Genomic DNA, 576,716 nt, shown 5'->3' with positions numbered 1-576,716 from the left:
TTTTTAAAAAATTGGGGCGCCTGGGTGGCTCAGTCGGTTAAGCGTCTGACTTCGGCTCAGGTCATGATCTCACAGTCCATGAGTTCAAGACCCATGTCAGGCTCTGTGCTGACAGCTCAGAGCCTGGAGCCTGCTTCAGATTCTGTGTCTCCCTCTCTACCCCTCCCCTGCTCATGCTCTGTCTCTCCCTGTCTCAAAAATAAATAAAAATATTTAAAAAAAAATTTTTAAATAAAAAAATTAAACACACACACAGGATATAAGTGCACAGCTCAGTGGAATTTCACAAACAGAATGTGACCCTGTACACAACGCCAACATCAAGAAACAGAATTCTGTCATTCCTTCAGAAACTCTTGTGCCCCCTTTAAAGTACGGTCCCCAAGGGGTGCCTGGGTGGCTCAGTCGGTTAAGCGTTCGACTTCGGCTCAGGTCATGATCTCGCGGTTTATGAGTTTGACCCCTGCATCAGGCTTTGTGCTGATAGCTCAGAGCCTGGAGCCTGCTTCGGATTCTGTGTCTCCCTCTCTCTCTGCCCCTCCTCTGCTCGTGCTCTGTTTCTCTCTGTCTCAAAAATAAATAAAACATTAAAAAAAAATTAAAGTACTGTCCCCAAGGGTATACTTCTGCTGCATATATTCATAGATTTGGAGTTCTTGGGAATAAGTTTACAGCCATTCTAACATTTAAGAGATTAGATCACTGTTGCCTGTATTGCACTTTCTATAAATGGAATCCTATAGAATGAACTCTCTCATATTGGCCTTTTTTTCCTCAGTCTATCTGATTTTGTGAATTTATCCATATAGTTGCATACAACCGGTTACTAGCAGTCATTAGCATTGCTGTATAGGACTCCATTATGTGAATATCACTTGATTGACTCATTCTACTGTTAATGGGCAGGTGGGTAGTTTTGAGACGGGAGCTACTATGAGTAATGGAGTAGTGCTGGCATATAAACTCTAAAAGGTATTTTGGTAATACCTGTACACGTTTCTGTTCAGTAAATTTGTAAAGGTGGAATTGTTGAGACATAGGATTACATCTGGTCAGCTAAAGTAGAGACTACCACACAGTTTTCTAAAATGTTTGTAGCAATTTTAACACCCACCAGCAGTGTATGAAAATCTTGGCTGACCCACAACCTTGCCAAAAGGTGGTATTGACTCACTTCATTTTAGCTTTCTGGTCAGTGTATGGTGGTACCAAGTAGTGGTTTAATTTTAATTTTCCCAATTACTAAGGACATTGAACATGTTTTAGACATGTATTACCCATTGAGTAACCTCTTTTGAAGTTTCTGTCGGGAAGTTTTGTCCACTATTTTCTATTGTGAGCCTGTAAGCGTTCTTTGTACTATACTCAATCTCTCCTCTCTCTCTCTCTATCTGTCTCTGTCTCTCTCTCTTTCTCTCCCGTGTGTGTGTGTGTGTCTTTTGAGGAGAACCAGCTCTTAATTTTTATAATTTACTTTGTCATGTCACATATACAGTTAATATGCTTTGTGCTGTTTAAGAAATATGTTTTTATCTCAAGGCCACAGAATATTCTCTTTTTGTTTTTCTGTAAATGTCATCATTTATCTCTAAAATTTAGATGAGCAATCCATTCAGAATTGATTTGTTGTATGATATGGGTAGTTACTGCGGTTTTCTCTTACCTAATATGGCTAGCAAATTTCAGTTTATTCTGAAAATGTTGTATTACGCTCTCTTTATATGCTTTTGTTTATCGTAGCTTCACCCAGTTATGATCACCTCGTTCTTAGTGCTGACTTTTCCATGGAGTATACTGGAAAGTTTCTCCATTTACTCCTGTCTCTTGGAGTCTTTGGCAGTCTCACAGGACCACGGAAGTTACTCTTGGTGTCAGATTCTTCAATGAGTCTCTTTGCTCAGAAGAATGATTGTTACTACTGTTTAGAGGAAAATGTGCTAAATGACAGAATGGCCCCCAGGGATTTGGCAATAGCAGTCATCTTCTTATCACAGACGATAGTTGGAATCCTGGGCAATTTCTCTCTTCTTCACCATTATGTCTTCCATTACCACACCGAAGGGAGTTTGAGACCCACAGAGTTGATCCTCATGCACCTGCTTATAGCCAACTCCTTGACGATGCTCTCAAAAGGTGTCCCCCAGACACTGGCAGCTTTTGGGCTGCAATATTTCTTCAATGAGTTTGGATGCAAACTTCTTTTGTATGTTCAGAGGGTGGGCAGGGGAATGTCCATTGGCAGCACCTGCCTCTTGAGTGTCTTCCAGACCGTCACGATCAGCCCCATGAACTCCTGTTGGAAGGATCTTAAAACCAAAGCCCCAAAGTACATTGGCCTCTCCATTTCCCTCTGTTGGATCCAGTTCATGTTTGTAAATTTAATATTTCCTATGTATGTGTTATACGCATCTAACAACTGGCACATGAAAAACATCACAAAGAAACGAGATTTGGGGTATTGTCTTTCTGTAGATACTGAGACAATCACAGTTTCTGTATATGCAGCATTGATAGTATTACCTGAAGTTTCACTTTATGGGCTCACGATCTGGACCAGCGGCTCCATGGTCTTCCTCCTGCACAGACACAAGCAGCGGGTCCAGCACATTCACAGCACTAATGTCGTCCCCAGATCCTCTGCTGAGTCCAGAGCCACCCAGAGCATCCTCGTCCTCGTGAGCACCTTTGTGTCTTTCCACTTCCTCTCCTCCATCTTTCATGCTTGTATTGCTCTTAGTTATAATCCCAGCCGGTGGCTGGTGAAGACCAATGCAGTAATTTCCGTGGGCTTTCCAGCCATCAGCCCATTTCTGCTCATGAGACAAGACTCCACAGTACGTAGGCTCTGCTTTTCCTGGATAAGGAACACAAAATCCCCTAATCTTACCAGAAGAAATGTGAATTGTATGTGTCTGAGCAATGCCCAGTTGTTTATTTACTCCTCCTGCTGGAAAAGTCCATACAGAACCTAGGAAGTAACCACATGACTCTCCAGCGTGGACACTAATGGGCATTGGTGGTTGCATCCCCTGGTTGAAATGGGCCATACACTGGCAGACTGGAAGTGGACAAAGCTGTTTGGCCTCATTCTGATGCCCAGTATTCTGAATACAGCTGTCTTAATGAAATGCTATTGAGGGAAATTGAGTGGATTTGATTCTAGCTTCTTATCTGTTGATTGGAGTGCTTCACTCAGGGATGTACTCATAGAAAAATCTGCCAGAGTTTAATACTGTGAAAAAATGGGTTATCAATATTGTTGGAAGGCAATTCTCCATGGGTTTCTCATGTATGTGCATGTCTTGTGGGCAGAGGCACGGGGAACTTTTGTTCTGGACTGTTTTGCATAGATGTTTGTATAAAGAAGTACCTTTGAAGATAATAGATGAGTGTCATCCTTTGGAGCAGTGGACAGATGAATTTGTTGTACAGGAAAATAAGAAACTTTAGCCGAGAAATGGCAGTGACAAAGGTGACAAGAATTTTGGAGATCTGAGGAGAAAGTTAAGCCTGAGAAGTCTGCTTGAACATCCAGTGGAGTCCTGAGACATAGTGGGTTAGAAAATCCTCAGAAGTTGAAAGGGTATCTGAGTCCTCATCTAAGAGCTTCAGGAACCACACCATCTCCCCTCCACAATAAGTGCTGGTTGCCACCATTCTAGGAAAGTCATTCCTTGAAAACATCTTCCTGGTGAGTTTAAACTAAAACTGGAAGTAGATGCCCAGAGCCAGCTTCAAATATGTCCCACTATAATAGCCTTGCTTGAGATACGTATCAGCTTTTAATGTCGCATGGCTTCATTCTCAGACTGTGCTCAGAAAAAAGGTGATAGCCTCTCAGGTGCTATATGTCTGTGTGGAGGACAGAGGATGCAGGTTTATTTGGGATCCTATGCCCCAAAGCTGCAGGTTCCAAAGGATGAGGATTTAGCCCCAATTGAATGATGATGATCCTAGAAGAATCCTAGGATGAATGGTGATTCTAGGAGACTGAAATCAGTAGGGCATTAAGGAGAGAATGTGAAATGATATGTCCCATTCAAGAGGGAAATCCTCCTGCCCCAGACAAAAGTGTGGTTCAAAACCTTGTGAGCGAGACAACCCATTCCTGCCACAGAAAGGGCACACTCTCCCAAAACTTGAAGTCAAAAAGAAGATGAAACATATGTATCAGTTACTGCACCCAAGAAAACAAAGAATTTGACCTTTTTTTGTGTGTGTGTCATAAATCCAAGTCAAAGTCAGCTTCTGACAGAGGTGAAATCCACTTGAAATCAGATCTTTCTTTGTGAACAGTAGAGACTCTGAAATTCGGGAAAGTGAGACAGTCATTGGCCCAATCCCAGGGGAGAAGCTGTGCTTTTCATATGGACCGCAAATCTGGGAGGAGAGTCAGTTGAAGGAGTGATTCCTGCCCAGACAGTGCCCATGGATGGACACTTGAGTGACTGCAGGGATTCTTCCTAACTTGAACAAAGGACAGTGATGAGTGTTACATTCAACGTCCAAAAACCCACCAACCCACCTCTGGGAGCCGGAGATCTCTCCTCTTTCCTCTTTACAGGTTCGTTCTCTCTCTCTCTCTCTCTCTCGCTCTCGCTCTCGCTCTCTCTCGCTCATATCAACCCAGAACTTCACTGGGGATGTGAGATTGCACAAGCCTGGAATTGCAGTGCACATGCAGGAAAGAAAGAAGAGAAGGGTGAACTACTTTTCAAAAAAAAATAGGAAGCTCCAGTGGTACCTTTATCTAACTCTCCAAGCTGGAGACTAGGAGCCTTGTCTAGAGGTGGTAAAATAAAGGGTAAAGAGATTTTTTTTTTAACGTCTATTATTGACAGACAGACAGACACAGAGCGTGAGCAGAATCTGAAGCAGGCTACAGGCTCTGAGCTGTCAGCACAGAGCCCGACGCGGGGCTCCAACTCACGAACTGTGAGATCATGACCTGAGCCAAAGTCGGTCATCTAACCAACTGAGCCACCCAGGTGCCCCGAGGGTAAAGAGATTTTATAGGAAGGTGAAAAGAATGCCCTTTTGGGTGGAGTCCAGTACCTTCAGGATCTGACAGCATCAGGAACTGGGGTGCAAGGACAGAAGTTCTATGAGCATAACATGAAGGCTCACACAGGTGCTTTCACAGGGAGAATCCCCTGTGGGACTCACAGGATCCCTGTGAGGAATGCAGGCAACATGCCACCTCCCAGGAGGCATCTGACAAGCAGGGAAGTTAACATTTGTCCAAAGTCGGGACTGAAAGTTCCGCTTCCAAACCCAACCAGCAGTCCCCCCACCCTCCACTGAACCTCATCCTCCCCCAGTGGAAAATAGCCTGTGCCGACTCCCTTCTCCTGATTCCCGTGGATGGGCAGGCATAGTACGGGAGACATGTCCCAGCCTCTGTTTCCCTGCTGTGGCCTCCTGTAAGGGCTCTGCTCCCGGAGAGAGTCAGGCCACAGCAGCTGACATCTCAGAGACTGGGGACCTGGGATCCCATTGAAAGAGATTAGGGGTGCTCCTTGGAGGTCCCAAGATTGATCAGGCAGACCCTTAACTTTGTGTCAGTTTTCCTGGGCTGCCATAACAAAATGCAATGTTCAGCATGGCTTTAAAAAAAAACAAAGCCAGGTATTTTCTTCCACAGTTCAGGAGGCTGGAGGTCCAAGACACATCAGAAGCTGTATTTTCTTGTGACATCTCCTTGGCTTACAAATGGCCACCCTTTCGTTGTGTCCTCCCTTAGTGTGTCTTCTGTGCATGCAGAGGTCTGGAGCCTCTCTGTGTCCCAGATTGCCTCTTATAATGACACCACTGAGAGTGGATCAGGGCTCACCCTCATGTACTCATTTTCAGTCCGAGAGCCTTCAAGGTTCTAACTCCAAATAGAGTCACCTTCTGATACTGGGATTGAGGACTTCAGCCTATCAATTTGAAAAGATCCAGTTTGGTCATTAACACTCAGCCTGCTGGACCCCTCAAACTCATGTCCTCCAGGAAAATCCACTTCCCTCCCCATACCAACAGCCCCAAAGTCTAAACCACTGTATAATCCACTCCAAGTCCCAAATCTCAGCTACTATCATCTAAGTCCAGAGTAATTGAGATTTGAGACATGATTCCTCTTGAGGAAAACCTGTCTTCTTCCAGCTATAAACCTGTGAATGCAGACACATTCCCTGCTTCCAGAATACAATGGCATGCGGAGAGTTTAGATAGTCCCATTCCAAAAGAAGGAATTGAAAAAAGGAAATGGGTCACCTGTCCGCAATAGGTAAAAAATCTAAGAGGGAAAATTCCCTTAGATTTCAAAGGCTTGAGGGTTATGCTCTTTGACCGGATGCATTGTCTTCTGGGCCTAGCGGGCTGGTGTCCCTGCCATGCAGCTTCCCCCGGAATGCCATTGTCAGGTGGGAATCCTGTAATACAGATAATCCTTGATATCCTTAATAGTCTGCCCCTCCCCTCCCACCCCCCCCCCCCAGTATCTCCTGCTGTGTAAGGTGTTCCCTTCCCAGGTATCCAGGTGTTCCTCCTCCTCTACCTCAGAATGTTCCATGTCCTTACCTGTCCTTCCGCTTTCTTGCAGCCCTCCCATAGTTTACTCAGATGTTTTTCCTGGAAGAACCAGGCACAAGAGGGCCGGTATCGTATACAAATTGGACCAGAAATGCATTTGACTCACAAGTGCAGATGGTGAGATCCACGTTTGTCACCGTTGGAGAGACAGGTGACAGATGAGCAAGGGCAGGAAGTTAGAATGATCCATGAGGAATGGGTTGGAGTTGGAGACATCAGCCTGAAGTCATGTTGGCTGTGTATGGACACAAATCGCCCCCCACACACGTTTCTACCTATGTGCACGAGCGGTTCAGCACACACACGTACGTTTTCTTGGTGTTTGAGCTGAGAGGGCGTGAACACAGTGACACCCAGGAGCAGTGAGCATACCTAGTGTCATGCCTTGGTCCATGACACGGTTCCCCCACAGCAGCAGCCAGGGGCTGCCTGGAAAGACGGTGCAGCCTGGACTAGGACAGGACGTGTATGAAATCAGCCTGCAGAGCTGCAGTGCCGTAAGTCAGGACATGCTAAACAACTCGGTTTCTAAAAATGGGCTATGTCAGAGGGACACGGGAGTCACTCAAAAGAGCTCCTCATGGTCAAGCTGGAACACCTTGATTTTATTTTATTAAAAAAAAAATTTTTAACATTTATTTTTTAGAGACTTAGAGAGACAGAGCATGAGCAGGGGAGGGGCAGAGAGAGTGGGAGACACAGAATCCAAAGCAGGTTCCAGGCCTTGAGGCATCAGCAGAGAGCCTGACCTGGGGATCAAACTCACGAACCGCGAGATCATGACCTTATCAGAAGTCGGTCGCTCAACCGACTGAGCCACCCAGGCGCCCCATGAAGTCGGATGTTTAACCAACTGAGCTACCCAGGTGCCCCTATATTTATTTGTTTTGAGAGGGAGAGAGAGACAGAGCATGAGCAGGGGAGGGGCAGAGAGAGAGGGTGACACAGAATCTAAAGCAGCCTCCAGCTCTGAGTTGTCAGCACAGAGCCTGATGCGGGGCTCGAACCCACAAACCGCGAGATCATGACCTGAGCCGAAGTCGGACACTTATCCGACTGAGCCACCCAGGCGCCCCGGAACACCTTGAATTTAAACAAGAGCAGAAGAGGCGGTATTGGTTGTAACTCAGTATCAAACAGATGTGCAGGAATCAAAACTGATAAGAGGAAATCACTGAATAAATATTTTTTTTAATGTTTATTCATTTTTGAGAGACAGAGACAGAGCATGAGTGGGTGAGGGGCAGCGAGAAGGAGACACAGAATCCGAAGCAGGCTCCAGGCTCCAGGCTCCGAGCTGTCAGCACAGAGCCTGACGTGGGGCTCGAACCCACAACCCGAGATCATGACCTCAGCCAAAGTCAGATGGTCAACCGACTGAGCCACTCAGGCGACCCCTTTTTTAAAAAAAATTTTTTTCAATGTTTATTCATTTTTGGGAAATCACTGAATAAATAATAAATTGAGAAAAAGGACCTCTTCAGAAGAATTCCACATAATTTATGTAAGAAACATTGTCCTTAAGGAGGCAGAGCACAAGATCCCTTTCGTTAATGTCAGCCACACACAATGACTTCCTTGCGACGGGTAGAATATGAAAGGGGACATGTAAGTTTCCCGAAGGGTCCTCATACACACAACCTCATCCAGGGGACGTAGGCCAATGTGAACAATGATAAGTCATGTTGCTGGGCTGTAGCCTTGATATGATGTCCTGAGAATGGCGCTTTATACCCTGAGCTCTCTTCTCCAAAATATAGAAGCCCAAGATAATCATGAGGAAAGTACCATATTAATGCTGAGGTCCATTCTACAAGATACCTGACTAGTACTCAAGTCTGTCAAGATGATCAATAATGAGGAAAATCTGGGAAAATGGCCCACAAAGAGGAGTCAGAGGAGACACGATTACAGAATGAGATGTGGTGTCTGGGTGGGTTCTTGAAACAGAAAAAGGACATTAGGTAAAGAATATGTAAATCTGAGTAAATCAAATTGGAGTATCAAGCAAGACATTCAGGATTTCTAAGGGTTAGTTCTGAGGAGAGCTCACTTACAAGCTAATCACTACTTTTCAAAAAAATCACACCTTGTAGTTGTGTTGTAGTGGCCCCACATTCGTACACCGTGTGGCTTCCAGGTGGAGGCCTCCTCCCTTTGCCAGAGGCTGCAATGACAGACTCATCACTCACAGTGATGTGTGCTGTCCCCAATACTCCAGGAGTCCAGGAAGGGCTGGGCTTTCTTTTACGTGCTGGGAAGCCAAAGAAACAAGGATTTTTCCATCACTGCTGGATGGAGGGACTGAGCCCTGTGACCCTGCCCTATGGTGCCGGTGACCTTTCCCTGGGAGACCGGACTCTGAATTTGGTGGGTTATGTCAGCCACCCCTACTGGCACAGAGGTGACAGCACGTGAGACAGGGCCTCTTCTGATTGAGACTGAGGCCTCTAACTCATCAACAGAGAACACATCAGGTATGTGATGACATTTTATATTTGGTGGTCATGTCTCCTCCGGCTCTTCTTTGCTGTGACCATTTATCAGAGTTTCCTCATTTTTGACAATCATAATAAAGGCAAACCATGAAGTATATGTTACCTGGTATGAATATTGCTGTGCCAAGTGGTTTTGTTTTAACTTCCATAAAATGTATTTTTCAGTTTTGTACCTCAATTCTTATTTTTGACTTTATTCTTACATCCTACTTCGATCCTGTAGGTCTTGACAAAACATTTAAAAACATGTATACATTTGACCCCCTTTCTTTGGAAGTGCACACTTAGTATTTGTTAGGTGTCAACCTAGAAATTTCAGCATGATTCGAAAAACTAATCACAGAGTCCTTTTTGTCAATACATTTAAACTCCTTCTTGACCATGTAAAGGCATTATGCATAAATCTGCTCACAACAGCTCATGATTTTATTGGTGATATGTATTTTAAAATTTTACAGATAATTTTAATTTTAATTAAAATTTTACAGATAATTTCACATTTCTGTATGCAGCACAGACATCAATGCACAGAAACCCCCGTCTGCTGCAGGCTGCACCTCTCTTGTGAGAGAGAGAAAAACCCATAAAAATTTTTTAGGACTGTGAGGGGGCTGAGTGAATTGGCAACTGTATGTTGTAGAAGTACATACAGTCTACATGTTTTTCTGAAGACAAGGAGATCTTATATTCCTTCTCCAGGCAAACCAGAGCCTGGGTACCTTGGGTACCTTGGAGTTGTGGCTCATGAGCAGAAACGGACTGATAGATGGGAAACACTCAGACACAGCTGCAGCGACACTTATGAAGATGGAGCTGGGATTATCAAAAACACTCAAAACAACTTGAAAAATGGAGAAGAGGGTGTAACAATAGACAAAGGTGCTCACCAGGAGAAGGATGGTTTTGGTGGCTCTGGACTCTGGGGAGGATGCAGAAGAAGCATTGGTTCTTCGAATATGTTGGACCTGCTTCTTGTGCCTGTACAGAAGGAAAACCATGGAGCTGCTGGCCCAGAGCATGAGCCCCAGACATAACACATCGGGGAATGATAACAACAGTCCATACAGTGAGTCACTAGCTTTGTCATGACGAACCGAAGAACAGTATCCAAAATGCTTTTTGTTCGTGATGTTCTTATCGCTCAATGTGCTCGTTAAGTACATAGGGAAGATGATATTCACCAGCATTTGCAGGACCCAACACAGGAAAATCGAGGGGAAAATGTATTTGTGCGCTTTAACTTTAAGCTCTGCCCACCTGGAGTTCCCAGGGCTGATGGTGATGGCCTGGTAGACGCTCAAGATGCAGATGCTACCAATGGACACTCCCCTCCCCACTCTGTGAAGAAAGGAAAGAAGTTTGCATCCAGTGTCACTGAGGAAATGTTTCCGCCCAAATGCTGCCACGGTCTGGGGGACTCCTTTGCAGAATAGGGCTAAGAAGTTGGCTACAATCAGGTGCTTATGAATGAAATCTGTGGACCTCCACCTGTACTCAGTGAAGGAAAGGATGATATAATGACAAAGAAGTGAGAAATTGCCCAGGATTCCAACGGTAGTCTGTGTGAAGAAGATCAGACCGATGGCCAGATCCCACTTGGCCATTCTCTCTGGTCCCAGTCACTGACCGTTGCCTCCTGGGCTAGAACTTCCTTCATGGAAATATGAGACATGCGCCACATGTATCACGTCAGCTGAAATCCACTATGTTCTGCTTTCCATTCCTTGCCACTTGGAAACACCTACTTACAGTTTTCTTTTCATAGTTGCTTTCCGAGGGCTGAATGTAGAACTTTTTCAAGAGCCCTTATAATGTAAAATCACTCCTGTGAAGGTCACTCCTGTGAAGGCACTCACGTGAGAGCTTCTTCATGCTCCACACATCTATGAGGTCGGCATTACTGTGGCTGTAATTAAAAGATGAACAGAACAGACACACAGAGAGGTTAAGGATCTGTTCAAATCTGCTCCTTCCGGCTGCGTGGGGACTGGGAACCTGTTGGGCTGGAAACCGTGATAGTGCACTGAGCCCCCACGGTCTGCTAGACGGCTAGTTAGCTGTGTCCATCCAGGAATCAGATCCATGGTTACTTCTGATTTGACACCTTGTGGTTAACTTCAGAGTAGGGGGTATTGTATAATTTTCATCACAACAAGTTTCCATTCATTTGTAAAACTTTATTCCACAGGATAATATCAGTTATGGGTAAGCCTTGAATACCTTAGTGAACGTGCATGCGCTCTGGCAATAGCATAGTGCAGGAACCTGCAGTTATATGTCGTAGATGCAAGATGGCAACAGAAAGACTCATGTGCTTTTATGTGAGGAACACAAGTGTAATGGCATTACACTGGAATTGCTGAATTATCACAACAATCCCATAAACTCTGGCACATGAAACACGGATGCATGATCAAATGGTGTAAGGCAGACTCTAAGTTACCATTAATTTCGAGTGATACACTATGTACTTATTAGTAAGTACTTACGTGAATTAAGGAAAACTATTAGCAATGAACAAAGATTTGTGAAATAGTAAACGCATCACTGTAAAATGACCTCTGTAAGGCATGTATCTTACACACTTTAGGATTCAAAATACTCGGGTTTTGTATTGATGGTAGAGTAATTTTTAAACACCTGGAAAGAACATGATATGAACCTGAAAGCTGCTGTCTGAAAATCACCGTTTTTATGTCAACTGTCCCTTACCTGTTCATTTCCTAACTTTCAGAATGAGTATAGTTTTACTGTAACCAACAGATGATGATGTCTTCCATGGAGACTCAGTTACTGTCCCCATCATTGTGTGCTGCATCCAAGGTTACAGGAAAACTTTCAATTCAAGACATTACCATTTGGATACACGTTCTGCACAGGATCAGAAGATTCCTGTAAATTCTTCATACATTTCACTACAACCATGGAGCTGTGAGAGTTGCACATCTAGTAACCCTGAAAATTTAGCCTATAATTCCTATAATGTAGAACAGGAGATTGATTTTACAATTCATTTCTTAAGGACTTAAAAATCAGTGTATATTATTACTTGCACTGAACACCAGCAATCACATTGAGCGAAGTTTAACTTCACTGAATTAAGAGCCATCAGGGACAGGTGAAGGTCTAGGACCCCACATCCTCTTAACTAGCTCAGCTCAAACCTCAGAAATATTGCACATTCCTGCATGGCTTTCACAGTGAATTAGGTAATCCACAGAATAGCACCCTTTTCTGATAGGATCACTCACCCAGAGTCTTTTTTTTTTTTTTTTAAACATTTTTTTATTTATTTTTGGGACAGAGAGAGACAGAGCATGAACGGGGGAGGAGCAGAGAGAGAGGGAGACACAGAATCGGAAACAGGCTCCAGGCTCCGAGCCATCAGCCCAGAGCCTGACGCGGGGCTCGAACTCACGGACCGCGAGATCGTGACCTGGCTGAAGTCGGACGCTTAACCGACTGCGCCACCCAGGCGCCCCATTCACCCAGAGTCTTGATACAGACACTGCCTCTTAGACTGAAATGGATCCTCACCAAGTCCTTCCTGCTGCCTGAGGGGCTCCCTGTGAAGGGCACAGCAGCCAGTGGGAGGGGCCAGCCAGACCCTGAGATATAGGTTTGTGATTCTGTGAGGTCACCTGTCTCACCACTGCAATTATTTCATTTACAGCTGCACTGGGAATACAGGTTTGGGAGCTGACGATGTTCCTGAAACTTTTCTCTCATTTGTTAATTATGATGAACAATTATGACTTTCTGGTTAGAACCTTGTAGGAGACTATTTGTGGGAGGCTTGTTTTTTTCTCCCTCGATCCCTGTAGGTAGACGTGTCTCCTGTTAAGCACAGCAGCAAATAGTGTGTTCTGACACGTGAGGGATTAGTGGGGAAGGATGTGTATCTCCCTGGGTTCTTCACTTCCCAGAGAGGTTCCTCTACCCAGAAACTAGTACTTTCCTAATCCTCAGGCCACTGAAAGGAACCATCAGTTAAGGTTATTAGTAGAGAAACAGAATGAGACAAAATACTTGGGAAGAATATGTAGAGATACAAGCAAAAGGAAGAACATGATGTAAATAACTCACTATAGGATTCATTTCACACAAAGTTAATATGACATGTTTGAATAATTCAGTGCCAATTAATTTGAAGATTGTGTAGGAAAATTGGTTTTACCATTATTGACCCCACTGATAAGAATTAAAGACTGGACAATACCCAGAGAGGAAAGAGAGAAGTTTCTAAGAGTCTCTTCTCACAGACTAAAGCAGTGGGATCAGATGGCTTAACCAGAAGTCTCTCCCAACCTATAAATCTTGGATGAGCCCATCCTCAGTTACTTAATTCAAGAGGATCAAAGAGCTCCAACAGTTCTGTACGCTTCCCCCCCCCCCTTTGAATTTTCAGTACTGAGCACTTACTGCTTTGGTAAGAAGAAACACAAAGTAGGAGTTGAAACAGATCCTGTGGTTTTCCCTGCAGACAATTCCACTATTGAAGTTCATTGTGCAATTACTAGCCATTTTCAAGTCAGAGCCATAATGATGGGCAACTCAGACTGCACACAAACGTTAATGGTTTACACACTTACATACATCCGCAAACACATGTGTATATACACCCAACCTCACATATACTCACATACTATTAGACCCATACGTGGTCATTCGTGTACTCACAACTGTAATTGAAATTTACAAGTATTCAGGCACATCCTAAACACTTAGAAACTCACCCCCATTGACATTTATATTCACCACACCTTCACACTAACAGTTCACAATCAGTTTAATAAAATCAACATACGCTTTCATCGTGGGTGTGTGTGTCTTGATGAAATGTTCAAATGCAGAAAAAGAGGAGTACGTCCAGACTTCTGGGCTGTCTGGAGGCCTTCATTATCACTTGTAATGCTTTCAAGCCCTAAACTACCCACACAGAGAATATATACAATATACAGTCTTAAAAATCGCTTTGAGCATCACCACTCTAAGTCGGATGTGTGGTGGGGATGTTGGGGTGTGGGGGGGAGTGGCAGTGCATGGGTGTGTGACAGAGCAGGTGAGAGGGAGGGCATAGGAAAGAAGAACATAGAGACAACATGGTGCAGAGGTCCTGGGGTGAGGGAAGAAAATAGCGCAGGAGAAGAAACAAGGTAGAGGGATAAAAGACAAACGTGTGCTCAATGCCACAGGGGAGTTGCCACGTTTGCTGGTACATGGAGACAGAGTGTGCTGGGAAGTGATCGGTATGAGGCATACTGGGATCTTGGGAAAAAGAGGTGCAGAGTTTTATGGGGTGGAAGGGGATAATCGAAACGGACACTTCATAGGAAGGTGTTAATGGTGTGGGTACGAGACACACAGGACAGTGTCTTGGAGTGGTGAAAATAATGGTGGGAGGATGAAGGGAAAAAGTGTGGGGCAGGTGTGCTTTGGAGGAGGGCAGCGTGGCCCAAGGCAATAGAGAATGTGTGAAGAGGAGAGGAACCCTCGAGGAGACCTTGAACAAGGCAAAAGAGGCAGAGGGCATTCAGGGGGCCAGTGAGGGTAGTGGGCAGTGAGGGAATCCAGGAGAAAGGGTCAGAGGAGATAGGGATGGAGTAATGCATGTGGGTGCGGATTGGATTCCTGCAGGCGTGGAGGCTGGGGCACCGCAAGGTGTGGGTGTAGAGGACCCAGGAAATGGGTGAGATACTGGTATTGGGAGTGGAATTTCGGCAAGACAAAGAAAGGGCGGGACCTCACCGGTCCTGGGGGTGATAGAAGGCAAGGAGGGTGGCACTGGAGTCCCTGGAATAGCGGTCACCTAGAGACAGATGTCAAAAAGGTGACGGGAAGGAGGTTGGAGTGGGATGCAGAAGTCTCATAGGGCTGAGTCCAGGTGAGGGATGTGTGGAGGTTTAGCAGGTGACTGGGGCTCCCAGGGTGGGGGCATGAGGACCCTGGTGGGAGAGGAGCATACGGTGGGGAAGAGGAGCCAGGGAACTGGGAGGGTGCAAGTGGCACAAGGCAGATTGGAGGTCACTGCTTGACACCCATTCGTTAATTCTCGATTTACGGGCAAATATCAAGTGTCATGGATAGTTAGTTCCTAATTTCAGCTCAGGAGGCAAAACTCTTGCTCAATTGCAATGTGCCCCCACGTCATGAACTAGAGCATACAGTACAGGAGGGAAGGTGCAGTTTTGGGTAGCAAATCTCAGCCATTCCTTGGGAAATCAGGTGCAGGATGTGACTGGTCGGTCAGGCTGGAGAGGCTTTTAATGGTATCCAGAGTTGCAAGTGTGGGAAAGAGCTGTCTCATCCCAAACTCTGCATCTCTGTTGAAGAACTGTTATGGGTCAAGGACATTTTATGCCCCAACATTGATCTGATGAAGATTCTTTTATGTATTGTGATATTTCTAAGACCTAACCCTTTGTTTTAACAATATGAGCTTTAAGAACACTTAAGCTTTTAGGGTACCTGAAAATTGGAGAGAAATTCACCCGTGTTTTTTCATTCTAAGAAACCATATGAAAAGGGAACCAGAGGTGAGAGAGTTTTGAATGTATTGATAATTCTAAATTATTAAAAAATTCTATTTTTTTTTTTTACAAAATGTCCACTGATTTCATAATAATTACAGGCAGATGTCCAATTGGAGGGTGACTCTCTCGGCTTTGTTATGATACCAAGTAAGATGGATTTGGAGGATTTAAGGTTACTAATGAAATTACCTTTAAGCAGCTATGTTATCCTAGATTATCTGCTGGATCCAGAGTAATTCCAAGATCCTTAAAGAGAGAGAGAATCCAGAGATATTAGATACAAGAGGAAATCAGAGATTTGAAGCATAAAGACTGTTGCTGTCTTTGAGCCTAAGTGTAGGTGGGCACATGTGGAAACCAAAAGATGGCAATTAATTGTGCTAACGACCTAAAGATGATAGAAGTGGAATATTGCGTAGCATCTGGAGAAGGAGGTCCAAGCTGATTGACACCTTGATTTAGAAGGCGACATTGTGATCAGAGTACCCAGCCAAGACTCAAATGGTTTTCATCTAAGAACTGTTATGGAAATAAATTTGTGCCTTGTTTTTAAATATCTGCTAAGTATTTATAGCAGTGCAAGTGACTAAATGTGTATTCTTCCAACTCCCACCCCCACCCTTAATCCCATGGTGAAACCGAATCCCCAGCATTTGGAGAAGGGGCCTTGTGGTGATGAGGGTGAGCTCTCCTGAATGAGAACATTGACCTTGTAAAAATGACCCCAGAGCTTTCATTGAACCCTTCCACCCAGAGAGTACACAGTGATAGGATGGCTATATACGAGCAGGAAGTGGGCACAGGATATGATACTTGTTAACACTTCCCAGGTGATCGTCAGGGGAAGCCAACAATGACAACCACTTTGCCAAACATTGCCTCTCAAAGTATTGTGTGTATGTGAATCTCCTGCATTTCTGTTGAAACAGAGTCTACAGGAGAACCCTACTCTAAGAGATTGAGATACAGCTGCGGTCCGGCCGATGAATTAGCATTTTCAACAGAGTCTCTGGTGGTGCTGCTGCTTCTCTCCCCAGAACTCGGTTTCCACAGCATCCCCCACCCAATCCCCCTTTCGGTAGCTCTAGAGAGAGCAAGCAGGGCACACCTGACCCTCTTACTCGCTAACATCCCATCTCAACACAGATGCTGTGGGTTCCTCACATGTAGCAAATGAAGAGGAAGGAACAGAACCAGCACAGGTGATTGCCGTGGGGACGGAGCGGCTGCTAGAGGGAAAGTCTGAGGACCCTCCAGGGAAGCCTGAGCGCGCAGTTGCACGTGGCAGGTCCTGGGAGGGGGTTGGCCTTCTTGGGCGGCCTCTGCGCAGGCGCGAGCTCGGGGATGGGCGTGTGGGCGTGGCTACGGCCTCGTTGCGCCTGCGCGCATGTCCGGCAGGGTCAGGTGACCGTTGAGCTCCCGCAGACGCTCTTGGCCCTTCCAGGTGAGGAACTGGCTTAGAGCTGCGGCTTCTCCTCCTGGAAGGTTAGTTCTCAGGGAGTGTGGGCTGGCGGTGGCCTGGGGGTGCTTGCGGGCCCCGGGGAGGGACGGGACCGCGTGCTGAGGGCAGCTCGGCTCTGGGCTCACGGCTGCCCGGAGCCTGCCCGCGACAGGCGGGTGTCAGGGTCGCGTGAGAGGGACAGATTCGCACTAGAGTCTGGTGGCGCTTTTATCCGTGTATCTTCGGTGACGGGTCCCAGTACCCGGTGCTGCCCTCGAGGGCGTCTAGGTTGGAATGGAGGAAGGATTTGGGTTCCCGGGTGGGGGTGGGGTTGAGGGGAGTTGCGATGTTCGGCCTTTGGTGCGCACGCACGAGGTCCTGGGCTGCAAGGGAGTGGAATGAGCGAGTTCCAGGACCCACCTGGAGAGGAGAGAGCGCGTGTTAGTGCCAAGATGGGTTTTGTGCTTCCATTTGTGGCTGCAGGTAGAGCGGAGTATGAGCCCTGGTTAGTGAGCTTGGATTGAAATGATCTTGTGGGGGTGGTCGAGGGGTCCAGATGTTGGGGGATCGGGTGTGGACTGGAGGTCCTGAGCGTGACGGGGGCAGGATGGGCCGGAGACTTGGGCATAATGCGAGGTGGGTGAGGACCAGCATTGTTGGGAGGCCTCGTCGGCTGCGGTCTGGTTGTGTGTGGAGCTGAGCCAGCCCGGTGTCCAGGCGCCGGCGCAAGTGTGGGCCGAGCGCCGAGCACGCCGCTTCTAGCACTCGTGATCCACGTGGCAAGTGCAAGCGCTCAGGCCCAGACGCTGCCGGGGGAGAGCCGAGCTGCCAGCCACGTGCAGAGGCCGGACCTCCAGGGCCTCCACGCGGCCACCTCGCTTGACTCGTGTCTTCACCTGGACCCGCGTGCTTCTGGAGCAGTGGCGCGATGTCCCGGCATAAGTCTTGAAAATTGCACTCCACGTTGCCCGCCGATTCTTCTCGCGGTCGGATTTGTCGCAGAGATTCTCGCAGCGCACACGTGAAGGTATTTTCATCACAGATTTGTTTGAAAACGAACAAGTGGAAGTGTTTTAAACGGGCAACGATAGATGTTTGGATTATTTGTGTAAGGGACTGAAGCCTTTGGAACTGTTACCTTAAATGTATATTCGATGACATACAAAGATATCTTTAACCCATATAAATAAAAGCGGTTATAACACAGCCTTTAGAGAGTGTCAGCTTGTTGTCACCTTTTGAGTGCCATATATGTATCCTAAGCTGTTATATATTCACAACAAACGGTTAAGCGTTGATTTCACTGGGCTATTAGACCACAGGCGGTTTTTTCCTCATTTAGTGATACTTTCTGGTTTTAATGAAGTGTATCGGTTAAGATCAAGTTTAAAAGTATAATCATTCTTGTTCTCAGATACTTTTAATTACATTCTACCTCTTTCAAATGTTATATATGGTAATGTGTTCATTCTCTACAAAGCATTGTAGTTAAATCACCACTCTAAGAATAAGGTAGGTTGAATATTTAGATTGTCAGAATAGCACAATTTAATGGTCCTTGTCCAAAAGTTTTCATTAAGTGATTTATAGAAACGTTTAGCATTATACAACATGATTCTTGACTAGGGACAATTTGGCCCCCTCCTCCTCTGTCTGTGATCATTTGGCAATATTCAGTGATCTTTATTTCTTGGCACGAGTGAGGCGTAGATTGCTTTGCCACATAGGGAGTGCAATTAGAGATACTGGTAAACATCCTACTATGCGCAGGCCAGCTCCACCACAGAGAAGTATCTGGGTCAAAGGTCGGTAGTGCCAGGGTTGAGAAACAATGGTCCAAAAGTGTGATGATTTTTCTTCTATAAACTGCTCATTCTCGGTGGGGGAGGAAGATAGAAGCATGGAATTTGTGGAAGAAAGGGTGAAACCTGTGAGGTTGAATTGCAGCTGGAAATTCCAGTGTGAAATTGTTTTGTTTTTAATATAATTTGTCAAGTTGACTAACAGGCAATGTTCTACAGTGTGCTCTTGGTTTTCGGGTAGATTCCCATGGTTCATCGCTTACATACAACACCCAGTGCTCATCCCAACAAATGCCCTGCTCAGTGCCCATCACCCATTTTCCCCTCTCCCCTACCCCCCATCCACCCTCAGTTTGTTCTCTGTATTTAAGAGTCTCTTATGGGTTCCCTCCCTCTCCATTTGAAACTGTTTTTTCCCCTTCCCTTCTCCCATGGTCTTCTGTTAAGTTTCTCACATTTCATATATGAGTGAAAACATATGATATATGTCTTTCTCTGAATGACTTATTTCACTTAGCATAATACCCTCCAGTTCCATCCACATTGCTGCAAATGGCAGGGTTTCGTTCTTTCTCATTGCCAAGTAGTATTCCATTGTACGTATAAACCACATCTTCTTTATCCATTCATCAGTTGATGGATGTTTAGGCTCTTTCCATAATTTGATTACTGTTGAAAGCACTGCTATAAACATTGGGGTACATGTGTCCCTACGAAACAGCACTCCTGTATCCTTTGGATAAATTCCTAGTAGTGCTATTGCTGGCTTGTAGGGTAGTTGTAGTTTTAATTTTTTGACGAACCTCCACACTGTTTTCCAGAGTGGCTGCACCAGTTTGCATTTCCACCAACAGTGCAAGAGGGTTCCCATTTCTTCACATCCTCTCCAGTATCTATAGTCTCCTGATTTGTTCATTTTAGCCACTCTGACTGGCGTGAGGTGGTATCTCAGTATGGTTTTGATTTGTATTTCCCTGATGATGAGTGATGTTGAGCATCTTTTCATGTGTCTGTTGGCCATCTGGATGTCTTCTTTGGAAAAGTGCCGTCTATTCTTGTCTCCTGCCCATTTCTTCACTGGCTTTTTAGTTTTTTGGGTGTTGAATTTGGTACGTTCTTTATAGATTTTGGATACTAACCCTTTATCCGATATGTCATTTGCAAATATCTTTTCCCATTCTGTTGGTTGCCTTCTGGCTTTGTTGATTATTTCCTCTGCAGTGCAGAAGCTTTTTATCTTGATGAGGTCCCAATAGTTCATTTTTGCTTTTAATTTCCTTGCCTTTGGAGATGTGTTGAGCAAGAAATTGCTGCGGCTGAGGTCAAAGAGGTTGTTGCCTGTTTTCTCCTCTAAGGTTTTTGATGGTTTCCTGTCTCACATTTAGGTCTTCCATCCATTTTGAGTTTATTTTTGTATATGGTGTAAGAAAGTGGTCTAGTTTCATTCTTCTGCATGTTGCTGTCCAGTTCTCCCAGCACTATTTGCTAAACAGACTGTCTTTTTTCCATTGGATCTTCTTTCCTGCTTTGTCAAAAATTAGTTGGCTATACATTTGTGGGTCCAATTCTGGGTTCTCTGTTTTATTCCATTGGTCTTTGTGTCTGTTTTTGTGCCAATACCATACTGTCTTGATGATTACAGCTTTGTAATCGAGGTTAAAGTCTGGCATTGTGGTGCCTCCTGCTTTGGTTTTCTTTTTCAACATTACTTTGGCTCTTCGAGTCTTTTTTGGATCCATACAAATTTTAGGATTGTTTGTTGTATCTTTGTGAAGAATGGCGGTGCAATTTTTATTGGGATTGCATTGAATGTGTAGATTGCTTTGGATAGTATTAACATTTTAACAATACTTATTCTTGCAATCCATGAGCATGGAATGTTTTTTCCATTTCTTTGTGTCTTCTTCAAATAACTTTGTAAGTTTTCTGTAGTTTTCAGCATACAGATCTTTTACATCTTTGGCTAGTTTTATTCCTATGTAGTTTAGGTTCTTGGTGCAATTATAAATGGGATCTATTTCTTGATTTCTCTTCCTGTTGCTTCATTATTGGTGTATAGAAATGCAACCATTTTCTCTACATTGATTTTGTACCCTTCAACTTTGTTGAATTCATGTATCAGTTCTAGCAGCTTTATGGTTAGAGTCTTTCAGGTTTTCTATGTAGAGTATCATGTCATGCAAAAAGTGAAAGTTTGACTTCTTCTTTGCCAATTTTGGTGCCTTTTATTTTATTTTGTTGTCTGACTGCTGAGGCTGGGACTTCCAATACTATGTTAAACAACAGTGGTGAGAGTGGACATCCCTCTCATGTTCCTGATCTCATGGGGAAAGCTGTCAGTTTTTCCCCATTGACGATGATATTAGCTTTGGGCTTTTCATATGCGGTTTTTATGATGTTTAGGGTAGTTCCTTCTATTGCTACTTTCTTGAGGGCTTTTATTAAGAAAGGATGCTGTATTTTGTCAAATGCTTTTTCTGCATCGATTAACAGGATTATATGGTTCTTATCCTTTCTTTCATTAATGCAGTGTATCACATTGATTTGCAAATATTGAGCCAGCCCTGCAGCCCAGGAATGAATTCCCCTTGATCATGGTGAATAATTCTTTTTATATGCTTTTGATTTTGATTTGCTAGTATCTTGTTGAGAATTTTTGCATCCGTCTTCATCAAGGATATTGGCCTGTAATTCCCCTTTTTTGTGGGGTCTCTGTCTGGTTTGGAAATAAAAGTAATTCTGGCTTAGTAGAATGAGTCTGGAAGCTTTCCTTCTGTTTTTATTTTTTGGAACAGTTTGAGAAGAATAAGAATTAACTCTGCTTTAAATTTCTGGTAGAATTTCCCTGGGAAGCCATCTGGCCCAGGACTCTTATTTGATGGGAGATGTTTGATAACTGATTCAGTTTCTTCACTGGTTATGGGTCTGTTCAAATTTTCTGTTTCTTCCCGTTTGCGTTTTGGTAGTGTGTGGGTATCTAGGAATTTATCCATTTCTTCCAGGTTGTCCAATTTGTTGGCATATAATTTTTTATAGTATTCCTTGATGATTGCTTGTATTTCTGAGGGGTTGGTTGTGATAAGTCCAATGTCATTCATGGTTTTATCTATTTCGGTCCTGTCTCTTTTCTTTTTGAGAAAAAAGAGTGGAGTATTAAGTCACCTGCAATTACTGTATTCTTATCAATAAGATTGCTTATGTTTGTGATTGTTTTATATGTTTGGGTACTGCCGAATTAGGTGCATAAACATTTATAATTGTTAGCTCTTGGTTGATAGGCCCCGTAATTATGATATGATGCCCTTCTTCATCTATTGTTACAGCCTTTAGTTTAAAATCTAAGTAAATGTGTCTGATACAAGTATGACTATTCCAGCTTCCTTTTGACTTCCAGTAGAATGATAGATGGTTCTCTATCCCCTCATTTTCAATCTGAAGGTGTCCTCAGTTCTAAAATGGATCTCTTGTAGACAGCAAATAGATGGATCTTGTTTTTTTTTTTTTTTTTTTATTGATTCTGATACCCTGTGTCTTTTGATTGGAGCGTTTAGTCCATTTACATTCAGCATTCTTATTGAAAGATATGGATTTAGTGTCATTGTGTTATCTGTAGGTTTCATGGTTGTAGTGATGTCTCTGTTCTTTATGGTCTTTGCAGTGTTCCACTCACAGAGGCCCCCTTAGGATCTCTTACAGGGCTGGTTTAGTGGTCATGAACTCCTTCAGTATTTGTCTGGGAAGGCCTTTAACTCTCATTTTATTCTGAATGACAGCCTTGCTGAATAAAGGATTCTTGACTGCATATTTTTTGTATTCAATACACTGAATATTTCCTGCCACTCCCTTCTGGTCTGCCAAGTTTCAGTAGATAGGTTTGCTACTACCCTTATGTATCTACCCTTGTAGGTTAAGGCCCATTTGTCCCTAGCTCCTTTCAGAATTCTCTCCTTATCTTTGTATTTTGCCAGTTTCACTATGATATGTCATGGAGAAGATCGATTCCTGTTATGTCTGAAGGGAGTTCTCTGTGCCTCCTGGACTTCAATGTTTGTTTCCTTCCCCAGATTGGAGAAGTTCTCAGCTATGATTTATTCCAGTAAACCTTCTGCTCCTTTCTGTCTCTTCTTCTTCTTCTGGAACTCCTATGTTATAGGTATTATTACATTTCATTGAATCACTTAGATCTCTAATTCTCTCCTCGTGGTCTAGAATTTTTTTTAATCTCTTTTTCACAGCCTCATCTTTTTCTATAAGCTTATCTTCTATTTCACTTATTCGCCCCTCTGTCTCTTCATTCCTTGCTGTCACCATATCTAGTTTATTTTTCACCTCATTTACAACATTTCTTAATTAATCATGACTATTTTTTATTTTTTTGAATTTTTAAATATTTATTTTTGAGAGATAGAGACAGAGCATGAATGGGGGAGAGGCAGAGAGAGAGAGAGAGAGAGAGAGGGAGACTAGAATCTGAAACAGGCTCCAGGCTCTGAGCTGTCAGCACAGAGCCCAATGCGGAGCTCAAACTTGGGAACAGGGAGATCATGACCTAGGCCGAATTGGACACTTAACCAACTGAATCTCCCAGATGCCCCATCATGACGATTTTTTAGTTCCTTAATCTCTGCAGTAGTAGATTCTCTGCTGTATTTTATGCTTCTTTCAAGCCCAGCGATTAATCTTATGACTATTATTCTAAATTCTTGATCAGATATATTGTTTATATCTAGCTTTGAGCAGTTCTTCAGCTGTCATTTCTTCCTGGAATTTCTTTTGAGGAGAATTCTTCTGTTTCTTCATTTGGCTAGTTTTCTGTTCCTTATGTGCTTTAAAAGCTTGTTATGTGTCCTGCACCTGCAAGCACTACTGTATTGAAAACAGGTCGTACACTGTCCAGGGCCTGGCCCTTCAGGAGGTGTTTTTTTTGGAGAGTGTTACTTGTTCCCTGTTGTTGTGACTGTGGTTGCCTTATCTCCCTACTTGTGATGTTGTGGACCCTCCACCAGGTGTGCTTTGATTTGTTCATTGAAGTAACCTTGGGTAAAACAATTTTTTGAAGGAAAAAAAAGGGGGGTGGTGGTGGTAGAAGAGGCCTTATACCGTGCAAAGAGAGAAATGACAGGGATGGGGAAAACGAAAAGAAAATTGACTGGGCAGAGAAATTATATGGCTTAATCCAAAGAGAGAGAGAGAGAGAGAAAGAGAGAGAGAAATAAAGGAGGTATAGAACAGGTGTAAAGAGAATGGATTAAATATGTCTGCTTAAACAAACCAACAACCAGAATAACCAGACTAGAGAAGGGATGAAATAAGAAGGAGAAAAGGAAGGGAAAAAAAATGTATATGTGTACATATATGTACGTATACATATACATATATACGTGCATATATACGTATATATGTATACATATATATATATATATATATATATATATATATATATATATATGTGTGTGTGTGTGTGTGTGTGTATAATAAGAATTGCCCAAGAATTAAATCAGAAAATGCAAAACCACTGGGTGCCTTGGAAATGGTGGCAGCACGAGTCTGGAGGAGGGGCTGTCTGGTTGGGCCCCGTCAGTCCGGCTCCAGTAGATGCCCAGTTACCAGATGCGGAGGGGCGTGGCTTGGCGTGGGCGGGTCCTGCCGCCACTGTGGGTCCGCTGTCCCTTCCCTGAGGCCCCTCCTTGTTGGTGAGGGGGAGAAAAATGGCGGCACCCAGTGCCTCCTCCACAGACCGGGTGTCCCAAAGCACCCTGTTCAGACCGTCCTTACTGTGAGGCGGCGCGAATGAGGCGGTTTGTCCTGCTCCACCGACTCCCACTCCTGCCTGGCACTTGACTGGCATTCAGACCCCGATGTCTTAAGGGGTCCCGCTCCGTGTACCCCAGTTCTGGAGAATTGCCACTCTGCGCTGCAGATACATGGCCTCTGGCTGGTGGGCGCAGGCAGTCTTTGTCCTTTGAGCGGCTATATGCCTTCTTCCCACAACACTCTAGGGAGGGGATCGCTTTCTCCCACTGCAGACTGTGCCTCTGAACTGGTTAACCCATCGCGGGGGCTGGCTGCCCTCCTCCCCAGGTGTGTGATCCAGGCAGCCGGCCCCAGTCCGGAGGAAGCCCTACAGTTAGAGATTGGATCCTTTTCTGGGTTTTTTGGTTGTTTTTTTTTTTTTTTTGATTCCCAGTCTGTGGTTTTTCTCTTGTCCAAATACAATCCTACCCTTTCACAGCCTCTCTTTCTCTTCCCTTTGTCTCTTCGCAGAAGGGGATCCTCCCCTTTGTGCCCATGCCACCCTTTTTCTCTCTCCCAGTTCACAATCGTGCACCTATGGCTCGGCAGGTTGTCCCCATGGGCCCCTGGAGATGTCTCTGTCACTCTGCAGCCGGACTCTTGGAATTCAAAGTCCTTTGGTCTCAACACTGATGTGTTTGAGGGACGAAGGAACTTCGGGTTTCCCTACTTCTCCGCTACTTTGGATTCTCTCCCAAGATGGTTTTTTTAAATATGTCTTTATTTAAAGAAATTAGAGGACTCTTTGAAAAAGTGACTTAATACGGGCTAAGGAAGGGAGAGTATGAGGTGAGTGTTCAATGTGTTGTTGATTCAGAAAGTAAAGAAATGCAGTATATGCTAGATTATGGGGGCAGGAGGAAATAGAAATTACAGCTGCCTGTAGTGCAAGTCGGGGTGCCCATCCCTTGTGCAGTCACAATCTGCATGTAAGTTTTGATTCCCCAAATATTTAATTCCTAATGCCTAGTGTTGACCAGAAGTGTTACAGAAAATAAACAACCGGTTAATGCATATTGTATATTCTATACATTATATAGTATATTCTTATGATACAGTAAGCTAGGCAAAAGAAAATGGTATTAGAAAAATCCTAAGGGAAAATACATGTGCAATACTCTTGTGTAAAAATTCCACGCATAAGAGGACGCACACACTTCAGACCAGAGTTATTCAGGGGTCAGCTGTACTCCTTAATGGGTGCTAGGTTTCCCTGCAGGAGGATGAAGTAGGTAGTGGCGATGGTTACACAACATTGCGAATGTGTGCAATTCTGCAAAGGGTGCCCTCTCAAATCATGGTGCATTTACATTCTGTATGTTTTATCTCAATGATAACAAACAAAGCCTGATGGGATGTAGCCATGGTAAAGAACATCTCAGTGGACAAATGTGGAATAATTTGAGCCTGGAAAAATATATATTAATATATGAGTGCAAATGGGAAGGAATTCTTGAATCTATTGTAATAACAACAATGGGGAAAGGTAAAAGGAAAGCCTTTCTTTACACAGAAATGCTAATTAATGCACATATAAAAGATGTTAGAATGACTGACTTGCAACCATTATCTGATAATTAATTCAGACAGAAAAAATCAGTTGATGCTAAAATATTTAGACGAAAAGGTAAGTTGTTCAAGCAATCTTAAAGTATCACTCCAGCAATTACTTGATGAACAGGGAAAAAGCACCGCTAAAATGATCAGGTCTGGGGGCGTCTGGATGGCTCATTCAGCTAAGCATCTGACTTCAGCTCAGGTTATGATCTCACAATTTAGGAGTTCAAGCCCCACATCCGGCATAGTGCTGACAGCTCACAGCCTGCAGACTGCTTCGGACCCTGCGTCTCCCTCCCTCTCTGCCCTTCCCCCACTCGCACTCTGTCTCTCTCTCTCTCAAAAATAAGCATTAAAAAATTAAAAAAATGAAATGATCAGGTCTTGTAGATGGTGTTATAACTACATAGTCAAACTTAATCAGCAGTAATAGAAAATCCTCCTAGCCTTTGCCTCTGAGGTGATGGCCTCTGAAGCTCCCACTGTCCTCTGTGTGTAGAAGTTCCACTCCAGTGTTGTACCTGAGGCTGAAGTTGAGGCACACAATCAGAGAAATCCACACTTAAGGACATTCCACAATCAATGGGTGTGCATTCTTCAAAACCGTCAGAATCACTGAAGACAGAAAAGTGGTAACTGATCTATATTTAAGAACTGAGAAAGTCAAAACAGCAAATGTAGTATTTGTACCGTGACTGAATCCCAGATTTCTGAGATTCATTCATTCATTGTATTCTCAGATTTATTCATTGTATCACTGGGGGAAATATGTATATGGCTCCTGTATTAAATGATGGTATAACAGCAGTGTGAATTTGTTAATTGTGACAGTTTGTTGGGGATAGATAAAGTAACCTTGACCTTAGGGATCAGATGTTCAGATATTAGAGGCAGAGTGTCAAGATATTCATGAAATAATTCTTACTTCACCCTGCAAAATCTCAGTCAAGTGAAGAAGAACATGTGATGAAATAGTAATGTTTGTTGAATCTCAAGAATAGTAGATCGAATTTTTGTAGATCTAAATTTTTCAGAAAGAAAACTAACCATTCAATGAAAGGTGGGGGCATCCACATACCCTACTTGCTGGGATATGACATTTTCCAGGCATTTGCAGGAGCAGTTTATGAATTGTGGACCCACAGTGAGAAGGTGCAGTCATGGTGGTGAAGCAATCCCCTGTCCCAAAACCGCGGGATAATCCATATGTGCAGAAATCAGTGTGACCAACTGCCCCCATGTCACGATGTGTGCTGTAGTGGACACTGAACTTTTTAAAATTATGTAAAACAAAGCTCCAAAAAAGATGATTCGGTAATACTCCTTGTAGAATAAATTGTGGTTTTTCAAGTAACGTGATAAATCTGTTTGTATTGGCGCATAATAACTGCTTCCTAGAGCCCTGGTTGAGGAGCAGTTTGATTGGAAAGTAAGTCCAGTGTGATGATATACATGAAACATTGAACCAGAAGAGAATACTATGGTGTGTGCATATGTCTCACATTTATGCAATTTCAGACTCTACCCAGTGTACTCTGAAATTACATAAAGGGAGAATAAGCATAAATCTGAAAAAGAAATGTTACACCCAGAGATCGAAATACTATCAGTTGTGGGGTAATTCCCGAGAATGTATTTTACTATTATATATGTATAGTAGATTTCTGTTTTGAATTTAGCAGCTTTGAGCAACACCCGTTTATTTTCTTACATTGTCAGCAGGTCATAAGATCAAGAGCCAGGCTGTTAACTGGAGCCTCTGGGGTTAAATTTCTTCTTCTTCTTCTTCTTTTTTTTTTTTTTTCTTTCAGTGTTCCTTTATTTTGAGAGAGAGAGAGAGAGAGAGAGAGATCGAGAGATCACATACTCGAGTGGGGAAGGGACAGAGACAGAGGGAGCAAGAGAGTTCTAAGCAGGCTCCAAAATGTCACATCAGATCCTGATGCTTGACATCATGATCTGAGCTGAAATCAAGTATTGGATGCTTAACTGATGGGGCCACCCAGGTGCCCCTGGGGTTAAGTTTCTTTGAGGGTGATTTATGTTAGCAGAATTTATTTTTTTCCGGAAATCATTTTTAAAAATGATTTCCAGGGTGCCTGTGTTGCTTAGCCAGTTGAACGTCCTGGGATCAAGCCCTGTGTTGGGCTCCACGTTGAGTGTGGATCCTGCTTAGGATTCTCTCTCTCTCTCTCTCTCTCTCTCTCTCTGTGTGTGTCCCCTTTCTCTCTCTAAAATTAAAAAGAACTAAAATGAAAATAAGTAAAAAAATAATAAAAATGATTTACATGTAGCCCCTCCACCTTGAAAGCCAGAATCAGCATGCTGCCTCCCTCCCTGTTCTCCCTCTCTTTCCCCGTCTCTGTCTCTTGACTGCTTTTGTTCTTGAAGGTCCATATGATTTTTTGGATCCACATAGATGATCCAGGATAGTCCACCTCATTTAAAGTGCAGTGATTGGAGCGCCTGGGTGGCTCAGTCAGTTGAGCGTCCGACTTCGGCTCAGGTCGTGATCTCGTGGTCCGTGAGTTCAAGTCCTGCGTCGGGCTCTGTGCTGACAGTGCAGAGCCTGGAGCCTGTTTCAGATTTTGTGTCTCCCTCTCTCTCTCTGACCCTCCCCCATTCATGCTCTGTCTCTCTCTGTCTCAAAAATAAATAAACATTAAAAAAAAAATAAAGTCCAGTGATTATAGTGCTTGCTTTGGCAACACATATACTAAAATGGGGGTGACTCAGAAAAGATTAGCACGGACCCCATGCACAGAATGGCATGCACATTCGTGAAGCATTCCATCTATTTGTTTATTCCTTAAACGTCAAATCATTGTGGACAATTAATTTTGAATAAAGACCTGACTAAAGGAAATAAAATAAAGTTGGATGATTATGAACCATAATTACCTCTGCAAAGTCTCTTTTGCCATGTGATGCAAGATAACCAAGGGTATATCACCTGCGTGTGGAGCTCTTCTTACCTCTGTGTGATCCCGGTGATTACACATGGGATGATTTCATGCAAGGAACAAAGTGCTTAATATTTTTCCATTGTCCTTCGTTAGATTCATTTCATATGTAAAGCATGTATGTCAGTTTAGAAATACAATACGGAAAGAGTCTTTGATCACGTCGTCTTGAGTCAGAAAAGTTGTAGCAGACATGAGTATTAGGAAGGGACCGAGCACGGCAACCATTTCCAACGCTGAGTGCTCAGTAGCTGGAAACAGGCAGTCCCAACAGTCTCTCGTGGTCGTTCCCTCTAAGAACTGGATTTCAGTGATGAGACTGACATGGTGGAGTGTTCACACAGCATCCTACCTGTGGTCCTACTGTGCGTTAACGGTTTTACAGGGAAATTTTGCATAGGTCCCTATACCAACAGGTCCATGAGAAACGGAGTCCCTTGTCAATGAGGTTGTAAAGGAATGCAGCGAATGCATGTAATTTCCCACCTGCCCTTGTGACCTCCACGCCCACAATTTCCATACTGCCCATCTTTCTACCACTATAGCCTCTTGTCCTCTACCCCTCCCCCCCTACAGGTCCTTCTCCATCCCAGTACTTTAGCCTGTCCCTCCAACCCCTGGGCCTGTGCGTGCTCCCACACACTTCCACCTGAACCTTCAAGACTTCCTTCCCCAGCTCTACTGTGCACCCATTTTTAATTCCATTTCTCGTGTCTATCCCCTGCACTATTCCAGGGACCTCTGTCCTATCATCACCTGCACATCGTCCATCCCTGTTGACCCGTATTGAATTTCATCCGGGGCAGAAGCCAATGACTGCAGCCCAGTGCCCATATCCTCCATGGCCCATCTTCGCCCTAAGTTCTTGGGTGCTGTCCGCTCCCTGTGTACCCCATAGACACCCCAACATTACCCCTTTTCCTGAGTCCCTTTAAAACAATTTTTTAGTGTTTATTTTTGAGGAAGAGAGAGAGGGAGGGAGGGAGAGGGGTAGAGAGAGGGAGACACAGAATCCAAAGCAGGCGGCTCCAGGCTCTGAGGCATCAGCACAGAGCCCAACGTGGGGCTGGAACTCACGGACAGCGAGATCATGACCTGAGGCTGAAGTCTGATGCTTAACTGACTGAGCCAACCAGGCGCCCTTCCTGAGTCCCTTAATCTTTTCATTCCCCTTCTCTTCCCAGCTGACTTCATCACCCACACCCGTTTTGTGTCCTTGAGACCATTATCTCCCCACAAAGGTTTCAGCTCCCTTTCCACCCTCTGTCTCTGTCTTGGGCCACTAACCACATCCAGTGCATCCGTACTTCATTAATACAGTGTGTCATATTTGTGTGTGTGTGTCTTTTATACTCTCTTGACCCTGTTACCAGGTTCCAGCTACAGGGCAGTCACTTCCCCCAGCTGAGCAGCTGACCACGTCCATGTCTCAGTCCCTTCTGTCACTGGGCTCTCACACATTCTGGCCACTTTGCAGCAGCTGTGACCACCCTGTGGCAGGTACTAGACAACCAGGGACAGCCTTTCTGCTCTGGAACTTGTGATATTAGCCAATGAGCCAGTCCACTGGGAAGCCTTGAAAAGTAGCTCACTTCATTCCGCTTCCTCACATAAGCTGCTCTTCCAGCTTTAGCTTGTCACCCCGTCCCCATGGGCATCCCGTAGCGTGGCCCCACCTGGCAGCCTTCGACCCTGTGCAGCTGCTGGTCATAAAAGAGTTCTGCCTTTTGCACTCTCAACAATAGCCAAAGTATGGAAAGAGCCTAAATGTCCATCAACTGATGAATGGATAAAGAAGATGTGGTTTATATACACAATGGAGTACTACGTGGCAATGAGAAAGAATGAAATATGGCCTTTTGTAGCAACGTGGATGGAACTGGAGAGTGTGATGCTAAGTGAAATAAGCCATACAGAGAAAGACAGATACCATATGTGTTCACTCTTATGTGGATCCTGAGAAACTTAACAGAAACCCATGGGGGAGGGGAAGGAAAAAAAAAAAAAGAGGTTAGAGTGGGGGAGAGCCAAAGCATAAGAGACTCTTAAAAACTGAGAACAAACTGAGGGTTGATGGGGGGTGGGAGGGTGGGGAGGGTGGGTGATGGGTATTGAGGAGGGCACCTTTTGGGATGAGCACTGGGTGTTGTATGGAAACCAGTTTGACAATAAATTTCATATATTGAAAAAAAGAGTTCTGCCTTTCATCGCTGCAAGAGTCACAGTGGTTTGTGTCCCCCATCAAATGGCTTTCATCCCACAAAATGTTCCCTTCCTACCGTGTGTTTCTTTAGCCCCATGTGCTCATGAATTGTCGGGGCCTTTACCCAGCCCCGCCCTTTGCTCACTTTTGCTGATTATGCCCTCTCCACCAATTCCACTTTATTCTTATGACTGTCATACCCCCAGACTGATGTGTGTTACACCCTGAACATCTCACACACTCTGTCCCCTCGTGCCCTTAAGTCGTGCAGTGCTCTTGAAACATACTGCACCCTTTAACCCCTGTGTGCCTTTTATTCTGTCCTCACTCACCTCTCACTTTGTGTACTCTTGTTAGGAACGGAATTGTGTGCACCTGAATTCTTATGTTGACGCCGTAATCCCTTGAACTTGGAGGTGGGGGCTTCAAAGAGATAATGAGGTTAAGTGAGGCTATTAAAGTGGAAATAGTACAGTGTGACTGGTGTCCTTACAAGAAGGACCTCCGGACACACAGACCCCAGGGAAGCAGATGCGCATGGGCAGAACAAGGCCATGTGAGCACACGGAGATGGGGGCCGGCTGGAAGCCAAGGAGAGAGGCCTCAGAAGAAGCCAACCCTGCTGACACCTCTGTCTTGGGTTTGTGGCTTGGGGAACTCTGAAGAAATAGGTTTCTGTGGTTCACACCACCAGCCTTGGATATTTTGTCATGGCAGCTTTAGCGGAGTAAACCCCCACCCACGTCACCGTGCTGTGTGCATCACCCCTGTTTTATATCTTTGCGCTCTTCTCCCCCAGCCCTTCTTATGCTGCTGTTACACCCTCATGAACTGCCCCTCAGCACGCCCTGCATTTCCACAACCAGAGCTCACAGAACTATTGAAATGCTGGTCATTTAAGACGTCCTGGTGGGGTCTGCAGTTGGAGGCATGCAGGGGCAGACATGGGGCCCCATTCTTGCATTTTCAGACTTGGACACATGTCTTTGATAAACATATTTATACAAACATGTTTTTGAGGAGCATACACCTGGTAATTGTGTGAGGGGCTTTGTGAAAGTGAGTAGGCCAGTGGTGTGAGGGTGTGCATTGTGTGTGTGAATATGAGTGTGAATGTGTATGTAGTCTCTGTGCACATGAGTGTCTGTGGGCCTGAGACTAAATATGCCAGAATGAGAAAGACTGTATGCAAGTGTGTTTTTTCCATGTGTTTGAGTCGATGAGTGTGCATAGTGTATGCGTGTGTGTGTGCCTGAGTGTGTAAATGTGCCTGTGTGTGAGCCCGTGTGCTTGCAGAATGGGCTGGCAGCCATCTGGCTCTATTCCTGCACTGGGAAATTGGGGAGTAGGGGATACAGTGAACATTTAATATCACCAAAATGGTGGTTCGGCTTCGCCCTCACCTCCTGGGAGGGGATCTTCACCCCTTGGAATGTCTTGCTCATATATTTTCTTTGTCTGGGGTGGGACCGTGAGACGGTCTCACAGTGGGATTTATGATGGGGCCTCGGTCCATGGAGGAGACGCTGGACACTGAAGGTGTCCACCAGACGGTGCAAGAACAGGAGGCTAAACGCCGGCCACCCTGACGGTATGTGGCCGAGCTCCAGGAGAAAGTGTGCGCACGTAGGCTTGAGTGAGCGTCCCTGGTGGCCGTACGCTCTGAATATTGTCAGGTTTCAGTGCTCGGAGAGCAACCCATCCATCACTTCCCAGAGAGAGGACCCTGGAGCTTTCCATTTGGTACTTTCACTGAACTTTGCCCCGAGCATTTCTTCCCTGTTTGATAGTCACCTGTATCCTTTCCCTGTAACAAACTATAACAGTGAGTGCAACAGCTCTCAGTGAGTCTGGGCGTCCTTAGGGGGAATTCTGTCAGCTAAGCGTAGTTTGGGGAACCCCAAGCTTCCTTCCACTTGATATCAGAAGTAGGTGTGCTGCAGAAGTAGGTGGACTGTGGTTCCCCACCTTTCCACATGGATGAAGAACCCTCACAGGGGAATGGACAGTGGACCTTGTTGAGACTGTGTATTTGTCTGTCGGTAAATCCGTAGAAGTGACTTTTGGCTCGTAAATTTTGTGTCTTTGTTAGTTGCATGAGCCCTAAGTGCTCCCTCATGAAAAGCATGAGCCCCAAGTACTCCCTTAATAGAAGAGAGGTGTAGAGACCTCTGGTAAGAGCTCAGTGCTGTTGAATTAACAGAGAGCAGCATTGACTTCTCTGATAGAACGGTGGTAGAACCTGCTTGTGAAATCATGGAATCCCGGTACCTGTATTTCTGAGGGTCACTTTGATAAACATCTGTTTTTCTTAGAGGGGTAGATTTTTAGACTTCCTTTGATTGCCAGGGTCAATATTATTATTATGTCGTTTTGATAATATTTGCATATCGCAAATCTCAGTATAATTTGTATTTAGTTATAAATATGAGACCTGGGACACCTGATGACTCAGTCGGTGGAGCATCCAACTCTTGGTTTCAGCTCAGGTCAGGTTCATGGGTTCAGGCCCCATGTCTGCCTCTGTGCTGGCAGTGTGGAGCCTGCTTGGCAGTCCCTTTCTCTCCCTCTCTCTCTGCCCCTCCCACCCTCTGTCTGTCTGTCTGTCTCTCTCTCTCTCTCAAAATAAAATAAACTTGAAAAAATGAGTCCCATGATTTCTTCTTTTTACTCAAAAAACATGGGACTCACCCATGTTTTCTAATATGAATTGGTGGCATGTTCTCTTTTATATCTCTTTAGATATTCTTGCTGGATTCTGATTCCGTGTATTTCCTCAATTCTCAAATAATGATGCAGCTTAGAAGACAGAAGACTAAGAATGCTCTAGATTTTTGGTGGAAGAACTTCTGAGGGAATCGGGGATGCCTGTGAGACACACACACTCGCTGCCAGTCCCTTAGTTGTCTGACATCAGTATTTACTGCTCCTTCCCTGTGAGCCCCTCTGTGCCATCAGGGATCATGAAAAGTAAGAGCCCCTCCTAAAGCAGACAACAGTCTCTTCGGAGATACTCACAAACTTGTAATTGGATTTGGTAATTAGTCCTGGGAGAAAGTTTTTCAGAAGTATTGTCAGCTATCGAAGGCTGTGCTGTCATTGCCACCACGTGTGAAATGATAATTGCAGTTCTGATGGGAGGTGAGGTCACAGATCACAAAGCCTTATCTCTGGTCTGGCTGCCTCCCTCCCTCACACGGACTGGCTGCTGTGACCTTCACGCTGCGCCCCCATCCTTCAACGTGACGAGTCCAGTGAGTTCTTTCTCTGTCAGACTGAGAGGCAGCGCCTGTAAGGAAGGACGTGTGAGTAAGTGTTCGTGTCTGGAAAGGGATCCTGAGGGTCGGGACAGACCAGGGGAAGAGCTAAAGAGGGAGGTGGAGTAGTTCCTTGGGTGTGAGCTGAGCTTGTCGATAGAGGTGAGGACCCCGGACCCTGTACCCACACCCACGCCTGGTGGTTCCTGGTGCCGTTTAATGAAGTCCTCCCGCAGACTGTTACTGATGAAAATGCCAGTGACAAGGAAGGGTCATTTTGAAGGTGCATAAGGACCATAGTTATGAAAGCCCTCTGCTGTTGACATTACTTTGCAGGAATCATAGGTTGAGTTTTCAGTGTCAGTAGAGGTGTGCCTACAATGCCTTTAGACCTCTAACAGTTTCCAGTTGTCTACAGAAATAGTATATATGAATTAGTTTCTAGAATTTTTGTTGGTTTCTTTTTTTGTAACTCAAGTATATGATGCCCTTACTGGAGATAGTAATTGTGCCTGTACTGAAACCATCTGAGGCCTCCTGGCTATGGGAAGATTCCTTTACTTCTTGAAGTTAGAGAAGCAACATTTAAGGAAATGGTAACTATAATTATGGGTTCCAGAAAACAGCTGTCATGAGTACATGTATCTTGTCTTATTATCTGTGGTTTAATAATATTCTGACATCATCCCCAAGCTCACAACTCATTTCCTTATGATTTCAACATAAACGATACACAAGATTCTGTATTCCCAGATATTCTCTTCTGTCTTTTGTCTTTCACATATGTTGCCTAATATCCAATAGTTTCGCTTATTGTGGGATTTAATGCTTAATCATTTGAACCAAAATTGCTAATAACTTAGTTTCTACCTCACACTGTTTAATTACATATCATATATATTTTTTTGCTTCACAGCTCTGGGAACAGGGTAATATTGTCAGATGGTTTATTGGATTGAGTCCACTGTGTTTTCCTTCCTGGAATGACAGCCAATGAGTCTTTCTGCTGAACTCACATTGAGCAAACCCTTCATTCACCAAACCCAGCTAAGACCTTGCAAAGTTTCTTGTAGGATTAGCCTAGAGAATAATTAAAGAATATGGAAACTTTATGAGCAGGTTTGTCAAGGAGAAGAAAAGTAGCATGAAATGAAATGGAAAAGTGTTTTTCAAAACTAAATACAGGTCTTATTGGAAGATACAGCTGACCTGGATTGTCCGTGGAGCACAGAGTTTCGGGCACTGTTGGCTCCAGCCTGCCATGTTCCAGTCTCCATTCGGCCCCTGACCAGTGTGTGAATTTAGATACGTCCCTTAACTTCTCTGTCTCTGAGTTCTTCTTATCTTTGCAGTGCCTCTGTCATGCAGTGAGGAAAATTTTAAAAATGATTCATATTTACGGCTGTACGGCAGTGACTTGCGCGTTTTAAGTGCCATGTAAGAGTTATTCATTCCATTCTTGGAAGCCCCTTAACAAAACTAAATTGAAGAAATGTATCTCAGAGAGCATATTGGATTTCAGTTGATATGATCAATCTAGTCCACACGACATGATCTGGTGCAGGATCCTCTGAGTCTGAAGACAAATACCAGTCACTGGCAACTGGCCCTAGATTTTTGACAATAGGAGTGGTCTCCTTATCTGAGACTTGTTGGAATCCTGGGCATTTTCTCTTCACTGCTCTCATCTCTCATTTTGTTATATAAGATGCAGGTTGTGCTGCACAGATTTGGTTCTAAAACATCTGGTTACAGTTTTTTCTTGGTCATGCCTTTTATAGGTGTCCCCAAGCCAATGGCAGCCTTTAGGAGAAGGATTTCTTCAGTGACTTTTTTTTTTTAATATTTATTTATTTTTGAGAGAGAGAGAGTGAGACAGAGTGTGAGCAGGGGAGGGCCAGAGAGAGGGAGACACAGAATCAGAAGCAGGCTCCAGGCTCTGAGCTGTTAGCACAGAGCCCGACGCGGGGCTCGAACTCACGGACCACAAGATCATGACCTGAGCTGAAGTCGGATGCCCAACCGACTGAGCCACCCAGGCGCCCCTCTTCAGTGACTTTTGAATGTAGATTTGTTTTCTGTCCTCACAGAGCTGGCAGGGTGTGTCCATTGGCACCAGCTGCTCCTTCTGTGTCTCCAGCCATCACAAGCAGCCCCAGGACCTCCAGGTGGGTGGAAATTAAAGTACAGCCTCCCCAGGATTTGGGGGTTTCCATTTTCCTCTGCTGGTTTCTTTTTTTTTTTTTCTTTCTTTTTTTTCTGTAATTTTTTTAAGGTTTATTCATTTTTTAGAAACAGAGCACGAGTTGGGGAGGGGTAGAGAGAGGGAGACACAGAATCCAAAGTGGGCTCCAGGCTCTGAGCTGTCAGCACAGAGGCCGATACAGGGCTCGAACCCATAAACTGTGAGATCATGACCTGAGCTGAAGTCGGACACTCAACCAGCTGAGCCACCCAGGCGCCCCTGGTTTCTTTATATGCTGGTAAATATCCCTTTCCTGTAGGATTTCCAAATGGGGCAACAAACCCATCACAGAGAACAGAAATTTAGGATTCTGCTCTACTGAATTTTGTGACACATTTGCAGACTCAATATTGTTACTGTTCCCCGAGGCTTCATGTGGGCTCAGATCTGGACCTGTAGATCTGTAAGTTTCTTCCGCATGGACTCCATCAGCAGGTCACACACGATCACAGGACAGCCTTTGGCAGCCACTCACAGATTTGTGTGTGTGTGTTAGGCATTTTCAAAAATGACAGACACTACACAGGTTGTAAGCACAGAGGTCAGTGGAATTCATGACTGAACACACCTCTGTACACAACACCTAGATCAAGAAAAGAATGCTGTAGCTCTTCAGAAACCCTCTTGTGCCACCTGTCACTCCCTCCAAGAATATAATTCTTTTGCATGGATTTATGGGAGTGGAATCTTAGGACATAGGTTTATATCTGCTCTAACATTTAAGAGAGTAGTTCACTTTGCCTGTTTTGTACTTTACATAAATGGAACATAGGGCATGATCTCTTTCATATTGTCATTTTTTCCCCATTCTATCTGATGTTGTGAATTTATCTGTATTGCTGTATATTACTCCCCCCATTCATGGTATAGGACACCATTGTGTAAATATGAGTCAGTTAATTGATTCATTCTGTTAATGAGCTGGTGGGTAGTTTTTAGTTTGGGGCTGTTATGAGTAATGAGTAGTGCTGGCATATAAACCCTGTGACTGGTCTTTCTGATGATAAATGCACAGATTTCTGTTACATGCATTTGCAGGAGTAGAATTGTTGGGACACAGGGTTGTATTTGGACAGCTAAAGTGGATACCGCATCATTTTCCAAATGTGTGTACCAGTTTTAACACCTGCCAGCAGTATCTGAGATTCTTCATTAATCTATATCTTTGCCAGAGCCTCGTTATTTCTGTCATTTCCAGTTTATATTTTTCAGTGCTGTTTGGCATTATATTTAGGTAGTGGTTATATTTTGATTTTCCTGTTTACTAAGGATATTAAATACTTCTACACACGGGGTGCCTGCGTGGCTCAGTTGGTTGAGCATCTGACTTCGGCTCAGGTCGTGATCTCACGGCTTGTGAGTTTGAGCCTTGTGTTGGGGTCTGTGCTGACAGCTCAGAGCCTGGAGCCTGCCTTGGATTCTGTGTCTCCTTCTCTCTCTCTGCCCTTCCCCTGCATGTTCTCTCTCTCTCTCTCAAAAATGAGTAAACATTTAAAAATCTTTAAATACTTTTACATATGTATTATCCACTGAATAACTTCTTTTTAAAATTTCTGTTGGAATGCTTTGCCTATTTATTTTGTTGTGTGGTTTGTAGTAGTTCTTTGTGCTGGTTACACGTTATATCTGGGTGTGTGTGTGTGTGTGTGTGTGTGTGTGTGTGTGTTTTGATGAGAACTACCCTTAATTTTGTCATTTCACCCATATGATTAATGTGTTCTGTGCTATTTAAGAAATATCTTCTTTAAAGTAAGTATTTTCTTATTCTAAGACCATAGAAATATCTTGTTTGGTTTTCTAAAAAAAAAAAAAAAAAAAGTACACTATTTTTCTTTAAAATTCAGATGAGCAATCCACTGAGAGTTTATCTGTTTTATGACATGGGGAGTGATTGAGGGTCCCTCCATCCTCAGGTACAGCTAGTGAATTTTAGCTTTTTCTGAAAATGTTGTATTTGCATTCATTCCCTTTGCCGTCACTTGTCATTGCTTCCCCCAGGCTAACCACGTCATCTTTCATGCTGACTTTTCAGTGAAATATACCAGACATCTATTATTCCCATCTCATGAAGTCTTGGCCATCAAACAGAAGCACATAATGAAAGTCCCTTTTGGTGTCAGAAATCTTCAGTGAGCCTTTTTGCTCAGAAGAATGATTGTTGCCATAATTTAAAAGTAAGGGTGTTGAATGACAGAATGTCCTACAGGGATTTGATAGTGGGAATAATCTTCTTGTCACAGACTGTAGTTGGAATTGTGGGCAATTTCTCTCTTCTCTACCATTACCTGTTCCTTTACCACACTGAGTGCAGGGTGAGGTCCACCCATTTGATTCTCAGGCACCTGACGATAGCCAACTCCTTGGTCATTGTCTCCAAAGGAGTCCCCCACACTGTGGCATCTTTTGGGTTGAAACATTTTTTCAATGAGTTTGGATGCAAACTTCTTTTCTGTGTTCAGAGGGTGGGCAGGGGAATGTCCGTTGGCAGCACCTGCCTCTTGACTGTGTTCCAGACCATTATGATCAGCCCCATGAACTCCTGTTTGAAGGAGTTTAAAGTCAAAGCCCCAAAGTACATTGGCTTCTCCATTTCCCTCTGTTGGATCCAGTTCATGTTTGTAAATTTAGTTTTTCCTCTGTTATATGTGTTTAGCAACCGGAGCATGAAAAACTTCACAAAGAAAGGAGATTTGGGCTACTGTCTTGCTGTAGATCACGAGACAGTCACAGTTTCCGTATATGCAGTGTTGATAGTATTTCCTGAAGCTTCCTTGTGTGGTCTCACAATCGGGGCCAGCAGCTCCATGGTCTTCCTCCTGCACAGACACAAGCAGCGGGTCCAGCACATTCACAGCACTAATGTCACCCCCAGATCCTCTGCTGAGTCCAGAGCCACCCAGAGCATCCTCGTCCTCGTGAGCACCTTTGTGTCTTTCTACTTCCTCTCCTCCGCCTTTCATGTTTGTGTTGCTCTTCTTTGTAATTCCAGCTGGTGGCTGGTGAACACCGCTGCCATGATTTCTGTGTGTTTTCCAACTGTCTGCCCCTTTCTGCTTATGGGCCGGAATTCTGTTATATCCAGACTCTGCTTTGCATGGATAACAAATATAACATTTCCTAATCTTATCAGAAATATGTGAAGTGAATGTTTTTTGCACCATATTTAGTTCTTGATGCATCACCATCAAAAACTGAGTTCAGGAAGTAAAGGAGAAATGCCATGTCTTTCTACATTACACACTAATGCGCACTGGGCTTTCTTCAGCTGGTTGAACTAGGAACCTGCATTTCTGTAGCGGAGGTGAATAAAGCAGCTTGACCTCATAAACTTAATCAAATGGTGTTTACACAAAATTTAATAGACTGGGTCCTAGCTCCTGTGTCAGATTCATAGAGTGGTTGACCAACTGGTTTACATGGGGAAATGTTTTGCCTGGCCATAGTTTTGCCTGGCCATATGTTTTACATGTCCATACTATTGCCTTCTCCAGAATATCGTGTAGTTAAAACAATGCAATATGTAGCCTTTGCAGATTGGATTCTTTCATTTGGCAAGGTGCTTTTAAGGTTCTCCCATGTCTTTTCCTGGCTTGATAGTCCATTTATTTTTAGTGATGAATAATGTGCCATTGTCTAGATATATCACAGCTTTTTTTTTTTTTTTTTTTTTTTTTTTTTTTTTTTTTTTTAACCATTCACCTACTTGGTTACTTCCAAGTTCCAAGTTTGGACAGTTAAGCAGAAGTTCTATAAACATTCATGTGCCGGGTTTTTACATGGAAATAAGTTTTCAGCTCATTTGTATAAATACCAAGGAATGTGATTGCTAGAATGTGATAAGAGTATGTTTAGTTTTGTAAGAAAACATTAAACTGCCTTCCAAAGTGGCTATAATCTTCCCACAAGCAGTGAATGATGGTATTTGTTGTTCGGCATCTTTACTAGCATCCACTGGTGTCAGGATTTTGGATTTTGGCCATTGTATTAGATGTGTGGTGGTAACTCATTGTTTCTCTTTTCAGTTGTCTAATGACATAAGATGCGGAGTGTATTTTCATATGCTTCATTTTCCATCCAGTGTATCTTCTTTGATGAGGGTGTTTATTGCTGTCTTTTTCCCATTTTTAAATGATGTTTTTTGCATTCTTATTGGGCTTTGAGAGTGTTCTTTGTGTATTCCAATACCAGACCTTTTAGAAATGTGCTTTGCGAGTACTTTACCCCAGTCTGTGGCTTTTTTCTCATTCTCTTGACCGTGTTTTTTGCACAACAGAAGTTATTAATTTTAACGAAATCCAAATTATTATTACCTCCGTGGATTGTGCCTTTGGTATTGTATCAAAAAAGTGATGAAACCTAGGTCCTCTAGATTTTTTCCTGTGTCATCTTCTAAGAATTTTATAGTTACACATTTCACATTTACATCTATGATTAATTATGAGTTGAATTTTGTGAAAGGAATAAGGTTTGTGTCTAGATGAATTTTTTTTTGTACATTGATGTCCATTTGCTCCAACACATCTGTTGAAAAGACTACCTTTTCTCCATTGTATTGCTTTTGCTTCTTTGTCAAAGATCAGTTGACCATGTTTGTATGGGTCCATTTTTGAGCTCTCCATTATGTTCCTTTGATCTGTTTGTGTGTCTTGATTACTGTATATTTTTTAAAAAATTTAATGTTTGTTTATTTTTTGAGGGAGACAGAGCACAAGCCGGGGTAGGGGCAGAGAGACGGGGAGACACAGAATCCAAAGCAGGCTCCAGGCTCTGAGCTGTCAACACAGAGCCGGATGCAGGGCTCAGACTCCTGAACTGTGAGATCATGACCTGAGCCGAAGTTGAGCGCTTAACGGTCTGAGCCACCCAGGCACCCCATTGATTACTGTATATTTATAGTAAGCCTTGAAATCAAGTAATATTAGTCCTCTGACTTTGTTCAGCTCCTTCAATATTTTGTTTCCTACTGTGTGTCTTTTGACTATCAATATAAACTTTAGAATCAATTTGTTGATATTCACCAAATAACTTGCTATTTAGTTTGGGATTGCATTGAATCTGTAAGTCAAGTTGGGAAGAATGACACTTTGACCCTATTGAGTCTTTCTGTCCGTGTACATGAAATCTCTCTCCATTTATTTAATTCTTTGATTTTGTTTATCAGCTACCTAGCTTTCTTCCTGTAGATCCTGTACATACTATGTTAGACTTATACCTAAGTATAACTTCCTTTTCTGGTAGTGTAAAGTTACTGTGTTTTTAAATGCGAATTCCACTTGTTCATTGCTGACTTGTGTACTGTCTTAGTCTGAACTGTTATAACAAAGCAACATAGACCAGATGGTACATAAGCAACAGATGCTTCTCACTGTTCTAGAGGCTGGGAAGCCCAAGATCACTGTGATGGCTAATTAGGTGTCTAAGTGAGGGCCCTATTCTTGGCTGCAAAAGACTGTTTTCTTGTTGGATTCTCATATGGTGGAGATTAAGAGCTCTCTGAGGTCCCTTGTATAAGGTCACTTATCTCCTTCATGAGGGTTCCCCTCTAACGCGGTCATTGACTTCCCAGGGGCACCACCTCCACATACCATCCCTGTGGGTTAGAATTCCACCATATGGGATTTAGGTGGATAACACAGCACATTGTATTAACCTTGTGTCCTTCAGTCTTGCTATAATCATTTCTTAGTTCCAAAAGTTTTTTCGTTTTGACTCTGTGGAGTTTCTACATAGACCGTGTGATCTGCAAATAAGACAGTTTTATTTCTTGCTTCATAATGTCTGTCCTACTTCTTTTTCTTACTGCGTTATCTAGGACTTCCAGTACAGTGCTGAACAAGAATGGTGAGAAAAGACATCCTTGCCACTGAATTGTACATTTTAAGAGTGGGTTTCATGGGGGCGCCTGGGTGGCTCAGTCAGTTAAGCATCCAACTCTTGATTTGAGCTCAAATCATGATCTCATGATTGTGAGATCAAGCCCTGCTTTGGGCTACATGCTGGGTGTGGAGCCTGCTTAAGATTCTCTCTCTCTCTCTCTCTCTCTCTCTCTATCTCTATCTATCTATCTATCTATCTATCTATCTATCTATCTATCTATCTCTGCCCCCTCCTTCAAACATGCGAGTCTCCACCCCCCACCCCCAAAAAAGTGGATTTTATGGTAGGACATATGTTATTGAAACAATCAAGTAAAAACATCAAATAGCTTCACGTTGAACTTAGGGGAAAAAAGTCTGATATCCTGACACTATACTATAAGGACTTGAGATGTAAGTTCCAGAGGGTTGCTGGAGGGGTTGTGGGTGGGGGGGATGGGCTATAGATGGGTAAGGGGTATTGAGGAAGACACTTGTTAGAATGAGCACTGGGTGTTATATGTAGGAGATGAATCACTGGATTCTACTCCTGAAATCATTATTGCACTATATGTTAGCTAACATGGATATAAATTAAAAAAATAAAAATAAAAAAAATAAGTTCCAGTATCCATTGCAATAATGTAGGACAGAGAGGATTAGTTTTATGGCAATAATAGAAGAATTGGAAATGATTTTAAGGTAAAATGAACATATTGTGTTCTCCAAATCCTGGTTATTAGTTTTGTAGGGTATCAACAGGTCTCTTAGCTCCACCTTACTAGATTCTAGTTCACAATTTCATACTGTTCTACTTCTTCCACTGAACTAAAAGGTATAAAAGAACTCCTACTCGGGGCACCTAGGTGGCTCAGTTGGTTGAGCGTCCGACTTCGGCTCAGGTCATGATCTCACGGTTCATGGGTTCGAGCCCCGCATCGGGCTCTGTGCTGACAGCTCAGAGCCTGGAGCCTGTTTCGGATTCTGTGTCTCCCTCTCTCTGACCCTCCCCCGTTCATGCTCTGTCTCCCTCTGTCTCAAAAAAAAATAAACGTTAAGAAAAATTAAAAGAACTCTTAATCTTCATATCTATAAAGCACTTACTTTGTATCTCTTATTGTCCTGGATACATTATCGTGTTACACACCTCTTAAAAGAATCTTTAACTCATGCATTTTTTCAAAATTTTCAATGTAATAACACAGAGAAAACATGTAAACTAAATATATATAAAATGGGTTAAGGAAAAATTTCTAAATAAAAAGGAATTTTACCAGAGTTGAAAGACTCATATAATGCTTAATAGTATAATCACAAATTGAGATTTTTATAACCTTTGAAAAACTCTTCTGGTAAGATTATTGAATCATATTAACCGTCTGATAAATACTTGCACACATTAATGATCAAACTAGTGTAAAAGCGACTCGGGCAATTTATCTAAACAGTATTTCAGTATTTCACTTTCAGCAGTTATACTGGGTAAAGGGTCCTATGTGTGTAGCAGGAAAGGATGCATAAGAAGTTATTATTAGTATGAAGAAAATGGGTCTCTCCTAACCAAGCAATCAGGTTTGAGAGTAAACATTCTGTGTTGTATTCTAATCTCACTCCAGTTTTTTGCTTTTTGGTTTTTGGTATTTGACCATGGACAGACAGCTTTTAAGCCTCAGCCCTCTCTCAGTTGCCTTCCCTGTTTTTGGTACAGCTTGAGGTATAATTGATACACACACACACACACACACACACACACACACATTTACTTACTGCACATATTCAATGTATCTCCCTCTTCCCGTCTACTCTACAAGTGGCCAAATTTAGAAGCCCAGGTGCTCCTTTGGTGCCCACAAAAGGTTAAACCACACGCAGGACCCACCGTCTAGTATAAACTCCATAGAAACCTGAAGTGAGTCTCCTCTTGTCTCTCAAGCCATTTTTGTGGCAAATTTGGAAACCTGTCCTGCTCTCCCCAGAAAGTCTCACTGTGCTTTAAACATCTTCACATCCTTTTGGTGATTAGCATTATCAGTCTTGATACCCAAGACTAAATTTCAGATAGGGGTTCATCCCATGTCTGTGGAATATCTAAAAGTGCAAATTAACTATTTTCAAGGGGATCGATATGTGAAATTCCTAGTTGGCCTACAAACAAAGCAAGACTAATGTATCTTCAAGTGTATATGTTCATTCTTAAGGGGAAACTCATGATCAGTGAGTTTTCCAAATTACTCCAGTGAAAGCTCCAAGTAGCAGTTGGGGGGAAACTTTGCGCATATCATATCTCTACTCCTGAAATTTTCTTTTATTTCCTGACACTTCTTACATGCTTAATATATTTTGCCCCAGGGCTGAGCCTGGCTGGCTCAGTCAGTAGAGCATGTGACCCTTGATTTCAGGTTGTTTTGAGTTTGAGCCCCATGTTGGGTGTAGAGATTGTGTGTGTGTGTGTGTGTGTGTATTATCTATTATCCCTATACAGATATATATGTATGTGTGTGTGTGTGTATATACATATATATATATATATACACATACATATATATATATATACATACATATATATATATACACATACATGCGCATATATATATATATATATATATATATATATATATATATTGCTTCATGTAAATCAAGGCCAGTACGAGTCGTGAGTCTCGTGTAGGCACAAACAAGGGCATATGGAAACATCAGGTGCACACTGATGAATTGCACTTCAAATGTTTGGAGTCTAAGGTTGCACTGCTGTGCTGTTTTCATCATAGCCACATAAATATCCAAGAGGCAGAGGGTGGAGGGAGTAACTCAAGTAAATTATGAGTATATATTCATAAAGTTTTATGTTCTTTGATTCCATCAGGGAAGAAAATTGTTGCAGATGCTTTTCAGCCTTGACAGCCTGAAGATGTATTGTTAGTGTTTGTGTTGAAGTACTATAATGAGACAGGATAGACTTGATCTGATAGGGGGAAGAAAATAATTCATTTAGAGCTTTGAAAAAATGATTACATTTTATTAACGAAAACATAACTATGATAGAATTCTGAGTAAAACGGCATCAGTGTAGTGGTTAAACACAAATCCAGTACCTCTACACTGTATTCTGGTTGTTTTGATGAAGTTCTTCTCTCTGATAATTGCTTTTAGCTCCCCAAAATAAGACTAAATTTTCACTTATCTTTGATATACAACCACTATTTTCATTACAGGGAGAGGATGACTATCATTTCTTCTCCATTATTTCTAGCACATAAGCAGTCCCTGCTAACCTATCATGAAAATCTAAGTCTCTCAATCTTAAAGCCTGCTTTTTCATGCTGTCTGGCACAACAGTGGTTTCTGATAATCCAGTGGCCCTCTGTTGTACTGACAAATCTGTAGAAGGGATCCTGAACATACTATTTACATCACTGTTTGACATATATTCTCTGCCCAACCCATTTTCTCATTCAATACCACACAACATTGTATGTTAAAATTCAGTGTTCCTTCAGGATACATGGATGAGAATGATTCTCATTTAATAAAGTAGGCCCTTTTATCATATTGATCTGCTCCCAGAAACCATCATGGTAACACACAAAAAAAAAAACATGTAATGAAAGTAGAACACCAAACTTCAGGTTGAAAGACATCAATAGTAATGTAGGCTTTTTAAGAAACCTCAAATTAAAAACAAAAAAAAGTAGTTTTAAAAGAAATGGTACAGGGGCACCTGGGTGGCTCAGTGGGTTAAGCATTGACTCATGGTTTCAGCTCAGGTCCTGATCTCATGGTTTATGAATTTGAAACCCACACTGGGCTCTGTGCTGACAGCACAGAGACTGCTTGGGATTCTCTCTCCCTCTCTCTCTCAAAATAATAAAAAAAGATGGCACTTAAAAAAAATTTTTTTAATAAATGGTACATCACTACTAAAGATCACCTTGTTCCATTGACACTCATCTCATGAGTCTTAAATGATTTTGACTTTTAATTACTGTGAAGAATTTAACATCTGAGGTTGATTAATCTTGGACTAGACTTAATTCTCCCTAGTATAAATCCTCTGATACATAGTGTATTGTGGAAAATGGTTAAATGATTCTCATTCATTATGTTGCTTTTTTACTCACATTTTTAAAAAGTTTATTTATTTTGAGAGAGAGTGGAGAAGGGGCAGACAGAAGGAGAAAGACAGAGAGAGAGACAGAATCCCAAATAGGTTCTGCACCACCAGCATGGAGCCCAATGCAGGGCTCAAACTCATGAACAAGATCATGACCTGAGCTGAAGTCGGTCACTTAACTGACTGAGCCACCCGAGCACCCCACCATTCATTACATTTCTAAGGTTCCTTTTCAGTATGAATTCTTTGGTGAATCCTGAGGTCAGACCATTGTCGAAAGGCCTTGCCACATTCAATACATTTGTATAGTTTCTCTCCAGTATGCATTCTCTCATGACCCCAGAGGTGCGAACGTTTGATAAAAGCCTTCCCACACACAATACATTTGTGTGGTTTCTCTCCAGGATGTATATTCTGATGTCTTATGAGGCTTGAATACTGCTTAAAGGCTTTGTCACATTCATTACATTTGTAAGGTTTCTCCCCAGTATGAATTCTCTGATGAATTGTAAGGTTTGAATTTTGACTAAAAGCCTTGCCACACACATTACATTTATATGGTTTCTCTCCAGTATGGATTCTTTGATGTCGAGTAAGGCGTGAACACCAGTTAAAGGATTTGCCACACTCATTACATTTGTAAGGTTTCTCTCTTCCATGAATTCTCTGATGATCCCCCAGGCTTGAGCTTTGAATAAAAGCATTACCATGTATACCTGATTCATCATGTTTCTTTTCAGTATGTATTTTCTGATGTCTAGTAAGGTGTACAAGCTGTGTATATGCTTTATCACATTCATTACATTTATAAGGTTTCTCACCAGTATGGTTTTTTTTATGTTTAGTTAGGCTTGAACGCACAGTAAAGGCTTTGCCACATTCATTACATTTGTGAGGTTTCTCACCAGTATGAATTCTCTGATGATCCACAAGACTTGAACTTTGGATAAAAGCCTTACCACATTCATTACATTTGTATGGTTTTTCTCCAGAATGAATTTTCTGATGTTTCACAAGACTTGAAATGTGGATAAAAGCCTTGGCGCACACAGTACATTTGTGTGGCTTCTCTCCAGGATGTACATTCTGATGCTTAGTGAGGTGTGAGCACTGCTTAAAAGCCTTGCCACACTCATTACATTTATAAGGTTTCTCGCCAGTATGGATTCTTCGATGAATCCTGAGGGTAGACCACTGCCTAAAAACCTTGCCACATTCAATACATTTGTATGGTTTCTCTCCAGTATGAATTCTCTTGTGATCCCAAAGATATGAACGTTTGGTAAAACCCTTACCACATTCATTACATTTGTAAGGTTTCTCTCCTGTATGAATTCTCTCATGACGCCAGAGGTCTGAACACTTGATAAAAGCCTTACCACATTCATGACATTTGTGTGGTTTTTCTCCAGTATGAATTCTCCAATGGTTTGTAAGGTGGGAATTTTGATTAAAGACCTTGTCACATATATTACATTTATATGGTTTCTCTCCGGTATGGATTCTCTGATGTCTTGTGAGGTTTGAGAACTGCTTAAAGGCTTTACCACACTCATTACATTTGTATGGTCTCTGCTCAGAATGAATTCTCTGATGACTAGTAAGGACTGAATGATGGCTAAAAGTCTTTCCACATTCGTTACATTTGTATGGTTTTTCTCTAACTTTTGTTTTCTGGTGCTGTGTAAGCAATGAAGGACACATAAAAACCTTTCCATGTTTATTACAAATGTTGGTTTTGACACTAGGAGGCAATCTCTGAAGTGGCAAAATGGAACAAGTTTTGACAGACTTCTCAACTTGATTACATCCACTAATTTTCTCCTCAGTTTGAAATAATTCAGCCAGATGCGACTGGGAGCTTAATGCAATTCTGTTTTCAAAACATTTTGTATACTTGTTTCCTGCATAGATTATATTGGTTTTTATTTTTAACAAATTCTTTATTAATGATTTCCCTTGTTTAAAATATTGATATGTACTTTTTCTTAAAGAAACACTGTGCTTTAAAGGTAAATTAATCCAGGATTTGCTGTCTTGTTTATCTCTTCGACCACTGAGATTTAGGTTATCTGTCACAAGCATTCCTTTTGAATTTCTTTCTTCATATTCGCACTTGCTCTCAAATTCATACGTATTTCCCCAGACTTCCCTGAAGTCAAAATCCTCAAGGCCATGGCTTTCAGGTCTTCCCAAGAGCACTGACTGGTATAATTCTCCATTATTAATGTCTTTCTTTGGTAATAATTCCTTGATCACGAATGTAGCAGAGCTATCTGAAAGATATATAAAAAAAAGTCTTCATATTAACTAGAGTTGCAAGATGGTTGTTAGACTAAAAGTAAAACTTACATTGAAGAAATAAAAACTTCTCAACCAAAGTCTGTAAATGTTTAAGAAGGCAAAGTGAATAGAATCTTTTAATAAAAGATAACATGTATTTCGAATTATATTAAGAGAAACCTACTTTGAAACACCCTATGACCAAATCATTCACATTATGTAAACTTATATAAGTTCTGAAAGAAAGTGTATTCTTTGCCCACCACATCAAAACACACACCAAATGCCAGTAGACAAATAGGTGTGTTGTACTGAAAACATATTATACAAATGCATATTTACAGTATAATTACTATATGCAAATAAATGATGAGGCACAGTTCTACATGAAGTAATGACAATCCATAAAAATATGAATTAGGGACGCCTAGCTGGCTCAGTCGGTAGAGCATGTGACTCATGATCTCGGGGTCATGAGTTTGAGCCCGATGTTGGGTATAGAGATTCCTTAAAAATAAAGTCTTTCAAAAAAAAATGAATAAGATAAATACCTGGAAGTTACAAACTATAAAAGTAAAAATAAAAGTAATAAGTCAAGAATAATTTAATACATCATTGGAATAAGAAAATATTCTTAATATCTACTCTAAAACTGTCTATGCTGTATGCAGAATAGGCATTTTAGAACATTTAACAATTGGTGAATTGCAGTCATATTCCATACTAGATACTGAAACTCCTAATCTGTAGATGACAAGTTAATAAATGAAATTTTTAAATTAAACCAAGATAAATCCAACAGGTAAATAATAAGTAACCACACTTACACACAATTATAGACTGGAATTCTAATGATTTCTCTCTTAATAACAAGGGAAAGGACTTATATTCCAGAAAGAGCACACAATATGAGAATTGGAAAACATGTTGAGAAAAGCTTCCACATATTCATAGCAGTCTAAGTTACACACATGCCCAGTGGCTTCTGAAATATCAGTTTTCAGATAAATAGTATTGTAAATAACTGGGTAAATAGTAAATAGTATTGTAAAGAACTGGGTAAAAGTAACAGCATGAAAATCGTGGAATATTCTAAGTCCATCTCTCTACAAAAACAGCAAGTAAGTTGGCAAAAACTGTCAGAATCAACTTTATCAAAATTCTGGAAACCAAACAAAGATTTATAGCAATCACGTAGGTACTTAAGAAAAAGGCAGCTGATCTCAGTTGGAGAGATTTTAACATTTTAACTTCCCCTGGCCCAATCCCATTCTCTACAGCATAGAGGCAGCCCATGTTCCTGCTATAGGTCCCATGTACTGGGAGTGGCAGAACAGACTTGATTCTCTAAGAATTGTGGGTTTTACTTTGATCTGCTTGGTGGCTCACTGAAAAACTGGCTCAAAAAGTTTTGCCTTTGCCGAATTCAAGAGGTGCTATGCCAGGTGGGGTGGGAGTGGTGTCCATTTGACAAGCATATTTAAAGGCAAGTATACTAGCAGACGGCACACTTGGGGCCAAGAGAAGACACTGTGAAGCCAGGGATGAAGGGCTGGGGAGTAAAATGCTTTGGGGAATAAGGGCTTTGAAAAACAGCTACACGTTCCTAGGAATCTAAGTCGTGCACATTCCCAGGGTGGGGCCAGTGCTCAGAAAACACATGAGGTGACCCTGTGCCTCACCTCCTGCTAACCTTCAGGTCGGCAGAAGCAGGAGGTAAAGGCTAAGACCCCACTGTAAACCGCCAAGCTGAGTTTTGGGTATTCCCAAACAAACGTACAAAGTCTATTTCCAAAGACTAGGAGTTTCTTGCTTTTTGGTTTTTTTGGTTCCAGGTGTTTGATAAGTTATGCGTTTAATCACTAGCTCACCACTAAGCAAACCAGATGTGACAAAGAATACAGACTTTACAAAACTGACTCAGAAAAATGACTAAACAGACAACAGCAACTGCAGTAAACAACAATAAGCAATGCTGAGGTGTGGGTATGGGTGGGGGAGAATGTGACTTCCAGAGTTGTCATAATACTCAAAATGTTTAACTTAACATAATTATAAGGCAGGCAAACCAACAATAATGTATAGCCCATACATAGGAAAAGAAGCAATTTAACAAAGATTGTCCCTGAGGAAGCCCAGACATCAGACTTTGCTAGACAAAGAATTTATGTCACTATTTTGAAAGAACTATGCTTAAATAACTATGAAGAGACCATATGCAAATAACCAAAGGACCCAATGACAGCAATATTTCTCAAAACTGAGAACATCAAGAAAGAGGCAGAAATTATAAAAAGGAACCAGAATCGACATTCTGGAGCTGAAAAGTACAGAAACTAAAATGGAAAAATCCCTAAGGGAGTTTAACACCAAACTGAACAGGCAAATTGAACAAATTAAGTCCACTGAGATTACTCAGTCTCAGCAGAAGAAAAAAGCATGAAGAAAAATGAATGGAACAAGAGACTTGTGGGGCACTTTCAAGTGTACCAACATAGATCATGGGAATCCCAGAAGGAGAGGACACAATGAAATGGGCAGAAAAAATATTTGAAGTAATAAGGCAGAAAAATTCCCAAATTTGGTGAAGTACATAAACCTACAAACATATCCAAGGAGTTCAGCAAGGCCCGAGTGAGATAAACTGAAAGATGCCCACAGTGAAACACTTCATAATCAAGTTGTCAAAAGCCAAAGACACAGAACCCTGAAAGCGGCAAAGGGTAGTTCCTCTGGTAAAAGAGATCGTCAATAAAATTACCCAATGATTTCACACCAGAAACCGTATGGACCAGAAGGCAACGGGATGACATTTTCACAGTGCTAAAGAGAAATAAAGGTCTGTTAAGAATTCTACACACTTCAAACTATCCTTCAAAAATAGAAGAAAACTTAAAACGTTGCCAGAAAAACAAAACAAAACAAAACTGGGGAGTCCCTTGCTGGAAGACCAGTCTAACAAAAAATTAGTAAAGGGAATGCTTGAGGCTAATATGAACGAAGAAACAAAAACGCGAATCCACATCAAGAAATAAGAAACAGTAATAAAGACAGTAGACTGGTGAGTATAAGGTTAGTATTGTGTTTTCAATTTGTCACTCTTTTTCCCTATTGATTAAAACAACAACATCAAACAGTATTTAAAATCTGTGATTTAAATGTGAACCACTGATGGTCACACAATATATATACAGAATTTGTGACAGCAGCAGAGGAGAGAAGGACAGGATTTATAGAAGCAAAGTTTTTAGGGGCGCCTGGGTGGCTCAGTCGGTTAGGCATCTGACTTCAGCTCAGGTCATGATCTTATAGTCTGTGAGTTTGAGCCCTGCATTGGGCTCTGTGGTGACAGTGCAGAGCCTGGAGCCTGCTTCAGATTCTGTGTCTCCCTCTCTCTCTGCCCCTCCCCTGCTCGCGCTCTGTCTCTCTCATAAATAAACACTAAAAAAAAATAAAAAGAAGAAAGTTTTTAGATACAGGCATACCTTGGAGATACTGTGGGCTCAGAGAGCAAAGCGAATCTAATGATTTTTTTGTTTTCCTAGTGTCTGGAGTATCAGAAAAAACAGACTTTAAGTAAAAATTGTTACGAGACAAAGGACAATATATATTTTAAAAAGTATAACTCATTAAGGAATTACAGCAAATACGAACATATACACAAGAGAACCCCAAGATATATGAAACAAATATTTATCGAATTGAAGGGAGAAATAAAAATAGTTGTAGAAGAGTATTTGGAGACTTCCAGACCTCACTTTCAATGATGGAGAGTACAGCCAGACAGAAATTCAGGAAGGACACAGACAATTTTAGCCGAGTATAAACCAGCAAGCACTGACAGACGTATATGGAGCACCCCGCCCATAAGAGCAAAATACATTCTTCCCCACTTGCACGTGGGACATTCTCCAGGACAGACCATATATCAGTCCATGAAGTAAGTCTCAACAAATTGGAAAAGAGTGAAATCATACAAAGTATTTTCTCCAACCACAGAAGAATGAAACTTGACATTAGTAACTGAAGGAAAACTGGAAAGGACGTAAATACATGAAGATCTTTAAACACTTAAAAAATCCCATGGGTCAAAGAAGGTATCACACAGCAAAGTAGAAAATACTTTGAGAGAAAAGTAACAAAAACACATAACATAGCGAAACTTACAGTATAGTGTGGTGTGGACGTGCTTATACTGCTGCTGAGTCAAAGCAGTTTCAGGGCTGGATTGAGAGACCCACCCACCCCCGTGACACACACACTGACGTGGGGCAAAAGCAAAACTGAAGAAAGGGCCTGAAGAGGCAGACAGCTCTGGGCCCACAGATGCTGATGTTTTCCAACACCAGGAGCAGGTCTCCTAAGCACACAGATTGAGGATGATCCTAGAGAAGTCCTGATGCCAGGATTGGGGAGGCTTCAGCTCTGACCCGTGTGGACTGGGAACAAGAATGGAATGAGAAAAGAAAGAAAGAGAATGAGAATGAGAAAAGAATGAGAAAGAGAGAACCCCTTAAAACCAGCCCCCTAGTGCCCTTCATGGTCAAGGAACAAAAGAGATCACAGGGGCATGGACGCCTGGCTGGCTCAGCAAGAGGGCGTGCAACTCTTGATCTTGAGTTTGTAAGATCGAGCCCCACGTTAGGTGGAGAGATTACTTAAAAATAAAATCTTAACATTTATTTATTTTTGAGAGCATGAGCTGGAGAGGGGCAGAGAGAGAGGGGGATACATAATCCGAAGCGGCTCTAGTCTCTGAGCTGTCCGCACGGAGCCCTACGTGGGGCTGGAACCCACAAACCAGGAGATCGCGACCTAGGCCGAAGTCCGACACTTAACCAACTGAACCACTCAGGTGCCCCAAAAATAAAATCTTAAAAAAAAAAAAAAAAAAAGAAGAGGTCATGGGGCACTTAATAGAGTGCTACAGGTCATGGCCAAGATTTTGCCTTGGTCTTTGCATGAGCTGGGGGCTAGGAGGATGCATTTCTACATGTCTGAAGAAGGGAGTGATGAGGGGAAGGGAAGCAAACTTTACCTCTGAGAGCTCACAAGAAAGACACATTTGTTTTCCCACAGAACTCCCCCACTGGCGGAGAGTTCCCCAAACACCATTAATGGTGCGGCCTCCTCTCTGCCCTTCTGAGCTCTTGCCTATGTTCCCACCCGTTTGGTTTTTTCACTGTTTTCACCTTGCTCTCCAGTCTGGGGCTCTTTCCCTTGCTCCAAAATAGAGATATCATTCAAGACAGAAAGAGAGATTCCTGCTTATAAAAAGAAAGGAATGAAAAAAAGGAATGTGATGTGCTGTATCTTTTCCAGAATCCAATTCCAGCCCTTTGTTCAGCTGAGGAGAGAGGATGTTACAGATGTCTAGAAAAACATTCCACAGGCCTCTTCACTCTCTCCTGAATGCTTATGGAATATTTTTAAAACATAGATATCCGGCTCTCTTCCAAGAACTACTGAGTCAGAAGTACACGGATCTAAGTGCATCCAGAATGAGACATTTTTTAAAGTTTGCCATAAGGTTTTGTTCTTCCTCAACTTCTGGAGGCACCACTAATCTGGGGGGGGGGGTGGGCAGACCATCTGACGAAAGGGGGAGTGGAAGGGGATGCCGCCTCATAAAAGTTCTCATTTCAAAATGAACCCAGCCTCAATCTCCATCAAGCAGAGCAAGGGCTCCCAAGAGACTCACTGGGGCAGATCCCGACTTCTGGAGGGACATTTTCCTCGCCCAGGGAGACCAGGTTCCTGTAGTTCTCCAGCATCACGTCCCTGTACAAGGCCCTCTGAGCGGGGTCCAGGCACTCCCACTCCTCCTGAGAGAATTCTATGGCCACGTCCCTGAAGGTCAACTGTTCCTGAAATGAAAAACACATTTCACCACGGATCCTTCGGGGTGAGTTCTCCTGTTCACACAAAATATGAGCGGGAGAGCAGTGTAAGGCCCGATTCAACCAAAGTGAATGTTCTGACATATCATTTTGGGCAAGAACAGGTAACTGTGAGCAATTCTTAGGTCCCTAATTTTGTTTCATTATATTTTTCCATCAGAGGATATCGAATCCACTACATCACTGTAGATTTCCCATTTTTGTGGACAATAAAAAGAACGATATAAATGAAAAATATCCAACACATGGTTGATTATATGGACGCCGTACACCTGACGTTCTCCTAAGTGACAGTTCTACACACCTAGTGGATCTAGAGCACAAGAGGTAACTTCAGGTGTGACAAACTATATGCAAAAATATAAATACATGTTTTCATTTAAAGTCAGACATTTAGCCATTATGGAATGTATACATCAAATGGAGTTTATTCCACTAAAAACAACAAAAAAAGGATTCGGGTTGATGAACTTTACTAATGTACATTAATTGAACTAAATAGAACACAGGTTGGTCACAGCAGATCTTTGAAGAAATATTGGATGATTAAAAATAAAAAAAAAACCCAAAAACAAAAGGGGCGGGGGGCGCCTGGGTGGCTCAGTCAGTTAAGCATCTGACTTCGGCTCAGATCACGGGTCATGATCTCTCGGTTCCTGAGTTCAAGCCCCGCATCTGGTTCTGTGCTGACAGCTCAGAGCCTAGAGCCTGCTTAAGAATCTGGAACTCCCCTCTCTCTGCCCCTCCCCATCTCATGCTCTGTCTCTCTCAAAATATAAATGTTAAAAAAAAATTTTTTTTAAATCATACCAAACAGGACATCGGAAACGTTTTTATTGAGGAAGAACTTTCCACCAAGCATCACAATCCACAGGAAGCACTGGAAGCATTTCCACCAAAGGTGAGGCTGAGGTATGTGGGCCAGCCAGGCTCCTGCCATTCACCGCTGCTCTGGATGCCTAAGCTGGGCCCAGCTGGGGGGAAACACTCATTCCCATTAGAAGTTGCACTGAGGAACCTATTTGCAAGACATTTCCCAACCTATGTGAAGGACATAACAAAGACATGACCAAAAACTGACAAACCTAATTCTTTTTGTTTTTTAATTTTTTTAATGTTTTTTTTTTATTTTTGAGAGAGAGAGAACACGAGCAGTGGAGGGGCAGAGAGAGAGGGAGACATGGAATCTGAGGCAGCCTCCAGGCTCCGAGCTGTCAGCAAAGAGCCCAACGCGGGGCTCAAACTCATGAACCACAAGATCATGACCTGAGCCAAAGGCAGATGCTCAGCTGACTGAGCCACCCAGGCACTCCCAAACCTAATTCTTACTGGAGGTGTGGTCACATAAAGACCTCAGTGATTTAGAAACTCAGAGCAATTCAAATGCAGAAGAAATGTGGGATTTAAAAAAACGAAACAGTGGCCATTGTGCTGAGGAAAAATAATTTTGAAAAGAAAAATTAAGTGGAGAGATTTGCCAAAGAACACATGAACCTATTAATGTGTGTGTTACATGAAACTTTACAATCAATGAAATAACTACAAGATATATACAAAAAGCCAATTTAAGGAGATAATTTTAAGAAAAGAGTACTAAATGGAACATAATACCTTGAGATCATGCTAGCTCAGATCTGCCTAAGAAAGATCAGAAAGTAGAGGGCAAGAAGGAAAGATTTACATTTCACTGCAAAACACTGATGAAGACACAAGGCTGTGTGTAAAGAAGCCATAAAACAGCCCTTAAAAATATATCAAAGGAGAACAGCAAAGTATGAAAATCCAGGTTTTATTCCCACAAAACTAATGAAAGTTACAAGTAGGTGGAAAATGGAAATACAACGGATTGTCAATTTCTCCCCAATTTTCAAACACAAAGAGATTACAGTACCAATGTTGCTTACATCAGGGGGGAAATCTCACGTGTTGTTGTGGGATGGGGTACTTCGTAGCTTTAGGAGACCATATCGGACAGAATCTATCCTAATGTGAAATGCACTGTCCTTAACCCAGTAATCACACGTTGAGTTGTCCGACCCAGAGAAATCCTGAGACATCTGCAGAGAGGCCGGCCTACTCCTACACAGCCACCATGGCATTCTTTACATCAGCGAAAAATGGCAAAGGTCCCCGTGTGTCCCCATTAAGAAAATGATCCAATGAGGCTCTAAATGAGCAAGCTGTGTCTGATTGTGTTGATTAACATGAAAAGAGTGTCTAGACGTGCTATGTAAATTTTTCTAATTTGCATAATAAAATGTTACGACAAACTTCATCGAGATTTCCTAAAATTTTATACCAGTGTTAAATGCATTTGTATCAGGTTTGAACTGACTCCTGCCACAGAACTGACAACATCGGTTCCCTGTGGAGACATGAAGGGTGGGGATGTGACAGGGAAGGGCATCCCCTTCTGACTACATCTTGGTGCCTAAGTTGCTTCTTGGTCTGGAGCTTATTCAATCAACCAATCAATACATGTCACTCACTCATGTGATGTCTAAGGTCAATGAGATATAATACTTAAAAATAATGGTGGAACCAGATGGCTACAGCCCCTCTGATGGTGAAGATAAAGCTCTATGCTCCAGATCTGGGCTAAATTAACACCATTTTCATCTAAAACATCCGCCTCACAAGAGCTGCTATAGGAACGCCATGGTCTCTGTGGGACAGATGTGCTGAGAATGATTTTTTTAAAACCTTTACCATTGATTAGGTTGACTCCACACTGTAAAACCAACTATGGAATAAAACATCCACTATCACGGATGCTGATTTCTGAACTTGATTCTAAATTAGTAGTTTGGAACCATAAACACCATGGTGCACTTGTTTAGCTCTGAATGCTTACAAGGTCAGGCAGAGCTGCTTTCTTCTTACCACTCTTCTTTTCCAGAATCTTCCAACTCTTCCTACACATGAATCCAGGACTTCCACACACGGCTTCTTTTATCCTGGTCAACAGAGAGCCTACTATGTGTCCAGAGGCAGCCCCTAAACACCCCCTGCAGCCCAGCCACACTGACACCACCCGTCTCCACTCGCCTGCTGCGAAGCCCCTCAGGATGTGCCCAGTGCAGCCCCCTCACAGGCTCCGATCCCTGGGTCACGATGAGCTGGAATCTAAGTGCAGAGGAGAGGGACGGGGGTGGGAAGGCCTGGGGGAGTGTGGACAAACACTTCAGACTCAGACAAGGTTAGCAAGTTCAAGAAGGGCCTTGCAGGAATGAGAGACAGGAAATCGACCCAGGATATGACTTCACCTGACAGACGGCCATTCCCGACTCCTTTCCTTTGCTCTTCCTCCCTTTCCAGGATTCTTCCTCAGGCAGGATCAGGCTTGGGAATTCAATCCTAAGTGTCAACAAAACGCAGCTTAATGCTTTGAGTCAGTCTGGGTCCTTCCCGTCCTGCAGCCTCACACGGGAAGGCCTCTCCGTGTGAAAACACAGGGGGTGCCCCGGGACAGTGGACTCCTCCAGAGGCCAGCAAGTGACCTTCCCACCCTTCTTCTTCAGAACCGGCTCCCGCCCTGGTGAAGCCCCCGCACACCGCATCAGTGGGGACCTGGGTGGGACCTGACCCTCCCCTGCAGGTCACAGGCCTGCCCCGATCACACCCCACGCAGAGCCAGGCCCCCTCACCTCTCCCTGGGTCAGGGGCTGATGTCAGCCTCAGACATGCAGCACCACAGCCTTGGTGCTCAGCGCTGGAGACACATCAGAAACCCCCCAGGCACTTTAACTAGGACTGAGATCAGGCCCTGTCTCCCCTTGGCCATTTGAAGGGAATCTTTGGGAGGAACACAAGAGCTGTATCTGCAGACAGCCTCAGATTTACAGCGTGAAGCTGGGTGGAGCACACTCAGGAGGCCCACCCAGCACATCCCCCTTCTGGCTCCGGATCCCCAGGGGCCTTGCTGTCATGAATATCCAGCCAGTGGAAGGGGAAGGAGCAGGAGAGAGATGCCAAGGAGGCACTATGGACCAGAATTGGGGGTGGGGGTGTGGCTGGAATGTTAAAGGGAGCGGGGGCGAGAAGGCGCCACTGAGAGGTGATATCAGAACAAAGACCAGAGGGAAGAAGAGATTTTTACCACCCGCACGTGAGGGGTCAGAGACTTCGAGGCAGAAGGACACCCATGTGAAGACCCTAAGGTGGTGGTGTTCTGAGCTCCAGGAAGGACAGAGAAGCCTGTGCAGCTGGAGCAGGGTGAGTAGAGGAGACAAGGAGGTAAGATCAGAAAGTATTAAAGGAAGCAAATCAGAAGGGACTGCATTCTTCAAAATGTCCCCCATACCTCATGTATTCCCTTATCCATTTTGAGTAAACATCTGATTTTTATTTATGTTGTCCTAAGTTAAAACACTAACAAGTAATGTCTGTTTTGCAAACATGTCAAGATGCCCATCTAAGCCCAGGAAATACAGGGTCACCCTATATGCAGAGGCAGACTGGAAGGGACAGGTTTGGAGGAGTTTGGGGGGGGTCACTGTTGGACATATTAGGGTGAAGATACCAGGCTGTTGTCCCAGCAGAGACCTCGAGGAGACAGATGGGTAAAGGCCCCTGGTTTCAGGGGAGAAGTCTGGTGGAACAGTGAAAGGAGACATCAGTGTTGAAAGTCATGAGATGGGGCGAGGTGGAAAGGCAGGAAGTGAGAAGGGTTTCAAGGCCTAAGCCCAGGGGTGCTCCTGCAGTCAGAGACCAAGGAGTTAGGAGAAACAGGCACCGGGAACGGACGCATGAACATGGAGAAGAACGTTAAAACAGGTAAGTGGTAGTTTTACTTGTAAAAAACTAGTGTGACGTGGAAGCCAAGAGAAGAGTGCTTCAGAAAGAGGAGCCTGGTGTGCTGTTGCTGGGACCAGCGTGAAGAGAAGGGGAAGCCAGTTCCTGGACTGAGAAGTGGGGAGGTCCCTGGTGACTCGGACATGGAGAGTCTCAGCGGCGCAGTGGATACGAAACAGAACTGGAACCAAGATCTGAAGCAGAGTATAAACAAGTGTTTAGTGTATTCTCTAAAATGGAGCACACCCCAGGGCACTTACCACCACGGGGAATGCAGCTGATGGAAGGTTCTTTATTTTAGAGATGCGAGAAAAGGGGCGCCTGGGTGGCTCAGTCGGTTCAGGTCATGACCTTACCGCTTGTGAGTTCGAGCCCCGCATCGGGCTCTGTGCTGGCAGCTCAGAGCCTGGAGCCTGCCTCGGATTCTGTGTCTCTGTCTCTCTCTGCCCCTCCCCCACTCTCTCTCTGTCTCTCATAAATAAACACTAAAAATTTTTGTAAATAAAAATAAAGATGGGAGAACGTAGTAAAAGCCTCTTTTTTGTGTATTTTTTTTTTTAAGATGGGACGATATCGCCATATGTATATGCTGAACCAAATAAAATGCCTGGAGGTAAAAATTGATGAGCAGGGTCCAAAGGATCCTGAGGCTGTCGTACTGTTGGACCTCACAGCCGTTCTGCAGCTGTTCCCAGAGACCCACCTCCAGCAAGCCTGCCTCAGTGAAAGCACCCACCTCCTGGGCCCCAGTCCCCCACTGTTTCCCTTCTTGACTCAGACACTCCTGCGGGTTCCCATGCTGTTTGTGCTACACTCCCAGCGGACACCCCACACACAATATTACACGACAGAACCTCCTAATCAGCTACGCACTTTGCCCAAAGATCCTACGCCATGCTCCTAATACCAGTCTTTTATTTTGGCAGGAAGACACCCACCAACCCAGGATTCGACACGTTCCCTCTTGGAGACCATACCCCAACGTCAGGCACCTCCATGACGCCATAATACAAGAGCAATGTCTCCAATGATCCACATACTCCCAACTAGACTCCAGTACCTTCTGGAACACCCCCAACTGTCATCTGTATCCCACAAAACACATGTGATGCCTTCAGGAATGCTTTGCCTGAAATAATGAGATTTTCCCCACCAAAACCACCACAGATTACCCCCCAAATGGTGACATTTTCCCGTTAAACCCTTATGGGTCCTAAGATACCCCGCAAGTCAACCACGGAAACACTAGCTGCACTTCCTGAATCCACCCCTCAGGATTCAGGCACAAACTGCCCCACAGCTGTCAGTCTGGCTGCTATTGCTGGACAGCTCCCTCCCTCCTTGTAAACGGCCTCTTCACCACAGCACCTGGCTGACCAGCCAGTGTCCGATGTCCGGTCGATGCAGGAAAGAGAAGGCTTTTCCTTCCCTCACATTGGACCAACTCTGGAAGGTCACCCCGCCTGCAGAGCTCTAGGCTGTCGCCATACAGTGGAGTCTGGATTTTTGTCCCGAGGACAACCAGAAGCCAATGAAAGGATTAAAAGCCAGGGAATTCCCTCCCTGCTCTGTTTGTCCCTCTGCTGTCTCTGTCACTGTTGCCCCTCTTTCTGTCCCAGCACCACCTCTATCTGCCACGGCCCCAATGAGCTGTCTGAGCCTTTATTCCTTCCCCACTCTCATTCTGATGTGCCTGCTCCTTGCTGCCCCACTCCCATCACCGGTTAAGATCTCTCTCGTCCAGTGTGCTACCCTTCACCTCTCTGGAGATACCTTTTAATCTAGATTTCTCTTTCTTTTCTCCCTCTACTTTTCTGTGGTTCACTCCACTCTTACTCTCTCTCCACATCCACCTGCTCTTCCCTGTTTTACTCTCTTTCTTTCTTCCTTTCTCTCACACGTAGTTTTACTCATTCTCCCTCAGACTGTCCCTGCTTCGCCCCCAACCCTGACACTCACAACTGGAAAAAAAAAAAACCCTGACACTCACAACTCTGCCCGCGAAGAACACTTTCCAGGGCGGCTTCAATAGTGGAAACACACCACGGCAAACACAGCCGGTGGATGCGAATCGTGCGGAAGAAGCTCCCAAGGCTGTGAGTACAAAGTGGAGTACTAACGGGGGAGGGGCCCGGCTCCGGAGGTGGCGTAGGTGGAGGGGGTGTCCGGAGAGGGGTGGTGCCTGCAGAACCGCAAGGCCAAGGAGACGTGGCTTCTGGGTCTGCACTAGCGCCTGGAGGAGAGGAGAGAGGAGCAGCCTGGGGGCCAGAGAGGGAGGACGCGAAGGGGAAAGGGCCAGAGCGCGCGGAGTCCCGGGAGGGTTTTCAGCAGGAAAAAGACGCGGCAGGAGCGGTCTACCTGGACCGAAGGCGGACGGCCGGGGGCGGGGACGCGCCTCAGAGACTTTAACTCGAAATAGTCGTCGACCCCCGAACCCGCGGTGGGGCTCCCAGGCCTGGAATATCTGACGGTCCTGCCGAGAATCATCGGGCGCAGCACAAGCGCCTGAAGGGGGTTTTATCGTACGTGGTGACCCCCGAACTGCGGGTGTTGCGGCTCGGAGGCCGGGGACGGGCAGGTGTATCGCAAACACCAGTGTTGAATCAGAAAAGCTGACACGGACCCACCGGAGGGTGTCCTTAGCTCCGTTTCCGGGTCTGCGGGAAACTGCGCGTGCGCAGCGTGCGGCGGGGAGGGGCCGCCCAGGGACGGGCCTTGGACAGTGGCCTGGACTGGACAGAAAGGGAGCGGCCGAAGGGGCGTGGCCGAAGTAGGTGTAGGGTCTGGGCCTCCGTCCCGCCCCTGGACGTTTCTCCGCACTTTCAGCCCTAAAGTGCCTTACTCCCTGCTTTTGAGTTTGTTTGAATCTCTTTGGTATCTCGTGGACCGAGCGGCCTCCTGGCTATTTGAAGTTAATGTTTCAAACAACTTGAAGTAAAAGATTAGAGTTGTGAGAGCCACTTATATTAGAAGCCGAAATGTTTTCCTTTTTTAAGTTGGAAATGGTGTAAGTCAAAGCTCTTTTTGCTGGCGGGAGGTATTGGGGAATACAATTAAAAATAAAATCATCTCCCAACCCAGCAATCCTCTCCACAAAGGTAGTAGGAAAGAAAACTTTTCATTAGTGAGTAAGCTTTAAACCAGAATGTGACATGCATCACAGGCAATCTGTTGAGAGATTGCAAAGATAAATCTTACCCTGTCATAGAAGACAAGCAAGCGGATACGACCGATTACATACATGTTCTCAAGAAAGATAATAAGTTGTCCTCAAGAAGACATGACCACACCATTCGTCACACGTAGCTCATCCTAACATTATCAGGTAAGCAGAGTGGCCATTTGTTTTAGCTAATTGGCTTTATCCAGAGAGAAAACAAACTTCTCATATTAATGACTGGAGGGAGTTTTGAAACTGGGAGCAAGGCACCTGCTGAGTTAGGCACCTATCTTCCCTCAGGAACTGGGAGGAGATAAATGTATTATCTCCTTTGATATTTACATTTCAAAGAGTTGACTCCCAGATCCTTGAGCAAACATTCCTGAGTTACAATGTTGGCAAGAGTCTTATTTAGCTTTCAAAAGACATTCCAAACAGGCAGAGAAAACTTACAAGTTTCCTAAGAGAAATGCTCTCGGAAAAAGGAGGAAGAGAAGTCTCTTTTCCTCCCCCACCTTTTTAAGAGAGAATTAAATCTGTTTTCTCTCTCTCATTTTTAGTTTATATTTTTCCTGACAGAAACAGCATGCATTCACTAATATATAAATATTAATATATAAGCATATATTAATATATAAATATAAATCTATAAAATATATATATGTTTTAACAGCAGCAATGTGCTCACAAAAATGGTAGTGTGCACTATGTCTCAGGAACCACACACAAATTATGTCAGTTAATTCCTGTAATACCCTGGGAGTTGGGTTTTATATATCCATCTTCCTCAGGAGGATTTAGGTGCTGGGCTTTGCCTTGCTGGGGATAGAGATTCTGTGTCTCTTTTGTCTCCCTATGACTGATCATTAAAATGGTCTTCATGTGACGGTAGCTCAATATACATGAAAGAAAAAAAGGCAAAGCAGTGGTGGGATTAGTGGTTCTGAGGGATTTTCTGATGGTGTGCTCATTTGTGTTCATGTATTTTGTTTTTAACATGTGGAACCATCAGTGGGCCCCCCCCCCCAGGAGTTGGAGACATGGTGCTATGAGGAATTCCCTACACTTAGGTTATAACCAAAAAAGCAAATTTTCACTTATCAGATTTTAAGACCTTTGCTCCCCTTCACGTGCATCTGAGTGTCTTGAAAACCTGAGTGTCCTGGATGGGCAGCCAGAGGAGCTGCTCCGAGCCTAATTCTTCTCTAAGCAGTTCTCAAGACGTAGGACCTGGGGGTAGAAGTGGGTGGGAGGAGTGCAAGAGGCAAACTCCATATCTAAGAGGTTATTTGAGAGGGTACCTGGTCTGGCAGTTCTGTTAGGCCCTGGAGACCCCAGCTAGGCAGAAGAGATGGCCTTCCAAGGTGCAGATTCTGGAGGCAGCTGAACTCTGTGTGCCCGTTGTGCAAGGCCAGAAGTGTGCCATAGAAATCTAGGCATCTAGATTTCTAGAAAGCTAGAAATCTAGTTTGGGGAAGAGCAACTTTAGCTAAGACCTGTGAGCGCTCTATATGTCTATAAAGCACGGGGTAGTCGTGGGCTGCCAGCGCCAGCCTCTGTGCGGTCCTGTGGACACATGGAGGGTGAGAAACACTGCGTTCAGGCCCGGAGGGGCTGCCGGCTTCGCTGTGTGTGCTTGTTGGAGGGTTTGGGCAGGAAGGAAGAGGCAGAAAGGGCGAGAGTAGAAGAGATCAAGTACCCCAGGGACACCGCAGGATGGTGGGAGGACTGTTGGTGCCACATACTCATGGCCAGTCAGGGGTGAGCACTGTAGCTCCTTCCTGTGGGCTTGGGGTCAGACTGATTTCTGGCTGAGTGATCAGAGCCCCAAATCGGTAGAGGGACCAACTTGTTGCTGCATGTTTGGATCCTGAGTAAGGAATACACAAGACAGTCTTTTGAGCAGAGGCGCTGCGCTTCGGCGAGCACCTTAACAGCAGTGCAAGCTCCCGGGGCAAGGACTCCGGGAGGCGGAGTCTGGTCTACCAGGGGTGGAGCCACACCTAGGTCCCCTTCCAATCGAATTGCGGGTGTAGGCATAATATGTCCCGTGGCTTCTCGGCCGGCCAACTTGGTGCCCAAGGATCCTAAATTCTCTGGAGAAGCCTGAGTCCCACAGACGTGATCAGGTGAGGTCCTGCCTTCTCCCAGTGACCCTGAGTTTTAAATACTGCTTGTACTGTCTAATCATGACTATAAAATTCATGATGTGTCTGCAGATTTGTTTCTATGATTAATGAAAAAATAGCAAAATATTTTTCTTAATATAGCCTCCAGGTTCTCGTTCAATTTAACAGTCACAGAGACCTCTGACTTTGGTGGTTTAGAGCAACATCTTCCAACAGTTAATAATGTCTCAGGTAGGGACACCTGGGTGGCTCAGCTGGTTAAGCATCGGACTCTTGGTTTCAGCTCAGGTTTTGATCTCATGATTTTGTGAGTTCGAGCCCCACATGTGCTGACAGCAGGGAGCCTGCTTGGGATTCTCTCTCTCTCTCTCTCTCTCTCTCTCTCTCTCTCTCTCTCTCTCTCTCTCCTCTCTGTCTCTCTCTCTCTGCTCCTCCCCCACTCACACTGTCTCTGTCTCTCTCAAAATAAATAAGTAAACTTAAAAAAAATAATGTCTCAGGAAGGACAGTGTGTAATAGAAAATATATTGGTCTCTGCCTCTGTTTCCTGGCACAAAGCCCCTAAGACCCTTGTAATTTCCGAAGTTTTAAGAGCAATAGGGGCGTATTTTGTTCTAATACTTGGTCTTGGACCCTGATTCCTGACACACAGGTCTAAAATCCCTTGGAATTTTTTCTGATACGAGTGTCTTTTGTTCTAAAGAGGCAGACCTTGGTGAGCTCCTGAATGGGAGCTGGTCACCAGAAAGACCTTGACCAATCCGTTCTTCCACCCGGCTATACCTGAGTTATATTCTTTTACAATAAACCAGTAATGTAGTAAGTAAACTGTTTACCTGAGTTCTGTGGACTGTTCTAGCAAATGTATCGAACCAGAGTAGGAAGTCTCATAATGAGATGGTGAAACTGAAGGGACATCATTAAAAAAGGCTGTTTCCCCCCTCGTTGCTTCTTTTCCAGCTTCCATTTTTGCTAGGGCCTGCACCCCCACCCCACTCTACACATGCCTTGTAATGCAAATAGCATGTGTCCTCCTTGTGAGGGACAAAGAGACAATGATATCTTTGGAACTTTCCAGCACAATAGCTAACATCTAAGGAGTGATTGGGTGGGGTCGCCTCCAAGACCACTGACTCCAAACACCTTGATGCCAAGACCCCCTGGCTTCAGGGAATGAGTGACTTATGAAGGACACCTGGATCCTGTCTTTGCTCTGACCAGTTCCCTGATCCCTAAGAGGACATGTGCACAAGACCACAATTGCCAATAAAAACCACAGACCCTAAGCAAAGAGGAGACTCACACTCTTTTCCTTTCCGAGTCTCCTGGACACTCTGTATATATACATCTATATATATCTTCAGTAAATTCTGCTTTCACTCCCCGCTGGCTCACATTTGATTTCCATCCTGCATGAAGCCAAGAACCCTCTCAACTAGTCCTGTGGGGCCCCCTCTCTGGGTCCTCGGACCCAGCTGCCTGCATCAATAAGAACCTCCAATTTATAGCCAGTTGGTCAGAAGCACAGGTGACAACCTGGACTTGTGATTGCCTCTGAAGTGGGGGAGGGGACGGGCTTATAGGACTGAGTCCTTAACCTGTGGGATCTGACAGTGTCTCCAGGTAGACAGTGTCAAAATCGAGTTGAATTATAGGACACCCAGCTGCTGTCACAGAGAATTGCTGGTAGAGGAAACACTATCACACATTTGGCAACCAGACATGTCAGAAGTATTGTGTGAATAAAAGAACAACATAGGGGGGCGCCTGGGTGGCTCAGTCAGTTGGACGTCCGACTTCGGCTCAGGTCATGATCTCACGGTCTGTGAGTTCGAGCCCCGCGTCGGGCTCTGTGCTGACAGCTCGGAGCCTGGAGCCTGTTTCGGATTCTGTGTCTCCCTCTCTCTGACCCTCCCCCGTTCATGCTCTGTCTCTCTCTGTCTCAAAAATAAATAAACGTTAAAAAAAAATTTTTTAAAAAAAAGAACAACATAGGAATGTGTTTTTCCAACTCGGGGACACAACAGAGCATAATGAAGATACGGAGTTTTCCAGGGCCATTCAAAGGGCACATATGCCAAAGTTCTTGGGCAAATTTGTTATTATTAGCATTAAAGTTTATAATGTTCCACTGTTCAAATATAACATGTATTTATTTTTTTTAATTTTGCTTGGTGTCATATCTGGTGACCGTGTTGGGCTTTACTCTGACCCTGTAAGTCTGGAAAAATAGCACTGCTCACTGCAAAGAACCACCTTTCCACACATGACCTCAGTGAGACGAAACAGGACTTCTGCCACCTCCATTTGGACCTCAGTCTGTACTTTTTCTAAATATTGATTAAGTTCTTCTTTCCAGTTTACCTTAACTCAGGCAAAAAAAAGACCCTGCTGGATCCAAAATTACCCTCAAGCAATAAGGACTGTCCTGAGCCAGCAAGACCCCATGTAATTGACCCCAGGACAATGGTCAACCCGACCTTTGCTGCCCAGCTGCACATCCCCACAGAGCTTTGTCCCACGTTTCCTTATATAAACCTAGAAGTATTTTCAGCACTTTGGAGACAGGCTTTCAGCCGTTAGTCCCTGGTCTTCTGGGTGTTGACCTCCCTGAAATAAATTCCTTTCTTCTTCCACCACTGCTTGTGTCTCTGCCTTTGGATTTTGTCAGTGGAAAGTGGCCAAACCTGGTGTGTTTGGGGACCCCTGAGCCAGGTGCTCTTGCACCCCCATGCCCCATTTATCTAGAAGCAAGGCAGATACAGACCCTCCAAATCCCCATCCTTTCTCCCATCAATGATTACTGAATTGTTTATACCCACTGATCAATAGGAACTGAAGGAAACCAGCATCTGTCAGTCCAAAATATGCAACTTTGGCATACTGAGTATTTTGAATTAAGAACACTTGAACAGCTAATATAAGAAACACTCTGACCTTTCATTGTTTTCCTGAAAGTAGATCACCCTCCCATGTGAACGTCACCCTCCCTGTACCAGGAGGAAGACATTCCTATTACCAGAGATAGAGAATTGGGGTCCAAGATATCTATACGGACAAATCTTGTTAAACTGATCCTTATCTTCCTAGTTACTCCTTTACCAACTAGCCCAAATCTCTGTGTCTTGCCAATTCTTTACAAATTTACTGAATTTTGTCTAAAATGTATAAAATCTTCCCACTCTACTTTTTTGGGTCTTCATTCTCTTGTGCAGGCTCCAGGGTACATGTATAAATTCAACAAAATGTGTATGCTTTTCTGTGAATTTGTCTTAGGTCAGTTTAATTCTTAAGCCAAGCCAGAGACCTAAGAGGAAAGAGAATTTTCCCCTCCTACAGAACAATGCTTGTTAATATGACCTAACCAAACTTTACTTAAGCGTCTCTCCTTCCCTTGAGGTGCCTGGCTGGCTCAGTCAGAAGAGATGTAACTCTTGATCTTGGGGTCATAAGTTTGAGCCCCATATGGGGTGTAGAGATTACTTAAATAAATAAAACTTTAAGAGGGGTGCCTGGGTGGCTCAGTTGGTTGAGCATCCGACTTTGGCTCAGGTCATGATCTCGCGGTTTGTGAGTTCGGGCCCCGCATCGGGCTCTGTGCTGACAGCTCAGAGCCTGTAGCCTGCTTTGGATTCTGTGTCTCCCTCTCTCTCTGCCCCTCCCCTGCTCATACTCTGTCTCTCTCTGTTTCTCAAAAATAAATAAATGTTTTTTAAAAATTAAAAAATAACATAAAACTTTAAGAAAAGCTTCTCTCCTTCCCCAAAACTCAGAATTTAGACCTCTCTTGAGCATTATAATTCATAATAACCCCACCATTACAACAGACCCTCCTAAGAGTAGGCAACTTCAAGGTAAAACATTCTCTGATCATTTATAGGTCTTGCCACATGCTCATCCATTCTCCTATACCTGTTTGTGTGTGTGTGTGTGGTTTTTTTTCCTAGACCTGTTTCCGCCTTGAAATAAAATCTCTTCTCTGTCTGGCTTTGGAGACATTCGCAGATCATGTGGTTGGAACATTCTAATATAATAATTGTCTCAAGTAAAACCTGTCCTTACCTAAGTTTGATTTTTTTAAAATTTGGCAGTGGTAAATATTTCAGTTGATTCATATTTTTTTAAAAAATGTTTTTAATGTTTATTTATTTTTGAAGGAGAGAGAAACAGAGTGTGAAGGGGGGGGGGGGACAGAGAGAGGGAGACACAGAATCTGAAGCAGGCTCCAGGCTTTGAGCTGTCAGCACAGAGCCCGACACGGGGCTTGAACCCACAAACCGCAAGATCATGACCTGACCTGAAGTCAGACGCTCAACTGACTGAGCCACCCAGGCGCCCCTTAGTTGATTCATCTATGTTAAGAAATATTTATTCTCTATTTTTGTGTTACCAGGTTTAATATATGTTCATCAGGTCAAATTAGTTCCTGTGTTTTTCACATTTTTGAATCTTTAATAAATGGCATCTGGTTTTATTTATTTATTTTTTGAGAGAGAGACAGAGAGAGAGAGAGAGAGAGAGCGTGCACGTGTACGCATGCAAGTCGGGCAGGGGCAGAGGAAAAGAGAAAGAGAGAGAATCTTAAGCAGACTTGATGCTCAGCACAGAGTCCTGACTCAGGGCTTGATCTCATGACTGTGAGACCATGACCTGAGCAGAAATCAAGAGTTGGATGCTTAACTGACTGAGCCACCCAGGTACCCCAAGTGGTATCTGTTTTTAAGTGACATCACAGGGAGACATGTCAAAACCTTCCTGTGGATGAGGAAATATCCTTTGTAACTTCTTGTGAATATACTTATTTTGCTCTCTTGACAATTTTACAAGCAATAAAACTCCTTATAAACAAATAGATTCATGACTCTCACCTATTATTAACTTCTCTATTGTTATGGGTTTAATGAAATGTTCCACTGTAAACTCATTTATTTGCTTGGGATTATGGAAGTCCATACTGAAACTTCTTTCTTGTCAACACAGTATAAGCAAGGAAAAATAATTTCCATCTACTCTTCTGAGCTCTTGGCTGAGACCCCTGTAATAAAAGATAGATTAACAGGGGAAAAAAGATGTTCAGTAACACGTATACTTCCTCTATACATGGGAGAGACACAGGGAAAAATGAGTAACTCCCCAAGTAGCCTCAGCCACCAGCTTAAATATGACCTTCAGCTAAAGACAAAAGAAATATGGGGCAACGCCAGCTATGAAGAGTTTATCCAAGAAAGCTGGGTAAACAAGGATTAAGTTTGTTATGCTTCTGATCAAATTTTTGTGTAGGGCCATCCTTCTCTTCCTCTACAGAGGAGACACCCTTTACAAGTAGAGATTTCCTTTAAAAGTAATTCCCCTTATGAAAGGATAACTTCCACTCTGTTCTGAGCTTCTCCTGTGTCTCCTGTTTCTCAAAATAAGCAGCTCAAAATAATCCTTACAGCAAAAGGGTGTATTTGGGGATGGCATATTCTAATGCCCTTCAATGACTAGTTAGCCATATCACATCACAGAATAATCTACCTTTTAAAGATCTCAAAATCTCTCCCAGGGGCTCAGTCTATGGAGCTGTATGACTCTTGGTCTCTGGTTTGTGAATTCAAGCCCCACGCTGGGTGTAAATATTACTTTAAAAAACTCAAATCTTGGGATGCCTGGGTGGCTCAGTCCGTTAAGCATCCAACTCTTGGTTTTGGCTCAGGTCATGATTTCGTGGTTCGTGAGATGGAGTCCCATATCAGGCTCTGCACTGATGGTCCAGGGGCTGCTTGGGATTCTTTCTCCCTCTCTCTCTGCCCCTTCCTCTCCCACTTGTGCTCTCTCTCTCTCAAAATAAATAAATAAACTTAAAGAAATTAAATCTTAAAAAAAAATCCCTCCCAGATACCATATATATTTTTAATGTACTAATATATCATCATATCATCATGTATCCACTTTGGGGTCATGCCAGGATATTTTCATTTTACCTGAAAATATTTTAAATATGCTAATTTCCTATCTAAACATTATCATATTTCAATTGATTACCATTTCTGTGGTGAAATCTTCCATATCTAGGGATGTAAGAGAATCACTTATTTCATGATAGATGTTAATTCACAGATATTGCCATAAAAATTATTGAGGGCAGAAACAAGGCTATTAGAAATTTGAAAATCCAGTTTTGCTTTTTGTAGGGTTTAAATAAAACCCTAAATAAACACCCTTAGATATACTGCAAAATTAATTATTTTTTAGGTGAAAGTAAATTGAAATGTCTTTTAAGGACTATATAGTGTACAGGCTTTGTTATCCACATCTGCCAGAACATTGAGAAATAGAAAACAAAGAAAACCACTGAAATATACTACAATTTTTTAAAAGTAACCCTGCACCCAACATGGGGCTAAAACTCACCACCACAAAATCAAGAGTTGCATGCCCTACCAGCTGAACCAACCAGGTGGCCCACTACCACGTTTAGAATAAAAAAAAAAAACACAAAAAAAAACCATGCTTTTTAACCACCTTCAGAGTGATAGTAAAGTGAATTTGAAATTACGTTATATTTAGAAATTATTGACTTAACCATATTGTGATGTCAACAACGTTTATCTCGAATGCATTTGAGTATAATTATCTCGTGTGGAACAATATAGTAAGTATAAAAAGAGCGATGTAATTTAATCTTTGTTTTAAAGTTATTGCTTTTTTAAAAGTAATAAATTATCACATGCCTTAGCCCTCCAAGCCCTACACCTCAGGTCTTGTCCCTGGGTAAGTCTCTGGAACACAGCACAGGGTTGAGTCTGACTCCGAGGTGAATGGGGAGTATAAACGGAAATGTTGGCCTGGGTGCACTTGTGAAATTGCACATTCCGCCCAGGCAGAATCTGCATTTCACACTCCAGTTTGCATCCATTTGCAGTTCAGTTGTTTAACTTAACTTTAATTGCAACAGTGTTCCAGGATCCAGCCACCGCCCACATCCACCCCGCACCGAGGTCCCAGCTCCCAAGATCACTGAGTTGCTTCATCCTCTCTGGCGGGACTCGTGGCTTTTGACTTGAATCGTTTTCAGCTGTGAAGAGGAAAACATCTGACTTTCCAACATAAGTGGCGCCCACAAAACTCTAAGCTTTTACCTTAAAATTGTTTGAAACATTAACTTGAAATAGAAAGTGCCGCTTCCCAGGATAAAGACCAGGCTGACTCCAGCACTCCCAAGCCCCGAAAACCCGGGAGGGAATCCCAGATCCGGCGCTGGAGTCGGCCCCGCCCACGCCTGTCCTCTCCGCGCGCCTCATCTCTATGGTTACCGCCAGCCCCTGAGACCCCGCCTCCCGCTCCCGCCGACCTTACGCTAGCCGGGCTTCGCTCTGCGCCCTGCACAGGCCCCGCCTCTTCCCTTTGCGCGCGCGCGGTTGCCTGCAGACCCGGAAGCGGGTTTCGTGGAGCGGTGGCCAGTCTGTGGAGTGTGAGTTTCGTCTTTCTTGTTTAAACTTGCGCCTCGCAGTCTCCCTTCCTCTGTCCCCGGGGTCTGGGGGCCGCTAAAATCTCCGCACCACCTCCTCCAGTCCAAGTAAATTCAGACGTCTCCGTGGGAGGCCGGGGGCTTCCCTTTTTGTTTGGAATTCGCGAGGTGGATGTTCGCTGCTCTCTGCCCCTAGAGGGCAGCGCCGGGCCGCCCCCTCGGGAGAGGCTGGTCCTTACCTGCGCCCTGAGATTCTGGAGAGCTCAGCCCTCTCCGGAGGCACGCTCACTTCCTCTCACCTCGCGTCTCTCTCAGCCGGCTCCTCTTAGTTCCCCAGGCCTCACCTTGTGCTGGGGAGGACTAGAAAGGGCCTGTCTTGAGACGGACCGTGCACCCGGCACTGGATAATGTGCTTTTGTGGGAGGTGGGCATCCAGTTACACCCCACTCCTGGGTGAGAGGAATCCGGAGGAGAGGGACTGCCCATCTTAAAAACAAAAGTCAGTTATTTTACCAGCAAAATGATTTTATTCTGGAAGAAGCAGAGGAATTGCAGTTCGGGACATGCATGGAGTGGTGAATTATTGGCAAGTTGGGAGAGAAAGGGAAGGTCAGCTCTAATTTTTAGGAGGAAATTGGGGAGGGTTTTTTGTTTTTTATTTATTTTTTTAAAGAGAGAGCGCGTGCGCGAGAGCACGAGCGGGGGACGAGCAGAGAGGGAGACCGAGAATCCCAAGCGGGCTCCCTGTTGTCAGCACAGAGCCTGATGAAGGGCTCACACTTAGGAACTGCGAGATCATGACCTGAGCTGAAATCAAGGAGTCGGAGGCTTAATTGACTGAGCCACCCAGGCGCCCCCGGGGGGAGTTTTAAACGGAAGTTCATTGGAGAAGAACAAGAGTTGAAGGTTGTGGCGGTTTTTCAGTGGCTGCAGGTGGTGGTCATTGCGTCTGTTGGTGGGGCAGGAAGGGATCTTCCTTTATTTTCTTACAAGCAGGAGATGAAATTCCCATGTGAAAAAGGACCTCCCTTGTTAAAGTAATTCTTCTGTTCGTTCTTCCTGCTGGTTAAGCAGGCTACAGGGAGTGGTACTTGCCAGAGAGCTCCCACTTCAGGGTTTCCCTCCTCCACTTTAAATGAGGTTTCCTTATTTATTTTCACAAGACCTACCGAGAGAATTACAGAAAAATGAATGAGGGAGAACCAGAAGCAGATGGCAAAGTTGCAGCAGTGGGAGAAAAGAAGGTTGAGAAATTTAGAGTAAAAAGAAAATCTCCAGAGGGATGATGGGGAGCAAAATGTAGAGAGGGGCAACAGGAGCGTGGGTAACAAAGGGGAAGGCACTTCACTTGGAGCCTAGGGAGAGGTTGAAAGAGTTGGAGTCCTGGCAGCCTGCGCGATGTGGTGCTGAGAGGAAAGAAGGGGCCAATGGGAGGAGACCAGAGGAACGGAGGGAGAAACAGCCTGGAGGGAGCCCAGCAAGCTGGGGGTGCCAGAGAGTGGGGACAGAGGGAGAGTAGCAGGGAAAGAGCACACTTAACTGGGAGAGCAGATGGGAGCTGGGGAGGAAAGAGAAATGCATGAACATTGGGGACAATCAGAAAGGTTGGGGAGAAAGCAACAAGAAGGGGAACAGGTTACAGAATGGGTCAGAACAAGTGTGCAAGAAGAAACCCAGAGGAGAGAAACGGCAGGACAGGAGAGGGGAACAGAATGGCGCAGAAACCCAAGGGGAAAATGGAAAAGCAAACCAAAAAAAAAAAAAGAAAAGGGGTTGGGGGAGAGATAAATATTGAGAGAAGGAAAGACAGTAGTGAGCAAAGTAATCCAGATGAATGGTGAATTGGTTGGATATGGATGATGAAGTATGTTACGTTACATATGGCTTTATAATATAATACACTTAAAATTAGAATAAATTATGCAGATAAGGGTGAGGATTGCAAAACTCCTTTCTAAAAAGCCTGTGCATCTTATAATTATTTGCTTCAGAATATACCTTCCATTTGCAATCCCTGTTCAGCCAGGAAGGCAGAGACTTCACTCAGTCATGGGTCACCCTCTTCCCTTTGTCTGGGCTCCAAGGATAGAAGTGGGGCAAGAAATGGCCCTCATGACACGCTGCCTTTTTATGGAACATGAAAACTGAAAACTGTTGCTTCTTTGTAATGGATTTTACTTTTTTCTTCCTGATTCGCTTATATTTACATCATTTTCCTTTTTGAAGCTTGAAATACATCTTTATACTTTCCTATAAATAATTAACTTCTGAAGTGAGCTTTGAAAGCATCCTATAAACAGTTTCTGGCATTCTTTTCTAAGCATGACCTTGCCATTTTTAAAAATTTTGGTCTCATACTTCATTGTTTAAAAAAAATGTTTTTTTAACTTTTCTTTTTTAAGTTTATTCTGTTTGGTTCAGACAGGTCTGTAAGCTCTCTCTTTGTCATGTATATTGAGAACTTCCTTTAGTATCTAGTATAATTTTAGACTGTTCCAGTGTGTACTTCGTAAACATGTCAGTAATCTCTTATGTAAGTCGAAACCTGGTTTAAGCTGTCACTTTAATACTCAGTTTTCTTACCTTTTATGTGATCTTTTGAAACAGTGGGCCATGAGCTACCGAATAGATATTCCCCTCAAGTTCCTCTTGCCTGCTTTTTGCAAATATTGAAGAATGGGCTGATTTACTTGGAAATGTCACCTAACAGAGCCCATCTGTTCCTGATGAGGAAATTCGTGTCTTGTTTCTATAGGTGGCCGCCTTGCAGTGTTTACAGCAGCAATTCATTATGTGTTCAAAATTCTGAATTTTGTAAATGTTTTAGTGTGATGTTCTGGATAAAGGGAGTTTAGTGCCTGAGCACACAGCGATTATACCTTGAGATAAAAGTTTCCTAAGGGCGCCTGGCTGGCTCATTTGGTAGAGCGTGTGACTCTTCTTAATTTTTCTTTAAATGTTTTTATTCATTTTTGAGAGACCAAAAGAGACAGCACGAGCAGGCGAGAGGCAGAGAGAGAGGGAGACACATAAGCAGGCTCCAGGCTCTGAGCTGTCAGCACAGAGCCCCGACACAGGGCTCGAACTTACGAACGTTGAGATCATGACCTGAGTTGAAGTCAGACACTTAACCAACTGAACCACACAAGTGCCCCTAGCGTGCGACTCTTGATCTCAGGGTCATGAGTTCAAGCCTAACACTGGGCTTAGAGATTATTTAAAAAGAAAAAAATAAAGGAAAAGAAAAGAAATGGAAGTTTCCTTAGCCCGGACATGTGAAAGATGGTCCTGGAATTTTTAAGAGAGAAGAGTGATGTGGGCAAACTCTGCCCACTGGGCCATTCAGGCCACCCTATCAGAATTCAGTTATACCCAGTTTTGCTTACTCAATGCAGACCTTCTCAGGATAACTTGGTGAAATGACTCCCTTGTGGGCCTCAGTGAGCCCAGCTCAACATGGAGATGACGGACTAGACAGACACTGGATTTGAGCAACACTGAGCCCTGACTTCATTGGCAGAATACAATGCATATCTCGTGTGGCAGTTCTTGGACAGAGTGCCCAGATGTCAGTAGAATTGTAAATGGGTCCCAGTCCTCCAAAAATGAAACACAGAACACTAGGATGGAGGCAGAGACACAGACTCTGAGTCACAGTCACCCCTCTCTCTGCAGCAGGCGTGACTCTCTCGGCAGAGTATGTCCCTCCCTGGCATTGAACCCTCTGCTGGCTCCATCGTCACCAGGACAGAATACAGACTCACTGTGGCTGCACAGCCCGAATCGTCAGGCCCTGCCAGTGTCTCCAGCCTCGTCCTGGGACCTTACCCTCTCCTCACAGTTCGCTGTGCCCCAGTCACGATCACCTTTTCTCTGTTCCCAAACACCAGCCTTTTCTGTCACAGGTCCTCGTCCCTGCTCTGACCTGATGTCCCTAAACCATGTCAGCTCTGGCCCTTTCTCCTTCAGGTTTAGGCTCAGAGATGTCTCTCCAGGCTCTCCAGCCCGACACTTCAAGTGCCCTTCCCCAGCCATCTGTCGTGTTATGCAGGTTGAATCGTCTCCATTGAGTCTTTCCTGTTTTGTCTCAGCTGGAGGGAGCACGAAGTCCCTCCTTCCCAGGCTGGCGGCTGCACCTCACTTTGGGCTTGGGTTGAGCTGCCGGGCCTGTGGTAGAGCTGAGTAGTCCTCGGGGAAGACCAAGGAGGCCGGGCAGGTGGTGATGCTCATGCCAGTATTTGTTCTGGGAATTTCAGTTAATGGATCGAAATCTCCTGTGGCTGCTTATTTACTCAAGAGCAGAAGGACATACCGGGGCCTGGAAGGCCCTACAGACCAGGGGTCCCCACGTGTTCACCTGCTGCGTCACTGCCCTTCACCAGCTCTCAGGTGGCCCGGGCTGTGCATGTCACCAGGGACCGGCTGCATCCTGGGCGGGGGCTTGGCTTCCAGCAGTTATCTGCTCAGAGTCAAGAGTCTCAGTTTCCCTTCAGGAGGGTGAGGACGAGGTCAGGAGCCTCAAGGGACATAAAATAGGCACCACGAAGAACTAGAGGTTCTTGCAACTTGCTGTGAGTGGGGAGGGGAGACCTGGTGGCCTCTGGGAAGAGATCTGGGGCCTCTCTGTCTCTCACGTCCCACCACACTGGATCTGGACAACCTTTGACTGTTTTTCAGCTGGACTCCCTGTTGTCCCCACTTGCTCACAAGTGTTCCCTGGCGGGGCCACCTCGTTGGTGTCCATACTGAAGACCCGGTATCCTTCACTCTGCACTCGTGTCCGTTACTGGTGTGGTGCCCATGCCTCTTGGCCCAGTTTGCTCAGCCGCATGTCGAGGAGAGGTGGGAAGATGGGGAAAATGGAAGTGAGGCGAGAGGGGTGTGCGGGAGGGAAGCGGAAGCAAGTGTGGGCCCCCAGATGGCCCAGGGAACGGTGTGTGCGCGTGTCCCGGGCATGGCTGTGGGGTGAGGGGTGTGTGGACCTGTTGGGAAGGGGTGTCTCGGTTCCTGCGGGAACACCGGGAAGTGGTTTGTGGGTGGTTGTGGGGCTGCATGGGTCCGTTTGCGGAGCCGTTGTCGTGGCCCAGGTTCCCCCGGACCCAGATGCTGAGGCTGAGATTTGCCAGCTGGGGTTTAATTGGGAAACTTGATGACACTTGAGGAGACACGAAAAGGAGAGGGATTAGGCAGAGGCACATTCCCCTGTGATGTTGTTCGAGCCACAGGGAGCTCTGGCCGCAGCTGGATGGTGCCTCGGTCCTACGGGTTGGGGGGAGTCTGGGAATCTGTTCCACACAGTAACCTGTGTGGAGTCTGTGCAAGAATCATCGTCTGACACGGAGGATTTGGAGGGAAGGTCTCAGAGAACCTTCTGGATTATTCTGTGTTGCAAGTCAAGAAGGATTCAGATGCATTTTGGAAGATCTAAGTGAGAGTTTTGAATGTTTAAGAAGATATTGGGGGCTCATGCATCCTTGTAGACATCTGTTGACAGGTAGGAGAGTGGTCTGAGTGAAGGACTCTTGACTCTTTTTTTCTTTAATCTCGACACCCAATGTGAGGCTCGAACTCACGACCCCAACCAAGATCAGGAGTCGCACGTTCTACTGACTGAGCCAGCCAGGCGCACTGGATTTGGCTTTCTGTGCCTCCCCTGCACCTGGTCAGCTGCTCTGTCCCTCACGATGAAGACTGTTCCGAGGGCAAACAGTACCCCTGCGCATTTCAGTGCCCCCAAATGAAGGCCATGCGAGAGGTTGCACCACCGTCGTTTTGTGTGTTGCTGAGCCAGAGACTGTTCCCGGGTCGCCAGCCCCACCCACTGCCTCGGGACCGGATGGGATCCTTCCTCCACTCCATCTCGAGTTTGTACGCGGCAGGAAATAATTTCAGTCAGCACACGCAGATGGTGGTTTCGCCCGTCTTCCACACGCACGTGCACGCCTCCCCCCCAAAGCCGCTTATTCACTGTCTTCGTTGAATCTTTAAACCCAAACATTCTCAGGGCGTCTGGGTGGCTCAGTCGGTTGAGCGTCCAACTTCGGCTTAGGTCGTGATCTCATGACTTGTGAGTTCGAGCCCCACATTGGGGTCTGCACTGAGCGTACAGAACCTTCTTGGGCTTCTCTTTCTCTTCCTCTCTCCCAGCCCCTCCCTGCTCATGTGCTCTCTCTCGCTCGTTCTCCCTCCCTCCCTCCCTTCAAATAGACTTAAAAAAATTGTTTTAAATAACAAAACGTTCTCTATTAACTAATTTCCCCTCTGGTAAGCCCTTCTCTTCCTTACTCCCTTTCATTTTTTTTTTCATGTTTCAAGTTTTTATTTAAATTCTAGTTTTCAACATACAGCGTAATATTAGTTTCAGGAGCAGAATGCAGTGATTCATCACCTACATACGACACCCAGTGCTCAGCACAAGTGGCCTCCTTAATGCGCATCCCACCCCGTGCTCCCTTTCAGGACACAAGACCCTAAAAGCCTGCTTCCACTGTCTTCAAATCTGGTCTCCACTCGTCTCGTGAACCCCATCTGGTCAAGCTTTCAACAGCTACCGTGCCCCTGAGACTTTGTCTTTCAGAGCCACAGCGACCCCATTTCTCAGTCCAGGATTGAATGTCCTGTCTTTATTTTGCTTTTCCTGTCAGGGGCAGGTGGCACATGTGACCACTCCCTCTTCCTCGACACGCTTTTTTTTCTTAGTTTGAGGACATCTCGCTAAGCTTTACTACCCTATTTACCTGTTGGTTTCCCCGATCACTGGTCACCTCTTAGCTTCCCTGCTGGTGTCTGCTGAACTCCCTGGTCTCCGAGTGCGGGGCACCCCGCAGCTGAGTCCTTGAACCTCTTCTCTCTGGCTACACCCCTGCCTTTCCTTATCACTTCATCTCCGGTTCTCAGCACCACCTGCATGTCTCCTGGTTTCCGCTTCCACCAGACTTCTGCCCTGGACTCCGTCCCGTGTCCAGCTGCCTCGACATCTCTGCTAGGACGTCTGGGGCACATCCATCTTAACTTGTCCAGAACTGACTCGACCTCCCCCAGTCACCCTCCCCCTGCACCCTCCACATTTTGGTTAAGGGCAACCCTCTACTTCCTGGGGCTTAGTGAACAGCTTGGCATAATTCTAAATATGAGATACTACATTATTTGTAAATATTTGAATGTGTATGATGAAAAAAATCTGATGTTTGCTTCAAATGAGAGGAGGAACATATCGTTTCTTTCAAGACATGGGGGGCAAATGTTGGAAGACACGCCCTTCCGGATCTGCCTCCCCAGGTGCCTGTCTGTCCTCCTCCCCTGCTGGTCTCCTCACCCCACTGCTGCCACGCAGGCCTCTTCCCCTCTCCTGGGGCCAGGCTTGCTCCTGCCTGAGGGCCTCCCGGGGCCTGTCCCTCTGCCTGGTACTGTGTGGCCCCTCAGAGGGGGGTGGCAAACAAGCTCCCTCCTCTGGGTCCTCGTTCTGATGCCACCTTCTCAGTGGAGCCTCTCAGACCCCCTCCCAGAGAGTCCCTTCAAATGGCCAAGGGGAGACAGGGCCTGATCTCAGTCCTAGTTAAAGTGCCTGGGGGGTTTCTGATGTGTCTCCAGCGCTGAGCACCAAGGCTGTGGTGCTCCCTGTCTGAGGCTGACATCCGCCCCTGACCCAGGGAGAGGTGAGGGGGCCCGGCTCTGCGTGGGGTGTGATCGGGGCAGGCCTGTGACCTGCAGGGGAGGGTCAGGTCCCGCCCAGGTCCCCACTGATGCGGTGTGCGGGGGCTTCACCAGGGCGGGAGCCGGTTCTGAAGAAGAAGGGTGGGAAGGTCACTTGCTGGCCTCTGGAGGAGTCCACTGTCCCGGGGCACCCCCTGTGTTTTCACACGGAGAGGCCTTCCCGTGTGAGGCTGCAGGACGGGAAGGACCCAGACTGACTCAAAGCATTAAGCTGCGTTTTGTTGACACTTAGGATTGAATTCCCAAGCCTGATCCTGCCTGAGGAAGAATCCTGGAAAGGGAGGAAGAGCAAAGGAAAGGAGTCGGGAATGGCCGTCTATCAGGTGAAGTCATATCCTGGGTCGATTTCCTGTCTCTCATTCCTGCAAGGCCCTTCTTGAACTTGCTAACCTTGTCTGAGTCTGAAGTGTTTGTCCACACTCCCCCAGACCTTCCCACCCCCGTCCCTCTCCTCTGCACTTAGATTCCAGCTCATCATGACCCAGGGACCGGAGCCTATGAGGAGGGCCCTTTGTGTCGTGGAGAGTCAACTCCTCTTACTTCAGTAAATTTGAATGTGTGTGTGTGTGTGTGTGTGTGTGTGTGTGCAGGGATGCACAAGCCTGTAGTATTTACAGACATTATCGTTACTTCATAAATAAGTTTATTAATTTTTGAAGTTAAATCTTAAGTATTTGCATGGCTTTACATGTTTTCTACACTATCACATTAATGAGTTAAATAGCACAAGAGTGATATTTATGTGCGTGTGCGTGTGCATGCACAGATACAATGACCATGCTGTTAGCCTTAAACTTGTCTCTAATTGTTTCAGGAATCCCTCTCTCAACATTCTTTTCATGCTATCTGGTATATATGTTTCGTTGTTTAGGTTCAGTTCCAAAGCCTAAATGTCTGGGTTCTGGAGCTTTTTCTGCCATTTCTTAGAGCATTTGACCTTGGGCAGGCTTCGGGGAATGTGTGTGACACAGTTGTCTCCTCGGTAAGATGGGAACAGATCTGTCTATGATGAGTGATGTCGATGTCAATGGGAGTTAGTGCGTGGAAAGCATTTAGCATGATGGCTAGCACGTGGGAAGTCTTCAAGAGCCTTTACTCACCGTGGCCTTCCTCTAAAGCCATCATGGGTATTGTCTTCTCTGAAGATAACACTCATGCCTTTGCTCATCTAGATATTGAATATCACTCATTGTGACATTGATAGATATCACAACATGATGGATAACACTTCTAGATAACCTTATATTGATTTTCTATTTTTTAAAAAAATTTTTTAATCTTTATTTATTTTTGAGAGAGAGAGAGAGAGAGAGAGCGGGCACAAATGGGGGAGGAACAGAGAGGGAGACACAGAATCCAAAGGAGGCTCCAGGCTCTGAGCTGTCAGCACATAGCCCGACGTGGGGTTCGAACTCATGAACTACAAGATCATGACCTGAGCTGAAGCCGGGTGTTTAACCAACTGAGCCACCCAGGCGCCCTATTTTTTTTTTAAGTTTATTATTATTAATAATATTATTATTATTTTTTTTAGTAATCTCTGCACCCAACGTGGGGCTCAAACTCACAACCCCAAGATCAAGAGTCACATGCTCCCAACGGGCACCCCTGATTTTCTGTTTTTATATTTCTTATATTGTCCACAAAAATGAAAAAAGCCATATTGATTTAGAGGCCATCCTAACCTCTTATGGGAACGTGTAATAAGCCAAAATTGGGGACACATAACTTGCTCAGAAATACCTTACATAGATCTGTAAGAAAACCTACTTCATCTGAATTGATCCTTACACGTTTCTCGTCTTCCTGTTTTGTGTGCGGATAACTCTCCCCGTAGCTCCTTGGTGAAATGTGTTCTCGTTTCAGGGATGGTTGACCTTCAGGGATGTGGCCATAGAGTTCTCTCAGGAGGAGTGGGAGTGCCTGGACCCCGCTCAGAGGGCCTTGTACAGGGACGTGATGCTGGAGAACTACAGGAACCTGGTCTCCCTGGGTGAGGAAAACTTCCCTCCAGAAGTGGAGATCTGCCCTTGGGTGTCTGCATTCTCCTCCTTGGAGTCCCTGTCTTACTTGACTGAGATTGAAGTCCTGTTGCCTCAGATACGAAAAGCCTCATAACGTGGTATCTGGACTTGACACTTACACTTTTGTCAGATGATTTGCACACTTAATCAGGCATGCTGCCAGAACTTAAGTATGCATAAAACCTTATGAAAAGCTTAAAATACCCAATTCCTTTTTTTTTTCTCCCCCTGTGCTGTTGATTCACTGGTTCTTACAAGAGAGCGAGATCCTCGTGTAAACTGTTCTGTAAGTATTCAGAGGAGGCAGTCAGAGGATGAATTTTTTGTTTTTTAGCTCTACTGAGGTATAACTGGCAAAGAAAATTGTAATATATTGAAAGGGTACACTGTAGTGATTTGACGTACATATACATTGTGAAAGGATTTCCATAATCAAGTTAATTAACACACGTTACGTCACATATTTACTTTTTAAAAAATTTTTTGGTGAGGACACTTAAGTTCTATTCTCTTAGCAAATTTCAATGATACGATATTACCAACTGTAGTCACCATGTTGTACGTTAGCTCTGCGGACCTTGTTCAGCACGTGGCTGAAATTTTGTCCCCTTTTACCAACTTACCCCGTGTCCCCTATGCCTCCCCCTCAGCAGCCACCCATCCTACTCTGTTTTCTAAGCATGGCTTCTTGCCTGGTCTCCACACTCCCTCCCTATTACCTGTCTTACATTTTGGCCACACACCCACACTGTAATTCCTATAGTTAATTCCTATAATTCCATCGTGGGACAGCATGATGGTGTTTGCCACGTCAGTCCCTTCTTTTTTCCCAAGGTTGGAATTCTGACTGCCCTGGCACATTTACCCCTCCGTAGATTGGCAAATACCATCACTTCTCTCATGTGCTCATTACCTCCTGCCCTCCGCTCCTGACCTTCCTTCTTTCTGACCTTCCCTCACACGGTACCTCCATCTGGATGGACCACACCGTTCCTTACTAGCTTATGAATTGTGTAGAACTTGAACGCCCTGATTCCCGCAGGCCCCCCTCACCAGCCACACTACTTCCCACGTTAAGAAAGATCCCTGCTTATCCACTGTATCGCTGTTTCAGGACACTACAGAAATCCTTATTGCGGGGGTGACAGGGTACTCAGGGTGGCTGGGTAACACTGTTAGCACAACACAGCTCTGGTGTCTCCCTCAACGTATTTATGTCGAAGCTCCCGATCTTGACTGTGATTTGCAGGCGTTTATGCATGAGCACACTTTGTCTGAACCCGCAGGCCCAGGTCAAACCCTCTTTCTCATACTTACTTTCTCTATGAATAAGGGTTAGAAACACAAACCCCATGTGCCTACTGTCCCTATTTAAAAAGTGGTGGTGATGTACTTCAAGGCTTTTAGCCATGTCAGCGCTATTAGAAGGCTTAAGATAGTCCGTGTTTTATTTTTTTTTAATTTTATTTTTAATTTTTTAAAATTTACATCCAAATTAGTTAGCATATAGTGAAACAATGATTTCAGGAGTACATTCCTTAATGCCCCTTACCCATTTATCCCATCTCCTCTCCCACAGTGCCTCCCGTAACCCTCAAGTTTGTTCTCCATATTTATGAGTCTCTTCTGTTTTGTCCCCCTCCCTGTTTTTATATTATTTTTGTTTCCCTTCCCTTAGGTTCATATGTTTTGTCTCTTAAAGTCTTCCTGTGAGTGAAGTCATATGATTTTTGTCTTTCTCTGACTAATTTCACTTAGCATAATACCCTCCAGTTCCATCCACGTAGTTGCAAATGGCAAGATTTCATTCTTTTTGATTGCCGAGTAATACTTCAGTGTGTGTGTGTGTGTGTGTGTGTGTGTGTGTGTGTGTGTGTGTATGTATACATACATACGTACACCACATCTTCTTTATCCATTCATCCATCGATGGACATTTGGGCTCTTTCCATGCTTTGGCTATTGTTGATAGTGCTGCTATAAACATGGGGGTGCATGTGTCCCTTCGAAACAGCACACCTGTATCCCTTGGATAAATGCCTAGTAGTGCAATTGCTGGGTTGTAGGGTAGTTCTATTTTTAATTTTACGAGGAACCACCATACTGTTTTCCGGAGTGGCTGCACCAGCTTGCATTGCCACCAACAATGCAAAATGCTCCAGCAGCCTGGAGCCTGCTTTGGATTCTGTGTCTCTTTCTCTCTCTGCCCCTCCCCGCTCGTGCTGTGTCTCTCTCATCTCTCAAAAATAAATAAATGTTACAAAAAATTTAGATTACTCATTAGATAAGTTTGTTCTGGATTATTTACCATTAGAGTATATCATGCCATGCTTTAGAATTAGTGCCCAATAAAGATGCAGTAAATATTGCATCCTCGCCAACATCTGTTGTTGCCTGAGTTGTTAATATTAGCCATTCTGACAGGTGTAGGGTGGTATCTCATTGTGGTTTTGATTTGTAAAGCTATTCCGTGTTTTATAGTAAAGTCTCAGAAATTCCTTGACTTTTGTAAGATACGGCAACCTTCTGTCATGATTTCGATCAGATGGTCTTTTGTCTGTGCCTTGGCTCAGCCTGCCGTAGCAAGTACCAAAACCAGATGGCTTAACTAATAGAAATTTATCTCTCACAGTTCTGGAGTCTGGCAAGTCCAAGATCTTGGTGCTAGTCAGTTCAGTTCCTGATGAGGCTTCTTCTGGTTTAGAGCACTGCCTTCTTGCCGTGTCTGTGCATGATGGAAAGAGTAAGGCAGCAAGCTCTCATATCTCTTCTTGTAACGGCCCTGATCCCATTCGCGACCCTGCACCCTCATGACCTGGTTACCTGCCAAAGACCCCACCTCCAACCCCATCATATTGGGGTGGACACAAACATTCAGGCCATGCAGCCTGCGCTATATTTTGTATGTTTTTATTCTACAATTCTGTCCAAACATTGTTTGATCTGGCCTTCATTAATAAGATTTTCACGCACAAACTCATTATTACATATACTTTGTGGCCAGTGAACTAAAAAATTAAAGAATACTACATAGATAGGGAATTGATGAGCTGTTACATAAGTGCAGGCCGAAACTCATAATTGTGATTTATGGGGTGCCTGCCTGGTGCAGTCAGTAGAGCATGTGACTCTTGATCTCGGGGTTGTGAGTTTGAACTCCCTGTTGGGCATAGAGATACCTTAAAAAAAAAAATCATAATTGTGATTTCTGACTTCTTTTTCCCAATTATGTTAAGTATTTCCCTGACTGGATACTTCAAAAATGAGTGGTCTTAACATAAATTCCAGTTTTCATATTGTATGCTGGTTCTGGAATAGAAGCCCTTGCTTTTTTTTTTTTTTTCCTCTCGAGAGATTTGTTGAGAATTCCACAAACTATAATTTTGTATCATTGTGGTTACTTATTACTTCAGTCCTGCTTTTACTCTAGGTTACTAGAATGTTTTATTAATTGTCGTTATGACTTACAGATGATGGTTTTTTGGTATGCACAGTGCAGCATAGCCGACTTACACTGCTTGTTAAAAATGGCCATTCTGAGGGAATACAGTTACATGACTGGTATTCAGAAAAATATTTTTATAACATTGATTAAAGTCTCCCTCATTTCCCCAGTGCTACTATAGTTTTCCAATTCTAAATTGCCATTTATTTAGATAGCGCGCCTCGGTGGCTCAGTCGGTTAAGCATCCGACTTCGGCTCAGGTCATGATCTCACTGTTCGTGGGTTTGAGCCCCATGTCAGGCTCTGTGCTGACAGCTCGGAGCCTGGAGCCTGCTTTGGATTCTGTGTCTCTTTCTCTCTCTGCCCCTCCCCGCTCGTGCTCTGTCTCTCTCATCTCTCAAAAATAAATAAATGTTAAAAAAAATTTAGATTACTGGTTAGATAAGTTTGTTCTGGATTATTTACCATTAGAGTATATCATGCTGTGCTTTAGAATTAGTGCCCAATAAAGATGCAGTAAATATGGACAGTACTTTTACCTCTTCAAACATGAAACAACCATATATTTTCTGTGAAAAATTGGCAGGTAATGGTGTGCCATTGCAGAACATGATGAGAAAATCCCCCTCTTTTCAGGGCTGACGTAAGTTTGCATACTGTGATTTTTTTTTTTTTTTTTTTTTTTTGCCATTGATTATTTAATTTTTTTTTAGTGTTTGTTCATTTTTGAGAGAGGGAGAGAGACAGACCATGAGTGGGAAGAGGGGCAAAGAGAGAGGGAGACAGAGAGTCCGAAGCAGGCTCCGGGCTCTGAGCTGTCATCGCAGAGCCCGATGCGGTGCTCAAACCCACGGACTGCAAGATCACGACCTGAGCTGAAGTCGGACACTTAACCGACTAGGCCACCCAGGTGCCCCAACATTGACTATTTAAAGTAGGCTTTAAAATCAATTTGCATTAGATGTAATTAACCCTTTTATATTAAAGAATCCTGTACCTTTTGTGTTCCTAAAAATTGAAAGTCATGGTTGCAACATTTCATAACTGATCAATATATGTAGTACTTTTGGTGTAATACGTTTTTCAATATGAGAGTTTTCTGTAATTAATTGGAAACCTATGGTTCTTTATATCTTGTAGCTCTCTCTCCCAAATGCGTGATCAAGGAACTACCACCAAAAGAAAACAGTAATACAGGGGAAGTATTGCAGACAGTTATATTGGAAAGACGTGAAAGCCGTGGCGCCGAAGATTGTGGCTTCAGAGATATCCAGAAAAGTCTTCACGACTCTGAGTGTCAGCGGAGGGACGGTGAGAGAAATTACGAAGGTGTGCTCGTGACCCTCAACGAAAACCTGACTGGTAGAAGAGACGCAGGAAATGAGCCGATTGAAGACAGGTCTGGACTAAGCTTTCAGTCACGTCTGGCTGGCGTGCAGATACTTCAGACTGAAGGGAAAATCTACGAATGTCACCAAGTGGCGAGGTCTGTCAGCGATAGTGCCTCAGTTTCACTACTTCCCACAGTTCTTCCAAGAGTCCCGACCAACATCTCCAATGAACGTGGGAATGATCCCTTGCGTTCTTCATTACTCACACGAGACCAGAAAGCGCGCATCAGGGAAGAACCTTACACACGTGAGGAGTGTGACAAAGCAGTGAATCCCGGTCTCCACCCCACTGGACGCCAGGTAGTCCAGACAGGAGAGAAACCGTATAAGTGTGACATGTGTGGGAAGGTCTTCAGTCGCAACTCGCACCTCGCACGTCATCACAGAATTCACACCGGAGAGAAACCTTACCGCTGCAATGAGTGTGGCAGGGCCTTCAGTGAGTGTTCAGGTCTTACGAGCCATCAGGTGATCCATACGGGAGAGAAGCCTTACAGGTGTCATGAGTGTGGCAAGGTCTTCAGTCAGAGCTCAGGCCTGGTGAGTCACCGAAGAATTCACACGGGAGAGAAGCCGTACAAGTGCCACGAGTGTGGCAAAGCCTTTACCTACGGCTCACAGCTCACTAACCACCACGTAATCCATACCGGTGTGAAACCCTACAAATGTAACGAGTGTGGCAAAGCCTTTAATCAGAGCTCGCATCTCACCAGGCATCAGATAATCCACACGGGAGAGAAACATTACAAGTGTGACGAATGCGGGAAGGTCTTCCGTTACGATTCACACCTGGCGCGTCATCGCAGGACTCATTCTGGAGAGAAGCCTTACCAGTGCCACGAGTGCGGCAGAGCCTTTACTATGCTGTCGAGCCTTACTTACCATCAGGTGATCCATACTAGAGAGAAACCTTACAAATGTAACGAATGCGGCAAGGTCTTCAGTCAGAGTTCGAGCCTGCCTAGTCATCGGAGAATTCATACCGGAGAGAAACCTTACCAGTGTGACCAGTGTGGCAGATCGTTCATTCAGCGCTCCAACCTCACTAGACACCAGATGATCCATACTGGACAGAAGCCTTATAAATGTAGTCATTGTGGCAAGGTCTTCACTCAGAACTCAAGCCTTGTCAGCCATCAGAGAATTCATACCGGGGAGTAATCTGACGAACGTAGGGAGCGTGACAACGCATTCGATTTGAAGTTCACGCACGAGTCGGCATCAGAGAGCCCACACTAGAGAGAAATCACATAAATGTAACGTGTGCGGCAGAGGACTTACACAGGCTTCGCAACTCACTAGACATCGGGATCTACATCTCTGATAAAACCACATGAATGTAATGTGCGTGCTAAGGCTTCTACCCACGGATCAAAACCACAGAACATCACAGGGCCCACACCGGAGAGCAGCCTTACAAATGTAATGAATCTGAGAGGGCTTTTTGTCAAACATCCTGCCTTCGATGTCTTTGATGACAGAGCGTGAGCGGGGGAGGGGCAGAGAGAGAGGGAGACACGCAATCCGAAGCAGGCTCCAGGCACTGAGCTGTCAGCCCAGAGCCCGACGTGGGGCTCGAACCCACGGACCGCGAGACCGTGACCTGAGCCGAAGTCGGACGCTCAGTCGACTGAGCCGCCCAGGTGCCCCCAGAGAGTTTCTATGAGGAGTAAAATAATGAAATCTCAAGTTCTCTAAAGTGAGATACCGAAATAGTACACACCACAGGATAAATTGTTTTTTTTCAAATACTCAAAGCATACCACAGAATAAAGTCAAAATGTGTTAAAACTCCAGATGGGAAGATAGATAACACAGAGATAGAGCAAAGGTATATGGATCCTGAGGATAATGTTCTATGGAATCTTTTCTGGTTTAAAGTATTATTGTTTTACATCATTTTTGAGCTAATATTAGTACAGGTATGAAGTTTTTGTGGAGTTTTTTTGTTTTTTTTTTTTTAAATTCTCTTAGTTTCCTTGGTACCTCTGTCCGAGCTCAATTGGAAGTACTTGTATGGGGCCATTTCTGGGTTCTCTGTTCTTTTCCATTGATTTATTTGTGTCTCACTCCACGAATACAATGTAGTTTTGATTACTTTTTACTATATTAGAAATCTTGCATGAATGATTCTGACCACTTTATTCTTTTTCAGATGCTCTGGCTATTCTAGTTCCTTTGCCTTTCTTTATAAATTTTAGAATAATCTTGTTTGTATTGTAGAAAATACCTTGATAGAATTTACATTAACCTGTCTATCAATTTGTAATCATTTGACATCATTTCTATGTTGTATCTTCCAGTAAATGGCTGTGGTAGGTCTCTATTTGTGTAAACTTTTATAGATTTTAGCATCAAAATCCTGTTAATGTTTTTGTTAGATTAACGTATGTTTGTACTTTTTCCTTTTTGAGCAATTGTACATATAATTGTATTTTTAATTTCAGTTTCCATGTGTTAACTGCTACTGCATTGAAGTAATGTAGATTTTTTTAATGTCGATCTTGAATATCTAGAATTTACTAATCTTACAGGGCGCCTGGCTGGCTCAGTTAAAGAGCATGCAACTCTTGATCTCCAGGGCATGAGTTTGAGCCCCACTTTGGGTGTAGAAATTACTAAAAAAGTAAATAAATAAACTTAAAAAAAAAAGAATTTACTAATCTCACTTTAGAGATTTGTAGCTTCTCTGGGCTTTTTTCTTTTTTTTTTTTTTTAAATGTTTGTTCATTTTTGAGACAAAGACAGAGCATGACCAGGGGAGGGGCAGAGAGAGAGGGAGACACAGAATCTGAAGCAGGCTTCAGGGTCTGAGCTGTCAGCACAGAGCCTGATGTGGGACTCGAACTCACAAACCGCCAGATCATGACCTGAGCCCAAGTCAGACGCCTAACCAACTGAGCCACCCAGGAGTCCCTCTTTGGGCTTTTCTGTGTACACCATTTCGCTAGCTTCCTAATGTGGCTGTAAAAAGTTACCCCAAACTAAGTGAGTTAAAACAATAAAATTTATTCTCTTTTACTTCTCAACATAAGGTGTCTGGAATGGATCCACAGCACTGTTAGCCTTCTTGATATTCCAGGGAGGAATTTGTTTCCTTGCACTTTCCAAGTTCTGGAGACTGCTTAAGTGCCTTGCCTCATAGCCCACTTCCTCTAAGGTAGCATCTTAACATCTGTCCCCATCCTGCTTCTATCAGAGCAACGACTTCTCTGTCTCCAACTCCACTTATATCCTTCTTATCACACCCTCCTGATTATATCATGTTTGCCAGGTAACCTAGGATCATCTTGCATCTCAGGATCCTTAACTAGGGCACAAGGACAAACTCTTTTTGCAAACTCTCTTTTGACATAGAATGTAACCCTCACGGGTTATAGGGACGAGGGCTATCCTTTTGGTGGGTGGTGAGAGGTGTGGGGAGGCATTCATCTTACTGCAACTGCAATACCTTCTGTTGATGGGTACATTATTAAACCTTCCTTTCTGGTCTACATCACTTTTCTTACCTTATTTCATTGGCTATAACTTACAGTACGTTGACTAGCAGTGGGAACAGAGGACCCCCTTATCTCCAGTCTGTGGAGGAACTATTCAGTCTTTCACCCTTAAGATTGATGTTTGCTGTACGGTAATTTTGTAGCTGTTCTTTATTGAGTTGAGGAAGTTTCCCTTGGTATGTTGAGTTCCGTATATATTTTGAATATTAACATCCTTTCAGATACATAGTTTGCAGATATTTTCTCCCATGGCTTGGATTGTCTTTTCACTCTTTTTTTAAAATTTTTTTTTTTTAATGTTTATTTATTTTTGAGACAGAGAGAGACAGAGCATGAACGGGGGAGGGTCAGAGAGAGGGAGACACAGAATCGGAAGCAGGCTCCAGGCTCTGAGCCATCAGCCCAGAGCCCGACGCGGGGCTCGAACTCACGGACCGCGAGATCGTGACCTGAGCTGAAGTCGGACGCTTAACCGACTGAGCCACCCAGGTGCCCCGTCTTTTCACTCTTGATGGCTTCTTCTGCTGTGCAGAAAGAAGTTTGTCCCTTGTAGTTTGATGTGGTCACGCTTGCCCATTTTAGCTTTGTTCCCTCCTGCCTCCCCATGCTGGGGTCAAACTCAAAGTTGGGGTCAAACTCAAAAATCATTCCATAGGCCAATGTCAAGAAGCTTTCCCCTGTTTTCTTCTAGGTTTCAGGTTTTACACTTAAGTTGTTGACACATTTTTTAGTTGATTTTTAAGTGTGATGTGAGATAAAAGTCCACTTTCAACTTCTGCATAGGGATGGACATCCAATTTTCCCGGCACCGTTTGTTGGAGACTGTTCGTTTCCCCATTGTGGGTTGTTGGCATCCTTGTTTGCACATCAGTTGACTGTAAATACATTAAGATACTTTTCTTCCCTCTAAAACAGCCTCTTAGGGAATCTGGCTCTCTCACCCCTCCCCTTTGCCTCATCACGTTCTTCCTCAGAACTGCTATGAGGAGAATGGGTTTGGGCATTGGGGGGCCCTCCTGCCTATTTCCAGGCACAGATGCAGATAAAAGGGTGCAAAGGACGTACAGGTTGGTAAGTGGATTTGTGGAGTTTTTGTGGCTGGAGCCTGTGTTTCAAGAGTTCCTTGTAGCACCAAGTCTTCCACTCCTAAAGGGCCCATTGGTTGCTCCACATAAAAATTAAAATTCATGGGGCACCTGAGTGGCTCACTTGGTTAAGCGACCAACTCTTGGTTTTGGCTCAGGTCATGATTTTGTGGTTTGTGGGTTCGAGCCCCACGTCGGGCTCTGCAGCTGGCAGAGCTGGAGGGACTCTCTCTGCCTCTCTACCCCTTACAGTCTCTATTTCTCTCAAAATAAATAAGTAGATAGACAAAAACATTAAAATTCATGAAGACAAATGAACAAACCATCAGAAAATCCCTTGGTACCATTTCTGTCTATTCCTCTCTTCATGTTTGTTCATTTGTTCATTATTTTTTTAAAGTAATCTCCATGCCCAACATGGGGCTTGAACTCACCACCCTGAGTTCAAGTTGCATGCTCTACCACTGAGCCACCCAGGTGCCTCTCTTCATGTATATTTAACTACCAACATACATAAGATCATTTTAATTATCAACAATAAGGTGAGCTGTTTCACACAGCACTTCTGAGACCAAACGTGTGAGGTTTTCCCTACACCAGCCAATTCTCCAGCTCTCTGGACACCAACTGAGTGTCTTACAATTGATTCAGTTCTAAAGCCAACTGGGAATTTCCACAGACCACAGAGTCGGTCTCACAACACTGCCCCCACTTCAGATGCCAATCACAAGTCCTGGGCCTCTTGTACTTCTGACCAACTGGCTATAAATGGCTACAAATTCCAGTATATTCTTTTTTTTTTTTTTTTTTTTTTTTTTAAGTAGGCTTCATGCCCAACAGTGAGCCCAATGCAGGGCTTGAACTCATGACCCTGAGATCAAGACATGAGCTGAGATCAAGAGTCACTCTACTGACTGAGCCATCCAGGTGCCCGAAATTCCAGTATAATCTTGAGTAGAAGTGGTGATATACAGGGTTCAGTTCTCAATTCTTTACTCCTGACCATAACAGAAATGCTTCTAACATTTGGCTGTCAACATAAAGTTCTGTATTCATTGTAGATGGATACTATAGATCAGATTAACTTTCCTCCTCATGTTATGTACTTAACACACATTTATAGTTTAAATATAATAGTGTTTAAATGTTTAAAGTGCTTTTCTGAAGTTACTAGCATAATGGAGACGTAATCACATCATCGGGTGTATAGTACCGCAGTATTATTAAAATGCAGGCATTACTAGAGTAAAACCTTTTTAGTCATAGTGCATATTCTAATGATTCATTTTGCACCGCATTCCAGAAGTCAAACTGCTTTCTCTTTGATACCCTAAGATGAAGGATATACTAGCAATACTACATTTTTTTTTATATGTTTTCTTCTGTTCTGAAAAAGTTTTGTCTGTAAGTGAGGAGAACTGTGAATAAATACCTCCTTTTTAGTCATAGTGCATATTCTAATGATTCATTTTGCACCGCATTCCAGAAGTCAAACTGCTTTCTCTTTGATACCCTAAGATGAAGGATATACTAGCAATACTACATTTTTTTTTATATATTTTCTTCTGTTCTGAAAAAGTTTTGTCTGTAAGTGAGGAGAACTGTGAATAAATACCTTGAAAAAGTGGGAAAGTTTCCTGGAAGGTGATCAGAGTCCTGTTGAATATTTCAAAGTTTTCAAGTTATGGATGCTTTTCTGATTTCTAATTCTTAATTCCATTTTAGTGATCTATCTGCATGGAAACTATTCTTCTCAGTTCTCAAATTAGTAAAGATAAAGTTGTTCACAGTAATTCCTACAGGTTTTGAAAATCTCTTATCAATAGTCTTACTGTAATTAGTATTCATAAGTACTAATACTAATAAATATAGTTTAATTAGTATTGTTCATGTGCCTATCTTTAGTCAATATTTTAAAAGATTTACCTGCTGTATCAATTTTGATAAGACATTAGTTTTATTCTACTTTTCATTATATTCAATATAAATCTCATTTCTGCCCTTTTTTGGGCTTACGCTGTATCTTTTTCAAAAGTCTTGAATTGGACTTGTAGGATTGATAAGTCCAGTGAACTTTTAATATGTAAATTTGCAGCTAATTTATTTCCTCCAGAGATTTTTTTCATTAAATAAATACCAGAAGTCTGAACTGGAATTTTCTTACTTTTCATATACAAAAACTAGTTATCAAAATAAATAGCAACTATTACTTAGGTGTTCAATTTTTAAAAATCTGAAAGTACAGTTTTCCAGATACCATTATTTGAAAGAGGATAAACATTATCTGTCTTATTACAAAATATCCTATAGTTTTGAGAGTTTGTGGTATTGACGCAAAATGAATAAACCTTTTAGAGTCTAGAAGAGGGGCTCCTGTGTGGCTCAGTCCATTAAGCAACCGACTCTTGATTTCGGCTCAGCTCATGACATCAAGGCCATGAGATTGAGCCTTGCATCGGGTTCCATGCTGCCAGCACAGAGCCTGTTTGGGATTCTCTCTCTCCCTCTCCCTCTCTCTAAATAAACATTTAGAGGGGCGCCTGGGTGGCTCAGTTGGTTAAGCGTCCGACTTCGGCTCAGGTCACGATCTCGCGGTATGTGAGTTCGAGCCCCACATCGGGCTCTGTGCTGACTGCTCAGAGCCTGGAGCCCGTTTCAGATTCTGTGTCTCCCTCTCTCTCTGACCCTCCCCCGTTCATGCTCTGTCTCTCTCTGTCTCAAAAATAAATAAATGTTAAAAAAAAAAAAATTTAAATAAACATTTAGAATTTAAAAAAAAAAAAATCTCTATAAGAAAGAAAGATTTATTCCAGCCCAATTTAGGCCAGCTGGCCCAAACCAACAATCTTCACAGGGAAGACAGTGCTGTAGACAATGAACAGTTTTTACAGGATTATATACTTTTTTGTACATCTTATGAAAGCCCAAAGACTCTAGATTAGCATATAGGCAGGAATGACGAGTTTTAACGCCAAGAAATGCAAGAAGTAGGAGCATTGGTGTTAAGGATGAGATGGTTTTGCTTTAGGCCACTCATTTACAAAGCAGATGTAAAATGTATGCTTGGTGCGCCATAAATCAGGCTTTTGGTTTAAACAAAGTTTATGTGCAGTCGTGCTGATTTAGGAAAAATTTAAGGGGGCGCCTGGCTGGCTCAGTCAGTGGAGCATGGGACTCTTGATCTCATAACTTGGGGCTGTGAGTTTGAGTCCCCTGTTGGGCATAGAGTTCTGCATAGAGCTTGCTTTCTTTCTTTCTTTCTTTCTTTCTTTCTTTCTTTGACACAGGGATGATATATTGTCTATTGAAACTCATTCAAATTTTTTGGATTCTCAAATCTAGCAGTTACCAATAGGGATATGTTTTAATTGTTCTATGTGATTGAGGGATTGTCCACCCCCCTCTTTTTATTCTGTTTTTTTGATTCATAAACATAAAAAAGACTCAGGTTATTCTCCCCCACTCTCCTCCTCTGCTATCGTAGAAATGGTGAAAATCCCACCATGGATATATTTCCTCAAGTAAAGGACATGGGAATCCAAATTCACTCCTCTAGCTAAGATCACCACTGAATACACAATATTCGGTCTTCTAAATATCCTAATATTCAGTTGGATTTTATCTTGTCATATTTCCCAACTGTCTCCCAAACTCTTTAAAGATACACTAGGGGCACCTGAGTGGCTCAGTCGGTTGTGGCCAACTCTTGATATCGGTTCGGGGCATGATCTCAAGCTTCGTGAGCTCAAGCCCCATGTTGGGCTCTGCAGTGACAGCATGGAGCCTGCTTGGGGTTCTCTCTCTTTTCCTCTCCCTATCTCTGCCCCTCCCCTGCACACGCTCTCTCTCTCTCTCTCAAATAAATAAGCACTTAAATATATATCCTGCCATGAGATACTACCTCACACCTATTGGGGCAGCTACTATAAAAAATGAGAGGGGTGCCTGGCTGGCTCAGTTGGAAGAACATGACTCTTGATCTCAGGGTCATGAGTTCAAGCCCCACACTGGGTGTAGAGTTTGAAAAGAAATGGATTTTGGAGTGCCTGGGTGGCTCAGTTAAGGGTCCAACTCTTGGTTTCAGCTCAGGTCACGATCTCAGAGTTTCGTCAGTTTGAGCCCCTCATCGGGTTCCACACTGACAGTGCAGAGCCTGCTTGGGATTCTCTCTCTCTCTCTCTCTCTCTCTCTCTCTCTCTCTCTCTCCCCGCCCCCCTCCCCTGCTCTCTCTCAAAATAAATAAATAAACTTAAAAAAAAAAAAAGACTATGTCTTGAACAATTCAGTCTGTGTTTGCTAGTTCAGATGCACGAAATCCTCGCCCTCACTGTGGGGTCACACGAGGACCTTCCCATATCTGCACACACAGAGTTTTAAGGTAATACTCAGTTCGTTCACACCTGTATGTACTCTCTACATGGCCAGTCTGAACCAGAATTCACATACAGCTTTCCTTCTCGGGTTGTGGGGCACCCATCTGGCTCAGTTGGAGGAGGATGAGACTTGATCTCGGGGTCCTGAGTCTGACCCCCATGTTGGGGTGTAGAGGTTACTTAAATAAAAATTTTAAAAAACTGTAAAAAAAAAAAAAAAATAACAGGCCTTCCTTCACTTTCATAAAGAGAAGCTTGATTTCCATCTGTCTCCTGAGGAGACAGTGTCTATGGGCACTACCTCCCTCAGAACTCCTTTGCCTGCTTCCTGTGCACAGTATGACTTTTTTTTTAGGTCTCATCTAAAAATGTGCCAGAATCCACTTGCAGCCCAGTTTGCATGTGGTTTCTCTTTCCACTCCTGCGCACAGGTGCGAACCTGTTCTTTTGCCTCTTTCCTTGCTAGTGGGGTGGGGTGGGGGCCAGGGTTCAGCAGAAATTCCACTGAAAATGCCCAGGGAAGACAGGCACCCGCTGGTGTGCACCGTGTTCGGATTATGTTGCTTTCCTGTTTGTTTGTTTGTTTGTTTTCCTTTTTTTCCTTTCCCAAAACAGAACAAAGCAGCAAGAGTGTTATAGGACAAGTGTTGTTAAAACATTCTATTCTACATAAACACAACATCTGGTTGTACTGCATTGTGGAGCATTTGTTGGGGGGGGGAGGGTGGAGAGTGACCCGGGTGATGAAATGGTGCACTCCCTTGGAACTAACCAATTCTTGATGTACTAAGTGAAGAGTATAAACTACATCTGCAGGGGTTTCACTTTAAAAAAAGAGGGGGGAAAAAAGCTTATTCTCTTCAGCTTATTTCTCTGATAAGGCAAGAGAAACTTTCTCTCACTTGAGAATAGGCAATTCTGTACTGACACCCAACAAAATGGCACTGCTTTTTCTATTCCCCATTCACCCAGGAGGCCAAAATCAGCACTGAGCTCAGTTCTGAAGATTTCATAGGGACCAGACCTGGGATACGAGGCGTGGCTAAAGGCATACGATAATTTGGGTTACCAACCACTGGTTTAAAATGAACATTAACTTTAAAAAAAAAACGAGAAAAAACTAGTAACTTTAAAAAAAATCGTTATAGGGGCGCCTGGGTGGCGCAGTCGGTTGAGCGTCCGACTTCAGCCAGGTCACGATCTCGCGGTCCGTGAGTTCGAGTCCCGCGTCGGGCTCTGGGCTGATGGCTCGGAGCCTGGAGCCTGTTTCCGATTCTGTGTCTCCCTCTCTCTCTGCCCCTCCCCGGTTCATGCTCTGTCTCTCTCTGTCCCAAAAATAAATAAAAAAAAACGTTGAAAAAAAAAATTTAAAAAAAAAAATGGTTATAAATTGTCTTGTTATAATTTATAATTGTTGAACCATTTTCAACTGTGAAAAGGAAAGCTTTCTTTTAAAGAGAAAGAGAACACAAATAGGGGGCAGAGAGGGGCAGAGGGCGAGAGAGAGAGAGAGAGAGAGAGAGAGAGAGAATCTCAAGCAGTTTCCACTTTCAGCACAGACAGGGCTCAGGGCTCGGTCCTACCACCCTGGATCACGACCTGAGTGGAAATCAAGTCAGAGGCTCAACCTACTATGGCAGCCAGCCGCCCCCAAAACAAAAGCATCTTAATTTCCAACATAAGTGTCCCCCACAACTTTAAACTTTTACCCTAAAACTGTTTAAAACATTAACTTGAGATAGAAGGCAACGCCGCTCCACAGAAGACACTCAAACGTTTCCAAACCCAGAAAACAGACCAGCTAGAAGAGAGGACAGGAGGACGCGAAGCCCAGGCCCCGCCCCCGGAACGAACGCGCTTCACTAGAGGCTCCGCCCCCACATCGCCCCACCCCCTCGCAATTCCAGCGTAGGCCTCGCCTCTCCGCTCTCCGCCCCGAGGCCCCGCCCCCTCGTCGGCTTCGTCCCGCCCCCTCACGATACCTGCGTTAGCCTCGCCTCCGCGCGCCCCGCCCCCTAACGCTCGCACCCTGCCCAGGCCCCGCCCCCTCCCCGTCCTCTTCACTGAGAGCGCGCAGGTTTCTGTAGACCTGGAAGCGGATGGCGCGGGTTAAAGGTCCCGCTACGCGGCGTGAGTTTCCGTCTTTCCAGTTTAAACCCGCTGTTCGTAGGGTCCTCTCCTCCATTGCCACGGTCTGGGCGTCATTAGGGGCCGTGAAATCCCTACACCCGCCCCTGCACCCCAAGTAAATTCAGACGTCGCTTTGGGAGGCCGGGGACGCGTCCCTTTAGGTTTAAAATCGCAGCGAGGCTGGTCCCTTCCCTCAGCACTGCCGTGCTCGGTCCGCGCAGACGCCGGCTTTCCCGTCCGTGTCCTGCTGGAACCCTCTTCGGAGCCCGCCGCCCGCCCCAGGCACCTAAAGCCCCCTTCCGCGAGGTGGATTTATTCCCTTGGCGCCCCCCAGCCTCCCTTTCTGGGCCCCTCCGGAGAGGCCGCGTGCTCTTCCGGGTCCTGGGATTCTTCAGGTCTCCCCCGCTTCTGGAACACCGCCCCTCTGACCACTCCTCAGGCTCCCTCTCCCCCAGTCACCTCTTCCCCCGACCCCGCGCTGGGAGAGGTGACCTGGGCCTGCCTAGTGACACCAGCGTTCTTCCATCCCAAACGCCTCGCCCCTGGAGAATGTGCTCCTTCCAGGAGGCGGGCATCTGACTCCATCCCATTCCTGGGTGAGAGGAATCAGGAGAGACAGACCCAGTGAGAGAATTCCAGAAAAATGAAAGAGAAAAGTGAGGGAGAACCACGAACAACTGGCAAAGCGGAGGACGTGTGAGGGGGTGGCAGACATCGAAAGTAAAAGAATAAACTGCGAAAGCAGCAGGGGGAGGAAAGGAGATGGAGAAAAGCGGGATCTCTAGGCAGATGAAGGGAAAGACAGAACAGTGAGAGGGGCGGGAAGTGGGAGCAGGAGCAACAAAGGGAGAGGCGCTTCAGACCGACGGTGGAGAGAGGGTACAAGAGTTGGAGCCATGGCAGACCAGCGTGGTGCTGGGACAGAAAGAAGGAACCGCGGAGGAGGAGAGACTGCAGGGAAGCAGCGTAGTGAGCTCGGGGTGCCAGAAAGCCGGGGGGGGGGGGGGGGGGCGCAGTGGGTGTTGTAACAGAGGTAGCCGCAACCTAATAGGGAGAGCAGAGACAGACAGGTGGGGGGCGAAGGAGGCAGAAATACTTGGGAACAATCAGGTTGGGGAGAAAGCAACAGGAGGGGAAACAGGTTGCAGAGTGGGGCAGAAGAGATGTGAGAGAAGGAATCCAGGAAAGGGGAGAAAGCGGGACAGGAGAGGGGAACAGAGTGAGAGACATCCAAGGGGAAACCAGACACAGTCCCCTGCCCCCGCCAAAAACAGTGAGAGTGTCAAAGAAAAAAAAAAAAAATCACTGGTGCCCGTTAAAGATGGTAAGGCAGGGTTTATTCAGGACCAGCCTCCGGACAGGTGTAGGGACCACAGCAATAGGATTCACAGTGGAGGAGACAGATTGGGCTCAACTCTGAATACACCGTGGGCAAGTGGGAATTTAGAGGCAAGGAGGGGGTTACTGCATGGAAAATCGCCAAGAGGGAGCATCAGGGCTACGTGTGGTTCTGGCTAAACAGACCAAGTAGGATTCTTGCTGAGGACGGGCCAGGGTGATCGATCAGACATCACCTGGGGAATAGTGGGGGACAAGGAACCTGATCAGACACAGAGGGTGGGAGGTTCTGGTTAAACTCCGGGTTCTTGCCAAAGCTGGTTTTATAAGGAAGTGCACAGATGGGCCCAGGAGAAGATTCAGGGGTCTGACTCAAGTTTGGTGAAGCAAAGAATCTTTGCCAAGAGACAGAGTGAAAGGAATGGAGAGAGATATACAGAATAAGGGAAACATCCTAGCGAAGAAAGAGGGTGTACCTGGATCCAGGTGAGTGGTAAGGTTGGATATGGATGATTAAGTTGTTATATTGACTTGTGGCTTTATAACCTAAGAAACTGAAGTTTGTTTAAATTATACAGATAATGGGGCGCCTGGTTGGCTCAGTCGGTTAAGCGTCCGACTTCGGCTCAGGTCCGATCTCAGTTTGTGAGTAAGTCCCGCGTTGGGTTCTGTGCTGACAGCTTGGAGCCTGGAGCCTGCTTCGGATTCTGTGTCTCCCTCATTCTCTCTGCCCCTCTCCTACTCACAAAAAAAATTTCTCTCCCTCTCAAAAATAAATAAACATTAAAAAATAAAAAAAAATAAATTGTACAGATAAGGATGAGGCTTATAAAAAAACAGTCTAAAAGGCTTGAGGAGGGGCTCTTGGGTGGCTCAGTTGGTTAAACGTCTGACTCTTGATTTCAGCTCAGGTCATGATCTCCAGTTTTTTGAGTTCTAGCCCCACGTCAAGCAGGATTCTAAATATAAGATACTACATTATATTTGTAAATGTTTTATTGTATAAGATGAAGAAAAAAATTTGATGTTTACTTAACAGGAGAGGAGGAACATGCGGTTTCTAAAATTCTTTCAAGATGTTGGAGGCAGGGGGCGCCTGGGTGGCTGTCAGTTAAGCATCCAACTTAGCCTCAGGTCATGATCTCAAGGTTTGTGAGTTCAAGCCCCACATTGGGCTCTCTGCTGTCAGTGCACAGCCCACTTTGGATCCTGTCCCCCACTCCCCTGCCCTTCACCCCCCCCGCCGTGCATGCACGCATGTGCACACTCTGGAAAAAAAAAAAAAAACCCAAACATTAAAAAAAACAAAAAACGAGGCACCTGGGTGAGGCAGTTGGTTAAGTGTCGGACTCTTGATAGGTCATGATCTCACGGTTCGTGGGTTCATGGATTCGAGCCCTGCATTGGCCTTTGTGCTGACAGTGCAGAGCCTGCTTGGGAGTCTCTCTCTCTCTCTCTCTCTCTCTCTCTCTCTCTCTCTCTCTCTCTCCTTCTCTGCTCCTCCCCCCACTGGTGGGTGCTCTCTCCCTCTCTCCAAAAAAATAAATCAACATTAAAAAAACTAAAAAAGAAAGAAAGACGTAGGATGCAAATGTTGGAAGACACGCCCTTCCGGATCTGCCTCCCCAGGTGCCTGTCTGTCCTCCTCCCCTGCTGGTCTCCTCACCCCACTGCTGCCATGCAGGCCTCTTCCCCTCTCCTGGAGCCAGGCTTGCTCCTGCCTGAGGGCCTCCCGGGGCCTGTCCCTCTGCCTGGTACTGTGTGGCCCCTCAGAGGCGGGTGGCTAACAAGCTCCCTCCCCTGGGTCCTCGTTCTGATGCCACCTTCTCAGTGGAGCCTCTCGGACCCCCTCCCGGAGAGTCCCTTCAAATGGCCAAGGGGAGACAGGGCCTGATCTCAGTCCTAGTTAAAGTGCCTGGGGGGTTTCTGATGTGTCTCCAGCGCTGAGCACCAAGGCTGTGGTGCTCCCTGTCTGAGGCTGACATCCGCCCCTGACCCAGGGAGAGGTGAGGGGGCCCGGTTCTGCGTGGGGTGTGATCGGGGCAGGCCTGTGACCTGCAGGGGAGGGTCAGGTCCCGCCCAGGTCCCCACTGATGCGGTGTGCGGGGGCTTCACCAGGGCGGGAGCCGGTTCTGAAGAAGAAGGGTGGGAAGGTCACTTGCTGGCCTCTGGAGGAGTCCACTGTCCCGGGGCACCCCCTGTGTTTTCACACGGAGAGGCCTTCCCGTGTGAGGCTGCAGGACGGGAAGGACCCAGACTGACTCTAAGCGTTAAGCTGCGTTTTCTTGACACTTAGGATTGAATTCCCAAGCCTGATCCTGCCTGAGGAAGAATCCTGGAAAGGGAGGAAGAGCAAAGGAAAGGAGTCGGGAATGGCCGTCTGTCAGGTGAAGTCATATCCTGGGTCGATTTCCTGTCTCTCATTCCTGCAAGGCCCTTCTTTGACTTGCCAACCTTGTCTGAGTCTGAAGTGTCCTGCCTGGCATGGGTGCGTCCACACTCCCCCAGGCCTTCCCCCGGTCCCTCTCCTCTGCACTTAGATTCCAGCTCGTCGTCACCCAGGGACCCGAGCCTGTGAGGAGGCTGCACTGGGCACATCCTGAGGGCCTTCGCAGCAGGCGAGTGGAGACGGGTGGTGTCAGTGTGGTTGGGCTGCAGGGGGTGTTTAGGGGCCGCCTCTGGACACACTGTAGGCTCTCTGTTGACCAGGATGAAAGAAGCCGTGTGTGGAAGTCCTGGATTCATGTGTAGGAAGAGTTGGAAGATTCTGGAAAAGGAGACTGATGGGGGGGGGGGGGGGGAATCTGGGCCAGTAAAGAAAGAATATTATTTTTAGTACATTGCTTTAGTTCTCCTGCCTCAGCGACCACCTTGGGCAAAGTTGCAATCCTGTCATCCATGAACGAAACACACCAGGTCTTTGATCTGGACCCTCTGGACCCCTCCCTTCTTTTTTTCTTTCCTTCTTTTCTCTTGTATTGCTCCCTCCTCAGGCATCCTTTGCAGTGGTTAATTGCTGGAAGCCTGGCTGGCCCCTTTTCTCAGCCTTAATTTAGAGGAAATTGTCCAGTCTTGGTCATGCTATTTGGTGAAATAGTCTTGCTTAAATACATGGCTTTTTTTTCTTCTTCAAGTTTTTTGCACGATTGTTTTTCTATTTTTATTTTATTTTTTTTAATTTTTATTCATTTTTGAGAGAGAGACAGAGTATTAGCAGGAGAGGGGCAGAGAGAGAGGGAGACACAGAATCTGAAGCAGGCTCCAGGCTCTGAGCTGTCAGCACAGAGCCCTACACGAGGCTTGCACCAATGAACCGCGAGATCGTGACCTGAGCCAAAGTCGGTCGCTTAACCAACTGAGCCACCCAGGTGCCCCTGTACTTTTCATTTCTGTGACTTCCTTATTTTATAACTGGAAGATTTTACCTCTTCATCCCCTACACCTATTTTGCCCATTGCCTACCTCCTCCCCTCTGGCAACCACCAATTTGTTGTCTGTATTTACGAGTCTATTTCTGTCTTTTTGTTTGTGCATATTATTTTGTTTTTTACGTTCCACATATAAGTGGAATCATATAGTATTTGTCTTTTTCTCTCCAACTTAGTTCACTTACCATAATACCCTATATGTCTATTCATGTTGTACAAATGATGAGACTTCATTCTTTTTTATGTCTGACTAATAATTTTCCATTGAATATGTATACATCTTTTTTTTTTTTTAATGTTTATTTATTTTTGAGACAGAGAGAGACAGAGCATGAATGGGGGAGGGTCAGAGAGAGGGAGACACAGAATCTGAAACAGGCTCCGGGCTCTGAGCTGTCAGTACAGGGGCCCGATGCGGGGCTCGAACTCACGGAACGCGAGATCGTGACCTGAGCCGAAGTCGGTGCTCAACCGACTGAGCCACCCAGGCGCCCCTACCACATCTTTATCTATTCCCCTATCCATGGACACTTGGGCTGCTTCCGTATCTGGGCTGTTGTAAATAATACTACAGTAAATCTAGGGGTGCCTTTATGTTTTTAAATTAGTGTTTTTGTTTTCATTGGGTAAATATTCAGTAGTGGGTTTATAGGATCACACGGTATTTCTTTTTTTAATATTTTGAGGAACCTCCATACTGTTTTCCACAGTGGCTGCATTAATTTACATTCCCACCCACAGGGCACAGGATTCCTTTCTCTATGTCCTCTCCAATTCTTTTTATCTTTTGACTTTTTGATAATTGCCTTCCTAACAGGTGTGATGTAATATCTCATGGTGGTTTTGATTTGCATTTCCTTGATGACTCGTGATGTTGAGCATCTTTTCATGTATCTGTTGGCCATTTGTATGTCTTTGGGAAAATGTCTATTCATGTCCTCTGTCCATTTTTTTTCAATGTTTGTTTACTTTTTGAGAAAGACAGAGACAGACAGAGCATGAGTGGGGGAGGGGTGGAGAGAGGGAGACACAGAATCCAAAGTAGGCTCCAGGCTCTGAACTGTCAGCACAGAGCCCGGAACCCGAAGTGGGGCTCGAACTCCCCAACTGTGAGACCATGACCTGAGCTGAAGTTGGATGCTTAACCGATTGGATTGAGCCACCCAGGCACCCCAGTCCTCTGCCCATTTTTTTAATCATTGTGTTTATTTTTCCTTTTGGTTTGTTTTGCCATTGAGTTTCATAAGTTCTTACATATTTTGGATATTAACACCTTGTCATCTTGAGCATTTGCAAATATTTACTCCTATTTCATAGGTTGCCTTTTAATTTTATTGACTGTTTCTTTGCTGTGCAGAAGGTTTTTAAGTGTGGTCTGGTCTTATTTTTGTTTTTGTTTTTGACACTTTTGTTTTCAATTCTAAACAATCATTGCCAAAATCAATATCAAGGAACTTTCCCCCTTTATTTTCTTCTAGGAGTTTTACAGTTTCGTAACTTATATTTAGTCTTTAATCCGTTTTGGGTTGATTTTTGAGTATGTTGTAAGGTAAGGGTTGTTTCGTTCTTGTGCACATAGACCTCCAGTTTTCCCTACACCATTTATTGAAGAGACTATCCTTTCCCAATTATGTGGTTGTTAAAAATTAGTTGAGTGTGGAAACAACAAGTGCTGGTGAAGATATGAAGAAAAAGGAGCCTTCTTGCACTGTTGGTAGGAATGCAAACTGGTGCAGCCACTCTGGAGAACAGTATGGAGGTTCCCCACAAAGTTAAAAATAGAATGACCCTATTACCCAGTAATCTCACTACTGGGTATTTGCCGAAAAAATACAAAAGCACTAATTCAAAAGGATACATGCACCCCTACCTAAGTTTTTAGAAGCATTATTTACAAGAGCCAGATATGGAAGCTGCTCAAATGTCCATGGACAGAAGAATGAATAAAGACAATGTGGATGTGGTATATAGATACAATGGTATTTTATTCAGCCATAAAAAAGAATGAAATCTTGCCATTTGTGACAATATGGATGGCACTAAAGAGTATAATGCTAAGCAAAATACGTCAGTCAGAGAAAGGCTGTTACACCCAGAATTCATGATCCCCAAAGACCACCAGTGAGCCGAGTCCGATGCAAAAGCAAAGAGCCTTTATTCGAGCTAACTCGAGCTCAGTCCCCTACCTGCACCGATGCAGCGGTGAGATACCGGGGAGAGAGAGCGAGTTTCAAAAAGGACAAAGGTTTTATTGGGGCCTAGGGGCAGTTGGTCACGTAATGGCTGTGGCCTCAGCCGATTGGCTGGGGAAGGGTCGATTGGCTGGGGAAGGGTGGAGTCCTGTTAGGCAGGTGACCCGGAGGTTACTCAAGGGGAGGAGGCGTGGTCAAGGTGAAGGACACAGAACAAGATGGAGTAGGCCGGCTTAGGCCCGCCCTTTCATTCCCCCCTTGTCATGTAGCTTACTGACCCAATCATGGGACTGGCTGCATTTATGGTGACAAGGGGAACAGAGTTTGGAGGTTTACGCAAAGTTCTGGGAACCAAGTGTCCCTGGGGTGGCTCTGGGAGGTCTGATTAAGTATTGTCCCCGAGCTGGTGTCTATGATCTGCCAGGTGATGTTTTGGGGAGAGTGGGGACTCCCGGCAGCATGAGCAATGACAAGCAGAGTTAACAGAGTTACCAATATCAGGTAGGTCGAATGCGCTATAGCTTGAGCTGGTTGTGTTGGTCCCAACTGACAGCCCATCATGTGACGAAGTCCTTCCGGATCGAGGAGGGGTCTGCTGGCTGAATGTGGGTGTGATGGACCCAGGTCGCAATGTCGTCTACTTTGAGAGTGGTGGGGGTTGTCAGCACCACTATGTAGGGTCCCTTCCAGCGCGGCTCGAGGGTCTCTCAGTGGTACCTCTTGACGTAGACCCAGTCTCCCGGCCTGTACTGATGAGGTGTCGGGGTCAGGCCAGCCTCATAGATGACATGGAGGCGCAGCCAAATGTCCTCATGCGCCCTCTGGAGCCCTCTCAAGGAAAGAAAAAGTTCTTGATCTTTAAACTCAGCAAGAAGTTCAGCTCGAAGGTTGGGAATAACAGGGGGTGGCCTGCCAAACATGATCTTGTAGGGAGTAAAACCCAAGGTGTAAGGAGTGTTCCTAACCCGGTAAAGGGCATATGGTAGGAGAGTCACCCAGTCCCCGCCAGTCTCCATGGTTAATTTGGTAAGGGTCTCTTTTAGGGTTCTATTCATTCTTTCTACCTGTCCTGAGCTCTGGGGCCTATAAGCACAATGTAATTTCCAGTTTGCCCCCACCGCCTTGCCTACTGCCTGCGTTACCTGTGAGATAAAAGCTGGTCCATTGTCTGATACTATCGTGGCAGGAAAACCATAGCTGGGTAAGATGTCTTCTAGTAGCTTCTTAGCCACCGTCTGAGCCATTTCATGCTTGGTTGGGTATGCCTCCACCCAGCCAGAGAAGGTGTCTGTAAATACTAAAAGATATTTATAACCATACTTTCCTGGTTTAACTTCAGTGACGTCGACCTTCCATTGGGCTCCCGGTCTGGTGCCTCTGAGCCTGGTTCCTTTTTTTTATTTGGTGTGGCTCTCGCGTTGGTGAGTTGGCAGGTCTTGCAGGCAGATACAACTTGCTCTATTTTGGTGTCCTGTTGGTGAATCTTGATTCCGGCATGTCAGATTAAGTCTTTTAATTTTCTGGCCCCCATGTGAGTAGACCGATGCATGTGCTCTAATATTGAGACTCCGAGCCGGTCTGGCAGCACGAGCTCCTTGTTAGGTGTATACCACCATCCCTTTATCTCCTGGGCCATGGGGAGTTTCTTGATCTGCTGTAACTCCTCCTGGGAGTATTGCGGCAGGTCTGGTAAAACTGGGTCTCCCAAGTCCGGTAGTTGTTAAGCCATTTTCTAGCTCCCAACATTAGCGCCTTGGCAAGGGCGATGAGCTCCGCTTGCTGGGCTGACATTCCGGAGGGTAGAGCCTCCGCCCATACGGTGTCTGTTTCGGTGACCACCGCTGCACCCGCATACCTGTGTCTGTCTCGCACAAAGCTGCTGCCATCAGTGAACCAAGTAGCCTCGGCATCGGGGAGGGGCCGGTCGGTCAGGTCCGTCTGGAATCCATGTACTTGCTCCAGGATCCCCGCACAGTCATGTAGTGGAGCACCTAGGTCAGGGTCGGGCACCAGGGTTGCAGGATTGAGGGCTGCACTGGGGTGGAACCGCACCCGTGGAGGGTTGAGTAGGAGGCTCTGGTAATGAGTCATACGTGTGTTGCTCATCCATCTATCAGGAGGCTGTTTCAGGACCCCTTCAATGGCGTGTGGGGTCGTGATCCAGATCTCCTGTCCTAGGGTCAGTTTGTCTGCGTCCTTGACTAGGAGTGCTGTCGCCGCAATAATTCTTGGGCATGGCGGCCAGCCGGCAGCCACTGGGTCTAGTTTCTTGGACAGGTAAGCCACCAGGCAGTTCCAGGGGCCTAAGGCTTGAGTTAGAACCCCTTTTGCTATTCCCTTGTGTTCGTGTACAAAGAGGTGGAAGGGCTTCGTAATGTCTGGTAGGCCCAGGGCTGGGGCACTTAGGGAGGGCCTTTTTTAACTGATTAAAGGCAGTTTCTTCTTTTTCAGCCCATTTAAATGTTTTCCCCTCTTTGGTAGCTTCATATAGGGCCCTGGCGATCTCAGCAAAACCTAGAACCCAGAGGCGGCAGTAGCTGGCTGATCCTAAGAATTCCCTTACTTCTCTTCGGGAGGTGGGAATAGGGATCCTTAGGACAGTTTCTCTTCTGGCATCTGATAACCGCCGCTGTCCACCCTCCAGGATATATCCCAGGTAACTTACCCTCTCCCTGCATATCTGAGCTTTTTTCGTGGATGCCCGGTACCCTAAGGCCCCCAGGGTAGCCAGCAGGTCCTGGGTCCCTCGCTCACAGTCTTTGGCCTTGTCAGCAGCAATCAGGATGTCATCTACGTACTGTAGGAGGGTGAGGCCAGGGTGCTCCCTTCTGTACTCACCCAGGTCCTTGTGTAGTGCCTCGTTGAAGATGGTGGGCGAATTTTTGAACCCCTGAGGCAGCTGTGTCCAGGTGAGTTGCCCACTGTAGCCCTCCTCCGGATCATGCCACTCGAAGGCGAACGAGGGTTGGCTCTGGGGTGCCAGCGGCAGACGGAAGAAGGCGTCCTTTAAAGCTACTACAGTATACCAGACCCTGGAGGGCACCAAGGAGTTCAAGAGAGTATATGGGTTGGGATCAGTTGGGTGTATGTCCGTGACCCTCTTCTTTACTTCCCGGAGGTCTTGTACCAGACAGTAGTCATTTCTGTGAGGCTTTTTGACCGGCAGTAGGGGGGTGTTCCAGGGAGACTGGCAAGGAACTAGTACCCCTAGGCTTCGTAGTCTCCGGATGTGTGGCTGGATCCCCTTCCGGGCCTCCTGAGACATGGGGTATTGTTTGATCCTTACCGGACTCTCTCCTGGCTTGAGCTCTACCAGGACCGGGGTCCTGTGAGCGGTTAGTCCTATCCCCCCCCCCCCCCCAAACCGAGGGGAATTCTTGTAGCCATCTGTCTATATTATCCTCTCTTGGGAGCACCTCCTGGTGGAGGCGGTATTCATTCTCTAGTTTCATGGTCAGGACCTGATGGGGTGGCCCTTGCCATTGGAGACCTGAGGCCCCCCCCTTGTCTGAAAGTTATCTGAGCTCCAATCTTGGTCAGTAAGTCCCATCCTAACAGCGGGTAGGGGCATTCTGGTATTACCATAAAGGAGTGGGATACCCGGCCCATCCCCAAAACTACTGTTCTTCGGGTAGTCCATGAATACTGGCTCATACCAGTTGCCCCTTGTACCCAGGACTTCTTGCTGGCTAGTTTTCCTTGTGGGGTGCGGAGGACCGAATGTTGTACTCCGGTGTCAACAAGGAAGACAACAGGGGTCCCCTCCACTTTAAGAGTTACCCTGGGTTTGGGGAGAGGGTCCGAACCCCGACTCCCCTAATCACTCAGTTCATCTAGCTCTAGGACTTTTACTCGATCAGTCTTGCTTCCCTTCCCGCTGGCCCTTTTCGGACAATCTCGGGCCCAATGCCCTATCTCCTTGCAGTATGCGCACTGATCTTTCTGCAGCCTCTGCTTCCCCACCTTGGTGGTTCCTTTACCTTTTCTTGAGTCATCTGTCAGCTGCCGGAGATGGCGGTCTCGTTGCTCGGGGGAGTCAGCATTGGTAGCTAGTAGTATTCTGGCCAGGTCTCGAGTCTGCTTACTGCTGGCAGCCGCCATGGCGCGAGCCTGCTTGTCCTCAGGAGGCTCCTGGTTATTATATACCTTTTCGGCTACCACCAGTAAGTCCTGCAGACTTTTTTTCTCCTAGTCTATCTATTTTCTGTAATTTTCTCCTAATGTCTATGGCCAATTGGTTTACAAAGGCCATGATAACAGCTGCCTTGCTTTCCGGAGCCTCTGGATCCATGGGGGTATAGGTACGGAATGCCTCCATGATCCGTTCTAAAAAGGCAGCCGGAGATTCATCTTTTCCCTGTTGTACATTTCCTACCTTGGCCAAGTTGGTTGGCTTTCTAGCAGCCATTCGGAGACCCCCCATTAGAGTCTGGCGGTAGACCCGGAGCCTCTCCTTACCTTCTGCCGTGTTGAAATCCCACTGGGGCTGAGTTAAGGGGAAGGAGGTATCTATCTGAGCCTGGTTGGTGGTGGGATTCCTGTCTGCGTCCAGAACTAGTTTTCGGGCTTCATTGAGGATTCTTTCTCTTTCCTCAGTCGTGAACAGGACCTGCAAAAGCTGCTGGCAATCGTCCCACGTGGGCTGATAGGTAAAAAGAACAGAATCTAATAAATCAATAAGCCCTGCTGGTTTCTCGGAAAACAGGATTCTGAGCTTTCCAATTGTAGAGGTCACTAGTGGCGAAAGGCCAATAGTGATGAGGCTGATTCCCCTCCGCGTCTGGGGGTCCGGTGGCTCGCGGGGGCAGAATAGTGGAATCTGCGGCGGAGGCGGATTGCTCCCTCTGAGCCCTTTGTCTGGTAAAGGGTGGGCTTCCCACTGGAGTGTTTCCGCCTCCCGCTCCCAGAACAGCGTCTGCCTCCCCCAGAGGGGGAGGATGGTGTTCTTCCAGCATCCTAGGGGGGTTATACGGGGGAGGAAAAATTAATTCAATCATAATACTTAGAGGAGTAGTCTGAGTCTGTCCCGTAATGTCCATCCAGTAAGTCCACAGAACAAAACAGAGAAACACAAAAACAGACAAAGAGAGGGCCCCTAGAAAGTCTTCCAACTCCATGGAAGCAAAACTGAAAGCTAGCTTAGACCTTTGAGGGGATTCCACGTCCCTCCAAAACTGATGAGGGGATTCCACGTCCCTCCAGAACCAAAAGCTAGACGACGGCCTCACGCCGACCAGCGGGAGCGACCCGCCTCGTCTCAGACCTTTGAGGGGATTCCACGTCCCTCCAAAAGGGAGGATTGGAACGTCTTCCGAAACTCCTGGCCTGTGGTCCTCCAGTGCATCCACGTAGACCGCGTCAGGCACTACCAGAATTTCAGAAATGAGCTCACACAGAAAAGACGGAACGAACAGACGCTAACCATGGCCAGTCAGGCTCTCCGTGTTGGGGGTCCCTCGGGGGTCTTGGGCATCCCGGGCTGAGCCCCCAAATGTTATCCCCAGAATTCATGATCCCCAAAGACCACCAGGGAGCCGAGTCCGACGCAAAAGCAAAGAACCTTTATTCGAGCTAGCTTGAGCTCAATCCCCTACCTGCACCAATCCACTACCTGCACCGACGCAGCGGTGAGATACCGGGGAGAGAGAGCGAGTTTCAAAAGGACAAAGGTTTTATTAGGGCCTAGGGGCAGTTGGTGAGGTAATGGCTGTGGCCTCAGCCGGTTGTCTGGGGAAGGGTCGGAGTCCAGTTATGCAGGTCGCTGTGTGTGTTTTGATCGGGAAGTTTGAATGGGTGAGCGGGAGGTTACTCAAGGGGAGGAGGCGTGGTCAAGGTGAAGGACACAGAACAAGATGGATTTGGCCGGCATAGGCCCGCCCTTTGAGGCAAGTACTATAGGATTTCACTCATATGTGGAACTTAATAAGCAAAACAAACGAGCAAAGGGGAAAAAAGACGATCCAAGAAACAGACTCTTAACTATTGAGAACAAAGATCAAAATTGAAGTATCAGGATTTATATTGGAGAGCGATCTTGCAAAGGTAGTTTGTGATAAGGCTTTGTTTCAAACATCCATGCTTTTGGTGTCAGAGAATCATAGTGGAGAGGAACCATACATCTGTACTGAACCTGGAAAAGACCTTGGAGCAAAGGTGGGTTCTCAGGATTGACAACGAATTCATACTTCCAATGTAATGGAACATGTTAATTTTCTCAATTGTCACAACAGACTCGACATCAGAATATTTTTACAAAGAATAAGTCTTTCTTCAAGATTAATCTGAGATATCCCATACTGCAGAATAAATAGAAGTCAAAATATGTTAAAACTCATGGCATGATAGATAGCAAAAGAACAAATATGTGGAGATGGCCAAATAATTTTATGAGGTATTTTATTCAATTTTTTGAGGTTTCTTTAGAAGGCTGCTCCATTATCTAGGAGTTTCAACCTGACATTTGGATTCTGGTGATAGGCTTTTCTTACTGGCCTTTTGTGATGGTCTCTGGGACAGAATTCCAAAGATGGAAGGTCCTACTTCATTAGCTGAGGTTCATTCATATTTTTGTTCCCTGAAAGAACAAGGATACTTTTAAAATAAATATTTTATTTTATTTTAAAAATAAATAATTAAAATAAATTAATATTTTTTTAAAATATTATTTTAAAATAAATATTTATTTAAAATAAAATAAATATTTTTAAAATATTTTTAAATATAAATATTAAAATAAATTTTTAAAAATAAATATTATCTTGGGGCACCTGGGTGACCCAGTCCATTAAGTGTCCAACTTCAACTTAGGTCATGATCTCATAGTTGGTGAGGTCAAGCCCCACATCCGAGCCTGGAACCTGCTTCGGATTCTGTGTCTCCCTCTGTCTCTCTCTGCCCCTCCCTTGCTTGTGCTCTTTCTCTCTTAAATAAACATTTAAAAACAAATAAATAAAATTAAATATTTTCTGAATTAGGGAGGATGTGGGGTGGCAGAGAATACTGTAAAACGATGCTGTTAAGCCCTTGGGTTTATTGTGTTCAGGGAGCCTATCTCCAGACAGACTCTATGTGGTTTATAGGAAAGGAATGCTTTACCAAATGACCATGAAATAAAGCAGGTCAAGACACTGGGAGATTGGGATTTATATGGGAAGATAGGAATAGGTTACTAGGGACTGATTATGTGGTAGAAATAATACAGGAAACATGGTGGCTACATTGTCCTTTGGATGTTAATAGCTGTTTTATTTCAAGAATTAGTGAAGGGGCGCCTAGGTGGCTCAGTTGGTTGAGTATCTGACTTCAGCTCAGGTCATGATCTCATGGCTTGTGAGTTCGAGCCCTGAGTCGGGCTCTGTGCTGACAGCTCAGAGCCTGGAGCCTGCTTCGGATTCTGTGTTTCCCTTTCTTTCTGTCCCTCCCCTGCTCATGCTGTCTTTCTCCTTCAAAAATAAATAAACATTAAAAAATTAATGAAAATGAATCTTATTTTTGACAATTGAATAGAGAATAGTTATCAGGAAAGCTTAATCGAAAGAACCAGTATAATTCATGCAGGTGTATGATTCACACTTAACTGATGGTATAACTTTTTTTTTTTAAGGTCATTTATTTGTTTTGAGAGAGACAGAGACAGCGCAAGCAGGGAAGGGGCAGAGAGAGGGAGAGAGAGAGAATCCCAAGTAGGCTCTGCACCATCAGTGCAGAGCCCGATGCAGGGCTTGAACTCACAAACTGTGAAACCATGACCAGAGCTGAAACCAAGAGTCAGATACTCAACCAACTGAGCCACCCAGGTGACCCTGCTGGTATAACTTTTCTACTTTTTTTTTTCTTCCAGATTTAATGAAGTATAATTATCAAATAAAATTGTATGATATTTAAATGTACAGTGTGATGATTTGATATATGTGTAGATTTTAAAAGGATTTTCCCCATGTAGTTGTCACATCTATTACTTTACATATTGTGTGTGTGTGTGAACATTTAAGTTCTCTAAGATTTCAGGTATATAATAGAATGTAGTTGCCATGTCCTACATGAATTCCTTAGTCTTTATTAGTTTTAGAACTGAAAGCTTGTACCCTTTTATCAACGTCTCCGTGTTTCCCACACCCCCCAGTCCTGGCAACCACTTTTCTAGGCAGTGTTTCTATGAAGTTGATTTAATTAAATAATGGATTTCTCTCTCTCTCTCTCTTTTTAAGTTTATTTATTTATTAAGTAATCTCTGCACCCAACCTGGGGCTTGAACTCACAACCCCTGAGATCAAGAGTTGCATGCTCTAAGGACTGAGCCAGCCTGGCGCCCCTTATTGATTATAAGTCAATGCATTTGAAGGAAGGAGCAGTCATATCTTTCACTTTTGGCAGGCAAAAACCCTGTCCGGCTAGGTCCTCAAACTAATGGGATTGCTTCTGGGATTATGCGCCAGTGGGCCTGAAGCCAGGTCACATAGCTCGTACCTCATCCTGTGTTATGGAGGGGCACTGTGTCACTGCATCTTTTAAAAATGGGATAAAAAGAATAAAATAAAAATAAAAATGGGATGATAGATCTGCTTTTATTCATATGTGTGCTATGTCAAGACATTCTGCTCAATGTTACCTGAAAGTATTTTAAATATGCTCATTTCCCTATCTAAACGTATTTTGATTGACTGTCAGTTTGACGTGGTTGAAATCTTCCATATGCAGGGTGAGAGAAAACACATCTGTAGTAGATGTTAACAGATACTGCCAGAAAAATTATTCAGGGTAGAAGTTTGTTGGATGTTTGATAACCTAGTTTTACTTTCCTTAGGGTTCATATTAAATTGCATACACTTCCCTCCTGGGTGCCTTTAGAAATATTGCAAAATTGATTATTCTTTAAGTGAAAGTCGCTAAGACTACATATGTTACAAGCTTTGTAAACATTTAGAAAGCAAAGAGCTAAAATATACAATTTGTAAATAAAAAAACCTTGTACTTTGAGAAGGTATGTGTAGTGATTTTGAAATTATATTTAGATACTGATTTAAGTATATTATGATGTAAAGTTAAACTCAGGTATTTGAAGGTTAGTAATCTCAAGCGTGTAACAGAATAAATTGTTATAACAAACATAAATGACAACAAGGCAATTTATAACATTTTTTAAAAAGTTAGTGTTCTTCCTAAAGCAGTGGTTGGCAACCCAAATTATATATGCCTTCGCCCTCCACACCTCTTTCCTCTGGTCTCGTCCCTATGCAAGTCTTCGGAACTGAGCATAGCGTTGAGTTTGGCCTCCTGGGTGATTGGGGAATTGAAAAAGCAATGCCATTTTGTTGGGTGTCCGTATGGAATTGCCCTTTCTCTCCAGGGAGTTTTGAATTTTACATTCTAGTTTGTAAGCCCGACACTAACAGCTCCAGCTGTGTAATTAAACTACTTAAATTGATCCTAACTACAGGAAATGTTCCTGCACCCACCACGTCCCCACAGACCACCAGGATCCCAGTTCCCTGGCCCCCAAATTGCTTCAGCTTCACGGGCTTTTACCTTAAAACTGTTAGAGACCGTGAAATAAGCAGGAAGCAAGGCTGCTCCTGGAGATATTCCAAGAATCATTTTTACACCTGGCAGAGACACCTTGGGAGCGAGGGGAGGGACACCCGCCATATACCTGCCGCCTCGCGGTACCTGCCCCCTCGCCGTACCTGCCCCCTCGCCGTACCTGCCCCCTCGCCGTACCTGCCCCCTCGCCGTACCTGCCCCCTCGCCGTACCTGCCCCCTCGCCGTACCTGCCCCCTTGTGGTCTAGCCTCCTTCCACGCTCCACCCCCTGACGGGCTCGCCAAAGCCCCGTCCCCTCCCCATCTTCGTCCCGCCCCTGCGGAGGCCTCACGTCCCTTCGGCCCCGCCCCTCGCCGGCTCCGTCCTGTCCCCATCGCGGTACCTGCTGAGGCGTCACCTCTTCACGCCCCGCCCCTGACGGCCACGCCCCGCTTAGGCCCCGCCCACACACGGCCCCTTCGTCTTTTTATTGCACGCGCGCGCAGGTTCCTGTAGATCCGGAAGCGGATAGCGCGGAGCAAAAGTTTCGCTGTTGGGTGTGAGTTTCCGTCTTTCTAGTTTAAACCTGTTCTTTGCCGTCCCCTCTCCTCCAAAGCCGGGGTCTGGGTATCGCTACGGGTCTTAAAATCCCCGCATTCGCCACCGCACCCCAAGTAAATTCAGACGTCACATTGGGAGGCCGGGGGCGCGTCCCTTTCTGTTTAAAATCGCAGCTAAACTGGCCCCTGCCCCCGGCGTTTCCGCGTTCGGGCCACGCAGACACCGGCTCTCCGGTCCGTGTCCTGCTGGAATTCTCTTCGGAGCCCGCCGCCCGCCTCACGTCGTGAAAAGCCCCCTTCCACCAGGTGGATTCGCGCCCCGGCCCAGCCTCGCACTGTCGACCCTGCCTGGCAGTCCCTGCAGCCTCTCGGGAGAGGCCGCATCCTCCTCCGGGCCGACGATTCTGGAGAGCCCACCCTTGTGGGGCACCCTCCCCGCCCCCTCTCCTCGCGTCGGCTTCTGTTCCCCAGAACCCCCTCTCCATGGTCACCTCTTCCCCTGACTCCGCGCTGGGGTGGGTGACTCGGCCTGCCTAGTGACACCCAGTGTTTTTCGCCCCAAATTCCTCCCCACTTGAAAACGTGCTTTTTCCAGGAGGCGGTTGTCTTATTTCATCCCACGCCTACTGAATGTGTGATGGAGGGAGATTGGGAGAAAGAAAGCCACTGAAAGAAAACCTAGAGGCAACGTAGAGGATGGGTGAGGGACTTTGCAAAGAGACAGAATAAGCCGCGGAAGTAGCAGGTGGAAAAAGTAGAAGTTTGAGGAAAGCCCGGTCTCCAGGGAGATGAAGGAGAGCAAAATGGAAGGGCCCTTGTTCAGCGTAGGAGTGGAGGCAACAATGGTGAGGCACGTCAGATGGAGGAGAGGACTAAAGAGTTAAAGTCTTGGCCAACAGAGGAAGGTGTAGTTGAGACAGAGGAAAGAGGTGACAAGAGAGCGGAGGAAGAAACCAGAATGGAAGTATAGCTACCTGGGGGTGGGGACCAAAGGAGTATAACAGAGAAAGAAGAGAGGAATATAACGGAGAGCAGGGAAAGAGCGCAGGTGGGACAAGAAAGGGGCTGAAATGCATGGAGACTGGGGACAATCGGAAGGACCGGGGAGAAATAAAAACAAGAGGGGAAACACTTGCACAATGGGACAGAATAGGTGTGAGGGAAGGAATCCAGAGGACAGAAAGAGGATAACGGGCTGAGCAGAAACCCAGGGGGAAAACAGAAAAAAAAGAGAAACACAGAAGAAGATAGAATAAGAGGAAAGTACATCTTACTGAAAAGAGAGGGTGGGCTTGAATCCAGATGGGTCTGCGTTAATTGGATATAGATGATTAAGTTGTGAAATACTGATTTGGGGCTTTACCATCTAATACATTTAAAGTTTGTTTAAATCATGTGGATGAGGATGAGAATTTCAAAACACCTGCCCGCAAGGCTTGTGCGTTTTATATTTATTTGCATCGCAAGATAATTTCCATTTGCAAACCCTATTCAGCCAGTGGGCGGTATCTTAGTCATTTGTGGATCACCCTCTCCCCTTTGCCTGGTTTGGGGAAGGGGAGAAATGCTGGTCACTCCATGGTGCCTTTTTATTTATTTATATATACTTTTTAATGTTTTCTTTTTCTTTATTTTGGGGGAGAGAGAGAGAGTATGTGTGCGCACGCGTGGGGGAGAAGCCGAGAGGGGGAGAGAGAGTCCCAAGCAGGCTCTGTGCTGTTAGTGCGGAACCCAACTCTGGGCTCTATCTCACTTACTGTGAGATCGAGACCTGAGCTAAACTCGAGTCAGACTGCTTAAGGGATGATTAGGGACACCTGGGTGGTTCAGTTGGTCAGCTTCGGACTTCAGCTTAGGTCATGATCCCAGGGTCCTTGAATTCTAGCCCCGAGCAGGGCCTTCCGCTCTTCTGCTCTTGGTGATGAGCCTGCCTTGAATCCTCTATCTCCCTCTCGCCCCTCCCCCACTCTTACACACTCTTGTGCGCATGCTCTCTCTCAAAAATAAATAAACGTCTAAAAAAAACTCTTTAAAAAAGAGTCACATGCTTAACCAGCTGAGCCGCCCAGGTGCCCCTACATGGTGCCTTTTTAAAAGGAGTGTTAAATTTACTCTTTTTGTTTTTGTAATGGATTTACTTCCCCCTCCCTACTTCTCTTACATTTAATTCAGTATTCTTTTTGTAGCTTGAGGTAAATCTTAGTTCAGATTCCACTTTTCTATAAATAATAATAATTTTTTAAAGCTTATTTATTTATTTTGAGAGAGAGAGGAAGAGTAAGAGAGAATCCCAAGCAGGCCCCGCATCACCAGCACAGAGCCTAAGGCAGGGCTCCAGCTCACTCACGGTGAGATCATGACCTGAGTCAGAAGCTCAACCATCTGAGCCACCCAGGTGCCCTTTATATAAGTAATTATTAACTTCTGAAATAAGCTTTTGTGGCCTCCTGTACACTCAAGTCAGGTTATTCTTTCTTCAGTATGATATATATTTTTTTAAGTTTTTATTTTAATCACCCAATGTGATATATTAATTTTGTTTTCACTTTGACCCCAGAATTACTTAGATTTTTTTTTTTAAATTTACGTCCAAATTAGTTAGCATATAGTGAAACAATGATTTCAGGAGTAGATTCCTTAATGCCCCTTCCCCATTTAGCCCATCCTCTCTCCCACAATCCCTCCAGCAACCCTCTGTTTGTTCTCCATACTTCAGAGTCTCTTATGTTTTGTCCCCCTTCCTGTTTTTATATTATTTTTGTTTCCCTTCCCTATGTTCATCTGTTTTGTCTCTTAAAGTCCTCCTATGAGTGAAGTCATATGATTTTTGTCTTTCTCTCACTGATTTCACTTAGCATAATACCCTCCAGTTCCATCCACGTAGTTGCAAATGGCAAGATTTCATTCTTTTTGATTGCCGACTAATACTCCATTGTATATATATACCACATCTTCTTTATCCATTCATCCATCGATGGACATTTGGGCTCTTTCCATACTTGGGCTATTGTCGATAGTGCTGCTGTAAACATGGGGGTGCATGTGTCCCTTCGAAACAGCACACCTGTATCCCTTGGATAAATGCCTAGTAGTGCAATTGCTGGGTCGTAGGGTAGTTCTATTTTAGTTTTTTGAGGAACCTCTTTACTGTTTTCCAGAGTGGCTGCACCAGCTTGCGTTCCCAAGAATTATTTAGATTTTTTAAAAAAATTACAAATTATTTGCCTTTTAAATCGGTTTCTGGTTTAGATTGAGGCGTGCGTGTTTTCTCCTATCTTATATATTAGAAAAGTTCTTCAGCAATTGGTACATACTTTTAGGTTGTTTCAGTGCATACTTAGTAAGGATACCGATGGTCTTGTAGCCTTTGAAACCTAGTTTAACAGTTGCCTAATGCTCCAATTTCTTGTTATGTGACCCCTTAAAACAGTGGGCTGTGAGCTACTAAGTCTCTGTGCCCCTCAATTCCATTTTGTCTGCTCTCTGCAAACTGAAGGATGGCTGGGTTGACTTGGAACCTTTCCCCAAAGAGCCCATCTATTTACAATGAAGACATTTGCTCATGAACAAAACAAAACTGAAATTAAACAAAAATTTGCTCAGAGCTAATTTCTGTAGCTGACCGTCTTTCCGTGTGATCTGCACTAATGGTTATGTTTTTGCAATTATGTATTTTTAAATATTTTACTCTCCCACGTGGTGAGGACTTCCCTGTGTGTGTGTGTGGCACAGAATGGGGTATGGCCATTCTAAGCTTTAAAGAGAATTTTCAACTTTTAAGGTGGACTTCTAAGAAAGAACCACATTGCCTGAGGAAGAGGCCCAGAAGAGGAGGAAGAAAAATGAAAGAGGAGACGGGAATGGCGTTTTCTCAGGTAAAGTCATATTCTTGGTCGACGATCCATTTCTCCTTCCTGTTGGCCTTGCGGATCTCTAGAGTACTCTTGACACGTGCCCGTCCACACTCCCCCGGGCCTTCCCCCAGTCCCCCTCCTCTCCATTTAGATTCCAGCCCATGGTAACCCAGTGACACGGAGCCTGTGAGTAGGCTTGGCCACATGCTGATGGGCTCACGCTCAGGCAGCCGTTGTTTAGGGGCCACATCTGGATGCACTGTTAGCCGTCTGTAAGCCGGGGTAAAAGAAGCTGCATGTGGAATCCTGTATTAATGTCCACACGTACCTGGAAACTTCTAGAAAAACAGACCAATAGCGAGCAATCTGCCCACTTGTACACTACATTTGAAGCTGAACAAGTGTGGGTCACTGCCTTTAAGATATTAATGATGGGAATGGAATGGAAAGAGTTTTATTCATCATGAGTTTTAAAATATGAAATCAACCTTTCCGAATTTGGATGGCTTTTATTTCTTTTCCTTGATCATTTCTCTGGCTAGGATTTCCGGTACTCTGTCGAACGGAATTGCTGAGAGTGTGGACCCTTGCTGCCGCCTTCTTTTTTTTTTTTTTTTTTTTTTGATAAAAAAATTTGTTTTAATTTATTCATTTTTGAGAGACAGACTGTGAGTGGGGGAGGGGCAGAGAGCGAGGGAAACACAGAATCTGAAGCAGGCTCCAGGCTCTGAGCTGTCAGCACAGAGCTTGATATGGCGCTCGAACTCATGGACTGTAAGATCATGACCTGAGCCAAAGTCAGACGCTCAACCCACTGAGCCCCCCGGGCGCCCCTGCCTTCTTCTTTATCTTAGAGGAAAAGCTTTCAGTCTCTCACCATTGGGTAGGCTGGTTGTGTGCTTTTTGTATATGACTTTGATTGTGTTGGGGGTAGTCAATTATTCCTAGTTTGTTGGATGTCTTCATCCTGAAAGCTAGTTGAATTTTGTGAAAGCCTTTTTCTGCATTGAGATGACCAAGTGTTTTTTTTCCTTCATTCTGTTAGTACATTCTACTAATGTATTGTCATTGATTTTTTGAATGTTGAATCTTCCATACTTTGTTTAAAAATTTTTTTAAGTTTATTTATTTTCAGAGAGTGAAATCACGAGGATGGAAGAGGCAGAGAGAGAGGGAGAGAGAGAGAGAATCCCAAGCAGGCTCTGCACTGTCAGCACAGAGCCTGATGCGGGGCTTGAACTCAGGAACCATGAGATCATGACCTGAGCTGAAGTCTGATGCTTAACCAACTGAGCCACCCGGGTGCCCCTCTTTGTGGAGATTTTTGATCAATGCTCGTATGTCCTCTCCAGGTATAATTCTGTTCACATTTGTTATTTCTTCATGATCATAGGTCTTGGTAGGTTGTATGTTTTCATGAATTGACCCTTACCTTCGAGGTTATGCATTGTTGGCATGGAGTTGTTCATAGTACCCTCATAGAGTCCTTTTTATTTTTTTATTTTTTATTTTTTATTTTTTTTATTTTTTGGACAGAGAGAGACAGAGCATGAACGGGGGAGGGGCAGAGAGAGAGGGAGACACAGAATCGGAAACAGGCTCCAGGCTCCGAGCCATCAGCCCAGAGCCTGACGTGGGGCTCGAACTCACGGACCGCGAGATCGTGACCTGGCTGAAGTCGGACGCTTAACCGACTGCGCCACCCAGGCGCCCCATAGAGTCCTTTTTAAAACTTTCCATGACATGAGTTGCAATGTTCACTAGTCTAGCTAAGGGCTTGTCAATTTATTAATCTTTTCAAAACATCTCTTGGTTTGTTGATTTTTTTTAATATTGTTTTTTTTTTTTTTAATCCTCTATTTCATTTACCTCTGCTGTAATCTTATTTACTTCCTTCTGCTAAACTGGGTTTAGTTTGTTCTTTTTGTGCCTCCTTGAGGTGTAAAATTAGATTTCTGATTTGAGATCTTTCCTCTTGTTTAACGTAAATATTCACCATTGCAAACCCTCCTCTGAGTGTCCCTACATTTCAGTATGTTGTTTTTTCATTTTCATCTGGACACTTTGCAGATTCTCTTGCGGTTTCTTCTTTGACCCATTGCTTGATTAAGAATGAGCTGTTTGGGGGCACCTGGTGGCTCTGTCATTAAGCATCTGACTTCAGCTCAGGTCATGGTCTCATGGTTTGTGAGTTCACATCCCACATCAAGTAAGCATGAGCCCCACTTTGCTCTCTCCCCCTGCCTCTCTCTCTCCCTCCCTCCCTCCCTCCCTCCCTCCCTCCCTCCCTCCCTCTCCCTCCCTCCCTCCCTCTCTCCCTCTCTCCCTCTCTCTCCCACTCCTTTCCTCCCTCTCTCTCTCTCTCTGCCCCTTGCTTACTTGCTCCCTTTCTCTCTCTCTCTCAAAAAAAACCCAAAAAACTGAGCACTGGGTGTTGTATGGAAACCAATTTGACAGTAAATTTCATATATTAAAAAAAAAAAAAAAAAAAAAAAAAAAAAACCCAAAAAACAAAAACCAAAAAACGCTTTGGGGTTCCTGTTTGGCCCAGTAGGTAGACTCTTGATCTCAAGGTTGTTATGTGACTCTTGATCTCAGGGTTGTAAGCTCGAGCCCCATGTTGGGTGTAGAGGTTACTTAAAAAAATAAGCAATTAGAAAAAAGTATATTATAGAAAAAATGAGTTGTTTCCTTTTTGCTATTTGTTTCTAGTTTCAATTCAGTGTTAGAGAAGATGCTCTTTACGATTTCAGCCTTCTTAAACTTGCTAAGATTTGTTTTCTGGCGTGACGTCACGTGTGCTTTAGAAGACCGTGTTCTGCTGCTGCTGGCTGCAGTGTTCTGTCTGTCTGGTAGGTGCACTTGCTGAGAGTGCTGTTCAGGTCTTCTGTCTCCTTCTGGATCTTCTGAAACTGGGTACTGAAGTCTACTGTTATTATTTCCGTCATACATCTGGGGGCTCTAATGTCACATGCCTGTGTGTTTACCGTTGTGCTGTCTTCCTGGTGAGCCAATCTTCTTATCGTGATGTCCTTCCCCTCTCGTGACCGTTTTGTCTTATAGTCTCTTCTGTCTGATAGGATATAACCACCCCTGCTGTCTTCAGGATTCTGCTTGCATGAAATATTGTTCTCCCTCTTGCCCTTTTAGCCTGTTTCCATCCTTAGATCTGTGAATTTCAACAGTTTCAGCTCCTTGACACTCTCTCTCTCTCTCACTATTTTTACCTCCTTTAACTTCTTCTGCTGATGCCTGCTCAGGCCGGCTGGGCGAGTGGCAGGAGCCCCGGCCAACCCCCTTTCCTCCACTGAAATTTCAGAGCAAATGCATCCAGCGTTCTCGACTGGTCATGGCATTTGGTGAAATGTTCTTGCTTAATGATAGTTTAATCATCAATTTCCTTTTTGTCATTTTTTTTCAAGTGTCTATTACTGTGATATGTTTTTAAACCTGAATCTGTTCAGGTACTGCATATCATAACACCGGTAACTCTTCTAATCTTGAACCGTCATTTTATTAGCGGAATAAACAAACTCTCTTCGGTGTTTGTTAATGCCTACACACCTACATTTAAATGCATAAAATTGTATTTATATTTTTGAATGCAGGTATTTTATGGAGATTGGAGTTAAAGTATTCTTTATTTTTTTCATGTTTGTGCCCTCTCTTTACTAGCCTACTGTATAGTCATCTTGACAAACCAAATGAAGTACAATTTATACATTTTAATCTTCCCAAACATGCTGAAATACATGTGAATAAAAATGATAATGGGGGCACCCGGGTGGCTCAGTTGGTTGAGTGTCTCGACTTTTGATTTCACCTCAGGTCGTGATCCCAGAGTCATGGCAGTGAGCCCTGTGTTGGGCTGTGCGCTGACCATGAAGCCTACTTGAGATTATTTCTCTGTCTCTCTCTGCCCTCCCTTGAGCAGACACTCTCTCTCTCTCTCTCAAAAATCACTGGTGGATTCTGTGTTCATTTACTATAAAAACAGCCATTTCTTTTGGAGTGCCTGGGGGGCTCAGTAAGTTGAGCATCTAACTCGTGATTTCAGCTTAGGTCATGATCCCAGGGTCATGGGATCGAGCCTTGTGTTGGGTTCTGCACTGAGCATGGAGACTGCTTAAGATTCTCTCCCTCTCTCTCTCTCTCTCTCTGTTTCTCTCTCTCTCTCTCTCTCTCTTTCTCTCTCTTTCGGGCACCTGGGTGGCTCAGTTGGGTAAGCTTCCAACTCTTGATTTCAGCTCAGGTCATGATCTATGATCTCACGGTTTGTGAGTTTGAACACCACATCAGGCTCTGCACACAAATCACAGAGCCTGTTTGAGATTTTCTCTCGCTCCCTCTCTCTCTGACCCTCCTCCTCTCACACTCTTTCTCAAAATAAATTTTAAAAACTTAAAAAAAAAAAAAGTTTCTCTTTCTCCCCTTCTGCCTCACTCCCCTGCCCATGTTCTCTCTTAAAAAAAAAAAAATCATTCAAAATTATGTTGAGAAACCACGCCTTATATTTCAGTTAATTTGTGTGTATATGTGTGCACGAGTACATGGATGTGTAAGTCCATGGTTTTTATAAAAGACATTCCATAAATAAGTTTCATAGTCTTTAGCCATTGAAATTATATCTTGAGTATATTCCATGGCCTTAAATTCTTTCTACACTATCAGGCTAATGATTTAGGTAATGATAAGAATAGCAGTGTTTCTGTGCATGCAGCATCTATGAGGACCTTTTATGCAGTTTGATGTCGTAAACTTTGAGCTTGTTTCAAGAAGCCTCTGTCTGTGTACTTGTAATGCTCTGTTACTGAACTACTTAATTCTTGAGTTTCAGTTCTAAAACCTGACTACCTGAGCTCGTGTGCTCGCTGTGTCATTCTTAGCTCTTTGACCAGAGGAGAGTTTCCTAGAGTGCCTCTGACCAGTAGAGTCTTCGCCTCCATAGGATGGGAGCACATCTTCCCCCAGTGAGCTGTTCTGCTGATACCAGCTTGGTACATGTGAAGCCTTTAGAGTAATACCTAGCACGTAGGAAGGGTCAGAAGCTTTGAAGTCATTGCCATTGCTATCCTCATCACAAGTTTTATTGATTTCATTTTAATTTTTAATTAAAAAAATTTTTTTAACTTTTATTTTTGAGAGAGAGAAAGAAAGAAAGAAAAATCACAAGGGGGAGAGGGGCAGAGGGAGAGGAAGACACAGAATCCAAAGCAGGCTCCAAGGTCTGGGCTGTCACACACAGCCCGATGTGGGGCTTGAACTCACAACCTGAGCTGAAACCAAGAGTCAGACACTTAACCAACTGAGCCACCCAGGTGCCCCCTCATCACTGTTTTTAAATTCTAACTTTTCTTTCAAGCCACTGTGAATGTTGTCATCTCTGCAGATAGCACTCGTCCCGTAGCTCATCTAGATAGTATCACTCCGTGTGTAGAACATAGTATCTAATACTGTGTATAGACAGTGTAGTATTGGGGTTTTTTAGGTGTATTCTTCATGTATTATCCACAAAAGTGAGAAATCCATACTTACTTGGAGGGTATTATAATCTCTTATGGGAATGCATAAGAACTTAAAGTTAGAGGCACGTAAGTTGCTTAAAAGACCTTAACATGGGTCTGTTGGACACTCACTTTAACCAAATTGATACTTATGCACCTCTCTCTTCTCATTTTGTGTGAAGAACTTACCCCATGGCCTCTGGTGAAGTGTGTTTTCATTTCAAGGACGATTGACCTTCAAGGATGTGGCCATAGAATTCTCTCAGGAGGAGTGGGAGTGCCTGGACCCCGCTCAGAGGGCCTTGTAGAGGGACGTGATGCTGGAGAACTACAGGAACCTGGTCTCCCTGGGTGAGGACAATGTCTGTTCAGAAGTAGGGATCTGCCCTTGCGTATCTTTGCATTTTTCCTTAGTTTGCCTCCTGGGAGCCCCTGCCTTACTTGCCTGAGTTTGAAGCCCTGTTGCCTCAGAATTGAAAAGCCTCATTATGTGGCAGCTGGACTTTTACTTTCCTCTTTTTTCAGATGATACATCAGGAGTTGTTCTGGAGTTTAAGAATGCATAAAACCAAATGGCAGACTTTTAAAATAGCCAGTTTCCGGGGCACCTGGGTGGCTCAGTCGGTTAAGCGTGACTTCGGCTCAGGTCATGATCTTGTGGTTTGTGAGTTCGCACTCCACATCGGGCTCTGCTGACAGCTCAGAGCCTGGAGCCTGCTTCAGATTATGTGTTTCCTCGTCTCTCTGCCCCTCCCATGCTCATGCTCTGTCTCTGTCTGTCTCTCAATAATAATAAACAAACGTTCAAAAAAAATTTTAAATAGCCAATTCCCTATTTTCTTCCCCTGCGCTTTGGATTCAGTAGTTTGGGAAGAGAGCTGTATCTCTGCGATCCTGTTGCCTGCGCTCTCAGAAGGAGGCAGGCAGTGGAGGAGTTTGTGAAATGATCTTTGCAGATCCATCTGTGATGTCCTCTCTCCTCAGCTGAACAAAAAGCGAGGATTCTGGAAAAGCCATAGCACATCACGTTCACGTTCCTTTCTTCTTATAAGCAGGACTATGTGTGTTTGACCTGAATATAACGTCCTTTTTGAAGCAAGGGAAAGAAGGGCAGAGAGGAGGCCGCACATTAATAGTGTTTGAGAGGGGCGCCTGGGTGGCTCAGTCGGTTAAGCATCTGACTCTTGGTTTCGGCTCAGGTTGTGATCTCAGAGTTTTGTGAGTTTGAGCCCCACATCCGAGCCCACTTGGGATTCTCTCTCCCTCTCTCTGCCCCTCTGCCACTCATGTGCTCTACCTCTCTCAAGATAAATAAATAAACTAAAAAAAATGGTGTTTGAGAAACTCTCTGCAGTGGGAGAGTTCTATGGGAAAACAAAGGCTTTTTTCTTATGAACACTTGGAGGACATTTTTCTCCTCCCTCGCTTATCACTCGGTCTTCAGATGTGTGAGGTTGACCCTTTCACCCTCCAGCGGTGCTGCAGCTCCCGCAGAGATGAACACAAACGTCGCAATCTGTGATCCACACACAGTGACCTGGTGCAGTGATTGCTTTGGTCCTTGACTTTGCAGGGAATGGGAGGGCCGTTTCAAAGGGGATCTCTCCTTCTGGGCTTGATGCCATCAGATGCTCGGGTCTTCGTCCACGTGGCTCAGAGCTGAGGCTTCCGTAGTCCTGACTCTTGCACCTGTCCTGGTTCCACACCCATTGGCTGTCCCTGGGAGACCTGATCAGAAGGGAAGACACTGGCTGCTCTTGCCTTCCTTTCATCGGGCTCCCTGGAAGCTGCATGGCACCGTCTTGAGCCCTGACTGCCTGTTCAGGTTCCTTAGCCATAGCTTCCATTCTGCTTCTGCCACACTTCAGGGGCACATGAAATGGGGAGGTGGGTTGGATCTTACGAGATTTTTTACTCAGATGTGTGAAGACAGTTGGCAGAAAGGTCTTTTTGATCCCCTGTCCTACATGGGAGTGCATTTCAGCTTTTAGCTTGGTGTCTGTGGGTGGAGGGCACAGTCCCGTGTCAAGATCCTACATCACCTGGCCCTGACATCTTGTATTTTCTCTCTCTTCTACCTCTCTACCTAGTTTGGCAACGATTTCATTTTTCTTACGTCTGCGTGATTTTTGCCTCTGAAATTTGCTTTTGGAAGACACATCCCTAGAGTCTGAAATTTCGTCCTCTTTTTTTTCGCTGTGATAGTCCAGTTTTAGGTTATGGACTGCTTCTGGTGGAGTCTTCTGTGGAGTGGGTTTACTTGGTACAGAAAATTCTTGACCAAGAACACTTTGACTACCGTGTTCTAATAGTCTGCTTCCTACAGAAGCACCTCTTGAAGCTACTGGTTAGACTGGTCAGCATATGCCCTGGATACTGAGATGGAAAGTATCACGAGATCCTGACTGGACCAGTGATTCCAGTTTTCTTTACGGTTTTTGAGGTGTGTCACGTTATCTCTCAAGGGCTCTGTGACAACGTTGTTCATTAGATGCTAATTCATCCCTTTGAGCCACAATAAACAAAACAGGAATCTGTCCTGGGGCAATGTTGTCCACGTTCACGTTCTCATATGTCTGAGTCTGTTGACTGGACTGTTGTTCATGTTGCCTTTGCCATCCCCTCTGCGGGCCATTGTTATTCTACCTCAACAGGTATAATTATACAGCATCTTAATGAGGGAGTTGCTGAAGCTGAGCGATGACTTTAATGAAGTTCACCGTAATACGTTTCCTTTAAGCCACTTTTTCCTTTCATCTTGTCCATTTCTATGCATTGTAAAGGAACTTGATTTTTGAGAGAGAAAGCGAGAGAGAGAAGGGGAGAGAGAGAGGGGGAGAGAATATCCCAAGCAGCTCCTCGCTGAAGGCACAGAGCCTGACATGGGGCTTGAACTCACGAACTGTGAGATCAAGGCTGAAGCCAAAATCAAGAGTTGGATGCTTAACCAACTGAGCCACCCAAGCACCCAAGAACTTGATTTTTATTATTTAATCATCAATTGTGAATTTCTGATGCTACCAGTAGTGTTCTTTGTTTTATATTTGTAAGTGGGAGTGTTGAATTGGGGAGCAGATATTGTTTTAAATATTTTACACTATTTCCGTCTTTAGTTTTCAGGGTATGGCTCAGCAACAAGTTCCCTAAATCCAGCACAAACCCTGGAATATGTTGAAAAGATAGTCTGAATTATTTTTTCTACTTGTCCTCACCTGACCTAGTACCTAATATCAAGTTACACTTTTGTGAATTAAATTTATTAAATTGGGAATTTTAGATATCTTAAAAACATGCATATTTTATATTTGTACTGTACAAATCCCAGAAATACCATTAATTTGTCATGTAAGATTTATTGCTTTTTTTATAGTATGTTTTCAGTTTTTTGTGCATAACTTGTTGAGTTTGTGTAAATTTCACTGACTTAATTTCTTGTTGTAACTGCTGTGTTCTAAAAATTACTCTCCCTGTCTAGATTCATCATGTTCATATCAGTATATTGAATTGATACGTAAATATCATTGTGTTTTACAGAAAACTTAGCACATTTCTTATATTTTATTGACTTCTCTTCCACTGTTGCTTATGACACTTATATTTTCTGCAAAATTTCTAAATTTCTGTAAATTGCATTCATGAGTGAACACATGAACACTATTTTGGGTTTCCATCTGAACTTCATAGAAGGTGCACCTGGTCCCTGGTGTCCCACCGTCTCGTGCTTTCCTGTTGTTCTCTGGCTCTCGTTTGCTGTGTATGCTGCCCACCTCCTCTCTGCCCGCGGACCTCCTCCAGGGAGGAGAAGTTGTTTCTGCGTGAACCTGCTGCTGCTTATGGTGTCCTGTGTCACAGGTCGTTCCCGCAGTGGACCATTTGCTTATTTCCTCTGGTCTCTGTAAGCTTACTTTTGTTCTCCTGGTCATATTTATGAAGTCTGATTTACTAATTTTGGATAAGTGCACATTAAGTTTCATGGATTCATAATAACAGCTTGGCATTTAGTAATACCTACAGGAGGGGCACCTGACCTCATGTCTCTCTCTATTGTTTCAGATAACTTTCATAATATTTTCCATCATTTGAGCTTACTAGAGTTAAAATATGCCATATTTTTCTTGTTTGAATGTAGATTCAGTTGATTACCACGAGTATTTAAATTCACTTGTTTTCCACTTATTTTCTTCTCTACCCACAGCCTGGTGAACACCATTTTACTTTCTGTTTTTGTGAATTGGACTATTTTAGATACTTCACATAAGTGGAGGAGGGACAGAGAAAGAGGGAGAAAGAGAATCTGAAACAGGCTCCAGGCTCTAAGCTGTTAGCACAGAGCCTGACGTGGGGCTTGAACCCATGAACCGTGAGCTCATGACCTGAGCCAAAGTCGGACCCTTAACCAACTGAGCCACTCAGGCGTCCCAAGTGTCTTTTTAAGGCTGAGTAATATTTCATTTTGTGTATATACCACATTTTATTTGTGCGCTCCTCAATCAGTAGACATTTGAGTTGCTTCTACCTCTTGGTTATTATTTTTTTTTATGTTTGTTTATTTATTTTGAGAGACAGAGCAGGGGAGGGGCAGTGAGAGGGAGAGAGAGAATCCCAAGCAGGTTCTGTGTTGATAGCACGGAGCCCAACGTGGGGCTTGATCTCATGAACTGTGAGATCATGACCTGAGCCGAAATCAAGAGTCAGACGTTCAACCAACTGAGTCAACCAGGTGCCCTTGGCTGTTTTTTTTTTTTTTAAGTGTATTTATTTTGAGAGACAGAGCAGGGAGGGACAGAGAGAGAGGGAGAGAGAGAACACTAAGCAAACTGTCAGCACAGAGCTCAATGCAAGGGCTCAATCTCGCAAACTGTGAGATCATGACCTGAGCCAAAATCAAGAGTTGGACACTTAACCCACTGAGCCACCCAGGCGCCCCTACCTCTTGGCTGTTTTGAATAATGCTTCTGTGAACATGGTATGCAAACATCTCTTTGAGGTCCTGCTTTCACTTTTTTTGTGTACACACCCAGAAGTGGAAATGCTAGATTATATGGTATCTTCGTTTGGTGTCCTATAACAAGGTACTATAGAATGGGTGGCTTATTAACAAGTTTTATTTCTTACAGTTCTGGAGGCCAGAAGTCTGAAATCAGGGTGCCAGCATGGTTAGGCTCTGAGGAAGACCTGATGGGTTGCAGATGGGTGACTTCTCATTGTCCCTCCCATAGCAGAAACAGAGAGAGATAGCTCTCTGTGATCTCTCTTGTAAGGACACTGATGATACTCATGAGGGCTCCACCATCATGGACTGGTCACTGCCCATAGGCCCACCGTTGTATTTTGGAAGGTTTCAACATAATGAATTTTAGAGGAACACCAGTGTTTAATCTACAACATTCTGCTCTCACCCCCCTCCCCAAGTTTCATGTACTTCCCATATGCCAAATACATGCGTTCTATCCCACCACCCCTACAAGTCAACTCGTTCTAGCATCAGCTCTAAAGTCTGTAGTCCAAAACCTAATCTAAACATCTCTAAATCAGATATGGGTGAGACTTGAGGCAAAAAATCCTCTCCAGCTGTGAACCTGTAGAATGGAGTAATTGTGTACTTCCAGAATATAGTGGTGGGACAGGCATAGGGTAGACAATACCATTCAATAAGCAGAAATGGGGGAGAAGCACAGGTTGATCCCAGGCAAGTCCAAAACCTAGCAAGATCCATGAGATCTGAAGGCTTGAAAATAATCCTCTTTGCCTCCATGCTCTGCCCTCCAAGCCTGTTGGACAGCAGTCCTACTGCTAGACCCAGCTCCACCAGGCAGGGTCCCGCACAACCCCCCAGGTTCTACTGAGCAGGGGTTGAAAACCCAGTTTTGCTGGGAGGTCATCTGGCCTGTTGAAAGTGAAGAGGCAGGGGCGCCTGGGTGGCTCAGTCGGGCTAGTGTCCAACTTTGGCTCAGGTCATGATCTCGCAGTTTGTGGGTTTGATCCCCGCACTGGGCTCTGTGCTGTCAGCTCGGAGCCTGGAGCCTGGCTGGGATTCTGTGTCTCCCTCTCTCTCTGCCCCTCCCCCACTGTGTTCTGTCTCTCAAAAATACATAAATGTAAAAAAAAAAAAGAAAGAAATTAAAAAAAAAAAAAAAAAAAAAAAAGAAAGTGAAGAGGCAGGCCCAATCATCTCTGAAGTGCCTTGAGGTCACTCCTCCTTTGTGTTGAAGAATAGAGAACATTTGCAGAGAAATAGCTTTATGGTTCTGTTTTGTAAAGTCTGGCTGTCTTCCTTTATTCCTTTCCATTTTCTTTCCCTTCACTTCACACCGGCAGTTTTCCTGCTATAGTAGCTGATAAGGTCCATAGTTGACACTCACTAATCTTTTTTTTTTTTTTTAATTTTTAAACATGAGTATAGTTGACGCACAACTTTATATTAGTTTCATGTGTACAGCATAGCGATTCAAGTTTGTGCATTATGTTGTGCTCACCAGTGTAGCTACCATCTGTCACCATACAACGTTATCACAGTATCATTGACTGTATTCCTTATGCTGTGCCTTTTATTCTCATGACATTTATTTCATAACTGGAAATTTGTATCTCCCACTCCCCTTCAGTCATTTTGCCCACCTCTCTACTCCCCTCCTCTCGTCAACCATCAGTTCTTATATTTATAGATCTGATTCTGCTTTTTGTTTGTTTATTTTTAAAAGGGACAGAAGACATGAATAGGCATTTTCCCAAAGGCCAGCAGACACATGGAAAGATCGTCACCACCACTCGTTATCAGGGAATTGCAAGTCAAAACCACAATGAGCTATCATCTTAAATTTGTCAGAATGGCTAAAATCAAAGATGAGAAATAACAAGTGCTGATGAAAATGTAGAGGAAAAGGAACCTTGTGCACTGTTGGTGGCAGTGTAAATTGGTACAGCCACTCTGGAAAGCAGTATGGAGATTCCTCAAAATATTAAAAATAGAAATACCGTATGATCCAATAATTCTACCACTAGGTATTTACCCAAAGAAAATGAAAACACTAGTTTGAAAAGATTACGAATGCACCCCTACGTTTATTGCAGCATTATTTACTGGCCAAGACAGGGAAGCAACCTAAGGATCCGTTAATACACAAATGGATAAGGAAGATGTGGTATTTTAGAGTGGAATGTTACACGGCCATAAAAAAGGATGGTATTGTGCCATGTACAACAACGTGGATGGGGCTAGAATGTATTATGCCAAGTGAAGTAAATTAGACTGAGAAATACCTCATAAGATTTCACGTACATGTGGAATCTGAAAAACCCTGCAAAACACACTCATTCTGATCTTCTCAAACAGCTTGGCCATACCCTATTCCTTTTTTTTTTTTTTTTTAATATAATTTATTGTCAGGTTGGCTAACATACAGTGTATACAGTGTGCTCTTGGTTTTGGGGGTAGATTCCCATGATTCGTCACTTACATACAACACCCAGTGCTCATCCCAACAAGTGCCCTCCTCAGTGCCCCTCACTCATTTTCCCTTCCCACCCCATCAACCCTCAGTTTGTTCTCTGTATTTAAGAGCCTCTTATGGTTTGCCTCCCTTCCTCTCTGTTTGTAACTATTTTTTTTCCCCTTCCCTTCCCCCATGGTCTTAAGTTTCTCAAGTTCCCCATATGAGTGAAAACATATGGTATATGTCTTTCTCTGACTTATTTCACTTAGCATAATACCCTCCAGTTCCATCCACGTTGCTGCAAATGGCAGGATTTCCTTCTTTCTCATTGCGAAGTAGTATTCCATTGTATATATCAAACCACATCTTCTTTATCCACTCATCAGATGATGGACATTTAGGCTCTTTCCATAATTTGGATCTTGTTGGAAGCACTGCTATAAACATTGGGATACATGTGCCCCTACGAATCAGCACTCCTGTATCCTTTGGATAAATTCATAGTAGTGCTATTGCTGGCTTGTGGGTAGTTCTAGTTTTAATTTTTTGAGGAACCTACACTCCGTTTTTCCAGAGTGGGTGCACCAGTTTGCATTCCCACCAACAATGCAAGAGGGATCCCCTTTCTCCACATCCTCATCAGCATTTGTTGTTTCCTGAGTTGTTAATTTTAGCCACTCTTGAGTGGTGTAAGGTGGTATCTCAGTGTGGTTTGACTTGTATCTCCCTGATGATGAGTGACGTTGACCATCTTTTCATTTGTCTGTTGGCCATCTGGTTGTCTCCTTTGGAAAAGTGTCCATTCATGTCTTCTGCCCATTTCTTCAGTGGATTATTTGTTTTTCAGGTGTTGAGTTGGTAAGTTCTTTATACATTTGGGATACTGGCCCTTTATCCGATATGTCATTTGCAAATATCTTTTCCCATTCCATTGGTTGCCTTTTAGTTTTGTTGATTGTTCCCTCTGCAGTGCAGAAGCTTTTTATCTTCATGAGGTCCCAATAGTTCATTTTTGCTTCTAATTTCCTTGCCTTTGGAGATGTGTTGAGCAAGATATTGCTGCAGCTTATGTCAAAAAGGTTGTTGCCTGTTTTCTCCTCTAAGGTTTTTGATGGTTTCCTGTCTCACGTTTAAGTCTTTCATCCATTTTGAGTTTATTTTTGTGTGTGGTGTGAGAAAGTGGTCTAGTTTCATTCTTCTGCATTTTGCCATCCAGTTCTCCCAGCACCATTTGCTAAACAGACTGTCTTTTTTCCATTGGATCCTCTTTCCTGCTTTGTCAAAGATTAATTGGCCATACATCTGTGGGTCCAATTCTGGGTTCTCTATTCTATTCCATTGGTCTATGTGTCTGTTTTTGTGCCAGTACCATGCTGTCTTGATGATTACAGCTTTGTAGTAGAGGCTAAAGTCTGGGATTGTGATGCCTCCCACTTTGATTTTCTTGTTCAACATTCCTTTGGCTATTCGGGGTCTTTTGGGCCACACCCTATTCTCTTCCAAACATGCTTTCTCCTTTTTTGCAAAATGGTTAGGCTGGGGATTTTCAAAATCTTGAAGTTCTATAGTCTCTTTTTGCTTGATACTTTTATCTTCAAGTTATTTCTTTGGTCTTGTTTAACCATTAGCAGTCAGGAGGAACCAAGCGTCTTGGCTTAGAAATTTCAGCTGAAGAGCAATGGCATTGCTTGCAAGTTCTACTTTCCACAAGACAGTAGAGCATGAATGCAGTTCGGCCAAGAGAACTGTGTTCAGCTCTCTTCTTTTTGTCTTGGAGCCTATACCAGAATCACATTTAAAATTCCCTTTGTGACATTCTCAGCTTCCAGCATGCACCTTTACCCGTGACCCAGTTCACAGCCACATCCCCATTTTTAGGTATTTGTTGCAGAAGCTCCCTACTTCTCACGATCAAGACAATTTTCTTTCTTAGTGTGTTCAGGCTCTTGTAACAAAATACCAAAAACTGGGTGGCTTACAACAGTTGTTCCATTTGTTTTGCACAGTGCTGGAGATGGGAAGTCAAAGATCAGGGTGCCAGCATGCTTGGGTTCTGGTGATGACCCCCTTCCTGACCGCAAGCTGCTGCTGACTGCTTGTATCTTCACATGATACGAGAAAGAGCTGGCTGTCTGGCCTCTTGTAATGGCACTAATCCCATTTATGCGGGCTCCATCCTGATGACTTCATTACTTCCCAAAGCCACCACCTTCAAATGTATCACCTTGGGGATTAGATTTTAATGTAGAAATTTTAGGGGGCACAAACATTCAGCTCACAGTGTATGGTAATTTAATTTTTAATTTTCAAGTAACTGTCCTGATATTTTCCATCTACATTTTACTTGCTGATGAACATTGCATAAGAATTCCCATTTTTCCCCATCTTCGCTAACACTTAGTATTTTCTGTTTCTTCGATAGTAGCCATCCTAATGAGTGTGAGTGATAATCTCATTGCGGTTTAGATTTGCATTTCTCTAATGGTCAGTGATACTGAACATCATTTCATAAGTTTGTTGGCCATTTGTATATCATCTGTGGAGAAATGTTGGTTCCAAAGTCCTTTGCCCATTATTTAATCAGAATATTTGTGGGTTCTGTTTTTGTTGAGCTGTAGGAGTTTGTGATACTGTGATTCGTAATAAGAAATCTGTTTGGTCTTCATTCGTGTTTCTTGCGCAGAACTTCTAAAACCCTTGGAATTTCCTGAGCGATAAGAGCAATGGGAGCATCTTTTAAAAAAAAATTTTTTTTTTACATTTATTTATTTTTGAGAGACAGACAGAACACAAGTGGGGAGGGGCGTAGTGTCAGGGAGACACAGAATCTGAAGCAGGCTCCAGGCTCTGAGCTGTCAGTATAGAGCCCGACGTGGGGCTCGAACTCAGACCGCGAGATCATGACCTGAGCCAAAGTCGGATGCTTAACCGACTGCACCACCCAGGCGCCCCACAATGGGAGCATCTTTGATCATAATTTGACCTCTTGTCCTCAATTCCTGAAATTGCTCAGGAGCCATAAAGATGAAATGGGTGTCTTGTTCTTCATAACAGTCACCTCTCAACCACAACCTAGTTTATGCTAATGAGGTGACTTTTGGAAATCCTGTAAAGATGGGGGACTTGTTGCCAGGGGAGACAGCCAAGTGATTGGAGGGTTGGAACTTTCAGTCCATCCCTGGACCTGTGGGAGAGGAAAGGGGCTGGAGATGGAGTTCAGTCAGCAGTGATCAGTGATTTAATCGATAATGCCTCCATAATGGAGCCTCCATAAAAACTCAAAAGGAGAGAGGTCAGAGAGCTTCTGCGCTCGTGACCAAGAGGAAATTTGTGGAGAGTGACCCACGTGGAGAGGACTCTGCACCCTTTCCTCTTGCCTTGCCCTACGCGTTCCAGAGTCACCTCCTCTCGTGATGAACCAGTAATCTAGTAGGTAAAATGTTTCTCTGAGTTCTTTGAGCCAATCTAGCAAGTCAGACCCAAGGAGGGGGTTCATTGGAACTTCAGATCTATAGCTGGTCCGTCAGAAGCCTAGGTGTGACAACTTGGACTTACCATTAGCATCTAAAGTGGGGGCGGGTCGTGTAGGACTGAGCCCTTAACTTGTGGGACCTCCAAATAGATAAGATCAGGCTTGAGTTGAATTGTCAGAACTGAGTCAGAATTGTAGGATACCTAGCTGCTGTCAGAGCATTGTTTTTTGGTATGGGGACCTCCCCGCTCCCAGACCACGCACTGTGGAACTATACCCTTTTAGAGTTCTTATTTATTCTTAATACCAACCTATTATCAGATATATGATTTGCACATCTTTTCTTGTGCTCCATAGGTTGGCTTTAAGCTCTTGATTTGTGTCCTTTGGTGTGCAGGAGTTTTTGATTTTGATGTAGTTAGTTTATCTGATTGTACTTTTGTTGCCTGTGCTTTGGTGTTATATCTGGTAAATTATCGCAAAAAGTAATGTCATGAAGCTTTTCCTCTGTTTTCTACTAGGAATTTTATTTTATTTTATTTTATTTTATTTTATTTTATTTTATTTTATTTTATTTTTATTTTTATTTTATTATTTTAATTTTATTTTGTCAGTTATTTAAATTGTCAGGTTAGTTAACATACAGTGAGGTCCTGGCTTCAGGAGTAGATTCCTGTGATTGGTCACTTACATACAACATCCAGTGCTTCTCCCAACAAGTGCCCTCCTCAATGCCTATCACCCACCTCCCCACTCCCCCCAGTCCCTCACCCCCTTCAACCCACAGTTTGATCTCTATATTTAAGAGTCTCTTATGGTTTGCCTCCCTCTCTGTTTGTAAGTTATTTTTCCTTCCCTTCCCCCTTTCTGTTTAGTTTCTCAAATTCCACATATGAGTGAAATCATATATCTGTTTTTCTCTGATTGACTTATTTCACTTAGCATAATACCCTCCAGTTCCATCCACATTGTTGCAAATGACAAGATTTCATTCTTTTTCATTGCCAAGGAGTATTCCATTGCATATATACACCACATCTTTTTTTTTTTTAAAGGTTTTATTTATTTTTGAGACAGGGAGAGACAGAGCATGAACAGGGGAGGGTCAGAGAGAGGGAGACACAGAATCTGAAGCAGGCTCCAGGCTCTGAGCTGTCAGCACAGAGCCCGACGCGGGGCTCAAACTCACGGACCGCGAGATCATGACCTGAGCCGAAGTCGGCCGCTTAGCCGACTGAGCCACCCAGGCGCCCCTATACCACATCTTCTTTATCCATTCTTCAGTTGATGGACATTTGGGCTCTTTCCATAATTTGGCTATTGTTGATAGTGCTGCTGTAAACATTGGGGTACATGTGCTCCTATGAATCAGCACTCCTGTATCCTGGGTCATAGGGTAATTCTATTTTTAATTTTTTGAGCAACCTCCACTTTGTGTTGCAGAGTGGCTGCACCAGTTGGCATTCCCACCAACAGTGAAAGTGGGTTCCCCTTTTTCCACATCCTCACCAACATCTGTTGTTGCCTCAGTTGTTAATTTTCGCCACTCTGACTGGTGTGAGGTGGTATCTCAGTGTGGTTTTGATTTGTATTTCCCTGGTGATGAGTGATGTTGAGCATCTTTTCATGTGTCTGCCATCTGGATGTCTTCTTTGGAAAAGTATCTATTTATGTCTTCTGCCCATTTCTTCACTGGATTATTTGTTTTTTGAGTGTTGAGTTTGGTAAGTTCTTGATAGATTTTGGATACTATCCCTTTGTCCTATATGTTATTTGCAAATATGTTCTCCCATTCTGTCAGTTGCCTTTTAGTTTTGTTGATTGTTTTCTTTCTTGTGCAGAAGATTTTTACCTTGATGATGTCCCAGTTCATATTCTTTTTATTTCCCTTGCCTTCAGAGACATGTCAAGTAAGAAGTTGCTGTGGTCGAGGTCAAAGAGGTTGCTGCCTATTTTCCTCTAGGATTTTGATGGTCTCCTGTCTCACATTTATGTCTTTCATCCATTTTGACTCTATTTTTGTGTATGATGTGAGAAAGTGATCTGGTTTCATTCTTCAGCATGTTGCTGTCCAGTTCTCCGAGCACCATTTGCTAAAGAGACTGTCTTTTTTCCGTTGGATACTCTTTCCTGCTTTGTCAAAGATTAGTTGGCCATATTTTTGTGGGTATATTTCTGGGTTCTCTATTCTACTCCATTGGTCGATGTGTCTGTTTTTGTGCCACTACCATACTGTCTTGATGATTACAGCTTTGTAATAAAATCTAAAGTCTGGGATTATGATGCCTCCTGCTTTGATGTTTCTTTTCAACAATACTTTGGCTATTCGGTGTCTTTTTTGGTTCCATACAAAATTTAGGATTGTTTGTTCTAACTCTGTGAAGAATACTGGTTGTATTTTGATTTGGATTGCACTGAATTTGTAGATTGCTTTGGATAGTATGGACATTTTAACAATATTTGTTCTTCTAATCCATGAGCATGGAATGTTTTTCTGTTTCTTTGTGTCTTCTTCAATTTCTATCATGAGCTTTCTATAGTTTTCAACGTGCAGATCTTTTATCCATTTGGTTAGGTTTATTTCTAGGTCTTTGTGGGTTTTGGTGTAATTGTAAATAGGATCTATTCCTTGATTTCTCTTTCTGCTGCTTCATTATTGGTGTATAGAAATGTAACTGATTTCTGTACACTGATGTTATATCTTGCAACTTTGCTGAATTCATGTATCAATTCTAGCAGTTTTTTGGAGTTTTTGGGGTTTTCTATGTAGAGTATCATGTCATCTCTGAAAAGTGAATGTTTGGTTTTCTTGGCCAATTTGGATGCCTTTTTTATTTCATTTTGTTGTCTGATTGCTGAGGCTAAGACTTCCAACCCTATGTTAAACAACAGTGGTGAGAGTGGACATCCCTGTTGTGTTCCTGATCTCGGGAAAGTTCTCAATTTTTCCCAACTGAGGAGGATATTAGCTGTTTGACTTTATTTATGGCTTTTATGATGTTAAGGTATGTTCCTTCTATCCTGACTTTCTTGAGGGTTTTTATTAAGAAAGGATACTATATTTTGTCACATGCTTTTTCTGCATCTTTTGACAGAATCATATGGTTCTTATCCTTTCTTCTATTAATGTGATATATCACGTTGACTGATTTGTGAATATTGAACCAGACTTGCAGCCCAGCAATGAATCCCAGTTGATCATGCTACCAATTCTTTTAATGTACTGTTGAATCGATTTGCTAATACCTTGTTGAGAACTTTTGCATCCATGTTCATCAGGAATATTGGCCAGTCATTCTCTTTTTTAGTGGGTTCTTTGTCTGGTTTAGGAATCAAGGTAATGCTGGCTTCATACAATGAGTCTGGAAGCTTTCCTTCCATTTCTATTTTTTTGGAACAGCTTGAGAAGAATAGGCATTAACTCTGGTTTAAATGTCCAGTAGAATTCCCCTGGGAAGTCATCTGGCCCAAGACGCTTATTTGTTGGGAGATTTTTGATAACTGATTCAATTACTTTGCTTGTTATGGTCTATTGAGATTTTCTTTATTCTAGTTTGAGTTTGGGTAGTGTGTGAGTGTCTAGGAATTTGTCCATTTCTTCCAGATTGTCCAGTTTGTTGGCATAGAATTTTCCATAGTATTCTCTAATAATTGTTTGTATTTTTGTGGTGTTGGTTGTGATCTCTCCTCTTTCATTCGTGATTTTATCTATTTGGGTCCTCTCTTTTCTTTTTGAGAAGTTTGGCTAGGGGGTTATCAGTTTTTTTTTATTACTATTATTTTTTATCAATTTTGTTTATTCTTTCAAAAAACCAGCTCTTAGGTTCATTGATGTGTTTTACTGGTTGGTTTTTTTTTTTTTTTTCATTCTATATTGTTTATTTCTTTTCTAATCTTTTTTATTTCTTCTGCTGGCTTTGGGTTTTCTTTGCTGCTTTCTAGTTCGTTTAGGTGTGAGGTTAGGTTCTGTATTTGGGACCTTTCCTAGATAGGTCTGTACTGCAATGTATTTTCCTCTTAGGATGGCCTTTGTACTGTCCTTCTTTCATTTTCATTTGCTTCCATATATTTTTAAATTTCTTCTTTAATTTCCTGGTTGACCCGTTCATTCTTTGGTAGGAGGTTCTTTAACCTTCATGTATTTGGGGGCTTTGCAAATTTTTTCTTGTGGTTGATTTCAAACTTCATAGTGTGATCTGAAAATATTCCTGGTATGATCTCAATCTTTTTATACTTGTTGAAGGCTGTTTTGTGATCAGTATGTGATCTATTTTTGAGAATATGCCATGTGTACTTGAAAAGAATGTGTATTCTGCTTTAGGATGAAAAGTTTTGAATATATCTGTTAAGTTCATCTGGTCCAATGTGTAATTCAGAGCCATTGTTTCCTTACTGGTTTTCTGCCTAGATGATCTGTCCATTGCTGCAAGTAGAATATTAAAGTCCCCTACAATCACGATATTATTATCTATACATTTATTCATGTTTGTGATTAATTGATTTGTATACTTGGATGCTTTCACATTGGGGGCATAAACATTTACAACTGTTAGCTCTTCTTGATGGATAGACCCCTTAATGGTGATACAATGCCCTTCCTCATCTCTTGTTACAGTCTTTTTTTTTTTATTAAATTTTTTTTTAACATTTATTTATTTTTGAGACAGAGAGAGGCAGAGCATGAATGGGGGAGGGGCAGAGAGAGAGGGAGACACAGAATTGGAAGCAGGCTCCAGGCTCTGAGCCATCAGCCCAGAGCCCGACGTGGGGCTCGAACTCACGGACGGTGAGACCATGACCTGAGCTGAAGTCGGACGCTTAACCGACTGAGCCACCCAGGCGCCCCTACAGTCTTTGTTTTAAAATCCAATTTGTTTGATATAAATATGGCGACTCTGGCTTTCTTTTGACATCCAGTAGCATGATAGATGGTTCTCCATCCCCTCACTTTCAATCTGCAGATGTCCTGAGGTCTAAAATGAGTCTCTAGTATGCAGCATATAGATGGATCTTGCTTTTTTTCTTTTTTAATCCATTCTGATACCCCATGTCTTTTGACTGGGGCATTTAGTGTATTTGTATTCATAGTAATTATTGAAAGATACGGATTTAGTGTCATTGTGTGTTCTGTAGGTTTCATGCTTGTGATGATGTCTCTGGTGCTTTGTAGTCTTTGCTGCTTTCCATTCACAGAGTTCCCCTTACGATCTCCTGCAGGGCTGGTTTAGTGGTCATGGACTCCTTTAGTTTTTGTTTGTCTGGGAAAGCCTTTATCTTTCCTTCTGTTCTGAATGACAGCCTTGCTGGATTCTTGGCTGCATATTTTTCCTATTCAGCACATTGAATATTTCCTGCCACTTCCTTCTGGTCTGCCAAATTGCAGTGGACAGGTCCACTACTACCCTTTTGTGTCTACCCTTGTAGGTTAAGGCCCAGAATTCTCTTTGTATTTTGCCAGTTTCACTATGATATGTCATGGTATTAACCTGTTTTTTATTTTGAAGGGAGTTCCCTGTGCCTCCTGAATTTGGATGTCTGTTTCCTTCCCCAGATTAGGGAAGTTGTCAGCTCTAATTTGTTCGAATAAACCTTCTGCTCCTTTGTCTGTCTTTTCCTCTTCTGGAACTGCTATGATACAGGTATTATTTTATTTTATTGAATCACTTAGGTCTCTAATTCTCCCCTCGTGGTCTAGTAATTTCCCTCTTTTTTTTCAGCTTTGCCATTTTCCATAATTGTATCTTCTATCTTATTCTCTCGTGTGCTCCTTCATCCTTGCTGTCACTGCATCTAGTTTATTTTGCATCTCATTTATAGCATATCTGAATTCATCATGACTATTTCATAGGTCTTTGATCTAGGCAGCAATAGATACTCTGCTGTCTTCTATGTGTTTTTCAAGCCCAGCTATTAGTTTTATGACTGTTATTCTAAATTCTTGTTCAGATATATTGTTTATATCCATTTTGAGCAATCCTCTATTCTTTATTCCTGGAAATTCTTTTGAGGAGAATTCTTCCATTTCATCATTTTGGCTCACTTTCTGTCTTTTACATCTTTCAATGGCTTGTTATGTGTCCACCTGCAAGTACTACCATATTAGAAAGGAGTCATACACTGTCCAGGACCTGGCACTTCAGGAAGTGTTTTTGGGGTGTGTTGTGTCTACCCTGTTGTTACATCTTTGGCTGTTCTATCCCACTGCTTGGAGTGGTGGATTGTTTGGACCTTCCACCAGGTGTGCTTTGATTTGTTCGTTGAAGTAACCCAGAAAAAAGGAAAAACAGCACGTGAACCTTATCCCATACAAAGAGAGAAATGAAAGGGGTGGGAGAAAAAAAAAGGCTAGGCAGAGAATCAAAGAAACTATAAGGCTTAATCCAGAGAGAGAGGAAAATAAAGAAGAAAGAGATACAGAAAAGGTGTAAAAAGAATAGAATAAAAATGCCTGGTTAAACAAATGAATACCTAGAACAGAAAGAAAAAAGGATATGTGTGTGTGTGTGTGTGTGTGTGTGTGTGTGTGTACTTATATGTATATACACTTTTATGTGTAAACACATGCACATACATATATATGTATATGTAAATATATAAAAAATGAGAATTGACCAAAAATGAAAGCAGAAACTATGAGCCTGATTCCAAAGGGAAGAAAAAAAAAAATCAGAGGGTAGAAAGTAAAAGAAGGGAAGAGAGAAGGAAAGAAAAAAAAAATATTTAAAACAAACTAGACTAACATATAAAACCACAGGACAGTTGTCTGTTAGTGCCTGGGATCAGTGGCTATGCTGATCTCGAGGATAGAGTATCTGGTTTGGTTAGTGTCTGCCCTACTCTGGTAGAAAAGCCGTTATCAGGCATGGAGGGGTGGGGTTTGGTGCAAGTGGGTCCTGCCTCCACTGGGGGCCACTGTCCTGTTCCCTGAAACTCCATTGTGTTGGTGATGGGGGGGGGGGGGCAATGGCGACACCCAATTCTCTCCTCCCCAGACTGGATGTTTCAAACCCTGCTAGTCAGGCAGCCCTCATAGGGTAGCATGGGCAGTCTGCCTGCCCCACTCCACAGTCCTGTGCACCTCCTAGGCTCTCAGCTGGGATGAAAACCTGGTGACTGAAAGGATCCTGTATCACGTGGACCTGTTCTGGGTTAATACCATCCAGGCACCCCTAGAATATTTTATTTATTATTGTTTATTGGGATTTACGATGATGATCTTTTATCATGTTTTATGCAATAGAACTGACATGCACCACTTGTTAATATTGTGAAATGCCTATTCTTCATGGGCACAAATAATTTTATAACAGGTATTTATAAAATTTAGTTTGGTAAACCTTGTTTTATTAAATTCTTCATTTTCTCAGTGCTATATTTATTTTGCAATTCTGGATTCTCATTTAGATTATCCATCAGATAAGCTTGGTTTGGATTACTTACCATTGTAATATACTATCTGTCCTTCAGCATTTATTTATATGACATATACAGAAAATTATGTATAATACTTTTTTTCTCATCGGTTATGAGAAATGTATTTACTGCCAATTGGTATGTGCTTTAGGGTCATGGTGGAAAAATACTGTATCTTAGAACAAGTGTGGGCAAGGATGTGGAGAAAAAGGAACCCTCTTGTACTGTTGGTGTGAATGCAAATTGGTACAGCCACTGTGGAAAAGAGTATGAAGGCTCCTCAGAAAGTTAAAAATAGAGCTACCTGGGGTGCCTGGGTGCCTCAGTCAGTTGAGTGTGCAACTTTGGCTCAGGTCATGATCTCATGGTTTGTGGGTTTGAGTCCGATCTCAGACTGGGCTCTGCACTGACAACTCAGCCTGAAGCCTGCTTCCTATTCTTTATATCTCTCTCCCTCTACCCCTCCCCTGCTGGTGCTCTGTGTCTCAAAAATGATTAAACGTTAAAAAAAAAAAAAAAAGCTATCATACAATCCCCTAATCACACTAGTGGGTATTTACCCAAACATTACAAAAACACTAATTCAGAGGGATACATGTACCCCTATGTCAGTAGCATTATTTACAATAGCCAAATCATGGCAGCAGCCCAGGTGTCCATCGGTAGATGAATGGGTAAAGAATATATGGTGTGTGTGTGTGTGTGTGTGTGTGTGTGTGTGTGTGTGTGTGTACACACACACACACACACACACACACAATGGCATATTATTCAGCCATAAAAGAATGTAATCTTGCCATTTACAACTACATGGATGGAGCTAGACAGTATAATGCTCAATGAAATCAGTCTGTCAGAGAAAGACAACCATATGATTTCACTCGTATGTGGAATTTAAGAAAGAAAGCAAACAAGCAAAGGGAAAAAAGAAAAGGCAAACCAAGGAACACTTTTTTAAAGCTTATTTATTTTGAGAGAGAATCCCAGTGCACTCCACACTGTGCAGAGCCCGATGCAGGGCTCAAACTCATAAACCATGAGATCATGACCTGAGCTGAAGCCAGGCACTTAACGCACCGAGCCACCCAGACACCCCAAGAAACAGACTCTTAACTATAGAGAACAAACCGATGGCACCAGAGGGGAGGTGGGTGGGCCATGGTTCAAGAGGTGATGAAGACGAAGGAGCACACGTGTCCTGATGAGCCCTGGGCGATGAGTGCAAGTGCCGAGTCACTTTATTGTACCCCTGAAACTAACAGAACACTGTATGTTAACTATACCGGAATTTAAAAGGAAAGAAAAATACCCTTTGAGAGCTAACATAATTTTGTACAGCGTGAGTGTTTTTGTCATTGGGTGTTTGAAACCAGGCTATCCTGAGATTAATTTGTATTACAGATGAGCACTCTTTAGTAAAAAATCCTGTTCCTTTAGGTATTCCTAAAATTTTGGAGATCATGGAAAAGTTTTATAATTGTGCTCAGTACAAGTATTACTTTTATTGTTATATGTTGAGAACATAACATTACATTTGTTAGCAAACTGTAATTAAGAGGATACCTCTGGCTCTTTATATTTTGTAGATGTTTCTCCTACACATGTGATCAAGAAATTACAACCAAAGGAGTATAGTAATACAGGAGAAGTATTCCAGGCAATGATGTTGGAAAGACACAAAGGCCACGAAATCAAAGATTTTGCTTCAGGGAAATCCAGAAAAATGTGTATGACTTTGAGTGGCAGTGGAGAGACGATGAAATAAATTAGAGACATGCCTGTAACCCGTAAATATAGTCTCACTGATAGAAGAGATCAATCTGGTACAAGGGATGCAGGAAACAAGCCTGTTGTAAATAGGCCTGGATTAAGCTTTCAGGATGAACGGCACGTGTTTCATACTGAAGGGAAAATGTATGAATGTAATCAAGTTGATAAGTGTGTCAACACTGGTTCCTCAGTTTCACCACTTCAAGAAATTTCTCCTAGTGTCCAAACCAACATTTCTAATAAACATGGGAGTGATTTTATTCACCCTTCGACACTAACACATGATGAGAAATCACATGGGGAGAAACCTTACAAATGTCATGACTGTGGCAAAACCTTTAATCAGGGTTCACACCTCACCATACATCAGATAATTCATACAGGAAAGAAACCATATAAATGTCATGTATGTGAAAAGCTCTTCAACCAAAATTCACACCTTGAAAATCACCAGAGAATACAACTGGACAGAAACCTTACAAATGTAACGGGTGTGGCAAAGCCTTTAGTGTACGTTCAAGCCTAACAAACCATCAGCTAATCCATACTGGAGAGAAACCTTACCAATGTAGTGAATGTGGCAAGGCTTTTTGCCAGAGTTCAAAACTGGTAAAACATCACAGAATTCATAGCGGAGAGAAACCACACAAATGTAATGAGTGTGGTAAAGCTTTTATCCAAAGTTCAAACCTGGTTGACCATCAGAAAAGTCATACTGGAGAGAAACCATATAAATGTATTGAATGTGGCAAGGCCTTCAGGATTCACCAGAGAATTCATGCTGGAAAGAAACCTTTCAAATGCCATGTGTGGCAAAGCCTTTACTCAGGGCTCACACCTCACTAAACATCAGATAATCCATACTGGAGAGAAACCTTACCGATGTAACGAATGTGGCAAAGCCTTTACCAAGCGTTCACACCCTAGGCATCATGGGAGAAATTATACTGGAGAGAAGTCATATCCATGTGTTGAATGTGTCAAGACCTTTCGGTAATGGTCTGACATCAGGATTCACCAAAGAATTCATGCTGGACAGAAACCTTTCAAATGTAATGAGTATGGAAAAGCCTTTACTCAAGGCTCACACCTCAGTACACGTCAAATAATCCATACCAGAGAGAAACTTTACAAGTGTAATGAGTGTGGCAAGGTCTTCAGTCAAAATTCACACCTTATAAATGCCCGGAGAATCCATACAGGTGAGAGACCTTTCAAATGTAAGGAGTGTGGCAAATCCTTCAGCATCCATGCAAGCTTAAATAAACATCAGGTAATCCATACGGACGAGAGACCTTACAAATGTAATGAGTGTGGCAAGGCTTTTATCAGGGGTTCACACCTTAGACTTCATGAGAAAATTCATTCTGGAGAAAAAAACATACAAATGTATTGAATGTGGCAAGGCTTTTAGACAATGGTCTGACCTCAGGATTCACCAAAGAATTCATCCTGGAGAGAAACCTTACAAATGCCATGAGCATGGCAAAGCCTTTACTCGAGGCTCACCCCTCACCAGTCATCAGATAATCCATACTGGAGAGAGCCTTATAAATGTACTGAATGTGGCAAGGCTTTTAGGTATTGCCTTAAACTCAGGGTTCACCAAATCGTTCATATTTACAAATCCAACAAATGTAGCAAAGTTTTAAATTAGTACTCTTCACTAGATATGAGTAAATCTCCTGGAGAGAAACCACACACGTGTAATGTGTGTGGCAAGGATTTTACCCAAAGATCAAAATTGCAGGAACATACTAGAGCATTTACCTTATAAATGCAATGAGTGTGGCAAAGCTCTTAGCTTGAGTTCCAAGTATTTTGCAACAAGAGTCGATGTTGAAAGGAAACCACGTAAGTGTTTGTGGCAGAGCCATTATCCAGTCCTTGGAGAGAAATCACAGAAAACTAATGTGCGTGCTAAGGCTTTTGCCCCAAGGCCAAAACATCAGAGGATTTATATTGAAGAGCCACCTTACAAATGGAAATAATGTCATAAGGCTTTCATTAAATGCTCACACCTTTGGAGTAATGAGAGAATTTATTCAATTGAATGTGGAAATACCTTTAAGAAACTGTGCATCCTTAGGATTCACCAACAAATTGGTACTGGGGAGATTCCTTGCAAATCCTTACAAATATGGTAAGTATTTTGACCAGTTCACAGAACAGACCACACATTAGAGAATCCAGGAATAATTGGATCCGACTGGAATAACTAGGACTTTAGATCTCGGAGATTAACCTGAAATGTTCCACACTGCATGATAATTATGTCAAAAATTGTTAAAACTCCTATATCATGGGAACAAGGACGTGTGGAAGTAGCTCATGATTTTCTGTGTATAAGATACCTGAGTTTTCTTGAAAAGGCTATATTTTACGAGTTTGAGTTACATTTTATTTATGAGTTTCACCCTCAAGTTTGAAATCTGTTGATCTTAAGCCTTTCCTGATGATCTCTGAGGAGCAGTCATAAGATGAAGGGGCCTACTTCATTGTGTGTGACCCATCCATATCCGTGTTCCCTGGAACAGCAAGGACACGGAGTTGTCAGATTCAATTTTGTGTGAATTTGCATGGGGTAGGGGCAGAGAATAATGCAAAATCACCCTTGAAGTTGTCATGCATGTTATGATCAGGGCACTCTTCTCTAGATGAGTTACAGGGACTGACCTTTTCATGCAATGATGGTGATTGTTTGCTAGGGACGGATTATGTGGTAGAAACAATGCAGGGGAAGATAGTCATAGCTCTGCGATACTATCAATGACAAACTGATGGATCATTAATGCCATTCCTTTTTTTTGGAAAATGAAGGGAGCAGTTATCTGAGAGGGCAGTTGAATCCAGAGAACCAGAACAGTATGTTCATGATTCATAGTTAACTCCTGCCATTACATTTTGCTACTATTTTCTGCAGGATGTATCACAAGTCTCACGTTTTCATTAATAAAGCTTAAATAATTTTTCCCCATAACCCTGAAGAAGTCATGTTCTTTTTCTAACATAGTTTTATCCCACCTCTATAGAGTACTTTGTAACACATACTAACAACCTTTAGGCTCTCAAGGTTGAAGAAACCTATAATAATTTCCTTCCAGGATGGAATTAAAGAACAGACAGTTTGAGGATTATATACTTAAACTTTGCACTTGAGTTCTTCTCTCCATACTTTGCCGCAGGATATTTATGTAGTTACGATGAAATGCCACAGCAGTGCAAGTTCAATATTCTGATCCCCTAAAACCTGCCCCCCATTCATGAATATGCACCATATGATTCTATTTCATGTGTTTTGTGCCCAAATAAAACCCATGGTTTCCACCATGATGTAAATAAAATGAAAATAGGAACATAGTACACATGAAAAATTCGGAAATAAAATAATTTCAGAAATAAGGCCGAAAATAATTGTTTTGAGCTTGGACCACTAAAGAAATAATTTAGAATGAACAATATACAATGGGAACATTTGTTTCATAGTTAAACTAGAAATTTCACATATTCATTGCCTAACACATTTTTTGTTAACTTCCACTTGTGGCCATCCACTGGAACAGATGGAACCCTAACCAAAGTTGGGTTTGGATATCGAGACTGGTGGTGCCATGCACTAAAAGTGTGATGAGAACACATGTAATTAAGATTTCTAGGGAGAGCACAGACTTCCAAGCTGGTCAAAAAAAAAAAAAAAAAAATGGCTTGAGGGAACAGGAAATGGTGAGTGGTTTGGTGTCTTTTGGGTGGTGACTGGGTGGAGCTGGGGGGAGGATGCCTTCTGTGGTTTGAACTTCCGGCTGATACCAAAGGAAGCACCAGGCTTTTCTCTCAGCTTGGGCAGGTGGGTAGAACAGATGTGGTGGTGAGGCTTAAAAGGTGTCAGTCATCAGCCACCAAAAAATGGACACTCTTTAGTAATACACTGAATATGTAGTCTTGAAACTCCTATTTCTTGGTTGGGAAAGACAAACTTTTCTTCATGCTAATTTGTTACATTCCTTTTCCTTCTGTACACCTAGATTCCATTGTATGATGTGCTTGTTGAAATGCTTATAGAATACTATTGAGATAAATTGCCTTAAGATATTTTTATAATAACTTAATGAAGATGTTTGGAAATGTTTATTAGATCATAAATGTTACTAAACAATTTTATTAGAACAATTTTCCAGAGGATTTTAAAATGTGAATTTCAAAGTATGGTCTTGAGCAATTTATTCCATGGCTCATTTTCAACTGTAGTAAAACTTCTTTTTTTTATACAATTTTCCCTTGCCATTATCTTTTCTTTCCACACATTGTGACCCAGATTATATGTTTCATTTACATTTTTTTCCCAGTTTACACCAAGGGATACATAAGTCTGTGGGTTGTTGGGAGACTCTTGTGACGTGAAAAATGCATATGAGATGGTGACAGGTACAAAGTAGGTGCTAAATCTGAAGAGTTCCTTCAGGTCTTGAGTGAAGTAACTTGAAACATCTTAACTGTAGTAGTTGGCTGTGGTCTGGTGCTTGGAAACCAAGTGTGTGGAGGTTAACGAGCACACAGTGAAGTAAATGAAAAATAATGATCAATAAGATAGAAAGTCCCTGTGATTCCAACCCCAGTGTCTGAAAAGGAGATGATCTGCATTGCCAGTTGCCTGGAGGCCATTCTGCCATTTCCCAGTGACAGATTCTTGTCTTCAGAGCCACAGGTCCCTGCACTGGAACGTGGGCTCATATTTCTTTTACTTTTTATTTTCTAAGCAATCATACATGGATTGTTTTTAAGTAGGTTTCATGCCCAGCTCAGAGCCCAATGGACGGCTTGAACTCCTGACCCTGAAATCAAGACCTGAGCTGAGGTCAAAAGTCAGACACCTAACCAACTGAGCCACACAGGCACCCTGGTATTGTACTTTTAATTTCAGGTTCAATGTGTAAATTGCTAGTATATAGAAATGCAATGGATTTTTGCATGCTTCTGTGTTCTGACACTTTGTAAATTTTCGTTCTTCTAGAAATTTCTGTACGTTCCTTTGTATTTTCTATACGTACCACTTCAAAAATATTCCTGTTGATGCTGTGACAAATCACCACAGCCTGAATGACTTTAACAAATTTATTCTCTTACAGTTCTGGAGGCGAAATGTGTAAAATGGATCCATAGCGCCGTGCTCCGTCTGGATATGCCAGGTCAGATTTTGTTTCCTTACCTTCCCATGTCTGGAGGCCACTTATATCCTCTGCCTCATGGTGGTCCCCTTCCTCCCTCTTTGAAGCCAGCAGGATAGCATCTTCAAACTTGTTTACCTCTGTCATCACTTCAGCAACCTTTACATAAGTAACTCTACCTGCATCGTTCTTATAAGTCCCTCGGGACCATATCGCATTTACCAGATCATCCAGGATAATCGCCCGCCTCATGATCTTCACCAGAGCACATCTGTAGACTCCCTTACGACATTTACAGTAACACTCCCGTGTAATAGGCACGAGGACATGGCCATCCTTTGGGATGGGCGTGTTATCCAGCCTACCACAACCATGATGGCTTCTGCAAGTAGCTACGCTATTTTATCTTGCTTTTCTCTCGTTACCACTTTTGTTTACTCCTCTTCTGTCACTGACTAGAACTTCTACTAACATGTCAAATATCAGTGTGGAGAGTGGACATCCTTGCCTTGTTTCCAGTCTCTGAAGAAAAGCATCCAGTCTTTCACCATTAGGGATGAAGCTTGCTGTAAGTTTTTTGCAGGCGTTCTTTACCGAGTGTAGGAAATTTCCCTCTGTTCCTAGTTTTCTGAAAGTTTAGATCATAAATAGGTGTTGAATTTTGTCAAATCCTCCTCTGTATCAATTGACAGGATCCTGTGATTTTTCCTGTCCAGCCTGTTAACATGATGGCTCATACTGCTGGAATTTGAAACTGCTTTCTGTCCCCCAACTAAACCCATTTGGTCATGGTGTACAATTCGTTCTGTGTATTGCTGACTTCCAGTGTTAATAGTTTGCTAAGAATTTTTGCATCTTCATTTGGGATTTCTTTGGTAGTTATCTCCCCTTGCCCCCTTAATGTTTTTGTGTAGTTTTGGTATTATGCTAATACCGGCCTCACACGGTTAGTTGGGTATTCACTCTTCTATTTTCTGAGAGAAATTGTGTAGAATTCCTGTTAATTCTTTGTAGGTTTGATAGAATTGTCTAGTGTTGGTGTTGTGACTTTGTTGTACTAATATTTGTTAAGTAGAGTCCTAGATGTCAGACGGTGAGCCACGGTTCAACAAGAGATTGTAAGAGAAAGTGAAGTAGAGAAGTTTATTACTCACAGATCATGGGGGAGCTATTCTGCACACCAATGTGGGTTGTGAGGAGATTAAGGCAGGGTATAGGCAGAACTCTTAGGGCAGGACCAAGGGCACATGGCTTTATTAGGACCCCTCAATGGAATGCTTTAGGGTTCTAGGCTAAGGCTGCAATGGTCAATTCAAACCAAACAGAGCAGGGTTTCGGTAAGCTTTTGGAGGTGTGTGGGGGGGGTCTTACCTAAAGGGGACAAGGGGAAGATCCTGGGATATGGGGGAGAATGCTTATCATAGGGATGATTGGGAGAGTCCTATCTTGACATTTGCTTCTGACTACGTGGGCTCTTACTAGGGTATGTGCTCAAGGGAATGGCTAGTATCAGCTCAAGGTCCCTACAGACCACCTGGCCACACAGAATGGATGCTGAGGCACCAGTATTAGCTAAACTCTCAACATTCACTGTATGTGCCTGCAGGTGTATTTTGGGGAGGCAATTTTAAGATTACAAACTTACTCTGCAATTCAAACCATTCCTATCATTTGTTTCACATGGGTGATTTGTGGTAAGGTGTACCTTTAGAGGAATTGGTCCATTTCACCTAAAGTTTCAAGTATATGTATGTAGAGTTTTGTATTAATCCCTTACTACCCTGTTGATGTCTCCAGGTTCTGGAGTAATATTCCCTATTTAATTTGTTAGGAGGAATTTGTGTTTTCTCTTATATTCTTTGGTAGTTTTACTAGTGAGTCATGAACTTTATTGACTTTTCAGTGAACTGCCTCTTTGTTTTATTTTCTCTACTGTTTTCCTGGGTTCAATTTTACTTATTTTTGCTCTTGTCTTTATTATTTCCTCTGCTTCATTTGTGGTTTTTTTCTCTTCTGATTTCTTACTGCAATTTAGATTTTTCTTGGATATTTTCCTTCTTTTCTAGTATAAACATTGAGAACTATCAGTTTCCCTCTCAGTACTGCTTTAGTTGAACCCCGCAGATAATGACATGTTGTATTTTCATTTTCTTTCAGCCTGTGTCTTTCCCTTGAGTCTCTGTCTTCTTCCTGTGGATTGTTTTGAAGGCATGTTGTTCAATTTCCAAGTGTTTGGAGATTTTCCTGTTTTTGGTTTTTGTTTTGTATTTGGATTCCACTGTGGGCAGTGAACATACTCTATGATTTTGTTCTTTTAAATTTGTTGAAGGGTGTCTTAGGACCTAGGATATGATCTGTCTTGGCATATGTTCTTTCTTTTTCTTAATTTACATGCAAGTTAGATAGCATATAGAGCAATAATGAATTCAGGAGTAGAATCCAGTGATTCATCCTCTATGTATAACACCCAGTGCTCATCCCAACAAGTGTCTTCCTTAATGCCCCTTACCCATTTAGCCCATCCCCTTACCCACACCCCTTCCAGCAATCCTCAGTTCTCTATATTTAAGAGTCTATTATGTTTTGTCCTCTCCTTGTATTTATATTTTTGCTTTCCTTATGTTCATCTGTTTTTTCTTTCATCAATATTTGTCTTTGACTAATTTTGCTTGCATGATACCCTCTAGTATCTGGTTCCATCCACGTTGTTGCAAATGCAAGATTTCGTTCTTTTTCTTTGCCGAGTAATATTCCATAGTATGTATGTATATATATATGTGTGTGTGTGTGTGTGTGTGTGTGTGTGTGTGTGTGTGTGTATGTGTGTGTGTGGGGGGCTCTATCCATACTTTGGCTATTGTTGATAATGCAGCTATAAACATTGGGGTGCGTGTGCCCCTTCAAAATAGCACATCCTGATCCCTGGGGTAAATACCTAGTAATGCAATTTCTGGGTCGCAGGGTAGTTTCTATTTTTAATTTTTTGAGGAATCTCCATACTGTTTTCCAGAGTGACTGCACCAGTTTGCATTCCCATCAGCAGTGCAAAAGTGCACTGAGTTACCTGAGTTGTTAATGTTAGCCATTCTGACATGTGTAAGGTGACATCTCATTGTGGTTTTGATTTGTATTTGCCTGATGATGAGTGATGTTGAGCATTTTTTCATGTGTCTGTTAGCTATCTGGATGTCTTCTTTGGAAAAGAGTCTATTCATGTATTTTTCCCATTTCTTCACTGGATTATTTGTTTTTTGGGTGTTGAGTTTGAAAAGTTCTTTATACATTTTGGATACTAACCCTTTTTCTGGTAGGTCATTTTGCAAATATCTTCTCCCATTCCATCAATTGCCTTTTAGTTTTGCTGATTGTTTCCTTCCCCATGCAGAAGATTTTATCTTGATGAGGTCCCCCTAGTTCATTTTTGCTTTTGTTTCCCTTGCCTCCAGAGAGGTGTTGAGTAAGAAGTTGCTGTGGCCGAGGTCAAAGAGGTTTTTGCCTGCTTTATCCTCAAGGGTTTTGATGGCTTCCTGTCTTGCATTTGAGTCTTTCATCTATTTTGCTTTTTTTTTTTTTTTTTTTTGTATGGTGTAAGAACGTGGTCCAGGTTCATTTTTTCTGCATGACGCTGTCCACTTTTCCCAAAAGCATTTGCTGGAGACTTCCTTTATTCCATTCATATTGTTTTTTACTTTGTCAAGATTAGTTGGCCATACGTTTGTGGGTCTATTTCTGGGTTCTCTATTCTGTTCCATTTGATCTATGTGTCTGTTTTTGTGTCAGTACCATACTGTCTTGATGATTGATTACAGCTGTGTAATACAACTTGAAGTCCGGAATTGTGGTGCCTCCAGCTTTGGTTTTGTTTTTCAACATTGCTTTGGCTATTTGGGCCTTTTCTGGTTCCATACAAGTTTTAGGACTGTTTGTTCTAGCTCTGTGAAGAATATTGGTGTTATTTTGATAGGGATTGCATTGAGTATATAGATTGCTTTGGGTAGTATCGACATTTTAACAATATTCTTCCAGTCCATGAGCATGGAATATTTTTCCATTTTTTTGTGTCTTCAATTTCTTTCAATAAGAAGTGTACAGATTTTTCACTCTTTTGTTAGGTTTATCTTAGGTATTGTATGGTTTTTGGTGCAATTGTAAATGGGATCGATTCCTTGATTTCTTTTTCTGTTGCTTCATTATTGGTGTATAGAAATGCAACTGATTTCTGTGCATGGATTTTACATCTTAGGACTGCTGAATTCATGGATCAATTCTAGCAGTTTTGGGGTAGAATCTTTTGGGGTTACCATATAGAGTATCATGTCATCTGTGAAGAGTGAAAGTTTGACCTCCTCCTTGCCAATTTGGATGCCTTTTATTCCTTTGTGTTGTCTGATTGCTGAGGCTAGGACTTCTAATACTATGCTGAATAACAGTGGCAAGAGTAGACCTCTCTATCTTGTTCCTGACCTTAGGCAGAAGGTTCTCAGTTTTTCCCCATTGAGGATATTAGCAATGGGTCTTTTGTATGTGGCTTTTATGATCTTGAGGTATGATCCTTCTATCCCTACATTCTTGAGGTTTTTTATCAAGTATTTTCTCAAATGCTTTTTCTGCATCTATTGAGAAGATCATGTGGTTCTTGCCCCTTCTTTTATTGTTGTAATGTATCACATTGATTGATTTGGGGATATTGAACTAGCCCTGCATCCCAGGTATAAATCCCACCTGGTCATGGGGAATAAGTCTTTTAATGTATTGTTGGATCTGGTTGGGTAGTATCTTGTTGAAAATTTTGGCATCCATGTTCATCAGGGATATTGGTCTGTAGTTCTCCTTTTTAGTGGGGTCTTTGTCTGTTTTGGAATCGAGATAATTTTGGCCTCATACAATGAGTTTGGAAGTTTTCCTTCCATTTCTACTTTTTGGAACAGCTTCAAAAGAATAGGTGTTAACTCTTCCTTAAGTGTTTGGTAGAATTCCCCTGCAGAGCCATCCATCCCCGAACTGTTGTCTTTTGGGAAATTTTTGATTACTAATTTATTTTTGTTACTAGTTATGGGTCTGTTCAAATTTTCTATTTCTTTTTGTTTCAGTTTTGGTAGTGTATGTGTTTCTAGGAATTCTTCCATTTCTTCCAGATTGCCCGATTTATTCGCATGTAATTGCTTATATTCTCTTATTATTGTTTGTGTTTCTGCAGTGTTGGTTGTGATCTCTACTGTTTCATCATTGATTTTATTTATTTGGGTCAATTCCTTTTTCTTTTTGATCAAACTGGCTTAGGGTTTATCAAGTTTGTTAATTCTTTCAAAGGACCAGGTCCTGGTTTCATTGATCTGTTCTACTGTTTTTGTTTTTTTTGTTTTTTGTTTTTTGGTTTCAATAGCATTGATTTCTGCTCTAATCTTTATTATTTCCTGTCTTCTGCTGGTTTTGGGTTTTATTTGCTGTTCTTTTTCCATCTCTTTAAGGTATAAGATTAGGTTGTGTATCTGAGACCTTTCTTCCTCCTTTAAGAAGGCCTGGATTGCTATATACTTCCCTCTTATGACTGCCTTTGCTGCATCACAGAGGTTTTTGGGCTGCAGTGTTACCATTTTCATTGACTTTTTAAATTTCCTCTGTAACTTCTTGGCTACCCCCTTCATTCTTTAGTAGGATGTTCTTTAGTCTCCAAGTATTTGTTGTCTTCCCAAATTTTTCCTTGTGGTTGACTTCAAGTTTCATAGCATTTGGTCTGAAAATATGCATGGTATGATCTCGATCTTTTTATACTTGTTGAGGGCTGATTTGCATTGCCAGTATGTGATCTATTCTGGAGAATGTTCCATGTGCACTCGAGAAGAATGTGTAATCTGCTACTGTTGGATAAAATGTTCCGAATATATCTGTGAAGTCCATCCGATCCAGTGTGTCATTCAAAGCCATTGTTTCCTTGTTGATTTTCTGTTTAGATGAACTGTCCATTGTTGTAAGTGGGGTGTTGAAATCCCTTACTATTTTGGTATTATTGTCAATGAGTTTCTTTATTTTTGTGAGTAACTGATTTATATATTTGGGGGTCTCCACGTTTGGGGCATAAATGTTTACAATTACTAGGTCTTCTTGGTGGAGATACCCCTTAGTTATAATATAATGCCCTTCTTTATAAAGACTGCCCTTCTTGTTACAGTCTTTATTTTAAAATCTAGATTGCTGATATAAGTATGACTATGCCAGCTTTCTTTTGGTAACCATTAGCATAACAGATGGTTCTTCACCCCCCTACTTTGAATCTGAAGGTGACTTTAGGTCTAAAATACGTCTTTTGTAAACAGCATATAGATGGATCTTGTTTTCTTATCCATTCTGTTACCTTGTGTCTTTTGATTGGAGAGTTTGGTCCATTGACATTTAGAGTGAGTACTGAAAGGTAAGAATTTATTGCCATTGTGTTGCCTGTAGCGTTGGACTTTCTGCTGGTGTTCTCTGGTTGTTTCTAGTCTTTGTTGCTTTTGGTCTGTTGTGTTTTGTTTTTTTCCACTCAGAGAGTCTCCCTTAAAATTTCTTGCAGGGCTGGTTTAGTGGTCACGAACTCCTTAGTTTTTGTTTGGGAAACTCGTTATCTCTCCTTCTATTTTGAATGATAGCTTTGCTGGATAAAGAATTCTTGGCTGCATATTTTTCTGATTCAGCACATTGAATATATCCTGCCACTCCTTTCTGGCCTGCCAAGTTTCTGTGGATAGGTCTGTTGCAAACCTGATCGGTCTTCCCTTGTAGGTTAAGGACTTTTTTTCCCTTGCTGCTTTTATGATTCTTTTCTTGTCTATGCATTTTGTGCATTTGAATATGATATGCCTTTTGATGGTCATTTCTTTTTTTTAATCTAATGGGAGTTCTCTCTGCTTCCTGGATTTTGATGTCACTGTGTTTCCCAGGTCAGGAAAGTTCAGCTAGGATTTGCTCACATAAACCTCTAACTGCTTTTTTTCTCTCATCTTCTGGGACCCCTACGATTTGAATGTTATTCCTTTTTAATGAGTCATTGAGTTCTCTAATTCTTATATTGTGCTGTCTTCCCTTAGTTTCCCTCTTTTTGTTTTTTTCTGCTTCATTATTCTCCATAAGTTTGTCCTCTGTATTGCTGATTTGCTGCTCTGCTTCATCCATCCTTGCCGCCATGGCATCCATTTGAGGTTGCTTCTCAGTCCCAGCAATTTAAATTTTATCCTGACTAGATTTTACTTCTTTTACCTCCACAGAAAGAGATTCTGTGCTTTTTTTTCATTCCCAGCTAGTATTCTTATTATCATGATTCTAAATTCTGGTTCAGACATCTTGCTTATATCTGGTTTGATTAAGTCCTTGGATGTCATTTCTTCCTGTTCTTTCTTTTGGAGTCAATTCCTTCATTTGGTCATTTTGGAGGAAGAAAAAGATTTAATAAAAATTTTTTTTAAATAAAAAATTAAAACCAACACACACAAAAAAATCAAGTAAAGCATGCTAGATCCTAGGTGTGTTTGGTCTGGTTGTTGAAAGAAGCTTGATAGAGTAGAGAAAAAATGGAAGGAAAAGAAAAGGAAAAAAAAAGTTGGAAAACATTTGAAACTTTAAAAATACGAATACAATAAAATAGAATAAAATGAAATGATGAAAGTAAAATAGAATAAAAAACTTACAAAAGAAATATATTAGGAGAAAAAGTAAAAATCTTTTTTATAAAAATGGAAAATAAAAATGAATTTTTTTCTGTATTCAAGGATAAGAAAAAGAAAATTGAATAGACTAGTGCACAGAATGAAATACAAATGAAATTATATCCAGTTTCCCCAAGAAGTCAAACTATGAAGCACTTTATAGTCCGTACACTAACCAGGCAGAGACTTGTGGTGTTCATCTAGAGCATTGTTGGCACAGTCGACAGGGCTTGGTCTGACGGCTCTGTTCTCCACTAGATGGCGCTGCTTAGCTTACTGGGGTGGATCCTTATGCATGTATGCACATGTGTGGGAGAGTTGAAAATGGCATTACCCAACTACCCATTCTCTAGCATAAGAACTCTGTGCTCTTGCCAAGGGGCAATCAAGCAACCCTCTTTATCTCCAGCCTTACATTGCCTGCTTCTACACTGTCTGTGACCAAAATGTCAAGCTGCCAGGTAGCACCTCCCTCCCGAATTTCATCTCCAATTGGCCTGTGTTTCCAAACCCCTCAATTCTGAGGACCCCTGTAGCTTGAACCTGCTCTGACCCTCTGGGGAAGGGTCTCACCAAGCAATGGCATGTGCCGGCCCGCCCCTGGGGATGCTTCCCCGACCATGCCGCTGCAGAGGCCCAGAATCTGCCACCGGGTGCCAGCCCACCCCCGAAAAAGTTCGCACGATTGTGTAGCAGAAGCATTTCAGGCATTATGGTAAATCACAACACACACCTGGCACCAGACTTCACCACCTCCTAACGTCCTGGTTGCAACACCAGCAAACGTGGCTGTCCTTTTGGGTCTGTTAGGACCTTTGCCTCTGGGGAGGCTCCAGGGCCTCTATCAAATGTCTCCTCACCAGGGGAACTGCCTCTCCCAGTGTGGCCTGAGGACCCCAAGGAACTCACTGTATGCTCCTGGGGATTCGTGCTTCCCACCAAGCACTGCCAGGTACCCAACCTCGGAGTTTCCGACTCTGTGCTCCCTTTTATAGAGTCTTAATTGCATTTAAACCCTCTCCTTTCTCCTTTCTCCCTTTCTTGTTCAGTCCCTTGTTTCCACTCGTTCTCTCTAGCTGTTCTCTCCGGGGGGGGGGGGGGGGGAGTACGTTTCCTATACTCTCCCCACTTTCTCCGTCCTCTCTCTGCCAGCAAAAACTGCTCCCTACCCTCCATGGGTTCTCTCTCCCCCAGTTCACTTCTCCATGCTGCATACCTGCCGAGTTCTGTGGCTCAAGTTATGCAGATTGTTGTGCTAATCCTCAGATCAATTTTCTACATGTGCAAAATGGTTTTGTGCTGATCTAGCTGCATTTCAGGGATGAGAGAAGCAGAAAACTTGAATGCTGCTCTGCCATCTTGGCCCCTCCTGGCATATGTTCTTGGGGAAAAAATATGTAATCTCCTGTGTTTGGGTGGTATTCTAAAAATGTTGATGAGATCATGTGACTTGATGGTGTTGTAGAGTTCATAGATGTCCTTCTGACTTTCTGTCATTGTTCTATCAATTACCGAGAGAAGTCTTGGGCTGTAATTGTCAATTTATTTCTCCTTTCAGTTCTATGAGTTGATCATCAACATACTTTACAGCTATTCTTTGGTGCATATACACTGAGGAGTGCTAAGTCACCTTGTTTGACCCTTTTATCATGTAATTTTCCCTTTTTTACTGAGTAATTTCATTTTCTCTGAAATCTATTTTATCGAGTGTTAATATAGACATTCCTGCTTTCCATTGAGGTTTACATGGTATAAGTTGTACTATTCTGTAGATATTGGGGTTCAGATAATTCTTTCATGTATGAAGCTGTACTGTGCATTGTGAGACATTTAGCAGTATCACTGGCCTGTGCCCACTAGATTCCAGTAGAACCACTGCAATGATGACATTAAAAATGTCCCCAGACCTTTGCAAATGTTCCCAAGTTTGGGGGATTGTTATCACCTCTTTGTATCAATTCCACCAATATAGAGATCAGGAAAGCAAAAGATACTACCATGCCACTTTGTTCTCAGCTGCATTTAACACAGTATTCCAAGAAAGACCTGATGTCAGAAGTGAATGAGCTGATTTGCAAGCAGGATTTAAGGACGTAACTGTGCCTCATCTCCAGCCGGTAAAACTTAGCATTAATAAAAACTTGGAGGATCAAGGGCAAGTTAAAATTCAAAATCATGGCAAAGTCTACATGAGAGACATGGCCCTAATCAATGCCCTTTGATGTAACCTGCAGTTGACTAAAGTAGGTCCGGTGGGATTGCTTCTCTTGGACAGGATGACTTAGTGAACAGAAAGCACAAGTGTGGCTCTACTAGAGGGGCCGAGAGGCTCAATGACCCTGGAATAAATATGAGGAGCATGGCATGTCTAGCTAAATATGGTGGGTGTAGGTGGGTGTAGCTAATAAAAAATGTAGCTGTTTGGTGACACATAAAGTGCTATTTAAAAAATACTGTGCTGTGCACCTTGGGCCAAGTTTGCAACATAAGGAAATTGGGATCATGCAATAATGTTTGGTAATGTACATTATGATGGAAAGGAAGTCACTGGGGAAAATGGCTGGTTGTACAAGGAAGTCAGGGTTTCTGACACTTCAGCAGAGGTAACTATATGAAGTCAAGAACAGTGAAACACAAAGGACTAGATGGCTATTCTCAGGGGAAAAGCAGGAACCTAGGAAAGGATTGTTCCTTATTCCTGCCCCTCTCTGTTTGCTGTGGACCAGAGACTGCTGGGTCCCTCCTTTCCTTTTCTTTTCTGAGTGGGAGAGTTTATTCAGGTTTTTTCTGTTCCGCCATAATGTGTTAGGAGTGAGGACTCCACATAAGGCTCTCAACCAAGAGGAATCTCACGAGACTGTTGTAAGACCTTCCTGTGTGACTGTAGTCATGTTTGGGTAGAATTTTTTTCTTCTTTTGGGACAAACGTATTTTGTGTGAAATACAAAGAAGGGATAAATGATTTCTGATAGAAGTTGCACTGTCATACATTGTAATATTTCCAATTAATTACCACCCTCTTGTGAGATTGTATGTCTCTGCTCTTTGATATCAAGCTTGGCATTTGCCCTATGCAACCCTTCCTTCTTGTTGAGAGGACTACACTTCCTTCTCAGTTTATAGTCACCCTAACTAATGTGGTATGAGTAGAACGGCATATTTTAAGTGTAACAGAAGCTTTAAAAGCTTTGTTTGCTCCTTCTACCCTCTCTTCTCTCTGGGACAAGAATGGTTATGTCCCACATACTGGAGTTCTACCCTGAATCCCAGACTCAAATGACAGAACCAAGCAAGAGGTGAATAATGATAGAAGTGATATGAGGAAGAAATAAATGTTTGTTTTTGTAAGCCCAGGAGAATTCAGGGATATTTGTTACCATACAAAACCCTTCTAGAAAGCTGACTAGTACTTTGTGGCCTTTTCTTTTCTCCTTACCCATCTTAACTACCCAAAGTCATTGTCTCCAGTAATTGTACCACCTTTGAAATCACATTTTTGGTTATTCCCTTCCTATGTTACTACCCTCGTATCTGCCATTTTATATTCTCTACTTCCATTAGAATATCCATTTATTTTTATTTTTTAGAAGTTTATTTTGAGAGAGATTATGTGCATAAGCAGGGGAGGGGCAGAAAGAGAGAATCCTAAGCAGGCTCTCTGCTGGGAGTGTGGAGCCCCATGCAGGGCTTGACTTACAAACTGTGAGATCATGAGCTGAGCCAAAACCTAGAGTCGGACACTTAACTGACTGATCCACCCAGACAGGCCCACTTATTTTGAATTCATCTAGAAATATATCATCTCTTATCTAACTACCCTTAGTGGACTATGTGTTACAACATTTTCAACTGGTTTATCATAATCAAATATTTATAAATAACCTGAAGAACCTTGCCTTCTTTCACTATCCTGCCTTCACCTAAGTAAGCCTCAGAACTACATGAGCTCACTTAGGAGGAGGTTCACACCCCTTGGTTAAACACCCAAAGCAAACAAACAAAAAGGAAGAGTCTTTGGCTTAGGTGTTCTGTGGCTAGCCCTTTTCCAAGGACGTGGTCTTCAGTTTCTCCCGCTGTGGTGGCAAATTATGAATGTTCTGCTTTCATTTTCATTCACTTCAGGCTACATTCTCATTTCTTTCTCTACGTCTTCTTTGTCCCAGGATTAGTCACAAGGAGGTCATTGTTTTCCAAGTATTTGTGGATTTTCCAGAGGCTTTTCTATTAGTGATTTCTATCATAATTCCATGGTGGTCATACACATATTTTGTGTGATGTGAATTCTTTTAAAATTTAGCGAGACTAGTTTGATGGCCCAGAATATGGTTTCTCTTGGGAAAGTACTGTGTGCACTTTTAAAGATTGTGTTTAATTCCCTGGTTAGGTGGAGCGTTCTTATGAATGAAAAAAATCAGTATTTCTCCTGTGTAGGGAAAAAATCTGTTTTTTCCCCTACTGTGTGCTTCTATCCTGTCTCCCTCACTACTCACACGGAAGACTTCACTTCTGACAGTTCTGGTCACAAATACATGGAGGGTTTCCCCCACCCACAAGCAGTCTCCGACACCAGCTGGCTTCCTACCATTCACCTCAACTGTGACACCCTCTCCCTGGATGCCCCTCCACACACTCCAGCCGCCAGGTGCAAGTCCAGGCTGATGCACGTGCTTCTGCAAACTGGTCTAGATCAGAGGTGCCAACAACCCCCTCATTGTCTTTGACCAACCTGCTAGAGTCCCTCACAGAACTCAGGAAAACACATTTACCAGTTTATTACAAGTATGATACCGGATACAGATGGACAGTCAGATGAAGAGACACACGGGATGAGGTCTGGGAAGGTCCTCAGTGCAGAAGCTTCTGTCCCCATGGAGTTGGGGTGTGTCACCTCCTGGAGGGGAGGTGTTCGCCAGCCTGAAATCTCTCTGAACCTCCAGCCATTGGGCTTTTGAGGAGACTTCCTCATATACACATGACCAGTCATTAACTCCATTTCCAGCCCAAGTCCTCTCTCTGGAGGATGAGGGGATAGGGCTCAAAATCCCGTTTATAATCGTGGCTTGGGCTTTCTTGTGAGCAGCCCCACCCAACAGGAGTTGGGCCTCATTATAACAAAAGATGCTGCTGTTACCCTCGTCATTTAGGAAATACAAGGACGTTAGGAGTTCTGTGCAGGAGCCAGGGACAGAGAACAATACATAATTTTTCTTTTATCTCACAGTTTTCTGTAAATGTCAATTGGGGCAGTTTCCTTGATAGTCATGTTACAGTCGCCAAGGTACTGATTTTGTCTACTTGTTCTATTATGGAGAGAAGGAGCGTGGAGATCTCTGTGGTTGTGGATTGTTCTGTCATTACGGTCCTCTCTGTTTTCTCAGCCGTTCTGCTGCCAGGTGCGTAGTTTAGGATTCTCATGTTATTCTGGTGAATGTATCCCTTTACGATTATGAAATAGATTTCCTTATCCCTGGTCATAGTATTTGCTCTTTAATTAACTTTGATCTGATATAGGTACCCTATTTTTAATAGCATTTATGTTTATCTTTTGTCCATGATTTTACCTTGTGTCCTTTAATTTTTGAAGTGAATTTCTTGTAGGAAATATATTCAAAATCCACTTGACAAGGGCACCTGGTTGGCTCACATGCTTAGGTGTCAGGCTCTTGACTTGGGCTCAGGTCATGATCTCATGGTTCTTGAGATCAAGCCCCGTGTTGGGATCTGCACCTACAGCACAGAGCCTGCTTGGGATTCTCTCTCTCCTTCTCTGTCTCAAAATAAATAAAACAAAAAAAATTTCAATGAAACGTGAAGTTTATCCTGAAAACTTAATCCAGGCCTATTTACAACAGGCTTGTTTCCTTCATCTCTCGTACCAGATTGACCTCTTCTATCAGTGAGACTGTATTTACGGGTTACAGGCATGTCTTTGTAATTTATTTCATCGTCTCTCCACTGCCACTCAAAGTCATGCACATTTTTCTGGATTTCCCTGAAGCAAAAATCTTTGATTTCGTGGCCTTTGTGCCTTTCCAACATCATTGCCTGGAATACTTCTCCTGTATTACTATACTCCTTTGGTTGTAATTTCTTGATCATGTGTGTAGGAGAAACATCTAGAAATATAAAGAGCAGAGGTATCCTGTTAATTACAGTTAGCAAACAAATGTAATGTTCTCAACATATAACAATAAAAGTAATACTTGTACTGAGCACAATTATAAAACTTTTCCATGATCTTCAAAATTTTAGGAATACCTAAAGGAACAGGATTTTTTACTAAAGAGTGCTCATCTGTAATACAAATTAATCTCAGGATAGCCTGGTTTCAAACACCCAATGACAAAAACACTCACGCTGTACAAAATTATGTTAGCTCTCAAAGGGTATTTTTCTTTCCTTTTAAATTTCGGTATAGTTAACATACAGTGTTCTGTTAGTTTCAGGGGTACAATAAAGTGACTCGGCACTTGCACTCATCGCCCAGGGCTCATCAGGACACGTGTGCTCCTTCGTCTTCATCACCTCTTGAACCATGGCCCACCCACCTCCCCTCTGGTGCCATCGGTTCTCTATAGTTAAGAGTCTGTTTCTTGGGGTGCCTGGGTGGCTCGGTGGGTTAAGTGCCTGGCTTCAGCTCAGGTCATGATCTCATGGTTTGTGAGTTTGAGCCCTGCATCGGGCTCTGCACTGACAGTGTGGAGCCTTCCTGGGATTCTCCCTCCCTCTCTCTCTGCCCCACTGACTCTTTGTGCCATCACAGTATTAGGCTCCTATCACAGCCCCCCTTTCTTTAAGCTGGTTAATAGAACATTTGACAACCCATACATACTATGTTTTTGGCTTGGTACCCAGCCTGTCTCAGCCATTATCATCTTACCAAACTTTCTGTCTCACATATGTTTATCTTAAAAAGACAGCCTCAAACTTGGCTTCCGGTAAATATAACAAGGCCCTGGCAAGGGTCCAGTGGTCTCGCTGAATTAGCCCAAGCCATTTCTAACTGGAGACCTACAAGATTTGTTGGATGGTTCACTGCCTTCCTTATGTCATCGGGTGTCATCTTACCACAGCCTCTGTGGCAGCAGTCTCCCTGACAGTCTGTCCATACTGCTAGAGTAGTCAATCACATAAATACTAGTATCACCAAAGCAATGGTTACTCAAACACAGATTGATAACGGTATCATGCAGAGACTACACTTCACAGATGCAGCACTTGAATGGACAGGGGACCACCAACAGGCACTTGTCAATCGTCAAAATATACAATGTTGTATATTGTTGTTGAATAAGCTTAGAAATTTCCTGGGCTTGCACCACTGGGTTAACAAGGCATAAAGAATTACAAAGCCATAGGATGCTCACACCCAAGTTTGGGTAAACAAGATTAGGCAAATAAGGATAGACTGGGGTGGGGGGCAAAGGCCCCCAATACAAAGGTATATGAAGTAAACAAGATTAGGTATTCAGGGCAGAAGTGCCCCCCAATCTTGTACCATAGCAGAAAGCTGCTTTCACAGGAAGGAAGGACCAAATTAAGTAAACAGGTAAATAGGGCTGTAGACCAATGAGCTGCGGTGAAGCTGCCCAGAGAGGAGCTGATTAACAAAAGAAAAGGTGCTTTGTTAACCCTGAGGTTACTTGCTCTGTCTTATCCCTTAGGCTAGCTATGATAAACAGAGGTCCTGCCTCATGTTTGCTATAAACGCAACCAGGATTTTGTTTTGTATTAACCCAAACCCCTAACCCCACATATCTTCAAGACCCCCTTTCCCTCATGCCCATGAGTTAATGTTCGTGTCTTTGTGCACATCCATTACCATGTGTGTGTAGCTTTCTGATCCTAATAAAAATGGAGCAAGGACCCTTATTTGGGGCTCTTGTCTTTTCCAGGATGTTAGCCACCTCTTGCTTTTAATCCTGCATCCACTGTCTTGCTGGTCAAGTGAGAACTTTAGACTTAGAGTCTACAAAAGATGGTGACCCCAACGTGATGGAAGGAAAGGGGACTGTGGGCTGACGTGGACAAGAAGTCGATGTGGCCAGGAGGTGGTGCAACACAAGGACTGCAGGATGCTGCGGAATGATCAAGGAGTTCCAAGAAAAAAAATGCACGGGGTACAGTCTCCCTGACGAGGTAAGGGATAAAGCAAAACTATATTAGGATTTGTTGCCATGGAACTTTTTGAGAGATCTCCCATGGGGAACTCCCTAGCTCCCTCCCAGCTCCTGACTCCCTACAAAAGCGCTGTATTTGAATTCTTCAGTCACTAGGAGAGACAGCAGGGATGACTCTAAACTATAAGGCTCTCCTTAAATCATTGCTGACTGCCCAACAAAATTGCCCTTGGTTCCCAGAACAAGGAACTTATGATCTTGACGTGTGGGAATGAGTAGGGAAAACATTAAAGGCCAGGCATTCGGAAGGGGCTAATGTCCCCCCTGAGGTAATCTTCACCTGGTCCATTGTCCGCACTGCCCTTCTCCCCTTGAGCTTGGATGGTGTATATGAAGAGGTAGAGTTATCTAAAAAGGAGGAAAAACCTCAGTCCCCCTATAATCAGGCTGTGCCTCTGGTGCCTTTACAGCCAAAATTTACTCCCCCTCTCCCAAAAGGGTGAGACAGTATCGAGCCTAAAAAAATCTCATCAACATGATATGAGAGGTCTCATAAGAACCTCTGATAAAGTCCATACCCTAATGCAGAAGTGTCTTGAAGAAGCCCAGAAGGCCGTGAATTCCACCTGTTTCCCGTTTTTAGGCAAAATGGACAATATGTCCATGAAAGCCTGCTCTTCCAAATAGTAAAAATTACAGAAAGCAGTTCAACTATACAGCCTTCATAGCCCTTTTATGATCAGTATTTTGGAAACTGTGGCACTTATCCCATATGTGCCTGGGACTGAGGCTCTCTCATGAAAATCATCCTGACCTCGGCCCAATATGCTGTTGTTGCTCAGGACTTTCATGCTTGTGTCACTCGTGCTCTGCAGAACTTTGACACTGCTACTCCAGTGAGTTTTGAACAATTGTCTGGCACAGGACAGTATATCCAACCTGTTGTAGGTCGCGATCGCTTATGAACTCTGGACAGCAAAAACAGGATCAAAACAAGTTTATTACGGCTGGTCCAGACAGGGAAATACAACAGGTCCCGAAAGTCTGGCCCCGAACATGCTTTAGGGATGTCTTATAAAGGTTATATCGACCAATCGGGTTGCAAAAGGGTGGCAGTTTGAGAGGGTGGGCACCAATCACACAATGTTGTAGGTTTTTAAAATATAAGGCAGGCACCAATCACACAGTCCTGAAGAATTTTAAAATATAACTTGTTGACTCTAGCCAATTGAATGCTGAGTCATGTTGTTTACAATATTAGTCTTCTATCTAGTTCGAACAGGATGCAGTGCCCGAGAATGGGGGAAGGGTGATTATGCCAAGCAGGTTTACAGAAGCTCAAACAAGCAGTTAAGAGGAAGTTCTATTTCTCAGTAACTTGACAAATGTGGTTTTAAGCAAAACTAATATCTATGGAACAGAAACAGCACTTCTAGGAAAGCCCAAAACAAACCCTGTTTCAGCATCTCATATTCTGGGGTCCTTCTAAGCTTACATAGGTCATAGTTTACTCCCGGGCTACAGGAGGCTAGCTATGTTTGCCCTTTACATTCCCCACTTCTTCTGGTTTTTACCCAATTCCTCGGGTACTTAATTATTATCTTGGGTCGTTAAAGGTATATATTGTCCTCAGAGTACCATGAGTTTGATAGAGCTGAGTCTTTGGTTGATAAACTGTAGGAGTAATTTTACCAAGCAGGGTCCGATAAAGAGGACAAGGAGGACTAAGATTAAGGGTCCAACTAGGGCACTAAGTAGCGTGGTCAACCATGATGACCATGAAAAGAGAGACTCATACCAATTTAGATTGGCTTGTCTTTGTTTTTCTCTTTCTTCTAATCTTTGTCTAATCTGTGCTAGGCTTTGTTTGATGATACCCGAGTTATTGACATAAAAACAACATTGTTCTCCCAACGCCAGGCAGAGTCCTCCTTGTAGAAATAGGAGGTCTAAGCCTCTGTGGTTTTGAAGTACCACTTCTGCCAGGGAGTCCATAGATTCTGTTAATTTACCTATATTTTTTCTAATTCTGAAATATCCTGATCAATCTGTTGACTAAGGAGCTTGAAATTTTGGTCCCCTGTAATAAAGACAGCAGTACTGACCCCTAGGGATCCCACAACTCCTAGCCCTACAAATAAGGGTACCAGGATGGTGGAGATGGGTTCTCTTGTAAATCTAGATTGTGGAAGGAAACCTACATGTCCTCGGCCACCTTCTTCCGAAAAGTAAAAAACCTGGGGGAGTAGGTGGACTAAGATACAAAAATCAGAGCGTTTTCCCACATGGTATAAATTTAGACATGGAGTTAACCCTGAAGAGCAAGCAAACCATGTCCCAGAGGGAGGTACCAGAAAGTAGAGAACGTCTCCAAGATGGGGACTCTTGGGGATGGGAATAGTGTTATTACAATAACTTAGGTACCGAGATTGGTTAACTCGATAATTTCCCGCATAGGAACAAGTTCCCTGACCTAAATCCCCTAAGGTAAGACTGGCGTGTTGTCTCCACAGACATTTATTTTGTAATAATGATTGTGGCTTAAATTCTGGATCTGATTATCTCTTTCTCCTAGGGGTATGGATGCTCCTATCCCTAAGCATAGCCAATAGTCTTGGGTGATGTTTGGGTTAGTAGAGTTTAGAAACTTAAAGGTATAGTATAGGGCCTTAAAGGTATCCTTATCCTCATTGTGGGTCTCTTTGGGACTGTGGGTCTCTTTGATTGTTGGAGGAGTGTCTGTTAGTGGGGTTGCCTTAGTAGTTAACATTAGTGATCTTCCAGGATCAGGAAGAGGGTTAATAATAGGATTTTGGTCCAATAGGGGCCCTTGGGGTGACCTGGATTTTAAATCTCTGTATAGTGATTTCAACACCGGGATCACTACCAGTTATATACAGTCTGAGACCCCATGTCTTTCCTGGGTTCCATCGGGAGTCTAATCCATCTTTAATTTTTAGGGATATTAAATGCTGGGTTCTAGAATTAGAAACTATAATTATAGAGGATATGAATGGATCTTTGTGAGTCCAGTCTGCGATTGTTTCACAGCCCCAAGAGGCGCAATGGAATTGTTCATGGCCTTGACAATCTGGGGGGTCCGTCCATCCAAGGGGCAAGCATAAATCTGTACCTTTTTAAGGTGTTGGCATTCTGGTCCCTTTGGATGGGGGCTGGCTCCAATGAAGCCCATTTTGGCTCCAGTGGGTGAGAGTATGGGTTTTCCCCCTTGTTTGAAAAGTACAGGGTTGGTCCAGCTTAGGAATTGGCTACAAAGATAAAAAATAAGAGAGGGGGAAGCGTAAGAGGTGGAGTTGGCCAAAACCTGTCCACTGGTAGTTTTACTAACAATCCATCTATACTGGATTGGGCATGATCAGAGAGAGCCTGTCTAGTTATAGAGATTATAAAAAGCATCCAATACTTATAAAACATCCCATCCATAACAGGAAGGTGAAAGCAAATAGCCCTTTCTCAGTGGCTCTCCAATCTGCAGGTGCAACTGCAACTAATCCAGTGGTTAGAATTAGTATAGAGATGGCTAGGAGCAGTAAAGGCGGAAGCAGGCAAGGCATTTCTCAAATAGAAGGTCAGGAGGTTTTAACTAGTCGAACCTTTCCTGTTTGCTGAATTGTCCATTCTTGTGGATTGTGATCAGGATGGGCGGCCTTGTTCTGTGAGCGATGGATCCAATGACTTCAGCCACTTTCACTGCTGATGAGGTAGATAAGATGATGGGATAAGGCCCGGTCCAATGAGCTTCTAGGTTAGGTGAGGCATGGCGCTGCGTCCAGACCCAATCTCCAGGTCCGAACTCTTGATGTGATGATTTAGTCTCCTGGTGGGGAAGGGCTCTTTATGGCTTTCTTTTACCAAGTCATGGATAGCTGGCAGCATATGTTGCAGAGCCTGAAGGGACTTAAGAAGATGTCGGTTGGAAATCTTGGCCCAATGTTCATCTCCCAATTTGGGAAGTAGTGGGGGCGGCCTCCTAAACAAGATCTCGAAAGGGGTAATACCCTTTACATAGGGTGTACATCGCACTCTAAGAAGGGCAAAGGGAAGGAGGCCTACCCAGTTTTTGCCAGTTTCTGTAATTAATTTAGTCAAGGTTTCTTTTAGAGTTCTATTCATTCTTTCTACCTGCCCTGAACTTTGGGTGTGGTAGGCAAAATAATTTCCAATTTATTTGTAAGCTTTTGGCTAACATTTTAGAGATCTGGGCTATGAAAGCCAGGCCATTATCTGACCCCATACCAATAGGGATGCCAAATCGGGGAACCAATTCATTTAGTAATTTTTAGCCACTAGCTGAGCTTACTCTGTTCTAGTGGGGAAAGCCTCTACCCATCCGGAGAAGGTGTCCACTAGTACAAGGAGGTAATGATAGCCATAGAGTCCATGTTTTATCTCAGTGAAGTCCAGTTCCCATATTTCTCCAGGCATCTTCCCGCATAATCTCTGTCCTGAAAAATTAAACTTGGGAGATGGGTTAGTCTGAGCACAGGCTTTGCATCGGTCTACTAGGCTTTTTACGATTTTATTAAGGTTTGGAATAAAATAGTCCCTTCGGGCTAGTTCAGACAACTCGGTTGCCCCTAGATGTGCGGAGCTGTGGCCTTGCTGGAGCCAGGTCTGTCCTATAGCTTCTGGTATGAAGATGCGTCCATCCTCGAGGTGATACCAATGCTGGTCATCTCTTTTTGCCCTCGAGGTTTTTATCAGGCGTAGCTCTTCTTTGGTATAAAACGGTTCCGTGGGGAGAAAGCGTGGAGGCAGCAGAGGCAAAATCTTAATTGGGAGTACACCGCCTTCAGCTGCAGCCTTTGCCGTCAGATCGGCGAAGGCGTTTCCCTTGGCTTGGGGTGAGTCTACTTTTTGGTGACCTTTGCAATGTGTAATGGCCACCTTCTTTGGGAGCCATAAGGCTTCTAGCGGGGCCAAAGTTTCTTTTTTATTTTTGATTTCTTTTCCCCCAGATGTTAATAGTCCCCTTCCTTTATATAGAGCTCCATGAACATGGGTGGTGGCGAAGGCATACCTGCTATCAGTGAAAAAGTTCACCGTTTTTCCCTTTGCCCATCTGAGGGCCTGGGCTAGAGTTATCAGCTCTGCTCTTTGGGCAGAAGTGTCATGCTCAAGGGCTCGGGCCCAGATAACCTGGTCCTGAGTCACTACAGCTGCACCTGCATATCTGACTCCATTTTTGACAAAACTGCTGCCATCAGTGAACAGCTCAAAGTCCGCCTTAGGCAGGGGCTGATCCCTTAAGTCTTCCCTTAGCCCCGAAAGGGTACTTATGGTTTCCAAGCAGTCATGGAGCGAGTCCCAAACTCACTATCAGGTAACAACGTGGCTGGGTTTAAGGCTTCTGTCTTTAAGAAGGTGATTCGTGGAGGGTCTAGCAGTGACACCTGGTATTGGATGATTTGCACCTTGGAAATCCACCGGTCCGGCTGGGAGTGCATCAAGGAAGCCACTGCGTGAGGCCCTATAATTTGGAGGTCTTTCCCAAGTGTCAACTTGGAGGCCTCATTAACAAGCACAGCTGTCGCAGCAACTGCCCTAAGGCAGCTGGGCCATCCCATAGCGACTGAATCTTGTCGTTGGATAAATAGGCCACGGGTCACTTCCAAGGGCCCAAAGTTTGAGTGAGGACTCCCTTTGCAATTCCCCGTACCTCATGTACAAACAATTGGAAAGGCTTGGTAATGTCTGGTAAGGCTAGGGCTGGGGCCTGGGTAAGTGCAGTCTTGATTTGTTCAAAAGCTTTATTTTCTTGTTCTCCCCAGACCAGCTCAGTTCCTTCCCGCCCCCCCCCCCCCCCAGTAGCAGAATACAGAAGTTTTGCCATTTCAGCGAAACCAGGTATCCAGAGGCGGCAATACACAGCGGCCCCTAGGAAACCCCTGATCTGCCTTTTAGTTTTAGGTTTAGGGATGTTTAGCATAGCTTGGATTCTTTCCAGCCCCAGGGACCACTTACCTTCACGCAGTTGGTAGCCCAAGTATATTACAGAGCCCAAGCAAATTTGTACCTTCTTTACAGAGACTTTATATCCCAGGACGTCTAATTCTCTTAGAAGGTCCTCTGTAGACTTTGTGCAGCTCTCTAAGGAGTCAGCGGCTAGGAGCAAGTCATCTACATATTGTAACAGCATAACATCTGGGTGGCTCTCCTGGTAGGGGATCAAATCCCTTCAAAGAGCCTCATCAAAAAGAGTAGGGGAGTTTTTAAACCCTTGGGGCAGTGAGTCCAGGTTAACTGTCCGTTGTAGGTCCCATCTGGGTCTGTCCATTCAAAGGCAGAAATAGGCTGACTGAGCTTTGCAATCGGCAAATCCTTCCCCAGTCCTTTAGAGTGGTTGGGGGGCTTCCCCCCCCCCCCCATGCTGCCATGAGTACCTTCCCTATTTCCCTATTTCCTTCCCCTGCATAATAGCTGGGCTGTCTCTACTCTGGAAAACTCGCTGAGCTATTTCTACCAGTTCAGAGATTACCTTTCCTTCAAATCTCTCTAATTTCTGAAGCTTTTTATGGATGTCTGGGGCCAACTGAGAAACGAAAGTCCTATTAATGGTTTTCGGTTCTCTATTGCTTCGGGGTCAATAGGAGAATATAAGCAGTAAGCCTGGTAAAGCCTTTCTAGGAAGGCTGCAGAGGACTCATTCGGTCCTTGGACCATGTCATGAATCTTTGTCAGATTGGTGGGTTTTCGTGCCGCTGCACGAAGCCTTTGTAACAGAATCTGGTGATCCTGGAGTAGATGCTCCCTACCCTTATCCACGTTAGGGTCCCACTGGGGTGGCGCGGAAGGGAAAACGTGCTCAATTCTGTGAAGGTGTGTGGTAGGCATTCCATCTGGGCCAAGGACTTCTCTCGTTGCTTCCTGGAGCACTTGGGCCCTTTCCTTGGAAGTCAGTAAGACCTGCAAGAGTTGGTGACAGTCTTCCCAAGTAGGTAAGTGAATGGTGAAAATAGAGCTCAATAGGTCAATTAGGCCCTGGGGGTTTTCAGAGAAAGGGGGATTTGGGGTCTTCCAATTATAAAGATCAGTGGTAGAAAAAGGGGTATATACTAGAGTAGACCTAGGTTGATGCCCATCTGGGACAGGAATTGGAGCAGTCTGCCTGAGGGGGAGAATGCGGGCTGGGAGTTTGGGTGATTGGGGTCCAGTCCCGTATGATGTCCCTTCTCTGGTATGTGGAGGGCTAGCCATTTCCTCTTGGGCACTGGTAGCAGTGGGAGGATGGCTGTTGCTCCCTGGGAATGAAGCCCCTACCTTCTGGGTTTTCCTGCAATACAGGGTAGAGCCTCTTCGACGGTCGTGCAACAGGCAGAAGGGCTTTAGAGGGGGTCGGGGATGTAGGGGCAGAAGGGGGACTAGCAGGGAGTTCCTTTTGGTCTTTACAATCTTTTAACCAGGATGGGTGTGGGGGGGGGGTCTTCTAGGAGATCTCCCAGGTGAGGGCATATGGCTCCTGGTCAGGGTGAACATCCTGACAGATCCTGCGGACAGCATAAGCAAGGTTAAGGTTATAGGAGCCCTCCAGGGGCCAGTCAACCCCAGGGAATGTCGGCCAGTCCAGTTGGCAGTATGTTCGCAGCCAGGCTGGCTTCAGGTCGAAGCCATAGTTCTTCCCTCTTTTTCTGAAACCAGAAAAATTATTGAGCATACATTGGAGTGGGGTGTAAGGCTCAGAAGAAGGAGATTGACCCACTACAAGGTTAAACGTGGGTCACAACAAATAAATAATACAGACAACGCTAGAAACGAGAAAAAGGAAATGAGAAAAAGTGATGTTGGGGTGATCAGCCCCACCGAAAAAACCAGAACGAGCAGGTGACCCAAGAATCGTCAAAATGAATATAAACCAGAAGAAGATACCAGATCCAGGTGGCAACTTTAGGAACGTCTCCTCCAAGTACCAGCTAGGGGAAGTTAAGCTGCATCCAGCCTTCCCTTCTAGCAACAGATCTGGCCAGAAACAGAAACCAAAAAGGGGAATCGAGTGCATTTCCTAACCTACCTGGAAAGCTGGGGGGAGGAACGTCTCTTGGGAGCTCGCCCCTGGCAATTCCATCCAGATGTCGAAGAAACAAAATATCTGAGTTCCAAAAAAAAAGGAGATCTCGGTGGAAAAAGGAGGTCTCGGTGGACCTCCAAATGTTGTAGGTCGTGATCGCTTATGAACTCTGGACAGCAAAAACAGGATCAAAACAAGTTTATTACTGCCGGGCCAGACAGGGAAACACAACAGGTCCCGAACGTCTGGCCCCGAACAAGCTTTGGGGATGTATTATAAAGGCTGTATTGACCAATCGGGTTGCGAAGGGTGGCAATTGGAAATGGCAGGCACCAATTACACAATGTTGTAGGTTTTTAAAATATAAGGCGGGGCACCAATCACACAGTCCTGAAGAATTTTAAAATATAACTTGTTGACTCTAGCCAGTTGAATGCTGAGTCATGTTTTTACAATATTAGTCTTCTATCTAGTTTGAACAGGATGCAGTGCCCGAGAATGGGGAAGGTAGCCAAGCAGGTTTACAGAAGCTCAAACAAGCAGTTAAGAGGAAGTTCTATTTCTCAGTAACTCGGCAAATGTGGTTTTAAGCAGAACTAATATCTCGGGAACAGAAACAGCACTTCTAGTGTAAGGGTTAAATTGTAGTGTAGGGCTAATGCTTAGCTTGAAAAATAACAGCTTTGTGTTGACACTGAAGGTTAAGAGATAACAGCCTTGCTTTGCTCTGGTAAATTAGGCTTCACCAATTAAGCAAACAAAAGTTCAAAGACAAGAGCATCAGAGGCAGGGTCAAGGAGATCCACTGGTTGCAACTTAGAGGCAGAAAGTCTAAAATAAACACCTCATTAGGCAACTGTTTCTAACTCATCTGGAAACTGTTTCTTTGTTCTGTTCCCAGGTGATGATAAAACGATGTGATCGGTTATAAAAACTCTGTCCCCCGGCTGTTCGGGGCCGCACTCTTATCAAGAGTGTTGGTCCCCGATCGGTCGGCTTTGCCTCTCATTGTAATAAACTTTGTTGTGACTGTCACTGATGCCCGTAGCATTCTGTTTCAGGAGTCGTGTGGATGCAACATTTGGTGCGTTGGCCGGGAAAGTTAAAGGTCTGAAACAGGGCCCTTTCTGCGGATTGCTCCGCCGACCCCTGGGAAGAAGCTCGGGATTGGGAGAGGTAAGGAATTCTTGGGACGCGCCCTTTGGATGACTCAGGAGGGTTTGCTGGACGCGGCTATAGACCCAGGGTCAGGGATCCTACCGGGACGCTGGTGGACCCCATTTGGTTTGGTTTTTGTCAAGAAGGATCCTATTTTCAGGTGGCTGCCACGGCCTACTGGCCTAGAGATCTCAAACTTGTGTTTTCTTCGTGTCTTAATTGTCTTCTTCCTGTTGACTGTGCGTCCTTGTCAGTTCTGCCTATCTTAGTCATGGGTCAAAATCAGAGTACCCCCACCCCTCTGAGTCTCATACTAACCCATTTCCAGGACTATAGGAGAGCTGCCTCAGTTTTCGGCCTCCATGTTAAGAAGCCAGTCCTTCGAACTCTCTGCGAGGTGGAATGGACCAGCTTTCAGGTGGAATGGCCTCCACAGGGGACCTTTGACCTTACATTGATATATAAGGTTCATGATATTGTCTTTTCTAGGCACGAAGACCAAATCCCATATATTGGGGCATGGAGGATCCTCATCGAAAACCCTCCAGATTGGTTAAAACTTCTCCTTCCCCTTGCCTCCCTAAAGTACAGGCTTTACCACTCAAAGGCAGCCCATCTGGAGCTCAAAATAAGAATCTTGATGGGACTAAGTGGCTGCCCCCTCTATCACCTGCACCAGAGGAAGAAGAAGAAACTTACCGCCCACCGCCCTACAGTTCTCGCTCAAAAAATACAAGTCAGGATGCTTCAGGAGGCAAGCCCGAGTCAGGACACTCCCCTGAGCCCATCTCATACCCTGTCAGGGACTCCCTTTCACCCCCCTCCCACTGCCTTACCCCTTCGTCCAGGGCCACCCCTGCAGGGTGAAGTCCGACCCTTTATGACTTATGTACCCTTCTCCACTAACGACCTTTATAATTGGAAGCTTCAAAACCCCTCATTCTCAGAGAAACCCCAAACCTTAATTTCTCTTCTTGAAACCATATTTGTGACCCATCAGCCAACCTGGGATGACTGCCAGCAGCTCTTGCAGGTTCTCTCCACCACTGAGGAGCGAGATAAGATCCGTTGTGAGGCTCAAAAATTAGTGATGGGGCCAAACGGGCAACCCACCGAGGATCCTGCTGTGCTGGAGGAAGTTTTTCCTTCCTCGCATCCTGAGAATTGGGACCCAAACACTCCTCACGGTAGGCGATCATTAACCCTGTTTCGCCAGACTCTACTGGGAGGTCTCCGAGCGGCCGGCCGCCGGCCCACAAACATGTCTAAGGTAACAGAAGTAATTCAGGGAGCTGAGGAAAGCCCCTCAGCCTTCTTAGAAAGGCTCACGGAGGCATACCGCACTTTTACCCCTATTGACCCTGAGGCACCTGAAAATAGAAGGGCATTAAATCTGGCTTTTGTCTCACAGGCAGCCCCAGACATTCGGATAAAGTTACAAAAATTAGATGGGTTTGAAGGAAAAAATTTATCTGAGTTAGTTGAAATAGCCCAAAAGGTTTTCAACAATAGGGATTCTCAGGAAGAAAGACAGACAGAAAAATTAAGCAGGGTGGTGGCAGCCGTCCTGGATGCCCATGACGGAAGAGAACCCAGAAGGCCCAAAGAATTCTGGTCTGAACAAAAGAAAAAAAGATAAACAAAGGGTTAAAGTGTCACTAGGAAAAAATCAGTGTGCATATTGCAAACAAGAGGGACACTGGAAAAAGGATTGCCCCAACTTAGCCCAACGCAAAACTCAGCCACCCCAGGTATCTGTGATGGGAGTCGATTTCGACTGACGGGGCTGTGGCTCGGTGGCCCCTTCTGAGCCGTTGGTTACTGTTAATATAGGGGGCCAACCTAAGACCTTCTTGGTGGACACTGGGGCAACCTTTTCAGTTTTAAAACAAGATCCTGGCCCCACCAGGCAAGGGGCAACCCTGGTGCAAGGAGCAAATGGGTCCCAGACTTGTAAATGGACCACTGAACGACAAGTAGATTTAGGCCATAAAACTGTTACACATTCTTTCCTAATCATGCCTGAATGCCCCTACCCTGGATTACTAGGTAGAGACCTACTGCATAAACTAACGGCTTCTTTGAAATTCACTGAAGGGGGTATGCATATTAAAGTCGGCCAGGATGGTCCAACAACAGTAATGGTGACTGTGCCACTTGGGGAAGAGGGCCTGCTCACTCCAGTCCCTAATGAAAATGTCCATGCAGTCGATCCCCTCCTTAAAAGCCTCCAGGCGGATTTTCCCCAGGTATGGGCTGAAACCAATCCACCTGGGCTGGCAATTCATCAAACTCCCATAATAGTGGAACTTAAGGCATCCGCACTTCCGGTAAGACTAAAACAATATCCCATGTCCCGGGAGGCTAGGCGGGGAATCGCTATTCACATCAAGCGTTTGCGCGACTCTGGATTTTGATCCCATGCAAGTCGCCATGGAACACTCCGCTTCTTCCTGTCCGGAAGCCTAATTCATCCGATTTCCGGCCAGTTCAAGACCTAAGAGCAGTAAACGCCAGCGTAATGGACATTCATCCCACTGTACCCAACCCTTATACTCTCCTTAGTCTGCTTCCCCCTTCTCAGGTGTATTATACAGTTCTGGACTTAAAAGATGCCTTCTTTGCCATCCCGCTGGCCCCACAAAACCGGCCACTATTTGCATTTGAATGGACTGATCCTGAAGAGGGAAAAGCCAGAGAGCTCACCTGGACGCGACTCCCCCAGGGATTTAAAATTTCTCCTACTCTTTTTAATGAAGCCCTGCACCAAGATTTAGAGCCATTTCGGATCTCCAACCCACAGGTAACTCTATTGCAATATGTTGATGATATCTTGTTGGCGGCCCCTTCTCATATAGAATGCCTGAATGCCACCAAAGGACTCTTGAGTCTTCTACAAAAACTGGGGTACCGAGTGTCAGCCAGAAAAGCGCAGGTCTGTCGTACTGCAGTGACCTATCTAGGTTACAACCTTAAAAAAGGTAAGCGCTATCTTGGTAAACAAAGAATTTGGGCCATACTCGATATTCCTCAGCCTAAAACTCGCAAACAAGTCCGCGAGTTCCTTGGGGCGGCAGGCTACTGCAGACTATGGATACCTGGCTTTGCTGAACTGGCAGCCCCTTTGTATGCCACCCTCAAAGGGTCTCCAGAATCCTTCATGTGGGGAGAGACTCAAACTAAAGCCTTCCAAGCCTTATGAGATGCTCTCATGACCCCACCAGCCTTGGCCCTGCCAGATCCCACCAAGCCATTCCATTTGTTTGTAGCCGAAAAAGGGGGGGGAGCCAAGGGAGTTCTGACACAGTGCCTAGGACCTTGGCGCCGACCAGTGGCTTATTTATCAAAACAGCTGGATCCAGTTGCTTCCGGGTGGCCCCCATGCATTCGACAAATTGCCGCCACTGCGCTTCTAGTTAAAGATGCAGACAAACTAACCTTAGGGCAAGCATTGTCTGTCACGGGGCCCTATGAAGTGGAAACTTTACTGCGGGCTCCCCCAGAGCGATGGCTGTCAAATGCTCGGTACCCAATATCAAGCATTGCTACTCGACCAGCCCCGAATACGTTTTTGTGCTCCCACAACCTTAAACCCAGCCACTTTGCTGCCTGAAGGACAGAATCCCCCTCTACACTCTTGCCCAGAAACCTTGGCAACGATCTCGTCCCTCCGCTCTGATCTTACGGACATTCCTTTACATGACCCTGATATCAGCATGTTTTCAGACGGCAGTAGTTTTGTGTTTCAAGGGCAAAGGTATGCCGGTGCTGCGGTGACGACAGACCGTGAAGTTTTATGGCAACAGACCCTTCCCCCAGGAACTTCAGCCCAACGCGCAGAGCTCATCGCACTAACAAAAGCCCTAAAACTTGGAAGAAACAAGTCAGTTAACATTTATACGGACAACTGCTATGCTTTTGCAACCGCGCATGTACACGGATCCATTTATCAAGAGCGTGGTCTCCTCACAGCAGAAGGCAAGGCCATCAAAAATAAAGCTGAAATTTTAGATCTTCTAGCAGCCATCTGGGAACCTGCAAGGCTGGCAATCATTCACTGCCCGGGACATCAAAAAGGCAACTCCCTAGAGGCAATCGGAAACCGCCTGGCTGATGCAGCAGCCCGAGAAGCTGCCCTAACTAAAGTGACAGTGCCTTGGAGCTACCGATCTTGACAGAGCCCCTGCTTCCACTGGAGCCCAGTTACACTCCTAAAGATTTGGAGTGGATTTCCAGAAAAGGGGGAAGTAGGATGCCGGGACAAAAGTGGTTTCAGGATCCTGAAGGTAAGATACTCTTACCCAGGGCACTCGGGCGGCGCATGCTGGGTCAGCTCCACCAAGGGACTCATCTGGGAAGAACGAAGATGGCAGAATTAGTGCGGAAGAAGTTCAGGGCACAGGGCTGGGAAAACAGATTGAAGAGGTGGTTGAAAGATGTGTAAGCTGCGCCCAAGTAAATCAGGGTGCAAATAGGAAGGTTTCAGAAGCTAAAAGAGAGGAATTGAGCCAGGCCGGTTTTGGCAAGTAGATTTTACTGAAATTAAACCAGGGAAATATGGATATAAATGCTTGCTTGTTTTTGTAGACACCATCTCTGGGTGGGTCGAGGCGTTCCCCACTGAATCAGAAATGGTTCAGGCAACAGTTAAGAAATCATTAAAAGAAATAATCCCTAGATTCAGGCTGCCTCTGAGCTTAGGATCAGACAATGGCCCGGCCTTCACGGCGCAGGTGTCCCAGGGTCTAGCCCGGGCATTGGGAATAGATTGGAAATTATAGTGTGCATATAGACCCCGGAGCTCGGGTCAAGTAGAAAGGATGAATCGGACCCTAAAAGAGACCTTAACCAAATTGTCCCTTGAGACAGGCGAAAATTGGGTTGATGTCCTGCCTTTTGCCCTTTTGCGTGCGCATTGTACTCCATTTGTCAAGGGATTTTCCCCTTATGAAATTTTATTTGGCAGACCTCCACCTATCCTGCCGAGGCTAGGAGACGATGTAATGGAACAGTTGGAACAGGACCACTTGGTGGCTTCGCTCATGGCCCTGCAACATGTACAGAAGAAAATAACCAGGGCCTTGAGAGAAGCCTTCGCTCATCCTCCTGTTCTTCCCCACCGCTTTCAACCAGGAGACTTAGTCTGGGTCAAAAGGCATGAGCCTAAAACCCTGGAGCCGCGCTGGAAAGGACCACACACCGTGATTCTGACTACACCCACGGCCGTGAAGGTAGATGGTGTCCGAACCTGGATTCATCACTCTCAGGTTAAGAAAAACTGCGTGAAGGCGGGAACAACCCAGACTGATACAGAACCAGATAACAAACAGCAATGGAAGGTTCAAAGGCATCCAGAAGATCCTTTAAAGCTAAGACTGATGCGGGAATAATAATTTTCTGGGTTTGTATGGTGATAAGTGTGGGGGACTGTATGGAATTGCATCCCCTATCTTTTTGGCCATACCAATGGGAACACAGGGACACTGTCACAGGAAAGGTGATAGCATCTACTACCTCTTCCACTGTGCCTTTTTTGTTTGATTTATGCGACTTGGTGGGGGACTCATGGGGGACTTGAGTTACTAATTATAAACAGTCAACGGGCTTTGCTCCTCCGGTCCCCAAAAACCCCTATATGGTTACTTATGGATGTGGACACAGGGATCAAGAACAAAAATTGGCTAACATACCAGCGTTACACAGTTGCCCTGCAAATAGAAAGGTCGAATGTGAAGGAAAAGGCCAATACCATTGTGCAAAATGGGGTTGTGAAACGCTGGCTCCCTGGCTGGCAGGACAGGGCCATGATCCCTTAATCACCCGCTTTAGAACTCCAGATCCCAAATGTAAGACTCAAGGAAAATGTAACCCAACAAAAATATGTTTAAAAAAGGTTTCTAGGGGCGCCTGGGTGGCGCAGTCGGTTAAGCGTCTGACTTCAGCCAGGTCACAATCTCGCGGTCCGGTCCGTGAGTTCGAGCCCCGCGTCAGGCTCTGGGCTGATGGCTCGGAGCCTGGAGCCTGTTTCCGATTCTGTGTCTCCCTCTCTCTCTGCCCCTCCCCCGTTCATGCTCTGTCTCTCTCTGTCCCAAAAATAAAAATAAAAAACGTTGAGAAAAAAAAAAAAAAAAAAAAGTTTCTAGTTCCAGTACCTTTTCCTCTTCCTGGGACACTGGACACACTTGGGGTCTCAGGATGTATGCTCCAGGAGTTGACAAGGGCATTTCCTTTACTATACAAAGGGTTAAAAGAAAAACTCCACTCAATCCGGTAGGGCCAAACAAGGATATGATTTTACACCCCCCACTCTTTCCGACTGTCCCTTCCCAACCTACCCCGCAATCGGGTGCCCCCACAAAGTTGGAATTACCAACTACAGGTCATATCCAGAACCCGTTCTCCCCTGAGATGCATTGGCTAGATGTAGTAGATTCTACGTATGCTTGGCTAAATTCATCTCACACCGAGATTGTACAAGATTGTTGGCTGTGCTTAAACCCTAAACCCCCATATTATGTGGGAGTGGCTACAAATGCTAGCATTGGACAAGACACAGAAAAGCATGTCGTGAAATTGCTAAATCCAAGCACGACAGTGTGCCCTTGGGGTTCACGACCAATTTTAACCCTAGGAGACCTCCAAGGGCAGGGTTGGTGTATAGCGTCCCAAGAATTTAATTGGCAGAACTCGCCTTACAAAAACTCTTGTGCAGAAGTGTATATTCCAAGTAGTTCAGATAGTGATAGCGCCCAAAATATAGCATGCCGAGCCCTTCCGGGAGCCTGGTTTGCTTGCTCATCAGGAATTACCCCCTGCATTGCAGCCGCATACCTCGGGGTCGGCACCCAAGAGATTTGTATCCTAGTTCATATTCTCCCACAAATATACCTATATAGCGGAGAAGCAGGGAGAGAACACTTACGTCTATTTGAGGGACATTCCAGGGTAAAAAGGGCAGCACCAGTCCTCATTCCACTCCTAGTGGGACTGGGAATTGCAGGATCCACAGCTATTGGAACTGCTGGACTCATTGTGGGGGACCAAAATTTCAAAACTGTAAGCAAGCAAGTGGACCGAGACCTAGGCTACTCGGAAACTTCAATTTCTCGGCTAGAACACCAAGTAGACTCTTTAGCCGAGGTTGTATTACAAAACAGAAGAGGGCTTGATTTACTCTTCATGAAGGAAGGGGGCCTCTGCGTGGCCCTTGGAGAAACGTGCTGTTTTTATGCGAACAATTCCGGAGTAATCCGAGACACTCTCAGTTTGGTCAGGGATAATCTTAGGGCCAGGGAACGTGTCAGGGAAGCCAGCAATAATTGGTATCAGAGTTTATTCTCTTGGTCCCCCTGGCTCACATCACTGCTTATGGCCGTAGCTGGGCCACTGCTATTGTTACTTCTCGGGTTAACTATTGCCCCGTGCATTATCAATTGGTTAGTACAATATGTCAAGAAGCGAGTTAGTGAAATAAAAATTATGATGATCAGGTCCAATTATATCCCCTTAGTTCCTAATGATGAATCAAGGGATTGATTCACTGACAAGAAAAGGGGGAAATGTAAGGGTTAAATTGTAGTGTAGGGCTAATGCTTAGCTTGAAAAATAACAGCTTTGTGTTGACACTGAAGGTTAAGAGATAACAGCCTTGCTTTGCTCTGGTAAACTACCCCACATACTCTTGTAAATTAGGCTTCACCAATTAAGGAAACAAAAGTTCAAAGAAAAGAGCATCAGAGGCAGGGTCAAGGAGATCCACTGGTTGCAACTTAGAGGCAGAAAGTCTAAAGTAAACACCTCATTAGGCAACTGTTTCTAACTCATCTGGAAACTGTTTCTTTGTTCTGTTCCCAGGTGATGATAAAACGATGTGATCAGTTATAAAAACTCTGTCCCCCGGCTGTTCGGGGCCGCACTCTTATCAAGAGTGTTGGTCCCGATCGGTCGGCCTTGCCTCTCATTGTAATAAACTTTGTTGTGACTGTCACTGGTGCCCGTAGCATTCTGTTTCAGGAGTCGTGTGGATGCAACACTAGGAAAGCCCAAAAGAAACCCTGTTTCAGCATCTTATATTCTGGGGTCCTTCTAAGCTTACATAGGTCATAGTTTACTCCCAGGCTACAGGAGGCTAGCTATGTTTGCCCTTTACACAACCAAGGCAGCAAACTCAAAGTGCGACATGTTTTTCATAAAATCCCCGTTTCAGGAAAATCATCAGGGTCCTTTACTAATTTCTGACAAGAGGCCACTGAAAACTATATGGATTTTATCAAGCGCCTCCAAAAGGCTATTCAAAGACAGCCTGATAATATGGAAGCAGCCAAAACAATACTTCTTTCCCTGGCTGTTGAAAATGTTAATGACGATTGCAAAAGAGTTCTTAAGCATATCAAACCCAATGCAAATAACCCCAGAGCCACTATCAGTGAATATGTTAAGACCTGTCAAAACGGGGGAACAGAACCCCACAAAACAAAGCTACTTGCCTTGGCCTTTAAACAATCTGACCCAACCGGTTTTGGCTGTGGAAAAGCAGGACACTTAAAAAAGGATTGTCCCTTTACAAACACTCCCCCAAACTCCCGCTTGCCAGGCTTGCCAGGATTGTACCTCGATGCAAGAAAGGGAATCATTGGGTAAATAACTGTAGGTGTAAATTTGATAAAGACAGCCATCCCCTCAGTTTGGGAAACTCCCAAATGAGTGCCCCCCTCCATATCCAGGACAACAAAGAGAGGGGACGGCTCCTTTCTGTCCACAAGGAAAGTCACCCTCCCCAACCCAAGGCCCAGGCTACTCAAAATCCGTGGGATCCCTATGTGCCGCTACCCGCAGGAGCGCAGGGTTAGATTTAGAATCCCAGGAGATCATCACACTTAATCAGCCTGGACATGTATACCTCATTCGTTCTGGTATATTTGGGCCACTTCCCAAAGGCTATGTTGGTCTCCTTCTTGAAAGATCTAGCACAATCCAGACTCATTGACTCAATGGAATATTCAGCTAGTGCTAGATAGAGTAGTGCTAGGACTAGGACTTCTAGTCCTTCCAGGGGTGATAGTGATTTCACAGGGGAAATTAAAATTATGGCACAGGCCTCTAAGTTAATAACCATCAACAAAGGACAGCAATTGGCTCAACTCCTTATCCTTCCTTATTGGGTCCCCAGAGCTGTGAACAAACCTAGAAAAGAGGGCAGGTTTGGGAGCACAAACTTGAAAGAGCGGACCTAGGCTGGCCGACTCCATTTTGTTCTGTGTCCTCCATCTTGAGTGACTGGGTCCCTGACACGGCCCCCTTTTCCGGGAAAACTGCAGAAAGAAATTCCCACTCACCCGCTAAAACCCCTCCCCTTGAGTAACTTCCCACTCACCCATTCAAACTTCCTGTTCAAACCACGCCCGGCAACCTGCGCAACAAGACTCTGATCCTTCCCCAGCCAATCGGCTAAGGCCACAACCATCACCCCTGGACCCCTCTAAAACCTTTGTGCTTTTGAAACTCGCTCGGTCTCTCTCTGGCATCTCACCGCTGCGTCGGTGCAGGTAGGAGATTGAGCTCGAGCTAGCTCGAATAAAGGCACCTTGCTTTTGCATCAGACTTGGCTCCCTGGTGGTCTTTGGGGATCGCGAATTCTGGGCATAACATTTGGGGGCTTGTCCAGGATCCCCAAGACCCCCGAGGAACCCCCAACCCGGAGAGCCTGACTGGCCACGGTTAGTGTCTGTCTGTTCCCTGTCTCTTCTGCGTGAGCTCATTTCTGAAATTCTGGTAGTGCCCGGTGCAGTCTAAGTGGATGCACTGGAGGACCATGGGCCCAGAGTTTCCGAAGACGTTCCGATCCTCCCTTCTGGAGGGACGTGGATTCCCCCCAAAGGTCTGAGATGAGGCGGGTCACTCCCGCCGGTTGGCATGAAGCTGTCATCTAGCTTTCAGTTTTGCTTCCATGGAGTTGGAAGACTGTTTCTAGGGGCCCTCTGTTTGTCTGTTTCTGTGTTTCTCTGTATTGTTCTGTGGACTTACTGGACGGACGTTATGGGACAGACTCAGACTACTCCTCTAAGTATTATGATTGATCACTTGAAGGATGTCAAGGGAAGAGCTAACAACCTCAGTGTGGAAGTCCGAAAGGGTTGGTGGCAGGTTTTTTGTTCTAGCGAGTGGCCAGCTTTCAATGTCGGATGGCCACCAGAGGGGACCTTCAACCTCCCTACCATCCACTGAGTCAGGGGTATCATCTCTCAGCCTAAGACAGGCCATCCTGATCAGCTTCCTTACATTATCACTTGGCAGGACCTTGTAGAAGACCCATCCTCTTGGCTTAAGCCCTTCCTAGCCCCACACCCTCTGGAGCCAAAACCCATTCTTGCTTTGCAGGGGACAGAGAAGGAGAAAAAGAAAAGTCTTACCCACCCTTCAGCATCCTTCTACCCTGTCCTACAAGGGGGGACTGAAGAAGAATTAATTTTTCCTCCCCCGTATAACCCCCCCCCCCCAGGTATAACCCCCCTAGGATGCCGGAAGAACACCATCCTCTCCCTCTGGGGGAGGCAGAAGCTGTTCCGAGAGCGGGAGGCGGAAATGCTCCAGTGGGAAGCCCACCCTTTACCAGACAAAGGGCTCAGAGGGAGCAATCCGCCTCCACCACCGACTCCACTATTCTGCCCCTGCGAGCCACCAGACCCCCAGATGCGGAGGGGTATCAGCCCCATCACTATTGGCCTTTCGCCACTAGTGACCTCTACAATTGGAAAGCTCAGAATCCTAGGTTTTCCGAGAAACTGGCAGGGCTTATTGATTTATTAGACTCTGTTCTTTTTACCCATCAGCCCACGTGGGACGTTTGCCAGCAGCTTTGGCAGGTCCTGTTCATGACTGAGTAAAGAGAAAGAATCCTCAATGAGGACTGAAAACTAGTTCTGGGTGCAGATGGGAATCCCACCACCAACCAGGCTCAGATAGATGCCTCCTTCCCCTTAACTCAGCCCAAGTGGGATTTCAACACGGCAGAAGGTAAGGAGAGGCTCCGGGTCTACTGCCAGACTCTAATGGGGGTTTCCGAATGGCTGCTAGAAAGCCAACCAATTTGGCCAAGGTAGGAAATGTGCAACAGGAAAAAGATGAATCTCCAGCTGCCTTTTTAGAACGGATCATGGAGGCATTCCGTACCTATACCCCCATGGATCCAGAGGCTCTGGAAAGCAAGGCAGCTGTTATCATGGCCTTTGTAAACCAATTGGCCATAGACATTAGGAGAAAATTACAGAAAATAGATAGACTAGGAGAAAAAAGTCTGCAGGACTTACTGGTGGTAGCCGAAAAGGTATATAATAACCAGGAGCCTCCTGAGGACAAGCAGGCTCGCGCCATGGCGGCTGCCAGCAGTAAGCAGACTCAAGATCTGGCCAGAATACTACTAGCTACCAATGCTGACTCCCCCGAGCAACGAGACCGCCATCTCCGGCAGCTGACAGATGACTCAAGAAAAGGTAAAGGAACCACCAAGGGGGGGAAGCAGAGGCTGCAGAAAGATCAGTGCGCATACTGCAAGGAGATAGGGCATTGGGCCCGAGATTGTCCGAAAAGGGCCAGCGGGAAGGGAAGCAAGACTGATCGAGTAAAAGTCCTAGAGCTAGATGAACTAAGTGATTAGGGGAGTCGGGGTTCGGACCCTCTCCCCAAACCCAGGGTAACTCTTAAAGTGGAGGGGACCCCTGTTGACTTCCTTGTTGACACCGGAGCACAACATTCGGTCCTCCGCACCCCACAAGGAAAACTAGCCAGCAAGAAGTCCTGGGTACAAGGGGCAACTGGTATGAGCCAGTATTCATGGACTACCTGAAGAACAGCAGTTTTGGGGACGGGCCAGGTATCCCACTCCTTTATGGTAATACCGGAATGCCCCTACCCGCTGTTAGGATGGGACTTACTGACCAAGATTGGAGCTCAGATAACTTTCAGACAAGGGGGGCCTCAGGTCTCTGATGGCAAGGGCCACCCCATCCAGGTCCTGACCATGAAACTAGAGGATGAATACCGCCTCCACCAGGAGGCGCTCCCGAGAGAGGATAATATAGACAGATGGCTACAAGAATTCCCCTCGGTTTGGGTAGGGGGGGGGCGGGGAATAGGACTAGCCGCTCACAGGACCCCGGTCCTGGTAGAGCTCAAGCCAGGAGAGAGTCCGGTAAGGATCAAACAATACCCCATGTCTCAGGAGGCCTGGAAGGGGGTCCAGCCACACATCCAGAGACTATGAAGCCTAGGGGTACTAGTTCCTTGCCAATCTGCTTGGAACACCCCCCTACTGCCAGTCAAAAAGCCTCACACAAATGACTCTCGACCAGTACAAGACCTCTGGGAAGTAAAGAAGAGAGTCACGGACATAAACCCAACTGATCCCAACCCATATACTCTCTTGAACTCTTTGGTGCCCTCCAGGGTCTGGTATACTGTGCTAGATTTAAAGGACGCCTTCTTCAGTCTGCCGCTGGCACCCTAAAGCCAACCCTTGTTCGCCTTTGAGTGGCATGATCCAGAGGAGGGCTACAGCGGGCAACTCACCTGGACACGGCTGCCTCAGGGGTTCAAAAATTCGCCCACCATCTTCTACAAGGCACTACACGAGGACCTGGGTGAGTACAGAAGGGAGCACCCTGGCCTCACCCTCCTATAGTACGTAGATGACATCCTGATTGCTGCCGACAGGGCCAAGGACTGCGAGCGAGGGACCCAGGACCTGCTGGCTACCCTGGGGGCCTTAGGGTACCGGGCATCCACGAAAAAGGCTCAGATATGCAGGGAGAGGGTAAGTTACCTGGGATACATCCTGGAGGGCGGACAGCGGCGGTTTTCAGATGCCAGAAAAGAAACTGTCCTGAAGATCCCTACTCCCACCTCCCAAAGGGAAGTAAGGGAATTCCTAGGATCGGCCGGCTACTGCTGCCTCTGGATTCCGGGTTTTGTTGAGATCACCAGCCTCCTATATGAAGCTACCAAAGAGGGGAAAACATTTGAATGAACTGAAAAAGAGGAAACTGCCTTTAATCAGTTAAAAAAGGCCCTCCTAGGTGCCCCAGCCCTGGGCCTACCAGACATTACTAAGCCCTTCCACCTCTTTGTACACGAACACAAGGGAATAGCAAAAGGGGTTCTAACTCAAGCCTTAGGCCCCTGGAACCGCCCGGTGGCTTACCTGTCCAAGAAGCTAGACCCAGTGGCTGCCGGCTGGCCGCCATGCCTAAGAATTATTGTGGCGACAGCACTCCTAGTCAAGGACACAAACTGACCCTAGGACAGGAGATCTGGATCACGACCCCACACGCCATTGAAGGGGTCCTGAAACAGCCTCCTGATAGATGGATGAGCAACACACGTGTGACTCATTACCAGAGCCTCCTACTCAACCCTCCACGGGTGCGGTTCCACCCCAGTGCAGCCCTCAATCCTGCAACCCTGGTGCCCGACCCTGACCTAGGTGCTCCACTACATGACTGTGCGGGGATCCTGGAGCAAGTACATGGATTCCAAATGGACCTGACCGACCGGCCCCTCCCCGATGCCGAGGCTACTTGGTTCACTGATGGCAGCAGCTTTGTGCGAGACAGACACAGGTATGCGGGTGCAGCGGTGGTCACCGAAACAGACACCGTATGGGCGGAGGCTCTACCCTCCGGAACGTCAGCCCAGCGAGCAGAGCTCATCGCCCTCACCAAGGCACTGAAGCTGGGAGCTGGAAAACGGCTTAACATCTACACAGCCGTTATGCGTTTGCCATGGCTCATATTCATGGGGCAACTTATCAGGAGAGGGGGTTAATAACGGCAGAAGGACGGACTATAAAAAATAAGCAGGAGATACTTGACCTGCTTATGGCCTTATGGCTTCCTGCCAAGCTGGCCATTATCCACTGCCAAGGGCACCAGAAAACTGATAACGTGGTAGCTAGAGCTAATCGAAACGCTGACCAGGCAGCCAAGGCAGTAGCCCTTACATCAGTTCTCACCATGACCATACAACTACCGGACCCAGGAGACCCAGTTTTACCAAACCAGCCCAAATACTCCCAGGAGGATTTTCAGTGGATCAAGAAACTCCCCATGGCCCAGAAAATAAAGGGATGGTGGTATACACCTAACAAGAAGCTCGTGCTGCCAGACCGGCTCGGAGTCTGAGTATTAGAGCACATGCATCAATCTACTCACATGGGGGCCCAAAAATTAAAAGACTTAATCCGACATGCCAGAATCAAGATTCACCAACAGGACACCAAAATAGAGCAAGTTGTATCTGCCTGCAAGACCTGCCAACTCACCAATGCGAGAGCCACACCAAATAAAAAAGGAACCAGGCTCAGAGGCACCAGACCTGGACCCCAATGGGAGGTTGACTTCACTGAAGTTAAACCAGGAAAGTATGGTTATAAATATCTTTTAGTATTTACAGACACCTTCTCTGGCTGGGTGGAGGCATACCCAACCAAGCATGAAACGGCTGAGACGGTGGCTAAGAAGCTACTAGAAGACATCTTACCCAGCTATGGTTTTCCTGCCACGATAGGATCAGACAATGGACCAGCTTTTATCTCACAGGTAACGCAGGCAGTAGCCAAGGCTATGGGGGCAAACTGGAAATTACATTGTGCTTATAGGCCCCAGAGCTCAGGACAGGTAGAAAGAATGAATAGAACCCTAAAAGAGACCCTTACCAAATTAACCATGGAGACTGGCGGGGACTGGGTGACTCTTCCACCGTATGCCCTTTACCGGGTTAGGAACACTCCTTACACCCTGGGTTTTGCTCCCTACAAGATCATGTTTGGCAGGCCACCCCCTATTATTCCCAACCTTTGAGCTGAACTTCTTGCTGAGTTTAAAGATCAAGAACTTTTTCTTTCCTTGAGAGGGCTCCAGAGGGCACACGAGGACATTTGGCCGCACCTCTGTGCCACCTATGAGGCCGGCCCAACCCCGACACATCACCAGTACAGGCCGGGAGACTGGGTCTACGTCAAGAGGCACTGCCGAGAGACCCTCGAGTCATGCTGGAAGGGACCCTACAACGTGGTGCTGACAACCCCCACCACTCTCAAAGTAGACGGCATCGTGACTGGGGTCCATCACACCCACGTTCAGCCAGTGGACCCCTCCTCGATCTGGAAGGACTTCATCACACAATGGGCCATCAATCGGGACCAACACAACCCGCTCAAGCTACAGCGCATTCAACCCACCTGATATTGGTAACTCTGTTAACTCTGCTTGTCATTGCTCATGCTGCCAGGAGTCCCCACACCCCCCAAAACATTACCTAGCAGATCATAGACACCAGCTCAGGGACAATACTTAATCAGACATCCCAGACCCACCCTAGAGACACATGGTTCCCAGAATTACGAGTAGACTTAGAAAGCCTGTTTCCCCGTTATACCAGCCACCCCAGGGTTGATACCACAGGGCTCAGGCAATAAGACTTTCACTTCTATGTCTGTCCTGGTGGAAAAGACGGTGGGGACACTTGCGGGGATGTGGCAGACTACTTCTGCGCCTCTTGGTCATGTGTCACCACTGGACACATCTGGTGGACCCCACCACACACCGGAGATCATCGTGGTAATGCGGCCTGGTGGCCCCCGACCACCGTATGTCTCGGGCCATGGTAATCCTGTGTCATTATCTTTCACAGAACAAGGAAAAAAGGCAACAGGGAGGGAAGCTGGAAAAACCTGGGGGTCAGGCTTTATGACAAGGTCAGACTTGGGCCTGGAGATAAAGGAATGTTATTTACCCTCCGAATGCAAGGAACCCCCCTTGCCCAGCAGTCCCCCACAGGGGTAGGACCCAACCAAGTACTAGTTCCCCGACCTGCCCCCGCCCAGACGGCCACACCCAGAAACACCCAGGCTCCCGCTACACGGCCCTCCACATCCCCTGTCCCTACCGGAGCGTCACCCGCATCTTCTGCCCTGGCTCACAACTTACTATCTGATACAGAGCCCCTATGGAGCACGCTTGTCGGAGCATACCAGGTACTAAACACTTCTGGACCCGACCTGACCAAGTCCTGTTGGCTCTGTCTAGTCTGGCCCCCATATTACGAAGGTATTGCCATTAAAGGCAATTATACAACAGCCTCCAACTCTAACTCCAGCAGATGGCAGCAGACTACTGCAAGACTAACCCTCCAGGCAATAACAGGACAGGGCACCTGCATAGGCCACGTGCCCCCCGGGGCAGTCACATCTCTGTAGTGAAACCCTAACAGTCCCCAGGGAGACAGTGTATCTACTTCCCCCCAAAAATTCATGGTGGGCCTGTTCCAGCGGCCTCGCTCCCTGCGTCCACTCCTAAGTCCTTAACTCCTCAAAGGAAGGCTTCTGCATACTCGTGCAGTTGATCCCCAGGCTAGTGAACCTTTCGGGGGGAAAAAATACTTAATAGGTTAGGCTCTAGTAACTCCCGAAGTAAAAGAGAGACTATTACAACCCTAACTCTGGCTGCGCTCTTGGGACTGGGATTAGCGGGGGCAGGGACCAAAATATCCTCACTCATCATCCAGGACAAAAACTACGGAACCCTAAGGGCAGCCATTGACTTAGACATAGAATTGAGAAATCAATTTCTCATTTACAGGAATCCCTTACTTCCTTATCAGAAGTAGTACTCCAAAACAGAAGGGGATTAGACTTATTATTCATGCAGCAAGGAGGACTATGTGCAGCCCTAGGGGAAGAATGTTGCTTCTATGTTGATCACTCGGGGGTCGTAAAAGAATCTATGGCCCTCATAAGGGAAGGGCTGCAAAAACGAAAGTTAGAGAACAATCTCAGTCCTGGTATGAGTCTTTGTTCAACTGGTCTCCCTGGTTAATTACCCTCATCTCGGCCCTTGCCGGACCCCTTGCCATCCTGCTCCTAATAGTAACCCTCGGACCCTGTAGCATCAACAGGCTGGTCCAGTTTGTCAGGGACCGCATGGGGGCCGTCCAACTAATGGTCCTCCGTGCTCAGTACAAGCCCCTAGTAACAGAAGACGACAAAATAGAAATGCAGCCGGTCCCATGATTGGGTCCGTAAGCTACATGACAAGGGGGGAATGAAAGAGCGGACCTAGGCCGGCCGACTCCATTTTGCTCTGTGTCCTCCATCTTGAGTGACTATGTCCCTGACATGGCCCCCTTTTCAGGGAAAACCGCAGAATGAAATTCCCGCTCACCCGCTAAGATCCCCTCTCCTTGAGTAACTTCCTGTTCACCCGTTCAAACTTCCAGTTCAAACCACACCCGGCAACCTGTGCAATGGGACTCTGATTGTAAGGGTTAAATTGCAGTATAGGGCTAACGCTTAGCTTGAAAAATAACAGCTTTGTGTTGACACTGAAGGTTAAGAGATAACAGCCTTGCTTTGCTCTTGTAAACTACGCCTCATACTCTTGTAAATTAGGCTTCACCAATTAAGCAAACAAAAGTTCAAAGATAAGAGCATCAGAGGCAGGGTCAAGGAGATCCACTGGTTGCAACTTAGAGGCAGAAAGTCTAAAATAAACACCTCATTAGGCAACTGTTTCTAACTCATCTGGCAATTGTTTCTGACTCATCTGGAAACTGTTTCTTTGTTCTGTTCCCAGGTGATGATAAAACAATGTGATCGGCTATATTTTTATAGCCCCCAGCTATTCTGTATATATTTTATAGCCCCCGGCTATTCTGTACCCCGGCTGTTAGGGGCCGCACTCTTATCAAGAGTGTTGGTCCCGATCTGTCGGCCTTGCCTCTCATTGTAATAAACTTTGTTGTGACTGTCACTGGTGCCCATAGCATTCTGTTTCAGGAGTCATGTGGATGCAACATGATCCTTGCCCAGCCAATTGGCTAAGGCCACGACCATCACCCCACCAGCTGCCCCTAGACCCCTATAAAACATTTGTGCTTTTGAAACTCGCTCTCTCTCTCTCCCCGGTATCTCACCGCTGCGTCGGTGCAAGTAGGAGATTGAGCTCGAGCTAGCTTGAATAAAGTCCTTGCTTTTGCATTGGACTCGGCTCCCTGGTGGTCTTTGGGGATCGCGAATTCTGGGCATAACATTGGAGCACAAACTCACCTTTAGAATAATACTGACTCGCCAACATTTCTCAAGACAAACCTCTCTTGCAAATAAAGGTCAGAGAGAAACTTTTCTCAGCGTTGATCGATACAGGGGCTGATGTTATGGCCTTCTCACTGGGCTACTGCCCCTACAGCCACCCTAGTTGGATTTGGAGGCACCCAGGCTTCCCGACAGTCTCACCTTATACAAATGTTTAGGGCCTGATGATCAAATATCCTACATACAGCCCTATGTGATGAATATCCCTATCAATTTACGGGGAAGAGACTTATTGAGTCAATGGAATATTCAGCTTAAAACAAGTTTCTTCCTAGCCACTGCTCAAATTTAGCCCCTTCCATTAAAATGGGAAACTAACCCGTATGGGTTGAGCAGTGGCCAATAAAAGGGGACCGACTGATTCATCTCCAACAATTAGTAGATGAACAGTTAAATAATGGGGATATAGAGCCTAGGAGTAGCCCTTGGAATACTCCTGTCTTTTGTGTTCCTAAAAAAAATGGCAAATGGCGACTTCTTCATGATCTCAGAGCTATTAATGCAGTAATTGGGCCTTTTGGCCCCTTGTAGCTAGGAACCCCTCTCCCTCAACATTGTCTCAAAATTGGCTGATTCTTATTATTGATTTCAAACATTGCTTTTTCACAATCCCCTCAGCTAAACAAGATAGAAATTTGCCTTTACCATTCCTGTTCTTAATCACTGCAGGCCAACACCCTGTTACCATTGGAAAGTCCTTCCCCAAGGGATGCTTAATTAATAGCCCAACTATGTGCCAGTTTTACGTCAATGAAGCATTAGAGCCAATTAAACGTGGTTTCCTTCTTTGATCATTTATCAGTATACGAAGGATATCCTTTTTTTGTGCCCAGCATCAACAACCTTTAGATGAGCTCTCTGCCATTCTGCCCAACCTACAACACCAACAGGGTTTAAAATAGCCCCTGAAAAAGTACAAAGGTCGGCTCCTTTTTCTTGCTTGGGGCTGCAAATGTTTAATACTCAAATTCGTCCCCTCATTCAGATCGTTCCTCATGATTCGTACTCTTAATGATGTACAAAAATTTGGGGGCACCATTACTTGAGTTCGTCCTCCTGGGCATTACTAATGCCCATCTGACCTAACACTGCTTTCTGGTGATCCTAACTTAACATCACCATGCCAGCTCACCCCAGCAGCAAAGAAGGAGCTGGATGATATTCAGCCCATTCTCACCTCTCGTAGTTATGATAGGCAAGATCCCAACCTTCCTCTGCAGTTATAATAGTCTTAATACGAAGGATTTTTCTACCACACTAATTGGGCAAGCTGCTATTAAAGTTCTAAAAATTGAATGGCTCTTCACCCCCATTAGTCTTAGACATACTCTCACCCTCCTCGTATTCAACATAGCACAATTAATCCAAAAGGGACGTCGGAGATTCTGGGAATTGTTGGGTCAGGACCCTGCAAACATCACTTGCTACCTCGCAGCACTTTCCTCGACAAGGCCATCTCTTATTTGCTAGAGCTGCACCTGGCTCTCGCCTACTATGTGGGCAATATATTTTATGGGCTCCTCTCTGACCCTTGTTTTAAGATTCACCAAGAGAGTAACATTGTTCCCGAGGGAGTCGTGCTAAAACAACCTATTAAGAATGCCCTCATGGTGTTACAGATGTCTCAGGGAAAACTCACAAGGCTTCTTGCCTTTGGAGAGTTGGGGAAAACTGGGAACATATTTCTTATACTGGACCCAGCTTTCCCCAGCATTTAGAATTACGAGCCATGTCATTAGCAATAGAAACTTTTCCCCAGCCTTTAAACATTTTTTCTGACTCTCAATATACAGTGCATTTAATGGAAAATTTTCCTTTTCATATTCTTCACCTCCCCTCAGACAGTGCCTTTGCTATACTTCTCCAAAGTATTCAATTAGCCCTAATATCCCGCACCTCCCCGCTTTTTTTCATTCACATTCATTCTCATATCTCTTCCTGAGCCCATTGTTGAAGGCAATGCCTTAGTTGACAACATCGTTTCTCAAGAATCTTATCCTCTTTATGAGAGCCTCCCATAAGCTTTACCATCAAAACTGGCTAGCTCTAAGCGAACAATTGAACCTTACTGTGAATGAGGCCAAGCAAATCATTCACTCCTGCTCAGACTGTCAATTACTATGCCGTTTCCTTCCCAGCAGGAACAACCCCCACACCCCCGCCTCCGCAGCCGCAAGCCTAATGAGATTTGGCAGACTGATGTTACAGTTTACCCTGAATTTGGTAAACCTAAGTATATCCATGCATTTATAGATACTTACTTGGGTTTTATTTTTGTCTCAGCTCATACAAAAGAAAACACCAAAGCGGTATTCAATATCTGCATGCTATTGCAGCCTGGGGCTTCTGCTGCACAATTAAGACAGATAATGGCCCAGCCTACGTCTCCTCCTGATTTGTGACTTCTGTGCCTTATGGAATATCCGACATATTACGGGCATTCCTTATAACCCACAAGACCAAGCTATTTACAGAACAAGCACATAGCACACTAAAAAACATGTTAAAAAAAATAGAAACAAAAAAGGGAAACATACCCGTGGCTGTCTACATTACAATCTCAATTTCTTGACCACGTTATGATTAGTCTTGATTTTTTATAAAATTTTTTTAATGTTTATTTACTTTTAAGACAGAGAGAGACAGAGCATGAACATGGGAGTGTTAGAGAAAGGGAGACACAGAATCCGAAGAAGGCTGCAGTCTCTGAGCTTTCAGCACAGAGACCAACGCGGGGCTTGAACTCAGACTGCGCGATCATGACCCAAACTGAAGTCGGATGCTCAACCGACTGAGCCACCCAGGCGCCCCTACTCTTGATTTTTTAAATCTTGACCCTCAAGGACTTACTGCAGCTGAATAGCATTCGTCAAAACCAGATAAGCCCTTTCACCCTCTGGTGCTGTACAAAACCCCCAAAGGGGGGCCCATATGGTCCTGGCCCACTAAATTTCTCACCTGGGGTAGAGAATATGCTTGTGTTCTTTCAGATTCTGAACTTTTTCAAGATGAAAGAAGCCTCTTCATGGACTCCTCATCCAGAAGCCACTCTACAAACGCCAAGTCCTTGCCCCTGATATAACATGAGGAAGCCTTAAACGCCTGTCTAACCAGGCCGGCATCCTCTTACGACACAATGATATTGCATATACTTCTAATTCACAGCTGATGGCCATGATTTCTGTCATTAACCAAAATTCGATTTGTGTAACCCTGACTCTACTCCTTGCCCTCATTTGTTCAGGCCAAGCTCAATATTCATATTGGGCTCATCTCCTTAACCCGCCTATATTTGATAACTTAACACTCCTAGACCGGTATATTTCTATTAGCAATAATGACACTGAGTTCATGGGAGGAACCAATCTTAATCTGCCCTTCCAAACGAAACAAGAGCATTGGCTTTATATGCCAAGACCTCAGTGGTGGCTTACTTCAGCACCTCCTATGTGTGTTACTAAACTTAGCAACTTATCTGCTTGTCTTAAAAAATCAACTGGCTTTTGCATGTACAGCCCAAACCCTCTACAAGGCCACACAGTTTTACCTTTGTCTCAGCCACAAGTTCTGATATACCTCAAACAAAACAAAACAAAAACAAACAAACAAAAAAAAAAAACCCAGCATCTCTCACACTCCTAATGTTATAGCTTGCTCTAGTCTCAAATATTCAAACCACCCCTGGAATGATATTCCTTAGACAACTTGTTATGGAGAGTCAGAGCATAATCTTTACTGGAAAAATTGGACTATTGACAGGGGTCCTAGAGGATATCTTGAAACAAAATAGACTAATGAGACCATATCTTAGCAGGGAGAATATTTTTTGAAAAGAAGGAAGCTTGACTGGCCCTATAATTTCTGCACATAAAGTGAAATGAAAAGGACCTTAGCTTGTTAATCTTTGGAAGCTAGGTCTTCCCTTCTTCACTCGTACTATTAGCCATGGAAAAATTTATGTATATCAGCATACTAACGTAACTTGGGCCTCCTTGCACAACGGTCAATTTGCATGGACCACTATTTGTGTCCCTTCTCCCTACGTTCTCTTTGCTACCTCTACCTCCCAGATCCAAGGTACTTAGCACATCCTTATTAGTACTTAGCACATCTCAGCCTGGGTTCCTGTTAATAGCTCTGAGCCCTATATGCATCCGTCGGGACTAGGTGTGCTTTCCAGGCTCAACAGTGGGACTCTATTGCAAGGCAAAAAAGATTTGTTAGCCTGTTAATCATGGGCATCCTAGCAGCAGTAGGCGTTATGCCTCTGCCACTATAGCTGGAATCAGCCTGCATCACACTATCCAGACAGCCCATGTCCTTAATAAATTTACGGTCAATACTACCAAAGAACTTGTAACCCAAACTTCTATTGATAGACAAGTTTTGGCCCGCCTCGAAACTCTTAGGCTGCAGTGGAATTTATTGGAAAAAGACAGAAGGCCTTGTTCCTCCACTCTAAACTGCCCTGTGACCCTAACTACCAGCATATCTGCATGACTGCATTCCTTATAATCACTCCCAAGCTTGGGATGCTGTCCAGACACACCTTCGCAGTGTCTTTTCTTCCTACCTCTCTGACACCAAAGAAAATTTAGATATGACATTGTGCCAACAGCTACAATATGCAGATCAGCTTAAAAACGAATAGGCTGATTCCTGGGCAATGTGGCCTGATTTAAATCCTTTCTCACTTAAGGCTAGCACCCATCTCAAATTCTGGACAACTCCGGAAAGCGGACTGTCCTCTTTTTTTACTATGCCTCTTTTTACTATGCCTCTTTTTATGTCTTTGCAGAATCACTTTGCAGGCCATCCAAAAGCAAAAGAAGGACCAGGAGTTTGTCATGACGGTCCTCAAACACAAAACTAGAAGAACCAAGAAAAACAAAAAAGGGGAAGCTGTGGGGAATAAGCTTAGCACTTTCCTGGGCTTGTACCAAAGGGTTAACAAGGCAAAAAGAATTACAAAGCCATAGGATGTTCACACCCAAGTTTGGGTAAACAAGATTAGGCAAATAAGGAAAGACTGGGGGTGGAGGGGGCAAAAGCCCCCAATATAAAGGTATATGAGGTAAGCAAGATTAGGTATTCAGGGCAAAAGTGCCCTCCAATCTAGTACTATAGCAGAAAGCTGCTTTCACAGGAAGGAAGGACCAATTTAAGTAAACAGGTAAATAGGGCTGTAGACCAATGAGCAGGGGGTGAAGGTGCCCAGAGCAGAGCTGATTAACAAAAGAAAAGGTGCTTTGTTAACCTTGAGGTTACTTGCTCTGTCTTATCCCTTAGGCTAGCTATGATAAACAGAGGTCCTGCCTCATGTTTGCTATAAACGCAACCAGGATTTTGTTTTGTATTAACCCAAACCCCTAGCCCCACATATCTTCAAGACCCCCTTTTCCTCAGGTCCATGAGTTAATGTTCATGTCTTTGCGCACATCCATTACCATGTGTGTAAGCCTTCTGATCCTAATAAAAACGGAGCAAGGACCCTTATTCCGGGCTCTTGTCTTTTCCAAGACGTTAGCCACCTCTTGCTTTTAATCCTGCATCCGTTTTTTTAATTTTTTTTTTTTTTACATTTATTATTTTGAGAGAGACAGAACACTAGTCAGGGAGGGATAGAGAGAGAGGGAGACACAGAATCCAAAGCAGTCTCCAGGCTCTGAGCTGTCACCACAGAGCCCAGTGAGGGGATCGAACTCACAAACCATGAGATCATGACCTGAGCCAAAGTCAGACGTTCAACTGAGCCACCCAGGCTCCCTTGCATCTGCTGTCTTGCTGGTCAAGAGAGAACTTTAGACTTAGAGTCTACAACACAATGTGACTGGCAACCTGACAAAATTTGTGTCATTCCCTTACAATATGTCTCTACACCCCTGGGATTTAGTTTAAAAAAAAGAAAGAAAGAAAACAAAAACACCTACAAGGAGCTTTTTCCACCAATTTACAATCTGAGATTAATACTCTGTCTTCCCAGCTGCATCAACCACTGTTAGATATCCAAAAGGAAACAGAGATACAAGTTGAACACGAGTTACCTGACAATATGAAATGGTTGAATCCAACCAACTGGTTCCATGGCCTCAATTTACATATTTGGACTATTGGAGCTCCTTGCTGGTCAATCTTTTTTGCATTTCTTGTAGCCCTGTGCATGATCTGCACCAGAGTGGCCTCAAGACATCATGAACGACGACTGACTGCCCTCCTCAACTCCCACGAACAAAAAGATTCTTCACACAAAAGAGGGGATATGTGGGAAATCAAATAGCTATGTCCTGGGTTAGGAGATTATAGGGAATGCATTGCACAGGAGAACACTGCTTTCTGGCCTTGCTGATAACAGCTGGTCAATAGCTAGTTAATGCATATCTAGGGGTTGGGTCCTGCCTGTGCTTTTGAATTCCTTAGAGCATGTTAGCTATGGAATATCTTGTCTTGTTCTCCATCCTGCTTTCTGCATCTGCTCTTTTGTAGTTGTGGGAACACCTTGTTTTTCTGCATGCTTTATATATGTTCTTACAGCCTACCACCATACTGGGTGATGTTTCCCTATAATGTAAGAATATAATATATAATGCCTAATAAATACAGGAGCTTGAGAGTAGCTATGGGAGACTTCCCTTAGCCTCCCTCTACCCTGTTGACTTGCATGGAATCTTGAGTAACCCTTTCTGCCGCCCTTGGCTTTGCTGGACAAAGCCGAAAGCCAAACCTACAGCTCTGCTCTTCTCTCTCTCTCTCTCTCTCTCTCTCTCTCTCTCTCTCCCTCTGCCTCAAAACAAATAAACTTTTTAAAAAGTGTTTCTTGATTTGTCTCTTTTTTTCCCCTTTGCTTGTTTGCTTTGTTTCTTAAATTCCACACAGGGTGAAATCATATGGTATTTGTCTTTCTCTGACAGACCTATTTCGCATAGCATTATACTCTCTAGCTCCATCCATGGGGTTGTAAATGGCAAGACTTTTTTTATGGCTGAATAATATACCATTGTATGTGTGTGTATATATATATACACACATGTACACACACATACAGTATCTTCCTTATGCATTCATCTATCGATGGACACCTGGGCTGCTGCCATAATTTGGCTATTGTAAATAATGCTATCAACATAGGGGGGCATGTATCCTTTTGAATTAGTCTTTTTGTAATGTTTGGGTAAATACCGAGTAGTATGATTACAGGATTGTAGGGTAGCTCTATTTTTAACTTTCTGAGGAATCTTTATACTCTTTTCCACGGTGGCTGTACCAGTTTGCATTCCCACCAACAGTGCAAGAGGGTTCCTTTTTTTCTGCATCCTTGCCCACACTTGTTCTAAGATACGTATTTTTCCATCATGACCCCAAAGCACATATCAGTTGGCAGTAAAAACATGTCTCATAGCTGATGAGAAAAAAATATTATACATAATTTTCTATGTACTTCTATATAAGTAAGTGCTGGAGGACAGATAGTATATTACAATGATAAGTAATCCAAAACAAGCTTATCTGATGAATAATCTAAATAAATGAGAGTCCAGAATTGCAAAACAAATATAGCATTGAGAAAATGAAGAATTTGATAAAACAATGTTTACCAAATGAAATTTTATAAATATCTGTTATAATCTATATCCATGAATTATAAGTATTTTACAATATTAACAAGTGGCACATGTCAGTTATATTGCATAAAACATGATGAAAGACCATCATCTGTAAATCATAATAAAGTATTCTAGGGGTACCTGGATGGCTCAGTTGGTTCAGCATCCAACTTCAGCTCAGGTCATGATTTCACGGTTTGTCAGTTTGAGCCCCAGATGAGGCTCTCTGCTGTCAGCACAGAGCCCACTTCAGATCTCTGTCCCCCTCTCTCTCTGCCCCCACCACCCAGCTCACACAGCACACTCTCTCTCCAAAATAAACCTTTAAAAAATATTCTAGTAACCCTTGATAAAATCAGTAGTAAATAAGTAGCCATATTCTACAAAATTATACTCTGTGGAGTTCTAAACATTCCCCCTTAAAAATGAAAGATCTCTATTTTACAAAGACCACATAATATGAAAACTGGAAAATATGTTGAAGTCACGGACTTCTGAAATAACAGGTCAGGGAAATACATTATAAGGGAACTGGAGAAAGAAGTCCGAAGTCACAATTGTTATTTCATGCCTGCATTTATATAATAACTAATGGATAGAGCAATTCCTTATCTATGCAGTGCCCTTTAGTTTTCCAGTTCATTAGCCCCAAGTATATTTAATTCAGATTTATGCTCTGAAAAGTTATTAACTAAGGTCACAGACGAAAGGTTGAAAATGAATTGCAAAATGAAAATATACAGATATAATGCAAAAGGATATCTCAGGATAAACATGAAAGTTGAAATCTCTTATTAAACAAAAGTAATTGTCAGTCTACTATAGAAAATGCAAAATTCAGTGCATCAAACAGCACTAATTTGTTTTTAAAAACTTGAGCTAGATTAGCAGCATTTTTCAAATAATGGCAGTAACTCACAAGGTTGATATGTACAAAGATGCCTGCTCTGTCTCTATAAAACCTAGTACTAGAAGTCCTAGCCATAACACATACCACACACACACACCCAAAAAGAAGACAGATGAAAGGTACTCAAATAGAAAAAGGAGAAGCATAATTATCTCTGTCCACAGCAAGCATGATCTTATATGTAGAAAATCCTGTAGATTACACACACACACAACACACACACCACAAAACCAAAACTTAAAATTGCCAAGAACTGATGAATGAACCCAGAAAAGTTGCGAGATATAAAACCAACATGCAAAAGTCAATTGTGTTGCTGTATGTTATCCATGAGCAATCCAAAAGTCCATTGAGAAAACAATTTCATTTACAATAGCACCAAAAAGGATAAAATAAGCTTAATTTTAGCCTAGGAAGGGTATATTTGTATACTCTTAACTAAAAACACTGCAGAAAAAGTGAGAGAAGACACAAATAAATGCAAAGATACTCCAAGTTCATGCATTGGAAGACTTAATATTGTCAAGATGTCAATACTATCCAAAGCAATCAACAGATTCAGTGCAATCCCTAGTAAAATCTTTTCATGAAATACATAATCCCACCCTAAGATTTGTAGGGCATCTCAAGGAACCCTGCATAGCAAAAACAAACTTAAAAAGAACCATGTTGAAGGTCTCACACTTCCTCATTTCAAAATTAATTAAACCTAATCAAAACAGTGTGGTACTGGCATAAAGACACAGAGACAAGTGAAATAGGATACAGACATCAGAAATACATTTTTGAGGGGCGCCTGGGTGGCTCAGTCGGTTAAGCGTCCGACTTCGGCTCAGGTCACGATCTCGCTGTCTGTCAGTTCGAGCCCCGCGTCGGGCTCTGTGCTGACAGCTCAGAGCCTGGAGCCTGTTTCAGATTCTGTGTCTCCCTCTCTCTCTGCCCCTCCCCCGTTCATGCTCTGTCTCTCTCTGTCCCAAAAATAAATAAACGTTAAAAAAAAATTAAAAAAAAAAAAGAAATACATTTTTCTGTATATAGTAAATGATGTTCCACAAGAGTATCAAGACCACTCAATGGAGGAAAGGCAGTCTGTTCAACAAAAGATGTTGAAGAAAACTGGATCTCCACGTGCAAAAGAAAAAAAAATGTAGTTGGTCCATTATTTTATACCACATAGAAAAATTAGCTCAAAGTGGATCAGAGACCTAAACTATTCAGACATAAAACTAAAATTTCTGGAGGGACGGGTCTGGGATTTCCCTTGTCCCTCAAACACAGCTGTACTGAGGTCAGAACACTTAGCACACCCAGGAAATCAGTCTGCAGAGTAACAGAAAAATCTCCATAGGTGGGCAGAGACAGCTTGGCAGGGCAGAGGTGTGTGTTTTTGAATTGCGATAGATAAGTAGCGGACAGCATAGGCACAAGAGGGGAAAGGACTCCTTCTGTGGAAAGGCAAAAGGAAGAGAAAGAGATTCTGTGTAAGTGTGGCATTGTACTTGGACAAGAGAAAAACCTTTCCGGAACACAGACAGGAACAAAAAATACGGAGAGAGCCAGTTTCTACTTTGCAAACAGCCTTAGGAGCTAAAGATCGGAGTTTCAGGGGTGCACGACTTTCTCCAGACCAGAGCGGTTGCTGTGTGCATGGGCCTAGTGGGGAGGGGAGCCAGCCCCAGGGAAGGGGTAGTGATCTCAGGCGCGCACTGGGAGACAACAGTCCCTTCCCTCCAGTACTGTAGGAAGAGGATTTATTGTCCCCTTGAATATAATGCGAAATATTGTTCCTTTTCATATTACTGACAAAAGGAATAACAAACATCACAAAGAAAATACTTTGTGGATATCAGGATTACTGTTACACGGTATCTTGTGACAAAAATGCAAAGTCATTCTATGTGCCATTGCTATTATCCCATGATGGTTTCTGTTTGGGGCTCATGATCTGGGCCAGTGGCTCCATGGTTTTCATCCTGCACAGGCACAAGCAGCGGGTCCAATACATTCATAGGAACAATCTCTCCCCCAGGTCCTCCCCTGAGAGCAGAGCCACCCGAAGCATCCTTGTGCTGGCATGCTTCTTCCTTTCTTTATGGATGCTGTCCTCTATCTTCCACATTTGTTTGTCAGTTTGTTTTTTTTTGTGTGTCAGTTTTTAACAACCCCAGTCTGTGGCTGAGGAACACCTCTATACTACTCACTACGTGTTTTCCTACTCTCAGCCCCTACATTTTCATGAGCTATGACCCCAGAGTGTCCACCCTCTACTTTGCCTGGATAAGGAAACAAAACCCCCTAAACTTACCATAAATATGTAAGTTATATGCTTATTCACAGTGGTTATTTATTAACTCCTTTCAATGTACAAGCACATTTATGAAATATTCACATTACGAGAGAGGGGTAAACAAGACAAACTGAGCTTCTCCTAAATAAACAACATCCAGAGCAATTATAAATGAAATGTGGTATAGTTATCAACATACAGTAGCGCGTCCTTATCCAAAGTCTCACTCTGCAGTTTGAGTTCCATGTGGTCAACGGCAGCCCACGAGCAGTCAATCCTCCTTCTGATTTATGGTCAGAAGCCCCATAGCAGCCTAGCGCTAAATCACAAGCCTACCTCATTCCCCTCACTTCATCTCATCATGTAGACATTTTATTGTCTCACATCATCATAAGAAGTGTGAGGACAGCACAGTATTTTGAGAGAGGGGGAGAGAGAGGGAGAGACCATATTGACAGTATTATTACAGTATATTGTTATAATTTTTTATTACTTATTGTTGTTAATCTCTTATCATGCCTAACTCCTAAGTTAAACTATACCATAGATATGTGTAGAAAAAACATCATATGTATAGTTTCAAGCATCCACTGGGTCTGGAACATGTCCCGAGTGGATAAGGGAAGACTGTGATATATTTCTTTGTATATATTGCCAGATAACTATTTTTTCCATCAAATAATATTGGATAATTGCACATTCAGGAACACGGAAATAATTCTTACTCCAATAGCTGCAAACAGCTTTTTCTTTAAATTCTTAAAAAAAATGTTTTTTTAAACATTTATTCATTTTGGAGAGTGAGAGAGACAGAGTGTGAGCAGGGGAGGGGCAGAGAGGGAGACACAGGATCCGAAGCAGGCTCCAGGCTCTGAGCTGTCAGCACAGAGCCCGACACGGGGCTCGAACTCACGGACTGCGAGATCATGACCTGAGCTGAGCTGAAGTTGGATGCTCAACTAACTGAGCCACCCAGGCGCCCCTTTAAATTCTTTTTTATCTGATATTTATTTTACCACGCTGATTGATTAATTGGTTAAAGTTGTATGCAATGTATTTTTCTTTTTTCTGCTATAATCCTTATGTTTTAGTTCTATCTCTTAAAACATGTACAAATGTATATAGAACAACGTTTGATTTTTCCAAGAACAATTCACCTTTTTACATTTGATATAATGATGCATATTTTTAGGATTTGCCTTACATATATGTTGTGGGCTCCCAATGACATGTTTTACTTTCTTATTCTAGCTTCACTTTTCTTGTGTTTTTTTTAATATTTATGAGAGAGAGAGAGAGAGAGAGAGAGAGAGAGAGAGAGAGAGAGAGTTGGAGAGTGGCAGAGAGAGAGAGAGAGAGAGAGAGAGAGAGAGAGAGAGAGAGAGAATCCCAAGCAGGTTCACTGCTGTCAGCACAGAGCCCAATATAGGGCTCAATTTCATGAACCATGAGATCCTGACCCAAGCCAAAATCAAATGCCAGACATTAACTGACTGAGCCACCCAGACACCCCTCTTGTGTTAATTTTTAAGTTATTGTACAACTTACCTTTTTCTTCAGAGCTTATAATATTCCCTATCTCTTTGTCTTTAACCCAGACATTACAACAGACTTTTAGGTTTATTTATTTGAAGTTTATTTATTTATTTTGAGAGAGAGAGATGGGGGAGAGGCAGAAAGAGAGGGAAAAAGAGGGAATCCCAAGCAGGCTCTGCACTGTCAGCACAGAGCCCAACTTGGGGCTCAAACCCATGAACCGGAAGATCATGACCTGAGCCAAAACAAAGAGTCAGACATTTAACCGGCTGAGCCACCCAGGCGCCCCCACAGCATTCTTTTAAAAACTAACCACAGTGTAAAGTTATTTAATATCCTTAAACTCTACCTGGAAAATACAAAGACATTTCAAAACTAACATATTTGCATCTTCCCAGCTTTTGAACATTTCTTTGCAATGATAAGCCTTGTATCTCCCACCCAGAGATTCATGCCTTCTGCCAGCATCCATGAAACTGACAGGTAACTTGTTGGTTTGCAAATAGTATAAAATGGAAAACTCTCCATGCTTCTTGACAGTTTTGGTAAGGGGAATGATAGAGGAGGGAGAGAGACTTCTGGAAGAGAAAATGACAAGGCCCTTCGTGGGGCTGGTTAGGGGATGGGAGAAAGTCTCCTGAAACAGGCAGCAAGTGCTCTTCATTGACGTGGGTAAAGTTGCAGAAGAGCCTCCACATCCTCTATGGTGAGGAGGCTGGCGGGTGAGCGGCAGGACTGAACCAAGCAGCCTGTAGGAGCTTTGTTTATTTACCACCTGGCAGGAGGGAAGGCAAAGCCCCCAAACTTGAGGTAAAACTTGGAGTGAATCAAAATACAGTAAAAACTTGGTTTGCGAGCATAATTCGTTCTGGAAACATGCTTATAATCCAAAGCACTCGGATATCAAAGTAAATTTCTCCATAAGAAACAATGGAAATATAGATGATTGGCTCCACAACCCCAAAATATTCATATAAAAATGAATACTGTCATAGAATACAAAATAATAAAGAAAATACAAAATATAAAGAAAAATAAACAAATTAACCTGCCCTTACCTTTGAAAACCTTTGTGACTGGTACAAAGGAGACAAGAAAGAGAAGGGTTACTGTGTAGGAGGATTTTCACTATCACTAACGGGATCAATGCTATCTATTGACTCAATGGAATCTTTTTCTGCATGGGGGCCATTGTATACACTTGCACGGATGTTCACTAAGTACAGTATTAATAAACTCTTGTCATATGTGGGGAATACACTTAAGAATTCCCTGAGCTTGCACCAGTGGGTTAACAAGGCTTAGGGAAGAAAGCCGCATCCACAAGATCAAAGTGCCGAAGCACATGTAGAGGCGGAAAGCCACCGCAGCAGGATGAAAACACCCAGGAGTAATCATTAAGTAAAACAAAGCATACAGCAGAAAGCCACTACAGGGCGAAAACACCCAGAGCTAATTAGCAAGAAAAAAATGCCTTGTTAACCCTGAGGTAGCATGCTCTATTTGTCTCAGCCCCTAAAAAAGTTAAGAGAAACAGACACAGTGCCCGGTGTCTGCAGTAAACGGCTGTCTGCTCGGCGCCGAGATTTTGATTTGTTTTGACCCTAACACCACATACCTTCAAAACCCCTTTTCTCTCACACACACAACTTAATGATCACTATTTTATTGTCTCTTTCTGCACGTCCATCATGTATGTAAACCTTCTGATCCTAATAAATATGGAGCAAAGACACTCAGGGATCCGGTCTCCTCCCAGACATTAGCCTCTCTCATATTCAATTCTGCACCTGCTTTCTGGCTGGACAAGAGGGGACTCCAGACTCAAAGCCTGCAACAGTCATCAGTCGACTGGACATTTGGGCTCTTTCCATAATTTGCTATTATTGATAGAGCTGCTATAAACATTGGGTTGCACGTGCCCCTTAGAATCTGTAGTTTTAGATCCTTTGGATAAATACCTAGTAGTGCAATTTCTGGACTGATTTCTTTTATAACCCAGAGCCTCTGGCAAAAGGAGGTTCCTCCACCTGAGGGCCCCCCTCCGGGCTTTGACTTTATGGGCTCCCTCTCAATACTACTAGCTACACTGCCTTCGGAAGTCAATTATTATCTTGCTACTTAGCTTTTACCAAAACTGATGCTGAACCAGAGAGGCTTTTTGGCTCCCCAAACTGAAATTCCCACTTTAAAGTAGGTCAACTTGAACTACATCACTAACAAGTTTGAAGGGTGCCCAAATCCTTGACAAATAGAAGTGTAATATTCAAGAACAAAACCAGACTCCCCCAGGAACGTCTCAATAATATCGGAAACGACTGAGAGAGAGCTCTCTTTGGTGTAAATGATATGCCCCCTTCAGGCACAGGAAGGAGAGTCTTGTGGAAACTTTTCATTACAACAACCCTCCCTCCTGAACACACAGTGACTTGCATTTCAGGGGTGAGGGGATCCATTCGTCTTGTTGCTGTCCAAGACAAGTCTGGCATAAAAGCACCCTTTGCTTCTTAAAACTGCCACCTACCACCCTGGAGTGGTCTGCCCCTTTCTTCAACTCTCCCTGCCCTCTGTACAGGGGCTTGTTTCAGATTTCACCAGGGAAGATCCGGAGAAAGTTTCAAACTGAGAGCCGTTTACATCCAACCATCATATCTCAAAACAGAAACTCATGGATGGTTCTCCATGAAGCCCACCTGTCACTTCCTCGAAAGAGCACTTTCTTGGCTGCCCTTTTGGAAGATGAGAAGCTAATGATGTGGGAAACAAAGGCAAATGAAAACTTTCCTTACAACTTACAGCCCGTGAACAAGTCCTTGAGACAGTCAGAGTGACCTTCCGCTGGGAACTCAACTCCTCCATGAGGACACTTTGCTAAGGGCAAAGGCAATCTTAGCCTGGCCCCCCAGGATCCCAGAGGTCTCCTTTAACGTATCAAAATTCCTTTGGAAACTTCCCTTAGCTCTACCCCTGAAGATATAGGCTGGCAATCATACTCCAAGCTTCTGGCCCTGTGTTACACTTTTGAGGGGTCTCATGACTCAGGTTTTACTACACAGTAATAAATGACCTTTTCCTAACAGTAGCTAGCCCCTCAAGGTCCTGGAAACCTCGTTTCCAAAATTCCTTAGAGACTTACTCTATCCCCAACCCCCTCCCAACCCGAAAGCATATCGCCAGTCACTCTTCACAGCCCCAGTGCAGCAATTCCTGCTGCAGGTCCTGTCCCTGTGCTTTAATAAAACCACCTTTTTGTACCAAAGACGTCTCAAGAATTCTTTCTGGGCTGGTGGCTCCAAACCCCAACACTTCAAACCCCACCAGTGACTTGCAGGAAGCAGCACTTGGAGTCTCACTTTATTGGGGGAACAACATGCATTTATTCACCAGAGTGGTTCTTACTGAGCATCTCCTCTGGGCTCACACGTGTGTTAGTCAAGGGGCACTGTGAACAGGGCTCTGTGACTGGAATCCCACACGTGTGTGCAAAACCCAAGACTCACTCACATAAATGATTGGATATTGACGAATATAAATAAGGAGTCACCTTCCTGAGTGTGGACCATGGTGGGTAAACCTAATGGAAGAGAGGGGAGAAGGAAGGGGATGCAGACCAGTGGTTCTGAAGGATCTTTGATCATCTGTCCACTTGTGCTCCTGTAGTTGGGTGGCTTTTAGCTAATGAATGTGGAGCTCATAAAGAGCCTCCAGGAACGGACAACCAAATACTGAAAGGGATTCGCGTACCACAGATTCTATCCTGAAAGACAGAATCCTTTCAGCAAATGTTAAGCCCTTTGCTTCACTTTTTCTGTGTCCAGGTATCAGGATCAGAGAATATTTTTGAAAACTCCCCCCACTCCCAGTTGTTAATTACTGAGAAACAATTACAAGTTTGTAGTTATTTCCACAGACTGTTGCAGCGTTGAGGAAAAACTCGTCCTTTCTCCCTGGAGGCAGACAGGATGTCCCATGGAGGGAGCAGGAAATACCTGTGGGACTAGGAATGAAACTCTGCTATCTTATCCTATTTTCTGATCCCCAGAGAAATTTTTCTACCCCAAAAAGAAGGGTTCCCCATTTTCAAACACCTGGCCTGCAGCATCATTAAATTATGAGTAGACATATTTAGCCAAAGTTCCTGGGAAGGATTTTCAAAGAGATACAAGTAAAAGGAAGAACACCATGACAATAATTTGCATTAGAAACCACTGGACATTTTTGGTTTTTTTGGTTGTTGTTCACTATTAATTTGAAGTGTAGGGGAGTTGGAAATTCTTTAGCATAGTTTATAACATTGATCTCTCCCCCCAACCTCTAGTAGGGATACAAGGGCCGAACAACATCCATCAGAAAAATATGAAACGATCTCCTACAAATAAAAGCACACGGATCAGATGAGTCAATGGGCAGATTCTAGAAGTCTGGGATAAGCCCGTGCTGCTTACTCATTTTAATGGCATTGGGTGGTTACATTTTTCTGCACCTATTTTTTGCTGAATGTGCAGTAATCACCTGTGGTTGCTTTTTTAAATTAAGAAACATAAAAGAAGCTCAAATTAATTCTTTGGGTTTTTTTTCCTAAAAAATAAACATACAATTTGATGTCCACTATCTAGTACTCCCCATATGCAAGTCAGGGATTAGAGGCATAACTGTGGACTACCCTTACCGCACACACACGCCCAAATACAAACACATTTCTACATAAATGACAACACACGTATATGCAAAAAACATATTCGGATACAGGCATATACCCTCACATCTTCCTCTGTAACTCACGCGGACCATACTCACACATTCCCATTCACATTAATAAAACCACATACATGCCATCAATTGTGTATCTTGATGATATGGTTCTATACGGGAAGTGGAGATATATTGTAAAGCATTGGCCCACGGGATTAATGGAGGCTGAGAAATCCCAAAACCTGGGGGCCTGGGTGGCTCAGTCGGTTGAGCGTCTGACTTCAGGTCAGGTTATAATCCCGCAGTTCGTGAGTTCGAGCCCCACATCTTTCTCGCTGCTGTCAGCACAGAGCTCGCTTCAGATCCTCTGTCCCTCTCTCTCCGCACCTCCCCCACTTGTGCAGTCTCTCAAAAATAAATGAAAACAGTTAAAAAATTTTTTAAAAATTTATTTTTGAGACAGAGAGAGACAAAGCATGAACGGGGGAAGGGCAGAGAGAGAGGGAGACACAGAATCTGAAACAGGCTCCAGGCTCTGAGCTGTCAGCACAGAGCCCGACACGGGGCTCAAACCCACGAACCGTGAGACCATGACCTGAGCTGAAGTCGGACGCTTAACTGACTGAGCCACCCAGGTGCCCCAACATTAAAAAATTTTTTAATAAAGATCCCCAAATTTGTCCTTGGTAATCTGGAGACGCTACCTCTCCAAGTCCAAATGCAAGAGAAAACCTGTGTCCTGGCTCAAAGGCACAGAGAACAGGTTTCCTTTACTCAATATACTTGTTCTGTTGAGGCCCTGGAGGAATTGGAGAGGGGAATCGGCTTTAATCTACGGATTCAAATGTCAATCTCCTCACACACCCTCACAGACACACAGAATGATGTTTAACTCAATATGGGGACACCCCATGGACCGGGCAGGCTGACACATAAAACTGCCCATCACAGCACTGAACGCCACAGCCGTCCTGCCGCTCAGAGAGCTGCGTGGTGATGGGGCAGAGTGTGCAGAGAGGAGGCGGCTGGGTCCCGGGCGACTTCCTAGAACACCTGTCACATCTGAACTGCAGCCCCTGGACATCCTATTACAGGAGATGGTAAACCTCCTACTGATCCGGTCACCATGGTCCAGCTGCTCCTTCCTCCACAATCCTAACTGCCTGTGCTTCTGACCAACGGGTCATGGATCTGAGGTTCCAAACGCCATCCCCCACCCCCCACCCCCGCCGGGTTTGATGAACTTGCTAGAGCTGCTGACAGAGCTCAGGAAAATAGCTCACACACTAGATTAGGTGTTCATTGTTAGAGTAGAGAACTCAGGAATAGTCAGACGGAAGAGATGCACAGGGCCAGGTGGGGGCACAAGGCCAGGTGGGGGCACAGGGCACGGTGGGGGCACAGGGCACGGTGGGGGCACAGGGCACGGTGGGGGCACGCCCTCTCCAGCCGGGGAAGCTGCCCACATCCCATCAGGATCCCCTTCAAACAAAGGCGAGCCCTTCCCCTGCCCCTTGAGGCACATGGGCCCAAAAGATCATGCACAGTTCCTCGAGAGGATGTTCTAATCACTCGTCCTGGCATCAGCAGTAGGAATAGGGGTGCGGGCTGGCAGCCCTGGGCCACGACGCGAGTGGGCTGTGGGGACAGCAGCAAGCAATTTCATGCCCCGCAGCGCTCTCTCGCTCTCTCTCTCCTATGTCAAAGCGGCGTCTTCTTCCTACAGGAAGTCTTCCCCCGGTTGTAATTTTTTATTTGAGGCAGATTCTGCAAAAGTTGCCTCTGACAATGCTTGCCGGCCCTTCAGCTGCCTTTGTGGACAGATGGGGCCTGGAGTTTCATTCAATCGCTCCACCATCTGTTTTTTGTTTGTGTTTGTTTGCCGCAAAAAGCCTTACTGTTTCCATCTGGTCCGCAGCTTGGGCGAGGGCTCTAGGGGGGTTAAAAAGCTGCCTCGTGGCTGCAGGCTCAGGCTCAGTCACAAGTCCTGGCACCTGGGGAATGCCAGAGGGGCCCCTAAAGGTCTGTGGGCTCCAAGTCGTGCCTGACCATGAGCCTTTCCAAGTGATTCTTGCGCAGCCCAGCCTGGGGGCCAGCGAGCCCACGGAGGTTAGTCAGGTGGTCAAACATCTTGAAGTTTCCCCTCCCGATCTAGGAAATGGATCCTCAGGACATCACAGAGATGGGGGGCCTGTGCGAGGACAACCCAGGTCACGCAGGTTCGAGAGGGCCTGGTTCCGGTTCTTGTCCAGGACCACAACGGCTGGTTTCATGGAAATCAGTGATGCCATTTGATTACATGCAACTGATCCAACCGGGTCAGGATGGAGTGGTTGCACAGAGACGGCGCGGCTTACAAAGACTAAAACGGTTACTATCTGGCCATTTAAAGAAGAAAAGTAAACGGCCATTTCTGATGCGGATTCACATTTGTCACGTATGTATAAAACTACAAAACTTCAGAAATAAAAGGACACAGCAAAGTCCATTTTAGAGTCAAGCTTTAAGCAAGGGGGACACAAGATTGGGCTCAGCTGAAAGGAAACCAGCAATCATTCCCAGCCACCAGGTGTTGGATTGAAAACAGGGTGAATAGAGAGATGAGGGCTTGTATGGTAATGCGGTTGAGATTACAATCTCTCTTGTTAAAATATTTTCCTTGATGACTTTAACATTGAAGTTACAGGGTGGGGACACTGCAGGTTACAATTTTTTTTTTTTTTAAGAAACCCACTAATTTCACTTGCTGCGTGCTCATAAGTGAAGGGAGCACCACCCCCTGGGTGGCTGCCGTGTTAGGCTCCAGGAGAAGGCTGTGTCCTAAAAAGTACATTCAGTGCTACGATCACAGACCTCAGGCAGTTCTGGCAAGCGACGTCAACGGTCTTCCCATGACTTCATTATTTCACCCCACCCTAGGAATTACTGATGTTGTCCTAAAGGAAATGGCCCAGGAGTTCCCCAAAAAGGTCATCCAGATTATGGATCCGCTATTCATATATGAAGATCCCTAGGGAATTTTTTCTTTAGGTTGGTCCTAAAAAGAAGTATCAGTCATCAAAAGTATACAAAATAAGTTTACATAGGTCTGGACTTGAATGTTTATTTATTTTTAAGATGGAGGGAGAGAGAGAGCGAGCGAGCGATCACGAGCAAGCAGAGGAGAGGCAGAGAGAGGGAGACACAGAATCCTAAGCAGCTCCAGGCTCTGAGCTGTCAACACAGAGCCCGACTCGGGGCTCAAATTCACAAACCGGGAGGTCATAACCCGGGCAGAAGTCAGCTGCTTAACCAACTGAGCCATCCAGGCGACTGCATAGGTCTGGAGTTTTAAGTCTTGGAGATTTGAAAAAACTCTGAAATCCCAAATTGTATATTATTTTTAATTTTTTTAATATTTATTTTTGAGGGAGAGAGACAGTGTGAGCAGGAGAGGGGCAGAGAGAGAAGGAGACAGAATACAGAACAGGCTCCAGGCTCTGAGCTGTCAGGACAGAGCCTAATGTGCAGCTTGAACTCACAAAGTGCGAGATCATGACCCGAGTCAAAGTCGGATACTTGACCTACCGAGCCACCCAGGCGCTCCTGAAATCCCAGATTTTAAATATGTGCAATAGAAACTTACACGCCTCATAAATATATCCTTAGCATTTTACACCATCATGGTAAATATATCCCCACCCCAGAAATTTTCTATTTTCTCTGCCTAAAAGCATTTTTGTCCCCATCTGCAGGAAGCACTACTTCATTCATTTCAGTAAGAATCAGAATACTGGCATCTTGATTGTCCCCAAATGCTAAAATCTAGATCACCAAAAAACAATAGCCTTACTGAGATATTTTCAAAAACCAAGAATTAATAACAGCTCTACAAGGAGTTTTAAAAATATTCAGAATTGGAAATATATATTGAACGTAGGAAATTGAACATTTCCTGTGATGAATGTTTTCCATTCTATCAATTTTTCAATAGTATATGGTTACCAAATTTATACCAAACACTTTAAAACTATTATCTGTTGCTACCTTATCTCATTTTTACTGTTTCTCTCAGTTGTTAAACCTCTCCCAGTAAATTCTAGGCTCAATAAACTAGGTTCAAACTCAGTCCCAAAAGTTCACTAGGTATTTTATACAATATTCTCATCAAATGGGAATTAAGGTGTCTCATGAATGTGTGGTTTTATACATTAGTGTAATGATAACACAATTTATAATATAAAAAATGTTCATAATATAAACAGTTAAATGACATCTAATGTGTAAGTGTTAAATTATTGAGACCTTTTTATTTGTGTATTGTTTTTTTTTTGTAGCATGAAACCCAGGAACAAACCATCAATTTCTTGATGTTAAAAGTTATCCAAGGAATATTTTCTTAACATTCTAGCTCCTTGCCATTCAAGGGGTGATCCATACACCCCAAAATTTGACATCACTGGACCTTGTCACTTGTTAAAATGTGGAAATCTCAGGGCCCACCCCAGACTTCCTTGAACAGAGTCAGCATTGTAACAAGATCCCAATACAATCTTGTGAACATCAAAATTTGAAATGTACATTTTCCACTAACCCGACTTCTCCCATATGTGAAAAGTAGGGCATGTTGTCTGTATGATACCAAGAACACTCAGTACAGTAGGTACATATGTGTGTGTTGCCTCTTACACTGGCCACCTACCCATCTAGGGCGACCTGCCTCTTTCTTTGGTCCCTCCTGGCCCTCTGTGCAGGGGGCTGGTTTCAGATCTTAGCTGGGAAGCTCTCAAGTTGGCAAACCAACACTTGGTGTATCCTCTCTCTTTCCATTGGCACCTGGACGTCTACACTAGGAATCAGGGCTGTCAGGATGACAGAATGACCTAAAGTGGTAAAAAACCACTTAGTTCGGCTCCCGACATGGACCAAATGCTAGCAGCAAGAAGGATGTTGTCATCATATATAAATAGATTTGCTACTGTCCTTCATACAGTGTTTAGGCATACTATGGAAAAGAAATCCAATATCAAATGTATATTTAAATTTTTATTATTTATTTACCTATTTACTTATATATAGAGAAAGAGCACATGTGTGCAAGCAGGGAAGAAACAGAAAGAGATGGAGATATAGAACCTGAAGCAAGATCTGGGTTCTGGGATGTCAACACAAAGCCCGACACGGGGCTTGAACCCACGAACTGCGAGATCATGACCTGAGCTGAGGTTGGACGCTCAACCTACTGAGCCACCCAGATGCCCCACAAATGTATATGTTTTAAATAGTTACATGTATGAAGAACTTACCAAAGTCAACACCCAAAAAACAAATGATCCAGTGAAGAAATGGGCAGAACACGTGAATAGACACTTTTCCAAAAAAGACATCCAGATGGCTAACAGACACATGAAAAGATGCTCACCATCATTATCAGGGAAATGCAAATCAAAACCACAATGAAATACCACCTCATCCATGTCACAATGGCTAAAATTAACAACTCAGCAAACAACATGTTAGCAAGGATGTGACAAAAGGGGAACCCTTTGGTACTGTTGGTGGAAATGCAAACTGGTTCAGCCAGTCTGGAAAGCAGTATGAAAGTTCCTCAAAAAATGAAAAAGAGAACTACCCTACGACCCAGAAATTGCACCACAAGGAATTCATCCAAAGGGCTACAAAAATGCTGATTCAAAGGGGCACATGTACTCCAATGTTTATAGCAGCACTATCAACATTAGCCAAAGTATGGAAAGAGCTCAAACGTCCATCAACTGATGAATGGATAAAGAAGATGTGGTATGTATGTATGTATGTATGTATGTGTACACACACACACACACACACACACATACACTGGAATACTAATCGGTGATGAAAAAGAATGAAAACTTGCCATTTGCAACAACCTGGATGAACTAGAATATATTATGGTAAGCAAAAAAAGTCAGAGAAAGACAGGTATCATGTGATTTCACGCCCTATGTGGAAATTGAGAAACTCAACAGATGAACAAAGGGGACAGGAAGGAAAAATAAGACAAAAACAGAGAGGGAGACAAAACCACAAGAGACTCTTAAATACAGAGGACAAACTCAGGGTTGCTGGATGGGGGATGGGTGGAGGAATGGGTTAAATAGATAACAGGCAATAAGGAAGACACATTTCCTGTTGGTCCATGGGCGTCATATGTTAAAAGTGAATCACTGGGTTCTACTCCTGAAGTTAAGACTACGGTGTATGTTAACTGACTTGAATATAAATAAAGAAAATAAGGAAAATGAAACCACTTATTTTCACTAAAATTTTTTTTAAGTTTAAGCATGTGTGGATCTAGGAAGATCCACAAGTTTTTGGCAGAAAAGATAAAGAATAAATTCATAAAACGGAAAAGATAGTTACATGTACAAATAAATTCTTTTAAATAAAAAAATGGGGGACAAATATCTCCTTTCAAAGGTATTCAGTCCCAGGTTGGTCCAATCGACCAGCTGGGTAACAGAGGGAAAGAGTATCTAATGCCGGAGATTACACCATGAACACCAAATGCAAAGCAGGTGAGTCTTTGAGTCGAGATTTCCCTGTGAGTGTTTGTTAGTACTTGTCTCTAGATCACCTGCCTCAAACACACCCAGGACACTAACACGAATCACAGGTTCCTAAATCAACATAGTGAGAATTTCTTTTGAGGATCCTGAATTTCCACTTATCAAAGCATCTGGTGATAGTAGGGCTCACGTTTCCAACTGCTCTTAGCTTTCTCCAACGTGCTGAGCAGGCACGGGGACAAAGGAGCCTGGGGACTCACTGAGACTTGGAAGCTTATGTCTGTATCATGTTGTTATCCTGCAGTCCCTGATGGGAATCCTGGGAGTGTGGTTTCGGTTTCCAAGAAACCCCATTGCAGCAACCTGGGTAGCCCCAAGGTGAAGAACCGGTGCTGATGTTGAGTCTTTTGATCTCCCCCTGTCTTTTCACGGGTTTGGGGCCCTCGACCAGGGGGCTGCCTGGACAGTCCTATCACATTGCCTGTTAGGGACAGAGTCCTAGCGAGACAGAGAAGCTCTCCTGAGACACAATCTCACAGGGAAAAATGGGACATCAGGTTTGCTCCCCTACTGAAATCCCACTCTGCTGAAAATGTGAAAGTTGAATGGACATGGTGCCCCTTATGTCCAGGGGTTTTCACGTGGAGCTGGGAGGCCATTCAGGAGGCAGGTCTTATGCCTGTCCTCACCAGGTGGAACCAGGAACTTTGAATGAGGCCAACCCGCAAATATCTCCAGGACTGTGGATGAACACGCCTTTGAGTTCCTACAGTAACTGACTTTGGCTCAGCGAGAGCTTTAGCAACCAGTTGTGTTCAACCAGGATTGCATTTTTGCCACCAATACCAATCAAAATTCTTTGTAAGCAATGTATTCATGCGTCCCCTTTTGTCTTTAAAAGTCCCTGACTTCTCCCTTGTGAGACACTATGGGGGTTGCCACCCAAGTCTGTATCCCCTGCATTGCAATTCTTTGATCCTAGATTAACGCTTTTGCTTAATTATTGCCTCCTGGCAATTTTAGGTGATGAGAGCCATTTGCTGTTGTTGATTCAAGACAGAGCTTTCCCCAGAATTAAAAGAGAAGAGAGGTTAATGATGTGTTATCTTTGCCCTCTCCCTCCAGCTTCCTGGCCTTGGTTGCATGTTACAAATAACCACAGTGGGTTTAACACCCAAACACCCAACATCCACACAGATAAGGAAACAGTTTCTATCTCCTGCATCTCCACTAAGGTCACACAGAACACTTCAGTTGTGACATTTCTGGGCCCCACAGGTGGGCAGTTTTCCGAGACCAACAAGCAAGCCTCCGACACCAGCTGGGTGTCCAAGAATTCAGCTCAATTCTGCCACCATCTACCCGAGACAGCAGCAAGTTCCAGGGTGAGGGCTCAGCCCCAAAGGCCACCCCACACACACATACACACTTCGAATGCCTGTTATCACCCGGGGTTCAGAGCAATGGGCGACAGACCAGAGGTTCCAACAACCCCTCCTTGAGTTTGATTAATTTGCTAAAGCAGCTCACAGAACTTAGGGAAACACTTACATTTATCACTCTATTAAAGAGCTGGGATGCGTCGCCCTCCTGGTATGGGTGTGTGCGCCAGGCTGGAAGCTCTCCAAATGCTCCACCTTTAGGATTTTATGGAGGTTTCCTCACGTGAGCAAAATGGATCATTAACTCCATTTCTAGCTCCACCCTATGGGGAGAAGGGAGGTGGGGGTGGGGCTGAAGGAAGGTGGTGGCTTGCTCTTGCTGGAGACCAGCCCCATCCAGGAGCCCACCCAGGGTCACCTATTAGCGCCTATTAGTGATAATGCTCTTATCACTCACAAGGATATTACAGGGACTTTAGGAGCCCTGTGTCAGGAACCTGGGGCAGGTTCCATATCCATATATATATATATATGTATATATGTGTATAGTCTATATATATACACATATTTTTCAAGTTTATTAATTTACTTGAAAGATCATGCTCACACAAGTGGGGAAGGGGCAGAAAGAGAGAGAGAGAGAGAGAGAGAGAGAGAGAGAATCCCAAACAGGCTCTAGGCTCATTGCACAGGCCAATGCGGGGCTCGAACCCACAACTGTGGGATCATGACCTGAGCTGAAATCAAGAATCAGCCACTTAACCACTGAGCCATCTCTACATATTTTTCTATTATCTCATGCCACATTTCAAATCCAACCCAGCAAATGAATATCCCCAGGAGTGAACCACATTATGGTAGTTAAAACTTACCAGGTGATTCTGATGTGTCAATTAAGAGCCATTCCATTTTCACTCTTCAACCTGCATTTGGAATGCCTGGGATTGTTACTGAGAAACCACAGATCCTGGTTCAGTAGGACTAGCTTGTGCCTGAGAGTTTCTATTTCCTACAAGTTACAGGTCCTTGGATTAGACTGTGCATTCCCTTTTGTCTTTAAAAGTCCCTGACTTCTCCCTTGTGAGACACTATGGGGTTCACACCAAGGTCCTCGTTACTCAGGTGAAATTGGATGGAGAAAAAGAAACTGACCTGAGGTGTAAGGAAAAATGACAAAAGTTGAAATACACGTTCCATTTCAGACAATTTTATTCATATTGAAAGAAAGTAGTCAAACATAACACTGCAACCATTTTTAATAACAAAATGTGCAAGGTTAAAAGAATATTCCCATTTCCCCAAGGCAAGGAGAATTTCCACTGAAATTCCTCCAAAGTCAAAATCTCGATAACCAGGAGAGGGCACTCTTCCGGAGGGTTCAGGCCTTCTCCACCATCACAGAGAGGCCTTTTCCCCAGTTACCCAAATACTAGTCATTTCTCCACCCACACAGATGAATTAATAGCTTTCCATTCATGTTAGGGTACAACATAGCTTCACCTTGTTGACTTAGTTTCTTAAATAACGTCTGATTTACAAAGGACTACCCGTGACCATTTCATACGCTCCATTCCCACCGTGACTTAAATGCACAAAATGTAACGGTGATGTCTGTCCGGTGACCCACAGTGTCACCTGGAGCCCCAGCAGGTGCACAGGCACCACTGGCAGAAATGCCGACTCACGGGACACAGCTGTTCCTGCCTCTTTTCCCCCCTTTCAGCCACTTCCAGGGTGGGACACTGGCCACACTCAGTCATTCTCAGCAGGGGAAGAGACCAGGAGGTCCTCTCAGTGGAACACCGGGAACCTGTCTCTCCGAGGCCTCTGAGATGGGAGGGCTCTGACCAGCGGGTGGAGACTTCTCCAGAGGGAGACAGGAACAGTGGAAAACCTGGAGCCCTGCCACGCCCTGTCCCATCTCATGTCCCACCCTCGCCCCTGCTGGCCTGGAACATGCCTGGGTGGTCAGGGTTAGGGGACAGCACAGGTCTGAACGGGGCTCAGACCAGGTGAGTCAGGTGGAGCCTGGCGTTCAAGACTGGGCATTAGGACCGGTATCTTCCCGGTCACTTGAGGTATCTGTTTGGATACTGGGGGGAAGCTGAGACCGGGACAACCCCCAGACCAGGTCACTGAGACCCACCTGGGAGGGGGGTTAGAAGAAGTTGAATCTTGCTTTCTTTGGAGGGTTCTGGGAAGGCTGCATGGGGACCTGGGGAGACCTCTTCCCCTGTGCCTGGATGCTGACTTTGGAGCTCTGGCCATGTGTTCCCGTGGCAGGCTGTGGGTGGGGCTTTGAGTCCACAGGAGGATGCTTGGCTTGTGCCTGGCGGTGACACACAGGACCCAGCGCCAGTGTCTTCCTGGCCGACGGGGGAACATCACGGGAGGAAACCTCAGGCCAGCAGGCTGTCGACTTGGAAATGAGAGCCTGGTCCCAGAGGGAGCTCTTTGGATCTTCGCAGGGCAAGTCCGCCCCGCATCTTCGGGCTGGTTCACAAGCACGCACTTCAGGGGCCTTATAGAGGGGCCGTGTAGGGCAGGACGACCGCATGTCAGCTGTCCTAGCAGGTGGCTGACCCGTGGGGACAGGGCCCAGGACAGATGGCTTCGTATTGGTTTGGACGGGCAACGGCCTGGTGGGGCGCTGTGGGAGAAGGAACCTCATATTAGACACCTCAGGAGTCAGGACAAGTTGGGATTCTCTCTACGTCAGGGAGGAAAAAAGGAGCAACCCAATTTAAACAGACAACTCATGCAATACTAAGTGTCACCGAAAACGACGTGCTCGTAGTCACTGCACATTTGCAGAGATCCGCTCCTCAGAGGTGGTGGGGGGAAACAATTACAAGGCCCATCTGGTTTTTGCTGCTTATCAGATATGACAATTGAACCTTCCCTTGTCTTTGTTGTTAAGATCCAGGGAACACACAATGTGCAGAGTATAAATGGCAACCATCCTTTTCAAGGGTGATTTGGGTATTTACAAAAGTTTAAAAGAAGCCTCATCTTGGGCGTCTGGGTGGCTCAGCCGGTCAAGCGTCCAACTTCAGCTCAGGTCACGATCTCCCGGTTCATGGGTTCAAGCCCCGCCTTCGGCTCTGCACTTGTGGTGCAGAACCTGCTTGGGATTCTCTGTCTCTCGCTCTCTCTCTCTTTGCCCCTTCCCACTCATGTTTGCTCTCTCTCTTTGTCTCAAAATAAATAAATAAGGAAACAAATAACTTTTTTAAAAGTCTGAATTATGAAAAAGATAAAAATAAATAAAAGAGGCCTCGTCTTGACATAGGATCACAGAAGGCATCCGACAGAACCCTTCACCTGTGCACAGAAATGCCCCCACCAGCGTTTGCTGGCTGACTTGCACAAAATCGGGAAAAACTACATTTTGAAAATAAAGAAGCTGGGATTTGAAAACTCCCAGGACGCCTGTGCGGCTCCTACAGTCCAGCCCGGAAGTGAACATGGCCCTGCAGTCCCCAGCAAGTCACAGATGGAGACGCAGAGCTTCCTAGAAGCAGGAGCGAGCAAGACTCACCCGCAGGTGGGCGCCCGAGTCCGCGGGTTCCCTGCAGGCGCTCTGCGGCTTCCGCTGGGGTCTCCCGGGTAATTTCCGGGGCAGCTCTTTCTCTTTCCGCTCCTCTTGCCTGCGGAACAAATCACGGGAACTGTCGGATGCCCCCGACCCCGGTCGCCACCACTGACTGGGAACCAAGAAGACCCCGGAGCCCAGTCGTCGGCCTGGTTTAGGGGCGACGGAGGCCCCGAAGCCCCTGTGGACTTTGCCAAGGCAGCTCCTTCCGGGACCTCAGCGCAGCCCCCGCTTCCAGGAAGCATCCCCTTCCCCGCCGTGGCTTCAGCATGAAATACTCTCACTTAGACTCCCTGCGCCTCTGCCGCGTGCAACACCCCAAGATAGACATTCCCGGCCCGACTGCTTGGAAATCCCGAGGACTCGAGGGAGCTCTGAGGTCAACCCCGGGCACCGCTTGCCTACTTCTCTCCGGTCCGTGCCTGACACAGCTGCACGGGGACAGCAGGGGGGCGGGGGGTGCTCCCCGTCCTCGGGGCTCCGTTGCCCCAATCATTCTGACCCTGCGAGTCCTCACCTCTGTCCTGGTTCCTTCCCGCTGCCAGTCGTGTGGAAGGACCCTGGGGTGTGGCAGTCCTGAGGCCTCCTGGGTTCCAGGTTTTCATTCTTCCTGGAGCCCAAGGGCTCGGGGGCAAGGGCCCCACCCCAGCGCTTCATGGGGCGCCTTCTGCTGCTGGCCAGGTGCCCAAAGGCTCCGCAGTTCTCGCACTTCACCTGTGGATGGAGGGAGAGGGTCCTCCGTGAGCCCGCGGAAATCAGGGCAGAAATGAAAGGTTAACAAAAGGACAGGTATTTGGAGATCAGTCGAGTGGGGGGACGACATAGACCCAGGGCCCCTGGCCAGGAAATCCGAGAGGCTATGGTCCTGCCCAGGGCCCGTTTCACAGAAAGTGACCTGAGAGGAAGGAACTTCGTGGCTAAAGGTGATGACTATGAACTGGATTTGAGTGTGGCACCAAGCTGAACGTGCCGCTAAATACGGAGTCAGTTTGCTCCTCAGAGGATCCGAATGGGCCCGTCTGCCAGCTGAGGCCCTCACAAACCCGGCCAGCCTTGGATAAGCAAGAATCCCTGAGGACAGAGACACACAGGTTTCTGTTGAAACCCGCTCTTTGGGGTCCATGCCGATCCTCTGGTTCTTGAAACATCCACGCCTCCGCTTACCCTGGTATTCTCCTCTTCTGGTGGGGGATTCCTCTGCCCCACCGGTCCCTTCTGGAGCTTCTTCGGGTTCTGAGTCATGGGGAGTCTTATGGGCCGCTGGTGTATGTAATGACGTGCCATCTGCCCCATGTCCTTGGGCCTCCGGTCATTCTTCCTCAGGACCTGATTGTTGGATTTCCTATTCACAAGCAAAGGACAAAAAAAGAAAAGAAAAAGATGTAGACACGGAGACAGAAGTCCCTCATAGCCTTTTACCTCTCTGCATGGAATGGGTGGGGGGCTCGCTGATCACTGAGTGACCCCCCAGTGATGGGGTCTTCTCATGAACTGAGGTCCCACTGTGTGCCATTTTGTGACCTGTTTTCCATCATTGCGTACTCCCAGAATAGGACACTGCCTGAGAAAAGGCCACTTGGAATAAACATGGTGAAATGAGATTGGCAGCCATGAATGTCTGTACAGGTCCTCCCCGAAAACCTCAGTGTCGCTCAGGCCTGTGTGCTGGGTTTTTGTCCAACTGCTTCCTCCAAGCTTAAAGCGTCTACCCATATTTATCAAAACCAATGAGCAGGCCAACACTATTGAGTTTTTCCCCCTACGCATTTCCAGAAAACTCACAATTTTCATAGAACGTCTTCCTGAGAAAACCTGCCATTTCCTCTGACAAAGGTTTGCAGAGATTTGATGTGACGCTAATGAACACCTGTGAAATGTCATACGTGACCCCCGTAACCACATGCCAGTTCTCAACAGAGGCATGCACAAAGTCACACGGGGACACGCAACCTGTGGACGCCCGTGCCAGCTCACATCCACGTGCAAGCTCACAGAGAAAAGCCTGTGTGACGGTGAGGGACACACAAGTCAGAAACCCCTTCCCCACCCCCCCTTGGTCTGAGCAGAAGTCTACAGCCCACACCTGCGCCCGGAGGGGATTTTTTTTTTCCCCCCAGGCTCTACCCACGTCACTCCTGACGTTTGCCCCACCTCTCCTCTTGGTCTTTGTGTCTTTGTGAAGCCATGAGCCGGTCCACTGAAGGCTGACGTTTCTTATTGGAGACACAGCGGGCACCTGGATCCTCTCCCGGCATCAGTGGGAACCGTAGCAGAACCTCCACGGCGGCATCAACGACCCATTTCTCTGTCATCGAGTCAATCTGACAGAGAGTAAAGAGAACCAAGATACAATCAGAGTTCTGCACGGACGAGGAAGCCTTGAGATATGAGAAGATAATAAACCAGCTCCCAATTCTGTGAGTTCTTCCACTCAGTGTTAATCAGAGAGTAAAGGCTCTTTCCTCTGGTTCAACAGTGAGTTTGCCCACGACCTCCACGCGGGGGAGCCCTGTGCTCAGGGAATGCTGGCGGTCCCAGGAGGGAACTGAGATTCCTGTACCCTGCCCTCTGATCACTGCACATCCCTGTAATTGGCCAGCCGGCAAATATCCACATCGCTAATCACGGGCTTTCACCCATGGTCACCGTCATGGGAGGGGAAGCTGCCTCAGCACTAGACTGGGAGGCCACCTCCTTCCTCCACATGTCACCTGCCCAACCTCTCCCACACTTACATCTCTCTGCGGAATTCCAAGCTGCTTTAAGAACTCTTTCCCCTGTTCCATGGAAAGCCTGTTGGGGTCCATCGGGGTTGGTCAGTCCCAGGGACTCTGTTGCCCTGTGCGGGATAGAAAATGAAACCGCTGAACGCTGCACACCCCTGGACCCCCCCCCCCCCGCCATGCTCAATGCAGCCAGCTCCTACCTCTCTGCCCACCATCTCCCCTTTCACCTTTTGTTCAAACTACATGTGCATATCCTTCTACTAGTAACATAGTACCAATGAATGAGAAATAAGACGATAGATTTTTTCTAAATTTCTCCACTAGACTTAACATGTTTTATATATACATGAGATGCAGATTCCATATTTAGAGACCTTATGTAATACACCATAAAACCCTTGGAAAAAAGTGATCACATAGTTGGTTTCAAAGAGAAAATTCAAAATGTAAGAAAAGTGGATATTTTACATTCTCTAGTTCCCCTCTGGCATAAATGAACAAAATTAAATATAACTACATTATTTAACTTCTTTATCAGATGAACTATTTTCAAACTATGCAATATATTTCCAGCAATTTCTGAAATCAGATTCCTTAAAATCAAAAATGAAATTCAAATGGAAATTATAAAAAAGAGAAAAAAGATAAAACAGTTTATGCCAAAATTTAGGAGCAGGGCAAAACATGGTTTAGGGGTAAATTCCTTAGTCTAAACACGCATATTATATACAAACATAAAATTTATAGGAAGTTTTCATCTTAAGAAATTGGAGCAAGGAAAATAAAAGATTACAAAAGGAAGAAAGAAATGAAATTGATGAATCAAAACCTAAATGGGATTAGGAGTGCTTGGCTGGCTCAGATGGTGGAGCATGCAATTCTTGAAATCGAGGTGGTGAATTTAAGTCCCACATTGGGTATAGAGTTTCCCATAAACAAACAAACAAGTAAATAAAAGCTAATGGGAAAATGAAGCATAATAGGAAAATATATTGTATCTTCGAAAACAGCAATAGAATACCTTATCCGAGACTGTCATAATAAAAAGACAATAAAATTTATCGTAATAGATTATATTAGGAGGAAAAAAAAGATGAGGGGCATGTGGGTGGCTCAGTCGATTAAACTTCCGACTCTTGATTTTGACTAAGGTCATGATCTCACGGCTGATGAGTTTGAGCCCCGAAATGGGCTCTGCACTGAGACTGTGGAGCCTGTTGAGATTCTCTTTCTCTCTCTCTCTCAAAATAAATACATAAACTTAAAAAAAAAAAGACCATTTTCCCATAGAAACAGGAAGGAAAGGGGTCAGGGAATCTGTATCTAATCTCAGGGAAACATATTTGAAAACCTAGAATAAAGTATATGTTCCTTTTCAATTTTTATTTTATTTAAGTAAACTCTGTGTCCAACATGGGGCTGGAACACCTGACCCCCTTTTAACATTTTAAAAAAATGTTTATTTAATTTTGAGAGAAAGAGTACCAGCGAGGGAGGGGCAGAGAGAGGGGGACAGAGGATCTGAAGCAGACTCTGTGTTGACAGCAGCAACCCCGATGCGGGGCACAAACTCATGAACTCTGAGATCCCTGAGATCGTGACCTCAGCCAAAGTCAGACGCTCAGCCAACTGAGCCACCCAGCCACCCCTATCCTTTTCACATTTCAAATGGCCAAAACTGAGTAAGGAGGAAGCCTTTCCCAAGTACAAATGAAGGTAGAGTAATTCTTGCCTCTCCATTCGACTGGGAGCTTCATAGCTCAGGTACTGCTGTTTTATTTACAGGTTCAGGATCAGGGTTCCGAATTTCAACCAGCTTTCAAACAAGTTCTCATGAATACACTGGCATAAAAGATAAATTACTAAATCACCCACAGTTTTAAAAACCCTGGGTCTGGGTGATCATTCTCTGTAATGATCTAAAAGTTAACATTTGCTTGGGGCTCCTGGTTAAGGATCTGACTCTAGACTTCTGCTCAAGTCACGATCTCACGATTCTTCAGATTAAGCCCCAAGTCAGGCTCCTCACTGGCAACACGAATCCTGGGATGCTCTCTCTGACCCTCCCCTGCTCATGCTCTCTCTCCCTCTCGCTCCCTCTCTCTCTCTCTCAAAACTTTAAATAAACTTTAAAAATAAAAAAGGGCTATCTGGGAGGCTCAGTTAGTTGAAGAACCAACTATGTTTGTGCTCAGGTCATGATCTCAGGGTTCTGGGATAAAGCCCCATGTCTGGCTCCTTGCTGAACATGAAACCTGCTTAAGATTCTCTCTCTCTCTCTCTCTCTGCCCCTCCCCCCCAATCACTCTCTCTCTTTCTCTCTCTCTTAAATAAAATAAAATAATAAAAGTTAACATTTGTCTAAAAATTAACATTTTTGAAATAGTTTTTTAATCAGGCTCTGTGCTAAAAATTCCATTAGTTAAGGGGTACCTGGGTGGCTCAGTCGGTTGAGCGTCCGACTTCGGTTCAGGTCATGATCTCACAGCTCGTGAGTTCGAGCCCTGTGTCCAGCTCTGTGCTGACAGCTCAGAGCCTGGAGCCTGCTTCAGACTGTGTGTCTCCCTCTCTCTCTGCCCCTCCCCCACTCATGCTCTGTCTCTTTCTGTCTTAAAAATAAATAAACGTTATAAAAAATTTTTAAAAAATAAAAAAATTCAATTAGTTAAGGAATCCTTACTTCAACACGTAAAATGGCCCTCTCCCCTTATTTCCTCCTATTTCTGTGAGGGGTAAAGGGAGGCCCCAAATAGTCATGGAAACTAACCTGTGATTTTGTGTCTGTCAGTGGCCACTCAGATAACGTAGACGCTGGTCCAATACTACTGGACCCAGAAGGGTTTCCGGGATGACTGAGAAGGTCAGGTCTTCTGCTGGGCTTTTATACAGCTCAGGAATCCCAGGAAATCCCCTTCCACCGATAATCAGCTTATCTTAATTGAGTGTGAGCTCATCTTTGTGTGTGAGCTGGTTTTAGCCGGCTCACCCAGGATGAGAAAGGACGTTTCATTGGAAGAAATGTTTATTGAGTTATTGAGTGTTTACACCCTCAGCACTTTCATTGTATCTCCTATGTCTGTGTCTGATACAATACACTATAATTTGGTCTTTGCCATTCCCAGGGATTTTTAAAAGATAAACCTATAACTAGGCAATTTTAACACTATACACAATGCTGAAAATGTTTACACACATGTTGCCAATGGGAGGGGTTGTGCCTGCATGGGGGCGGGGCTCTATTGGAGATCTCTGAACCTCTGCTCAGTATCGTTTGAGCCAAAGATTGCCCCAAAGAATAAAATCTCATTTTAAAAAAATAGTTACGCATATGCCAACGCACTGGCTGATTCCTTCTGCATCTTGCTGCAGATGGGATAAGGTTAGTCTCCCCAAGGCAAGGAGCTCATTGGCATCCAGGGACTCAAAAACCAAGGGGGAAGAATGGCTTTCTTTATGCACGGAATCAGAGCCCCGCTCAGATGCAGGGAATGCCAGCATTCCCGGACTCCACGGCCAGGGCCAGGTTCCAAGATAGCGCAGGCAGGATGCTGCTCTCCGGTCCCCAGGGGACCTGCAAACCAGCAGGTCTGGCTGAGCTGGGAGGGAGATGCTCTGCCATGGAAAGGGATCTCGGGAAGATTTGTTTATGAGGACAGAGGGGTGCAGAAGGAGATGGGCGGAGCTCAGCAGAATTCACAGGGAGGCATTTCGCTGGGTGGGGTCGGCATTCAGGTGGGTTTCTCCACCCACATGCTTCCTGACTCTCTCCTAGGACTGGGGAAAGGGAAGGCTCTTCTGCATTTCAGAGTCCTTCTGCCAGGGGATGCGGGGGCGATGTGGGGGTGGGTATATTGATGACCCATTTCTCAAAACGCAGGGGTGATGTCCAAGATAATCTCATCTGAAGGCGAAGCTCAGAGAATTAGGAGGAGAAAGAGAAGGGGGAGGAGGAAGGAATGACTGGTTTCAGGTAAATGTCCCATCCTAGATGGATTAATGTGTTCTCCCTGTCTCTACAAACACCATATTCTTAGACCTTGAAAACATTGATTTCTCTACCTCCGATGTTCCAGCCTAGTGAGTTTTTAAAACCACTTTGGTCCCTCGATTCTCATTCAAGTCAAGGTTGGCTCACTCGAAAAATAAAAACAGATTATTTTTGTGGTTTTATGTATTCTAATGTGAAAAGCATTTAGAACGGTTTCCAGTAAATGGAAAATGGTAAAATTCTTTGTTTTTGCTCTTCTCAAAACTACTTTAAACCCTGTTATTTCTCTAAAATTTCTTGATTACAAAGTGCTTCGTTAAACCTTTCCTCAGTATCTTAATTCTCTGTCACTCAGAGTGTGAACCACAGATTGGCAGTATTCGCATCAGAGATCTTCCACAAATGGAGAAGCTTTGGTCCCACCCAGCATTTTTCTATAAAGTTCTGCTATTTAACATGGTCTCCAGGTAATCACTGAGTACATGAAAATTTGAAAAGTGCACTACTTTTTTTTTGTAAGAAATATACCAGTAAGTTTATTTCAAATTAAAAAAAACTTTTTTTAACGTTTATTTATTTTTGAGACAGAGAGAGACAGAGCATGAAAGGGGGGGAGGGTCAGAGAGAGAGGGAGACACAGAATCTGAAACAGGCTCCAGGCTCTGAGCTGTCAGCACAGAGCCTGACACGGGGCTTGAACTCACGGACTGTGAGATCATGACCTGAGCTCAAGTCGGACGCCCGACGGAGCCACCCAGGTGCCCCAGTAAGTTTATCTCAAAATCTATCTGCATACAACAGTGTTTATGTTTATAAGGAGTAAAGTGCATTTCTAAGTCACCCTGCACCTCCTGAAAAATACACAACACTATGTATGATTTAAAAAAGAGCTCTTAGGGGCGCCTGGGTGGCTCAGTCAGTTGATTGTCTGACTTGGTTCGCGTCATGATCTCACAAACTGTGAGCCCCATGTCGGGCTCTGTGCTGACAGCTCAGAGCCTGGAGCCTGGTTCGGATTCTGTGTCCCCCTCTCTCTATCTGCCCCTCTCTCACTTGCTCTGTCTCTCCCTCAAAAATAAGTAAAAACATTAAAAAAATTTTTTTAAAGAGCTCTTAGATACGCATATAGGTGCGTATTAGATAGGTGGACAGGTGCTGGATAGACAGACAATCTGTGTTGCTTCCATGCCTGTATGTTTTTTTGTTCCTCAAAAATATTGTATTGATGATAGTTGTTAACAACTCTCGCTTTACCCTCTTTCTTTCAATCAGTATCTAAGACTAAATTAAAGAATATTATTCTCCCAGGGAGCGTGGGTGGCTCAGTCAGTTAAGCATCTGACTCTTGATTTCAGTTCAGATCATGATCTCATGGTTGGTGAGACTGAGCCCCATGATGGGCTCCGTGGGATTCTCTCTCTCCTTCCCTCAGTGCCCCTCCCCCACTTCTGTGAGAGCACCGACGTTCTCTCTCTCTTTCTCAAAAAGAATTTAAAATTTTTTAATTAAAATAAGTATTATTTCCCCAAAAAGTTACTTATTGAATCCATCAGATCGCTCATATCAACTGAAACGGTTCTTGCAACCCTTTCCTTTTGTCTTGGGGTAAATTAAGAAGTCTTCTCGCGAGTCTTGCCAAATGTGTTTTCATTTCAGATAATGTTTCCCTTCAGAATTTTATGTCCATGTAAAATTGACAGTGGGAATGCCTGGACGCTCTTTAACCTTGAACTGAAGTGGAAACACTGCTTGGATTTTGTCCTTGAGCGCTGGGCTATGCAGAGATAGATCAGGAGTTTGGGACAGAAGCCCTATGTATCCCCGTTCTCATGGAAACTTCAGCCCCGCTCACACTGCTTCTTAGAAGGACGATGTTCTAATCTTTCCTGAGATTCCCTCTCTTCCATTGTCTCCTCACTGCAGTATAATTGATTCTAAGTGGGAAAAGGAAAATGCTGGCCGCTGAGAGGAGAACTGTCTTACTCGATTATTCTGTTTTACACAAATTCTGATTTTTTTTCAAAAAACAATTCTTCTGTAGGCAGCTGGGAAAAAGAAAGAGGCGCTGCACCCCACACGGGATCTGTGAGGCACCGAGCCCAGCTTCACATCACCACAGTTAGCATAGTTAGCAGTCTTCTGTCATCAGAAGACATACCTTCAGGTGGACCTGTGGGTGGAGACAGAAGTCCCAGGTCTGCATCACAGAGGAATGGAGCAGTCATGAAGGAGACCCAAGTATGGAAGCTGGAGCCAAAAGAAGGAAGTGGACCCTCCCCTCGCCCACCCTTCTCCAGTCCTGCAGACCCTCCACCTCCCCTCTTGTCATATCGTGCATATATTTTTGTTGACTCTGTTTATTCCTCATGCAACCCCTACATCACAGGGGTCCACCTTCACTCTCTGGAAATCTTGGTTATGATACCATCCTTTCCACAAATTTGAAGGTGAGAAGCTTCCCCAAGAGTTGTTGCCAATTCTCAGGGATCAATACTCTCATGATTTTCTCTGTTCTCCCCTTAACCTTCCCCCATAAAACCCATCTTTGCCTCATATCCACACAGACCTAGAACTCAGCCCCCAACATCACCAACCTGAAAGAATGCACGTGGAGACAAAATGGGCTAGTTCTCCATGTGGTCTTTATTAAAGACTCTGAAAGCGTGATGGTGGGCGAGGAGCCCTGGCACACCCAGCAGTGTAATGAGTGCAAATCCGCACAGCACCTAGTTCGCTCCCAAGTGCCTCCCAGGCCACTCTGCCATGAGATTCCTTGGTTCTCCCCCAGCAGGCCCTCACTCATGGCCGCGTCTCCTCTAAATGGGCACCCGCCTTGCCCCCAACATTTGGCACTAGTCTTCCACTTTTAGAGAACAATTCCTTTCACCCAAGGGTTTTCTGCAAACAGCTCTTGAGATTCTTCTAGACTTAGGGAATGAATGCCTCTTTAGCATTATCCAAACACTCAATACAGCCATTTTTTTTTAAATTTTTTAACATTTATTTATTTTTGACACAAAGAGAGACAGAGCATGAATGGGGGGAGGCTCAGAGAGAGAGGGAGACACAGAATCCAAAGCAGGCTCCAAGCTCTGAGCTGTCAGCACAGAGCCTGACATGGGACTCGAACTCACAGACTGTGAGATCATGACCTGAGCTGAAGTCAGACACTTAACCGACTGAGCCACCCAGACACCCATTAATACAACCATTTCTATAAGTTGCTTATATACAGATATATTTCAATATATACACCTATATCTATCAGTACATACAAACACACACATATGTATATATATCTACATATCTATCTATCTATATCATGTTATATAACTCTTTATAACCTCTAGTAACCATCAAGAATTGTGAAGCATCTTAGATTTTACCCTGCTTGCAGACTAACAGATTGAGATCCCACAGATTCATGGCGCTAACATGAAGATTGACTCTCCTGGGTCCCAAACAAGGACTTTATTACTCACAGCACAGCGGGCAGTGTGAGCTTCACTTTCCACGAGTTCCTTTGTCCTGCAAGCCCTGTGGGGCTGTGCAGAAAGGCTCGAACAGATCCTGCACGCACAGTGTGTTAATGACACAGCTGAGGAAACATCAGTATTTGAAAGAGAACATCTAATGCACCTGCCCACACTTACCTTTTGAGAGAGGCATTAGATATATTTTCCTGGACAGCAAATAAATCTGTTCCCTGCCCCAAAATGAGATACTATCTTTATTTTCCAAGTTTATTTGCTATATGATCTAGAACGAACGCTGTCATTGCCTCCTCCAAGAAGATATCACAAATATGAGAAACCCATGGAGCTTTTCAACAATGTCAATCCCTCATTTCTATACTCTCTTGGCTTCTGGTCAACTTTCCCATCCCATTGGTTACTCTGAGTAATGTCACCCACAGGGGCTGGGATTAAATCCATTCCATATTTCTCATGCAATTTTGTTTGTTTATTTATTTTTGAGAGAGAGAGAGAGAGAGCAAGCAGAGGGGCAGAGAAAGAGAGAATCGCAAGCAGGTTTCACACTGTCAGCACAGAGCCTGACGTGGGCTCGATCCCACAAATGGTGAGATCATGAGCTGAACAGAGATCAAGAGTTGGATATTTAACTGACTGAGCCCCCCAGGCTTCCCTCTCGTGTAGGTTTAAAGCATGATCCATCCACTGATGTCAGCGGTAGGCTGAGGCCAACCTGCTCTATGGACCTTACCAATGCTGCTCAGGATTCTGGACACATTCAGCCTTACAAATTTCGTAAAAATTCAGGGTTTAACTTTGAAGGCCAGATAACTCTCCTTAATTTTACATATTGACATTTCCACTTGACCCAAGAAAATAATTCCACATATTGACATTTCCACTTGAACCAAGAAAATAATTCCACAGCATGATATATTATTTACCGTATAGACTCTGCCTATGCCAGAAAGGAGGGCATCCAGGACATGTGCAATATCAGACCCCCAACACTCCAGCTTTTCCACTTTGTGCCTTAACCTAGAGTAGCAATACTCACATCATTTTTTATACATTGCACATCATGATATCCTTGTGGGTGGTTGCAAAGAGGGAAGTATAAAAGATGGATTCATAAAGAGGCAGGTACTGCTCTCTTCTTGCATACATGGCTATGATGGCTAGATACACATACATGCGTGTGAGTGTAATTTTTGAGATATGGTGGGACTGTGGGAGTCCATGTGAGTGTGAGTCGTAGTAGGCATGTATGATTTTGGCTGAGAGTTTGTACATAGGGATGGGCATGAGTTGGTGAGAGAATATGTGTGTCTATAAGTATGTGAGTATATGTGACTGTGTATGTGATTTATATGGAGGTGTGTGCATGTGTTTGTATGTGTGTGCATGCGTGTGTGCTCACATGCATGTGCAGTAGAGGCTGCCCACCGTATGGCTCTCATCCCAGGCTTGGAATTTGACAGGCATTGGATAGTGGGCCTGGATAAGATGTAGATTTGTTTGTAGGAGAAAACTAATGGGTAATCTGAACTCCTATTTTATATTTCTTCATGTGTTACAAAAGCAACAGTTCTCATTACTGAAAATACATCAAAAAACAAGTATGGAAAACTGTGGTAACCATCCAGTGCTCTTGAGTTGCATATGTAGCATTTATCTCATAGAAAAGGAACCATCTGAGGCTTAATTTAGACTCCCAAAGTAATTGGCATTGAGTGCCTTTGAGTTTCAACTTTTGAAAACCCTCAGGTATTTTTTCTGGTACCAACTTTTTGCTTCTAATTTAATGGTAGTTCACCTCTGTGGTCTGAAGATTAGGAAGAAATCACTCTTGGGTGGAAGAACTTGTCAGCAAAGCAGAACCAGGGAGAGACACCTACTCGTTCCCAGTCCCTCACCTGTCAGACCTCTGCGTTTTGCTCCCCTCCACGTGAGACCTGTCTGCCTTCAGGAATGGAAAACAGCCTGTACCAGTCATTTCAATGGTCCCTTTGTAGTTATTAACTGGAAATTGGTAATTGGTTGCAGTAATTACCAACTTCAGAAAACAAGTTCTTTATAAATGTTCTCAGATCCCCAGCCGGCGCTGTCATGGCCACTAAAGGTGAAATGATAATTGCAATTCTGAAGGGAGGGGAGGTCACGATCACTGCCCCATATCACAGGGTCTCGTGGCTGCCTCCCTCCCACATGCACGAGCCCTCATGACCTTGCACTGAGCTCACCATCCACACAGAGGGATGTTTCTGGGAAAATATTTTCCATTTCAGTCTGAGAAGCAAGTCTATAAGGTATAGACATCTATGGGGAGTAAATGTGGGTAAGTGATTGTATATGAAACGGGGATTATTCTGGGTTTGAAACGGATCCAGTGTCATAGCCACAGAAACATGAGCTTAGTAAAGAGAGATGGGGTCCTAGACTTTACCCAATGCCTGCTGGCTCCTGGTGTGATTTATTGTAATCCACAATGACAATGATTGTGGGTATTTAATCCAGTGAAAAGGAATCCTGATTTTTCAGGTAATTTGAGCCAGAGTTATTTTTTTTTTAACGTTTATTTATTTTTGAGGGACAGAGAGAGACAGAGGGTGAGCACGGGAGGGGCAGAAACAGAATCGGAAACAGGCTCCAGACCCTGAGCTGTCAGCACAGAGCTCGACGTGGGACTCGAACCCACAAACTGTGAGATCATGACCTGAGCAGAAGTTGGACGCTTAACCAACTGAGCCACCCAGGCGCCCCATTTTTTTTCCCTGGCCTGTACATCTGAAAGCAACTGCTTTCAGCCTACCTTACAGGAATCAAAGACCAACTTGGTAGCATTACTAGAGGTGTGCCTGTAATCCCTACATGTTTATAATAAGGACTAGGATAAATAAATCTGTACGGGGGGCGCCTGGGTGGCTCAGTCGGTTAAGCAGCCGACTTCGGCTCAGGTCATGATCTCGCAGTCTGTGAGTTCAAGCCCCGCGTCCGGCTCTGTGCTGACCGCTCAGAGCCTGGAGCCTGTTTCAGATTCTGTGTCTCCCTCTCTCTCTGACCCTCCCCCATTCATGCTCTGTCTCTCTCTGTCTCAAAAATAAATAAACGTTAAAAAAATTTTTTTAAAAAATAAATCTGTACGAATCATGCAATCTTGTGAACAAACAGGATATCCCAATGACAACTGCCAGAATAGAAATGTTTTCTCTAACTCTGAGTATGATGTGCTTAATGGAGACAGTAGTATCTCTGCTGAAAATATCATGGTCTGTGGATTACGGTGAGACTGTTTTCTTCTGGAAGCTATTGAAAATAGCATTTAAGGAAAAGACAGTTCTGTAATAATGTGTTTCAAAGAGTAGCTGTTAGGCTTACGTGTATCCTATGGTGTTTTCTCTGGTATCAGTTGTAAATTCTATAACATCAATTTGTAAAGCACACAACGGTCCTGTATTAGAGTTTACAATTTGCATATGTCATATTTTAATATATTTCAGAGAACTTACCACATGGTTAATAGTTCCTAACCTGGTATTAATAAATAAGCATATGATCTAAATTACTAATACTTCAGTTTTTACCTTACTCTATTTTATCCCATATTAGAATTCAACATCCCATACTTCAGGGCAAGACATGAGATTATGATAGGTTTCCTTATACTTTTGTTCTTGACATAAAGGCAAATGCCCCAAAGGTTTTTTTCTTTCTGTTTCCATCCTACTCTTGAGTCGTTCTTGCTTGCATTCATTCAATTCAATTTGTCATGGGACAGGTTCCTATAACATGAATCTGCAATCAGTGCATCTACATTTTATTAAATCTCTAAAGCTTTATTCATTTTGATATTGGTCTACAGAACAAATCTTTACACATCGTGAAAGTTATAACAAAAATTATAAAGTAACATACTATCAAGCTAAAATAAAAAGGCAAAGCTAAAACCAAAACTCTATATATAGATTTTTCAAAGAACAGAGCTGTCTAGCTTACTTAGCATAGTATAGCCATTAGATGCACTGTGTCTGCAAACAACTCAGCCAGATTCAAGTCCACACTTTGCCCCAAGTACGGTATGAATTTAGGCAAATCACCTATCCTGTCTGCATTCTCCTTGTCTTTAAAATGAAAGGGATAGTAGTGATGACTCAGAGTTTTGTTTAAAAAGTAAGTTACAACATGTATGAACCTCATAGCAATGGCTCGTACGTTGTTATTTGCTTTAAACGCTTGGGGCGCCTGGGTGCCTGAGTCAGTTGCACATCTGACTTCAGCTCAGGTTGCGATCTCCTGGTTCTTGAATGTAAGCCCTACATCGGGTTTGCTGCTGTCAGCACGGAGCCTGCTTTGGCTATCCCAATGCTCACTCTCTCTCAAAACTGAATAAACAATTTTTTAAAAAAGGTTATATACTCAACTCTTGAAAATCTCTTTAAAAATTAATATTTCTCTTGTTAACCTTTATTGATATACAATTGACGTGCCAAAAATCGCACATATTTAATGTATATATTTTGATGAGTTTGGAAATCTGCTTACCTATGTGATGCCATCACCACAATCAAGGTACTAAAATATCCAGCACTTCCAAAACATTCCTTGTGTTCCTGTGTGTGTGTGTATGTGTGTTTGGTCAGAGCACTTCACTTAAAGTATAGGCTCTTTTCATAATTGGAAGTGCACAATACTGTACTACTAACTATAGTCACCATATTGTACAACAGATCTCTACAACTCACTCATCTCGTAAAACTGAAACTTTACACACATTGAACAATTCCCCATTCCCCCTCCCTCCAGCCCCTGGCAACCACTGTTCTATTCTCTGCTTCTATGGGTTTGACTATTTTAGATTCTGCATGTAAGTGAAACCATACCGTATTTTTCTTTCTGTGATTCGCTTATTTCACTTAGCATAACGTCTTCTATGTTCATCCAAGTAGGAGTTCCTTCTTTTTGAAGCTTAGATAATATCTCATTGTATGTATATACTCCACTTTCCTCATCCATTCATAGTCAATGGGCATTTCAATTGCTTCCATAACTTGGCTATTGTGAATGATGCTGTAATGAATGTGGGCATGCAGACACCTCTTTGAGACCTTGGTTTCAATTTTTTTGGATATATACCAAGAAGTGGGATTTCTGGACGATGAGATAGTTCTATCACATTTTTTTTTTTGAGGAACTTCTATACTTTTCCATGGTGGCTGCAATATTCTACATTTCTACCAGTAGTGTATAAGGACTCCAATTTTTCCACATCCTTACCAACACTTGTTATCTTTGGGGCTTGGAAGATACTAGTCATTCTAACAGATGTGAGATAACATCTCATTGTGGATTTGATCTGCATTTCCCTGATGATTAGTAGAGTCGAGCACCTTTTCATATCCTTGATCATTCATATGTTCTTTGGAGAAATGTCTATTCCTAAAGTTGCCCATTTCTTAATTGGGTTATTTGGTGGTTTCTTCTATTGAGTTGTTGGAGATTCTTATGTTTTGTATATTAAACCCTTGTCAGATGAATGCTTTGCAAGTATTTTGTCCCGTTCCATAGATTGCCTTTTCACTTTCGTGATTATTTCCTTTGCTCTGCAGAAGCTTTTTAGTTTTATATAAAACTAAATATGTGTTTTTTTTGGTTTTGCTGCCTCTGCTGTTGATATCAGATCCAGGAAATCATTGCCATACCAATGCCAAGAAGATTTTCCCCTATGTTTTCCTGAAGGGGTTTTACAGTTTCACATCTTATGTTTAAGTCTTTCATCCATTTTGAGTTGATTTGTTGTGTATGGTCAAAGATAGGGGTCCAATTTCACCCTTTTACATATGGATATCTGGTTTTCTCAACACCATTTCGAAGGAGAAACTAATGATAAGTGGAGAATATTGGACTTTAGTTGACAAGACGCATGATGCCCACACCTCATATTCCCATGCAGGATCCTCTGGTTCTGAAGATAAATCTCAGTGACTGGAAACCGGCAGAATGGCCTCCAGGGATTTGGTCATAGGAGTGATCTTCTTAACCCAAACCGTGGTCGGAATCTTGGGGAATTTCTCTCTTCTTTACCATTATCTCTTCCTCTCCTTCACTGGGTGCAGGTTGAGGCCCACAGATTTGATTGTCAAACACCTGGTTGCAGCCAACTCCTTATCCCTCCTCTGTAAAGGAGTCCCCCAGATGATGGCAGCTTTCGGGTGGAACAATTTTCCAGGTGATTTTGGATGCAAACTTCTTTTCTATCTTCACAGAATAGGCAGGGGTGTGTCCATAGGCAGCACCTGCCTCTTGAGTGCCTTCCAGGCCATCACAATCAGCCCCCAGAAGGCCAGGGGGACAAAACTTAAAAGGAAAGCTCTCAAGTACATTGACTTCTCTATATTCCTGTGCTGGACCGTCTACATACTGGCAAATATCATTTGCCCTATCCATGTGACTGGCAAACGGAACAACGTGAGCATCTCAATGAGAAAGGATTTGCAATACTGTTTGGGGACAACTAATAACAAAATCACACAATTGCTACATGCAGTGTTGTTATCATTCCCTGATGTGTTATGTTTGGGGCTCATGGTCTGGGCCAGTGGCCACATGGTCTTCATCCTGCACAGGCACAGGCAGAGGGTCCAGCACATTCACAGCACTAATGTCTCCCCCAGATCCTCTCCTGAGTCCAGAGCCACCCAGAGCATCCTCGTCCTGGTGACCACCTTTGTGTGTTTCTACTCCCTCTCCTCCATCTGCCAAGTCTTTATTGCTGTTTTCGATAATCCCAGCTGGTTGCTGGTGAGCGTCTCCGCCTTCATCAGTGGATGTTTCCCAACTGCCTGCCCCTTTGTTCTCATGAACTGTAACTCCTGTGTGTCCAGGTTCTACCTTCCCTGGCTGAGGAACACAACATCCACGAAAGTGATAACAAACGCGTAAATTGTACGTTTTTGCACAGTGTACAGTTGTTACTTCATTCATTCCCCGAGCTGCCAGCATAATGACGCAACAATCACACCCCAGGAGAGTGGTCAGCAAGCCAGAATGAGCATCTGTCCCAATAAAAAACAATCAGTGGTAATAGTAAATGTGAATGAAATATTAATGCAATTATTATGAAAATACTTATGTAATTGAAATTTTGTTCACATTTCCAGTGAAATAGTTTGGAATCTGTGCAATTAAAACATGTTCCTGAAACAATCTAGAGATTGTGAGGGAGTATTTGAGTGTTGTAATTTTTAATTTGACATACTAAATATATCCAGAAATTAACTACGCTTGGAATTGTTGGAAAAGTTGCAAGAGAAGTTAACATGTGAGACGGCCATTCAAGAAAGTGAAGAAAAGAATGTTCTCAAGTAATAATGAAGTAGGATGGGGTGATGGTGGAGTGCAAATTCAGGTTCAGTTAGGAACATTTGGGACTAAGTTATAAAATTTGTAGTTTAAACCTTAGGGAGACAGTAATCTTTAAAATATGATGACATGGAGGGATATTAGCACATTTAAGGCATTTAACATAGAAATGGACAAAGGGACCTGGGTTGGGACAAAAGAGAGCACAAAAACCTGTTGTCACTGATGAAAAAAGTGAGTGGGTGGCAATTTTAAAAAACACATCAGGCAACCTACTGAATGGGAGAAGATATTTGCAAATGATATATCTAATAAGGGGTAAGGGGTTAATGTTCAAAATATATAAGGAGCTCACACAGCTCAACCAAAAAATAATAATAATCTGATTTTAAAATGAACAGAGGAGTGCATCTGGGTGGCTCAGTTGGTTAAGTGTCTGACTTTAGCTCAGGTCTTGATCTCAGAGTGTGTGAACTCGAGCCCCACATCAGGCTCTGTGCTGACAGCTCAGAGCCTGGAGCCTACTTCAGATTCTGTGTCTCCCTCTCTCTCCCCCTCCCCTACTCTCACTCTGTCTCTCTCTCTCAAAAATAAATAAACATAAGAAAACTTTTTTAAAAAATGGACATGGGGGGCTCCTGGGTGGCTCAGTCGGTTGAGTGTCCAACTTCGGCTCTGGTCAACAAACTCACAGACTGTGAGTTCAAGCCCCGCGTCGGGCTCTGTGCTGACAGCTCAGAGCCTGGAGCCTGTTTCAGATTCTGTGTCTCCTTCCCCTGTTCATGCTCTGTCTCTCTCTGTCTCAAAAAAATAAAGGTTAAAAAAAAATGTACATAGGACCTGAATCGACATGTTTCCAAAAAAGACACTCACATGGCCAACAGACACATGAAAAGATGTTTCATATCACTAATCGTCAGGGAAATGCAAATCAAAACCACAATGAGATATCATCTCACACCAGTTAGAGTGGCTAGTATCAAAGATATAAGAAATAACAAGTGTTGGCAAGGATACAGAGAAAAGGGAGCCCTTGTGCATTATTGGTAGAAATGTCAGTTAGTGCAGCCACTTTAGTGGCCACTAGTAAACAGTATGGAGATTTCCACAAAGTATTAACATCAGAAATATAATACAACCCAGTAATTCTACTTTTGAGTATATGCCCGAGGAAAATTAAAACACTAATTTGAAAAGATACACACAATGCCGCTGTTTACAGCATTAGTTACAATAGCTAAGGTATGGAAGCATTCTGGGTGTCCATCAATAGATAAAAATGGGATATATATACATGATGGAATATTACTCAACCATAAACAAGAATGAAATCATGTCATTTGTGACAACATGAATAGACCTAGAGTTTATTATGTTCCATGAAATAAGTCAGAGAGAGAAGGACAAATACCATATGATTTCACTTATTTGTGGAATCTAAAAATCAAAAGAAATGAATGAATGAACAACAACAACAAAAGAGACACATACTCACAAACACAGAGAATGAACTGGTGGTTGCCAGTGGGGAGGGTGTAGAGGGATAGATGAAAGAAATGAAGGGGACTAAGAGGCACACACTTTCAGTGGTAAAATAAATAATCCATGAGGATGAAGAGTTACAGCATAGGGAATATAGTCAATAATACAGTAACAACTGTGTGAGGCGACAGACGGTGACCATACTTATCATGGTGAGCATATCAGAATGTACATAGTTGTCAAATCACTACGTTGTACACCTGAAACTAATACGATATTATGTGTCAACTCTACTTCAATTAAAAATTTTAAAAAAGGAAAAAAACGCAAATACATGCCATCTGGGATAAACTGGCATGAATTTGTAGAAGGTAGGTTTTTCTTTAAAGTGTGAGGATGCCAGTTGGCCATGTTGGAATGAGGGAGATTTGGGAGGAGCACCCTCAAATATCTAAGGTGAGGAAATAAGGGGAGGCTTCCACTTTACTGAAATTCACTTCAATGGATAAAGAAAATGTGGTGTATCCATATACAATGGAACATGATCCAGCAACACAAAAGAAGGAAATCCTACCATTTGCAACAACACAGATGGCTCTCGAGGGCATTCTGCTAAGCAAGATAAGTCAGATAGACAAAGATGCATATATGACATATATGATATTGTTTGCATGTGGAATATAAATAAAACCAAACTCCTAGACAATAGAATGGTCATTGACAGGGATGGGTGCCAGGGGAGATGGGGAGACGGTAGTCAAAGGGTACAACCTTCCAGTTACAAGATGAATAAGTTTCTGGGGTTCTAATGTACAGCATGGTGACTACAGCTAACAATACTGTGTTATATACTTGGAAGTTGCTAAGAGAATAGATTTTAAACATTCCCAATATACCAAAAAAAGAATTACGTAATGAGATAAAGGTCTTAACTACCCCTGTTGTGGTATTCATTTTGCAATATATATGTGTATCAAATTGTCACGTTGTATATCTTAAACTTGCGCAATGTTACATGTCAATTGTATCTCAATAAAACTGGGAGGGAAAAATGCTCATTGTCTTCATGGTGGTTGCTTAAGATACTAGAATCCCTTCCATATTGTGGGAGGATGCCAATAGTTTTGCTTCTATTTTTCTTTTCTTTTTCGTTCGTTTGTTTGTTTGTTTGTTTGTTTTTTGAGAGAGAGAGAGCACATGCAAATGGGTAGGGGCAGAAGGAGAGATAGGGAGAAGAGGATCTTAAGCAGGCTCCATGCTCAGCATGGAGCTCAGTGTGGGGCTTGATCTCATCACCCCGGGATAATGACCTGAGCTGAAATCAAGAGTCCAAAGCTTACCTGATTGAGCCACCCAGGAGCCCCTCTATTCTTCTTACTTGGACCATTCCTGCTGGGCACTGCAAACCTTGCGCACACTGTGACTGCCAGCATGGCAGTGAAATTGGGGTCCTGGCCAAAGTGCTTGGGTGCAGCATGGGGTGCATCAATAAGTCCACCTCCCATCCTAAGGCTGGTTCATGAGCTAAGAGAGAATTCAGTTCAAGTCTTTTTTTATTTTTTTAAGTTTGAGAGAGACAGAGAGAACACAAGTGGGGGAGGGGTGAAAGAGAGGGAGAATCCCAAGCAGGCTCTGTACTGTCAGCACAGAGCCCAACATGGGGCTTCAACTCACAAAACGACGAGATCATGACCTGAGCTGAAATCAAGAGTCAGATGCTCAGCCGACTGAGCCACCCAGGTGCCCCTTCAAATCAAGTCTTTAGATGGAAGGCTGGATGGATCCACATGGGCGGATGTCATCTCAGGTTTCCTGACAAGTCAGATCTATTCCTGGATATGTGGGTAGGCGTCAGCCTGGTAGGATGTTGTAGAAAAACACCAGTCAAATAAAATATGTTTTACCCTCAATGAAGAGTAAAAAGACATCTCAAAAAAGGAAAAAGAGACCTAGGACCTATGGAAACATTTCACAGTAAAAGAAATGCAAATGGTCATTTCACATATACAGAGGTATCCAACCTCAAGGGGCGCCTGGGTCGCTCACTTGGTTGAGCATCCGACTCATGATTTAGACTCAGGTCATGATCTCACAGTTGGTGAGTTCCAGCCCCAAATCAGGCTCTGCGCTGGCAGCACAGGTCCTGCTTTGGATTCTGTCTCCCTCTCTCTCTGCCCCTCCCCCACGTAGTCTCTATCTCTCTCTCAAAATAAATAAAAATAAACTACAAAACTAGAAATTTCAGCATACATATTCCTTAAATTTTATAATTTTATTTTATATTTTTATATATTTTATATACAATACAAAATTTAAAATATATGTAATATAATAATATATAGAAATTTAAACATTATATATTAAATATGTATCTGTTATATATAACATACAAGTTATATATATCATATATATTTACATATATTATACAATTTAAAATATGTGTGTTATAGGGGGACCTGGCTGCCTTAGTCAGTGGAGCATAAAACTCTTGATCTCAGGGTTATGAGTTTGAGCCCCACATTGGGTGCAGAGATTATGTGAAAGTAAAATCCTTAAAAATATGTTATATATACATATATTTCATATATTTATATAACATAAAATATATATTTATGTATACAATGGGTAAATTTTTATGTATTATTATATTCTATACATATATTATTATTATTTATCATTTTGCGTTCCTGAGTGAGGAACCCTGAAAACTATTGAGCTCTTTCTATATTTCTATTGAATCTCTGTCTGAGCTTGGAGATGGCTGTGCATGCAGAACAAAGAAAAAGACATCGGATTCCAGCATCCTTGGATTCCAGTTCTAAGAATGGCTTCAACCACCCAGATTCCTCACCTTTGCCTTTTTTGCTTCTGTCAGTCTTGCCAAGAGGCCCGGGGTCTGGAATTGCTGAGGCTTCCTTGGTTCCAGGTTCTTCTCCTCCCTGGAGGCCGAGGGCTGGGAGACAAGGGCCCCAGCCCAGCCCTTCAGGGGACATCTCCTGGTCCTCGCCATGTGTCCACAGGCCTGATAACAGGTCTTGCACATTATCTGTGGGTCGAAGAGGACAGTGGTCAGTGAGACAATCACAGGCAGTTTTCAAAGGTTACTATCAGGACAAGTGTTTTGCTTTGAGAATTGTTTTTTCTGGAGGGGACACAGACATGTAACCTGTTAAGTGTCTGGAACTTCATGATGCAATCAATAGTCATAACCGCAACTCATTTTGTTTAAAAAAAATTTTATTTAAGTTTTTATTGAAATTCCAATTCACAACCTATTTTAAATCGGGAACCAAGGACAAAAGATCAAAAGATCTGTGGAGGATGATAATGGCTCAGCTGTCCTTGCAGTTCAAATTTTGGAGGCCGAGCAAACTCCATGGGACATATTGAATATGTCCAGGATAATTGAGAAAGGATGAGGCGGACCAGAAGCCTCCCCCTCCAGCTGGCTTTTTTACTGCCCGAGGAGGCCCCGCTCAAGCTTTGGAGCTCACCGCACCAGCTGGAGACAATCCACTTTGATTAATCACTCTGAAGATATAAAGGGATTATTTCCTGTTTATTTTCCTCTGCATTTTTATTTCATTCTTATTTGTTTTTTATTTTGCCACACATCTGATATCATCAACTATAATTTGATGAGTGTCATTTCCAAGCATTTAAGATATTTTAACATATATGTACCTATTTTTTAAATTATATATTGCTTTCTGCAAGTGCAAGATATGTATACACATCCAAATACTGTTCAATTCTGTATCATGACTTTTCTCTCAATTGTTTCTGAAGATTCTCCCTTTCACACATATACCTGTAGTTCATCCCGTTTCAGCACTGTTTGCCATTTACTTGGACTGGACCTTTGGTTTTAATCTCTGATCCTATTCAAGGGGATTTATGTTGTTCCTAATATTTTCCTTCCACTGGCAATGCTGCCACGAACATACTTGGCCCATGTTCTTGTTTGCTATGAATTCCCTGTTGCTATAAACAGAAAGTGAGGAACCAAATTTCCGGATCATGGTTTTCAGGCATCTTCATATTTAGTGCCCATATTGTCCCCTGAAGGGGTTAAACCAATCACAACCCACACTAACCCTGGAGGAGAGTCTTCAATTCCCCACATCCTTGATACACAGGGTAATGTCTGAATTTTTACTAATTACATGCATGTGAATTGGTGATGTTGTTTGTTTATTTCCATTTGTTTTATTGTAAGCAATGCTGTACATAACACAACATCATATTCATCACAGTCTTACTAACATGTGAATTGTCCTTTTGAATTTCTTATTCAATTCACTGCGGATTGTTTTTCTTTCCTTTTAATGGGTAGACATTAATTTTTATATATTCTGGATATATTTCTCTCAAAGTGATGGGAATTGCAAGTATGCACTTCCATTTTGTACCTGGCCTTAAATTATATTTTCAGACAGAATGTACCAGATAGTAAGTATTAGTAATGTAGGAACTTTATTTAGATCCTTGTTCAAAACAAAGAAAAACAATTTAAAAATGTGTTTGAGTAATTTGGGAGAATGTGACTATGAACTGGGTATTAGATGATATTAAGAAACTAAACAATAGGGGTGCCTGGCTGGTTCAGTCAGTAAAGCATGTGACTTTTGTATTCAGAGTTGTGAATTTGAGTCCCAGGTTGGGTGTAGAGATTACTTAAAAATAAAATCTTCAAAAAAATAAAGTAAAAAGTAATTTGTGTTGTAATAGACTGGGAGTCTTTTTATTATCTTTTATATCCTTGAGTAGTTATTTATTAGAGATGAATTTTATGGCTCGCCACTGGTTGATTACAGAAATCCTGAATTCCACGATTTGCACTCAAGATTTCAGCCCCATTTCCCACCGAACCCCCATTCCAAAGGAGAAGTTTTCAGTGGATGATACGAGAATGGCAAAACACTGACATATTTTGAGGTGGCCTTAAAAAACAGATTCACTTTATTTTCTTTAATTGTGTGAATGCTTGAAATTTCCATATTAAAACCTTTAATGAGGGCGCTTGAGTGGCTCAGTCAGTGAAGCTCAGGTCTTGATCTCAGGGTTGGTGGGTTGAAGACCCACATGGTGCTGAGCACTGTGAGTGAGGAGCCTGCTTGGGATTCTCTCTGCCCCTCCCCCCACTTGCACGTGCATTCTCTCTCTCAAAATAAATAAACTATTAAAAAGGCTTAAAAACCTTTAATGAAAATCAATATTGGCGAACTATCTTCACCGTGAATTATTTTTAGTTCATTGCTGGTTTCACTTTTATATAAACATGTGGTATTTGTCAGATGTACTCATAGGTAAGATTGACTTGTTGATGTTCCTACAGTGACATCCAGTCGTTAAAGGTCCAGGGCAGAGTTCCCGCTGTCTTTGGCCACGAATGGAAACAAAGGAGAGAAACACACCGTTTGCATCAGAAGGGTCTGGTGGACATTTTTATTAAGTCCGATTTTCCTGTGACTTACTCAGAACGAAATTATCAGTGAGAAGAATACTGACAATACATGTTTTCCAACGATATGGAAGAAATCTTTCTGATAAACCTACCTAATTCCTGTACTCTTGGGAAGAAGGAACACAAATCCAGTAAGGTCTTAACTAGTTGTGGGTGGGAGTTGGACCAGAAGTAAGACAGGGAGGGGTCCCCAGCCTTCCAGTCCCTCTGCCCCCTGGCTTTGGTGTCCCGCTTTTTGTCACCACGACAGGCCCCTGCAAAAGGCTCCCCTTGGCTGCGTGGGGCCCCCCACAGGAAGCACGAGCGGCCACGTTCCATCTCTCGCGAGAGCCCAGGTTCCCGAGCGGCAGGAAGGTGGAATTTTTCCAGCCAATAGGAGCGAGCCACGCCCTGCGAGGGCGCCTATAAAAGGCAGGTGCCAGCGGCCAGTCTGCACTTGGGAGACCTGGCGGTGCAGGGAGAAGGCCGTCCCCGGGGGCTTCCAGATGGACTCTGGAACTGAAGGCTCAGAGCCCCGCAGCTCATCCGTGCGACACCCCACTGACCGGCCGCCCTGCCACCAGAACTCGTTCACAGAAAGCGGCCCAGATGTGGAGGAGAAAGCACTGGAAGAGAAAGAGGAGACGTTACTGTCGCCGTTGAGAGAGAGCCGCACCCAAAGGCGAGGTAGAGGTCGGGTGGTTTGTGTGGGGGGGCTGGAAGGAGGGGTAGGGGTCAGGGTTGTATTCGGAAATCGGTGGCAGGGAGCATCACCCAGCTCCAGGGAGGCTTTGAGAAACGGGGCATTGACCCCCCGGGCCCAACTTGCTCAGGTTCACCTCGGACCCTGGCTGAACAGGCTGTGTTGAGAGAACCGTCCACAAATCGGGGTCTGGGATGGACTAGAGGGTTCTGCGGGCCTCGAGAGAGGCCACTGGCGCAAACGGCCTCTTTTCCCCCAGGGCCAGAGCCCAAGACCGAGGAGGAGGATCCCAGGGAAAGTGAGCCCAAAAGGGACAGCTGCATTTCCGGATCAGGTGAGAGCTGGTTTTGCTGGGGAGGGGGCACAGGACGTGGGGCGGCTCAGTCTCCCCGGTCAGGGAACTGGAGCTCGGTGGCACCCTCGCACATCCTGGGCTCTAGGAAGAGCTGGGAGCCTGGCCTTGGTTGCCAGCCCCGGTCCTCGCGTGTGCAGGACGGATTAGGGCCGCGAGGGGTCGGCCCGAGGCGGCCACAGAACCTTTGGCCTTGTCCGCAGAATCGGAAGGCTGCTCCAGCTGGGAGGGCTCCGGCAAGAGGAAAGTCACTTCCAGCGACAGCACCTGCCCCCCGGCAGCAGGTAGGATCTTGCTTTGGGGCGGAGGTGCGCGGAGAGGAAGGCAGGTCAAGCACGCGGGGCGTGGGCACAGAGGGTTGTTGAGGGGCTGCATCGGGTGAGGAGGCCCTGGAAGCCAGGGAGCTCTGGGGGACCCGTGCCGGGCCTGGCCTCGCCTCGTCCCGGAGCCGGGGCAGGAAGGCTTGGGAGACCGGCGGGGTTCACCCGAGGGGGTGGGGTCCCCGGGACTCCAGCTGGCGGGGCGCTCGGCCACGTGCTGCCTCCGCAGGGGCCTCTCCAGCAGGTGAGCGCAGTGTGACTCCGGGAAAGAGGAAACGGACGACGCCGGACTCGGGCCAGGGCAGCGAGAGCGAGGAGACCGCGGGTGCCCGGCGCCGGAGACGCGGGGCGCGGGGCGCCGGGCGCGGCCGGCGGAGCAGGCGCGGGTCCCCGGGAGACCGGCCGCCCCCACTTCGGAAGAGGCTGGTGACCGCCGTGCGCGCCCTGTCTGAGGCGGTCCGTCAGGACGTGGCCGGGGCGTGGGAGCAGCGGGAGCGTTCCCCGCTGACCTGGGAGCAGCGCTCGGGGCTCGGGCGGCTCTGGGCGCCTCTGGGCGCGGCCTTGCAGACCGTCTACACCATGGCCAACCAGGCGGCCTACGTCTTCCCTGCAGAGAGCTGGCTCGTCCCAGCCCCGCCGCCGGGCCCCCGGGCTCCAGCTGGGGATACAGGAGAAGCCCGGGGCTCCCCCCGCGACGGACACGGGGCCTCCCCTCCGCGGGTCGGGAGCGAGGCCGCCCGCGCTCCGTCAGGCACCCGCGCTGCCGCAGAGCTGCGCGCGCAGCCCCCGGGGCGAGACCAGGGCCCCGCTACCGCCCACACTGCGGGTACCGCGCGTGTCAGACTTGGGGCGCTGGGAGCAAAGGCACTGCCAACACCGAGTGCGGAGCTGACGAGCTCGCGTCCGATTTCGTGTTAGGCACTGTGGTGTGTTTTGAGGGTCTTAGGACGGCCGAGCATTATTTCATGATGAGAACAGGTATCGGGGTGTAATTCCTATGTTGTTGCCCACGTCTCGCCAAGTAAACATACTTCTCTCCTCCCCTTTGATCCGAAAAGGCGCTAAGTCTTGGGTCCCCTGCCTCCAGTCTTGGAGGACTGAAGCCGCAGGCCTGGGGGAGCATCTATGTGGCGGGATGGTTGTACTGTTCGGTTTGGTGAAGTCACCACGTCGGTTTGTCCTTCGCTTTTCAGTTACTTTTCAGTTACTATATGAAACCTGGTTCAAGATACATTAGTGTTATTGACCGTATGTGCTTATTCTCACAGCTGGCTCATATGCCAAATTTTAAATTTTCTTCTATTTTGCAGATTTCAAGTTATCCTATTTATGAGAGGATATTAAATCCAAGATAGATGCTGTCATTTTGTATATATTTTATGTACTTTCCAATTTGTATTTTACACTGGGATCATGTAGTCTTTCATCTATAAATGTGCAGAATTTTATGTAAGCAAAATAAACCTTTTTCCGTGTTGTCTTGTCCTTTGGTTCCTAATTTCTACGTAACAGCGATAAAATAAAAATGCAGCTCATGGATTGTAGGTGTTAGATAATTTCATATTTATCTAGATGGAGTTTGTTTTATGGCAAGTGAGGGTTAGGAAGGAGGCTGTTTTCTTTTCACCTCTACTGCATTTCCACCTTGACTTTCCTACACCTAGCAGCTCATATTGTAGGACGGGGATAGCAGTTAATTATCCCACTGAATGGGGCAATTCAATTATAACATATTATAAATCAGTTTGAACCCATGCCCTGACTTCAAATTATACAAAACAAGTGCCTGCATGTGTACAAAAAATTACAATTGGCAAGTTGCATTTGGGGATTGGAGGTACAATTACCAAAGGATGAAAAGTAAAATTTTTAAATAATAAAATAATACAACAAAATAAAATAGAAAACAGAACACCTGGGAATAAATCCAATAAAAATGTATCTAGTGTATATGAGAAACCATATAAGATTTCAGAAATATATGAAAGTAGACATAAACAAATATAAAATCACATCATTGTTCTTAGATAGAAAAACTCCATATTATCAAACATCAATTGTCCCTAAGCTAATTTATAAATTTAATTTGTTTCTGAAACAGATACCACCAGTTCCTTATTGAATCCAAGCATGTTATTACAAAAAAAAAATCTCTACAGCTGAAAATACAAATAAAAATATGCAAGAAAACTCTGAAAAAGAAAAAAAGATGAGGGTAAACTTTTAGTTAAGCAAGAGCTCCAGAGATCTCCTGTACAACATTGCACATATAGTCATCAATGTATTTGTACACTTAAAAATCCATTAAGAGTGGGGCAAGTGGACATGCACCCCAATGTTTAGAGCAGCGCTATGGACAATAGCCAAATTATGGAAAGAGCCCAAATGTCCATTGACTGATGAAGGATAAAGAAGTGGTATATATATGCAATGGAGTACTACTCAGCAATCAAGAAGAATGAAATCTTGCCGTTTGAAACAATTTGGATGGAACTAGAGTGTATTATGCCAAGCAACATAAATGAGAGAAAAACAAACATGATTTCACTCATGTGGAATTTGAGAAACTCAACAGATGAACATAGGGGAAAGGAAGGGAAATTAAGATAAAAACCAAGAGGGAGGCAAACCATAAGGGATTCTCAAGTACAGAGAACAAACTGAGGGTTGCTGGAGAAGGGGTGTGTGGGGGGAATAGGTTTTGGGTGATGGGCATGAAGGAGGGCACTTTTTGGGATGAGCACTGGGTGCTATGTGTAAGAGATGAGTCACTGGGTTCTACTCTTGAAGCCAAGACTACACTTATGTTAACTAAAATTTAAAAAATAAAGAGGGGTGCGTCTGGTGACTTAGTTAAGCGTCTGACTTTGGCTCAGGTCATGATCTCATAGTTCATGAATTTGAGTCTGCATTGGGCTCTTTGCTGTCAGCAAGGAGCCCACTTCAGATCTTCTGTCCCCCTCTCTCTCTGCCCCTCCGCAGCTCATGCTCTGTCCCTCTCTCTCAAAAACAAACATTTTTAAAAATCCATTATAGGGTAGATCTCATTTTTAAGTATTCTGAAAAACAAAGAAAAAAGAAAAAATGGATAGGCAGCTCTATGAAACATGTTTCTTAAATAAGACTGATAGATGAGTAGAGATAAGAATTGAAAAATAGACCAAAGTATATGAGGTTAATAAGCAATGAGAAATTGGGGATGACATCATTAATACTTGGAGTTTGGTAGTTGATATTACTTGATATTACTATCACAAAGGTAAGAAATTGATTTACTCTTCACATCCTATAATAAGGTAAAGGTCCAATGAAAAGTACAACTGCATGTTAAAAAACAAAAAGCTTATTTTCATTGCAGACTCTGCCTATTAAATGGAAATAAAAAATACACTCACTCCTTCCTGTTAGAACAGTTGGCTCAGTGTGAAGGTCATGGCAGTCAGTACATGCAGGAGGGAGGCAGCCAGATCTTAAGGTCTGGGTTTATGATTCCACAACCTCCCCTTCCTGAAGAAATAATCATTTCATCCAGAACTCCAGTGAGAGCACAGGTTTGGGGAACTGAGAATATTGAAAAGCTTTTCTTCCTCCCAGTTGCTACTTGCCAAAAACCAATTATAAGTTCCAAATTAGCATCTCTCAGGTGTTTGGGAGAAGCTCTCTCTTTTCCACAAGCCCTGGAGGTAGACAAGTAAGTGTTCAAGAGGAGGGCAGGAAATGCTGAGGTCTGATAGATGAGGGACTGTTGAGGAAACACTTGAATTTCAATGGATTCTCTGCTCTCTTGAGAAATTCTACCCCAAATAGAGTTGTTTCTAATATTCAGACCACTCAGGTGACCTATCATATAAGTTATAAGCATAGAAATGAAATCAAAGTATATGCAAAGGATTTTCAGAGTTACAATCAAAGAACATGCCAACAATGATTTACATCAGGGATCACTGGATTATTTGCACAACTCAGTGCCAATATATTTGGAAGTGTACATGACGTGGAAATTTGTTAGGAAGATATGCTTTACCAATATTGATCTCCCTAGTGTTAACAGGAAGTCTAAACAGAACAATATCTACAAAAAGGGAGAAGTTTCTGAGACCCTCACAAATAAAAGCACCAGGATCAGATGATGAAATGGGCAGATTCAATAATTCCTTTAATGCTCAGATAAGACAATACTCATTTAAATTAATTTTTAAGATGTTTAAATTTATTTTGAGAGAAAAAGAGACAGCGATAGAGTATAAGCATGCAAGTGGGGGAGGGGGGCAGAGAGAGAGGGAGAGAGAGAATCCCAAGCAGGTCCGGACTGTCAGTGCAGAGCCTGACACAGTGCTGAGTATCACCAAATGTGAGATCAGGTCCTGAGCCAAAATCCAGAGTCGGAGGTGTAACCAACTGAGCCACCCAGGGGCCCCAATACTCATTTAAATAGCATTTGATGGTTATATCTTTCCACGCCTGTATTTTTGCTGAGTTTTCAGTCATCAGCTCTAATTGCCTTTATTACTAAAAAAAAATTTTTTTTTACATTTATTTATTTTTGAGAGACAGAGCACAAGTTGGGGGAGGTGCAGAGAGAGAAGGAGACACAGAATCCCAAGCAGGCTCCAGGCTCTGAATCGTCAGCACAGAGCCCGATGCGGGGCTTGAACTCACAAACCGTGAGATCAGGACCTGAGCCGAAGTCAGATGCTTAACCGACTGAACCACCCAGGCGCCCCTAATTGACTTTATTATTAAGAAACATGAGTTCAAACTAATCCTTTGTTTTCCCTACCATAAATACACAAATACTCCCCATGTCTAAGTCAGACATTAGAACCATAATGGTGGACAATCCTTAGTTCACAAATACAAATACATACACATTACACATAGATGCAAACACATGTGCATATGCACAACATAATACTCAAATGCACAGCCATATACCCTCACACAATCACACCCTCATACACTCCATAGCAAACTCACACTCATGCACATGCTCATCAAACACAAGCACACACATTTACACACTCGCCTGTACTCCCACATTCCCAGTCCCGTGTGATTATATTCAAAGGGTCTGCATGCACATGTGTATCTCGACAATGTGCTCATATGTTGGAAGAATACAGGCATCTCCTGACCTTGGATGCCAGACAATAGAGGCACTTTCCACCTCTTTTACTTCTTCCATCCCTACAACAACCCCAAAGATGATTATTTACCACGTGAAATGTCTTAAACTGCTGTGAGCATTGCCACTGCAGGTCCAGGAGAATGGGGCCGAGTTGGAAGGTTGCAGGTGTGTTAGAGCAGGGTCCAAATGAGGCCAGAGGGAGGGGGTTATAGGCAGTGTGCAGAGAGCATGGGAGCGCGGAGGGATAGATGGAAAACTCTTCAAAGGCATATGATGCCATAGTACTTGGTAAATACAGATAGGGACAGAAAAGCAAGGGGGAAAGGCTAAAATGCACCCTGAAGTATGGGGTCAAAGTCAGGGACATCAGTATGAGCACAGAGTTGGCTGTAGATACGCAAGTAAAATCACTATGAAAAATAATTCAGTAAGCTAATAGGATATAATATTGATATACAAAAAAAAAAAAAGGGCTCATGAAATAAATAGCTTTAAAAAAATAAAATGAAATAAACTGACCAGGAATGAACCTAACAACAATGTGTAAAGCCAATATGTAGGAAAAAAATAAAACATTCCTGAAATATATGAAAGTAGAAGTAAATGAATGTAAATTTATATAATGTTCTTGGGTAGAAAAACTCATTATAAAAAGGTCAATTCTCCTTAAGCCAATTTATAAATTTAATTGGATCCTGATATAGATACCATCAGTTAGTTTTTCAAACTAGCAGTGTTATTGCAAAAACCTTACAGAATAATGAATAAGAATAGCCACAAAAACTGTAAACAAAACAAGACAAAACAAAAAAAAAAAACAAAAAACCACACCAAAATGAGTATGGTTATCCTCCTGAGATGTTTATTTATGAACAGGGTATTGTATCAGTGAAGTTAAAAATTCAGAAGTATGTCAAAGTGCACAAGAAAAGTTAATAACCAGTAAAAACTAAAGTGGGGATGACATCATTAATGCTTGGTATTTGGGAAATGGGAATTCCTATCAAAGTGTCCATAAATGGTCTTTTCTCTACATCCTACAGAAAAATAAAGGTCAAACAAAGAAGTCTATAGGGTAAAAAATAATTAAAACATGGTTAAATTCCTCACAAGACTTGCTTCTCTCTCTCTCAATAAACTGTTTTTAAAAATCTAATTTTAAAGTATAAAGTAGTCTTCCAAAATAACTGAGAACAAAGATTTTTAAAAATTGAAATTGCAATGATATTTGGCAATTAAAGACTTAAGCAAAATGCAGGTACCATCTGGTAGGTCTCAAAGGCGTTTGGATTTATAGTTCATCTCGAGAGGTGTGGATTCGAATATCAAATTTAAAGAGAGAAAAATGGATGAACACTCATAGAGGCAGAAATGTTTGTTCCTTTAAAGCAACGTGCCAGCCCTCCGCCCCCACAGCCCAGGGCCTGGAGAGGAACGCCAGGGAACGCAGTCCAGCAAATGGAGGGCAGAAGTGACAATTCAGTGAAAAGCTCTGATGCGGGGTTAGTACCAAATTGCACATTCGCCACAGAAGAGTTTTGCATTTCGCATTCTAGCGTCCATCACCGACACTGACCACCCCGGCTTTTTGCCTCATTAAACAAGGAGCTGTCATGTCCAGGTCTCAGTGGACCCACGAGGACCTCCGGCCCCAGGTCCCCGTGCTGCTACGCCTCCCTCGCTGGCCGCACGTCTCCACCTGTCGCTACAAATGTTTCCCTGGGCACCGTGCTCAACCTGTCAAATACCACTGCTCCCAACAGAAGCGGCCCACCCTTCCCTAACGTTGTACCCAGCCTGGCTCCAAACGACACCAGCGGGATTGGAAGGAATCCAAAAGCAGAGCTCGAAACCGCCGGGGAGAAAGGACAAACAGACTGGCAGACGCAGGGAAAGGGACGGTGGGCAGGCCGGGATCCAGTGACTCAAGCCCCGGCTCCCAACCTTCGCGTCCTCGACCCGCCTCCGCCCCGCCCCACGACGCACGCGCACGCGCGCTTTTCTAGAGACCCGGAAGCGGATCGCGCGGAGCAACGGGCACGCTCGGGTGAGTGAGTCTCCGTTTTTCTGGTTCTTACCAGCGGTCGCGCTCATCAAACCCCTCCTCCACACCCAGGTTTCGGGGTCACCTGGTAAGGTAAAATCCTGGAACCCACTCGTCCCTCTCGCCGGAAGTTCGTCCCTTTTGCTTCTCGCGTTGTGTCCATAAGACTTTCCGAGCCCTGTCGCTTGGTTCGGGTACCGAGTGTCTGCGTTCCTTTCCGGTTAAAATCGCTCAGAGGCAAGTACGGGCCCCAGGCCCACTGCCTTTGGCCGTCTATCGTATGTTGGAACTATTCTTTGATGTCTGGTAAATAACTTTATAGTATTTCATTACACAGGCGTTAAGCATGTTGATGATCTTTTAACATTCAAAAGCTAGTTTAGTCAGTTAATTTAATACTCAACAGTTCTCTTCTTCTCTTAAGTTATCTTGTACATTACCGAGTTCTGAGCTGAAGTCTCCAACTAAGTAGATGTTCTCCTCAAGTCCCCTTTGTCTTTTCAGTACAGATGTTGATGGATGGGCTGGATTGATGTGGAACTTTGTTCCAGCAGAGCCCATCCGTTCATGATGCAGAGACTGCTCAGACCTCATCTCCACAGGTGACCCTTTTTCATGTTTTCCAGGACTAGTTACTATTTGTAATTTAATATAGTTGTTCTGAAAAAAGGAATTAAATGCTTGGGTTTGATTACACCCATGAAAGAGAAGCTTCTCTTGTTTCAGGAATATGAAAGGTTATGATCTGGAATTAGGACAAGCCCTTTCCACTTAAACATGTCAAGGCCACCATTTCAGAATTTACTTATACCCAGTTCTGCTCACTCCACTCAGACTTAAGGGTAACTTGGTAAAGTAACTCTTCCTGTGATCCCCAGGGCACCCACCTTTAACATGAGTCGATAGACCAAGAATTCTGAACATGAGCTAATAAGATCCCTGAAATGATCCCTGAAATGATTGGGTGTGTGTTTGTCTTTGGCAGTTTTCTGGGAGAGGGTGTGCAGTTATCATTAGACTTTACAATGTGACCCAGTTCCAAAAATAATGAAAACCACTAGGAAAGAGGCAGGAGCATAGTCTTAGAGACAGAGGCACGCCTCTGTCAGCTTCACCCTCTTTCTGTGTATCCTAGCTAAATCTTAAAAATTTGATCATCTCGTCTTTTGACATTAAACCTTCTTACAGCTTGCCATCACCAGCAGGACAAAGATCTAAACTCTCCGTATGGCTACCAGGGAGCTCTGGACCTGGGGTGGCCTTTAAGAATTGTTCTAAATTGATGGAATGGACAGGATTCTGTGTCCTGCATCAACCATTCATTGCATGTTGGTTACCTAAGGAGGAGCCAAGAACTTGAATGAGGCACCTCCCTTTGGCTCAGTGTCAGGTAGACAGAGGACAATTCAGTTGCAGTAGAGTATGTAGGTTTCAGCAGGAGGGGAGGGCTTTCTGAAGAAATGGATGAAAATGCACTTGGAGAACTCCATATAGGAGTTTATTATCCCTGTATCCCTCCTGTTGCAGTTGGCAGCAAAGGACGATCTTTCTCCCATAGTGAGGTTCTCCCTATATGTATATTATGGCAGAAGAAGGGGTTATGATGATTCTAAACATTAAGCAACATAACTTTTTGTCACGCAGTATAACCTTACCTGAGAAAGAAGACCAGAAGAGGGAAAAAAGGAGGAATGGCTCTTTTCCAGGTAAAAGTCATATTTTTCATTGATTGTTCTTCCTAAAATGTCACATTTTGGACTTGTTAATCTTCGTCTCCAAGGTATCCTGCCTACAATGTTTACTCCCACCCAGGGCCTTCTCCCACTCTCCTGTCATCTCCATGCAGATTCCATCTCACTGTGACCCAGTGACATAGAACTTAATGAAAAGGCTCATTTTAGGTGGTAATCCTGTGAAAGATTTTCTATATAGGCAAGGACTGGAAAATGGGAGTAGGCTTTGTGGTGTCCTTGGAGTTGGGCAGTAAGGATTCTTCAGAGACCCCTTCTGGATCGTTTTCAGCTCATATAAACCAGGATTAAAGAGATTACATATGTTAGTAATGTATTAATGTGCACAAGTACCTGAGAAACCCTGGAAAGTAAGACTGACAGGGTAGATTTGCTTTGTCTTATTTTACAAATACCTTTTGACGTTAAAGAAGGGAGTCCTTGTGCTTCTGACTCCAAAGTATTAATTCTTTGGAATAGAGTGGGAAGTTCAATGTAGGAATAAGGAATACAGAGAGTGTTTTATTTTATTAACATAATTGATTTTAAAGTGTAGAATCAACCTACTTGTGTAACAGTAAGTGTTCTTTAAATTAGAGTATTTTTTTATTTTTTATTTTTCTAATGTTTATTTTTGAGGGCGAGAGAGCAGGGGTGAGCAGAGAGAGAGGAGGAGGACGGGGGATCTGAAGTGGGCCCTGTGCTGACAGCAGCAACCCTGATGTTGGGCTTGAACTCATGAACTGTGAGATCATGACCTGAGCCCAAGTCAGCTGCTCAACCAACTGAGCCACCCAAGCGCCACATATTATTTATAGCACATCCATCTCATACAGACCATGGTGTTCATTTAGGAAATGTTACACTGCACATTTTTTAGATAGAAATGTTTAATTTAGCCAGACGTAGCTGCAGAACCTTCTGTCATCAGGGAGGCTGGTGCTAAATTTTCATTTTACTAATTGTTAAATATTATTTTTATTTTTTATTTTTTTGTATTAAATCCTTCTAGTATGTATTTTTGTGGTTCAGTTCCACAGAGTGATGCAGTTTAGAAACTAAGAAGTAAATATACCCTTGCCTGTCATATCTTCCATCATCACTGATTGTCTTCATTGGGAACTGATGTTCTCTTTAGTGCAAATCTTCTAAAAATGCATTTATATGTTGTAATGAGATTTTAGAATATATTCTCCAGCAAATGTTTAATCATCATATTTTATTCTACAAATTGAAATATTTACATACCATATGTCTTGAAGTTGTTTTCATGTTAGGAAACATAGAGATAACTGCTTTTTTAGATCCTCATTGGAACATTCTCTAAATGCAGATACATGAGTCCTTTACAATTTCTTACTGTTTCAAAGAATGCCATGGTGGCTGCTTCTACCAGGCTGACATCACTACAGATATCTAAGGATATCTTAAGATTGTACTTCTTCACTGTGATTAACCAGATTAATGATGGTCTTTCTGAGGAAGCACAGACATTCCACTTAGTAAATAAAGATTTTAAACCAACTGTCTTGAACATCCTCAGGTAAAGGAAAACATGGAAGAAGTAGAACAGTGTTTCAACAAATAGAAAATGTCAATAAAGAGATAGAAATTATAGTAAAGGGATGGAATAGAAATTCTGGAGTTAAAAAAGTATAAACACCAAAATTGAGAATCCACTAGAGAGTTCATCAACAGACAGACAATAAGAATAAAGAATCCGTGAACCTAAACATAAGTTAACTGAAATTATCAAGTGTGAGCAGAAGAAAGGGGACAAAAACAGAATAAAAGGGAAAAAAAAAAGAAGAAAAATGAACAGAGACTAAAAAACCACTATCAAGAATACTGATATACATGTAATAGGAATCCCAGAAGGAAAGGATAAAGAAGAAAGGACAGAAAGAATATTTGAAGAAATAAGAGCTGAAAACTTGCCAAATTTATCAAAAACAACCTACACATCCAAAAACTCAATGAACTTCAGCTATGACAGATGCATGGAGATCCCTGGCAAGCACATAATCAGTCAACTTTTATAAGACAAAGGAGTGAATGCTGAACGTAGCAAGACAGAAACAACTTCTCATGTACTGGGCTTCTCAAGAAGTTTAACAGCCTATTTCTCTTCAGAAACTGTGGAGGCCAGGAAGCAGTCTCCTGTGGTATTAAAAGTTTGAAAGATTAAAAAAAAAACCTGTCATGAATTCCTTACGAGGCTAACTATACTTCAAAATTGATAGTGATATTAAGAGACTCCTAGAGGAACAAAAGCTGAGGGAGTTCACACTTACAGACTTAGCCTACATGAAATACCAAATGGAGTTCCTCAGGCTGAAATGGATGAAACCTAGTAAAGGTAGCTACATAAGTAAATATAAAAGCCAGTATTATTATGTTTTTGTTTTCTAACTCAGTTTTTCCTATGTGTCTTAAAAGACAAATGTGTAAAACAATAATAAAAATCTGTTCTTGAGTGTATAAAACATCTGTTCACATCTCTTACAAATAATTTTTGACAGTAAGAACATGAAGGGTGACTGTATAACAACAGTTGTTTGTATGCTATTAAAGCTAAATTAGTATCAACTGAAATTCAAATATTTTTGGTTTAACATGTAAACTGTAATCCCCAGGATAACCACGCCGAAAATAACTTGAAAATAGAAAAATGAACATAAAGGCAATCAAAATAGTATGCACCCACATAGACACCTACAAGAGGAGGAATTATGAAAGAAAATATTAGATATACAAACAACAGATGTTAGAAGTAATTCTTATCAGTAGTAACTTGAAATGTATACAGATTAAACTCTTCAATAAAAGATAAAGGAATTATTTTTTTTAATGTTTTAAAATGTTTGTTTATTTTTGAGAGACAGACATAGCATGAGTGGGGGAGGGGCAGAGAGAGAGGGAGACACAAAATCCGAAGCACGCTCCAGGTTCTGAGCTGTCAGCACACAACCTGATGCAGGGCTCAAACTCACAAACTGAGATCATGATCTGAACCGAAGTTAGATGTTTAACCAACTGAGTTACCCAGGCGCCCCAAGGAATTAGTTTTTAAAAATGATTCCACTCTATGTCTATAAAAGGCTCACTCTGTTTTTTAAAACTCTTTATTTAGAGAGCTTGAGTGGGGGAGAGGGAGGGAGACAGAATCTCAAGCAGGCTTCCCACTGTCAGCCAGAGTCTAATGCGGGGCTTGAACTCATGAACTGTGAGATCATGACCTGACCAAAATCCAGATCATGTGTTTAACTGACTGAGCAACCCAGGTGCCCCAAGCCTCAATTGAGATACACAAATAGGTTCAAAGTGAAGGTGGAAAAAGATTTTCCATGCAGATAGTAATGAAACTTAGTTGGGTACCTACACAAATATCAGACGAAATAGCTTTTAAGTTGTAAAACTGTTACCAAAGATATTGAAGAACATTATGTATTGAAAAAAGAGCCAATCCATCAAGAAGATAAAACAACTATAAACAATATGTACATAACAACAAAGCCCCCAGTTTTTTGAAGCAAAATGGAGGAGATAGTTCTAGTATACTAGCTGGAGACCTCAGTGCTCCCTGTTAATAATGGATAGAACAACCAGACATCAATGATAGAGGACTGTGTGTAAACCAGCTAGATTCAGCGGACATATACAGAATACTGCATCCAACAAAAACTCAAAAATTAGAAGTAGAAGGGAACTTCCTCAATCTAAAAAAGGGTATTATTAAAATTCCATAGTTAACATCATACTGGTGAACAACTGAAAACTTCCCCCTAATACCAAGAACAAAACAAGTGTGCCCATTTTGCCACCGCATATCAACACTGTACTGGAACTTCTAATCAGAGAAAATACAGAGGAAAAATAAATCAAATGTGTCAAAATTGGAAAAGAAATCACACTATATTTGTAGAAGACATGATTTCATATTTAGAAATAAAGAAGCCTCAAACTACCGGTGATAATAAATTCATTGAAATACAGAATACAATATCAACACTCAAAATTCAGTTGCATTTCTGTACAGTAGCCATCAACAACTGGAAATTAAGTAAACAATTCCATTTACATGAGCAAGGAAACAAATGGGAATAAATTTAAGAAAGTAAATGGAAGATTTATACACACTGAAAACTACAAAGTTGCTGGGGAATATTAAAGAAAACCTAAATAAATGTCAAGATATCCTGTGTTTGTGGATTGGAAGACTGTAAAATGAGAGTCCTCTCCAGAGTGATACAAAGAGTAATGCAGTCCTCAGCAAAATCCCAACAGCCTTTTTGGCCTAAATGGGATTCCTGATTCTAAAACTAATACTGAATTGGTAAGGATGCCAAATAACCAAAATAAATGTGAGAAAGAAAATATTGGAGGACCTAGAATTCTTGACATTAAACCTTAACTACAAACGTTGAGTAATCAAAAGTGTAATTCCAGCAGAGGCTAGAAATACAGATCACAGTGATAGAACTGAACTTCCACAAAATAAACCCATACATCTGTAACCCATTCCTTTTTTACAGTAGTGCCAAAAACAGTGGACAAGGACAGTCTCTTAAATGGTGCTGGCACAACTAGATATCCGTGTGAGAATGAAATTGAAACTGCCTTATATAAAGAAATCAATTCAGAATTAATCAAAAGACTGTGTGTAAGAGCTACAAGTATAAAAGTCTTAGGTGAAAACATAGGGGTAAATTTTCATGACCTGAGGGTTGGCAGTGGATTTTTATACATGATCCCACATCAAAAGAGAAAAAGACAAAGTAGATAAATTGGTCATCATCAGAATTAATCATGTCTGTGCACTGAAGGACATGATCACATAGGTGAGGAAATGGGAGGAAATAATTTGCTAATCACATATCTACTAAGGGTCTAGAACTTAGAATGTATGAAGAACTTATACAAATCAACAACCAAAACACAAAAACCCAACTTATAAGTGGTCGAAGCATTTTAATAGACATTTCTCCATACAAGATACACAAATGAAACAAGCACATGAAGAGATGTTTGATGAAAGTAGTCATTAATAAAATGCAAAATCAAAACCACAATGAGATACCATTTCACACCCAATAGGATGACTATTGTAAAAGAACAACAACAACAACAAAGTGTTGGTAAAGATGTGGAGAATGTAGACTCATGACACATTACTGTGAAAGGGTGTATGTGTTGTGGAAAAGACTGTGGCAGATTCTTAAAAAATTAACCATGTGACCCAGTAATTCCACTCCTAGGAAATAACCAAAAGAATTGAAAACAGGTATGCAAACACTTACTTGTACTACAAAGTTCATGGCAAGTTACTAATATTAGCCAAAGGTGATAACAACCAAATGCCCATCAGTAGTTGAGTGAATATGGTCTAGTCCTGCAGTGGAATACTCTGTATCCAGAAGAAAGGAAATGTACCGCTGATACACACTATATCATGGATGAACCTCAAACATTATTCTAAGTGAAAGAAGGCAGATGCAAAAGGTCACATTTTTGACGCCATTCCATTTACATGAAAAGATCCAAAATTGGTAAATCCATAGAGACAAACCCATTCATTAGTGGTTGCCATGGACTGGGGAGTAGGAAGCACCTGCTTAATGGGTAAAGGATTTCGGGCTGATAAAAATGTTTTGGATCTAGACAGAGGTGATGTTTGTGAGTGCACTAAATGCCCCCGAATGGTACTTTTAAAAATGCTAATTTTATGTTAAGTGAAACTTGCTCAAAATTATATTGCATGGATCAAAGAGCACTCACTCCAGCCAAGTCAGTCTTTACACATCTGTGCTTCTCTTGTTTTGTGTCAAATAAGAACACTTTCCCTGTCCACTTGGTGAAATGTGTTTTCCTTTCAGGGGCGGTTGACATTCAGGGATGTGGCCATAGATTTCTCTCAGGAGGAGTGGGAGTGCCTGGACCCTGCTCAGAGGGCCTTGTACAGGGACGTGATGCTGGAGAACTACAGGAACCTGGTCTCCCTGGGTGAGGATAACTTCTCTCCAGAAGTTGGTAATTAACTTTTTATGTCTTTGCATTTTCTATTGAGAGCCCCTGATGTGATCATAAGAGTTTCAAATCCCTATTCTTAAGAGAATGATTGCAGCTGTTTTGATTGAGAATGGAAAGGCATCATAATGTGGCAAATGGACTCTAACTTCCCTTTTCTTCAGAAATTCTGCATTCCTGCTTGTTTAGGTATTTGCAGAACATTAGTAGTCAGAAAAGCTTAAGGGAGGGGACTGGTGAGGATGAGCACTGGGTGTTATTTGTAAGTGACGAATCACTAAATTCTGCTCCTGAAACCAATATTACACTATATATTAACTAAGTAGAATTTAAATAAAAAAATCTGGGAGTTGGGAGAACAGGATTTAAAACCCTTAAATTCTTAGCAAAGTCAAATTTCACTGGCATCTTTAAAGATAAGGCTCAGAGACAATAAGGTTATTGAAAGTTGGGGAAAAGAAGGAAACCTTATGGTGAATTTTCATAAATAACTGATTCTGTGCTTTTGCACTTGTGCTTTTGGTTCAGTAGTTCTTGGAAGAGAACCAGTCTTCTGCATACCTAAAATAATCCTTAAGCATTCAGGCAGTCAGTTAACTTGTTTTGACCTTTTCCAAGGTCAGGCATTTAACTTACAGCACAATCATATTCCCTTAGATGTGCAAGCACAAGCAGCATTCCCACATTGCCCGTTACTCCTTGTGTTTCACTCTTGCTTTTCTGAATCCAGGTCCTGGCCTTTCCTCAGATTTTTCATTGAGCTAAACAAACTATACTGGTATCTCCTGGTATATTAATTTTGAGCACCAAAGCATCTCAGTGTCCACATGTCCTGCCCCTCCCCACACTGTAGAAAGACCCCTATTCATACACAGTACAGATTGCTCAGGAGAGCAGCTTGATTTGGTGTTTAATAATAATGTGTGTTTAATAATGTATGAGGATATGATGAAGGAAACAAGGTCTTTTAACAAATCCGTATATTACAATCTAAAAATTGATCTAGCAGGTTAAGTTAATAAGTAACCACATTTACAGAAAATAATATTCTCTGGAATTCTAAACAATTCTTCCTTGAGAACTAAAGACAGAATTTACATTCCATAAGGAACACACAGTAGGAAAAATGAAAGATATGTTGAGAATCACTGAATTATGAAATACCGTGTTCAGGTAAACACATTTTTATAAAGATTAAGAATTAAGGAAGATAGACATCTGTATGATTTCATGCACAGTTATATAATAGCCAGTGTATGGATGAGCTAATTATGAAGTTTCATTTCATATCCAGTTACATGGGCAAAAAATATGTATAGTGTATAATGTGTGTTTGGAAAAATTACCTTAAAATTAGAGAAATTATTGATATGGAAACATTTATAAAAAGAAAACTTACAAACATTGTATATTACAATATTGTTTGGATACCATACTTGAGAAACTTCCTGTGTTCAGTATAAAGTATTATTTTGGTGTGTAATTATGTAATTTAGTATAAAAGATTTATCTTCCATCTCTATTTGATAGGAATCCCTTCTGATGGATTTGCAATCAAGGAATTATCACCAACAGAGGACATTAATAAAGGCAAATTTTACCACTTAGTGATATTGGAGAGAAATGAAAGTTATGGAATCAAGGATTTTGATCTCCAGGAATCCTGCGAAAATATGCATGAGTTTGAGAGTCAGTGGGGATATGATGCAAGAAATTACAAAGAAGTGCCTTTGACCCATAACAAAAATCTCACTTGTAGAAAAGACCAGCAAGTTAATCAGACCTCAGTTACTCTTCCTGAAAAGCAGAGTGTTTCTGTAAGAAATAATGTGTACCAGTATTTCATGGATGATGAGCCATTTACGAGGAATTTGCTAAAAATGGACAATAACAGAAGTGGTGCTGGAAACCAGTACATAAACTGCATGGAAAATAGAATTGGATTAAGTCTGCAGGCACATCTGGCTGAACTGCAGAGATTTCACAATGAGGAGAAAATGTGTGACTGTAATCCGACTGAGAAGTCTGTCAACAGTGGTTCCTCAGTCTCACCACTTCAAAGAATTCCTCCCAGTACCAAAAACATTTGGAACAAATACAGGAAGGTTTTTAAGTATCCTTTGTTACCTGCACAATACAGGAGAGCATACACTAGAGGAATTTCTTACAAATGTAATGACTGTGGGAAGGCTTTTAGCAAAAGTGCCAACCTCATGAGTCATGAGAGAATTCATTCTGGACAGAGACCTTACAAATGTAATGACTGTGGCAAAGCTTTTACGGACCGTTCAAATCTTATTCATCATAGAAAAATCCATACTGGAGAGAAACCTCACAAATGTAACGAGTGTGGCAAAGCATTTACCCAATTTGGAAACCTTGCTAGGCATCAGAAAACACACACTGGAGAGAAACCACACAAATGTAATGTGTGTGACAAAGCTTTTACTCGAAGTTCAAGCCTTATGGCACATCAGAGAATTCATACAGGAGAAAAGCCTTATAAATGTAATAAATGTGATAAGGCTTTTATCAAACATTCACACCTTTGGGGTCATGAGAGAACTCATACTGGGGAGAAACCTTACAAATGTAGTGAGTGTGGCAAAGCCTTTGCTGAGCGTTCACATCTTACTCAACATAGAAAAATCCATACTGGAGAGAAACCTTACAAATGTAAGGAGTGTGGCAAAGCATTTACCCAATTTGCAAATCTTACTAGGCATCAGAAAACACACACTGGGGAGAAACCATACAAATGTAATGTGTGTGACAAGGCTTTTACCGAAAGTACAAGCCTCATGAGACATCAGAGAATTCATACAGGAGAAAAACCTTATAAATGTAATAAATGTGATAAGACTTTTAGTAAACGTTCAGACCTTTGGGGTCATGAGAGGACTCATAGTGGAGAGAAACAAATGTAACGAGTGTGGCAAAGCCTGTACGAGCATCTTGCTCAGCATAAGAAAATCCATACTGGAGAGAAACCTTATGAATGTAATGAGTGTGGCAAAGCTTTTACGAGGCATCAGAAAATACATGTGAAAAGAAAGAGTATAAACTATATCATGTGTGGTGGTGCTTTTATTCAAAGTTTAAGCTTTGGGTGTCATGGAAGAACTCAAAGTGGAAGGAAACCTTACAGATAAAATAAGCAAGTGATCAAGCCTTACTCAACATCAGAGGTTCCATCCTGGAGAGGAACCATGTGAAACTAATGTATGTGGCAATGCTTATAACCAGGGCTCACATCTCACCTGATATCAGAGTATAAATCTCTGAAAGCACACAAATGGAATGTATGGCAAGGCTTATCCAAAGCTTATACCTTGTGGAACATAATTCTTTCTGGAGAGAAATCTTACAAATGTAATGAGTGTGATCAGACTTTTAAAAATGTACAACTTTGGGGAGGGGATTAAAATAGGCAAATGGGATTAAGAGGTACAGACTTCCAGTAATTAAAAAAATGTGTGGTCTTGAAAGAATTCACATGAAAATCATACAAATGTGTCAAGATATTTACCTCAGGAAACACAATTTATACTGGACAGAAACATTACATGTGTAATGAAGGTGATAATTGTTTAGCCAATTCTCAGTGGACTACAATACGAAAATTCACACTAGGGGAAACTAGGTCTATTTGGAGGATTAGCCAATCTTAGGTGTTAAATTCCACAGAAAATTAAAATTATTTAATGTGTTTCAATGGAATAAGTATATCTATAGAAAGACCTAATCATCTTCTGTTTAAATTTTTTTAAGATTTTATTTTCCTGTCTACACCCAATGTGGACCTCAAACTCACAACCCCAAGATGAAGTCCCATGTTGTTCTGACTGAGCCAGAAAGACACCCCTATAGCTGTTTTTTACTCAATTATTTGAGGTTTCTTGAGGCTACGTTATTATTGATGACTCATAACCTCAAGTTTGGAATCCACTGATGTTATACTCTTACTAAATACATTTCACTTGTCAACCATGGTGGTCTCAGAGAAAGCATCGGTAAGGTTAAAGGAACCTATTTCATTAGGTGGGGCTTAGTCATAGCTATATACCCTGGAAAAATAGGATGCTAATTTTAAGATACATTATAGTATAAATCTGAGACAATGGGAAGTGTTAGGGAATAGATCTAAAACTATTATCTAATTTTCCATGTTTTCTATGGTCATGAGTATTTCTCTAGATTTGTTGATATGATTGAGAGCCTTTGTTGATTATTATAGGAAAGGATTACTCTGTCAGATCATCATGAAACGGTAGGTTGGGAAATTGAAAGAATTACAGTTTCATGTGGCAATGATAGGTTACTAGGGATGGCATTTGGATAGAGAAAATGGAGGGGGAATGATGGTCTCTCCCTCTTTTGAAAGGTAATAGTTGTATTTCATGGATGAATAAAAATTACTCTTATTTTTGGAAACTGAAGAGAAAGTTGTAGAGAACATTTTAATCAAAAGAACCAAAGTAGGCGTGCATAGGTGGCTCAGTAGGTTGTGTCTGACTCAATTTCAGCTCAAGGTTTTGGGATCAACCTCTACATTGGGCTCTCTGCTGAATGTAGATCCTGCTTAAGATTCTCTCTCTCAGCCCCTCTTGCCTACTCATGCTCTCTCTAAGAAATAAAAAAAGAAAAACGCAAAAGTAGTATGCTTGTGAAGGTCTCAAATTTGGCCACTGAAATTGCATTTTGATACCATTTGATTTAGGATATCCTATTTCTCATATCTAAGTAACTAAAATATGAGTATGAGCTTTTGTGTAACCCTAAGTAAATCATGTGCCTTTTATTAGCCCAGGTGCATCACACTTCACTGGGGCATTTCATAATGAACACTAATAATACATCCTTGTGCTCTCTAGGTTGAATGTCATCCACAACATTTTTTTTTTTCATGTTAGATTCAAACCTACAGTTTTGGAAATACATATTCATAAGTTGAATTTGAGTTACATACTCCATAGTATATCTCATATTATTTTTGTGGCTGTAGTGAAAATACCATAGCAATGCAATCTCAAACTCTCACCCTCTAAAGTCTGCCTCCTATTCATGAATATACTCCATATGATTATATTTCTGCACGCTTTTGTGCTGAAATGAGGCCCATGTGTTGTACTATTAACATTAAATGAAAGTAGAAAAGTAGCAGGCATATGGAAAGTATTGGGAAATAGAAAAATTAAGAAGTAAGGGTAAAGATACTGTAAGAAGTCAGAAGAAGTAAGAAGATACTGTAAGAAGTAAGGATAAAGGCACAATCTATATTTTGTGCTGGAGTACTCAGGGACATAATTTGAAAAGATAAATCTTCATGAGTTTACTCTCAAGAATGAGCAACACAATGGGAATCTTGTTTGATAACTAGAAATCTCACATATTTACCCTCTAAAACATTTTTTTGCTTTTGTTTGCATTTGTGCTTACTCCACTGGGACAGGATGTTCGGATGTCAAGAATGATGACTCCGTTCACTCAAGTGTTCGGAGAATGTTGGTTATATAATGACGCTTTCTCGGGAGAGCAGGGCAGACTTCTCAAGTTCTGAAAATGGCTAGAGAAAGCAGGCAATGGTGACTACTTTGTTACGATGCATCCTGTGTGGGGCCAGGGTGATGGTACTCATTGACACTGTGAACTTAGAACTGCTGCGAAGGGAAGGGCCTCTCGGGCTTTATTATTAGCTTGCCCTGCCCAGATGAGCGGAATTAGTAAGAGGTAATGACGCTTCACGGGTACCATTAGTCGGGCATCAAGAGTAGAGTCAGACTCTTCAGTATAAAACTGAATGTTTACTTCTGACTGTCTTGGTTGGGAAAGACCACAATCTTCCTCATGCTAACTACCAACTTCTTTTTCCTGATGCACACATACTGTCCACTGCACAATATGATTGTGGAAAATGGTTGTGAAATACTGTTTAGACAAATTACCAAAGATATTTTTAGACTTGTGATGTCATGATTTTCTATTAAGTTACAGTCTAATATTAATACAGACTCAGAAGTGAGAGAATATTTCCCAACTACAAGCCTTTTATAGATCTCTCACTTTAAGGGAGAATGGAATGAATGGAATCTCAAAATCAGTCCTTCCATTTTTCTACCGAGATACTAGACAGGGAGTGCCTGGGTGGCTCAGTTGGCTAAGCATCCAACTCTTGATTTTTGTCTCAGGACATGATCTCATGGTTCGTGGGATGGAGTCCCAGGTCTTACTCCACACTGAGCATGGAAAAATGAACAAACTTTAAACAACTTTTTAAAAAGGTACTAGAATCAGAATATCTGTAATGAAACTTGGCAAATTAGTTTTACATTCAGGTAAATAAAATCAACTTAAATTCAAAGGAAATCTATAAGAAAACACTGAGGACTAATAACTTTTGACTTATTTGGAACACATATCATACTGGTCATGGGTTGCATGCAATATTATACTCTCCGGATAAAGAACAAAGTCTGCTGATAAAATCTCTCTCATCCCACAGTTATCCTTGACTACCTTGTCATTTAATATTAATAACAGGTATATTTAAATTTGGTCTGCGAAATGTTTACCATCTTTTTCTTTTACCTTCTGTTATTTAGGTGTGACTATGTAGTTTGAAAAGTCCCCAGTATCTTTAATTAATTAGTTAATTTATTTGAGAGAGAGTACATGCAAGTGGGGGACTGGGGCAGAGGGATCTTAAGCAGGCTCCATGCTCACTGCAGAGCTGACACAGGTCTCAATCCCACAACCCTGGGATGTTGCCCTGAACCAAAATCAAGAGTCTGACGCTTGACTGAGCCACCTCACTGCCCCTCTAATATCCTTATCAAAATTACATTATTAAAATGTGTAGCTAATTGGGAAAAACCTCCCGGGATTATTTCCATGTAAATGAGACAAAACCTAATAAAAAAAAGGCCTTTGCCCCTCACCATTCATCCTTCTTGGTCATACAGCGGCCATCCTGCTGTAAGGAGAGAGAGTGCTGAGTGCTAAGGGAGGTGGAACAGGCAGAGAACTGCCCAGGAGACCTGTCCCATCCCAACCTGCATCTCTGGGCTTCCTGTTATGTGAGAATGATAAACCACCTAGTTGTTTCAGCCACTGATTTCCAGGAGGACTGTCACAAATAAGAACTGTCCTACCTGACCAATGAGATTAATATTTGTATTGAGAGTAGAATGGAGCATTTGAGAGGGAATCTTGAATTTAACATTTTGTAGCTGCTACCAAAAGACTGAGGGGGAGGAGCCAAGATGGCAGAACAGCATGGAAGTTTTTTGTGTGTCTCACTTCCGTGAAATACAGCCAGACCAACACTAAACCATCCTGCACACCTAGAAAACTGATCTGAGGATTAACACAACAATGTACAACCTGAACCTCAGAATTCAGCAGGTACGCAGTGTGGAGAGGTGAACTTGGGGAGAGAGAAGCTGCGGAGGGCAGGGAGCCGCTTTTGCGTGTGGAGAGGATGGAGACAGGAGGGGAGAACACTGGAAAAGCACCACTCCCCAAAAGCAGAGGGAGAGAAAGTGGACAATTGGAAACAGCCACAGGAACTGAAGTAAAAAGGGAGAAAGGAGAAGGGAGAGGGTTTAAATTCCATTAAGACTGTAAACAGGCAGAGCGCAGAGTCTGCAACTCTGCAGCACGATACCTAGTGGTGCCCTGGTGGGAAGGGTGAATCTCCAGGAGCAGAGTGGGGTCTGGGAGGAGTTCGGGCCACATGAAGAGAAGTGGTTCCACTGACGGGAGGACATTTGGTAGAGGCTGTGAGGCCACCTGGGCCCACCAGACCCCAGACAATGGCCTCACTCACTGATGCTGGACAAGGTCATTAAGGGTGAAGCCTGGTGCCAGATGTGTGCTGTGATTTTCCATTATCCCTGAAATGCTGCTGCTACACTGTCTCCTGAGCTTTTTCTGGGGCGGGCTGGCACCTGGCTGCAGTCTCTTGGCATGGGCAGCAGCATGGTCCTGTGAATGTTTCTGGGTGTGGCCAGCACCTGGCCATTGCTCGGTGAGACCCTCCACAAAGGGGCAGAACAGGTCAAAGCCACAGTCCCTCAGAAGTGGGAGGCTGGGGAAGGCAGCCACATCTGAGACAAAACTCAGGAGGGAGGTGCTGCCTGGGGCTTGGTCATGGACAGTGTGGAAGCAGGCAGTGGACAGAAGCCAAAGACAAAGGACAGGTGGTGATTGCTGACTGGGGAGAACAGAGTTCCGGTACTAGAGACTGGATAGCTGTGTGATGCCATTTTCACCGCTCCTGTGCATGCACATATGCACCTACAAGCACCACAACCATCCACCCCAGTAGGCTAGCAGCGCCATCTAGAGGAGAAGGTAGCTGTTACTCTAAGCCCCGCCAAACTGGGCCAACCTCACTCTTCAAGAACATAAGTCTCACCACCTGCTTAGTTTATGGACTATAAAGCGCTTCATAGTTTGACTTCTAGGGGAAAACAAAGTAATTTCAGTCATATTCCAGTCTGTTAGCTGGTCCAACTATTTAATTTTCTTTCTTTCTTTTTTCTCTTTTTCGTTTCTTTTCTTTTTCTTGAATACAGAAAGAGAAAAAATTCATTTCTATTTTGTATTTTTATTAAAAATATTTTTCCTTAATTTTTTCTATGTTTTTTACTTTTCTGTAAATTTTTAAAAGTTCTATTTTACTTCCATCATTTCATTTAGTCTACTTCAGTGTATTCATTTTTTTCAAATTTTCAAACGATTTCTTTCTTTTTTTTTTTCTTTCTATTTTTCCCCTTTTTACTCTAATCTATCAAGCCACTTTCAACACCCAGACCAAAACACAGCTAGGATCTGGCATCATTTATTTGATTTTTTTTCTGTGTGTTTGTTTTTAATTTTTAAATTTTAATATTTTAAAATTTTATTTTTTTAATTTTAATTTTTTCTACCTCATTAATTCCTTTTCTCCCTTCAAAATGTGGAAATGAAGGAATTCACCCCAAAAGAAAGAGCAGGAAGAAACGCCAGCCAGGGACTTAACCAACACAGACGCAATAAAGATGTCTGAACCAGAATTTAGAATCAAGATAATAAGAATACTAGTTGGAGTCAAAAATAGACTAGAATCCCTTTCAGTGGAGATAAAAGAAGTAAAAGCTAGTCAGGATGAAATAATAAATGCTATAACCAAGCTGCAATCTCGAATGGATGCCGTGGCAGCAAGGATGGATGAGGCAGAACAGAGAATCAATGATATAGAGGACAAAGTGATGGAGAATAATGAAGCAGAAAAAAAAGAGATTAAGGCAAAAGAGCAGGATTTAAGAATTAGAGAAATCAGTGACTCATTAAAAAGGAACAACATCAGAATCATAGGGGTCCCAGAAGGGGAAGAGAGAGAAATAGGGGTAGAAGAGTTATGTGAGCAAATCATAGTGGAAAACTTTCCTAACCCGAGGAAAGACACAGACATCAAAATCCAGGAAGCAAAGAAGACTCCCATTAGATTGAACAACAACCAACCATCAACAAGGCATATCATAGTCAAATTCAAAAGATACTCAGGCAAGGAGAGAATCATGAAAACAGCAAGGGAAAAAAGTCCTTAACCTACAAGGGAAGACAGATCAAGTTTGCAGAAGACCTATCCACAGAAACGTGGCAGGCCAGAAAGGAGTGGCAGAATATATACAATGTGCTGATTCAGAAAAATATGCAGCCAAGAACTCTCTACCCAGCAAGGCTGTCATTCAAAATGACAGGAGAGATAAGTTTCCCAGACAAACAAAAATGAAAGGAGTTAGTGACCACTAAACCAGCCCTGCAAGAAATTTTAAGGGGGACTCTCTGAGGGGAGAAAAGATGAATACATACATACATACATACATACATACATACATACATACATACCAAAAGCAACAAAGACTAGAAAGGACCAGAGAACACCACCAGAAACTCCAACTCTACAAGCAACATAGTGGCAATAAATTCATATCTTTCAGTACTCACTCTAAATGTCAATGGACTCAATGCTCCAATCAAAAGACAGAGGGTAACAGAATGGATAAGAAAACAAGATCCATCTATATGCTGTTTACAAGAGACCCACTTTACATCTAAATACACCTTCAGATTGAAAGTAAGGGGATGGAGAACCATCTTTCATGCTAATAGTCAACAAAAGAAAGCCGGAGTAGCCATTCTTATATCAGACAATCTAGACTTTAAAATAGAGACTGTATCAAGAGATGAAGAAGGGCATTATATCATAATTAAGGGGTCTATCCACCAAGAAGACCTAACAATTGTAAACATTTATGTACCAAATGTGAGTGCACCCAAATATATAAATCAATTAATCACAGACATAAACATAACATACATAAAGAACATAACACAATGTTAACACAAACATAAAGAAACTCATTGACAGTAATACCATAATAGTAGGAGACTTCAACACCCCACTCACAGCAATGGACAGATGATCTAATTGCAAAATCAACAAGGAAACAATGGCTATGAATGACACACTGGACCAGATGGACTTAATATTTATATTCAGAACATTTCATCCTAAAGCAGCAGAACATACATTCTTCTCCAGTGCACATGGAACGTTCTCCAGAATAGACCACATAATGGGACACAAATCAGCCTTCAGCAAGTACAAAAAGATTGAGATCATACTGTGCATATTTTCAGACCACAACATGATGAAACTCGAAATCAAGCACAAGAAAAAATTTGGAAAGGTAACAAATACTTGGAGACAAAAGAACATCCTACTAAAGAATGAATGGGCCAACCAAGAAGCTAAGGAGGAAATTAAAAAGTATATGGAAGCCAATGAAAATGATAACACCACAACCCCAAACCTCTGGGACACAGCAAAGGCAGTCATAAGAGGAAAATATATAGCAATCCAGGCCCTCCTAAAGAAGGAAGAAAGATCTCAAATACACAACCTAGCCTTATGCCTTAAAGAGCTGGAAAAAGAACAGCAAATAAAACCCAAAACCAGCAGACGACAGGAAATAATAAAGATCAGAGCAGAAATTAATGCTATCGAAAAAACAACAACAAAAAAACAGTAGAACAGATCAATGAAACCGGGAGCTGGTTCTTTGAAAGAACTAACAAAATTGATAAACCCTAAGCCAGTTTGATCAAAAAGAAAAAGGAAAAGGACCCAAATAAATAAAATCCAGAATGAAAGAGAAGAGATCACAACCAACACAGCAGAAATAAAAACAATAATAAGAGAATATTATGAGCAATTATATGCCAATAAAATAGACAATCTGAAAGAAATGGACAAATTGCTAGAAACATATACCAAACTGAAACAGGAAGAAATAGGAAATTTGAACAGACCCATAACCAGTAAAGAAATCGATTTAGTAATGGAAAATCTCCTAAAAAACAAGGGTCCAGGGCCAGATGGCTTTCCAGGGGAATTCTACCAAACATTTAAGGTAGAGTTAACACCTATTCTCTTGAAGCTGTTCCAAAAATAGAAATGGAAGGAAAACTTCCAAACTCTTTCTATGAGGCCAGTATTACCTTGATTCCAAAACCAGACAGAGACCCCACTAAAAAGGAGAACTACAGACCAATTTCCCTGATGAACATGGATACAAAAATCCTCAACAAGATATTACCCAACCAGCTCCAACAATACATTAAAAAAAGTATTCACCACGACCAAGTGGGATTTATACCTGAGAGGGAGGGCTGGTTCAATATCTGCAAAACAATTAACGTGATTCATCACATCAATAAAAGAAAGGACAAGAACCATATGATTCTCCCAATAGATGCAGAGAAACCATTCGACAAAATACAGCATCCTTTATTGATAAAAACTCTCAAGAAAGTAGGGATAGAAGGATCATACCTCGAGATCATAAAAGCCATATATGAATGACCCAATGCTAATATCAATGGGGAAAAACTGAAAGCTTTCCCCCTAAGGTCAGGAATAAGACAGGGATGTCCACTCTTGGCACTCTTATTCAACATAGTATTGGAAGCCTTAGCCTCTGCAATCAGACAACACAAAGAAATAAAAGGCATCCAAATCAGCCAGGAGGAGGCCAAACTTTCACTCTTCATGGATGACATGCTACTCTGTATGGAAAACCCAAAAGATTCCACCAAAAAACTGCTAGAACTGATTCATGAATTCAGGAAAGTTGCAGGATAAAAAACCAATGCACAGAAATCGGTTGCATTCCTATTCACCAACAATGAAGCAAGAGAAAGAGAAACCAATGATTGATCCCCTTTACAAATGCACCAAAAAACATAAAATACCTAGGAATACAGGTAACCAAAGAGGTGAAAACTCTATACTCTGAAAGCTATAGAAAGCTTATGAAGGAAATTGAAGAAGACACAAAAAAAAAATGGAAAAAGATTCCATGCTCCTGGATAGGAAGAACAAATATTGTTAAAATGTTGATACTACCCAAAGCAATCTACATATTCAATGCAATCTGTATCAAAATAACACCAGTATTCTTCACAGAGCTAGAACAAATAACCCTAAAATTTGTATGGAACCAGAAAAGACCCCAAATAGCCAAAGCAATCTTGAAAAAGAAAACCAAAGAAGGAGGCATCACAATCCTGGACTTCAAGCTATACTACAAAGCTGTAATCATCAAGACAGTATGGTACTGGCACAAGAACAGACACTCAGATCAATGGAACAGAATAGAGAACACAGAAATGGACCCACAAACGTATGGCCAACTAAATTTTGACAAAGCAGGAAAGAATATCCAATGGAATAAAGACAGTCTCTTCAGCAAATGGTGCTGGGAAAACTGGACAGCAACATGCAGAAGAATTAACCTGGACCACTTTCCTATACTGTACACAAAAATAAACTCAAAATGGATGAAATACCTCAATGTAAGACAGGAAGCCATCAAAATCCTCGAGGAGAAAGCAGGCAAAAACCACTCTGATCTTGGCCACAGCAACTTCTTACTCAACACGTCTTCAGAGGCAAGGGAAACAAAAGCAAAAATGAACTACTGGGACCTCATCAAAATAAAAACCTTCTGCACAAAGAAGGTAACAATCAGCAAAACTAAAAGGCAACTGATGGAATGGGAGATGATATTTGCAAATGACATATCAGATAAAGGGTTAGTATCCAAAATCTAAAAAGAACTTCTCAAACTCCACACCCAAAAAACAAATAATCCAGTGAATAAATGGGCAAAAGACATGAATAGACACTTCTCCAAGGAAGACATCCAGATGGCCAACTGACACATGAAAAAATGCTCAACATAACTCATCATCAGGGAAATACAAAATCAAAACCATCATGAGATACCACCTTACACCTGTCAGAATGGCTAACATGAACAACTCAGGCAACAACAGATGTTGGCGAGGATGCAGAGAAAGAGGATCTCTTTTGCATTGTTGGTGGGAATGCAAGCTGGTGCAGCCATTCTGGAAAACAGTATGGAGGTTCCTCAAAAAACTAAAAATAGAACTACCCTACGACCCAGCAATTGCACGACGAGGCATTTATGCACGGGATAGAGGTGTGCTGTTTCGAAGGGACACATGCACCCCCATGTTTATAGCAGCACTATCAACAATAGTCAAAGTATGGAAAGAGCCCAAATGTCCATCGATGGATGAATGGATAAAGAAGATGTGGTATATATACACAATGGAGTATTACTCGGCAATCAAAAAGAATGAAATCTTGCCATTTGCAACTACGTGGATGGAACTGGAGGGTATTATGCTAAGTGAAATTAGTCAGAGAAAGACAAAAATCATATGACTTCACTCATGTGAGGACATTAAGAGACAAAATGGATGAACATAGGGAAGGGAGACAGGAATAATATAAAAACAGAGAGTGGGACAAAAGAGAAGAGACTCATATGTGGAGATCAAACTGAGGGTTGCTGGAGGGGTTGTGGGAGGGGGGATGGGCTAAGTGGGTAAGGGGCATTAAGGAATCTATTCCTGAATTCATTGTTGCACTATATGCTAACAATTTGGATGTAAATTTTAAAAAATTAAAACTAAAATTAAAACAAAACAAAACAAATTTAATAACAAAATTCCCCAAAGGGCTTAAGATTGTATGTGATAGATCCAAAACCATGACCTGTTTGGAGAATGCACAGACCTATTTCTTTATGGCAGCCTTACCACTAATGAGAGAATACAGCAGTGGGGTGGGGTAATGAATTAATGGAAAGATAGTAAATTCCATTTGTCAAAACTGTCTGAGGGATTTGATCCCAGTACTTATTAAGATATATACTTTTCCTGTTGTCTATCCCTGAAGCCAGCCAGGGGTTTATTGCTACTTCACTTAAGAACGTGTATCAAGTAATATTTGGTGGGTATTTTACGCCTTAGTTGTTTCTTCAATGCCAATATCATCAAACAAATTTTTAACATCAAATGAGATACTGTACTTGCAAATTGAATACTAACAAAATCGCATATTTCATGTTTTCCTCATGAGTACAAGACCTACTAACTCCCATTTATTCCTAGTCTTACTCCTCCAGTCGAGACCAATATTGTGTCACCGTTGCCTAATATTTGACTACAAAATTGACTTTTCAGTATGTTTCATATCCCAATTTTATACTAACTTAGATGTCAAGATAATGTGACTATGTGTGAGGTTGGCAAACTTTTATGTAAGGAACATATAGTAAATATTTTATTCTTTGTAGGCCATACTGTTTCTGTTACTACTCTTCCAGTATGCCCTTATTGGGTCAGAAGTTCCTAAATATGAGTGTGGCTGCATTCCAGTTACACTTCACGTAAAAAACAGACGTTAGGCTGTTTTTGGCTCATGTTCTGTAGGTGGCAGACTCTTGATCTACACAAAGGAATTAAGAGCACTAGAATTAGTAACTCATGGACTGTTTAAGAAACTAACAGTCTAGCATATATGTTTATAGTATATGTAAAAGAAACCTATACTAATGGTAGCACAGGGCAGGAGTGGAGAACTGGAAGTCCATGTGGAAAGGAAGGGTCAGATGCTCTATATGAAGAAATATAAACTCACGTGAAGGTATACTGTGGTCAGCTGTACTGAATAACCCCTAAAGCAAACACACAAAAAATAATTACAGGCAACACCATTGAACCAAAGAAAAGGATTTAAAACAAAATCATCTGTAAAAATTGACTTATTTCAAAGAAAACAGAAAGAGAGGGAATAGAGCAAAGGAGACATCATGAAAGCAATAGCAAGATAATGTAAATCTATATAACAATATCTGTAAAAGGACATAGTCTAAAGGCCCCATTGAAAAGCAAACATTGTCACTGGTTGTTTTTTTGTTTTGTTTTTTGTTTTTTGTTTTTTGTTTTTTTAGTTTTATTTATTTGAGAGAGAGAGGTTGAAAGAGAATCTCAAGTAGGCTCTGTGCTGTCAGTTTAGACCCCAACATTGGGCTCAATTTCAGGAGCCACGAGATCATGATCTGAGCTGAAATCAAGAGTCTTAAACCTATAACCATGTGAGCCAACCAGGCGCCCCTGACAATTGGATTTTTTAAAGACAGACAAAAATATATTTCCTAGGGGAAATTCCCTTCAAAAATTAAGGACACAAAGTAAAATCCTGGACAAAAGATAAACATAAATGCTATTAAAAATAGAGTAGCTATATTAAGATCAAAGTTAATTAAAGACCAAATAACATGACCAGGGAGAATGAAATCTATTTCATAATCTCAAAGCGGTACATTTACCAGAATGATATCAGAATCCTAATTAAGCCCTTGTTTTCACTACACAGAAATACACAAATACTCCCCATATTCATGTCAGACACTAGAATCATGATGGACATCCCGTAGTTCACGAACACACACACACATACAGAAACATTACACACAGATCCAAACACTTGCCTATGTGCTACATTCAAATCCACAGCCATTTACGTTTACACACTCACACTCATAGACTCCGTAGCAAACTCACATTTGTGCGTGCACTCATCAAATACAAGCACACACTCACATTTACACACACTCGCCTGTACTCCCGCATTGCCAGTTCTGTGTATGGAATTACATTCAAAGAGTCTGCATGCACATGTGTGTCTTGACAATGTCCTCACATGTTGGAAGAATACAGGCATCTCCTGACCTTGGATGCCTGAAAATGGGGGGCACTTTCCACCTTTTTTTACTTCTTCCATCCCTGCAACAACCCTGAAAGATGACATTTACCACATGCAGTATCTTAAACTGCTGTGAGCACTGCGGGGCGCCTGGGTGGCTCAGTCGGTTGAGCGTCCGACTTCAGCTCAGGTCACGATCTCGCGGTCTGTGAGTTCGAGCCCCACGTTGGCCTCTGGCTGATGGCTCAGAGCCTGGAGCCTGCTTCCGATTCTGTGTCTCCCTCTCTCTCTGCTCCTCCCCCGTTCATGCTCTGTCTTTCTCTGTCTCAAAAATAAATAAACGTTAAAAAAAAAAAGTTTAGGGGCGCCTGGGTGGCTCAGTCGGTTGAGCGTCCGACCGGCTCGGGTCACGATCTCACGGTATGTGGGTTCGAGCCCCACGTCGGGCTCTGGGCTGATGGCTCAGAGCCTGGAGCTTGCTTCCAATTCTGTGTCTCCCTCTCTCTCTGCCCCTCCCCCGTTCATGCTGCGTCTCTCTCTGTCTCAAAAATAAATAAACGTTAAAAAAAATTAAAAAAAAAATAATAAACTGCTGTGAGCACTGCAGGGGCAGGTGAATAGGACATATTTGGAAGGTTACAGGCGTGTGATAGAGTAGGGTCCAAATGAGGCCAGAGGGAGGGGGTTATAGGCAGTGTGCAGAGAGCATGGGAGCGCGGAGGAATAGATGGAAAACTCTTCAAAGGCATATGATGCCATAGTACTTGGTAAATATAGACAGATACAGAAAAGCAAGGGGGAAAGGCTAAAATGAACCCTGAAGTATGGGAACAGAGTCAGGGACATCAGTATGAGAGCAGTTAGCTGTAGGTAAGTAAATACAATGGGAAAGAGAAAACTAGATCTGTGTGAGGACAGGTAATTCCCAGGTCGTTCTACTCAGAGAGTCTAAGAGCAATGACATTCCAGTAGCAAGGAGAACACTCAGCACCCACATCTTGGTTTCTAACACTACTCTCTAAAAAAAAAAAAAAAAAAAAAAAAAAAAGGCTCCTTGGAGTTATGGCTGATTCTGTGACAGGAGCAGGGAAAATACAAGATGAGCCTGGGGGATCTTGTAATGGCAGAATGTTAAGAGTAAGGAAGTAATAAAAAAAAATGGGGACATATCAAAGGGCCACAATAGCCAAACCTGAAAGAGCTCCTGCCTCCTGTTACCCAATCTCTGATACCAACTGGGTGTCCTTCAATTCAATATAATTCTGAATTTATCTGGTGTTAGTAGAGACCCCACAAGTTAAGGACAAAGTCCTGCCTGGGACTCCCCCCACTTCAGACACCAGTCACAAGTCAGGCATTCCCAAACCTCCCATGCATCTCCAGCCAACTACAAATTTAAGGCTTCCTCTGATCCCCTCTTGTTCAATATTTGCAGGGAAGACTCACAGAACTCGGAAAGTGCTATATGTGTGATAATCCTTGATAAAGTTATTTGGTATATTGGGACACAAAAAATGGAGGCCACCCCAGGTGCCCGACCCACATCACAAATCTAAACCAGCCTGCTCTTATGTGAAACATCAGCAAAGAAACCTAATATATACCAATCACAGACCTCTAACTCAGTTTCAGCTGGCCGACCTTATACTGGAAAATAGCAGTTCTGTTCTTCTAAGGAAATCCCTGACCTCCTAGCCAAACATACTCTGTTTCTGCACTGCCTCTTCTAAAAGTCAATCTTGCCCCAAATCCATCAGAAAGAGCACTCCATTCCCTGGATGGGAGGCTCTGTCCTCCCCAAATCAAGGGTTGTCTTCCCTGGAATAAAAGACAGCAAACTCGTTACTAAATTGTTTTAGTTTTGTCATTTCACATGTTATTGTAAAGGATAGCAGTGAAGAGCCAGATGAAGGCATCCATAGAGTAAGGTTTGGGAGGAGGACTGCTCATACAGTAGCTTTTGTCCCCCACAAAGAAGCTCCCAGGAGCAACTCCAGGTGTTTAATCAGGGCTTCACTACCTAGACTTGGTTGATTAAATCTTTGGCCACATGACTGAACTCAATCCCCAGTCAGCCTCCTTCCTCTCCCTAGGGGTTGGGCTGCTAAGCGTTTCCATCCAATCACATAGTTGGTCTTTCAGAGGTGTCCAGTCCCCCATTTTGAAGTTCTGTGGGGAACCCTTGCCCAGAGTTGCCTCCTTAGTGTAATAAGGACACGCCTACCACTTAGGAATTCTTAAAGGTTTCTGAAGCTCTGAGCCAGGAACCTGAGACAAAGACCAGGTGAGTGTGTGTGTGTGTTCATGTTTATTTTTGGGAGAAAGAGTGCATGCACGCACACAAGAGTGGGAGGGGCAGAGAGAGAGAGAGACACAGAATCCGAAGGAGTCTCCAGGCTCTGATCTATCAAAACAGAGCCCAATGGGGGGCTTGGACCCACAAGCTGTGAGACCATGACCTGAGCTGAAATTGAATGCTTCACTGATGGAGACACCCAGGCGCCCCCTGAGTGTACTTTATACCACAGCTTCCAATGACCAAAGCTTGAACAATCTAAGCAACTAAATAATTTGCAGAGCATTGAAGTATAACACAAGGTATAAAATAAGTATAAATGAGTTCATGCTGATATGAGGAACCAATTGAATAAACACATAAATGAAGGAGAAGTGACACAGCTTCCACACAGAAGAATGGCAGATAATAAATGGGGCTACTTAGCCCTCCAGGATGTGGAGCTTAGTTCAACAGCACACCCCTACCCTCAAGTACCATCGTCCCCCACCGCCCCCTCACTTGACTGTGGGCTGTGTTTAGAGTTTCCCAAAGAATAGAGTATGGAAAGGCATGCATGGTAATTTTACAGTGGAGGAGTCTGGTGAACATGACCTTAACTAACTGATCATGTTTAACATCATCCAAGGTAACTCGTGTTAATTGCATGAAACCTCTCAGACTGTATGCCGTGATGAGATGTGATATTCTTCTCAAGAATCCATAAACGCAGTCTATTCAGGAGAACAACTTCAGGGGCGCTTGGGTGGCTCAGCTGGTCGAGCGACTGACTTTTGATTTCAGCTCAGATCATGATCTCACAGTTAGTGGGATCAAGCTCCAGGTCAGGCTCTGCGCTGACCACATGGAGCCTGCTCAGGATTCTTTCTTTCCCTCTTTCTGCCCCCGTCCTCCCTATCAAATAAAAAAACTTAAGGAAAAGAAAAAGAAAATGTCTGAGAAATTCAACTTTAGAGGCATTCTAAAATGTGAGGGACCAGTACACCTCAAACGTGTGATGAAAAACAAGGAAAGTGTGAGAACATGTCACTGAGCAGAGGAGACTGGGGGAGACAGGACAGTTCCATGTATGTGATATCCTGGGTTGGATGTTGATAGGGAAAAACGAACGTGTTAAAACAGTTGAAATGTAAATAAAGTCTGACTATGACATGCCGATGTTGGTTCCTTAGTTTTGACAAATGAACAATGATAAAGTTAAGATGGTAGCATTTAGGGTACTGGGTGAGCGACATTTTGGAACTCTCAATGTTATCTTTACAAATTTTCTGAAAATCTCAAGTTATTCCAAACTAAAATATTTATCTAAAAAACCCTTGCAAGTGCTTATGATTTATTAACAATTAGATTAAAATATTTCTTTAAAAACATTTTTTAGAGTTTCGTTAGTTTAGAGAGAGTGAGAGAGAGAGAGAGAGAGAGAGAGAGAGAGCAGGGGTGGAACAGAGACAGAGCTGTCAGCACAGAGCCAGATGCGGGGCTCAAACTCACAAACTGCGAGGTCGTGACCTGAGCCAAAGTCAGATGCCCAACTGACTGAGCCACCCAGGCGCCCCTGAAATCTTTATTCTTTAAATTTTTTATTTTTAATTAACCTCTACACCCAATAACGGGCTCAAAGTCACCATCTGGAGATTAAAAGACGCATACTCTACTGGCTGAGCCAGCCAGGCCCCCCTAAAATAGTTCTATGTTTTAGTTAATATCTTTTTTTCCTTTCAGTGCTGTCTATATTGCCCTGGTGGTGATTTCAAAAGTGATACTATCCCTTGTTAAACAAAATATGTTCATATACTCCACCTTCAAATTGCTACTCGTCTCCTGCACCAAGCCACCAAGCTTGATGAAATGGTCCTCCATAACCTCAAGCTGGAAAAGCAGAAGTCCATCTTGAAATCTCTTTCTCACCAACACAGCCAACTGCCATCAAGATTTAACACAGAACAGTCTACCTTGTAAACATCTCAAAAGTCATTCAGTCTTTTCCCACATACGCAATCTGTTTACTGGCTGCACCTGCACCCTTTCTAAAATTCAGCTGACACCTCTTCCTATGTTCCTCTTTGTCGCCCGCAGTTTACTCTTCAAACGTTGACCAGAAAATATTTTAATTAAAGCACTCAACTTGCTCCATAAATGTTATCATATTTCAAACATTCCCAATATCTCTTAGATATGAGGCATAATATTCACAACATAGCCTCCAAAGCCAATAATAAGTAAAATCTAGTTTTCCCTCCACCTTCACCCCAGGCCATTTGCATCAGAAATCAGGATTTACAATTCCACTCTCAGGTACATCTTGGGAAAATTTAATATCTCAATATGAAAGTTACACATCCAAAGATATTTCCAGTATGTTCACATTATTTCAGGACTGTTTTATGGAATCTTAACTTCTCCACTGTTACCATTAATAAAAACACAACTATATAAGCACACACATATTATAGAGGATTTCTTGTACCATGATCTTTATTATTTCATATCAGGCTGGTGTCAGTGGGTCTCATTCACCTCTCTCTCTGCATGGAAACTGGAACATATTTGTTCTTAACATTATTTGAGGTCTCAGGGCATCCATGGCTGAACTGGTGGAAGACTATTATATTTCCATGATGAGATGAGGGAATTATGTATTTCTTCCACAGCAGACACAGTACACACAGCCTGAATATGCTGGGGTCATGGTTCATGAGAACAAAAGGACTAATAGTTGAAAAACATGCAGTGATTAGTACAGTGATATTCACCAGCCACCAACTAGAATTATTCAAGAGAGCCAAGTAAACACAAATGATGGACAAAATGGCATAAAATGATACAAAGGTGGACACCAAAACAAGGATGTTTTGGGTGGCTCTGGTCTCACGGTCTCACTGGAGGGCTTGGTGGGGGACAGATTGCTCTTATGGATGCATTGGACCCTCTGTGCCAGTGAATAAGAAAAACCAAGGAGTTGCTGGGCAGGGTCATGTGTCCCAAAAACAAAATGTATGGAAAATATCATTGCTGCATCTAATGAGCCTGTGATCTTGTCTTTACACTGTGAAGCACAACAATATCCCAAATCACTTTTTTTGGATAATAGTTTTGTTGTTCCATTTACCAGCCATATAAATAGGAAAAAACATGTTTACCAACATGCAGAACACCCCCGCATAGGATACTGCAGGGGCCAATGTGCCCACCTGGAGTTCCCAGAGCTGATCGTCATGGCCTGGAAGACACTCAAGGGGCAGGTGGAACAAAGGGACATACCTCTGGCCACTCCGTGAACATATAAAAGAACATAGCATCCATAACAAATGGTGAAATGTTTCAGCCCTAGAGCTGCCATGGTCTCTGGGATTCCTCTAGAGAGAATGGGCAAGGAGTTGGCTACACTCAGGTGCCTGAGAACCAACTTTGTGGATCTCTGCTCGCATCCTCTGCAGCAAAGGGACATCTAATGATAGAAGAGTGAGAAATTGATCAGGATTCCAATGACTATCTGGGATAGGAAGATCACTGCTATATTCAAATGCACTGAAACCATTCTGTCATTGTCCAGAACTCAATATTCAAATTCACAGGCAGAGAGTTCTGCATTAAAGTATGAATTTCAGGCTACACTTTCATGGAAAATAAAATCTCACCTTATCTCTCCTGTTCCCTGAGAATGAACATCTAAACTATATTGTCTTTCGTTAAGAGATTTCCCAAGTTACATGTGTGTCTTTTAATAGCACTTACAATGTGTGGGTCACTGTTATTACTGCTTTCCCTATTGTAACTTATATAATATTCACAACCCTATGAGTTAGGAACTAACATTACTCTCATTCTGTGGATGAGGAGAATTTAGCCACGGGAAGTTAAATGACTCATCTAAATAGAAGTAGAATCAGGATTTGAACCTGGGTAGCCTAGTTTCAATGACATGAATGTTTCCTACTGTACTATACTATGCCAGGAAACTCGTCATGGGTATATACATACACACAGACACCTTCTCATATTTTAAATTTATTTTCCTTAATAAACCTGGTTTGATCATTTCCCACTTTTTTAAAGTGTTCTTTTTGACCAATATAACTAAGGAGCAAAGTTTCAAAGGCTTTAATAAATTATAGATGCACTGAACAATTTTATATGAGCCAATCTGATTTATGTAATATAGACAAGTGTCAGGATGGCAGCAGAAAACTCATTTCATTTTTTGCCTGGACCAAAGGTACAATGATATCCGTAAGAGAAATTATTGTGCAGAACTGCACTGTGTGCTAATATATGGGACATAAAACTCACATAGCGATAAAGCATATTAGGGCAGAAAATATTAATCCTATTTAAATACATATTAATCAGTGTATGTTTGTTATTTTAGAATAAACAAACTGAAACTTGAACTAATATTTGATTTGAAAATGCAATTAAAGTATAATACAAACATGCAAAATGGAATTTGAAGACTTGGAATCTTGGGGATTTAATAAATTGAAAATCAAGAGAAGTGAGTAGTGAGTTGGGAATAGTATTGAAACGATTTTAAACCAGAAGAAATATAGCTTAATATTGCTTTTTTTCCTTGATGAGATTATATTTTTAAATTAATCCATCATATTAAAATTAAATTAATATATAAAAATAAAGTCCTTAATCTTTTGCTCTTTAAAACCCTCTATAGTGACGTTAGCTTTTTCTTAAAGGACCTTTCCTTATTTTAGGAAAGAAGATTGTCTCACTGATCAAGAGACCACAGAGATTTTCAGTAGAGACATATTTACTCTCTCTATTTAGCGCATCATACTCAAGTTACAGAAGAATAAATTTCAGCAATTCCCATTCAGACAACTGTTTCTACTGTTTCTGCTGTATTTCAATTAGTTCCATCATACTCATTATCACACACACATGCCTTTAGAGAAATCACATTATTGGTCCTGAAAATGTCTCTGTGACCCTTGCACACTGTATGGCAGATCAATTCTGAAAGTATAATCTTTTTTTTCTTTTCTTTTTTTTTTTAAGTAGGCTGTCAATTCCCAGCACTGGCTTGAACTTATGACCCCAAGATCAAGACCTGAGCTGAGATCAACAGTTGGATGCTTCAATGACTGAGCCACCCAGGTGCCCCCTGAAATTATAATCTTGAAGTATCTTAAAATTCAGACTCTGAGCGCACTTGGATCAAACACGAAGAACCCCGTCAATGAGGATTTTGTTAAATTACGTTAGCAGCAGTCATGCACTGATTGAGCAGTCTCTCTCACAAGCTCAGCCTGTGCCGGAAGATTCTTTTCCCAGACATGCTCACCTACCCAGATTCCTACTGCATCTCCTAACCTTAGAGACTAAACTAGAAGATACTCATAGACTCCTTCCTGCCACAAGAACTGGGAGCTGGGTGTAAAGTAGCAGGCAAAGCATGTGTGGGAGGGAGGAAGCCAAACCCTGAGATAGAGGTTAGTGATTCTGTGACCTCACCTCCCCAAAGAATTGCCATCAACATGTCAGCTGTAGTGACAATGTTGGTTCAACACTTGGGGAGCTGAGAATGGTTCTGAAAAATTCTTTAATTACCAGGATCTATTAGAAGTTTCTAGTGAGCGTATCCAAAGAAACAGTTGGAGTGTTTGAGAGCAACTCTTCCTTTTCCATTATTCTTGGAAGCAGACAGGGTGTCCCATGGAAGGAGGAAATGCTGAGGTCTGAGCCATGAAAGACCAGTGGAGAAGCATATGTGCCTCACTGGATTCTGTGCTTCCCTGAGAATTTCTCTTACCCCAGTCTAATTTTTTGTTAATCCTCAGACCCAACTACCACCACCATTTAACTTATGGGCAGAAAGAAAGAATTCTCCAAATGACCCAAGAAGGATTTTCTATTTTTAAAATTTTCAATAAGTGCAATACATTCAAAGTTTTCAATAAATGCAAATAAAGAACATGATGCCAAGAAATGAAATTAAATATTTGTCCTGCTTCCCCAACTCAAAACAAATTAACTAGAAAGCCTATATAAAATGAACATTTTCTAAGAAAATACATTTTATCAAAATTGACTTCAGTAAGATAAGGAGTCCAAACACACCAATATCCATAGAGAAGAGGAAGACATTTATCAGAGTCCCTCATAAATTAAAGCACCCGGATCACATTAGCAGCCAGATTCTTCCACTCTTTTATATAGCAGATAAGCTAATGCTACTTACTCAAGAGCATCAGAGAGGAAGTAAAATTTCCAAATTATCTTTATACGTCACATAAAATTCTGATACTGAAACATCCTAGTTTGTACCAAAAAGAATACCACAGAAAGATGTTACGTCTTCTGACAGATGGTACCATGTAAAATAAATATAGCCAAAACCCCTGAAAAATCATATAAAAATATGATAGCAAAGAATTTGTGCCTAAAATTCAAGGATGATTCACTATTAGGAAACTCATTAATATACTGTATCACATTTATGAAGAGAAATCAAGAAATCTTACTCATAGTTACAAAAACATTATTTGGAGGAATTCATCATGTAAGAATGTTACATCAAAACACGTGAAATTAGGAAATTCTTTAGGATCTTTCCCAACTTGACAAAACAAAGTCTTTGTCTTGCTCATAGGGAAGTGCTAGATATATCCACTAAGGCCAGAAAACCACACTAAAAAAGTACATGGTCACCGGTTGTATACATTTGTCATTTTGTTGGAGGTTTAGCCAGGGCAACTTAAAATGGCATAGGAATGAGAAAGAAGGATGTAGAACTATGTTTGCAAATGATACAAGTATGCCTCTGGAAACACAAAGGAACTCCTAGAAAAATCCACTTTGAAAAATAATTCAGTAAGCTAATAGGCTATAGTACTGATACAGAAAAACAATAGCCTTTTTGCACATAGACTATTTGTTTTAAAGATTTTGTTTTTAAGTAATCTCTACACCCAACATGGGGCTCAAACTCATGATCCCAAGTTGAAGAGTTGCACATTCCACCAACTGAGCCCCACAGGCAACCCTATACATAGAATAGAATATTTTTGTACAATAGCTGATATACAACAAACGATCATTTACAAGTTATAGTAGCAGGGCCAGCAATTACAAGGGTATAACATAAAATAGGGGTGCCTGGGTAGCTCAGTGAGTTCAGTGTCTGACTTGGGCTCAGGCCACGATCTCTTGGTTCCTTGGTTTGAGCCATGAGTCGGGCTCTGTGCTGACAGCTCAGAACCTGGAGCCTGCTTCAGATTCTGTGTCTCCCTCTCTCCATCTGCCCCTCTCGGACTTGTGCTCTCTCAAAAATAATAAACATTTTTTAAAAAATAGTGTAACCTACAGACTTCAAGCTGTATTACAAAGCTGTAATCATCAAGACAGTATGTTACTGGCATAAAAACAAACACTCAGATCAATGGAACAGAATAGAGAACACAGAAATGGACCCACAAACATATGGCCAACTAATCTTTGACAAAACAGGAAAGAATATCCAACGGAATAAAGACAGTCTCTTCAGCAAGTGGTGCTGGGAAAACTGGATAGCAACATGCAGAAGAATTAACCTGGACCACTTTCCTATACTGTACACAAAAATAAACTCAAAATGGATGAAAGACCTCAATGTAAGACAGGAAGCCATCAAAATCCTCGATGAGAGACCAGGCAAAAACCTCTTTGATCTTGGCCGCAGCAACTTCTTACTCAACATGTCTCTGGAGGCAAGGGAAACAAAAGCAAAAATGAACTACTGGGACCTCACCAAAATAACAACCTTCTGCACAAAGAAGGTAACAATCAGCAAAACTAAAAGGCAACTGATGGAATGGGAGAAGATATTTGCAAATGACATATCAGAGGGTTAATATCCAAAATTTATAAAGAACTTATCAAATTCAACACCCAAAAAACAAATAATCCAATGAAGAAATAAAGACATGAATAGACACTTCTCCAAGGAAGACATCCAGATGGCCAACCGATACATGAAAAAATGCTCAACATCACTCACCATCAGGGAACTATAAATCAAAACCACAATGAGATACCACCTCACACCTGTCAGAATGGCTAACATTAACAACTCAGGCAACAATGGATGCTGGTGAGGATGTGGAGAAAGAGGATCTCTTGTGCACTGCTGGTGGGAATGCAAGCTGGTGCAGCCACTCTGGAAAATAGTATGGAGGCTCCTCAAAAAACTAAAAATAGAACTACCCTACGACCAGGCAATTGCACTACTAGGTATTTATCCAAGGGATACAGGTATGCTGTTTCGAAGGGGCACATGCACCCCAATGTTTATAGCAGCACTATCAAAAATAGTCAAAGTATGGAAAGAGCCCAAATGTCCATCGATAGATGAATGGATAAAGATGTGCCATACACACACACACACACACACACACACACACACACACACGATGGAGTATTACTGGCAATCAAAAAGAATGAAATCTTGCCATTTGCAACTTCATGGATGGAACTAGATGGTATTATGCTAAGTGAAATTAGAAAGACAAATATCATGACTTCACTCATAGGAGGACTTTAGGACACAGAACAGATGAACACAGGGAAGGGAAGCAAAAATAATATAAAACAGGGGGACAAAACATAAGAGACTCTTAAATATGGAGAAGAAACAGAGGGTTACAGGAGGGATTGTGGGAGGGGGGATGGGCTAAATGGGTAAGGGGCATAAAGGAATCTATTCCTGAAATCACTGTTGCACTATATGCTAACTAACTTAGATGTAAATGAAAAAAATAAAAATAAACAAATAAATAACAAAAGAAAACAAAAAATAGTGTATCCTAAAATGAAATACGAGCACGTGGGTGTGTGTCTCAGTCAGTTGAGTGGCCAACTCCTGGTTTCAGCCCAGGGAGTGATACATCCACCTCCATGCTGAGCATGGAGACTGATTGGAATTCCACCCCCCTTCCCTCTTCCTACCCTCTCTCTTTCTCTTGCACTCTAAATAAAAAAACAAGTAACTTTAAAAAATGAAATATACTAACTAGGAATGAATCTAACAAAATATGTAAAGCCTATATGGTGAAAAAATAAAACATTCCTGAAATACATGAAAGTAGAAATAAATGAAAGTAAATTTACATCATGTTCCTGGGTAGAAAAACTCAATATTATAAAAAGGTCAATTCTTCTTAAAGTAACTTATAAATTTAATTGGATCCTGACATACATACCATCAGCCAGTTTTTTGAACTAACAATGTTACTGCAAAAATCTTATAGAATATTGAACAAAAAACAATACACACAAAAACTCTTTTAAAAACCCAAAATGAGTATGGTTATCCTTATGAGATGTTTATTTATGAACAGACTATTAGATCAGTGAAGTTAAAAATTCAGAAGTATGCCAAAGTGCATAAGAAAAGTTAATACCCAGCAAAAACTACAGTAGGTATAACATTATTAATGCTTGGCATTTGGTAAAGGGGGATTCCTACCAAAATGACAATAAGTGTTCTTATTCTTCACATCCTACAGCGGGATAAAGGTCAAACAAAAGAGAAGTCTATACAGTAAAAAATAATTAAAAATGATTAAATACCTTCCTAAGACCTGCTTCTCAAGCACCTGACTGTAGCCAACCTCTGGCTCATCATCATTAAAGACGTTGCTCAGCAACACTTTTGGCTTGAAAAATATCTTCGTTGAGTTTTGATGCAACTTGTTTTGTATGTTCAGAGTGGCCACTGGTGTATCCATTGGCACCACCTGCTTCTTGAGTGTCTTCCGGGACATCACGATGGCCCCAGGAACTCCAAGATGATAGAACTTAAAATAAAAGCTCTGTGTGCCTAACAATCAGCGGCTGGATCCTAACTGTGCTGGCAAATACCACTTTCTTCTTGTGACTGACAATGAACAGTGGAAACATTATATAGAAATATGACTGGGGGTGCTGAATAAGAAGATCACACAATCAGCACATGTCCTACTTTTAACGTTCTCTACTGTCAGACATTTGGGATTCACGATCTGGGCCAGCAACTCCATAGTTTTCAAGCTCTTAAGATACAAGCAGTGGGTCCAGCACATTCACAGGACAACATCTCCAGAATTTCCCCAGAAGTGAGGGCTACCCAAGGCATCCTTGTCTTGATAAGCACCTTTGTATCGTTTTATGCTCTCTCTTCAACCTTTTTATTTGGCTCTCTCTGAAAACCCCAGTTGGTGGGTCATGAACCCCTCTGATCTAATCACTCCATGTTTGTTTTTTGTTTTGTTTTGTTTTAACAATCAGCCCTTTTGTTCTCTGGAGTCCTGACCTCATTGTGTCCCAGGTCATCTCTGCATGCTGCAGAAAGAATATACAGCCCTCTAAAATGACAAGATACCTATAAATTATTGTAAACTGTTAAACAATGTGTAGTCATTTGTTCATTCACTCCTTGCAGAGATTTAAGCACTGGAGGGGGCAGTCACATAACAGAGAGGGTGTGAAAAGCAAATGCAGCCAGCACCACCTTCAGAATTTCCACAGGAAACAGAAGAGGAGCTATTAACTTGCATATTTCGTATTAAAAATTATTAAGAGTGTATATGATGCTACTGAAGATGTGAAAAACTAGTTTTACTATTTGCTTGTATTATTCACGTAAAGAACAGACATCCTTACCACATGTCTCTGGAAATATCTCAAAACCAGTATTTCATCAGTACTAGGAAAAGTTAAGTATCTCTGAAAGAGTACACATTTTAGAAGCTACGTTAACTGCACTTCGCACGAAGCATTCAGAAACAGAAAACGAAGCGATCAGTTAAAATAATCTAATTTTCTAGGCACCTGGCTGGCTCAGTCGGTTAATTAAGCCTCAGACTCTTGGTTTTGGTTCAGGTCATGATCTCAGGATTTGTGAGATCCAGCCCAGAATGGGGGTTGGGGGGGGGGTGGGGGGGTGGGCAGAGGGCTCTGCTCAGAGCCTGCTTGGGTTTCTAGATCTAGCTCTCTGCCCCTCCCTTGCTTGCACTTGCCCCTGTACTCTCCCACAAAATAAATACATATTTAAAAATCTAATTTTCAAGTAAAAACTAGTCTTCCAAAAGAAGTGAAAAAAATTTTAAACTAAAATTGCAATGATATTTAGTAATTAAAGGTTAAGCAAAATACAGGTGCCATCTGGTAGGTCTCAAAGGCGTTTGGATTTATAATTCACCTCGAAGGTGTGGATTCCAATATCAAATAAAGAGAGAAAAATTGATAACCCATAGAGGCAGAAATGTTTGCTTCTTTAAAGCAATGTGCCAACCCTCACCCCCCCACAGCCCAGAGCCTGGCCTGGAACCCCCAGGAGAGCAGAAGGGCCAATGGGGAGAAGAAGTGACAGTTCAGTGAAAATTACAACTAGTACCAAACTGCACATTCCCCACAGAAGAGTTTTGCATGTCGCATTCTAGCGTCCATCACCGATACTGACCACCCGGCTTTAACTTCATTAAACAAGGAGCTGTCACTGTCCGGGTCTCAGTCGCCCCACGAGGACGCCCCGGCCCCAGGTAGCATCGCTGCTCCCCCTCTCCCGCTGGAGGCCAATCTGCACCGCTCGCTAAAAATGTTCCCATGGGCACCGTGATCAACTTGTCAAATACCACCACTCCCAACAGAAGCGGCCCACCCTTCCCTAACCTTGTGCCCAGCCTGGCTCCAAACGACACCAGCGGGACTGGAAGGAATCCAAAAGCAGAACCCGAAACCGCGGGGCAGGAAGGACAAACAGAAGACCAAACGGCAGGCCCCCGTGTGGTGCAAGGCAGGCAACCCAGCGCGCCGGGGTCCCGACCACACCCGCCGCTTCCGCAACCGCCCCGGCTCCGCCCTGAGAGCGCCCCGGCTGACCGACGAGACCCATGCGCATGCGCGCTTTCCTGCAGACCCGGAAGCCGAGTTCCCGGAGCAACGGTTGCGCTCGGATGAGTGAGTCTCCATTTTTCTGGTTCTTGCCCTGGAGCGGCTCCTCGGGCCCCGCCTCCCCACCCAGGTTTCGGGGGCGCCTGGTAAGGTAAAATCTTTGAAACCACTCATCCCTCTCGCTGGGAGTTCGTCCTGTCGCCTCTCGCGGCGTGGCCATAAGACGTTCGGAGCCCAGTCGGTGCGGGTCACGGGCGTCAGCGTTCGTTTCCGGTTAAAATCTCTGTGAGGCAGGTTCGGGCCCTTTCTGCTTTGGCCCTTACAGACCCCATTTACCTTGCCGGTCATTTTCCTGCTCAGAACCTTTCTCTGACTCCCGAGTCTCCCCCCGGCCCCCACCCCCCACCCCCAACCGCGTCAGGCACAGTCGTCACTAGGGAGGTGGATGCAGGCCCTTCGCGCCGCCGCAGGGAGGGCAGAGTGGGGGCAGAGATGGCGGGGAAAGACGCAGAAGAAATCTGCGGAGTCGGAAAGTGTGGGAGGAACGGCGGGGATTGAAACAGAGGCTGCAGCAGAGTGGGGTCACACGGTTGAAGGAGGAATAGCGAGGGAGGGAAACGGAAATGGGCAAAAAGACTGAGGAGAAACAAGGACACAGAGAGACTTACACAGAGAACAAAACACGTAGTGAGTGGTCTGGGACAAAGCACAGGACCCAAACCCAGGTGAGTACCGAATTGATTGGGTATGGGATATTAAGTTGTGAAGTGCTGATTTGTGGCCCTGTGACCTCGTTAATTAAAATTTGGGAATTGTTTCAGTTATGCAGAAGAGAATGAGAGGTGTGAAACCAGGTGTTGGAGGCATCTGTACTTTCTAAGTATTGCGTCAGAAGATCATTGCATTTGGAACCCTTACTCATCTAGAGGGCAGAGGCTTAGCTCAGTCACTTAATGGGCACCACATGGTGCTTTTTACAATGGCCATTATTAACAGTACTATTTCTCTCTCCTTTTTTGATGGCTCGTCGCATTCTTTTCTAAATTTGATGTATCCTCTTTATCTTTAATATCATAATCCATTGGATATCTTTTTAATTTCCAAGTTATTTTCCCTCTTAATTTTTATTGTTCAGATTATGAGTTTTACATGCTGTCTACTCTTTCACAAGTTGGAATTGTTCTTTAATGTCTGGTAAATAACTTCATGGTATTTCGTTACATATCCATAAAGGATGTCGGTAATCTTTTAACACTCAAAACCTAGTTTAGGCAGTTAATTTAATATTCAACAGTTCTCTTCTTCCCTTAAGTGGTCTTTTACATTACTGAGTTCTGAGCTGAAGTCTGCAACTAAGTAGATGTTCCCCTCAAGTTCCCTTTGTCTTTTCTGTACAGATGTTGAAGAACGGTCTGGATTGATGTGGAACTTTGTTCCAGCAGAGCCCATCCGTTTATGGTGCAGAGATTGCCCAGAGCTCATCTCCCCAGGTGACCCTTGTTTGTGTTTTCCACTATCTGTAACTATTTGTAATTTCATATAGTTTTTCTGGAAAAGAGGAATTAAATGGGTTTGATTAAACCCATGAAAGGGAAGCTTCTCTTGTTCAGGAATATGAAAGGTAATCTGGAAAACCCTTTCTCATTAAACCTGTTCAGGCCACCATTTCAGAATTTACTTCCACCCAGTTCTGTTCATTCTACTCAGACTTCTTCAGGGTAACTTGGTAAAGTAACTCCCCCTCTGAGCCCCAGTGCACTCACCTGTAACATGAGTCAATAGACCAAGAATTCTGAACCTGAGGTAATAAGATCCCTGAAAGGATTTTCAAAGTTGGGTGTGTGTCTTTGGCAGTTTTCTGGGAGAGGGTGTGCGGTTGGAGTTTAAAATGTGACCCAGTTCCAAAAATAATGAAAACCAGTAAGAAAGAGGCAGCTGTATAGTCTTAGAGACAGGGATATGCCTCTGTCAGCTCCACCATCTCTCTGTATCATAACTAAATTTTCAAAACTTGATTGTGTCATCTTTTGACATTAAACCCACTTACGGCTTCCCATCACTGTCAGGACAAAGATGTAAACTCTCAGTATAGTTACCAGGGAGTTCTGGAGCTCGGGTGCCCCTTAAGAGTTGTTCCAAATTGATGGCATGGACGGGCTTCTGTGGCCTGCATCAACCATTCATTGCATGCTGGCTGCCTAGGGAGGAGCCAAGGACTTGAAAGAGCCAGTTCCCTTTTGCTGAGTGCAAGGAGACAGCGGACAATGCAGTTGCATAGAGTGTGTATGTTTCAGCAGGAGTGGAGGGCTTTCTGGAAAAGTGGGTGAAAAAATGCACTTGTTGGCTCCCTTTTAGATTTTATTGTCCCTGCATCCCTCCTGTTGCAGTGGGCAGCAAAGGACTTTTTCCCATAGTAAGTTTCTCCCCGTATGTATATTGTGGCAGAGGAAGGGGTTATGTTGATTCTAAACATTAAACAACATTCCTTTTGTCACACAGTATAACCTTACCTAAGAAAGAAGGCTAGAAGAAGAGAGAGAAAAGGGAGGAATGGCTCTTCTCCAGGTAAAAGTCATATTTTTCATTAATTGTTCTTCTTCTTAAAATGTCATATTTTGGACTTGTTAATCTTCTCTGTCTCCGAGATGTCCTGCCTAAATTGTTTACTCACACCCAGGGCCTTCTCCCGGTCTCCTCTCATCTCCATACAGAGTCCAACTCAGTCTGACCCAGTGACATGGAACTTGGGAAGAGGCTCCTTTTCGATAGTCATCCTGTGAAGGATTTTCTATGTAGGCAAGGACTGGAGATGGGGAGTGGGCATTGTGGTGTCCCTGAGGTTAGGCAGTAAGGATTCTTCAGAGACCCCTTCTGGATGCCCTTTCGGCTCATATAAATAAATGAGTATTAAAGAGATTACATATGTAAGTAACGTATTAATGTGCACAAGTACCTGAGGAACCCTGGAAAATAAGACTGATGGGGGAAATTTGCTTTGTCTGATTTTACAAATGCCTTTTGATGTTAAATGAGGGAGTCCTTGTGCTTCTGACTCCACAATATTAATACTTTGGAATAGAATGGGAAGTTCAAAGTAGGAATAAAGAATAGAGTGAGTATTTTGTTTTATTAACATTGGTTTTAAAGTATAGAATCAACCTACTTCTCTAACACTACATGTTCTTGAATTATTTATAGTGCATTCATCTCATAAAGACCATGGTGTTCTTTTAGGAACTCTTACACTGTGCATCTTTTAGATAAAAATGTTTCTAGTTTAACCAGACATAGGAGCAGAACTTTCTGTCATCAGAAAGGCTGGTGCTCAATTTTCATTTTACGAATTATTCTTAAATGTTATTATTTTTCTTTTGTATTAAACCCCCCTAGTGTATATTTTTGTGGTTCAGATTCACACAGGGATGCATTTTAGAAACTAAGAAGTAAAATATCCCCTTCCCTGTCACATCTCCTACCATCACAGATTGTCTTCACCCAGAAGCTATGTTCTCTTTAGCGCAAATCTTCTAAAAATGCATTTACATATTGTAATGTGATTTTAGAATATATTCTTCAGTAAATGTTTTCTCATCATATTTTACTCTGCAGATTGAAATATTTACATACCATATGTCTTGAAGTTGTTCTCATGTTAGTAAACGTAGAGATAACTGCTTTTTTAGATCCTCATTGGAACATTCTCTAAATGAAGAAACATGGGTCTTTTACAATTTCTTACTGTTACAAAGAATGTCATCGTGGCTGCTTCTGAGAAGACTGACTTCACTACAGATATCTAAGGATATCTTATGATTGTACATCTTAAGCACGTTAATGATGGTCTTTCTGAGGAGGCAGAGACATTCCACTTAATAAAGATTTAAATTTTTTTTTTTTTTTTAATATTTATTTCTGAGAGAGGGACAGAGCATGAGAGGGGAGGGGCAGAGCGAGAAAGGGACACAGAATCCGAAGCAGGCTCCAGGCGCTGAGCCATCAGCACAGAGCTCGACCTGGGCTCAAACCCACGAACTGCAAGATCATGACCCATCCCGAAGTCGGACGCTTAACCGACCGAGCCACCCAGGCACTCACTAAATAAAGATTTTTAAATCAACTGTCTTGAAAATATTCAGCTAAAGGAAAACATGGAAGAGAACTAAGAAGTAGAACAGTGTTTCAACACATAAAAAATGTCAGTCACTAAGGAGATAGAAATTATAGTAAAGTGATGGAATAGAAATTCTGGAGTTAGGCAAGTATAGACACCAAAACTCAAAATTCACTAGAGAGTTCATCAGCAGGTGGGCAATAAGAAAGAATCAGTGAACCTAAACATCGGTTAACTGAAATTATCAAGTGTGAGCAGAAGAAAGGGGACAAAAGCAGAAAAGGGAAAAAAGGAAAAATGAACAGAGACAAAGAAACCTCTGGGACACTATGAAGAATACTGATAGGCACATAATAGGAGTCCCAGAAGGAAAGGATAAAGAAGAAAGGGGAGAAAGAATATTTGAAGAAATAAGAGCTAAAAACTTGTCAAATTTATCAAAAACAACCTACACATCCAAAAACTCAATGAACTTCAGCTATGACAGATGCATGGAGATCCCTGGCAAGCACATAATCAGTCAACTTTTATAAGACAAAGGAGTGAATGCGGAACGTAGCAAGACAGAAACAACTTCTCATGTACAGGGCTTCTCAATAAGTTTAACAGCCTATTTCTCCTCAGAAACTGTGGAGGCCAGGAAGCAGTCTCCTGTGGTATTAAAAGCTTGAAATATTAAAAAACAAAAATAAAAACCTGTCAGGAATTCCTTATGAGGCAACTATACTTCAAAATTGATAGTAAAATTAAGAGACTCCTAGAGGAACAAAAGCTGAGGGAGTTCACACTTACAGACTTAGCTTATATGAAATACCAAATGGAGTTCTTCAGGCTGAAAAGGATGGAAACTAGTGGTACATCAAAGCCATAGAAACAAATAAAGAACACTAGTAAAACTACATAAGTGAATATAAAAGCCAGTATTATTATATTTTTGTTTTCTAACTCAGTTTTTCCTATGTGTCTTAAAAGACAGATGTGTAAAACAATAATAAAAATCTGTTCTTGAGTGTATAAAACATCTGTTCATATCTTTTACAAAGGAATAACTTTTGACAATAAGAACATAAAGGGTGACTGTATAACAACAGTTGTTTGTATGCTATTAAAGCTAAGTTAGTATCAACTGAAATTCAAATATTATTAATGTGTAAACTGCAATCCCCAGGATAACCACTCAGAAAATAACTTGAAAATGGAAAAATAAATACAGAGGCAATCAAAATGGCATGTACGCAGAGGCACAGACACCCAAAGAAGGGAGGAATTATGAAACAAAATATCAGACATACAGCAGATGTCAAAAGTAATTCTTACCAGTAGTAACTTGAAAGGTACATAAATTAAACTCTCTAATAAAAGACAAAGGAATTAATGTTTAAAAATGATTCCACTCTCTGTCTACAAAAGGCTCACTTTATTTTTTTAAGTTTTTATTTATTTATTTTGAGAGAGTGTGCATGGGGGAGGGGCAGAAAGAGAGAGGGAGAGGGAGAGAGTCTCAAGCAGGCTTCACACTGATAGTACGGAGCCCGTGCGGGGCTTGAACATACGAAATGTGAAATCATGACTTGAGCTGAAATCCAGTCAGGCGCTTAACTGACTGACCTACCCAGGTGCCCCAAGGCTCACTTTAGATACACAAATATGTTGAAAGTGGAAGGATGGAAAAAGATATTCCACGCAGATAATAATGAAACTTATCTGGATAGGTATACAAATATCAGACAAAATAGACTTTAAGTAAAATTATTATCAAAGATGTTGAATGACATTATATATTGAAAAAAGGGCCAATTCATCAGGAAGATAAACCGAGTATAAATAATAAATACATAACAACAAAGCCCCCAATTTTTTGAAGCAAAAATTGAGGAGACAGTTCTCTACTAGTTGGAGACCTCATACTCCCTTTTTAATAATGGGTAGAACAACCAGATATCAATAATAAAGGAGTGAGCAACACTGTAAACCAGCTAGATTCAGCAGACATGTACAGGACACTTTATCCAACAAACACTCAAAAATTAGGAGTAGACTTGCTGTTTGAAAAAGGGTATTATTAAAATTCCATGGCTAACATCAATGGTAAACAACTGAAAACGTCCTCCTAATACCAAGAACAAAACAAGTGTGTCCCATTTTGACACCACATATCAACACTGTACTGGAAGTTCTAGACAGAGAAAACACAGAGGAAAAATAAATAAAATGTGTCAAAATGGGAAAAGAAGTCAAACTATCTCTCTATTCATAGTATACATGATCTCCTATTTAGAAATAAAGAAAGCTCAGACTTAGAATGAATTCATTGAAGTTACAGCATACAATATTAACACTCAAAATTCAGGTTACATTTCTGTACAGTAGCAGTCAACAAATGGAAAGTAAGTAAACAATTTATAAGAGCAAGAAAACAAATGGGAATAAATTTAACGAAGGAAATGGAAGATTTATACACAGTGAAAACCAGAAAGCTGCTGAGGAAAATTAAAGAAAACCTAAATAAATGTGAAAATGTCCTGTGTTTGTGGATTGCAAGACTGTAAAATGGGAATCCTTTCCAGAGCAATATAAAGAGTAATGCAGTCCTCAGCAAAATCCCAATATCTTTGCCCAAATGGGAATCCTGATTCTAAAACTCCTATTGAATTGGTAAGGATGCCAGATAACCAAAATAAATGTGAGAAAGAACAAAATTGGAGGACCTAGAATTCCTGGCATAAAACCTTACTACAAATTTTGAGTAATCAAAACTACAATTCCAGCAGAGACTAGATATATAGAACAAAGTAATAGAACTGAGCCTCCACATATAAAACCCTGCATGTATAATCCATTCCTTTTTTACAAGTGTGCCAAAAACAGCGGAAAAACAATACTCTCTTAAATGGTACTGGCAAAACTAGAGTCTATGGGAGAATGAAATTGAAACTACCTTGTACCATATAAGGTAATCAATTCAGAATTAATCAAAGACTGAATGTTAGAGCTAAAACTATAAAACTCTTAGGTGAAAACATAGGGGTAAATCTTCATGACCTGAGGGTTGGCAGTGGATTTTTATACATGATCCCAAATCGAAAGAGAAAAAGACAAAGTAGATAAATTGGTCATCATCAGAATTAATCATGTCTGTGCAATGAAGGACATTCTCACACAAGTGAAACAATCTAATAAATGGGAGGAAATAATTTGCCAGTCCATATCTACAAAGGGTCTAGAACCTGGAATATATGAAGAACTTCTACAACTCAACAACCAAAATACACAGAACCCAACTTAAAAAATGGTCAAAGGATCTTAATAGACATTTCTCCATAGAAGATACACAAATGAAACAAGCACATGAAGAGATATTCAGTGACAGTAGTCATTAGTAAATTGCAAACTCAAAACCACAAGTGATCATTTCACACCCACTAGGATGACTACTGTAAAAGAACAACAGCAAAAAAAGTGTTGGTAAAGAGGTGAAGAAATTAGAATCATGACACATTGCTGTTAAAGTGTAGCTGCTGTGCAAAAGCACATGGCAGATTCTTAAAAAAATTAAACCATGTGCCCCAGTAATTCCACTCCTAGGTATATAACAAAAGAATTGAAAACAGATATCCAAACACTTGTACTTGAAAGTTCGTAGCAAATTACTAATATTAACCAAAGTTGATAACAACCAAATGCCCATCAGTAGTTGAATGAATATAGTCTAGTCCTGCAATGTCTAGTCCTATAGTCTGCAATAGACTAGTCCTGCAATGACTAGTCTATAGTCTAGTCCTTTCCAGAAGAAAGGAAATGTACCACTGATATATACTGTATCATGGATGAACCCCAAACATTATTCTACATGAAAGAAGGCAGATGCAAAAGGTCACATTTTTGATCCCTTCTTACATGAAAAGATCCAAAATTGGTAAATCCATAGAGACAAAGCATTAGTGGTTGCCAGGGACTGGGGAATAGGAAGCACCTGCTTTAATAGTATTTAATAAGTATTTTCTCTGGGGATGATAAAAATGTTTTGGATCTAGACAGAGGTGATGTTTGTGCAATATTGTGAGTGCACTAAATGCCCCCAAACGGTACTTTAAAATGGCTTGTTTTTTTTGTTTTTTTTGTTTTTTTTTTAGCGTTTATTTATTTTTGAGACAGAGAGAGACAAAGCATGAACGGGGGAGGGTCAGAGAGAGGGAGACACAGAATCCAAAACAGGCTCCAGGCTCTGAGCTGTCAGCACAGAGCCCGACGCGGGGCTCGAACTCACGGACCACAAGATCATGACCTGGGCCGAAGTCGGCTGCTTAACCGACTGAGCCACCCAGGCCCCCCAAAATGGCTTGTTTTTATGTTAAGTGTAACTTGCTCAAAATTATATTGCATGGATCAAATAGCACTCACTCCAGCCAAGTCAGTCTTTACACATCTGTGCTTCTCTTGTTTTGTGTCAAATAAGAACACTTTCCCTGTCCACTTGGTGAAATGTGTTTTCCTTTCAGGGGCGGTTGACCTTCAGGGATGTGGCCATAGAGTTCTCTCAGGAGGAGTGGGAGTGCCTGGACCCTGCTCAGAGGGCCTTGTACCGGGACGTGATGTTGGAGAACTACAGGAACCTGGTCTCCCTGGGTGAGGATAACTTCCCTCCCGAAGTCGGTAATTACTTTTTATGTCTGCATTTTCTTTTGACTTGATCATAGGAGTTTCAAATCCCTGTTTCTAAGGGAATGATTACAGCTGTTTTAATTGAGAATGGAAAGGCATCATAATGTGGCAAATGGACTCTAACTTCCCTTTCCTTCAGAAGTTCTGCATTCCTGCTTGTTTAGGTGCTTGCAGAACATTAGTAGTCAGAAAAGCTTAAGGGAGGGGACTGGTGAGGATGAGCACTGGGTGTTATTTGTAAGTGATGAATCCCTAAATTCTACTGAAACCCATACTACACTGTATGTTAACTAACTAGAATTTAAATAACAATCTGGGAGTCTGGGGAATAGGATATAAAAATCCTTAAAGTCTTAGTAAAGTCCAGTTTCACTGACATCATTAAAGATAAGGCTCAGAGACAATAAAGTTACTTAAAGTTGGGGGGGAAAAAGGAAACCTTATGAATTTTTTAAAATATCTGATTCTGTGGTCTTACCCTTGTGCTTTTGGTTCAGTATTTCTTGGAAAGAACCAGATCTCTGCATACCTAAAATAATCCTTAAGCATTCAGGCACTCAGTTGACTAATTTTTGAAGTATGTTTCTACACCCACATATACTGAATGTCCTTTCTTCTTTGCTGAAAAATGAGCTGGGAATGTGTTCTGGAAGAGAAGCAGAACATGTTTTGTTTTTCTTCATAAATAGAAATCTTTTCTTGAACTGAATATCATCTCTATCATCTCTTTCCAGGGGAAAGATCCCTGGACTGTGGAAAGTGAAGTGAATATAGGAGAACATCCAGACAGGTGGGAATGTGTTGGGATGTGAGCATAAGTCAAAACTGAAATGGGCACAGAGTAAGCAGGTCCATTAAGTATTGTTTGGGAAGGATCTGTGGGAAAATAAAAGTTTATTTCTTAGGAGCTTGCTTTTTTTTTTTTTTTTAAATTTTTTTTTTTTAACGTTTATTTATTTTTTTGAGACAGAGAGAGACAGAGCATGAACAGGGGAGGGTCAGAGAGAGGGAGACACAGAATTTGAAACAGGCTCCAGGCTCTGAGCTGTCAGCACAGAGCCTGACACGGGGCTCGAACTCACAGACCGCGAGATCATGACCTGAGCCGAAGTCGGACGCTTAACCGACTGAGCCACCCAGGTGTCCCCCTTAGGAGCTTTCAAAGGAAATCTTCCCCCATCCCACACACACTTCTCATTCTGTTATTCATATGAGTAAATCAAATTACGTACAAGTTTAAACTCCCACTGTTAGGACCTACAACACTGTTATTTGGGCCCTCTGACCATACTGGTGCTGTGATTTGAGAGGGACTGAGATGGCTGTCTCTAAGAGAGTCTTTCCCTCCATCTCTCATGGTTCTCATAACATACAGGTCAGAGCTGAGGTCTCTGTAGTACAAACCCCCGGAACTATTCACTTTCCATTTCCATTTTGTATCCTTGACAGAACTTTTCAGGAGACAAACAAAAGGTAATAACTGTCTATTAGAGTAGAGCTAAGGCCTCTTTCTTTCCTGGGCTATCCTGGCTTCTTGAGGTTGGGCGCTTGTGCAGTAATTAGGGGGAAGGCATGATGTAGATAATTCTAAAAAGTGAAAGTCAAAACTAGATGTAGGTTAAATAGAGCACAACTTACTGATATCTCTAGTTAGCTTTTCTGTAGGAAAAACGTATCATTCCACAGATGTTTGTTGTATTCTTGGTATATGGAAAGCACTATATTGATATTTTTTTGGTTGTTTTGTTTTTATTTTTTGGTTTTAAGAACTCAAGAGGTGGCAGCAATTTTTGTTTTGTTTTTAAGTAATCTCTACACCCAACATGGGGCTTGAACTCAGAACCCCAAGGTCGAGGGTTGCATGCTCTGTGGACTGAGCCAGGCAGGCATCTTTTTTGTTTTGTTTTGTTTTGTTTAATATTTTGATTACCTTCACCCATTTCTGCCACCGTCCCCTCAACTACCTGCCTCTAGCAACCATACATATATTCTCTGTATCTAAGAGGGGTTATTTTGTTTTTTTAAGATTCCACATATAAGAGAAATCATACTTTGATAACTGCCATTCTAATAGGTGTGAAGTGATATCTCATGGTGATTTTGATTTGCATTTCCCTGATGATGAATGATGTTGGCCATCTTTTCATGGTCCTTTTGCCATCTCTAGATCTTTGGAAAATGTCTATTCATATCTTCTGCCTATTTCTTAAATTGGATTATTTGAGCTTCTTTTTGCCATGTTTTGGATTATTAGCCCCTTATCAGATACATATTTTGCTAATACTTTCTCCTGTCCAGTAGGATGCCTTTTCATGTTGTTAAAAAAGTGTTTCCTTTGCCATGCAGATACTTTTTAGTTTGATGTAGTCCCACTTACCTTTGCTTTTGTTGATTTTTCTTTTGGTGTCAAAGTAAAAAAAAAAAAAAAAAAAAAAAATCATTGCCCAGACCTGAATCAAGGAGCTCATTACCCCGTATCTTATAGGAATGTTATGGTTTCACGTCTTAGGTTTAAGTCTGTAATCCATTCTGTGCTAATTTTTGTGTATGGTTTCAGACAGTGGTCCAGTTTCATTCTTTGACCTGTTGGGAGTCCAGTTTTCCCAAACCATCTATTAAAGACATTGTGCTTTCCCCATTGTATAGTTATGCCTCCTTTGTTGTAAATTAATTGACCATGTGTGTGGGTTTATTTCTGGGCTCTATTCTGTTCTGTTGATCTGTGTGTCTATTAGATTTATGCTAATACCATACTGTTTTAATTACCACAGATTTGTAGTCAGGGAGTTTGAAATCAGGAAGTGTGATGCCTCCATCTTTGTTCATCTTTCTCAAGATGCTTTGGGCATTTAGGGTCATTTGTGGTTCCATACAAATTTTAGGATTTCTCTATTTCATGTGTAGGTTTTTGTATAGATATAAATTTTCAACTTATTTGTGTAAATACCAATGAATGAGACTGCTAAATCATATTTAAGAGTATGTTTAGTTTTGTAAGAAAGTGCAACTTGTTTTCCAAAGTGGTGTACAACATTCCCACCAGTAATGAATGAGAGTTCTTATTGGTCCACATTCTCACTAGTATTTGGTATTAGTGTTCTAAATTTTGGCCATTTTCATAAATGTGTAGGGATATTTTATTGTTGTAACATATATTTTCCTCAATTAAATTTAGGTCTTTTTTTAAAAGTTTATTTTTGAGAGAGAGGGAGAAACATAGAGCGCATGAGTTGGGGAGGGAGGGAGGGAGGGAGAGAGAGAGAGAGGGAGGGAGAAAGAGAGTCAGAATCTGAAGCAGATTCCAGGCTCCAAGGTGTCAGCATAAAACCCGAAGTGGGGTTTGAACTTCTAAATCATGCGGTCATGACCTGAGTCAAAGTCGGACACTCAACCAACTGAGCCACCCAGGTGCCCCATGGCAGTCTTTAAATGGAGTATTTGTGATATCTTTAGAACGTACTTTTTTTTTTTAAGTTACTGCTTTAGTCACAAATGTCATTAATTTGATTTGCCATAGCTTTTTAGATAATGATACCTTATTTTGGGGTGCTTGGGTAGCTCAGTCGGTTAAGTGTCTGACTCTGGATTTTCGCTGAAGTCATGATCCCACAGTTTGTGAGTTCAAGTCAAGCATCGTGCAGTGCGCTTACAGTGTGAAGACTGCCTGGGATTCTCTCTTTCTCCCTTCCCCTCCCCCATTTGCAAGCTCCCTCTCACTCTCTTAAGTAAATAAAAAAACATTCTTGTACATGTCTCATGGAACATGTATATATTACATAATTCTTTTGAGTATATACCTAGAAATGGAATTCATGGGATATTTAGTTTGATAATTTTTAGAGGAAATACTGTCCTATAACACCATACTGTCTCCCTGTTGAATGTTTTCCATTGTTACTTCATGCCATAGTGTAAATTCTTACAGAATGAGTCAATATTATGCCTGTTGCTATATCAGTTCCTTTCTCTAGGGTCAGGCTTTTAACTTACAACACAATCATATTCCCATAGATGTGCAAATACAAGCATTATCCCCACATTTATAAAAACAAAATTTAAAAACATTGTATATAACAATAGTGTTTGAAGACCATGGTTGAAAAGCTTCCTTTGTTCATTATAAAGTATTATTTGGGTGTGTAATTATGCAATTTAGTATAAAATATTTATCTTCCAACTCTATTTGATAGGAAGCCCTTCAGCTGGATTTGTAATCAAGGAATTATCACCAATAGAGGACATTAATAAAGGAGAATTGTGCCACCTGGTAATACTGGAGAGAAATGAAAGTCATGGCATCCAGGATTTTGATCTCAAGGAAGTCTGGGAAAATATGCATGAGTTAGAGACTCAGTGGGAGTATGATGCAAGAAATGACAAAGAAGTGCCTTTGACCCATGACAAAAATCTCACTTGTGGAAAAGATCGGCAACTGAATCAGTCCTCAGTTACTTTTCCTGAAAAGCAGAGTGTTTCTGTAAGAAATAATACATACCAGTATTTCATGCATGAGGAGCCATTTATGAGGAATTCGTTAAAACTGGGAGGTAACAGAAGTGGTTCTGGAAACCAGTACATAAACTGCGTGGAAAATAGAACTGGATTAAGTTTGCAGGCACATCTGGCTGAACTCCAGAGATTTCACAGTGAGGAGAAAATGTATGAATGTAGTAATCCAATTGAGAAGTCTGTCAGCAATGGTTCCTCAGTCTCACCACTTCAAGGAATTCCTCCCAGTACCAAAAACATTTGGAATAAATCTAGGAAGATTTTTAAATATCCTTTGTTACCTGCACAAGACAGAAGAGCATACACTAGAGGAAAATCTTACAAATGCAATGACTGTGGGAAGGCTTTTAGCAAAAGCTCAAATCTCATGAGTCATGAGAGAATTCATTCTGGACAGAGACCTTACAAATGTAATGACTGTGGCAAAGCCTTTATGGAGCGCTCACATCTTACTCGACATAAGAAAATCCATACTGGAGAGAAACCTTACAAATGTAATGAATGTAGCAAAGCCTTTGCTGAGCGTTCAGGCCTTACTCAACATGAGAAAATCCATACTGGAGAGAAACCTTACAAATGTAATGAGTGTGGCAAAACTTTTAAGCAGTGCTCCCACCTCATTAGACATCAGGATACACATCCTGGAGAGAAACCATACAAATGTGATGTATGTGGCAAGGCTTTTATCCAAAGCTATAACCTTATAGAACATCAGAGGATCCATACAGGAGAAAAACCATATAAATGTAGAAAATGTCATAAGGCTTTTAGCAGACGTTCAAACCTCTGGGGTCATGAAAGAACTCATACTGGAGAGAAACCTTACAAATGTAATGAATGTGGCAAAGCTTTTACCAAATTTTCAAATCTTACTACACATCAGAAAATACACACTGGAGAGAAACCATACAAATGTAATGTGTGTGACAAGGCTTTTATCCAAAGTTCAAACCTTACTGACCATCAGAGAATTCATACAGGTGAAAAACCTTATAAATGTAATAAATGTGATAAGTCTTTTATCAAACGTTCACATCTTTCAGGTCACGAGAGAACTCATACTGGAGAGAAACCATTCAAATGTACTGAGTGTGGAAAAGCCTTTACGGAACGTTCACATCTTACTCAGCATAAGAAAATCCATACTGGAGAGAAACCTTATAGATGTAATGAGTGTGGCAAAGCTTTTACCCAATTTGCAAACCTTACTAGGCATCAGAAAATACATAGTGAAAAGAAACCGCATAAACCTAATATGTGTGGCAGTGCTTTTATTCAAAGCTCAAGCTTTGGGGATCATCAAAGAACTCATAGGAGAAAGAAACCTTGCAAATAAAATGAGCAAGGCTTACTCAACGCCAGAGATTCCATCATGGAGAGGAATCATATGAAACTAACGTGGCAAAGCTTGTAACCATGGCTCACACCTCCCCTGATAAAAGAATATAAATCTCTAAAAGAAAGCACACAAATGGAATGTATGGCAAGGCTTATCCAAAGCTTATTATATCTTGTGAATGTAATTTTTACTAGAGGGAAACCTTACAAATGTAATGAGTATGATCAGGTTTATAAAAAATGTACAGATTGGGAAGGGGAGTAAAATAGGTGGATGGGATTAAGAGGTACAGACTTCCAGTGATTAAAAAAAAACCCAAAATGTACAACTTTGTGGTTTGTGGTCTTGAAAGAATTCACATAACATGGAAACCATACAAATATGTCAAAGTCTTTACCTTAGGAAACACCAAAGAATTCATACTGGACAGAAACATTACATGTGTAATGAAGGTGATTGTTTAGCCAGTGGACTACAATAAGAAAATTCACACTAGGGGGAAGTAGGTCTATTTGGAGGATTAACCAATCTTAGGTGTTAAATTCCATAGAAATTTGGGGCGCCTGGGTGGCGCAGTCGGTTAAGCGTCCGACTTCAGCCAGGTCACGATCTCGCGGTCCGTGAGTTCAAGCCCCGCGTCAGGCTCTGGGCTGATGGCTCGGAGCCTGGAGCCTGTTTCCGATTCTGTGTCTCCCTCTCTCTCTGCCCCTCCCCTGTTCATGCTCTGTCTCTCTCTGTCCCAAAAAAATAAATAAAAAACGTTGAAAAAAAAAAAAAATTCCATAGAAATTTAAACTCAGGAGATGATGTGAGTCAATGGAACAAGTGTATCTGTGGAAAGACCTAAACATCTTCTGTTTAAATCTTTTTTAAAGATTTTATTTTCCTCTCTACACTCATCATGGGGCTCAAACTCAAAACCCTAAGATCAAGAGTCACATGCTCTTCCAGCTGAGCCAGCAACGCACCCCTATAGCTTTTTTTTTTTTTTAATTATTTGAGGTTTCTTGAGGGTTCATTATTATTGATGACTTTATAACCTCAAGTTTGGAACCCAATGATGTTATACTTTCATTACGTGCGTTTCATTTGTCAACCATGGTGGTTTCAGAGAAAGCATCAGTAAGGTTAAAGGAACTTATTTCATTAGGTGGGGCTTAGTCATATGTGTATACCCTGGAAAAACTAGGATGCTAATTTTAAGATACAGTATAGTATAAATCTGAGAGCATGGGGAGTGGTAGGGAATAGATCTAAAACTATTACCCTAATTGTCATGTTTTCTGTGGTCATAGGCACTTCTCTGGATTTGGTGGTATCATTGAGAGCCTTTGTTGGTTAATACAGGAAACAAATACTCTATGAGAAAGATGATCATGAAACAGAGTAGGTCGTTACATTGAGAGAATGAGATTTTTATGTGAGAATGATGGGTTACTGGGGATGATATACGTGGTAGAGAAAATGGAGGGTAATGATGGTCTCTCCCTCTTTGAAAGGTAATAGTTATATATCATGGATGAATAAAAATTACTCTTATTTTTGGAAACTGAAAGGTTACAGAGGACATTTTAATCAGAAGAACCAAGGTATGGGTGACTGGGTGGCTCAGTGTGTTGAGTGTCTGGCTTGATTTTGGCTCAGGGTCATGTGATCAACCTCTCTGTTGGGCTCTCTGCTGAGCGTGGAGCCTTAGGATTCTCTCTCTTTGCCTCTCTTGCCTACTTGTGCTCTCTAAAAACAAAACAAAACAAAAACAAACCCAAAAGTAGTATGCTTGTGAAGGATTCAAATTTGACCACTGAAATTGCATTTTGATACTATTTGATTTAGGATACCCTATTTCTCATATCTAAGTAACTAAAACGTAAGCTTTTGTGTAACCCTAAATGAATCATGTGACTGTTATTAGCCCACGTGCATCCCACCTCCTTGGGGCATTTCATAATGAACACTAATAATACATCCTTTGGCTCTGTAGGTTGAATATCATAATTTTTTTCCATGTTAGATTCAGATATGCAGTTCAGGAAATATATATTCATAGGTTGAATTTGAGAGTTCAAATTCATAGTATATCTCAGTATATCTCAAAGTTCATAGTATATGTCAGATTATTTTTGTCGCTGTAATGAAAATAACCATGGTGCAATTTCAAACTCTCACCCTCTAAAACCTGCCTCCCCATTCATGAATATACTCCATATGATGATATTTATACATACCTTTTATGCTAAAATGAGACTAGTGTGTTGCACCGTTACATTAAATGAAAACAAAAAGTAGGCATATGAAAAGTATTGGGAAGTAAAAGAAAATTTCAGAAGTAAGGATAAAGACACTATAAGAAGACAGAAGAAGTTAAGAAGATACTGTAAGAAGTAAGGATAAAGGTAACACAATCTATATTTTGTGCTGGTGTGCTCAGGGAAATAATTTGAAAAGGTAAACGTTCATGAATTTACTCAAGAATGAACACACACAATGGGAATCTTTTTTGATAATGAGAAGTCTCACATATTTACCCTCAAACATTTTTTGCTCATTTGCACTTGTGCTTACTCCACTGGAACAGGATGTTTGGATGTCAAGAATGATGACTCTATTCACTCAAGTGTTCGGAGAGTATTTATTACATAAAGATGCTTTCTCGGGAGAGCACGGTAGACTTCTCAAGTTCTGAAAATGGCTAGAGAAAGTAGGGAATGGTGGCTACTTTGTTATGATGCATGCTGTGCGGGGCCGGGGTGATGGTACTCATTTACACTGTGAATTTATAACTACGGCCAAGGGAAGGGCCTCTCAGGAGTCATTATTAGCTTTTCCTGTCCAGATGGGCAGAATAGTTAAGAGGTTGTAATGACGCTTCACAGGTATCATTAGTTGGGCATCAAAAGTAGAGTCAGACTCTAGTATAAAACTGAATGTTTCTCCTAACTGACTTCGTTGGGAAAGATCACAATCTTCCTCATGCTAACTACTGCCTTCTCTTTCCTGATGCACACATAGACCCCACCACACAATATGATTATGGAAACTGGTTGTGAACTACAGTTGAGCTAAACTACCAAAGACAATTTTAGACCATGTCATGATTCTTTTTCTAGTGAGTTATAGTCTAATATTAATATACATTCAGAAGTGATAGAACATTTTCCCACTATAAGCCTTTTGTAGATCTCTCGCTTTAAAGGAGAATGGAATGAACGGAATCTCAAAATCAGTCCTTCCAGTTTTCTACCAAGATACTAGAATCAGGGAATGCCTGGGTGGCTCAGGCAATTATGCATCCAACTCTTGATTTTGTCTCAGGTCATGATCTTATGGTTCATGGGATTGAGCCTCAGGTTGGGCTCCACACTGAGCATGGAAAAATAAACAAACTTTAAAAAACTTTTCAAAAAGGTACTAGAATTAGAATATCTGTATTGAAACTTGGCAAATTAGTTTTAAATTCATGTAAATAAAATTAATAAATTTCAAAGGAATTCTGTAAGTTAGAAGACACAGGATTAGTAATTTTTGACACATTTTTAACACCTCTCAGACTGCTGGTGGGTTGCACGCAACATTATACTCTCTGGATAAAGAACAAAGTCCACTGACAAAATGTTTCATTCTACAGTTATCCTTGACTACCTTGTCATTTAATATTAATAAGGGGTATATTTAAACCTGGTCTGCAAAATGTTTTCTTTACCATCTTTTTATCTTCTGTTGTTGAGGCATGAATATGACATTTGAAAATTCCCCAGTATCCTTATTGTATTTAATTAAGTAATTTATTTTTGACAGAGTGCACACAAGTAGGGAACAGTGGGAGAGGGAGAGGGAGAGAATCAGGCTCCATGCTCGGTGCAGAGCTGACACGGGGTTCGATCCCACTACCCTGGGATCATGGCCTGGGCCCAAATCAAGAGTCTTGACACTCAACTAACTGACTGAGCCACCCAACCCCCCACCCATATCTTTATCAAAATTGCATTATTAAAGCATTTTCTTAATGTTTATTTTTGAGAGAGTGAGGGAGTGGGTGAGGGGCAGAGAGAAACGGAGACACAGACTCCAAAGCAGGCTCCCGGCTCTGAGCTGTCACACAGAGCCCACTGCGGGGCTTGAACCCATGAACCATGAGATCATGACCAGGCCAAAGTCAGCTGCTTAGCCAACTGAACCACCCAGGCGCCCCAAAAATTGCATTATTAAAATATGTAGCTGATTAGGAAAAACCTCCTGGGATTATTTCTGTGTAAATTAGACAAAACCTAATAAAGAAAAGGCCTTTGCCCCTCCCCATTCATCCTTCTTGGTCTTACAGTGGCCATCCTGCTGTAAGGAGAGAGAGTGCTGAGTGCTAAGGGAGGTGGAGCAGGCAGAGGACTGCCCAGGGGACCCGTCCCATCCCAACCTGCATCTCTGGGCCTCCTGTTATGTGAGAATGATAAACCACCTAGTTGTTTCAGCCACTGATTTCCAGGAGGACTGTCACTCACAAATAAAACTGTCCTACCTAACCAATAAGATTAATATTTGTATTGAGAGTAGAGTGGAACATTTGAGAGGGAATCCTGAATTTAACATTTTGTAGCTTAGAAAAGCTTTACTAAAACATTCCTTCACTGATGAGATAGAGCTGTTTCGCACATACCTACAACTCAAAATATGAACAAAATACAGCTTGAGAGTTTATGGCAGATGTTCAGAATGTTAGGATAGAAAGTTACAGGAGTAAGGAATTTGGTGTCACAAACAGAATTACATGTTTCCTTGACCATTTGAACTATTAGTCTCTGAGCTTATACCCCGCAGTAACTTTCTACCTTGCACAGAAAAAATGCATTCACTCATTCTATCAGTCAGCAACTATTCTAATCACAGATATTAGCAGGAAACAAAATTCCTGGCCTTCAAGTATATATCTATAAGGTAAGTCTATGAGGATAAAAAATGATAGTGGTAAAAGTACCATACATATGTTCATGTACAATGATACACCACAGGGTTTCCTAATTTAAACAATGTTTTCAGGCAATGCCCACATGATGAGGCAATATTTGAGTAGAAACCACTGAAAATGTATCATGCAAATACAAATGCGGACGGACAAGGAGGTGGAGGAAACAAGCAGAAAATTACCCGAATGGGAACATTTTACAGTGGATCCAGAATATCCACAATTGGTGTGTGGCTTGGTGAAATGTGATATTAAGATTCTACCGGAGACGTTTAAACTTGGGGACTTCTGTTCAAAATCCTCTCATGGCTTCTCATTTCCAAAAGGAAAATCAAAGTCACTTCATGGACCAACAGGCCCTGTAAAGTTTGCTGGCCCCAACCCTCCTTGCATCTCTGATTTCATCTACTCCTGCTCTCTCCCTCTTCCCTGTTTTATGTCTCCCTTTAGTCTTATGCCTATTTAACATAACAAATGCCTTATTTAGTTAAACATTTTAACTAAATAAAATTTGGGACTCCTTGTAGTGAACATTTTTCAAATTTTAATAATAGCTAAAATTATATGGAATAGACCCAAAACCATGACCTATTTGGAGAAGGCACAGACCTATTTCTTTATGGCAGATTTACCACTACCAAGAGAACACAGCAATGGGATGTGCTAATGAATTCATGGAAAGATAGTAAATATCATTTGTTAAAACTATCTAGGGAGCTGATCCCAGGACTTATTAAGATACATACTTTTCCTGTTGTCTACCCCTGTAGCCAGTCAGGAGTGTATTGCTTCTTCCATTTACGAATCTGTATCAAGTAATATTTGGTGGGTCTTTTATACCTCAGTTATGTCTTCAATGTCAGTATCATCACATTTTTAACATAAGATACTTGAAAATTGAATTGTAACAAAATCACACATTTCATGTTTTCCTCATTAGTACAAGACCTAGTAGTTCCCAATTATTCCTAGTCTTCCAGTTGAGACCAATATTGTCACCATTGCCTAATATTTAATTACAATATTGACTTTTCAGTATGTTTCATATACCAATTTTATACTAACTCTGGTGTGATGATAATGTGACTCTGCGAGGTCGGCAAACTTTTATGTAAGGAAAATATATAAATATTTTATTCTTTGTAGGCCATACTGTTTCTGTTACCGCTCTTCCAGTATGTCCTTATTGGGTCAAAAGTACCTTAATATGAGTGTGGCTGCATTCCAGTTACACTTCACGTAAAAACAGACGGTAGGCTGTACTTGGCTCATGTTCTGTAGGTGGCAGACTCCTGATGTACACAAAGGAATTAAGAGCACTAGAAGTAGTAACTATATGAGTAAATAAAAACTGTCTTTCCTATTTTTAAACCCCTTTAAAATACAGTGGACTGTTTAAGAAACTAATAGTGTAGTATATATGTGTATGGTATGTGTAAAAGAAACCTATACTAATGGTAGCACAGGGCAGGAGTGGAGAAATGGAAGTCCATGTGGAAAGGAAAGGTCGGATGCTCTGTATGAAGAAGTATAGACGCATGTGAAGGTATACTGTGGTCATCTGTGTAGGATAACCCCTAAAGCAAATACACAAAAAATAATTACAGGTAACACCACTGAACCAAAGAAAAGGATTTAAAACAAAATCATCTGTAAAATTTGAGTTACATCAAAGAAGACAGAAAGAGAGGGAATAGGGCAAAGGAGACATTATAAAAGCAACAGCAAGATAATGTAAATCTATATAATAATACCTGTAAAAGGAAATAGTCTAAAGGCTCCATTGAAAAGCAAAAATTGTCACTAAGTTTTTTTTTAGTTTTATTTATTTTGAGAGAGAGAGAAGGAGAGAAACTCAAGCAGACTCTGTGCTGTCAGTGTAGGCCCAACACGGGGCTCCATTTCAAGAGCCATGAGGTCATGACCTGAGCTGAAACCAAGAGTCTTAGAACCTATAAACAGATGAGCCAACCAGGCGCCCCTGACAATTAAAGTTTTTAAAAACAGACAATATATTTCCTGCGGGAAATTCACTTCACAAATTAAGGACACAAAGTAAAATCTTGGACAAAAGATAACATAAACGTTACTAAAAATAAAGTAGCTATATTAACTATATTTAAAGAGCAAACAACATGACCGGGAATAATGAAATCTATTTCATAATCATAAAGGGGTACATGTACCAGAATGACATGAGAATCCTAATTAATCCTTTATTTTCACTACACACAAATACACAAATACTCCCCATATCCAAGTCAGACACTAGAATCATGATGGTGGACAACCTTAGTTCACAACACAGACAAATACAGAAACATTACACACAGATGCAAACGTGTGCATATGCGTAACATATACTCAAACGCACAGTCATAACCTCACAAACACGCACTCCATAGAAAACTCACACTCATGCACACACATCAAATACAGGCACACACTCACATTTACACACACTCGCCTGTATTCCCACATTCCCAGTCCCATGTATGTAATTACATTCAAAGAGTCTGCATGCACGTGTGTGTCTCCACAATGTGCTCACATGTTGGAAGAATACAGGAATCTCCTGATCTTGGATGCCTGATAATGGGGGGCACTTCCCACCTTTCTTACTTCTTCCATCCCCGCAACAACCCCCACATATGATATTTACCACGTGCAGTATCTTAAACTGCTGTGAGCATTGCCATTGCAGGGGCAGGCGAATGGAGCAGAGTTGGAAGGTTGCAGGCATGTGCAGTGCATAGGCGTAGGCATAGGCAGTGTGCAGAGAGCATGGGACCATAGTGGAACAGATGCAAAACTCTTCAAAGGCATGTGATGCCACACTACTTGGTAAATACAGATATGTACACAAAAGCAAGGGGGGAAAGGCTAAAATGAACCCTGAAGTATGGGATCAAAGTCAGGGACATCACTATGCACACGGAGGTAGCTGTAGATAAGTAAATGAAACAGCAAAGAGAAAACTATAGATCTGTGTGAGGACAGGTAATTCCAGGTCGGTCTACTCAGACTAAGAGCAAAGACATCCCAGTATCAAGGAGAACATTCAGCACCCACATCTTGGTTTCTAACACTATTCTCTAATAAAAGGCTCCTTGGAGTTGTGGCTGATTCTATGGCAGGAGCAGGGAAAATACAAGATGTGCCTGGGGGATCTTGTAGTGGCAGAATGTTAAGAGTAAGGAAGTAATAAAAAAAAAAAAAATGGGGACATATCAAAGGGCCATAATAGCCAAACCTGAAAGAAATCCTGCCACCTGTCGCCAAATCTCTGATACCAACTGGGTATCCTTCAATTCAATATAATTCTGACTTTATTTGGTCTTAGTACAGACCCCACAAGTTAAGGGCAAAGTTGTTCCCGGGACTGCCTCCACTTCAGACACCAGTCATGAGTCAGGCATTCCCAAACCTCCCACGCATCTCCAGCCAACTACAAATTTAAGGCTTCCTCTGATCCCCTCTTGTTCAATATTTGCAGGGAAGACTCACAGAACTCGGAAAGTGCTATATGTGTGATAATCCTTGATAAAGTTATTTGGTATATTGGGACACAAAAAATGGAGGCCACCCCAGGTGCCCGACCCACATCACAAATCTAAACCAGCCTGCTCTTATGTGAAACATCAGCAAAGAAACCTAATATATACCAATCACAGACCTCTAACTCAGTTTCAGCTGGCCGACCTTATACTGGAAAATAGCAGTTCTGTTCTTCTAAGGAAATCCCCGACCTCCTAGCCAATCATGCCCTGTTTCTGCACTGCCTCTTCTAAAAGTCAATCTTGCCCCAAATCCATCAGGAAGAGCACTCCACTCCCTGCATGGGAGGCTCTGTCCTCCCCAAATCAAGGGTTGTCTTCCCTGGAATAAAAGACAGCAAACTCGTTACTAAATTGTTTTAGTTTTGTCATTTCACATGTTATTGTAAAGGATAGCAATAAAGAGCCACATTAAGGCATCCATAGGGCAGGGTTTGGGAGGACTGCCCATACAATAGCTTTTGTCCCCCACCACAAAGCTCCCAGGAGCTCCTCCAGGTGTTTAATCAGGGCTTCACTACCTAGACTTGGTTGATTAAATCTTTGGCCACATGACTGAACTCAATCCCCAGTCAGCCTCCTTCCTCTCCCTAGGGGTTGGGCTGCTAAGCGTTTCCATCCAATCACATAGTTGGTCTTTCAGAGGTGTCCAGTCCCCCATTTTGAAGTTCTGTGGGGAACCCTTGCCCAGAGTTGCCTCCTTAGTGTAATAAGGACACGCCTACCACTTAGGAATTCTTAAAGGTTTCTGAAGCTCTGAGCCAGGAACCTGAGACAAAGACCAGGTGAGTGTGTGTGTGTGTTCATGTTTATTTTTGGGAGAAAGAGTGCATGCACGCACACAAGAGTGGGAGGGGCAGAGAGAGAGAGAGACACAGAATCCGAAGGAGTCTCCAGGCTCTGATCTATCAAAACAGAGCCCAATGGGGGGCTTGGACCCACAAGCTGTGAGACCATGACCTGAGCTGAAATTGAATGCTTCACTGATGGAGACACCCAGGCGCCCCCTGAGTGTACTTTATACCACAGCTTCCAATGACCAAAGCTTGAACAATCTAAGCAACTAAATAATTTGCAGAGCATTGAAGTATAACACAAGGTATAAAATAAGTATAAATGAGTTCATGCTGATATGAGTAACCAATTGAATAAACACATAAATGAAGGAGAAGTGACACAGCTTCCACACAGAAGAATGGCAGATAATAAATGGGGCTACTTAGCCCTCCAGGATGTGGAGCTTAGTTCAACAGCACACCCCTACCCTCAAGTACCATCGTCCCCCACCGCCCCCTCACTTGACTGTGGGCTGTGTTTAGAGTTTCCCAAAGAATAGAGTATGGAAAGGCATGCATGGTAATTTTACAGTGGAGGAGTCTGGTGAACATGACCTTAACTAACTGATCATGTTTAACATCATCCAAGGTAACTCGTGTTAATTGCATGAAACCTCTCAGACTGTATGCCGTGATGAGATGTGATATTCTTCTCAAGAATCCATAAACGCAGTCTATCCAGGAGAACAACTTCAGGGGCGCTTGGGTGGCTCAGCTGGTCGAGCGACTGACTCTTGATTTCAGCTCAGGTCATGATCTCACAGTTAGTGGGATCAAGCCCCAGGTCAGGCCCTGCGCTGACCGCATGGACCCTGCTTGGGATTCTTTCTTTCCCTCTTTCTGCCCCCCTGTCCTCCCTATCAAATAAATAAACTTAAGGAAAAGAAAAAGAAAACTTCCGAGAAATTCAACTTTAGAGGCATTCTAAAATGTGAGGGACCCGTATACCTCAAACCTGTCATGAAAAACAAGGAAAGTGTGAGAACGTGCTCCACTAAGCAGAGGAGACCGGGGAGACAGGACAGCTACATATAATGTAAAATCTTGGATGGATCCTGATCAGAAAAATGACTGTGTTAAAACCATTGAAATGTAAATAAAGTCTGGAGTTATTTAACTATGACATAGCGATGTAGGTTCCCTAGTTGTGAAAATGAACTATGGTAAGGTTAAGGTGGTAGCATTGGGGGTTCTGGGTGAGAGATATTTTGGAACTCACAGTGTTATATTTACAAATTTTCTGCAAATCTAAGTTATTCCAAACTAAAATGTTTACTTTGAAAAACTTGCAAATGTTTATGATTTAATAACAGTGAATTATGTTAACCTCTTCTTTTTAAGTGTTTTAAATCTTTATTTTTGAGAGTGAGAGAGACATAGTGTGAGCAGGGGAGGAACACAGTGAGGGTGGACACAGAATCTGAAGCAGTCTCCAGGCTGTAAGCTGTCAGCACAGAGCGTGACACGGGGCTCGAACTCATGAACTGCGAGTTCATACCCTGAGCCAAAGATGGACACCCAACTGCGTGAGCCACCTAGGCGCCCATAAAATCTTTGGTTTTTTTAAAATTTTCTATTTTTAAGTAATCTCTACACCCAATAACGGGCTCAAAGTCACCATCCGTAGATTAAGAGATGCATACTCTACTGACTGAGCCAGCCAGGTGCCCATAAAATAGTTCTATGTTTCAGTTAATATCTTTTTTTTTTCCTTTCAATGGTGTCTATTGCCTTGGTAGTGATTTCAAAAGCGATACTATCCCTTTTTAAACAAAATCTGTTCATATACTCCACCTTCAAACTGCTACTCGTCTCCTGCACCAAGCCACCAAGCTTGATGAAATGGTCCTCCATAACCTCAAGTTGGAAAAGCAGAAGTCCATCTTGAAATCTCTTTCTCACCAACACAGCCAACTGCCATCAAGATTTAACACAGAACAGTCTACCTTGTAAACATCTCAAAAGTCATTCAGTCTTTTCCCACATACGCAATCTGTTTACTGGTTGCACCTGCACCCTTTCTAAAATTCAGCTGACACCTCTTCCTATGTTCCTCTTTGTCCCCCACAGTTTACTCTTCAAATATTGACCAGAAAATATTTGCATGCACTCATCTTGCCCCATAAGCATTATATTTCAAACGTCCACAATTTCTCTTAGATATGAGGCATAACATTCATAGCATAGCCTCCAAAGCCAGCAGTAAGTAAACCTAGTTTTCCCTCCACCCTCACCCCAGGCCATGTGCATCATAATCAGGATTCACAATTGCAATCTTAGGTATATCTTGGGAAAATTTAATATCTCAATTTGAAAATTACACATTCAGTGGTATTGCCAGTATGTTCACATTATTTCAGGACTGTTTTCTGGAATCTTAACTTCTCCACTGTTACCATTAAAAAAAATACAACTATTGGGGCGCCTGGGTGGCTCAGTCAGTTGAGCATCCAATTTCAGCTCAGGTCATGATCTCACAGCTTGTGAGTTCGAGCCCCGTATCAGGCTCTGTGCTGACAGCTTGGAGCCTGCAGCCTGCTTCAGATTCTGTGCCTCCCTCTCTCTCTGCCCCAACCCACTCACATTCTGTCTCTCTCTCAAAAATAAACATTAAAAAAATTTTAAATAAAAAAACAACTATATAAATATACACATATTAATTACAGATGATTTCATGTACCATGCTCTTTAGTATTTCATATTAAGCTGATGTCAGTGTCTCACTCACCCCTCTCTGCAATGAAACTGGCTCATTATGGTTCTTAACATTCCTTGAGGTCTCACTGCATCAGTGACTGAACAGGTGGAAGACGATTCATATATCCCTGATGAGATGAGGTAATTATGTATTTCTTCCACAGCAGACACAGTACAGTCTGAATATGCTGGGGTCATGATTCATGAGAACAAAAGGACTAATACTTGGAAAACATGCAATGATTAGTAAAGTGACATTCACCAGCCACCAACTAGAATTATCAAAGGGAGCCACGTAAACATAAATAATGGACACAACGGCATTAAACGATACAAAGGTAGTCACCAAAACAAGGATGCTTTGGGTGGCTCTGGTCTCAGGGGAGGTGTGGGGGAGAGATTGTTCCTATGGATGCTTTGGACCCTCTGCGTGTGACTGTGAAGGAGAAAAACCATGGAGCTGCTGGCCAACGTCATGTGTCCCAAACACAAAATGTCAAGGAAAGATGTCATTGCTGCCTATAATGAGCCTGTGATCTTGTCTCTACACTGTGAAGCACAACAATATCCCAAACGCTTTTTTTGGTAATAGTTTTGTTGTTTCATTTACAGTCATATAAATGGGAAAAAACTTATTTGCTAGCATGTGGAACACCCTGCACAGGATACTTGAGGGGCCAATGTACTTTGGAGCTTTCACTTTAAGCTCTGCCCACCTGGAGTTCCCAGGGCTGATCGTGATGGCCTGGAAGACACTCAAGGGCAGGTGGAACAAAGGGACATACCTCTGGCCACTCCGTGAACATATAAAAGAACGTAGCATCCATAATAAATGGTGAAATGTTTCAGCCCTAGCGCCGCCATCGTCTCTGGGATTCCTCTAGAGAGAATGGGCAAGGAGCTGGGTATACTCAGGTGACTGAGAACCAACTTTGTGGATCTCGGCTTGCATCCCCTGAAGCAAAGGGACATCTAATGATAGAAGAGTGAGAAACTGCCCAGGATTCCAATGACTATGTGGAATAGGAAGATCACTACTGTATTCAAATCCACCGAGGCCATTCTGTCATTGTCCAGAACTCACACGTAGAGGATTCTGCATGAAAATAATGAGTTTTGGGCTACACTTTCATGGAAAATAAAATCGTCACTTACCTCTCCCTTTCCCTGAGAGTGAACATCTAAACTCTATTGTCTTTTGTTAAGAGATGTCCAAAGTTACATGTGTGTCTTTTTATAGCACTTACAATGTGTGGGTCACTGTTATTACTGATTTCCCTATTGCAACTTATATAATATTCACAACCCTATGAGTTAGGAACTAACATTACTCTCACTCTATAGACGAGGAGAATTTAACCATGGGAAGTTAAGTGACTCATGTAAATAGCAGAGGAATCACGATTTGAACCTTGGTTGCCTAGTGGCAGTGACATGAATGTTTGCTACGGTACTATACTATGCCAGGAACCTCATTATGGATACACGCACACACATACACACACACACACACACACACACACACACCTTCTCATATTTTAAATTTATTTTACTTACTAAACCTGGTTTGATCATTTCCCACTTTCGTTTAAGTATTCTTTATAACCAATATAACTATGGAGTGAAGATTCAAAGGTCTTAATAAATTATACATGCACTGAGTAATTTTATTGAGCCAGTCTGATTTATTTAATGCAGACAACTGTTAGGATGGCAGCTGAACTCATTTCATTTTTTGCCTGGACCAAAAGGACAATGGCATCCGTAACAGAAATTATTGGGCAGAACTGCACTGTGTGCTAACATGGGACATGAAACATCACATAGTGATAAAGCTTATTAGGGCAGAAACTATTAATCCTCTTTAAAGATCACATCACTGTATGTTATTTTATAAAAAAAAAACAAACCTGAAACTTGAATTGATATTTGATTTCAAAAAGCTATTTAAATACAGCACAAACCTGCCAAATGGAATTTGAGGGCTTGGAATCTTGGGCATTTAATAAATTGAAAAGCAAGAAAGGTGAATCATGAGCTGGGAATACTACTGAAATGATTTTAAACCAGAGGAAATATAACTTAAAAATTTTTTCCTGATGAGATTTTATTTTTAAACTAATTTATTAATTTATTTAAAAAATTTTTTTTTCAACGTTTTTTATTTATTTTTGGGACAGAGAGAGACAGAGCATGAACGGGGGAGGGGCAGAGAGAGAGGGAGACACAGAATCGGAAACAGGCTCCAGGCTCCGAGCCGTCAGCCCAGAGCCTGACGCGGGGCTCGAACTCACGGACCGCGAGATCGTGACCTGGCTGAAGTCGGACGCTTAACCGACTGCGCCACCCAGGCGCCCCAATTAATTTAAATTAAAATACAAAAATAAATTCCTTAATTTTTTGCTCTTTGAAACCATCGGTTACAATGTTAACTTTTTCATAAAGGACCTTTCCTAATTTCATGAAGATTATCTCACAGATCAAGAGACTACAGAGATTTGCAGTAGAGACACATTTACTGTTTCCATTAAGCACATCACACTCAAGTTACAGAAGAACACATTTCAGCAATTCCCATTCAGTCATGCTATTCATGCTGTGAACCAGGTATTTTAATTAGTTCCATCACACTCATTATCACACACACATGCCTTTAGAGAAATCACATTATTGCTCCCGAAAATGTCTCTGTGACTCTTGCTCACGTTATTGAATGGCAGATTAATTTTGAAATTATAATCTTTTTGTTTAAAATTTTTTTTAATGTTTATTTATTTTAGAGACAGATAGAACACAGCTGGACCTTTCCCAACTAGACAAACTCTTTGTCTTGCTCATAGACGAACACTAGAGATATTCCACTAAGGCCAGAAAACCACACTAAAAAACGTACATGGTCACCTGTTCTATTAATTTGTCATTGTATTGGGGGGTTAGCCAGGGCCATTTAAAATGCCCTAAGAATTAGAAACAAAGATGCAGAACTATGTTTGTATATGATTCAAGTATACGTCCCAAAACACAAAGGAACTGATAGAAAATCCAGTATTAAAAATAATTCAGTAAGCTAATAGGACATAATACTGACATACAAAAACAATAGCCTTTTTGTACATAGGCTAGTATTTTTTATTTTTTTATTAAAAACATTTTTTAATGTTTATTTATTTTTGAGAGAGAGAGAGAGAGAGAGAGAGAGAGAGAGAGAGAGAGAGGCAGATTGAGAGGGAGACACAGAATCCGAAGCAGGCTCCAGGCTCCAAGTTTTCAACACAGAGCCCAATGCGGGGCTTGAACCTACACACTGTGAGATCATGACCTGAGCCCAAGATGGACGCTTAACCGACTGAGCCGACCAGGCCCCCGTGTACACAGGATATGTTTATACAATAGCCTAGGTGCAATAAAGACACATTTATGAGTTATTAAGAAAGTGTAACATAAGATGAAATAGGGGCACATGCGTGGCTCAATTGGTTAAGCATCTGACTCTTGATTTCATCTCAGGTTGTAATCCCAGGGTCATGGGATCAAGCCTCCTGTCTGGTGCTGCAATGAGTGTGGAGCTCGCTTGGGATTCTCTCTCTCCCTCTCTCTCTCTCTCTCTCTCTCTCTCTCCCCCCTCTTTCTCTCTCTCCACCTGCCTCTATCCCCCACTCTCTCTCTAAAATAAACAAATAAATAAATAGCTTTAAAAAATAAATGAAATAAACTAGCCAGTAATGAAACTAACAAAAATGTGTAAAGCCTATATGGGGGAAAAAATTAAACATTCCTGAAATATATGAAAATAGAAATAAATGAATATAAATTCATGTCATGTTCTTGGGTAGAAAAAGTCAATGTTAAAAAAAGGTCAATTCTCCTTAACCTAATTTATGAATTTAATTTGATCCTGATATAGTTTTTTAAATATATTGACATAGGTTTTCGAACTAGCAATGTTACTGCAAAAATCTTACAGAATAATGAATAAAAATATTCACAAAAACTTAAAAAAATCAGTATGGATATCCTTATGAGATGTTTATTTATAAACAGATTATGAGATCAGTGAAGCTAAAAATTCAGAAGTATGCCAAAGTGCATAAGAAAAGTTAATAACCAGCATAAACTAAAGTGGGGATAACATCATTAATGCTTGGTATTTGGGAAATGGGAATTCCTATCAAAATGACAATAAATGTTCTTTTTTGTTTTTTAAAATTTTTTCTTAAGTTCATTTATTTTTGAGGGAGAGGCAGAGGCAGTGTGTGAGCAGGGGAGGGTCAGAGAGAGAGGGAGACACAGAATCCAAAGCAGGATCCAGGCTCCGAGCTGTCAGCACAGATCCCAACGCAGGGCTCAAACCCAGAAACCATGAGATCATGACCTAAGCCAATGTTGGATGCTTAACCAACTGAGCCACCCAGGTGCCCCGACAATAAATGTTTTTATTCTTCACATCCTACAGCGGGATAAAGGTCAAACAAAAGAGAAGTCTATATGGTAAAAAATAATTAAAAATGATTAAATACCTTCCTAAGACCTGCTTCTCAAGCACCTGACTGTAGCCAACCTCTGGCTCATCATCATTAAAGACGTTGCTCAGCAACACTTCTGGCTTGAAAAATATCTTCGTTGAGTTTTGATGCATATTTGTTTTGTATGTTCTGAGTGGCCACTGGTGTATCCATTGGCATCGCCTGCTTCTTGAGTGTCTTCCGGGACATCACGATTGGCCCCAGGAACTCCAAGATGACAGAACTTAAAATAAAAGCTCTGCGCACCTCTCTAACAATCAGCTGCTGGATCCTCACTGTGGGGGTAAATACCACTTTCTCTCTTCTTGTGACTGACAATGAACAGTGGAAACATCACAAAGAAATTTGACCAGGGGGTGCTGAATAACAAGATCACACAATCACCATTTGCCCTACTTTTAACCTTCCTTCCTGTGGGCCATTTGGGATTCATGACCTGGACCAGCATCTCCATAGTTTTCCACGTCTTAAGATACAAGCAGTGGGTCCAGCACATTCACAGGAACATCTCCAGAATTTCCCCAGAGGTGAGGGCTACCCAAGGCATCCTTGTCTTGATAAGCACCTTTGTATCGTTTTAAGCTCTCTCTTCCACCTTTTCATTTCATTTGGCTCTTTCTGAAAATCCCAGTTGGTGGGTGCAGAACCCCTCTACCCTAATCACTCCATGGTTTTTTTAACAATCAGCCCTTCTGTTCTCTGGAGCCCTGACCTTATTGTGTCCAGGGTCGTCTCTGCATGCTACAGAAGGCATACACAACTCTCTAAAATGACAAGATACCTATAAACTATTGTAAACTGTTAAAGAATGTGTAGTCATGTGTTCATTCACTCCTTGCAGAGATTTAAGTACTGGAGGGGGCAGTCACTTAATAGGGTGTGAAAAACAAATCCAGCCAGCACCACCTTCAGGATTTCCACAGGAAAACAGAAGAGGAGCTATTATAACTTGCATATTTCCTATTGAAGATTATTAACAGTATATATGATGCTGCTGAAAATGTGAAAACCTAGTTTTACAATTTGCTTGTATTATTCACATAAAGAACAGACATGTCTCTGGAAATATTTCAAAACCACCATTTCATCAGTACTAGGAAAAGTTAAGTATCTCTGAAAGAGTACACCTTTTACAAGCCTCCTCATCTGCACTTGTTACCAAGCATTCAGAAACAGAAAACAAAAAGATCTAATTTTCCGGGTACCTGGATGACTCAGTGGCTGACCCTCAGACTCTTGCTTTTGGCTGAGGTCAGGATCTCAGGGTTTGTGAGATCCAGCCGAGTTGGGGGGGCGGGGGAGGGGACAGAGGGCTCTGCTCTGAGCCGGCTTGGGATTGTAGATCTAGCTCACTGCCCCTCCCCGCTTGCTCTCCCTCCCGTGCTCTCTCTCAAAATAAATACATTTTTAAAAATCTAATTTTCAAGGAAAAAAAATCCTTCCAAAATAACCGAGAACAAAGATTTAAAAAAATTAAAATTGCAATGAAATTTGGCAATTAAGGGCTTAAGCAAATACAGGTGCCATGTGGTAGGTTTCAAAGACGTTTGGATTTGTAATTCATCTCGAGAGGTGTGGATTCGAATATCAAATCTAAAGAAAAAGACATTAATGAACACTTATAGAGGCAAAAATGTTCCTTTAAAGCAACTTGCCAGCTTTTCGCTCCCACAGCCCAGGGCGGAAAGCAGTCCAGCAAGTAGAGAGAAGTGACAATTCAGTGAAAAGCTCTGATGGGGAGTTAATACCAAACTGCACATTCTCCACAAAACGGTTTTGCATTTCGCAATGTAGCGTCCATCACCGACACTGACCACCCCGGCTTTTGCTGCATTAAACAAAGAGCTGTAACTGTCCGCATCTCAGTCGACCCACTAGGACCCCCAGCCCCAGGTCCCCGCGCTGCTCCGCCTCCCCAGCTGGAGGCGCGTCTACACTGCTTGCTACAAATGTTTCCCCCGCCATCGTGTTGAATTTGTCAAATACCGCCGCTCCCAACAGAAGCGGCCCACCCTTCCCTAACCTTGTGCCCAGCCTGGCTCCAAACGACACCAGCGGGATTGGGAGGAATCCAAAAGCAGAACCTGAAACCGCGGGGCAGGAAAGACAAACAGGACTGACAGACACCAGGAAGCAGACCCTGCGCAGGGTAGGACACTGTACGCCCAGGCCCCGCCTAAACCCGCCGCGTCATAGACGCGCCTCGGCCCCGCCCAGCGGCTCGCGCTTGCGCACTTTCCTGCAGACCCGGAACTGGATCGCCCGGAGCAACCAGCGCGCTCGGGTGAGTGAGTCTCCATTTTCCAGGTTTACACCAGGGGCCGTGCTCCTAAAGCCCCGCCTCCACATCCAGGTTTCGGGGTCGCCTGGAAGGTAAAATCCTTGCACTCACTAGTCCCGTTCACCTCTCGCGGCGTGGCTACAAGACGTTCAGATCCCAGTCGCTCGGGGCGGGTCCCGGGCGTCTGCATCGTTTCCGTTTAAAATCGCTCTGAGGCAGGTACGGGCCCAGCCTTTCTGTCTCTGGCCCTTGCAGACCCCGATCGCCCTGACAGTCGCTTTCCTGCTCAGAACCTTTCTCTGACTCCCGAGTCTCCCCCCTGCCGTCCACCCCCAACCGCGTCGGGCACAGTCGTCACTAGGGAGGTGGATGCAGGCCCTTCGCCCCGCCGCAGGGAGGGCAGAGTGGGGACAGAGATGGCAGGGAAAGACGCAGAAATCTGCGGAGTTAGAAGGCCATCATAAAGTGTGGGGAGAAAGAACGGCGGGGATTGAAACAGAGGCCGTAATAGAGTGGGGTCAGACTGTTGGAGGAGGAATAGTGAGGCAGGGACCCAGAAATGGACAAAAGGACAGAAGAGAAACAAGGACACAGAGACGTATACAGAGAAGAAAACACGTAGTGGTCTCAGACAAAGCACAGAACCCAAACCCAGGTGAGTACTGCATTGATTGGATATGGGGATATTAAGTTGTGAAGTACTGATTTGTGGCTTTATGACCTCATTAATCTAAAATTTGGTGAATTGTTCCAGTTATACAGAAGAGATTGAGAGTTGTGAACCCTGATGTTTGAGGCATCTGCTCTTTCTAAGCATTGCATCAGAAGATCAATTCCATTTGCAACCCCTACTCATCTAGAGGGCAGAGGACTAGCTCAGTGAGTTAACCAGGGAAGACTTTCTATAACCACATGGTGCTTTTTACAATGGCCATCATTAACAGTACTGTTTGTCTCTCTCCCTTTTTTCTGTGGCTCATGGTATTCTTTGGTGTATCCTCACACTTGTTTTGGCTTTAATCTCAGAATCCATTGGATATCTTTTTAATTTCCAAATTATTTTCCCTCTGAATTTTATTGTTCAGATTATGAATTTTATATACTTTGTACTCTATCATATGTTGGAACCATTCTTTGATTTCTTTATAATATTTCCTTACACATCTGTTAAGGATGTGGATAATCTTTAACACTCAAAACGTGTTCAGGCAGTTAATTTAATATTCAACAGTTCTCTTTTTCCCTTAAGTGATCTTTTACATTACTGAGTTCCAAGCTGAAGTCTCCAACTAATTACACGATCCCCTCAAGTCCCCTTTGTGTATTCTGTACACATGTTGAAAGGTGGTCTGGATTGATGTGGAACTTTGTTCCAGCAGAGCCCATCTGTTCATAATACAGATTGCTCAGAGCTCATACCCACAGATGACCCTTTTTCATGTTTTCCAGGACTTGTAACTATTTGTAATTTCATACAGCTTTTCTGGAAAAGAGGAATTAAATGTTTGGGTTTGATCAAACCCATGAAAGAGAAGCCTCTCTTGTTCGGGAATATGAAAGGTAATCTGGAATTAGGACCAACACTTTTTTTTTTTTTTTTTTTTTAATTTACATCCCAGTTAGCATGTAGTGCAATAATGATTTCAGGAGCAAAATCCAGTGACTCATCCCCTACATATAAAACCCAGTGAACATCCCAAGAAGTGTCCTTAACGCCCCTTATCCATTTAGCTCATCCTCCCACCCAGCACCCTTCCAGCAACCCTCAGTTTGTTCTCTGTATTTAAGAGTCTTTATGTTTTGTCTCCCTCCCTGTTTGTACATTATTTTTGCTTCCCTTCCCTTATGTTCATCTGTTTTGTGTCATAAATTCCACATATGAGTGAAGTCGTATGTTGTATGTGTTACTCTCACTGCTAATTTCACTTAGCATGATACACTCTAGTCCATCCATATTGTTGCAAATGGCAGGATTGCATTCTTTTCGATTGCCAAGTTAATACTCCACTTATATATATATACATATAATACTTGTATATACATATATATATACATATATACTTTGTGTGTGTGTGTGTATATATATGTATGTATGTATGTATATATACACATATATATGTATATACCACATCTTCTTTATCCATTATTCAGTCGATGGACATTTGGGCTGTTTTCATTCTTTGGCTATTGTCAATAGTGCTGCTTTAAACATTGGGGTGCATGTCCCCCTTTGAAGCCACACATCTGTATCCCTTGGATAAATATGTAGCACTGCAAGTGCTGGGTCATTGGGTAGTTCTATTTTTAATTTTTTAAGGAACCTCCATACTTTTTCCAGAGTGGCTGCACCCATTTGCATTCCCACCAGCAGTGCAAAAGAGATCCTCTTTCTCCGCGTCCTCGCCAACATCTGTCGTTGCCTGAGTTGTTACTGTTAGCCATTCTGATAGGTGTGAGGTGGTATCTCATTGTGGTTTTGATTTGTATCTCCCTGATGGTGAGTGAAGTTGAGCATTTTTTCATGTGTCGGTTGGCCATCTGGATGTCTTCTTTGGAAAAGTGTCTATTCATGTCTTCATTTCTTCACTGGATTGTTTTTTGGGTGCTGAGTTTGAGAAGTTCTCTATAGATTTTGGATACTAATCCTTTATCTGATATGCCATTTGCAAATATCTTCCCTCATTCCGCTGTTTGCCTTTTAGTTTTGCTGATTGTTTCCTTCGCTGTGCAGAAGCTTTTTATTTTGATGAGGTCCCAATAGTTCATTTTTGTTTTTGTTTTTCTTGCCTCTGGAGACATGTTGAGTAAGAAGTTGCTGTGGCCAGGTCAAAGAGGTTTTGGCCTGCTTTCTCCTCGAGGATGTTGATGGCTTCCTGTCTTACATTTAGGTCTTTCATCCATTTTGAATTTATTTTTGTGTATGGTGTAAGAAAGTGGTCCAGATTTCTTCTGCATGTCACTGTCCAGTTTTCCCAGCTCCACTTGCTGAAGAGACTGTCTTTATTCCATTGGATATTCTTTCCTGCTTTGTCACAAAGATTAGTTGGCCATGTTTGTGGGTCCATTTCTGGGTTCTCTATTCTGTTCCATTGATCTGTGGGTCTGTTTTTGTGCTAGTTCCATACTGTCTTGCTGATTACAGCTTTGTAACACAGCTTACAGTGTTACAGCTTACAGTCCGGAAATGTGATATTTGCAGCTTTGGTTTTCTTTTTCAGGATTGCTTTGGTTATTTGGGGTCTTTTGTGGTTTCATACAAATTGTAGGATTGTTTTTTCTAGCTCTGTGAAGAATGCTGGTATTATTTTGATAGGGATTGCATTGAATATGTAGATTGCCTTGGGTAGTATTTACATTTTAACAATATTTGTTCTTCCAATCCATGAGTGTGGAATATTTTTCCTTTTTTTTTTTTTTTGGTGTCTTCAATTTCTTTCGTAAGCTTTCTATAGTTTTCAGGGTATTGATTTTTCACCTCTTGGGTTAGGTTTATTCCTAGGTATTTTATGGGTTTTGGGGCAGTTGTAAATGGGATCGATTCCTTGATTTCTCTTTCTGCTGCTTCATGATTGGTGTATAGAAATGCAATTAGGGGCACCTGGGTGGCTCAGTCCGTTAAGTGTCTGACTTCAGTTCAGGTCATGATCTCACTGTTTTTGAGTTTGAGCCCTGCGTCGGGCTCTGTGCTGACAGCTCAGAGCTTGGAGCCTACTTCGGATTCTATGTCTCCCTCTCTCTCTGTCCCTCCCTTCCTCATGCTCTGCCTCTCTCTCTGTCTCTAAAATAAACATTAAAAAAAAAAGAAATGCAATTGATTTCTGTGCATTAATTTTATATCCTGAGACTTTGCTGAATTCATGGATCAGTTCTAGCAGTTTTTTGGTGGAATCTTTGGGATTTCCATATAAAGTACAAGCCATCTGCAAAGAGTGAAAGTTTGACTTCCTCCTTGCTGATTAGGATGCCAGGACAAGCCCTTTCTGCTTAAAGCTATCCAGGCCATCATTTCAGAATTTACTTACACCCAGTTCTGCTCACTCAACTCAAACTTCTTAAGGGTAACTTGGTAAAATTACTCCCCTTCTGAGCCCCAGTGTACCTACCTGTAACATGGAGACGACAGACCAAAAATTCTGAACCTGAGCTAATAAGATCCCTGAAATGATTTTCAAAGTTGGGTGTGTTTTTGTGTTGACAGTTTTCTGGATGAGGGTATGCAGTTATCATTAGAGTTTACAATGTGACCCATTTCCAAAAATAATAAAAACCACTTAGAAAGAGGCAGAATAGTCTTAGAGAGACATGCCTCTGTCAGCTCCACCCTCTCTGTGTGTCTTAGCTATATCTTAAAAATTTGTGTCATCTTTTGACATTAAACCTTCTCATGGCTTCCCATCACCATGAGGACAAAGATCTAAACTCAGAGTGTAGTAACCAGGGAGCTTTGGAGCTCAGGTGGCTCTTAAGACTTGTTCCAAACTGATGGCATGGACAAGCTTCTGTGTCCTCCATCAACCATTCATTGGATGCTGGCTTCCTAGGGAGGAGCCAAGAACTTGAATGAGGGAGTTCCCTTAGGCTGAGTGCCAGGTAGACAAGACAATGCAGTTTCAGTAGAGTGTGTACGTTTCAGCAGGAGGGGAGGGCTTTCTGAAGAAATGCTTGACAAATGCACTTGTTGGACTCCATATAGGAGTTTATTCTCCCTGAATCCCTTCTGTTGCGGTGGGCAGCAAAGGTCTGTCTTTCTCCCATAGTAAGGTGCTCTCTGTATGCATACTCTATATGCATACTATGGCAGAGGAAGAGGATATCTTGATTCTAAACATTAAACAACATACTTTTTGTCACACAGTATAACCTTACCTGAGAAGGAAGACCAGAAGAAGAGGGGGGAAAAAAAGGAGGAATGGCTCTTTTCCAGGTAAAAGTCATATTTTTTGATGATTGTTCTTCCTAAAATGTCACATTTTGAACTCATTAATCTTCTCCGTCTCAGAGTTGTCCTGCCTACAGTGTTTACTCACACCCAGGGCCTTCTCCCAGTCTCCTCTCATCTCCATGCAGATTCCATCTCACTGTGACCCAGTGACATGGAACTTGGGAAGAGGCTCCTTTTAGGTGGTTATCCTGTGAAGGAGTTTCTTCGCAGGCAAGAACTAGAGATGGGGGAAGTGGGCTGTCGTGTCCTTGAGGTTGGGCAGTTGGATTCTTCAGAGACTCCTTCTAGATGCCCATTCAGCTCATATAAATAAACCAGGATTAAAGAGATTACATACTAAGTAATATATTAATGCTCACAAGTACTTGAGAAACCCTGGAAAATAAGACTGACGGGGAAATTTGCTTTGATTTTACAAATGCCTTTTGACGTTAAACGAGGGAATCAGTGTGCTTCTGACTCCCAAATATTAATACTTTGGAATAGAATGGGAAGTTCAAAGTATGGATAAGGAATAGAGAGTTTTGTTTTGTTAACACAATTAGTTTTAAAATGTAGAATCAACCTACTTTTCTAACAGTTAAGTGTTTTTTTATTTATAGCACATCCATCTCATAAAGACCATGTGTGGTGTTCTTTCAGGAACTCTTATGCCGTAGATCTTTTAAATAAAAATGTTTATAACTTAGCCTGACATAGGACCAGAACTTTCTGTCATCAGAGAGGCTGGCGCTCAATTTTCATTTTACTAATAATTGTTAAATTTTTTTTTGTATTAAACCCCTCTAGTATATATTTTTGTGGTTCAGTTCCACACAGTGGTACATCTTAGAAACTAATAAGTAAAATAACCATTCCCTCTCACATCTTTCACCATCACGGATTGTCTTCATCAGGAACTGATGTTCTCTTTAGTGCAAATCTTCTAAAAATGTATTTACATATTGTAATGTGATTTTAGAAAATATTCTTCACTAAATGTTTTATCATCATATTTTACTCTGCAAATTGAAATATTTACATACCATATGTCTTGAAGTTGTTCTCATGTTAGTAAACGTAGAGATAACTGCTTTTTTAGATCCTCATTGGAGCATTCACTAAATGAAGAAACATGGGTCCTTTACAATTTCTTACTGTTTCAAAGAATGCCAGGTGGTGGCTTCTCAGCAGGCTGACTTCACTACAGACATCTAAGCGTATCTTAAAATTGTTATGGGGTGCCTGGTTGGCTAGGTCGATAAGGTGTCCGACTTGGGCTCAGGTCATGATCTCATGGTTAATGAATAAGAGGTCCACGTGGGGCTCTGTGCTGACAGGTCAGAGCCTAGAGCCTACTTCGGATTCTGTGTCTCCCTCTCTCTGCCCCTCCCCTGCTCACATTCTTTCTCTCAAAAACCAATAAACATTTAAAAAAAAAAGAAAAAAGAAAAGATTGTACAGCTTAAGCAGGATTACCAGGTTAATGATAGTCTTTCTGAGGAGGCACAGACGTTCCACTTACTAAATAAAGATTTTAAATCAACTGTCTTGAACATCCTCAGCTAAAGGAAAACATGGAAAACATCTAAGAAGTAGGAGAATAATGTTTCAACAAATAGAAAATATCAGTAAACAGACAGATGAAATAGAAAGGGATGGGATAGTTATTCTGGAGTTAAAGTATAATAGCCAAAATTCAAAATTCACTAGAGGGTGAATGGACAATAGACGGACAATAAGAATAAAGAATCAGTGAACCTAAACATAAGTTAACTGAAATTATCAGGTGTAAGCAGAAGAAAGGGAGAAAAAGAATAAAAGGGAAAAAAAGAAGAAAAATGACTGGAGACTAAGAAATCTTCAAACACTATCAAGAATACTGATATACATGTAATAGGAGTCCTAGAAGGATAAGACAAAGAAAGGGCAGAAAGAATATTTGAAGAAATAAGAGTTGAAAACCTCCCCAATATGTCAAAACAACCTACACATCCAAAAAACTCAATTAACTTCAAGTATGACAAATGCATGGAGATCCCTGGCAAGCACATAATCAGTCAGCTTTTTATTTTTTTATTAAAAAAAATTTTTTTTAACGTTTATTTATTTTTGAGACAGAGAGAGACAAAGCATGAACAGGGGAGGGTCAGAGAGAGAGGGAGACACAGAATCTGAAACAGGCTCCAGGCTCTGAGCTGTCAGCACAGAGCCCGACGCGGGGCTCGAACTCACGGACCGCGAGATCATGACCTGAGCCGAAGTCGGCTGCTTAACTGACTGAGCCACCCAGGCGCCTCAATCAGTCAGCTTTTTAAAAAAAATTTTAATGTTTATTTTATTTTTGGGAGAGAGAGAGAGAGAGAGACAGAGCACGAGTGGGGGAGGGGCAGAGAGAGAGGAAGACACAGAATCTAAAGTAGACTCCAGGTTCTGAGCTGTCAGCACAGAGCCCGATGTGGGGCTCGAACCCACAAACCATGAGATCATGACCTGAGTCAAAGTTGGAAGCTTAACCAACTGAGCCACCCAGGCGCCCCAATGCTCGCTTTAAATACACAAATAGGTTGCAAGTGGAAGGATGGAAAAAGACATTCCTTGCAGATAGTCATGAAACCTACCTGAGTAGCTATACACATATCAGACCAAACAGACTTTAAGTTGCAAAATTGCTACTAAAGATGTTGAAGGACATTCTATATTGAAAAAAGAGTCAGTCCATCACGAAGATAAAACAACTATAAATGATATGTATATAACAGCAAAGCCCCCAATTTTTTGAAGCAAAAAAAGAGTTCTACTATAACAGAGGGAGACCTCAGTGTTCCCTTTTTAATAATGGACAGAACCGCCAGACATCAGTAATAGAGGACTGTGCAACACTAAACCAGCTAAACTCAGCAGACATATATAGAACACTCCACCCACCAAAAACATTGCACTCAAAATTAGGAATAGAAGGGAACCTGATCAGTCCGAAAAAGGATATTATAAAAATTCCATAGCTAACATCATACTCATTGGTGAACAACTGAAAACTTCCCCCTAATATCAAGAACAAAACAAGTATGCCCCATTGTGCCACCACATATCAACACTGTATGGGAAACTTTAATTAGAGAAAATACAGAGGATAAATAAAATGTGTCAGAATTGGAAAAGAAATCAAATGATCTCCATTCATAGTGTACATGATCTTATATTTAGAAATAAGAATCCTCAGAAAGACAGTTACCATATGTTTTCACTCATATGTGGATCCTGAGAAACTTAACAGAGAACCATGGGGGGGGGGGGTAGTTAGAGAGAGGGAGGCAAACCATGAGACTTAAATACTGAGAACAAATTGAGGGTTGGTGGGGGGTGGGGGAGAGGGGAAAGTGGGTGATGGGCATTGAGGAGGGCACCTTTTGGGATGAGCACTGGGTGTTGTATGGAAACCAAACTGACAATAAATTATATTTTATATTAAAAAAAAATAAGAATCCTCAAACTATTAGAATGAATTCACTGAAGTTACAGAATACAATATCAACACTGAAAATTCAGGTTGTGTTTCTGTACGGGAGCAATCAACAAATGGACAGTAAGTAAACAGTTCCATTTAGAAGAGCAAGAAAACAAATGGGAATAAATTTAACCAAGGAAATGGAAGATTGACACACTGAAATTTCATACAAAGTCGTTGAGGAAAATTAAAGAAAACCTAAACAAATGTCAAGATATCTTGTGCTTGTGGCTTAGAAGACCTTAAAATGGCAGTACTCCCCAGAGCAATATAAAGGGTAATGCAGTCCTTAGAACACCCCAACAGCATGTTTTGCCCAAATGGGAAACCTGATTCTAAAACTCACATAGAATTGGTAAGGACACCAAATAACGAAAATAAATATGAGAAAGAACAATATTGGAAGACTTAGAATTCTTGACATCAAACCTGACTACAATAACTTTGAGTAATCAAAACTATAATTCTAGCAGAGGCTAGAAATACAGATCAAAGTGATAGAATTGAGCGTCCACAAGTAAACCCATATGTCTGCAATCCATTCCCTTTTACAAGTCTGCCAAAAACAGTGGAAAAAAGAATAGTCTCTTTAATGGTACTGGAACAACTGGATATCCTTGTGTCAATGAAACTGAAACTACCTCCTACCATATAAGTAAATAAATTCAGAATTAATCAAAAGACTACAGGTAAGAGCTAAAACTATAAAAGTCTTAGATGAAAACATAGAGGTAACTCTTCATGACCTTAGTGTTGGCAGTGGATTTTTATATATGATACCAATAGCAAAAGAGAAAATGACTAAGTAGATAAATTGGTATTCGTCACAATCATGTCTGTGCACTGAGACATTATCACGTGAGTGAAACAGTCTACCAAATGGGAGGAAATAATTTGCAAATCACAAATCTACTAAGGGTGCAGAACCTAGAAATATATGAAGAACTTCTCTACAACTCAACAACCAAAATACAAAGAGCCCAATTTGCAAAATAGTCAAAGTATTTTAATAGACATTTCTCCATAGAAGATATACAAATGAAACAAGCACAAGAAGAGGTGTTCAATGAAAGTAGTCATTAGTAAGATGCAAAGTCAAAACCAAATGAGTTATCATTTCATACCCACTAGGATGACTATTGTAAAACAACAACAACAACAAAAAATAAGTGTTGGTAAAGATGTAAAGATTCTAATTAGAATCATGACACACTGCTGTTAAGCTGTTGTAGCTGCTGCAGAAAACAGTGTGGCCAATTCTCAAAATATTAAACCATGTGACCCAGTAATTCCACTCCTAGGTACATAACCAAAAGAACTGAAAACAAATATTCAAACTTACTTGTACTTGAAAGTTCATAGCAACTTATTAACATCAGGCAAAGGTGGTAACAAGCAAATGCCCATCAGCAGTTGAGTGAATATGGTCTAGTCCTGCTATGGAATACTCTGCAGGCAGAAGAAAGGAAATGTACCACTGATACATACTATATCATGGATGAACCCCAAACATTATTCTAAGTGAAAGAAGGCAGATGCAAACGGTCACATTTTTGATGCCATTCCATTCACATAAAAAGATCCAAAATCAGTAAATCCAGAGACAAAGCATTAGTGGTTGCCACGGACTGGGCAATAGGAAGCACCTGCTTAATGGGTAAAGGATTTCCTTTGGGGCTGATAAAAATGTTTTCTATCTAGACAGAGGTGAGATTTATGCAACATTGTGAATGCACTGTCACTGAATGGTACTTTATTTTTTTATTTAAAAAAAATTTTTTTTTTTAACATTTATTTATTTTTGAGACAGAGAGAGACAGAGCATGAACAGGGGAGGGTCAGAGAGAGGGAGACACAGAATCTGAAACAGGCTCCAGGCTCTGAGTTGTCAGCACAGAGCCCGACGCGGGGCTCGAACCCATGGACCGTGAGATCATGACCTGAGCCGAAGTCGGCCGCTTAACCGACTGAGCCACCCAGGCGCCCCTGAATGGTACTTTAAAATGGCTAATTTTATGTTAACTGTATCTCTTCAAAATTATCTTACACAAATCAAAGAATACTCACTCTAGCCAAGTCCATCTTTACACATCCCTAATTTTGTGTCAAATAAGAACACTTTCCCTGTCCACTTGGTGAAATGTGTTTTCCTTTCAGGGACGGTTGACATTCAGGGACGTAGCCATAGAGTTCTCTCAGGAGGAGTGGGAGTGCCTGGACCCCGCTCAGAGGTCCTTGTACAGGGACGTGATGTTGGAGAACTACAGGAACCTGGTCTCCCTGGGTGAAGATAACTTCCCTCCAGAAGTCGGTAATTACTTTTTGTGTTTGCATTTCCTTTTGAGAGTCCCTGACTTGATCATAGGAGTTTCAAATCCCTGTTCTTTAGGGAGTGATTGCAGCCATTTTGATGGAGAATGGAAAGGCATCATAATGTGGCAAATGGACTCTTAACTTCCCTTTCCTTCAGAAGTTCTGCACTCCTGCTTGTTTAGGTGGTTGCAGAACATTAGTCAGAAAACCTTGTGGGAGGGAAATGGTGATGACGAGCACTGGGTATTATATGTTATATGAATCACTAAATTCTACTGAAACCCATACTATACTGTTTATTAACTAACTAGAATTTAAATAACCATCTAGAAGTCTGGGGAATAGGATGTAAAAACCCTTAAAGTCTTAGTAAGTCCAATTTCACTGACATCATTAAAGATAAGGCTCAGAGACAATAAAGTTACTTAAAGTTGGGGAAAGAAAAGGAAACCTTATGGTGAATTTTTTAAAATATCTGATTCTGTGGTCTTACCCTTGTGCTTTTGGTTCAGTACTTCTTGGAAAGAACCAGATCTCTGCATACCTAAAATAATCCTTAAGCATTCAGGCACTCAGTTGACTACTTTTTGAAATATGTTTCTACACCCACATATACTGAATGTCCTTTCTTTGTTGAACAACAAGCTGGGAATGTATTCTGGAAGAGCAAAGCAGATCTGTTTTTCTTTATAAATGGAAATCTCTTCTTGAGCTGAATATCATCTCCATTTTCGAAGCAGGGAAAGAGCCCTGGACTGTGGAATGTGACCTGAATATTTGGGGAAATCCAGACAGGTGGGAATGTATTGGAGATGTGAGCACAAGTCAGAGCTTAGAGGGGCACAGAGTAAATGGCTCCAGTAAATACTGTTTGGGAAGGGTCTGTGGGAAAATACAAGTTCATTCCTTATGAGCTTTCAAAGAAAAGCCTCCCTCACCCCCCACCCCCACACTTCTCATTCTGTTATTCAGATGTGTAAATCAAATGTGTACACATCTAAACTCCCACTGTTAGGACCTACAACGCTGTTACCTGGCCCCTCTGACCATACTGGTGCCATGGTTTGAGAGGGACTGGGATGGCTGTCCCTAAGGAATCTTTTCCCTGATCTCTCTTGGTTCTCATTCCATACAGGTCAGAGCTGAGGCCTCTATAGTGCAGACCCCAGGACCTGTTCACTTTCCATTTCTATTTTGTGTCCTAGAGAGAACTTCTCAGGAGACAAACAAAATGTAGTATCTGTCTAATAAAAGTAGAGCTAAAGTTTATCTCTTTCTTTCCTGGGCCATCCTGGCTTCTTAGGGTCGGGCCATTGTGCATTAATTAGGAAGAAGTCATGATGTAGATAATTCCAAAAAGTGAAAATCCAAAATTAGATGTAGTTAAAATACAGCACAGTTTACTGACATCTCTAGTTAGCTTTTCTGTCGGAAAAACATGTATCATTCCACAGATGTTTATTGCATTCCTGATATACGGAAAGCACCATATTAATAAATTTGGGTGGTGTTTTGTTTAGGTTGTTTTAAGAACTAAAGAGGCAGCAGCAAGTTTTGATGTTAAGTAATCTCTGCACCCATTGTGGGGTTTGAACTCACCACCACAAGGTCAAGGGTTGCATGCTCTACCAAATGAGCCAGCTAGGCATCCCTCTTTTTTTTTTCTTAACCTTTTGATCCCTTCACCCATTTCTGCCACTGTCCCCTCAACTTCCTGCCTGTAGTAACCACCAATCTGTTCTCTGTATCTACTAAGAGAGGTGGTTTTGTTAAGATTCCACATATAAGAGAAATCATACCGTATTGGTCTTTGACTCATTCCTCTTAGCATAATGTCCTCAAGGTCCATCCATGTTGTCACAAATGGCAAGATTCTTTCTTTTTTATGGCTGGATAATATTGTGTTATATATACACAACTTTATCCATTCACCCATCAATGGACACTTAGATTGTATCTGTATCTCAACTACTATAAATAGTGCTGCAGTGAACATCAGAACGCTTCTTTTTGAGTTAGTATTTTTGTTTTCTTCAGATAAATACTCAGAAGTAGAATTGGTGGATCACACACTTCTCTTGGCTATACCATTTCATCTCCCACCAACACTGCACAAATTCCCCACCCTGTCACCAATGCTTGTTATTCTTGTCTTTTTAATAACTGCCATTCTAATAGGTGTGAAATGATACCTCATTGTAGTTTTGATTTGCATTTCCCTGGTGATGAATGACGTTGAACATCTTTTCATGGTCCTGTTGGCCACCTCTAGGTCTTTGTAAAATGTCTATTCAGCTCTTCTGCCCATTTCTTAAATTGGATCATTTGAGCATTTTTGGGCTGTGTTGGATTATTAGTCCCTTATCAGATACATCATTTGCTAATTTTACATTTTGTTGAAAAAGTGTTTCCTTTGCTGTGCAGACACTTTTTAGTTTGATGTAGTCCCACTTATTTTTGCTCTTGTTTTTTCTTTTGGCGTCAAGAGTCAAAAAAACAAAAAAATTGCCCAGACCTGTGTCAAGGAGCTTCTTACCCTCTATTTTTTCTTCTAGGAGTTTTATGGTTTCAGGTCTTAGATTTAGTCTTTAATCCATTCTGAGTTAATTTTTGTGTATGGTGTCAGTCAGTGGTCCAGTTTCACGCTTTTGCCTCTGGCTGTCCCGTTTTCCCAAACCATCAATTGAAGAGATTGTACTTTCCCCCATTGTACAGTCATGTCTTCTTTGTTGTAAATTAATTGACCATGTGTGTGAGTTTATTTCTAGGCTCCTGTTCTGTTGATCTGTGTATCTATTTTTATGCTAATACCATACTGTTTTAATTACCACAGCTTTGTAATCAGGGAGTTTGAAATTGGGAATGTGATTCCTGTAGCTTCGTTCTTCTCTCTCAAGATGATTTAGCATTTGGGTTCTTTTGTGGTTCCATACAAATACAGGATTTTTCTATTTTGTGTGTAGGTTTTTAAGTGGATGTAAATTTTCAACTTATTTTTGTAAATACCAAAGAGTATGACTGCTAGACAACATTTAGTAGTATGTTTAATTCTGTAAGAAACTTGCAGTCTTCCAAAGTGGCATACCATTTTGCATTCCCACCAGCAGTGAATGAGAGTTCTTACTGCTATATATCCCCACTAGTATTCAGTGTTAGTGTTCTGGATTTTGGCCATTCCCATACATGTGGAGTGACAGTTATTATAACACACATTGTCTTCAACTAAATCTATGGCATTCTTTAAGCCGAGATTTTATGATATCTTGAGAACATACTTTTTTTGTGGTTTTTTAAAGTTACTGCCTTAGTCACAGAAATATCATGAAATTGATTTGCCATAGCTTTTTACATAATAATATATTATTTTGGGGCACCTGGATGGATCAGTCAGTTTAGCATCTGACTCTGGATTTGGGCTCAGGTCATGATCTCACAGTTCAAGAGTTTGAGCTCTGCACTGGGCTCTGTGCTGACAGTGTGGAGCCTGTTTGGGATTCTCTCTCTCTGCCCCTCCCCCACTCTCCCTCTTACTCTAAGTAAATAAACTTTAAAAAATAATTCTTGTATGTGTCTCCTGGAACATGTATATATTAAATAGTTCTGTTGAGTACCTAGAAATGGAATTCATGGGCTATTCAGTTTGATACTTTTCAGAACAAATGCTGAAACAGATGTCAGTCTACACTCTTCCTGTAACACCATACTGTCTCCTTTTTGATCTTTTCCACTTTCACATCATACCAATACTATACATTCTTACAGGATGAGTCCGTATTATGCCTGTTGCTAAATCAGTTCCTTTCACCAAGGTCAGGCGTTTAACTTACAACACAACCATGTTCCCATAAATGTGCAAGCACAAGCACGGTCGCCACATGGCCTGAAACTCCTTGGGCTTCACTCTTGCTTTTCTGAATCCAAGTCCTGGCCTTTCCTCAGATTTTTGATTGAGCTAAGAAACTATACTGGTATCTCCAGGTATATTAATTTTGAGCACCAAAGCACCTAAGTTTCCACATGTCCTGCCCCTCCCCACACTGTAGAAAAACCCCTATTCATACACAGTACAAATTGCTGATGACTGCAACTTGATCTGGTGTTTAATAATGATGTGTGTTTAATAATGTATGAGGATATGATGAAAAGAACACGACACTATTATAAGAAACCTGTGTATTACAATCTAAAAATCGATAGATCTAGCAGGTTAAGTTAGTAATCACAGTTACACAAAATAACAGTCTCTGGAGTTCTAAAGAATTCTTCCTTGAAAACTAAAGACAGAATTTACATTCCATAAGGAACACACAGTAGGAGAAATCAAAGATATGTTGAGAATCACTGAATTATGAAATAACAGCTTGAGATAAATACATTTTTATAAAGATTAGGAATTAAGGAAGATAAACATCTCTATGATTTCATGCACAGTTATATAATAGCCAGTGTATAGATGAGCTCTGTAATCATGAAGTATCATTTCATTATCCAGTTATATGGCCAAAAAATATGGATAGTGTATAATGTGTGTTTGGAAAAATTACCTTAAAATCAGAGAAATTATTAATATGGAAAAATTTATAAAAAGCAAACTTAAAAACATTGATTATTACAATAGTGTTTGAAGACCATCCTTGAAAAACTTACTGTGTTCAGTATAAAGTATCTGGTTGTGTAATTATGTAATTCAGTATAAAATATTTACCTTCCAACTCTCTTTAATAGGAATCCCTTCCGATGGATTTGCAATCAAGGAATTATCACCAACAGAGGATATTAATAAAGGAGAATTTTACCACTTAGTGATATTGGAGAGAAATGGAAATCATGGAATCAAGGATTTTGATCTCCAGGAAGTCTGGGAAGATATGCATGAGTTTGAAAGTCAGTGGGGATATGATACAAGAAATTATAAAGTGGCTTTGACCCATAACAAAACTCTCATTTGTAGAAAAGACCAGCAACTTAATCAGTCCTCAGTTACTCTTCCTGAAAAGCAGAGTGTTTCTGTAAGAAATAATACATACCAGTATCTCATGGGTGGTGAGCCATTTATAAGGACTTTGTTAAAACTAGACAATAACAGAATTGGTGCTGGAAACCAGTACGTAAACTGCTTGGAAAATAGAATTGGATTAAGTTTGCAGGCACATCGGGCTGAACTGCAGAGATTTCACAGTGAGGAGAAAATGTATGAATGTAATCCAACTGAGAAGTCTGTCAGCAATGGTTCCTCAGTCTCACCACTTCAAGGAGTTCCTCCCAGTACCAAAAACTTTTGGAATAAATCTAGGAAGATTTCAAAATACCCTTTATTACCTGCACAATACAGGAGAGGTTATGCTAGAGGAAAATCTTATAAATGTAATGACTGTGGGAAGGCTTTTAGCAAAAGCTCAAATCTCATGAGTCATGAGAGAATTCATTGTGGACAGAGACCTTACAAATGTAATGACTGTGATAAAGCCTTTACAGACCGTTCAAATCTTACTCGACATAAGAAAATCCACACTGGAGAGAAACCTTACAAATGTAACGAGTGTGGCAAAGCGTTTACCCAATGTGCAAACCTTACTAGGCATCAGAAAATACACACTGGAGAGAAACCACACAAATGTAACGTGTGTGACAAGGCTTTTAACCAAAGTTCGAGCCTTATGGCACATCGGAGAATTCATACGGGAGAAAAACCTTATAAATGTAGTAAGTGTGATAAGGCTTTTATCAAACGTTCAGACCTTTGGGGTCATGAGAGAACTCATACTGGAGAGAAACCTTACAAATGTAACGAGTGTGGCAAAGCCTTTGCTGAGCGTTCAAATCTTACTCAACATAGAAAAATCCATACTGGAGAGAAACCTTACACATGTAATGAGTGTGGCAAAGCATTTACCCAATTTGCATCCATTACTAGGCATCAGAAAATACACACTGGAGAGAAACCACACAAATGTAATGTGTGTGACAAGGATTTTATCCAAAGTTCAAACCTTATGGCACATCAGAGAATTCATACAGGAGAGAAACCTTATAAATGTAGTAAGTGTGATAAGGCTTTTATCAAACGTTCAGACCTTTGGGGTCATGAGAGAACTCATACTGGAGAGAAACCTTACAAATGTAATGAGTGTGGCAAAGCATTTACCCATTTTGCAACCCTTAATACACACCGGAAAATACACACTGGAGAGAAACCACACAAATGTAATGTGTGCGACAAGGATTTTATCCGAAGTTCAAGCCTTACGAGACATCAAAGAATTCATACGAGAGAAAAACCTTATAAATGTAATAAATGTGATAAGGCTTATATCAAACATTCAGACCTTTGGTGTCATGAGAGAATGCATATTGGAGAGAAACAAATGTCATGGGTATAGCAAAGCCTCTAGTGGAATGATCACATCTTACTCAGCATAAGAAAATCCATACTGGAGAGAAACCTTATAAATGTAATGAGTGTGGCAAAGCTTTTGCCCAATTGCAAAACTTATGAGGCATCAGAAAACACATCATGAAAGGAAACACAGTAAACCTAATATGTGTGGTGGTGCATTTATTCAAAGCTTCAGCTTTGGGGTCATCAAAGAACTCCCGGTAGAAAGAAAACTTGCAAATAAAGTGAGCAAGTGTTCAAGCTGTACTCAGCATCACAGATTCCATCAAGGAGAGTTAACATATTAAACTAATGTACGTGGCAAAACCTGTAACCATGGCTCACACCTCACCTGGTAGCAGAATGTAAATCTCCGAACCATACAAATGGAATGTATGGCAAGGCTTATACAAGGTTATACCTTGGGGAACATAATTTTTTCTAGAGAGAAACCTTACAAATGTAATGAGTGTGATCAGCTTTATAAAAGTGTACAACTTTGGGATGGAGGGTAAAAATAAGTGAATGGGATTAAGAGGTACAGACTTCCAAGAATAATAATAAAAAAAAATGTACAACTTTTGGTCCTCAAAGAATTTACAACAAAGAATTCATACTGGACAGAAACATTACAAACGTAATGAAAGTGATAATTTACTCAGCCAATTCTCTCAGTGGAATACCATAAGAAAATTCATACTAGGGGGAACTAGGTTTATTTTGAGCATTAATCAACCTTAGGTGTTAAATTCCACAGAAAATTAAAATTATTTAAATTCATGAGATGAAATGTGTCAATCCAACAAGTATATCTGGAAAGACCTAATCATCTTCTGTTTAAATCTCTTTGAAAGATTTTATTTTCTTCTGTACATGCATCATGGGACTCAAACTCACAACCACACAATCAAGAGTCACATTCTTTTCCGACTGAGCCAGCTAGGCACCCCTATAATTTTTTTTTTACCACATTTGCTATTCTTGGGGCACCTGGGTGGTTTTGTCAGTTAAGTGTCTGACTTCAGCTCAGGTCATGATCTCACAGTTCATGGGTTTGAGCCCCACGTCAGGCTATGTGCTGACAGCTCAGAGCCTAGAACCTGCTTTGGATTCTGGTTCTCCCTCTGTGCCCCTCCCCCACTCACGCTCTCTTTCTCTCTCTCAATTTGATATTCCTTGAGGCTACAGTATTATTGAGGACTTAAAGCCTCAAGTTTGGAGTCCATGGATGTTATATTTTCATTACATGTGTTTCACTTGTCAACCACAGTGGTCTCAGAAATGGTAAGGTGAAAGGAACCTAATTGATTAGGTAGGTGGTGCTTACTCATACTCTATAACCTGGAAAAACTAGGATGCTAATTTTAAGATACAGTATAAATCTGAGAGCATGGGGAGTGGCAGGGAATAGATATAAATCTATTATCTAAATTGCCATGTTTTCTGTGGTCATAGGCACTTCTCTGGTTCAGTGGTATCATTAAGAGCCTTTGTTCATTTTATTACAGGCAAGGATTGCTCTATCAGATAGATGGTCATGAAACAGTAGGTCGGGACACTGAATGAGATTTTCAAGTGAGAGTGATGAGTTACTAAAGATGGTGTATGTGGTAGAGAAAATGGAAGAGGAATGATGGTCTTTCCCTCTTGGGAAAGGTAACTGCTGTTGTATATCATCGATGAGTAAAAAATTAGTCTTATTTTTGGAAACTGAAAAGTCTAGAGGACCTTTTAATCAAAAGAACCAAAGTAGGGGAGAGAGGGGCCAACATGGAGGAGAAGTAGGGGGATCCATACTTCCTGCATCTCGCAAAGAAGGGCAGAAGTCAAAGGACTTTGAACACTAGAGCCTGGGAGGAGAAGAGACTGAAGTTACTAGGAAGAAAATGGGAAAACTGGAAAAAAGATAAGTGAATGACTGTGAACTGGGGGAGATAAAAAAAGGCCACGTGGGCATGGAGGGGAAGGACCCCCTTCTGCGGAGAGACAAAGGGAAGAGAAAGAGCGGCTAAGGAAGTGTAGGTCCATATCTGGACAGGAGAAAGACCTTGGACTGAGATTAATTGGGATCCGATCTCTAACTGTGGGGCTTTCTACTGACTAGGGCCGGCTCCCTACTCGTGCACCTGAGGAGGAGGGGCCCCAGGCCTGGGTGCGGTGGTAGGTCATGGGCTCAGTCCCCAGTTGGAGAAAGTGGTTCCCTCCCTGGAGGGCTGCGCGACAGTACAAAGCCTGCGTCTGCCACCCCTGGGGCTCAGTGGCTGGGCCGAGGGTACAGTCTGCAGTAGGAAAAGGCAGCCATCTCCCTGGAGTGCTGTGAGGAAAGACAAAGTCTGCCGGTGTCTGCCACAGCGGGGGTGGCGAGGGCAGCGGCTCAGTCCGCAGTGGGAGAAGGTGGTCCTCCCGGAAGTGCAGCGTCACAGACCAAGCCAGACGGAACCACATACCCGGCGCACTGAGAGGCGCTTCCCCAGTGCCAGAGCGCACACAGCAGGACTTTGAATCCTAGCCAAGCGCGGGGTCAGGGGAGTTGGCGGAGTGAGAAGGACCACCCCATCTGCGCCCGGGGCACAGTGAGGACGACTCAAACAGAGTCCACTGGGTCTGGCTCCCTGAGGAAGAGACTGGGGGATCACCATTCCTCCCCACTGCCGCCACCACCACCACCACCAAGAGGGGCCTCAGGGATCACTCCCCCGCCCCTAGGGGAGGTGGGTCCAGACTCCACCAAACCACGCCCCTTCTCACTGGGTAACTGCGTATCCACCAGGGCGGCACAGGCCCTGTGGACAGCTCCTCCTGACAAGCGCTGTAGCATTGCCTGTATTCACTCTAGGTCAATTCCGGATATATAGAAATATTCTCCCCTCCCCGCCCCCACCACTTCTCCTCCTTATCTCCTCCCTCCCCTAGGCTGGTTACTCTGGTTATTGGTTTGTCTAAACAGACATATTTAGTCCATTGTCTTGATACATGTTCTACACCTCCTTCTTTACACTCCTTTCTCCTTCTCTGGAATAATCAAGCCAAATAGTTTCTCTGAGTAACTTTATCTTCGTTTCATCTGCCACCCCTCCTTTATTTTCCTTTCTCTCATGATGAAGACTTTTAGTGTCTCTGCCTAGTCAATGTTTATTTTTTCTCCCCCTTCCCCCCGTCATTTCTCTCTTTGTATGTGCTCTTCCATCGGCACCGCCTCCACTGTCTTCTTTACTTGTAGTCGGTGTTTTGGGGTTTTTTGTTTTCAGTCTTTAGTTTTTTTGTTTGCGCTTTTTGTTTGTGTGTTTCTGTGTTTTTGTCTCCTGTTTGTCTATCTGTTTTCCTTTACAGGGCTACTCCCAGGAACAAATCAAAGCACACCTGGTGGAGGGTCCAAAATATCTCTATGAGTAGGGCAATAAAATAACCAAAGTCACAACAGACAGCAAGTAACAACCTCTGAAAAAATACCGCCTGAAGGGCCAGGCCCTGGGCACTGTAGGACCCTACTTTAATACAGCAGTGCTCATAAGTGCAGAGCACCCACCAAGCTTTTAAGATGTGTAAGGGACAGAAAACTAGCCAAAATGACAAAACGGGAGAATTCTAAAAAGATATTCCAGGAAGTAGTGCCAGCTAATGATCAAAAATGATTTAAGAAATATAACTGAACAAGAATTTAGAATAATAGTGATAAAATTAACTGCTGGGCTTGAAAAAAATAATAGAGGACAGCAGAGAATCTATTGCTACAGAGATCAAGGGACTAAAAAATAGTCATGATGAATAAAAAAATGCTATAAATGAGGTGCAAAATAAAATGGAGGTCGCCACAGTGCAGATTGAAGGGAAGGGGGGGAGAATAGGTGAATTAGAAGTTAAAATTATGGAAAAAGAGGAAGCTGAGAAAAGGAGAGAGAAAAAATCCAGGACTATGAGGGGACAATTAGAGAACTAAGTGATGCAATCAAACAGAACAATAACTGTATCATAGGAATTCCAGAAGAAGAAGAGAAAGGGGCTGAAGGTGTACTTGAACAAATCATAGCTGAGAACTTCCCCGATTTGGGGAAGGAAACAGGCATTGAAATCCAAGAGGCACAGAGAACTCCCTTCAGATGTAACTTGAATCGATCTTCTGCACGACATATCATAGGGAAACTGGCAAAATACAAGGAAAAACAGAATTCTGAAAGCAGCTAGGGATAAACGGGCCTTAACATACAAAGGCAGACACATAAGGGTAGTAGCAGACCTATCTACTGAAACTTGGCAGGCCAGAAAGGAATGGCAGGAAATCTTCAATGTGATGAACAGGAAACATTTGCAGCCAAGAATCCTTTACTCAGTAAGTATGTCATTTAGAATAGAAGGAGAGATAAAGGTTTTCTCAAACAAACAAAAACTGAAGGAATTCATCACCAATAAACCAGCCCTACGAGAGATCCTAAGGGGGATTCTGTGAGTGAAATGTTGCAAGGACCACAAAGTACCAGAGACAGCACTACAAGCATGAAACCTACAGACATCACAATGACTAAGCCCGTATCTTTCAATAATAACATTCAATGTAAATGGACTAAATGCTCCAATCAAAAGACGTAGGGTATCAGAATGGATAAAAAAAAACAAGACCCATCTATTTGCTGTCTACAAGAGACTCATTTTAGATCTGAGGACACCTACAGAATGAAAGGGAGGAGATGGAGAACTATCTGTCATGCTACTGGAAGTCAAAAGAAAGCTGGAGTAGCCATACTTATATCAGACAAACTAGACTTTAAAGGCTGTAACAAGAGATGGAGAAGGGCATTATATAACTACAGGGTCTATCCATCAGGATGAGCTAACAATTATAAATGTCTATGCGCTGAATTCAGGAGCCCCCAAATATACAAAACAATCACAAACATAAGCAACCTTATTGATAAGAATGTGGTAACTACAGGAGACTTTAACACTCCACTTACAGTAATGGATAGATCACCTAGACAGAGAATCAATAAAGAAACAAGTGCCCTGAATGATATATTGGACCAGATGGACTTGACAGATATATTTAGAACTCTGCATCCCAAAGCAACAGAATATACTTTCTTCCTGAGTGCACATGGAACATTCTCCAAGATAGATCACATACTGGGTCACAAAACAGCCTTTAATAAGTATAAAAGAATTGAGATCATACCATGCATACTTTCAGACCACAATGCTATGAAACTTTAAATCAACCACAGGAAAAAGTCTGGAAAACCTCCAAAAACATGGAGATTAAAGAACACCCTACTAAAGAATGAATGGGTCAACCAGGCAATTAGAGAAGAAATTTGAAAACATATGGAAACAAATGAAAATGAAAATACAACAATCCAAACGCTTTGGGATGCAGCGAAGGCAGTCCTGAGGCGAAAATACATTGCAATCCAGGCCTATCTCAAGAAACAAGAAAAATCCCAAATACAAAACCTAACGGCACACCTAAAGGAAATAGAAGCAGAACAGCAAAGACACCCCAAACCCAGCAGAAGAAGAGAAATAATAAAGATCAGAGCAGAAATAAACAATATACAATCTAAAAAAAAAAACAGTAGAGCAGATCAATGAAACCAAGAGTTGGTGCTTTGAAAAAATAAACAAAATTGATAAACCTCTAGCCAGGCTTCTCAAAAAGAAAAGAGAGAGGACCCAAATAGATAAAATCATGAATGAAAATGGAAGTATTACAACCAATCCCTCAGAAATACAAGCAATTATCAGGGAATACTATGAAAAATTATATGCCAACAAACTGGACAACCTGGAAGAAACGGACAGATTCCTAAGCAGCCACACACTTCAAAAACTCAAACACGAAGAAATACAAAATTTGAACAGAGCCATAACCAGTTAAGAAATTGAATCAGTTATCAAAAATCTCCCAACAAATAAGAGTCCAGGACCAGATGGCTTCCCTGGGGCATTCTCCCAGAAATTTAAAGCAGAGATAATACCTATCCTTCTCAAGCTGTTCCAAAAAATATAAAGTGAAGGAAACCTTCCAGACTCACTCTATGAAGCCAGTATTACTTTGATTCCCAAACCAGACAGAGACCTAGCAAAAAAAGAGAACTACAGGCCAATATCCCTGATGAATATGGATGCAAAAATTCTCAATAAGACACTAGCAAATCAAATTCAACAGCATATAAAAAGAATTATTCACCATGACCAAGTGGGATTCATTCCTATGCTGCAGGGCTGGTTCAATATTCGCACCTCAGTCCATGTGATACATCACATTAATAAAAGATAAGAACCATATGATCCTGTCAATCAATGCAGAAAAAGCATTTGACAAAATTCAGCATCCTTTCTTAATAAAAACCCTCGAGAAAGTCGGGATAGAAGGAACATACTTAAACATCATAAAAGCCATTTATGAAAAGCCCACAGCTAATATCATCTTCAACAGGGAAAAACTGAGAGCGTTCCCCTTGAGATAAGGAACATGATAGGGATGTCAACTCTCACCACTATTGTTTAACATACTGTTGGAAGTTCTAGCATCAGCAATCAGACAACATAATGAAATAAAAGGCAGAAATGAAATCAAATGAAATCAAAATTAGCAGAGATGAAGTCAAGCTTACACTTTTTGAAGATGACATGATACTACACGTGGAAAACCCGATAGACTCCACCAAAAGTCTGCTAGAACTGATACATGAATTCAGCAGTCTCAGGATACAAAATTAATGTACAGAAATCACTTGCATTTTTATACACTAATAATGAAGCAACTGAAAGACAAATAAAGAAATGTATCTCATTCACAACTGCACCAAGAATCATAAATACCTAGGAATAAACCTAATCAAAGATGGAAAATATCTGTATGCTGAAAACTATAGAAAGCTGATGAAGGAAATTGAAGAAGGTATAAAGAAATGGAAAAACATTCTGTGCTCATGGATTGGAAGAATAAATATTGTTAAAATGTCAATACTACCCAAAGCAATCTACACATTCAACACAATCCCAATCAAAATTGCACCAGGATTCTTCTTGAAGCTAGAACAAGCTATCCTAAAATTTGAATGGAACCACAAAAGACCCCAAATAGCCAAAGTAATATTGAAGAAGAAGACCAAAGCGGAAGGCATCACAATCCCAGACTTTAGCCTCTACTACAAAGCTATAATCATCAAGACAGCATGGTATTGACACAAAAACAGACACATAGACCAATGGGATAGAATAGAAACCCCAGAATTAGGCCCACAAATGTATGGCCAACTAATCTTTGACAAAGCAGGAAACAATATCCAATGGAAAAAAGACAGTCTCTTTAACAAATGGTGCTGGGAGAACTGGACACCAACATGCAGAATGAAACTAGACCACTTTCTTACACCATACACAAAAATAAACTCAGAATGGAAAAAGGACCTGAATGTGAGATAGGAAACCATCAAAACCCTAGAGGAGAAAGCAGGAAAAAAACCTCTGACCTCACCCGCAGCAATTTCTTACTTGACACATTTCCAAAGGCAAGGGAATTAAAAGCAAAAATGAAGTACTGGGACCTCATCAAGATAAAAAGCTTCTGCACTGCAAAGGAAACAATCACAAAACTAAAAGGCAACCAATGGAATGGGTAAAGATATTTGCAAATGACATATCGCACAAAGGGCTAGTATCCAAAACCTATAAAGAACTCACCAAACTCCACACCCGAAAAACAAATAATCCAGTGAAGAAATGGGCAGAAGACATGAATAGACACTTCTCTAAAGGAGACATCCAGATGGCCAAGAGGCACATGAAAAGATGCTCAACGTCACTCCTCATCAGGGAAATACAAATCAAAACCACAATGAGATACGACCTCACACCAGTAAGAGTTGCTAAAATGAACAAATCAGGAGACTATGGATGCTGGAGAGGATGTGGAGAAATGGGAACCCTCTTGCACTGTTGGTGGAAATGCAAACTGGTGCAGCCGATCTGGAAAACGGTGTGGAAGTTCCTCAAAAAATTAAAAATAGATCTACCTTATGACCCAGCAATAGCACTCCTAGGAATTTACCCAAGGGATACAGGAGTGCTGATGCATAGGTGCACTTGTACCCCAATGTTTATAGCAGCACTTTCAACAATAGCCAAATTATGGAAAGAGCCTAAATTGTCCATCAACTGATGAATGGATAAAGAAGATGTGGTTTACATATACAATGGATCCTACTTGGCAAAGAGAAAGGATGAAATCTGGCCATTTGTAGCAACGTGGATGGAACTGGAGAGTATTATGCTAAGTGAAATAAGTCAGGCAGAGAAAGATAGATAACATATGTTTTCACTAATATATGGAGCCTGAGAAACTTACCAGAAGACCAGGGGGCAGGGGAAGGGGAAAAAAAGTCACAGAGAGGGAAGAAACAAACTATAAGAGACTCTTAAATACTGAGAATAAACTGAGGGTTGATGGGGAGTGGGAGGGAGGGGAGGGTACGTGATGGGCATTGAGGAGGAGGGCACCTGTTGGGATGAGCACTGGGTATTGTATAGAAACCAATTTGACAGTAAATTACATATTAAAAAACAACAAAACAAAACAAAGAACCAAAGTAGGGGTGCCTGGGTGGCTCAGTATGTTGAGATTCCAACTCAATTTTGGCTCAGGGTCGTGGGATCAATCTTTGTGTTAGGTCCTCCACAGAGTGTGGAGCCTGTTTAAGATTCTGTCTCTCTCCGCCCCTCTCACCTACTTTTGCTCTCAAAAACAAATGCAAAACAAAAATAAACCCAACAGTATTATACTTGTGAAGTTTTCAAATTTGGTCACAGAAATTGCATATTTATATCATTTTATTTAGGATACCCTGTTTCTCTTATCTAAGTAAGTGAAATGTAAGCTTTTGTATAACCCTAAATGAATCATGTGCCTTTTTTTTTAATGTTTATTTTTTGAGAGGGAGAGAGGGAGTGTGAGTGGGGCGGGGCAGAGAGAGAGGGAGACACAGAATCTGAAATAGGCTCCAGGCTCTAGCTGTCAGCACAAAGCCCAACGCAAGGCTCAAACCCACGAACCATGAGATCATGATCTGAGCCGAAGTTGGACACTTAAACTACTGAGCCACACAGGCTCCCCCATCTGCCTTTTACTAGCCCAGGTGCATCCTGGCTCACTGGGGCATTTCATGTTCTTGGACTCTCCAGGTTGAATATCATCCATTACAATTTTCTTCCATGTTAGATTCAAACCTACAATTTTGGAACTACATATTCATAACCTGAATGTGTTTGAGAGTTATGCACTCCACAGTATATCCCAGATTATTTTTCTGGCTATAATGAAAATACCATAATAACACAATTTCAAACTCTCACCCTCTACAACCTGCCTCGCCATTCATAAATATACACCATATGGTTATATTTTGGCATGCCTTTTGTGCTGCAATGAGACCCATGTGTTGCACCGTTATATTAAATGACAACAGAAAAGTAGTAGGCATATGAAAAGAATTAGGAACTAAAAGAAAATTTCAGAAGGATAAAGATAACGCAAACTACATTTTTGCTGGAGCGCTCAGGGAAAAATTTGAAAAGATAAGGCTTCATGAGTTTACTCTCAAGAATGAACATACACGGGGCGCCTGGGTGGTTCAATCGGCTGAGCGTCTGACTTCAGCTCAGGTCAAGATCTCACGGTCTGTGAGTTCGAGCCCCACATCGGGCCCCGTGCTGACAGCTGAGAGCCTGGAGCCTGCTTCAGATTCCATGTCTCCCTCTCTCTCTGCCCCTTCCCTGCTTATGCTCTGTCTCTCTCTGTCTCAAAAATAAATAAATTAATTTAAAAAAGAAGAATGAACATACACGATGGCAATTTTGATAACTAGAAATCTCTTATTTACCCTCTAAAACATTCATGCTCACTTGCATTGTGCTTAGTCCACTGGAACAGGATGTCAGATGTCAAGAATGATGACTGCATGCACTGAAGTGTAAGGAGAATGTTTATTACATAATGATGCTTTCTCAGGAGAGCAGGGTAGGCTTCTCAAGTTCTGAAAATGGGTAGAGAAAGCAGGGAATGGTGACTACTTTTGTTATGACGCATCCTGTGTGGGGCGGGGGTGATGGTACTCACGGACACTGCGAACTTATGACTCCTGCCAAGGGAAGGGCCTCTCGGGCGTCATTATTAGCTTTTCCTGCCCAGATGGGCAGAATGGTAAGAGGTTGTAATGATGCTTCACAAGTATCATTAGTCAGGCATCAAAAGTAGAGTCAGACTCTTTAATACAATTTACTCCTGACTGACTTGGTTGGGAAAGACCACAATCTTCCTCATGCTTCCTTTTGTTCCTGATGCACAAATAGCCCCCACTGCACAGTATGACTGTGGAAACTGGTTGTGAATTACTGTTTAGATCAACTACCTAAGATATTTTTAGACGATGTCCCAATTCTTTTCCTATTAAGTTCTAGTCTATTACTAAAACACATTCAGAAGTGATAGAATATTTCCCAACGACAAGCCTTTTATAGAGCTTTCACTTTAAGGGAGAATGGAATGAATGGAATCTCAAAATCACTCATTCCATTTTTCTACCAAGATACTAGAATCAGAGAGTGCCTGGGTGGCTCAGTCAGTTAAGCATCCAACTCTTCATTTTGCTGAGGTCATGATCTCATGGTTCATGGGATCAAGCCCCCCGCTGGGGTCCACACTGAGTGTGAAAAAATAAACGAACAAACTCTTAAAAAGTTTAAAAAAAGGTATTAGAATCAGAACATCTGTATTGAAACATGGCAAATTATGTGTTGATTCAGATAAATAAAATTAACTTAAAATGAAAGCAATAAATTTCATAGGAAATAAATCTCTAAGTTAGAAAACACTAAAGATTAATAATTTTTGACTCATTTTGAACACATATCAGACTGGTCATGGGTTGCATGCAATATTATACATTCAGGATAAAGAACAAAGTCCACCAAAAAATCTGTCTCACCCCAAAGTTATCCTTGACTACCTTGTCAGTTAATATTAATAAAGGGTATTTTTAAATTTGGTCTATGAAATGTTTTCTTCAGCATTGTTTCCTTTTACCTTCTGTTGTTGAGGTGGTGGTAATGTGAAATTTGAAAATTCCTCAATATACTTATTTTATTTTAATTAATTAATTTTAGAAAGGGTGCACACAAGTAAGGGACAGGGCCAGAGGGAGAGGGATAGAATCTTAAGTAGGCTCCATGTTCAGTGTAGAACTGACCTGGGGCTCAGTCCCACAACCCAGGGATCATGGCCTGAGCCAAAATCAAGAGTCGTGACAGTCAACTGACTGAGCGACCAAACCGCCCCCCCCCCAATATCTTTATCAAAATTGCACTTTTAAAATGTGTAGCTAATTAGGAAGAACCCTCTTGGATTACTTCCATGTAAATAAGACAAAACCTAATAACGAAAAGGCCTTTGCCCCTCCCCATTCATCCTTCTTGGTCCTACAGCGGCCATCCTGCTGTAAGGAGAGAGAGTGCTGAGTGCTAAGGGAGGTGGAGCAGGCAGAGGACTGCCCAGGGGACCCGTCCGATCCCAACCTGCATCTCTGGGCTTCCTGTTATGTGAGAATGATAGACCACCTAGTTGTTTCAGCCACTGATTTCCAGGAGGTCTGTCCCTCACAAATGAACACTGTCTGACCTGACCAATAAGATTAGTATCTGTATTGAGAGTAGAATGGAGCAAGTGAGAGGGAATCTTGAATTTAACATTTTGTAGCTGAGAAGATCTACAAAAGGCATCATCCTTCACAGATGGGTTAGAGCTGTTTGGCACGTGCTGCCTAAAACTCACAAGATGAACCGAACAAAATACAGCTTGAGAATTTATGAGGAATGTGTAGAATGCTAGGGTACAAAGTTACAGGAGTAAAGAATTTGGTGTCACAAATGGAATTACATGTTTACTTGAGCATGTGACCTATTAGTCTCGTAGCTTTTATGCACTACAGTAACTTTCTGCTTTGTACAGATAAAAGGCATTCGATCATTCTACCAGTCAGGAACTATTCTAATCACTGATATTAGCAGGACACAAAATTCCCTGCCTTCAAGTAGCTTATATTCTATAAGGTTAAGTCTGTAAGGATAAAATACGATACTGGTAAGTACCATAAACATGTTCATATACAATGATAGATCACGGGGTTTCCTAAATTAAACAATGTTTTCAGGCAATGCCCACATGATGAGGTCATCTTTGAGCAGAACCACTGAAAGCGTATCATGCCAATACCAATGAGGAAGGGCAAGTGGGTGGAGGAAACAAGCAGAAAATTGCCAGAATGGGAACATATTTACAGTGGATCCGGAATATCCACAATTGGTGTGTGGCTTAAAGAAATGGGATACTAAGTTTCCACTGGAGACATTTAAATTTTGGGAATCCTTGCAGTTAGAATTTTTAAAATTTTAATAAGAAAACTGCCCAGAGTGTTTAAGATTATATGTAACAGATCCAAAACCATGACCTATTTGGAGAATGCATGGACCTATTTCTTTATGGCAACCTTACCCCTACTGAGAGAACATAGTGGTGGGGTGGACAAGGACTTAAAGGAAAGACAGTAAATACCATTTGTCAAAACTGTCTGAGGGATTTGATCCCAGAACTTTTTAAGATACATACTTTTCGTCTTGTCTACCCCTGTAGCCAGCCAGGGGTATACTATACTGCTACTTAAGAATGTGAATCAAGTAAAATTTGCTGGGTCTTTTACGCCTCAGTTATATCTTCAATGTCAACGTCAACAAACAAATTTTTAACATATAAGATATTGTACTTAAAAATTGAATAGTAACAAAATCACGTATTTCATGTTTCCTCATTAGTACAAGATCTACTAACCCCCAATTATTCCTAGTCTTATGCTTCCATGTGAGACTTGTGCTTCCATCTTGTGCCTAGTATTTATACAAAGTTGACTTTTCATATGTTTCATATCCCAAATTTTATACTAACTCAGATGTGATGATAATGTGACTCTATGTGTGAGGTTGGCAAACTTTTATGCAAGGAACATACAGTAAATATTTTATTCTTTGTAGGCCATACTGATTCTGTTACCACTCTTCCAGTATGTCCTTACTGGGTCAAAAGTACCTAAATATGAACGTGGCTGCATTCCAGTTACACTGTACTTAAAAACAGATGTTAGGCTGTATTTGGCTCATGTTCTGTAGGTGGCAGACTCCTGATCTACACAAAGGAATTAAGAGCACTAGAAGTAGTAACTCTATGGATAAATAAACAATATCTTCCCTATTTTTTAGCCTCCTTAAAATATGATGGACTGTTTAATAAACTAACACTCTAGTATATGTGTGTATAGCATATGTAAAAGAAACCCATACTAATGGTAGCACAGGGCAGAAGCAGAGAAATGGAAGTCCATGTGGAAAGGAAGTGTCGGGTGCTCTACATGAAGAAGTATAAACTCACGTGAAGGTAGACTGTGGTAAGCTGTATAGGATAACCCCTGAAACAAACACATAAAAGATAGTTATAGGTAATACCAGTAATCCGAAAAAGAATAAAAACGATTTAAAACAAAATCTTCTGTAAAAATTGAGTTACTTCAAAGGCAGAAAAAGAGGGAACAGAGCAAAGGAGATCTAAAAGCAATAGCAAGATAATTTAAATCTATATAGTAATATCTGTAAAAGGAAACAGTCTAAAAACCCCATTGAAAAGGAAAAATTGTCACTGATTTTTTTTTTTTTAGTTTTATTTATTTCGAGAGAGAGAAGAGAAGGAGAGAAAGAATCTCAAGCAGGCTCTGTACTGTCAGTACAGAGCCCAGCAAGGGGCTTGATCTCAGGAACCGTGAGAGCACCTGAGGTGAAATCAAGAGTCTTACACCTAACCATGTGAACCAACCAGGCGCTCCTGTCAACTTGATTTTTAAAAAACAGAAAACAATGTATTCCCTAGGAGAATCACTTCACAAATTAAAGACACAATGTAAAGTCATGGAAAAAAGATAAACATAGATGCTATTAATGTTATTAAAATAGAGTAGCTATATCAGATCAAAGTTAATTAAAGAGCAAATTCTATGACCAGGGATAATGAAATCTATTTCATAATCATAAAGGGATACATTCCCCAGAATGACATGAGGATCCTAAACCATACACATGGCAACAGAACTTCACAACCCCTGAGAAAACGGACAGGAACGCAATGACAGACCAATCAACAATGACAGTCAGAGATCTCCATGTCCCTTCTCTACATAATAGAACAAGTAGACAAAATCAGTACCTCGGCGACTGTAACATGACTATCAAGGAAACTGCCCCAATTGACATTTACAGAGCTGTGAGATAAAAGAAAAAGTATGTATTGTTCTCTGCTCCTGGCTCCTACATGGAACCCCTAACGTCCTTGTATTTCCTAAGTGACGAGGGTAACAGCAGCATCTTTTGTTATAATGAGGCCTCTCCTGTGTGGGCTCTTTGGGTGGGGCTGCTCACCGGAAGGATGGTGATTTTGAGCCTTATCCCCTCATCCTCCAGAGAGAGGACAGAGGCTGGAAATGGAGTTAATGACTGGTCATGCATATATGAGGAAGTCTCCTCAAAAGCCCAATGGCTGGAGGTTCAGAGAGATTTCAGGCTGGCGAACACCGCCCCTCCAGGAGGTGACACACCCCAACTCCATGGGGACAGAAGCTTCTGCACTAAGGACCATCCCAGACCTCATCCCGTGTGTCTCTTCATCTGACTGTCCATCCGTATCCTGTATCATAGCCTGTAATACACTGGTAAATGTGTTTCGCCCAGTTCTGTGAGGGGCTCTAGCAGGCTAGTCACAGACAATGAGGGGGTTGTTGGCACCTCTGATCTAGACCAGTTTGCAGAAGCACGTGAGTCAGCCTGGACTTGCGGGGCGGCTGGAGTGTGTGGAGGGGCATCCAGGGAGAGGGTGTCACAGTTGAGGTGAATGGTAGGAAGCCAGCTGGTGTCGGAGACTGCTTGTGGGTGGGGGAAACCCTCCATGTATTTGTGACCAGAAGTGTCAGAAGTGAAGTCTTCCGTGTGAGTAGTGAGGGAGACAGGAGAGAAGCACACAGTAGGGGAAAAAACAGATTTTTTCCCTACACAGGAGAAATACTGATTTTTTTCATTCATAAGAACGCTCCACCTAACCAGGGAATTAAACACAATCTTTAAAAGTGCACACAGTACTTTCCCAAGAGAAACCATATTCTGGGCCATCAAACTAGTCTCGCTAAATTTTAAAAGAATTCACATCACACAAAATATGTGTACGACCACCATGGAATTATGATAGAAATCACTAATAGAAAAGCCTCTGGAAAATCCACAAATACTTGGAAAACAATGACCCCCTTGTGACTAACCCTGGGACAAAGAAGACGTAGAGAAAGAAATGAGAATGTAGCCTGAAGTGAATGAAAATGAAAGCAGAACATTCATAATTTGCCACCACAGCGGGAGAAACTGAAGACCACGTCCTTGGAAAAGGGCTAGCCACAGAACACCTAAGCCAAGGACTCTTCCTTTTTGTTTGCGTGTTTCCTTTGGGTGTTTGCCAAGGAGTGTGAACCTCCTCCTAAGTGAGCTCATGCAGTTCTGAGGCTTACTTAGGTGAAGCAGGACAGTGAAGACGGCAAGGTTCTTGAGGTTATTTATAAATATTTGATTGTGATAAACCAGCTGAAAATGTTGTAACTGAGAACCCATAGTCCACTGAGGGTAGTTGGATTGTAAAGGGCAATATATTTCTAGATGCATTAAAATAAATGGGGGCACCTGGGTGGCAGAGTCGGTTGAACAGAGCGTGGAGCTCCCTTAAATGTCTCTCTCCCTCTCTCTGTCTCTGCCCCTACCCCACGTGTGCATGAGCTCTCTCATGAAATAAAGTTACAAAATTAAAACAATAAAATTAAAAATAAATGGATATTTTAATGGAAGTAGAGAATATAACATGGCAGATAGGAGGGTAGTAATATAGGGAGGGAGTAAGTGAAAACATGATTTCAAAGGTGGTACAATTACTGGAGACAATGACTTTGGGTAGTTAAGATGGGTAAGGAGAAAAGAAAAGGCCACAAAGTACAAGTCAGCTTTCTAGAAGGGTTTTGTATGGTAACAAATATCCCTGAATTCTCCTGGGCTTACAAAAACAAACATTTATTTCTTCCTCATATCACTTCTATCATTAGTCACCTCTTGCTTGGTTCTGTCATTTGAGTCTGGGATTCAGGACAGAACTTCAGTCTATGTGGTTATAACTATTCTTGCACCAGAGAGAAGAGAAGGAGCAAACAAAGCTTTGAAAGCTTCTGTTTACACTTAAAATATGCCATTCTACTCACACTGCATTAGTCAAGGTGGCTATAAATTGGGAAGGACGTGTAGTCCCCTCAAAAAGAAGAAGGGTTGTGTAAGTCAAGTGGCCAAGCTTGATATCAAAGAGCAGAGACATATAATCTCACAAGAGGGTGATAATTAATTGGAAATATTACAATGTACGATAGTACAACTTCTATCAGGAATCATTTATCCCTTCTTTGTATTTCACACAAAATACACTTAGGTTTGTCCCGAAAGAAAAAATTTCTACCCAAACATGACTACAGTCACATGGGAGGGTCTCGCGACAGTCTCGTGAGATTCCTCTTGGTTGAGAGCCTGACGTGGAGTCCTCACTCCTAACACATTATGGTGGAACAGAAAAAAACTCAATAAACCCTCCCATTCGGAAAAGAAAAGGAAAGGAGGGACCCAGCAGTCTCTGGTCCACAGCAAACAGGGAGGGGCAGGAATGAGGAAGGATCTTTTCTTAGGTTCTTACTTTTCCCCTGAGAATAGCTTTCCAGTCCTTTGTGTTTCACCGTTCTTGACTTCATGTAGTTACATCTGCTAAAGTGTCAGAAACCCTGTCTTCCTTGCACAACCAGCCGTTTTCCCCGGTGACCTCCTTGCCCATAATGTATATCACCAAACATTATTGCATGATCACAGTTTCCTTCTGGTGCAAACTTGGCACATTGTGGACAGCACAGTATTTTTAAATAGCACTTTATGTGATACCAAACAGCTACATCTATTAGCTACGCCCACCATATTTAGCTAGACATGCCATGCTCTTCGTATTTATTTCAGGGTCATTGAGCCTCTCGGGCCCCTCTAATAGAGCCACGCCTGTGCTTTCCGTTCACTAAGCCATGCTGTCCAAGAGAAGCAATCCCACAGGACCTACTGCAGTCAACGGCAGGTAACTTCATAGGGCATTAATTAGGGCCATGTCTTTCATGTAGACTTTGCCATGATTTTGAATTTTAACTTGTGCTTGACCTCAAAGGATTTATTAATGGTAAGTTTTACCCGCTAGAGATGAGACACAGTTACGTCCTTAAATCCTACTTGCAAATCAGGTCATTCACTTCTGACATCAGGTCTTTCTTGGAATACTGTGTTAAATGCAGCTGAGAACAAAGTGGCATGGTAGTATCTTTTGCTTTCCTGATCTCTATATTGGTGGAATTGATATACAGGGGGGATAACCATCCCCCACCTCGGGAGCATTTGCAAAGTTCTGGGGACATTTTTAATGTCATCATTGCCACGGTTCCACTACTATCTAGTGGGTACAGGCCGGCGATGCTGCTAAATATCCCACAATGCACAGTACAGCTTCATACATGAAAGAGTTATCTGAGCCCCAATGTCTACAGAATAGTATAACTTATACCATGTAAACCTCAATCAAAAGAAAGCAGGAATGTCTATATTAATACCAGATAGAACAAATTTCAGAGAAAACAAAATTACTGAGGATAGAGGGGGAAATTACATGATTGACGGGTCAAACAAGGTGACTTTGCAATGCTGAGTGTATATCCACCAAAGAATAGCTGCAAAATATGTTAACCATCAAATGATAGAACTGAAAGGAGAAACAGACAAATTGACAATTGCAGCTCGAGACTTGTCTCAATAATTGATAGAATAATGACAGAAAGTCAGCAGGACACTGGTGAACACTACAACACCATCAAGTCACATGATCTCATCAACATTTTTATAACACCACCCAAACACAGGAGATTACACATTTTTCCCCCTCAAGAACATATATCAAGACAGTTCTTCTGCTGGGTCCTAAGGCACCCTTCAGCAAAGTCAAAAGAATAGAATCCTAGAGGGTGTTCACTGCCCACAATGGAATCCAACTACAAAAACATAAAGTTAACAGGAAAATCTCCAAACACTTGGAAATTAAACAACACACCTTCCAAATAATCCACAGGAAGAAGAGGAAGACTTGAGGGAAATATACGGCTGCATGAAAATGAAAATACAACATGTTATTATCTGTGAGATTCAACTGAAGCAGTACTAAGAGGGACATTGATGCTCAATGCTTATACTAGAAAAGAGGGACAATATCCAGGAACAATCTAAATTGCAGCAAGAAATCAGAAGGGAAAAAAAGAAACACAAATGAAGCAGAAAGAAGGAAATAAAGGCAAAACAAAAATAAGTAAAACTGAACATAGGAAACAATAGAGAAAATAAAACAAAGAGCCGGCTCACTGAAAAAAATCAAGTTCATGATTCACTAGCAAAACTACCAAAAAATATAAAACATAAATGACTCATAATAAATTAAACAGGGAATATAACTCCAGAACCTGCAGACATCAAAAAGATAGTAAGGAACTAATACAAAACACACATATACTTGAAAACTTAGGGGAAATGGACCAATTCCTCTAAACGTACGCCTTACCACAAATCACCCATGTGAAAGGAATGATAGGAATCCTTTGAACTGCAGAGTAAGTCTGCAATCTGAAAATTCCCTCCCGAAAAAGAAACCTGCAGGCACACAGTGAGTGTTGAGTGTTCCTCAGCATCCATTCCGTGTAGCCAGGTGGACTGGACTGTAGGGACCTCGAAATGATAACCAGCCCTTCCCTTGAACACATACCCTAGATAAGAGCCCACAGAGACAGAAGCAAACGTGATTTCCTGATAGGACTTTCCCAATCTTTCCTATGATAAGCATTCTTCCCCATCTCCCAGGGTCTTCCCCTTGTCCCCTTTTGATAATACCCCCCACACCTCCAAAAGCTTACCAAAACCCTACTCTGTTTGGTTTGAATTGACCATTGTGGCCTTAGCCCAGAACCCTAAGGCATTCCATTGAGGGACCCTGCCCTAAGATCTCTGCCTGCACCCTGTCTTAATCTCCTCACATGACTCCCATGGGTGTGCAGAATAGCTCCCCCACGATCTGTGAGTAATTAACTTCTCTACTTCACTTTCCCTTACAATCTCTTGTTGAACCGTGGCTCACCATCTGACATCTAGGACTCTACTTAACAAATATTAGTACAACAAAGTCACAACACCAATGCTAGACAATTCTATCAAACCTACAAAGAATTAACAGGAATTCTACACAATGTCTCTCAGAAAATAGAAGAGTGAATACTTTACCCAACTAAGCGTATGAGGCCGGTATTAGCGTAATACCAAAACTACACAAAAACATTAAGGAGGCAGGGGGAGATAACTACCAAAGAAATCCCAAATGAAGGTGCAAAAATTCTCAGCAAACTATTAACACTGGAAGTCAGCAATACACAGAAAGAATTGTACACCATGACCAAATGGGTTTATTTGGGGGACAGAAAGCAGTTTCAAATTCCAGCAGTATGAGCCATCATGTTAACAGGCTGGACAGGAAAAATCACAGGATCCTGTCAACTGATACAGAGGAGCATTTGACAAAATTCAACACCTATTTATGATCTAAACTTTCAGAAAACTAGGAACAGAGGGAAATTTCCTACACTCAGTAAAGAACACCTGCAAAAAACTTACAGCAAACTTCATCCCTAATGGTGAAAGACTGGATGCTCTTCTTCAGAGACTGGAAACAAGGCAAGGACGTCCAGTCCACTCTCACCACTGATATTTGACATGTTAGTAGAAGTTCTAGTCAGTGACAGAAGAGGAGTAAACAAAAGTGGTAACGAGAGAAAAGCAAGATAAAATAGCGTAGCTACTTGCAGAAGCCATCATGGTTGTGGTAGGCTGGATAACACGCCCATCCCAAAGGATGGCCATGTCCTCGTGCCTATCACACGGGAGTGTTACTGTAAATGTCGTAAGGGAGTCTACAGATGTGCTCTGGTGAAGATCATGAGGCGGGCGATTATCCTGGATGATCTGGTAAATGCGATATGGTCCCGAGGGACTTATAAGAAGGATGCAGGTAGAGTTACTTATGTAAAGGTTGCTGAAGTGATGACAGAGGTAAACAAGTTCGAAGATGCTATCCTGCTGGCTTCAAAGAGGGAGGAAGGGGACCACCATGAGGCAGAGGATATAAGTGGCCTCCAGACATGGGAAGGTAAGGAAACAAAATCTGACCTGGCATATCCAGACGGAGCACGGCGCTATGGATCCATTTTACACATTTCGCCTCCAGAACTGTAAGAGAATAAATTTGTTAAAGTCATTCAGGCTGTGGTGATTTGTCACAGCATCAACAGGAATATTTTTGAAGTGGTATATATAGAAAATACAAAGGAACGTACAGAAATTTCTAGAAGAATGAAAATTTACAAAGTGTCAGAACACAGAAGCATGCAAAAATCCATTGCATTTCTATATACTAGCAATTTACACATTGAACCTGAAATTAAAAGAACAATACCGGGGTGCCTGGGTGGCTCAGTTGGTTAGGTGTCTGACTTTTGACCTCAGCTCAGGTCTTGATTTCAGGGTCAGGAGTTCAAGCCGTCCATTGGGCTCTGAGCTGGGCATGAAACCTACTTAAAAACAATCCATGTATGATTGCTTAGAAAATAAAAAGTAAAAGAAATATGAGCCCACATTCCAGTGCAGGGACCTGTGGCTCTGAAGACAAGAATCAGTCACTGGGAAATGGCAGAATGGCCTCCAGGCAACTGAGGCCATCATCTCCTTGTCAGACACCAGGGTTGGAATCACGGGGACTCTATCTTATTCATCATTTTTCATTTTTTATTTACTTTTTCATTTACTTCACTGTGTGCTCGTTAACCTCCACACACTTGGTTTCCAAGCACCAGACCACAACCAACTACTACAGTTAAGACGTTTCAAGTTACTTCACTCAAGACTTGAAGGAACTCTTCAGATTTAGCACCTACTTTGTACCTGTCACCATCTCATATGCATTTTTCACGTCACAAGAGTCTCCCAACAACCCACTGATTTATGTATCCCTTGGTGTAAACTGGGAAAAAAATGTAAATGAAACATATAATCTGGGTCACAATGTGTGGAAAGAAAAGATAATGACAAGGGAAAATTGTATAAAAAGAAGAAGTTTTACTACAGTTGAAAATGAACCATGGAACGAATTGTTCAAGACCATACTTTGAAATTCACATTTTAAAATCCTCCGGAAAATTGTTCTAATAAAATTGTTTAGTAACATTTATGATCTAATAAACATTTCCAAACATCTTCATTAAGCTAGGATAAAAATATCTTAAGGCAATTTATCTCAATAGTATTCTATAAGCATATCAACAAGCACATCATACAATGGAATCTAGGTGTACAGAAGGAAAAGGAATGTAACAAATTAGCATGAAGAAAAGTTTGTCTTTCCCAACCAAGAAATAGGAGTTTCAAGACTACATATTCAGTGTATTACTAAAGAGTATCCATTTTTTGGTGGCTGATGACTGACACCTTTTAAGCCTCACCACCACATCTGTTCTGCCCACCTGCCCAAGCTGAGAGAAAAGCCTGGTGCTCCTTCCTTTGGTATCAGCCGGAACTTCAAACCACAGAAGGCATCCTTCCCCCAGCTCCACCCAGTCACCACCCAAAAGACACCAAACCACTCACCATTTCCTGTTCCCTCAAGCCATTTTTTTTTTTTTTTTTTTTTTTTGACCAGCTTGGAAGTCTGTGCTCTCCCTAGAAATCTTAATTACATGTGTTCTCATCACACTTTTAGTGCATGGCACCACCAGTCTCGATATCCAAACCCAACTTTGGTTAGGGTTCCATCTGTTCCAGTGGATGGCCACAAGTGGAAGTTAACAAAAAATGTGTTAGGCAATGAATATGTGAAATTTCTAGTTTAACTATGAAACAAACGTTCCCATTGTATGCTGTTCATTCTAAATTACTTCTTTAGTGCTCCAAGCTAAAAATGATTATTTTTAGCCTTATTTCTGAAATTTTATTTCTGAATTTTTCATGTGTACTATGTTCCTATTTTCACTTTATTTAAACCATGTTAGAAACCATGGGTTTTATTTGGGCACAAAACACATAAAGAAAGAGAATCATATGGTGCAGATTCTTGAATGGGGGGCAGGTTTTAGGGAATCAGAGTCTTGAACTTGCACTGCTGTGGCATTTTTTATTATAGCCACATAAATATCCTGGGGCAAAATGTGGAGAGAACAGCTCAAATGCGAAGTGTTAAGTATATAATCTTCAAACTGTCCATTCTTTTATTCCATCATGGAAGGAAATTATTATAGATTCTTTCAACCTTGAGAGCCTAATGGCACCTTATTACTATGTGTTACAAAGTACTCTATAGAGATGGGATAAAACTATGTTGGAAAAAGAACATGACTCCTTCAGGGTTATGGAGAAAAATTAGTTAAACTTCATTAATGAAAACATGAGACTTGTGATACATTCCAAAGTAAACAATAGCAAAATGTAACGGCAGGGGTTAAGTATGAATCATGCACAAACTGTTCTGGTTCTTTTGATTCAACTGCCCTCTCAGATAACTGCTCTCTTCATTTTCCAAGAAAAGGGAAATGGCATTAATGATCCATCAGTTTGTCATTGACAGTATAGCACAGCTATTCCTATCTTCCCCTGCATTGTTTCTACCACATAATCCGTCCCTAGCAAACAAACTATCACCATCATCTCATGAAAAGGTCAGTCCCTGTAACTCATCTAAAGAAGCGTCTATCTAGAGAAGAATGCCTTGAACATAACAAGCAGGATGACTTCTATGGTGGTTTTGCATTATTCTCTGCCCCTCCCCAAAGCAAATTCACACAAAATTGAATCTGACAACTCCATGTCCTTGTAGTTTAGGGAACATGGATATGAATGGGTCACACCCAAGGAAGTAGGCCCCTTCATCTTATGACTGCTCCTCAGAGACCGTTAGGAAAGGCCTGTAAGGAAGGCTTAAGATCAACAGATTTCAAACTTGAGGGTGAAACTCATAAATAGTAATGTAGCCTTTTCCAGAGAACTCAAATATCTTATACACAGAAAATCATGAGCTACTTCCACATGTCCTTGTTCCCGTGATATAGATGTTTTAACATTTTGTGACATAATTATTCTGCAGTGTGTAACATTTCACATTAATCACTGAGACCTACAGACTTAGTTATTCCAGCTGGATCCAGTTATTCCTGGATTTTCTAATGTGTGGTCTGTTCTGTGAATTGGTCAAAATATTTACCAAAGTTGTAAGGATTTGCAAGGATTCTCACCAGTACAAATTTGTTGTCAAATCCTGAGGACACACAGTTTTTTAAAGGTATTTCCACATTCAGCATATTTGGTATAGTTTCCCCTGAATAAATTCTCTCATTACTCTAAAGGCATGACAATTTATTGAAATTTTATGATATTCTTTACATTTATAAGGTGGCTCTCCAATATAAATCCTCTGATGTTCCACAGTTTTGACCTTGAGGCAAAAGACTTACCATGCACATTAGTTTTGTGTGGTTTGTCTGAAAGGTATATATTTTAATCTCATTGTAAGGCATGGAAAATGGCTCTGCCACAAACATTTACATGGTTTCCCTTCAACATGGACTCTTGTTGCAAAATACTTGGAACTCAAGCTAAGAGCTTTGCCACACTCACTGCATTTATAAGGTAAATGCTCTAGTATGTTCCTGCAATTTTGATCTTTGGGTAAAATCCTTGCCACACACATTACACGTGTGTGGTTTCTCTCCAGGAGATTTACTCATATCTAGTGAAGAGTACTAATTTAAAACTTTGCTACATTTGTTGGATTTGTAAATATGAACGATTTGGTGAACCCTGAGTTTAAGGCAATATCTAAAAGCCTTGCCACATTCAGTACATTTATAAGGCTCTCTCCAGTATGGATTATCTGATGACTGGTGAGGGGTGAGCCTCGAGTAAAGGCTTTGCCACACTCATGGCATTTGTAAGGTTTCTCTCCAGGACGAATTCTTTGGTGAATCCTGAGGTCAGACCATTGTCTAAAAGCCTTGCCACATTCAATACATTTGTATGGCTTTTCTCCAGTATGAATTTTCTCATGAAGTCAAAGGTGTAAATCCCTGCTAAAAGTCTTGCCACACTCATTACATTTGTTAAGACCTCTCATCTTACAAAAGTAACTTCTGAGTCTACTATAAAACATGCAATATTCAGCGCATCTAACAGCACTAATTTGCTTTTAAATAATTCAGCTAAATTAGCAGCATTTTTCCAACCCTGTGAGTAGACTCACAGAGTTTATATATACAAGGATGCCTGCTCTGTTTCTATAAAACGTACTACTAGAAGTCCTAGCCGTAACAGATAGCCGCCCCTGCAAAAAGAGGAAGAGAGATAAAAGGTATTCAAATAAAAAAAAGCATAAGCAAAATTACCTCTGTTCACAGCCAGCATGATATTATATGTAGAAAATCCTGTGTATTACACACACATACACAGACACAAAACATGTAACTGCTAGAACTGAAGAATGAATCTAGAAAAATTGCAAGAGAGAAAACCAACATGCAAAAATCAATTGTGTTGCTACACATTATCCATGAACAATCCAAAAAGGCAATTGAGACAACATTTCCATTTACAATAGCATCAAAAGGGATAAAATAATTAAGCTTAAATTTAGCCTAGGAGGAAAGATTTGTACACTCTTACTAAAAACATTGCTGAAGAAATTTGGGGAGAAGACACAAATAAATGCAAAGATATTCCAAGTTCATGTATTGGAAGACTTAGTATTGCCAAGATGTCAATACTCTTCAAAGCAATCAACAGATTCAATACAATCCCTAATAAAATCTTTTGATGAAGTACATGATCCTATCCTAAGATTCATATGGAATCTCAAGGACCACTGCATAGCAACAACTTAACAAGAACCACGTTGAAGGTCTCACACTTCCTTATTCCAAATTTATTAAAAGCTAAAGTAATCAAAACAGTGTAGTACTGGCATAAAGAAAGACAGAGACCAGCGAAATGGAATACAGATGTCAGAAATTTTTCTGTATATAGTAAATGATGTTCCACCAGGGTATTAAGAGCACTCAGTGGAGGAAAGGCAGTCTGTTCAATGAAAGATCTGAAAAAACTGGATATCCACATGAAAAAAAAAAATGTAGTTGGTTCATTATTTTACATCATACACAAAAATTAGCTCAAAATGGATCAGACACCTAAACTCATGAGTCATAAAACTAAAATTCCCAGAGGGAGTAGTCAAGATGGCGGAAAAGTAGGGGGACCGGGATTTCCCTCCTCCCTCAAACACAGTTGTATTGAAGTCAGAACACTTAGAACACCCAGGAAATCAGTCGGTGGAGTGACAGAATAATCTCCACAGGTGCACTGAGACAGCTCAGCAGGACAGAGGTGTGTGTTTGCGAATCGGGATAGATAAAGCTGTGGGCAGCATAGGCACAGGAGGGGAGGGGACGCCTTCTGTAGAGAGACAAAAGGAAGAGAAAGAGAGACTGTGGAAGTGTGAGATTGTACTTGGACAAGAGAAAAACCTCCCTGCACGAGGGGCAGGAGAACCAAAAGTTGGGAGAAACCAGTTTCTATTTTGCAAACAGCCTTAAAGCTAAAGATGAGAGTTTTCAGGCATGCACGACTTTCTCTGGACCAGAGCTGCTGCTGTGAGCGCCTGGGATGAAGGGCAGCCGGCCCAAGGTGCAGCAGGGATTTTGGGAGAACACTGGGAGAGAGCAGTCCCTTCCCTCGAGTACTGTGGGAAGAGGGTTTATTGCCCCCAAGGACAAAAGACCCTGCCAGTGTCAGCCACCAGCCCTCTGTCGGCTGCGCAGAGTGGCTCTGCCTCAAAACCAGATCTGTGGGGTGCTGGATTCTTTAAGACGTTGGGTTTTCAATCCCAGCACAGCACCCAGGAGGCACGGGAAACTGTGAAGCAGGACAGGCAGACCACCTACTTTACTCTGTGAGGGCTCTTTTGGGATTTTCAACTGTGTTTTACCCATTTCCTTATTACTGGCACCTGGCAGGTAGTAGGTCCTCCATGGATAAAAACATAAGACAGTAATAATGCGCGGGGGGGGGGGGGGGGGAAATGCATTCTTTCTAGCATGGAATATTTTAGTGCTCACATTTCATTAATTTCCCATTGGAATAAATATAACATATAACTTGTATAGAAAGTAACGTTATTTTTGTGCCCCATTACATCAAATTCATGAAAAACAAACAAAACCACTGAACAATGTGGTTTGAGACACATGGTCCAGGGAGGAGAGACTGGGGTGTTATCATTTATCCCCCTATCACTAACATGGTGAGGCTTCAGGGAACAAGACAGAGCCCCTAGTGGAGGCAGGACCTGCTTACACCAAACCCTGCCCCTCTGTGGCTGGTAACTGCTTATCTACTGGAATGAGACTGACATTGAACAAGCAAGATGGACTCTCCTCCAGACCAGCAAAGCCATCACTCCCAGGCACTGACAGACAACTGGCCTGTGGTTTTGTGTATTAGTCTGTTTATTTTTTGAGTTTTTAATTATTTTTTCTTTTTTTTCCTTCCCTTCTCTCTTCTTTTTCTTTCTACTCTCCTCTTTTTTTCTCCCTTTGGATTCAGGTTCAGTTTCTGATCTGCATATATGTATATATATATATACACACACACATACACATACACACATACATACATACATATATAGTCTTTTGTTCCCTTTCTTTCTCTGTTCTGGTTGTTTGATGAGGTATTTTTATTCTATTCTCTTTCACCTTTTCTATATCTCCTTCTTTACTTTCTTCTCTCTCTCTCTGGATTAAGTCTTATATTTTCTTTGATTCTCTGCCTGATCTTTTTTTTCTCGCCCCTTTGATTTCTCTCTCTGTACAGGATAAGTTCCCCCCCCCTTTCCCCCCTTTTTTTCCAAATCAAAGCACACCTAGTGGAAGGTCCAAACAATCCACCACTATGAGCGGTGGGATTGAACAGCCAAAGCCGCAACAACAGAGTGCACACAACACACTCTAAAAACACTTCCTGAAGTGCCAGATTCTGGACAGTGTATGACCCCTTTTTATATTTATTTTTAAATTAAAAAAAGTTTTTAAATGTTTATTTATCTTTGAGAGGGAGAGACAGAGCATGAGCAGAGGAGGGACAGAGGGAAAGAGGGAGACACAGACTCCAAAGCAGGCTCCAGGCTTTGAGCTGTGAGCACAGAGCCCGACGCAGGGCTTGAACCCACAAACCATGAGATCATGACCTGAGCCAAAGTCGCTTAACCAACTGAGCCATCCAGGTGCCCCATGACCCCTTTTTAATATAGTAGTACTTGCAGGTGCAGGACACACAACAAGCTATTAAAACACATAAAAGACAAAAACCTAGCCAAAATGATGAAATGGAAGAATTCTCCTCAAAACAAATTCCAGGAAGAAATGACAGCAAAAGAATTGCTCAAAACAGATTTAACAATTTATCTGAACAAGAATTTAGAATAGTCATAAGACTAATAGCTGGGCTTGAAAAGAGCATAGAAGCCAGCAGAGAATCTATTGCTGCAGAGATCAAAGACTTAAGAAATAGTCATGATGAATTAAGAAATGCTTTAAATGAGATGCAAAAGGAGATATAGTGACAGCAAGGATGGAAGAAGCAGAGGAGAGAATAGGTGAGATAGAAGATAAAATTATGGAAAATGATGAAGCTGAGAAAAAGAGGGAAAAGAAATTACTAGACCACGAGGGGAGAATAAGAGACCTAAGTGATTCAATGAAACAAAATAATATCTGTATCATAGGAGTTCCAGAATGAAGAGAGAGACAGTGGGGGGCAGAGGGTTTATTTGAACAAATTATAGCTGAGACCTTCCCTAATCTTTGGAAGGAAATGGACATCCAAGTCCAGGAGGCACAGAGAACTCCAATGAAAATCAACAAAAGCAAGCCAACAACACAACATATCATAGTGAAACCAGCAAATACAAAGAGAAAGTTCTGAAAGCAGCTAGGGACAAATGGGCCTTAACCTACAAGGGTAGACACAGAAGGGTAGTAGTAGACCTGTCCACTGGGACTTGGCAGGCCAGAAGGGAGTGGCAGGAAATATTCAATGTGCTGAATAGGAAAAACATGCAGCCAAGAATCCTTTACTTTGCTAGGCTGTCATTCAGAAGAGAAGAGATAAAGGCTTTCCCAGACAAACAAAAACTAAAGGAGTTCATGACCACTAAACCAGCCCTACAGGAGATCCTAAAGGAGACTCTGTGAGTGAAAAGCAGCAGAGACTACAAAGACCAGAGCCATCATCACAAGCACGAAACATATAGATAACACAATGAAACTAAATCCATATATTTCAATAATCACTCTAAATATAAATGCACTAAATACCCCAATCAAAAGACACAGGGTATCAGAATGGATAAAAAACAAAACAAAACAAGATCCACCTATATGCTGCCTACAAGAGACTCATTTCAGACCTGAGGATACCTGCAGATTGAAAGTGAGGGGATGGAGAACCATCTATCATGCTAATGGATGTCAAAAGAAAGCCAGAGTTGCCATACTTATAACAGATAAACTAGATTTTAAAACAAAGACTGTAACAAGAGATGAAAAAGGCATTATATCATCACTGAGTGATCTATCCATCAAGAAGAGCTAACAATTGTAATTATTTATGCCCCCAACCTGAGGGCCCTCAAATACATAAATCAATTAAACACAAACATAAATAAATGTATAAATACTAAAACTGTGATTGTAGGGGACTTTAATACTCCACTGTGCTGCAATGGACAGATCACCTAGGCAGAAAATCAATAAGGAAACAATGGCTCTGAATGACACACTGGACCAGATGGACTTAACATATATATTCAGAACTTTTCATCCAAAAGCAGCAGAATACATACTCTTCTCAAGGGTACATGGAACATTCTCTAAAATAGATCACATATTGGGTGAAAAAAAGCCTTCATCAAGTACAGAACAGTCCTCAACAAGTATAAAAGGATGGAGATCATACCATAAATATTTTTCAGATCATATGAAACTTGAAATCAAAGACAAGTAAAAAATTGAAAAGCCCCCACATACATGGAGGTTAAAGAACATCCTAATAAAAGAAGAACAGGTTAACCAGGAAATTAAAGAAGAAATTTTTTTAAATATAGAAACAAAAAAAATATATATATAGAAGTAAAAGAAAATGAATGCATGACAGTCCAAACACTTTGGGATGCAAAGGCCATCCTAAAGGAAAATACACTGCAATCCAGGTCTATCTCAAGAAGCAAGAAAGGTCACAAATACAGAACCTAACCTTACACCTAAAGGAACTAGAAAGACAGCAGCAAAAAAAAAAAAAAAAAAAAAAAGCCCAAAGCCAGCAGAAGAAATGAAATAAAAAAGATTAGGGCAGAAATAAATAATATAGGATCCAAAAAATTAGGAGAGCAGATCAATGAACCTAAGAGCTGATTTTTTGAAAGAATAAACAAAACTGATAAACCCTTGGCCAGACTTCTCAAAAAGAAAAGAGAGAGAACCCCAATACATAAAATCATAAATGAAAGAGTAGAGATTACAACCAACATCACAGAAATACAATTACTAGAGAATACGATAAAAAATTATATGCCCCAAACTGGACAATATGGAAGAAATGGACAAATTCCTAGACACTCACAAGCTACCAAAACACAAAAGGGAAGAAATAGAAAATTTGAACAGATCCATAACAGGCAAAGACAATGAATCAGCTATCAAAAATCTAACAAATCAGAGTCCTGGGCCAGAAGGCTTCCCAGGAGGAATTCTACCAGACATTTAAAAAGAGTTAATACCTATGCTTCTCAAGCTGTTCCAAAATATAAAAATGGAAGGAAAGCTTCCAGACTCACTCTATGAAGCCAACATTACCTTGATCCTCAAACCAAAGACCCCACTAAAAAGGAGAATTACAGGCCAATATCCCTGATCAACATGGATGCAAAAATCCTCAACAAGATACTAGAAATTGAATTCAACAGTACATTAAAAGAATTATTCACCATGATCAAGTGGGATTCCTTCCTGGGCTGCAAGCCTGGTTCAATATTCACAAATCAATCAGTGTGATACATCATATTAATAGAAGAAAGGATAAGAACCCTATGATCCAGTCTATAGATGCAGAAAAAGCATTTGACAAAATACAGCATCCTTTCTTAATAAAAAGCCTCAATAAATTTGGGATAGAAGGAACATACCTTAACATCATAACAGCTATATATGAAAGGCCCACAATTAGTATCAATCTCAGGAAAAATTGAGAGCTTTCCCCCTGGGATCAGGAATACAACAGGGATGTCCACTCTCACCACTGTTGTTTAATAACACAGTGTTGGAAGTCCCAGCATCAGCAATCAGACAACATAATGAAATGAAAGGCATCCAAATTACCAAAGAAGTCAAACTTTCCCTCTTCACGGATGACATGACACTCTACATGGAAAACCCAAACACTCCACCAAAAAACTGCTACAATTGATACTTTAAATCAGCAAAGTACCAGGATATAAATCAATGTACAGAAATTGGTTGCATTTCTCTACACCAATAATGAAGCAACAGAAAGGGATATCAAGGTATTGATTCCATTTATAATTGCACCAAGAACTATAAAGTATCTAGGAATAAACTTAACCAGAGATAAAATATCTGTTTGCTGAAAACCATAGAAAGCTCATGAAAGAAACTGAAGAAGACACAAAGAAACAGAAAAACATTCCAGGCTCATGGATCAGAAAGAACAAATATTGTCAAAATGTCTATACTACCTAAAGCAAGCTTCACATTCAATGCAAACCCTATCAAAACAGGACCAGCATTCTTCACAGAGATAGAAAAGAAAGACCTAAAATTTGTACAGAACCACAAAAGACCCCAAGTAAGCAAAGTAATGTTGAAAAAGACATCAAAGCCAGAGGCATCACAATCCTGGAGTTTAGTCTAGCTTACAAAGCTGTAATCATCAAGACAGTATGGTATTGGCACAAAAACAGACACACAGACCAATGGAATACAAGAGAGAACCCAGAAATTGACCCACAAAAGTATGGCCAACCAATCTTCGACAAAGCAGGAAAGAGTATCCAATGGAAAAAAGACAGTCTCTGTAGCAAATGGTGCTGGGAGAACTAGAGAGAAACATGCAGAATAATGAAACTGGACCACTTTCCTATACCATACACAAAAATAAATTAAAAATGGATGAAAGACCTGTGAGACAGGAAACCATTAACATCCTACAGGAGAAAACAGGCAACCTCTTTGACCTCAGCTGCAGCAACTTCTTACTTGACATGTCTCCTAAGACAAGGGAAATAAAAACAAAGATGAGCCACTGGGACCTCAACAAGATAAAAAGTGTCTGCAAAGCAAAAGAAAACAATCCACAAAACAAAAAGGCAACCGAAAGAATGGGAGAAATTTGCAAATGTCATACTGGATAATGGGTTAGTATAAAAAATCTATAAAGAACTTACCAAACACCTGAAAAACAAATAATCTAGTGAAGAAATGAGCAGAAGAGATGTACAGATAGTTTTCCAAAGAAGACACCCTCCCATGTCCAGAGTCCGCTTATATTCTCTGCCTCATGGTCCCTTTCCTCCCTCTTCAAAGCCAGCAAAACAGCATCTTCAATCTTGTTTACCTCTGTCATCACTTCACCAACCTTTACATGAGTAACTCTACCTGCATTCTTATAAAGACCCTCGGGACCGTATCACATTTACCAGATCATCCAGCATAATCACCCACCTCATGATCTTCACCAGAGCACATCTGCAGACTCCCTTACAACATTACAGTAACACTCCCAGGTGATAGGCACGAGGACATGGCCATACTTTGGAATGAGGGTGTTATCCAGCCTACCACAACCATGATGTCTTCTGCAAGTAGCTACACTATTTTATCTTTTCTCTTTACTTTTGTTTGCATCTCTTCCCTTACTTCACTGACTAGAACTTATAAAAACATGTCAAATATCAGTGGTGATAGTGGACATCCTTATCTTGATCTCAGTCTCTGGGGAAAAACATCCCATCTTTCACCAGTAAGTATGAAGTTTGCTATAAGATTTTCACAGGTGTTCTTTACTGAGTTGAGGAAATTTTCCTTTCTTCCTAGCTTTCTTAAAGTTTATAGCACTGAATTGTATCAAATGTTTTTCTGTATCAATTGACAGGATCCTGTGGTTTTTCTTGTCCAGCCTATTAACATGATGGCTTATATTGACTGGAATTTGAAACTGCCTTCTGTCCCTCAAATAAATCTATCTAGTCATAGTGTACAATTCTTTCTGTGTATTGCTAACTTCTGTTAATATTTTGCTAAGAATTTTTGCACCTTCATTTGGGATTTGGTTGGTAGTTATCTTCCCCACCCCCACCCCACCCTTAATGTTTATGTGTGGTTTTGGAATTATGCTAATACCGGCCTCATACATTTAGTTGGGAAAAGCATTCACTCTTCTATTTTTTGAAATAAATTGTGGAGAATTTCTGTTAATTCTTTGTAGGTTTGACAGAATTGCCTAGTGTTGCTGTTGTGACTTTGTTGTACTAGTATTTATTAGGTAGAGTCCTAGATGTCAGATGGTGAGCCATGGTTCAACAGATTATAAGGGAAAGTAGAGAAGTTTATTACTCACAGATCGTGGGGGAGCTCTTCTGCACACCTATGGGGGCTGTGTGAGAAGATTAAGGCAGGGTGCAGGCAGAGATCCCTAGGGCAGGACCAAGGGCGCATGCCTTTATTAGGGTCCCTCAAAGGAATGCTTTGGGGTCCTGAGCTCAGGCCGCATTGGTCAATTCAAACCAAACAGAGCACGGTTTTGGCAAGCTTTTGGAGGTGGGTGGGGAGGGTCTTGTCTACAGGGCACAAGGGGAAGACTTTAGGAGATGGGGAAGAATTCGGGGTCCCTCCTTTCCATTTCTTTTCTGAATGGGAAGGTTTATTGAGTTTTTTCTATTCCACTATATGTTAGGAATGAGGACTCTACATAAGGGTCTCAACCAAGAGGAATTTCATGAGACTGTTACGAGACCCTCATGTGTGACCATAGTCACATTTGGGTAGAATTTTGTTTTTCTTTTGGGACAAAAGTATTTTGTGTGAAATACAAAGAAGGGACAAATGATTTCTGATAGAAGTTGTACTATCATACATTTTAATATTTCCAATTAATTATCACCCTCTTGTGAGAGTATATGTCTCTGCTCTTTGATATCAACTTGGCCACTTGACTTAGGCAACCCTTCCTTCTTGTTGAGGGGATTATACTTTCTTCCCAATTAATAGACAGCTTGACCAATGTGAGTAGACCAATGTGAGCAGATTGACACATTTTAATTGCAAATGGAAACTTTAAAACCTTTGTTTGGTTCTTCTAACCCTCTCTTCTCCCTGGTGCAAGAATGGTTATGTCCCACATAGACTTAAGTTCTACTGTGAATCCCAGACTCAATGACAGAAGAAGGAAGAGGTGAATAATGATAGATGTGATAGAAGGAAGAAATAAATGTTTGTTCTCATAAACCCATGAGAATTCAAGGATACTTGCAGAAAAGCTTCTGCAAAACTGACTAGTTCTTTCAGTCACTAGGTATTGATTTTGTCTACTTGTACTATTATGGAGAGAAGCCTGAGAGGCCCCTCCCTAGGCAGTAGTTGTAAGTTCACACTGTAAATTACTATCACCCTGGCCCCACACAGTATGCATCATAACAAAGTAGCCACCATTCCTGCTTTTCTCTAGCCATTTTCAGAACTTGAGAAGTCTACTCTGCTCTCCTGAGAAAGCATCTTTATGTAATAAACATTCTGTGAACACTTAATTGTAGGGAGTCGTCATTCTTTACATCCAAACATCCTGTTCCAGTGGAGTAAGCACAAGTGCAACTAGCAAAAAATGTCTTAGAGGGTAAATATGTGAGATTTCTAGTCATCAAAAGATTCCCATTGTGTATGTCCATTCTTGACAGTAAACTCATGAAGATTTAGATTTTCAAATTATTTCCCTGAGCACTCCAGCACAAAATATAGACTGTGTTACCTTTATCCTTACCTCTGAAATACTCTTTTAGTTCCTAATACTTTTCATATGCCTATGACTTTTATATTTTCATTTATTGTAAAGGTACAACACACGGGTCTCATTTCAGCACAAAAGGCAGTTAGAAATATAATCATACAGTGTATATTCATGAATGGGAAGGCAGGTTGTAGGGGGGTGAGTTTGAAATTGCATTGCTATGGTATTTTCATTAGAGCCAAAAAAATCATCTGGGATATACTATTGAGTGCATAACTCTAAAATTCAACTTATGAATATTTATTTCCAAAACTGTAGGTTTGAATCTAACATGGAAAAGAATTGTTATGGATCGCATTCAACCTAGAGAGCCCAAGGATGTATTATTAGTATTCACTATGAAATGCCCCAATGAGTTGGGATGCACTTGGGCTAAGAGAAGGCACATGATTCATTCAGCATTACACAAAAGCTTTCACTCACTAAGCGTTTCACTCACTATGAAACACAGGGTATCCTAAATACAATAGTATCAAAATGGAATTTCAGTGGCCAAATTTGAATCTTTCACAAGCACACTACTTTTAGGTTTTTGTTTTGTTTTTTCAGAGAGAGCATGAGTAGGTGAGAAGGGCAGAGAGAGACGATCTTAAGCAGGTCCCACATTCAGCAGAGAGCCTAACAATGCGGTTTATCCCACAACCCTGAGCCGAAATCAGGCCGGACTCTCAACATACTGACCCACCCAGGCGCTCCTACTTTGTTTCTTTTGATTAAAATCTCCTCTAGAACTTTCCCTTCAGTTTCCAAACATGAGACTGATTTTTACTCATCCATGATACTCAATAGCTATCACCTTTCAAGAGGGAAGACCATCATTCTCCATCCATTTTTCTACCACACATGCCATCCCTAGTAACCTATCATTCTCATGTGAAAATCTCATTCTTTCAGTGTGCCAACCTACTGTTTCATGATCACCTGACAGAGAATCCTTCCCTGTAATAAAATCAACAAAGCCTCTCAATCATACCAACGAATCTAGAAAAGGGGCTGTGACCACAGAAAACATGGCAATTCAGATAATAGTTTTTTACATCTATTTCCGGCCACTCCTCATGCTCTCAAATTTATACTAAAACTTATCTTAAAATTAGCATCCTAGTTCTTCCAGGGTATATACTATTACTGAACCCGACCTAATCAAGCAGGCTCCTTTCACCTGACTGATCCAGGATTCTCTGAGACCACCACAGTGGACAAATGAAATGCATGTAATTAAAGTATAACATCAGAGGATTCCAAACTTAAGGTTATAAATCATCAATAATAATGTAGTCTCAAGGAACATCAAACGATTTAGAAAAAAAGTTATAGGGGTGCCTGGCTGGCTCAGTCGGAAAAGCATGTGACTCTGGATCTCAGAGTTGGGAGTTTTAGCCCCTTGATGGGTGTAGAGTGGAAAATAAAATCTTTAAAAAAGATTTAAACAGAAGATGATTAGGTCCTTCCACAGATACACTTGTTCCACTGAAACACTTCATCTCATGAATTTAAATAATTCTAATTTTCTGTGGAATTTAACATCTAAGATTGGTTAATGCTGTAAATAAACCTAGTTCCCCCCCTAGTATGAATTTTCTTACTGTAGTCCTTTCAAAGGATTGGGTAAACAAATGATCACCTTCATTACATTTGTAATGTTTCTCTCCAGTATGAAATCTTTGGTGTTTCCTGAGGTAAAGACCATGACACACTGGTATGGGTTCCATTGTATGTGAATTCTTGCAACCACAAAGTTGTACATTTATCACTGAAAGACTGTACCTCTTAATCCCATTCACTTATTTTTATCCCCTTCCCCAAAGTTGTACAATTTTATAAAGTTGATCATACTCATTACATATTTGTAAGGTTTTTCTCTAGCAAGAATTATGGTCGGCAAGCTATGAGCTTTGGATAAGCCTTGCCATACATTCCATTTCTGTGCTTTCTTTCAGACATTTATATTCTGATACCAGGTGTGGTGTGAACCCTGGTTGCAAACTTTGCCACGTACGTTAGTTTCATATGGTTCCTCTCCATGATGGAATCTCTGATGTTGAGTAAGGCCTGAACACTTGCTCATTTTATTTGCAAGGTTTCTTTCTCCTATGAGTTCTTTGATGATCCCCAAAGCTTGAGTTTTGAATAAAAGCACTGCCACACATATCAGATTTACACTGTTTCTTTTCACTATGTATTTTCCGAAACCTAGTAACTTTTGCAAATCGACTAAAAGCTGTGCCACACTCATTACATTTATAAGGTTTCTCTCCAATATGGATTTTCTTATGCTGAGCAAGATGTGAATGCTCCGTAAAGGCTTTGCCACACTCATTACATCTGTTTCTCTCCAGTAGGAGTTCTCTCGTGACTCTAAAGGTCTGAATGTTTGATATAAGCCTTATTATATTTATTACATTTATAAGATTTTTCTCCTGTATGAGTTCTCTGATGTCTCCTGAGGCTTGAACTTCGGATAAAATCCTTGTCACACACATTACATTTGTGTGGTTTCTCTCCAGTATGTATTTTCTTATGTGTACTAAGGGTTGCAAAATGGGAAAACGCTTTGGCACACTCATTACATTTGTAAGGTTTCTCACCAGCATGAGATCTCTCATGACCCCAAAGGTCTGAACGTTTGATAAAAGCCTTATCACATTTATTACATTTATAAGGTTTTTGTCCTGTATGGATTCTTCTGTGTTGAGTAAGATTCGAACGCTCAGCAAAGGCTTTGCCACACTCACTACATTTGTAAGGTTTCTCCCCAGTATGAGTTCTCTCATGACACCAAAGGTCTGAACGTTTGATAAAAGCCTTATCACACTTACTACATTTATAAGGCTTTTCCCCTGTATGAATTCTCCGATGTGCCATAAGGCTCGAACTTTGGTTAAAAGCCTTGCCACACACGTTACATTCGTGTGGTTTCTCTCCAGTGTGTATTATCTGATGCCTAGTAAGGTTTGCACATTGGGTAAATGTTTTGCCACACTCGTTACATTCGTAAGGTTTCTCTCCAGTATGGATTTTCTTATGTCGAGTAAGATTTGAACGGTATGTAAAGGCTTTATCACAGTCATTACATTTGTAAGGTCTCTGTCCACAATGAATTCTCTCATGACTTATGAGGTTTGAGCTTTTGCTAAAAGTCTTCCCACAGTCATTGCATTTGTAAGATTTTCCTCTAGTGTATGCTGTCTTGTATTGTGCAGGTAACAAAGGATATTTAAAAATCTTCCTAGATTTATTCCAAATGTTTTTGGAACTGGGAGGAACTCTTTGAAGTGGTGAGACTGAGGAACCATTGCTGACAGACTTCTCAGTTGGATTACATTCATACATTTTCTCCTCACTGTGAAATCTCTGGAGTTCAGCCAGATGTGCCTGCAGACTTAATCCAATTCTATTTTCCACGCAGTTTATGTACTGGTTTCCAGAACCACTTCTGTTACCATCCCGTTTTAACAAAGTCCTTGTAAGTGGCTCATCATCCATGAAATACTGGTATGTATTATTTCTTACAGAAACACTCTGCTTTTCAGGAAGAGTAACTGAGGACTGATTAAGTTGCTGGTCTTTTCTACAAGTGAGATTTTTGTCCTGGGTCAAAGGCACTACTTTGTAATTTCTTGCATCATACTCCCACTGACTCTCTAACTTGTGCATATTTTCCCAGACTTCCTTGAGATCAAAATCCTTGATGCCATGACTTTCATTTCTCTCCAGTATTATTAAGTGGTAAAATTCTCCTTTATTAATGTCCTCTACTGGTGATAATTCCTTGACTGTAAATCCAGCAGAAGGGCTTCCTATCAAATAGAATTGGAAGGTAAATATTTTCTACTAAATTACATAATTACACACCAAAATAGCACTTTATAGTGACCATAGGAAGTTTCTAAAGCATGGCCATCAAACACTACTGTAGTATACAACATTTTTAAGTTTTCTTTTTATAAGTTTTTCCATATTAATAGTTTCTCTGATCTTAATGTCATTTTTCCAAGCATACAGTATACACTATCCATATTTTTTGGCCATGTAACTGTATAATGAAATACTTCATGATTAAAGAGCTCATCTATAAACTGGCTATTTTACAACTGTGCATACAGTCATAGAGATTTCTATCTTCCGTAATTCTTAATCTTTAAAAAATGTGTGTTCACCTGAACCTGATATTTCATAATTTAGTGAATCTCAACATGTTTCATTTCTCTTACTGTGTGTTCCTTATGGAATGCAAATTGTCTTTAGTTCTCAAGGAAGAATTCTTTAGAATTCCAGAGACTATTATTTTGTGTAACTGTGATTACTCACTAACTTTACCTGCTAGAGCTACCAATTTTTAGATTGTAATATACAGGTTTCTTAAAATATCTTCTTTCTTTCATCATATTCTCATACATTATTAAACACACATTATTATTAAACACCAGTTCAAGTTGCAGTCTTCAGCAACTTGTACTGTGTATGAAGAGGGGTCCTTCTGCACTGTGGGGAGGAGCATATCACGTGGAAACTTAGGTGCTTTGGTGCTCAAAACTAATATACCTGGAGTTACCAGTATAGTTTCTTAGCTCAATAAAAAATCTGAGGAAAGGCCAGGAATTGGATTCAGAAAAGCAAGAGTGAAGCCCAAGGAGTTTCAGGCCATGTGGCGACCGTGCTTGTGCTTGCACATTTATGGGAACATGGTTGTGTTGTAAGTTAAACGCCTGACCTTGGTGAAAGGAACTGATTTAGCAACAGGCATAATACGGACTCATCCTGTAAGAATGTATAGTACTGGTATGAGGTGAAAGTGGAAAATATCAAAACGGAGACAGTATGGTGTTATAGGAAGAGTGTAGACTGACATCTGTTTCAGTATTTGTTTTGAAAAGTATCGAACTGAATAGCCCATGAATTCCATTTCTAGGTACTCAACAGAACTATTTAATATATACATGTTCCAGGAGACACATACAATAATTTTTTTTTGAAGTTTATTTACTTAGAGTAACAGGGAGAGTGGGGGAGGAGCAGAGAGAGAGAATCCCAAACAGGCTCCACACTGTCAGCACAGAGCCCAGTGCAGAGCTCAAACTCTTGAACTGTGAGATCATGACCTGAGCCCAAATCCAGAGTCAGATGCTAAACTGATTGATCCATCCAGGTGCCCCAAAATAATGTATTATTGTATAAAAAGCTATGGCAAATCAATTTCATGATATTTCTGTGACTAAGGCAGTAACTTTAAAAAACCACAAAAAAAGTATGTTCTCAAGATATCATAAATTCTCAGTTTAAAGAATGCCATAGATTTAGTTGAGGACAATGTGTGTTATAACAATGATCTGTCACTCCACATGTATGGGAATGGCCAAAATCCAGAACACTAACACTGAATACTAGTGGGGATATGGAGCAGTAAGAACTCTCATTCACTGCTGATGGGAATGCAAAATGGTACGCCACTTTGGAAGACTGTTTGCAGCTTCTTAGAGAATTAAACATACTCTTAAATATGATCTAGCAATCATACTCCTTGGTATTTACACAAATAAGTTGAAAATTTGTCGACATAAAAACCTACACACAAAATAGAAAAATCTAAAATTTTATGCAACCACAAAAGACCCCGAATGGCCAAAGCAGCCTGAGAAAGAAGAACAAAGCATCACATTCCCAATTTCAAACTCCCTGATTACAAATCTGTGGTAATTAAAACGGTATGGTATTAGCATAAAAATAGACACATAGATGGACAGAACTGAATAGAGCGCAGAAATAAATTCACAGACATGGTCAATTAATTTACAACATAGGAGACATAACTATACAATGGGTAAAGTACAATCTCTTCAATAGATTGTTTGTGATAACTGGACAGCTACAGGCAAAAGCATAAAACTGGACCACTGTCTGATACCATACACAAAACTTAACTCAGAATGGATTGAAGACTTAAATCTAAGACCTGAAACTATAAAACTTCTAAAAGAAAAGAAAGGGTCTAATGAGGTCTTTGACACAGGTGTGCAATGATTTTTTTTTTTTTTTTATTCTCGACACCAAAAGAAAAATGAACAAAAGCAAAAATAAGTGGGACTACATCAAACTAAAAAGTGTCTGCACAGCAAAGGAAACACTTTTTCAACAAAAAGACAACCTACTGAATGAGAGAAATATTAGCAAATCATGTATCTGATGAGGGGCTAATGGTCCAAACATAGCCAAAAAAAAGCTCAAATGATCCAATTTAAGAAATGGGCAGAATATCTGAATAGATACTTCCCAAAGACCTAGAGATGACTAACAGGACCATAAAAAGATACTCAACATCAGTCATCATCAGGGAAATGCAAGTCAAAACCACAGTGAGCTATCACTTCACACCTATTAGAATGGCAGTTATCAAAGACAAGAAATAACCAGTGTTGGTGACAAGGTGGACAATTTGTGCACTGTTGGTGTGAGCCAAAATTGGTGCAGCCAGGAGAACTACTGTGTGATCCACCAATTCTACTTCTGAGTATTTATCTGAAGAAGACAAAATTACTAACTTAAAAAGACAGATGTGTTCTGATATTCACTGTAGCACTATTTACAATAGCTGAGATACAGAAACAGTCCAAATGTCCATTGACGGGTGAAAGAATAAAGATGCATATATACAACAAAATATTATACAGCCATAAAAAAGAACAGAATTTTGCCATTTGTGACAACATGGATGGATCCCGAGGACTTTACGCTATAAGGAAGAAGTCAAAGACCAATACAGTATGATTTCTCTTGTATGTGGAGTCTAAAAAAATCAAAACAACCCCTTTTAGATACAGAGAACATATTTGTGATTGCTAAAGACAGGAAGTTGAGGACAGTGGCAGAAATGGGTGAAAGTAATTAAAATGTTAAAAAAAAAAAAACAAAAAAAAACAAAAGAGGGATGCCTGGCTGGCTCTGTCTGTAGAGCATGCAACCCTTGACCTGGGGGCTGTGAGTTCAAACCCCATGCTGGATGCAGAAATTACTTAAAATCAAAACTTGCTGCTGCCTCTTGAGTGCTTAAAGCAACCAAAACCAAAACCAACAAAACAAAAACCACAATCCAAAATTTATCAATATGATGACTTTGCATATACCAGGAATGCAATAAACATCTGTGGAATGATACATGTTTTTCCTACAGAAAAGCTAACTAGAGATGTCAGTAAGCTGTGCTATATTTCAACTACATCTAATTTTGGATTTTCACTTTTTGGAATTATCCACATCATGACTTCCTCCTAATTAATGCACAATGGCCCGACCCTAAGAAGCCAGGATGGCCCAGGAAAGAGATAAACTTTAGCTCTACTTTATTAGACAGATACTACACTTTGTTTATCTCCTGCGAAGTTCTCCCAGGGAAACAAAATGGAAATGGAAAGTGAACAGGTCCTGGGGTCTGCACTACAGAGGCCTCACCTCTGACCTGTATGGAATGAGAAGCAAGAGGGATCAGGGAAAAGACTCCTTAGGGACAGCCATCCCAGTTCCTCTCAAACCACGGCACCAGTATGGTCAGAGGGGCCAGGTAACAGTGTTGTAGGTCATAACAGTGGGAGTTTAGACATGTACACATTTGATATATACATTTGAATAACAGAAAGAGAAGTGTGTGTGGGTGAGGAAGGATTTCCTTTGAAAGCTTACAAGAAATAAACTTGTATTTTTCCACAAATCGTTCCCAAACAGTATTTACTGGAGCAGCTTACTCTCTGTGCACCTGAGCTCTGACTTGTGCTCATACCCCAATACATTCCCACCTGTCTGGATGTTCCCCTATCTTCACTTCACTTTCCACAGTCCAGCGCTCTTTCCCTTCTTCCAAAATGGAGATGGTATTCAGCTCAAGAAGAGATTTCCGTTTATAATGAAAAACAGAACATGATCTGCTTTGTTCTTCCAGAACACATTTCCAGCTCTTTGTTCAGCAAACAAGAAAGGACATTCAGTATATGTGGGTGTTGAAACATATTTCAAAACTTAGTCAACTACCTACCTAAATGCTTAATGGGTATTTTAGGTATGCAGAGATCTGGTTCTCTTGCAAGAACTACTAAACCAAAAGCACAAGGGTAAGACCACAGAATCAGATATTTTAAAAAATTTGCCATAAGGTTTCCTTTTTTTCCCCAACTTCATTGTCTCTGAGCCGTATCTTTAAAGATGTCCATGAAATTTGACTTTACTAAGAATTTTCAAGGTTTAAAATTTTTTTTAATGTTTTTTTTATTTTTTAGAGAGACAGAGAGAGAGAGAGAGAGAAGGCATGGGCAGAGGAGGGGCAGAAAGAGAGAGAGGGAGACACAGAATCTGAAACAGGCTCTAGGCTCTGAGCTGGCAGCACAGAACTCGATGCAGGGCTCAAACCTGGGAACAGTGAGCTCATGACCTGAGCTGAAGTCAGACACTTAACTGAGTGAGCCATCCAGGTGCTCCAAGAATTTAAGGGTTTTAAATCCTATTCCCGACTCCCAGATTTTTATTTAAATTCTAGTTAGTTAACATGTGTAATATTGGTTTCAGGAGCAGAATTTTGTGATTCATCACTTACGTATAACACCCAATGTTCCTTATCACCAGTTCCCTTAAACCTTAAGGAAGCAGAAAACCTTAAGGTTTTCTGACTGCCAATGTTCTGCAACTACCTAAATAAGCAGGAATGCAGAACTTCTGAAGAAAAGGGAAGTTAGAGTCCATTTGCTACATTATGAACCTTTCCATTCTCAATAAAAAGAGCTGCAATCATTCTCTTAAGAATAGGGATTTGAGGGGCGCCTGGGTGGCTCAGTCGGTTAAGCGTCCGACTACAGCTCAGGTCACGATCTCATGGTCCGTGAGTTCGAGCCCCACGTCGGGCCCTGGGCTGATGGCTCAGAGCCTGGAGCCTGCTTCGGATTCTGTGTCTCCCTCTCTCTCTGCCCCTCCCCCGTTCATGCTCTGTCTCTGCCTCAAAAATAAATAAACGTTAAAAAAAAAAAAAAAAATTAAAAAAAAAAAATTAAAAAAAAAAAAAAAGAATAGGGATTTGAAACTCCTATGATCACATCAGGGGCTCTCAATAGAAAATGCAAAGACATAAAAAGTTAATTACCAACTTCTGGAGAGAAGTTATCCTCACCCAGGGAGACCAGGTTCCTGTAGTTCTCCAGCATCACGTCCCTGTACAAGGCCCTCTGAGCGGGGTCCAGGCACTCCCACTCCTCCTGAGAGAATTCTATGGCCACATCCCTGAATGTCAACCGCCCCTGAAATAAAAACACATTTCACCAAGTAGACACAAAATTAGAGAAGCAGAGACGTGTAAAGACCGACTTGGCTGGAGTGAGTGCCCTTTGATCCGTGCAAGATAATTTTGAAGAGCTACAATTAACATAAAATTAGCCATTTTATTTTTTTTTATTTATTTTTTTTTTTTAAATTTTTTTTTAACGTTTATTTATTTTTGAGACAGAGACAGACAGAGCATGAACGGGGGAGGGGCAGAGAGAGAGGGAGACACAGAATCCGAAGCAGGCTCCAGGCTCCGGGCCATCAGCCCAGAGCCCGACGCGGGGCTCGAACTCACGGACCGCGAGATCGTGACCTGAGTTGAAGTCGGACGCCTAACCGACTAAGCCACCCAGGCGCCCCTAAAATTAGCCATTTTAAAGAACTATTTTGCCATTTTAAAGTACCACTTTGTGGCATTTAGTGAATTCACAGTGTTGCACAAACATCACCTGTCTAGATCAAAAACATTTTTATCATCCCCAAACGAAATCCTTTACCCATTAACAGGCGCTTCCTATTCCCCAGTCCCTGGCAACCACTGATGCTTTGGTCTCTATGGATTTACCGATTTTGGGTCTTTTCATGTAAGTGGAATGATATCAAAAATGTGACTGTTTGCATCTGCCTTCTTTCATGTAGAATAATGTTTAGGGTTCATCCATAATATAGTATGTATCAGTGGTACATTTCCTTTCCTCTGTCTGTAGAGTATTCCATAGGACTGACCATATTCACTCAACTACTGATGGGCATTTGGTTGTTACCACATTTGGCTGATGTTAATAAGTTGCTATGAACTTTCAAGTGCAGTAAGTTTGGATATCTGTTTTCAATTCTTTGGGATATACACCTAGGAGTGGAATTACTGGGTCACATGGTTTAATACTTTGAGAATCGACCACACTCTTTTCCACAGCAGCTGCAACAGTTTAACAGCAATGTGCTGTGATTCTAATTTCTCCACATCTTTACCAACACTTATTTTTTGTTGTTGTTGTTTTACAACAGGCATCCTAGTGGGTGTGAAATGATAACTCATTTGGTTTTGACTTTGCATCTTACTAATGACTACTTTCATTGAACACCTCTTCTTGTGCTTGTTTCATTTGTATATCTTCTATGGAGAAACGTCTATTAAAGTACTTTGACTATTTCACAAATTGGGCTCTTTGTATTTTGGTTGTTGAGTTGTAGAAGTTCTTCATATATTTCTAGGTTCTGCGCCCTTACTAGATTTGTGATTTGCAATTATTTCCTCCCTTTTGGTAGACTGTTTCACTTATGTGATAATGTCCTTCAGCGCACAGACATGATTGTGATGATGACCTATTTATCTACTTAGTCATTTTCTCTTTTGCTTTTGGTATCATATATAAAAATCCACTGCCAACCCTAAGGTCATGAAGATTTACCTCTATGTTTTCATTTCGGGGCTTGAACTCACGGACCATGAGATCATGACCTGAGCTGAACTCGGACACTTAACCAACTGAGCCACCAGGCGCCCAGAGCTCCAGAATTTCTATTCCATCCCTTTATTATAATTTATATCTCTTTACTGATATTTTCTATTTGTTGAAACATTGTTCTCCTACCTCTTAGTTCTCTTCCACATTTCCCTTTAGCTGAGGATGTTCAAGACAGTTGATTTAAAATCTTTACTAAGTGGAATGCCTGTGACTCCTCAGAAAGACCATCGTTAACCTGGTAATCATGCTTAAGATGTACAATCTTAAAATATCCTTATATATCTGTAGTGAAGTTGGCCTGCTCAGAAACGGTGACCATGGCATTCTTCAAAACAGTAAGAGATTGTAAAGGACCCATGTATCTTCATTTAGAGAATGTTCCAATGAGGGTCTTTTTAAAAAAGCGGTTACCTCTATGTTCACTAACAAGAAAACAATTTGAAGACATGTAGTATGTAAATATTTCAATTTGCAGAATAAAATATCAGGATAAAACATTTACTGAAAAATATTTTCTAAATCACATTACAATATATAAATCCACTTTTACAAGATTTGCAATAAAGAGAACATCCGTTGCCAATGAAGACAATCAGTGATGGTGGAAGATATGACAGGGAAGGGGATATTTTACTACTGAGTTTCTAAACTGCATCACTGTATGGAATTGAAACCAAAAAAACATATACACTGGAGGGGTTTATACCAACAACAAAAAAAAACACTTAAAAATAATTTGCAAAATGAAATTGAGCAACATCCTCTCTGATGGCAGAAAGTTCTGCTCCTATGTCTGTCTAAATTATAAATATTTTTATCTAAAAGATCTGTGGCATAAGGGTTCCTAAAAGAACACCATGGTCTTTATGAGATCGATGTGCTATAAATAATTTAAAAAACATTTACTGTTAAACAAATTTGTTGAGTCTACAGTTTAAATCTATGTTAACAAAACAAAACACCCTCTCTATTCCTTATTCCTACTTGAACTTCCCATTCTAGTCCAAAGTACTTATATTTTGGAGTCAGAAGCACACTGACTCCCTTGTTTAACATCAAAAGGCATTTGTAGAAACAAAGGAAATTTCCCCCATCAGTCTTATTTTCCAGGGTTTCTCAGGTACTTGTGCACATTAATACATCACTTACGTATATAATCTCTTTAATTCTGGTTTATATGACCTGAAAGGGCATCTAGAAGGAGTCTCTGAAGAATCCTTACTACCCAAACTCATGGACACCACAGAGCCCACTCCCCATCTCCAGTCCTTGCCTGCATAGAAAGTCCTTTACAGCATGACCACCTAAAAGGGGCATCTTCCCAAGTTCCACGTCACTGGGTCACAGTGAGATGGAATCCGAACGGAGATGAGAGAAGGCCCTGGGTGTGAGTAACATTGTAGGCCGGATACCTCTGAGACAGAGAGTATTAACAAGTCCAAAATGTAACATTTTAGGAAAAAGAACAATCAACAAAATTATGACTTTTACCTGGAAAAGAGCCATTCCTCCTTTTTTCCCTCTTCTGGTCTTCTTTCTCAGGTAAGTTTATACTGTGTGACAAAAAGTATGTTGTTTAATGTTTAGAATCAACATAACCCCTTCCTCTACCACAATATACATTTGGTGAGAGTTGTAATGTAGGAGAAAGACAGTCCTTTGCTGCCCATTGCAACAGGAGGCATGCAGGGATAATAAAGTCCTATATAAATTCCAACAAGTGTATTTTTCACCCATTTCTTCAGGAAGCCCTCCCCTGCTCAAATACACTCCACTGCAACTACATTGTCCTCTGTCCGTCTGGCACTTGACCAAAAGGAATTGCCTCACTCAAGTTCTGGGCTCCTCCCAGCATACAATGACTGGTTGACACGGGGCATAAAAGCCTGTCCATTCCATTAATTTGGAACAACACTTAAGGGCCACCCCAGCTCCAGAATGCCCTGGTAACTACACTGAGTTTAGGTCTTTGTCCTGATGGTGATGGGAAGCTGTAAGAGGGTTTAATGTCAAGAGATGACACAATCAAATTTTTAAGCTTTAGCTAGGATACACAGAGAGGGTGGGGCTGACAGAAGCAAGCCTCTGTCTCTGAGACTATGCTCCTGCCTCTTTCTTAGTGGTTTTCATTATTTTTGGAACTGGGTCACATTGAAACTCTAATGATAACTGCACACACTCTCCAAAAAAACTGCCAAACACACACCCAATTTTGAAAATCATTCCAAGCATCTTATTAGCTCAGGTTCAGAATTCTTGGTCTATCGACTCATGTTAAAGGTGGGTGCCCTGGGGATCACAGGAAGAGTTACTTTACCAAGTTACCCTTAAGTCTGAGTGGAGTGAGCAGAACTGGGTATAAGTAAATTCTGAAATGGTGGCCTTGACATGTTTAAGTGGAAAGGGCCTGTCCCAATTCCAGATCATGACCTTTCATATTCCTGAACAAGAGAAGCTTCTCTTTCATGGGTGTAATCAAACCCAAGCATTTAATTCCTCTTTTCCAGAAAAACTATATGAAATTACAAATAGTTACAAGTCCTGGAAAACACGAAAAAGGGTCACCTGTGGGGATGAGGTCTGAGCAATCTCTGTATTATGAACAGATGGGCTCTGCTGGAACAAAGTTGCACATTAATCCAGACCACCTTTCAACATGTGTACAGAAAAGACAAAGGGGGGACGCCTGCGTGGCTCGGTCAATCAAGCGACCAACTTTGGCTCGGGTCACTATCTCGTGGATGATGACTTCGAGACTCGCGTTGGGCTCGGTGCTGACAGCTTAGAGCCTGGAACCTGCCTTGGATTCTGTCCTCCCTCTCTCTCTGCACCTCCCCCACCCACACTCTGTGTGTGTGTGTGTGTGTGTGTGTGTGTGTGTGTGTATGTGTGTGTGTCTCTCTCTCTCTCTCTCGCAAAAATAAACATTTAAAAAATGTTTTTTTAAATAAAAAGAAAAAGAAAAGACAAAGGGGACTTGAGGGGAACATCTACCTAGTTGGAGACTTCAGCTCAGAACTAGGAAATTTTTTTTTTTTTTTATTAAATTTTTTTTTTTTTCAACGTTTATTTTATTTTTGGGACAGAGAGAGACAGAACATGAACGGGGGAGGGACAGAGAGAGAGGGAGACACAGAATCGGAAACAGGCTCCAGGCTCCGAGCCATCAGCCCAGAGCCCGACGCGGGGCTCGAACTCACGGACCGCGAGATCGTGACCTGGCTGAAGTCGGACGCTTAACCGACTGCGCCACCCAGGCGCCCCTCAGAACTAGGAAATTTAAAAGATGACTTAAGAGAAGAAGAGAACTGCTGAATATTAAATTAACTGGCTGAACTAGCTTTGAGTGTTAAAAGATTATCAACATCCTTAACGGATGTGTGATGAAATACTATAAAGTTATTTGCCAGACATCCAAGAATACTTCGAATATATGATAGAGTAGAAAGCATGTAAAACTCATGAACAATAAAACTGAGGTAGAATAATTCGAAATTAAAAAGCTATCCAATGGATTCTGAGATTAAAGGCAAAACAAGTGTGGGGATAACATCAAGTTTAGAAAAGAATGCCATGAGCCACAGAAAAAAGGGGGGACAGAAACAGTACTGTTAATAATGGCCCCTGCAAAAAGCACCATGTGGTTACAGAAAGTCTTCCCCCATTAAGTGACTGAGCTAAGCCTCTGCCCTCTAGATGAGTAGGGGTTGCAAATGGCATTATCTTCCGATGCAATACTTAGAAAGGGCAGATGCCTCAAACACCAGGTGTCCCAACTCGCAATCTCTCCTGCATAACTGGAACAATTCACCAAGTTTTAGATGAATGAGGTCATAGGGCCACAAATCAGTACGTCACGACGTAACATCCCATACCCAATCAATTCAGTACTCACCAGGGTTTGGGTCCCGTGCTTTGTCTGAGACCACCATGTGCTTTGTTCTCTGTGTAAGTCTCTCTGTGTCCTGGTTTCTCCTCAGTCTTTTTGCCCATTTCCGTTTCCCTCCCTCGCTATTCCTCCTCCAACCGTGTGACCCCACTCTGCTGCAGCCTCTGTTTCAATCCCCGCCGTTCCTCCCACACTTTCCGACTCCGCAGATTTCTTCTGCGTCTTTCCCCGCCATCTCTGCCCCCACTCTGCCCTCCCTGCGGCGGCGCGAAGGGCCTGCATCCACCTCCCTAGTGACGACTGTGCCTGACGCGGTTGGGGGTGGGGGGTGGGGGCCGGGGGGAGACTCGGGAGTCAGAGAAAGGTTCTGAGCAGGAAAATGACCGGCAAGGTAAATGGGGTCTGTAAGGGCCAAAAGCAGAAAGGCTGGGCCCCAACGTGCCTCAGAGATTTTAACCGGAAACGAACGCAGACGCCCGTGACCCGCACCGACTGACTGGGTTCGGAACGTCTTATGGCCACGCCGCGAGAGGCGAAAGGGACGAACTCCCAGCGAGAACGACGAGTGGGTTCAAGGATTCTACCTTGCCAGGCGACCCCCGAAACCTGGCTGTGAGGAGGGGCCTGAGGAGCGCGAGCCCTGGAACCAACCAGCAAAACGGGAGACTCACTCACCCGAGCGCGCCCCTTCTCTGCTCGATCCGCTTCCGGGTTTGCGGGAAAGCGCTCTGGCGCGTGCGCGGCGGGGCGGGGCCGAGGCGGGTCGAGGGCGTGGCATGTGGGGCGGGGCCGAGGCGCGCTGGATCCCGCCCCGCAGGCCATCCTCCTCCGGGTTTCTGCCGGTGCGTCCTTCCTACCCGGCGGGTTCGCGTCGTGCTTTTGGATTCCTTCCAATCCCCCTGGTGTCGTTTGGAGCCAGGCTGGGTACAACCTTAGGGGAAGGGTGGGCCGCTTCTGTTGGGAGTGACTGTGTTTGACAAGTTGAGCCCGGTGCGCAGGGAAACATTTGTAACGAGTGGTGGAGACGCACGCCAGCGAGGGAGGCGGAACAGCGCGGGGACCTAGGATCGGGGATCCTCGTGGGGCGAATGAGACCCACCTGACAACTCGTTGTTTAATGTACCAAAATCCGGGGTGGTCAGTGTGGGTGTTGGACGCTAGAATGAGACATGCAAAACTCTTCTGTGAGGGTGAGCCTCAGTGGCTCAGTAGGTTAAGCCTCTACTTAGCTCTCAGGTCATGATCCCCGGGTTGTGGGGTCAAGCCCACCATTGGACTCTGTGCTGACATCTCAGGGTCTGGAGCCTACCTCGGATCTGTATCTCCCTCTCTCTCTCTCTGCCCCTACCCTGCTCGCGCTGTGTCTCACTCTCTCTCAAAAATAAAATAAACATTAAAAAAAAAAAAAAACACCACAACTGTTCTGTGGGAAATGTGCAGCTTGGTATTAACTGAGCTTTTCACTGAATTGTCACTTCTGCTCTCCATTCACTGAACTGCGTTCCCTGGCGTTCCCCTCCAGGCCCTGGGCTGTGGGGGCGGAGGGCTGGCACGGTGCTTTAAAAGAACAAACATTTCTGCCTCTATGGGTGTGCATTAGTTTCTCTCTCTCTTTAAATTTGATATTCGAATCCACGCCTCTCGAGATGAATTATAAATCCAAACGCCTTTGAGAGCTACCATATGACACCTATATTTTGCTTAAGCCATTAATTACTAAATATCACTGCAATTCCAATTTTAAGGATCCTTGTTCTCAGTTATTTTGGACAACTATTTTTCACTTGAAAATTAAAATTTTAAAAAACGTTTATTTATATTGAGAGCAAGGGAGAGAACGCAAGCAAGGGAGAGGCAGACAGAGAGAGGATCCCAACCAGGCTCTGGGCAGAGCCCCTGCCCCTACTGGGGCTGGATCTCACAAACTCTGAGATCCTGACATGAGCCACAACCCAGAGTCCGAGGTTTAACCAACTGAGCCACACAGGTGCCCCCAAAATTCAATATTTTAACTGATCTTTTTGTTTTCTGTTTCTGAATGCTTGGTACCAAGGGCAGATAACGTAGCTTCTAAAAGGTGTACTCTTTCAGAGATATTTAACTTTTCCTAGTAGTGACGAAATACTGGTTTTGAAATAATTCCAGAGACATGTGATAAGGATATCTATTCTATATGTGAATAATACAAGCAAATTGTAAAACTAGGTTTTCACATTTTCAGTAGTATCATATCCACTCTTAATAATGTCTAATAGGAAATATGCAAGTTAATAGCTCCTCTTCTGTTTCCTGTGGAAATTCTGAAGGAGGTGATGGCTGCATTTGCTTTTCACATCCTATTATGTGACTGCCCCCTCCAGTGCTTAAATCTCTGCAAGGAGTGAATGAACAAATGACTACATATTGTTTAACAGTTTACAATAGTTTATAGGTATCTTGTCATTTTAGAGGGTTGTGTATTCCTTCTGCAGCGTGCAGAGATGACCCTGGACACAATAAGGTCAGGGCTCCAGAGAACAAAAGGGCTGATTGTTAAAAAAAACATGGGGTGATTAGGACAGAGGGGTTCAGCACCCACCAACAGGGATTTTCAGAAAGAGCCAAATGAAATGAAAAGGTGGAAGAGAGAGCTTAAAACGATACAAAGGTGCTTATCAAGACAAGCATGCCTTGGGTAACCCTCACCTCCAGGGAAATTCTGAAGATGTTGTTCCTGTGAATGTGCTGGACCGCTGCTTATATCTTAAGAGCTTGAACACTATGGAGATGCTGGCCTAGATCATGAATCCTAAATGGCCGACAGGAAGGAAGTTAAAAGTAAGGCAAATGGTGATTGTGTGATCTTGTTATTCAGCACCCCCAGTCAAACTTCTTTGTGATGTTTCCACTGTTCATTCTCAGTCACAAGAAGAGAGAAAGTGGTATTTACCCCCACAGTTAGGATCCAGCCGCTGATTGTTAGAGAGGCGCGCAGAGCTTTTATTTTAAGTTCTAACATCTTGGAGTTTCTGGGACCATCATGATGTTCTGGAAGACACTCAAGAAGCAGGTGGAACCAATAGACACCACTGGCAACTCTGAACATACAAAACAATATGCATCAAAACTCATTGAGGACGTTTTTCAACCCAAATCTGTTGCTGAGGGACTTCTTTAAAGATGATGAACCAGGAGCACCTGGGTGGCTCAGTTGGTTGGGCGTCCGACTTCACCTCAGGTCATGATCTCCCACTCTGTGAGTTCGAGCCCCGCATCGGGCTCTGCTGACAGCTCAGAGCCTGGAGCCTTCTTTGGATTCTGTGTCTCCCTCTCTTTCTGCCCCTCCCCTGCTCATGCTCTGTCCCTCTCTGTCTCAAAAAAAAAAATAAAAACATTTAAAAAATTTTTTTAAAAAGACAATTAACCAGAGGTTGGGCACAGTCAGGTGCTTGAAAAGCAGGTCTTAGGAAGGAATTTGACCATTTTTAATTATTTTTTACCATATAGACTTCTCTTTTGACCTTTACCCCGCTGTAGGATGTGAAGAATAAGACCATTTATTATCATTTTGATTGGAATTCTCATTTCCCAAATACCAAGCATTAATGATGTTATCCCTACTACAGTTTTTGCTGGTTAAGTTTTCTTATGCACTTTGACATACTTCTGAATTTTTAACGTCACTGATGTAATAGTCTGTTCATAATTAAACATATCATAAAAATAACAATACTCATTTTGGTGTTCTTTTCTTTACAGTTTTTGTGGCTATTCTTATTTGTTCTTTATTCTGTAAGATCTTTGCAGTAACATTGCTAGTTCAAAAAACTAACTGAGGGTATCTATGTCAGGATTGAATTAAACTCATAAATTAGATGAAGAAGAACTCATCTTTTTATAATATTGAGTTTTTCTACCCAAGAACATGATGTAAATTTACATTCATTTATTTCTACTTTCATATATTACAGGAATGTTTTATTGGTTCCCCCATATAGGTTTTACACATTTTTGTTAGATTCATTCCTAGTTAATTTCATATTTTAAAGCTATTTATTTATTTAGAGAGTGCAAAAGCAGGGGAGAGGGGCAGACAGAGAAAGAGAGAGAATTCCAAGAGGGTCCATGTTCAGCAAGGCGGATCCCACAACCCTGGGATCACTACCTGAGCTGAAATCAAGAGTCAGGCGCTCAACTGACTGAGCCGCCCACGTGTCCCTATTTCATTTTATGTTACATTTTTTCATTAAATGTTTATTTATTTATTTTTGAGAGAGTGCACACAAGTGGGGGAGGGGCAGAGAGAGAGAGGGAGACACAGAATCCAAAGCAGGCTCCGGGCTCTGAGCTGTCAGCACAGAGCCTCCCTCGGGGCTTGAACCCAGAAATCTTGAGACCACGACCTGAGATGAAGTCGGATGCTCAACCAACTGAGCTACCCATGCGACCCCATTTTACATTACACTTTTGTAATTGCAGGCCCTGCTACTATAACTTGTAAATGATTATTTATCATACATAGGCCATTGTACAAAAATATCCTATGTACAGGGGCGCCTGGGTGGCTCAGGTGGTGGAGCTTGCAACTCTTGATCACAGAATCGTGAGATTAAGCCCCATGTTGGGTGTAGAGATTACTTAAAAATAAAATCTTCAAAAAAATAGCCTATGTACAAAAAGGCTATTGTTTTTGCATATCAGTATTATATCCTATTATCTTACTGAATTATTTCTCATAGTGAATTTTCTATTGTGTTTCTAGAGGTATGCTTGTATCATCTGCAAACATAGTTCTACATCTTTGTTTCTAATTCCTCTGCCATTTTAAATTGCCTGGCTAAAATTATGTAAAGAGCCTAAATGTCCATCAACTGATGAATGGATATGGAAGATGTGGTTTATATATACAATGGAATACTACTTGGCAATGAGAAAGAATGAAATCCTGTCATTTGGAGCAACGTGGATGGAACTGGAAGGTATTATGTTGAGTGAAATAAGTCAGTCAGAGAAAGACAGATATCGTATGTTTTCACTCATGCGTGGATCTTGAGAGACTTAACAGAAGACCATGGGGGAAGAGAAGGGGAAAAATAATAGATACAAACAGAGGGGGAGGGAAGCAAACCATAAAAGACTCTTAAATACAGAGAACAAACTGAGGGGATGGGGGGAGGGGAAAATGGGTGATGGGCATTGAGAAGGGCATTTGCTGGGATGAGCACTGGGTGTTATATGTAAGCAATGAACCAGGGGAATCTACCCCAAAACCCAAGAGCACACTTTACACACTGTATGTTAGCCAAATTTGACAATAAACTATATTTAAAAATAATAATAATAAATAATAAAAATATAAATACACACATACATCAATTGCCCTAGCTAAACCTCTAATATAATGATAAATGAATACAATGGGTGATCATGTACTTTTTTTACTGTGGTTTTTCTGGCCTTAGTGGACTATCTTTAGGGCTTCCCTAAGAGCAAGAACAGGACTTCGTTTTATCAAGTTGGAAAGATCCTAAAGAAATTCCTAATTTTGAGTATTTTGATTCCACATTCTTCCATGTTGAATTCTTCCAAATAATATTTTTGTAACTATGAGTAAGTTTCTTGATTTATCTTCACAAATATGATGAACTTATATTAATGAATTTCCTAATAGTGAATCATTCTTGAATTCCAGACATAAATTTCACTTGGTCATCATATTTTTAGATTATTTTCAGGGGTTTTGCCTATATTTATTTTACATGGTACCATATCTAAGCAGATGTGAGATCTTTCTGTGGCAGTCTTTTTGGTACCAACTTTAGGATGTTTTAGTATCAGAATTTTATTTGACATAAAAAGATAATTTGGAAATTTTATTTCTTCTCTGATGCTCTTGAATTGAGTAAGTAGCATTAGCTTATCTGCTATTTAAAAGAATGGTAGAATCTGGGTGCTTTTATTTGTGAGGGACTCTGATAAATGTCTTCCTTTTCTCTATGAATATTAGTCTGTTTGGACTCCTTATCTTACTGAAATCAATTTTGATAAAATGTATTGTCCTAGAGGGGCGCCTGGGTGGCTGAGTCCATTTAGCGACCCACTTCAGCTCAGGTCATGATCTCATGATTTGTGGGCTCGAGCCCCATGTCAGGCTCTGTGTTGACAACTCAGAGCCTGGAGCCTACTTTGGATTCTGTGTCTCCCTCTCTCTCTCTCTCTGCCTGCTCCCTGCTCACACACACACTGTTTCTCTCTCAAAAATAAATAAGCATTAAAAAAAATTTTTTTAAATGTATAGTCCTAAAAAATGTCCATTTTTATATAGGCTTTCTAGTTAATTTGTTTTGAGTTGGGGAAGTGGGACAAATATTTTTAAATCTCATGTATTGACATCATGTTCTTTATTTGCATTTATTGAAGATTTAAAATGTACTGCAGATATTGAAGAATTTTTAAATAGAAAAATCCTTCTTGAGTCATTTGTAGGATTCTTTCTCTCTGCCCATAAGTTTTAAATGGTGGTGGTACTTGGGTGTGAGGAGTAACAAAGAATTAGACTGGGGTAAAAGAAATTCTCAGGGAAGCACAAAATCCAATGAAGCACGTGTGCTTCTCGGCTGGTCTTTCATGGCTCAGACCTCAGCATTTCCTCCTTCCATGGGACACCCTGTCTGCTTGCTGGAATAATGGAAAAGGAAGAGTCGCTCTCAAACACTCCAACGATCCCTTTGGCTATGCTCACTAGAAACTTCTAATAGATCCTGGTAATTAAAGACTTTTTCAGAACCGTTCTCAGTTCCCCAAGTGTTAAATTATCATTGTCACTACAGCTGACATGATGACGGCAATTCTTTGGGGAGGTGAGGTCTCAGAATCACTAACCTGTATCTCAGGGTTTGGCTTCCTCCCTCCCACACATGCTTTGCCTGCTACTTTATACTCAGCCTCCAGTCCTGGCAGCAGGAAGGAGTCTGCGAGAATCTTCTAGTTTAGTGTGAGACCACAGTCTCTACGGTTGGGAGATGCAGCAGGAATCTGCTGAGCATAGGTGAGCATATCTGGGAAAAGAATCTTCCGGCACAGGCTGAGCTTGTGAGAGAGACTGCTCAATCAGTGCATGACTGCTGCTAACATAATTTAACAAAATCCTCATTGACGGGGTTCTTCGTGTTTGATCCAAGTGCGCTCAGAGTCTGAATTTTAAGATACTTCAAGATTATAATTTCAGGGGGCGCCTGGGTGGCTCAGTCAAGCTTCCAACTCTCGATCCCAGCTCAGGTCTTGATCTCAGGGTCATGAGTTCAAGCCCCGCACTGGGCATGAACAGTCTACTTAAAAAAAAAAAAAAAAAAAAAAGATTATACTTTAGGAACTTATCTGCTATTCAATCCCATGAGCAAGAGTCAGAGATATTTTCGGGAGCAATATTGTGAGCCCTGTGAAGGCATGTGCATGTGATAATGAATATGATGGAACCAATTGAAATACCTGATTCTCAGCAGAAACAGTGTGACTGAATGGGAAGTGCTGAAAATTATTCTTCTATAACTTGAGTTTTGTGTGCTTAATGGAGACAGTAAGTGTGCCTCTCCTGAAAATCTCTGTGGACTATTGATCTGCAAGACAATTTTCTTTCCTGAAATTAGGAAAGATACTTTAAGAAAAAGCTAATGTCACCACAGAGGGATTTAAAGAGCAAAAAATTAAGGACTTTGTTTTATATTTTAATATTTAAATAATAAATTTATTTAAAAATATCTCATCAAGAAAAAAAGACAATTTTAAGCTATATTTCTTCTGGTTTAAAATCACTTCAACAGTATTTCCAATCCACTAACTCACCTCTCTTGCTTTTCAAGATCCCAAGAGTTGAAGTCTTCAAATTCCATTTTGCATGTTTGCATTGTGTTTTAATAGCTTTTCCAAATCAAATATTGGCTCCAGATTCCGTTTGTTCTAAAATAGCAAACATACAGTGATAGATCTTTAAAGAGGATTAATTTATTTTCTGCCCTAATAAGCTTTATCACCATGTGATGTTTCATGTCCCGTATGTTAGCACACAGTGCAGTTCCGCACAATAATTTCTGTTACGGATGCCATTGTCCTTTTGGTCCAGGCAAAAAATGAAATGAGTTCAGCTGCCATCCTAACAGTTGTCTGCATTAAATAAATCAGACTGGCTCAATAAAATTACTCAGTGCATGTATAATTTATTAAGACCTTTGAATCTTCACTCCATAGTTATATTGGTTATAAAGAATACTTAAACGAAAGTGGGAAATGATCAAACCAGGTTTAGTAAGTAAAATAAATTTAAAATATGAGAAGGTGTGTGTGTGTGTGTGTGTGTGTGTGTGTGTGTGTGTGTGTATGTGTGTGCGTGTATCCATAATGAGGTTCCTGGCATAGTATAGTACCGTAGCAAACATTCATGTCACTGCCACTAGGCAACCAAGGTTCAAATCGTGATTCCTCTGCTATTTACATGAGTCACTTAACTTCCCATGGTTAAATTCTCCTCGTCTATAGAGTGAGAGTAATGTTAGTTCCTAACTCATAGGGTTGTGAATATTATATAAGTTGCAATAGGGAAAGCAGTAATAACAGTGACCCACACATTGTTAAGTGCTATAAAAAGACACACATGTAACTTTGGACATCTCTTAACAAAAGACAATAGAGTTTAGATGTTCACTCTCAGAGAAAGGGAGAGGTAAGTGAAGATCTTATTTTCCATGAAAGTGTAGCCCAAAACTCATTATTTTCATGCAGAATCCTCTACGTGTGAGTTCTGGACAATGACAGAATGGCCTCGGTGGATTTGAATATAGTAGTGATCTTCCTATTCCACATAGTCATTGGAATCCTGGGCAGTTTCTCACTCTTCTATCATTAGATGTCCCTTTGCTTCAGGGGATGCAAGCCGAGATCCACAAAGTTGGTTCTCAGGCACCTGAGTATACCCAGCTCCTTGCCCATTCTCTCTAGAGGAATCCCAGAGACGATGGCAGCGCTAGGGCTGAAACATTTCACCATTTATTGTGGATGCTACGTTCTTTTATACGTTCACGGAGTGGCCAGAGGTATGTCCCTTTGTTCCACCTGCCCTTGAGTGTCTTCCAGGCCATCACGATCAGCCCTGGGAACTCCAGGTGGGCAGAGCTTAAAGTGAAAGCTCCAAAGTACATTGGCCCCTCAAGTATCCTGTGCAGGGTGTTCCACATGCTAGCAAATAAGTTTTTTCCCATTTATATGACTGTAAATGGAACAACAAAACTATTACCAAAAAAGTGTTTGGGATATTGTTGTGCTTCACAGTGTAGAGACAAGATCACAGGCTCATTATAGGCAGCAATGACATCTTTCCTTGACATTTTGTGTTTGGGACACATGACGTTGGCCAGCAGCTCCATAGTTTTTCTCTTTCACAGTCACACGCAGATGGTCCAATGCATCCATAGGAACAATCTCTCCCCCAGACCTCCCCTGAGACCAGAGCCACCCAAAGCATCCTTGTTTTGGTGACCACCATTGTATTGTTTAATGCCATTTCTTCCATTATTTATGTTTACTTGCCTCTCTTTGATAATTCTAGTTGGTGGCTGGTGAATGTCGCTGTACTAATCCTTGCATGTTTTCCAAGTATTAGATCTTTTGTTCTCATGAACCATGACCCCAGCATATTCAGGCTGTATTGTGTCTCCTGTGGAAGAAATACATAATTCCCTCATCTCATCAGGGATATATGAATTGTCTTCCACCTGTTCAGTCAGGGATGCACTGAAACCTCAAAGAATGTGAAGAACAATAATGAACCAGTTTCACTGCAGGGAGAGGGGTGAACTAGACACACGGACACCAGCCTAATAGGAAATAGTAAAGAGCATGGTACATGAAATCATCTGTAATTAATATGTGTGTAGTTATATAGTTTCTATTTTTATTAATGGTAACAGTGGAGAAGTTAAGATTCTACAAAACAGTCCTGAAATAATGTGAACATACTGGATAGATCTTTGAATGTGTAACTTTCAAACTGAGATATTAAAATTTCCCAAGATGTACCTGAGATTGCAATTGTGAATCCTGATTTGTGATACAAACGGCCTGGAGTGAAGGCGGAGGGAAAACCAGGTTTACTTACTGCTGGCTTTGGAGGCTATGTCGTGAAATATTGTGCTTTATATCCTAAGAGAAACTGGGGACATTTGAAATATGGTAATGCTCATGGAGCAAGATGAGTGCATGAAAATGTTTTCTGCTCAACATTTGAAGAGTAAACTGTGGGGGACAAAGAGGAACATAGGAAGAGGTGTCAGGTGAATTTTAGAAAGGGTGCAGGTGAGAGGCAGTCAGTAAACATTGGGTATGTGGGAAAAGACTGAACATACTTTTGAGATGTTTAGAAGGCAGACTGTTCTGTATTAAATCTTGATGGTAGCTGGCATGGTTGGGGAGAAAGAGATTTCAAGATGGACTTCTGCTTTTCAAACTTGAGGATACAAGAGAGAGGATCTTGAAAAGCAAGAGAGGTGAGTTAGTGAATTGGAAATACTGTTGAAATGATTTTAAACCAGAAGAAATATAGCTTAAAATTGTCTTTTTTTCTTAATATTTTTAAGTAAATTTATTATTTAAATATTAAAATATAAAAACAAAGTTCTATCCTGAATCCCACACTCATAACTCCCAGGTTATGGAGGGCCCTTTCATCAAGCTTGGTGCAGGAGATGAGTAGCAATTTGAAGCTGGAGTACACGATGTAGTTTGTTTCAAAAGGAGTAGTATCGCTTTTGAAATCACCATCAAGGCAATATGGACACCATTGAAAGAAAAGGTACAGTTTGCTTCTGACTTCGTGGCTCTTATTAGGGTATGTGCTCAAGGGAAAGGCTAGTATCAGTTCAAGGTCCCTACAGACCACCTGGCCACACAGAATGGATCCTGAGGCACCAGTATTAGCTAAACTCTCAACACTCACTCTATGTACCTGCAGGTTTCTTTTTTGGGAGGGAATTTCAAGATTACAACCTTATTCTGCAATTCAAAGCATTCCTATCATTTTTTTCACATGGGTGACTTGTGGTAAGGTGTACCTTTACAGGAATTGATCTATTTCACCTAAATTTTCAAGTATATCTGTGTAGAGTTTTATATTAATCCCTTACTACCCTTTTGATGTCTCCAGGTTCTGGAGTAATATTCCCTTTTTAATTTGTTAGGAGGAATTTGTGTTTTCTCTTATATTATTTGGTAGTTAGGCTAGTGAATCATGAACATTATTTTTTTCAGTGAACCATCTCTTTGCTTTATTATCTCTACTGTTTTCCTGTGTTCAGTTTTACTTATTTTTGCTCTTGCCTTTATTATTTCCTTCTTTCTGCTTCGGTTGTGTTTCTTTTTTTTCCTTCTGATTTCTTACTGCAACTTAGATTATTCTTGGATATTTTCCCTCTTTTCTAGTACATTGAGTCCTATCAGTTTCCTTCTCAGTACTGCTTTAGTTGAACCTCACAAAAATGGCAGGTTGTATTTTCATTTTCTTTCAGCCTGTATATTTCACTTGAGTCTTCCACTTTGAACTGTGGGGTATTTGAAAGTATTTTGTTTAGTTTCCAAATGTTTGGAGATTTTCCAGTTAATTTTTTTGTTTCGTTTTCTTTTTGGATTTGGATTCCATTGTGGGCAGTGAACACCCTCTAGGATTCTATTCTTTTGACTTTGCTGAAGGGTGCCTTAGGACCCAGCAGAAGAACTGTCTTGATATATGTTCTTGAGGGGGAAAAAATGTGTAATCTCCTGTGTTTGGGTGGTGTTAGAAAAATGTTGATGAGATCATGTGACTTGATGGTGTTGTAGTGTTCACCAGTGTCCTGCTGACTTTCTGTCATCATTCTATCAATTATTGAGACAAGTCTCGAGCTGTAATTGTCAATTTGTCTGTTTCTCCTTTCAGTTCTATCATTTGATGGTTAACATATTTTGCAGCTATTCTTTGGTGGATATACACTCAGCATTGCAAAGTCACCTTGTTTGACCCGTCAATCATGTAATTTCCCCCTCTATCCTCAGTAATTTTGTTTTCTCTGAAATTTGTTCTATCTGGTATTAATATAGACATTCCTGCTTTCTTTTGATTGAGGTTTACATGGTATAAGTTATACTATTCTGTAGACATTGGGGCTCAGATAACTCTTTCATGTATGAAGCTGTACTGTGCATTGTGGGATATTTAGCAGCATCGCCGGCCTGTACCCACTAGATAGTAGTGGAACCGCGGCAATGATGACATTAAAAATGTCCCCAGAACTTTGCAAATGCTCCCGAGGTGGGGGATGGTTATTCCCCCTGTATATCAATTCCACCAATATAGAGATCAGGAAAGCAAAAGATACTACCATGCCACTTTGTTCTCAGCTGCATTTAACACAGTATTCCAAGAAAGACCTGATGTCAGAAGTGAATGACCTGATTTGCAAGTAGGACTTAAGGACGTAACTGTGCCTCATCTCTAGCGGGTAAAACTTACCATTAATAAATCCTTTGAGATCAAGGGCAAGTTAAAATTCAAAATCATGGCAAAGTCTACATGAAAGACATGGCCCTAATTAATGCCCTATGAAGTTACCTGCCGTTGACTGCAGTAGGTCCTGTGGGATTGCTTCTCTTGGACAGCATGGCTTAGTGAACGGAAAGCACAGGCGTGGCTCTATTAGAGGGGCCCGAGAGGCTCAATGACCCTGAAATAAATACGAAGAGCATGGCATGTCTAGCTAAATATGGTGGGCGTAGCTAATAGATGTAGCTGTTTGGTATCACATAAAGTGCTATTTAAAAATACTGTGCTGTCCACGATGCGCCAAGTTTGCACCAGAAGGAAACTGTGATCATGCAGTAATGTTTGGTGATGTACATTATGATGGCAAGGAGGTCACTGGGGAAAACGGCTGGTTGTGCAAGGAAGACAGGGTTTCTGACACTTTAGCAGATGTAACTACATGAAGTCAAGAACGGTGAAACACAAAGGACTGGAAAGCTATTCTCAGGGGAAAAGTAAGAACCTAAGAAAAGATCCTTCCTCATTCCTGCCCCTCCCTGTTTGCTGTGGACCAGAGACTGCTGGGTCCCTCCTTTCCTTTTCTTTTCCGAATGGGAGGGTTTATTGAGTTTTTTTCTGTTCCACCATAATGTGTTAGGAGTGAGGACTCCACGTCAGGCTCTCAACCAAGAGGAATCTCACGAGACTGTTGCGAGACCCTCCCATGTGACTGTAGTCATGTTTGGGTAGAAATTTTTTCTTTCGGGACAAACCTAAGTGTATTTTGTGTGAAATACAAAGAAGGGATAAATGATTTCTGATAGAAGTTGTACTATCGTACATTGTAATATTTCCAATTAATTATCACCCTCTTGTGAGATTATATGTCTCTGCTCTTTGATATCAAGCTTGGCCACTTGACTTACACAACCCTTCTTCTTTTTGAGGGGACTACACGTCCTTCCCAATTTATAGCCACCTTGACTAATGCAGTGTGAGTAGAATGGCATATTTTAAGTGTAAACAGAAGCTTTCAAAGCTTTGTTTGCTCCTTCTCTCTCTCTCTGGCGCAAGAATAGTTATAACCACATAGACTGAAGTTCTATCCCGAATCCCAGACTCAAATGACAGAACCAAGCAAGAGGTGACTAATGATAGAAGTGATATGAGGAAGAAATAAATGTTTGTTCTGATGAACCCAAGAGAATTCAGGGATATTTGTTACCATACAAAACCCTTCTAGAAAGCTGACTGGTACTTTGTGACCTTTTCTTTTCTCCTTACCCATCTTAACTACCCAAAGTCATTGTCTCCAGTCATTGTACCACCTTTGAAATCATGTTTTCACTTACTCCCTCCCTATATTACTACCCTCATATCTGCCATGTTATATTCTCTACTTCCATTAAAATATCCATTTATTTTTAATTTTATTGTTTTAATTTTGTAACTTTATTTCATGAGAGAGCTCATGCACACATGGGGTAGGGGCAGAGACAGAGAGAGGGAGAGAGAAATTTAAGGGAGCTCCACGCTCTGTTCAACTGACTCTGCCACCCAGGTACCCCCATTTATTTTAATGCATCTAGAAATATATTGCCCTTTACAATCCACCTACCCTCAGTGGACTATGGGTTCTCAGTCACAACATTTTCAGCTGGTTTATCACAATCAAATATTTATAAATAACCTCAAGAACCTTGCCGTCTTCACTGTCCTGCTTCACCTAAGTAAGCCTCAGAACTACATGAGCTCACTTAGGAGGAGGTTCACACCCCTTGGTTAAACACCCAAAGCAAACAAACAAAAAGGAAGAGTCTTTGGCTTAGGTGTTCTGTGGCTAGCCCTTTTCCAAGGACGTGGTCTTCAGTTTCTCCCGCTGTGGTGGCAAATTATGAATGTTCTGCTTTCATTTTCATTCACTTCAGGCTACATTCTCATTTCTTTCTCTACGTCTTCTTTGTCCCAGGGTTAGTCACAAGGAGGTCATTATTTTCCAAGTATTTGTGGATTTTCCAGAGGCTTTTCTATTAGTGATTTCTATCATAATTCCATGGTGGTCGTACACATATTTTGTGTGATGTGAATTCTTTTAAAATTTAGCGAGACTAGTTTGATGGCCCAGAATATGGTTTCTCTTGGGAAAGTACTGTGTGCACTTTTAAAGATTGTGTTTAATTCCCTGGTTAGGTGGAGCGTTCTTATGAATGAAAAAAATCAGTATTTCTCCTGTGTAGGGAGAAAGTCTGTTTTTTCCCCTACTGTGTGCTTCTCTCCTGTCTCCCTCACTACTCACACGGAAGACTTCACTTCTGACACTTCTGGTCACAAATACATGGAGGGTTTCCCCCACCCACAAGCAGTCTCCGACACCAGCTGGCTTCCTACCATTCACCTCAACTGTGACACCCTCTCCCTGGATGCCCCTCCACACACTCCAGCCGCCAGGTGCAAGTCCAGGCTGATGCACGTGCTTCTGCAAACTGGTCTAGATCAGAGGTGCCAACAACCCCCTCATTGTCTGTGACTAGCCTGCTAGAGCCCCTCACAGAACTGGGCGAAACACATTTACCAGTTTATTACAGGCTATGATACAGGATACGGATGGACAGTCAGATGAAGAGACACACGGGATGAGGTCTGGGAAGGTCCTCCGTGCAGAAGCTTCTGTCCCCATGGAGTTGGGGTGTGTCACCTCCTGGAGGGGCGGTGTTCGCCAGCCTGAAATCTCTCTGAACCTCCAGCCATTGGGCTTTTGAGGAGACTTCCTCATATATGCATGACCAGTCATTAACTCCATTTCCAGCCCCTGTCCTCTCTCTGGAGGATGAGGGGATGAGGCTCAAAATCACCATCCTTCCGGTGAGCAGCCCCACCCAAAGAGCCCACACAGGAGAGGCCTCATTAGAACAAAAGATGCTGCTGTTACCCTCGTCACTTAGGCAATACAAGGACATGAGGAGTTCTGTACAGGAGCCAGGGACAGAGAACAATACATACTTTTTCTTTTATCTCACAGCTCTGTAAATGTCAATTGGGGCAGTTTCCTTGATAGTCATGTTACAGTCGCTGAGGTACTGATTTTGTCTACTTGTTCTATTATGGAGAGAAGGGACATGGAGATCTCTGACTGTCATTGTTGACTGGTCTGTCATTGCGTTCCTGTCCGTTTTCTCAGGGGTTTTGAAGTTCTGTTGCCACGTGTATGGTTTAGGATTCTCATGTCATTCTGGGGAATGTATCCCTTTATGACTGTGAAATAGATTTCATTATCCCTGGTCATACAATTTGCTCTTTAATTAACTTTAATCTGATATAGCTACTCTATTGTTAATACCATTTATGTTTATCTTTTTTTCATGATTTACTTTGTGTCCTTAATTTTTGAAGTGAATTTCTTGTAAGAAATATTTTGCTGCCTGTCTTTTAAAAATTCAATTCATGGGGTCAACTGGTTGGCTCACATGGTTAGGTGCAAGACTCTTGATTTCAACTCAGGTGATGATCTCATGGCTCTTGAGATTCAGCCCCATGTTGGGCCTACACTGACAGCATACAGCCTGCTTCAGATTCCCTCTCTCCCTCTCTCTCTGTCTTAAAATAAATAAAACTAAAAAAAATCAGTGTCAATGTTTGCTTTACAACAGGGCCTTAAGTTTGTTTTACAGATATTAATATATAAATTATCTTGCTATTGCTTTTGTAACGTCTCCTTTGTTCCTTTTCTGTCTTCTTTGAAGTATATGAATATTATTTTTGAATTTTTGTTAATGTTTCTTTTTGAGAGAGAGAGAGAGAGAGAGAGAGAGAGAGAGAGAGAGAGAGAGAGAGAGAGAAATACTGTGCTTGAGTGAGGGAAGGGCAGAGAGACGGAGACAGAATCTGAAGCAAGCTCCAGGCTCTGAGCTGTCAGCACAGAGCTAGATGCAGGGCTTAAAACTCATTAGCCGTGAGATCATCACCTGAACGAAGTCAGACCCTTAATGGGCTGAGCCACCCAGGTGCCCATGAAATAACTGAATTTTTATAGATAATTTTGCTTTAAATACTTTTTGTTTGTTTCTTTGTTTACTGGTGTTAGCGATAACTATTTTTTATGTGTTTGCTTTAGGAGTTATCCTATACAGCTGACCACATTATACCTTCATGTGAGTTTATACTTCTTCATATGGAGCACCCGACCTTTCCTTTCCACAAGGAGTTCCATTTCTCCACTCCTGCCCCGTGCTACCATTAGTATAGATTACTTTTACATATACTATACACATATATACTAGACTGTTAGTTTCTTTTCTTTTTTCTTTTTTAACATTTATTTATTTTTGAGAGATAGAGAGTGAGCAGAGGAAGGGCAGAGAGAGAGGGAGACAGAATCTGAAGCAGGCTCCAGGCTCCGAGCTGTCAGCACAGAGCCCGATGCGGGGCTCAAACTCATGAGCTTTGAAATCATGACCTGCATCTAAGTCGGACGCTCAACCAACTGAACCACCCAGGTGCCCCTAGACTGTTAGTTTCTTAAACCGTCCACTATAAAGAGGCTTAAAAATAGGAAAGACAGTTTTTATTTACCCATATAGCTACTACTTCTAGTGCTCTTTTTTTAAATTTTTTAAAAATGTTTTTACTTATTTTTGAAGGAGAGAGAGACAGAGCATGAGTGGGGGAGGAGCAGAGAGGGAGACACAGAATTGGAAGCAGGCTCCAGGCTCTAAGCTGTCAGCACAAAGCCAAATGCGGGGTTTGAACTCACAAACTGTGAGATCATGACCTGAGCCGAAGTTGGATGCTTAACCGACTGAGCCACCCAGGCACCCCACTACTCTAGTGCTCATAATTCCTTTGTGTAGATCAGGAGTCTGCCACCTACAGAACATGAGCCAAGTACAGCCTACCGTCTGTTTTTACGTGAAGTGTAACTGGAATGCAGCCACACTCATATTTAGGTACTTTTGACCCAATAAGGGCATACTGGAAGAATGGTAACAGAAACAGTATGGCCTACAAAGAATAAAATATTTACTGTATGTTCCTTACATAAAAGTTTGCCAACTTAGCACACAGAGTCACATTCTCATCACATCTGAATTAGTATAAAATTTGGGATATGAAACATAATGAAATGGCAATGGTGACACAAGATTGGTCTCAATTGGAAAACTAAGAATAATTGGGAGTAGGTCTTGTACTCATGAAGAGAACATGGAATATGCAATTGTTACTTTTCAATTTGCAAGTACAGTATCTTATTACAGGTTAAAAACTTTTTGATGATATTGACATTGAAGATATAACTGAGGCGTAAAAGACCCACCAGGCACTACTTGGTACACATTCGTAAGTGGAAGAAGCAATAAACCCTTGGCTGGGTATAAGGGTAGACAACAGGAAAAGTATGTATCTTAATAAGTCCTGGGATCAACTCCCTAGACAGTTTTCACAAATCCACTAATTCATTACCCCACCTCACTGCTGTGTTCTCTCAATAGCGGTAAGGCTGCCATAAAGAAATAGGTCTGTGCATTCTCCAAACAGGTCATGGTTTTGGATCTATCACATATGCTCTTAAGCCCTCTGGGGAGTTCTATTGTTAAAATTTTAAAAATTCTAAGTACAAGGAGTCCCAAAATTTAAATGTCTCCAGTAGAAACTTAATATCACATTTCACCAAGCCACACACCAATGGTGGATATTCCACAATCCACCAATTGTGGATACCAATGTGTAAACATTACAAACATTAACTGTAAATATGTTCCCATTCGGGCAATTTTCTGCTGCTTTCCTCCACCCACTTGCCCTTCCTCATTGGTATTTGCATGATACACTTTCAGTGGTTCTGGTCAAAGATGACCTCATGTGGGTATTGCCTGAAAACATTGTTTAAATTAGGAAACCCTGTCACTCTATTATTGCACATGAACACATTTATGGTACTTACCAGTATCATATTTTATCCTTATAGACTTACCCGTATAGAATATAAGCTACTTAAAGGCAGAAAATTTGTTTCCTGCTAATGTCAGTGATTAGAATAGTTCCTGATAGAAGTGAATGCATTTATCCATGCAAAGTAGAAAGTTACTGCAGCGCATTATCTCAGAGATTAATAGTTGAAATGGTCAAGTAAACATGTAATTCTATTTGTGCCACCAAATTCCTTACTCCTGTAACTTAAAAAAAAATTTTTTTTAACATTTTAGAGAGACAGTGAGACAGAGCACGAGTGGGGGAGGGGCACAGAGAGAGGGGGGACACAGAATCTGAAGCAGGCTCTGCTCAGCAGGCTGACAGCTCAGAGCCTGATGCGGGGCTCGAACTCACGGACTGCAAGATCATGACCTGAGCCAAAGTTGGCCGCCCAACCAACTGGGCCACCCAGGTGCCCCTAACTCCTGTAACTTTCTAACATAACATTCTGAACATTTGTCATAAGTTCTCAAGCTGTATTTTTTTTTCATTCGCATTGTGAGTTTTAGGTAACATATGCTGAACAGCTCTAACTCATCAGGGAAGTAATGTTTTAAGAAAGCTTTTTCTAAGCTACAAAATATTAAATTTAAGATTCTCTCTCAAATGCTCCATTCTACTCTCAGTGTAAACATTAATGTTATTGGTCAGGTCAGACAGTGTTCATTTGTGAGGGACACACCTCCTGGAAATCAGTGGCTGAAACAACTAGGTGGTCTATCATTCTCACATAACAGGAAGCCCAGAGATGCAGGTTGGGATGGGACGGGTCCCCTGGGCAGTCCTCTGCCTGCTCCCCCTCCCTTAGCACTCAGCACTCTCTCTCCTTACAGCAGGATGGCCGCTGTAGGACCAAGAAGGATGAATGGGGAGGGGCAAAGGCCTTTTCTTTATTAGGTTTTGTCTTATTTACATGGAAATAATCTTTTGAGGTTTTTCCAATTAGATACATATTTTAATAATGCCATTTTGATAACGATATTCAGGGCGGCTGAGTGGCTCAGTCAGGTGAGCGTCAAGACTCTTGATTTTGGCTCAAGCCAACATCCCAGGGTCATGGGATTGAGCCCTGTGTCAACTGTGTACCAAGCGTGGGGCCTGCTTGAGATTCTCTCCCTCTTCCTCTGCCCGTCCCCCACTTGCATACTCTCTCTCTCTCTCTCAAAAACAAATAAATTAAAATAAAATAAGGATACTGAGGAATTTTCAAATTTCATGCTCACGCCTAAATAAGGAAGGTAAAAGAAAAAGATGGGGAAGAAAACATTTTGCAAATCAAATGTAAAATTACCCCTTATTAAAATTAAATGACAAGGTTGTCAGGATAACTGTAGGCTGAGACAGATTTTATCAGCAGACTCTGTAATTTATCCGGAGAGTATAACATTGCATGTAACCCATGACCAGTCTGATAGGTGTAACAAATAAGTCAAAAATAATTAGTCCTTAATGTTTTGACTTACACATTTCCTTTGAAATTTATTAATTTTACTTACCTGATTCTGACACTAATTTGCCAATATGCAATACAGATATACTGATTCCAGCACCTTTTAAAAAAGTTTATTAAAGTTTATTTTTCAACACTCAGTGTGGAGCCCAACACAGGGCTTGATCCCTTGAACCGTGAGATCATGACTGAAGCCAAAATTAAGAGTTGGGAGCTTAACCCAGTGAGTCACCCAGGCATTCCCTGATTCTAGCATCTTGGTAGAAAAATGGGAGAACTCATTTTGAGATTCCATTCATTCCATTCTACAAAAGGATCTACAAAAGGATTGGAGTTGAGAAATATTCTACTACTTTTGAATATATTTTAAAATTAGACTATAACTTAATAGTTATCATATCCATATCATAACCAGTCTAAAAATATCTTCGGTAATTGATCTAAACAGTATTTCATGACCATTTTCCAAAATCATACTATGCAGTAGGGGCTATTTGTGCATCAGAAAAAAAGAAGGTAGTAGTCAGCATGAGGAAGATTATGGTCTTTCCCAACCAAGTCAGTCAAGAGTAAACATTCAGGTTTGTATTAAACAGTCTGACTCCACTTTTGATGCCCAACTAATGATGCCTGTGAAGCGTCATTGCAACCTCTTACTATTCTGCCAATCTGGGCAGGGCAAGCTAATAATGACGCCCAAGAGGCCATACCCTTGGCAGTAGTTGTAAGTTCACAGTGTCAATGAGTACCTTCTCCCCAGCCCCACACAGGATGCATCATAACAATGTAGTCACCATTTCCTGCTTTCTCTACCCATCTTCAGAACTTGAGAACCCTATCCTGCCCTCCCGAGAAAGCATCATTATGTAATAAACATTCTCCTTACACTTCAGACAATGGAGTCATCATTCTTGACATCTGCCATCTGTTCCAGTGGAGTATGCACAAGTGCAAACGAGCAAAAAATGTTTTAGAAGGTAAATGAGATTTCTAGTTATCAAAAAAGATTCCCATTGAGTATGTTCATTCTTGAGAGTAAACTCATGAAGATTTCTTTTCAAATTATTCCCTGAGCACTCCAGCACAAAGTATACATTGTTACCTTTATCCTTACCTCTGAAATATTCTTTTAGTTCCTAATAGTTTTCATATACCCACTACTTTTCTATTCTCTTAATGTAACGTGCAACACATGTGTCTTATTTCAGTACAAAAGACATGCTGAAATATAATCATATGGTGTATATTTCTGAATGGGAAGGCAGGTTGTAAAGGGTGAGAGTTGAAATTGCATTGCTATGTTATTTTCATTAGAGCCACAAAAATAATCTGGGATATACTATGGAGTGTGTAACTCCCAAATCGAACTTATGAATATATATTTCTACAACTGCAGGTTTGAATCCAACACGGAAAAAAAAAAATGTTATGGACGACACTCAACCTAGAGAGGACAAGGATGTATCATTAGTGTTCGTTATGAAATGGCCCAATGAGGTGGGATGCACATGGGCTAATAAAACATCATTCATTTAGGGTTACACAAAAGCCTATATTTTACGTACTTAGATATTATCTGAGAAATTGGGTACAATAAATCAAAATGTATCAAAATCCAAGTTTCAATCCTCACAAGCGTACTAGTTTTGCATTTTGTTTGTTTTTTCAGACAGCACAAGTAGGTGAGAGGGGCAGAGAGAATCCTACGCAGGCTCCACGCTCAGCAGAGAGCCCAACGACACAACCCTGAACTGGTATCAAGTCAGACACTCAACATACTGAGCCACCCAAGAACCCCTACCTTGGTTCTGATTAAAATGTCCTCTATAACCTTGAGTTTTCAAAAATAAGAGTAATTTTATACATTACCTTTCAAAAGAGGGAGAGACCATCTTTCCCCCTCCATTTTCTCTACCACATATGCCACCCCTAGTAACCCATCACTCACATGAAAATCACATTCTCTCAATGTCCCCACCTACAGTGTTTCATGATCATCTGATAGAGGAATCATTTCCTGTACTAATCAACAAAGACTCTCAATCATACTAACCAATCTAGAGAGGCTGTGACCACAGAAAACATGGCAATTTAGATAATACTTTTACATCTATTCCCTGTCACTACTCATGATCTCAAATTTATACTACACTGTATCTTAAAATTAGCATCCTAGCCTTTCCAGGATATACAGGTATGACTAAGCCCCATGTTCCTTTCACACAACCGATCCTTTCTCTGTGAAAACCATGGTTGATAAATAAAAAGCGTGTAAAGTATAACATCAGTGGATTGCAAACTTGAAGTTGTAAGTCATCAATAACAATGTAGCCTCACAAATCCTCAAATAATCAACTCTTAAATATAAAACAAACAGAGGGTTGCTGGAGAGGTTGTGGGAGGGAGGATGGGCTAAATGGGTAAGGGGCATTAAGGAATCTATTCCTGAAATCATTGTTGCACCACATGCTAACTTGGATGTAAATTAAAAAAACAAATAATAGTAAAAAAAACAAAAAAACAAAAAACAACACATTAATAAAAAAAAAGAAAAAGGAAACCTCAAATAATTGAGTAAAAAAAGTTATAGGGGTGCCTGGCTGGCTCATCCAGAATAGCATGTGACTCATGATCTCAGGGTTGTGAATTTGAGCCCCACGGTTAGATATAGAGAGAAAAATGAAATTTTTAAAGAAGATTTAAACAGAAGATGATTAGTAGGTCTTTCCACAGATACACTTGTTCCATTGACACACTTCATCTCATGAGTTTTAAATAATTTTAATTTTCTGTGGAATTTAACACCTATGATTGGTTAATTCACAACACAGACCTAGTTCCCCCTAGTATGAATTTTTATATTGACAGAATTGTCTAAAGAAATGATGACCTTCACCTGGGTGGTTCAGGCAGTTAGTTAAGCGTCCAACTTCAGCTCAGGTCATGATCTCACAATTGGTGGGTTCGAGCCCCATGTCAGACTCTGTGCTGACAGCTCAGAGCCTGGAGCCTACTTCAGATTCTGTGTCTCCCTCTCTCTCTCTCTCTCTGCCCCTCCCCCACTCACACTGTGTTTCTCTTTCAAAAATAATCATTCAAAAATATTAAAAAAAAAAAAAAATGACCTTCGTTACAAAGGTGTAATGTTTCTGTCCAGTATGAAGTCTTTGGTGTTTCCTGAAGTACAGAACTTGACACATATGTATGGTTTCCATGTTATGTGAATTTCTTCAAGACCACAAAGCACAACGTTGTACATTTTTTTAATCAGTGTTTTTAAATCACTGTTTACGGTCTTTTTAATCACTCGAAGTCTGTACCTCTTAATCCCATTAACCTTGTTTATCCCCCTCCCCAATTTCTACATTTTTAATAAACCTGATCACACTCATTACATCTGTAAGGCTTCCCTCTAATAATAATTATGTTCCATAAGGGATAATAAGCTTTGGATAAGCCTTGCCATACATCCATTTTGTGTGTTTTTTTTCAGAGATTTGTTTCTGATATCAGGTGAGGTGTGAACCCTGGTTATCAGCTTTCCCTCATACGTTAGTTCCACATGGTTCCTCTCCCTGATGGAATTTCTGATGTTGAGTAAGGCTTGAACACTTGCTCATTTTATTTGTAAGGTTTCTTTCTATTATGAGTTCTTTGATGATCTGCAAAGCTTGAGCTTTGAATAAAAGCACTGCCACACATATTAGGTTTATACTTTATTTTCACAGTGTATTTTCTGATGCCTAGTAAGTTTTGCAAATCGAGTAAAAGCTTTGCCACACTCATTACATTTACAAGGTTTCTCTCCAATATGGATTTTCTTATGCTGAATAAGATGTGAATGCTCCCTAAAGGCTTTGCCACTCAATACATTTGTATGGTTTCTCTCCAGTATAACTTCTCTCATGACTCTAAAGGTCTGAACGTTTGGTGAAAACCTTAGCATATTTATTACGTTTACAAGGTTTTTCTCCTGTATGAATTCGCTGATGTTCCACAAGGCTTGAATTTCGGGTAAAAGCCTTGTCACACACATTACATTTGTGTGGCTTCTCTCCAGTGTGCATTTTCTGATGCCTACTAAGCTTTGCAAATTGGGTAAATGCTTTGCCACACTCATTACATTTGTAAGGTTTCTCACCAGTATGGATTTTTTTATGTTGAGTAAGATTTGAGCGCTCAGCAAAGGCTTTGCCACACTCACTACATTTGTAAGGTTTCTCTCCAGTATGAGTTCTCTCATGACCCAAGAGGTGTGAACGTCTGATAAAAGCCTTATCACATTCACTACATTTATACGGTTTTTCTCCTGTATGAATCCTCTGATGTTCTATAAGGCTAGAACTTTGGATAAAAGCCTTGCCACATACATCACATTTGTGTGGTTTCTCTCCACGATGTGTATTCTGATGTCTAATGAGATGTGAGCACTGTTTAAAAGCTTTGCCACACTCATTACATTTGTAAGGTTTCTCTCCAGTATGGATTTTCTTGTGTTGAGTAAGATTTGAACGCTCAGAAAAGGCTTTGCTGCATTCATTACATTTGTAAGGTTTCTCACCAGTATGCACTCTCTCATGACTCCAAAGTTGTGAACGATGGATAAATGCCTTTCCACATTCATTACATTTGTAAGGTTTCTCTCCAGTATGCACTTTCTGATGATTTGCAAGGTTTGAATTTTGACTACAGACCTTGCCACATACGTTACATTTATATGGTTTCTCTCCTGTATGGACTCTCTGATGTCTGGTGAGGCTCGAAACCCTGTTAAAGGATTTGACACATTCATTACATTTGTAAGGTTTCTCTCCAGAATGGATTTTCATATGTCGAATAAGACGTGAGCGCTCAGAAAAGGCTTTGCCACAGTCATTACATTTATAAGGTCTCTGTCCAGAATGAATTATCTCATGACTCATGAGGTTTGAGCTTTTGCTAAAAACCTTCCCACATTCATTACATTTGTAAGATTTTCCTCTAGTGTATGCTCTCCTGGCTTGTGCAGGTAACAAAGGATATTTAGAAATCTTCCTAGATTTATTCCAAATGTTTCTGGTCCTGGGAGGAATTCTTTCAAGTGGTGAGACTGAGGAACCATTGCTGACAGACTTCTCAGTTGGATTACGTTCATACATTTTCTCCTCACTGTGAAATGTCTGCAGTTTGGGCAGATGTGCCTGAGAAATTAATCCAATTCTATTTTCCAAGCAGTTTATGTACTGGTTTCCAGCACCACTTCTGTTATTGTCCATTTTTAATAAATTCCTTATAAATGGTTCATCATGCATGAAATGCTGGTATGTACTATTTCTTACAGAAACACCCTGCTTTTCAGGAAGAGTAACTGAGGACTGATTAACTTGCTGATCTTTTCTCCAAGTGAGATTTTTGTCATGGGTCAAAGGCACTTCTTTGTAATTTCTTGCATCACATTGCCACTGACTTTCAAACTCATGCATATCTTCCCAGACTTCCTGGAGATCAAAATCCTTGATGCCATGACTTTCATTTCTCTCCAATAACACTAAGTGATAAAATTCGCCTTTATTAATGTCCTCTGTTGGTGATAATTCCTTGATTGCAAATCCAGCAGAAGTACTTCCTATCAAATAGAGTTGGAAAGTAAATATTTTACAGCAAATTACATGATTACACACCAAAATACTTTACACTGAACACAGGAAGTTTCTCAAACATGGTCTTCAAACACTATTGCTAAATACAATGTTTTTAAGTTTCTTTTTATAAATGTGGGGATAGTGCTTATACTTACACATCTATAGGAATATGATTGTGTTATTAAGTTAAAAGCCTGACCTTACAAACAGCACCTGATGTGGCAATAGACATAATACTGACTCATCCTGTAAAAACTTATACTATGGATATGAAGGACAAGTGGAAAACATTCAATGGGGAGACAGTATAGTGTTATAGGAAGATTGTAGGCTTACATCTATTTCAGTATTTGCTCTAAAAATTATCAAACTAAGTATCCCATGTCCATTTTTAGGTATATACTCCAAGGAATTAAATAATATATACATGTTCCAGGAGACACATACAAGAATTTTTTTTTGAAGTTTATTTAAAGACTGAGCTTGTGAATGGGGGATGGACAGGGAGAGAAAGAGAATCCCAAGAAGTCCTCACACTGTAAGCGCAATGTACAATGCGGGGCTCAAACTCAGGAACTATGAGATCATGACCTCAGCCAAAATCCAGAGTTAGACACTTAACAGTCTGAGCCACCCAAGTTCACCAAAATAATGTATCATTATATACAAAAGCTATGGCAAATCAAGTTAATGATATGTCTGTGATTAAAGCAGTAACTTAAAAAAAAAAAGTACGCTTTCAAAATATAAAAAATACTAAGGTTAAAGAATGCCACAGGGGCATCTGGGAGGCTCAGTCCGTTGAGTGCCCGACTTTGACTATGGTCATGATCGTACCGTTTATAGGTTCAAACCCTGCTTCAGGCTCTGTGCTGACAGCTTGGAGCCTGGATCCTGCTTGAGACACTGTCTCTCTCTCTCTCTCTCCCTCTCTCTCTCACCCGTACCCTGTTCATGCTCGCTCTCTCTCAAAAATAAATAAACATTAATAAAAAAGAGATAAATTTAATTGAGGTAAATATGTATTATAACAATGAGATATCACTACACGTGAGAATGGTGAAAATACAGAATGCTAACACCAAATACTAGTGTGAATGTGGAACAGTAAGAACTCTCATTCATCGCTGATGGGAATGCAAAATGGTATGCCACTTTGGAAGACAGTTTGCCCTTTCTTAGAAAACTAAGTGTACTCTTAAATATGATCTAGCAATCACACTCCTTGGTATTCACACAAATGAGTTAAAAATTTATGTCCCCATAAAAACCTACACATGAAATAGAGGAATCCTAAAATGTGTATGGAACCACAAAAGACTGTGAAAGCCCAGAGCATCTTGAGAAAAAAAACAAACCTGGAGGCATCACATGCCCTGATTTCAAACTCCTTAATTACAAAGCTGTGGTAATTAAATCAGCAGGGTATTAGGGGCGCCTGGGTGGCTCAGTCGGTTAAGCATCCAACTTCGGCTCAGTTCATGATCTCACAGTCTGAGTTCAAGCCCCACGTTGGGCTCTGTGCTGACAGCTCGGAGCCTGGAGCTTGCTGCAGATTCTGTGTCTCCCTCTCTCTGACCCTCCCGCATTAATGCTCTGTCTCTCTTTGTCTCAAAAATAAATAAACATTAGAAAAATTTTTTTAAATCAGCAGGGTATTAGCATAAAAATCGACACACAGATCACCAGAAAAGAGCTCAGAAATAAACCCACACACAGTCAATTAATTTACAACAAAGGAGACATGACTATACAATGCAGAAAGAACAATCTCTTTAGTAGACGGTTTGGGAAAACTGGACAGCCACAGGCAAAAGACTGAAACTCGACCACTGTCTAACGCCATACACAAAAAGTAACTCACAATGGATTAAAGACTTAAATCTAAGACCTGAAACCAAAAAATTACTATAAGATAGGGGGTAATGAGTTCCTTGATAGAGGTCTAGGGAATGATGTGGTTTTTTTTTTCTTGTTGTTTTTGACTGCTGACAGCAAAAGAAAAAACAACAAATGCAGAAGTGGGACTACATCAAACTAAAAAGTGCACAGCAAACAAAACACTTTTTCAACAAAATGAAAAGGCATCCTTAGTAAATAGGAGAAAATATTAGCAAATTAAGTATCTGATAAGGGCCTAATGATCCAAAACATAGACAAAAATCGCTCAAATAATCCAACTAGAGAAATGGGCAGAAGATCTGAATAGATATTTTCGAAGACCTAGAGATGGCCTAAAGGACCGTGAAAAGAGACTTAACGTCCATTCATCATCAGCGAAATGCAAACCAAAACCACAATATCACCTGACACCTATTGGAATGGCAGTTCTCAAAAAGACCAGAAATAACAAGTATTGCTGATGGGGTGGAGAATTTGTGCACTGTTAGTGGAGCCAAAATTGGTGTAGCCAAGAGAACTACCGTGTGATCCACCAATTTTACCTCTGAGTATGTATCTGAAGAAAACAAAACTACTAACTCGAAAAGATAGAAGCGTTCTGACGTTCACTGCAGCATCATTTACAGTAGCTGAGATACAGACACAATCTAAGTGTCCACTGATGGGTGAATGGGTAAAGTTGTGTATATATAACACAGTATGATCCAGCCATAAAAAAGAACAGAATCTTGCCATTTGTGACAACATGGATGGACCCTTGAGGACATTATGTTAAGAGGAATGAGTCAAAGACCAATACATTATGATTTCTCTTATGTGTGGAATCTTAACAAAACAAAACAACCCCTCTTAGATACAGAGAACATAGTGGTGGTTATTAGAGGCAGGTATTGAGGGGACGGTGGCAGAAAAGGGTGAAGGTGATTAAAATGTTTCAAAAAAAAATGAGGGATGCCTGGCTGGCTCAGTGAGTAGAGCATGCAACCCTTGATCCTGGGGTTGTGAGTTCAAACTCCACGATGGGTGCAGAGTTTACTTAAAAACAAAACAAAAATTGCTGCTGCCGCTTGAGTTCCTAAAACAGTAAAAAGAAAACAAAACCAAGCCCCCCAAAATATCAATATGGTACTTTCTGTATACCAGGAATACAATACACATCTATGGAAAGATACAAGTTCTTCCCACAGAGAAGCTCGCTAGAGATATCAGTAAGCTGTGCTGTACTTACACTATATCTAATTTTGGATTTTCACTTTTTGGAATTATCCAAATCATGACTTCTTCCTAATTAATGCACAAGCATCCAACCTCAAGAAGCCAGGATGGCCCAGGAAAGAAAGAGATAAACTTTAGCTCTACTTGATTAGACAGATACATTTTGTTTGTCTCCTGAGAAGTTCTCCCAGGGATACAAAATGGAAACGGAAAGTGAATAGGTCCTGGGGTCTGCACTACAGAGGCCTCAGCTCAGTCCTCCTCAAACCAAGGCACCAGTATGGTCATAGGGGCCAGGTGCTATCAGTTGTAGGTCCTATCAGTGGGAGTTTAAACTTCTACACATGTGACTTACTCATTTGAATACCAGAATGAGAAGTGTGTATGGGTGGGGAAGGATTTCCTCTGACAGCTCCTAAGAATAAACTTGTATTTTCCCACAAATTGTTCCCAAACAATATTTACTGGAGCAGCTTACTCTCTGCTCATCTGAGCTCTGACTTGTGCTCACATCCCCATACATTCCCTGAATGTTCCCCTATATTCACTTCACTTTCCACAGTCCAGGGCTCTTTTCTCTGGAAACAGGTGATGGGGATGATATTCAGCTCAGGAAGAGATTTACAGTTAAAAGAAAAACGGAACGTGATCTGCTTTACTCTTCCAGAACACATGCCCAGCACTTTGTTCAGCAAAGAAAAGAAGAAAGGACATTCATTATATGTGGGTGAAAATTAATCAACTACTTGAATGCTTAAGGAGTATTTTAAGTATGCAGAGATCTGGTTCTTTTCTAAGAACCACTGAATAAAAAGCACAAGGGTAAGACCACAGAATCAGAGATTTAAATAAATTCACCATAACGTTTCCTTTTCCCCCCAATTTTAAATAACGTTATTCTCTCTGAGCCTTGTCTTTAAAGAGGTCAGAGAAATTGGACTTTGCTAAGAATTTAAGGGTTTTAGGTCCTATTCCCCAGACTCCGAGATTTTTACTTAGATTCTAGTTAGTTAGCAGAGTGTAGTACTGGTTTCAGAAGTAGAATTCAGTGATTCTTCACTTACACAGAACACCCATCACCAGTTCCCTCCCTTTAGGTTCTCTGGCTGCTAAGTTCTGCAACCACCTAAACAAGCAGGAATGCAGAACTTCTGAAGCAAAGGGAAGTTAGAGTCCATTTGCCACATTACGAAGCCTTTCCACTCTCAATCAAAACGGCTGCAATCAGTCCTTTCAAGAATAGGGATGTGAAACTCCTATGATCAAGTCAGGGCCTCTCAAGAAACTGCAAAGTCACGTAAAATTAACTACCGACTTCGGGAGGGAAGTTATCCTCACCCAGGGAGACCAGGTTCCTGTAGTTCTCCAGCATCACGTCCCTGTACAAGGCCCTCTGAGCGGGGTCCAGGCACTCCCACTCCTCCTGAGAGAATTCTATGGCCACATCCCCGAATGTCAGCCGTCCCTGAAATGAAAACACACTTCACCAAGTGAACACGGAAACTGTTCTTATTTTGACACAAATGAGAGAAGCAAAATTATACTTGGCTGGAGTGAGTGTTCTTTTACCCATGTAAGATAATTTGAAGAGCAGATAACATAAAATTAGCCATTTTAAAGTACCATTCAGTGACATTTAGTGCATTCACAATGTTGCACAAACATCACATCTCATCCCCAAAGGAAATCCTTTACCCATTAAGCAGGTACTTCCTAGTCCCCAGTCCCTGGCAACCACTAGTGCTTTGTCTCTATGGATTTGCCAATTTTGGATCTTTTCATGTAAAGGAAAGGTATCAAAAATGTGACCTTTGGCATCTGCCTTCTTTTACATAGAATCGTTTGGGGTTCATCCATGATATAATAGCATCAGTGGTCCATTTCCTTTCTTCTGTCTGCAGAGTATCCCATTGCAGGACTAGACCATTTTCACTCAACTACTGATGGGTATTTTGTTGTTATTACCTTTGCTGATGTTACTAAGTTGCTATGAACTTTCTAGTACAAGTTAAGTGTTTGGATACCTGTTTTCAATTCTTTTCGTTTGTACCTAGCTGTGGAATTACGAGGTCATATGGTTTAATTTTTTTCAGAATCTTCCACAAGCTCTTTCACAGCAGCTATGTTTTCACAGCAACGTGTCATGATTCGAATTTCTCTACATCTTTATTTTTGTAGTTGTTGTTGTTTTACAATAGTCATCCTAGTGGGTGTGAAAGGATACCTCATTGTGGTTTTAATTTTGCATCTTACTAATTGACTACTTTCATGGAACATCTCTTCATGTGCTGGTTTCATTTGTGTACCTTCTATGGAGAAATGTCTATTAAAATCTTTTGACCATTTTTTAAATTGTGTTCTTTGTATTTTGGTTGTTGAGTTGTACAAGTTCTTCCTTTATGCTACTAGACCCTTCATAGATATGTGATTGGCAGATTATTTCCTCCAATTTGGTAGATTGTTTCACTTATGTGATAATGTCCTTCAGTGCACAGACATGATTAATTCTGATGATGACCAATTTATTTTGTCTTTTCCTCTTTTGCTTTTGGGGTCATGGATAAAAATCCAGTGCCAACCCTAAGGTCATAAAGACTCAACCCTATCTTTTCACTTACGACTTTTATAGTTTTAGCTCTTACATTTAGTCTTTGATTAATTCTGAATTGATTTCCTTATATGGTACAAGGTAGTTTCAATTTCATTCTCACACAGATATCTAGTTGTGCCAGTACCATTTAAGAGACTATTGTTTTCCTACTGTCTGTTTTTGGCACACTTGTGAAAAAGGAATGGATTGCAGATGTATGGGTTTATTTGTGGATGCTCAGTTCTATCACTTTGATCTACATTTCTAGCCTCTGATGAAATTACAGTTTTGATTACTCCAAGTGACTGTAGTGAGATTTATGTTGGGAATTGTAGGCACTCCAATTTTGTTCTTTCTCACATTTATTTTGGTTATTTGGCATCCTTACCAATTCAATATGAGTTTTAGAATCAGGATTCCCATTTGTGTAAAACACGCTGTTGTGATTTTGCTGAGGACTGCATTATTCTTTGTATCGCTCTGGAGAGGACTCCCACTTTACGGTCTTCCAATCCACAAACACAGGATATCTTGACATTTATTTAGGTTTTCTTTAATCTTCCTCAGTAACTTTTTGGTTTTCACTGTGTATAAATCTTCCATTCTCATGGATAAATCTATCTCCAAGAAAAGAGAGTTTTCTTGCTCTTGTAAATGACTTACTTTCCATTGGTTGTAACTGCATGGAAATGCAACTGAATTTTGAGTGTTGGCACTGTATTTTGTAACTTCCATCAATACATTGTCTCTAAGTTTGAGGATTCTTTATTTCTAAATATAAGATCATGTATGCTATGAATAAAGCTAGTTTGATTTCTTTCCCAATTTTGACACATTTTATTTATTTTTCCTCTGTATTTTCTCTGGTTAGAACCTCCAGTAGAGTGTTGATTTGTGGTGGCAAAATGGGGCACACCTGTTTTGTTGTTGGTAAGAGGGGGAAGTTTCCAGTTGTTCACCACTGAGTGTGTTGTTAGCCACGGAATTTTCATAATGACCTTTTTCACACTGAGCAAGTTCCTTTCCACTCCTAATGTTTGAGTTTTTGTTGGATGCAGTGTCTGACTCTGGATTTCAGCTAAGGTCATGATGTCACAGTTTATGAGTTTGAACCCTGCATCAGGCTCTGCGGTGATAGTGTGGAGCCTGGTTGAGATTCTCTCTCTCTCTCTCTCTCTCTCTCTCTCTCTCTCCCTGCCCCTCCCTCACTCACTCTCTCTCTCAAAATAAATAAATAAAAACTTAAAAAAAAATGTGAGCCATTGTAAACACAGAGTGGAATCATTTTATACAATTCCTTTGTGTTTTATTGAAGAGTTGAATTTATGCACATTTCAAGTTACTACTGGTTAAGAATTACTTCTAACATCTGCTGCTTGTATGTCTACTATTTTCTTTCGTAATTCCTCCCTTCATTGGATGTCTGTATTTGTGTGTGCATACTATTTTGACTGCCTTTGTATTGATTTTTCTGTATATTTCCCAGTAATTTTCTGAGCGGTTACCCTGGGGATTGCAGTTTTTACATATTAGGTTACTAATATTTGAATTTCAGTTGATACTAACTTAGCTTTAATAGCATACTAACAAGCCTGTTATACAACCTTTATCTTCTTGTCAAAAACTACTTCTTCATAAAAGATATGAACAGGTGTTTCATACACTCAAGAGCAGATTTTTATTATTGTTTTACACATTTGTCTTTTTTCTAAAATTTTTTAATGTTTTTATTTATTTTTGAGAGAGAGAGAGACAGAGCATGAGCAGGGGAGGGGCGGAGAGGAAGACGCAGAATCCAAAGCAGGCTCCAGGCTCTGAGCTGTCAGCACAGAGCCCAACACAGGGGTCGAACACACAAACTGCGAGATTATGACCTGAGCCGAAGTCGGATGCTTAACCGACAGAGCCACCCAGGCGCCCCTACACATTTGTCTTTTAAGACACACAGGAAAAACTGAGTTAGAAAACAAAAATAAATTAATACTGGCTTTTATATTCACTTATGTAGTTATCTTTACTAGTGTTCTTTATTTGTTCCTATGGCTTCGAGGTACCACTAATTTCCACCCATTTCAGCCTGAAGAACCCATTTGGCATTTGATGTAAGTTAAGTCTGTAAGTGTGAACTCCCTCAGCCTTTGTTCACTTAGGAGTCTCTTAATTTCACTATCAATTTTGAAGTATAGTTTGCCTGATAATGAATTTCTGGTAGATTTTGTTTTAATCTTTCAAACTTTATGTCATGAGAATGCTTCCTGGCCTCCACAGTTTCTAATGAGAAACATGCTGTTAAACTTACTCAGAATCCCGGTACCTGAGAAGTTTCCATCTTGCTACGTTCCACATTCTCTTTTTGTCTTATAAAAGTTGAATGATTATGTGACTGCCAGAGATCTCCACGCATTTGACCTAGTTCAAGTCCACTGCGTTTTTTTGGACGTGTAGGTTGTATTTGATAAACATGGGAGGTTTTCAGCTCTTCTTTCTTCAAATATTCTTTCTGCCTTTCCTTCTAGAACCCTTATTACGTTTGTATCAGTATTCGTTATAGTGTCCCAAAGGTTTCTTGGTCTCTGGCCATTCTTCTTCCTTTCTTCCCTTTTATTCAGCTTTTTTCCCCTTTCTTCTCCTCATATTTGATAATTTCAATTAAATCTATGTTTAGGTTTATGGATTCTTATTCTTTTTGACCATCTGCTGATGAACCCTCTGGTGGTTTTCAATTTTGGTGTTTATACTTTCTTAACTCCAGAATTTTTTTTTTTTAACATTTATTTATTTTTGAGACAGAGACAGAGCATGAACGGGGGAGGGTCAGAGAGAGAGGGAGACACAGAATCCGAAACAGGCTCCAGGCTCTGACCGGTCAGCACAGAGCCCGATGCTGGGCTCGAACCCATGGACCAGACTGTGAGATCATGACCTGAGCCGAAGCTGGACGCTCAACCGACTGAGCCACCCAGGCGCCCCTTAACTCCAGAATTTCTATTCCATCCCTGTACTGTTATTTCTTTGTCTTTAATGACATTTTCTATCTGTTGAAACATTGTTCTCCTACTTCTCAGTTCTCTTCCATGTTTTCCTTTAGCTGAGGATGTTCAAGACAGTTGATTTAAAATCTTTATTTAATAAGTGGAATGTCTCTGCCTCCTCAGAAAGACCATCATTAACCTGCTAATCTTCCTTAACAGATGTACAATCTTAAGATATCCTTAGATGTCTGTAGTGAGGTCAGCCTACTCAGAAAGAGCCATCATGGCATTCTTTAAAACATACCTTAAAGGACCCAAGTATCTTCATTTAGAGAATGCGCCAATGAGGATCTAAAATAGCAGTTATCTCCATGTTTACTAAGATGAAAACAACTTCCATTTATATGGTATGTAAATATTTCAATTTGCAGAATAAAATATGATTAAACATTTATTGAAGAATATATTCTAATATCACATTACAATATTTAAATGATTTTTTAGAAGATTTGCACTAAAAAAACAGGTTCCTGATGAAGACAATCAGTGATGCTGAAAGATATGACACGGAAGGCGACATTTTACTTCTTAGTTTCTAAATTGCATCACTGCGTGGAACTGAACCAGAAAAATATATACTAGAGTGGGTTAGTGCAAAAATAATAATAAAATTTAACAATAATTTGCAAAATGACAATTGAGCACCAGCCTCTCCGATGATACAAAGTTCTGCTCCTATGTCTGGCTAAATTATAAACAGTTTTATCTAAAAGATGTGCAGCGTGTAAGAGTTCCTAAAAGAACACCATGGTCTTTATGTGATGGATGTGCTATAAATAATTTAAAGAACACTTCCTGAGGTTAGCTAGGGAAATACTGTAATGGGATCAGGAGTAACTTACTACATCACCTGCAGGAAATTACATTCCATCTGACGTCAATATACTAATGTACTTTGATGACAAACTCCACCTCCTGACCCAAACCCTTTGCTTCTTACACACACAATGATTACTGATTGTTTTCTACACATTCACGTCTGTAAGATCTTGTTTCCATCACATTTACCATGTGTGTAATATCTTGTGAGCTCAATAAATACAGAGATCCCCTGTTCGGGGATCTTGTCTCCTCCTGGACATTAGCCTCTCCTCCTGGACATTAGCCTCTCTCATGTTCCATTCTGCGTCTGTCTCTCGTTGGACAAGACAGAACTCCAGACTCATACGCTGTGACACTGTTAGAGCAGCAGGTTGATTCTACAGTTGAAAACTAATTATGTTAATAAAACACCCTCTATATTTCTTATTTCTACTTTGAACTTCCCATTCTATTCCAAAGTATTAATATTGCGCAGTCAGAAGCACAATGACCCATCTTTACCATCAAAAGGTGTTTGTAAAAACAGACGAAACAAACTTCCGTCAAATGTATTTTCCAGGGTTTATCATGTACTTGTGTACATTAATACATTACTTACATATGTAATCTCTTTAATCCTGGTTTATATGACCTGAAAGGGCACTCAGAAGGGACCTCTGAAGAATTCTTACTGCCCAACCTCACAGACACCACAGAGCCTACTTCCCATCTCTAGTTCTTGACTGTGAAGAAAATCCTTCACAGGATGACCACCTAAAAGGAGCATCTTCCCAAGTTCCACGTCACTGGGTCACAGTGAGATGGAATCTGCACGGAGAGGAGAGGAGACTGGGAGAAGGCTCTGGGTGTGAGTAAACAATTTAGGCAGGACATCTTGGAGACAGAGAAGATTAACAAGTCCAAAGTGTGACACATTAGGAAAAGGAACAATCAACGAAAAAAAGAATTTTACCTGGAAAAGAGCCATTCCTTCTTTTTTCCCTCTTCTTCTAGTCTTCTTTCTCAGGTAAGGTTATACTGTGTGACAAAAGGTATGTTGTTTAACGTTTAGAATCAACATGACCCCTTCCTCTGCCACAATATACATAAGGAGAGAAACTTACTGTTGGAAAAAGTCCTTTCCTGCCCACTGCAACAGGAGGATGCAGGGACAATAATGTCCTATGTGGTGGCCAACAAGTGCATTTTTTAAAAAAAAATTTTTTTTTTAACGTTTATTTATTTTTGAGACAGAGAGAGACAGAGCATGAACGGGGGAGGGTCAGAGAGAGGGAGACACAGAATCTGAAACAGGCTCCAGGCTCCGAGCTGTCAGCACAGAGCCCGACGCGGGGCCCGAACCCACAGACCGCGAGATCATGACCTGAGCCGAAGTCGGCCGCTCAACCGACTGAGCCACCCAGGCGCCCCAACAAGTGAATTTTTTACCCACTTCTTCATGAAGGCCTCCCCTACTGCTCAAATTTACACTCCACTGCAACTGCATTGTCTTGTCTGCCTGGCACTTGGCCAAACGGAATGGCCTCTTTCAAGATCTTGGCTCCTCCCTAGGCAGCCAGCATCCAAGGAATGGTTGATGCAGTACACAGAATCCAGTACATTCCATCAATATGGACCAGCCCTTAAGGGCCACCCCAGCTCCAGAGTTCCCTGGTAGCAATACTGAGAAGTTTAGATCTTTGTCCTGATAGTGATGGGAAGCCTGTAAGAGGGTTTAATGTCAAAGGTTGACACAATCAAATGTTTAAGATTTAGCCAGGATAAACAGAGAGGGTGGAGCTGACAGAGGCATGTCCCTGACTCTGAGGCTATGCTCCTGCCTCTTAGTGGTTTTCAATATTTTTGGAACTGGTCACATTGTGAACTCCAATTATAACCGCACACCCTCTCCCAGAAAGCTGCCAAAAACAAACACACCCACAGGGTGAATTGGTATCATCCAATCTGTGGAGAGCCTGAACAAATCAAAAAGGCCCCCGAGTCACAGCACTGGACAGATTATCTGATCTAAAAGTCAACAAGGAAACAATGGCTTTGAATGACACACTGGACCAGATGGACTGAACAGATATATTCAGAACATTTCATCCTAAAGCAGCAGAATATACATTCTTCTCCAGTGCACATGGAACGTTCTCCAGAATAGACCACATAATGGGACACAAATCAGCCCTCAGCAAGTACAAAAAGATTGAGATCATACTGTGCATATTTTCAGACCACAACACTATGAAACTCAAAATCAACCACAAGAAAAAATTTGGAAACGTAACAAATACCTGAAGACTGAAGAACATCCTACTAAAGAATGAAAGGGCTAACCAAGAAGTTAAAGAGGAAATTACAAAGTATATGGAAGCCAATGAAAATGATAACACCACAACCCAAACCCTCTGGGACGCAGCAAAGGAGGTCATAAGAGGAAAGTATATAGCAATCCAGGCCTTCCTGAAGAAGGAAGAAAGATCTCAGATACACAACCTAACCTTATGCCTTAAAGAGCTAGAAAAAGATCAGCAAATAAAACCCCAAACCAGCATAAGACAGGAAATAATAAAGACTGGAGCAGAAATTAATGCTATCAAAACCAAAAAAACCAGTAGAAACAGATCAATGAAATCAGAAGCCATATGCCATATGCCATAAAATGGGCAATGTGGAAGAAATGGACAAATTCCTAGAAACATATACACTACCAAACCTGAAACAGGAAGAAATAGAAAATTTGAACAGACCCATAACCAGTAAGCAAATTGAATTAGTCATCAAAAATCTCCCAAAAAACAAGAGTCCAGGGCCAGATGGCTTTCCAGGGGAATTCTACCAAACATTTAAGGAAGAGTTAACACCTATTCTCTTGAAGCTGTTCCAAAAATAGAAATGGAAGGAAAACTTTCGAACTCATTCTACAAAGCCACCATTACCTTGATTCCAAAACCAGACGGAGATCCCACTAAAAAGGAGAACTACAGACCAATTTCCCTGATGAACATGGATGCAGAAATCCTCAACAAGATAGTAGCCAACTGGATCCAACAATACATTAAAAAAATTATTCACCACGACCAAGTGGGATTTATACCTGGGAGGCAGGGCTGGTTCAATATCTGCAAAACAATTAACGTGATTCATCACATCAATAAAAAAAAGGACAAGAACCATATGATTCTCTCAACAGGTGCAGAGAAAGCATTCAACAAAATACAGCATCCTTTCTTGATAAAAACCCTCAAGAAAGTAGGGATAGAAGGATCATACCTCAAGATCATAAAAGCCATATATGAATGACCCAACGCTAATATCATCCTCAATGGGGAAAAACTGAGAGCTTTCCCCCAAAGGTCAGGAACAAGACAGGGATGTCCACTCTCGCCACTGTTATTCAACATAGTACTGGAAGTCTTAGCCTCTGCAATCAGACAACACAAAAAAATAAAAGGCATCCAAATCAGCCAGGAGGAGGTCAAACTTCCACTCTTTGCAGATGGCATGACACTCTATATGGAAAACCCTAAAGATTCCACCAAAAAACTGCTAGAACTGATTCATGAATTCAGCAAAGTTGCAGGATATAAAATCAATGCACAGAAATCGGTTGCATTCCTATTCACCAACAATGAAGCAACAGAAAGAAATCAAGGAATCAATCCCATTTACAATTGCACCAAAACCCATAAAATACCTAGGAATAAATCCAACCAAAGAGATGAAAAACGTATACACTGAAAAGTACAGAAAGCTGATGAAAGAATTGAAGAAGACACAAAAAAATGGAAAAAGATTCCATGCTCCTGGATAGGAAAAACAAATATTGTTAAAATGTTGATACTAACCAAAGGAATCTACATATTCAATACAATCCCTACCAAAATAACACCAGCATTCTTCGCAGAGGTAGAACAAATAATCCTAAAATTTGAATGGAACCAGAAAAGACCCCGAATAGCCAAAGCAATCTTGAAAAAGAAAACCAAAGCAGGAGGCATCACAATCCCAGACTTCAAGCTATACTACAAAGCTGTAATCATCAAGACAGTATGATACTGGCACAAGAACAGACACTCAGATCAATGGAACAGAACAGAGAACCCAGAAATGGACCCACAAATGTATGACGAACTAATCTTTGACAAAAGCAGGAAAGAATATCCAATGGAATAAAGACAGTCTCTTCAGCAAATGGTGCTGGGAAAACTGGACAACGACATGCAGAAGAATGAACCTGGACCACTTTCTTACACCATACACAAAAAGAAACTCAAAATGGACGAAAGACCTCAATGTAAGACAGGAAGCCATCAAAATCCTTGGGAAGAAAGCAGGCAAAAACCACTTTGATCTTGGCCACAGCAACTTCTTACTCAACCCGTCTCTGGAGGCAAGAGAAACAAAAACATAAATGAACTGTTGGGACCTCATCAAAATTAAAAGCTTCTGCACAGCGAAGGTAACAATCAGCAAAACTAAAAGGCAACTGACAGAATGGGAGAAGATATTTGCAAACGACATATCAGATAAAGGGTTAGTATCCAAAGTCTATAAAGAACTTATTAAACTCCACACTCAAAAAACAAATAATCCAGTGAAGAAATGGGCAAAAGACATGAATAGACACTTCTCCAAGGAAGACATCCAGATGGCCAACCGACACATGAAAAAATGCTCATCATCAGGGAAATACAAATCAAACCCACCATGAGATACCACCTTACACCTGTCAGAATGGCTAACATTAACAACTCAGGCAACAACAGATATTGGTGAGGATGCGGACAAAGAGGATCTCTTTTGCATTGTTGGTGGCAATGCAAGCTGGTGCAGCCATTCTGGAAAACAGTATGGAGGTTCTTCAAAAAATTAAAAATAGAACTACCCTATGACCCAACAATTGCATTACTAGGCATTTATGCACGGGATACAGGTGTGCTGTTTCAAAGGGACACATGCACCCCCATGTTTATAGCAGCACTATCAACAATAGCCAAGTATGGAAAGAGCCCAAATGTCCATTGATGGATGAATGGATAAAGAAGATGTGGTATACATATATATATATATATATATATATATATATATATATATATATATATGTATACACAATGGAGTATCACTCGGCAATCAAAAAGAATGAAATCTTGCCATTTGCAACTATGTGGATGGAAGTGGAGGGTATTATGCTAAGTGAAATTAGTCAGAAAAAGACAAAAATCATATGACTTCACTCATATGAGGACTTTAAGAGACAGAACAGATGAACATAAGGGAAGGCAAACAAAAATAATATAAAAACAGGGAGGGGGACAAAACATAAGAGACTCATAAGTATGGAGAACAAACTGAGGTTACTCGAGGCATTGTGGGAGGGGGGATGGGCTAAAAGGGTAAGGGGCACTAAGGAATGTACTCCTGAAATCATTGTTGCCACTATATGCTAACTAATTTGGATGTAAATTTAAAAAAATGAAATAAAAAAAAAAAAAGGCAAAGAAAGAATTGAGCCCTTCTTACCTAACTGCTTGAGCTGGGGTATCAATCTTCTCCTGCTGGCCTGGATCCTCATTCGCAGGCCTTCAGACTGAGTTACACTACTGGCTCTCCTGGATCTCCAGCCTGCAGATGGCAAATTGAGGAACTTCACAACCTCCCTAATTGTGTAAAGCAATTGCTCATAATACCTCCTTTCCTAAATATATCCTATTGGTGACCTTCTATCTGTTAAACTTGCTAAACTTATTTATTAATTCTCGTAAGTTTTTTCTGCAAATACTTTTAGAATTTCCACACACACAGCCATGTCATCTGTAAGGAATGAAACACTTATTTCTTCCTTTTCAATCTTTGTAAGATCCGGTTCTCTTTCTTCATTGTTTTTAAGTTTATTTATTTATTTTGAGAGAGATGGAGATGGCACGAGCGGGGGAGGGGCAGAGAGAGAGGGAGAGAGAGAGAATCCCAAGCAGGTCCAGCACTGTTGTCACAGAGCCTGATGTGGGGCTCCAACTCAGAAAACTGTGGGATCACAACCTGAGCCCAAACTGAAGAGTCTGACACTTAACTGACAGAGACACCCAGGCACCCTGATCTGTTTTTCTTTCTTAGTTTATCTTCTAAAACACCCAGTTCAAGTGTGATTAGAAATGGTAACACAGACAACCAGTTCTCATTTGTCATCTTAGAGGGAAAGGTTCCAATATTTCACTATTAACATGCCTTGTGTTGGGAATGTTTTAAAACCCTTTATCTAATTAAGAAACTTTCCTTCAATTCCTAGTTTTCCAAGATTTTTTCACACATGAATAAGTGTTGAATTTTATCAAAGATGTTTTTCTGCCTCTATTCTGATGATCATATAGTCTTCTTTTCTGTTAATGTAATGGATTACATTATTGCCTTTGAAATGTTAAACCATTCTTTTATTCCTAAAATAAATCCAACTTGTTTGTGAAAAAAGAAAGAAGTCTGAGTTGAGTGAGCAGAACTGGATGTAAGTAAATTCTGAAATGGTGGCCTGGACAGGTTGAAGTAGAAAGGGCTTGTCCTAATTCCAGATTACCTTTCATACTCATAAACAAGAGAAGCTTCTCTTTTATGGGTTTAATCAAAGTCAAGCATTTAATTCCTCTTTCCCAGAAAAACTGTATGACATTACAAATAGTTACTAGTCCTGGAAAACATGAAAAACGGTCACCTGTGGGGTTGAGCTCTGAGCAATCATGAAAGGATGGGCAGTGTTGGAACAAAGTTCCACATCAATCCAGCCCACCCATCAACTTCTTTACAGAAAAGATAAAGGGGCCTTGGGGGTATCATCTACTTATTTGGAGATATCAGCTCACTGCTCGGTAATTTAAAAACTGACTTAAGGGAAGAAGAGAGCTGTTGAATATTAAATTAGCACACTAAAGTAGGTTTAAGGTAGTGTTAAAAGATTATCAACATCCTTAACGGATGTGTAATGAAATACTATAAAGTTATTTGCCAGACATCCAAGAATACTTCGAATATATGATAGAGTAGAAAGCATGTAAAACTCATAATCTGAACGATAAAATTAAGAGGTAAAATAATCTGGAAATTAAAAAGCTATCCAATGGATTATGATATTAAAGATAAAGAGGATACATCAAATTTACAAAAGAATGCCATGAGCCATAAAAAAGGGGGAGAGAAACAGTACTGTTAATAATGGCCACTGTAAAAAGCACCATGTGGTTACAGAAAGTCTTCCCCCATTAAGTGACTGAGCTAAGCCTCTGCCCTCTAGATGAGGAGGGGTTGCAAATGGCATTATCTTCCGATGCAATACTTAGAAAGGGCAGATGCCTCAAACACCAGGTGTCCCAACTCGCAATCTCTCCTGCATAACTGGAACAATTCACCAAGTTTTAGATGAATGAGGTCATAGGGCCACAAATCAGTACGTCACGACGTAACATCCCATACCCAATCAATTCAGTACTCACCTGGGTTTGGGTCCTGTGCTTTGTCCCAGACCACTCACTACGTGTTTTGTTCTCTGTATAAGTCTCTCTGTGTCCTGGTTTCTCCTCAGTCTTTTTGCCCATTTCCGTTTCCCTCCCTCGCTATTCCTCCTCCAACCGTGTGACCCCACTCTGCTGGAGCCTCTGTTTCTATCCCCGCCGTTCTTTCTCCCCACACCTTCTGATGACCCTCTAACTCCGCAGATTTCTGCGTCTTTCCCCGCCGTGTGTGTCCCCTCTTTGCCCTCCCTGTGGCGGGGCGAACGGCCTGCATCCACCTCACTAGTGACGACTGGGCCCGACACAGTTGGGGGATGGGGTCGGGGGGAGACTCGGGAATCACAGAAAGGTTCTGAGCAGGAACGTAACCGGCAGGGGTATCGGGATCTGCAGGACCACGGGCAGAAAGGCTGGGCCCGAATCCGCCTCGGAGCGATTTACGCCGGAAACGACGGCAGACCCCCGGGACCCGCCCCGAGCGAAAGAACTCGGAACTTCTTACAGCCACGCCGCAAGAGGGGAGAGGGAGGAGACGGTTCAAGAACTTTACCTTACCAGCCGACCCCGAAACCTGGGGTGGAGGCGGGCACTAAAGAGCGCGACCGCTGGTGTGAACCAGAAAAATGGAGACTCACTCACCCGAGAGCGCACGTTGCTCTGCGGGATCAGCTTCCGGGGCTGCAGAAAACCGCGCAGGCGCGTTCGTGGCGAGGCGGTGCCAAGGCAGGTAAAGGACGTGTTGGTTGGGGGCGGGGCCTGGGCGCGCAGGGTGCTACCCCGTTTGCCAATCTCGTAACGTCGGCCAGTCTGTCCTTCCTGTCTGGCGTTTTCTGGTTCTGCTTTTGGATCCCTTCCAGACCCGCTGGTGTACTTTGGAGCCAGGCTGGGTACAACCTCAGGGAACGGTAGGCCGCTTGTGTTGGGAGCGGCGGAATTTCACAAGCTGAGCCCGGTGCTCGGGGAAACTTCTGTAGCGAGCAGTGGAGACGCGCGTCCAGCGGCAGGCGGAGCAGTGCGGGAACCTGGGGTCGCGGGTCCTCATGGGACGATTGAGACCCGGACGTGACAGCTCCTTCTTTAATGAAGCAAACGCCGGGGTGGTCAGTGTCGGTGATGGACGCTAAATGCAAAAACTCTTCTCTGGGGAATGTGCAGTTTGGTATTAGCTCCCATCAAAGTTTTTCCCTGAATTGTCACTTCTAATTAGCTGGACTGTGTTCCCTGACCTTCCCCTCTGGGCCCTGGGCGGTGGGGGATGAAGCCTGGCATGTTCCTTTAAAGGAACAAACATTTCTGCCTCTATGGGAGTTCATTAATTTAATCTCTGTTTTTAAATTTGATATTCGAATCCACACCTCTCGAGAGGAAATATAAATCCAAACGCCTTTGAGACCTACCAGATGGCACATGTATTTGCTTAAGCCCTTATTGCTAAATATCATTGCAATTGCATTTTTAATAATCTTTCTTCTCAGTTATTTGGAAGGCTATTTTTTCCTTGAAAATTAGATTCTTAAAAATGTATCTTGAGAGAAAGCACAGGAGGGAGTGCAAGCGGGGAGAAGCAGAGAGCTAGATCTACAATCCCAAGGAGGCTCTGAGCAGAGCCCTCTGTCGCCGCCACACCTCTGGGCTGCATATCACAAAACCTGAGATCCTGAGCCACAACCAAGAGTCTGAGGCTTAGCCAGCTGAGTCACCCAGGCACCCCGAATATTAGATATTTCAACTGATCTTTTCGTTTTCTGTTTCTGAATGCTTGGTGCCCAGTGCAGATAATGAAGCTTCCTAAAGGTGTACTCTTTCAGAGATATTTAACTTTTCCTAGTACTGATGAAATACTGGTTTTGAAATATTTCCAGAGACATGTGATAAGGATGTCTGTTCTTTATGTGAATAATACAAGCAAATTGTAAAACTAGTTTTTCACATTTTCAGTAGCATCATCTCCACTCAATAATTTTTAACAGGAAATATGCAAGTTAGTAGCTCCTCTTCTGTTTCCTGTGGAAATTCTGAAGGAGGTGATGGCTGGATTTGCTTTTCGCATCCTATTATGTGACTGCCCCCTCCAGTGCTTAAATCTCTGCAAGGAGTGAATGAACACATGACTACACATTGTTCAACAGTTTACAATAATTTATAGGTATCTTGTCATTTTAGAGGGTTGAGTATTCCTTCTGCAGCATGCAGAGACGACCCTGGACACAATGTCAGGGCTCCAGAGAACAAAAGGGCTGATTATTAAAAAAAAAATGGAGTGATTAGAGCACAGGGATTCAGCACCCACCAACTGAGGTTTTTAGAAAGAGCCAAATGACATGAAAAGGTGGAAGAGAGAGCCTAAAACGATACAAAGGTGTTCACCAAGACAAGGATGCCTTGGGTAGACCTCACCTCCGGAAAAAATCTGGATATGTTGTTCCTCTGAATGTGCTGGACCCACTGCTTATATCTTAAGAGCTTGAAAATTACGCAGTTCCTGGTTCAGATCATGAATCCCAATATCGACAGGAGGGAAGGCTAAAAGTAGGGCAAGTGGTGATTGTGAGATACTGTTATTCAGAATCCCCAAACTTCTTAAAAAACTTTTTAATTATTTTTTTTAAGTTTATTTATTTTTGACAGACACAGGGTGTGAGCATGAGCTGGGGAGGGGCAGAGAGAGAGAGAGAGGGAGTGACGGAATCTGAAGCTGTCAGCACAGAGCCTGATGCGGGGCTCGAACTCATGAACTGAGATCATGACCTGGGCTGAAGTCAGAGGCTTAACTGACTGAGCCACCCAGGCGCCCCTCCAAAGTTCTTTGTGATGTTTTCACTGTTCCTAGTCAGTCCCAGGAAGAGACAAAGTGGTATTTACCATCACACTTAGGATCAAGCAGCTGGTTGTTAGAGATACATGCAGAGCTTTTATTTTAAGTTCTATCATCTTGGAGTTCCTGGGGCCAATCTTGATGTCCTGAAGACACTCAAGAAGCAGGTGATGCCAATGGATACATCACTGGCCACTGTGAACATACAAAACAAGTTTGCATATGGGGCACCAGGGTGGCTCCATGGGTTGAGCATCTGACTTCTCTCCCAGTCACGATCTCGAAGTTCGTGAGTTCCAGCCCCATGTCAGGCACTGTGCTGACAGCTCAGAGCCTGAACCCTGCTTTCGAATTTGTGTCTCCTCCTCTTTCTCTGCCCTTCCCCCATTCGCATCTGTCTCTCTCCAAAATGAATAAAAGCATTAAAAAAACAAGTTAGCATAAAAACTCAATGAGGACGTTTCACACACAAAGCTATCGCTGAATGACTTCTTTAAAGATGATGAGCCAGAGGTTGGCTACAGTCAGGTGCTTGAGAAGTAGGTCTTAGGAAGGAATTTAACCATTTTAATTATTATTTACCATATAGACTTCTCTTTGTTTGACCTTTGTCTCGCTGTAGGATGTGAAGAATAAGACCATTTATTGAAAGGAATTCCCATTCCCCAAATACCAAGTGTTTATGATGTTATCCCCACTTTAGTTTTTGCTGGTTATTAACTTTTCTTACGCACTTTGGCATACTTTTGACTTTTTACCTTCACTGATCTAACAGTTTGTTCAAAAATAAACATCTCAGAAGGATAACTGTAGTCATTTTGGGTTTTCCTTCTTTTTTTTTTTTTTTTTTTTAGAGCTTTTTGTGGCTATTCTTACTATTCTCTGAGATTTTTGCAGCAACATTGCTAGTTTGAAAAACTGATGGTATCTCTTATCAGGATCAAATTAAATTAATAAATTAGCTAAAGGAGAATTGACCTTTTTATAATATTGAGTTTTTCTACCCAGGAACGTGATGTAATTTACATTCATTTCTACCTTCATATATTTCAGGAATGTTTTTTTTTTCCCTATAGGCTTTACAAATTTTTGTTAGATTCATTCCTGGTTAGATTATATCATTTTATGATTTTAAAGTTATTTGTTTTAGAGAAAGAGTGAGGGAGAAGGGCAGAGGGAGGGAGAGAGAGAATCCCATCAGGCTCCAGGCTCAGCACAGAACAAGGCACAAGGCTAAATCCCTTGACCCTGGGATCACAACCTGAGCTGAAATCAAGAGTTGGATGCTTAACCGACTGAGCACCACATGTGCCCCTATTTCATTTTATGTTACAATTTTGTAACTGCATGACCCTCCTACTGTAAGTCATAAACGATTATTTGTTGTACCTAGGCTACTGTACAAACATATCCTATGTACAGGGGCACCTGGGTGACTCAGTTGGTGGAGCCTACCACTCTTGACCTCAAGATCATGACCTGAGCCCCATGTTAGGTGTAGAGATTTCTAAAAATGAAATCTTAAAAATACTACCCTATTGGGGCACCTGGGTGGCTCAGTCGGGTAGGCGTCCAACTTTGGCTCAGGTCGTGCTCTCGTGGTTGGTGAGTTCGAGGCCTATGTCGGGCTCTGTGCTGACAGCTCGGAGCCTATAGTCTGCTTTGGATTCTCTGTCTCCCTCTCTCTCTGCCGCTCCCCCTCTCACACTCTGTCTCTCTCTCAAAAATAAATAAACATTTAAAAATTAAAAAAAAAAAAACCCTATGCAAAAAGACGTTATTGTTTTTGAATGTCAGTATCCTGTCTTGTTAGCTTATGGAATTATTTTTTGTTGTAGATTTTCTAACAGTTCCTTTGTGTTTCCAGACAAACTTTTATCATCTGAAAAACATACTTCTATGTCTTTGTTTCTAATTTCTATGCCATTTTACATTGCCCTGGCTAACCTCCAACACAATGAGAAATGAATACAACAGGTGATCATGTACTTTTTTTAGTGTCGTTTTCTGGCCTTAGTGGAGTATCTCTAGCACTTCCCTATGAACAAGAAGAAGATTTTGTTTTGCCAAGTTGGGAAAGATCCGAAAGAAATTCCTAATTTCAAGTGTTTTGACTTAACATCCTTAGATGTTGTATTCTTCCAAATAATGTTTTTGTAACTATGAGTAAGATTTCTGATTTCTCTTCAAAAATATGAAGTATATTAATTTCCTAACAGTGACTCATTCATGAATGGGAGACACAAATTTCTTGGCTCATTATAATTCTTTATTCTTCTTCAGGGTTTTGGCTGTTTATTGTCCATGGTACCATCTGTAGGGAGAGATGACATCTTTCTATAGTATTCTTTTTAGTACAAACTTTAGGATGTTTTAGTCTCAGAATGTCATTTGAAGTATAAAGATAATTTGGAAATTTTACTTCCACTCTAATGCTCTTGAATTCAGTAAGCAGCATTAGCACGTCTTCTATTTAAAGAAATGGAAGAATCTGGTGGCTTATCTGATCCTGGTGTTTTTTTCGTTTTTTTTTTTTTTTTTTTTTTTTTTTGTGAGGGACTGATAAATGAAAAAAAGACGACTTCCTCTTCTCTATGAATATTGGTCTGTTTGGACTCCCTATCTTAAGTCAATTTTGGTAAAATGTATTTTCTGAGAAAATGTCCACTTTATATAGGCTTTCTAGTTATTTTTGAATTGCAGAGGTGGACAAATGATTTTTAATCTCATTTGTTCACCAAGCTCTTTATTTGCATTTATTGAAAATTTTAAAAACAGAAAATCCTTCTTGGGTCATTTGGAGGATTCTTTCTCTCTGCCCATAAGTTAAATGGTGGTGGTCCTCGGGTCTGGGGAGTAACAGAGGATTAGACTGGGGTCAGAGAAATCCTCAGGGAAGCACAGAATCCAATGAGGCTCATGTGCTTCTCGGCTGGTCTTTCAGGGCTCATCCCTTGGCATTTCCTCCTGCCATGTGACACCCTGTCTGCTTCCAGGAATAATGGAAGAATCTCTCTAAAACACTCCAACGGTCCCTTTGGACCTGCTCACTACAAACTTCTAATAGATCCTGGTAATTAAAGAGTTTTTCAGAACCGTTCTCAGTTCCCCAAGTGTTGAACTATCATTGTCACTACAGCTGACATGTTGATGGCAATTCTTTGGGGAGGTGAGGTCACAGAATCACTAACCTCTATCTCAGGGTTTGGCTTCCTCCCTCCCACACGTGCTTTGCCTGCTACTTTACACCCAGCTTCCAGTCCTGGCAGCAGGAAGGAGTCTGTGAGTATCTTCTAGTTTAGTGTGAGACCACAGTCTCTACGGTTGGGAGATGCAGCAGGAATCTGCTGAGCATAATAGGTGAGCATGTCTGGGAAAAGAATCTTCCGGCACAGGCTGAGCTTGTGAGAGAGACTGCTCAGTGCATGAGTGCTGCTAACGAAATTTAATAAAACCCCCATTAACGGGGTTCTTGGTGTTTGATCCAAGTGCCATCAGAGTCTGAATTTAAGATACGTCAAGATGGTAATTTCAGGGAGCACCGGGGTGGCTCAGTCGTTTAAGCATCCACTCTCGACCTCAACTCAGGTCTTGATCTCAGGGATGTGAGTTCTAACTCCGCACTGGGCATGGACAGTCTATTTAGATAAAAAAAAAATACTTCCAGAATTAAGCAGCCATTCAATACCGTGAGGAAGAGTCAGAGAGACATTTTTAGAAGCAATATTGTGAGCACTGTAAAGGCATGTGCATGTGATAAGGTGTATGATGGAACTAACTGAAAAACCTGATTCACAGCAGAAACAGCATGTCTAATGGGAATTGCTGAAATTTATTCTTCTGTAATTTGAGTGTGATGTGCTTAATGGAGACAGTAACTGTGTCTCTACTGAAAACCTCTGTGCAATATTGATCTGTGAGACAATCTTCTTTCCTGAAATTAGGAAAGGTCCTTTAAGATAAGGTTATTAACTATAGAGTGATTCAAGGGGGGAAAATGAAGGACTTTAATTTATATTTTAATTTTAAAATAATAAATTAATTTAAAAATTCACATCAAGAAAAAAAGACAATTTTAAGCTACATTTCTTCTGGTTTAAAATTATTTCAACAGTATTCCCAGCTCACTACTCACCTCTCTTGCTTTTCAACTCATTAAATGCCCAAGACTCCAAGTCTACAGATCCATTTTGCAGGTTTGTATTGTATTTGAATAGATTTTCTAAATCAAATATCAATTCGAGTTTCAATTTGTGTATTCTAAAATAACAAATATACAGTGATGTGATCTTTAAGTATGATTAATTTATTTTCTGCCCTAATAAGCTTTATCACTATGTGATGTTTCATGTTTCATACGTTAGCACACAGTGCAGTTCCGCACAATAATTTCTGTTACGGATGCCATTGTCCTTTTGGTCCAGGCAAAAAATGAAATGACTTCTGCTGTCATCCTAACAGTTCTCTACATTAAATAAATCAGACTGGCTCATATAAAATTATTCAATGCATGTAAAATTTATTAAAGCTTTCAATCTTCATTCCTTAGTTATATTAGTTATAAAGAATACTTAAAACTGGGAAATGACCAAACCAGGTTTAGAAAGTAAAATAAATTTAAAATATGAGGTGTCTGTGTGTGTGTGTGTGTGTGTGTGTGTGTGTGTGCATGTACCCATGACGAGGTTCCTGGCAGAGTATAGAGCAGTAGAAAGCATTTGTGTCATGGCAACTAGGCCACCAAGGTTCAAATCCTGATTCTACTGCTATTTACATGAGTCACTTAACTTCCTGCGGTTAAATTCTCCTCGTCTATAGAATGAGGGTAATGTTAATTCCTAACTCCTAGAGTTGTGAATATTATATAAGTTACAATAGGGAAAGCGTTAATAACAGACTCACACATTGTAAGTGCTATAAAGAGACACATATGTACCTTGGGAAATCTCTTAACAAAAGACAATATAGTTTAGATGTTCATTCTCAGGGGAAATGAAATGTAAGTGCAGATTTTGTTTTCCAGGAAAATGTAGGCCGAAACTCATGTTTTCATGCAGAACTCACTGCCTGTGATTTTGAATACTGAATTCTAGACAATGACAGAATGGCCTCGGTGGATGTGAATATAGCAATGATCTTCCTATCCTGGGAGTCACTGGAATTCTGGGCAATTTCTGACTCTTCTATCATTAGACGTCCTTTTGCTTCAAGGGATGCAAGCCGAGATCCATGAATTTGATTCTTAGGAACCTGTCTGTAGCCAACTCCTTGGTCATTCTTTCCAGAGGAATCCCAGAGACCATGATAGCTTTAGGACTAAAACATTTCACTAATTATTATGGATGCTATGTTCTTTTGTATGTTCACAGAGTGACCAGAGGTATGTCGATTTGTTCCATCTGCCCCCTGAGGGTCTTCCAAGCTATCCCAATCAACCCTGGGAACTCTAGGTGGATAGAGCTTAAAGTAAAAACTCCGAAATACATTGGCCCCTCCAGTATCCTGTGTGGGGTGTTCTGCATGTTCATAAACTTGTTTTTTCCTATTTATATGGCTGGTAAATGGAATAACAAAACTACTACCAAAAAAAGTGGTTTGGGACATTGTTCTGCTTCACAGTGTAGCGACAAGATCACAGGCTCATTATATGCAGCAATGACCTCTTTCTTTGACATTTTGTGTTTGGGATTCATGACCTTGGCCACCAGCTCCATGGTTTTTCTCCCTCACAGGTACAAACAGATGGTCCAATGCATCCATAGGAACACTGTCTCCCCCAGACCCATCTGTGAGACCATGAGACCAGAGCCACCGAAAGCACCCTTATTTTGGTGACCACCATTGTATCGTTTTATGCCGTTTTGTCCATCATTCAAGTTTACTTGGATCTCCTTGATAATTCTAGTTGGTAGCTGGTGAATGTCACTGGACTAATCACTACATATTTTTCAACTATTAGCCGTTTTGTTCTCATGAATCATGACCCAAGCATATTCAGGCTGTACCATGTCTGCTGTGGAAGAAATCTAGAATTCCCTCATCCCATCAGGGAAATATGAATTGTCTTCCACCTACCTGTTCAGTATAGATGCACTGAGACCTCAAAGAATGTTAAGAACAATGAGCCAATTTCATTGCATAGACAGGGGTAAATGAGACACACTGACACTAACCTAATATGAAATGGTAAAGAGCATGGTACATGAAATCATCTGTAATTAATATCGATGTACTTCTATAGTTGTATTATTACTGGTCACAGAAGGATAGATTCCATAAAAGTCTTGAAATACTGTGAACATACTGGAATTATGTTTCAATGTGTAACTTTAAAATTGAGTTATTAAACTTTCCCAAGATGTACTTGAAAATGCAATTGTAAAGCCTGATTTGTCACGCAAATGGCCTTGGGTGAAGGTGGCGGGAGGAGGGGGGGCAGGTTTTATTTATTGCTGGCTTTGGAGGCTATGCTATGAATATTATGCCTCATATCTAAGAGAAATTGGGGATGTTTGAAAATGCGGTAACGCTTAAGGAGCAAGAGGAGTGCATGAAAATATTTTCTGGTCAACTTCTGAAGAGTAAACTGCAGGGGACAAAGAGGAACAAGGGGGAAGTGTCAGCTGAATTTTACAAAAGGAGCAGGTGGGAAGGAGCCAGTGAACAGATTGGTATGTGGGAAAAGACTAAATGACTTTTGAGATGTTTAGAAGGTAGATTGTACTGTGTTAAATCTTCTGGCAGTTGGCTGTGTTGGCGATAAAGAGATTTCAAGACGGATTTCTGCTTTTCCAACTTGAGGATACAAGAGGTTATGGAGGACCCTTTCATCAAGCTTGGTGCCAGAGAGAACTAGCAATTTGAAGCGGGAGTGATAGGGAAAAATTATGTTAGAAGATGACCGACAGGACTGGTAGGAGAATTTCAGTCGCTGCCCGAAGACTCCCCTTCTGGGTTCTTTTTCCTACCCTGCTTGCCGCGCACCAAATTACTACTAATGCAGAAGTAACAGACTATAAATTGTTCCCCATCCTTGTGCTCGGGGCTCAGATCTCTGGAGAGTGATCTCCTCTGAGCCCGCCAGTGTGAAATAAACCTCCTGCCTTCCAATTTCTTCAAGTGCCACTTGATTCTTCACCGGGTGATCCAGACCAGGTTCTGTGACAGGAGTATAGGAACGTATTTTAACATGGGGTAGTACTGCTTTTGAAATCACCCCCAAGGCAACATGGACACCATCGAAAGGAAAACAAAAGATATAACTGAAACATAGAAAGACTTTTGCGGGGCCTGGCTGGCTCAGTCAGTAGAGCATGTGTCTCTTAATCTCTGGATAGTGACTTTGAGTCCCATATTGGGTATCAAGACTGCTTAAAAATAGAAAATTTAAAAAAAGAAATACTTTAGGGGCACCTGGGTGGCTCAGTTGCTTGGACTTCTGACTTCATGTTGGGTCATTAACTCGCGGTTTGTCGAGTTCCCCCACAGAACTTCAAAATGGGGGACTGGACACCTTTGAAAGACCAACTACATGATTGGATGGAAACACTCAGCACCCCAGCCTCTGGGGAGAGGAACGAGTCTGCCTGGAGATTGAGTTCAGTCATATGGCCAATGACTTAAGTGAAGCCCTGATTAAACTCCTGGAGAAGCTCCTGGGAGCTTCGTGGTGGGGGACAAAAGCTACTGTATGGGCAGTCCTCCCAAACCTTGCCCTATGGATGCCTTCATCTGGCTCTTTACTGCTATCCTTTACAATGAAATGTGAAATGACAAAACTAAAAGAATTTAGTAACGAGTTTGCTGTGTTTTATTCCAGGGAAGACAACCCTTGATTTGAGGAGGACAGAGCCTCCCATGCAGGGAGTGGAGTGCTCTTCCTGATGGATTTGGGGCAAGATTGAGTTTTAGAACTCAATCTAAAGGGCATGATTAGGGCATGATTGGCTAGGAAGTCAGGAATTTCCTTGGAAGACCAGGAGGTGCTGAATACAGGGTAAGATCGGCTACCTGAAGCTTCATTGGAGGACTGTGATTGGTGTATGTTTGGTTTCTTTGCTGGATGTTTCACGTAAGAGCAGGCTGATTTAGGTTTAGATTTGTGATGTGGGTCAGGCCACTAATGTGGCCTACAATTTTTTAGGTCCCAATATAGAAATTAGTTATCAACGATTATCATACATATAGCACTTTCCGAGTTCTGTGAGTCATCCCAGCAAATATTGAAGCAGAGGGAACTGTGGAGGAAACCTTAAATTTTTAGCTGGCTGGAAATGTGTGGGAGGTTTGGGAATGCCTGACTCATGACTGGTGTCTGAAGTGGGGGCAGTCCCGGGAACAACTTTGCCCTTAACTTGTGGGGTCTGTACTAAGACCAAATAAAGTCAGAATTATATTGAATTGAAGGATACCCAGTTGGTATCAGAGATTTGGCGACAGGTGGCAGGATTTCTTTCAGGTTTGGCTATTATGGCCCTTTGATATGTCCCCATTTTTTTTTTTTATTACTTCCTTACTCTTAACATTCTGCCACTACAAGATCCCCCAGGCACATCTTGTATTTTCCCTGCTCCTGCCATAGAATCAGCCATAATTACAAGGAGCACTTTTTTTTTTTTTTTTTAGAGAATAGTGTTAGAAACCAAGATGTGGGTGCTGGGTGTTCTCCTTGCTACTGGGGTGTCATTGCTCTTAGGTTCTCTGAGTAGACCAACCTGGGAATTACCTGTCCTCACACAGATCTATAGTTTTCTCTTTGCCATTTTATTTACTTATCCACAGCTAACTCTGTGCTCATACTGATGTAGATGACTCAGATCCCATACTTCAGGGTTCATTTTCACCTCTCCCCTAGGTTCTCTGTCCCTATCTTTATTTGTCAAGTACTATGGCATCATACGCCTTTGAAGAGTTTTCCATCTATTCCTCCACGCTCCCATGCTCTCTGCACACTGCCTATAACCCCCTCCCTCTGGCCTCATTTGGACCCTGCTGGATCACTCGTCTGTAACCTTCCAACTCTGCCCCGTTCACCTGGACCTGAGGTGGCAATGCCCACAGCAGTTTAAGATATTGCATGTGACAAATATCATCCTTGGGGGTTGTTGAAAGGATGGAAGAAGTAAAAAAGGTGGCAAGTGCCCCCCATTTTCAGGCATCCAAGGTCAGGAGATGCCTGTATTCTTCCAACATATGAGCACATTGTGGAGACACACATGTGCATGCAGACTCTTTGAATGTAATTACATACAAGGGACTGGGAATGTGGGAGTACGGGGGAGTGTGTGTAAACATATGTGCTTGTATTTCACGAGTGTGTGCATGAGTGTGAGTTGGTATGGAGTGTATGTTGAGAGTGTGAGGGTGTATGGCTGTGCATTTAAGATTATGTTGTGTATATGCACATGTATTTGCATCTATGTGTAATGTTTGTATGTGTGTGTTTGTGAACTAGGGGATGTCCACCATCATGGTCCTAGTGTCTGACTTGGAAATAGGGAGTATTTGATTACATATTTGTTTGTAGTGAAAACAAGGGATTAATTAGGATTTTCATGTCATTCTGGTGAATGTACCTCTTTATGATATTGAAATAGTTCTCATTATCCCTGGTCATATTATTTGTTCTTGAAATTACTTTAATCTTAATATAGCCACTATATTCATTATAGCGTTTCCATTTATCTTTGGTCTAGGATTTTGTGTTCTTAATTTATGAAGTGAATTTCTCTTAGGATACATTGTGTTGCCTGTCTTTAAAAAGTCCAATTGTCAGGGGCGCCTGGTTGGTTCACATGGTTATTGGTTAAGACTCTGCATTTCATTCAGGTCATGATCTCACGGCTCTTGAAATGGAGCCCCATGATGGACCTACACCGACAGCACAGAACCTGCTTGAGATTATCACTCTCCCTCACTCTCAAAAGAAATAAACAAAAAAACAAAAAGAAAAAAAATCCAGTGACAATGTTTGCTCGTCAATGGGGCCTTTAGACGATTTCCTTTTACACATATATAGACGTAAATTATTTTCCTCTTGCTTTTATAATGTCTCCTTTCCTCTGTTCCCTGTCTTTCTGTCTTCTTCGAAATGACTGAATTTTTACAAATGATTTTATTTTAAATCCATTTCTTTGGTTCACAGGTGTTAGCTGTAACTATTGTTTTTTGTTTGCTTTAAGGGTTATCCTGTACAGCTTACCACAATCTACCTTCACGTGAGTCTATACTTTCTTCATATAGAGCATCTGACCTGACCCTTCCTTTCCACATGGACTTCCATCTCTAAATTCCTGCCCTGCGTAACCATTAGTGTAGGTTTCTTTTCCAAACGCTATACACGTATATGCTAGGCTGTTAGTGTCTTACACAGTCCACTATATTTTAAAGAGGCTTAAAAATAGGAAAGACAGGTTTTATTTACTCATATAATTACTACTTCTAGTGCTCTTAATTCCTTTGTGTAGATCAGGACCCTGCCACCTATAGAACATGAGCCAAGTACAGCTTACCATCTGTTTTTATGTGAAGTGTAACTGGAATGCAGCCACACTCATATTTAGGTACTTTTGACCCAATGAGGACATACTGGAAGAGCGATAACAGAAACAGCATGGCCTACAAAGAATAAAATATCTACTATATGTTCCTTACATAAAAATTTGCCGATCTTGCACATAGAGTCCCATTCTCATCACATCTCAGTTAGTATAAAATTGGGACATAAAACGTACTGAAAGGTCAATCTTATAGTCAAAATATTAGGCAATGGTAACACAAGATTGCTCTCAACTGTAAGAATAAAACTAGGAACTGGGAGTTACTAGGTCTTAAATTAGGAAAACATGAAATAATGCGATTTTGTTCCTTTTCAATTTGCAAGTACAATATCTTCTTATATCTTACAATTTTTTTTGATGATATGGACATTGAAGATATAACTGAGGTGTAAAAGACACACCCAATATTACTTGATACACTTTTGTAAGTGGAAGAAGCAACATACCCCTGGCTGGGTATAAGGGTAGACAATAGGAAAAGTATGTATCTTAACAAGTCCTGGGATCAAATACCTAGACAGTTTTGACAAATGAGATTTACTATCTGTCCATTAATTCATTACCCTACCCCACCACTGTGTTCTCGGTAGTGGTTAAGTCTGACGTAAAGAAATAGGTCTGTGCATTCTCCAAACAGGTCATGGTTTTGGATCTATCACATATAATCTTAAGCCCTCTGGGGGAGTTTTGTTATTAAAATTTCAAAAATTCTAACTACTGGGCGCCTGGGTGGCTTGGTTGGGTGAGCGCCCCACTTCAGCTCAGGTCATAATCTCATGGCTGGTGGGTTTGAGCCCCGCATCAGGCTCTGTGCTGACATCGCAGCCTGAAGCCTGTTTTGGATTCTGTAACTCTCTCTCTGCTCCTTCCCCACTCACACCATCTCTCCATCTCTTAAAAAATAAATACACATTAAAAAAACTTCAAAAATATATAAATAAAAAATAAAAATTCTAACTACGAGGAGTCCCAAATTTCAAATGTCTATAGTGGAAATGTAGTATCACATTTCACCAAGACAAACAACAAGTGTGGATATTCCTCAACCAGTTTAGTATGTTCCCATTTGGGCAATTTTTGGCTTCTCTACTCCACCCACTTGCCCTTCCCCATTTGTATTTGCATGATACGCTTTCAGTGGTTCTGCACAAAGATGACCTCAGCATGTGGGCATTGCCTGAAAACACTGTTTAAATTAGGAAACCCTGTCAGTTGATCATTACACACGAACACGTTCATGGTACTTACCACTATCATATTGTATCTTATACACTTCCGTCGAGAGAATCTAAGTTACTTGAAGACATGGATTTTTGTTTCCTGCTACAAAGTAGAAAGTTACTGTATTGCATAAAAGCTAAGAGACTAATAGTTCACATGCTCCAGTAAACATGTAATTTCATTTGTGGCACCAAATTCCTTACTCCTGTAACTCTCTATCCAGCATTCTGCACATTCCTCATAAATTTTCAAGCTGTATTTTGTTCGGTTCATCTTGTGAGTTTTAGGCAGCACGTGCCAAACAGCTCTAACCCATCTGTGAAGGATGATGCCTTTTGTAGATCTTCTCAGCTACAAAATGTTAAATTCAATATTCCCTCTCAAATGCTCCATTCTACTCTCAGTGTAAACATTAATGTTATTGGTCAGGTCAGACAGTGTTCATTTGTGAGGGACAGACCTCCGGGAAATCAGTGGCTGAAACAACTAGGTGGTTTATCATTCTCACATAACAGGAGGCCCAGAGATGCAGGTTGGGATGGGACGGGTCCCCTGGGCAGTCCTCTGCCTGCTCCACCTCCCTTAGCACTCAGCACTCTCTCTCCTTACAGCAGGATGGCTGCTGTAGGACCAAGAAGGATGAATGGTAAGGGGCAAAGGCCTTTTCTTTATTAGGTTTTGTCTCATTTACATGGAAATAATCCCAGGAGGTTCATCCCAATCAGCTACACATTGTAATTTAATTTTGATAAGGGTCTTAGGGGGATGACTGGGTGGCTCAGTCAGTTGAGCATCTGCCTCTTGATTTGGGCTCAGGCCAACATCCCAGGGTTGTAGGATGGAGACCTGGGTAGGCTCTGCACTGACTGTGGAGCCTGCATAAGATTCTCTCCCACTCCCTCTGCCCCTGTCCCCTACCAGCGTGCACCCTCACTGTAAAATAAATGAATAAACTAAAATAAGGGTATTGGGGAATTTTCAAATTTCATATTCATGACTAAACAACAGAAAGTAAAAGATCGTAAAGAAAATATTTTGCAGACCAAATTTAAATATACCCCATAACTGGGGCATCTGGGTGGCTCATTCGGTTAAGCATCTGACTTTGGCTCCAGTCATGTCTCACAGTTTGTGAGTTCGAGCCCCGTGTCGGGCTCCGCACTGACAGCTCAGAGTCTGGAGCCTGCTTAGGATTCTGTGTCTCCTTCTCTCTCTGCTCCTCTCCCACTTGTGCTCTGTCTCTCAAAAATAAATGTTAAAAAATTAAAACAAAAAATACGTACTCAATAATACTGAAAAGGTAGTGAAGGATAACTGTGGATAAGACCGATTTCATCACAGATTTTCTTTATCCTGAGTGTATAGTATCACATGCAACCCATGACCAGTATCGTAGGTATTCCAAATGAGTGAAAAGTTATTAGTCTTTAGTGTCTTCTAACTTACACATTTATTTCCTTTGAAATTTATTAATTTTAATTTTATTTACCTGAATTTGACACGAATTTGCCAAGTTTCAATACAGAGCTTCCGATGCTAGTACCTTTTTTAAAAAGCTTCTTAAATTTTGTTTATTTTTCCATGCTCAGTGTTGAAACTGACCCAGGGCTCAGTCCCATGATCCATGAGATCACAACCTGAGCCAAAATCAAGAGTTGGATGCTTAACCGACAGCCACCCAGGGAGTCCCTGCTTCTAGTGTCTTGGTAGCAAAATGGAAGGAATGATTTTGAGATTCCATTCTTTCCATTCTCCTTTAAAGTGAAACATCTACAGAAGGTTTGTAGCTGAGAATATTCTATCATGTCTGAATGTATTTAATATTAGACCAAAACTTTATAGAAGAATCGTGACATCAAAAGTCTAAAAGTATCTTCAGTAACTGAAATAAACAGTATTTCACAACCATTTTCCACAATCATACTGTGTGGTGGGGCTATGAATGCATCAGAAAGAAGAAGGTATTAGTTAGCACGAGGAAGATTGTGGTCTTTCCCAAGCAAGTCAGTAAGGAGTAAACTTCAGTTTTGTATTACAGGATCTGACTGTACTTTTGATACCCGACTAATGATACCTGTGAAGCTTCATTACAACTTCTTACTATTCTGCCCATCTGGGCAGGAAAAGCTAATAATGAAGGCAGACAAGCTTTTCCTTTGGCAGTAGTTGTAAGTTCAAAGTGTCAATGAGTATCATCAACCTGACGCTGCACATTATGCATCATAACAAAGTAGCTCACTATTCCCTGTTCTCCCTAGCCATTTTCAGAACTTGAGAAATCTATCCTGGTCTCCCAAGAAAGCACCATCAGATACTCAACTTCCTCCTAACACTTAGCTGCATGCAGCCATCAATCTTGACATGTGAACATCCTGTTCCAGTGGAGTAAGCACAAATGCAAACGAGCAAAAAATGTTTTAGAGGGTAAATAGGAGATTTCTAGTTTTCAAATAAGATTCCCATTGTGTAATGTTCATTCTTGAGGGTAAAGTCATTATAATTTATCTTTTCAAATTATTCTCTAAGCACTATAGCACAAAATAAAGATTGTGTTACTTTTCTCCTTCTCACATTTTCTCTTAGTTCCTAATACTTTTCATACGCTTGCCATTTTTCTAATTTCATTTAATGTAAAGGTGCAAACCATGGGTCACATTTCAGCACAAAAGACAGGGAGAAACAGAATCATATGGTGTATATTCATGAATGGGGAGGCCGGTGGTAGAGGGTGAGAGTTTGAAATTGCATTGCAATAGTATTTTCATTAGAGCCACAAAAATACTATGGGATATACGTTGGGTAGGTAACTCTCAAATACAACTTATGAATATATACTTCCAAAACTGTATGTTTAAATCTAACATGAAATGACATTGTTATACATGACATTCAACCACAAACCCTAAGGATGTATTATTAGTGTTCATTATGAAATGACCCAAAAATGAGAAATAGGGTATCCCAAACAAAATGGTATCAAAATGCAGTTTAAGTGGCCAAAATTGAGTCTTTCTCAAGCATATTACATTTGAGTTTAGTTTTTCTTTTCTTTTTAGAGCACAAGCAGGCGAGACGGACAGAGACAGAGAGAGACAGAGATAGAATGAAAACAGCAAGCAGGCTCTACACTCAGCAGAGAGCCCAGTACAGAGGTCAACCCCATGACCCTCAGCCGAAATTGAGTCAGTCACCCAACAGAGCCACCCAAGCACGCCTACTTTGGTTCCTTTAAATGCTCTAAAATTTTCTCTTCAGTTTCCAAAATTAAGACTAGTTTTTACTCATCTGTGATATACAACAGCCATTACCTTTCAAAACATGGACAGACCATCATCCCCCCTCTATTTTCTCTAGTACAAATGCTATCCCAAGTAACCCATAGTTCTCACATGAAAATCTCTTTCTCGGGGCACCTGGGTGGCTCAGTCGGTTAGGCGTCCGACTTCGGCTCAGGTCATGATCTCACGGTCTGTGGGTTCGAGCCCCGCGTCAGGCTCTGTGTTGACAGCTCAGAGCCCGGAGCCTGTTTCAGATTCTGTGTCTCCCTCTCTCTCTGACCCTCCCCTGTTCATGCTCTGTCTCAAAAATAAATAAATGTTAAAAAAATTAAAAAAAAAAAGAAAATCTCTTTCTCCATGTCCCAACCTACTATTTCATGATCACCTATCTGACAGAGTAATTCTCTCCTATAATAATCAACAAAGGAACTCAATCATACCATCAAATCCAGAGAAGGGGCCATGACCTCAGAAAACATGACAATTTACATATCAGTGTTAGGTTTATTCCTTGCCACTCCCTATGCTTCCAAATGTATAGTACACTTTATCTTAAGCTTAGAATCCTAGCTTTTCCAGGGTATATATGTATGGCTAAGCACCCCCAATGAAAGAGGTTCCTTTCACCTTACCAATGCTTTCTCTCAGACCACCACTACACTTGACAAATGAAATGCATAAAATTAAAGTATAACATCAGTGGAGTCCAAACTTGAGGTTACAAGTCATCAATGATAATTCAGTGTCAAGAAACCTGAAATAAGTGAGTAAAAAAAGTTACAGGGGTACCTGGCTAGCTCAGTCAAAAGAGCACGTTACTCTTGCTCTTGGGGTTCTGAGTGTGAGCCCCATGTTGGATATACAGAGGAAAATAAAATCTTTGAAAAAACTTTTTTTTAACATTTATTTATTATTGAGAGACAGAGAGTCACAGAGGGTGAGCAGGGCAGGGGTAGAGAGACGGGGAGACACAGAATCTAAAGTAGGCTCCAGGTTCTGAGCTGTCAGCACAGAGCCCGACGTGGGGCTTGAACACAAACTGTGAGACCATGACCTGAGCCAAAGTCAGTTGCTTAACCAACTGAGCCACCCAGGCGCCCTGACAATAAAATCTTTATAAAAAGATTTCAACGGAATATGATTAGGTCTTTCCACATATATACTTATTCCATTGACACACATCATCTCATGAGTTTTAAATACTTTTTATTTTCTGGAATTTAACACCTAAGATTGGTTAATTGTCAAAGCAAACCGAGGTCCCCCTAGCAGGAAGTTTTAAATTGTAGTCCATTGAAGAATTGGCGAAGTTATCGCCTTCATTACTCTTTAATGTTCCTGTCCAGTAAGAATTCTTTGGTGTATGCTGATGTAAAGACTTTGATACATTTATATGGTTTCCACGTTATGTGAATTCTTTCTAGACCACAAAGAACAAAGTTGTATATTTTGTTTTTTTATCAATGGAAGTCTGTACCTCTTAACTCCATTCACCTGTTTTAACCCATCCCCAACTTGTACACTTTTTATAACCCAGATGACACTCATTTTATTTGTAAGGGTTCTCTCTAGAAGAAATTACATTCCCCAAAGTATAAGAAGCTTTAGATAAGCCTTGTCATACATTCCTAGTGTGTGCTTTCTTTCAGAGGCTTCTATTCTATAAGGTGAGGTATGAACCCTGGTTACAAGCTTTCCCACTTATGTTAGTTTCATATGGTTCCTCTCCATGGTGAAATCTGATGCTGAGCAAGTCTTGAACACTTGCTCATTTGTTTATTTCTCCTACGAGTTCTTTGATGCTTCCCAAAGCTTGAGCTTTGAATAAAAGCACTGCCACACATATTAGGTTCACATTGAGTAAGATGTGAATGCTCCATAAAGGCTTTTCCACACTCAATACATTTGTACAGTTTCTATCCAGTATGAGTTCCATCATGACCCCAAAGGTGAGAACATTTGCTAAAAGCCTCACCACATTTATTACATTTAAAAGGTTTTCCTCCTGAATGAATTCTCTAATCTTCTGTAATGCTTGAACACTGGATAAAAGCCTTGTTACACACATTACATTTGTAATTACATAATGCTTGGAAAATTACAAATTACCATTTGTAATTACATAATGGTATACATTATGCCAGTGTATATTTTCTGATGCTTAGCAAGGTTGCCCAATGGGGTAAACGCTTTGACACACTCATTACATTAGTAAAGTCTCCCCAGTATTGATTTTTTTTATGTTGAGTAAGATTTGAGCATTCAGTAAGGTTTTGCGACACTCACTACATTTGTAAGGTTTCTCTCCAGTATGAGTACTCTCATGACCAAAAAGGTTTGAACTTGTGCTAAAAGCTTTACAACATTTAGTACATTTACAAGGATTTTCACCTGTATGGATTCTCTGAAATGCCAAAAGGCTTGACATTTGGATAAAAGCCTTGTTACACACATATTGTTTGTGTGATTTCTAGCCAGTGTGTATTTTCTGTTGATTAGTAAGACTTTGAAACTGGGTAAACGCTTTGTCACACTCATTACATTTATAAGGTTTCTCAACAGTATGGATTCTCTGATGATTTGCAAAGTTTGAATTTGTAGTATACAACTTGCCACATATGTTACATTTACATGTTTTCTTTCCTGTATGGGCTTTCTGATGTCTAGTGAGTTTTGAAGGCTGGGTAAAGGCTTTGCCACACTGATTACATTTGTGAGGTTTGTCACCAGTATGAATTTTCTCGTGACTCCAAACATGTGAACGTTGGGTAAAAGCCTTACCACATTCATTACATTTGTAAGGTTTCTCTCCTGTATGGATTCGCTTATGCTGTGTCAGACGTGTACGCATCGCAAAGGCTTTGCCACAATCAATACATTTGTACGGTTTCTCTCCAGTATGGATTTTCTTATGCTGAGTAAGATGTGAACTACATGAAAAGGCCTTGCCACAATCAATACATTTGTAAGGTTTCTCTCCAGTATGAGTTCTCTCATGACGCAAAAGTTCTGAATGTTTGATAAAAGCCTTATCACATTTAGTACATTTATGAAACTTTTCTCCTGTATGAATTCTCTGATGTGCCATAAGTCTTGAACTTTGGATAAAAGCCTTGTCACACATATTACATTTGAGTGGTTTCTCCCCAGTGTGTATTTTCTGATGCCTAGTAAGGTTTCCAAATTGGGAAAACGCTTTGGCACACTCATTGACTTTGTAAGGTTTCTCTCCAGTATACATATCCTGATGATTTGCAAGGTTTGAATTTTGACTATGGACCTTGCCACATATGTTACATTTATATAGTTTCTCTCCTGTATGGACTCTCTGATGAGTAGAGAGGCGTGAAGACTGGGTAAACTCTTTACCACACTCATTACATTTGTAAGGTTTCTCGCCAGTATGAGTTCTCTCATGTCCGCAAAGCTGTGAATGTTTGATAAAAGCCTTATCACATTTATTACATTTATAAGGTCTTTGTCTTGTATGAATTCTCTGATGTGCTATAAGGCTTGAACTCTGGATAAAAGCCTTGTCACACACATTACATTTGTGTGGTTTCTCACCAGTGTGTATTTTCTGATGCCTAGTAAGGTTTCCAGATTGGGTAAATGCTTTGGCACACTCATTACATTTGTACGGTTTCTCTCCAGTATGGATTTTTCTATGTTGACTAAGATGTGAACCATCGGTAAAGGCTTTGCCACACTCACTACACTTGTAAGGTTTCTCTCCAGTATGAGTTCTCTCATGACCCGAGAGGTGAGAACGCGTGCGAAAAGCCTTATCACATTTACTACATGAATAAGGTTTTTCTCCTGTGTGAATCTTCCGATGTTGATTAAGCCTACAGCTTCTGATAAAAGCCTTGCCACACACATCACATATGTGTGGTTTTTCTCCAGGATGTGTACTCTGATGTCTAAAGAGGTGTGAGCACTGCTTAAAACCTTTGCCATACTCACTACATTTGTAAGGTTTCTCTCCACTATGGATTTTATCTTGAGTAAGGCTTGAACGCTCAGCAAAGGCTTTGCTGCATGCATTACATCTGTAAGGTCTCTGTCCAGAAAGAATACCCTCATCACTCATGAGGTTTGAGGTTTTGCTAAAATCCTTCCCACAGTCAGTACATTGATAAGATTTTTGTCTAGTGCATGCTCTCCTGGCCTGTGCAGGTAACAAATGAAAAATCTTCCTAGATTTATTCCAAATGTTTTGGGTCCTGGGAATTCTTTCAAGTGGTGAGACTGAGGAACCATTGCTGACAGACTTCTCAGTTGGATTACATTCATACATTTTCTCCTCACTGTGAAACCTCTGGAGTTCATCCAGGTGTGCCTGCAAATTTAATCCAATTCTATTTTCCAAGCAGTTTATGTACTGGTTTCCAGAACCACTTACGTTACTGTCCTGTTGTAACAAAGTCCTGATGAATGGTCCATTATTCATGACATACTGGTATGTATTTTTTCTCACAGAAACACTCTGCTTTTCAGGAAGAGTAACTGAGGGCTGATTAAGTGGCTGATCTTTCCTACAAGTGAGATTTTTGTTATGGGTCAAAGGCACTTCTTTGTAATTTCTTGCATCATCTTCCCACCGATTTTCAAACTCATGCCTATTTTCCCAGACTTCCTTGAGACCAAAATCCTTGATGCCATGGCTTTCATTTCTCTCCAATATCACTAAGTGGTAAAATACTTCTTTATAAATGTCCTCCCCTGGTGACAATTCCATGAGTGCAAATCCAGCAGAAAGGCTTCCTATCAAATAGAGTCGGAAGGTAAATATTTTATACTAAATTCAATAATTACACACCTAAATAATTACAGTAAATAAAGGAAGTTAGTCAACAATGGTCTTCAAACACTTTTGTCACATACAATGTTTTTGAGTTCTCTTTTTATAACGTTTTCCATATTAATAATTTCTCTGATTTTAAGGTAATTTTTCGAAACACATTTTACACTATCCATATTTTTTGGACACATAACTGGATAATTAAATGACACTTCATGATTACAGAGCCCATCTACACACTGGTTATTTTATAACTGTGCATGAATATCATAGAGATGTCTATCTTCCTTAAATCTTAGTCTTTATAAAAACGTGTTTACCTGAACCCAGTATCTCATATTTCAGTGATGCTCAACGAATCTTTCATTCCTCCTAGTATGTGTTCCTTATGGAATGTAAATCCTGTCTTTATGTCTCCAAGAAAAACTGCTTTAGAATCCCAGGGACTACTAGTTTGTGTAACTATGGTTACTTATTAACTTAACCTCCTAGATCTATCAATATGTAGGTTGTAACATAGTCTTTAAAATATCTTGTTTCTCTCATCATATGTTCACACATTATTAAACACACAGTATAATTAACCACCAGATCAAGCTGCTGTCCTGAGCAATTCATATGCATGTTCCCCTGTATGAATAGGGATCCTTCTGCAGTACAGGGGACAGGGGAGTCAGGTGCTGTGTAAACTGAGGTGCTTTGTTGATCAAAATTAATATACCGGGATATACCGGGATATACGAGGATGGTTTGTTTAGCTCAATGAAACATCTGAGGAAAGGCCAGGACTTGGATTCAGAAAAGCAAAAATGAAGCATAAGAAGTAACTGACCATGTGGGGACAGGGCTTGTGCTTGCATATCTATGGGAATATGATTGTGGTGTAAGTTTAATGCAGGACCTTGGGGAAAAAGAAAACACATTCAGCAAAAGGGATAATACTGACACATTCTGTAGGAACGCAACTATGGGCATGAAGCAAAGGTGGAAAACATTCAACAGGGAGACAGGGTCATAGGAAGACTGTACAGTTGTATCTATTTCAGTATTTGCTCTAAAAATTATCAAACTATCCCATGAATTCCACTTCTAGGTATATACTCAAGAGAATTACATAATGTATACATGTTCCAGGAGAAATGTACTAGAATGCTTTTTAAGGTTGTTGCTTAGAGGGAGCGAGCTTGCAAAAGGGGGAGGGGTGGGGGGAGGGGGGAAATTCCCCTGAGGTCTCCAGCTTGTAAGCGCATTGTGCAATGCAGGGCTCAAACTCACATATGTGACTTCATGACCTGAGTCAATATCAAGAGTCAGATCCTTAACTGTCTGAGCCACCCAAGCACCCCAACATAATGTATCATTACAGAAAAACCTATGGCAAATCAGGTTAATGATATTTCTGGGACTAAACAGGAACTTAAAAAATATGTTTTCAAGATACCACAAATTCTTAAAGAATACCATAGCATCAGTTGGGGGGCTCAGTCAGTTAAGTGTCTGACATAGACTCAGGTCATGATTGCAGGCTTAGGACTTCAAAAGCCCGCAACACGCTCTGTGCTGATAGCTCAGAGCCAGAAGCCTGTTTCGGATTCTGTGTCTCTCTCTCTGCCCCTACCCCGCTCATGCTCCCTCCCTCCCTCCTCTCTCTCTCTCAAAAGTAAACAAACATTAAAGAAAAGTCATAACTTTAATCGAGGAAAATATCTGTTGTAACAATTAGATATCACTGCACATTTATGAGAATGGCCAAAATCCACAGCACTATCACCAAATACTAGTGAGAATGTGGAGCCATAAGAACTCTCATTCATTGCTGGGGGGGATGCAAAATGGTACTCCTCTTTGGAACAGTTTGCACTTTCTTACAAAACTAAACGTACCCTTAAATACAACCTAGCAGTCCCACTCTTTGGTATTCACACAAATAAGTGGAAAATTTCTGTCCACATGAAAACATACCCACAAAAGTGAAAAATCCTAAAATTTCTATGGAGCCACTAAAGATCCTGAATGGCCAAAGCATCTTGACAACAAAGTACGTAGCTGGAGGCATCACATTCCCTGATTTCAAACCCCCTGACTACAAAGCTGTGGTAATTAAAACAGTATGGTATTAGCATAAAAATACACAAATAGATCAACAGAACAGAATACAGCCCAGAAATAAACCCACACACATGGTCACTTAATTTACAATAAAGGAGACATGACTATACAAAGGGGGAAAGCACAATCTCTTCAATTGATGGTTTGGGAAAACGGGACAGCCAGAGGCAAAGGCATGGAACTGTACCACTATCTGATACCATACACAAAAGTTAACTAAGAATGGATTAAAGACTTAAACCTAAGACCCGAAATCATAAAACTCCTATTAAGAAAAGTTAGGGGGTAATGAGCTTCTTGAAACATGTCTAGGCAATGACTTTTGCTTTTGTTTTTTGACTCTCAAAACCAAAAGAAAAAACAACAAAAGCAAAAACGTTTGGAATTACATCAAACTGAAACATGTCTACATAGCAAAGGAACACTTTTTCAACAAAATGAAAAGGCAGCCTACTGAATGGGAGAAACTATTAGCAAATCATGTATCTGATAATGGACTAATAATCTAAAACATTCCCAAAACATGCTCAAATAACCCAATTTAAGAAATGGGCACAAGATCTGAATAGACATTTTCCAAAGACTTAGAGATGGCCAACAGGACCATGAAAAGGTGCTCAACGTCATTCATCATCAGGAAAATGCAAATCAAAACCACAATATCGCTTCACACCTAATATTAGAATGGCAGTTAGTAAAAAGACAAGAAACAACACGTGTTGTCAACGGGTGGAGAATGATTGGTGTAGCCAAGAGAACTACTGTGTGATCCACCAATTCTACTGGGTATTTATCTGAAGACAACAAAAATACTAACTAGAAAAGAGAAGCATTCTGATGTTCACTGCAGCACTATTTATAACAGCTGAGATACGAACACAATCTAAGTGTCCGTTGATGGGTGAATGGATAAAGATGTGTATATACAACACAATATTATCTAGCCACTAAGTAGAATACAATCTTCCCATTTGTGACAACAGAGATGGACCCTGAGGACGATATGCTATGTGGAATGAGTCAAAGACCACTACAGTATGATTGCTCCTATGTGTGCAATCTTAAAGAAACAAAAACTCATTAGATACAGAGAACATATTGGTCGTTACTACACACAGGTAGGTGAGCAGAAATGGGTGAAGGTGATCAAAAGGTTAATAAAGAAAAAAACTGGGCTGCCTGGCTGTCTCAGTCAGTACACCATGCAACCCTTGACTTTGCAGTTGAGTTCAAACCCCACTCTGGTTGTAGAAATTACTTAAAATCAAAAATTGCTGCTGCCTCTTGAGTTCTTAAAACAAACAAACAAAACCAAAAAAATCAATATGGTAGTTACAGTATACCAGGAATGCAATAAACATCTGTAGAATGATACATGGTTTTCCTACAGAAAAACAAACTAGAGATATCACCAAGCTGAGCTGTATTTATACTACATTTACTTTTGGATTTTTCACTTTTGGAATTATCCACATCGTGACTTATGCCCAATTTATGCACAAGGCAGTGATCTTCAGAAGCCAGGATGGCCGAGGAAAGACACAGACTTTTATCTACTTTATTAGACAGATGCTATAATTTTTGTGTCTCCTGAGAAGTTCTCCAAGGATACAAAATGGAAATGCAAAGTGAATACATCCTGGGGTCTGCACTACAAAGGCCTCACCTCTGACCTGTATGGAATGAGAACCAAGAGGGATCAGGGAAAAGACGCCATAGGGACAGCAATCCCAGTCCCTCTCAAACCACGGCACCAGTATGGTCGGAGGGGCTAGGTAACAGGGTTGTAGGTATAATAGTGGAAGTTTAAATTTCTACACATTTAACAGATTGAGAAATGTTTGGGGGGTGGAGGCGGATTTCCTTTGAAAGTTCCTAAGAAATAAACTTGTATTTTCTCACAGATTCTTCCCAAACGATATTTACTGGAGCAGCTTCCTCTGCTCATCTGAGCTCTCACTTGTGCTCACACCCCAATACATTGCCCACTATGTGGATGTTCCCCTGTCTTCATTTCACTTTCCACTATCCAAGTCTCTTTCTCTTTTTCCAAAACAGAGATGATATTCACCTCAAGAATAGATTTTCGTTTATCAAGAAAAACAGAACATGATCTGCTTGGCTCTTCCAGAACAAATTCCCTGCTCTTGGTTCAGCAAACAAGAAAGGATATTCATTTTAAGTGGTGTAGAAACATATTTCAAAAATTACTCAAATGAGTGCCTGTGTGCTTAAGGATTATTTTAGGTGTGCAGACATCTGGGTTTTTTCCAAGAACCACTTAACCAAAGGCACAAGGGTAAGACGACAGAATCAGAGATTTAAATAAATTCACCACGAGGTTTCCTTTTTTCCCTCCTACTTTAAATACGGTTTTTCTCTCTGAGCCTTATCTTTCAAGATGTCAGCAAACTTGGACTTTGCTAAGAATATAAGGGTTTTAGATCCTATTCCCCAACTCTGAGATTGTTACTTAGATTCTAGTTAGTTAACAGAGAATGTAATGCTGGTTTCAGGAGTAGAATTTAGAGATTCTTCACTTACACAGAACACCCAAGGCTCCTCATCACCAGTTCCCTCCCTTAGGCTTTTCTGACTGCTAAGTTCTGCACCCACATCAACAAGCAGGAATGCAGAACTTCTGAAGGAAAGGGAAGTTAGAGTCCACTTGCCACATTATGAACCCTTTCCACTCTCAATCAAAACAGCTGCAATCACTCCCTTAAGAACAAGGAATTGGAACTCTTATGATCAAAACAGGGGCTCTCATTAGAAAATGCACAGCACAGACATAAAAAGTAACTACCGACTTCTGGAGGCAAGTTATCCTCACCCACGGAGACCAGGTTCCTGTAGTTCTCCAACATCACGTCCCTGTACAAGGCCCTCTGAGCGGGGTCCAGGCACTCCCACTCCTCCTGAGAGAAATCTATGGCCACATCCCTGAAGGTCAACCGTCCCTGAAAGGAAAACACATTTCACCAAGTGCACAGGGAATGTGCTCTTATTTGACCAAAGACAAGTGAAGCACAGATTTGTAAAGACTGACTTGAATGGAGTGAGTGTTCTTTGATCCATGTTAAGATAATTCTGAGTTACAGTGAACATAAAATTAGCTACTTTAAAATACCATTAGGGGGCAATTATTGCATTCAAATATTGCACAAACATCACCTCTGTCTAGATCCAAAACTTTTTTATCAGCCCCATAGGAAAGACTTTACTCATTAACAGGTGCTTCCTATTGCCCAGTCCCTGGCAACCACTAATGCTTTGTCTCTGTGGATTCACCGATCTGGGATCGTTTCATATAAAAGGAAAAGGATCAAATATGTGGCCTTTTGCATCTGCCTTCTTTCACACAGAATCATCCTTGGGGCTCATCCACAATATAGTATGTATCAGTGGTACATTTCCTTTCTTCTGGCTGCAGAATATTCAATTACAGGAGTAGACCATATTCACTCAACTACTGTAAATCATTTGGTAGTTATGACCCTGGCTAATATTACTAAGTTCCAGTAGAAGTGTTTGGATGCCTGTTTTCAATTCTTTTGGTTATATACCTAGGAGTGGAATTACTGGGGCACATGGTTTAATTTTTTCAGACTCTGTCACACTCTTTTCCACAGTACCTATATTTTTACAGCAACGTGTCATGATTCGAATTTCTCCACATCTTTATTTTTGTTTCACAACAGTCATCCTAGTGGATGTGAAACGATAGCTCACTGTGGTTCTGATTTTACATTTTAATAATGACTACTTTCATTGAACATTTCTTCATGTGCTGGGTTCATTTGTGTATCTTCTATGGAGAAATGTCTATTAAAATCCTTTGACCATTGTTCAAGTTGGGTTCTTTGTATGTTGGTTGTGAGTTGTATAAGTTCTTCACATATTCTGGGTTGTAGATGCTTAGTAGATATGTGCTGGCAAATTATTTCCTCCCATTTGCTAGATTGTTCCACTTAGGTGATAATGTCCTCCAGTGAACAGACATGAATAATTGAGATGATGACCAATTTATCTACTTTGTCTGGTTCTCTTTTTCTTTTGGGATCATGTGTAAAAATCCACTGCCAACCCAAAGGTGATGAAGACTTACCCCCTATATTTTCACGTGAGACTTTTATAGTTTAGGCTCTTACACTTAGTCTTTGATTAAATCTGAATTCATTTCCTTACACAGCACAAGGTAGTTTCAATTTCATTCTCACACAGATATCTAAATATGTCAGTACCATTTAAGAGACTTTTATTTTTCCAGTGTCTGTTTTCAGCACACTTGTAAAAAAAGGAATGGACTGAAGATGTGTGGGTTTACTTGTGGATGCTCAGTTCTATCGTTTTGATCAATATTTCTAGCCTCTGGTACAATTATGCTTTTCATTACTTCACGTAACTATATTAGTATTGATGTTGGGAAATGTAGGTCCTCCAATTTTGTTCCTTCTCACATTTATTTTGGTTATGTGGTGTCCATACCAATTCAATATGAGTTTGAGAATCACGATTCCCAATATAGCAAGAAACACTGTTGAGGTTTTGCCAAGGACTGCATTACTCTTTATGTTACTCTGGGGAGCTCTCCATTTTACAGTCTTCCAAGGCAGAAACACAAGATATCTTGACATTTACTTAGGTTTTAATTTCCCTCACCAACATTTGTAGTTTTCACTCTGTATACAACTTCAAACTCAATTAAGTTTATTCCCATTTGATGTCTTGCTCTTGCAAATGGAAGTGTTGACTTACTTTCCCTTTGTTGACTGCTAGTGTACAGAAATGCAACTGAATTTTGAGTGTTGATATTGTATTCTGTAACTTCAGTAAATTCATTCTAGGAATGAGTATTCTTTATTTCTAAAGAGGAGATCATGTATACTATGAGTAAACATAATTTGATTTCTTTTCCCATTTGACACATTTTATTTATTTTTCTTCTGTAATTTCTCTGGTTAGAACTTCCAGTAGAGTGCTCAGTTGGAGCAGCAACACGGGGCATGCTTGTTTTGTTTTCAGCATTAAGGGATGTTTTCAGGTGTTCACCAGCGAATATGAGGTTAGCTATAGAAATTTAGTAATAAGCTTTTTCAGACTAAGCCAGTTCCCTTCTACCCCTAATTTTTGAGTTTTTGCAGGATGCACTGTTCTGTATATGTCTGCTGAGCCTTGCTGGTTTACAGTGTTGCTCACTGCTTTATTACTGATGTCTGGTTGTTCTATCAACTATTAAATAGGGAGCATTGAGTGCTCCAACTAGTATAGTAGAACAATCTCCCCAATGTTTGCTTCAAATGCTTGGGGGCTTTGTTGTTATGTACCTGTTATTTATAGTTGTTTTACTTCCTCGATGATTTGCCCTTTTTTCAATATATAATGAATCTCAACATGCTTGGTAACAATTTTACACCTTCAAGCCCATTTGGTCTGAAACCTGTATAGCTACCCAGCTAGGGTTCATTACTATCCACATAAATATCTTTTTCTATCCTTCAACTTTCAACCTATTTGTATATCTAAAGTGAGCTTCAGAGTGCCTGGGGGCTCAGTCGCGTAAGCATCTGACTCTCAATTTCAGCTCAGGTTACGATCTCACAGTTTGTGAGACCGAACCCAGCAACGGTCTCTGCACTGACACTGCAGAGCCTGCTTGAATTTCTCTCTCCCTCTCTCTGCCCCTCTCCCACTCACGCTCTCTCACAATCAATAAATACTTTGAAAAATAAAGTGAGCTGTATGTAGACATAGAGTGGAACCATTTTTAAAAATTCCTCTTTTAATGAAGAGTTTAATTTAGGTACTTTTCAAGTTGTTACTGATAGGAATTACTTCTAACATCTGCTGTTTGTATGGCTAATATTTTGTTACATAATTCCTTCCTTCTTCGGGTGTCTGTGCGTGCATACCATTTTGATGGTCTATTTATTTTTCTGTATGTTTTCAGGTTATATTCTGAGTGGTTATCCTGGGGATTACAGCTTACATATTAAACCACTAATATTTGAATTTCAGTTGATGCTAACTTAGCTTTAATGCCATACAAACAACTGCTGTTACACATTCTCCCTTTATGCTGTTGTCAAAAACTACTTCATAAAAGATATGAACAGATGTTGCACACACTCAAGAGCAGATTTTTCTGATTGTTTTACTCATCTATCTCTTTAGACATGTAGGAAAAAATGGGTTACAAAACAAACACAATAATGAGCTTTTATATTTACTTATGTAATTACCTTTACTAGCGTTACTTGTTCCTATGGCTTTGAGGTACTGCTAGTTTCTATCCATTTCAGCCTGAAGAACTCCACGTGGCATTGCCTATAGTCTATGTCTGTAAGTGTGAACCCCCTCAGCATTTGTTCATCTAGGAATCTCAACTTCACTATCAATTTTGTAGTATAGTTTGCCTCATAAGGAATTCCTGATACAGCTTTTTTTAAATTTTTCAATCTTTTAATACCAAAGGAGATGGATTCCTGGCCTCCACAGTTTCTAATGAGAAACAGACCATTAATCTTATTCAGAATCCCTGTACATGAGAAGTTGTTTCTGTCTTGCTACGTTCCACACTCTATCTTATAAAACTTGACCGATTATGTGACTGCCAGGGATCTCCATGCATTGGACCTAGTTGAAGTTCACTGAGTTTTTTGGGCGTGTAGGTTCTCTTTGATAAATTTGGGAAGTTTTCAGCTCTTCTTTCTTCAATTATTCTTTCTGCCCTTCCTTCTAGAACTCCTATTACGTTTATAGGAGTATTATAGTGTCCCAAAGGTTTCTTTGCCTCTGGCCATTTTTCTTCTTTTATTCCCTTTTATTCAGCTTTATTCCCCTCTCTCCTCCTCACACTTGACAATTTCAGTTAACCTCTGTTTAAGTTCACGGATTCTTTATTCTTTTTGTCCATCTGCTGAGGAACCCTCTAGTGAATTTTCAATTCTGGTGTTTATACTTTAACTCCAGCATTTCTATTTCCTCCTTTTGCTATAATTTCTATCTCTTTACTGATATTTTCTATTTGTTGAAATATTGTTCTCCTACTTCTTAGTTCTCTTCCACATTTTCCTTTAGCTGAGGATAGTCAAGACGGTTGATTTAAAATCTTTATTTACTAAGTGGAATGTCTGTGCCTCCTCAGAAAGACCATCATCAACCTGGTAATCATGCTTAAAAGATGTACAATCTTAAAACATCCTTAGAAGTCTGTAGTGAAGTCGGCCTGCTCAGAAGCAGCCATCGTGGCATTCTTTGAAACAGTAAGGAGTTGTAAAGGACCCATGTATCTTCATTTAGAGAATGCTCCCATGAGGATCTAAAAAAGCAGTAATCTCTTGCTGACTCTCATGAAAACGACTTCAAGTCATATGGCATGTAAAGATATCAATTTGCAGAATAAAATAGGATTACACACTTATAGAAGAATATATTCTAAACTCATGCTACAATATATAAACGCACGTTTGGAAAATATGTACGAAAGAGAACATTGGTTCTTAATGAAGAAAATCAGTGATGGTGGAAGATAGGACAGGGAAGAACATGTTTTACTTCTTAGTTTCAAAAATGTATTAGTGTGTGGAACTGAACTGCAAAAATCTGTACTACTGAAGTTTAATACATACACACAAAAATAATAAAAAGAATTTAATAATATTATGTAAAATTAAAACTGAGCACCATCCTCTGTGATGAAAGTTCTGCTCCTATGTCTGGCTAAATTATACACATTTTTCTCTAAAAGATGTGCAACATGTGAGAGTTCCTAAAAGAACACCATGGTCTTTATGAGATGGATGTGCTACCAATAATTTATAAAACATTTACTGTTATGGGGGGAAATAGGTTCTAGAATCACTTATACTTACCTAAATAAGTTATGAAAGCTTGCGGCGGAGGGCCGCCACCAAGGGGCAAAATCACTCGAGATTCGTTAGGGAAATATTGTAATGGGATACCGAGCAACTTGTTACATCACCGGCAGGAAATTACTTTCCATCTGACCCCAATCTACTAATGTACTTTGATCACAAACTCCACTTGTCCCCAATACCCTCTGCTTCCTACACACACAAGTTAATGATTCCCGTCTGATGGCTTTCTCCATGTTCACATGTGTAAGATCTTCTTTTCTTCATGTTCCCAACATATGTAGTATCTTGAGAGCTCAATAAATACAAGATGAAACCCATGTTGGGGGCTGTTGTCTTCTCCCAGGCAGTACCCTCTCTCGTATTCCATCTGCATCTGCTCTCTTGCTGGGCAAGAGAGAACTCCAGGCTCCTAGTCTTCGCCAGATGGTGACCCCGACAGGATAGAGGTCGACATGATAAAAGCCGAGGTGACAGATGTCCATGTGATAGAAGGCGACAAGAAGTCAACATGATTAGAAGAAAAGCCAGCGTGACTAAGAAGTGGATGTGTCAGCAGGGGACGTGGCTAAGAAGACAATGTGGGAGAACCCAATGTGGCTAAGGGCCGACGAGACTGGAAGGCGACATGGCTACGAAGCCAACATTACTCAAGGATGCGGAAACAACTAGTTGTGTAACAACTAGAGCTCCAAAAATAGAAAAATGCACGGGACTACAATCTCTCCTGATGAGGTAAGAGAAACCGAACCTATAGGGATTCACTGCCACTGAACTTTTGAGAGAATTATTATGGGAGACTCTCTATCCCTAGAACAGAAAAAACACATTCATATAGCACTCCTTAAATTATTAATGATTATCCAGCAACACTGTCCTTGGTCTCCTAAGCAAGGAACCTTTCACTTAGACACTTGGGAATGAACAGGTAAAACACTAAAGGCATGACATATGGAAGGCGCCAATGTTCTGCCTGAGTTATTCTTACGTGATCTATTGTTCTGACAGACACTCTCCCCTTATGTGCGGATGATGTTTATGAACATATAGACACACTCAAAGTAAATAAAAACTTTTTCCATGGAACCTAAACCTCCTTATTGTCAGCCAGCCCCGTCAGCACCCCTACACCCTGAGAATGCCAACTATACCATTTGTCAATGGGAAATATCTGACTTGTCAAAGGAACAAAAGATTCCCTCTGAAGACATCCTCACTCCTTTGCAACTACCTATTAAGAATGCCCTTACTATGTTTACAAACACCACGGGAAAACTCACAAGACATCTTGCCCTTGGAAAACTCGAAAAAACTGGGAGCATATATTATACACTACACCGGGGTCTACCCAAAATTCAGCCATATTATGACCTATAGAAACCTTTCCCAATCCTTAAACATGGTCTCTGATATGTCAACGAGCCAAGATCATCCACTTGAGATTTCCTCAGCAGTGTTTCAGGTAAAAATTAACCATGGGGAACAAACTGTCTTAGGGGGACCCGAACGTAAGTTTGTTGGTTTGAAATAGACCTGTTAATCAAAGGTCAAATAAGCTCATGTTACAACTTAAAGTAATTGGAAACTTGGTCTCACAGGTTTCATGAGTCATTGTTACACTAGCTTTCAAAGGCTTTAGTAACTCGAAAAGTTTTCCGTGCATGATAAATTGGGATTGAATTTGTTGGGACATCTAGGCCTTTTCTAAATAGGATGGGATGCTAAATCACTGATTACTAAGTAAGGCTCATCTGCTTTCAGCTTCTTATTGCAGGGAAAGTGAGGATATCGGGGTCTGATGATAAACACACTTGGTGGATTACAACTTTCTGAGTATTTTACTAACAAATTTTCAAAGATTTAAATTGTAAATCAAGTCTTTTTGACCAATTAGGCTTCTTTAGTAAGTTGAATTACTCTGGAAGCACTGTCAAACAAATAATAATCCTTAGGTTACATTTGAGTACATGCTATACCCTATTATAGAGATTATATGTAATTCCTAGTTTTAATGTTTTTTAGCATAGGGTCATCACTTGATATTCTGATAATTGAAGTGTCATGTGCCACAGAAGTAACTGAATTTCCTTCTCACCTCCATTAGATCTTTTAATCATGTCCATTTTTGTGTCTTTTTTGTCATAGTTTTGTGACTCCTGTTGGAATACTTCCTCACCGCTACCACTTCCAGTAGACAGATAATCCTTTATGCTCAAGGAGGCTGTTTACCCTGCACTGTCTTTCCTTTTCCTAACTCTGCTATACCTACCCCAACTTACCAATGTTGCCCCTAGGGATGGACTCTCTATGACCCTATTCAGCAAGAAGAAGTTACAGAAGAGAAGACCATCCACCCTCAGCAACCTTGAAGATTTTAAGAGTCAAAACTTTCAGGGGGGGAACAATGTGGGAAACAAAGGAAGAAGGAAATGGCAGATGAAATTAAAATTCCCTACAATCCACAAGGACAAGCAGTTGTAGAATGAGCACATTAAAAAATATGTTAAAATATGTTAAAAACAACAAAAAAGGCAGAATTACCCATGGTTGTCTACATTACAAGCTCAACTTCTCCTCGATCACACTATGATCACTCTTACGTTTTCAAATCTTGACCCTCAAGGACTAACGCAGCTAAGCTCCATTTTCCTAAATTCCATAAACCCTCTCACCTATGGTGCCAGTTCAAACTTCTCACTTGGGTTTGAGAATATGCTTGTATTCTTTCAGATTCCGGACCTCTGGGGATTCCCTCTTGGTTGGTGAAGCCGTATTATAGCATGGGGGAGACCCCCAGAACACCTTCCCATCAACCAGGACTTCCAGAGAATGACTCAGAATGAACGACCACCGCTCCATTTTCAGGATGGAAGAAACCACTTCACTGTTCATCCATCATCCTGAAGTCGCTCCACAAATGCAATTCCTAGCTCCTCATAGAACATGAGGGAAGCCTAAACGCCTGTCAAACCAGGCCCACTTCCTCTTACAATGCAGTGGTATTGCCTACACACCTGATCTGCATCTGATGGCAATGATCTCCGCCACTGGTATTAAGCAGGCAAAGGCGTTTCATAGGCCTCTTAATCATGGGGATCCAAGCCACAGTAAGCGTTATAGCCTCTGCTACCATTGCTCGAATTAGTCTTCAGCACACTATGAAACTGCACATGTAACTTAACCCAGTTATGGTCAACATTATCGAAGAGCTAATAAGCCAAACTTCTACAAACAAATAATGGCATGCCTAAAAGCCCTTATGGCTGCCATCCATTTTATAGGAAAAGGACAAAAGGTGCTAATCCTCTGTTGTAATTCTGTGAAGTGGAATACTTATACGACGTCTCCTTTTATGCCATTGCAGAATCACTCTCCAAACCACCAGACAGCAAAATACGGATCAGGTAGCCATCATGACTGTCCTCACACGCAAACTTAAAGATGAAAAAAACCAAAATGGGGAGCCAGGGGGATCAAAAATCCCTTAGACTTCCACAAACAGGTTAGAAAGCTTAGGGCAGAAAGCTGCCACCACGGGACAAAAGCACCCAAGGTAAAGTCATTAGCTAGAGAAAAGCTTAGGGCGAAAATCTCCCACCGTGGGGCGAACGTGTCCGAAGTTAGCTAGCGAGATATTGCAATGGGATCACGAGTAACTTCTTAGACCACCTGCAGGAAATTCCTTTCCATCTGACCCCAATCTACTAATGTACTTTGGTTACACACTCCACTTGCCTCCCAGACCCTCTGCTTCCTACACACACAAATTAATGATTCCTGTCTGATGGTTTTCTCCGTGTTCATGTATGTAAGATCTTGTTTTCTTCACGTGTACCTCGTAATATCTTGTGAGGTCAATAAATACTGAGACAAAACCCCTGTTGGGGGCTCTGTTTCCTCGCGGACATCACCCTTTCTCGTATTCCATTCTGCATCTGCTCTCTTCTGGACAAGAGAGAACTCCAGTCTCATCGTCTGTGACACTGTTTGACATGAGAGTTGGTTCTACATTTGAAACCAATTATGTTAATAAACCAAGACATCCTCTCTACTTCTCATTCCTACTTTCAACTTTCTATTCTATTCCAAAGTATTAATATCGTGGAGTCAGAAGCACAATGAGTCCCTGGTTTAACATCAAAATGCATTTGTAAAACCGGATGAAGTAAATTTCCAGCACTCTTATTTTCCAGGGTTCCTCAGGTACTTTTGCGCGTTAATACATGACTTACATACATAATCTCTTTAATCCTGGTTTATATGAGCTGAAAAAGGATCCAGGAGGGATCTCTGAAGAATCCTTCCTGAAGATACCAAAGAGCTAACTCCCTATCTCCAGTCCTAGCCTGTGTAGAACAACATTCCCAGGATGACCACCAAACAGGTGCCTCTTCCCAAGTTCCGAGTCACTTGGTCACAGTAAGAAGAAATATGCATAGAGAGGAGGGGAGATTGGGAGAAAGCCCTGGGTGTGAGTAAACAACTCAGGCAGGACACCTCACAGACAGACAAGATTAACAAGTCCAAAGTGACATTTTAGGAAGAAAAATCAACAAAAAATGGGATTTTACCTGGAAAAGAGCCATTCCTTCTTTTTTCCCTCTTCTTCTGGTCTTCTTTCTCAAGTAAGGTTATACTGTGTGACAAAAAGGATGTTGTTTAATTTTCAGAATCAACATGACCCCATCCTCTGCCACAATATACATATGGGGAGAAACTTGCCATGGGAAAAAGGCCTTTGCTGCCCACTGCAACAGGAGGGATGCGGGGACAATAAGGTCCTATGTGGAGGCCAACAAGTGCATTTTTTACCCACTTCTTCACGAAGGCCTCCCCTACCGCTCAAACTTACACACTCCACTGCAACTGCACTGTCTTGTCTACCTGGCACTTGGCCAAAGGGAATGGGCTCATTCAAGTTCTTGGCTCCTCCCTAGGTAGCCCGCATCCAAGGAATGGATGATGCAGGACACAGAAACCTGTCCATGCCATCAATATGAACCAACTCTTAAGGGCCACCCAGCTCCAGAGCTCCCTGGAAGCCATACTGAGAAGTTTAGACCTTTGTCCTGATGCTGACCGGAAGCCTGTAAGAGGGTTTAATGTCAAAAGATGACACAATCAAATTTTTAAGATTTAGCCAGGATACACAGAGAGGGTGGGGGTGACAGAGGCACGTCCCTGTCTCTGAGCTATGCTCCTGCTTCTTTCCCAGTGGCTTTCGATATTTTTGGAACTGGGTCACATTGTGAACTCCCATTATAACTGCACACTCTCTCCCACAACACTACCAAAGACGCACCTAGTTTTGAAAATCATTTCACGCATCTTATTAACTCAGGTTCAGAATTCTTGGTCTATTGTCTCCTGTTACAGGTGGGTCCATCGGGGGTTAGCGGGGGAGTTAATTTGCCAAGTTACCCTGAAGAAGTCTCAGTTGAATGAGCAGTACTGGGTGTAAGAAATCTCTGAAAAGGTGGCCTGGACAGGTTGAAGTAGAAAGGCCTTGTCCTAATTCCAGATTACCTTTCATGTTCCTGAAGGAGAGAAGCTTCTCTTTTATGGGTTTAAGCAAACCCAAGCATTTAATTCCTCTTTTCCAGAAAAGCTATATGAAATTACAAATAGTTACTGGTCCTGGAAAACATGAAAAAGGGTCACCTGTGGGCACGAGGTCTGAACACTCTCTGTATTATGAACGGATGAGCTCTGCTGGAACCAAGTTCCACAGCAATCAAGACCACCCTTCAACATCTGTACAGAGAAGACAGAGGGGACTTGAGGGGATCATCTACTTAGCTGGAGAACTCAGCTCAAAGCTTGATAATTTATAAACTGCCTTAACACAAGAAGAGAACTGCTGAATTATTAAAATAGCACACTAAACTAGGTTTTGAGTGTTAAAAGGTTACCAACATCCTTAACGGATGTGTAATGAAATACCATAAAGTTCTTTAACAGACATCAAAGAATCCTTGCAACATATGGTAGAGTAGAAAGCATATAAAACTCTTACTCTGAACAATAAAATTACAAGAAAAAATAATTTGGAAGTTGAAAAGCTCTCCAGTGGAATCTGAGATTAAAGTCACAACAAGTGTGAGGATACATCAAATTCAGAAAAGAATGCCACGAGCCACGAAAAAAGGGGGAGAGACAAACAGTATTCTTAACAATGGCCATCGTAAAAGCACCATGTGGTTACAGAAAGTCCCCTTTAACTGACAGTTCTATTCCCCCTGGATGAGTAGGGGTTGCCAATGGCATGATCTTCTGATGCAATGCTTAGAAAGTGCAGATGCCTCAAACACCAGGTTTCACACTCTCAATCTCTTCTCCAACTGAAACAATTCACCAAATGTTAGATTAACGAGGTCATAAAACTTCAAGTCGGTACTTCACAACTTGATATCCTCGGTTCTTCACTACGGTTTGGGTCCTGTGCCTTGTCTGTGACCCCTACGCGTTTTCTTCTCTGTAGAAGTCTGTGTCCTTGTTTCTCTTCAGTCCTTTTGTCCATTTCCGTTTCCCTCCGTCGCTATTCCTCCTCCAACAGACAGTTTCACCCTATTCTGCGGCAGCCTGTGTCAATCCCCGCCGGTTTTTCTCCCCACACTTTCTGATGACCCTCTAACTCCGCAGATTTCTGCGTCCTTCCCCGCCATCTCCGTCCACACCCAGACGGACGGCCACCCTGCGGCCAACGGCCTGCACCCACCTCCCTAGTGACGACTGTGCCCGACGCAGTATGGGGTTGGGGGCACGGGGGACACTCGGCAGTCAGAGAAAGGTTCTGAGCAGGAAAGTGACCGGCAAGGATATCGGGGTCTGCAAGGGCCACAGGCAGAACGGCTTGGCCCGAACCTGCCTCGGAGCGATTTTAACCGAAAACGACCACAGACCCCCGGGACCCGCCCCGAGAGAAAGGACTCGGAACGTCTTAGAGCCAGGCGACGAGCGATGAAAGGGAGAAGACGGTTCAAGAATTTTACCTTACCAGGCGACCCCGGAACCTGGGGTGGAGCCCCAGGCACTGAGCAGCGCAACCGCTGGTGCGAACCAGAAAAATGGAGACTCGCTCACCCCACAGTGCACGTCGCCCTGCTGGATCAGCTTCCGGGGCTGCAGAAAATGGCGCACGCGCGTGCGTCGCGGGGCGGTGCCGGGGCGTGTCCAGGACACATCCGGTGGGGCGGGTCCAGCGCACCACTCTCCTCCCAGCGTCTGCGGGTGTGTTTTCTCTTCCGGCCGCGCGGTTTCGGGTTCCGCTTTTGGATTCCGCCCAATCCCGCTGGTGTCGTTTCGAGCCAGGCTGGGTGCAACCTCAGGGAAGGGTGGGTCGCTTCTGTTGGGAGCGGCGGTATTTCACAAGTTGAGCCCGGTGCCCGGGGAAGCAATTTTTTTTTTGGGAGGGGGGGCGGGTTGGGGTGGGGGGGTGAGAGAAAAGTCTTTAGAGAGCCGTGGACATGTGCTCTAGCGGGGAGGCGGAGCGGTGTGGGGACCTGGCGCCCGGGGTCCTCGTGGGTCGACTGAGACCCGGATAGTGACAGCTCCTTGTTTAAATGAAGTAAAAGCCGGGGTGGTCAGTGTCGGTGATGGACGCTAGAATGCGACACGCACAACTGTTCTGGGGGGCGGGGGGCGCCTGTGTGGCTCAGTAGGTTAAGCCTGACTTTGGTTCTGGTCCTGATCTCCCTATGGTGGGTTGGAGCCTCCCATCGGGCTCTGTGCTGACACCTCAGAGCTTGGAGCCTGCTTTGGATTCTGTCTCCTTCTCTCTCTGCCCCTACCTCGCTCGCACTCTCTCTCTTTCAAAAATAAAATAAACATTAAAAGAAATAAACACTGTCCTGTGGGAATTGTGCTGTTCGGTATTAACTCGTCCTCAGACTTTTCACTCAACTGTCACTTCTCGCTATTCCTTGGACTGCACTCCAGGCTTTCCCCGCCGGGCCTTGGGCTGTGGGACGGAGCGCTGGCACGTTGCTTTAAAGGAATAAAAGTTTCTGCGTCAGTGGGTGTTGATTAATGTCTCTCTCTTAAATTTGATATTCAACTCCACACCTCTCCAGATGAATTACAAATCCGAATGTGTTTGAGACCTACCAGTGGGACCTGTATGTGCTTAAGCCCTTAATTGCCAAATTTCATTGCAATTTTAATTAAACAAATTGTTCTCAGGTATTTTAGAAGTCTATTTTTTTCTTGAAAATTAGAGTTTTAAAAATTTATTTATTTTGAGAGAGAGCACGGGAGGGAATGCAAGCGGAAAGGGGCAGAGAGCTAGATCTAGAATCCCAAGCAGGCTCTGAGCAGAGCCCTCTGTACGCCACCCCCCACCCCATGTCTGGACTGGATATCACAAACCCTGAGATATGACCTCATCCGAAACGAAGAGTCCCTGGCTCAGCCAACTGAGACACCCAGGTACCCAGAAAATTAGATATTTTAACTGATCCTTTTGTTTTCTGTTTCTGATTGCTTGGTGTCAAGGGCCGATAAGGAAGCTTCTAAAAGGTGGACTCCTTCAGAGAGATGTTAACTTTTCCTAGTACTGATGCAATACTGGTTTTGAAGTATTTCCACAAACATGTGATAAGGATTTCTGTTCTGTACATAAATGGTGCAAGCAAATTCTACCACTAGTGTTTCACGTTTTCAGCAGCGTCATATACACTCTTAATAATTTTTAATAGGAAATGTGCCAGTTAATAGCTCCTCTTCTGTTTCCTGTGGAAATTCTGAAGGTGGTGCTGGCTGCATTTGCTTTTCACATCCTCTCTATTATGTGACTGACCCTTCCAGGGCTTAAATCTCTGCAAGGAGTGAATTAAAAAGTAACTACTCATTGTCTAACAGTTTACAATAGTTTATAGGTATCTTGTCATTTTAGACAGTTGTGTATTCCTTCTGCAGCGTGCAGAGACGATCCTGGACACAATTAAGGTCAGGGCTCCAGAGAACAAAAGGGATGACTGTTAAGAAAAAAAAAACATGGAGTGATTAGAGCACAGGGGTTCAGCTCCCACCAACTGGGATTTTCAGAAAGAGCCAAATGACATGAAAAGGTGGAAGAGGGAGCTTAAAAAGACACAAAGGTGCTTACCAAGACAAGGATGCCTTAGACCTCACCTCTGGGGAAATTCTGGAGATGTTCCTGTAAATGTGCTGGACCCACTGCTTGTATCTTAAAAGCTTGAAAACTAGGGAGATACTGCCCCAGGGCATGAATCCCAAATGTCTGACAGGAGGGAAGGTTAAAAGTGGTGATTGTGTGATCTTGGTATTCAGCTCCCCCAGTCATGTTTCTATGTGATGTTTTCTCGGTTCAGTCAGTCACAGGAAGATTAAAGTGGTGTTTACCACCAAGCTACGATTGGGCAGCTGACTGTTAAAGAGGCACGCAGAGCCTCTATTTTAAGTTCTATCATCTTGGAGTTCCTGGGGCCAATCGTGATGTCCTGGAAGACACTCAAGAAGCAGGTGCTGCCAATGGATACACCACTGGCCACTCGGAACATGCAAAACAAGTTGTATCAAAACTCAATAAAGATGTTTTTCAAGCCAAAAGTGTTGCTGAGCAACTTCTTTAATGAAGATGAGCCAGAGATTGGCTACAGTTAGGTGCTTGAGAAGCAGGTCTTAGGAAGGTATTTAATCATTTTTAATTATTTTTTACTGTATAGACTTCTCTTTTGTTTGACCTTTATCCCACTCTAGGATGTGAAGAGTAAGAACACTTATTGTCATTTTGATAGGAATTCCCATTTCCCGCATACCAAGCATTAATATTATCCCCACTTTAGTTTTTGCTGGTTATTAACTTTTCTTATGCACTTTGGCATACATTTAACTTTTTAACTTCACTGATATAATAGTCTGTTTATAAATAACGTCTCATAAGGATAACTATACTCATTTTGGGTTTTTTGTTTTGTTTAGACTTTTTGGGCTATTTTTATTGTTCAGTATTCTGTAACATTTTTGCAATCACATTATTAGTTCGAAAAACTAACTGATCATATCTATATCAGGATCAAATTAAATTTATAAATTAGCTAAAGGAGAATTGATAATATTGAGATTTTCTTTTATAATATTGAGATTTTTATATTATTGGGATTTTATAAAATTGAGATATTCTATCCAAGAACATGATGTAAATTTACATTCATTTATTTCTCCTTTCACATATTTCAGGAATGTTTTAGTTTTTTCCCCATATAGCCTTTACACATTTTTGTTAGATTCATTCCTGGTAGTTTCTTTCATTTTACTTTTTTAAAGCTATTTACTTGTTTGTTTATTTGAGAGATAGAGATGGGGGGGGGGGGAGAGAGAGAGAGAGAGAGAGAGAGAGAGAGAGAGAGAGAGAGAGAGAATCCCAAGTGGTTTCTATGCTCAGCACAGACCAAGACACAAGACTTGATCCCATAACCCTGGGATCACAATATGAGCTGAAATCAAGAGTTGTACTCGTAACCGACTGAGCCCCCCATGTGTCCCTATTTTATGTTATACTTTTGTAATTGCAGACCCTCCTACTAAAACCCATAAATGATTCTTTGTTGTACATAATCTATTGTACAAATAATATGTACAGCAGCACCTAGGTGGTTCAGTTCGTGGAGCCTGCCACTCTTGACCTTAGGATCATGACCTGAACCCCATCTTGGGTATAGAGATTACTTAAAATCTTGTTTTTAAATATAATTTACTGCCAAATTGGTTTCCATACAACGCTCAGTGCTCATCCCAACTTAAAAATAAAATCTTCAAAATAACAGCCCATGTACAAAAGGCTATGGTTTTGTATATCAGTACCAAAACCTATTAGCCTACTGAATTATTTTTCAAAGTGGATTATCTACGAGGTCCTTTCTGTTTCCAGAGGTATACTTGTATTGTCTGCAAACATAGTTCTACGTCTAATTCCTCTACCGTTTTAAATGGCCCTGGCTAAACCTACAACACAATGACAAATGAATAGAACAGGTGATCGTGTACTTTTTCTACTGGGGTTTTCTGGCCTCAGTGGAGTATCTCTAGCGCTTCCCTATGACCAAAACGAAGACTTTGTTTTGTCAAGTTGGGAAAGATCCTAAAGAATTCCCTAATATTGAGTGTTTTAACATTCGTCTATGATGAATTCTTCCAAATAATGGTTTTGTAACTACGAGTAAGATTTCCTGACTTCTCTTCATAAATATGATGAAGTACATTAATGAACTTCCTAAAGGTGAATCATTTTTGAATTCGAGACACGAATTGCTTTGCTCATCATATTTTCATATAGTTTCAGGAGTTTTGGCTATTTTATTTTACATGGTACCATCTGTAGGAAGAGGTGACATTTTTCTGTGGTATTCTTTCTGGTACATACTTTAGGATGTTTCAGTATCAGAATTTTATGTCATGTATAAAGATAATTTGGAGATTTTACCTCCTCTTTAGTGCTCGTGAATTGAGTAGGCAGCATTAGCTTATATGCTATTTAAAAGAATGCAAGAATCTGGCTGCTAATCTGATCCAGGTGCTTTTTATTTATGAGGGATACTGATAAATGTCTTCCTCTTCTCTATGGATTTTGATCTGTTTAGATTCCCTCTTACTGAGGTCAATTTTGGCAAAATATATTTTCCTAGTAAATGTCTATTTTGTAGGCTTTCTAGTTAACTTGTTTTGAGTTGGGGAAATGGGACAAGTAATTTTTAATGTCACTTATTGACCTCATGTCCTTTATTTCCCTTCATTGAAAATTTAAAATGTATTGCAGATATTGAAAATTTTAAAACTAGAACATCCTTCTTGGGTCATATGGAGGATTCTTTCCCTCTGCCCATAAGTTAAATGGTGGTGGTACTTGGGTCTGAAGACTAACAAAGAATTAGACAGGAATAAAAAAAATTCTCAGGGAGGCACAGAATCCAATGAGGCTGGTCTTTAATGGCTCAGACCTCAGCATTTCCTCCTTGCATGTGAGACCCTGTCTGCTTCCAGAAATAATGGAAAAGGAAGAGTCTCTCTCAAACACTCCAACGGTCCCTTTGGACCTGCTCACTACAAACTCTAATAGATCCTGGTAATTAGAGTTTTTCAGAACCATTCTCAGTTCCCCAAGTGTTGAACTATCATTGTCACTACAGCTGACATGATGACGGCAATTCTTTGGGGAGGTGAGGTCTCAGAATCACTAACCTGTATCTCAGGGTTTGGCTCCCTCCCTCCCACACATGCTTTGCCTGCTACTTTACACCCAGCTTCCAGTCCTGGCAACAGGAAGGAGTCTGTGAGAATCTAGTTTAGTGTGAGAGCACAGTCTCTAAGGTTGGGAGATGCGGCAGGAATCTGGGTAGGTGAGCATGTCTGGGAAAGAATCTTCCGGCACAGGCTGAGCTTGAGAGAGACTGCTCAATCAGTGCATGACTGCTGATGATGTAATTCACCAAAATCCTCATTGAAGGGGTGCTTTGTGTTTGATCCAAGTGCTGTCAGAGGCTGAATTTTAAGCTGCTTCAAGATTATAATTTCAGGGGGCACCTGGGTAGCTAAGTCATTTAAGCATCCAACTCTTGATCTCACCTCAGGTCTTGATCTCAAAGTCAAGCCCCACACTGAGCATGGACAGTCTACTTAAAAACATAAAGATTATACTTTCAGATTTAATCTGCTTTTCAATACAGTGAGCAAGAGTCACAGAGACATTTTCAGAAGCAATACTGTGAGCACTGTAAGGGCATGTGCATGTGATAATGAGAATGATGGAACTAATTGAAATACCTGATTCACAGCAGAAACAGCATGTCTAACGGGAATTGCTGAAATTTATTCTTCTGTAATTTGAGTGTGATGTGCTTAATGAAGACAGTAAATGTGTCTCTACTGAAAAATCTCTGTGGACTCTCGATCTGTGAGACAATCTTCTTTCCAAAAATTAGGAAAGGTCCTTTAAGAAAAAGTTAACGTCAAAAAAAAGAAAGAAAAAAGAAATGAAAACGTCAGTATAGAGGGTTTTAAAGAGTAAAATATTAAGGAGTATATTTTTAAAATGTAATTTATTTTTAAAATAATTAATTTAAAAATATAATCTCATCAAGAAAAAAAGCAATTTTAAGCTATGTTTCTACTGGTGAAAATCATTTCAATAGTATTCCCAGCTCACCACTCACCTCTCTTGCTTTTCAATTCATTAAATGCCCAAGATTTCAAGTCTTCAAATTCCATTTTGCATGTTTATATAGAATTTTAATAGCTTTTCCAACTCAAATATCAATTTAATTTTCAATTTCTTTATTCTAAAATAACAAATATACAGTTATGTGATCTTTAAATAGGATTAATTTATTTTCTGCCCTAACATGTTTTATCAGTATGTGATGTTTCATGTCCCGTATGTTAGCACACAGCGCAGTTCCACACAATAATATGCTATGGATGTCATTATCCTTTTGGTCCAAGAAAAAAATGAAGTGAGTTCTGCTGCATCCTAACATTGTCTATATTAAATAAATCAGACTGGCTCATATAAAATTATTCAGTGCATGTATAAGTTATTAAGACCTTTGAATCTTCACTCCTTAGTTATATTACTCACAAAGAATACTTAAACAAAAATGGGAAATGATCACACCATGTTAAAATAAATTTAAAATATGAGGTCTGTGTGTGTGTGTGTGTGTGTGTGTGTGTGTGTGTGTGTGTGTGTTTACCCATGATGAGGTTCCTAGCGGTGTATAGTACAGTAGGAAGCATTCTTGTCATGGCAACTAGGCTACCAAGGTTCAAATCCTGATTCTACTGCTAGTTACATGAGTCACTTAACTTCCCATGGTTAAATTCTCCTTGTCTATAGAATGAGAGTAATGTTAGTTCCTAACTCATAAGGTTAGGGAAGTTCCATGTCAATTCTCAGGGGAAAGAAAAGGTAAGTGATTTTATTTTCCAGGAAAATGCAGCCTGTAACTCATATTTTCATGCAGAACCTTCTCCCTGTGTATCTGAATACTGAGTTTTGGGCAATAACAGAATGGCCTCGGTGGATTTGAATATAGCAGTGATCTTCCTATCCCACATTGTCATCGGAATCCTGGGCAATTTCTGACTCTTCTATCATTAGATGTCCCTTAGCTTCAGGGGATGCAAGCCAAGACCCACCAATTTCATTCTCAGGCACCCGACTGTAGCCAACTCCTCGCACATTCTCTCTAGAGGAATCCGAGACCATAGCACCTCTAGGGCTGAAACATTTCACCAATTATTATGGATGCTACATTCTCTTATATGTTCACAAAGTGTTCAGAGGTATGTCCATTTGTTCCACCTGCCCCTTGTGTGTCTTCGAGGCCATCACGATCAGCCCTGGGAACTCCAGATGGGCAGAGCTTAAAGTGAAAGCTCCAAAGTACATTGGCCCCTCCAGTATCCTGAGCAGGGTGTTCCACATGTTGGTAAATACGTTTTTATTTATTTCCTATTTATATGGCTGGTAAATGGAACAACAAAAAAAGTACCAAAAAAAGTAGCTTGGGATATTGTTCTGCCTTATAGTGTACCGACAAGATCACAGGCTCATTATATGCAGCAATGACATCTTTCCATGGCATTTTGTGTTTGAGACTCATGACCTTAGCCAGCAAGTCCCCCATTTTGAAGTTCTGTGAGGGAATTCCATGGTTTTCCTCCTTCACAGTCACAAGCAGAGGGTCCAAGGCATCCATAGGAACAATCTTTCCCCCAGACCCTCCCTTGAGACCATAGCCATCCAAAGCATCCTTGTCTTGGTGACTACCTTTGTATTGTTTTATGCTGTTTTGTCCATCATTTATGATTAAGTGGCTCTCGAACTCTAGTTGGTGGCTGGTGAATGTTACTGTACTAATCATTGCATGTTGTTTTCCAATTATTAGCCCTTTTTCTCTCATGCACCATGACCCCAACATATTCAGGCTGTACTGTGTCTGCTGTGAAAGAAATACATAATTACCTCATCAGGGAAATATGAATTGTCTTCACATGTTCAGACATGGATACACTGAGATCTCAAAGAACGTTAAGAAAATTATGAGTAGTTTCTTGCAGAGACATGGCTGAATGAGACAGACTGACACCCAGCCTAATATTAAAGAGCATGGTACATGAAATCTTCTTGAATTAATATGTGTGTACTTAGTTTTATTTTTATTGATAACCATGGAGAAATCAAGATTCTATGACAGGTTTTACAATTGTTGGCTTTGGGGGTTATGTTGTGAATATTATGCCTCGTATTTAAGAGATATTGGGGATGTTTGAAATATGATCACGTTTGTGGAGCAAGATGAGTGCTTTAATTAAAATATTTTCTGGTCAACATTTGAACACTAAACTGCAGAGGACAAACAGGAACACAGGAATAGGTGTCAGCTGAATTTTACAAAGGGTGCAGATGGGTGGCAGCCAGTAAACACATTGGGTATGTGGGAAAAAGACTGAACGTACTTTTGAGATGTTTAGAAGGTAGACTGTTCTGTGTTAAATCTTGACACCAGTTAGGTGTGTTGGTGAGAAAGAGATTGCAAGATGGTCTTCCACTTTTCTGTCTTGAGGATACAAGACATTACAGGAGGACCATTTTATCAAGCATGGTGCAGGAGGCGAGTAGCAATTTGCAGGTGGAGTATATGAACATATTTTGTCTAACAAGGGGTAGTATCACTTTTGAAATCACCAAAAAGACAATGTAGACACCGTTGAAAGGGAAAAAATGATGTAACTCAAACATAGAACTATTTTAGGGCGACCTGGTTGGCTCAGTAGTAGAGCATGTGTCTCTTAATCTCTGGATAGTGACTTTGAGTCCCATATTGGGTGTAGAGATTACTTAAAAATAAACATTTCTTAAATGAAATATGTTAGGGGAGCCTGACTTGCTCAGTCTATTGAGCATCTGGCTTCAGCTTGGGTCATGAACTCGCAGTTCGTGAGTTCCAACACAGGACTTCAAAATAGGGTACTGGACACCTCTGAAAGACCAGCTACATGATTGGATGGAAATGCTCAGCAGCCCAACCTCTGGGAAGAGAAAGGAGGCTGGCTGGGGATTGGGTTCAGTCATATGGCCAATGATTTACTCAACCAAGTCTAGGTAGTGAAGCCCTGATTAAACACCTGGAGAAGCTCCTGGGAGGAGCTTGGTGGGGGACAAAAGCTACTGTATGGGCAGTCCTCCTCCCAAACCTTACTCTATGGATGCCTTCATCTGGCTCTTCACTGCTATCCTTTACAATAAGATGTGAAATGACAAAACTAAAACAATTTAGTAACAAGTTTGCTGTAATTTATTCCAGGGAAGACAACCCTTGATTTGGGGGAGGACAGAGCCTCTCATACAGTGAATGGAGTGCTCTTCCTGAGGGATTTGGGCAAGATTGAGTTTTAGAACAGGCAGTACAGAAACAGGGCATGACTGGCCAGGAGATGGGGGATTTCCTTACAAGACCTGCTGTTTTCCAGGGTAAGGTCCACTAGCTGAAGCTGAGTTGGAGGATTATGATTGGTGTATGTTAGGTTTCCTTCTGATGTTTCACATAAGAGCAGGCTGACTTAGGTTTAGATTTGTGATGTGGGTGGGCCACTGGCATGGCCTCCATTTTTGTGGGTCCCAAAATACGAGGTAACTTTATCAAGGATTACCATACAGATAGCACTTTCCAAGTTCTGTGAGTCTTCCCAGCAAATATTGAAGCAGAGAGGCTTGGAGGAAGCCTTAAATTTGTAGTTGGCTGGAGATGCACAGGTATGGGAATGCCTGACTTGTAACTGGTGTCTGAAGTGGGGGCAGTGCCGGGAAGGACCTTGATCTTAACTTGTGGGGTCTCTACTAACACCAGATAAAGTCAGAATTATATTGAATTGCATGACACCCAGTTGGTACCAGAGATTTGGTGACAGGCTGCAGGAGCTCTTTCAGGTTTGGCTATTATGTCCCTTTGATATGTACTTTTTTTTTTTTATTACTTCCTTACTCTTAACATTCTGTCACTTCAAGATCCTCTAGGCTCCCCTTGTATTTTCCCTGCTCCTGCCATAGAATCAGCCATAACTCCAAGGAGTCTTTTTCTTAGAGAATTGTGTTAGAGACCAAGATGTGGATGCTGAGTGTTCTCCTTGCTACTGGGGTGTCATTGCTCTTAGACTCTCTGAGTAGACCGCCCTGGGAATTACCTGTCCTCACACAGATCTATAGTTTTCTCTTTGCCGTTTTATTTACTTATCTACAGCTACTTCTGTGCTCATAGTGATGCCCCCGACTCGGATCCTGTACTTCAGAGTTCATTTTAGCCTATCCCCCTTGCTTTTCTGTACCTGTCTGTATTTACCAAGCACTATGGCAACATATGCCTTTGAAGAGTTTTGTGTCTATTCCTCCACGCTCCCATGCTCTCTGCACACGAACTATAATCCTCTCCCTCTGGCCTCATTTGGACCCTGCTCTATCTATCACTCTGATAGGTTACCCGAAACCTATCAACTCTGCCCCGTTCGCCTGGACTTGCAGTGGCAATGCTTACAGTAGTTTAAGATACTGCATGTGACAAATATCGTTAGGAGTTGTTGCAGGGATGGAAGAAGTAAAAAACATGGAAAGTGCTCCCCATTTTTAGGCATCCAAGGTCAGAAGATTCCTGAATTCTTCCATCATGTGAGAATATTGTCAAGACACGCATGTGCATGCAGACTGTTTGAATGTAATTACACACACGGGACTGGGAATGTGGGAGTATGGGCAAGTGTGTGTAAACGCGTGTGCTTGTATTTCACGAATGAGTGCGTGAGTGTGTGTTTGCTATGGAGTGTATGTGAGTGTGAGGGTATATGGCTGTGCATTTGAGTGTATGTTGCCCACATGCACGTGTGTTTGCATCTATATGTAATATTTATGTATGAGTGTGTGCGTTTGTGCACACATCATGGTCCTAGTCTCTGATTTGGATATGGGGAGTATTTGATTATGTATTTGTGTGTAGTGAAAACCAAAGGGATTAATTAGGATTCTCATGTCATTCTGGTGAATGTAACTCTTTATGATTAGGAAATAGATTTCATTATCCCGTCATATTACTTGCTCTTCAAATTACTTTGATCTTAATATAGCCATTCTATTTTTTATAACGTTTATCTTTTGTACAGGATTTTATTGTGTGTTCTTAATTTGTGAAGTGAATTTCTCATAGGATATGTTGTGTTGCCTGTCTTTAAAAAATCTGATGGTCAGGGATGGCTGGTTGACACACATGGTTATTGGTATAAGACTCCGCATTTCTTTCAAGTCATAATCTCATGGCTCTTGAAATGGAGCCCCATGTTGGGCCTATGCTGACATCACAGAGCCTCCTTGAGTGTCTCTCTCCTTCTCTCTCAAAATAAATAAAACTGAAAAAAAAAAAATCCAGTGACAATTTTTGCTTTTCAATAGGGCCTTTAGACGATTCCCTTTTACAGATAAATACAGATAAATTGTTTTGCTCCTGCTTTTATAAAGTCTCCTTTCCTCTATTCCCTCTCTTTCTGTCTTCTTTGAATTAACTGATTTTTACAGATGATTTAAATCCTTTCCTTTGGCTCACTGGTGTTAGCTCTAAGTATTGCTTTTGTTTGCATTGGGGGTTATCCTATACAGCTGACCACAGTACCTTCACAGAGTTTATACATCTTCATATAGATCATCCAACCTTTCCTTTCCACAAAGACTTCCATTTCTCCACTCCTGCCTTGTGCTACCATTAGTATAGGTTTCTTTTACATATGCTATACACATATACACTAGACTGTTAGTTTCTTTAATGAGGCTTAAAAATAGGGAAGACGGTTTTTATTTACCATATAGTTACTATTACTATATAGCGCTCTTAATTCCTTTGGGTAGATCGGGGGTCTGCCACCTACAGAACATGAGCCAAATGCAACCTACTGTCTGTTTTTAAGTGAAGTGTTAACTGGAATGCAGGGACACTCATATTTAGGTGTTTTTGACTCAATAAGGACATACTGGAAGAGTGGTAACAGAAACAGTGTCCCCTGCAAAGAATAAAATATTTACTATATGTTCCTTACATAAATATTTGCTGACCTCACACATAGTCCCATTCTCATCACATCTGATTTAGTATAAAATTGGAATATGAAACATACTGAAGTCAATTTTATAGTCAAAATATTAGGCAACGCTGACACAAGATTGGTCTCAACTGGAAGAATAAAACTAGGAATAATTGGGAGTTACTAGGTCTTGAATTAGTGAGGAAAACATGAGTATGTCTTATGCGATATTGTTACTATTCAATTTGTAAGTACAGTATTTATTATATGTAAAAAAATTTTTTTGATGATATGGACACTGAAGATATAACTGGGGCATAAAAGACCCAACTAGTATTACTTGGTACACATTCGTAAGTGGAAGAAGCAATATACCCTTGTCTGGGTATAAGCGTAGACAACAGGATAAGTATGTATCTTAACAACTCCTGGGATCAATTCCCTATACAGTTTTCACAAACGGTATTTAGCAACTTTCCATTAATTCATTACTCCACCCCATGGCTGTGTTCTCTTGGTAGGGGTAAGGCTGCCATAAAGAAATAGGTCTGTGTACGCTCCAAACAGGTCATGGTTTGGATCTATCACATATACTCTTTAGCCTTCTGGGGAGTTTTGTTATTAAAATTTTTAAAATTCTAACTACAAGGAGTCCATAATTTTAAATATCTCCAGTAGAAACTTAGCCTCACATTTCACCAAGCCACATGCCAATTGTAGATTTTCTCAATCCACTATAAACATGTTCCCATTTGGGCAATTTTCTGCCTCTTTCCTCCACCCCCTTGCCCTTCCTCATTGGTATTTGCATGATACACTTTCAGTGGTTCTGCTCAAAGATGACCTCATCATGTGGGCATTGCCTGAAAACATTGTTTAAATTAGGAAACCCTATGATCTATCATTGTACATGCACATGTTTATGGTACTTACCACTATCATATTTTATCCTTATAGACTCAACTTTATAGAATGTAAGTTACCTGAAGACAGGGAGTTTTGTTTCCTGCTAATATCGGTGATTAGAATAGTTCCTGACTGGTAGAATGAGCAAATGCATTTTATCTGTGGAAAGTAAAAAGTTACTATAGTGCATAAGGTCAGAGACTAAGTTCACATGCTCCACTTTCTACGCTAGCATTCTGAACATTCGTCATAAATTCTCAAGCTGTATTTTGTTTGGTTAACACTTTGAGTTTTAGGCAGCACGTGCCAAACAGCTATAACCCATCTGGGAATGAGGATGCCTCTTGTAGCTCTTCTACACTACAAAATGTCAAATTCAGGATTCTCTCACATGCTCCATTCTACTCTCAATACAAATATTAATCTTATGGGTCACAATAGGACAGTTCTTATTTGTGAGTGACAGACCTCCTGGAATCAGTGGCTGAAACAACAAGGTGGTTTATCATTTTCACATAACAGGAAGCCCAGAGACGCAGGTTGGGATGGGCCACCTCCTTTAGCACTCAGCACTCTCTCTCCTTACAACAGGATGGCTGCTGTATGACCAAGAAAAATGAATGAAGGGCTCCTGGATGGCTGAATCACTTAAACCTCTGACATTGGCTCAAGTCATGATCTAGTGGGTCAAAACTTCGAGTCCAACATCGGGCTCTGTGCTGACAGCTCAAGAGGCTGGAGCCTGCTTTGGATTCTATGTCTCGTTCTTCTCTGTCCTTCCCCTGCTCGCAATATGTCTCTCAAAAATAAATAAAAACATAAAAAAATAATAACACAATTTTAAAAGGGTATTAGGGGGGCAGTTGGGTGGCTCAGTCAGGTGGCTCTGGCCAACATCCCAGAGTTGTGGGATCGAGATCTGCGTACACTCTGCACCAAGCGTGTAGCCTGCTTAAGATTCTCTCCCTCTCCCTCTGCCCCTGTCCCCCACTTGTGTGCACTCTCTTCCTAAAATAAACTTAATAAATTAATTAAAATCAGGATATTGGGGAATTTTAAAATTTCATATTCACACCTAAACAACAGAAGGTAAAAGAAAAAGATGGTAAAGAAAACATTTGGAGACCAAATTTAAATATACCCCACAATAATATTAAATGAAAAAGTAGTCAAGGATAACAGGATGACAGATTTAATCACTAGACTTTTTCTTTATCCTGTATGTATAATATTGCATGCAACCTATCACCAGTGTCATAGGTGTTCCAAACGAGTCAAAATTTATTAGTCCTTAGTGTTTTCTGAGTTACAGATGTCTTTCCTTTGAAATTTATTAATTTAACTTACCTGAATATAACACTAATTTGCAAAGTTTCAATACAGATATTCTGATTCTAGGACCTTTTTAAAAAGTTTTTTAAAGTTCAGTTATTTTTCCACACTCAGTGTGGAGCCCAATACAGGGCGTGATCCCTTGAACTGTGAGACCAAGACCTGAGCCAAAATCAAGAGTTGGAAGCCTCACTGACTGAGCTGACCTGGCAATTCCTTGATTCTAGTACCTTGGGAGAAAAACTGAAGCAGTGATTTTGAGATTCCATTCGTTGCTTTCTCCCTTAAAGTGACAGATCTACAAAAGGCTTGGAGTTGGAAAATATTCTCTCGGTTTTGAATAATATTTTAATATTAGACTATAACTTAATAGAAAAAGAACCATGACATCATACAAGTCTAAAAATGTCTTCAGTAATTGCTCTAAACAGTTATTTCACAGCCATTTTCCATAATCAACTGTGTGGTGGGGCTATGTGTGCATCAGGAAAAAGGAGGTAGTAGTTAGCCTGAGGAAGATTGTGGTCTTTCCCTACCAATTCAGTCAGGAGTCAACTTCAGTTTTGTATTACTGGGTCTGACTGTACTTTTGATGCCTGACTAATGATGCCTATGAAGCAGCATTACAACCTCTTACTATTCTGCCCATTGGGGCAAGAAAAGCTAATAATGAAGCCGGAGAGGACCCTCCCTTGGCAGTAGTTATAAGTTCACAGTGCCTATGAGTATCATCACCCTGGCCCCACACAGGATGCATCATAACAATGTAGTCACCATTCCCTGCTTTCTCCAGCCATTTTCAGAACTTGAGAAGTCTACCCTGCTCTCCTAAGCATCAGTATATAATTAACATTCTCCTAACACTTCAGTGTATGTGCAGTCAACATTCGTGACATCTGAACATCCTGTTCGAGGAGTAAGCACAAGTGCAAACGAGCAAAAAATGGTTTAGAGGCTAAGTATGTGAGATTTCTAGTTATCAAACAAGATTCCCATTGTGTTGTTCATTCTTGAAAGTAAACTCAGGACAACTTATCTTTTCAAATTATTCCCTGAGCAGTCCAGCACAAAATATTGTTACCTTTATCCTTACTTCTCAACTTTTCTTTTAGTTCCTAATACTTTTCATATGCTTGCTATTTTTCTAATTTCATTTAATGTAAAGGTGAAAACCATGGGTCTCATTTCAGCACAAAAGGCAGGGAGAAATAGAATCATATGATGTATACTCATGAATGGGGAGGCTGGTTGTAGAGGGTGAGAGTTTGAAATTGCATCACTATGGTATTTCCCTTAGAGCCACTAAATACTATGGGATATACAATGGGTGGGTAACTCTCAAATTCAACTTATGAATATATATTTCCAAAACTATAGGTTTAAATATAACGTGAAAATTACTACAGATGACATTCAACATACAGAGCTTAAGGATGTATGATTAGTGTTCATCATGAAATTCCCCAAAGAAGTGTGATGCACACAGGATAATAAGGCACAGGATTCATTTAGGTTTACACAAAAGCTTATATTTTACTTACTATGAGAAATAGGGTATCCTAAAAAAAAATGGAATCAAAATGCAATTTCAGTGCCCAAATTTGCATCTTTTACAAGCATACTACTTTTGGGTGTATTTTTGTTTTGTTTTGTTTTTTGAGAGAGAGCACAGGTAGCAGAGAGCGGCAGAGAGAGAGAAAGAGAATTGTAAGGAGGCTCTACACTCAGTGGAGAACCCAACGTAAAGATTGATCCCATGACCCTGAGCCAAAATGGAGTCAAATACTCAACATACTGAACCACACAGGCAATCCTACTTTGGTTCTTTTGATTTAAATGTCCTCTAGAACTTTCTCTTCAGTTTCCAAAATTAAGATGAATTTTTACTCATCCATGATATATAATAGCTATTACCTTTCAAAAGGAGAGGCCATTGCTCACTGTCCATTTTCTCTAGTACAAATGCCATCCCAAGTAACCCAGCGTTACATGAAAATATTCTCTCAATGTCCTGTCCTACTGCTTCATGGTCAACTATCTGATAGAGTAATTCTTTCCTGTAGTAATCAACAAAGGTGCTCAATCGTACCAACAAATCCAGAGAAGGGGCTGTGACCACAAAGAAAACATTACAATTTACATAAGAGTTTTAGGTTTATTCCTTGCCACTCCCTATGCTCCCAAATGTATATAGTATAGTCTATCTTAAACTTAGCATACCAGTTTTCCCGGGTATATAGGTATGACTAAGCCCCTCACCCCCATTGAAGAGGTTCCATTCACCATACAGATGCTTTCTCTGAGACCACCACTATGGTTGTCAATGAAACACATATAATGAAATTATAACATCAATGGAATCCAAACTTGAGGTTATAAGTCATCAATAATAATGCAGTGTCAAGAAACCTCAAATAATTGGGGTGCCTGGATGGCTCAGTCGGTTAAGCATCCAACTTCGGCTCAGGTCATCTCGTGGTTCATGAGTTCAACACTCCAGTCTGGCTCTCTGCTGTCAGCTTAAAGCCTGGAGCCTACTTCCGATTGCCTCCCTCTCTCTCTCCCCCTCTCCCACTAGATCTCTCTTCCTCTCACTCTATGAAAAATAAAACCATTAAAAAAAAAAACAAACCAGAAACCTCAAATAATTGAGTAAAAAATGTTAACCTGGCAAGCTAAGCCAAAAGAGCATGTGACTCTTGCTCTGGGGGTTGTGAGTTTGAGCCCCATGTTGTGTGCACAGAAGAAAATAAAATCTTTATAAAATATTTGAACAAAAGATGATTAGGTCTTCCCACAGATATACTTGTACCATTGACACACCATCTCATGAGTTTTAAATAATTTTAATTTTCTGTGGAACTTAACACCTAAGATTGGTTAATCCTCAAAATAGACCTACTTCCCCCTAGTGTGAAGTTTTAAATTGTAGTCCATTGAAGAACTGGCTAAACAAATTACCGCCTTCGTTATACATTAATGTTCCTGTCCAGCATGAATTCTTCAGTATTTCCTGAGATAAAGACATTGACACATTTGTATGGTTTCCGTGTTATGTGAATTCTTTCTAGACCACAAAGCACAAAGTTGTACATTTTGTTTTCTTATCACTGGAAGTCTGTACCTCCTAACTCCATTGACCTATTTTTATCCCCTCCCCAATTTGTACATTTTTTATAACCCAGATCAAACCTATTTTATTTGTAAGGTTTTTCTCTCTAGTAGAAATTACATTCCACAACTTAAAATAAGCTTTGGATAAGCCCTGTCATACATTCCTTCAGTGTTCTTCCTTTCAGAGGCTTCTATTCTCCTATCAGGTGAGTTGTGAACCCTGGTTACAAGATTTCCCACTTATGTTATGTTAGTTCCATATGGTTCCTCTCCATGATGGAATCTCTGATGCTGAGCAAGTGTTGAACCCTTGCTCATTGTTTTTTTCTCCTATGAATTCTTTGATGCTCCCCAAAGCTTGAGCTTTGAATAAAAGCACTGCCACACATATTAGGTTCACACTGAGTAAGATGTGAATGCTCCATAAAGGCTTTTCCACACTAAATACATTTGTACACTTTCTCTCTAGTATGAGATCTCTCATGACACCAAAGGTGAGAATGTTTGATAAAAGCCTCATTACGCATATTACATTTGTAAGGTTTTTCTGCTGTATGAATTCTCTGATGTGCCATAAGACTTGAACAATGGATAAAAGCCTTGTTATACACATTACACTTGTGTGGTTTCTGCCCAGTGTGTATTTTCTGAGGCCCAGTAAGGTTTCCAAATTGGGTAAACGCTTTGCCACACTCATTACATCTGTTAAGGTTTCTCTCTAGTATGGATTTTTCTGTTAACATGTGAGTGCTCAGCAAAGGTTTTGCCACACTCACTACATCTGTAAAGTTTCTCTCCAGTAGAAGTACTCTCATGACTACAAAGGTCTCAATGTGTGCTAAAAGCTTTATCACATTTAGTACATTTACAAGGTTTTTCTCCTGTACGGATTCTCTGAGGTGCCAAAGGCCTGATGTTTGGATAAAAGCCTTGTTACACACATCACATTTGGGTGGTTGCTAGCCAGTGTGTATTTTCTGATGATTAGTAAGTTTTCCAAGTCGGGTAAACGCTTTGCCACACTCATCGCATTTGTAAGGTTTGTCGCCAGTATGAATTCTCTTATGACACCAAAGATGTGAAAATTGGTTAAAAGCCCTGCCACATTCATTACACTTGTAAGGTTTCTCACCAGTATGGATTCTCTTATGCTGAATAAGATGTGAACTCCTCCAAAAGGCCTTGCCACAATCAATACACTTGTAAGGTTTCTCACCAGTATGAGTCCTCTCATGACGCAAAAGTTCTGAATGGTTGACAAAAGCCTTACTACATTTTTTACATCTATAAGGTCTTTCTCCTGTGTGAATTCTCTGATGTGCCACAAGGTATGACCTTTGGATAAAAGCCTTGTCACACACATTACATTTGTGTGGTTTTTCCCCAGTGTGTATTTTCTGATGCATAGTGAGATTTCCAAATTGTGTAAATGATTTGCCACACTCTTTACATTTGTAAGGTTTCTCTCCAGTATGCATTCTCTGAGGATTTGCCAGGTTTGAATTTTGACTATAGGATTTGCCACTTACGAAACACTTATATACTTTCTCTCCTGTATGGACTCTCTGATGTGTGGTGAGTTTTGAACGCTGGGTAAAGGCTTTGCCACACTCATGACATACATAAGGTTTGTCACCAGTATGAATTTTCTCATGACGCCTAAGGTGTGAAGATTGGATAAAAGCCCTACCACATTCATTACATTTATATGGTTTCTGTCCTGTATGGACTCTCTGATGTTTAGTGAGTCTTGAAGCCTGGGTAAAGGCTTTGCCACACTCATTACATTTATAAGGTTTGTCGCCAGTATGAATTTTCTCATGACACCAAAGGTGTGAAAATTGGTTAAAAGCCCTGCCACATTCACTACACTTGTAAGGTTTCTCTCCAGTATGGATTCTCTTATGCTGAGTAAGGTGTGAACTCCTCAAAAAGGCCTTGCCACAATCAATACATTTGTAACGTTTCTCACCGGTATGAGTTCTCTCATGACGCAAACGTGCTGAATGTTTGATAAAAGCCTTATCACATTTAGTACATTTATAATGTTTTTCTCCTGTATGAATTACCTGATGTGCCTTAAGTCTTGACCTTTGGATAAAAGCCTTGTTACACACGTTACATTTGTGCTGTTTCTCCCCAGCATGTATTTTCTGATGACTACTAAGGTTGCCAAATTGGGTAAACGCTTTGGCACACTCATTACCTTTGTAAGGTTTCTCACCGGTATGGATTTTCTTATCTTGAGTAAGGCTTGAACACTCAACAAACACTTTGCTACATGCATTACATTTGTAAGGTCTCTGTCCAGAAAGAATACCCTCATGATTCATGAGGTTTGAGCTCTTGCTAAAATCCTTCCCACATTCATTACATTTATAAGATTTTCCTCTGGTGTATCCTCTCCTGGCTTGGGCAGGTAACAAATGAAAAATCTTCCTAGATTTATTCCAAATGTTTTGGGTCCTGGGAGGAATTCTTTCAAGTGGTGAGACTGAGGAACCATTGCTGACAGACTTCTCAATTGGATTACTACATTCATACATTTCCTCCTCACTGTCAAATCTCTGGAGTTCACCCAGGTGTGCCTGCAAACTTAATCCAATTCTATTTTCCAAGCAGTTTATATACTGGTTTCCAGAACCACTTATGTTACTGTCCTGTTGTAACAAAGTCCTGATGAATGGTTCATTATTCATGACATACTGGTATGTATTTTTTCTCACAGAAACACTCTGCTTTTCAGGAAGAGTAAATGAGGGCTGATTAAGTGGCTGATCTTTCCTACAAGTGAGCTTTTTGTTATGAGTCAAAGGCACTTCTTTGTAATTTCTTGCATCATCTCCCCACCGATTTTCAACCTCATGCCTATTTTCCCAGACTTCCTTGAGATCAAAATTCTTGATGCCATGGCTTTCATTTCTCTCCAATATCACTAAGTGGTAAAATTTTCCTTTATAAATGTCCTCTACTGATGACAATTCCTTGACTGCAAATCCAGGAGAAAGGCTTCCTATCAAATAGAGTTGGAAGATAAATATTTTATACTAAATTACATAATTACATACCTAAATAACACTTTATTATAAACAAAGGATGTTAATCAACCATGGTCTTCAAACACTACTGTCATATACAATGTTTTTGAGTTCTCTTTTTATAACGTTTTCCATATTAACAATTTCTCTGATTTTAAGATAATTTTTCGAAACACATTTTACACTATCCATATTTTTTGGACACATAACTGGATAATTAAATGAAACTTCATGATTACTGACCCCATTTATACAATGGCTATTTTATAACTGTGCATGAAATTATAGAGTTGTCTCTCTTCCTTAATTCTTAATCTTTATAAAAACGTGTTTACCTGAATCCAATATCTCATAATTCAGTGATGCTCAATGAATCTTTCATTCCTTCTAGTAGGAGTTACTTATGGAATGTAAATCCTGTCTTTACGTCTCCAAGAAAAACTGCTTTAGAATTCCAGAGACTATTGGGGCGCCTGGGTGGCGCAGTCGGTTAAGCGTCCGACTTCAGCCAGGTCACGATCTCACGGTCCGTGAGTTCGAGCCCCGCGTCAGGCTCTGGGCTGATGGCTCGGAGCCTGGAGCCTGTTTCCGATTCTGTGTCTCCCTCTCTCTCTGACCCTCCCCTGTTCATGCTCTGTCTCTCTCTGTCCCAAAAATAAATAAAAAACATTGAAAAAAAAAATTAAAAAAAAAAAAAAAAAAAGAATTCCAGAGACTACTAGTTTGTGTAACTATGGTTACTTATTAACTTAACCCCCTAGATCAACATGCAGGTTGTAACATACAGAGTCCTTAAAATATCTTGTTTCTTTCATCATATGCTCATACATTAGTAAACACACAGTATAATTAACCACCAGATCAAGCTGCTGTCCTGAGCAATTCATACACATGTCCCCTGTGTATGAATAGGGTTCCTTCTGCAGTACGGAGGGCAGGGGAGTCAGGTGCTGTGTAAACTGAGGTGCTTTGTTGATCAAAATTAATATACCAGGATATACGAGGGTGGTTTGTTTAGCTCAATGAAACATCTGAGGAAAGGCCAGGACTTGGATTCAGAAAAGCAAGAGTGAAGCATAAGAAGTAACTGACCATGTGGGGACAGTGCTTGTGCTTGCACGTCTATGGGAATATGATTGTGGTATAAGTTTAACGCAGGACCTTGGGGAAAAAGAAAACACATTCAGCAAAAGGTATAATACTGACACATTCTGTAGGAACGCAACTATGGGCATGTAGCAAAGGTGGAAAACATTCAACAGGGAAACAGTAGGGGGTTACAGGAAAACTGTACAGTTATATCTAATTCAATATTTGCTCTAAAAATTATCAAACTAAATATACCAAGACTTCGCTTCTAGGTATATACTCAAGACAATTATATAATGCATACATGTTCCAGGAGACACGTTTTTAAGGTTGTTACTTATAGAGAGAGATACTGAGAACAAGCTTGTGAATGGGGGAGAGGCAGGGAGAGAGAGAGAGAGAGGGGGAGAGAGAGAGGGAGAGAGAGAGAGAGAGAGAGAGAGAGAGAGAGAGAGAGAGATTCCCCAGAGGTCTCCACACTGCAAGCGCACTGCCCAATGTGGGACTTGAACTCACTAACTATAACTTCATGACCTAGGCCAAAAAAAAAGAGTCAGATGCTCAACTGACTGAGCCACCCAAGCCCCAAAATAATATATCATTATAGAAAAAGCTACGGCAAATCAGGTTAATGATACTGCTGGGGCTAAAGCAGGAACTTAAAAAATATGTTTCCAAGATATCACAAATTCTTAATTTAAAGAATGCCATAGGATCAGCTGGGGGGCTAAGTTGGTTAAGTGTCTGTCATCAACTCAGGTCATGAACACAGATTAGGACTTCAAAGCCTGCGACACGCTCTGTGTCAGCTCAGAGCCTGGAGCCTGCTTTGGATTCTGTGTGTCTCTCTCTCCGCCTCTATACTGCTCACGCTTGCTCCCTTGCTGCCTCTCTTTCTCTCTCGCAAAATAAATAAACGTTAAAGAAAAGTGGTAACTTTAATCAAGGAAAATATGTGTTGTAACAATTAGATATCACTGCACATTTATGAGAATGGCCAAAATGCACAAAACCAACACCAAATCCTAGTGAGAATGTGGAACTATAAGAACTCTCATTCATTGCTGGTGGAAATGCAAAATGGTACTCCCCTTTGGAGAAGTTTGCACTTTCTTACAAAACTAAATGTACTCTTAAATATGACCTAGCATTCCCACTCCTTGGTATTCATTCAAAAAAGTGTAATATTTCTGTCCACATGAAAACATATCCGCAAAAGGGAAAATCCTAACATTTCTATGGAGCCGCTAAAGATCCCGAATCACCAAAGCATCTTGACAAAGAAGTACGAGTTGGAGGCATCACGTTCCCTGATTTCAAACTCCCGGACTACAAAGCTATAGTCATTAAAACAGTATGGTATTAGCATAAAAATACACACATAGATCAACAGAACAGAATAGAGACCAGAAATAAACCCACACACATGGTCACTTAATTTACAACAAAGGAGACATGACTATAAAATGGGGGAAAGTATAATCTCTTCAATCAATGGTTTGGGAAAACGGGACAGCCAGAGGCAAAAGCATGAAACTGGACCACTATCTGACATCATACACAAAAACTAACTCAGAATGGATTAAAGACTTAAATCTAAGACCTGAAACCATAAAACTCCTATTAAGAAAAGTTAGGGGTGAAGGGCCGGGGTGGCTCAGCTGGATAAGCTTCTGACGTTGGATGAGGTCATGATATCATTGTGAGTTCGAGCCCCACATCGGGCTCTGTGCTGACAGCTCAGAGCCTGGAGCCTTTTAAGATCCTGTGTCTTTCTCCCTCTGTCCCTTCCCCACTCACACTCTGCCTCTCTCTGTCTCTCAAAAATAAACATTAAAAAAAATTGAAAAAAAGAAAGAAAAGTTGGGTAATGAGCTCCTTGACACATGTGTGGGCAATGATTTTATTTTTAACTCTCCACACCAAAAAGGAAAAACAACAAAAGTAAAAAAGGTGGGATTATATCAAACTGAAATGTGTTTACACAGCAAAGGAAACAGTTTTTGAACAAAATGAAAAGGCATCCTACTGAATGGGAGAAACTATTAGCAAATCATGCTTCTGATAATGGACTAATAATCTAAAACATTCCCAAAACATGCTCAAATAACCCAATTTAAGAAATGGGCACAAGATCTGAATAGACATTTTCCAAAGACTTAGAGATGGCCAACAGGACCATGAAAAGGTGCTCAACGTCATTCATCCTCAGGGAAATGCAAATCAAAACCACAATATCGCTTCACACCTAATATTAGAATGGCAGTTAGTAAAAAGACAAGAAACAACACGTGTTGTCAACGGGTGGAGAATGATTGGTGTAGCCAAGAGAACTACTGTGTGATCCACCAATTCTACTGGGTATTTATCTGAAGACAACAAAAATACTAACTAGAAAAGATAGAAGCATTCTGATGTTCACTGCAGCACTATTTATAACAGCTGAGATACGAACACAATCTAAGTGTCCGTTGATGGGTGAATGGATAAAGATGTGTATATACAACACAAAGTATCTAGCCACTAAGTAGAATACAATCTTCCCATTTGTGACAACAGAGATGGACCCTGAGGACAATATGCTATGTGGAATGAGTCAAAGACCACTACAGTATGATTGCTCCTATGTGTGCAATCTTAAAGAAACAAAAACTCATTAGATACAGAGAACATATTGGTCGTTGCTACACGCAGGTAGGTGAGCAGAAATGGGTGAAGGTGATCAAAAGGTTAATAAAGAAAAAAACTGGGCTGCCTGGCTGTCTCAGTCAGTACACCATGCAACCCTTGACTTTGCAGTTGAGTTCAAACCCCACTCTGGTTGTAGAAATTACTTAAAATCAAAAATTACTGCTGCCTCTTGAGTTCTTAAAACAAACAAACAAAACCAAAAAAATCAATATGGTAGTTACAGTATACCAGGAATGCAATAAACATCTGTAGAATGATGCATGGTTTTCCTACAGAAAAACAAACTAGAGATATCACCAAGCTGAGCTGTATTTACACTACATCTACTTTTGGATTTTCACTTTTTGGAATTATCCACATCATGACTTCCTCCTAATTAATGCACAAGGGAGCAACCTTCAGAAGCCATGATGGCCGAGGAAGACATAGACTTTTATCTACTTTATTAGACAGATGCTACAAGTTTTGTGTCTCCTGAGAAGTTCTCCCCAGGATACAAAATGGAAATGGAAAGTGAATAGGTCCTGGGGTTTGCACTACAGAGGCCTCACCTCTGACCTGTATGGAATGAGAACCAAGAGGGATCAGGGAAAAGACTCCTTAGGGACAGCCATCTCAGTCCCTCTCAAGCCACAGCACCAGTATGGTCGGAGGGACTAGGTAACAGTGTTGTAGGTATTATCACTGGAAGTTTAAACTTCTACACATCTGATTTACTCATTTGAATAACAGAATGAGAAGTGTGTGTGGGGTGGGGGAGGATTTCCTTTGAAAGCTCCTAAGAAATACACTTGTATTTTCCCATAGATCCTTCCCAAACAATATTTACTGGAGCAATTTACTCTCTGCCCTTCTGAGTGGACTTGTGCTCACATTCCAATACATTCACATTCCCTGTCTGGATGTTTCCCTATCCTCACTTCATGTTCCACAGTCCAGGGCTCTTTCTCTTCTTCCAAAACCGAGATGATATTCAGCTCAAGAAGAGATTTCCATTCATAAAGAAAAACAGAACATGATCTCCTCTGCTCTTCCAGAACACGTTTCCAGCTCTTGGTTCACCAAACAAGAAAGAACGTTCGTTTTGCTTGGTGTAGAAACCACGTATTTCAAAAATTACTCAAATGAGTGCCTGAGGGCTTAAGGATTGTTTTAGGTGTGCAGACATCTGGGTTTTTTCTAAGAACTACTCAACCAAAACCCTTACGAGGGTAAGACCACAGAATCAGAGATTTAAATAAATTCACCACGAGGTTTCCTTTTCCCCCCAACTTTAAATAACATTATTGTCTCTGAGCTTTATCTTTAAAGATTTCAGTGAAATTAGACTTTGCTAAGAATATAAGTGTTTTTATATCCTATTCCCCAGACTCCCAGATTGTTATTTAAATTCTAGTTACTTAACAGAGTGTAGTACTGGTTTCAGGAGTAGAATTTAGTGATTCATCAGTTACATACAACGACCAGGGCTCCTCATCACCAGTTCCCTCCCTTAGGCTTTTCTGACTGCTAAGTTCTGCAACCACATCAACAAGCAGGAATGCAGAACTTCTGAAGGAAAGGGAAGTTAGAATCCATTTGCCACATTATGAACCCTTTCCACTCTCAATCAAAACAGCTGCAATCACTCCCTTAAGAACAAGGAATTGGAACTCTTATGATCAAAACAGGGGCTCTCATTAGAAAAGGCACAGCACACAGATAACAAGTAATTACCGACTTCTGGAGGCAAGTTATCCTCACCCACGGAGACCAGGTTCCTGTAGTTCTCCAACATCACGTCCCTGTACAAGGCCCTCTGAGCAGGGTCCAGGCACTCCCACTCCTCCTGAGAGAAATCTATGGCCACATCCCTGAAGGTCAACCGTCCCTGAAAGGAAAACACATTTCACCAAGTGCACAGGGAATGTGCTCTTATTTGACCAAAGACAAGTGAAGCACAGATGTGTAAAGACTGACTTGACTGGAGTGAGTGTTCTTTGATCCGTGTAAGATAATTCTGAGTGAGTTACAGTGAACATAAAATTAGCTACTTTAAAATACCATTAGGGGGCAATTATTGCATTCAAATATTGCACAAACATCACCTCTGTCTAGATCCAAAACTTTTTTTATCAGCCCCATAGGAAAGACTTTACCCATTAACAGGTGCTTCCTATTGCCCAGTCCCTGGCAACCACTAATGCTTTGTCTCTGTGGATTCACCGATCTGGGATCGTTTCATATAAAAGGAAAAGGATCAAATATGTGGCCTTTTGCATCTGCCTTCTTTCACACAGAATCATCCTTGGGGTACATCCACGATATAGTATGTATCAGTGGTCCATTTCCTTTCTTCTGGCTTCAGAATATTCCATTGCAGGAGTAGACCATATTCACTCAACTACTGTAAAGCATTTGTTTGTTACTACCTTTGGCTAATATTACTAAGTTCCAGTAGAAGTTAAGTGTTTGGATGCCTGTTTTCAATTCCTTTGGTTATATACCTAGGAGTGGAATTACTGGGTCACATGGTTTAATTTTTTCAGATTCTGTCACACTCTTTTCCACAGTACCTACGTTTTTATAGCAACGTGTCATGATGTGAATTTCTCAACCTCTTTATTTTTGTGGTTTCATAATAGTCATCCTAGTGGATGTGAAACGATAGCTCACTGTGATTTTGATTTTACATTTTAATAATGACTACTTTCATTGAACATCTCTTCATGTGCTGGGTTCATTTGTGTATCTTCTATGGAGAAGTGTCTATTAAAATCCTTTGACTGTTGTTCAAATTGGGTTCTTGGTATGTTGGTTGTCACTTGTGTAAGTTCTTCATATATTTTAGGTTCTAGACGCTTAGTAGATATGTGTTGGCAAATTATTTCCTCCCATTTGTTCCACTTAGGTGATAATGTCCTTCACCACACAGACGTGAATAATTGAGATGATGACCAATTTATCTACTTTGTCTTTTTCACTTTTGCTTTTAGGATCATGTATAAAAATCCATTGTCAACCCTAAGGTCATGAAAATTTACCCCTATGTTTTCAGTTAAGACTTTTATAGTTTAGGCTCTTACATATAGTCTTTGATTAGTTCTGAACTGATTTCCTTATATGGTACAAGGTAGTTTCAATTTCATTCTCACAGATATCTAGATATGTCAGTACTATTAAAGAGACTTTTCTTTTTCCTTTGTTTCCCGCACACTTGGAAAAAAGGAATGGATTATAGATGTATGGGTTTATTTGTGGATGCTTAGTTCTGTATCTTTGAATAATATTTCTAGCCTCTGATGCAATTATACTTTTGATTATTCCAAGTTATTGTAGAAGGTTTGATGTCGGGAATTGTAGGTCCTCCAATTTTGTTCTTTCTCATGTTTATTTTGGTTATGTGGCGTCCTTACCAATTCAGTATGAGTTTTAGAATCAGGATTCCCATTTGGGCAAAACATGCTGGGATTTTGCTGAGGACTCTATTACTCTTTATATCGCTCTGGGGATCCCTCTGTTTTATGGTCTTCCAAGCCAGAATCACAAGATATCTTGACATTTACTTAGGTTTTAATTTTCCTCAGCAACATTTGTAGTTTTCACTCTGTATGAATCTTCCATTTCCCTGATTAATATTATTCCCATTTACTTTCTTGTTTTTGTAAATGGAATTGTTTACTTTCCATTTGTTAACTGCTACTGTACAGATATGTAACTGAATTTTGAGTGCTGATATTGTATTTTGTAACTTCAATGAATTCATTCTAAGTCTGAGGATTCTTTATTTCTAAATAGGAGATCATGTAATCTATGAATGGAGATAGTTTGATTTCTTTTCTCATTTTGACACATTTTATTTATTTTTCTTCTGTGATTTCTCTGGTTAGAACTACCAGGAGAGTGTTGACTAAGTGGAGGCAACATGGGGCATGCTTGTTTTCTTCTTGGTATTAGGGGGCTTCTTGGTATTAGGGGGAAGTTTTCAGGTGTTCACCATTGAGTATATGGTTAGCCATGGAATTTTAGTAACGCTTTTTTCAGACTGAGCCAGTTCCCTTCTACTCCCAATTTTTGACTTTTTGTTGGACGCAGTGTTTTGTATGTGTCTGTGGAGCCTAGCTGGTTTACAGTGCTGCTCACTGCTTTATAATTGATATCTGGTTGTTCTATCCATTATTAAATAGGGAGCACTGTGATCTCCAACTAGTATAGAACAAGCTTCTCAATGTTTGCTTCAGAAACTTGGGGGCTTTGTTTCTATGTAAGTATCGTTTATCTTCCTAATGGATTGGCCCTTTTTTCAATATATGTTCTTCAATATCTTTGATGACTATTTTACAACTTAAACTCTATTTAGTCTGATATCTATATAGCTCCCCAACTAGGTTTCATTACTATCTGCATGGAATTATCTTTTTCCATCCTGCTATCAACCTATTTGTGTATCTCAAGTGAGCCTTGGAGCGCCTGGGTGGCTTAGTCGCTTAAGCGTCTTACTCTCCGTTTCAGCTCAGGTCATGATCTCACAGTTTGTGGGTTCCAACCCAACACTGGTCTCCGGGCTGACAGTGCAGAGCTTGCTTGAGAGAATTTCTCATTCCCTCGCTCTCTCTGCCCTTCCTCCACTCACATTCTCTCACAATCAAAAAATGCTTTGAAAAAATAAAGTGAGCCATATGCAGACATAGAGTGGAACCATTTGTAAAATTCCTTTCTCTTTTATTGAAGAGTTTAATTTAGGTACATTTTAAATTGCTACTGGTAAGAATTATTCTAACATCTGCTGTTTGTATGGCTAATATTTTGTTACATAATTCCTTCCTTCTTCGGGTGTCTGTGCGTGCATACCATTTTGATGGTCTATTTATTTTTCTGTACATTTTCAAGTTATTTTCTGAGTGGTTATCCTGGGAGTTATAGCTTACATATTAGACAACTAATATTTGAATTTCAGTTGATGCTAACTTAGCTTTAATGGCATACAAACAAGTGCTGTTATACATTCTCCCTTTATGTTGTTGTTAAAAACTACTTCATAAAAGATACGAACAGATGTTGCACACACTCAAGAGCAGATTTTTCTGATTGTTTTACTGTCTCTTAAGACATGTAGGACAAAATGAGTTACAAAACAAAAAGACAATAATTAGCTTTTATATTTACTTATGTAGTTACCTTTACTAGCGTTGTTTACTTGTTCCTATGGCTTTGAGGTAATGCTAGTTTCTATCCATTTCAGCCTGAAGAACTCCACGTGGCATTGCCTATAGTCTAAGTCTGTAAGTGTGAACCCCCTCAGCATTTGTTCATCTAGGAATCTCAACTTCACTATCAATTTTGAAGTATAGTTTGCCTTGTAAGGAATTCCTGATATGGTGTTTGTTTTTTTTTTTAATTTTTCAATCTTTTAATACCAAAGGAGATGGATTCCTGGCCTCCACAGTTTCTAACGAGAAACAGACCATTAATCTTATTCAGAATCCCTGTACATGAGAAGTTTTTCTGTCTTGCTACGTTCCACATTCTTTGTCTTATTATGATAAAACTTGACTGATTATGTGACTGCCAGGGATCTCCATGCATTGGACCTAGTTGAAGTTCATTGAGTTTTTTGGGCGTGTAGGTTCTCTTTGATAAATTTGGGAAGTTTTCAGCTCTTCTTTCTTCAATTACTCTTTCTGCCCTTCCTTCTAGAACTCCTATTACGTTTACAGGGGTATTAGTTATAGTGTCCCAAAGGTTTCTTTGCCTCTGACCATTTTTCTTCTTTTATTCCCTTTTATTCAGCTTTATTCCCCTCTCTCCTCCTCACACTTGACAATTTCAGTTAACCTATGTTTAAGTTCACTGATTCTTTATTCTTTTTGTCCATCTGCTGATGAACCCTCTAGTGAATTTTCAATTCTGGTGTATATAAAGTGTGTGTGTGTGTGTGTGTGTGTGTGTATAAAGTATAAAGTTTATACTTTAACTCCAGCATTTCTATTCCCTCCTTTTGCTATAATTTCTATCTCTTTACTGATACTTTCTATTTGTTGAAACATTGTTCTCCTACTTCTTAGTTCTCTTCCACATTTTCCTTTAGCTGAGGATAGTCAAGACAGTTGATTTAAAATCTTTACTTACTAAGTTGAATGTCTGTGCCTCCTCAGAAAGACCATCATCAACCTGGTAATCATGCTTAAAAGATGTACAATCTTAAAACATCCTTAGAAGTCTGTAGTGAAGTCGGCCTGCTCAGAAGCAGCCATCGTGGCATTCTTTGAAACAGTAAGGAGTTGTAAAGGACCCATGGATCTTCATTTAGAGAATACTCCCATGAGGATCTAAAAAAGCAGTTACCTCTTGTTGACTTTCATGAAAACGACTTCAAGTCATATGGCATGTAAAGATACCAATTTGCAGAACAAAATAGGATTAAACATTTACAGTAGAATATATTCTAAAATCATACTACAATACATAAATGCACGTTTAGAAAATATGCACGAAAGAGAACATCGGTTCTTGATGAAGAAAATCTGTTATGGTGGAAGACATGACAGGGAAGAGGATGTTTTCCTTCTTAGTTTCAAAAATGCATTAGTGTGTGGAAATGAACTGCAAAAATCTGTACAACTGAAGTTTAATACATACACACAAAAATAATAAAATTTAATAGTAATATGTAAAATTAAAATTGAGCACCATCCTCTGTGATGACAGAAAGTTATGCTATGTCTGGCTAAATTATACACATTTTTCTCTAAAAAATGTACAACGTATAAGAGTTCCTAAAAGAAACCATGGTCTTTAAGAGATGGATGTGCTATCAATAATTTATACAACATTTACTATTATGTGGAGAAATAGGTTCTAGAATCACTTATACTTACCTAAATGGGTTAAGAAAGCTTAAGGCAGAAAGATGCCACCACGGAGCTAAAGCGCCCAGGGTTAAGTCATTAAATAGAGAAATGCTTAGGATAGAAAGAAGCCACAATGGAGCAAAATCACCCGAGGTTAGTTAGCTAGATATTGTAATGGGATACTGAGCAACTTTGTATATCATCTGCAGAAAATTACTTTCCATCTGACACCAAACTACTAACGTACTTTAATCACAAACTCCACTTACACCCCAGACCCTTTGCTTCTTACCCACACAATTTAATGATTCCTGTCTGATGGTTTTGTCCACATTAACGCGTGTAAGATCTTATTTTCTTCACATTCACCATGTGTGTAGTATCTTGGGAGCTCAATAAATACAGAGATGAACCCCTGTTGGGGCCTCCTGTCTCCTCCCGGACATTAGCCTCTCTCGTATTCCATTCTAGGTCTGTTCTCTCGCTGGGCAAGAGAGAACTCAAGGCTCATAATCTTTGCCAGATGGTGATCCCAATGGGATAGAAATCGACATGATAAAAACCAAGGTGACCAAAGTCAATGTGATAGAAGGTGACGTGAAGTCAACATAATTAGAAGAAAAACCGTCGTGACTAAGAAGTCGACGTGAAGCAGGGGACGTGTCTAAGAAGACAATGTGGTAGAACACAATGGAGCTAGAGGCCAACGTGGCTAAGAAGCGAATGTAACTCAGGGACTGCAGAAAGCCACAGAACGACTAGAACTCTACAAACAGAAAAACTGCACGGGTCTACAATCTCTCCTGATGAGGTAAGAGAAAAGCAAAACTATATTATTATTCACTGCTGTGGAACTTTTGAGAGAATTATTATGGGAGACTCCCTATCCCTAGAACAGAAAACAACAAATTCATACAGCACTCCTTAAATTACTAATGGTTATCCAGCAACACTGTCCTTGGTCTCCTGAGCAAGGAACCTTCGACTTAGACATTTGGAACGAATAGGTAAGACACACTAAAGGAATGACATATGGAAGGCGCCAATGTTCTGCCTGAGTTATTCTTATATAGTCTACTGTCCCTATGGTCATTTTCCCCCTGAGTGCAGAAGATGTTTATGAAGATGTAGACCCACTGAAAGTAAATAAAACCTTCTGCCACGGAACCTAAACCTCCTTATTGTCAGCCAGCCCCTTCAGCACCCCTACACCCTGAGAATGCCAACTCCCCACTTTGTCAATGGGAAAAATCTAACCTGTTAAAGGAACAAAAGATTCCTTCTGAAGATATCCTCACTCCGATGCAACAACCTACTAAGAATGCCCTTATGGTGTTTACAGACACCTCAAGAAAACTCACAAGACTTCTTGCCTTTGGATTATTGGAAAAAAATGGGAACACATATTATAAACTGAACCAGGGTCTACCTAATATTCATAACTGCAAGCCATATCATGACCTATAAAAACCTTTACCCAACCTTAAAATTGTCTCTGAGATGTCAACGAGCCAAGACCATCCACTTCAGACTTCCTCACCAGTGTTTCAGATAAAAATTAACCATGGGGAACAAACTGTGTTAGGGGGACCCTAATGTAAGTTTGTTGGTTTGAAACAGACCTGTTAATCAAAGGTCAAATAAGCTCATGTTACAACTTAAAGTAATTGGAAACTTGGTCTCACAGGTTTCATGAGTCATTGTTACACTAGCTTTCAAAGGCTTTAGTAACTCGAAAAGTTTTCCGTGCATGATAAATTGGGATTGAATTTGTTGGGACATCTAGGCCTTTTCTAAATAGGATGGGATGCTAAATCATTGATTCCTAAGTAAGGCTCATCTGCTTTCAGCTTCTTATTGCAAGGAAAGTGAGGATATCGGGGTCTGATGGTAAACACACTTGGTGGTATACAACTTTGAGTTTTTTTCTAACAAATTTTCCAAAATTTAAATTGTAAATGAAGTCTTTTTGACCAATTAGACTTCTTTAGTATGTTAAGTTACTCTGGAAATGCCAAACAAATAATAATCCTTAGGTTACATTTGAGTACATGCTATACCTATTATAGAGATTATATGCAATTCCTACCTTTAATATTTTTGGCATAAGGTCATCACTTGATATTCTGATAATTGAAGTGTTATGTGCCACAGAAATAACTGAATTTCCTTCTTACCTGCATTAGATCTTTTAATCATGTCCATTTTTGAGTTTTTTTTGTCATAGTTTTGCGACTCCTGTTGGAAGACTTCTTCACCGCTATCACTCCCAGTAGACAGATGATCCTTTATACTCAAGGAGGCTGTTTACCCTGCACTGTCTTTCCTTTTCCTAACTCTGCTATACCTACCCCAACTTACCAATGTTGCCCCTAGGGATGGACTCTCTATGACCCTATTCAGCAAGAAGAAGTTACAGAAGAGAAGACCATCCACCCTCAGCAACCTTGAAGATTTTAAGAGTCAAAACTTTCAGGGGGAGCAATGTGGAACAAAGGAAGAAGGAAATGGCAGATAAAATTAAAATTCCCTACAATCCGCAAGGACAAGCAATTGTAGAACAAGCACATAATAAACATAAAAATATGTTAAAAACAACAAAAAAGGCAGAATTACCCATGGTTGTCTACATTACAAGCTCAACTTCTCCTCGATCACACTATGATCACTCTTACGTTTTCAAATCTTGACCCTCAAGGACTAACGCAGCTAAGCTCCATTTTCCTAAATTCCATAAACCCTCTCATCCTGTGGTGCCAGTTCAAACTTCTCACTTGGGTCTGAGAATATGCTTGTATTCTTTCATATTCTGGACCTCTGGGGATTCCCTCTTGGTTGGTGAAGCTCTTTGACAGCATGGGGGAGACCCCAGAACACCTTCCCATCAACCAGGACTTCCAGAGAATGACTCAGAATGAACGACCACCGCTCCATTTTCAGGATGGAAGAAACCACTTCACTGTTCCTCATCCTGAAGTCGCTCCACAAATGCAATTCCTAGCTCCTCATAGAACATGAGGGAAGCCTAAACGCCTGTCAAACCAGGCCCGCTTCCTCTTACAACGAAGTGGTATAGCCTACACACCTGATTTGCATCTGATGGCAATGATCTCCATCACTGGTATTCATTAACCAGACAAAGGCGTTTCATAGGCCTCTTACTCATGGGGATCCAAGCCACAGTAAGCGTTATAGCTTCTGCTACCATTGCTCGAATTAGTCTTCAGCACACTGAAACTGCACATGTACTTAACCCAGTTATGGTCAACACTATCAAAGAGCTAATAAGCCAAACTTCTACAAACAAATAATGGCACGCCTCAAAGCCCTTATGGCGGCCATCCAACTTATAGGAAAAAGACAATAGGTGCTAAACCTCCATTATAACTCTGTGAAGCGGAATACTTGTACGATGTCTCCTTTTATGCCATTGCAGAATCACTCTCCAAACCACCAGACAGCAAAATACGGATCAGGTAGCCATCATGACTGTCCTCACATGCAAACTTAAGATGAAAAAAACCAAAATGGGGAGCCAGGGGGAAATAGGTTCAAGAATCCCTTAGACTTCCACAAACAGGTTAGAAAGCTTAGGGCAGAAAGCTGCCACCACGGGACAAAAGCACCCAAGGTAAAGTCATTAGCTACAGAAAAGCTTAGGGCGAAAATCTCCCACCATGGGGCGAACGTGCCCGAAGTTAGCTAGCGAGATATTGCAATGGGATCACGAGTAACTTCTTAGACCACCTGCAGGAAATTCCTTTCCATCTGACCCCAATCTACTAATGTACTTTGGTCACACACTGCACTTGCCTCCAGACCCTCTGCTTCCTACACACACAAGTTAATGTTCCTGTCTCATGGTTTCTCCACGTTCATGTGTGTAAGTACTTGTTTTCTTCATGTGTACCACATGTGTAATATCTCATGGGCTCAATAAATACTGAGACAAAACCCCTGTTGGGGGCCCCTGTCTCCTCGCAGACATCACCCTTTCTCGTATTCCATTCTGCATCTGCTCTCTTCTGGACAAGAGAGAACTCCAGTCTCATCGTCTGTGACACTGTTTGACATGAGAGTTGGTTCTACATTTGAAAACCAATTATGTTAATAAACCAAGACATCCTCTCTACTTCTCATTCCTACTTTCAACTTTCTACTCTATTCCAAAGTATTAATATCGTGGAGTCAGAAGCACAATGAGTCCCTGGTTTAACATCAAAATGCATTTGTAAAACCGGATGAAGTAAATTTCCAGCACTCTTATTTTCCAGGGTTCCTCAGGTACTTTTGCACGTTAATACATGACTTACATACATAATCTCTTTAATCCTGGTTTATATGAGCTGAAAAAGGATCCAGGAGGGATCTCTGAAGAATCCTTCCTGAAGATACCAAAGAGCTAACTCCCTATCTCCAGTCCTAGCCTGTGTAGAACAACATTCCCAGGATGACCACCAAACAGGTGCCTCTTCCCAAGTTCCGAGTCACTTGGTCACAGTAAGAAGAAATATGCATAGAGAGGAGGGGAGATTGGGAGAAAGCCCTGGGTGTGAGTAAACAACTCAGGCAGGACACCTCACAGACAGACAAGATTAACAAGTCCAAAGTGACATTTTAGGAAGAAAAATCAACAAAAAATGGGATTTTACCTGGAAAAGAGCCATTCCTTCTTTTTTCCCCCTTCTTCTGGTCTTCTTTCTCAAGTAAGGTTATACTGTGTGACAAAAAGGATGTTGTTTAATTTTCAGAATCAACATGACCCCATCCTCTGCCACAATATACATATGGGGAGAAACTTGCCATGGGAAAAAGGCCTTTGCTGCCCACTGCAACAGGAGGGATGCGGGGACAATAAGGTCCTATGTGGAGGCCAACAAGTGCATTTTTTACCCACTTCTTCACGAAGGCCTCCCCTACCGCTCAAACTTACACACTCCACTGCAACTGCATTGTCTTGTCTACCTGGCACTTGGCCAAAGGGAATGGGCTCATTCAAGTTCTTGGCTCCTCCCTAGGTAGCCCGCATCCAAGGAATGGATGATGCAGGACAGAGAAGCCTGTCCATGCCATCAATATGGACCAACTCTTAAGGGCCACCCAGCTCCAGAGCTCCCTGGAAGCCATACTGAGAAGTTTAGACCTTTGTCCTGATGCTGATGGGAAGCCTGTAAGAGAGTTTAATGTCAAAGGACGACACAATCAAATTTTTAAGATTTAGCCAGGATACACAGAGGGTGGAGGTGACAGAGGCACATCCCTGTCTCTGAGCTATGCTCCTGCTTCTTTCCCAGTGGCTTTCGATATTTTTGGAACTGGGTCACATTGTGAACTCCCATTATAACTGCACACTCTCTCCCACAACACTACCAAAGACGCACCTAGTTTTGAAAATCATTTCACGCATCTTATTAACTCAGGTTCAGAATTCTTGGTCTATTGTCTCCTGTTACAGGTGGGTCCATCGGGGGTTAGCGGGGGAGTTAATTTGCCAAGTTACCCTGAAGAAGTCTTAGTTGAATGAGCAGAACTGGGTGTAAGAAATCTCTGAAAAGGTGGCCTGGTCAGGTTGAAGTAGAAAGGCCTTGTCCTAATTCCAGATTACCTTTCATATTCCTGAAGGAGAGAAGCTTCTCTTTTATGGGTTTAAGCAAACCCAAGCATTTAATTCCTCTTTTCCAGAAAAGCTATATGAAATTACAAAGTTACTGGTCCTGGAAAACATGAAAAAGGGTCACCTGTGGGCACGAGGTCTGAACACTCTCTGTATTATGAACGGATGAGCTCTGCTGGAACCAAGTTCCACATCAATCAAGACCACCCTTCAACATCTGTACAGAGAAGACAGAGGGGACTTGAGGGGATCATCTACTTAGCTGGAGAACTCAGCTCAAAGCTTGATAATTTATAAACTGCCTTAACACAAGAAGAGAACTGCTGAATTATTAAAATAGCACACTAAACTAGGTTTTGAGTGTTAAAAGGTTACCAACATCCTTAACGGATGTGTAATGAAATACCATAAAGTTCTTTAACAGACATCAAAGAATCCTTGCAACATATGGTAGAGTAGAAAGCATATAAAACTCTTACTCTGAACAATAAAATTACAAGAAAAAATAATTTGGAAGTTGAAAAGCTCTCCAGTGGAATCTGAGATTAAAGTCACAACAAGTGTGAGGATACATCAAATTCAGAAAAGAATGCCACGAGCCACGAAAAAAGGGGGAGAGACAAACAGTATTCTTAACAATGGCCATCGTAAAAGCACCATGTGGTTACAGAAAGTCCCCTTTAACTGACAGTTCTATTCCCCCTGGATGAGTAGGGGTTGCCAATGGCATGATCTTCTGATGCAATGCTTAGAAAGTGCAGATGCCTCAAACACCAGGTTTCACACTCTCAATCCCTTCTCCACAACTGAAACAATTCACCAAATGTTAGATTAACGAGGTCATAAAACTTCAAGTCGGTACTTCACAACTTGATATCCTCGGTTCTTCACTACGGTTTGGGTCCTGTGCCTTGTCTGTGACCCCTACGCGTTTTCTTCTCTGTAGAAGTCTGTGTCCTTGTTTCTCTTCAGTCCTTTTGTCCATTTCCGTTTCCCTCCGTCGCTATTCCTCCTCCAACAGACAGTTTCACCCTATTCTGCGGCAGCCTGTGTCAATCCCCGCCGGTTTTCTCCCCACACTTTCTGATGACCCTCTAACTCCGCAGATTTCTGCGTCCTTCCCCGCCATCTCCGTCCACACCCAGACGGACGGCCACCCTGCGGCCAACGGCCTGCACCCACCTCCCTAGTGACGACTGTGCCCGACGCAGTATGGGGTTGGGGGCACGGGGGACACTCGGCAGTCAGAGAAAGGTTCTGAGCAGGAAAGTGACCGGCAAGGATATCGGGGTCTGCAAGGGCCACAGGCAGAACGGCTTGGCCCGAACCTGCCTCGGAGCGATTTTAACCGAAAACGACCACAGACCCCCGGGACCCGCCCCGAGAGAAAGGACTCGGAACGTCTTAGAGCCAGGCGACGAGCGATGAAAGGGAGAAGACGGTTCAAGAATTTTACCTTACCAGGCGACCCCGGAACCTGGGGTGGAGCCCCAGGCACTGAGCAGCGCAACCGCTGGTGCGAACCAGAAAAATGGAGACTCGCTCACCCCACAGTGCACGTCGCCCTGCTGGATCAGCTTCCGGGGCTGCAGAAAATGGCGCACGCGCGTGCGTCGCGGGGCGGTGCCGGGGCGTGTCCAGGACACATCCGGTGGGGCGGGTCCAGCGCACCACTCTCCTCCCAGCGTCTGCGGGTGTGTTTTCTCTTCCGGCCGCGCGGTTTCGGGTTCCGCTTTTGGATTCCGCCCAATCCCGCTGGTGTCGTTTCGAGCCAGGCTGGGTGCAACCTCAGGGAAGGGTGGGTCGCTTCTGTTGGGAGCGGCGTTATTTCACAAGTTGAGCCCGGTGCCCGGGGAAGCAATTTTTTTTTGGGGAGGGGGGGCGGGTTGGGGTGGGGGGGTGAGAGAAAAGTCTTTAGAGAGCCGTGGACATGTGCTCTAGCGAGGAGGCGGAGCGGTGTGGGGACCTGGCGCCCGGGGTCCTCGTGGGTCGACTGAGACCCGGATAGTGACAGCTCCTTGTTTAAATGAAGTAAAAGCCGGGGTGGTCAGTGTCGGTGATGGACGCTAGAATGCGACACGCACAACTGTTCTGGGGGGCGGGGGGCGCCTGTGTGGCTCAGTAGGTTAAGCCTGACTTTGGTTCTGGTCCTGATCTCCCTATGGTGGGTTGGAGCCTCCCATCGGGCTCTGTGCTGACACCTCAGAGCTTGGAGCCTGCTTTGGATTCTGTCTCCTTCTCTCTCTGCCCCTACCTCGCTCGCACTCTCTCTCTCTTTCAAAAATAAAATAAACATTAAAAGAAATAAACACTGTCCTGTGGGAATTGTGCTGTTCGGTATTAACTCGTCCTCAGACTTTTCACTCAACTGTCACTTCTCGCTATTCCTTGGACTGCACTCCAGGCTTTCCCCGCCGGGCCTTGGGCTGTGGGACGGAGCGCTGGCACGTTGCTTTAAAGGAATAAAAGTTTCTGCGTCACTGGGTGTTGATTAATGTCTCTCTCTTAAATTTGATATTCAACTCCACACCTCTCCAGATGAATTACAAATCCGAATGTGTTTGAGACCTACCAGTGGGACCTGTATGTGCTTAAGCCCTTAATTGCCAAATTTCATTGCAATTTTAATTAAACAAATTGTTCTCAGGTATTTTAGAAGTCTATTTTTTTCTTGAAAATTAGAGTTTTAAAAATTTATTTATTTTGAGAGAGAGCACGGGAGGGAATGCAAGCGGGAAGGGGCAGAGAGCTAGATCTAGAATCCCAAGCAGGCTCTGAGCAGAGCCCTCTGTACGCCGCCCCTCACCCCATGTCTGGACTGGATATCACAAACCCTGAGATATCTCAGCCGAAACGAAGAGTCCCTGGCTCAGCCAACTGAGACACCCAGGTACCCAGAAAATTAGATATTTTAACTGATCCTTTTGTTTTCTGTTTCTGATTGCTTGGTGTCAAGGGCCGATAAGGAAGCTTCTAAAAGGTGGACTCCTTCAGAGAGATGTAACTTTTCCTAGTACTGATGCAATACTGGTTAAGTATTTCCACAAACATGTGATAAGGATTTCTGTTCTGTACGTAAATGGTGCAAGCAAACTCTACCACTAGTGTTTCATGTTTTCAGCAGCCTCATATACACTCTTAATAATTTTTAATAGGAAATGAGCCAGTTAATAGCTCCTCTTCTGTTTCCTGTGGAAATTCTGAAGGTGGTGCTGGCTGCATTTGCTTTTCACATCCTCTCTATTATGTGACTGACCCTTCCAGGGCTTAAATCTCTGCAAGGAGTGAATTAAAAAGTACTCATTATCTAACAGTTTACAATAGTTTATAGGTATCTTGTCATTTTAGACAGTTGTGTATTCCTTCTGCAGCCTGCAGAGATGATCCTGGACACAATAAGGTCAGGGCTCCAGAGAACAAAAAGGCTGACTGTTAAGAAAAAAAAAAGGGGGGGGGGGGGCGCCTGGGTGGCTCGGTTGGTTAAGCCTCCGACTTTGGCTCAGGTGATGATCTCACGGTCTGTGGGTTCGAGCCCCACGTCAGGCTCTGAGCTGACAGCTCAGAGCCTGGAGCCTGTTTCGGATTCTGTGTCTCCCTCTCTCTGTGACCCTCCCCCGTTCATGCTCTGTCTCCCTCTGTCTCAAAAATAAATAAACGTTTAAAAAAAATTAAAAAAAAAAAGAAAAAAACCAAACATGGAGTGATTAGAGCACAGGGGTTCAGCTCCCACCAACTGGGATTTTCAGAAAGAGCCAAATGACATGAAAAGGTGGAAGAGGGAGCTTAAAAAGACACAAAGGTGCTTACCAAGACAAGGATGCCTTGGGTAGACCTCACCTCTGGGGAAATTCTGGAGATGTTGTTCCTGTAAATGTGCTGGACCCACTGCTTGTATCTTAGAAGCTTGAAAACTAGGGAGATACTGCCCCAGGGCATGAATCCCAAATGTCTGACAGGAGGGAAGGTTAAAAGTGGTGATTGTGTGATCTTGGTATTCAGCACCCCCAGTCATGTTTCTATGTGATGTTTTCACGGTTCAGTCAGTCACAGGAAGATTAAAGTGGTATTTACCACCAAGTTACGATTGGGCAGCTGACTGTTAGAGAGGCACGCAGAGCCTCTATTTTAAGTTCTATCATCTTGGAGTTCCTGGGGCCAATCGTGATGTCCTGGAAGACACTCAAGAAGCAGGTGCTGCCAATGGATACACCACTGGCCATTCGGAACATACAAAACAAGTTGCATCAAAACTCAATGAGGACGTTTTTGTGCCTATTCTTCAGTATTCTGTAAGATTTTTACAGTCACATTGATAGTTTGAAGAAACTGATCGTATCTATATCAGGATCAAACTAAATTTATAAATTAGCTAAAGGAGAATTGACCTTTCTATAATATTGAGTTTTTACACCCAAGAACATGATGTAAATTTCCATTCATTTATTTCTCCTTTCCTATATTTCAGGAATTTTTTTTCCCCATATAGACTTTACACATTTTTGTTAGATTCATTCCTGGTTACTTTATTTCATTTTATTTTTTTACAACAATATTTGTTTGTATGTTTGTTCATTTATTTGAGAGAGAGAGAGAGAGAGAGAGAGAGAGAGAGAAAGAGGGGGAGAGAGAGAATCCCAAGCAAGCTTGATGCTCAGCACAACAAGACACAGGGCTCAATCCCATGACCCTGGGATCACAACCTGAGCTGAAATTAAAAGTCATATTCTTAACTGACTGAGTCCCCTACTCCCCTCTTTCATTTTATATTACACTTTTTAATTGGAGACACTCCTGCTAAAACTCATAAATGATTCTTTGTTGTACATAGGCTATTGTTCAAACATATGCTATGTACAGGGGCACCTGGGTGGCTTACTTGGTAGGGCCTGCCACTCTTGACCTCAGGATCATGACCCATGTTGGTTGTAGTGATTACTTAAAAATATAATCTTAAAAATAATACCCTACGTACAAAAGCCTATTGTTTTTGTATATCAGCAGTATAACCCATTAGCATACTGAATTGTTTTTCCAAGTGGATCTTCTATGAGTTCCTTTATGTTTCCAGAGGTATACTTGCATCATATGAAAACATAATTCTAGGTCTTTCTTTCGAATTCCTCTGCCATTTTAAATGGCCCTGGCTAACCCTGCAACACAGTGATAAATAAATAGAACAGGTGATCACGTCCTTTTTTTACTGTGGTTTTTTGGCCTTAGTGGAATATCTCTAGTGATTTCCTATGAGCAGGATGAAGACTTTGTTTTCTCAAGTTTGGAAAGATTCTAAAGAATTTCCTAGTGTTTTGATTTAACATTCTTACATGATGAATTCTTCCAAAAATGTTTTTTAACTATGAGTAAGATTTCTTGATTTCTCTTCATAAATATGATGAAGCATACTAATGAACTTCCTAATAATGAATCATTCTTGAATTGGAGACACGAATTTCTTTGCTCATCATATTTTTATTTTATTTCTCAGGGGTTTGGGGCTACATTATTTTACATGGTACCATCTGTAGGAAAAGGTGACATCTTTCTGTGGTATTCTTTTTGGTACAAACTTTAGGATGCTTTAGTTTCAGAATTTTATGTGATGTATAAAGATAATTTGGAAATGTTACTTCCTCTTTGATGTTCTTGAATTGAGTAAGTAGCATTAGCTTACCTGGTATTTAAAAGAATGGAAGAATCTGGCGGCTAATCTGATCCAGGTGCTTTTATTCATAAGGGACTCTGATAAATGTCTTCCTCTTCTCTATGGATTTTGATCTGGTTAAATTCCCTCCTACTGAAGTCAATTTTGGCAAAATGTATCTTCCTAGTAAATGTCCATTTTATGTAGGCTTTCTAGTTAATTTGTTTTGAGTTGGGGAAGTGGAACAAGTTATTTTTAATCTCACTTACTGACCTCATGTCCTTTATTTCCATTTATTGAAAATTTAAAATGAATTGCAGATATTGAAAATTTTAAACATAGAAAATCCTTCTTGAGTAATTTGGAGGATTCTTTCTCTCTACCCATCAGTTAAATGGTGGTGGTACTTGGGTCTGAAGACTAACAAAGAATTAGACAGGAGTAAAAGAAATTCTCAGGGAGGCACAGAATCCAATGAGGCTGGTCTTTAGTGGCTCAGACCTCGGCATTTCCTCCTTCCATGTGAGACCCTGTCTGCTTCCAGAAATAACGGAAAAGGAAGAGTCTCTCTCAAACACTCCAACAGTCACTTTGGATATGTTCACTAGAAACTTCTAATAGATCCTGGTAATTAAAGAGTTTTTCAGAACCGTTCTCAGTTCCCCAAGTGTTGAACTATCATTGTCACTACAGCTGACATGTTGATGGCAATTCTTTGGGGAGGTGAGGTCACAGAATCACTAACCTCTATCTCAGGGTTTGGCTTCCTCCCTCCCACACATGCTTTGCCTGCTACTTTACACCCAGCTTCCAGTCCTGGCAGCAGGAAGGAGTCTGTGAGTATCTTCTAGTTTAGTGTGAGACCACAGTCTCTACAGTTGGGAGATGCAGCAGGAATCTGGGTAGGTGAGCATGTCTGGGAAAGAATCTTCTGGCACAGGCTGAGCTTGAGAGAGACTGGTCAATCAGTGCATGACTGCTCATGATGTAATTCACCAAAATCCTCATTGAAGGGGTGCTTTGTGTTTGATCCAAGTGCTGTCAGAGGCTGAATTTTATGCTGCTTCAAGATTATAATTTCAGGTAGCACTGGGGTGGCTCAGTCGTTTACACATCCAACTCTCGACCTCAGCTCAGTTCTTGATCTCAGGGTCATGAGTTCCAATCCCTCAGTGGGCAGGGACAGTCTACTTAAAAAAAAATCATACTTTCAGAATTTGTCTGCTATTCAATACCATGAGCAAGAGTCACAGAGACATTTTCAAGAGCAATACTGGGAGCCCTGGGAACGCATGTGCATGTTACAACAAGTATGATGGAACTAACTGAAATACCCGATTCACAGCAGAAACAGCGTGACTGAATGCGAACTGTTGAAATTTACTCTTCTGTAACTTGAGTTTCATGTGCTTAATGGAGACAGTAAATGTGTCTCTACTGAAAATCTCTGTGGACTCTTGATATGTGAGAGAATCTTCTTTCCTAAAATTAGGAAAGATCCTTTAAGAAAAAGATAACATCACTATAGAGGGTTTTAAAGAGCAAAGTATTAAGGACTTTATTTTTACATTTTAATTTCATTTTAAAATAATAAATTAATTAAAAATATAATCTCATCAAAAAAAAAAAAGCAATTTTAAGCCATGTTTCTTCTGGTGAAAATCACTTCAATAGTATTCCCAGCTCACCACTCACCTATCTTGCTTTTCAATTCATTAGATGCCCATGATTCCAAGTCTTCAAATTCCATATTGCAGATTTATTTATTTACTTATTTTAATAGCTTTTCCAAATCAAATATCGATTTGAGTTTCCATTTGTTTACTCTAAAACAAGAAACATACAGGGATGTGATCTTTAAATAGGTTTAACTTATTTTATGCCCTAACATGCTTTATCACTATGTGATATTTCATGTCCTATATGTTAGCACATAGTGCAGTTCAGCACAATAATTTGTTATGGATGCCATTGTCCTTTTGGTCCAGGAAAAAAATGAAATGAGTTCAGCTACTATCCTAACAGTTGTCTACATTAAAGAAATCTGACTGGCTCATATAAAACTATTCAGTGCAAGTATAATTTATTAAGACCTTTGAATCTTCACTCCTTAGTTACATTCGTTATAAAGGATACTTAAACAAAAGTGGGAAATGATCAAACCAGGTTTATTAAGTAAAATAAATTTAAAATATGAGAAGGCATCTGTATGTGTGTTTATGCCCATAACGAGGTTCCTGGCAGACTACAGTATAGTAGGAAGCATTCGTGTCATTGCAACTAGGCTACCCAGGTTCAAATCCTGATTCTACTACTATTTACATGAGTCACTTAACTTCCCATGGTTAAATTCTCCTTGTCTATAGAATGAGAGTAATGTTAGTTCCTAACTCATAGGGTTGTGAATATTATATAAGTTACAATAGGGAAAGCAGTAATAACAGTGACCCACACATTGTAAGTGCTATAAAAAGACACACATGTAACTTTGGACATCTAACAAAAGACAATACAGTTTAGATGTTCATTCTGAAGGGAAAGGAAAGGTAAGTGGACATTTTATTTTCCATGAAGTCTGAAACACCTTTTCAGGCAGAACTAGCTGCCTGTGAATTTGAATACTGTGTTCTAAATAATGATAGAATGGCCTCAGTGCATTTGTATATAGCAGTGATCTTCCTATCCCACATTGTCATTAGAATCCTGGGCAATTTCTCCCTCTTCTATCATTAGATGTCCCTTTGCTTCAGAGGATGCAAGGCAAACCCATGAATTTGATTCTCAGGCACTTGACTGTAGCCAACTCCTTGCACATTCTCTCTAGAGGAATCCCAGAGACCATGGCACCTCTAGGGCTGAAACATTTCACCAATCATTATGGATGCTATGTTCTCTTATGTGTTCACAGAGTGGCCAGAGGTATGTCCATTTGTGTCTTTCAGGCCATCATGATCAGCCCTGGGAACTCAAGGCAGACAGAGCTTAAAGTCAAAGCTCCAAAATACATTGGCCCCTCCACTATCCTGTGTAGGGTGTTCCGCATGTTCGTAAACATGTTTTTTTTCCTATTTATATGACTGGTAAATGGAACAACAAAACTATTACCAAAAGAAGTGGTTTGGTATATTGTTCTGCTTCACAGCATAGAGACAAGATCACAGGCTCATTAGATGCAGCAATGACATCTTTCCATGACATTTTGTGTTTGGGACACATGACCCTGCCCAGAAACTCCATGGTTTTTCTCCTTCACAGGCACAAACAGAGGGTCCAGGGTATCATTAGGAATAATCTCTCCCCGAGGCCCTCCAGTGATACCGTGAGACCAGAGCTACCCAAAGCATCCTTGTTTTGGTGACCACCTTTGTACGGTTTTATGCTGTTTTGTCCATCATTTGTTTACTTGGCTCTCTTGGATAATTCTAGTTGGTGGCTGGTGAATGTCGCTGTACTAATCACTGTGTGGTTTTCAATACTAGCCCTTTGTTCTCATGAACCATGACCCCACTATATTCAGGCTGTATCTTGTCTTCTGTGGAGGAAATACTTAATTCCCTATCTCATCAGGGAATTATGAATCTTCTTCCACCTGTTCAGTCATGGATGCATTGAGACCTCAAAGAATGTTAAGAACAAACATGTGCCATCTTCATTACAGAGAGAGGGGTGAACAGGACACATTGACACTAGCCTAATATGAAGTAGTAAAGAGCATGGTACGTGAAATCTTCGGTAATCAATATGTGTGTACTTTTATAATTGTATTTTATTATTGGTAATAGTGCCTAAGTTAAGATTCCATAAAAGAGTCCTGAAATACTGTGAACATACTGGAAATATGTTTGAATGTGTAACTTTCAAATTAAGATATTAAATTTTCTAAGACATTAAATTCCAATTATCCAGGAATTGTAAATCCTATTTGTGATGCAAATGGCCTGGAGTGAAGGTGGAGGGAAAACTAGGTTTTACTTATTGTTGGCTTTGGAGGCTATGTTGTGAATATTATACCTCATATCTAAGAGAAATTGGAGATGTTTCAATACGATAATGTTTATGGAGCAAGATGAGGGTATGAAAATATTTTCTGCTCAACATTTGAAGACTAAACTGCAGTGGACAAAGAACATAGGAAGAGTTGTCAGCTAAATTTTCCAAAAAGTGCAGGTGTGAGGCAGCCAGTAAACAGATTGGGTATGTGGGAAAAGACTGAATGGACTGTTGAAATGTTTAGAAGGTAGATTGTTCTGTGTTAAATCTTGATGGCAGTTGGATGTGTTGGCTAGAAAGAGATTTCAAGATGGACTTCTGCTTTTCCAACCTGACGATACAAGATGTTACAGAGGACCATTTCATCAAGCTTGGTGCAGGAGACGAGTAGCAATTTGAAGGTAGAGTATATGAACATATTTTGTTTAACAAGGGTAGTATTGCTTTTGAAAACACCACCAAGGCAATGTAGACACCATTGAAAGGGGAAAAAGAAGAGGTAACTGAAACCTAGAACTATTTAAGGAGGGCCTGACTGGCTCAATCAGTATAGCATGCATCCCTTAATCTCTGGATTGTGACTTTGAGCTCCATATTGGGTGTAGAGATTACTTAAAAATAGAACATTTCTTAAATGAAATATTTTAGAGGTACCTAGGTGGCTCAGTCCATTGGGGATCTGACTTTGGCATGGGTCATGAACTCACCATTCGTGAGTTCCCCCACAGAACTTCAAAAAGGGGACTGGACACCTGTGAAAGCCACCTACACAATCAGATGTAATCACTCAGCAGCACAGCCTCTGGGGAGAGTTAGGAGTCTGTCTGGAGATTGAGTTCAGTCATATGGCCAATGATTTAATCATTCATGCCTAGGTAGTGACGCTTGGATTAAACACCTGGAGAAGATACTGGGAGTTTATTGGTGGGGGACAAAAGCTACTGTATGGGGAGTCCTCCCAAACCTTGCTCTATGGATGCCTTCATCTGGATCTTTACTGCTATCCTTTTTAATAAAATGAGAAATGACAAAACTAAAACAATTTAGTAATGAGTTTGCTGTCTTTTATTCCAGGGAAGACAACCCTTGATTGAGGGGAGGACAGAGCCTCACATGCAGTGAGTGGAGTGCTCTTCCTGGGGGATTTGGGGCAAGATTGAGTTTTAGAAGAGGCAGTGCAGAAACAGTGCATGATTGGCTAGGAGGTCAGGGATTTCCTTAGAAGGAAGACTAGCAGGTGTTTTCTAGGGCATGGTCAGCTACCTGAAACTGAGTTGGAGGACTGTGACTGGCTCCCTTGCTGGATGTGTCACATAAGAGCAGGCTGATTTAGGTTTAGATTTGTGATGTGAGTGGGGCCACTGGGGTGGCCTCCATTTTTGTGGGTCCCAATATATGAGTTAACTTTATCAAGGATTATCATACATATAGCAATTTCCGAGTTCTGTGAGTCTTTCCAGCAAATATTGAAGACCAGGGCTCAGAGAAAGCCTTAAATTTGTAGTTGGCTGGAGATGCACAGGAGGTTTGGGAATGCCTGACTTGTAACTGGTGTCTGAAGTGGGGGCAGTCCTGGAAAGGACTTTGCTCTTAACTTGTGGGGTCTCTACTAACACCAGATAAAGTCAGAATTACACTGAATCGCAGGACACCCAGTTGGTATCAGAGATTTGGCAACAAGGAGGCAGGAGCTCTTTCAGGTTTGGCTATTATGTCCCTTTGATATGTCCCCATTTTTTTTTTTTTTATTATTTCCTTACTCTTAACATTCTGCCATTACAAGATCCTCCGGCCACATCTTGTATTTTCCCTGCTCCTGCCATAGAATCAGCCATAATTACAAGGAGCCTTTTTTTTTTTTTTTTTTTTTTTTAAGAGAATAGTGTTAGAAACCAAGATGTGGGTGCTGAGTGTTCTTGCTACTGGGATGTCATTGCTGTTAAGACTCTCTGAGTAGACTGACCCGGGAATAACCTATTCACACCCATATCTATAGTTGTCTCTTTACCTGTCAGTTTATTTGCATAACTACAGCTAACTGCTCTCATACTGATGTCCCTGACTCTGTTCCCATACTTCAGGGTTCATTTTAGCCTTTCCCCCTCGCTTTTCTGTCCCTATCTGTATTTACCAAGTACTATGGCATCTTATGCCTTTGAAGAGGTTTGCATCTGTTTCTCTACGGTCCCATGCTCTCTGCACACTGCCTATAACCCCCTCCCTCTAGCCTCATTTGGACCCTGCTCTATCACATGCCTGCAACCTTCCAACTCTGCCCCGTTCACTTGCACCTGCAGTGGCAATGCTCACAGCACTTTAAGATATTGCATGTGGTAAATATCATTTTTGGGGGTTGTTGCAGGGATGGAATGAGTAAAAAACGTGAAAAGTTGGAGGCATTTTCAGGCATCCAAGGTCAGGAGATTCCTGTATTCTTTCAACATGTGAGCACATTGTGGAGACACACATGTGCATGCAGACTCTTTGAATGTAATTACATACACGGGACTGGGAATGTAGGAGTACGGATGAGTGTGTGTAAACGTGTGTGCTTGTATTTCACGAGTGTGTGCATGAGTGTGTTTGCTGTGAAGTGCATGTGAGTGTCAGTGGGTAAATGTATATGGCTGTGCATTTGAGTGTATGTTGCGCATATGCATGTGTGTTTGCATCTATGTGTGATGCTTGTGTGTGTGTGCGTGTGTGTGTTTGTGAACTAAGGGATGTCCGCCATCATGGTCTAGTGTCTGACTTGGAAATGAGGAGTATTTGATTACATATTTGTTTGTAGTGAAAACAAGGGATTAGGATTTTCATGTCATTCTGGTGAATGTGCCTCTTTATGATTAGGAAATAGATTTCATTTTCCCCAGTCATATTGCTTGGTCTTGAAATTACTTTGATCTTAATATAGCTATTTTTTTTATAGCATTTGTTTATCTTTTGTTCAAGAGTTTACTTTGTGTCCTTAATTTGTGAATTTCTCATAGGAAATATTGTGTTGTCTTTAAAAAGTCCAATTGTCAGGGGCGCCTGGTTGGCTCACATGGTTATTGGTGTAAGGCTCTTGATTTCAGCTCAGGTCATGATCTCATGGCTCTTGAAATGGAGCCCCATGTTGGGCCTACGCTGACATCACAGAGCCTCCTTGAGTCTCTCTCTCTCAAAATAAATAAAACTAAAAAAAAAAAATCCAGTGACAATTTTGCTTTTCAATGGGGCCTTTAGATGATTTCGTTTTACAGATAGATTTAAATTATTTTGCTCTTGCTTTTATAATGTCTCCTTTGCTCTATTCCCTCTCTTTCTGTCTTCTTTGAAATAACTGATTTTTACAGATGGTTTTAAATCCTTTATTGTGGTTCACTGTTGTTAGCTCTAAGTACTGCTTTTGTTTGCTGTAGAGGTTATCCTACACAGATGACCACAGTATACCTTCACGTGTGTTTATACTTCTTCATACAGAGCATCCGACCTTTCCTTTCCACATGGACTTCCATTTCTCCACTCCTGCCCTGTGCTACCATTAGTATGTTTCTTTTACATATGCTATACACATATACACTAGACTGTTAGTTTCTTTAACGAGGCTTAAAAATAGGGAAGACAGTTTTTATTTACTATATAGTTACTATTACTATATAGCGCTCTTAATTCCTTTGGGTAGATCAGGAGTCTGCCACCTACAGAACATGAGCCAAATGCAACCTACAGTCTGTTTTTAAGTGAAGTGTAACTGGAATGCAGGGACACTCATATTTAGGTGTTTTTGACTCAATAAGGACATACTGGAAGAGTGGTAACAGAAACAGTATTGCCTACAAAGAATAAAATATTTACTATATGTTTCTTAAATAAATGTTTGCCGACCTTGCACATAGTCCCATTCTCATCACATCTGATTTAGTATAAAATTGGGATATGAAACATACTGAAAAGTCACTTTTATAGTCAAAATATTAGGCAACGCTGACACAAGACTGGTCTCAACTGGAAGAATAAAACTAGGAATAATTGGGAGTTACTAGGTCTTGAATTAGTGAGGAAAACATGAAATATGTGATATTGTTACTATTCAATTTGTAAGTACAGTATCTTCTTACATGTAAACAATTTTTTTTGATGATATTGACATTGAAGATATAACTGGGGCATAAACGACCTGACTAGTATTACTTGGTACACATTCGTAAGTGGAAGAAGCAACATACCCTTGGCTGGGTATAAGCATAGACAACAGGAAAAGCATGTATCTTAACAAGTCCTGGGATCAACTCCCTAGACAGTTTTCACAAATGGTATTTACCATCTTTCCATTAATTCATTACCCCACCTCACTGCTGTGTTCTCTCAATAGTGGTAAGGCTGCCACAAAGAAATAGGTCTGTGCATTCTCCAAACAGGTCATGGTTTTGGATCTATCACATATGCTCCTAAGCCTTCTGGGGAGTTTTGTTATTAAAATTGTACAAATTCTAACTATAAGGTTTCCCAAATTTTAAAGGTCTCCAGTAGAAACTTAGCCTCACATTTCACCAAGCCACATGCCAATTGTGGGTATTCCTGATCCACCGTAATTCTGTTCCCATTGTGGTGATTTTCTGCTTCTTTCCTACACCCACTTGCCCTTCTCCATGTGTATTTGCATGATACTTTCAGTGGTTCTGCCCAAAGATGACCTCAGCATGTGGGCATTGCCTGAAAATGTTGTTTAAATTAGGAAACCCTGTCAGCCGATCATTACATATAAACACGTTTATGGTACTTATCACTATCATATTTTATCCTTATAGACTCAACCTTATAAGTTACTTGAAGACAGGAGTTTTGTTTCCTGCTAATATCAGTGATTAGAATAGTTTCTGACTGGTAGAATGAGTGAATGCATTTTATCTGTCCAAAGTAGAAAGTTACTGCAGCGTATACACTCAGAGACTAATAGTTCATATACTCAAGTAAACATGTTATTCCATTTATGGCACCAAATTCCTTACTCCTGTAAGTCTCTACCCTAGCACCCTGAACATTTGTCATAAATTCTCACGCTATATTTTGTTTCATTCACATTGTGAGTTTTAGGCAACATGTGCCAAACAGCTCTAACCCATCTGTGAAGGATGATGCTTTTTGCAGCTTTTCTCAGCTACAAAATGTTAAATTCAAGATTCCCTCTCAAATGCTCCATTCTACTCTCAATACAAATATTAATCTTACTGGTCAGGTCAGACAGTTTTCATTTGTGAAGGACAGACCTCCTGGAAGTTAGTGGCTGAAACAACTAGGTGGTCTATCATTCTCACATAACAGGAAGCCCAGAGATGCAGGTTGGGATGGGATGGGTCCCCTGGGCAGTCCTCTGCATGCTCCACCTCCCTTAGGACTCAGCACTCTCTCTCCCTACAGCAGGATGGGTGCTGTAGGACCAAGAAGGATGAATGGGGAGGGGCAAAAGGCCTTTTATTAGGTTTTGTCTTATTTACGTGGATATAATCCCAGGAGGGTTTTTTCCCAATTAGCTACACATTTTAATAATGCAATTTTATAAGAATATTAGGGGGCAGTTGGGTGGCTCAGTCAGTTGAGCATCACTCTTGATTTTTGCTCAGGCCAACATCCCAGGGACTTGGGATCGAGCCTGTGTCAGCTCTGCACTGAGAGTGAAACCTGCTTAAGATTCTCTGCCTCTCCCTCTGTCCCTGCCTCCCACTTGTGTGTACTCTCTCTCTCTCTAATTAATTAATTAAGTATATTGGGGAATTTTCAAACTTCATATTCATGCCTAAACAACAGAAGGTAAAAGAAAAAGATGGTAAAGAAAACATTTTGCAGAACAAATTTAAACATACTCCTTATTAATATTAAAGATCAAGGTTGTCAAGGAGAACCGTGGATGAGACAGATTTCATCACCAGACTTTGTTCTTTATCCTCAGTGTGTAATACTGCATGCAACCCATGAAAAGTGTCATAGGTGTTCCAAATGTGTCAAAATTATTAGTCCTTAGTGTTTTCTAACTTAGATTTATTTCCTTTGAAATTTATTAATTTTAAGTTAATTTTATTTACCTGCATCTAACACTGATTTGCAAAGTTTCAATACAGATATTCTGATTCTAGTACTTTTTAAAACAGTTTCTTAAAGTTTGTTTATTTTTCCATACTCAGTGTGGAGCCTGACCCGGGGCTCAAACCCATGAATCATGAAATCATGCCCTGAACAAAAAATCAAGAGTTGGACTCTTAGCTGACTGAGCCACTCAGGCACTCTCTGATTCTAGCATCTTGCTAGAAAAATGATAGGACTGATTTTGAGATTCAATTCATTCTAACCTCCCTTAAAGTGAACAATCTACAAAAGGTTTGTAGTTGGGAAATACTGTATCATTTCTGAATGTATTTTAATATTAGGCTATAACTTAATTTAAAAAATCCTGACATCATAACAAGTCTAAAAATACCTTAAGTAACTGATCTAAACAGTGTATCATAACCCTTTTCCACAATCATATTGTGTGGTGGGGGCTACATATACAGCTGGAAAAAGAAGGTAGTAGTTAGCATGAGGAAGATTGTGGTCTTTCCCAACCAAGTCAGTCAGGAGTAAACATTCAGTTTTATACTGAAGAGTCTGACTCTACTCTTGATGGCCGACTAATGATACCTGTGAAGCGTCATTATCTCTTACTATTCTGCTCATCTGGGCAGGAAGAGCTAATAATAAAGCCCGAGAGGCCCTTCCCTTCGCAGCAGTTCTAAGTTCAAAGTGTCAATGAGTACCATCACCCCGGCCCCACACAGGATGCATCGTAACAAAGTAGTCACCATTGCCTGCTTTCTCTAGCCATTTTCAGAACTTGAGAAGTCTGCCCTGCTCTCCCGAGAAAGCGTCATTATATAACCAACATTCTCCGAACACTTGAGTGAACGGAGTCATCATTCTTGACATCCGAACATCCTGTCCCAGTGGAGTAAGCACAAATGCAAACAAAAGCAAAAAATGTTTTAGAGGGTAAATATGTGAGATTTCTAGTTATCAAACAAGATTCCCATTGTGTTGTTCATTCTTGAGAGTAAACTCATGAAGATTTATCTTTTCAAATTATTCCCTGAGCACTCCAGCACAAAATATAGATTGTGTTACCTTTATCCTTACTCCTCAAATTTTCCTTCAGTTCCTAATACTTTTCATATGCTTGCTCTTTTTCTAATTTCATTTAATGTAAATTTCACTTAAAGCAAACCATGGGTCTCATTTCAGCACAAAAGGCAGGCAGAAATAGAATCATGGTCTGTATTCATGAATGGGGATGCAAATTGTGATGGGTCAGAGTTTGAAACTGCATTGCTATGGTATTTTAATTAGAACCACAAAAATACTTGGGATGTGCTATGGGTGGGTAACTCTGAAATTCAACATATATTTCCAAAACTGTAGGTTTGAATATAACATGAAAAAAAATTGTTATGGATGACATTCAACCTAAGAGTCTAAGGATGTTTTATTAGTGTTCATTATGAAATGCCCCAAAGAAGTGTGATGCACTTGGGATAATAAAAGGAACAGGATTCATTCAGGGTTACATAAAAGCTTATATTTTACTTACTTAGATATGGGAAATAGGGTACCCTAAATAAAATGGTATGAAAATGCATTTTAAGTGGCCAAATTTGGGTCTTTCACAAGCATACTCTTTTGGGTTATTTATTTACTTATTATTTTTTAGAAAGAGCATGAGTAGGCAAGAGGGACAGAGAGAGAGAGAGAGAAAATTGTAAGCAGATTCTACACTCAAGAGGAAAGCCCAACATAGAGGTTGATCCCATGACCCTGAGCAGAAATTGAGGCAGATACTAAACATACTGATCCACCTATGTGCTCCTACTTTGGTTCTTTTGATTTAAATGTCCTCTAGAACTTTCTCTTCAGTTTCCAAAATTAAGACTAATTTTTACTCATCCATGATATATAATAGCTATTACGTTTCAAAAGAGGGAGAGACCATCATTCCCCCTCCATTTTCTCTAACATAAATACCATCCTTAATAACCCCTCATTCCCACATGAAAATATCATTGTCTCAATGTCTCAGTCTAGTGTTTCACGATCACATATTTGATAGCATAACCCTTTCATATAGTTATCAACCAAGGCTCTCAATCATACCAACAAATCCAGAGAAGGGGCTGTGACCATAGAAAACATGGTAATTTACATAATAGCTTTTAGATTTATTCCTGGTCACTCCTTTTGCTCCAAAATATATACTATTCTACATCTTAAAACCAGCATCCTAGTTTTTCCAGGGTATATAGGTATGACTAAGCCCCACCTAATAAAAGAGGTTCCTTTCATACTTTCTCTGAGACCACCACGATGGTTGACAAATGAAACACATGTAATGAAAGTATAACATCAGTGGATTCCAAACTTGAGGTTGTAAGTCATCAATAATAATGTAGCATCAAGAAACCTTAAATAACTGAGTGAAAAACGTCATAGAGGTTCCTGGCTGGCTCAGTTGGAAAAGCATGACTCTTGCTCTCAGGATTGTGACTTTGAGCCCCACGTTGGGTGTAGAGAGGTAAATAAAATCTTTACAAAATATCTAAACAGAAGATGATTAGGTCTTTCCACAGATCTACTTGTTCCGTTGACATACATTATCTCATGAGTTTTAAATAATTTTAATTTTCTGTGGAATTTAATACTTAAGAATAGTTAATCCTCAAAACAGACCTAGTTCCCTCTAGTGTGAATTCTTTAATTGCAATCTACTGAGAGAACTGGCTAAAGAAATTATTGCCTTCATTACATGTGTAATGTTTCTGTCCAGGATAAATTCTTAGGTGCTTCCTGAGGTAAAGACCTTGACATATTTGTATGGCTTCCATGTTATGTGAATGCTTTCAAGACCACAAAGCAGAGTTGTACATTTTTTTTTATAACTGCAAGTCAGTACCTCTTAATCCCATTCATCTATTTTACCCCCCTCCCCAATTTATACATTTTTTATAAACCTGACCACACTCATTACATTTGTAAGAATTCTCTGGTAAAATTTATGTTCCACAAGGTGTAACAAGCTTTGGATAAGCCTTGCCATACATTTCTTCAGTGTGCTTCCTTTCAGAAATTTGTATTCTGATATCAGGTGAAGTGTGAACCCTGGTTACTAGCTTTCCCAAATATGTTAGTTTCATATGGTTCCTCTCCATGATGGAATCTCTGATGTTAAGTAAGTGTTGAATACTTGCTCATATTATTTGCAAGGTTTCTTTCTCCTATGAGTTCTTTGATGATCTCCAAAGCTTGAGCTTTGAATAAAAGCACTGCAACACATATTAGGTTTATACTGTTTCTTTTCATTATGGATTTTCTGATGCCTGGTAAGTTTTGCAAATTGGGTAAAAGCTTTGTCACACTCATTACACTTATAAGGTTTCTCCCCGGTATGGATTTTCTTATGCTGAGTAAGATGTGAACGCTCCGTAAATGCTTTGCCACACTCAATACATTTGTATGGTTTCTCTCCAGTATGAGTTCTCTCATGACCCCAAAGGTGTGAACGTTTGATAAAAGCCTTATCACATTTATTACATCTATAAGGTTTTTCTCCTGTATGAATTCTCTGATGTTCCATAAGGCTTGAACTTTGGATAAAAGCCTTGCCACACACATTACATTTGTGTGGTTTCTCACCAGTGTGTATTTTCTGATGCCTAGTAAGGTTTGCAAATTGGGTAAACGCTTTGCCACACTCATTACATTTATAAGGTTTCTCTCCAGTATGGATTTTTCTATGCTGAGTAAGATTTGAGCGCTCAGCAAAGGCTTTGCCACACTCACTACATTTGTAAGGTTTCTCTCCAGTATGAGTTCGTTCATGACCCCAGAGGTGTGAACGTCTGATAAAAGCTTTATCACATTTATTACATTTATACGGTTTTTCTCCTGTATGAATCCTCTGATGTTCTACAAGGCTAGAACTCTGGATAAAAGCCTTGCCACATACTTCACATTTGTGTGGCTTCTCTCCAGGATGTGTATTCTGATGTCTAATGAGGTGAGAGCACTGTTTAAAAGCTTTGCCACACTCATTACATTTGTAAGGTTTCTCTCCAGTATGAATTTTTTTATGTTGAGTAAGGCTTGAACGCTCAGCAAAGGCTTTGCTGCATTCATTACATTTGTAAGGTTTCTCCCCAGTATGAATTCTCTCATGACTCCAAAGGTGTGAACGTTGGATAAAAGCCTTACCACATTCATTACATTTGTAAGGTTTCTCCCCAGTATGCATTCTCTGATGATTTGCAAGGTTTGAATTTTGACTACAGACCTTGCCACATATGTTACATTTATATGGTTTCTCTCCTGTATGGATTCTCTGATGCCTAGTGAGGTTCGAACATTGGTTAAACGCTTTGCCACACTCATCACATTTATAAGGTTTCTCTCCAGTATGGATTTTCTTATGTTGAGTAAGATGTGAGTGCTCCGTAAAGGCTTTGCCACAGTCATTACATTTATAAGGTCTCTGTCCAGAATGAATTCTTTCATGACTCATGAGGTTTGAGCTTTTGCTAAAAGCCTTCCCACATTCATTACATTTGTAAGATTTTCCTCTAGTGTGTGCTTTCCTGTCTTGTGCAGGTAACAAACGATATTTAAAAATCTTCCTAGACTTATTCCAAATGTTTTGGGTCCTGGGAGGAATTCTTTCAAGTGGTGAGACTGAGGAACCATTGCTGACAGACTTCTCAGTTGGATTACGTTCATACATTTTCTCCTCACTGTGAAATGTCTGCAGTTCAGCCAGGTGTGCCTGTAAACTTAATCCAATTCTATTTTCCAAGCAGTCTATGTACTGGTTTCCAGCACCACTTCTATTATTGTCCATTTTTAATACATTCCTTACAAATGGCTCATAATCCATGAAATACAGGTATGTATTATTTCTTACAGAAGCACACTGCTTTTGAGGAAGAGTAACTGAGGGCTGATTAAGTTTTTGATCTTTTCTCCATGTGACATTTTTGTTATGGGTCAAAGGCACTTCTTTGTAATTTCTTGCATCATATCCCCAGTTATTTTCAAACTCATGCCTATTTTCCCAGACTTCCTTGAGATCAAAATCCTTGATGTCAGGACTTTCATTTCTCTCCAATATCACTAAGTGGTAAAATTCTCCTTTATTAATGTCCTGTATTGGTGATAATTCCTTGATTGCAAATCCAGCAGAACTCCCTATCAAATAGAATTGGAAGGTAAATATTTTATACTAAATTCCATAATTAACACCAAAATATTATTTTATAATGAATACAGGAGTTTCTCAAGCACAGACTTCAAACACTATTGTTATTTACTATGTTTTTAAGTTTTCTTTCTATAAATGTGGGGACAGTGCTTGTACTTGCACATCTATGGGAATATGATTGTGTTATAAGTTTAAAGCCTGATGTTAGAAAAAGGAACTGATTTAGCAACAGACATAATAGTGACTCATTCTGTAAGAACTTATACTACGGGTATGAAGTAACAGTAGAAAACATTCAACAGGGAGACAGTATGGTATTATAAGAAGACTGTAGGCTTATATCTATTTCAGTATTTGCTCTAAAAATTATCAAACTAAATATCCCACGAATTCCTTTTCCAGGTATATAATCAAAAGAATTATATAATAGATACATGTTCCAGGAGACATGTACAAGAATTTTTTTTTTTTAAGTTTATTCACTTAGAGAGCGAGAGCAAGCTTGTGAATACGGGAGGGGCAGGAAGAGAGAATATCAAGCAGTCTTCACACTGCAAGCACACTGCACAATGCCAGACTCGAACTCAGGAACTGTGAGATCATGACCTCAGACAAAATCCAGAGTCAAGACGCTTAACCGACTGAGACACACAAGCTCACAAAAATAATGTATCATTATTTAAAAACCTATGACAAATCAAGTTAATGATATCTCTCTGACTAAAGCAGTAACTTAAAAAAATACGTTCTCAAGATATCAGAAACACTCAGTTTAAAGAATGCCATAGGGACGGCCTGGGTGGCTCAGTCGTTCGAGCGTCCAACTTTGACTCATGTCACGATTGCATGGTTTTTAGTTTTGAAACCCATGTCGGGCTCTGTGCTGACAGCTCTTAGACTGGAGCCTACATCAGATTCTCTCACTCCCTCTCTGTCCCTACCCAACTCACGCTCTCTCTCAAAAATGTTTTTTAAAAAAAGTCATAAATTTAACTGAGGTAAATATGTAACAATGAGTTATCACTACACATTTAGATGAATGGCCAAAATCCAGAACACTAACACAAATACTAGTGAGAATGTGGACCAATAAGAATTCTCATTCATTGCTGGTGGGAACGCAAAATGGTGCACCAGTCTGGAAGACAGTTTGCACGTTCTTACAAAACTAAACATACTCTCAAATGTGATGTAGCAATTGTACTCCTTGGTATTTACACAAATAAGTTGAAATTTATGTCCACATAAAAACCTACACATGAAACAGAAATCCTAAAATATGTATGGAACCTCAAAAGACCCTGCAAAGTGAAAGCATCTTGAGAAAGAACAAAGCTGGAGGCATCACATTCCCTGATTTCAACACCCTGATTACAAATCTGTGGCAATTAAAACAGTGTGGTATTAGCATAAATCTAATAGACACATAGATCACCAAAACAAAACAGAGCCCAGAAATAAACTCACACAGATGGTCACTTAATTTACAACAAAGGAGAAAAGACTATACAATGGGGAAAGCACAATCTCTTTAATAGATGGTTTGGGAAAACTGGACAGCCACAGGCAAAAGAGTGAAACTGGACCACTGTCTGACATCATACACGATAATTAACTCACAATGCATTAAAGACTTAAACTTAAGACCTTAAACCATAAAATTCCAATAAGATAGGGGTATAGGAAGAGCTCCTTGACACAGATCCTGGGAATGATGGTTTTGTTTTTGTCTTTGTTTTTGTGACTGTTGACACCAAAAGATAAATCAACAAAACCAAAAGTAAGTGGGACTGCATCAAACTAAAAAGTGTCTGCACAGCAAAAAAACACCTTTTCAACAAAATACAAAGGGAACCTACTGAATAGGAGAAAATATTAGCAAATCATGTATCTGATAATGGACTGGTAATCTAAAATATTACCCAAAAATGCTCAAATAACCCAATTTAAGAAATGGGCAGAAGATCTGAATAGACATTTTCCAAAGACTTAGAGATGGCCAACAGGACCATGAAAAGATGCTCAACATCATTCATCATCAAGGAAATGCAAATCAAAATCACAATCAGGTTTCACTTCACACCTCTTAGAATGTCAATTATCAAAAAGACAAGAAATAAACAACAAGTGTTGGTGATGGGTGGAGAATTTGTGCACTATTGGTTGGAGCCAAAATTGGTGTGGCCACACACTACTGTGTGATCCGCTAATTCTACTTCTGAGTAGTTATCTGAAGAAATCAAAATACTAACTCAAAAAGATAGAAGCATTCTAATGTTCACTGCAGCACTATTTACAATAGCTGAGATACAGACACAATCTAAATGTCCATTGATGGGTAAATAAAGATGTGTGTATATGACACATTATCCAGCCATAAAAAAGAGTAGAATCTTGCCATTTGTGACAAAAGGGACGGACCTTGAGGACACTGTACTAAGTAGAATGAGTACAAGACCAAGACAGTATGATTTCTCTCATATGTGGAATCTTAAAAAAACAGTACAACCCCTCTTAGATAGAGAGAGCATATTTGTGGTTACTAGAGGCAGGAAGTTGAGGGGATGGTGGCACAAATGGGTGAAGGGATCAAAAGGGTGCAGAGATTACTTAAAAACAAAACAAAAATTGCTGCTGCGTCGAGTTCTTAAAACAACTCCCCCCTCCTGCAGGAAACAAACAAACAAACAAACAAACAAACAAACAAAAATATATATATGTATCAATATGGTACTTTCTGTATACTGAGAATACAATAAACATCTATGGAATAATACAGGTTTTTTTCAATAGAAAAGCTAACTAGAGATATCAGTTAAGCTGTGCTATATGTAAACTACATCTAATTTTGGAATTTCACTTTTTGGAATTATCCACATCACGACTTCCTCCTAATTAATGCAAAAGCACCCGACCTCAAGAAGCCAGGATGGCCCAGGAAAGAAAGAGATAAACTTTAGCTCTACTTTATTAGACATTGATTACATTTTGTTTGTCTCCTTAGAAGTTCTCCCAAGGATACAAAATGGAAATGGAAAGTGAATAGGTCCTGGGGTCTGCACTACAGAGGCCTCAGCTCTGACCTGTATGGAATGAGAACCAAGAGAGATCAGGGAAAAGACTCCTTAGGGACAGCTATCCCAGCCCCTCTGAAAGCTCGGAACCAGTATGGTCAGAGAGGCCAGGTAATTGTGTTATAGGTTCTAAAAGTTGGAGTTTAAAACCTCGTACATATTTGATTTACTCATCTGAATAACAGAATGAGAAGTGTGTAGGGGGTGGCAGGGGATTTCCTTTGAAAGCTCCTAAGAAATTAACTTTTATTTTCCCACAGATCCTTCCCAAACAATGTTTACTGGAGCTGCTTACTCTGTGCCCATCTGAGCTCTGACTTGTGCTCACATCCCAACACATTCCCACCTGTCTGGATTTTCCCATATATTCAGTTCACTTTCCACAGTCTTGGGATCTTTCCCTTCTTCCAAAATGGAGATGATATTCAGCTCAAGAAGAGATTTCCATTTATAAAGAAAAACAGAACATGATCTGCTTTGCTCTTCCAGAATACATTCCCAGCTCTTTGTTCAGCAAAGAAAAAAGGACATTCATTTTATGTGGGTGTAGAAACATATTTCGAAAATTAATCAGCTAACTGCCAGAATGCTTAAGGATTATTGTAGGAATGCAGAGATCTGGTTCTTTTCCAAGAACGACTAACCAAAAGCACAAGGGTAAGACCACAGAATCAGATACTTATGAAAATTGACTATAAGGTTTTCTTTTTTCCCCCAACTTTAAGTAACTTCTCTCTGAGCCTTATCTTTAAAGATGTCAATGAGAGTTGACTTTACTAAGAATTTAAGGGTTTTTAAATCCTATTTCCCAAACTCCCAGATTTTAAATTCTAGTTGGTTAACATATAGTATAATATTGGTTTCAGTAGTAATTAGTGATTCATCACTTACATATGACATCAAGTGCCTGTCATCACCTCCCAACTAAACATGCAGGAATGCAGAACTTCTGAAGAAAACGAAGTTAGAATCCATTTGCCACATTATGAAGTCTTTCCATTCTCAATCAAAACAGCTGCAATCACTCCCTTAAGAACAGGAATTTGAAACTCCTATGATCAAAACAGTGGCTCTCAGTAGAAAATGCAAAGACATAAAAAGTAATTACCGACTTCTGGAGGGAAGTTATCCTCACCCAGGGAGACCAGGTTCCTGTAGTTCTCCAACATCACATCCCTGTACAAGACCCTCTGAGCAGGGTCCAGGCATTCCCACTCCTCCTGAGAGAACTCTATGGCCACATCCCTGAATGTCAACCGTCCCTGAAAAGAAAAGACATTTCACCAAGTGGACAGGGAAAGTGTTCTTATTTGACACAAAATTAGAGAAGCAGAGATGTGTAAAGACTGACTAGGCTGGAGTGAGTGTTCCCTTTCCGTGTAAAATAATTTTGATGAGCTACAGTTAACATAAAATTAGCCATTTTAAAGTACCATCCAGTGGCATTTAGTGCATTCACAGTGTTGCACAAACATCACCTCTGTCTAGATTGAAAACATTTTCATCATCCCCAAAGGAAATCCTTTACCCATTAACAGGTGCTTCCTATTGCCCAGTCCCTGGCAACCACTAATGCTTTGTCTCTACGGATTTACCGATTTTGGACTTTTCATGTGAATGGAATGGTATCAAAAATGTGACCTTTTGCATCTGCCTTCTTTCACTTAGAATAATGTTTGGGGTTCATCCATGATATAGTATATATCAGTGGAACATTTCCTTTCTTCTGGCTGCAGAGTATTCCACTGCAGGACTAGACCATATTCACTCAACTACTGATGGGCATTTCGTTGTTATCAACTTTGGCTAATATTAGTAAGTTGCTATGAACTTTCGAGTACAAGTAAGTGCTTAGATATTTGTTTTCAATTCTTTTGGTTATATAAATACCTAGAAGTGTAATTACTGGGTCACGTGGTTTAATTTTGTTAAGAATCTGCCACACTCTTTTCCACAGCAGATACCTTCTAACACCGTGTGTCACGATTCTAATTTCTCCACCTCTTTACAGACACTTTTTTTTGTTGTTGTTTTACAATAGTCATCCTAGTGGGTGTGAAATGATATCTCATTGTGGTTTTGATATGCATTTTACTAATGACTCCTTTCACTGAACATCTCTTCATGTGCTTATTTCCTTTGTGTATCTTCTATGGAGAAATGGCTATTAAAATCCTTTGACCATTTTTTAAGTTGGGTTCTTTGTATTTTGGTTGTTGACTTGTATATGTTCTTCATATATTCTACATGTTAATGTATAATGAAATGTATACGGTATACGTTCTTATATTCTAGGTTCTAGACCCTTAGTAGATATGGGATTGGCAAATTATCTCCTCCCATTAAGTAAACCGATTCATTTATGTGATAATGTCCTTCAATGCACAGACATGATTAATTATGATGATGACCAAATTATCTACTTTGTCTTTTTCTCTTTTGCTTTTGGGGTCACGTGTAAACATCCACTGCCAACCCTAAGGTACTAAAGATTTACCCCTATGTTTTCACTTAAGACTTTTATAGTTTTAGCTCTTACATTTAATCATTAATTCTGAATTGATTTCTTTATATGGTACAAGGTAGTTTCAATTTCATTCTCACACAGACAACTAGTTGTACGATTTATAAGACTATTCTTTTTCCACTGTCTGTTTTTGACACACTTGTAAAAAAGCAATGGATTATAGATGTATGGGTTTATTTGTGGACACTCAGTTCTATCGCTTTGATCAATATTTCTAGCCTATGATGCAATTATACTTTTGATTACTCCAAGTTATTGTAGAAGGTTTGATGTCGGGAATTGTAGGTCCTCAAATTTTGTTCTTTCTCATGTTGATTTTGGTTATGTGGCATCCTTACCAACTCAATATGAGTTTTAGAATCAGGATTCCCATTTGGGCAAAAAACGCTGCTGGGATTTTGCTGAGGACTGTATTACTTTATACTGCTCTGGGGAGGACTCACATTTTACAGTCTTCCAATCCACAAACACTGGATATCTTGACATTTAAGTTTTCTTTAATTTTCCTCAGCAACTTTTTGGTTTTCACTGTATATAAATCTTCCATTTCCTCAGTTAAATTTATTCTCATTCATTTTCTTGCTCTTGTAAATGGAATTGTTTACTTACTTTCCATTTGTTGATTGCTACTGTACAGAAGAAATACAACTAAATTTGAGTGTTGATATTGTATTTTGTAACTTCAATGAATTCATTCTGAGGATTCTTTATTTCTAAGTAGAAGATCATGTATACTATGAATATAGATAGTTTGATTTTTTTTTTCCAATTTTGACATACTGTATTTATTTTTCTTCTGTGTTTTCTCTGGCTAGAACTTCCAGTAGTGTTGATATGTGGTGGCAAAATGAGTCACACTTGTTTTGTTCTTGATATTAAGGGGAAGTTTTCAGCTGTTCATTGAGTATGAAGTTAGCCATGGAATTTTAATAATACACTTTTTCAGACTGAGCAAGTTCCTTTCTACTCCTAATTTTTCAGTTTTTGTTGGATGCAGTGTTCTGTATGTGTCTGCGGAGCCTAGCTGGTTTACAGCATTGCTCACTCCTTTCTTATTGATGTCTCGTTGTTCTATGCATTATTTAAAAAAAAGGGAGCATTGAGGTCTCCAACTACTATAGAACCATCTCCTCAATGGTTGCTTCAAAAATTTGGGGGCTTTGCTTCCATGTACATATTGCTTATACTTGTTTTATCTTCCTGATGGATCAGCACTTTTTTCAGTATAGGTCCTTCCACATCGTTGATAACAATTTTACAACTTAAACTCTATTTGGGCTGATATCTGTATAATTACCCAGCTAGGTTTCATTACTATCTGCATGGAATATCTTTTTCCATCTTTCCACTTTCAACCTATTTGTGTACCTAAAGTAAGCCTTGGAGCACCTGGGTGGCTCAGTCGCTTAAGCATCTGACTCTCGATTTCAGTTCAGGTCATGATCTCACAGTTCATTAGTTCGATCCCTGCATTTGGTTCTGCATTGACAGTGTGAAGACTGCTTAAGATTCTCTCTCTCCTTGTCTCAGCCACTCCCCCACTCAACCTCTCTCTCAAAATAAAAATAAAGACTTTTAAAAAGTGAACCTTTTATAGACATAGAGTGGAATCATTTTTAAAACTCAATTCCTTTGTCTTTTATTAAAGAGTTTAATCTATGCATATTTTAAATTACAACTGGTAAGAAATACTTCTGACATCTGCTGTTTGTATGTCTATTTTCTTTCAGAATTCCTCCTTTCTTTCGGTGTCTATGTGTGTGCGTAACATTTTGATTGCCTTTGTATTTATTTTTGTCTATTTTCAAGTTATTTTCTGAGTGGATATCCTGGGAACTACAGTTTACAGTTTAGTTGATATTAACTTAGCTTTAATAGCATACAACAACTGCTGCTATACAGTCTCCCTTTATGTTACTGTCAAAACTACTTTATAACAAATGAACAGATGTTTCACTCACTCGAAGTCAGGTTTGCTTATTGTTTTACACATTTGTCTTTTAAGACACATAGGAAAAAATGACTTAGAAAACAAATATATAATATTGGCTTTTGTATTTACTTACGTAGTTACCTTTACTAGTGTTCTTTATTATTAGTGATGTACCACTAATTACTACCCATTTCAGCCTGAAGAACTCCATTTGGTATTTCATGTAGGCTGAGTCTGTAAGTGTGAACTCCACCTGCTTTTGTTCATGTAGGAGGCTCTTAATTATGCTATCAATTTTAAAGCATAGTTTGCCTGATAACGAATTCCTCATAGATTTTTTTTTTAATCTTTCAAACTTTAAATACGTCATGAGAATGCTTCCTGGCCTCCACAGTTTCTGATGAGAAACAGGCCGTTAAACGTATTCAGAATCCCTGTATGCAAGAAGTTTTTCTGTCTTGCTGCTTTCCACATTCTCTTTTTTGTCTTATAAAATTTGACTGATTATGTGACTGCCAGGGATCTCCATGCACCTGTCAGAGTTGAAGTTCATTGAGTTTTTTGAATATGTAGGTTGTTTTTGATACAATTAGGTTTTCAGGTCTTATTTCTTCAAATATTCTTTCTGTACCTTTTTTTTCTGTCCTTTTCTTCTGGGACTCCTATTATATGTATATCAGTATTCTTGATAGTATCATAAAGGTTTCTTAGTCTCTGGTCATTTTTCTTCTTTTTTTCCCCTTTTATTCAGCTTTTTTCCCCCTTTCTTCTGCTTGATAATTTCAGTTAATCGATGTTTAGGTTCACTGATTATTCTTATTGCCCATCTGCTAATGAACCCTCTAGTGAATTTTTAATTTTGGTGTTTATACTCTTTCAACTCTAGACTTTCTATTCCTTCCCTTTACTATAATTTCTGTCTCTTTACTGATATTTTCTATTTGTTGATACACTGTTTCTCTACTTCTTAGTTCTCTTCCATGTTTTCCTTTAGCTGAGGATGTTCAAGACAGTTGATTTAAAATCTTTATTTAGTAAGTGGAACGTCTCTGTCTCCTCAGAAAGACCATCATTAATCTGGTAATCATGCTTAAGGTGCAGAATCATAAGATATCCTTAGAAGTCTGTAGTGAAGTCGGCCTGCTCAGAAGCAGCAACCATGGCATTCTTTGTAACAGTAAGAAATTGTAAAGGACTCACATATCTTCACTTACAGAAAGTTCCAATGAGGATCTAAAAAAAGCAGTTATCTCTATGTTTACTAACATGAAAACAACATCCAAACATATCATATGTAAACATTTCAAATTTGCAGAAAATGTGATAAAACATTTATAGAAGAATATTTTCTAAAATCACATTATAATATATAAATGCATTTTTAGAAGATCTGCACTAAAGAGAACACCACTTCCTGATGAAGACAATCATTGATGGTGGAAGATATGACAGCGAAGGAGGTATTTTACTTCTTAGTTTCCAGAATACATACCTGTGTGGAACTGAACCACAAAAATATATATTCTAGGGGAGTTTAATAGAAAAATATAAAAATAACAATATTTAACAATAATTCATAAAATGAAAATTGAGCATCAGCCTCTCTGATGACAGAAAGTTCTGCTCCTATGTCTGGTTAAGTTATAAACATTTTTATCTAAAAGATGTATGGTGTAAGAGTTCCTAAAGGAACACCATGGTCTTTTGAGATGGATGTGCTATAAATAATTCACGGAACACTTACTTTTAGAGAAATAGGTTGATTCTACACTTTAAAACTAATTATGTTGTATGGAAACCAATTTGACAATAAACTTCATATATTAAAAAAAAATAATAAAAAAACAAAACAAAAAAATAAAACTAATTATGTTAATTAAATAAAACACCCTCTCTATTCCTTATTCCTACTTTGAACTTCCCATTCTATCCCAAAATATTAATGTTTTGTAGTCAGAAGCACACTGATTCCCTTGTTTAACGTCAAACGGCATTATAAAATTGGACAAGCAAACTTCCCCCATTAGTCGTCTTATTTTTCAGGGTTTCTCAGGTACTTGTGCATGTTAACACATTACTTACATAATAGTAATCTCTTTAATTCTGGTTTATATGAGCTGAAGGGCATCCAGAAGGGGTCTGTGAAGAATCCTTACTGCCCAACCTCATGGACACCACAGAGCCTACTCCCCATCTCCAGTTCCTGCCTGCGGAGAAAATCCCTCACAGGATGACCACCTAAAAGGAGAGTCTTCCCAAGTGCCATGTCACTGGGTCACAGTGAGATGGAATCTACATGGAGATGAGAGGAAATAGGGAGAAGGCCGTGGGTGTCAGTAAATAATTTAGGCAGGATACTATGGAGACAGAGAAGATTAATGAGTCCAAAGTGTGACATTTTAGGAAAAAGAACAATCAGTGAAAAATATGACTTTTACCTGGAAAAGAGCCATTCCTCCTTTTTTCCCTCTTCTGGTCTTCTTTCTCAGGTAAGGTTATACTGTGTGGCAAAAGGTATGTTGTTTAATGTTTAGAATCAACATAACCCCTTCCTCTGCCACAATACATAGAGAGAACCTCACTGTGGGAGAAAGAGTTCTTTGTTGCCCATTGCAAAAGGAGGGATGCAGGGACAATAAAGTCTTATATGGAGTCCAACAGGTGCATTTTTCACCCATTCCTTCAGAAAGCCCTCCCCGCTGCTGAAACCAACACACTCCACAGTCTACGTTATTCCGGCACTTGACCAAAAGGAATTGTTTCATTCAAGTTCTTGGCTCCTCCCTAGGCAGCCAGCATCCAAGGAATGGTTGATGCAGGATACAGAAGCCTGTCCATGCCATCAATTTGGAATAATTCTTAAGGGTCACCCCAGCTCCAGAGCTCCCTGGTAGCCATACTGAGAGTTTAGATCTTTGTCTTGATGGTGATGGGAAGCCTGTAAGAGGGTTTAATGTCAAAAGATGACATGATCAAATGTTTAAGATTTAGCCAGGATACACAGAGAGGATGGAGCTGACAGAGGCATATCCCTGTCTCTAAGACTATGCTCCTGCCTCTTTCTTAGTGGTTTTCATTATTTTTGGAACTAGCCCACACTGTAAACTCTAATGATAACTGCACACCCTCTCCTAGAAAATGGCCAAAGACAAACACACACCCAATTCTGAAAATCATTTCAGGGATCTTATTAGCCCAGGTTCAGAATTCTTGGCCTATCATCTCACGTTACAGGTGGGTGCACTCCAAAGGGGAGTAATTTGACCAAGTTAGCCTTAAGAAATCTGAGTAGAGTGAGCAGAACTGCGTGTAAGTAAATTCTGAAAAGGTGGTCTGGACAGGTTTAAGTACAAAGGGCTTATCCTAATTCCAGATTACTGTTCATATTCCTGAACAAGAGAAGCTTCTCTTTCATGGGTTTAAGCAAACCCAAGCATTTAATTCCTCTTTTCCAGAAAACCTATATGAAATTACAAATAGTTACTAGTCCTGGAAAACATGAAAAAGGGTCACCTGTGGGGATGAGCTCTGAGCAATCTCTGTATTATGAACAGATGAGCACTGCTGGAACAAAGTTCCATATCAATCCAGACCACCCTTCAACATCTGTACAGAGAAGGCAGAGGGGACTTGAGGGGAACATCTATTTAGTTGGAGATTTCGGCTCAGCACTTGGTAATTTAAAAGATAACTTAGCGGAAGAAGAGAACTATTGAATATTAAATTAACTGGCTAAACTAGGTTTTGAGTGTTAAGAGATTATCAACATCCTTAACGGATGTGTAATGAAATACTATAAAGTTCTTTAACAGACATCCAGAATACTTCCAATATATGATAGGTAAGAAAGTAAAACTCATAATCTGAACGATAAAATTAAGAGGTAAAATAATCTGGAAATTAAAAAGCTATCCAATGGATTATGATATTAAAGATAAAGAGGATACATCAAATTTAGAAAAGAATGCCATGAGCCACAGAAAAAAGGGGGAGAGAAACAGTACTGTTAATAATGGCCCCTGTAAAAAGCACCATGTGGTTACAGAAAGTCTTCCCTCATTGACTGACTGAGCTAGGCCTCTGCCCTCTAGATGAGTAGGGGTTGCAAATGGAATTATCTTCCGATGCAATACTTAGAAAGTGCAGTTGCCTCAAACACCAGGTTTCACAACTCTCACTTTCTTCTGCACAACTGAAAAAAATTACCAAATTTTAGGTTAACAAGATCATAGAGCCACAAATCGGTACTTCACAACTTACTATCTTCTGTACTCACTAGCGTTTGGGTCCCGTGCTTTGAGATCACTACATGTTTTGTTCTCTGAATAAGTCTCTCTGTGTCCTTGTTTCTCTTCTGTCCTTTAGTCCATTTCCGTTTCCCTCCCTCACTACTCCTCTTCCAAAAGTTTCACCCTACTCTGTGGCAGCCTTTGTTTGAATCCCCACCGTTCTTTCTCCCCACACTTTCCGATGACCCTCTAACTCCGCAGATTCCTGCGTCTTCCCCTGCCATCTCTGTCCCCACTATGCCCTACCTGCGGCGGGGCGAAGGGCCTGCATCCACCTTCCTAGTGACGACTGTGCCGGACGCGGTTGAGGGGAGGGGGGAGTTTCGGGAGTCAGAGAAAGGTTCTGAGCAGGAAAGCGACTGGCAAGGCGACTGGGGTCTGCAAGGGCCAGAGGCAGAAAGGCTTGGCCCGAACCTGCCTCAGAGAGATTTTAACCAGAAACGACGCGGACGCCCGGGACCCGCACCGAGCGACTGGGATCGAAACGTCTTACCGTAACGCCGCGAAGGCGAAAGGGACGAACTCCCAGCGAGAGGGGTGAGAGGGTTCAAGGATTCTACCTTACCAGGCGATCCCCGAAATCTGGATGTGGAGGCGGGGACTAGGAACGCCTCCAGGGCAAGATCCAGAAAAATGGAGACTCACTCCCGCCAGCTCGACCGTTGCTCCGCGGGATCCGCTTCCGGGTCTGCAGAAAGGCGCGCATGCGCGTGCGTCGAGACGAACGGGCGGGGCGATCTCTGGGTGGGGCCGAAGCGGTCTAGGAAGAGGCGGGTGCGGGCGGGAGCCTGGGCGAGCTGGATCTCGCCTCCGGCACCGTCCTTCGCCTGGCATTTGGTCCTCTGTCCTGCAGACCGGCGGTTTCGGGTTCCGCTTTTGGATTCATTCCAATCTCGCTGGTGTCGTTCGGATCCAGCCTGGGTACAATGTTAGGGAAGGGTGGGCCGCTTCTGTTGGGAGTGGTGGTATTTGACAAGTTGATCTCAGTACCCTGGGAAACATTTGTAGCCAGCGGTGGAGACGCGCTCCGGCTAGTGAGGCGGAGCTGTGCGGGAACCTGTGACCTGGGGTCTTTGAGAGGCGACTGAGACTCGGACAAGGACAGCTCCTTGTTTAATGCAGCAAAAGCCGGGGTGGTCAGTGGCGGTGATGGACGCTACATTGCGAAATGCAAAACTGTTCTGTGGACAATGTGCAGTTTGGTACTAACTCCCCATCAGAGCTTTGCACTGAATTATCATTTCTGCTCCCCGTTTGCTGGACTGCCTTCCCTGGCGTTCACCGCTGGGCCCTGGGCTGTGGGGGGTGGAGGGCGGCTTGTTGTTTTAAGGGAACAAACATTTCTGCCTCTGTGGGTGGTCATCAATTTTCTCTCTTTGATATTCGAATCTGCACCTCTCGAGATGAATTATAAATCCAAACGCCTTTCAGAACTACCAGATTGCACCTGTATATTGATTAAGCTCCTTAGTTGCTAAATATCATTGCAATCGCAATTTTTAAAAAACCTTTGTTCTCAGTTACTTTGGAAGACTATTTTATGCTTGAAAATTAGATTTTTAAGAAAAGTTTACTCAGGGAGAAAGAAGCAAGTCTTACGAAGAATTTAACCTTGTTTTAATTATTTTTTACCCTATAGACTTCCCTTTTGTTTGACCTTTATCTTGCTGAGGGATTTAAAGAAAAGACCATTCATGGTCATTTTGATAGGAATTCCCATTTCCCAAATACCAAGCGTTAATGATGTGTCCCCACTTTAGTTTTTGCTGGTTATTAACTTTTCTTGTGCACTTTGGCATACTTCTCAATTTTTGACTTCACTCACCTAATAGTCTGTTAATAAAAAAACATCTCAGAAGGATAACCATACCCATTTTCTTTTCTTTTTTTTTTTAGAGTTTTTGTGCCTATTCTTCTTTGTTAATTATTCTGTTAGATTTTTGCAGTAACATTGTTAATTCGAAAAACTAACTGATGGTATCTGTATCGTGATCCAATTAAATTTATAAATTAGCTTAAGGAAAATTGACCTTTTATAATATTTAGTTTTTCCACTCAAGAACATGATGTAAATTTACATTCATTTATTTCTACTTTTGTATATGTCAGGAATATTTTATTTTTCCTACATATTGGCTTTACACATTTTTGTTAGGTTCATACCTGGTGGGTTTATTTCATTTTATTTTATTTTTTTTTAAATTTTTTTTTAACGTTTATTTATTTTTGAGACAGAGAGAGACAGAGCATGAACGGGGGAGGGTCAGAGAGAGGGAGACACAGAACCTGAAACAGGCTCCAGGCTCTGAGCTGTCAGCACAGAGCCCGACGCGGGGCTCGAACTCACGGACCGCGAGATCATGACCTGAGCCGAAGTCGGCCGCTTAACCGACTGAGCCACCCAGGCGCCCCTCATTTTATTTTTTTAAAGCTATGTATTTCATGAGCCCTCTTTCATTTTTCTTTATATCAGTATATCAATAGTATATCCTATTAGCTTACTGAATTATTTTTCATAGTGATTTTACTTGCACATCTACAGCCAACTCTGTGCACATACTGATGTCCCTGACTCTGATCCCATACTCAGGGTTCATCTTAGCATTTCCCCCTTGCTTTTCTGTCCCTGTCTGTATTTACCAAGTACTGTGGCATCTTATGCCTTTGAAGAGTTTTGCATCTGTTTCTCCATGCTCCCGTGCTCTCTGCACACTAACTATACCCTCTCCCTCTGGCCTCATTTGGACCCTGCTCCAACACACCTGCAACCTTCCAACTTTGCCCTATTTGCCTGCACCTGTGGTGGCAATGCTCCCAGCACTTTAAGATGTAGCACGTGGTAAATATCATGTTTGGGGTTGTTGCAGGGATGGAAGAAGTTAGAAAGGTGGAAAGTGCCCCCCGCTTTCAGGCTTCCAAGGTCAGGAGATTCCTGTATTCTTCCAACATGGGAGCATATCGTCGAGACACACATGTGCATGCAGACAGTTTGAATGTAATTACATACACGGGACTGGGAGTGTAGGAATATGGGTGAGTGTGTAAATGTGAGTGTGTGCTTGTATTTGATGAGCGTGTGCATGAGTGTGAGTTTGCTATGGAGTGTATGTGAGTGTGTAAATGTGTATGGCTGTGCATTTGAGTGTATGTTGTGCATATGCATGTGTGTTTGCCTCTATGTGTAATGTTTCGGTATTTATATTTGTGAACTAAGGGTTGTCCACCATTATGGTTCTAGTGTCTGACTTGGATATGGGGAGTATTTGATTGTGTATTTGTGGGTAGAGAAAACAAAGGATTAATTTGAACTCTTGTTTCTTTTTTTTTTTAATTTTTTTTAACATTTATTTATTTTTGAGACAGAGCATGAACGGGGGGTGGGGGGGAGGTGGCAGAGAGAGAGGGAGACACAGAGTTGGAAGCAGGCTCCAGGCTCTGAGCCATCAGCCCAGAGTCCTGACACGGGGCTCGAACTCATGGACTGTGAGATCGTGACCTGAGCTGAAGTCGGACGCTTAACCGACTGAGCCACCCAGGTGCCCCTGAACTCTTGTTTCTTAATAATAAAGTTAATCAGAGCTGATGACTGAAAAATCAGCAAAACTACAGGTGTGGAAAGATGTGGTAACCACCCAATGCTATTTAAAAGAGTATTGGGGAACCTGGGTGACTCAGTTGGTTAAGTATCCAACTCTGGATTTCGACTCAGGTCATGATCTCACAGTTCATGAGATTGAGTTCTATGTCAGGCTCTGTGCCGACAGCCCAGAGCCTGCTTGGGATTCTCTCTCTTTCTCTCTGCCCCTCCCCTACTTGTGTGCTTGTTCTCTCTCTTTCTCTCTCTCAAATTAAATTTAAATTTTTTAAAATTAATTTAATTTAAATGAATATTGGCTTAACCGAGAGTTAAAGGAATTATTGAATCTTCGCATTTCACCTTCTGATCCTGGTGCTTTTATTTGTGAGGGTCTCAGAAACTTCTCCCTTTTTGTAGATACTGGTCTGTTTAGACTTCCTGTTAACACTAGGGAGATCAATATTGGTAAAGCATATCTTCGTACCAAATTTCCGCAACATGTACACTTCCAAATATACTGAAACTGAGTTGTGCAAATAATCCAGTGATCCCTGATGTAAATTATTGTTGGCATGTTCTTCTCTTTGATTGTAACTCTGAAAATCCTTTTCAGGTACTTTCATTTCATTTCTATGTTTATAACTTATATGATAGGTCACCTTAGAGGTCTTAGTGCCCTCCTTCATGCCCGTCACCCAAAACCCATTTCCCCCACACACCCCTTCTCCAGCAACCCTCAGTTTGTTCTCTGTACTTGAGAGTCCCTTATGGTTTGCCTCCCTCTTGGTTTTTATCTTAATTTCCCTTCCTTTCCCCTATGTTCATCTGTTGAGTTTCTCAAATTCCACATATGAGTGAAATCATATGTTTGTTTTTCTCTGATTTACGTTGCTTGGCATAATACACTCTAGTTCCATCCACATTGTTTCAAACGGCAAGATTTCATTCTTCTTGATTGCTGAGTAGTACTCCATTGCATATATATATACCACTTCTTTATCCTTCATCAGTCAATGGACATTTGGGCTCTTTCCAAAATTTGGCTATTGTCCATAGCGCTGCTCTAAACATTGGGGTGCATGTCCACTTACCCCACTTTTAATGGATTTTTAAGTGTACAAATACATTGATGACTACATGTGCGATGTTGTACAGATCTCTGGAGCTCTTGCTTAACTAAAAGTTTACCCTCATCTTTTTTTCTTTTTCAGAGTTTTCTTGCATATTTTTATTTGTATTTTTAGCTGTAGGGAATTTTTTTTTGTAATAACATGCTTGGATTCAATAAGGAACTGGTGGTATCTGTTTCAGAAACAAATTAAATTTATAGATTAGCTTAGGGACAATTGATGTTTGATAATATGGAGTTTTTCTACCTAAGAACAATGATGTGATTTTATATTTGTTTATGTCTACTTTCATATATTTCTGAAATCTTATATGGTTTCTCATATACACTTGATACATTTTTATTGGATTTATTCCCAGGTGTTCTGTTTTTTATTTTATTTTGTTGTATTATTTTATTATTTTAAAATTTTATTTTTCATCCTTTGGTAATAGCACCTCCAATCCCCAAATGTAACTTGCCAATTGTAATTTTTTGTACACATGCAGGCACTTGTTTTGTATAATTTGAAGCCATGGCATGGGTTCAAACTGATTTATAATATGTTATAATTGAATTGCCCCATTCAGTGGGATAATTAACTGCTATCCCTGTCCTACAATAAGAGCTGCTAGGTGTAGGAAAGTCAAGGTGGAAATGCAGTAGAGGTGAAAAGAAAACAGCCTCCTTCCTAACCCTCACTTGCCATAAAACAAACTCCATCTAGATAAATATGAAATTATCTAAGACCTACAATCCATGAGCAGCATTAATTTTTATTTTATCGCTGTTATGTGGAAATTAGGAACCAAAGGAGAAGACAATACGGAAAAAGGTTTATTTTGCTTACATAAAATTCTGCACATTTATAGATGAAAGACTACATGATCCCAGTGTAAAATACAAATTGGAAAGTACATAAAATATATACAAAATGACAGCATCTATCTTGGATTTAATATCCTCTCATAAATAGGATAACTTGAAATCTGCAAAATAGAAGAAAATTTAAAATTTGGCATATGAGCCAGCTGTGAGAATAAGCACATACGGTCAATAACACTAATGTATCTTGAACCAGGTTTCATATAGAGTAACTGAAAAGCGAAGGGCAAACCGACATGGTGACTTCACCAAACCGAACAGTACAACCATCCCGCCACATAGATGCTCCCCCAGGCCTGCGGCTTCAGTCCTCCAAGACTGGAGGCAGGGGACCCAAGACTTAGCGCCTTTTCGGATCAAAGGGAAGGAGAGAAGTATGTTTACTTGGCGAGACGTGGGCAACAACATAGGAATTACACCCCGATACCTGTTCTCATCATGAAATAATGCTCGGCCGTCCTAAGACCCTCAAAACACACCACAGTGCCTAACACGAAATCGGACGCGAGCTCGTCAGCTCCGCACTCGGTGTTGGCAGTGCCTTTGCTCCGAGCGCCCCAAGTCTGACACGCGCGGTACCCGCAGTGTGGGCGGTAGCGGGGCCTTGGTCTCGCCCCGGGGGCTGCGCGCGCAGCTCTGCGGCAGCGCGGGTGCCTGACGGAGCGCGGGCGGCCTCGCTCCCGACCCGCGGAGGGGAGGCCCCGTGTCCGTCGCGGGGGGAGCCCCGGGCTTCTCCTGTATCCCCAGCTGGAGCCCGGGGGCCCGGCGGCGGGGCTGGGACGAGCCAGCTCTCTGCAGGGAAGACGTAGGCCGCCTGGTTGGCCATGGTGTAGACGGTCTGCAAGGCCGCGCCCAGAGGCGCCCAGAGCCGCCCGAGCCCCGAGCGCTGCTCCCAGGTCAGCGGGGAACGCTCCCGCTGCTCCCACGCCCCGGCCACGTCCTGACGGACCGCCTCAGACAGGGCGCGCACGGCGGTCACCAGCCTCTTCCGAAGTGGGGGCGGCCGGTCTCCCGGGGACCTGCGCCTGCTCCGCCGGCCGCGCCCGGCGCCCCGCGCCCCGCGCCTCCTGCGCCGGGCACCCGCGGTCTCCTCGCTCTCGCTGCCCTGGCCCGAGTCCGGCGTCGTCCGTTTCCTCTTTCCCGGAGTCACACTGCGCTCACCTGCTGGAGAGGCCCCTGCGGAGGCAGCACGTGGCCGAGCGCCCCGCCAGCTGGAGTCCCGGGGACCCCACCCCCTCGGGTGAACCCCGCCGGTCTCCCAAGCCTTCCTGCCCCGGCTCCGGGACGAGGCGAGGCCAGGCCCGGCACGGGTCCCCCAGAGCTCCCTGGATTCCAGGGCCTCCTCACCCGATGCAGCCCCTCAACAACCCTCTGTGCCCACGCCCCGCGTGCTTGACCTGCCTTCCTCTCCGCGCACCTCCGCCCCAAAGCAAGATCCTACCTGCTGCCGGGGGGCAGGTGCTGTCGCTGGAAGTGACTTTCCTCTTGCCGGAGCCCTCCCAGCTGGAGCAGCCTTCCGATTCTGCGGACAAGGCCAGAGGTTCTGTGGCCGCCTCGGGCCGACCCCTCGCGGCCCTAATCCGTCCTGCACACGCGAGGACCGGGGCTGGCAACCAAGGCCAGGCTCCCAGCTCTTCCTAGAGCCCAGGATGTGCGAGGGTGCCACCGAGCTCCAGTTCCCTGACCGGGGAGACCGAGCCGCCCCACGTCCTGTGCCCCCTCCCCAGCAAAACCAGCTCTCACCTGATCCGGAAATGCAGCTGTCCCTTTTGGGCTCACTTTCCCTGGGATCCTCCTCCTCGGTCTTGGGCTCTGGCCCTGGGGGAAAAGAGGCCGTTTGCGCCAGTGGCCTCTCTCGAGGCCCGCAGAACCCTCTAGTCCATCCCAGACCCCGATTTGTGGACGGTTCTCTCAACACAGCCTGTTCAGCCAGGGTCCGAGGTGAACCTGAGCAAGTTGGGCCCGGGGGGTCAATGCCCCGTTTCTCAAAGCCTCCCTGGAGCTGGGTGATGCTCCCTGCCACCGATTTCCGAATACAACCCTGACCCCTACCCCTCCTTCCAGCCCCCCCACACAAACCACCCGACTCCTACCTCGCCTTTGGGTGCGGCTCTCTCTCAACGGCGACAGTAACGTCTCCTCTTTCCCTTCCAGTGCTTTCTCCTCCACATCTGGGCCGCTTTCTGTGAACGAGTTCTGGTGGCAGGGCGGCCGGTCAGTGGGGTGTCGCACGGATGAGCAGCGGGGCTCTGAGCCTTCAGTTCCAGAGTCCATCTGGAAGCCCCCGGGGACGGCCTTCTCCCTGCACTGCCAGGTCTCCCAAGTGCAGACTGGCCGCTGGCACCTGCCTTTTATAGGCGCCCTCGCAGGGCGTGGCTCGCTCCTATTGGCTGGAAAAATTCCACCTTCCTGCCGCTCGGGAACCTGGGCTCTCGCGAGAGATGGAACGTGGCCGCTCGTGCTTCCTGTGGGGGGCCCCACGCAGCCAAGGGGAGCCTTTTGCAGGGGCCTGTCGTGGTGACAAAAAGCGGGACACCAAAGCCAGGGGGCAGAGGGACTGGAAGGCTGGGGACCCCTCCCTGTCTTACTTCTGGTCCAACTCCCACCCACAGCTAGTTAAGACCTTACTGGATTTGTGTTTCTTCTTCCCAAGAGTACAGGAATTAGGTAGGTTTATCAGAAAGATTTCTTCCATATCGTTGGAAAACATGTATTGTCAGTATTCTTCTCGCTGATAATTTCGTTCTGAGTAAGTCACAGGAAAATCGGACTTAATAAAAATGTCCACCAGACGCCTCTGATGCAAAGGGCGTGTTTCTCTCCTGTGTTTCCATTCTTGGCCAAAGACAGCGGGAACTCTGCCCTGGACCTTTAACGACTGGATGTCACTGTAGGAACATCAACAAGTCAATCTTACCTATGAGTACATCTGACAAATACCACATGTTTATATAAAAGTGAAACCAGCAATGAACTAAAAATAATTCACGGTGAAGATAGTTCGCCAATATTGATTTTCATTAAAGGTTTTTAAGCCTTTTTAATAGTTTATTTATTTTGAGAGAGAGAATGCACGTGCAAGTGGGGGGAGGGTCAGAGAGAATCCCAAGCAGGCTCCTCACTCACAGTGCTCAGCACCATGTGGGTCTTCAACCCACCAACCCTGAGATCAAGACCTGAGCTTCACTGACTGAGCCACTCAAGCGCCCTCATTAAAGGTATTAATATGGAAATTTCAAGCATTCACACAATTAAAGAAAATAAAGTGAATCTGTTTTTTAAGGCCACCTCAAAATGCGTCGGTGTTTTGCCATTCTCGTATCATCCACTGAAAACTTCTCCTTTGGAATGGGGGTTCGGTGGGAAATGGGGCTGAAATCTTGAGTGCAAATCGTGGAATTCAGGATTTCTGTAATCAACCAGTGGCGAGCCATAAAATTCATCTCTAATAAATAACTACTCAAGGATATAAAAGATAATAAAAAGACTCCCAGTCTATTACAACACAAATTACTTTTTACTTTATTTTTTTGAAGATTTTATTTTATTTTTTTTTTTTAAATTTTTTTTCAACGTTTTTTATTTATTTTTGGGACAGAGAGAGACAGAGCATGAACGGGGGAGGGGCAGAGAGAGAGGGAGACACAGAATCAGAAACAGGCTCCAGGCTCCGAGCCATCAGCCCAGAGCCCGACGCGGGGCTCGAACTCACAGACCGCGAGATCGTGACCTGGCTGAAGTCGGATGCTTAACCGACTGCGCCACCCAGGCGCCCCTGAAGATTTTATTTTTAAGTCTACACCCAACCTGGGACTCAAATTCACAACTCTGAATACAAAAGTCACATGCTTTACTGACTGAACCAGCCAGGCACCCCTATTGTTTAGTTTCTTAATATCATCTAATACCCAGTTCATAGTCACATTCTCCCAAATTACTCAAACACATTTTTAAATTGTTTTTCTTTGTTTTGAACAAGGATCTAAATAAAGTTCCTACATTACTAATACTTACTATCTGGTACATTCTGTCTGAAAATATAATTTAAGGCCAGGTACAAAATGGAAGTGCATACTTGCAATTCCCATCACTTTGAGAGAAATATATCCAGAATATATAAAAATTAATGCCTACCCATTAAAAGGAAAGAAAAACAATCCGCAGTGAATTGAATAAGAAATTCAAAAGGACAATTCACGTGTTAGTAAGACTGTGATGAATATGATGTTATGTTATGTACAGCATTGCTTACAATAAAACAAATGGAAATAAACAAACAACATCACCAATTCACATGCATATAATTAGTAAAAATTCAGACATTACCCTGTGTATCAAGGATGTGGGGAATTGAAGACTCTCCTCCAGGGTTAGTGTGGGTTGTGATTGGTTTAACCCCTTCAGGGGACAATATGGGCACTAAATATAAAGATGCCTGAAAACCATGATCCGGAAATTTGGTTCCTCACTTTCTGTTTATAGCAACAGGGAATTCATAGCAAACAAGAACATGGGCCAAGTATGTTCGTGGCAGCATTGCCAGTGGAAGGAAAATATTAGGAACAACATAAATCCCCTTGAATAGGATCAGAGATTAAAACCAAAGGTCCAGTCCAAGTAAATGGCAAACAGTGCTGAAACGGGATGAACTACAGGTATATGTGTGAAAGGGAGAATCTTCAGAAACAATTGAGAGAAAAGTCATGATACAGAATTGAACAGTATTTGGATGTGTATACATATCTTGCACTTGCAGAAAGCAATATATAATTTAAAAAATAGGTACATATATGTTAAAATATCTTAAATGCTTGGAAATGACACTCATCAAATTATAGTTGATGATATCAGATGTGTGGCAAAATAAAAAACAAATAAAAATGAAATAAAAATGCAGAGGAAAATAAACAGGAAATAATCCCTTTATATCTTCAGAGTGATTAATCAAAGTGGATTGTCTCCAGCTGGTGCGGTGAGCTCCAAAGCTTGAGTGGGGCCTCCTCGGGCAGTAAAAAAGCCAGCTGGAGGGGGAGGCTTCTGGTCCGCCTCATCCTTTCTCAATTATCCTGGACATATTCAATATGTCCCATGGAGTTTGCTCGGCCTCCAAAATTTGAACTGCAAGGACAGCTGAGCCATTATCATCCTCCTCAGATCTTTTGATCTTTTGTCCTTGGTTCCCGATTTAAAATAGGTTGTGAATTGGAATTTCAATAAAAACTTAAATAAAAATTTTTTTAAATAAAATAAAATGAGTTGCGGTTATGACTATTGATTGCATCATGAAGTTCCAGACACTTAACAGGTTACATGTCTGTGTCCCCTCCAGAAAAAACAATTCCCAAAGCAAAACACTTGTCCTGATAGTAACCTTTGAAAACTGCCTGTGATTGTCTCACTGACCACTGTCCTCTTCCACCCACAGATAATGTGCAAGAACTGTTATCAGGCCTGTGGACACATGGCAAGGACCAGGAGATGTCCCCTGAAGGGCTGGGCTGGGGCCCTTGTCTCCCAGCCCTCGGCCTCCAGGGAGGAGAAGAACCTGGAACCAAGGAAGCCTCAGCAATTCCAGACCCTGGGCCTCTTGGCAAGACTGACAGAAGCAAAAAAGGCAAAGGTGAGGAATCTGGGTGGTTGAAGCCATTCTTAGAACTGGAATCCAAGGATGCTGGAATCCGATGTCTTTTTCTTTGTTCTGCATGCACAGCCATCTCCAAGCTCAGACAGAGATTCGACAGAAAGATAGAAAGAGCTCAATAGTTTTCAGGGTTCCTCACTCAGGAACGCAAAATGATAAATAATAATAATATATGTATAGAATATAATAATACATAAAAATTTACCCATTGTATACGTAAATATATATTTTGTTATATAAATATATGAAATATATATATATATATAACATATTTTTAAGGATTTTACTTTCACGTAATCTCTGCACCCAATTTGGGGCTCAAACTCATAACCCTGAGATCAAGAGTTTTATGCTCCACTGACTAAGGCAGCCAGGTCCCCCTATAACACATATATTTTAAATTGTATAATATATGTAAATATATATGATATATATAACTTGTATGTTATATATAACAGATACATATTTAATATATAATGTTTAAATTTCTATATATTATTATATTACATATATTTTAAATTTTGTATTGTATATAAAATATATAAAAACAAAAAATAAAATTATAAAATTTAAGGAATATGTATGCTGAAATTTCTAGTTTTGTAGTTTATTTTTATTTATTTTGAGAGAGAGAGAGAGAGAGAGAGAGAGAGAGAGACTACGTGGGGGAGGGGCAGAGAGAGAGGGAGACAGAATCCCAAGCAGGACCTGTGCTGCCAGCGCAGAGCCTGATTTGGGGCTGGAACTCACCAACTGTGAGATCACCAACTGTGAGATCACCAACTCTAAATCATGAGTCGGATGCTCAACCAAGTGAGCGACCCAGGCGCCCCTTGAGGTTGGATACCTCTGTATATGTGAAATGACCATTTGCATTTCTTTTACTGTGAAATGTTTCCATAGGTCCTAGGTCTCTTTTTCCTTTTTTGAGATGTCTTTTTACTCTTCATTGAGGGTAAAACATATTTTATTTGACTGGTGTTTTTCTACAACATCCTACCAGGCTGACGCCTACCCACATATCCAGGAATAGATCTGACCTGTCAGGAAACCTGAGATGACATCCGCCCATGTGGATCCATCCAGCCTTCCATCTAAAGACTTGATTTGAAGGGGCACCTGGGTGGCTCAGTCGGCTGAGCATCTGACTCTTGATTTCAGCTCAGGTCATGATCTCGTCGTTTTGTGAGTTGAAGCCCCATGTTGGGCTCTGTGCTGACAGTACAGAGCCTGCTTGGGATTCTCCCTCTCTTTCACCCCTCCCCCACTTGTGTTCTCTCTGTCTCTCTCAAACTTAAAAAAATAAAAAAAGACTTGAACTGAATTCTCTCTTAGCTCATGAACCAGCCTTAGGATGGGAGGTGGACTTATTGATGCACCCCATGCTGCACCCAAGCACTTTGGCCAGGACCCCAATTTCACTGCCATGCTGGCAGTCACAGTGTGCACAAGGTTTGCAGTGCCCAGCAGGAATGGTCCAAGTAAGAAAAATAGAGGGGCTCCTTGGTGGCTCAATCAGGTAAGCTTTGGACTCTTGACTTCAGCTCAGGTCATTATCCCGGGGTGATGAGATCAAGCCCCACACTGAGCTCCATGCTGAGCATGGAGCCTGCTTAAGATCCTCTTCTCCCTATCTCTCCTTCTGCCCCTACCCATTTGCATGTGCTCTCTCTCTCTCAAAAAAACAAAACAAAACAAAACAAAAAACCAAAAAAGAAGCAAAACTATTGGCATCCTCCCACAATATGGAAGGGATTCTAATATCTTAAGCAACCACCATGAAGACAATGAGCGTTTTTCCCTCCCAGTTTTATTGAGATACAATTGACATGTAACATTGTGCAAGTTTAAGATATACAACGTGACAATTTGATACACATATATATTGCAAAATGAATACCACAACAGGGGTAGTTAAGACCTTTATCTCATTACGTAATTCTTTTTTTGGTGTATTGGGAATGTTTAAAATCTATTCTCTTAGCAACTTCCAAGTATATAACACAGTATTGTTAGCTGTAGTCACCATGCTGTACATTAGAACCCCAGAAACTTATTCATCTTATAACTGGAAGCTTGTACCCTTTGACTACCGTCTCCCCATCTCCCCTGGCACCCATCCCTGTCAATGACCATTCTATTGTCTAGGAGTTTGGTTTTATTTATATTCCACATGCAAACAATATCATATATGTCATATATGCATCTTTGTCTATCTGACTTATCTTGCTTAGCAGAATGCCCTCGAGAGCCATCTGTGTTGTTGCAAATGGTAGGATTTCCTTCTTTTGTGTTGCTGGATAATGTTCCATTGTATATGGATACACCACATTTTCTTTATCCATTGAAGTGAATTTCAGTAAAGTGGAAGCCTCCCCTTACTTCCTCACCTTAGATATTTGAGGGTGCTCCTCCCAAATCTCCCTCATTCCAACATGGCCAACTGGCATCCTCACACTTTAAAGAAAAACCTACCTTCTACAAATTCATGCCAGTTTATCCCAGATGGCATGTATTTGCGTTTTTTTCCTTTTTTAAAATTTTTAATTGAAGTAGAGTTGACACATAATATCATATTAGTTTCAGGTGTACAACGTAGTGATTTGACAACTATGTACATTCTGATATGCTCACCATGATAAGTATGGTCACCGTCTGTCGCCTCACACAGTTGTTACTGTATAATTGACTATATTCCCTATGCTGTAACTCTTCATCCTCATGGATTATTTATTTTACCACTGAAAGTGTGTGCCTCTTAGTCCCCTTCATTTCTTTCATCTATCCCTCTACACCCTCCCCACTGGCAACCACCAGTTCATTCTCTGTGTTTGTGAGTATGTGTCTCTTTTGTTGTTGTTGTTCATTCATTCGTTTCTTTTGATTTTTAGATTCCACAAATAAGTGAAATCATATGGTATTTGTCCTTCTCTCTCTGACTTATTTCATGGAACATAATAAACTCTAGGTCTATTCATGTTGTCACAAATGACATGATTTCATTCTTGTTTATGGTTGAGTAATATTCCATCATGTATATATATCCCATTTTTATCTATTGATGGACACCCAGAATGCTTCCATACCTTAGCTATTGTAACTAATGCTGTAAACAGCGGCATTGTGTGTATCTTTTCAAATTAGTGTTTTAATTTTCCTCGGGCATATACTCAAAAGTAGAATTACTGGGTTGTATTATATTTCTGATGTTAATACTTTGTGGAAATCTCCATACTGTTTACTAGTGGCCACTAAAGTGGCTGCACTAACTGACATTTCTACCAATAATGCACAAGGGCTCCCTTTTCTCTGTATCCTTGCCAACACTTGTTATTTCTTATATCTTTGATACTAGCCACTCTAACTGGTGTGAGATGATATCTCATTGTGGTTTTGATTTGCATTTCCCTGACGATTAGTGATATGAAACATCTTTTCATGTGTCTGTTGGCCATGTGAGTGTCTTTTTTGGAAACATGTCGATTCAGGTCCTATGTACATTTTTTCTTAACCTTTATTTTTTTGAGACAGAGAGAGACAGAGCATGAACAGGGGAAGGAGACACAGAATCTGAAACAGGCTCCAGGCTCTGAGCTGTCAGCACAGAGCCCGACGCGGGGCTTGAACTCACAGTCTGTGAGTTTGTTGACCAGAGCCGAAGTTGGACACTCAACCGACTGAGCCACCCAGGCGCCCCCCATGTCCATTTTTTAAAAAAGTTTTCTTATGTTTATTTATTTTTGAGAGAGAGAGACAGAGTGAGAGTAGGGGAGGGGGAGAGTGAGGGAGACACAGAATCTGAAGTAGGCTCCAGGCTCTGAGCTGTCAGCACAGAGCCTGATGTGGGGCTCGAGTTCACACACTCTGAGATCAAGACCTGAGCTAAAGTCAGACACTTAACCAACTGAGCCACCCAGATGCACTCCTCTGCTCATTTTAAAATCAGATTATTATTATTTTTTGGTTGAGCTGTGTGAGCTCCTTATATATTTTGAACATTAACCCCTTACCCCTTATTAGATATATCATTTGCAAATATCTTCTCCCATTCAGTAGGTTGCCTGATGTGTTTTTTAAAATTGCCACCCACTCACTTTTTTCATCAGTGACAACAGGTTTTTGTGCTCTCTTTTGTCCCAACCCAGGTCCCTTTGTCCATTTCTATGTTAAATGCCTTAAATGTGCTAATATCCCTCCATGTCATCATATTTTAAAGATTACTGTCTCCCTAAGGTTTAAACTACAAACTTTATAACTTAGTCCCAAATGTTCCTAACTGAACCTGAATTTGCACTCCACCATCACCCCATCCTACTTCATTATTACTTGAGAACATTCTTTTCTTCACTTTCTTGAATGGCCGTCTCACATGTTAACTTCTCTTGCAACTTTTCCAACAATTCCAAGTGTAGTTAATTTCTGGATATATTTAGTATGTCAAATTAAAAATTACAACACTCAAATACTCCCTCACAATCTCTAGATTGTTTCAGGAACATGTTTTAATTGCACAGATTCCAAACTATTTCACTGGAAATGTGAACAAAATTTCAATTACATAAGTATTTTCATAATAATTGCATTAATATTTCATTCACATTTACTATTACCACTGATTGTTTTTTATTGGGACAGATGCTCATTCTGGCTTGCTGACCACTCTCCTGGGGTGTGATTGTTGCGTCATTATGCTGGCAGCTCGGGGAATGAATGAAGTAACAACTGTACACTGTGCAAAAACGTACAATTTACGCGTTTGTTATCACTTTCGTGGATGTTGTGTTCCTCAGCCAGGGAAGGTAGAACCTGGACACACAGGAGTTACAGTTCATGAGAACAAAGGGGCAGGCAGTTGGGAAACATCCACTGATGAAGGCGGAGACGCTCACCAGCAACCAGCTGGGATTATCGAAAACAGCAATAAAGACTTGGCAGATGGAGGAGAGGGAGTAGAAACACACAAAGGTGCTCACCAGGACGAGGATGCTCTGGGTGGCTCTGGACTCAGGAGAGGATCTGGGGGAGACATTAGTGCTGTGAATGTGCTGGACCCTCTGCCTGTGCCTGTGCAGGATGAAGACCATGTGGCCACTGGCCCAGACCATGAGCCCCAAACATAACACATCAGGGAATGATAACAATGCTGCATGTAGCAATTGTGTGATTTTGTTATTAGTTGTCCCAGAACAGTATTGCAAATCCTTTCTCATTGAGATGCTCACGTTGTTCCATTTGCCAGTCACATGGATAGGGCAAATGATATTTACCAGCATGTAGACGGTCCAGCACAGGAATATAGAGAAGTCAATGTACTTGAGAGCTTTCCTTTTAAGTTTTGTCCCCCTGGCATTCTGGGGGCTGATTGTGATGGCCTGGAAGGCACTCAAGAGGCAGGTGCTGCCTATGGACACACCCCTGCCTATTCTGTGAAGATAGAAAAGAAGTTTGCATCCAAAATCACCTGGAAAATTGTTCCACCCGAAAGCTGCCATCATCTGGGGGACTCCTTTACAGAGGAGGGATAAGGAGTTGGCTGCAACCAGGTGTTTGACAATCAAATCTGTGGGCCTCAACCTGCACCCAGTGAAGGAGAGGAAGAGATAATGGTAAAGAAGAGAGAAATTCCCCAAGATTCCGACCACGGTTTGGGTTAAGAAGATCACTCCTATGACCAAATCCCTGGAGGCCATTCTGCCGGTTTCCAGTCACTGAGATTTATCTTCAGAACCAGAGGATCCTGCATGGGAATATGAGGTGTGGGCATCATGCGTCTTGTCAACTAAAATCCAATATTCTCCACTTATCATTAGTTTCTCCTTCGAAATGGTGTTGAGAAAACCAGATATCCATATGTAAAAGGGTGAAATTGGACCCCTATCTTTGACCATACACAACAAATCAACTCAAAATGGATGAAAGACTTAAACATAAGATGTGAAACTGTAAAACCCCTTCAGGAAAACATAGGGGAAAATCTTCTTGGCATTGGTCTTGGCAATGATTTCCTGGATCTGATACCAACAGCAGAGGCAGCAAAACCAAAAAAACACAAGTGGGATTATATAAAACTAAAAAGCTTCTGCAGAGCAAAGGAAATAATCACGAAAGTGAAAAGGCAGTCTATGGAATGGGACAAAATACTTGCAAAGCATTCATCTGACAAGGGGTTAATATACCAAACATAAGAATCTCCAACAACTCAATAGAAGAAACCACCAAATAACCCAATTAAGAAATGGGCAACTTTAGGAATAGACATTTCTCCAAAGAACATATGAATGATCAAGGATATGAAAAGGTGCTCGACTCTACTAATCATCAGGGAAATGCAGATCAAATCCACAATGAGATGTTATCTCACATCTGTTAGAATGACTAGTATCTTCCAAGCCCCAAAGATAACAAGTGTTGGTAAGGATGTGGAAAAATTGGAGTCCTTATACACTACTGGTAGAAATGTAGAATATTGCAGCCACCATGGAAAAGTATAGAAGTTCCTCAAAAAAAAAAATGTGATAGAACTATCTCATCATCCAGAAATCCCACTTCTTGGTATATATCCAAAAAAATTGAAACCAAGGTCTCAAAGAGGTGTCTGCATGCCCACATTCATTACAGCATCATTCACAATAGCCAAGTTATGGAAGCAATTGAAATGCCCATTGACTATGAATGGATGAGGAAAGTGGAGTATATACATACAATGAGATATTATCTAAGCTTCAAAAAGAAGGAACTCCTACTTGGATGAACATAGAAGACGTTATGCTAAGTGAAATAAGCGAATCACAGAAAGAAAAATACGGTATGGTTTCACTTACATGCAGAATCTAAAATAGTCAAACCCATAGAAGCAGAGAATAGAACAGTGGTTGCCAGGGGCTGGAGGGAGGGGGAATGGGGAATTGTTCAATGTGTGTAAAGTTTCAGTTTTACGAGATGAGTGAGTTGTAGAGATCTGTTGTACAATATGGTGACTATAGTTAGTAGTACAGTATTGTGCACTTCCAATTATGAAAAGAGCCTATACTTTAAGTGAAGTGCTCTGACCAAACACACATACACACACACACAGGAACACAAGGAATGTTTTGGAAGTGCTGGATATTTTAGTACCTTGATTGTGGTGATGGCATCACATAGGTAAGCAGATTTCCAAACTCATCAAAATATATACATTAAATATGTGCGATTTTTGGCACGTCAATTGTATATCAATAAAGGTTAACAAGAGAAATATTAATTTTTAAAGAGATTTTCAAGAGTTGAGTATATAACCTGTTTTAAAAAATTGTTTATTCAGTTTTGAGAGAGAGTGAGCATTGGGATAGCCAAAGCAGGCTCCGTGCTGACAGCAGCAAACCCGATGTAGGGCTTACATTCAAGAACCAGGAGATCGCAACCTGAGCTGAAGTCAGATGTGCAACTGACTCAGGCACCCAGGCGCCCCAAGTGTTTAAAGCAAATAACAACGTACGAGCCATTGCTATGAGGTTCATACATGTTGTAACTTACTTTTTAAACAAAACTCTGAGTCATCACTACTATCCCTTTCATTTTAAAGACAAGGAGAATGCAGACAGGATAGGTGATTTGCCTAAATTCATACCGTACTTGGGGCAAAGTGTGGACTTGAATCTGGCTGAGTTGTTTGCAGACACAGTGCATCTAATGGCTATACTATGCTAAGTAAGCTAGACAGCTCTGTTCTTTGAAAAATCTATATATAGAGTTTTGGTTTTAGCTTTGCCTTTTTATTTTAGCTTGATAGTATGTTACTTTATAATTTTTGTTATAACTTTCACGATGTGTAAAGATTTGTTCTGTAGACCAATATCAAAATGAATAAAGCTTTAGAGATTTAATAAAATGTAGATGCACTGATTGCAGATTCATGTTATAGGAACCTGTCCCATGACGAATTGAATTGAATGAATGCAAGCAAGAATGACTCAAGAGTAGGATGGAAACAGAAAGAAAAAAACCTTTGGGGCATTTGCCTTTATGTCAAGAACAAAAGTATAAGGAAACCTATCATAATCTCATGTCTTGCCCTGAAGTATGGGATGTTGAATTCTAATATGGGATAAAATAGAGTAAGGTAAAAACTGAAGTATTAGTAATTTAGATCATATGCTTATTTATTAATACCAGGTTAGGAACTATTAACCATGTGGTAAGTTCTCTGAAATATATTAAAATATGACATATGCAAATTGTAAACTCTAATACAGGACCGTTGTGTGCTTTACAAATTGATGTTATAGAATTTACAACTGATACCAGATAAAACACCATAGGATACACGTAAGCCTAACAGCTACTCTTTGAAACACATTATTACAGAACTGTCTTTTCCTTAAATGCTATTTTCAATAGCTTCCAGAAGAAAACAGTCTCACCGTAATCCACAGACCATGATATTTTCAGCAGAGATACTACTGTCTCCATTAAGCACATCATACTCAGAGTTAGAGAAAACATTTCTATTCTGGCAGTTGTCATTGGGATATCCTGTTTGTTCACAAGATTGCATGATTCGTACAGATTTATTTATCCTAGTCCTTATTATAAGGATTATAATATTATAATATTATAAGGAGGGATTACAGGCACACCTTCAGTAATGCTACAAAGTTGGTCTTTGATTCCTGTAAGGTAGGCTGACAGCAATTGCTTTCAGATGTACAGGCCAGGGAAAAAAATGGGGCGCCCGGGTGGCTCAGTTGGTTAAGGGTCCAACTTCTCTGCTCAGGTCATGATCTCACAGTTTGTGGGTTCGAGCCCCACGTCGAGCTCTGTGCTGACAGCTAAGGGTCTGGAGCCTGTTTCCGATTCTGTTTCTGCCCCTCCCGTGCTCACCCTCTGTCTCTCTCTGTCCCTCAAAAATAAATAAACGTTAAAAAAAAATAACTCTGGCTCAAATTACCTGAAAAATCAGGATTCCTTTTCACTGGACTAAATACCCACAATCATTGTCATTGTGGATTACAATAAATCACACCAGGAGCCAGCAGGCATTGGGTAAAGTCTAGGACCCCATCTCTCTTTACTAAGCTCATGTTTCTGTGGCTATGACACTGGATCCGTTTCAAACCCAGAATAATCCCCGTTTCATATACAATCACTTACCCACATTTACTCCCCATAGACGTCTATACATTATAGACTTGCTTCTCAGACTGAAATGGAAAATATTTTCCCAGAAACATCCCTCCGTGTGGATGGTGAACTCAGTGCAAGGTCGTGAGGGCTCATGCATGTGGGAGGGAGGCAGAAACGAGACCCTGTGTTATGGGGCAGTGATCGTGACCTCCCCTCCCTTCAGAATTGCAATTATCATTTCACCTTTAGTGGCCATGACAGCGCCGGCTGGGGATCTGAGAACATTTATAAAGAACTTGTTTTCTGAAGTTGGTAATTACTGCAACCAATTACCAATTTCCAGTTAATAACTACAAAGGGACCATTGAAATGACTGGTACAGGCTGTTTTCCATTCCTGAAGGCAGACAGGTCTCACGTGGAGGGGAGCAAAACGCAGAGGTCTGACAGGTGAGGGACTGGGAACGAGTAGGTGTCTCTCCCTGGTTCTGCTTTGCTGACAAGTTCTTCCACCCAAGAGTGATTTCTTCCTAATCTTCAGACCACAGAGGTGAACTACCATTAAATTAGAAGCAAAAAGTTGGTACCAGAAAAAATACCTGAGGGTTTTCAAAAGTTGAAACTCAAAGGCACTCAATGCCAATTACTTTGGGAGTCTAAATTAAGCCTCAGATGGTTCCTTTTCTATGAGATAAATGCTACATATGCAACTCAAGAGCACTGGATGGTTACCACAGTTTTCCATACTTGTTTTTTGATGTATTTTCAGTAATGAGAACTGTTGCTTTTGTAACACATGAAGAAATATAAAATAGGAGTTCAGATTACCCATTAGTTTTCTCCTACAAACAAATCTACATCTTATCCAGGCCCACTATCCAATGCCTGTCAAATTCCAAGCCTGGGATGAGAGCCATACGGTGGGCAGCCTCTACTGCACATGCATGTGAGCACACACGCATGCACACACATACAAACACATGCACACACCTCCATATAAATCACATACACAGTCACATATACTCACATACTTATAGACACACATATTCTCTCACCAACTCATGCCCATCCCTATGTACAAACTCTCAGCCAAAATCATACATGCCTACTACGACTCACACTCACATGGACTCCCACAGTCCCACCATATCTCAAAAATTACACTCACACGCATGTATGTGTATCTAGCCATCATAGCCATGTATGCAAGAAGAGAGCAGTACCTGCCTCTTTATGAATCCATCTTTTATACTTCCCTCTTTGCAACCACCCACAAGGATATCATGATGTGCAATGTATAAAAAATGATGTGAGTATTGCTACTCTAGGTTAAGGCACAAAGTGGAAAAGCTGGAGTGTTGGGGGTCTGATATTGCACGTGTCCTGGATGCCCTCCTTTCTGGCATAGGCGGAGTCTATACGGTAAATAATATACCATGCTGTGGAATTATTTTCTTGGATCAAGTGGAAATGTCAATATGTGGAATTATTTTCTTGGGTCAAGTGGAAATGTGCTGTGCGGATTTGCACTCATTACACTGCTGGGTGTGCCAGGGCTCCTCGCCCACCATCACGCTTTCAGAGTCTTGAATAAAGACCACATGGAGAACTAGCCCATTTTGTCTCCACGTGGATTCTTTCAGGTTGGTGATGTTGGGGGCTGAGTTCTAGGTCTGTGTGGATATGAGACAAAGATGGGTTTTATGGGGGAAGGTTAAGGGGAGAACAGAGAAAATCATGAGAGTATTGATCCCTGAGAATTGGCAACAACTCTTGGGGAAGCTTCTGACCTTTAAATTTGTGGAAAGGATGGTATCATAACCAAGATTTCCAGAGAGTGAAGGTGGACCCCTGTGATGTAGGGGTTGCATGAGGAATAAACAGAGTCAAAAAAATATATGCACGATATGACAAGAGGGGAGGTGGAGGGTCTGCAGGACTGGAGAAGGGTGGGCGAGGGGAGGGTCCACTTCCTTCTTTTGGCTCCAGCTTCCATACTTGGGTCTCCTTCATGACTGCTCCATTCCTCTGTGATGCAGACCTGGGACTTCTGTCTCCACCCACAGGTCCACCTGAAGGTATGTCTTCTGATGACAGAAGACTGCTAAGTGTCGTCTGAGGACACTTGTGCCTGTGGTGATGTGAAGCTGGGCTCGGTGCCTCACAGATCCCGTGTGGGGTGCAGCGCCTCTTTCTTTTTCCCAGCTGCCTACAGAAGAATTGTTTTTTGAAAAAAAATCAGAATTTGTGTAAAACAGAATGATCGAGTAAGACAGTTCTCCTCTCAGCGGCCAGCATTTTCCTTTTCCCACTTAGAATCAATTATACTGCAGTGAGGAGACAATGGAAGAGAGGGAATCTCAGGAAAGATTAGAACATCGTCCTTCTAAGAAGCAGTGTGAGCGGGGCTGAAGTTTCCATGAGAACGGGGATACATAGGGCTTCTGTCCCAAACTCCCGATCTATCTCTGCATAGCCCAGCGCTCAAGGACAAAATCCAAGCAGTGTTTCCACTTCAGTTCAAGGTTAAAGAGCGTCCAGGCATTCCCACTGTCAATTTTACATGGACATAAAATTCTGAAGGGAAACATTTTCTGAAATGAAAACACATTTGGCAAGACTCGCGAGAAGACTTCTTAATTTACCCCAAGACAAAAGGAAAGGGTTGCAAGAACCGTTTCAGTTGATATGAGCGATCTGATGGATTCAATAAGTAACTTTTTGGGGAAATAATACTTATTTTAATTAAAAAATTTTAAATTCTTTTTGAGAAAGAGAGAGAGAACGTCGGTGCTCTCACAGAAGTGGGGGAGGGGCACTGAGGGAAGGAGAGAGAGAATCCCACGGAGCCCATCATGGGGCTCAGTCTCACCAACCATGAGATCATGATCTGAACTGTAATCAAGACTCAGATGCTTAACTGACTGAGCCACTCATGCTCCCTGGGAGAATAATATTCTTTAATTTAGTCTTAGATACTGATTGAAAGAAAGAGGGTAACGCGAGAGTTGTTAACAACTATCATCAATACAATATTTTTGAGGAACAAAAAAACATACAGGCATGGAAGCAACACAGATTGTCTGTCTGTCTATCCAGCACCTGTCCACCTATCTAATACGCACCTGTATGCGTATCTAAGAGCTCTTTAAAAAAATTTTTTTTAATGTTTTTACTTATTTTTGAGGGAGAGACAGAGCAAGTGAGAGAGGGGCAGATAGAGAGAGGGGGACACAGAATCCGAACCAGGCTCCAGGCTCTGAGCTGTCAGCACAGAGCCAGACATGGGGCTCACAGTTTGTGAGATCATGACCCGAGCCAAGTCAATCAACTGACTGAGCCACCCAGGCGCCCCTAAGAGCTCTTTTTTAAATCATACATAGTGTTGTGTATTTTTCAGGAGGTGCAGGGTGACTTAGAAATGCACTTTACTCCTTATAAACATAAACACTGTTGTATGCAGATAGATTTTGAGATAAACTTACTGGGGCACCTGGGTGGCTCCGTCGGGCGTCCGACTTGAGCTCAGGTCATGATCTCACAGTCCGTGAGTTCAAGCCCCGTGTCAGGCTCTGTGCTGACAGCTCAGAGCCTGGAGCCTGTTTCAGATTCTGTGTCTCCCTCTCTCTCTGACCCTCCCCCCGTTCATGCTCTGTCTCTCTCTGTCTCAAAAATAAATAAACGTTAAAAAAAATTTTTTTTAATTTGAAATAAACTTACTGGTATATTTCTTACAAAAAAAAGTAATGCACTTTTCAAATTTTCATGTACTCAATGATTACCTGGAGACCATGTTAAATAGCAGAACTTTATAGAAAAATGCTGGGTGGGACCAAAGCTTCTCCATTTGTGGAAGATCTCTGATGCGAATACTGCCAATCTGTGGTTCACACTCTGAGTGACAGGGAATTAAGATACTGAGGAAAGGTGTAATGAAGCACTTTGTAATCAAGAAATTTTAGAGAAATAACAGGGTTAAAAGTAGTTTTGAGAAGAGCAAAAACAAAGAATTTTACCATTTTCCATTTACTGGAAACCGTTCTAAATGCTTTTCACATTAGAATACATAAAACCACAAAAATAATCTGTTTTTATTTTTCGAGTGAGCCAACCTTGACTTGAATGAGAATCGAGGGAACAAAGTGGTTTTAAAAACTCACTAGGCTGGAACATCAGAGGTAGAGAAATCAATGTTTTCAAGGTCTAAGAATATGGTGTTTGTAGAGACAGGGAGAACACATTAATCCATCTAGGATGGGACATTTACCTGAAACCAGTCATCCCTTCCTCCTCCCCCTTCTCTTTCTCCTCCTAATTCTCTGAGCTTCGCCTTCAGATGAGATTATCTTGGACATCACCCCTGCGTTTTGAGAAATGGGTCATCAATATACCCACCCCCACATCGCCCCCGCATCCCCTGGCAGAAGGACTCTGAAATGCAGAAGAGCCTTCCCTTTCCCCAGTCCTAGGAGAGAGTCAGGAAGCATGTGGGTGGAGAAACCCACCTGAATGCCGACCCCACCCAGCGAAATGCCTCCCTGTGAATTCTGCTGAGCTCCGCCCATCTCCTTCTGCACCCCTCTGTCCTCATAAACAAATCTTCCCGAGATCCCTTTCCATGTCAGAGCATCTCCCTCCCAGCTCAGCCAGACCTGCTGGTTTGCAGGTCCCCTGGGGACCGGAGAGCAGCATCCTGCCTGCGCTATCCTGGAACCTGGCCCTGGCCGTGGAGTCCGGCAATGCTGGCATTCCCTGCATCTGAGCGGGGCTCTGATTCCGTGCATAAAGAAAGCCATTCTTCCCCCTTGGTTTTTGAATCCCTGGATGCCAATGAGCTCCTTGCCTTGGGGAGACTAACCTTATCCCATCTGCAGCAAGATGCAGAAGGAATCAGCCAGTGCGTTGGCATAAGCGTAACTATTTTTTAAAAATGAGATTTTATTCTTTGGGGCAATCTTTGGCTCAAACGATACTGAGCAGAGGTTCAGAGATCTCCAATAGAGCCCCGCCCCCATGCAGGCACAACCCCTCCCATTGGCAACATGTGTGTAAACATTTTCAGCATTGTGTATAGTGTTAAAATTGCCTAGTTATAGGTTTATCTTTTAAAAATCCCTGGGAATGGCAAAGACCAAATTATAGTGTATTGTATCAGACACAGACATAGGAGATACAATGAAAGTGCTGAGGGTGTAAACACTCAATAACTCAATAAACATTTCTTCCAATAAAACGTCCTTTCCCATCCTGGGTGAGCCGGCTAAAACCAGCTCACACACAAAGATGAGCTCACACTCAATTAAGATAAGCTGATTATCGGTGGAAGGGGATTTCCTGGGATTCCTGAGCTGTATAAAAGCCCAGCAGAAGACCTGACCTTCTCAGTCATCCCGGAAACCCTTCTGGGTCCAGTAGTATTGGACCAACGTCTACGTTATCTGAGTGGCCACTGACAGACACAAAATCCAGGTTAGTTTCCATGACTATTTGGGGCCTCCCTTTACCCCTCACAGAAATAGGAGGAAATAAGGGGAGAGGGCCATTTTACGTGTTGAAGTAAGGATTCCTTAACTAATTGAATTTTTTTATTTTTTAAAAACTTTTTGTAATGTTTATTTATTTTTGAGACAGAGAGAGACAGAGCATGAGTGGGGGAGGGGCAGAGAGAGAGGGAGACACACAGTCTGAAGCAGGCTCCAGGCTCTGAGCTGTCAGCACAGAGCTGGACACAGGGCTCGAACTCATGAGCTGTGAGATCATGACCTGAACCGAAGTCGGACGCTCAACCGACTGAGCCACCCAGGCACCCCTTAACTAATGGAATTTTTAGCACAGAGCCTGATTAAAAAACTATTTCAAAAATGTTAATTTTTAGACAAATGTTAACTTTTATTATTTTATTTTATTTAAGAGAGAGAGAAAGAGAGAGAGTGATTGGGGGGAGGGGCAGAGAGAGAGAGAGAGAAAATCTTAAGCAGGTTTCATGTTCAGCAAGGAGCCAGACATGGGGCTTTATCCCAGAACCCTGAGATCATGACCTGAGCACAAACATAGTTGGTTGTTCAACTAACTGAGCCTCCCAGATGGCCCTTTTTTATTTTTAAAGTTTATTTAAAGTTTTGAGGGGGGGGGGGAGCAAGAGGGAGAGAGAGCATGAGCAGGGGAGGGTCAGAGAGAGAAGGAGAAAGATAATCCCAAGCAGGATTCGTGCTGCCAGTGAGGAGCCTGACTTGGGGCTTAATCTGAAGAATCGTGAGATCATGACTTGAGCAGAAATCTAGAGTCAGACCCTTAACCAGGAGCCCCAAGCAAATGTTAACTTTTAGATCATTGCAGAGAATGATCACCCAGACCCAGGGTTTTTAAAACTGTGAGTGATTTAGTAATTTATCTTTTATGCCAGTGTATTCATGAGAACTTGTTTGAAAGCTGGTTGAAATTCGGAACCCTGATCCTGAACCTGTAAATAAAACAGCAGTACCTGAGCTATGAAGCTCCCAGTCGAATGGAGAGGCAAGAATTACTCTACCTTCATTTGTACTTGGGAAAGGCTTCCTCCTTACTCAGTTTTGGCCATTTGAAATGTGAAAAGGATAGGGGTGGCTGGGTGGCTCAGTTGGCTGAGCGTCTGACTTTGGCTGAGGTCACGATCTCAGGGATCTCAGAGTTCATGAGTTTGTGCCCCGCATCGGGGTTGCTGCTGTCAACACAGAGTCTGCTTCAGATCCTCTGTCCCCCTCTCTCTGCCCCTCCCTCGCTGGTACTCTTTCTCTCAAAAATAAATAAACATTTTTTTAAAATGTTAAAAGGGGGTCAGGTGTTCCAGCCCCATGTTGGACACAGAGTTTACTTAAATAAAATAAAAATTGAAAAGGAACATATACTTTATTCTAGGTTTTCAAATATGTTTCCCTGAGAGTAGATACAGATTCCCTGACCCCTTTCCTTCCTGTTTCTATGGGAAAATGGTCTTTTTTTTTTAAGTTTATGTATTTATTTTGAGAGAGAGAGAGAAAGAGAATCTCAACAGGCTCCACAGTCTCAGTGCAGAGCCCATTTCGGGGCTCAAACTCATCAACCGTGAGATCATGACCTTAGTCAAAATCAACAGTCGGAAGTTTAATCGACTGAGCCACCCACATGCCCCTCGTCTTTTTTTTCCTCCTAATATAATCTATTATGATAAATTTTATTGTCTTTTTATTATGACAGTCTCGGATAATGTATTCTATTGCTGTTTTCGAAGATAGAATATATTTTCCTATTATGCTTCATTTTCCCATTAGCTTTTATTTACTTGTTTGTTTGTTTATGGGAAACTCTATACCCAATGTGGGACTTAAATTCACCACCTCGATTTCAAGAATTGCATGCTCCACCATCTGAGCCAGCCAAGCACTCCTAATCCCATTTAGGTTTTGATTCATCAATTTCATTTCTTTCTTCCTTTTGTAATCTTTTATTTTCCTTGCTCCAATTTCTTAAGATGAAAACTTCCTATAAATTTTATGTTTGTATATAATATGCGTGTTTAGACTAAGGAATTTACCCCTAAACCATGTTTTGCCCTGCTCCTAAGTTTTGGCATAAACTGTTTTATCTTTTTTCTCTTTTTTATAATTTCCATTTGAATTTCATTTTTGATTTTAAGGAATCTGATTTCAGAAATTGCTGGAAATATATTGCATAGTTTGAAAATAGTTCATCTGATAAAGAAGTTAAATAATGTAGTTATATTTAATTTTGTTCATTTATGCCAGAGGGGAACTAGAGAATGTAAAATATCCGGTTTTCTTACATTTTGAATTTTCTCTTTGAAACCAACTATGTGATCACTTTTTTCCAAGGGTTTTATGGTGTATTACATAAGGTCTCTAAATATGGAATCTGCATCTCATGTATATATAAAACATGTTAAGTCTAGTGGAGAAATTTAGAAAAAATTTATCATCTTGTTTCTCATTCATTGGTACTATGTTACTAGTAGAAGGATATGCACATGTAGTTTGAACAAAAGGTGAAAGGGGAGATGGTGGGCAGAGAGGTAGGAGCTGGCTGCATTGAGCATGGAGGCGGGGCGGGGGGGGGGGGGGGTCCAGGGGTGTGCAGCGTTCAGCGGTTTCATTTTCTATCCTGCACAGGGCAACAGAGTCCCTGGGACTGACCAACTCCGATGGACCCCAACAGGCTTTCCATGGAACAGGGGAAAGAGTTCTTAAAGCAGCTTGGAATTCCGCAGAGAGATGTAAGTGTGGGAGAGGTTGGGCAGGTGACATGTGGAGGAAGGAGGTGGCCTCCCAGTCTAGTGCTGAGGCAGCTTCCCCTCCCATGACGGTGACCATGGGTGAAAGCCCGTGATTAGCGATGTGGATATTTGCCGGCTGGCCAATTACAGGGATGTGCAGTGATCAGAGGGCAGGGTACAGGAATCTCAGTTCCCTCCTGGGACCGCCAGCATTCCCTGAGCACAGGGCTCCCCCGCGTGGAGGTCGTGGGCAAACTCACTGTTGAACCAGAGGAAAGAGCCTTTACTCTCTGATTAACACTGAGTGGAAGAACTCACAGAATTGGGAGCTGGTTTATTATCTTCTCATATCTCAAGGCTTCCTCGTCCGTGCAGAACTCTGATTGTATCTTGGTTCTCTTTACTCTCTGTCAGATTGACTCGATGACAGAGAAATGGGTCGTTGATGCCGCCGTGGAGGTTCTGCTACGGTTCCCACTGATGCCGGGAGAGGATCCAGGTGCCCGCTGTGTCTCCAATAAGAAATGTCAGCCTTCAGTGGACCGGCTCATGGCTTCACAAAGACACAAAGACCAAGAGGAGAGGTGGGGCAAATGTCAGGAGTGACGTGGGTAGAGCCTGGGGGAAAAAAAATCCCCTCCGGGCGCAGGTGTGGGCTGTAGACTTCTGCTCAGACCAAGGGGGGGTGGGGAAGGGGTTTCTGACTTGTGTGTCCCTCACCGTCGCACAGGCTTTTCTCTGTGAGCTTTCACGTGGATGTGAGCTGGCACGGGCGTCCACAGGTTGCGTGTCCCCGCGTGAGTTTGTGCATGCCTCTGTTGAGAACTGGCATGTGGTTACGGGGGTCACGTATGACATTTCACAGGTGTTCATTAGCGTCACATCAAATCTCTGCAAACCTTTGTCAGAGGAAATGGCAGGTTTTCTCAGGAAGACGTTCTATGAAAATTGCGAGTTTTCTGGAAATGCGTAGGGGGAAAAACTCAATAGTGTTGGCCTGCTCATTGGTTTTGATAAATATGGGTAGACGCTTTAAGCTTGGAGGAAGCAGTTGGACAAAAACCCAGCACACAGGCCTGAGCGACACTGAGGTTTTCGGGGAGGACCTGTACAGACATTCATGGCTGCCAATCTCATTTCACCATGTTTATTCCAAGTGGCCTTTTCTCAGGCAGTGTCCTATTCTGGGAGTACGCAATGATGGAAAACAGGTCACAAAATGGCACACAATGGGACCTCAGTTCATGAGAAGACCCCATCACTGGGGGGTCACTCAGTGATCAGCGAGCCCCCCACCCATTCCATGCAGAGAGGTAAAAGGCTATGAGGGACTTCTGTCTCCGTGTCTACATCTTTTTCTTTTCTTTTTTTGTCCTTTGCTTGTGAATAGGAAATCCAACAATCAGGTCCTGAGGAAGAATGACCGGAGGCCCAAGGACATGGGGCAGATGGCACGTCATTACATACACCAGCGGCCCATAAGACTCCCCATGACTCAGAACCTGAAGAAGCTCCAGAAGGGACCGGTGGGGCAGAGGAATCCCCCACCAGAAGAGGAGAATACCAGGGTAAGCGGAGGCGTGGATGTTTCAAGAACCAGAGGATCGGCATGGACCCCAAAGAGCGGGTTTCAACAGAAACCTGTGTGTCTCTGTCCTCAGGGATTCTTGCTTATCCAAGGCTGGCCGGGTTTGTGAGGGCCTCAGCTGGCAGACGGGCCCATTCGGATCCTCTGAGGAGCAAACTGACTCCGTATTTAGCGGCACGTTCAGCTTGGTGCCACACTCAAATCCAGTTCATAGTCATCACCTTTAGCCACGAAGTTCCTTCCTCTCAGGTCACTTTCTGTGAAATGGGCCCTGGGCAGGACCATAGCCTCTCGGATTTCCTGGCCAGGGGCCCTGGGTCTATGTCGTCCCCCCACTCGACTGATCTCCAAATACCTGTCCTTTTGTTAACCTTTCATTTCTGCCCTGATTTCCGCGGGCTCACGGAGGACCCTCTCCCTCCATCCACAGGTGAAGTGCGAGAACTGCGGAGCCTTTGGGCACCTGGCCAGCAGCAGAAGGTGCCCCATGAAGCGCTGGGGTGGGGCCCTTGCCCCCGAGCCCTTGGGCTCCAGGAAGAATGAAAACCTGGAACCCAGGAGGCCTCAGGACTGCCACACCCCAGGGTCCTTCCACACGACTGGCAGCGGGAAGGAACCAGGACAGAGGTGAGGACTCGCAGGGTCAGAATGATTGGGGCAACGGAGCCCCGAGGACGGGGAGCACCCCCCGCCCCCCTGCTGTCCCCGTGCAGCTGTGTCAGGCACGGACCGGAGAGAAGTAGGCAAGCGGTGCCCGGGGTTGACCTCAGAGCTCCCTCGAGTCCTCGGGATTTCCAAGCAGTCGGGCCGGGAATGTCTATCTTGGGGTGTTGCACGCGGCAGAGGCGCAGGGAGTCTAAGTGAGAGTATTTCATGCTGAAGCCACGGCGGGGAAGGGGATGCTTCCTGGAAGCGGGGGCTGCGCTGAGGTCCCGGAAGGAGCTGCCTTGGCAAAGTCCACAGGGGCTTCGGGGCCTCCGTCGCCCCTAAACCAGGCCGACGACTGGGCTCCGGGGTCTTCGTGGTTCCCAGTCAGTGGTGGCGACCGGGGTCGGGGGCATCCGACAGTTCCCGTGATTTGTTCCGCAGGCAAGAAGAGCGGAAAGAGAAAGAGCTGCCCCGGAAATTACCCGGGAGACCCCAGCGGAAGCCGCAGAGCGCCTGCAGGGAACCCGCGGACTCGGGCGCCCACCTGCGGGTGAGTCTTGCTCGCTCCTGCTTCTAGGAAGCTCTGCGTCTCCATCTGTGACTTGCTGGGGACTGCAGGGCCATGTTCACTTCCGGGCTGGACTGTAGGAGCCGCACAGGCGTCCTGGGAGTTTTCAAATCCCAGCTTCTTTATTTTCAAAATGTAGTTTTTCCCGATTTTGTGCAAGTCAGCCAGCAAACGCTGGTGGGGGCATTTCTGTGCACAGGTGAAGGGTTCTGTCGGATGCCTTCTGTGATCCTTTGTCAAGACGAGGCCTCTTTTATTTATTTTTATCTTTTTCATAATTCAGACTTTTAAAAAAGTTATTTGTTTCCTTATTTATTTATTTTGAGACAAAGAGAGAGAGCAAACATGAGTGGGAAGGGGCAAAGAGAGAGAGAGCGAGAGACAGAGAATCCCAAGCAGGTTCTGCACCACAAGTGCAGAGCCGAAGGCGGGGCTTGAACCCATGAACCGGGAGATCGTGACCTGAGCTGAAGTTGGACGCTTGACCGACTGAGCCACCCAGACGCCCAAGATGAGGCTTCTTTTAAACTTTTGTAAATACCCAAATCACCCTTGAAAAGGATGGTTGCCATTTATACTCTGCACATTGTGTGTTCCCTGGATCTTAACAACAAAGACAAGGGAAGGTTCAATTGTCATATCTGATAAGCAGCAAAAACCAGATGGGCCTTGTAATTGTTTCCCCCCACCACCTCTGAGGAGCGGATCTCTGCAAATGTGCAGTGACTATGAGCACGTCGTTTTCAGTGACACTTAGTATTGCATGAGTTGTCTGTTTAAATTGGGTTGCTCCTTTTTTCCTCCCTGACGTAGAGAGAATCCCAACTTGTCCTGACTCCTGAGGTGTCTAATATGAGGTTCCTTCTCCCACAGCGCCCCACCAGGCCGTTGCCCGTCCAAACCAATACGAAGCCATCTGTCCTGGGCCCTGTCCCCACGGGTCAGCCACCTGCTAGGACAGCTGACATGCGGTCGTCCTGCCCTACACGGCCCCTCTATAAGGCCCCTGAAGTGCGTGCTTGTGAACCAGCCCGAAGATGCGGTGCGGACTTGCCCTGCGAAGATCCAAAGAGCTCCCTCTGGGACCAGGCTGTCATTTCCAAGTCGACAGCCGGCTGGCCTGAGGTTTCCTCCCGTGATGTTCCCCCGTCGGCCAGGAAGGCACTGGCCCTGGGTCCTGTGTGTCACCGCCAGGCACAAGCCAAGCATCCTCCTGTGGACTCAAAGCCCCACCCACAGCCTGCCACGGGAACACATGGCCAGAGATCCAAAGTCAGCATCCAGGCACAGGGGAAGAGGTCTCCCCAGGTCCCCATGCAGCCTTCCCAGAACCCTCCAAAGAAAGCAAGATTCAACTTCTTCTAACCCCCCTCCCAGGTGGGTCTCAGTGACCTGGTCTGGGGGTTGTCCCGGTCTCAGCTAC

At 41.9% G+C, this 576,716-nt stretch overlaps 18 protein-coding genes, 2 long non-coding RNA genes, 1 other non-coding gene and 5 pseudogenes across 46 annotated transcripts; 16 read left to right on the top strand and 10 right to left on the bottom strand.

Moving 5' to 3' along the window:
* Positions 1–1,540: 1,540 nt before the first annotated feature.
* On the top strand, positions 1,541–4,353 carry LOC109252919 (vomeronasal type-1 receptor 4). Its single transcript, XM_019425408.2, has one exon. It carries the CDS (start codon positions 1,722–1,724, stop codon positions 2,970–2,972), a length of 1,251 nt encoding a protein of 416 aa, XP_019280953.2. The 5' UTR covers positions 1,541–1,721; the 3' UTR covers positions 2,973–4,353.
* Positions 4,354–9,692: 5,339 nt separating this feature from the next.
* LOC109252926 (vomeronasal type-1 receptor 4-like) lies at positions 9,693–10,678 on the bottom strand. Its single transcript, XM_019425413.2, has one exon. It carries the CDS (start codon positions 10,676–10,678, stop codon positions 9,728–9,730), a length of 951 nt encoding a protein of 316 aa, XP_019280958.2. The 3' UTR covers positions 9,693–9,727.
* An 18,214-nt stretch (positions 10,679–28,892) lies between these two features.
* Positions 28,893–29,000, top strand: LOC128778129 (U6 spliceosomal RNA). Its single transcript, XR_008423499.1, has one exon. It is a non-coding gene; the product is annotated as a U6 spliceosomal RNA (small nuclear RNA).
* A 5,489-nt stretch (positions 29,001–34,489) lies between these two features.
* Positions 34,490–57,292, top strand: LOC109252934 (uncharacterized). Of its 3 annotated transcripts, none has more exons than XR_008423430.1 (3): positions 34,490–36,791; positions 55,178–55,344; positions 55,835–57,292. It is a non-coding gene; the product is annotated as an uncharacterized LOC109252934 (long non-coding RNA). The 3 variants fall into 3 exon arrangements; XR_008423431.1 differs by having other exon boundaries at positions 55,178–55,354; XR_002074177.2 differs by having other exon boundaries at positions 55,178–57,292.
* LOC109252927 (vomeronasal type-1 receptor 4) lies at positions 37,644–40,300 on the top strand. The gene has a single exon (XM_019425414.2). It carries the CDS (start codon positions 39,064–39,066, stop codon positions 40,006–40,008), a length of 945 nt encoding a protein of 314 aa, XP_019280959.2. The 5' UTR covers positions 37,644–39,063; the 3' UTR covers positions 40,009–40,300.
* Positions 45,711–55,184, bottom strand: LOC109252907 (zinc finger protein 677-like). Its single transcript, XM_019425371.2, has 2 exons — positions 54,819–55,184; positions 45,711–49,110 (listed from the first exon to the last, which is right to left on the bottom strand). Exons 1-2 carry the CDS (start codon positions 55,099–55,101, stop codon positions 47,054–47,056), a joined length of 2,340 nt encoding a protein of 779 aa, XP_019280916.2. The 5' UTR covers positions 55,102–55,184; the 3' UTR covers positions 45,711–47,053.
* Positions 57,293–72,498: 15,206 nt separating the features above from the next.
* Positions 72,499–88,860, top strand: LOC109252917 (zinc finger protein 347-like). Its single transcript, XM_019425407.2, has 4 exons — positions 72,499–72,553; positions 80,496–80,586; positions 82,130–82,256; positions 86,873–88,860. The coding sequence occupies exons 2-4, from the start codon at positions 80,572–80,574 to the stop codon at positions 88,282–88,284; spliced, it is 1,554 nt and encodes a 517-aa protein (XP_019280952.2). The 5' UTR covers positions 72,499–72,553; positions 80,496–80,571; the 3' UTR covers positions 88,285–88,860.
* A 12,968-nt stretch (positions 88,861–101,828) lies between these two features.
* On the top strand, positions 101,829–307,531 carry LOC109260960 (zinc finger protein 677-like). 13 transcript variants are annotated; one of them, XM_053906237.1, is made up of 5 exons: positions 254,496–254,535; positions 255,042–255,134; positions 256,177–256,238; positions 262,139–262,292; positions 305,546–307,531. In XM_053906237.1, the coding sequence occupies exons 3-5, from the start codon at positions 256,224–256,226 to the stop codon at positions 307,198–307,200; spliced, it is 1,824 nt and encodes a 607-aa protein (XP_053762212.1). In that variant the 5' UTR covers positions 254,496–254,535; positions 255,042–255,134; positions 256,177–256,223; the 3' UTR covers positions 307,201–307,531. The 13 variants fall into 13 exon arrangements, 12 of the variants coding, with proteins under 12 accessions (XP_053762215.1, XP_053762214.1, XP_053762212.1 ...); XM_053906242.1 differs by lacking the exon at positions 305,546–307,531 and adding an exon at positions 263,820–265,356; XM_053906238.1 differs by lacking the exon at positions 254,496–254,535 and adding an exon at positions 254,550–254,620.
* On the top strand, positions 115,148–146,736 carry LOC109252938 (zinc finger protein 415-like). Its single transcript, XM_053906306.1, is given in 5 exon segments — positions 115,148–115,247; positions 119,030–119,123; positions 144,511–145,152; positions 145,155–145,500; positions 145,502–146,736. Coding segments are annotated over 3 exon segments (990 nt in total). The 5' UTR covers positions 115,148–115,247; positions 119,030–119,123; positions 144,511–144,698; the 3' UTR covers positions 145,692–146,736.
* Positions 146,745–192,055, top strand: LOC128778061 (uncharacterized). The gene is made up of 5 exons (XR_008423445.1): positions 146,745–146,837; positions 149,818–149,877; positions 165,431–165,674; positions 185,669–185,852; positions 189,742–192,055. It is a non-coding gene; the product is annotated as an uncharacterized LOC128778061 (long non-coding RNA).
* LOC128778083 (vomeronasal type-1 receptor 4-like) lies at positions 195,102–203,802 on the top strand (annotated as a pseudogene).
* Positions 237,696–238,637, top strand: LOC109260964 (vomeronasal type-1 receptor 4-like). The gene has a single exon (XM_019439462.2). The coding sequence runs from the start codon at positions 237,696–237,698 to the stop codon at positions 238,635–238,637; it is 942 nt and encodes a 313-aa protein (XP_019295007.2).
* Positions 246,457–255,815, top strand: LOC109260958 (protein FRG2-like-1). The gene is made up of 6 exons (XM_053906449.1): positions 246,457–246,672; positions 246,948–247,022; positions 247,244–247,324; positions 247,590–248,186; positions 254,110–254,535; positions 255,721–255,815. The coding sequence occupies exons 1-6, from the start codon at positions 246,492–246,494 to the stop codon at positions 255,813–255,815; spliced, it is 1,455 nt and encodes a 484-aa protein (XP_053762424.1). The 5' UTR covers positions 246,457–246,491.
* LOC109260969 (zinc finger protein 677-like) lies at positions 292,710–343,949 on the top strand. Of its 6 annotated transcripts, XM_053906233.1 has the most exons (5): positions 292,710–292,728; positions 293,980–294,072; positions 330,907–330,975; positions 336,638–336,791; positions 341,519–343,949. In XM_053906233.1, exons 3-5 carry the CDS (start codon positions 330,961–330,963, stop codon positions 343,171–343,173), a joined length of 1,824 nt encoding a protein of 607 aa, XP_053762208.1. In that variant the 5' UTR covers positions 292,710–292,728; positions 293,980–294,072; positions 330,907–330,960; the 3' UTR covers positions 343,174–343,949. The 6 variants fall into 6 exon arrangements, with proteins under 6 accessions (XP_053762208.1, XP_053762209.1, XP_053762205.1 ...); XM_053906234.1 differs by lacking the exons at positions 292,710–292,728; positions 293,980–294,072 and adding an exon at positions 293,155–293,307; XM_053906230.1 differs by lacking the exons at positions 292,710–292,728; positions 330,907–330,975 and adding an exon at positions 295,082–295,147 and having other exon boundaries at positions 294,026–294,072.
* LOC109260970 (zinc finger protein 677-like) lies at positions 302,160–392,951 on the bottom strand. Of its 6 annotated transcripts, none has more exons than XM_053906278.1 (7): positions 392,849–392,943; positions 389,867–389,928; positions 386,728–386,881; positions 363,615–363,674; positions 361,462–361,511; positions 356,638–356,674; positions 335,465–335,929 (listed from the first exon to the last, which is right to left on the bottom strand). In XM_053906278.1, the coding sequence occupies exons 2-7, from the start codon at positions 389,879–389,881 to the stop codon at positions 335,856–335,858; spliced, it is 390 nt and encodes a 129-aa protein (XP_053762253.1). In that variant the 5' UTR covers positions 389,882–389,928; positions 392,849–392,943; the 3' UTR covers positions 335,465–335,855. The 6 variants fall into 6 exon arrangements, with proteins under 6 accessions (XP_053762256.1, XP_053762253.1, XP_053762257.1 ...); XM_053906279.1 differs by lacking the exon at positions 335,465–335,929 and adding an exon at positions 353,129–353,863 and having other exon boundaries at positions 392,849–392,939; XM_053906281.1 differs by lacking the exons at positions 335,465–335,929; positions 356,638–356,674 and adding an exon at positions 302,160–302,231 and having other exon boundaries at positions 392,849–392,942.
* On the bottom strand, positions 318,990–320,706 carry LOC109260973 (vomeronasal type-1 receptor 2-like; annotated as a pseudogene).
* An 8,007-nt stretch (positions 392,952–400,958) lies between the features above and the next one.
* Positions 400,959–401,968, top strand: LOC109260974 (vomeronasal type-1 receptor 2-like; annotated as a pseudogene).
* Positions 401,969–415,904: 13,936 nt separating this feature from the next.
* Positions 415,905–474,898, bottom strand: LOC109260965 (zinc finger protein 677-like). Of its 2 annotated transcripts, XR_008423385.1 has the most exons (6): positions 474,525–474,898; positions 472,099–472,163; positions 462,484–462,610; positions 458,374–458,442; positions 454,872–457,504; positions 416,200–416,250 (listed from the first exon to the last, which is right to left on the bottom strand). XR_008423385.1 is itself a non-coding variant. In XM_053906203.1 (4 exons), exons 2-4 carry the CDS (start codon positions 472,111–472,113, stop codon positions 416,113–416,115), a joined length of 1,863 nt encoding a protein of 620 aa, XP_053762178.1. In that variant the 5' UTR covers positions 472,114–472,163; positions 474,525–474,898; the 3' UTR covers positions 415,905–416,112. The 2 variants fall into 2 exon arrangements, 1 of the variants encoding a protein (XP_053762178.1); XM_053906203.1 differs by lacking the exons at positions 454,872–457,504; positions 458,374–458,442 and having other exon boundaries at positions 415,905–417,806; positions 462,457–462,610.
* LOC128772485 (zinc finger protein 677-like) lies at positions 419,579–462,573 on the bottom strand. Its single transcript, XM_053906316.1, has 5 exons — positions 462,484–462,573; positions 435,504–435,936; positions 432,892–432,993; positions 428,336–428,400; positions 419,579–422,404 (listed from the first exon to the last, which is right to left on the bottom strand). Exons 4-5 carry the CDS (start codon positions 428,348–428,350, stop codon positions 422,243–422,245), a joined length of 177 nt encoding a protein of 58 aa, XP_053762291.1. The 5' UTR covers positions 428,351–428,400; positions 432,892–432,993; positions 435,504–435,936; positions 462,484–462,573; the 3' UTR covers positions 419,579–422,242.
* LOC109260963 (uncharacterized) lies at positions 434,569–444,081 on the top strand. The gene is given in 4 exon segments (XM_053906448.1): positions 434,569–434,577; positions 435,069–435,591; positions 435,722–435,834; positions 442,783–444,081. Coding segments are annotated over 4 exon segments (1,377 nt in total). The 3' UTR covers positions 443,515–444,081.
* Positions 474,899–481,553: 6,655 nt separating the features above from the next.
* On the top strand, positions 481,554–482,284 carry LOC128778092 (vomeronasal type-1 receptor 2-like; annotated as a pseudogene).
* An 8,065-nt stretch (positions 482,285–490,349) lies between these two features.
* On the bottom strand, positions 490,350–512,784 carry LOC109260966 (zinc finger protein 677-like). Its single transcript, XM_053906207.1, has 4 exons — positions 512,675–512,784; positions 510,257–510,321; positions 500,491–500,644; positions 490,350–494,969 (listed from the first exon to the last, which is right to left on the bottom strand). Exons 2-4 carry the CDS (start codon positions 510,269–510,271, stop codon positions 492,916–492,918), a joined length of 2,223 nt encoding a protein of 740 aa, XP_053762182.1. The 5' UTR covers positions 510,272–510,321; positions 512,675–512,784; the 3' UTR covers positions 490,350–492,915.
* A 6,718-nt stretch (positions 512,785–519,502) lies between these two features.
* LOC109260972 (vomeronasal type-1 receptor 2-like) lies at positions 519,503–520,361 on the top strand (annotated as a pseudogene).
* A 4,086-nt stretch (positions 520,362–524,447) lies between these two features.
* Positions 524,448–544,608, bottom strand: LOC109260968 (zinc finger protein 677-like). Its single transcript, XM_019439467.2, has 4 exons — positions 544,495–544,608; positions 542,079–542,140; positions 536,289–536,442; positions 524,448–532,093 (listed from the first exon to the last, which is right to left on the bottom strand). The coding sequence occupies exons 2-4, from the start codon at positions 542,091–542,093 to the stop codon at positions 530,109–530,111; spliced, it is 2,154 nt and encodes a 717-aa protein (XP_019295012.2). The 5' UTR covers positions 542,094–542,140; positions 544,495–544,608; the 3' UTR covers positions 524,448–530,108.
* A 4,829-nt stretch (positions 544,609–549,437) lies between these two features.
* LOC128778055 (protein FRG2-like-1) lies at positions 549,438–551,792 on the bottom strand. The gene is made up of 4 exons (XM_053906317.1): positions 551,593–551,792; positions 551,243–551,317; positions 550,941–551,021; positions 549,438–550,675 (listed from the first exon to the last, which is right to left on the bottom strand). Exons 1-4 carry the CDS (start codon positions 551,771–551,773, stop codon positions 549,987–549,989), a joined length of 1,026 nt encoding a protein of 341 aa, XP_053762292.1. The 5' UTR covers positions 551,774–551,792; the 3' UTR covers positions 549,438–549,986.
* An 8,096-nt stretch (positions 551,793–559,888) lies between these two features.
* Positions 559,889–560,845, bottom strand: LOC128778054 (vomeronasal type-1 receptor 4-like). The gene has a single exon (XM_053906314.1). It carries the CDS (start codon positions 560,828–560,830, stop codon positions 559,889–559,891), a length of 942 nt encoding a protein of 313 aa, XP_053762289.1. The 5' UTR covers positions 560,831–560,845.
* Positions 560,846–576,716: the final 15,871 nt, after the last annotated feature.

This window comes from Panthera pardus, unplaced genomic scaffold (genome assembly GCF_024362965.1).
Source record: "Panthera pardus isolate Hobbes unplaced genomic scaffold, ASM2436296v1 HiC_scaffold_18, whole genome shotgun sequence".
Classification (NCBI taxonomy): domain Eukaryota; kingdom Metazoa; phylum Chordata; class Mammalia; order Carnivora; family Felidae; genus Panthera; species Panthera pardus.
This window is presented reverse-complemented; position numbering and strand designations above follow the sequence as displayed.

Coding starts and splice junctions, on each gene's coding strand:
- LOC109252917 (XM_019425407.2), top strand. Junction 82,257..86,872: donor CAGGAACCTGGTCTCCCTGG/GTGAGGAAAACT, acceptor TATATCTTGTAG/CTCTCTCTCCCAAATGCGTG.
- LOC109252919 (XM_019425408.2), top strand. CDS start 1,722: ATGCTTTTGTTTATCGTAGCTTCACCCAGTTATGATCACCTCGTTCTT.
- LOC109260960 (XM_053906240.1), top strand. Junction 301,347..305,545: donor TAACTTCCCTCCCGAAGTCG/GTAATTACTTTT, acceptor TCTATTTGATAG/GAAGCCCTTCAGCTGGATTT.
- LOC128778055 (XM_053906317.1), bottom strand. CDS start 551,773: ATGGACTCTGGAACTGAAGGCTCAGAGCCCCGCTGCTCATCCGTGCGA. Junction 551,022..551,242: donor CAGCTGCATTTCCGGATCAG/GTGAGAGCTGGT, acceptor CCTTGTCCGCAG/AATCGGAAGGCTGCTCCAGC. Junction 550,676..550,940: donor CACCTGCCCCCCGGCAGCAG/GTAGGATCTTGC, acceptor CTGCCTCCGCAG/GGGCCTCTCCAGCAGGTGAG.
- LOC109260970 (XM_053906276.1), bottom strand. Junction 381,410..386,727: donor TAACTTCTCTCCAGAAGTTG/GTAATTAACTTT, acceptor TCTATTTGATAG/GAAGCCCTTCTGCTGGATTT.
- LOC109260965 (XM_053906203.1), bottom strand. Junction 417,807..462,456: donor TAACTTGCCTCCAGAAGTCG/GTAGTTACTTTT, acceptor TCTATTTGATAG/GAAGTACTTCTGCTGGATTT.
- LOC109260969 (XM_053906233.1), top strand. Junction 336,792..341,518: donor TAACTTCCCTCCAGAAGTCG/GTAATTACTTTT, acceptor TCTCTTTAATAG/GAATCCCTTCCGATGGATTT.
- LOC109260958 (XM_053906449.1), top strand. CDS start 246,492: ATGGACTCTGGAACTGAAGGCTCAGAGCCCCGCAGCTCATCCGTGCGA. Junction 247,023..247,243: donor CAGCTGCATTTCCGGATCAG/GTGAGAGCTGGT, acceptor CCTTGTCCGCAG/AATCGGAAGGCTGCTCCAGC. Junction 254,536..255,720: donor GGAGCAACGGGCACGCTCGG/GTGAGTGAGTCT, acceptor ACCTTCTTACAG/CTTGCCATCACCAGCAGGAC.
- LOC109260966 (XM_053906207.1), bottom strand. Junction 494,970..500,490: donor TAACTTGCCTCCAGAAGTCG/GTAATTACTTGT, acceptor TCTATTTGATAG/GAAGCCTTTCTCCTGGATTT.
- LOC109260968 (XM_019439467.2), bottom strand. Junction 532,094..536,288: donor TAACTTCCCTCCAGAAGTCG/GTAATTACTTTT, acceptor TCTATTTGATAG/GGAGTTCTGCTGGATTTGCA.
- LOC128778054 (XM_053906314.1), bottom strand. CDS start 560,830: ATGGCCTCCAGGGATTTGGTCATAGGAGTGATCTTCTTAACCCAAACC.
- LOC109252907 (XM_019425371.2), bottom strand. CDS start 55,101: ATGTCAGAACATTCACTTTGGTTGAATCGGGCCTTACACTGCTCTCCC. Junction 49,111..54,818: donor AGAAGTCGGGATCTGCCCCA/GTGAGTCTCTTG, acceptor TATATCTTTCAG/ATAGCTCTGCTACATTCGTG.
- LOC109260964 (XM_019439462.2), top strand. CDS start 237,696: ATGGCCTCCAGGGATTTGGTCATAGGAGTGATCTTCTTAACCCAAACC.
- LOC109252926 (XM_019425413.2), bottom strand. CDS start 10,678: ATGGCCAAGTGGGATCTGGCCATCGGTCTGATCTTCTTCACACAGACT.
- LOC109252927 (XM_019425414.2), top strand. CDS start 39,064: ATGTCCTACAGGGATTTGATAGTGGGAATAATCTTCTTGTCACAGACT.